General features: G+C 52.8%; 28 protein-coding genes and 1 long non-coding RNA gene across 44 annotated transcripts; 14 read left to right on the top strand and 15 right to left on the bottom strand.

The window, feature by feature from the left end:
* Positions 1-6,454: 6,454 nt before the first annotated feature.
* On the bottom strand, positions 6,455-8,470 carry NKX2-3 (NK2 homeobox 3). The gene is made up of 2 exons (XM_064716752.1): positions 7,792-8,470; positions 6,455-7,130 (listed from the first exon to the last, which is right to left on the bottom strand). The coding sequence occupies exons 1-2, from the start codon at positions 8,132-8,134 to the stop codon at positions 6,490-6,492; spliced, it is 984 nt and encodes a 327-aa protein (XP_064572822.1). The 5' UTR covers positions 8,135-8,470; the 3' UTR covers positions 6,455-6,489.
* A 23,475-nt stretch (positions 8,471-31,945) lies between these two features.
* On the top strand, positions 31,946-36,154 carry GOT1 (glutamic-oxaloacetic transaminase 1). The gene is made up of 9 exons (XM_064716408.1): positions 31,946-32,171; positions 32,448-32,629; positions 33,188-33,311; positions 33,500-33,612; positions 33,818-33,922; positions 34,474-34,624; positions 34,760-34,925; positions 35,054-35,196; positions 35,457-36,154. Exons 1-9 carry the CDS (start codon positions 32,057-32,059, stop codon positions 35,594-35,596), a joined length of 1,239 nt encoding a protein of 412 aa, XP_064572478.1. The 5' UTR covers positions 31,946-32,056; the 3' UTR covers positions 35,597-36,154.
* Positions 36,155-37,833: 1,679 nt separating this feature from the next.
* On the bottom strand, positions 37,834-57,476 carry CNNM1 (cyclin and CBS domain divalent metal cation transport mediator 1). 2 transcript variants are annotated; one of them, XM_064716405.1, is made up of 13 exons: positions 55,939-57,476; positions 45,955-46,098; positions 45,270-45,410; positions 44,829-44,998; positions 44,555-44,654; positions 44,334-44,381; positions 41,455-41,517; positions 40,352-40,509; positions 39,976-40,153; positions 39,526-39,639; positions 39,319-39,435; positions 38,943-39,070; positions 37,834-38,595 (listed from the first exon to the last, which is right to left on the bottom strand). In XM_064716405.1, exons 1-12 carry the CDS (start codon positions 57,452-57,454, stop codon positions 38,991-38,993), a joined length of 2,829 nt encoding a protein of 942 aa, XP_064572475.1. In that variant the 5' UTR covers positions 57,455-57,476; the 3' UTR covers positions 37,834-38,595; positions 38,943-38,990. The 2 variants fall into 2 exon arrangements, with proteins under 2 accessions (XP_064572475.1, XP_064572474.1); XM_064716404.1 differs by having other exon boundaries at positions 39,319-39,639.
* A 5,798-nt stretch (positions 57,477-63,274) lies between these two features.
* LOC135449416 (uncharacterized) lies at positions 63,275-68,008 on the bottom strand. Its single transcript, XR_010440738.1, has 2 exons — positions 67,796-68,008; positions 63,275-64,695 (listed from the first exon to the last, which is right to left on the bottom strand). It is a non-coding gene; the product is annotated as an uncharacterized LOC135449416 (long non-coding RNA).
* On the top strand, positions 67,378-172,892 carry HPSE2 (heparanase 2 (inactive)). 2 transcript variants are annotated; one of them, XM_064716406.1, is made up of 14 exons: positions 67,378-67,715; positions 68,353-68,392; positions 68,479-68,522; positions 69,521-69,678; positions 81,155-81,316; positions 138,965-139,138; positions 139,696-139,867; positions 150,502-150,549; positions 158,527-158,620; positions 160,976-161,082; positions 161,865-161,979; positions 170,681-170,826; positions 171,769-171,915; positions 171,998-172,892. In XM_064716406.1, the coding sequence occupies exons 1-14, from the start codon at positions 67,396-67,398 to the stop codon at positions 172,161-172,163; spliced, it is 1,893 nt and encodes a 630-aa protein (XP_064572476.1). In that variant the 5' UTR covers positions 67,378-67,395; the 3' UTR covers positions 172,164-172,892. The 2 variants fall into 2 exon arrangements, with proteins under 2 accessions (XP_064572476.1, XP_064572477.1); XM_064716407.1 differs by lacking the exon at positions 67,378-67,715 and having other exon boundaries at positions 68,136-68,522.
* Positions 172,893-173,235: 343 nt separating this feature from the next.
* On the top strand, positions 173,236-179,856 carry HPS1 (HPS1 biogenesis of lysosomal organelles complex 3 subunit 1). Of its 3 annotated transcripts, XM_064716708.1 has the most exons (19): positions 173,236-173,423; positions 173,512-173,649; positions 173,731-173,873; positions 174,132-174,240; positions 174,441-174,601; positions 174,682-174,784; positions 174,888-174,992; positions 175,083-175,152; positions 175,258-175,325; positions 175,874-176,041; positions 176,116-176,292; positions 176,362-176,429; positions 176,564-176,686; positions 176,788-176,853; positions 177,048-177,192; positions 177,288-177,401; positions 177,529-177,611; positions 177,875-178,074; positions 179,845-179,856. In XM_064716708.1, the coding sequence occupies exons 1-18, from the start codon at positions 173,325-173,327 to the stop codon at positions 178,035-178,037; spliced, it is 2,103 nt and encodes a 700-aa protein (XP_064572778.1). In that variant the 5' UTR covers positions 173,236-173,324; the 3' UTR covers positions 178,038-178,074; positions 179,845-179,856. The 3 variants fall into 3 exon arrangements, with proteins under 3 accessions (XP_064572778.1, XP_064572779.1, XP_064572777.1); XM_064716709.1 differs by lacking the exon at positions 179,845-179,856 and having other exon boundaries at positions 174,915-174,992; positions 177,875-178,093; XM_064716707.1 differs by lacking the exon at positions 179,845-179,856 and having other exon boundaries at positions 177,875-178,093.
* Positions 178,218-183,827, top strand: PYROXD2 (pyridine nucleotide-disulphide oxidoreductase domain 2). Of its 4 annotated transcripts, XM_064716711.1 has the most exons (16): positions 178,218-179,427; positions 179,845-179,864; positions 180,083-180,176; positions 180,250-180,323; positions 180,443-180,589; positions 180,733-180,886; positions 181,102-181,163; positions 181,274-181,371; positions 181,784-181,925; positions 182,018-182,152; positions 182,259-182,331; positions 182,438-182,594; positions 182,728-182,882; positions 183,006-183,112; positions 183,218-183,338; positions 183,441-183,827. In XM_064716711.1, exons 1-16 carry the CDS (start codon positions 179,265-179,267, stop codon positions 183,509-183,511), a joined length of 1,773 nt encoding a protein of 590 aa, XP_064572781.1. In that variant the 5' UTR covers positions 178,218-179,264; the 3' UTR covers positions 183,512-183,827. The 4 variants fall into 4 exon arrangements, 3 of the variants coding, with proteins under 3 accessions (XP_064572781.1, XP_064572782.1, XP_064572780.1); XM_064716712.1 differs by having other exon boundaries at positions 179,296-180,323; positions 183,006-183,123; XM_064716710.1 differs by having other exon boundaries at positions 179,298-180,323.
* A 2,829-nt stretch (positions 183,828-186,656) lies between these two features.
* Positions 186,657-191,944, top strand: LOXL4 (lysyl oxidase like 4). Its single transcript, XM_064716589.1, has 14 exons — positions 186,657-186,970; positions 187,114-187,292; positions 187,441-187,652; positions 188,174-188,212; positions 188,334-188,550; positions 188,677-188,860; positions 189,126-189,280; positions 189,594-189,761; positions 189,963-190,125; positions 190,251-190,494; positions 190,751-190,866; positions 190,957-191,093; positions 191,286-191,397; positions 191,521-191,944. Exons 1-14 carry the CDS (start codon positions 186,688-186,690, stop codon positions 191,589-191,591), a joined length of 2,280 nt encoding a protein of 759 aa, XP_064572659.1. The 5' UTR covers positions 186,657-186,687; the 3' UTR covers positions 191,592-191,944.
* Positions 191,945-193,539: 1,595 nt separating this feature from the next.
* R3HCC1L (R3H domain and coiled-coil containing 1 like) lies at positions 193,540-214,129 on the bottom strand. The gene is made up of 11 exons (XM_064716952.1): positions 213,937-214,129; positions 209,260-209,368; positions 207,877-208,021; positions 205,363-205,628; positions 204,960-205,289; positions 198,535-199,963; positions 194,783-194,958; positions 194,601-194,671; positions 194,392-194,487; positions 194,102-194,242; positions 193,540-193,943 (listed from the first exon to the last, which is right to left on the bottom strand). The coding sequence occupies exons 1-11, from the start codon at positions 214,127-214,129 to the stop codon at positions 193,888-193,890; spliced, it is 3,012 nt and encodes a 1,003-aa protein (XP_064573022.1). The 3' UTR covers positions 193,540-193,887.
* Positions 214,130-214,315: 186 nt separating this feature from the next.
* On the top strand, positions 214,316-227,550 carry CRTAC1 (cartilage acidic protein 1). Of its 3 annotated transcripts, XM_064716497.1 has the most exons (16): positions 214,316-214,428; positions 218,124-218,320; positions 219,373-219,569; positions 220,483-220,613; positions 221,223-221,379; positions 221,982-222,116; positions 222,399-222,544; positions 222,721-222,857; positions 223,491-223,573; positions 224,069-224,169; positions 224,254-224,422; positions 224,899-225,044; positions 225,177-225,219; positions 225,661-225,804; positions 226,891-227,016; positions 227,326-227,550. In XM_064716497.1, the coding sequence occupies exons 1-16, from the start codon at positions 214,384-214,386 to the stop codon at positions 227,451-227,453; spliced, it is 2,085 nt and encodes a 694-aa protein (XP_064572567.1). In that variant the 5' UTR covers positions 214,316-214,383; the 3' UTR covers positions 227,454-227,550. The 3 variants fall into 3 exon arrangements, with proteins under 3 accessions (XP_064572567.1, XP_064572566.1, XP_064572569.1); XM_064716496.1 differs by having other exon boundaries at positions 226,891-227,550; XM_064716499.1 differs by lacking the exons at positions 226,891-227,016; positions 227,326-227,550 and adding an exon at positions 226,042-226,665.
* A 208-nt stretch (positions 227,551-227,758) lies between these two features.
* On the bottom strand, positions 227,759-231,437 carry GOLGA7B (golgin A7 family member B). The gene is made up of 5 exons (XM_064716500.1): positions 231,290-231,437; positions 230,130-230,255; positions 229,590-229,742; positions 229,341-229,442; positions 227,759-229,227 (listed from the first exon to the last, which is right to left on the bottom strand). Exons 1-5 carry the CDS (start codon positions 231,299-231,301, stop codon positions 229,129-229,131), a joined length of 492 nt encoding a protein of 163 aa, XP_064572570.1. The 5' UTR covers positions 231,302-231,437; the 3' UTR covers positions 227,759-229,128.
* A 6,185-nt stretch (positions 231,438-237,622) lies between these two features.
* On the top strand, positions 237,623-241,709 carry SFRP5 (secreted frizzled related protein 5). Its single transcript, XM_064716495.1, has 3 exons — positions 237,623-238,183; positions 238,852-238,929; positions 239,313-241,709. The coding sequence occupies exons 1-3, from the start codon at positions 237,652-237,654 to the stop codon at positions 239,651-239,653; spliced, it is 951 nt and encodes a 316-aa protein (XP_064572565.1). The 5' UTR covers positions 237,623-237,651; the 3' UTR covers positions 239,654-241,709.
* Positions 241,710-242,741: 1,032 nt separating this feature from the next.
* On the bottom strand, positions 242,742-247,699 carry ZFYVE27 (zinc finger FYVE-type containing 27). Of its 2 annotated transcripts, XM_064717492.1 has the most exons (12): positions 247,386-247,699; positions 247,238-247,308; positions 246,981-247,167; positions 246,732-246,827; positions 246,430-246,542; positions 245,623-245,753; positions 245,196-245,267; positions 245,023-245,043; positions 244,689-244,833; positions 244,346-244,392; positions 243,785-243,866; positions 242,742-243,559 (listed from the first exon to the last, which is right to left on the bottom strand). In XM_064717492.1, exons 1-12 carry the CDS (start codon positions 247,580-247,582, stop codon positions 243,495-243,497), a joined length of 1,227 nt encoding a protein of 408 aa, XP_064573562.1. In that variant the 5' UTR covers positions 247,583-247,699; the 3' UTR covers positions 242,742-243,494. The 2 variants fall into 2 exon arrangements, with proteins under 2 accessions (XP_064573562.1, XP_064573563.1); XM_064717493.1 differs by lacking the exon at positions 245,023-245,043 and having other exon boundaries at positions 247,386-247,697.
* Positions 247,700-249,039: 1,340 nt separating this feature from the next.
* Positions 249,040-251,868, bottom strand: MARVELD1 (MARVEL domain containing 1). The gene is made up of 2 exons (XM_064717494.1): positions 250,556-251,868; positions 249,040-250,021 (listed from the first exon to the last, which is right to left on the bottom strand). The coding sequence occupies exon 1, from the start codon at positions 251,439-251,441 to the stop codon at positions 250,914-250,916; it is 528 nt and encodes a 175-aa protein (XP_064573564.1). The 5' UTR covers positions 251,442-251,868; the 3' UTR covers positions 249,040-250,021; positions 250,556-250,913.
* A 145-nt stretch (positions 251,869-252,013) lies between these two features.
* On the top strand, positions 252,014-252,951 carry AVPI1 (arginine vasopressin induced 1). Its single transcript, XM_064717495.1, has 3 exons — positions 252,014-252,114; positions 252,409-252,703; positions 252,784-252,951. Exons 1-3 carry the CDS (start codon positions 252,024-252,026, stop codon positions 252,851-252,853), a joined length of 456 nt encoding a protein of 151 aa, XP_064573565.1. The 5' UTR covers positions 252,014-252,023; the 3' UTR covers positions 252,854-252,951.
* An 870-nt stretch (positions 252,952-253,821) lies between these two features.
* PI4K2A (phosphatidylinositol 4-kinase type 2 alpha) lies at positions 253,822-261,231 on the bottom strand. The gene is made up of 9 exons (XM_064717490.1): positions 260,760-261,231; positions 257,995-258,195; positions 257,623-257,754; positions 257,385-257,538; positions 256,734-256,795; positions 256,208-256,307; positions 255,817-255,950; positions 255,467-255,526; positions 253,822-255,362 (listed from the first exon to the last, which is right to left on the bottom strand). The coding sequence occupies exons 1-9, from the start codon at positions 261,150-261,152 to the stop codon at positions 255,201-255,203; spliced, it is 1,398 nt and encodes a 465-aa protein (XP_064573560.1). The 5' UTR covers positions 261,153-261,231; the 3' UTR covers positions 253,822-255,200.
* A 451-nt stretch (positions 261,232-261,682) lies between these two features.
* Positions 261,683-265,292, top strand: MORN4 (MORN repeat containing 4). The gene is made up of 5 exons (XM_064716418.1): positions 261,683-261,773; positions 263,409-263,506; positions 263,633-263,747; positions 263,833-263,942; positions 264,062-265,292. Exons 2-5 carry the CDS (start codon positions 263,440-263,442, stop codon positions 264,208-264,210), a joined length of 441 nt encoding a protein of 146 aa, XP_064572488.1. The 5' UTR covers positions 261,683-261,773; positions 263,409-263,439; the 3' UTR covers positions 264,211-265,292.
* A 75-nt stretch (positions 265,293-265,367) lies between these two features.
* Positions 265,368-268,541, bottom strand: HOGA1 (4-hydroxy-2-oxoglutarate aldolase 1). The gene is made up of 7 exons (XM_064716416.1): positions 268,028-268,541; positions 267,320-267,448; positions 267,105-267,232; positions 266,874-267,008; positions 266,606-266,702; positions 266,351-266,484; positions 265,368-265,765 (listed from the first exon to the last, which is right to left on the bottom strand). Exons 1-7 carry the CDS (start codon positions 268,530-268,532, stop codon positions 265,616-265,618), a joined length of 1,278 nt encoding a protein of 425 aa, XP_064572486.1. The 5' UTR covers positions 268,533-268,541; the 3' UTR covers positions 265,368-265,615.
* A 727-nt stretch (positions 268,542-269,268) lies between these two features.
* Positions 269,269-273,160, bottom strand: ANKRD2 (ankyrin repeat domain 2). Its single transcript, XM_064716420.1, has 9 exons — positions 271,948-273,160; positions 271,454-271,567; positions 271,215-271,376; positions 270,922-271,029; positions 270,645-270,743; positions 270,317-270,415; positions 270,084-270,182; positions 269,734-269,832; positions 269,269-269,648 (listed from the first exon to the last, which is right to left on the bottom strand). Exons 1-9 carry the CDS (start codon positions 272,014-272,016, stop codon positions 269,544-269,546), a joined length of 954 nt encoding a protein of 317 aa, XP_064572490.1. The 5' UTR covers positions 272,017-273,160; the 3' UTR covers positions 269,269-269,543.
* Positions 273,161-273,349: 189 nt separating this feature from the next.
* Positions 273,350-278,467, bottom strand: UBTD1 (ubiquitin domain containing 1). The gene is made up of 3 exons (XM_064716417.1): positions 278,327-278,467; positions 274,350-274,577; positions 273,350-274,133 (listed from the first exon to the last, which is right to left on the bottom strand). Exons 1-3 carry the CDS (start codon positions 278,394-278,396, stop codon positions 273,748-273,750), a joined length of 684 nt encoding a protein of 227 aa, XP_064572487.1. The 5' UTR covers positions 278,397-278,467; the 3' UTR covers positions 273,350-273,747.
* A 78-nt stretch (positions 278,468-278,545) lies between these two features.
* MMS19 (MMS19 homolog, cytosolic iron-sulfur assembly component) lies at positions 278,546-293,588 on the top strand. Its single transcript, XM_064716244.1, has 32 exons — positions 278,546-278,659; positions 282,227-282,275; positions 282,963-283,063; positions 284,554-284,639; positions 285,045-285,119; positions 285,662-285,731; positions 285,928-286,056; positions 286,268-286,329; positions 286,613-286,699; positions 287,012-287,086; positions 287,362-287,439; positions 287,741-287,879; positions 288,216-288,370; positions 288,539-288,617; positions 288,873-288,998; positions 289,308-289,389; positions 289,692-289,789; positions 290,157-290,294; positions 290,525-290,680; positions 290,929-291,028; positions 291,182-291,284; positions 291,380-291,454; positions 291,576-291,702; positions 291,785-291,885; positions 291,961-292,017; positions 292,127-292,313; positions 292,425-292,507; positions 292,606-292,770; positions 292,850-292,909; positions 293,029-293,129; positions 293,208-293,231; positions 293,337-293,588. Exons 1-32 carry the CDS (start codon positions 278,569-278,571, stop codon positions 293,359-293,361), a joined length of 3,084 nt encoding a protein of 1,027 aa, XP_064572314.1. The 5' UTR covers positions 278,546-278,568; the 3' UTR covers positions 293,362-293,588.
* Positions 293,589-293,741: 153 nt separating this feature from the next.
* ZDHHC16 (zinc finger DHHC-type palmitoyltransferase 16) lies at positions 293,742-299,800 on the bottom strand. Of its 4 annotated transcripts, XM_064716248.1 has the most exons (11): positions 299,691-299,800; positions 297,293-297,817; positions 296,899-297,093; positions 296,623-296,711; positions 296,385-296,413; positions 296,047-296,180; positions 295,779-295,826; positions 295,124-295,209; positions 294,728-294,851; positions 294,585-294,655; positions 293,743-294,247 (listed from the first exon to the last, which is right to left on the bottom strand). In XM_064716248.1, the coding sequence occupies exons 2-11, from the start codon at positions 297,527-297,529 to the stop codon at positions 294,133-294,135; spliced, it is 1,128 nt and encodes a 375-aa protein (XP_064572318.1). In that variant the 5' UTR covers positions 297,530-297,817; positions 299,691-299,800; the 3' UTR covers positions 293,743-294,132. The 4 variants fall into 4 exon arrangements, with proteins under 4 accessions (XP_064572315.1, XP_064572317.1, XP_064572318.1 ...); XM_064716245.1 differs by having other exon boundaries at positions 293,742-294,247; positions 294,585-294,851; XM_064716249.1 differs by lacking the exon at positions 295,779-295,826.
* Positions 299,801-299,884: 84 nt separating this feature from the next.
* On the top strand, positions 299,885-302,658 carry EXOSC1 (exosome component 1). The gene is made up of 8 exons (XM_064717479.1): positions 299,885-299,944; positions 300,158-300,273; positions 300,425-300,499; positions 301,074-301,162; positions 301,375-301,408; positions 301,525-301,575; positions 301,654-301,738; positions 301,876-302,658. Exons 1-8 carry the CDS (start codon positions 299,914-299,916, stop codon positions 301,980-301,982), a joined length of 588 nt encoding a protein of 195 aa, XP_064573549.1. The 5' UTR covers positions 299,885-299,913; the 3' UTR covers positions 301,983-302,658.
* Positions 302,659-302,660: 2 nt separating this feature from the next.
* PGAM1 (phosphoglycerate mutase 1) lies at positions 302,661-305,356 on the bottom strand. Its single transcript, XM_064717477.1, has 4 exons — positions 305,047-305,356; positions 304,409-304,683; positions 303,729-303,909; positions 302,661-303,635 (listed from the first exon to the last, which is right to left on the bottom strand). The coding sequence occupies exons 1-4, from the start codon at positions 305,339-305,341 to the stop codon at positions 303,466-303,468; spliced, it is 921 nt and encodes a 306-aa protein (XP_064573547.1). The 5' UTR covers positions 305,342-305,356; the 3' UTR covers positions 302,661-303,465.
* Positions 305,357-305,444: 88 nt separating this feature from the next.
* RRP12 (ribosomal RNA processing 12 homolog) lies at positions 305,445-317,310 on the top strand. Its single transcript, XM_064717476.1, has 34 exons — positions 305,445-305,822; positions 306,639-306,871; positions 306,963-307,046; positions 307,275-307,351; positions 307,537-307,642; positions 307,804-307,920; positions 308,034-308,172; positions 308,472-308,599; positions 308,856-308,954; positions 309,040-309,131; positions 309,209-309,320; positions 309,481-309,578; positions 309,721-309,835; positions 310,102-310,244; positions 310,434-310,555; positions 310,683-310,747; positions 310,856-311,018; positions 311,107-311,261; positions 311,624-311,691; positions 311,881-311,974; positions 312,178-312,336; positions 312,465-312,545; positions 312,625-312,730; positions 312,874-312,981; positions 313,076-313,233; positions 313,593-313,684; positions 313,777-313,935; positions 314,113-314,285; positions 314,422-314,538; positions 314,843-314,892; positions 315,171-315,249; positions 316,120-316,187; positions 316,584-316,666; positions 316,977-317,310. Exons 1-34 carry the CDS (start codon positions 305,618-305,620, stop codon positions 317,077-317,079), a joined length of 3,951 nt encoding a protein of 1,316 aa, XP_064573546.1. The 5' UTR covers positions 305,445-305,617; the 3' UTR covers positions 317,080-317,310.
* A 2,812-nt stretch (positions 317,311-320,122) lies between these two features.
* Positions 320,123-345,548, top strand: ARHGAP19 (Rho GTPase activating protein 19). Of its 2 annotated transcripts, none has more exons than XM_064716401.1 (12): positions 320,123-320,184; positions 332,328-332,593; positions 336,524-336,604; positions 336,946-337,155; positions 337,709-337,935; positions 338,424-338,510; positions 339,439-339,504; positions 340,230-340,418; positions 341,086-341,184; positions 341,772-341,864; positions 342,329-342,397; positions 342,860-345,548. In XM_064716401.1, the coding sequence occupies exons 1-12, from the start codon at positions 320,123-320,125 to the stop codon at positions 342,914-342,916; spliced, it is 1,506 nt and encodes a 501-aa protein (XP_064572471.1). In that variant the 3' UTR covers positions 342,917-345,548. The 2 variants fall into 2 exon arrangements, with proteins under 2 accessions (XP_064572471.1, XP_064572472.1); XM_064716402.1 differs by lacking the exon at positions 320,123-320,184 and adding an exon at positions 329,455-329,520.
* An 8,467-nt stretch (positions 345,549-354,015) lies between these two features.
* SLIT1 (slit guidance ligand 1) lies at positions 354,016-414,172 on the top strand. Of its 2 annotated transcripts, XR_010440732.1 has the most exons (38): positions 354,016-354,341; positions 365,776-365,847; positions 366,130-366,201; positions 366,851-366,922; positions 396,865-396,936; positions 397,076-397,147; positions 397,552-397,623; positions 397,949-398,112; positions 398,513-398,660; positions 399,156-399,227; positions 399,480-399,551; positions 399,656-399,727; positions 399,850-399,993; positions 400,164-400,327; positions 400,441-400,464; positions 400,908-401,052; positions 401,190-401,264; positions 401,487-401,630; positions 401,890-402,033; positions 402,140-402,306; positions 403,366-403,498; positions 404,390-404,458; positions 404,822-404,893; positions 405,115-405,186; positions 405,462-405,533; positions 407,352-407,515; positions 407,838-407,962; positions 408,154-408,251; positions 408,883-409,022; positions 409,404-409,497; positions 409,671-409,808; positions 410,203-410,440; positions 410,528-410,658; positions 410,750-410,904; positions 410,975-411,263; positions 411,577-411,788; positions 411,873-412,498; positions 413,992-414,172. XR_010440732.1 is itself a non-coding variant. In XM_064716260.1 (37 exons), exons 1-37 carry the CDS (start codon positions 354,139-354,141, stop codon positions 412,115-412,117), a joined length of 4,617 nt encoding a protein of 1,538 aa, XP_064572330.1. In that variant the 5' UTR covers positions 354,016-354,138; the 3' UTR covers positions 412,118-413,985. The 2 variants fall into 2 exon arrangements, 1 of the variants encoding a protein (XP_064572330.1); XM_064716260.1 differs by lacking the exon at positions 413,992-414,172 and having other exon boundaries at positions 411,873-413,985.
* Positions 414,173-414,738: 566 nt separating this feature from the next.
* On the bottom strand, positions 414,739-427,604 carry LOC135449902 (uncharacterized). Its single transcript, XM_064717306.1, has 2 exons — positions 427,533-427,604; positions 414,739-425,732 (listed from the first exon to the last, which is right to left on the bottom strand). Exon 2 carries the CDS (start codon positions 425,663-425,665, stop codon positions 421,196-421,198), a length of 4,470 nt encoding a protein of 1,489 aa, XP_064573376.1. The 5' UTR covers positions 425,666-425,732; positions 427,533-427,604; the 3' UTR covers positions 414,739-421,195.
* Positions 427,605-447,176: 19,572 nt separating this feature from the next.
* On the bottom strand, positions 447,177-504,143 carry LOC135449903 (ligand-dependent corepressor). Its single transcript, XM_064717308.1, has 7 exons — positions 504,037-504,143; positions 473,882-473,947; positions 473,386-473,465; positions 459,907-460,039; positions 455,134-455,421; positions 452,204-452,297; positions 447,177-449,429 (listed from the first exon to the last, which is right to left on the bottom strand). Exons 1-7 carry the CDS (start codon positions 504,131-504,133, stop codon positions 448,460-448,462), a joined length of 1,728 nt encoding a protein of 575 aa, XP_064573378.1. The 5' UTR covers positions 504,134-504,143; the 3' UTR covers positions 447,177-448,459.
* Positions 504,144-515,949: the final 11,806 nt, after the last annotated feature.

Below are 515,949 nucleotides of genomic sequence, written 5' to 3'. Positions count from 1 at the left end.
CAGCCCCTGACCAGGCAGACCAAGCGCCACTGGCCTGGCCCTGCTCCAGGTGACAGGTCTGGGGCTGTGCAATGGCACGAGCCCAAACTATTTCAGGCAGCCTGAAGCTGCTGTGCCAGGAGAGCTCAGGAGCCCCCAGCTGCCTTCCTGGGGTAACTGGAGATGGCTGCAGCCCTGCAGGGTGAGGGCAGAGCTGGGGTGAGGGAAGCTGGCGGCTGAGGGTTCATCTTACTCAGAGAAAGAAGGGGGGTTCTCTCCCGGGTCTGTCCTGTACCTTCAGCTGGGGCCAGTGGGCTCCTGAGCTGCGCCTGCCTTGGTGACCCCACACAGGCATCAGGGTCCCGGTGCTCAGAGGGTTTTGTCAGCCCAGCTCAGGGGCCAGAGCACTGCCCTGGAAACCACATCCCTGTGCTCTGCCAGCACCCTGTGCTTTCCTGCCCCACAGCCCCTGTGCAGTGGGTGTCTGACAGCCCTGCTCAGTGGGAGGAGGTGGCTGGAGCCCACGGCGAGCACAGAGATGGGCTCCAGCCTCCCTGCAGCCCCAGCCCACCCCGGCTCTGGGATTCCTCAGGGCTGTGTCAGACCCCAATAAAGCTGTACAAGTTCTCATGACCTCCCGGCCTCGCAGCAGTGCTGAGCACAAGCACTGGGGCTCCTGGACACAGAGCAGACATTGCCTCTGGTGGGCTGGGAAAGCCCCTCCTGACCCACATCTCTGCCTGGCAGAGGCATCTCTGGGCTGGGCTGGTGCCAGCCTGCCTGGCTCTATCCAAGCATGGACAGCAATAGCCTGAAAGGCTATCTCCCTTTCTAGGCAGGGAACATACCCTGAAAGGCAGAGCTGAGGCTGACAACCTTCTTTCCTGTCTACAGAGAACCACGAGGCTGGGCTGGGACAGCTCTGGGCATGTTTGCTCTGATGAGGTGAACACCCATGCTTTGTGCAGGCTTCTGTGTCCAATTCCCCCAGCAAGGGATGGCAAAGCGGCACCCTGGCTGGAACTGGGCTGTGGGCAGATGGCCTCTTGCACTGGGGAGGTGACAGAAGTGGGGAAGGAACTGCTCCTGGGCTGGATGGGAGTGGCACAGAGGTGGCAGCAGGAGTCACTCTTGGAAGCATGCTCACATGGGTGAGGTCAGCTCAGCCACGCTGTGACGCTGGGGCTTGGTCTGGGATCATCCTCAAAAGCAGCTGAAGCAATGGCTGTTCCAGGGGATTGCTGGAGGCTCCAGCATGTCAGCAGATAGTGCACTGGCAGCCAGAGTCAGCCCCAGAGAAGGCCTGCAATGCCCCCCGGGGCAATACAGCTTCGGGACTGACACAGGAGACTCCTGGCACGGCTAGGTGGGTGCCAGGAGGAATGGAAATCCAAGCACCTTTGGATGTGCGTTAGACCTGAGCAGTGTCACCTGGAGCATTGCCAAGGGCTATAAAAAACGTGGGGAACTGGGCCAAAACTGGGCTGTGCCTCAGTGTGGGACACAGCTCCCTCTGGTGAGGATGCAGCTGCGGCAGGCACCGGGCGCTGGGCACCTACAGCCATCCTGTGTCCTTGGGCAGGAACTTGCAGGGAGGGGTCGCCAAGCAGTGTCAGGGCATCAGGAGTTTCAGGGGGGCTCCTGGAATTAGGTGAATTGCATCATTTTGGGGGAAAAAAAAAAATCAGAGCTGAAAATCTGCTGGGTCTCACAGAGACTGGGTGCTCGTGCTCACCTAAAGAACTCAGCAAAGCACTGCTCACCAGCAAGGGAGCCGCACGGTGGCTAGAGAAGGGAAGGGACACTGGCCTTGGCCCCAGCTCTCCCCTCGCGGCGGGGCACGGGTGGTGCCTTTGCAGCGTGCACAGCCCCGGTGGTGCTGCCCGGTGCAGCGGGGCTCCCGCGGGGCCCGGGATGCCGCACGTGCCGCAGGGCTGTGCCGTGGGCACGAACCCGGCCCGATGTCCGCTCTGTCCCGCTGCCCCTCCCAGCGGGGACAGCGCACCCCGCCCCGAGGCTCTCCGAGCCTTGCAGGGGAACTTGGGCACCCCAAAGCGAGCCCAGCCCCCTGCGGCAGCTCCGGGCGCGGGATGGCGGGGACAGCACGGTGTCCGTCTGTCACCGCCTGTCCCCGGGCGCTGGCCGATAGATGGCGGTGCCGTATCTCGCTTGGGGACAGGCCCCGAGAGCAAGTGTCCCTGTCCCTGCTGGCAGCCCGGGGGACCGGAGCATCCCGGGCAGCACCCGGGACCCCGCTGGCCCCGCACCGCCCGCCTGTAGCAGCCCCGGCGCGAAGAAGGCTCGTCCCGGGAAACGTCTGTGGGTTTTATTTATTGCCTAGGCGGGAGACAGTGGCGTCATGTCACCGGGAAGGGCTCTGGCAGGACACAGGGGCAGCTCTGACCTCCAGCAGCACTCCGTTTTGGAGGGGACAAAGATTCAGCCCCCTCTGTGGACAGGTCACCTGGATCCTTGGTTGAATCAGAGTGAATCCTGCGCGGGTCACCTGGATCCCTACTGGCAGCACTGTCCTTGATCTCACCACTGCAGGAACCTGAGGAATCAGCTGGAACATGCAGGTGCCGTCACCCTGCTCAGACAGGTGCAGTCATCTTGTGATGCAGTGACTCAGGCACGCAGGGAAGGCGGCTCCTGCCCCTCGTGCTGCAGCCGTGTGGTTGGAGAAAGCCTCGCTGGAGGCTCCACAGCACAACTAACAATGTTTTAATTACCTGATCCATGGCTGGCAACAGTTTTCTTGGCACTGGAGAGTTCTTATGTGACAAGCCCATATTGCCGTTGCCAGGAGGAGCTTCCAGCATCTCCAGCACCGGAGGGCTCCGCAGAGCCCCAGTGGCCAAGCAGCCTCGGCAGCTCCCAGCTCAGGGGCTGGGGTGGCTGCAGTGGGAAGCTCTGCAGAGCAGGAGCTGACACTCAAATAAAGGAGCAAGAGCTGGGCACCGCACTAGCAAACAGCTGGGTCTCAGGCTCCCAACACAGGCAGCAGGAGGCGTCTCTGACCAGGCTGGAGTAGATTGGAGCAGGACTCAGTGATGCCTGCCCAGATCCACAAGCAGCCTGAGCAGCCTCACTGGGAGCAGGCATCTCCCTCTGCACCCGGGTGAGCTCCTTGCTGATGGCTGCAGGTGTGTGGTGGGGACAGAAGGATGAAGGATGAGAGGGGGAGGGATGACCTCAGGAGTAGGGAGGGAGAGAGGAAGGGAAAAAAGGTGTCAGGAAGGAGAGGAAACCAGAGCACATCTGTGGTGCTGCAGAAGGAACAGCACTAGTTCCGTGTGATCCTGAGCATGATGGAAAGACCACAGAAAACCTGCAATAACTGGGCTTTGGATGGACCCTCCCTAGGAGCCACTGCATGAGACAAGTTCTGCTGATGAGCTCCTCCTTGAACACGAAACTTGAGTAAAAAGCACAGCTGGAGCCTGCACACAGAGTGGGTCTGAGGCCTGGGGGTTAAAATCTAGCTGCCCCAAAAGTCCCTCCTTTCCTTTAAATCAGTGCACTTAGAGAATCTCATTCCTGTTTGAAAACAATCAGCACCTTCACAGCTTGATTCCCAAATAGCAGTAAATCCCTCAGTCAACCAGGAGGAAACACACGCCCTCTGCCCCTTGTCCATGGCCATCATCGTCCCTCCCTCCCTGATGTCCCTCAGGCCATGGCACCAGCATGGTGCAGCAGGACCATGCCGAAGGAATTCCCTCCAGAGATCTCCCTGTGGCCCTCACCCCGCTGCAGGCACCCTGCTCCGGCCTGGGCTGTGGGGGACAGGGCGCATCAGGGGCGGGTGCTGCCTCCAGCACAGCCACGCAGCAACTTCCCTCCATTGTGTCTCCCCTCCCCGGGCAGCCGCTCCCATCTGCAATCTCCCACCATCTCCCTCCCACTGGCCTCTGCCGGCTGTTCCTCCTCTTTGGAGCGTTCCACTTCCGCCACCCTGCTCTGGGCCCTCCATTACCGCCGTCTCTTTGTGCTGCTCTGTCCTCCCCAGCAGCTCAGGAGCTTTGGGCGAGGCTCTGCAGAGGGGTCCCTCCCACTAACCCCTTGCCCTTCCTCCAGTCCGAGCTGGTGGGACAGCTGGGATCTGTCCCAGGAATGGGGCTTGCTATGGTGGACATCTAGAACCTTCCAGCGCCATGAGACATCAGCCTGCGGTCAGGCCTCTCAGAATCCCTGACTGGGAGCTGTTCCAGCTCCGTGGAGGCACAGAGGGGTCAGGGTTGTGACCAGGCACCAGCTGAGAGTGCTCTGCCGCAGCTGGGTACTGTTGGTGCTGGATCATGCTGGTACTGCCTCACCTCTTGCCACACATCCGTGAGGTCCCTTGGTGTCCTTTTGCTTTACAGAACAGTCTGTGCTCTAGACACTGTGACTACAGACCTGGGCAGCGTGTCCCATGCTGGGCTCTGATCTCAGCCAGAGCCTCTGGGTGCTGCTGAGATGCAGTGGATTTCTCATCAGCTGCCATGTACTTTGAAGGGATGTGTTAAGCTGGGAACTCCTCTCACACACCCAGATTTTGGAGGAGCTTCTATTGTGGTTACGGTTCCTCTGGCTTGCATGCTGAAGTATGAACTCACACGAGTCCCCTATTTTTGCAGACAACAGTCTGGCAGAACATGGAGGAAAATGCAACTCCTTCCTATGGCAGAGACAAATCTCTCCAGCCTGACTGCTGCTGTGAAGAAAGCGCATTACCTTTGTTCTTGGCTATCCTGTTTCTACCCACGAGACCACAGGGCCTTAACCACTCATCTCTGAAAGCCAAGAGCAGGGCCTGGGCTTCCTCTCCTGCGACACCTTACTGCCATCCAGCAAACAATCAGCTGGGCGTGCCGCATCCTCTCCCAGCGCCGGCCCCGCGAAGCCTGCTGGCCTCGGGCGGCTCGCGGGACAGCGGGGTGCCGTGCCGTGCCGAGCCAGGCTGGCAGCCGAGGCTTGCGGGTTCCCACTCTGTCCCCACAGTGGAAAGAATTTCTCCGGTTCCTTTCAAACAGCAAACCCCGAAGGTGCACGTTTAGTTTGAATGGTGGGAATGTGCAGCTTAAACCCGGGGTCAGTAACGTCAGCGGTGTTACCTGCTGCTTCTGCGAGGGCAGAGCCGGTCCTCTGCTCGGGACACAGGGACTGTCACGCAACACACATGGGGAGCTCATGGGGAGGACACGGTGGGCAGCGCTGGGTCAGGGGGGTGGCATAGCCAGCCCCTGGTCTGCGTCCGTCGCGCCGGCTCCAAGAAGGCTCCGCTGGAAAGAACTTGGGAGAGCCAGGGTGGCCGCCGGGCAGATGTGCGGGACGGCACGGGAGAGCTCCCGGCGCCTTCGGTCCCCCAGCCGCCCGCGGTGCCCCGCACGGCCGCTGCTGCCGCGCTGCTCTGCGGGTGTCCGGCCCATCCCGGCGGGGCTCGGCAGGAGCCGCACGGCAGCGGCAGCGCGGCCGCCACCGCCCCGAGAGCGCCTCGGTGGCGAGAGCGGGACCGGGCGGCCCGGGACGGGGCAGGCGGCAGGCGACCCCGCGGCCGGTCCCGTGGGGCTCAGGGGCCTCGGCCGCCCCCTCCCCCTGCGATCGAGCGAAATGGCTGAACATGTAGCAATAATGACCCGGCATTCAGGCTGCCCGGCCCGGCCGGCCCTAATCAGCGGCCCGCGGACCCCCCTCCTCTTCCCCTGCGCTCCCAGAATGGGGAACAAAACCCAGCACGTTTCTGCAGCCCCCGCGCATAAAGCGCCGGGCCTGGGCCTCAGTGGGGGGCAAAGCGGCCCGTCAATCTCGGCGCCGGGGCCCCTTTGTCCCTCGCCTCCCTGCCACACCTTTTGTTCCCGAATCCAATAAGCGCCTATTCCCGCTACCTTCCTCGGCGGCTCCTTTCAGCGCCGGCCCGTCGGCCACAATGGGCCCGGCTCTGAGCTACGCGGCCCCATTCAGCGCCCTTGGCACGCTCACAAGCCGGCCGGGCCGCCCTGCCCCGCGGGCACGACGCGGCGACCGCCCCGCCGCCGGGCACGGGCCCCGGCCCCTCCGCCGGGCACCGGCCGCTGGACGAAGGAGGATCGGGCGGCGAGTATTGCACCTGGTTTATTGACTGACTGGGCGAGCTGGCGCTGGCAGTGACCGATACAGAGTAGATAGAGGAGCCGCGGCACTAGCGGGCCCCGCCGTCGGCTTTTTACAAGCAAAGCTGCTCCGCTGGCGCGGCGCGATCGGCTCCGGCCCGCCCGGCCCGCCCGGCCGTCGCGGCGGCTCCGCGGGGCGGCGGCGCTTCGCTGCGGGTTCGCGCGGCCCCGTCCCGCCGTCGCTCCGCTCCGTCCGTCGCCGGCCCCGCACCGATGCTCGCGGGAGCGCCGGGGTCCCGCCGCGCCGTCCCGCCGCCGCCGCCGCCTCCGGTCCAGGGCGCGTGGCGCGCAGCCGGGCTGCGGTGCGGGTGCTAACGGGGCCGCGGAGCCGCCGGGCCGTCCTGTCGGTCCGCTCCCGACCCTCAGTGCGTGCGGGCTACCAGGCCCGAATGCCCTGCAGTGCGCCCTGGCCGCAGGAAGGCCCCGCCGCCGGCTGGTGCAGCGGCTGGCCGCCGCCGCTGAAACCGCCGAGGCCGCCCACGTTCACGAAGGGGCTGGCGGCCGCCGCCGGGCTGCAGGCGGCTTGCATGGACGCGCCGCCGGTGCCCGCCGGGTAGGTGCAGCCGTAGCCGGGGTTGTAGGAGGCTGCGTTGCCGTAGCCGTAGGCGGGGAAGCCATTGTAGGAGTAGGGCCCGTTGTACGCCGAGCTGTAGCCCTGCGACCCGCCGAGGCACGGCTTGCCGTCACGGACCAGCACGGGCACGGCCACCCTGCGCGGCGGCGGCGGGGCCGCGGGGCCGCCCAGCTCCAGCGACTTGTCCTGCCGCTGCCGCTTGCACTTGTAGCGCCGGTTCTGGAACCAGATCTTCACCTGCGTGGAGGTGAGCTTGAGGCTGCTGGCCAGGTGCTCCCGCTCGGGCGCCGACAGGTAACGCTGCTGCTTGAACCGGCGCTCCAGCTCGAAGACTTGCGCCTGGGAGAAGAGTACGCGCGGCTTCCTCCGGCTCCGCTGCTTCGGCCTCTCCGTCTCCTCCGCCTTCTCCGCTGCGTCCAGCGGCTTCTTCAGGACGCAGCTCTCTGTACGGGGCAACACAGGTCACGGGTGCGCCTGGCCGACGCCGGGCGCTCGCTGCTCCCGGCGGGCCCCACCGGCGGACGAGGGCTCCGCGCCCGGCCGGCCCCGCGCCGCTACGCGCCCGTCGGGGCACCGCGGTGCGGGCGGGGAGGCAGCGCTAGGACCGGCCGTCTCGGGCACCGCCTGTGTTTGCGAGGGCTCGATTCGGGCTGCGGGGCCGGGCACGTTCCCGCACCTCCGGGGCAGCTGCGGCGTTACCGCTGCGGCACTGCGAGGAGAGCTCCAGGCCGCGCCGCGCACAGCGCCGGGCACCTGCTCCGCCGCCGGGCTCCGCCGCAGCGGGTGCGGATTGGGCCTAACCCGACCCGTTCCTTCCCCTCCGCTACCGAAATTGCAGAGCCCGGGCCTGATCCGACACCTACGGACTGGGGCCATGCGGAGGCACTACCCAGGGAGGAGGCGAGCGAGGCGCGGAGGAGGGCGGTGGCAGCCCCCGACGTGCCTGTCACAGCCCGACATGGCCAAGGGACGTGGGGCAGGCTACAGGGACCTGGGCTTCGCGGGGCGATGCCCGAGGGCTGGGAACGCACCGCGGGAAGGCAGCGCGGGGCCCGTCCCGGCGGGGCGGTGCAGTGCGGGGAGCGCGGCGGAGCCGATACTCACTTGGGTCTCGGACCGCCGGGTCCAGCTCTTCTCCCGGCCCGGGAGCCTCGCAGGAGCTGCGCAGCACGGCGTGAACGTAGTTGTCGGCGGAGATCCGCGCGTCCGCCTGGCTGCCGGGCGCTGCCATGGGGCTCAGGTAGGAGAGCTTTTCCTCCTCCTCTTCCTCCTCGCCGTCGGAGAAGCGGGCGCCGTCGGCGGCCGCCAGCAGGCAGGCAGCGGGGTGGAAGTGGTGCTCCAGGTGGTGCGGGAGCTGGGCCCCATAGTGCGGGTCCTGCTGCTGCTCCAGGTTGAGGATGTCTTTGACAGAGAAGGGTGTGGAGGTGACGGGGCTCGGTAACATCATCGGGGCAGCGCAAGCGGCCAGGCAGTCCCGCGGGCCCGGCGGCGCTCGGGCGGCTGCTCGGCGGGGAGCGCCGCGCCCGGTGCGGGGGGAGCAGGCAGCGCCGAGAGACGAGGGGCCGCGCCTGCTTCTGTCTAAGTTGCCTCCATTAGCTCGGCGCTGGGGGTCTGCGTTTTGTTACAGCTTCTGCAGGGACAGCCAAAGGCTCGGGAGCCTCCTCTGCCCCGGGCCGGCACGTCACGGCAAGGAGGGGCCGGGGGCGGCCTCACCATTGGAGAGAGGGGGAGGCAGAGCCGGCCCCCTGCCCGGCTCCGGCCGCCCGGCCAGAAATAGCAATGTATTAAGGCTGCACTCGGGGAGGCTGCTTTCCCGCAGAGCGCCCCGCCGGCCCGGCACCCGCCCGGCGGGCGCGGGGACGGTGCGCCGGGGTCGGGGTGCCCGCAGAGAGCCGCGGCAGCCGCCGCCGCGCCCCCCAGTGCTAAGCACGTGTAGGTAGGTAGGGACCCCCGCCCGGGCGCGCCCCGCTGGCCCCTGCCCGCACACGGCTCGGTCCGGCCCCGGCAGGGACCGACATGTGCGGCCCCGCCAGCCCGGCCTCCCGCCCCACCAGCACGGCCCCGCAAGTGCCTCCCGCGGCCCAGGGCGCGTAGCGGAGGGGAGGTTCAGGCGCCTCCGCCACACCGCACCCCTCCCGCAGCCGACGGCGACCCCGTAGCCATGCGACGTACACGTAGCCGACCCATCCTCATCCCCCTGCACCTCTGGTCCCTTCGCCGGTGTCCCCGCAAATACCCCCGCGATCGGCCAGTCTGCAGGCCGGCCCAGCTCGCCGCAGCCGGTGCGGCACTCGTTCGCACAGGGGAAAGCACGCTTCGCCCGCCGGATGGGGCCCCGCAGCCCGCGACCGCCGGGCCCAGTCGGGGCGGACCGGGCCGGGCCGGGTGGGCAGCCCGGGACCGCGGTAACGCGGGGCTAGGTGGGGAGCGCGGTACCGCGATCATCTGTGTTTCCTTTCGTTGTTTTTCGTTTTCTTTCGTTTCGTTTCGTTTTCTTTCGTTTCTCCCACGGGTAACGGGCGGCCAGCGGCTCCGCGGAGCCACCTCGCCGCCGTGGCGGCGGGTGACGCACCGAATGAGCCTGCCGAGCTCTTCCGCACTGAGAAGTTCCCGGGCACAGGACTTCGCCGGGCACCCGCCGAGCCCCGCGGTGATGTGGGGGTGCCGCGGCCCCCCGGCGCTACCCGGGGCTCCCGGACTTTTGCACGGGCTCGGGGCTGCCGCGGCGCGGGGAGCGGGCGCAACGAGGGAGGGGCAGGGGGTCTTTGGTGAGATTTTTCGTTGTGATTAAAATCCTGCTGCCCCGCAGGGCTTGGATCGGCGACGAGGGGAGGCCACCGGAGCCGGGCGCGTACGCCGGGCAGGTGAGTGTCCCGGCGCCGGGGCTTCGCGGGGCCTTCCCGGGAGTTTCTCTCGTGTTGTTAACGTCCGGCGGCTCCACTGTTTAGCGGCTCTGTCGGTGCCCTCGTATCTACGTCTTTCTGCACGCCCCAGAGACGTATTTACTAGGGCGCAGCCCGGGACAGGAGCCCGAGTGCCGCGCACTTCGCCGCAGCTCATGTTCTGCCGGTCCCGCGGCGCGGCCGGTTCCCGTTCCCCCGGCGCACCGGACCGCTGCCACCACGCAGCTTCAAACCCCTCGCCATATAAATATGACGATTCGGTCTCTTCTCGCCGCTCCGCGTGGGAGACGCCTTCCTGCGGTCCGGACGGTGGACGGGGAAGGGCGGCCGCAGTAAGCAGGCCTGACTGGGGCCCGACTCTGACCCGTGCCGCCGGTGCGCAGAGAAGCTCGGCTTTGCGTCGCTGCCGGGACTCCGAAAATAATTAGTAACAATTAGCTCCTTATCTGTGTTACACATCCGCCACCGTCCCGGGCCACTCCCGCCCGCCTCGGGGCCCCGGGCCCGGGAAGGTGCAGGCGCGGGGCCCGCTGGCAGCGCGGCGAGCGGCCGGGCTCTGCACAGCGCGGCGCTGCCCGGGAGCTCCCCTGCGGTCGAGCTTCCCGGCGGGGAGAGCAGCGTCAAGGGCCGCTGCCCTCGGTGGTGGCGGCCATAAGAACTGCCGGGCCACCGCCGGTGTCCGCCTGCCCGTCCGTGTGCGGGAGCAGCAGCCGCCGTGCCGAGGGCCGCACCCCGGCAGTGTCTGACTCGTGTGGCGCCATCGCGCTCAGGGATCCCGGACGGGCCGATCGCCGGGTGCGGCCTGCGGGCTCTGGGAGCCTGGGTCGGACAGAAAAGGGCGCATCGGGATTTCTCCCCGGTGGTACGAGTGGTTCCCCCGCTGGGACCCACTCATTTTATGCTGCTGCCGGCCACACGGACTGCTCGGGGAGCCCGCGCCCGACGGAGGGAGCAAGCCGCGGCCGGGCCTTCTCTGGGCCTCACCCTCCGCCAGTCTCCCGATGCGGTAACTGCGCCCGCGCTTTCCCCCCATGCCAGCATGCCCCCGTTAGTGGAGGCGGATCGGTGGTGAGTTCCCGGCTGGAAAAGCCGGGCAAGCGGAGCCCGACCGTGCCCGTGCCGAGGCGTCTGGCGCCGAGGAGCACGGCCGGACCGGGGCGAGCGGTGCGGAGGTACAGAATCCAGGGGGAGGAAGGAGCAGGGCAGCCCGGTACCTGCCGGCGGGTCTCAGCCCGGGTTGCGGCTGCAGGGCTTTCCCAAGCCGGCTGGGCTGGGGTCACCGGGCTATTAATGGTTATTTTATTTATATCATTAGCGGCGTCCCCTGAGCTCTGTTTACAGCAGGGCCTTGTTGTCCCGGCCGCTCCTGCGCTCTGTTTAGACAGGGGATTATTGTAATGGATGGAACTCGCCGTGCGGATGCTGCAGCGGAGCCAAGAGAGCCAAGAGCCTCCCCCCGGGCCCGGGGAGCGAGCAGCAGCCCCGCTACAGCCGCGCACACCGCGGCGGGCGGGCGAGGGAGCGAGCAGCCCGCTGTCGCCCGAGGGCCCGGCCGCAGGCAGCCCGGTAGCAGCGGCCGCGCCCGGGGGTCTCGCTCGGGGCGATGCTATCAGCACCGGGGCTGCTAATTGCTCCATTAGTCTTGCGGGTGCGGAGTGCTGGAGCTGGCCCCGCGCTAATGGCCGTAAACAAACAAACACGTTAATCCGGCCCTGTCTCCAGTCCCCGTGCTCGGGGAGCCAGCGGGGCACGGCGGCGGGAGGCGCTGGGCGGGCGGCACCCACCTGCCCGCCGCCCCGGGAGCCCGGCGGCCCGCGGGCTGGGGCCGCAGCCGGAGCGGACCCGCGCCGCCGGGAGCTGCCCCCCGCGCCCGGCTCTATTTACACAGAGCCTGCCCTTGTGTAAACGCTGCGCGCCGTGGTTTATCTCAGGGCCCGTCTGGTTCTCGTTCTCTGTCAGCAGCGCCCCGTGAAGGATGGCCCTTTCCCAGGAGTTCGGTCCTGATTTATGTGAGAACCGCAGCGCGCCGGGGACGCCCCCGCACGGCGGGGCCGGCGACGCGGCGCGGAGAGGCGGCGGGTCCCGGGACAGCGACCCGCCGCCGGGGCTGCCGCCGGAGCCGTCCCGTGCAGTCCGCACCGGCTCCGAACGGCTCGGTCACCTGCCGGCAGCGGACCCCGCGGTCCGGTCCTGTCCGGCCGGGCCCGGCACGGTACGGCGCGGCGCTCCGCCGTCTCCGGGGTCCGGGTCTCCCCGCACACAGCCTCGGCGCCCCTCTCGGTGCCCAGCGGGCGCGCCCTGAGGGGCTCCGTGAGGAGCGCACACGGGGCGGCTCCGCCGCAGCTCCCAACCCTCACTCACTCCCTGAGTGCGCCCACCTGGTCACCGCGCCCGGGGGAAAGGATGGCGTTTATCCCTGCCCTACCACCTGCACAGGAATGGCTCTTTTTCACAACTTTGAAAATAAACATTATCTGTATTCCTTAGGAGAGGAGAGGGCTTCTGCAGGCAGTGGAGCCAGGTCCAGACAGAGGATGCAGCATGCTCACCCAACAACAGGCTGGCTCCGTGTCCTCACTGCTGTGTCCCATCTGTGCCCAGGCAGTGCCTGCACCATCCTGTTCACTCAGGTCTGCCACTTCACACCTGCCTGCATCTCTCCAAATCCTCAGAACAGCTGGCTTGGTTTGGCCAAGAACCACCCAACTAATGCCCATTTTATTGAGAAATACATCATTGCAAATATCTGCTTTTCTTCAGTATTTTTTTTCTCCATTGACATTGGCTAATTTACTTTTGCTTCACAGTTCTTGCGGGGATGCATGGCTTGGAAATACATCCCGAAACAAAGCCTCAGTGGAAAATAAATGTGTTTTCTAAAGGTCAGAATCAGACTCTAACATCCTACACATATATTTTTAAGGTGGGAGGTTGGTTTGAGAGATACCACTAGCTGTGTGAAACATTCAGTGTTCAGTACTTTGAGGGATAGGAGCAGCAAATGCAAAGGTGCAGCCCATTGCGTCAAGGGGAGCTCGGTAGGCTTGGACACCAAAGGGGAGGTTGCCCTTGATTTCAGTGCCAGATGGGCCTCTGAAACTGAGGCTGACATGCTGAGCTTGGTGAGAGCCACCTTGCAGGAGCAGGTAAAGGTCATCCTTCATCTAAGGAAATGCAGGATAGGAAATGCCAGTGCCAAGGACCCCCTCCTGCCTGCTTTTATTTGGCATCTCTTGTGCACAAAGGATATCCAGGCTTCACAAAGCTACTCTGCTGCATAACAGCCCAGTGACTAGGGACATGCAAAGAGTAGCAGAACACCTCTTCCTCTGGCTTAGAAGCTGTCATAAATCACAGTTACTGACCATGTGATGAGAGGGTCCCTGTGCAGCTGAAGGAGGACACTGCTGCAGGCACACGTACACCACCCTGTTGATGGAGCACACCCCACAGCCTTTCTGGGAGTACCTTTGCTCTGTGTCTCAGAAGCCATTGCTGTGTGTTTGTGTCGGTGAGGTTGAGAAGCTGAGCTGAAATTTCATCCTTCAGCAGAGGCCCAGCACGAGGCTTGCTCACCGCTCGCATCCCCAGGCCTGCGTACCACTTGCATCCCATAGCGCTTAAGTGGAGCCTAAGTGGACCCTGGGCCTTGTGCTGGCGACCTGCCCAGTGCTGGATTTCAGCTCCGAGCCCAGGCCTGCCGCTCTGATTCATGCACGAAATCCCGCTGAGGTCAGCGGGTTTCATCCTGCTCCCACCACAGCCCGCGGGACAGTTCACACGAGAGTGGCAGGGTCGGGCTCTGTGTTTGCGTGTGCCACAGAAAATGGAACAATTAAGATTAAACCAATTAAATTTTAACAGGTCTGGAAAGCGTTTTATTACCTAATAAACTGGAGGGATTAACTGTGTCAGGCTTTGCTCTGTGTGTGCTGGTGCAGAGGTTCCTTGCTGTCCGCAGCACTTGGTGTTCCTCCGGGCTGGAGACCTCCCTGCACTGCTGCTGCTGGCAAACATGGGCTGGGAATGCAGCTGCATGCTGCATCCTGCTCCTGTCCAGCTCTCTCCCCCAAAGCATTCTGGGTGCAATGCTTTTCTGAGCCCAAGCAAAACATTTTCTAGAAAAATTTGCAAATTATATGGTGGCTATTTCTGTGGCTTCCTTCAAGGAGAGGGAAGCCCTCATGCTTCTGTACAGACGTGCTGGTGAGGAGCGAGTGGCTGGGCTGGCTCTGTGCAAGGTGGTGACAGATGTCTCATCTTGGAAACGGAGCTGATAAGTTACTCTTGTTTAGGGCATCTGCCTGGCAGCCAGTCCCCACTTCTCTCCCTGCTTAATCAAGATTCCTCCGGCTGTTCCCATGCAGATGAAGCCATCCTGGCCATGGCTACCCCGGAGCTGGCAAAATTGTAAAAAAAAGGGTACACAGCTCTGGGTTTGCAGAGTGGTTTCAGGGAAATTGAGCTGAAAAAGGATGCAGGAATCAGCTTTAGCAGAAATTATGCTGCAACCTTGGCTGAGCGCATACATAGGGAGGTGCACAGACCTCTGTGTGGTGGCATTCCTCAACTTTGCTGGCATTTGTCTGTAGGGCTGTCATTTGCTCTGAGGGGCACCCACAGCCAGTGGCTGTTGCACTGTTTCATCTTCCCAAATGTGATTTGAGGCTGACCAGCTCAGGAGGATTGGACACAAATATCCTCTGTCATGCAACAACCTGCACTTGGGGGCTGGGGAAGCTCGTAATTTCTATCTCTTCTGGGTAAATATGAGTCAAAAGCCTGACAGGCTCAGCCCAAAGACATTTTGCACTATCCTTCCAGAGGCCACAGCAGGCCAGCTTCCAATGCTCTGGTGGGTTTTCTCTGGAAGTAGAAAGGTTGCTGTGGCTGGAGACTGCGGCATGTTCAGTGGCAGTGAAGGCAAACTGCTCCCTGACTGATTACCATGCCTGGAAAGGTTAAAGGCAGAGCATGTGCTTGGCCTGCACATGTCTAATAAATACCCATTCTTTTGTTTTCCTTTGAAATACTTTTTGTATTTAGCCATGGCTGCTCATGTGGTTCCCTCCTGAGCCCAGATCCTCACCAACAGCCACTGTACAAATAGGGCAGCCCATGTCCTGCACACGGGAAGGCAGGTAGGAGAGTTGGAAGCTTCTGTTAATAGTTTATCTCTGAGTCCGCCTAATGAATTATCCTGGCAATTACTGTGCAGAAATTGTTAGTGTATCCTGATGATTCAGAACTTTCTAACAACAACTCTGGACTAAACTATAAACTGTTTTTCTGTCTTGGAGTGGAGACTTGAGAGAGGACTCCTAATTGTTCTCATCCCCTCCGGGGCCATAGCTGGATTATCCCACACAGGCTTCTCTGCAAACTTGTTTTTAGTCTATCAGTGGGCCCTTTGCCAGACCAAAGAGATGGGGAACTGTTTTCCAGATTTAAATCCCTCCCCTCTACCCTTCCACTCCACTTACACCTCTGAGGAAGAGCATGGATTAGAAAGGATTTGCCCTCATGGGGCTTTAGTTTGGGTTTGTGAAGATCTGTCCTTAAAAGCATTGCCTTTTTTGTTTTATCCCTGTGTAAATCTGACTCCCAGCTTTACGCAGGGAACAGGCAGAAGTGAAGTGCTGTGTTGTTCAGAGAGTAGACATCTCCCATTTCTTTTGAAATACCTGCCTTTAAATGGCATTTCCTCTTGGAGACAGTGGCTTAACATGAAGGACAAGCAGGTGGGGATGGACATGGGTGGTGTTCCAGGAGCAGGACATGGTTGGACCCCTCCTGCTGCAGTTGCTGTGCTTCTGCCATGCATACAAGAGGCTGGATGGCTCAAAGGCTCAGCCAGGATATGTCCCTGTGCCAGCACTGACAGGACAACTTGGATCTCTTGATATGGTTCGTGTCTTGTCCCTGTGCTGTTGATATCCCAGCACACTGGAGACCATGGGTATCCAAGCATGTCTGGGATCCTCTCCCCAGGGCCCATCCTGGTGCTCTCCCCCAGGATCCATCCTGCACTATGAATGACCTCTGCAGGGATGCTGTGTCAGGCCAGCAGTTTGCAGGCACTGGGGCCATAGCAAAGGTGGTGGGGAGTTCACATGGGGCCAAAGTAATTCTTCCCTTCCCTCTCTGGGGTGGCAAAAGGCCACACCACTGGCCATGCCCTGTCCCGCTGGAAGCACTGACGCCTGTCTGGCTGCCAGGACACCCTGCCAGCCCCATCCCAGGCACATTTCCTGCGCCCAGCAGTGGCCAGCGGGCTCTGTGCCGCATCCCAGGGACGCCTGGGCCCAGGCTCCCTTCTCCAAACATCCCTCCCACCGTGCACCCGTGGTACCCCCGCGCTCACCCACGTCCGCCCCGCGCACCCGCCCTTGCTGACGGTGGGGAAAGTAGGAGCCGTGTCCTTGTGCTGACCTTCATCTGACCTTCCAGTAACGCTCGAGAAACCCTCTGAAAGGCTTTCTCATTGTGCAGCCCCAGAGTTTCCAGGGAATTAGTCAGCAGGCTGGAATTGTGCTCTGTGTATGTGACCCCCCCTTATCCCCCCCTCCTGCCTCTCCCATCCCTGGAGCCGGACCGGTCCAAGAGATATGTTGCCAGGGTGACAGCGAGGTGTGATGGATGGACAGAGAGTGGCTGTGGAGTGGCAGGGCCGCTGGTCAGTAACCCAGGGCTGTGTTTATAAGAAGGAAGAGGCTGTTTCCTGGAGCTAACATAATGCAGCTCTAAAAAAGGCAGGGGAAATACATCATGCGAGGGGAGCGCGGCCCGGGGAGGGGAGGGCCACGGGGAGCTCAGCACCACAGCAAACCTCCAGGTCAAGGTGCCTTTGACAGGGGCCTTTTTTATAGGCCATTTGCGTGAGAGTTCGCTGCTGTTTCTCTGCAGCCCTGACAGCGGCTCAAGGCCCAGCCGGGGCTTGGGGAGGGTCTAATCTAAACTCGCCGATTTCCAGCCCTTCTCCTGCAGGACCCGCTGATTTATTTGGAAAATAAATAATCGACACTGACTATTGTTTTGTGTCTGTGGAGTGACAGTCCCCCGCCCTCGCTGTGGGGCTGTGCCCTACCCCACAGCGGACACTGGAGGAGCAGGGAGCTGTGGAAGGACCCTGTTGCTCAGAGAGAGAGGGGCTGAGGTCACTGCTTCCATCAGCCCCCACCTCACCATGCCCAGGAAGGGGCGATTCCTGGAGCCATGGTCCCTGCATGGGCGGGCACCTGGGGCATCACTCACTGCGCTCATTGTGCTGGACCCAGAGCTGGGGCAGCGGTGACCAACTGGAAAGGCAAGGGAATTTCCCACCCTCCTTTCCAAATGCTATCTGTGGCGCTTTTGCTCCCTTTAGCTGCACACTGCAGGTGTGTGAGGCTCTCGTGCCCAGCACTGGCATCTCCCCCAGCGTGGAGCCAGGGTGTCTGCAGCCCCACACACCTGCTACTGCCACAGCAGTGGGGTCATCCCCATGGCTTGTGTCACCTCTGAGCCCTGCAGCCACGCTCCCTCTAATGTCACCCCTTCTACTGGATGATCTGGTTGCAGGAGAAGCTGCTGCTCCTGGTGCAGACAAGAGATTCCACTCCCCAGCCAGCAGTGTGAGAGCTGAATCCCCAAGGTGGTTGGGACCCCAGGGCCTTAATCATCAAGACTAATCAGAAAGCAGCAGCCCAAAAAACAGACCCTGATTTTTCCCTACCACAAAAAAAAAAAAAACCAAAAAGCCGAAAACCAAACCAAACCAACAAACAAACAAAGCAAAATCCAAAACACAAAAACAAAACCAAAAAACCCAAGTAAAGCATTTCAGAAAAAAATCTTCACATAAAAAAAAAAGAAGATAATTTTGCTATAGGTCCCACCATTTTCTGAGTAGGCATAATTGTTTCTACTACAGCTGAAAAACTATTTAAATGTTGATAATTTTTTTTTCTTTCTTCTTTTACTTTTATTGTTACAACTTTTTGATGGCTGAGGAAGCAATAATTGCATTTAGGGTTTTTCCTTTTTTCTTTTACAAGAATGCTAAAATTTCTTAAAGCTTGGAGTAGGGAATAAAGGATCAAAAAAGAGGAGGAAATCCAGCATGAATGTCAGCCATCATAAAGCAGCTTCAGGGCAGCAGAAAAAAGAGGACAAGGAAAACCTGGAAACACAATGTTTTCAAATTTTGAACAGATTTCTGCTTTAGAAAACTGAAAGGAAAAAATCAGTTCAAAATATCCCATTGAAAAGTTAAATTAAATTGGTTTCCATAGAATAGTTGTCAATCTACTTATTTTTGAGCTAGAAAATTTTAATCAATTTTTTTACAGTATAAGTTTAAGTTTTATAATTTCTTTTCTACATAATTAATAATAATTCTGCCCCAATATGATAATAAAAATCATAAATTTACATTTTTCTGGTGAATACATGGGTTTGGTCATGTCTTCACTAGTGTGAGAGTAATTTTTAAGTGGAGTTTTATTTTTGGCTGAGGTTTTTGCTTGTCTCTTTTTTCACTGGAGAAGTGTTCTGTCTTTGATGCTTTCATACTTCCTCCACTCTAATTCATGCAAATACTGCTACATGCCCAAATTCCTCAATGAGTTCAATATTATCAGCAAATAATTATTTTTCAACCCAGTCTGTTCACTGTCTAAAGCCACTTTCTAAATAAGTATTTGATGAGTATTTGTATATTTAGTGTTTGCATTGTTCTAAGTGACTTTCAACATCAGATTCTCTCACCCACTTTCCCTTCAAATTAGCACATTCACAGGCACTTTTATATGAATTTGTGTTTGCCTCAGATTTTATAAGGCTGTGTTTGGATGATTTGTAAAAAACCACCCAATCCATATTTTGGAGTTATTTGGTTTTGTCTGACATATCCGTCACAGTGCAGGGAAAGGCAATCCATACTTCTGGAATCCCTTTTGCTGGCTCTCTGGTGCAGCGCTGCCTGTCCAGGGGCAGTTGGATCCCACTGGTCCCCAAGCAGCCCCATCCCCACTGCACGAACGTCTAAGATCCGCTGTGAGCACGGGCTGTTTTGTTTTTAAAACCACTCTTTACTATCCTTTTCATGCCCAGTTCTTGTTGGATGTGTGTCGGCCCTCTGTGGCACCCCGGGACACGCTCTGTCCAGGGAGGAAGCAGTGCTGGGGAGGGGCAGAGGGGGCTTTTCTTTCCAGCACTGCAGATTAAGGCCGCCTGGCTCCTCTGCAAGCCTCCCCAGGTGGCCATGATATTTCTAAAGGACTTGTCCCTGTGCCGCAGTAAGCTCATTAGCTAATTCCCTGATTACGCAGCATCAACTGAAGCCTGCGTGTTTAGGCTGCCAGGGAGCCCCTCTCACCTTTCTCCTCTCCCTTCCTCGTTACCCCCTTCCCTTTGTTTCAGCTAACAACGTGGGCTTTTAAAAGTGCCCTTGGGCCATTTGCAGTGCAGACTCCTTCCTGCCTGGCTGGTCCCAGTGTCGGGGCACCCGCAGGGAGGGACAGGGGTGGCCGCGGGCAGGACCCCACTCCCCATGGCAGCCAAGTGCTCTTGCCTCTGCCCAAGCAGCTCTTTGGGCCCGTTCACCTTCCCTTGCCAACCCCAGGCAAAGGCACTGAGAGCCTGATGGAGGCAAAGCGAGGCATGGGGAGGTTCCTAGGAAGAAGGCTGTGGCATGAAACAGCCATGGTGGCACGCTGCTCTTTGCATAGTCACCCTGGGATTTGAGAGGGTCTGTGGGCTCTTGCCCCTTGCACCTGACCCCAGACCTGTCGAATTCTCACCTGGGGGTGGGGAGCCAGAACTTGTTGGGCCAAGCCTTTTGGCCTCAAGCACGGAGAGCCTGGGGACCCTCTTCCCTCATCCCTGCTCCTGGAGAAGCCCGGTCACAACCCCAGCCTGGGGAAGAGGGATGGATGGGCAGCCCACCCTCTTCCTTCTGGGGGCCACGCTCCGCAAAATCCACCTCGCGCCGGCGCTTTCCGGCCCTCTGTGAGAATGTACAGTTTGTGGCTCCTTCATTGACTTTGAAGAATGTCCCTTTATTCACAATGTTATTTCCTTTAATCACTGTGAGGTTGCAGGAAATCTTCTTGGAAAATTGTCTCAGATTGGCTGGAATTACTGTACTGTTGCAGGGATGGAAAAGTCACTTGAACTTGTTTTCATTTTACCCTAAAAAGTCACTGTCCCCAGAAGGTTCAGATGAATTTGGATAAACATGTGAGTTCTGAGGATGTAGTTGTTGAGTATTTCTTTTCCCTCCCTTTTTTTTTTCCCAAATGAATCTTTGTGGCTTTCCAAGTTCCTGAGTTTTACTCAAGACTAGGGGTGCAGAAGTAAAGGGAAAAGGGACCTTTGACATAAACAGATCATAAACAGACTGAAGACAGGCAAATACATCATTAAGTGACACAACACAAGAGCAGGGATAATGAAACAGTAAGTGACAGCTTTGGCCATCAGCTAAGAGCTGAATCAACCAAATTTTCTACCTGAGGATTTCCGTGCTGCCTGACATAGGAAAGACAAGATGTGCTAAATCTTAACTTTCACAGGAGTTTAGTCCCATTTCCACATGACATTCTTGAATTCTTGTGAGTAGTGGAGAAATGTGGTCTAGGTGAGTGTGTGGCTACATGAGGACACAGCTGACTGGGAAAAGGTATTGAAAGGGCAGTTTCCCATGCTCAGCCCTCAGACAGGGCCTGGTCTTGGTTTAGGGGTAGTCGGTGCTTTCATCAGTGATTTTCACCTGCAGCACCAGTCTGCAAGAATGATTTTCTTGAGAAGGTGAAGAACCTGAAATAAACCTGCTGATAAGAACAAATATAAGGCTCTTCTGTGATTTGGGAAAAATCAACATTGCAGACACTAGCTGGGGAATGAGTGAGGTTGCTCTGTGGGAAAGTAGCTGGAGATGACAGTGGGTCCTGCAGAGAGCGTGAGACAGCAGCAGCCCAAGTGAGAAGAGCAAAATCAGACCAGGACATATGAACAAGGTGTTTGTAAGACACCTGATGTGATCCTGCTGCATTTAAAGAGTGTCAGACTCAGCACTGAATCCCACTTGGGGCTCAGCGTTTCAAGTTGCCGCTCTTGGAGAAGGCCCAGGGAAGAACAAGATCAGAAATTCAGAAAACATGACATACTGGAGAAGGCTGAAGGGTAGCTTAGTATCACAACACAAAGACTACAGGGAAAAAAGATAAAAGTCTTTAAATGCATAAAGCCCTGCTACAAAGTATGAGATAATGGGCTATTGCTTGTTTTCAGGTGGGTAGAAGAAGCCATAGACTCACCCTGCAATGATTGCGGTAAAAGGGATTAAAACTTGTTTTTCCTGGGACCCGTCGTCACCACTAGAGGCTTCTTTTAGGAAGAGTTGAGACAAAAGCTTCACCAGGAAGGGTTTGATTTGTTTGGGGGCAGGCAGACAGGCTAGGTGACCTTTCAAGGGCCTTCCAGGCTTATATTTTATAATTCTGTGAACACAGATACTAAAAAAAGGGAAGGTAATTTTGCCTGTGGCCAGTCTATTCAGGACTGGTCCTTGCCAGGTGTGTTTTGCTTCAGCTGTGAAGGTTTCCATTAGGTTGTTGTTGGTTTGTGGTTTTGGTTTTGTTTTTTTTTGGGGGGGGGGCAGTTATTGTGGGGTTTTTTTGTGGCTTTTGTTGTTGTTGTTGTTGGTTTTTTTTCTTTGGTTTGGGGTTTTTTTTGGTTGATTGGTTGGGGGTTTTTTTTGAGTTTTGGGTTTTTTTGATATTTTAGTTTATTTTTTGTTATTTTATTTGGTATTATTAGTTTGGATTTTTTTGGTATTTACTCCTAACTTTTTTTTTTTCCCCTATCCAAATTTTCCCCTGTTTCTGTACATCTCTCTGACCCTACTTTTCCTGGAATGGTCATATGCCTTGTGTGATTCCCCGAAGCTCTGCACAGAAAGGCCATTTCTTCCCAATCCAATGTGCCACATGTGTAATACACAGCATCCAGGAGCATCCTGGGGCAGTCTCTCATGAATTCACTGCTGACAGACTCGTGGTGTTCCAAGCTCGTGCCTCACTCTTGGTCTCAGCCCTGTCTCAAGGCCCCTGCAGGTCGTCTGTGGGCTGGGTGTTTTTGTGTTTCTAAAACAAGAGCAACAACTGTTGTCCCCCTCCATCTGTGGGTTTGCAGATGTCAACTGTCCAGTGTTTACACGGAGCTTGTGCAATGGGAGTTTTTCTGTGTGCATTAGTAACACGAGGTATTTTTGCTCACGATGTTTAAGATCAGAGTTAGTCATTAGATCACCTATGCTGATCTACCCGACTGCCTTGTCTTGTTACCCTTTCTGGATCCAAATAACCTGGGGTTTCACTAATGCACAAAAGCATCAGGTCTGGAGGAGCAAGGGAGTTCATGGTTTGGTCTTATTTAATCCCTGACGGTTAATCCACCAGCTAATCAGCATTGCTCAGCAAATGTATGTCGTATTTCTTATGCAGGGTTGTCTGGCTTTTAATTTCCAACCATTGATTCTTGTTCTGCCTTTTTTGGCTAGAATAAAAAGATGTTAGCACATGGTATTTTCTTACTATGAGAGTACTTGTGCATAGCAGTCAAATTTCTTGAGCTTTTTTAAGAAGAAAACAGGTTGAGCTTGATTCTGTCACTGTGGGGTGCATTCTTCTGCAACTGTGGCTTTTCTGTGCCTGTTTTCTGCACTCTCTCTCATTTCACATAATAATTTTGGCCTCAGGGACTCTGGCAGTACAGCCTGCTGGTTGGGCCTTGATCCGCTCAATTTTGGAAATGTCTGAAGACGCAGATTCCATCACTTCATTCAGTTTTCAAGCCACCTTGTGTCTTTCCCCTTCCAGCCCATGCCTCCCCACTCTGTCTGCAGGATGCTGTGGGAAATATGGGGGGGTGGGAATCACATTTACATGTCTCACTTCATCTGTATCTTTTTAAAGTGGGGCACCAGGCTATTCACAGTATCTCAGTGTTAGCATCCCATGCTCTGCTGCACAGAGCAGTGCCTCACAACTCCCATTTGCTGCACTCCCAGCTCTCATGCCCAGGACTGCATTTTATCATGTGGTCCCAGCACTGAGCTCACATCCAGTTGCTCACCCTCAGGACCCCAAACCAACCCCTGTCAGAGCCAGAGTCTTCTGTTAGCCCCTGACACCCAGAGGGGTAGCCAACACACCCAGCATTCCACAAGCAGGTACTCCATCTTTTCCATTACTTGTAGGGCTGCAGCCAGTGTTGGCAGCAGCAAACTGGTGCCAACTCTGAGATGGCCTGTGCCTGCCATGGGTACCTGGAGACCAGTGCTGACACCATTGCAGCAACTTCTTCCTGCTGAGAACAACTTCTAGAGGCCAGTCAGGGTGTAGGAAATGGGTGGGCAATCAGTATTAATTAAGACTTAACCAGAATGTTGTGAAGCACCTCACAGATACCCAAGGCTCTGACACCTCACTGCTCCCTGTTACTTTGAAGCCATTCCTTTTGGTCCTGAGGGCAGTTCACATCCCTGCTTGAGACACAGTCAAACCTCTTTGTTCCCCATTTTCAAGCAGGATTTCCTCAGAAGATCCTAGGAAGAAGCCATGGGCTAACAGTACCTTCACCATATATGGTGCATTTCATCTTGGCTTTGGGAGCGAGCGTTGCCCTGCATGCCGCGGGCGCGCGTTATCCAGCCCAGCACCACTGGCTGCTGCAGAGACCCAGGGCTGCAGCACAAATCAGGTACCTTTTGGCCAGGCTTCTGCTTTTCCTTCCTGCAATGTCTGCACTGGACGAGTTTGTCCTGTGCAGTGCTGATTGAGTGGTGGTGCTTACGTGTGCTTTTACAGTAGCATTTCAAAGGGCTGGTTGCAAGGAGGTGCATGCACATTTCCTGTATGTCTGGCCAAAAAGATGATTCTTGAGAGCACCAGGGAACCCTGCAGCCCTGCAGAACATGCCATTATGATGTTCACAAAAGACAGCTTTTTGTCCAAACCTGGGAAACATCGTGGAAGGTGCCAGCATTATTTTCCTGCTTCTGGATTTTTGGTTTTCTTTCTCATTCAGCCACTCCACGACTGTCCAGCTGGCTTATTCCTGCACTGCACGGGTCCCAGCCCTGTGAGATGTGGTGGCGAGATGTGTCTCATTTGGGATGGAGCCTCAGGTTTAGCCTTGCTCTCTCCTGGCAGCTCTGAGGTGGCCAAAGTGTGAGCAGCTGCTGCAGTGCTGGTGTGACAGGCTGGGGGAGTGCAGGTGTCCAGCTGCAGAAGCCAGGTATGTTCCCAGGTGCCAGCCATGCCATGAGGGGCACCTTTTGTACAGGTCAGCCTCCTTAAACCTGCCCAAACATGCCAGAGACTCTAATGGCCAGGCAGGAGGACAAACCCGGTGCTTCCAGGTCTCCTCTCATGACATCCGCCAAGTCCCCTTCCCGCACTAATCTTGTCCTTCTATCCAAAACAATTATGGAGGGCTTGTTGTTTTTGGCACAGCCCTTTATTTACAAATCCCATCCTGCTTATAGCTCATGGTTTCATTATCCTCTAGATGTTTACAGAGCTCCTTTTCTTAATATTTGTGCCATTATTTTACTAGGGATCCGGGTGAGACTTTCCAGACAGTAATTGTCCGGCTCATCCTCTCCCCCACCAGCTCTTTCTGCAGAAGTGCACATCTCCCCACTGTCCCTGCCAGCCCAGGGCACCCAGAGGGACAGGAATGGGCAGGATTGTGGGCAGTGGAAGAGGGTTGCCCTTTTCTGAGGTTGTGGGGAGGGATGTGCAGAGGGAACAGCTGCCCTGCTGCACCCCACTGCCCACAGGACCTCTGATGTCCTCTTGAAACTTTGTGCTACTAATGAGCCCCTCCCAGCCCCTGCTCCCCCTGCACCCCTGCTCTCCCCTTTCTCAGGGCACCGGTGCACATCCCGGGCTGGGGCACTGCCCCTCTGCAGGTGTGCAGCTGCGTCCTGGGACGGCAGACAGTGCAAACCTGTCGCTGGGATTTGGGGTCATTAGCATGGTGCAGACGTGGGTCGGCGTGCATGGCTCTGATGCTGGTCCCTGCCCCTGGGCTGTCTGTCACAGGGGCTTGTTTAACCTTCTTTGCAACAATATCACAGTCTTTAATCTGTTTATCCTCATAACCCTGCTATGAGGTGAAGGATAGTTATCCTCATTTCAGAGGTAGGGAACTGAAGGGATTCTTTTCAAATGTAGATCAGTGTGTAATGATGCAGAGATAAAGATTTTAAAAACATGCCTGAGACAACAGCCGTATGGTGTGTAACTGAGCTGTGTTCTGCAAATCCCATTAAGTGCCTCTGCCTTTTTCAGCTGATGCTCTCTTGGGGCAGACCTGACATGGGGAAATGCCACGCAGGCTCCAGCCTCCTGGTCCATGGGTGGGTCCCAGGCAGGGCAGGGGGAGACGGAGCTGAGCTCCTGCCTGCCATTCAGTACCCTGGGTGTGCTCTGGGTGTGTGGGGCTCCAGGCACTCACACCTGAATTGCATCAGTGAGTGCATAGCACAGCTCTGGCTGTGTTTGGGAATGAAACTTAAAGCCTGTTTGTACTGCAATTGTGCAGATAGAAGTGAGGTGGGAAATACAAAGGAGTGCTTGAACAGCACCTCTCGGGCTGTTCAATTGCAGCAGGGCCAAGATGCTGAATGAGGAGCCAGCAATGGCAGCAAGCTCTTTGCTCTCACTACTCAGAAAAATGATATGGACAGCAGATTTGGTTAAAAACCCCCAGCTGTGTTTTCTGTGCCGTGATCCTGACAAGAGGCATTCCTGGCTGCCACGGGGGCCTTTCCTGGTGGCTGGCCAGTGGGGCTGGGTGCAGGTCTCAGGGCTGCTCCTGGGCAATTGTTGCTGTGCTTGTGGGAATGCGGCAGCTGGTGCAGTGGGGAGGTCAGTGCCTTTGTCTTGCTGCGGGGAGTTTATCTCTGCAGATCTTGCCTGCTTTCCTGGGTCAGGCTTTACCTCCGCTGTTATCAGCAAATGCAGGAACAGCCCGCTCCAGAGCTGGGCTGCATAGGAACCTCTCGACCCCCTTGTAGGGAGAGGCAGCATTTTTACATCTCTCCCACGCTAATGGACACCCAGCTGGCCGGCGATGGGATCAGATGTGCCATGCCCTGTGGTTGCTGTTCCTCCTTCACCACTTTGGCAGTGCCATTGCTGTGCATCCCTGTCCTGTGGGATGCAGGCAGCAGTGAAGGAGGAGGCAGCAGAGCTGGCGGGGCTCTCCCTGGCCTCACCTTCCACTGGGCTCTTCACCACAAACACATGGGACAAATCCCCAGTGGCAGCACTGATTCCCCTTCTCTGCTGGCCTGCCCTGTCCCAGTGCACCCTCCCCTTCTCAGCAGCTCTGTCCGGACCCCTCCAGCTGTCTCCACAAACCCAAACCATTAGCATTTCCTGTTCAAACATTTCCAATAAATAAATGGAGACATCATGCCACAAGCCTGCAAGTGACCCAGAGGCGTGTCCAAGGCCGGGATGGACACGACCACCCAGCGCCCGACCCCCTGGCTGGGCGCCAGCCCTGCCTTTGTTTGAATTCCCGGGTGAGTAAGCGCTTGGCTGACGCCAGCTGAAACGCTGCAAGAAATTATTTTTGATATTAAATAAATTGTTTTCAGTAAATCTGCTCCTACACCAAGGTCCAGAAGCTACCCGCAGCACTGGGCTCCCTGCAAGAGAGCTGAGCTCCCTTTCCTTGGCCTTGTCCTGGATGTGCTGGGGGACACACCCTGTCCAGAGGGGTCCAGCTGGGACCAGCTGTGCTGCAGTTGCCTCAGCCCCATGGGCACAGCTCCCACAGCTGCCTGGCAGCCTGGGTACACCATGGCAGAGCAGCTCCCTGCAACTCATCCAGTGTCTCTATCCCAACCTTTGAGCCAGGCTCACTGGGGAGAGGGCAGAGGCTTGGCCAGGAGGCTTGCTGCCTTTGGGAATGGCAGCTATCTCCTCAGGTCAGATATCCCAAAACCCATTTCCTTGGCTGTGCAGAAGTCCATGCCTTGACATAGAAGTGCCTGTCCTTTCCCCCTCTGGTCTTCTACACCCTTAGGAAATCACCTTCAATGCACCAGAGTACCAGGTGTCAGTGCCTGAGCAGGTCACAGTGCCCTGATATCTGCCAGCAGGTGCTGATGCAAAAGCAAAAATTAGGGGAAACTCCTGAGTGCCTGTGGGAATGAGTAGACACAGAGTGGGCAAGCATGGCCATGAGTGGTCCATAAGCCAAGCTAGGATTCCTGAGACCTCAGAACTAATGTGCAAAATGGTTTTAGAGAAATAGCAAACCTCTGGCTGTGCACAAGAAGTTGCAGTGGCACGAGAGGTTTGAGCCTGATTAGGTGGGTGGATATGCTCCTTTTTGGGGTGCACAGACTTTGTCCTTGCTGCCCTAGGTTGTTCTCTGGCTTTCAGCTGGAAGCAGAGACGGACTTGGACCTAACCAAGTTCTGTCATGGTGGCAATTAGAAAAACTAACAAAATACCAGGAAGATTGCTTTCACTATTTTTTTTTTAAATATATGTTTCGCTGAAGCCAAAACTTCCTGTAGGAACATGATGTTTAAAGGAAAAATTTTCCTGTTGAAATTTCCTGCAGTATTTGAAGGGTTTGAAATATTCTTTGAAAGACAAGACACATATATTCTGCTCCAGAAGCATTCATTCAGTGGGATGTTATGCTCTGGCATTATAAAACTTCAGAAACTGAAATGCAGTGAAGCCACATTTTAAATAAGCTGTTTTATGGACAAACAATAACATATTTTCTGATTTTGATTTCTTTCATTATAGACCTCCAGCTTTAGTCAAGGGAATCTCCTGTTTCTCCCACCCAGGTGAGAGGGGAGACGGGATAATGTGTCAGGGGGCTGCCAGGGGCACGGTGCCCAAGCAGACAGCCTCTGAGCGCCCAGGTGTGGATCTGCTGCTCAGCAGAGTGGGAACCGATTATTTCTGTGCCAGCGTGTGCAGGCCCTGGCACTCCCTGTCTGTGTGTGCCCTGGGGCTGGCGGGGCAGGAGGTGGGTGCTGCAAGGCAGCATGGCCAGGAGCCCAGGCGGGGGGGCACCTGCAGGGCACTGCCAGGGCCCGTCCCGGCCGCTGTCCGGCCCCGGAGCCGCGGGAAGGAGAGCAGGGCCCGTCCCGGCTGCTGTCCGGCCCCGGAGCCGCGGGCAGGGCCCGTCCCGCCCCTGACGGTGCCCCTCGGCAGGACTTGCAGCCCCCGCTGCCACCAGGGCCCGATGCCATCAGCACTCGCAGGCGCTGACAGATGGACCCACGGACCCGGCAAGGGGCTGGCGGGGGCCGGAAACTCCTGATCCCTCTTTATCTGTCCCTCAGCCTGCTCTCTCCTCTCCCTGTCAGGCTCTGTGTCTCTCCTGGTATCTCACGCTCCTGTTCCTGTGCTCTGCCGGCTGCTGCTGGGGCTGCCCAGGCTCACAGCGCCCTGCGGCCAGGCACGGCCCCAGGCTCCCGCAGGCCAGGCACAGGGTGAGGCTCTGGACCGTCCTCCCCTAGGACTGGCTGGGCTTGGTGCCTGCAAGCACCACCAGCTCTGAGCGAGGGAAGGCACCACAGCATCAGCCACAGCAGCAGGCAGGTGCCCGGGACAGGGCTCCATGGCTGCTGTGCACTGCAGGTTGGAGTGAGAGGGAAGGATCAGGCTCAGCTCAGTACACTGTGAGGTCAAGGAGTCTTGCTGCTGTCTTCCTCAAATATACTGCCTAGGCCTGGGTCCAGTTGGGTACCAGCTCAAAACTAATCCTGAGCATTTCACTTGGCTCTCATGACATTCCCAATCCCCACTGCTCCATTGCAAAGCCACCATCCCAGCTGGGCAGGGTGGCAGTGGAGGGGTCAGGATCCACAGTTAATGTAGCTGCCCCTAAATGCACCGCCAGAGATCAGCTAATCTGATAATTACAGCAACAAAAGCCATTTAGACAAACCATGACCTGACCTCCAGAGCTTGGAATGAAAACATTTTACCCTCCTCTGTCTGGATCCTGCACTGAGAAAACATCTGTATTTGGAGGATGCTGGGAAAACAGCCCCCGCACGGCACCCGCTGGGGACAGCCTCAGCTCTGCTCCATGCCACACACTGCATGCACCAGCCTTGGACTGGGATGGGCAGGCTGCTAAACCCTCACTGTGATGCCAAGATCAACAGTGTCCCAGCACTGGGCAGAGCACTCTAGGGAGGATGAGGCAGAGGCCAAAGGGGTGTGAGGGTGAATCTTGTGTGAGGGAGTAAATGGGATGGGGTCAGTGCAGCTCACCCTCATAAAAAGGGCTGTTTTCCAAGACCACGTGAGGCTTGCTGGTGTGGGGAGGCCATCACCTGGTCCCCAGTGGTGGCTGTATCCCTGCAGCAGGCTCTGCAGGAGCCAGGCTGGCTGTGAGCCCCCCTGCCTCTGGCTCCCAGAGGAGCTGAGTGCGGGGGGCCCTGTCTGCATGCGGCACGGCCGTGTGTGCCCGGGGGCTTCTTCGCTCTCTGGAAGGTGTGCAAGCTTTCCCACTGAGTGGCAGGTCATTGCTGGCTGTCAGTCCAAGGCAGGAGATGAAGGAAGAGATGCCTCAGGGCTGGCTCCCATGTTCCTCCTGCTTTTACATACGTGTTGGTGGCACCCTTTGTGTAGGCTGAGGAGATGAAAGCTTAGGGCCAGAGGGATCTTGCTAACGCAAAGCCACCCAGCTCGGGGGCCCGACAGCCTGCTGCTTTGTCTCTTATTGTCTCACTCTTGCATCTCTTCCCAGCGGAGTCCCATCCGTGCCGTCAAGGGCAGGGGACACCGGCTGAGCCGGAGGCACCAAGCGCTCTGGCAGGTAACTCCTGCTGGGTCAGCGACCCCGGCCTTGCAGGCACAGGCAGCGGCACAGACGGTTCGCACCAGACTAGCAGCACTGAGCTCACACTGCCCAGCAGGAGCTCCTGAGGAAGGGGAACAGAACGGTGCTGCATTTTTTCCTGCAACGAGCACTGCTCAGCCTGCTCTGGCAGTCCCAGGCAGTGGCTTGGTGCAGCCAGCTTGGCAGGCAGCACCCCTGTGCCTTTGTGACTTCCCTGTTCTGCACTGGGAAAGCACTTGGCCATGTCCCCAAATATCCCAGTGCTCTTTGGAAAGTGGTAGGATTAGAAACCAGTAAGTGCAGTGAGAGCCTGATAGTCTGGGGACTCCCTAGCACTTCTGTCTGCTCCAGAAATAGGATCTGTCTGTTTTTCCCATTGCAGCATTCCACTTGTGCAGTGCTTTGCTCTTTGTGAGCAGAAAACATGACTCACCCTGCAGTGGGCTACCCTCAGATCCCTCTGATGCCCTTGTTTTCATCGGTTGCTTCCTTGCCCAGCATCTCTCATTTAGCAGAATCCACTGACCTTGAGAAACCCAGAAATTCTTCATCCAGTTTAGATTAGAGTTAAGACTAGGGCTAGAGTTAAGGGTAGGGTTAGATTTAAGGGTAGGGTTAGGGTCTGGATGCCCCCGACAGCAGCTTGGCCAGGTCACGTGTTTACAGAGGTCCACAGCTATTGCAGAGAGCAGACCTCAAGCTCTTTTGGGGTTTCCATGTAGCTTTTTCTCCAGGTGTGAATGAAATTTTGTCCAAGTTGGACTAAAAACATCACCAGGGCCAAAGCTTTGGTCTATCACTGCTGTTTTGCTCCTCTGCCTTTCTCATTATTCTGTTTTCTCTGAAGGCAGAAGTGCTGGCACGCTACTGTGCCGACAGACAGCTCTGCCTGTTCCCCACGCTCATGCTAAGCAGAAAGTGCACTGGGCAGTTCTTCCAGGTGCTGCCCGGAGCCGGGGGAGGCGGGGCCTGTGCCCCTGGGCTCCCTCCTGAGCAGCCGGGCTGTGGAGCCACCTTGGGCATGGCAGGGGACAAGGATCCAAACTGGTTTTCAGAGGGATTTTGACTGACTTAACAAAGGGAGCGTACAACACCGGTTGTCTGCAAAAACATTTAGGGACAGCATGGCCTTTCCCGTCCTGTACCCCCGTGTTTTATGTCACGAAGGCAGGTATGTGAAGTATGTGTCACGCTGTCAGAGCTGTTATTTGAGATGTCCTTCCCGTCTCCCTCAAAGCCTTTCCCAGATGTAGCAGGTTTGAGGGCAGATTCTCACAAACTTCAAAAGCTGCTCGAGATAGGTGGCAGGTCCCTAACAGAGACAGCCACGCACCGGGAGGCACCGACCCCTCTCCCCAGGAAGGCGTGAGGCCAGCCTCGGGTGGGGCGTTCCAGCAGCCCTAGGCCGGGCCGGAGCCCGTGGGCGCCGCTCCCCGCGGGGGTTGCGGGATGGGCGGCAGGATCAGCAGCGAGAATCAGCGGCGAGATGGGCGGCGGGATCAGCATCGGGATGCGCGGGCCGGCTCTGCCCTCTGCTGGCACCGCCCGGCACCGCCGCGCCCCCGACGGCGGCCGTGCCCAGGAGCCCCGGGGATCCCGCGAGGCTCGAGGACGGCCCGCAAGGGCCACGGAGGGCCGGGGGCAGCGTAGGAAGCGCTGTGCCTGCGCAGTGGGCGGGGAATTTGGCAGAGGGGCGCTGCGAGGAAGACCCCACGGATCAGTGCCATGTCCCGAGCTAACCAGGGGTAGCGGAGACCCGCACAGGTGACCCTGGGATTTCCTCGGGGCTGGGAGGCTCTCGGGGGTAACCCCACAGCGTCTGACCTGCTGTGAATTAGGGAAGTGCCTCTGGAAACACCCACCGTCCTCACAGCGGTCCCCGTCCCGCCCCCCCGTCACTGCAGCCCTGGGATCCCCCCGCCCTCCCGGACCCGTCACACCTGGGCACGGCGCCCCGACACCTTCCCGCGGTTCCCGAGCCTTGCACTCCGGCACCATCCTGCACCCCGGGCACAGCACCGCGGGGCTGCCTTCACCCCGCCTTTGCGCTCCAGGGTTGATCTGCAGCTCCGGGTGCCAATGGGGCTGTGCCGTGACCCCGAGCGCTGCACCCCCGAGTGCTGCCGCAGCGCAGCGCCGCCTGGGGCGGCACGGCATCCCCCGCCGCACCCCGTACCGCACGGGGCATTGCACTCCGGGACACCCTCCCCATCTCTGCAGGTGTGGGAGTCCCCCAGCACCGGGCGCCACATGCCGGTGGCAGCTCTGCACGCCCGCCCGCAGCCGGCCCTGGCCCCCGGCAGAGCGGAGCGGCGGCCTGGGGGCGCGACCGGCCATGGGCGGTGCCTGCGTCCCCGCGTCACCGGGCGCGCTCGCCGCCGCCATTGGCCGCCCGGCGGCGCCGGGGGCACGGCGGGCACCCGTTGGCGGGCGGCGGGGGCGGGGTCGGGCGCGGCGCGCGGATTGGTCGCGGCCGGCGGCGGCCCCGCCCCGCCGGTGAAGGTGAGCGTCTCCTCCAGCGCCGCGCGCCGCCCGTACCGAACCGGAGCGGACCGGTACGCAGTGGCTGCGCCGCCATGGCCGCCTCCATCTTCGCCGCCGTCCCCCACTCCCCGCCTGTCGCCGTCTTCAAGCTCACGGCGGATTTCCGGGAGGACAGCGACTCGCGGAAGGTCAACCTCGGCGTGGGCGGTGAGTCCGTGGCCCCGTCCCTCTCGGCGGGGCCATTCCCCGTGGCTGGGGCCGGTCGGTGCCCTTGCGGCGGCTTCCGCCCCTGCTGCAGCGGGCGGGCGGCGGCGGGCCCCGGGCCCCAAAGGTCACCGGGCCGCGGCCGGGCGCGGGGCGGTTGGCGGGCAGCGAGGTCCAGAGGGCGTCAAGGTCGCGGAGCCGGCCGGGCCGCCGTCCTCGGTGTCCCGGGCAGGGCAGCGTCCCCCCGGTGCGGTAAGGACGGCTCTCCCTTTCCTGCAGCCTACCGCACGGACGAGGGGCAGCCATGGGTCCTGCCGGTGGTGAAGAAGGTGGAGCAGATGATCGCCAACGACAACAGCTTGAACCACGAGTATCTGCCCATCCTGGGCCTGCCCGAGTTCCGGGCCAACGCATCCCGCATCGCCCTGGGGGATGACAGCCCTGCCATCAAGGAGAAGCGGGTATGTGGCGGACACGGAGCACTGGGGTCCCTGGGGTGTCTCTACAGCAGACTAAGTAGAAGGGCACAAATGTGTAGAGGTCCTATATTTTGACAGGATTTGGGGGTTTGTCAGACATGGTCTTTCTTGATTGTAGCTTAGTTGATGAACTCATGCAATTGAAACTGTTTGTGCAGGTAGTTGTGGTTTTGGGGAAAGGCTGAATGTGGCCTGTGATTGGAATCTGTGTTTTCCTTCATCTTTTAATAGCTTCCCCACACGAAACCCAAGTCAGATAATACACCACCTTTCCTGAAATAAACTACTAGCTGAGAATCTGCTCTGTGCCAGAATGTAACAGGAATGGCCGGAGTCTATTTATAATGATAGAAGTTGTCAGGATGGGCCTGAGCACTGAAAGAGGCTGAAGACCACTGTAAGGGGATGGCATTCTGACTGAGCTGACCCCAGGGGGCACATTTGGGATCCTGTCTTACTCTTGCAATGCTGTGCTCTCTTTCCATGCCCTGCTGGCGGTGCTAGGCTGGGTGGCAGTGCTGGCAAGTGTCTGTGTTGCAGGTGGGCAGCGTTCAGTGCCTGGGTGGGACAGGCGCCCTGCGGATCGGTGCCGACTTCCTGAGGCGCTGGTACAACGGCAACAACAACACAGCCACCCCTGTCTACGTCTCCACTCCAACCTGGGGTGAGTGCTGCTCCCAGGGAGCCCTGAGGGTCAGCGAGCGAGGGAGGCACAGCCCTGCTCCTTGCAGGGGCCGCGGCAGTGAGGGAGCAGCCTTGTCGTGTGTGTGTGTAAAGGGAGGTGCTGGGGCCGGAGAAGGAAGCTTGCTGGAGATAGGATGTGCTTTTCTGAGAAGTTATTTCTTTCCTCAGAGAACCACAATTCTGTGTTTATGGAAGCCGGCTTCAAAGATATTAGAACCTACCACTACTGGGATGCTGCCAAGAGGGGTCTGGATCTCCAGGGGCTGCTGAATGACATGGAGGTCAGTAAAACTAGCATGGGATGGGCTGAGCTTGCTGCCGTACTGTCAGCCTCTGCAGCTGGCTAGGCTGTGGTGTGCTGGGCTAGGAAGTGGATCACTGCAAAAGAGGCTGTTGTTGCCCAGAGCAGCTCCAGGCCTCTCCCTGTGCTGTGGGTGGCCAGTGCTGTCCATGTGAGTGTATGACCAAGATGTGTTCTCTCCTCAGCAAGCCCCAGAGTTCTCCATTTTCATCCTTCATGCCTGTGCGCACAACCCAACAGGCACAGACCCTACTCCCGAGCAGTGGAAGCAGATTGCTGCTGTCATGAAGGTATGGGCTGCTGCTGGGGCTAAAGCAATGCTGAGGGGGCAAATAGCTCTCAAGCCAGCCAGAGCATTTGCATCTGAAATGGGCTTTGAGGGAATGGCATGAGATGTAGCAGAATCTGAAAGAGTCCCCCAAGGCAGGTGTTGAAGGGAGAGGTGGACAACGGAATGCTGGTTATCTGTGCTCAGAGGAGAGATGCACTGCAGTTCTTGTGCCTCCAAGTTCTTGTTTTCACTCTCTGGAATGGGCTATAGTGAGATGTCTCCTGCTGGAAGGATTATTTGCTGGCAGATGCTGGATAGTAGCATATAAAGTGGTGCACTTCTTATGTCCTCAAATGCAGTTTTCTCCTGCATTGACTTTTATTGACCACTTTAGTCTTTCCGTTCTTTCCCCCCAGTAGAAAGAAAGTATTTCAGTCTGGTGTTGCTGGACCATGTTTCCTTTGAATTCCCACAGGAACTCAGTGGTCATTTTTCCCTCCTATGAGTACTGTGGGGGGTAAAAGAGCTTGTGGGGAGGGAATTTCCCTCTAACACTGTTCCTCCTTGCAGCGCCGGAGCCTGTTTCCATTCTTCGACTCAGCGTACCAAGGGTTTGCCTCTGGCAGCCTGGACAAGGATGCCTGGGCTGTGCGATACTTTGTCTCCGAGGGCTTTGAGCTCTTCTGTGCACAGTCGTTTTCCAAGAACTTTGGGCTCTACAGTGAGTGTCTGGCAGTAAGCTGGCCCAGTAGCATCATACCCAGGCAGATGGGGCTGGCATGCTGAGGGGTGGGGAATTCTCTGCTTTGCCATGACGTGTGGAACCAATGGCTCACATCTCTTGGCTTCTCCACAGATGAGCGGGTGGGGAACCTGACGGTGGTGGGGAAGGATGCAGACAACGTGCAGCGTGTGCTGTCCCAGATGGAGAAGATTGTGCGCACCACTTGGTCCAACCCTCCCTCGCAGGGAGCGCGCATCGTGGCCACTACACTCGCTTCCCCGCAGCTCTTTGATGAGTGGTACGTGTTGCCAGGGCCGGTGGGAGAGGGCAAGGGAGGGAAGCTGTCTCCCTGAGTGTCAGGCTTGGCCAGATGGTTTCAAACCAGACGGGTGCCCACCCTCACGCTGTGCTTCGTGCCTGCTGCAGGAAGGGCAACGTGAAGACAATGGCAGATCGGGTCCTGCTGATGCGCTCAGAGCTCCGCTCTCGGCTGGAGGCCCTCGGGACCCCAGGCACCTGGAACCACATCACAGAGCAGATTGGCATGTTCAGCTTCACTGGCCTGAACCGTGAGTATCCAGTGGGCTGGTGAAGGGAGGGTTGGGTGAACTGGGCTGAAGCAGTCCAAGCAGGAATCTCTCACTCTCACTGGAGTTTTGGTATCACTGTGTCTGTGGCTGGGGAGGGATGAAGCACCAGACAGTATTTTAGTGGCCAGTGCTTGAACATTTCTGCTTGTTGTGAAAGATTCAAGCATCCCTGACTAGTTCTTTGGGCTTTTCTGAGCTGTGGGTCACTGCTCTGACCTGATGTCCAATTGTTTCCCCAGCTAAGCAGGTGGAGTACATGGTCAAGGAAAAACACATCTACCTGATGGCTAGTGGGCGCATCAACATGTGTGGTCTGACTACCAAGAACCTGGACTATGTGGCCAAGTCCATCCATGAAGCTGTCACAAAAATCCAATGAAGCACATGAACAACCAAACTTACATGAAGTCACCAAAGCTATAGTGTGTAGTCCATGTCTTTCTCTGCTCATGGCTTGCCTTTTCCCACACCTCTTGGGGTTTAATAAAGATGGGAGCAGTAGCTCAATCAGGGATAATTGTCTTCTGACATTTTTTAAGTGGTCCTTGCAATATGGTAAGCCAGCGCCCCCAGGAGGTGGGGGCAGCATGAGCCACTTTGGATCTTGTTTCACAACAGCAGCCTGGTCTCCAGGCCCTCAGAGCTGCATCTTTATCACGTCCAAATCAACTCCACATAACTGATCATTTTGATCATGGCAAAGTCCGGTGCCAGTGCAATGCACTGTGTGATAACAGCACAGAGGTTGGGATCTCACAGGCTTATGAACTAATATCACTCAGTAGTATTTTGGGGAGGGGTAAAGCTGTTGCTAGCTTCTCTCCAGCCGTCCCACCCCTTCCTAATTTCTGAGCCTTATACGAGCAAATATTTGTAATTGTGATAATTGCTTCTTTGTGTTGCTGACATGAAATTAAACCTTTGTCTCTGAATGCTACCCCTGCCGTGTGTGATGTCATGCCTTCAAACCACATGAACTTCTCCGAGGCTGAGGTTAAAGCCTCAACATCCTGGTTTGTCCACTTACTCAGTTTGTTTCAAGCTGTCTCTCTCTCTCAGCGTATGTTACACCTCTGATGATCACAGCCACTACTAAAAGGGGAGTCTTACTGGGAGAGTGTTGTTGAGAGCTCCCTGTGACTACATGAAGCCAACCAGTTTCTCCTGTGTTCATCTTGTGTTTTTTCTGCCCCACTGCCCTGTGCTGCCCAGCTCATCCTGCCTGTCTTATCTGTCTGTCTGTGGTTGCTTTCTGGATGGCCAAGTGTTTCCATTTGTCCATCCCTCCCTGAACCAGGGCTCCTGGGCTGCCCCTCAGGTGTCAAAAGCAGATCTCTTGTGTTCATCCTTTTCAGCAGGCTCCTAGTGAACCCCCATCTACTACTTGCTTCAGCGGGGCCTGCCAGCAACAGCCTGTGTTTCTGGCACTGAAAAAGAGCTGGGACCATCTGTTTCTGCTCTCTGCAGTCACTGCAGATCTATTTGTGAGCTGACAGAGCGGCCTCCTGACAGGATCTTGTGAAGAAAGGGGACAGCTCCTTTCCTTGTGTCAGGTAGCAGTAGTTGCTGTTACCCTGATGGATTTGCTTGTGCTGCACCTTAGACAGAGAAGGCAAAAATGGTGCCTCATTGCTTTGTTGTGTTTGCACAGAGTGCATGGGGTCTCTTGTTTGTTCTTTATCAGTTAGTATTCATATCATATAAGAGAGTGAGACAGAGGCAGCCTTCCCTCCTCTCTGCAGGTGAGCATCTTCTTTTCCTCTTGGTGTCCATTCACAGCAGGGATGGTGAGGAGGTGGTTAAAAGATGACTTCTAGGGGTCATCTCAGGAGGTGATAATTTATTTATTTATCATATTTGCTTACACTTCTGCCCTTACAGACCCTCCTGGTGTGGAGGCTGGCCCACCCCATGTGATCTATATTGGTGTTTTGCTAGTCTTACCAACCTTGTTTTTTCCTAGCAAGTGACCTAAATTTCTCCTTTTCTGTGGTGTAAGCTCATTACCAATTATCCCATTTACCATGGCAACAGAGAACAGATTATTCCTTTCCTCTGTACAACAGCTTTTTTTGTATTTGAAAACTTCCTCTCTCCCCTTCACATCCTTCACCAGTAAAGATTAAGTGACTCTATTTCCTTCAGCCTTTGGGGTAGGTTGTTTTGCAGCCCTTGCTTTCCTCTGTCCACTTTTCAATTGCTGTGTGTTTCCTCAGAAGGGCAGTGCCCAGACAGGGCTGCAGTTATTCCAGCTGAAGTTTTATCAGCATGGGTGGACTATGAGATTTCTGTTGTTATCTGTCAGGCTGTACTCCAGCACGTGTATCCCACTATTGTGTTTGCAATGGCGTCATATTAACTCCTGGTTTTCCCCAGTCCTTGTCTGCCCTGCTGGGCTTATCTCCCTGCCTGCCAAGTGTTCTCCTGGATGCAGGAGTGACAGCCCACCTTCAGACCAAGAAATCAGGCAGCATGTGCTGACCCGTTCTCTTGGTCCCTTCAGTGAGGCTGAGTGCTGTTACTCCTGGCACCTGTGGCCCTGGGTATGAGGGCAGCCTGGCCTGCTGGGAGGGGTGAGCATCTTTCCCTCACCCATGGACACAGAGAGGGCATCACTCAGGGAAAAATCACTTTTAATGTTGATATTCCCGTTGCGTTGAGCCTCTACAAAAACTACTGACTGGTCTGTCCCACCCCCAGGTCTTGGTGCGAGCCTCCCTCACAGCGGCAGGCGTGTGTGGAGAGGAGGATGGTCCAATGCAGCATGGAGAGCCCCCTCCCCAGCGAGGGGGCTGCACTGGGGGTGAGCGGGGCTCCTTGCCCTGGGCCTGGCAGGGCTTCGGGAGGGCTGGGCCATGTCCATGGCCAGCGTGAGCGAGGCGCTGCAAGCGGGCGTGTCACCAGGCACGGCACCAATGTGTGGTGAGGCCCTTAGCTGCTGTGGCACCCCCAAAGAGCACATTCTCCTCTTGCTGGAGACGACATCTTGCAGCACCGGCACTGCAGGACTCCGGGCCTCGCTGGGATGGGGATGGTAAGTGATGTTAAAGGGCAGTTCTGGCTTGGGCTGCCCCTCCCTGCACTGCTTGCAGGGATGCCGTCACAGACACTTTTTCACCTTTCCTTTTTCCACCTCTTCCTTGACACCAGATGCTACCAGGGAGCGGCTCGCAAGGGCAAGGGCCCTTGGACTCCAGCTAGCTGGTGCAGGCTGCCTGCGTGGTTCAGCCCTGTGGGGTCCATCCTTTCTCGCCTGGGGATGGGGCTCTGCACAGATCCTGCAGGGAGGGGCGGCACGAGCGGGCGGACAGGCAGCGAGCGAGTGCAGACCTCCTGCTGTTGGACGTGAGCCTCGGCAGGAGACCCCATGCTGCAGACCTGCAAGACACAAGCACAGCCTGGTGCAGGTGGCCAGAGCCTGCCCTCTCTGACTGCTGCTGCTCAGGCCTGTAGCCCCTTTCCTAGCCAAGCTCAGGTATATGCTGGTGCCGACAGTGAAAATATGAGCCAAGCTCTCACTCGTCTCTGACATCCAGTCTGCTGTTGAGAGCAGATCCTGCTCCATATCCCTTGATCCTGCTCCAGCCGCCATCAACACACGCACCTCCATGGGCTCCAGACCACCCCATTTGGCTTTGCTGCGTGAAACTTATTTTACACCATTTAAACTGAGTGACCTCTCATTTGCTGGGGAAGGAATGTTGCACCAAGAGGCAGGATCTTACCTCCAGTCTGCACGGGCCTCCAGCACTGTGCTCTGGCCACGCTGCTGCTCAGGTGATCAATGGGGCGAGATTGGAGCTTTCCTCTGGAGACTTCTCACCTTCTGACGATGTCCGCTTCTTGCGCCCACCTGCAGCAGCAACGGTGCTCAGGGCAGGGGTGCATAGGGCTGGGCCAGGACCTAGTGGCTGGCTCTGCCTGAGCTAGTCCTAGGTGCCGTTTTGCCTTCTGCTGAGGTACTGACAGGGAGCTAGGTTGTCCCCTGTTCCACAACATCCCCCTGCAGGGCGTCCCCAAGACGGGAACAGCTGACACAGGCAGTGGGGTGTTGAGGCAGAGCCATCCCCTAGGTGTGCCGTGCCTGGGTCAGTCACTCACTGAGGGATCTCAGCAGCCTCTTGCCCAGTGCCTCCTCAGAGCTGCTCGGCGATGAGCTGGTCCCGGCCTCTCGCCCTGGGGACTCTGCTTCCAGGACGGTCCCGCAACACTCACTGTCTGCAAAAGCCCAGCACGGCTGCAGCACCTCAGGGCACTGTGGCCTCGCCAGCCCCGGGCTCAGGTGTGTGTGCTCCTCGCCAGACTCACTCTGCCGCTTGCTGTTCTCCTCGTTGTCAGCCAGCTCCTCCTGGATGAAGGGGATGCCCTCCATGCGCAGGAACACCGACTCGCTGGGACTGCGCAGCCCCTCCGAGCGGCTGCCTGCAGGGACACAGGCACGGAGCTGCTGTGCCCTGGGGCAGGACGCGGCAGCATGCCAGCCATGGCAGCAGGTCCAACTGCTTGGAGCCCCCGGACACGAGCACAAGGCAATAGGGAATTACATGCTGCACACTGGCAGCTGTGTCGACGTGCAGGCATCCACAGGTGTGTGTGAGTGTGTGTGCAAATGCCTGCACTGTATGCGAGCCCCACTCCTTGTGCAGCTGCATCCCAGGGGTGGTGTGTGCATTGTGCCAGAGGGTCCCAGCACAGTCCCCCCCAGGGGACATGCAGCGCTGGCCTGTGGCAGGGAAGGAATGCTGTTGGGTGACTCACACATGATGCTGTTCCTCTCATTCAGGAGGGTGGCAGGGTCCTCCTTAGGTGTCTGTGGGGTTCCCCGTGCAGTCGAGGCCTTGGTTGAGTCCCTGTCGAAGGCCTCCATGTCCGGGGACTGCGGCGAGCTGTCCATGCGGCTGGCCACCAGCGCGTTGTGGTACTGCTGCCGGGTCACCTGGCACACACACGTGCACCCAGCTCAGTGGGCACCGGGCCCACCGGCACCTCTCAGAGACTTGGTGGCTCCAAACCTCCAGCAGGAGGAAGTGCAAGACTCCTCAGCACCCACCAGGCTCCTGGGGCACAGTGGGGCACGAGGGCACCTGGACAGGGGTGGGCAGGGTGGGACAGTCCCTGCCAGCCCTGGCCGTACCTTGACAAACTGCACGTCGCAGAGGATGTGCACAGAGTAGTCGGGCGTGTAGATGTTGTTGCTGCTGCTGTGGAGCTGCGTGCTGCTGCCTCCATAGTCCTCCCGGTTGGGGGACTCTGAGCGGTTGAGGCCACTGCAGCGCGACGGTGACCTGTTCACTGCAGGAGAGGACAGCAGGGACAGGCACACACTCACACGTGCTGCTGCTTGGCTTCCCAGTGCTGGTGCAGTCACCTCCAGGGGCTGTTCCCCAGGACACAGGGCTGGCAGGGGCCCTGCAGCCTGCCCTGCTCACTGCAGGCTGGTGTGCGCAGTGCCATGCCAGCCCCACACAAACCAGAGGCACTGGGCAGGACTCTGAGCCGGGGCCAGCAGCAGCAGAGGTTAGGGCTGCTGCCTGCCTGTTGCTGACAGCCCTCCTGTTATTGCTGGTCTTCTGCACCACATTTGGCACAACTTCTCCTGGTTGCAGCTGGCAGGCTGTGAGTATTTGCTTAACCTGTCTCAAGGGCATGCTCCTGTTCACCCCAACTATGACAGATCAGGAGGAGAGGCTGCCATGGCAAGCTGGTCTGTCACTCACATTGACTGATGGCCTCTGACACACAGCATGGCCTCTGACACATGGCATGATGTATTTTGTCTATTCAGTGATTTATTAGGGAACAAAGGCAGCTTGTTCCTTGCATAGGTGACGTCGTGCTGACTTTGCTCTGCTGCTAGAATGCTTTTTATTACCCAGATCAGCAGAAAGCCAGGGGGGCAGGGCAGCAGGCATGCAGGGCTGCAGGTCACTGTCACCAAAAGCAGCAAGCCAAAACCCCAAGAGCTAAGTGCAGGAAATTACAGGAAGTGCACACCAAAGAGAGCCCAAGCCCATGGCTTCCCCTTGTCCCCATCCCATTCTTCCAGGGATTTGTATCATATTGGGGAGGCTGTGGCAGGACTGCTGGCCCCAGTGTGTCACCAACCAGTGAGGGTTGCCCAGGGGTGCTATGGGTACTGCCCAGCATGCAGGGAGGAGGGGGCTGGGGCACTGTGGACAGGTGCTGGAAGGAGCCTGTCACATGCAAAGGCCCCTGGCCAAAGCCATGCCCAGTTACCTGGAGAGCCAGCCAGGGAGTCCCCTCTGCTGAAGGCGAAAGTACGGGACACTGAGACAGGCACTGCAGAGACACAGAGGGAGAGGGAAGGAGGGGACCCAGAGGAAAGGTGGGGGATGGAGGTGAGGGTGGGATACAGACCAAGAGGAAGAAGAAGAATAAGAATCATGTGCCAGTAGTCCTGGGCTGAGCACCCATTGCTGTCTCCAGCATCCCTTCCCACCCCTTTTACAGCCTGCTGCTTCTGCTCTGGAGAGAGGAACAGGGCCACGGGCAGGAACACAGTCTTGGAAGTTGTTTATCAGCAGGTTGCTCTGTGATCAGGTAAGGGGAGGTGAGGCTGGCAGAGGAGATCTGCTCCTGCCAGGCCTGTCTGCAGAGCCACACAGCTTCATGGAACCTTGGCATGGGTAGAAAGCATCTTTCCCCCATGAGCTAAGTGCTGGCACTTGGCTCTAGCCCTTTACCAGCCATTGCCAGGACAGGAGACTTTGTGGTCTGGTTATGCCACCTGGGAGATGGGTGGAAGCTAAATCACTGCGCTTGTGTGTGCAGGCACATGACAGAGAAGGAATATCTCTGCACAAGTCACTGCCCCAGCCCCACAGCTGCAGGCAGGGGCTGACAGAAGCTCTTCAAAGTGATGCAGAGCAAAGGGATTCATGTCAGGCTGCCTGCAGTTCCTTGAAAAGTCCTGGGTCTCAACAGCCTTTAGGTGATGCCAGGAAGAGCCACCCACTGGGGCTGATCCTTGCAGGAGCTGCAAGAAGCCAGGACTCTGCACCTGGGGATGCCTGACCCATTGCCACAGAGAAGGTAAATCATAGACACTCACTTTCCATGTTTTATTGCCATGGGTTACAGCAGCAATGACAATTTCTAGGGCAGGCCATTTCCCCTGCTGGTGACTGCTGCCCGGGACAGCATTCCTGGGCCATGCCACAGGGGATGGGGAAGCACAGAGACACCAACACACAGGGTAAGTGACGCACTCCTCAACACTTGCCAGTCTCTGCTTTCACCACTGCCATTGCCCACCTCGAAAACAGAGGGAGATGTGAGCCTGCTGGCTGCCAGCCCCTACTCCAGCCATTGCCATGATGCCCCAGCTGCCAGCCCTCCTGCCCTGCCTCCAAAGCACGGCTGCAGCACTCTAGGAACTATCTGATGCCTGTGTGGTTAATGTTTAAAAATTGCTTCAAATGTAAAACCCCCAGGAAATTTGCCCTGCAGTCCCCTTTTCTAATCTCCCTGCTGCTCTCCCAGGAATTCCTGTTCCATGTCCTCCCCTGAATCAAAACGTTCTGCAAATAAAAAAGACATCAGCAAGAAGCACTGCTGGAATGACCTTGTCCTGATGGGAGCAAAGGATGATTTGATAACCACTAGCATTGACTCCGTACTCCCACTGCCTGACCCTCCCACACAGCACTAATGCCAAAGATCATCTGCAGATAAAACAATTGCATAATAACAGTTAATTGATAACAACTCGTTAAATCCTTCAGGTTGCTGTCTGAATTCTCAGCTGTGATACTCTACTCACAGTCCCTTCCTTCAAGGAGAAAAGAGGATGCCAGCCTCCCCCAAAAAGGAGATGCCCTGTTACCTCCCAGCCTGCCTCCTTGCTGGCCAGGGGTGTGCCGCAGCTCTGTCCCTCGCAGGCAGGAATGGCTGCACGGCAGAAAACACCTCCCGGCAGTGTCATGGGGAGCACGGGGCGCCAAGGAGCCCCGAGCAGCACCGTCCCAGCAGGCGGCACTGCAGACGTGCTCGGCTGCTCTGACACAGCACCCACTGCTGCCCTGCTGGCACAAGGCAGCGCTCACTGCCTGAGCCCCACTGCGCCCGGGAGGACTCTCACCGAGAACACAGGACACTGGGACATCCAGCAGCACTCTGGCAGAAAGTGGCCATTTCACTGTTTCCTCTGTCCAAACCTGGACACAGGGCGAAGCAGGAATGTGCACTGGGGGGTTAATCCATCAGTCCAGAGCCAGCCTTTTGCAGGAGCAGAGCAAGCAGCAGGAAATAGGTGAACTCTAGAGCTGCAGAAAGACTGGGACCCACCAGAGTGAGCCACCTGCCCCAAGAGACTCCCCCTGTTCTCTTGATGGCATTCCTCTTTACATCTCCCTAAAGACTGCATTTAGTAGGTGCCTGTTTTGATTAGGCAGGTAGAGCATCTCAGCTCACCGTCAGCACTGCAGATCTGATTGCAATATCTGGGGTTTGATGAGGGATGTGATGGACAGGGAGTGAGCAGCACCTCAACCTGCTCCTGAGCCTCACGGGACCAAACCTTTGTAGGGTTATAGTAAAGAAGGGGGTACCTCTCAATCTCCCCTAGTCAGAGCTCCCTCTCAACTCCTGCAAGCAGGGGATCTGCTTCTTAACCCAGCTCTGCAGGCAGGGAATTTATTGGCATTCGGCTAATTTCCCACCATCATCACATGCAAATAGCTCACAGGTAAATCAGCCCATCTCTGCAATTCCCAAGCAGTCCAATGTGGGCCCCGTGTTCAGGTTGTGCCCTGAGAGCCTCAGGAAGGCAAATGGGTCTAAAGGTGTTATGCTGAGACCTAGAATGAATATAACACCCACCTGTGGGCACTGCCCCTTGCAGCACCAGCCATGCTGGGACCCACCAGCAGAGAGCCAGCATATGGTAGAAACTTCAAAAGGACATCAAAGGGATCTCAAAGGGACCTCCAAGTCACTCTGTGGGGTCTTTGCTGCATCAGCCCCTCAGCATGTTGTTTCTCTGTCTACCTCAGCACAGTCTGAGCTGTTTTGCATGGGGAGAAAAGCCATAGCCCCTCCAGCCAGCCAGTGCTGCAGAGAGGTTTTAGGGCCTCAGCCTGTCCCAAAATACTTACGTAGGAAGGAGGATCCTGCCAGGCTTCCCATTTTTCGCACATCATTTTCTGAAACAACAGTTGGAGGTGTGGGAACAGCAGAGGAAGGGCTCCTGCCCCACACCCCAAAGCAGGGCCACCCCACCCCATGGCCAGCCCCTTCTCCTGGCACCAGCTGGTTCAGCCTCCATGGATGCTGCTGAAGCAAAGGCAGGGCCAGAGGGAGCCCACAGAGGCCTCACCTGAGGAGACAACAGCCATGATGGCAGGGACACCATAGTAGGTGAAGGCCCCGTTCTCAAAGCGCAGTCCTTCCTTGCCGACCTCCACCTGCACCTTCCCCTGGAAGGAGGAGGAAAACCCTCTCAGACAAGTTCCCCGTGCTCCTGACCCACCCAGGGCTGCTGTCCCACACAAGAGGACGGGCATCTTTGCTATTAGAAGCAGCCCAGAACACGGTGGCAAGGAGAAAGCAGGGCCAGGCCTGCCCCGCTCTGCTCGCTGCTGCCCCAGCACCTGCAGGATGAGCACGAAGTAGTCGACAGGGCGGTTGCGCTGGTAGAGGTAATGCTCTGCTGCCTTCTTGTTCTTCCGGTCGAACTTGAGCTCCTGGATGACATTGGGGTGTTTCAGGAGCCGCAGCAGGATCTTCTCAGAGAGGTAGGGGGACTTGAAAGGCTCCACTTCTAGAGGGGAGGCAACACACACATGCTGTGCTCAGCAGGCCCAGGACTGCCAGAACCCCTCATCTCTGAGCTGCACAGCCCTGCTCCTGCAGCCTAAGCACCCACTGCCAAGAGGGAAGACAAATGCAGACCCCACTGGTGGGGCAGTGGAATGTCCAGGCTGTAGGTCCAGTGGGTGGAAATTGCTCAGTGGGGGGGAGTCTGACCCAGGGATGGCTTAGGGATGCCCTGTGGGGCTGGTGCTGCAGGGCCTGCACAAGGGCCAGTGTACCTGTTGCCATGAACCGATGGGTGGCCAGGAGGAGCTGTGGGGAGATCTTCACCTTCATCTCACTCTCTGAGAGCCTGAAGATGGAGAAATCCTGGGGCTTGCGTCCCCGGTGGGGAACCCGCTCCTTCTTCCGGTTGTCAGCTGCAGGCAGAGCAGAGCAGAGCAGGCACTGACAAAGCTGCTGCAGCTGCAGGGCCCCATGGCACATGCACACACACAGGGACAGGCATGTCTGGCTGCACCCTATGGCAGGGCTGCTGAGGAGCAGCAGATGGAGCAGTGGGGTGCATAAAACCTGCTGTGCATGCAGCCTTGGGAGCAGCTCCCAGGGCAGGGAGCAGGACTGTAAATCACACGACTGTAAACCTGGGCTCTCCAGGCGGGATGCATCACCCAGAGTTGCAAATGAGCTTGGGAACCACCCATTTCATGCCCAGCACAGATGTTCCTAGGTCAGGCCCTGCCCAGCCACCCACTGCTGATGCTGGTACTTCTCTATTTTGAGCATCCAAGATAGAGACCCTTGACCAGCATCTCTCCATCATTCTTGTCTTTCCCGTCACTAGCAAATTACTCTGGGGAAGAACCACAATTTGCTCTGGCGTGTTTCCTACCCACGTCTGTGTGTCTGTGCAGGCTCCCACCCTGGCTCCTGCAACCGCAGTAGCTGCTCTGGGACACTAACTGTAGAGATCTGTCTCATCCAGGATCTCGGACTTGATGATCTCCTCGATGACATCCTCCAGGGTGACAATGCCCATCACCTCGTAGAACGGGTCTCCTTCCCCTTCGTTGTTCACCCGCTGCACGATGGCCAGGTGGGACTTCCCTGCAGGGGAAAAGCAGAGTGGCACTGAGACACCTGGCCTGGTGATCCTGAGAGGGATGCCCAGGGATGCAGGCAGGTGGGCAGGGTTTGGTGGGAGGCACAGATCACAGCAGACACTGTCACCCAAACCCACCCACGTGTGCTAGCCCAAGGAGAAGGGCTGGACATGCAGCCCAGCCTAACAGGACAGCCCTGTCCAGACTGGTTTGTACATGTAAGCTCCTCTTGGGGGCCACTTTCCCTCTTTACCCAGGATGCGAGTCACTCTGTTCAGCTCTTTGAAAGCCTCCTGTGCAGGAATGAAGTGTACATTACACCATCTCTTCCTTACCCTCAGCTGCATTGACATGAAACTCTTTGCAGAGCAATGAGACAATGTTCTCCAACACAGAAATGTGAATGTGTCCTTGGCTCTACTGATTTCCCATATCCTCCTGGTGTTTCTTATTCTATTGCTAATTATCTTTCTTATTAAATTGCCAGGAACAGCTCCCCCTCATCTTTCTATCCATCACTGTGTAGACCAATACTGAGGTTTTTCATAAAATATGGGCAAAGCCTCAATCTCCTTGAAACAGCAGCTGGTTTTTATGCAGAAACATGAATGTTTGTTTGCAGCTTTCAGCCCAGCTCCTGCAGAACTCTTGGGTGAACCATCTGGATGCAGACACTGAACACTTTTCAACCCATCAGCTTGCACCTGAAATTCTTCTCCAAGTCCTGCCCTTAACAGCATCTTCTCTATGTTACGTTAAATAAACAGAGTGAGTCCAGGACCTTCAGCTGCAATGATGTTGACTCCTGCTCAGAAGTCCCAGTGTTCCTGGATCACAGTTTCAGCTTCCTCACTTGTCCCTTGTAAGCTGGCAGCTCTGCTGACACATTCTCAAGTTTCTTGGTTTTGGCATACTTGAAACATTTCTATTTGTTTTTGCATGTCCAGATCTCTGTAAGCTGTTTTGACTTTTTCAACCTCTCCCTTCTTTTACTGGCTGCTTTGATTTATGATCCTGCTTAGCATCTCGACCAGAACCCAACTTCCAAGCCACAAACAACTTCTGGGTTTCCAGATCCAACATGTTCTTGGAACTGCCAATGAACAGTCCTGGGTTTCTTGCTGCCTGTGTGGCTCCCACACTGCCCACCAGCACACACAGATCCTGAACCTCTAGTTTTACTTAAAAGCACCCTCATTGGCACCACAGCCAAAAACTTCTGCTCCCTCTGTTTGCTCTGCATCCCTGAGGTCTCCTGTTGCAATGCCTGCACAAGCCCAGGAGTCCTGCAGCGACCTCTGGGAAGGTGCTAACACCTGAATTCCAAGCTGCAGCAACCTCTGGGAAGCTGCTAACACCTGAATTCCAAGCTGTAGTGAGCTCTGGGAAGCTGCTAACACCTGAATTCCAAGCTGCAGCGACCTCTGGGGAGCTGCTGACACCTTATTTCCCCCTGGACTCACAGCTGAGCTCCTTGAGCAGCAATGGTCACCCAAAACGGGGAAAAGTCTTCTCTGCCATGCAGCTGCCTCTGCACCCACTTCTCCCATAAACCCATCCCAGCCAGCTCTCCTGCTGCTCCTGACAGGGGATGTGAACAGCACCCATGCATAAAGATGTGACAGGGTGGGCTCCTGCCGGGTGCACAGCTCCTTCCTTGCCCTGCCAGCTCTCATCTGTGCAGAGGTGCAGGGACAAGCACACCCAGAGCAGCCTGGCAGCCCCACAAACATGGCTTGCTGAGGATCATGTAACCTTCAAATAACCCTGCCCTGGATTTGGGACGAGCAGACGACATTTCTCAGCTGAAGATCAGCACTATACATTTCTCACAGCAAATCTTGGGCATTTTCCACAGTATAAATTCCCTCCTCCTCATACCAAGGTTTTATTGCAAGATTTCAGAGAGCAGCTCGCTGCCTCCCACGCCTACAGATTTAGAAATGAGAACATAACATTGCAGCAAGTAGCACTGAGATTTACTTTAAAAAACCCCAAATCAATAGCCCCGGGGCACTGAAAATTCAGCATGTTCTTTAGACTGGGCTATTTCACTCCTTTCATACATAGGTTTGTGCATCTTTTCTGTCCACAAAGCAACACAGCACTTAAGAAGAAAAAAGCAGAGGAGTTGGCTGCAAGACAGCAGCGACAGCTACATTTCATCTTAGCAAAGTCCAGCTTTTGAAAAGGTCTCCTTTGCCAAACTCTGCTCCCAAACACTGGGGCCATCTGGTCTCCTACAAGTCCTTGGGTGAGTGAGGAGGGGGAAAAAGTTATTTCTTTTGGCTGAGAGCTTGTTGTTAATGACATTTACATGCAACCCAAAACCACCAAGCCCTTACAAAAAGCTTAGGTGCTACTTAAAGGCAGTCAGAGAGTGATGGAGGCAATTCTTTTTTTGGCCAAACACCTACATTGACACTGCAATTTACACTAGAAATGTGACTCAAGCTCCATGTTCACGTAGCTGCAAATGAGATTATTTAGAAATAACCCAGCACCATTAGCCTGGAAGGGGACCCATGGCTTCACTGCACTGGGGGCAGAGCCAATAGGGCTGTTAGAGCACTCCAGAGTTCTTTATTTTCACAGAAAATAAACACTTGTGTTCACACTCCTAACTCCCAGGTTCATGTTTCCAGGCTAATATCCACACTAGAAATGGAGCAGGTACCCAACAATGGAAAATTGTTGCAGTTCAGTGTGGTTGCTGCTGCCCATACCAGGAGAGCTGATCCCAGCCCATGCCTGGCCAGTGGTGTCCATGTCACAAAAAGCCCTGAATGCCAGCCAGTCCCAGTCCTTTAAGTGAGTGCTGCTCACAGCTGCTCCCCTCTGGGGGAGGGCTGACATGCTCCCATTTCCCACCTGAAAGACATGAGATCATTGCCAAAGTTGTGTCCCACCCCTCTGGCCTGACTGGGTCCTGTATCTCCTCCCATCAGCTTTTCAATAGACCCCTTAAATTTCGGTGTGGGGTTTGCAGGTGCCTTGGCTGTATGGCCATGGCTTGTTCCCTCCTGGGCAGTGCTGCCAAGCTCAGCTAGATCCCTCTGCCCAGCCCTGGGAGCTGCTGCACTTGCAGGGGAGGAAAAGCAGTGGCCTTTGGAGCGTGTACAAGGGCAGAATCTGGGCAATGAGGTGGAAGCAATGTCTAAGGGAGGGTGGCATAGGGACAGACCTGGGGACATCAGAGGGGTCACATTTGCCTCTGCTGCCATTATCCAGCAGGTCAGCCTCAGTGGGAGCACAACAGAGGGGGTAAATAACTTAAACAAACCCCCAGACTTGACCTAAAACACCTTTAAGATCTGTAAAACTGATTCCAAAACCCGTGCTATTGTAACCACTGCTCGATAGCTCAAATGAGATGAATTATAAGGGTGAGCTGCTTCCCCACTAGCAAGCTGTCACACGTAAACTTTACAGGGCTATTGCTGATGCAGGAAAGCACAGTGGAACACTTGAGCATCAAAGCCTTGGTTTGGCAAATGCTAGAACAAATGGGCAATTAACTTTCCTTGTGCAAGCAGCTCCGCCGGCCTCCGCAGGACTGCTCTGGCACAGGAAGTCTATAGGTGATTAAGTGTCTGCTCAGCATGGGATACAACTGCACTAAATTCTTTATGAGCTACATGAAATCTGCTCTTTTCAAACAACAGCTTCAGTGGAAAGTTAATGCCTCAAAATGCTAAATTACAGAGCTAATATAAACAGCTGAGAGCTTCCAGATGGAACAAGCATCTGAACAGCTATCCAAAGCTTTTATGCCCATTTTTAGGAGCCTGATTTTCATAGGCACCTAAATGACCTTGGGCTCATAGATTCACCTCCAAGCATCTTCCCCAATGAGGGAACGGGATCTGAACACATGGAAATGCCTTGATTTCTGGGAAAGAAAGTGCTGTTGAGTTCAATTATAGCCCAGACTACTTCTTTATCATTTTTTTTATATAGGTACCCTGCCAGAGGAATGTTAAAGATGTTTTAGCCTTGTCTCTTGTTCCACAGGATGAATATCCTGAGCATGAAATTAATTTTCATAAATTTTACAGTAAGATATGAAGCTGTTATTAGGAGATCAAAGGTGCAGGCACAGACCTGTGCCTGAACCATTTACAGCTACAAAATGGAAGAAAAAAAAAAAGAAGAGTAATTTTTAAATAAGGTTGATTTGTGAAACAACCATGATGTAACTGAAATCTATTTTCTGCGTGCTTTCCTTCAGAGCTCTTCACAGGGGCTGCCAGCATCTCCATGCTCTCTTGCTGACCTGCATCTGAAGAAAGTGGGGACCCTGATTTGAGCACCTTGAACTGACAATGTGTGTGAGTGGGATCCTGTGTTACCACCACTCTGCACTTTGGGCAAAAGCACACCTTGTGTCTAGAGGAAATGCACATCTAAGCAGGGGGGAAACAACCAAGAGGGATGCAGGGTCCCACAGCTCTACAAGAATAAGAGCTATGTGAAGGAAAAACTGTAAATCCTAACCTAACCCAGACCTTTCTCAGAGACAAAAACTTCACCTGCTTACATCTGTTTGTAGCCTCACTCATAGTCTCTTTTGGTGCTTTTCCTAATCCTAAGGAAAGCTGTAAAAAAGATGGAATATTTGGAATAGCTGATCTATTACCATTGCAGATCAGAAAGGTAAGGAGAAGATTAGAGGGGACACAGAATCTCATCTTCCATTTGTAGTGCAGCAGGATCCTGACCTCCTGGGTACCCAAGAGCTCAGCATGAAGGTGCCTTTGACAACTATAAAGAGGGAATTGGGTGGCAGGGTTCCCTCTCCCCCAAGGACTTGGCTCTCTTCTTGCTTTGCTGAATGCTTGCCCAGAGCAGGCCTGATCCTGGGATTATTGGGGTGTGGTAGAGCAGTCCAGGGCTTACACAGCAAGATTTAGCACAGTTTAGTGGGAAATGCACAGTAATGTTTCAGGCAGAATTGCAGCATGAGACACTGAGACCATTTTTTGTCTATCAGCAGCTCCCTCGCTCTCAGCCTGGCAATCACAGTCCAGGAGAGGTGTAGGTGATAGTTCCTGGGAAAAACTGGCTCCTTAACCCATACAACTGCCTTGGGAGGGCATTGCTTCAGCTCATCAAGGTGCCCAGCAGAGTGACTAAAGCACCTGCAGAAATTTCTTGAAGGCTGAGTTAAATTTGAAGCAACACTGTGTGCTTACAGTGCCTGAGGGATCAGAGGAATGGTACAAAAAGCATCTGAAATGGTACTGACCCCAATTCCTGGCAGATGTAAGCACCTTCTCCAGCTACATCCAATTTGCAGAAGTCTAATAGAGGCTGTGGAGCATTTTGAAATGTAAAGACAGACCCTAGGGCAGAGCTGTCCTCCACAGGACAGGCTGTTTTCCCTGCTAAGCCTGAAATTTGGGGTTTGGAGAATTTATTTTTAGTAACTCTTAAAAGATGCCAAGCCACAGAAAGCTAATTTGAGTTTCAGCTCAGCCTCTGCCCTGCTGCAGGAAAATGAACATTAAGAGTAATTTTCTGCTGTTCCTCTGACAGAGGAAAGTTACTTGCTGAAAGGTGCCAGTGCTGTACATGGACCCCTCCAGGAAATCAGTCAACAAAACCCATAAACAACTTGAGGAAGGGACAAGACTGTGACTTCCCAGAGGCACTGCAAAACAAGGAGGTGGACCTCACAGAAGAGGTTTCCAGGAGCAGTTACATCACTGGACTGGAGCTGCAACATGCATTGCTTGGTTATCTTCAAGAAAAGAGGAGAAACAGATTGTATCACCCACAACATTTCACACTGAATAAATGCAGAAAGCCCTCCTCATAGCTCCACATTCCCTAGGTAAAGTTTGTCCTACAGAAAGTTTATCTGCCTCCCAACTTAGCTGTAGCTTGCTAAATATGGTGCAATTTTTTTTTTGGTGTATTTGGTATTTTTTCCTGGGAGCCCAGAATAAAGCCAGGTACTCCAAGGTGTACCAATACAAATTGACAAGAGATTGTCTCCCAATTTTTTCAATCCTTCAGTATTTTCATCTTCTTTCACCAGGCTGCAGGTGGTAAAATTACTGTACTGGTATGTATTTTCTTATTTCCAGTGAAGAGGGGACACATTGTGTCTAGGTTCCTTCACTTAACACTTCTCAGTTAATGCTGCAAAACAATATATGCCTTCTATAAAAGACTGTCTAGTTTCCTTGAAAAGATGGAAAATTAGGTGTCCAGCTCTCAGTATTTCTGAGTTCTTTTTGCTGAGAAGATGAAGTCAAAATCATATTGCAGCACAAGTATTTCCTTCCTTCAGCTGAACCTGTCTCATGCTGCTGTAATGTTGTTTTTCTGCATGGTTTTTGCAGCTGCCCTCCTTATTTGGGCTGTGGATTGAAGTCTACACTATTCTCTTGCAGACCAGACTGCCCCTCTGGTGCTGTTTGGAGTCTTCTCTGGGGTTTTCCCAGTTCTCATTGGGACCCCCAATTTAACCACCTCTCTGCAGGAATCAGTACTGAAAGAGAAATCTAACAATGGCTGCAGCAGCAGGGTTGTGAAAAGGCAGAGGTGAAGAGTTTGACCAGTTCTGCTGTGATGGAGCAGGGGCCAGGCTTTGCTAACCAGGAGCTCACAGCTCTTGGGCACCATAACCACACTGGGCCAGGGCTCCCTAGGTGCCACTGAGTGTGTGCTACCATTTAATACAATTTAAATGTTAAATTAAATGGAAAGCTGATGCTACAGATCTGTGGAAGGTAATCCCTTCCACACAAGGTCCTGCTGGGGGGCAGGCAGTTTGTGACACATCTAATTGTGGATTAAAATCAAGGTAAACACCAATGCAGCAATGAACTGCACTCAAACGAGGTTAGTGTGAGCACACCTAGAAACAAATGAAGGAAAGCTTCCCCTTCAACCCTGCTACAGAAGACCAAAGAGGAAAAAAGGCTGATTATCTTCATAGCTGGGACAGAACAGGAAGAGAAAAGAAATGCCTCAGGTAAACAAAGATAATAGTGAGATATTGGTGAGTAGGAGACAGAAAATGAAAGTGCTGTCAGAGGTGTGAGGAAGAATCCAAAAGCACTGTGTTTAATAATCCCTTGACATTTTCAGTAAGAAAGAACAAATGTTTGTGTACTGTGGCAAGGAGCTCTGGCAGTGAAATTGTGTTACTTATACATTATGCAAAAAAATGACAGTATGGGTATAGTGGATGTGGCAGAACATTAATCATTAGTGAAACAGATCAGAAGTACACGTTGCTATCCAAGGAAGAAGGATATAAAATGTTTTAGGAATTTTGTGTAAACATTACAATAACAAAAAGAAACAAAAGATACAAAAATTGAGTTAATAATGAGAAAAGGAAAGAAAAACTGGCTTTTCTAAAGGCTTGTGAGGGACATAAGGACCTGGAGGTGGTTGTTAATGCCCATCCTTACCAGAGACTTTAATTTCCTAGAAAGAGGCTGGGCTGTATCAGTGGGAGGCTTTGCTGTCCTGCAGGCACCTTGGATGTGTGAAGTGATGAATGCCTTCATTAAACACTCGCTGAGCCAACAAGCAATCAGCCTACTTTCTAATTAGTAAAGGTGTCTCAGAAGACCAGGCCATGAAAAGCAACCTTGATTGGATCAAACTTGAAGATACTTCACCATAATTCAAATGGACACACAAAAGGAGACAGTGATAAAGATTCTTAATTACAAACGGGAAATCTTTATTTTAGAAATTAAATAGTCAAGTGAACAGGGCTGATGCAGCAGTGGATGGGGCTGAAGGCAGCTGGGAGCTAACATCTGTCACAATGTGGGAGCCAGCACGAGAACCTGCATTTGGAACTGGAAAAATACAGTTTAGGAGGGCTCAGGGCTGGGCTGGGGGGTAACTGTTTGCAAATTCAGGGTGCTGGGGGTGACCAAATGCCTACAAATAGAAGAAAGATGAATCAGAAGAAAACATCAATTCTTGGGAAGAAGAACATTTGGGGGAAGAGCTGGAATTGCTAAACCCCATGCAGAGTTAGATATGAAGACCAAAAGCAAGGCTTTTCAGCCATGTAGTTTAGAAAAGACAAGGAGAAGTGAGGTGGCAACAGATAAAGGGTTTAGGGACAGCTCTAAACAGGGGCTATAGCAAAATACCCCAGAAGGCCACAGTGGCAGACAGATACAAAGGAGGAAGAACCTGAAGTGATATGCCAAGAGTTTAAAGGAGCAATGTTAAAGAAGGATGCATAATCTTCATCGGAGATGAAGACCAGCATATGAGAGTGCAGGGCAGGTAGCAACGTTTGTTACCATACCCACGAGCTCACAGAGCAGCACACACCAAACAGCTCTGTTTAAGGAGGGCACAGAGGACAGCAAGCAAAGGACGGGGAACCAAGCAACCACAAGCCCATTTTTATAGGTCTATTGACCCATAGGGTGCCATGCTGGAGAAGAAATTTGGAAGGGGAAGTGTATCAAAGTAAATCAGATAAGTTGCAGGGGAGTCTCATCAAGGGAGAGGGTGCCAAAATCATGTGACATCTCTAGACAAGAAAGAGGTAGAAGAGACCTCAGGTGAACTTCAGTGCTATTGCAGGAAGACACAGCCAGGAAGGAACTGTGAAGCACATAAGGCATTAGGAAGACAAGAGACAGCTGGCATGGGGGGAAGGGGGCGGGCATGGACTACTGCAGCTCACCAAGGTTGAACCCAGAGAACAATGCCAATGCTTTTGCTAACAGTCTTGTTCAAAAACCAGGAAATTTCTGATTTTCTCTCTTGGGAGTCTCCAGTCCTGCTGAGGGGCAGAGAGGGCAGGTGGTGGCACACAGAACTCCTCTGCCTGTGATCCTGGGTGGTGTGGGAACACAGCGGAACATCTCTGTGGAGAAGATGCTGACCTGCATGTATCTGATGAGCACATTCCTGGCACACTGAGAAACGTCCTGCCCTCTCCTCCTCCCATCTCCACAAAGGGGCAGGAGATGATTCACAGAGAGGCTTTCTCTGTCTCTGGAGTGGGCCAGGTTGGCCTTTCTCATCTGACCAGCTGAGCCTGCGGCAGAGCGGCGCCAGCAGCCCGGAGCCCAGCGCTGCCCTCCCACATTACATAATGCAGCTGCCACTGCTGCAGCCATTCCTGGGCTCACTCACCACAGCATGACGTAGTGAGTAGCACGCGGCAAAACACAGCTCCCAGGGGGAGAGAAAAACACATGCTGTGCGTATTCTCAAGGTATGCTTAATGAAATACAGCTCTCAGCATCTCTCGGGCTGCTGGCAGCTGCTGCATTATGAATGCTGTCACAGCTGCAAAAAAAGCACAGCTCTTTCTAAGGGCTTAATTTTTTCTTCTTTCTTTAAACCACTTGCATAGAAACACTTTATAGACCTCCTTCTCACTGCCAAGCTGAAAATGTGAAAGCTAAGTCATGAGAAGCAATTTCCTGTGATAAACTCCCTTGTACAGAACAGAGCAGCGAATGCTGTCTGGGCAATGGTGCAAGGCAGGTGCCATGCCCGTGCTGCCAGTCCACTGCTGCCAGCCCTTGGGGGACAGGCTCACCTGCTGAGCCATCTACCTGTGAGGCCAAAAGCTCTCAGAGTCTTCATAGCATCACAGGGACATCAAGGGCTGCTGGCCCTCAATGCACCTGGGGCTGTTCCACCAGGCGACACCAGGGTCATCGACACACCAGCACATGCAGGGACCGACTCCCCCCAGCATCCCTGGTACCTGCCACATCCTGCCAGGAGGCCATGCAGGGCTGCCCGTGGAGGCTGCTGACCTGGAAACCATTGGGGGTGCAGAGGGGTGCAGGGGAAGCCCGGGGGGGTGCGGAGGGTGGCCCGGCGACCTCACCCTTCTTGAACTCCTCGAGCAGCGTGTCGAGGCGTGTGTCGTTGAAGACGCAGTGGAGCGGGCGGCGGTAGAAGCGGGTGACAGTCTGCAGGGGAGTGCAGTCATCAGGGTCGACAAAGGCCAGGTCTTTGACAAAGAGCAGGTCGACAATGTTGTCGCGCCGGTCACCCTCATAGACTGGAATGCGTGTGTAGCCAGATCGGAGGATCTCAGAGACGGTGGCGAAGTCCAGCACAGCATCGGCCCGGAGCATGAAGCAGTCGGCCAGCGGTGTCAGCACATCCTCCACCACCTTGGTGCGTAGCTCCAGCGCGCCCTGCACCATGGCCAGCTCCTCCCGCACCAGGTCGCCGTGGGGGCCCGCGGCGCGCAGCGTCTCCAGCAGCCGCTCCCGCGTAGAGAAGACGCTGAGCTCCTGCCGCAGCGCCCAGTCCAGCAACCGGCTGAGCGGGTAGCACAGGGGGAAGGCGGCCAGCATCAGCAGCCGGGTGAGGCAGAGCGTGCGGGAGGCGATGGCCAGCCCGTGCCGCGAGCACACCGAATAGGGCAGCACCTCGCCGCCCAGGAACACGGCGGCGGTGCACAGCAGCACCGGCAGCCAGGGCGCTCCCCGCGGCCCGCCGGCCGCCGCCGCCGGCCCGCCGCCGGGCAGGGAGGCGCAGAGCCAGCCGGCCAGGGCCGCGTTGGCCCCCGCCTGCCCCAGCAGCAGCGTGCACAGCAGGTAGGTGCCGCCGCCGCCGCGCACTGCCTGCACCCGCCGCGCCTGCTCCCGCTCGGCGGCCGAGCCGCTGTTGCGCAGGACGCGGAGCTCCAGCGGGTCCAGCGAGAGCAGCGAGAGGCGCAGCCCGCTGAACAGCGCCGACAGCCCCAGCAGCAGCAGGGCGCCCAGCGCCCGCAGCCAGCCCGCCTCGGGCAGCGGCAGTAGCCAAGTGCCCAGCGGCGGGGCGGCCGGCCGCACCCGCAGCAAGAAGCCGCCGGCCGCGCCGTGGTGCGCCCAGGCCCGCCCGTCCCAGGCGCACAGCGAGAAGAGCCGCCCGCCCGGCGCCGCCGCCGCCTCGCCCTTGCGCGGCTCCCGCACCCGCACCTCGGCCAGCGCCGAGCCCGCTGCGCCGCCCGAGCGCAGCGGCCCCACCACCTCCACGTCCGAGGCCCAGGCGCTGCGCTCCCGGCACCGCTCCGCCGGGCCCCGCGCCGCCGTGCTCCCCGCCGCCGCCTCCTCGATGAAGACCAGCCTCGGCTCCCGCTCCCCCGCCGGCCCGCGGCTGCCGTTGCCCTCGGGCTGCGGCTGGAAGTAGAGGCGCAGGAGGAAGCGGCTGCCCTCCGCCGCCTGCACCGCGCCGCCCTCCAGAGACACCCGGCCCGGCGTCGTGTCCTCGGGCCGCAGCCCCAGCAGCCAGGCGGCCCCGGCCGGCGGCCGCGGCGACAGCGAGAAGAAGAGCAGCAGCACGGCGCCCCGGCTCCGGCCCCAGCTGCCGCCGCCGCTGCCGCCGCGGCCCGGGCCCGCCGCCGCCGCCATGCCGCTGTGCCGGCACCGCAGCGCCCGCCCGCCGCCCCGGGACTGCAGCGGGGAGCCGGCACGGCACGGCACGGCACTGCACGGCGCGGCGGCACACGTGGGCCGGGGGGCGGGCGGCCGCCGCGCCACGTGCGACCGGGAGCCGGCCTGCGGCGCCCCGGCGGGAGGGGCCGGCGGAGCGGGGCCGCCAACCGGGCCCGCCAACCGGGACGCTATGCAGGGACCCAGGAGTTCGCCCGCCCGCGCCGAGCCGGAGCATCCCCGCGGCGGGAGGCACCGCGCGCTCTCCCCGCACCGGGTGAGAAGCTGGCCGATCCACGGCGGAGCACACCGGCAGTGATACGGGGCAGGGCCCAGCCCTGGCAGCCAGAGTGGGCTGCGAGCTCTGCCCCAGCCCCGCGGCCGCGCTGGCTCCCGCTGCCATCACAGGTACCCTGCTTGGGGCTGCGGAGCGGGGGCTGCGCCTCCCCTGCGCTGCGCGGTCGGGATTTGCTGAGGGGCTTCTGCCAGCACTCTCTGGAGCTGGAATTTGCATTCAGCCTCCCTCTGTTATCTGTCAAGGCCCTACTCTTCAGCTTTTCAGTTCAGATTAATTTCCCTTCTTCCCGTGGGAGTGGTTTGATTTTTTTGTTTGTTTGGGATTTTTTAATGGAGGGTGAGTAGTCGTTAGATTTGCAGTCTTTCTAGGAAACAAATGTGCCACACTGTAGCTATGTTTATTCTCGTGTCTAGACCTGATAGGGAATGTTGCTAGGGTTTATCAGCTTCAGAAGTATGTGCTCAAGAATGGACTTAGGGGACTCCTTAAACTTTTGTGTCTTCCCTGGACCAACATTCACGACAAACTTGAAAGGAGGCTGGAGAACTAGAAAGCAGTTGCTTACAACTGCAACAGGCTCAGTAGTGGCAAAGCAATAAGCTAGAAAATGTCATGGAGGCAAAGGAAGTGCCCGAAAAATTCTGATTATTCACTCATTATTGCTTCCATGAAAATAGGTCACTTTCTGTGTCAGTATGTCAGCAGGCAGACAGGCATGAAAAGCGACCAGGGGGATCTGTGCTCCTTTCTGTGTTACGAGAGACTCTTCTCTCTGTCTCTCTGGGGGAGGCAGCTATTTTTTTTTTTTTTTTCAAATGTGATGAATTCACTGGGTGTTCACAGGGGCCGTGCTGCTTCACAGGCTCTTGCTGATCGTCCACTTTCTAACTCCCCTTTAGTACCACTCGGGAAATATTACCTGGTGCTCTACCTGGGCATGATTGATGAAGGAGCTGCCTGGTAACAGACTTGTGCAGACCTTTCCCCAAGTTATGCTGCCTGAGGGACAGATCTCACAAGCTGCCCTAAGCAGTACCAGAGTGACTCTGGACCAGCACAGCCTGGTCCTGTTCTGCCATCCTGTCTGCAAGGTGGGGCATGAGCACATGGCTGCTCCTTCTTTATGAGGACCTTGTGGGAACTACTGTCTGAGATCATCCCATGTTTTAGCAATGGTAGGCTGTCATCAGCCCTGAATTTCTCACAGACTTCTTGGTGCTAGAATATTGTAAAGGGTTTTCTGCATCACTGCCATTGTGTTTTGTATTGCTGTTTGGGAGCTATGTACCCATGCCACTAATTACTCATGTTTATTAACTTGCAAGTTAGATTCCTGAAAGGTTTTCTAGTGATAAGTTTCTAGGTATAGGGACTGAAGACTGTGAATTACAGATGTGTTTTTCTAGTTAATTAAGTATTTAGAGGGTATTCTTGTCCAGAGTACCCTTGTCACTAGAAATCCCTGCACAGCAGTTTGGAAACCACTGATCCAGCCTGGAACATGTGGGAAGAAAAACATGGCACTGCAGGAGAAGGAACCACAAGGTGGCAATCTCTCGCCGCACTTTAACGGGCAAAATAAAGATCTGGCCCGAAAAAAAAAAAAAAAAAAAAAAAAAAAGAAAAAAATCGCGGACAGTAACTGTGTAAAGCTGAAGAGGCGTTAGGTTAGTCGCATCTTGTATCTTCCAGAGCCACAGCAACGTTGATTTTGATGCTGGATTTTCTCTTCCAAACACTTTTCCCTTTAGTATGAAAATCCCAGTCTCGAGGAGCTGGATCTGTAGGCTACTCTTTGCTGGCTTTTCATTCTTTGCCCCCAAATAGGCAGCAGATGTTGCTTGTTAGATTGCTAACTACCGGTGCTGCTTGCGTGCCTGCAGGCAGAGCTACTGTGTGCTTGAAGAGAGTTTCCTCCTGCACTGGAGGCACTGTCTGGTTCAGGGCATTGCTAGCCTCGTGTTATACTAATGTACAATATAATGGTTGCTCTGACATGCCTCAATGGCAGCCAAATCACCTGGGTGTTAGGGCTAGGCAGTGACCTGCAGGCTGAGAGTGTGTTTGGTCTTGAGGGGACTGCAAAGCCATAGTGGCTGTGGCTATACCCAGAAAAAGATGTGGCCAGAGAGGAGAAAAACTCAGAAAGAAAATAATGCTCAGTTTAAGGTAGAGCCCCTCTGGTCCTGCAGTATCAAACACCATCTGTTGCTATGAGCTCCATCTCGATCAGGACATAGTTGTGTTCTTGCCAGATGTTAGCTTACATGTGCTACATGTAAAAGTAAACTGGTGTGAAAGCTGTGGTCAGATGTGCTTTCAGTAGGATTTGCCCTGCATAAGTGACGACGTGCTAGCCAGCCTCTTGCTGAGAGGATGCACTCCAGAAGTTGCAGGTGTGTGGTTGGAGTGTGTTCAATGAGTCAAGATAGGAAATATCTTCCAAAGCTCCAAATAAGACAAAACAAACTCAGCTTTAGCACATGCTCAATTGATTGAGTCTTTGGCAAAGTATGACATGAATTTGCAGTGTTCTCACTGAGGCCTGTCCTGGCAGTGTCCTACCTGCTGAGTCCTTCAGCAAGCACAGCATAGCTGTCCTTCTTATGCTGAATCCTGCTTCTTTTCCTGTTCTTCCCAAACTCTTCAGTTAGGAATGACAACCTGATTCCCACTCATGAGCGCTGTTCAGGTTCTGCTGTACACTGTAACTGCCACCACTGAGATCCCTCTTGTGTCACAGCCTGCAATATCCACAAACCTGCCTGTGGTGACTTCTCTCATCACGGCTGTCCTCTTCCAGCTCTGGCTGTTCAGGTCCGGACAGGACCTGGAGGAAGGGGGAAGCTGGACATGGGGAGTTTCCTAAAGTCGTTTTGCATCACCTTAAGGTCTGAAATCGGAGTCTGGCAGGCTGTGGGTTGCAATTCACTTCCTTCCTGGTTGATGGGAGCCCAGGGGCTCTGCTGTCCGCTGGTCCTTTAGAAAAGGGCCAGGAGCCACCAGGGACTCCTAGTGGGGATAGAAATGTTAGCAATCCAAATCGTGATGGGAAACAGAAGGAGTAAAAAAAAAAAAAAAAGAAAACCAGATTTTTTTTTTCTCCCCAGAAAGCAGGAGGAAATCTAGCAAGGACAAGGCTGGCTTCTCCTGGAACATGTGTGCAATCTGATTGTCACTAATGCTCTGTAGCCAGCTTAGAGAAGATGCTTTGCCTAAGTAAGTGAAATAAGCACTGTGATGTGGGATATATGATAACTTCAGAAGCAGAAGGAATAAGACCCCTGGCAAGAGAGCGTCAAACAATATCTTTTTTTTTTCCTCTCCTTTTTCCGTCTCTAAGTCTATAGTGTTCAATTAACCCTCTTTCTCTATCCTGGCTATGATGGCTCCAGCTTTGCAAGGCTTCACCCAGCCTCCTGGATGATGATGTGTTAAGCACTTGGTTTGTGATAACCAGTTTTCTCCTGAAATGATACCAAAAGTCTGCTGTTTTGATTTAAACTGTTTTCCAAGCATTTTGGTTAGTAACAAAAGACAGTCCATTCCAAGAGAATCTAGCTTGAGGAAGCCATGAAATTTAATTCATCTTTGCAACTTAAATATATAATCAGTGACATATGGTAATAGTAAATACAGGAGGAAATGTCATTGTTTCAGTCAAATTTCTGCATTCAGCAAAACCTAATAGTTGTAACATCAAACTGTATTTTCCATTGAACAGGAAATAAAGCATCATTTTTTCAAAGAAAATAGACATGCAATTGCATGCCTATTATATTGCTTATATAGCTTTATTTTTAGCTTTCTCAACTGTTGCTGTTCTAAAGGACCAACAGAAGGGGAACTGTGGAGGGAGAGGATACAAGGCAATACCCAATTGTCTGTGGTAGAAAGGACAAAGATGTCTGTGCTGTGAATAAATGCACCTTCCCTACAGGGCAATAAGGTTCTGTGCCTGGGTTAGGGACTGTGCACCTCACCCCTCACTTCTGCTGACATGCCAGCCCTTAAACAATGCTGAGGTGAGGATGAGTTCTTGGAAAGGCTCTGGAATTTATGCAGAAAGAACATTGCTTTATCTGGGCAATGGAAGCAGAGTTTTATAAAGTCTATCTGGCACCAGCCTGAGACTCCTCCCTCCATGAATACAGGTCACTGATGTACTGCTGGCCTTTCCCCCTCATTCAGTGGTGCTCTCTCCTGAGATTCTGAATTTTGTGGTTCCTTATGGGCATTTAACTTTATTTCTACTTCATCCATTTGTCTGTTTTTCAGGCACGACCCATAGTTTTCTCCTCTTACTCTCTACCCTTGAGTTTCATGTGCTGGTTCTGATTTCTCTAATGCACACCAACAGTTTACAGCTTTGACATGGCTGATTTGTCTGTCTTTGTCTGTAGCAGGGCCATGCTCAGGTGTCTGGATACAGCTGGTGACAGAGAGCTTATTTGCCCTATGCAAATAAATACATAGCAGACAGGGTTTTACAATTTTATCATTACCTGAAATATTCCAATTCTTTTCTGTCTCTCTCACCCCAGCAGCTTCTCTGATTTGAGAGCATTTTGGCTGCTGTTCCTTCCCCTGAGCTCCATCTCCTCGTTGATTTCTGCACACAGTTCCTTCCTCTTTTTCATAATTGACTCGTTTGCTCCTCCAGCCTTGCACTTCATCCATCTTCTTACTTCCCCTCTCTGATCTAATTCTCATGTCCGCTTCCTCCATTTTTTCTGCTGGAATGTAAAGCATCCCTCCAGAAAAATAGAAGGTCTCTGTCAACTTTTACCATCCCCCTCATATTCCCTCTCCCTTCACCTCTATCATCTCCCCCAGATGGTGGGACAAATACTCGCTTGCATTCATTCTCAGGCTTGTAAAATTGGCATATTCACTTCTCTTTCTTTTTCACGTGATGATGTGAAACAGGAATAATTCTACACATTTCTCTGCTGCTCAGGGCTGGGCTCAATCTGAAGGAAAAGTTTTCCAAGGCTATTGTGGTCTTCAGGGCACTGCAGAGCTCCAGTCTCTTTGTGGTGTTCTCACTCTATCTCTTTGACTGTGACAAATTGCTGCTGTATTTGGTGCTTCTCAAGATATGAAAGACAAAAGTGAAATCAGACCTGGCCATTGATGAGTACAGAGAAGTTAATGGAGCCAAAGAGCATTCTCTGTCCAAGGGCATTGTTGTACACTGAAATGTTCTCAGTCATTATGTGACATAATCCATTATGTGGATTTTTTTCTGCTTGCAGAAGAGACACTTGGGCAAAGGGGATTTCTGTGTGCTGAGATGGCAGCTGGTTTGAACCCCAGAGCAATTCCTACAGCAGGAAATTGTGCATCTCAGTCTTTCAAGGACTGTTGGGACTTCAACACTTTGGGATTTCACAAGATCTCTCTACGGACAAATCTGCAGGACCAGACTATCCTGAGCTGGTAAGAGAATTTTTGAGACCATGCATCAGAAGTCAAATAAACTAAAACAATAAGGCAGATAAGGGAAACAATAAATGATGTTTATTCCAACAGAGTACATGGTATCTAACTTTTCGCAGAACTGGAAATTAAATTATAAAACTGAAAAAAACCCTAAAAACAATTATTTTTGATTGGTAGCTACCTAAAACTCTGTTTCATCCTCCCATTTTCATTCTGTGGTGTTCCACCCAGGGAGAGCCCACACTCACAGCCTCACAACCTTTATGGAACCAGTGCTTTTTGCCCCTGTCCCCCCCACCTTTTTTTTGTCACAGGTTTCTTCATTACACATGTAGTGAGTACAGAATGACTCTCAAAGAAATGTGCTCTATTTTCCTATGGCTAGATTTGGAAATACCAGTTTGTGCTCCTTTCACACTGGCAAAAATGCAAAGACAACATAGCCAACTGTGCTTTTCCTGACCAGGCTGATGGCTTTGATGGATGCCTTGCCTTTGGCATGTAAGGAGGGAGGAAGCTCTCTCAGTGGGCTTGCTTTCCTCCTGCTGTGCCTGAGCTCCCTAACCAGCCAGTCCTTCTCGCCCAGACACAGGGATTTGCTTTTTACACAACTTCCCAGATCACCTACATTAAAGAGCAATATGTGGATGCTGTACTAAATCAAGCAACTGTCCTCTGTCTGTTTGATCAGGTTAGACATGATACATAAACAGGCTAGAAAATGGTTTCAGCAGTGGAGCCCAGGCTGTGACACCCACCTTGAGGCACTGGCAGTTTTAGGAGGTTACATTCCAGACGTTAAGGCTCTTGTGGTGAAAATGATGGACACTGCTTTGCAGAAAGAGCAAAAAGCACGGTAAAAAGAATCTGCCATGAAATTGTATGCTCTGATGATCACAGCTTTACCACATTCACTGGTCTTGCTCTTCTAAGAAATTGTCATACCATTCTACAGGGCAGAAGCTTAAGAACTTGAAAAGAAAGTGTATTTTTGTGAAGTATGGATAACTCTTAATTTTCACTTGCTGAATTTTCTCCTTGCTGGCTTCTTTTAGAGCATCCATAACTCAGATTTACTTGACAGCACTAAAGAAACAGACATGGTTGATATCTTGGGAATCAAAGACATGATGATTTTTTTTTTTAAAGGCTGTCTAGCCTGTTTTATCCTTCCCAGCCTAATGGAGGTTTGTTTGGTACAGGACATCCTCTGATGATAATAACTTTCATCATTTATGAGCAAAGTTTATTCTTTAGTGAACTAAAAATGTTCCTCCTAAGGAGATTTCCCCCATTTTCTTTTGGGCCAATTTGTATAGCCTGAGATCTGAGTTTAGATTTCCGTTGTGCTTTTTCTTCTCTTTTTTTTTTTCTTTCTTTCTTTTTTTTTTTTTTCCATCTGAAGAGGTTTCCTCTGTTGAAAACCTTCAACAACTGCTCAGACCATTTACAAGAAGCACTTTCACAGGCAGTAGCTCTACAAAAGAGAGGAAAAATCGAAGTGACTACCTATAATAATGAAGTTAAATGCAGTTTTAAGTGTTTGTGAACTGCAACTGACTGAAAGGGTGCCAAATATTTTGCAAATATATACAAAAAGACAGGCCCCTGCTCTAATCAGCTTGTAAATTAAAAGAAAAGTACATTGGCAAGAACAGAAGAGATGATATGACATGCTTTAAATAGTTTATAGGGAGCTGGAGAATTGTTGTTTATTTGGTGATGTTGGGAAAATATTTAATGTGCTTTGGTTAAGCTCTTTATAGAAATGCTTCTCCACCCCCAGTTTTCTTTTCCAATGACTGTTTTGGAGATTGAAACCAGCAAGTTTAGAGTAGATGGAAAACGGAGAAACCTATTTCGAAATTGACAAAACCGCGAGTAAATCTTTATAGATACTTTTTATGTGAGTCAGGCTTTCGAAAGTAATTATGGTAGTGTAAGAAAAGATCATCGCTTCGCCGCCGCTGCGGACGGCCAGCCAGGGTCGCAGCTGGTGTAAATTGAGATAGCTCCTATCTGGTGTGCCTGCCTGGGGAGGGGGCGGCCCTGGCCCCTCTTTTTGGGTTCCGGGGCCGTCCCGGAGCGGCGGCGGCTCCCGGCACTGGCGGCGCTGGGGGCTCCCCGCGCTTCGCCGCTGCCCCGGCGCTCCCAGAGAACCGAGGGATTTTTAGCGTTTAAATGTTTTCTATAGCAAGCCTACAATTTATTGAAAAACAGGCCAACAAACAAAAAAGCCCGAACCACTGTATTTTTAGATTTAACTTGCAGCTGCTGGGGTAAGATGCAAAGTGGGGTGCAATTGCATTTCCGAGGACACAGGATTGGGGCAAGCTCCCGGTGTTGGTTTGGAAAGCTCAGATATGTAAATTAGTATTTCCTTTAGCGTCGTCTTCCCAGAATCTGGAAGGTGACTCCTGCATTTGGGGGTTTTTTGCCTCTTTCCCTGCTTTTAATGTTGTTGGTGATATCTCCACAGATAAGTGACTTCAGTGCATCCGGAGTTTGCGTTCAAAGCAGAGACTAATTGTGGGGAACTTTTCAGAATAAACACATTTCTCTGTCGAAGTAATGTGTTTGTAAGGAAAAAAAAAAAGATGTAAAAAGGAGGTTAAAGTGGATAATTTGTTTAGTTTTTGTTTGTAGCTTTTTTTCCCCTTTTACTACAGAGCACTCTGGAATTTCGTTTGAAAATAGAACCATCCTTGGAGGGAGGCACGGTACAAAATTTTGGCCTGCAATCACAACAAATACCCCTGAAGCCTTGTCCTCACCCTCTGTAAGCATAGAAAAAATTATTAAAAAATAAAGAGATAATTTTGAAACCCGTGTTCCTCATTTGGAGATGACCCAAAAAACTGCGCAGCTTCTGAAGCGGAGGCTTTAGGTCCTGGGTCAGTTTTAAGTGCTATTGCAAACCTCGGCAGAAATGTTTGCAGCCGAACACAAATTTCCAGGCTTAAATTGCCTTCTTCCTGTGCCGGGATGCCAGGGCTTTGCACAGCTGAAATTGCACAGCTCTTTTCCCCGGATCCTCTTACTTATTCCAGCTCTCAGAGCCCGCTGCCCCGGGCACCCTTTTGCTGCTCTGGGTCAGCCTGCGCTCTGCAGCCTCTGCCCAGGGCAGCTGGAGCCCTGCTCCCGTCTCCGCTTTGGCGGGATGGTTTCACGGCAGATCCCAGTCCGTGTGTTCCCTGCTCGCCCCCAGCAGAGCCAGAGGTATGTTTCATCCTTCCCCACGCGTTACCACCGCGGCTCCGTGCCGCCGCAGCCGCTGCCCGAGTGAGCCAGGGCTGGCAGGGGTGGCTGCCCCTCTTCTCTTGGGGCGTTTCAAGGGCAGAGAGACGGGGTAGTGGAGATTTCCGCCGGGGACAGCGCTGTCCGCGGGCTTCACCGGGGCCAGGCTGGGGAGGTCGGGGGCGCAGGTAGCGCCGCACGGACACCGGGAGAAGCTGGAGAGGGTTCCCAGGGGCGGGCAGCCCTGCCGGGACAGCGGGCTGCCCGTGCGCTCAGGGTGCCCCAGATCCGGCTGCCCGGGCCGCCCCGCCCGCTTCCCCGAGGGCGGCTGGCGGGTCCCCGGAGCTCGGCCACGCTTGCCGTGAGATTCATGGCTCGATGCCGAAGCCGCGCTGCTGCCCGCAGCCCCGGCAGCTCCCGGAGAGTGTCCGCAGGTGGGTGCCGGCTCCCCCGCCGCGCCGGGGCCCTCACCAGCAGATGGTGCTGCGGCCGCCCCATCCCCGGGGCTGCGGGACCCCGACGGACCGCACCTGGCCCGCCTCAGCCCTCCCGCCGTCCGCCCTCCGTCCCGCATGGCCTGCGCGACGCGGGAACCGGGGCGGGCCAGGACGGCCGAGAGCCCAGGGACGGGCGCGTTTCGTGTCCCAGAGGCAGCAGACTGCTTGTGGGAGTTCGGGGCTTGGCCGCGGAGCGGCTGCTGACGGACAGAATGTCCGATTCGGATGGGCATTCCTTGAGGCTCCCGTCGGCAGCCGCCACCGATCCCCGGCCCGGTGCCACGACACGACCCTGTGCCCAGAGCTGGCAACCGCAGCCGCCTGCACTTCTGCAGTGCGCCGAGCCTGGTTCGTCCTGCCCCGGTCCGTCCTGGAGGCAGCGACGGCCCCAGCACGGGGGTCCTGCTCGGAACCATCAAACCGTGCTGTGCTTTCCGCCCCCGATGCGGACGTTTCCACAGCAGGCACTGCTGCTGCCGCCCCTCTCCTTTCCCTGCCGCTGGTCGGACACCGATGGGCTCGGAGGCAGGCGGGAAAAGGCGGCTCGATTCCCCGTGCCCCGGTTCCCCGCAGTGCCCGATGGCCCTCGTGCGAGGACCGGCCCGGTGTTTCGGGCAGGGCGCACCGAGGGGCCGCTCTCGGGCTCCGGGGTGCTGGCGGCCCCTAGCCCCGCTGTGCCCGTCGGAGCCCCCAGCGCTCAGCCCCGAGGGCCTCGCCCAGCGTCGCGGGTCCCGGCGCAGTGTGGAGCTAACTCTTTCCTCAGGTAGTGCTTGGGGTTTTTTCCGGGGTGATTACCGGCCCTCCACCCCCCCTCCCCATCCAGGGCCGTCCTCGCTGCCTTACCGGCTCTGTCGTTCCTATAGCCGGCCACCATCTCGGACCGTGCTGGCCGCCCCCTCGCGCCGGTTCCATCCCGAGCTCTCCGGTGTCTCGGTGTCCCGACTCCGTCCCGGTTTTGCGTGGTGCGGGAGCGAAAACGTCCGCCGGAGCCGGCGCCAAGGGAAAGCTCGGGGCTGGCAGGGCTGCGGCAGGGCGGAGGGCCCCGAGCCGAGGGGGTTAAACCAGGAGCCTCCCCTTACCTTCAAAAAGTTAAAAATGTCTGGAGCCTGCATCTCTTAAAGGGGCGGTGCTGGCTGCAAGGAGTCTTGGCACCGGCTGCGAGAAAGGCTGGTCAGGGGCGTGAGTTCCCCTCCACCAACACCAAAACATTGCAAAAAAAGGCAGAGCGCCCCACACTTTAGATAAGGACAATTAGCCACCAGCGAGCCCCTGCAGACAGGCAGTTAATTAGGGGTTTCCTGCTCTCCGGCATGCCCTGTCCCAGCTCCTGCCCCCCAGGGCTCTTAGCCCTGATGGCACCTGGGCTGGCCCTCATGGCCACCTTCTCGCTGCCTTCCCAGGCTGGGGACAGGAGAGCACTGCCGGTGGAGAAACCTCCAGGTGTGAAGGGAAGAACTCTCATTCTCCTTGATGTCAACACCAAGAGCCCTGTCAGGATAATCAGTGAGAATTTCCTCTCCCTGCAGCTGGACCCCTCCATCATTCATGATGGCTGGCTCGATTTCTTAAGGTAAGGCAGGAGCCCCCCGGCGCCCTCCCCACGCCGCCCGCGGGGCGCCCCGGCGGCCCCGCCGCCCAGCCCTGCCGGGCTCCGCGCTGCTGGCGGCGCTTGTTGTGACGGAGGGAGCGAGGCCATGGTTTCCATTAAGATGCACATGTTTGCAATGGAGAAAGCATTTCGGAGACTTATCAGTTATGACTGCAAAAATGTCGTGCTCCCCTCGCTCCAGCAACCGCTCCTCTGCAAAAAAGCACAACAGGGGCCGAGGCAGCACAGGGGGAGAAAAAAAATCAAAATGGAACAAAAAATAGCAGCAGGAACGGGGCCGCCTGCCGAGCCGAGGCTTCCCCGGGTCCCGACGGGCAGAGAGCGGGTGTCGGCCAGGTCTTCCGAGCCCTCCGCTCTCCGCACTTCCAGCCCTGCGCGGGGGGCAGAGCCGGGCTGCAGCTGCGCTGGGTTCCACCGGCGGTGCGGAGCGGCCGCGGCCTGGAGGCGCTGGGACGGCCAGAGAGCCTTCTCCCTGCTGGGTAAGTCGGGGAGGGAGAGCAGCTCTCCTCCGCACGCCCGCTCCGAGGGTCCTTTCGGCAGCCGGGGAAGGAGCAGGGCGAGGATGCGGGAAGGCGCGAGAGAAGCGGAGCCGGGACGGTTCCCGCTCTTCTTCCCTCCCCGCTCCTCTCCCCTCCCAGCGGCTCGGCCCGCGGCACGGTCCCGCGTGGCGCTGAGCGCCTCTCCCTCCTGGACGCCGCTGCACTTGTCCGGAGGGTGCCGGCAGGACGGGGGGGAGCCGGGCCTGCCGGCCTCAGGGCCGCCACCGGCGGGCGGGGCGGCTCCCGCGCCAGGGCCGCGCCGCTCGGCCCGCGCAGAGCCCTCAGCCGCTGGTACCACTCGCACTGCCCCGGGCGGGGCAGCGGCGGGTCCTCGAGCCCCGTGGTCCCCGGTCGCTGGCGGTATTGGGGAAGCGAGGGCCCGGCCCGCGGCTTCCTCAGCCCTCTCTCTCCTCTCCCCAGCTCCCGGCGGCTGGTGACCCTGGCGCGGGGCCTGGCCCCCGCCTTCCTGCGCTTCGCGGGCAAGAGGACGGACTTTTTGCAGTTCCACAACGTGAAGAACCCGGCCAAGAGCCGCGGCGGGCCCGGCCCCGACTACTACCTCAAGAACTACGAGGACGGTGAGCCCCGGGGCGGGGGCGGGCGCTGCAGCGGGGGGCTGCGGGAGCCGGGCGGTCCCGTTCCGCCTGCCCCGCTCTCCCCGCGCCCGGCGGGGCCGTGTCGCTCCCGGGCACGGTGCCGCCGGGCACCGGGCAGGGGAGGATTCCCGTTCTCTTTCTTTCCCGAGGGAGGGGAGCCGAGGAGCTCGGCGGAGCTCGCTGGCCCCATTGCCGGGGGATTCGGCGGGTGTCGGTCCCCGGGAACAAAAGACCAGCACTGGGGAGCGGGACTTTTCGTATTCCCCCGCCCCTCCGCGTCCTCTGCCTCCCTTTGCCCCCGAGCCCCGGCCGGCAGCGCCGGCCGCAGGGGAGGCTTTGCCGCGGCTCCGGGCGGGGCCGGGCAGCGGAGCCGGGATGCCCCGTGCCGCGCTTGTCTTTGCCGCGGCTCTCGGAGCCCTGCCTTTCCTCACGGAGCTCGCCGCTGTGCGCCTTTCTGTGCCCGCCGCAGCCCCCGGGGCTCCCCGCGGTCCCTCCGGGCTCGGTGACCGTCGGTCCCCGCCTGCTGATGCCCGGTCGGGGCTGCTCCCCCTCCGAACCTCTCGGCCATCCGAACTCTCTCCAAAGTCACCGCCTGGCCCCCGCCTTCTCGCTGTTCCCATCTTCGCCGTCTGCCCTTCTCCCCATCGGACCTCTGTACACAAAAGGCTTTCACCTTTCGCGGCCCATAATTCACAGAAAGAAACTGAGTAGAAAATTTAGGGCCATATCTCCGTCCTAAGGCATTTCTATTAAGAAGCTGAATACGATGTTCACATGCAAGAATTTATTGATTTTTCTCTCTTGCTTAGTTTGTTTCTTTTTTTAAAGAAACAAGCTTTTTTTTTTTTTTTTTTTTTTTTTTTTCCTTACACAACGACTTACAAAAATTAGCTTTAGATTTTTCCATAAGTAATTTTGAAGGCCAATTAATGCCAGACAGATCCCACTGGGCAGGTCTGGAACAGAGGAAATTTTGCAGAGATCTAGTCAGCAGCAGTCCTGAATGGAAAAAGCAGATGCATTTGCCAGTCTTCTGATGGCTCTCACTCCTGCTGTTTCCCTACATAACATCTCTGAGATGAATGTCCTTCTATTCCCACACGCAGGCAGGTGGGTAAGTTTTTCTGCTCCATCTTTCACTTGCTCTCCTAGCTGGGGCAATCCCGATGTTATTCATTGTTTTTCTTCTTGTAACAAATCTCAGTGGAAGGGTTTGTTGTAAGCTTTGCCTGCTGAGATGCACTTCAGGAAAAAATGCTGACCAAACTTGCCACAGACACCTTGTACAGTAGGAATTAAGTGTCATGCATAAAATTGTGGATGGGACTCATACAAAACATTTGTAAGAATAAATTTTCCCACTTTCCATATTTCAACAGCTTGCAGGAGAGAACTTATACTTACTTATTAAATGTCTTCACAACAGCTTTCACGTTAAGGAAGGAGTGAAATATTTTGGCTTTTTTCTCAGTTTTCCTCATGGCAATAAAATTGAAATGTAGCAGCCTTCAAAATGAAGCTTTTCATAGAAGTTGTAACCACAGGTCTTAACTTTTCATCACTTAAATATGGAACAGGACCATTGTGAATGTGGGTGAAGGAAGGGGAAGACACATGTGGTGTGGATCAAGCATTGGTGTAAATCAGAAAGGTGTGGTAAAAGGGATTTCCTGCCTGGAAGCAAAGCTCTCGTATTTGTTCTTAAGATCTGTGTGCAAACTCCAGGGTCAGGGAGTTTCACCCTATTTGGATAAGGGCTAGAGTTGCTAGTAGCTCACATCCTTTTGTGCTGAGGCTGCACTAAGTACTTCACTAGAGGGATCCAGTTCTCCAGAATGAAATCCTGATGCCACCACAGCTCTTTGCCCTGCTGTCCTGGGTATGAGCAGCCACCTTCTCCATTTGGAGCCCTGGCTCCGTTTTTGTTCCCTCATCTGTGGCTCACCCAGGACCTGCTTGGAATCAGGACATGCAGTTTGCTCTTGCTGCTGAGGAATTACAGCTTCAACAGACAGCACAGAGAACTGATGGCAATCAGCACCTGAGCAAGGGGGAAGCCAACAAGCATCCTGCTAGGTACTCTTCCTTCTCCCCAGTCTGTCTGGGGTGGTTGGAGTTGTTTTCCATGTCCACGGGCTTTTATATGTCCAGTACCTATTCTCTGAAATTTCTGATAATGGCATGGGGGTGGGGAAGATGCTGGGGGGCTTGATTAGTTAAAAAAGTCAGAAAACATTTAACAGAGAAATCGGTGAATTTTAAAGCCTTATGCAGCACCCTAGTGATTTTTAGGGATGTGATAAGTGACTGTTTGGTTGTTTTCTGCTTTGAGTGTTTGTCTTTCTGCCACTTGTGCCTGTGGGTGCACACAGACTCCAGGCCCGTGCCCAGAGTCTGGGCTCTCTTTGCAGCCCCCACGGCTGCTCCCATGCCGTGTGTTCAGAGGGGGAGGGAAGGGCACTTGTTATGTTCCTCTGGGCTGCAGCAGCTCACAGAGAGCAGGACTGAGAGGTGCAGGGCACGTGTGCAAGATCACTCAGAGAACTGCAGTTACAAGTGAGTGACTGTGAGTGGTGTTCACATCCCAGGCAGCTGCACCCCACTGTGTGCTCACAGCCCACACCCGTGTGGCCCTCTCAGGCGTTCAGATGGGAGGCAGCACCAGGACTGCTTTGTGTCATCCTTCATGGACCCTGGGACCATGCTTGCTAGAGTTGGAATGAATCTCTGGACAGGGATCTTCATTCTGTAAACCCCCTCTGCCCCCCTGGTGCTCTTCAGACCAGAGTATTCCTCGCTGCTCCCTTCCATGTTTTTTCTGTATCTGTTGTGCTCTGCCTTCCTGACTATCAGACCTCCTCAGGGATTCACCTTACTCTTCCCCTGCACTTAAAATTGTATTTGATTCCCTTTCAAATTATCCCAACTGTGCACACCTCCACCTTCTGGAAATTGCTTTTACCTTGGACAGCCTTTGGGTTCACCAACCCATTTTTTCCCACTTCTTTCTTTCACAGAGAGTGTGGGTACTCTCTGAGGGTAGTAGTAGTTGCTTTCATCTCGTATCTAAAATGTACTTTGTTTTCTTGAAATAAGGTGTCTGCTTTAGGTTCCAGGGTAACTCATTTCTTATTCAGATTATTCCTGGAAACACAGACCTGGAAGTATTGTGTGTTACCAGGGGTGTATGATAGCTTTCCTTTGTATGTGTGAACAGCCTCACCCCAGTCTAAACTGGTCATGTTTGGGCAGCAAGGGTAACAAAGTGATGCATGCTCTGTTACTGCCTGGGATGCCCATGAAGAGGGTGCACCTGGCAATTTACTGCAGCATAGTGTACAAAACTGGCACAGCAATTTCATCACTGGCTGGCAGATTTGTCAGTACCTGACAGGGCAACTCCTAAAAGTGGATGCCTCTGGTAGATGCTCTTGGTGAGCCACTGGGTGTGCAGTCTCTGTTATGGTAGCATGGGTCTAGGTACCTCCTGGACTTTGCTAAACATTAGGTAATCTAATGTGCTACATTAACACCCCACCTATGTTGCACACCTGGTGGCTTCCATCTCATGCAGCCCCAACTTTGGATGGTGAGTCCTGGAGCCCACCCTGTTTGGATAAGGCATGGGCCAGCCTGAGGTTTGCTAGAAACAGAAACCTAGTTTGATGTATGTCAGGCTCTGTGGCACCAGGAGGTGGGGCTGTGCCAGAGACTTTTTGACATTTTATGATCAAGAGGTGTAACATTTTTAGCCTGAGAGACTTTTCCCTCCCTTAAATGGTGTTTCTCTGCATGTGCCCTGCTGAGTTCGTTTTTCTTCCCCAGCGGTGCTCGGCGTTGTGTTTTGTTTTCTAGAGATGTGTTTCTCTGCACATGTCTGAGTCCAGGGCAGGTACCAAGATGAAAGGTTTCATGCTCAGTTTATCTAGTAGGCCTGCTTCTCCTTTTGCTGTTGGGTTTCCTAACAAGCAATCTGTTCAGCCTGTCCTTTCAACTGCCTCACATGTGCCAGGGACCAGTTGGATCTGAGGAATGGGACAACAGGAAACACTGGTCTCCAGGAAAACAGGCTTGAGCAGCTCCTCTTCGGAGAAAAGACATGGATTTTTGTTGGTACAAAACCTTTCCTGAAGCTGAATTTGTTAAAACCTGGCTTGCTTGCTGTCCTGGAGCCTGGTGTTGGTGTGTTACATGTGTGTGGAGTCCTGGTCTTGTTTCAGCAAGAGGTGCTGCAGGTGCTGTCTCAGTGCCTGATCCCTCAATGCTTCCCATTTTGGAAGCTCCTTGCTGGTGCTCCAGTATGAGTTTATTGGGCTAATGTGCAGCCTCCTCATCTGCAGGGTGATCCCCAACTGCCTCTCACCCCAAAGCCACAGAGCCAGCTTTGGACAGCCTGGGTGGCACAGATATTGCTATAGCTTCCCCCTGGGCAAATCTGCTGTCAGGGATGAGAAAGCAGAAAAAGAGGAGTTACTCACAGCTGGAATTCTCAAAGATGTGCTGGCCCAAGTGCACAGCTTCTCACTCCTGCACCCCAGCCTTGTGGAGACTTTTGTAGCCTTCTCGTGGCTGAGAAGAGACCAAAGGATACTTCGTGTGTCCCTGTGTGGCCATGGGAGGGAGAGGGGAAGGGCACTACATTTGCATGCTATAGGTAGTGCATCAAAGAAGTTTCTGAGCTGAAGTGTGTATGGACAACACATTTCAAAAATACTCTTTTAATTGCTGCTAAGTTGTTTCCTTCTGTTTTATCACCTTTTTATTATTATTTTTTTTAAGGCGATACCATTTGGAAAAAAGTCCAATTAAACAAAATTACAAAGACATGTTTCTTAAGCCTTCCATACTAGTCAGGGGATTTGGCAATATAGTGTGGGAAATTTCACATCATGCTGTGTAAGGCTGGCATTCTATGTATTCTTTCAGTGTTGCATCCATTCCTTCAGGCATCCTCAGGTACCCAGCACTGCATCTAAGCCTCAAAATTCATCTGGCTATGGGAACATTTTCACCCTTGCTCAGTCCATACTGCACAAGTGTCTTTTAGGATGCTATACTGTTAGAACATGCCTGAGTGGAAAGGAAGATAATTATGACCTGAGGGTATGTTAAATGACCTGAGGATTGTTTATGTGGTTACACGGGGGCTGGAGCTGACCCCAGCTAGGGCTGCTGTTCCCACCCTCCTGCCCCTTCTGGCATATTCCTCTCCTCTTCCCTGCCTGGAGCCTGAGTTTGTGTGGTGTGGTGAATTAGTTCAGGGATCTCAGCTGACCAAAACTTGATGGTGGAGATGTGATTGCACTTCAGCTTGCCAAATTGACCAATGCTGTGTGAGCAGGCAGAGGCGTAGAGGACAGCGCTGGCAAAGGAAAGCCTGCATTGAAGGCAGATGGAACTGCAGCAGTCTCAGTCTTGGTCAGATTAAATCCTTCAAATCTATGTCCTGAAGGCAGGAAATCTCACCTCGTGTTTGTTTGCCATCAGAAGGGCTGGTCCCCATGCTTTCTTTATGATCTGTGCACTGTTCTACTGCTTCCCTTGTGCTGGCTCTGGCACATTTCTGATCCTCTGCTGAGCCAGCAGAAAATAATTTCGAGTTAAAAAAAAAAAAGGCAACATCTTTACTGTGAATTTATTGATTTAGGATTATGAGGATGATCATGGGGTATTAGGATACCTGAGCCAGAGAAAGGGAATGTTGTTGCCATGTGTCTGGGAGTGTTCCTTTGGCTCTGCCAGCTCATAAAACTGCACTATGTTTCTGAATGGAGAACCATCCTGTTGTCCTGGTAAAAACAAACAAACGAATTTTCCTGTATTCAAGGAATCATCTTCTGTTTCTGGTTACCCAGGGCCCCTTTTCTGTCTGCTTTGTGTCCCTCAACAGTTTAGACATCTGTCCTTTCAGAGCTTGAAGAGGAAATAGTTGGGTTTTTTTACCCTCTGAGTGTTTCAAACACAGCCTCTTAGAGAGGGCTGTAGCATTTCAGGCATAGTAAGAGCTCAGTCCCCAAGATGGGAAGATCCTCTGATGTCCTTTGGACTTCTGGGATTTGCCAGACCTGGGGCTGCTCTGTGCCTCAGCCTCCTGCTCCCAAGTTCCCAGGCACCACAACTGCAGGGAAGGAGCTACAACCTGCTCTGCCTCTATAAGGAGTCACAGGGCTGAGCTGTTTCCTTAGAAATTAAAAATTAAAAAACCCAGGTTGTAGAAATCACATTACACAAAGTAAGGGAGCCTGAGCATGAGATACTTCCAACTTGCCTGTTTGTCTCCACTTTTTCTTTTTAAAATAAAAACTGTTCTGCTACTGTCCTGCATGAAAAAAAGAGCTTTAATAACTGCAGGAAATGGTGCAATCAAAGAATTAACTTCTGATTGTTAGCTATTTGCTTGTGTATTGGTGAGATAAAGATTTCTGTGGTTATGTATTTAATTGTTTATAAAACATATCCTAAATTCTATTTTTAAATTGGATATTTTGGTTAGTTTCACAGTTCTTTCCATGCTGCATCTACTTTGTGTGAATTAAAAGTGATTAATGAAAAATTACATGCACAGGGAAAGATGTGACTTTTTGTACAACTATCCATTCTAAATTAGCTGTTGGCATTCAGGGAAAATGTTCTGAATTTATTATGGATTGGTCTCTGAATACATTTAGGTAAGTAAAAAATGGATCTAATGATAGGGATATTAGAAAATAATTGGAAACAATCACTGGGAGCATTCTTATGCTATAAGTAAACTAGGTGCTGACACACTAATCAGTGTAAAGGATATATATGTGAGGGGTAGGATGATGGAAGTGATCAAAGTCATATCTTTCAGTCATAGAGATTTTTCATCTTGGAAAAAATGACAGAGATTGTGACAAATGCCATGAGCTTGGTGTCACACGGAGAAGACAATTTGGGAATGATTATTTCCTTGTTTTCATGACACAAGAAATAGGGAGCATCCAGTGGAATTATTACATGTAAAATGAACAAATATGACTTTTTTTAATATAGTGGGAAATAACTTCTGGAACTCATTGTCAGGGAATTTTTCCCAGCTAAAATAAAGGAATGATACTAATGTGTCAAAAATTTGCCCATTAAAGACAGACATGATGAGGATGCGGTTTGTGGCTTGAGAAATCTTCTGTCTTTCTAAAAAAAAGTTGTGTTCCCAATTTCGCAATCACTGGACATTTTATAATAATTCCAGCAGACAAACCTGTTTTTAAAAGCTTTTAAAATGTGTTAATTTAAAAAGTAGGTATTTTACAAGTTTAGTAATGTGAAAATCGTAAGACTTGTGCCTGGTCACTCATTAAACATCTATTTAATTTTGGTACTAATAAAATTTTCTAATATTCCACTTTCTAGAAAAAGTGTTCAGTTTTTGTTAGAATGAAATTGAGGGGGTTTTTCCCTTTTTGAATTCACTTTTCAAGACTGGAAATCAGAAGCAAACAGTCTCCTGAGGAGGATGGCTAAACTCAGCTTGTTCTGGTGCCATGGCTGTGGTGACTCTTGCTTTTGCTGGCGCAGTGGTTGCTGTGGGCAGTGCTCACTTTCACACACAGACACAGAGAGATGAGTTACTTCTCCTCTTTACCCTTCTGTCACACCTCCCTCTGGCAATAACCACATCCTCTGCCTTGTCCTTCCTCCTCCTGTCTTCCAGGTGCTCAGCTGCTGCAGTCTGTGTCTGCTCCATGACTCCAGCAGCTCCTGGAATGGAATTGCGTGTGGGCAGACGGTGGCATGAGCCATGGGAATGTCACCTGCACACAGGCCACAGTGGCAGTGCGTAAATTCTCTGCTAGATAAGCTCACTCACTCTGTGCAAGGGAAGCCCGGCTCTGGCTGGGAGCTGTCTCTGCGCGCTGTGCGCCTTCCTCGGGGACTCTCAGCTTGGAACTTCTCTGCCCTGTGGGAAATGGTTACTGAACCCCCTGGTGCAGGTGACTCACAGAAAGGGACTGGCAGAACTGAACTACTCCTGGGATGCCCGGGAAAGAGCATCGCTGCGATTGTGCCACTCCTGAAGGGTGTTTTCTAACTTGTTCTTAAACATTTCCTTGGTAGTTTCGGTGACCTCCGCGGGCGGTGCGGACGAAATCGCTGGAGAAGTCCCGAGACGGGCCGGGGATGTGTGCGGGCACTCGGGGCAGAGCAGCCTCCGCAGAGCAGCGTCCCGCGGCCGGGCCCCGCAGCTGCCGAGGGGGGAGCCCCCGCTCCGGCGGGCTGTGAGCGGCGCGGGGCCCGGGGCCGGCCCGAGGCGGGCGCTCCGGGGCCGGGATGGCGGTCGGTGCGGGCCGGCAGCCGCAGCTCACCTGGCCGCCACACGGGTGTGCTCCCGCCATTCCTTCCGCTCGGCGCGGCCGGGCCCGGCTCCGCGCTGCTGCCGCCGCCGCCGCGGGGCCTGCGCCCGCCGGCCCCAGCGCCGCGCCCGCCGGGGCCCGGCCGTGCGGCCGCGGGGCAGCCTGAGCTGGCCAGGGTACTGACCCGGCCCGCCCGGGGCACGGCTCCGGCCGGCCGGCCGGCTTTGGAAAACATTCGGCATCCTCTGGGGCTCTCACATCTGGAGTTCTTCTTTCGCACTCCTGGCAGGAGCTGCTCGGTCCCGTGCTCTGCTGAGCAGTTTATCGCTTTCCTTTTTTTTTTTTCCTTTTTTTTTTTTTTTTGTTTTTTTCCCTCGAGTCTCAGGAAGGCAGTGAGTGCCCTTCTCCTGCCCACTCGGAGCTGCCCTGCCCGAAGCCTCGGGGGTACCGTCCTCCTTCTTGGCTTCCATGCATCTGTCTTTTTTTCTGTCTCTTTCTTTTAAGATTTGAAAGCTGTGAACTCCTTACTGTCCATGTCCCTCGGGTTGTTCTTGCTGAGAATTCCCCTGGGCCTTCAGAAGCTATGGTCTGCCACCCCTGTTCCCTCAGTGCTGCTGGTTCATCAGAGTGCTGCAGAGGGGCCTTTGCCTCCTCCCCTGCACTGAGCACAGCCCGGTGGAGTAGGAAGGACAAGGCACTGAGGGAATGTCCCGGACATCTGCCCACAGTTTAAGCTGGACTTAATGACTGTGGGGTCCACCTCCATCTTTAGGTCTTGGGCAAGTTTCTTGGGTCCCTCACCAGTCTGAGAAGACAGGACCTTGCATGTTTTGCCTCTGCTTCCTAAGTGTCTGTGGTGGCAGCTCTCAGAACTCCACAAAGATAACTATCAGAGTGCTCTGGCTTCTGTGCCCTGCATGCCTTCCCCACACTCTTCCAGAGATCTGTTTGCATGTGACTTGACATCCTGGTGATAATTCCTGTCACAGCAGCTTTATCAAAACACAGCTCCAGCTCTTCATTCCTGGGCCTGCCCTCTGTCCCCAGGCCCTGCTGACAGTGCATGCAGAGCCATCCCTGTGGTCCCCAAAGATGGATGTCACATAGGACCCACTGCCATGCTCTCCTGCACCCTCCAAGGTGCTGGCCCCTGAACCTGATCCCGGGCCAGTGGATCTTCCACATTTGCCCTGGTTTGGGTTTTAGAAGTCATCCATTCCTTTTAGGAAACAAACTTGTTTTGACCCAGCCTGGACACTCTTACAGCAGTTTAAAGAGAATTGCAGACAGCATGTTGACCATCTAATACCTGTCTGCCTCTCAGTCTTCTCCTCCTTCAGGGCCTCGTTGATGTGTTTGTCTTCATTTTTCCCTTGGGCTGGGAGTTGTACAACTCTTGCCTTCAGTTCTATAGGAAGGGAAATCCATCACCCAGGGAGGTCATGGGCTCTAGGTTACTCCAGCAATGATAGCAATAGTCTTTCTCATGTGGGACAGATGTTGGGTTGGGTTTCTCAGTCTTCAGTTTCCAAACATTTCACACAACAGGAGTTCAGGATTTTATTACTCATTAACTGGGCAAAGGTTGGATAGGCCCAAGTCTCACTCAGTGCCTACCCAAGAGAATGTGCACTAAAGCACACAGGTGAGGGTCCGTGCTCATTAGCTGCAGAGGAGCATTAGTCCTTCCTCTTGCTCCATCTCACTGATGCCCTTGCGCTGTGTGTGGAAATATTGAACCATATTTTCATGGTATCTGGATGCTGCCCAGTATCCACTCCTGAGTATGCTAGCTGTGGGTGGAGGAGAGAACTCACATGGCTAACTACAGACCATGGGTACTTTAATGACATTGACATTCTGAGCAGTCTGTTTCAGACAGCCTTTAGAGAAGCTCTACTCATCCCAAACTACACAGAAAAGGGGTAGAACACAGCCTGGACAAAAATGTGTTGTGTCTCCAGGATGAGGCTCAGAGACAGGAAGATAATGTGGCTTCCAATCCTCCACCACATGTTTGGAGGCAGTTCCCTGCCAGCCCAAGATACAGCAGAGCTTTGAACCTAAGTTTGCTGAACCTGAGAAACAGGAGCATGACTTTTGGAATCATCTTTGGTGTTTCTCAATGTGTGTAACAAAAAAGGAGCTGGACTGTGTGTGTGGAGTAAGGTGTGACTCTCTTCTGACAACAAGCTACTTCAGCAGCTTCTAGCTAGATGGGAATTGAACCAAGCAAAGATCAGCCTTGTGAGGCAAAGTGTCCTTATGCAATGTGGTGGAAGAATTCCAGCTTCAATCATTGCTTATCAGAGCTGGCCGCCTGAGGTTTTGTAAGAAATAGACAGCATCTGGTGCCTGTGGATCTGAACATGTTATAGAGTTTATTAAACTCATAAGGGACCTAGCAAGGACTAGTCTGCACCACTCACCTTCTGCTTAGACTGCCAGATCTTACTTGATTTTTGTTCTGCCTTGCTACTCCATCATTCCCTTTCCCCAGCAGGTGAGTGGTTCTAGGGTAGGGACGATAATATTCTTGTCTCACAATATGACTTAGAAAATGCTTGTATGAAAAGAAAACAATTGTTGAATAATCCTTCTGCCTCCTGAATGTCAGGCATTAGAAGGATACAGACACTTGTTCAGAGTCATAAGCCATGCTGACCTGTGATAGCTGCAGTGAGGATAAACAAGGTGAGAACAAGCCTTCTTCATAACCTCTTTGACAGGCAAGGTTAAGTGGAAGCCAGGGGTTACTGGAATGGGATTTAGTATTTTCTCATTATTTAGTGTCAAATACACATGTAACAGAGTTGTAATATAAATGTTGGGAGACTTTTGCACTCTCCTACAAGGGAAGGGTCAGCATTGTAACAGACCAACAGCACGGCAGGTGAAGGATGGAAGGGTCTGTAGGTTCTGTGAGCATATAACTTGAACTTTGTGTGGGAGAAAAGGAGACTTGGGCTGGGGAGGGTCATTTGATAGGTGGATCCAGGGGGTTTGGATCCCTTTGTTGGGTTGCTCTTGCTGAGTGATGATTGTGTGACTGTCATATGGGCTGGAGCTGATCCAGGCATCTGGCGAAAATGAAAGCTGAGGTTTGGCCATCTCCCTCTTTTCTTTCCCTTTTGCTGTAGACATTGTTCGCAGCGACATTGCCCTGGATAAGCAGAAAGGCTGTAAGATCGCCCAGCATCCTGACATAATGTTGGAGCTACAGAGGGAAAAGGCAGCTCAGATGCACTTGGTTTTGTTAAAGGAGCAGTTTTCAAACACATACAGCAACCTCACACTAACAGGTAAGGCTGCAAGACCAGCTCTGGAGCTAGGAGCTGGGTCTGGTTCTTGCTAACTCACAGGTGTATTAAAACCCTCGGGTTCCTCGCCTCTGTATGAATCAGCATCTCTCTGGCTGCCTCTGTTTCCTACCTGGGTTACTGGGTATTGGGAGGGAAAGGACCAGCAGGAACTGGAGGTGGACTCATAAGGCCTCTGCAGCTGGCACCTATGCAAACACTCCAGATTTGGTGCCCCTGAACAGAACATTTTCTACAGTCTGACCTAAGCAGAATACCACGGCATGTGAAGTGCTGGAGAAATCTCCCTGCTAACTGTTCACGTCGATGGGGCTGCAGCAATTACTAAATTTGGAGTCCTTTAAGCTGCAGCTGATTTTTTTTCTTTCCAGAGCATGCACTTTGTGTGAACCCAGTAAATATTAAAGAGCAAATATAAAGGGATAATGGCCTAGACAGAGATGAGAGGATACTCTTTTTCTGGCAACTGTTTGTATTATCCAGGGAATAGAATCTCGATGGAGGAGACTGCCACATTTTGGATACACATTTAATGGTGCTTGTAAAGGACTGATGTCTTCAGGCAGCGAGTGGGCAGAAGGATGGTATCCCAGCAGCCAAGAGGGTCCTCTCATATCTCTTCTCGTTATCACTACAGCTGGATGAGCCACAGACGATGGGAAGGAGGAAGAGACTAATAAATCAAATGAGACCCCCCTTTTCCTCTTGACAGGTCCCTTTCTTGTGAAAGGCAGGCAGGCATCTTATTTTTACAGGAGAGAGGGCCCTGTGCTCTGTCTGGGGAGGAGATGGCAAAACCCGTGGTGGCCCTCCCCTGCTGCTGGGCTGGGAGAGGCAGATCAGTCCTGCACAACCTCCCCCACTCTGCTGCCACCCCTGTTTCAGTGCCCAGCCCCTGCCCTGAAGCTCAGCAGTGAGCTCTGCCTCTCCTGGGGACATCAGCTATGCTGGAGCTCTTGGGGACCCCACGGAGGTGGGATGGTGACACCAGCACTGTTGAAAGGCTCAGCCCAGGGGGTCACTGGATATCGGGGCCCTGAGTTGCATCATTCCTGAAGGCCCAGCATTTAAAGGGGATCCTCAGAGCCGTTTCTCGTTCTCTGTAACGTAATCCACTTGGCTGTTTATTCCCAGTACAACTGCTGGAATCAACATTGTCAGCTTTTCCCCTGACAACTTGCTTACTTTCCACTAAACAAACTTCCCTCGAGAAGTGAAGCTGCTCTCCCCTATCCTCCTTCCCTTGCTGCTTCAAAAGCTCTCTGGCATTGCTCACATTTTTTACAGAACCTGCAGAGCAGAGGTGCTACCTGGTTATCAGCTTAGCTCTTAGCCTTTCCAAGTGTGTTTACAGGATAGTTCAGAAGGTTTTAGTTCTAACTCTCCAGGGTGGAGAGAGCAATTTCACCAGAATATTACCCAAAGAACTATTTTAATGTTCTTTAACTCCCTTTGAATGTGAGCAGAACAACTTCATAATTGTTATGAAGTTTAATCTTTTATTTCATAGACATAGTCTGAGAACATGGTCTCTAGACAGCTAAGCATAATATTTAACTGGAACTCTACTAACTTGTGTAAATATTTCCCTTCTCTGTGATGGATCTGGTGTTTGGGGTGGGTAAAGGGGGTTGTACATCTGTTGCAGAAGGACATTTCTTACCTTCAAAATTCAATCAGACAGAGTTTGCTTGAGGACTTCTTTTTGTTCTGCACAGTGGGTTTGTACAGTGCTATAGGGAGTGTCCAGGTCATGAGGCAAGGTGCAGGAGCAAGAATGCAGATGTGGTTTAGGGAGTCCCTAGTGAAGGACTTGAGTTTGCAGGGATGGAGTATCCATGAGAACAGGGTTTCCCCCATGGAGTATCCATGGGATCCTTGAGAACAGGATTTCCCCCAGGGAAGTATTGAGGAGTCACTTGGCCTCATGCAGTGCACATGCTGCAGATGACCTCCAGTGTCCAGCCCAGACTGGAGCAATATTGAACCCCACACCTCTGGGTGAGGGGGCTCCTGCTACTGCTAGTTCTTCAATTGTACCCAGAAAATGTAAATGGACTATCTTGCCCAAGTCATATGAGAATCAAGGTGCTTTATGATGGGATAGCTCCTCTAGGAGACCTTGAGAGTAGAAATACTACTGTGTGGCATTTTTATTCCCATATCACTACCACTACCACTGTAGTGATCTGGATAAAAAGTCCCATTTCCTTCTTCCTCCTCCTCCTCCTCCTCACAGGTAATATAGTTACATGAACAATTTGAAAGACTTTCAGGCCTCCCACTCTACCTGCAAGGGTGGGCAATGGATTCTGCCAACAAACTTTCAAGCAGTACCCTCATCGGTTCAGGAATGAAAGCTCTTAGAGTGCAGGGCATGCAGTCTCTGTGGCATCAATGTAAGTTGAGGGCTTTTCCAAATCTATTCACCAGTTGCACATAATTCCCAGTGTGCTCCTTATTTCAGGCATCAGGCAGGGCTGTGTTATACTGGGATTTAAGCTGCTCACAGCAGCAGGTACTTCCAAGGTAAGAGGGTGTCTTAAAATGAAATGTGTGTTTTTGTGCTAAGACACAACTGAGACTGAGTGAAACCAGGCAGTCTTTCTGGCTCTCACTCCTCCAGGAACACATGTGAGACTCTGGCTTAGACCACTTTGGTTTCTCTTGTCGAGCCTTCCTCGGCTGCTGTCTGCAGGCTTTCTCTTGCATCTTGCCTCTGCTTTCTGTATGTGATCTTTCCAGGCTTACTGAGCCTGCCTCCCTGACATGAGCAATTGCCTTTGATCTGTGACCATGCTATTTAAATGCTGTAAAATATTTTGAGGTTTATTAATCTTTGCTGTTTCCCCGCCGTGCTCAGGGATGGGTATCTTGTTTCACAGATCAGCATCTCTCGTGCTCCCGGCTCAGTCTGTGGTACAGTGGGGGGAGTGCACAGCACTGCCTGCTGTGCTCTGGGAACCCCCAGCTCATCCTGCCCTGGGACAAGGCAGGAGAAGGGATCTTTCCCTAGAAACACTTCTTCGCTCCTTTACTGTTCACAGAGCAAGCAGCGATTCTTGTTATGTTTTGTATCAGCTGGGCTAGAAGCTGCAATTGTCACAGCAGGCTCCCATCCTTTGCAGCCCTCAGAAGAAATGTTCAGGTGACAGGAGGGTCATTTTGGAGCCCTGGAACCAGGTGGAGGTGGGGGAAGGCTGGAAAGCACAACCTTGGGCTGGCAGCAGGTGAGGTGTGAGGAGCTGCCCCGGGCAGTGAGACACAGTGTGCATGCAGCTTCAGAGTGAGCTTGTGGGGAGTGGGGCAGCATCAGGCTCCAATGGAATAAATCCAAGTTCTTCCACCTGTGGTGCCAGTTTGGGCTGGGGCAGTGTGCTGTCTTTGTAGTTTAATTGACTGGACATCCACAGGTTTCTGCACTGTTCCCAAGTGAAGCCTGTTAAGCCCGTGGAAGAGGGAACTGTTCAGGTCCATAGACGCAAGCGAAAAACTGGCCCCTTTGTAACTGTGGCTTCCCAAGAAACAAGCACAGACTATAAATTTCCCTTTAGGATTCCCCATCCAGAGGAAACAAAATAGTGCCCCACTGCTCATTCTGAAACATGGAGAAACAACTTTCTACTGTGCCTCCTGCCTGAAACTGTGACACAGATTGCTTCACTGCATCAAGAGACTGATGATGAGAGCTTTCTGGCCTGTCCTGCCACACCACAGCTGCACTGAGAAGCCAGTGAAGATATTGGAAGGTGTGTGCTGGGAGCTCTCCATCTTGTAATACCATAGAGCATAGCCTCTAAAAGGGGTGATTAAGGGGGCAGACCCTCCTCACACAGTTTGTAAGGTTCCCAGGTGACCCTCTGCGGTCACATCCTTCTGAGGGTGTTATCAGTGTCCCTCCCCACAGTATTGAGAGAGACTTGAAGGGACTAAACTTAGATGGAACTGGAAGGAAGGGACTAAACTCAGATGGAGCAGAGAGCTGCTGGAGAGTGCATTTCACTGTCTATGTCCTACACTGCAATCAGTTTTACGCTGGCATCCCACTGCCCCATCACTAATTAGATAGCTTAAACACTGCCATAACCCCAGTTGTGATCTCTCTGGGAGGTTTTTCCTTGAGAAAGTCTACTTTTGGAAAGGTTATCAGCCTTGCAGAGACCCTCTTTGCCCAAGGTAAGTGGTTTGGGGTGTATGGTGGTGGTGACAGAGTGCACACCCAGGATGTGTACTGTGCTTTTCTTGCACAAGCAGGATGTGTACTGTGGGATGAGTGGAACAAAGCAGGGTAGGGCAGCAGAGTTTATGTGAGGCTACTGCAGAACACATGTGTGGGAGGCACAGAGCAGAGCCAAGGGCAGTGTGTCTGTGTGAAGACCTTGCTACTGAGATACTGTCCTGCAGAAATAGGTTTTTTGTTTCTCCCCAAAGGCAGTGAGAACCCCAGATGGACTTGTCCTTTGGCAGGGAATTACTGGGCTCAGGTTGAGCAGCTGTGGCATGGGGTTTCCTGCACTTGTGAACCTCCCCTGGTGGTTTTGTGATTCCTGCTGAATGCTGTGGCTCTGGGAGACAGTGGTCCTTGAGCAGGACGTGTTTGTAGGGCCTAAGGCTCACCCCATGGAGTGCTGGGTCTGAGAGAACCGTGGCTCAGAGGCTGCCCCTTGCAAGAGGGTGTGTGTAGGAAGCAGGTCATGGGGTGGGGTGTGCTTTTGGTGCCTGTGGTTATTTTTGCTGGAATTTTCCTCAGATGGGTTTTATCCCCCAGCTACACCTACCTGCATGGGACTGGGGGGTGGGTCGCCTTGTGAGATGGTACCTGACAGGGTTGTGGCAAAGGTAAGTACAGCTTCTTTGCCTTTTTGGCATCTTGTTTGAGATCAGAAACCTCAGTGTCCCGTGTTCTGCACAGCAGTGATCTGCATCATAGCTGTTTCACTGGCTGCTGCACAGGGATGTCTGCACTGCGATGGCTCTCCAGCTTTCCTTCAAGGACAGTGTGCCCTGGGGCTGTCTAGCAGGCCTGGGAGTGTCTTTGGGATCAAGCTTTCTGCCCTGCTGTCCATCACAGACCCTTACATCACACACATTATCCACAGCATTGTACAAAATAGATCTAGAAAGGACCTCAAGAGGGCATCTTCTAGCCTTTTCCATGGCAAAGCTGTACCTGGTCTCTGCTTGGGGAAAGGTGTCTGGGAAGAGGCAATATCTTTTGTGTGACCAGCTGGTACGCTTGGAAAGTCAGTCAAACTCTGGGGGGCTTGAACCCTTCAAAGAAAAAAAAGTGGCATTTTTTTGAAAGCTAAAACCTCAGTGGAAATAGTTACCCAGAACTTGTTACCTTGAATAGCACAACTGGGGTATGGGTGGGGAAGTCCTGTCAGCAAAGGGAACACAATAATGTCATCAGCTCCTGAGGGAAAGAGGGGGAGAGAGCTGCTGTGAAACACTGGAGGCTTTCCAGGGAGGAGGGGGCCAGGAAAACTGTCATGTCATTAAATCACTGTCTGCACCGAGCCCACAGTTAATGACAGCAGAGGTGCCAACCTTTTGAGGAGAGTTTGCAGGTGTTTTCTGAGATCTTGGGTACAGATCCAATGGAATAGTGCTGGGAAAAATAAATCTTGGAAAACAATCTCGGGTAACTGAGTGTTTTTGTGCCATTATCAGTTGTTTATATGAGCTCATTCTGAAACAAAGTGGCTGTTTGTTTTTACTACACAGCCTTCTGAGGGAGTTTGCTGTAGCTGAAATATATTGTGTTCCTGGGCATGTCCATGTAAAGCCTGCAGCCTCTTGGGGCTCAGCTGCCAGGCTCCAGCATTGCTCAGGCTGTGGGGACATCACTGTTGACTGATTCAAATGAGGTGGCTTTGTCCTTGTTTTCAAACCTTCTGTGATGGCAGTGATGTTCTGGGGTGTAATTAGCTGTGTCATCATGGAGTTGGTATTTTTAAATTCTCTTGCTTCAGTTTAAGCCCATGATGGCATGTCCTCTCCCCATGGACATGGAGAACAGCTTACAGCACTCCTTTTCTCTTTGCAGAAATCTTTTACATATTTGAGGCTTGTTATCATGTTTCCCTGAAGACTTTTGCTCTCTGCACTGAACAACTGCCTTTCATTTGCTCTTTTCTCATGTCCATTTTATTTTCAAGTTGATTGACACATGCATAGCTGATTCTGCATCTTGAGATCCCTTTCAACCCTCTACAATTTTTTTGTGGCTCTGGGTTTTGTTGGGGTCCCTTGGGCTCTCTCCACTGGGTCTGGGACGTTTTTTAAGTACATTGCCTTGAAAAGAGACCAATATTGTAGCTGAGGCCTTTCTTGACTGAGAAAAGCAGCAGGGTTATTTCATGTACCTGGTGCGTGACACTTCTGTCTGTATAATCATGGACTTTTTTTTCTACAATATTGCTTGTTCATGCCTGCAATTTTGTCTACCATTTCCCAACCAGCTGTGCATTTCCCACATGGAATTTAATCTTGACTCTATTTTCCTAATTTTCTAATTAAAATGTTGCACAGAACTGAAGGTAAAGCCTTGAGAAAGTAAAGGTACAGAACATCTGTTGCCTCTATCTCACTCACGAGACCTTGTTGCTCCATCAAAGAGAAGCCAGGTTGCCTTCACATGGCAGGGCTATTACTTCCAGCCCTTCCTTGCAGATGGATTGTTTGATGATTTCTTTCAAAATTTTTCCAGGAATTGAAGTTATGTTGGCTGGCCTGCAATTTCCTTGGTTTTTCAGCCTGTTGAACATAGCCACTATGTTTGCCCTTTTCTGATCTTTTAGAACCTCATTCATCTTCCAGGAATTCCTGCAGATAGTTGCTGACGGACCTCCACCTATTTTAAAAGATCAGACTTCTGTAGTTTTCATTCTGCTGAGGTGCTGCTATACATTACCCTTCTACTCTGGTTCTTTTAATTGCATTAACTTTGTGGTCCTCATGTTATCCTTCTTTTTGTGAAGTCTGAACCAAAAAAAGCATTAAGCATTCCTGCTTTAACTCTGTGAATTGTTGGCTATTGTGAAATTCTGTCCAATTTATACCTCTTTGCTTCCTGAGACAGCTGTGAGCCAAACCCCTGGGATCCCCTGCCTTCTCTTACCCTAATTAGTAGTTTCACAACTCGTTTTGTGCTGACAGCATGTGTGTGTGTGAGAGAGGTCATGAAGGTGAATCTCTTTTTCAGGTGACACCCTCTAGTCTGTTAAGCCACACTTTGGCTTTCTCATTATCTGATTTGGTTATTGTTTTTGTAACTGTGGGAAATATGGCATCTTGTGACGTGTTCAGGATTTATTAAATTCAATTTGCTGTCCAATTTAACTAGCTGCACAAGAGAAGATATTTTATAAATTGCGAATCTTAAAATTAGCAGTTATACATGCATTATAATATGTAATGTCATTACCAGAACCAGCCAGTTCTGGGTGCTGTGTAGAGAATAAAGAAAACACATAAACCTAACAGAAAACAGATTTTGGTGGAAGAGGGGGAGGGCTGACACGCACTAATAGCTTTGGAAGGGCTTGTGGCTTGTTCAGTGTCATAAAGCAATCTATTAACCTTTTCTCCCTCCTCAGGAGGTGCTGAACTCTTTGGTCTGTCTCTTCCCACCGATGTAGTTATCAAATGTCTCCTGGTAACCACTGGCAGTCACTGCTGGGAGCAGTTTCTGTGGAGCACTCGGCTCCTTCGCTCTGTCCCTCTCTCCTGGTGCTGCTCCTTTGTGCTCATCCACATCAGCCTGATGGAGTTGCCTTTTCTCCTTTGCAAGCTTCAAGCCACGGAGGAGTCTGTGAATTACCCTAATTGTACCCCTGCGTTAAGATAATTTACATCTGTTCCCTTATCTTGCTGTGTGTTTACAAAACACTGTCTTTCCCAAACTCTCTTTTCATTTGGAGCAAAATCTCACTTGCCAGCCCTCTCCGATTACTGAAGCCTCTGTCCTTACAAAGCACTATTTTTATTCTGCCACTATTTCCCGTTGTTTTTCAAACAAGTACAAACACTCGTTTTGGGTTTCTCTGCCTGTGGTGTTTTCCACCTTCATGGCTTTCCCCAGTTTTTCTCTGCTGATGAGAATCAAACCTCAAGGACACTCCTGGCTAGTTTTGTTCCTGTCGCTTCTTTCTCAATTTTTTTTCATTGGTGCATTCCAGGAACTTGAAGCAAGGCAGTGTCTGATGTCTTCCTTTCCCAGAAAATGTGTGGGCAGTTAAAGGTCCCTAATTACCAGCAGGTTCTGTGTTTCAGATGCTCCCAATAAGCCCATGCATCCAATCTCCCTGATTCTGTAGCCTGAAGCAGATCCCTGGTGTGCCAGTGTCTGGGCTCCTTCCAGTCTTACATTACATGGCGGTCTCTATACCTGCCTTTTGTTCTACTGACTTTCACCCCCTGCTTTTATGCTGGGCCTCAAGATCGTCCAGAGCTTCTTGTGTGATGTTTCTCATCCTCAGCTGGGCTAATGTTACTTTTTCTCTTTGTCAGCACCACGCTTAACTCTGACTTTCAACCCCTGGAGCTTGCTTTGCCTCTGACCACCAGGTTAGAAACTCCTTTACCTCCCACACTAATGTAATGCTTACATGCAGAGTCAAACCTTGTGGATTTTTCTTTCAAAAGCTGAATAGATTTGACTCCTCAAACTTCATTTTGCCAAAGTCCTGTCATACCTCCTTCTTGATCCTGTGGCCATGCAGGACAGAGTTTTCCATCCTGGAGATACAAGCCCTATATTGTTTTTCCGTACGTGTATTATCTTGTGCTTGGATGAATTAAAGCACTCTTGGTTGGATAGTGGCCATTTAGCCATACAAATTGGATCACAGGATAAATGAAGGCTGTTTTGTTCGTTATTTACTAACCTTCATTTGTGCTATCTGCAAGCTGCCTCTAAGGATCTTGTATTTATCTGAATGATTGGTAAAAACACTGTGTCCTGTGGGAGGGGAAGCAAACAATGGATAGGTTTTTGTCTCGTTAGCCACTTCTGTCCATCTACTTATGGCAAATTACTTCTATTAATGCAAGTTCTTAAATCAAGTTGTAACATCAGTTAGACAGGACTCGATTCTGTACAACATATGCTGGCTGGTAATTAGCTGGGACATGAATATAATGAATTATTGGTAGATTTGCATATTATCTTTTAATTACTCTGTCAAGTTCTGCTGTCAGCCTGACTGGCTGTTGGTCGTTAGGTCAGCAAGTCCTGCCAAAGCACCAGCATGGGGTTAGGGCTCACCTACCCTTCTAGAATTACTTGGCATTCCAAGATTTATTAAAAATTAGCATCAACGGGTCAGAGATCTCCTTAGTGCACTTGGAGGTGCAAATTATCCAGGGTAGGTGATTTCATAGTGTTTATCTAAAGCAGATGTTATCTAATTCATGTCTTGGTCATCAGTAAATGGTGATTATATAATTCTCTTATGATTAATTCATCATCATAGTTTTTCATAAATACAGAGTGCCTATATGTATATTTTCACAGTTACACTGATAATTTTACCATGTGCACAAAATAGCACCACTATGTCTCTTCATTTCCCTTCTTTTCTCTATATTTAAATTTCCACTCATAACTCAGCAAGGCATGAATTTTTTCATCATGATTTTTAAATACTGCATTAATTTTCTATGCTTTGTAATTTGCAGTTGGTTGCTATTTCTTTGGCATTACAATCATGGGCTATATTATCTTCTGTTATTGCTATCTATACCACTGCCTAAGGATGGGTTTCCTGCCAAAATCCCCTTCCAGCATGGTGGTGGAATATGCTGACTTTAGCCATCACCTAAAAGCAAAACAAAAAAACCCCAACCAAAATCCCCTTCAAATTTTCCTTTGGTTTCTTTTGTCCAGTATTTCCTTCCCAATAACTTAATTAGATTTTCTTTCAGCCTGGAGATGTTGAAGCATCTTGTGTGTGTATTTTTGACTGGGATTACGATCCCACTAGCTTGGCTCAAATACAGACTTGGGGAAGGTAGATGCCTGTGTGGACAGAGCAGGAACTGTGCTTGGTGGGTTCTCAGCATTTTTAAAAACTTCTCTGGCAAATTGTGACATTTTGCTGCAGGAGTATCGTTTGTAGGAGTATCACTGGTTTCATCCCTCCAGCCACCATTCCTGTGTGTTTGCAGGGGTGGTATTTGCAAGCTGCTGAGGAGCTTGCAGCCCGGGATCCGGGATGTGGGACTGTAGCGTGCAGGATCCATCCAACAGACCGAAGCTTTGTGGCTGGGCTAACTGCTGGAGAAAACTGGAGGAGAGAACAGGCGGAGAGGGGAAAGGCGTGGCTGGTGAGCCGGGCTTGGCGGGGAGCAGCGGGATAATCTCTGTGGCTGGGCCCGGGCTGCTGCCCCAGGCTGCTCCGAGGGGGCACTGCCTGCTGCTGGGAACGCAGTTTGCTTCCCAGCGCTGCTTCTCCGGTTGCTCTCTCTAACCCTTTTTCCATCTGTCCCTTCATTTATTATTTACCCCTTGCTCTTTTCTTCCTTAGCTGGTTCCCAGTGCTCCTGGCTCTGGAAAGGGCTCTCTTATGGGGAACACAAGAACAGCAGCAAATATTGTTGCACTGCTTCTCTGCCAGCCCTCCTTGTTCCATGGATGGGACTGTGCGGCACGCACTGTTAATTAAACTCTTTAACACTTTTTCCAAGTTAAGAAAAGAGTTGAAATCCTGTAAGTAAGAGCCCCTTGAGTCCTGGAGTCCCCCTTGCAGTCCATACTCTGCTTTTTCAGAGGCTCATACTGGGGATGGATACACAGGGGTTGGAGAGTAACGTGAGAAGCTCTGGATATGCATGCTTTGTGCAGCTAAAAGTGGTGGGGGAAAAGTGAGGTTACAAGGTGTTCAAAAGAAATTTTGGATCTCTCTTTACTTCATTAAGTTTTATATTGGATTGCTGTGCCAAGAGACACAATCAGACTTTTTCAAAGAAATTAAAACCTCTATGAGTTTAAATTTTCTTTTTTTCCTCTGATGAAAAGGTGGCAAAAACAAAGGTTTTGTAGGAGAAACTGAAACCATTCAAATATAATTCTATTAACTAATTAGGGAAACTCTGGAAGTGGGACTGAGACTCACAGGCCTTTTTTTCCTCTCTTTTCTGGGGCACTCCAAGAATTGGATCACCTGGGGAAAGCATGTTTAAGAAATACCAGATGGTCTCTGCGATGCTCCAGCTGTGGACAATCACTCCCAGCCAGGCAATCTGCCTTGCTGTCGAAGCCCTCTAAAACTGTGCTGCCCATTTGTCATGCTTCTCCAATTGCAGCGCTCTGGATAGCTTCTTTTTTCCTTGTCTGGCTCTTCCTTTCCAGTTTTTATCACCCACCCCCTCCATGAGCTAATGTTGTAACATCCCTTCATTGGCTATAAATCCATTGAAGAGCCATATATAAAATATTACTTTGTTAGGGAAGATTGGGAAACATCTGTTTTTTACCCATAAGAGTCAGTCTCTACTTGTCTCATATGACGATGTGACTATTTATATATTTTTAAAGAAAAAGAAGGAGAGAAAATGGGAATCTTAGGAAAAAACTTAGTGGAGCCTCTAAAGAGAGGAAACTGATTCAGCTCTGGGATTTGTTTGGAGGCATTTTGGGGAGGTAGGGGGGCACAGGCCAAGAAATTGCTTAGATGTCTGACAAAGTAGCAGTCATACCAAGTGCAGAGGGTCCTTCTGGAAATATTTTGACGTTGTATAACAGTTTCTAGGTGCTTCCCAACACGTACTTGCACAGGAAAACTGTGGCTCTAAACCATTATGTATTATCTACTACACAGAACAGAAACCTGGGAACGGTGACAGTCCTTGGATTAGTAGCAGACTGTAACCATAGGGGTGTACACACAGAGCAGAAAAAGTGTGTAGCTCTGGAGCCCTTGCATTTAGGTGGCTATGCCCCTAAATTTATGCACCTAATTTAGGTGATTTTACCACAGGGCTTGCTGTCTGAGCCTGCTGGCATGAACAGCATCTCTTCCAACCTGCTTAGCTCTAGTGCCTTGCTGAGCTGCCTGCTTTTCCTCACACATACAGCACTTAACCTATGTCTCTGTCTCCTTGCTGGGCAAGGCATTGCTACCTGTGAGTGCATGTGTGGGGGAACTGGCTCTGTCACCCCAAGGTGACAAGGGTGCAAGAGCAGGATGCTGGGGCTCCATTGTTCCTGCCATGGGGCATGACAGGAGAGTTTGGGTGGATATGGGGCCTCAGACTGGTGTGGAAAGCTGTACAAGCAGCCACGCAGGCTTGGGATGCTTAGTTCATGCTGCTGGGGTGGGCTGTGGAGAAAGATGCTCTTCCAGCTTGCTGAGGTGACAGGAACAGGAGCAAGTCTGTAGGGAAGGCGTTTGGGAGCACAGAAAGGAGGATGCTGCCTTGGGTGAGCTGGCTGGGAGGGAGTTGCACCTCCAGAAGGCTGCCTGTGGTGCTGTGTACCTTGCCTGCCAGGCAGGCACACTGCCAGCCTCCGAGCCCCTCAGCATGTGAATGTGGAAGAAGGAGGAGGAGACTGTTGTTTGCAGGTGGTGTCAGGATTTGCCACAGCTGCTGCCTGTGCCTTGCAAGGCTGGCATACAGGAACAAATTTCTAGAGCTGCTGATTGATGGTGTTCCACATACAGTTGTAGGATGGTTTGGGTTGGAAGGGGCCTTAAAGATGACTTAGTTCCACCCCCCTTACCATGTGCAGGGACATCTTCCTCTAGACCAGGTTACTCAAAGCCCTGTCACCCAGGTCTCCCTCTTTCCTGGATTCGGTGCCTTCCCCTGCCCCTTTGCTGCCTAAACGTGAGACTCTCCTTTCCAGTCTCCTTTCCTCAGGGTCTTGGATTGCTGTGTTGGTCTGGACCCAGCTCACCCACCTGAGGTGAGAAATGCCCCAGAAGGGACCTCTTTCCTCCCTCTGCCAGCCAGCCTTGCACATCCTGCATAAGCTCCACGGTGGATGGCTGCCTGCTTTTCTCAGGCTGGCCAAAACCAAACTCCATGTGTGTCTCCCCTGCTGATCCCTCTCATGCCTTTCTGCAGGGCTGTGGCTGACAGCTGTGTCTTCCCTGTGGCCTCATAACACGCTCATGCTGCTCCTTCTCTCCCTCTCCCACACACTGGCTGCTGTGCTGCTGTCCCCTCCTGCCATGCTGGAGCTCAGCCTGTTCTGATGGTTATCCACCCTCATCTCAGCCTTGTGCCCTTCTGCTTGGCTTCTTCCTCTTCCAAAATCCTTCTCATTCTCCCTCCCATGGTGCTAATAGGGCCTTGAGCTCCCTTTTCTTCCCTCTGCTCAGTTCACTGGCCAGCTGTTACTGAGCTGTGCTCCAGCCACCACAGGCACTGGTGAAAGCTCCCCAAACCCCACACAACACCCATCTCCACCTGGTGCAGATCCCTTGTAACACTAGTGACAAGTAAAAGGTTATTTTTCAATGGTAAAATGTTAAACAGACAAAGCTGCTCTCTCTAGCAGCTGCTGCATCTTTGTTGTGTGCCTTTGGTGCCAAAGCCTTTGGGTTATCCCACATGGTGTGTCAGGGCACTGGTCTAAAATCTGCTGCTTGCCTTTGGCAAGCTCCTGAGACAGAGAGCTCTGTACAGCTCTGAGCTTGGGACTGGCATCTGATTGTTTTACAGGTGAACTAAAGTTCATGTGCTTTGATACTCAGTATAGATTTGGGCTTCACAGGACTAAAAAGAAAATGTTAAATTTGAGGTGGAAGCAGATAAATAAAAAGGAGTTTGGGATGTTGCAAATAGCTTGGTGAGCATAAGCCACATGGGCAGAGCAGCATCTGGGAGGACAGGTGCACCCAGAGCCCTCTGAGGGCCAGAGGGATGCTCTGACATTGGAAATGGTATTGGGAAGCAGTGCTGGGCATCATGTCCAACTCTCATGCCCATTTTAGCCAAAATGCCATATGGTTGGGATTCATAAAAGAGCAGTAAACATGACCAAATCCTGGAAATTAGTGAATAAGATTTCACTAATACTCATCTACTTAAGAAAAATGAAAAAGAAACTTAATCATAACGTACAAGTATCAACAAGAGGAAGAAAATGTCAAGGGAAATATCTTGAAACATTAGAGAAAAAAGGCAAAAAAGGAAACTGATTTAGAACCTAGTGCAGGACAACCTTGGAGAAATAATGTGCAGATTTGTAATGCTGAGAATGGTCCTTTCTATCCTTATAACCTGTATAAATGTGCAACACGAGAGTTGTGCCCCCTAGAGAATAGGTGATGGCAGGAATGAAATAGTCCTGAAACCAAACTGAATTTGTTAGCCTTTGCTGATAAATGTCACTCAGCTGGAAGCAAAGCTGAGCTTGGACTATGGGCTCTGGTTCTCTTCCCATTAAAATAGGGGGTGAATTTAGCCCCTGCCTGTGCCAGAACCTGCCTGGCCTTGATGTGATGTGCTTTGGTATGAGGAGAAAGACCAAGTTTAGGTCAGGGTTTTTCAAACAGAGGTACCTGAATTTAGGAAACCTCAGCTACATCTCCTTGCTACAACCACCCCCAGGGAGGAGCTGATGTGCTGACCAGGACAGCAGGGAGTCTTTGCTCCCTGCCACCAAATCCTTCCCTGAAACAAGATCCAGAGACCAATTATCTGAAATGTGAGTTCTTCCCCAGGAGGAACCCCTGTTTGATACAGTAGTCTTTGTTTTCCTTCTTTATTTTAAAGCTTGTTCATTCTACCTCCCAAAAAAGATTTAGCTGGTATTTCATTAAATAACTTGACCTTGGGTGTCCAAAAGTTCATTTATGATCTTGCTGTATATAAATTTCCAGATATAGGGTTTTGACACAGAAATAGTCTTCCTTTGATAGAATGTAACAATTTCAAGTTTCAGAAATTATCCTCTTGAGCCATCTCTGTGGTGTTTGGCATCATGACAAGTAATTAGTCAATCCTGAAATAGTCATCAAGCAGAGAAACAGCTTATTTTATATACTGTTTCTTAGAGAGTTAAATATTTCCACATATTCAGGCTCTGATTGGAGTCTTGGATCCTTTCCAAATGTTCAACCTGTAAAGATATTTGAGAACACCAGGACTTAGGCTCTTTCCAAAAAATGATAGATTTCACTTGAATTTTCACAAATGGAAAACCACAACTCCCCATAGCTGCAAAGAAGCAGCTGTCATACCAGGTATGGAGTATGAGAAAACACTTTCTAAAAGCTTCAGGGACTTCTCATTATCTGGAAGTTTTTAGTGCTCTTAAAATTTGTGAAGAAAACAGCGTTTCTTTTCCTGCCCAGCGTTGCCTGAGATAATCGGCTGCACCTGTTTGGAAGCAGCGCTTCACGTTGTTCCCTTACACACACCCTTGCACGTGTTCCTGCTAATTTTTCCTAGAAACCCAAGTGTCAACAAATTGGAGGCCAGCATTGTAACTCTGTTCAAAATCCCAGACTGGTGTTTCTGAGCATTTTGCCATGCAAAGCTGGTGTGATCTAAGTGGCTGAATCGACTTTGAAGATTTGAAGTTGAAATCCGGGGGTGTTGGGATGCAGGCAAAAATCTATTGAAGAAATCAAAAGCACCAATTCAACAGTTCCAAACCTAAAGTTCTGCTTCTTGTTTTTGTTTCTGCTCAATTCTTTAAAAAAAAAGGGCAATTTTCTAGATTGATAATGGACTAATTTTGGGAAGGGTGAATTTTTGGTGTGATTCAGCACAGACATGCATAATGAGAATTTGGGAAATAAAGAGTTAAGCCATGATGATGTAAACCATTGTTTCTCATTTAAATAATAGCACTTGGATAATTCTGAAGTTGTGGCTTCTGCGTTTATTGGCTGAGAGGTTGCCAAAACATGTGTGTGTTGCTCTGAATTGGTAAATGATTTCTATTTATAGGACAGGTGTCTTCTGATGTCCCGAGTCCAGTGTGTTCTGTAATCCTAGATCCTGTTTTTGATCTGTGTTTAATAATGTGTGACAGAAGGAGATAGGAACCTTGCAGACCAAATCAGGCTTGGAATGTTTTGAGTTTAGCTCTGCCCAGCTCTGTCCACTTGTAACGCAGGGTATCTTTCCATCAGTGTCTTGCCCTTCTAAAATTAAATTTTTGGACTTCTCTTTTCTTTCTGAAATACACAGCCTTTGGACTCATTTACATACAGCCTCTTGAGTGTGCCCCCCTCCTTCTTTTGTGTTGAGTCACGAAAAAATTGCTTTCTCACATATTCTTAGCACAGCTTTTCTAATGCAGAAACCGCAGTGAGGCAGTGCTGCAGGGAGGGATGTGGTGGCAGGAACAGAGTCAAGGTGTATGGCATTCATGAAAATAAACCCTTATGTTTGCACCAGCATCTAATTTAAACTGTGCTTCACGGCTGGTTTGGGCTATGCAGTATCACTGAAAAAGGACTGGATTAGTTGCAATAAGTTATGTGACTGTCAAAACCACTCTTTTTCATTATCTTGCAGGCTGCTGGTTGAAATGAATCAAGAATCATGGAATCATGGAATGCTTTGGGCTGGAGGAGACCTTTTAAAGGTCATCTTGTCCAATCCACCTGTTATGGGCAGGGATACCTTCCACTAAACCAGGTTGCTCAGAGCCCCACCCAACCTAATAATGATTACTTTTAGGGATGGGGCATCCACAATTTCTCTGGGCAAACTGTGCCAGTGTCTCAGCACTCTCATTGTAAATGCAGACAAATCTAGTTATTATGTTGTTGATGTATCTGCTCTGGTCATTATATTGCATTTTAAAAAGAAATTTAAAAAATACTTAAAAAATGACCAAGCTCCTTTTCTACAGAGGAGTACAGATCTTCCAGCTGGAGGCTCAAAAGAGACACAGGTTGTTGATAGAAGGGAGAGAAATGCAGGTTCACGGGCAGGGAATCTCTTGAGATGCCTAATTCAAGGGAAGAGGTGCAGCAGCAATGACAGGGACCAGCATGGAGGGACAGATGGGGCCTCCTGCCATGTCCCCTACCCCAGCAGCCTCTGGTGTGGCCACCACAGAGGCAGGGCTGGTTGTTCTGTGAGCGGGATGGGAGAAGTGGAGGAGCCCCACCAAGGAATAGCGGCAGGGCGGGGCAGCAGAGCGGCGAGCGAGGAGCAGCTTGCTGTCAGCTGAGCACTGAGGACACCAGCATGCCAGAAAAGGAACTGGGTCTGGAGGGAGGTGGAGGGGGCCATGAGAACTGGATGGGAGGCTTGGCTCTCTTTCAAGCAGTTCCTGAAGCCAGATTAGTCCTCTTCGCCAGCTGGTGCGAGACGTTAGGTTTGTGTTATTTCTGGCAGCCCCACGGGGACTGGGAGTAGCTCCATGCCTCGTGTTTCTCTTTCTGAGGACAGGACAGTCCAGAAGCAGCACAAGTTTTGCATTCCTGTCCCCAAGAGATAAAAGTGCCAGCTTGCCCTCAGGTAGATGATGTGAGGAAAAGAACCCAATCTGCTGTGCCTGTCTTTCACCTCTGATGCCACCAGCTTCCTCTGCTGGCTGCTCTGGGCTAGTCTGCTCTTCACATGACCAACTGTCCAGATTTCCCCACATGTGTTCTCTTGTCTGTCACTGTCTAGCCAGACCTGGGGGAATTCATGTGTCTCCTGGCCTTGCATGCTGCTGTGCGTGCACAGAAACTCTACTGCCCCATGTCTGGGAAGCCCAGATGTGTCCACAGATGCAGGAATCTTGAGGAGCTGCCAAATGTCTGGAAATGTAGGATATGCCCCCATGCATAGGAGCCTTGAGTTGTTCCTTGCCTGGAAATCACTGATACTTAATGTGCAAGGGATTGGACACTTGGGGAATTTTGGATGGACAACTGTACATGTCTGCTGCAATTGCTTTTAGTGCACTTGAAGGAAATGCAGGATCTCAAGGAGGAGTTGGAGTGTGTGTCCTGGTCTGTCCACACAGGTTTAGGATTAGGTTTGTTGCACATGCACAGGCTGCTCTGTACAAGCATGCATACTTTGGAAATCCCTGTCAGACTGCGCTAGTCCTTTACATTCCCTTCCTACATGGGACTATTTTCCGTCAGGATCAGTAGGAAGGCCCTTTGTGTTGTGATCTTGCTCACAGGCAATTCCTTTTTCTGCTTGATCTTTGTGCTTCCTTGCTGGGCTCCTCCATCCCCTTTCAGCACAGGTCTCCATGGGGATTTGTATCCTCCCATCCCTTTTTGCAGCAGAGAAGAGCAGACGGTGGGACAGGGTTGCTCTGACATTTGTCTGTTTGATGCTCACTTGCACTTGGGACGTGGAAAGACTGAAAGACTGGTCTGGAAGTTGCTGGGTTGGCACAGTGGCTTTTCTGGATCAGGATCCCAGATTTTTGTGACACACTGGAGAAGGAAAGGGAGGAAGGTTCAATAGTTTTCCCAGGTAAAACACAAATTCACCAGATTTTACTCTGTGGCATTTTTACTGCTTCTCACTTAGAGGGCCGTGGTGTTTGGTCCTGACTCTGGAAGTCAGCGAGCTCTCCCAGGGCTGCTGCTGGGTGCAAAGCAGGGTGGGTGCCTCCCACCTTTCCTTCCCAGCTGCTGGGGGACATGTCCTGGGTGTGGCTGGTGCAGAAGCCGCCCCGTTCCCTGAGCCCCTGTTCTGGGGTGACTGAACTCCCAACACATTCCCTTTTTCTTCTGGAAAACAGATTTATTCTGGCATTCACCCTTGACCACACACTCCCCCTAGTGAATTCCAGGGTTAAAAAATCACGTAGGCTTTTCGTAAGAGCTGCCTCACTTGTCGTTTAATGATTCCACCTCTGAACTGGGACCCTGCTGCTTCACTGGCGGCCTTGACAATATCTCATTTGTCTTTTCCTCTTTTATTTAGTTTTTCCTACATTTTTCGCACATTCTGTGGATTCTCCTGCATTCCAACTGTCTTATATTTTCATGCCTCCTTTTATCTCTCTATTCATCTATCCCAGTATAGACAACAGAAATGCTAAGTCCACATAATCTGTAGAAAGCATGAACTGGGTTGTTAGACATTTTCCAAACATTACACTTCATGGAAATATTTTTCTCTAAGAAGTAGAAATGAAACAGCTGTCTCCTGCTCTCTCCTGAGCTGTTCCTGTGCAGACTCTCCTGCCCTCTGAATTTACAGCACCATTGCTTGGATGAGTGTCCAACAGCCAGCTTCAAGCAGTTGTATTTATGATGTGCCAAGCAGTGGTGAAGATGATGGTGTTTATGTGCTACTCAGATCTATGTGGTGGATTAACGTGCCATGAGACCTGTGCTAGGGCTTCCAGAGCCAGGAGTATTTCACCAGCAGAATTGTCACTAGGAAATCTGGCACAAGCCATGACTGATGACTCACTGCAGACTGTGGAACAGGCAGGGATGTTCCTCACTCACACATCCTCCTGCTTGCTCCTGTCCTTCGGGCTTTGTGCTTAGCCAAATGGTAAAATTCCTCCAAGCTCCTGCCAGGAGCTGAGTACTGGCATCATGAAAGAAAGGCACAGGTGCCTCCTGTAACCCTGCTTGCTGGATGACAGTGGGCACCTGGCTTTTTTTCTTCACTCCCTGGCTTGTTGGGGAGCATCACCTCCATTTGACCTTCCATGGCTGGCCCAAGCATAGAATGGAAGCCCAAAACCCATCCCAAAACCCTGCTGGGTACCTTCTGGGTGTGGGCATGGTTCTGCTCCTCCTCCCTAATGTGTTTATTCTGCTGGCCTGGAGCCTGACCTCAGCACACAGTTGAAGATGTATGGGTTGCTAGAGGGTAACTGTGTCTTGAGTCCTATGGAAATTGATGGAAAGCTCAATACATTAGTAGAGGTGTCTGATCTGGAAAGGTAAATCAGGAAAAACAGAAACACGCAGCAAAAACTTTTGGGCAGAAACAAGCAATCTTTCCTCTTCCACATGGAGATGTGAACACCAGGCTTTCTGGAAAGAAGTGTGAGCATCCGTGTTGCTGTGAGCAAGCAGAGAGTAGGCTCCTGAGCAGATGACAGAGGAGGAGAGAAATAGTGGAATTTGTGTGTTACCATCTTCAAACTGAGCAACTGGAAAAAGAGTAGGAGGGACCAGAAATTATTTGAAGATTCACTTCCCTTCAGTGTTTTGCTGAAACTGAGCAAGCAGATATTCACAGGCTGTATTCCAAACTGAGGTTATTCTTCAGAGCATGTTCTGGCAAAGGATTTTTGGCCGCAACCCGTTTTCAACCTGAATGACTGGGTGATACCATGGGGAAGAAATCAGCTAACAGCAAATCATGAATCTCAGATTCAGGCAGTTGTTAACTCTGCATCCCTTATGCTACTTCCATGTAACTCTCCATACTTCAATGCAGTGCTTTTAGCTTTGACCCTGATGGGATAAAGCAGAGCTCCTCTTGCCCTCAAATGCTGCCCCATGAGAAATGTGGTGCCTTTGTGCACCAGCAGGAAGGGTGCTCTACTCCCTGGGAGGACAGAATCACTCCATAGGTGCCCGAGAAATCCCTCAGCATGTGTCACCCAAGTGTGCCATGGGGATCTCACAGCTTGGAAGCTACTCTGGCATGTGGGCTGATGAGTCACAAGTGCAGCTGGGGAATACTAGAGAATTAACAGGAGCACATCTGGATATGCACAGAGCACATCTGGTGCATCAGAGTTGCTCTATGTTTGCAACATCACTGTATTGTGTGTGCAATGAGCCACTTTCTACCCCTCCTGTACTCTCTGGGGAAACTTTTATCATATTTACATAAAATAACATTTGAGAAGCACCTTCCCTTCTTTGCCTCCATGGCAAGGCTTCCCAGGTCCCTCAGTGTGAGCAGCAGGGGTGCTGCATGGAATGATGAGCTGTGTCAGGACTCATTGTGACCACTCCAAGCCTCAATAACTGGTTGTTACTCCATGTGATGTCCTGTGCTCAGGTATCCAGTGGTGTCTCTGGGAAACATTTGTCAGTGTGTTCTGCTGGGTAGCCTAGAGGGCCTTTCATGTCTTTGCCAAGAGCTGGTCTGTTGTATCATTTTTCCAGGCATGATACAGCACTCGGCACAGCAGCCCTTCAGGCTTTGCCCTTGTAAAGTCTCCAGAGTTGCTCCCTGGGGTGTGGCTGTCCCTGGAAGGGAGGTTTGAAGTTTCACTACTCCATCAATATGTATCTACATAGAGCAAGACAAAAAATTAGGTTATGTTCCAGCACCAAATTCTTAAAAATGTGCTATCCATATGCACTTTGAGCATCTTCTATGCCTGTCTTCTAATTCAGAGCCTCTTGGCCTCTTGGGAAGAAATGAGGGATGTGGGGTACTCCCTTTTCAACTGTGTCTGGCTATATAGGATGATGCGGTGGGATGATGTGGTTTCTTGTGCACCTGGTGAGCTGTCTGGAGCAGTTTGGGGGATTTATGCCATCCTGTGTGTACACACAGACAGACAGACAGTACTCCTCAAAGTGCACTGGGTGCATCAGCATTCCCAGTTTTGATGGGAGGGTGACTCTTGTTCGTCCAGCACTTGCCACTGGCAGTTGTGTTGCTGCCCAGCCTGTGTTGCCCGGGTGCAGTTTTGGGAGAAGCAGGGGGAGGCTGGACTGGGGGCCTTGTGTCTGTCCTCAGGCATCTGGATAACCCCATCCTTGAGTCCCAAGTGCCTGAAACAAGATGGGTGGCACTTCCACTTGCACAATTTCTGAGCAAAGTGATCATGGATGTAAATATGCACAGTTTGGTTTCAAATAAATAGAGGAGAAAAATAATTTTCCAAGCTTACAGGTAGAGATAAGAAAGAAGAGTCAGGAGGGCTCTGAAAAATCTCTGGAAGCAAATGTCCTATACCTTCAGCACAGCTGAATACCAGGGCTGGTTTGACTGGTGGTCCAATAAGTCCTTGCAAGGAGGTAACACAGATTTTTATATTGGGATTCAAATACATTACTGAGTTTGAACAAACCCACTCTCAAATGCTATTTAAGAAGATTTTCAAAACTTCCCTGGTCTTGTATTAACAATGTAAATGAAGTAAAAAAGTAAGTGCAAGTATACTGCTAATTTAAAATAAGTATTCCTCCTTTACTGTTTCAGAGCATTTAGGAACAGTACTTTCAGTTGTTTTCTTCCTAGATAACAACAAAAAAAGCCTTTCTTTCTATATTTGTTTCATGATGGGAAAGTTTATCCATCAGAGGTAAGTCACCTAATCTCTGTAGGTATCAGAAACATCACACATGGCATTGCCTTAATGTCTTCTTTTCTTGCAATTTCCTGAATTTCCTGCTATGTCTTTGTGGAAGCAGAGCATATTCAACCACTGGAGAGACTTGTAAAAGAGCCAAATTAATCTTTTCTCCTGAGCTTTGCAAAATAGGTTAAACTAACACACAGTACTCATGGATGTTAAGTTCAGATATGCACATAAAATGTGAGGCTACTGAATTAAGAAATAACTGCTGTTCACTGTTTCTGCATCTTGCTGCAATTATATTTTTATTTTGTCTGCTATTTTTTGCCAGGCAGAGATTATCAGAAAATTGAAAGTGAGTTTAATACTGAAATATTTGTGTTACTGTTTGTGCAAAGCTCAAAGTTCCTTCAACACCCAAATAATGCAAAATTCTCAAGCTGAACTTGAGAATACATAATGCAAAGCACATTATCTTACTGGAAACTTGGGCATGGGAGCTGTTCTTTGATGTGCCCAGCCAACCCGTTTCCACAGCTCCCAGTGAACATTTCACAGAATCACAGAATATTCTGAGTTGGATGCTTCATCTGATATGACTAATGAATTTAGTCTTCTGAAAATGCTGGTTTCACTTCTATGCAAGAAAATGCTTGTGCTTTTAGAATTCAATACCAATACTTTACCCCAGGTTTTTTCACATCCTTGCCATGCTCATGTGGGACTCCCTCATGTTGCCCTGTGTCACTGTCACAACTGTACTGATGTACTACCCTGTGTCTAGCTCCTCTTTCCCTGTCCTTCCATTTATGACAAGAGCTGCTACCATGCAAGTTACTTTGCATGTTGTGATATTTAGCCCATGTATCATAGAATCATAGAATGGTTTGGGTGGGAAGGGACCTTAGAGATCATCTATCTCCAGCTGCCCTGCCATGAAATCTTTAGGGCATGTCCTGTGGAGAGTCCACCAGACCTCTTCAGGTGACCCCCTCATCTCGTGAATCTCAGCACCGTGGTCTGAGAAGTGGCCTGTGATGTACAGTCTGAATGAGAAGCAAAAGCCACCTTCTGTAAGAGGTGGATCAAACAGAGGGGCTTTGCATTTTGGCTTCAGCTCTCCCACTGCAGAGGAGTAGAGTTAACTGCTCATGAGGATGAGAACTGTGGGGAAGGAGCCCAGGTGCAGATATCTGCACAAATATCTCTCAGCCATCCTCCTAACCAGCTCCTTGCCCTTGGTCAAACCAGGTGTCAGGTCACTGGTGTCTCTGGCTGAGCTGCTCTGATCTCAGGAAGAGGCCTCCAGGACTGGTGCAAGAAAAATTAGTCCCTCCTTTTCCTCCTCTCCCCTCAGAACTGCATGTATCCACGAGATTTATGTGACTCTGGACTTTAGCTCATGTTTACCCTGCAAAGAGCCTTATGGCTTCTCTGTTTGCCTTGCTGCTTGCCTTAGCACATTGCTCTTGCTGCTGACAGTTGTGCTGGTGGAGGTTTTATCTGGAAAGAAGGGGGGATGGCAGTGAGGAAGACAGCCCTGAGGAAGAGCTGCGGTGCTGTGTGGAGCCGGTGCTGCCGGCCGGGCTTCCTGAGCTCGCAGGGAATTCCCACCGGCGCTGTGCTCCTCGATGGGAAATGCAGAGACAGAGAAATGTGTCCACGGGTCAGGAACCAAACAGATTGAAAATGTTTGGAGCATTTCTGCAGGGGCTGGAGAGAGGTAAAAATCTGCCTCCCCTATCCCTGACTGCTACCACTTGTGAAAAGAAACTGATAACTCAAGTGGAAGAAAATGAAAGCGGTGGGAGGTGAAAGCAGCTCCTTGGGTGATGTGGGATACAGTCACTGCTCTGCAAAAGCTTAGTTGCTGTAGGTAACATGCACAGTTCTGCAAACGGGAAAGAAGTACAGGGATTTGCCAGAGTCCTGTTCCCATCAGTATGTTGGTTGCATTTTGTAGCACTTTAAGGAAAAATGGAGCAGGAAAAAGACAGATCTTCTGCAAGCCTGTGGAGATCAGCAACTTCCACCCAAGCTGGGAGGAATTCTCCAACTCCCAGTGGGCAGAAGAGATTTCTGTGTTAGAGGGGCTCATGCAGGCTCTGCTGCTGAAAACACATCTTGAAGTAATATGTGACTCTTGATGACACCTCCTCAACACTTAGTAAATTTGACCTTTTCTTTCATGTGCCATTATACTGCCTCACATGGCTGCACAGGCAGCTAGCACATTGAATCCAAATTTTACATTTCCAGGCAAGGAACATGTGCTCTTTCAAATTGAACAATGATGCTACCAATGGCTGGCTTGACTTCCCTTCGCCTGGGAGGTGGGAGGTCAGTTGACAGGAAATCTCATTCTCTGTCATCCAGAATTGCCATCTTTCACACAAAGGCAGATTTGGTTTGGTTTAAAGCCCTTGTGTGTGCTGAGCAGTGCAGGTGTTCAGCCCCTCCTAGAAGCATTTTAGCTGTAAGTGCAGTGTACTCATCCTTGGTGTTGTTAAATAGCTTTTATAAACACTGTCTGCAAGTGTTCTGATTATAGACGACCTTCTCCTTCTGCTTAGTGTCATCTCATTAATCTATCCATTAGGTGAATAATTCTGGTTTGGGGAACAGAGCAAATATAGAAATTGCACAATGAAACACATTTAATATATTCAAACAACTTTTTCTTAATATAAAGCCAATCATTTGCTATTCATTTTTCATGTTGTGTTGAGTATTTGCAGGCCAACACTGGAAACAGGCTGGTAATTTGGTCCTCCTAAATTTTGGCACCTGTAGCTATTTTAGAACTAGAGGCTGTTTTCTGTGGCTTCACTGCACTGTAATTCAATACCCTTTTAGGACCTTAATGCTGCCATTACTAGTAAATTGGCCTCTATTCTGAATAAAACTCTTTATTACATTTGTTTGTTTAATTTTTATTAGAGAAGAGTTACCCAACAACCACAGGGAAGGAATTTCCTAGAAGGTACAGGGGCAGTGCCTGGAATCCCTTTCCCATTATTGCTGGTGTGAGTAGGAAAGCCCAAGTCACTCTGAGGATCTGCAGGGTGCAGATGGCTCTCTCTGGGTTTGTGTAGCCAGGCTGATGGTGGTGGTAGCCCCCATTCCCATGAGTCCCCCCTTTGGGTAGTGGGCTTGCTTAAATACTCTGTGCTCAGCTGAGGGCTCAAAGCCCTGTTTATACTTCTCTACTGAAATGGTTTTAATTTTTCCTTTGAATTTTTTTTTCTTTAAAAGATAATTATTCACACTTTAATTCCTTCATCCATTTTTTGACCCTTTTCTTTGCTGATGTATCTTGTCTGTTTTCCTTTGTGTTCACCTTAGCAGGAGGAGGATGAGGGCTGGCGCTGGGACTCCAAAGGGAGAATGGGATGATGTCTGTGCCCCTTCCTTTGTCTGGCAACTCGGGAAGATGGGATGAGATGGGAGCAAGCAAATCCAGAAAAGTGTTTCCCCCTCTCTCTGTGCAACATTTGCTCATACTTTTGCTGGTCTCTCACACACAAAGAATTAGTTCTTGTTCAAGCAGCATGTGAGAATGAGTGTGCAGTGCCTGCCAGTGCCAGAGCACTGCCCAATGCTTCCAGCACAACAAAGAGCTCAGACTTGCTAATTTCCAGCATCCCTGGCTACTGAAAGGGGAAAAAGCACCTAAAGCCCATATGTAGTGAAGTGCCTGTTATGTAATTAATGCTCCAGCCGCCGGCTCCCAGAATTTGCTCTGTTTGCTAAAGAGATGGGGCCATTGTTGCTCCTCTAAGATTCTGAGTTACAGTTCTGCTGCAGACTTTTGCAAGTAGTCCTGTATGTTTGCATAATTTCATTTCTGTTTCTCTTGTTACTGTAATGAAAGGTAATCACAGACAACATATCCAAAACCTTCCCTGTAAAGCTGCAGAAATTAGTCATACAAAAGTTAGAAAATACCCAGGCCCATGCATCCTTAATTCAGCTCCCTTGTATATATACATTACAAGAGTATGTGATCATGTAATTAAAAACTATTGGCTTGGCAGGACCTTGGCTTACTCCTTGTGCAGAATAAGATAGAGAACTGCAAAAGAGAGGGAATGTTTACTTGTAGTTAAGGCACTGGTGAGGGATGTGGGAGAACTGGATCCTAACCCTGGCGCTGTCACAGATTCCTGTGTGATGCTGGGCAGAGCCAATCCCCCTGCAGCCACAGAGGGTGTTGAACTCCAGTATCAGCAGCTCGTCTACCCTGGATTTCTGAATGTTCAACTTTCCAGCCCAAAAAAATCTGTTAGCACTGGTTATTTGTATAAGATATGAATCTGAATAAACATACGTGCAAACAATTGTAGGGAAAGGATGAAAACCTCTTATCAGAGGTTTTATCCCAGATTATTTCCTTCTGTAGCCACTCCAGGGCCCATGACTGAGGCTGGCTGTTTTCATGTTAGAGCTCTCAAGCTTTAAGGGCTCTCTGTGTCCAATTAAACAGTAGCATATCTCTTGAATATTAACACATTAAAAGCAATATACTTCCAGCAAAGAAATCTGATCCTAATTGGCCCTGGAATATTTTATTTTCCAAACTGAACTGTGAGCTGTTAAGCTTCCTTTTTTAAGACTAAGCAAACATTACATTCTTAGGGGAAAGTCAGCCCAAGGAATGGAGGAAAATAGACTTTCAGACCATACCTGTCAATCTTCTATTTTCCAGTGTTTTGCCCAGAAACAGGCACAGAAACTAATTGACTTCTATCCCTTCTGTCTTTTTTTCCCCTTAACATAGTGACTCAAATTAAAACAAAGATAAAATTCCAGGGGAAGCTGGCATTAATCAGGATTTGGATTAAATTAAATTAAGTGCTTTTTATTGAACTCAGCAGTATTAGTTATTAAAACCAGAAGGACTTTCCCAACTAGTATAAAAAAGCAAACAATGACTCATACTGTGGCATAGATTTTATTGGGAAATTAAAATGCTCATTTTCTCTTGTTCTTTCCTTTTTCCTTCTTTTACTTTTTTTTTCCTAACTTCAGACAAACACATGTAAACAACTGCTGATGAGCCTACACTTGCAGACCCTTAGCCTGAAGCCACACTGTCATTGCTGGCACCGATCTGGCTCTGCTCATGGTGGCACCCGATGGTGACAGTGAAATTGCTTATCCAGAAACTGCTTCCACAGGTCTCCTGTGCCCTTGATATCAAAGGGTCAGTTTGAAGAGTATGTAGACAATTAAGCCACCTTTAGCAGTCCACAGAGGACAGGTTGTGCCCTGGCAAAAAGAGCACAACAAGCATAATCCTTCTTCTCTAAGATGGAAGACATGGGTGACTATAAACCAGTCATTTTCACTTTGATAATGAGGAACATGCTAGAACAAATTATGAACCAATTTAAAAGCACTTCCAGGATGATAAGATGACAAGAAACATTGGTTTAACCTAGACCAGGCAAGGACAAATTTGTTTTCCTTTTTTGACAGCCATTGATTTGGGAAGGTAATAGTAGCTCTGATATATTTTGACTGTGAGGTAGTACTTGTCTCTAAAGAAAACCAAGGACATTGGTTTGGATAAAATAATTACAAAATAGGTGAAAAAATTATATTGAATGAAATAAGTACATCTAGTTCTCTGTCAAACTGGGAAGAGAAATCATGCAGAAAGCCTCAAGGGCCAAGTCCAGTGTTGTTCAATAGTTTCATTAACTTATTTCATTCCTTTCATTCTGATTTAATTTAGAGGGTTTGCAAACAAGCACATATCCATTGTTGATTCCCTGTGGCATGTAAGTGTTTGTTAATGAAGACAGCTGAGAAGAAGAAAAATCAGTGGGTGAGGCTGTGCTGCCCTCCCCACCATTAGGGTGAGGGTGATGTGAAAAAATGAAGTTACTGATCTGGACTAGTCCAGGTTTTTCTTCTCCTTCCTTGCTCAACACAGAAACAAACTACTGAAAGGGCTTGGAAATGAAGAAAACAGCATAAGCTGATAGCTCTTCACCAGCCAGCTCTATTGCTTTACATATTCAAAGATGAAAAGCTTTGAATATAACACAGCTGGACTGAAACACTGGAAAATTTAGCTGTAGATTGATTGGTTGAAAAAAATATGTATTTCCTTTGGATGCTGGGCAGTTTTACATTACCAAAGCAGTGGCCATGCATAGATGTAAGGTGTTAGAGCACAGCTGGGGTAGAGGCACCCTTGGGGGCATGAGAGCCCACTACGAGTTTGGCCTCAGTGAGAAATGCCTGATCTTCCAGTGTCCTTTTGGGCTGGTCATGGCCAGTTCAAACAGCAGCTCCTTTCAGCTGAGCAAGAGCTAGGCAGAGCCTTGCATGTTTTGCTGCAGAGGAGCACACCTGGTCAAAAGCCCCCTCTGTATCTGCCTGCTCCGGGGTGGTGTGTGCTCAGGTGTCCTGAGCGTGTACATGGAGAAGGAAAATATTTAAGAATCCACAAAGCCGAGGAACATGTGGCACCTCATGTCTGGATTTTGTTTAAAGGAATTAAGAGCTGATCCTAGCTGGAATATGAATCAGATCTGATTGTGTCTGTGTTGTCTAAAAGGGGTTGAGTGGTGTGCGCAGGCTGGAGCTCAATATAATGTGGAAAAGTTTGATCTGGAGCTCTGTTTAATTTAATATTTGACTATTCTACCTATTTTAGTTCTGACTCAAAGTTCAGTGTTCCTTCTTGTCAGCGGTTGTTTGTGTTAGTGAAGGACATGTGTGAACTAGAGAAGAAGGACCTTCATGCCTCCAGACCTCAGCAAGTCCAGCAGAAATTCATTTTTGTGCTCTAATATGTTGTCTCTGTTGCTAGAGGGACTGGAGGAGCTTTCCCTTCACCCTGCTGCTGGGATGGAGAGGGGGTGGAAATTAATATCCTGCAACATCCCATTAAATCCCCAAATGCATTCATAGCACTGGGTTAGTAATCCATAGTTTTACAAGGTTTTAAACTTCTAATATACTTCAGATATTTTACGTGCTTCAGTAAGTCTATTGTGCTATATTAAATATATGTTAACGGAAAGTTCCATGATTAGTTTTAGTACCTTTTGATATCTAAATAAACACTGACTGAATAAGAATATCTATATCAAAGCAAAAATTTTCAGAGTGGTTCAAAGAAATACAATTTAAGGCCCTTAATATAATTTATTTTAATGGCAAACCTCTCTCATTACAATCAATCTTGACTGTTAAGGTCAGTATGCACTAATACAATAATCTTGTCTGTTTTGCATAGTAACATTGGACAAAAAAAAAATCTTATTTAGAAATTTCTACTTTAAACTCACAGCTTCTGGTTGAACCAGAGCAGATTTTAATAAAATTTTCTATTCTTGCCTTAAAAAGATAACATGTGATGGAGAATCATCCACAATGCAGATAAATTGTTCCAATGATTAACTGCCTTCACTATATGTATGTATAAAAGGGAGGCTTATTTCTAGTGCATACATTTGTCTTGCTTCATTCTGTCTCTAAAAACTGCTCTGGCTTTGATAAATTAAAATGCAATGTATAATTAAAAAAAAAAAGTCTTTTTAACATATTCCGGTGCTTAAGAATTGATTGGCATGCTATCTGTCACTAGAATAAATTGAATAAATTGAAGTTCTTTGGTATCTTTCTGCAGAGTCATTATGCCAGCATTTCTAGGAGCAAAGCCATCTTCCATTCATCTGCAAATTTCCCCTTGCTATAGCCAGATTGAAAGCCTGCATTTCCTGTCCCAAGGAAATCAAAGTGATCAAGAAAGTGGGAATTATTTTTTTCAAACTAAATATGTGAACATATAACCTGTAAGCTCTTTATTTTGGTGACATTTTCCAGTGCACTGTGTGTGGCAATTAGGCTCAAATATAGAAGATATCAACCTCCAGGTGTTTGGCTTCCTGGGTTTTTGCCTACAGAGTTTCCTTCGGTGCCAGGTGTCTTGCAGGTGTCAGGGGACCATGGTGGCTGTGCAGAACCCTCTTATCCAGGAGGCTCCACATGCCCTGGTAGGCTAAATCCATTTTTGTAAGTTTGAGAAATGGATCAGGACTTGCCTCTGACCCATCAGGAAGGTTCAGAGGTGAAAAAACTGAGGCTGGAAAATGCAGCAGGGCAAGCAGGTGCTGAGAGGCAGGGGCTTGTGCAGTGCTCAGAGCAGTCTAGATATTAAAAAAAAATAAATCCAGTTATAAAATTACACCTTTCCTTAGCCTATAAATTTCCTCCTCTGACCCCCAATTTTCCCAATTGACCCCAACACAATACTCCTGTATTTGTGTTCTTTTTCTCTCCATGAAAGCAATATTAACCTCAATAATACAGCCCTGTCACAGACAGCATTGCAGCAGGCTCTCCTGGGAGGCCAAGCAAGTGTTGCTCAGGATAAGCACCCTGGTCCTAATTTCATCATCTGGGGTACTGTGGTTTGCCTTCACAGCCATGTGAGTGATGATGACAGAGTATGCTTGATACCAAATCACATGAAATTTGTGCTGGAAGCAGCCAGGAGCTGGAATCAATGCCTTGTCCAGCTCCTGCTGGTTCAGGTTTGATTATGACCAAGCATTTCCAGTGTGGTTGTAGGCACAGACCCTGACCTCTCTAGCAGCCACAAGCAAAATTTTTATGAACCCCCAAAAGACTGGCCTATTTTGCAGCACCACTGTCTCCCTCCACTGCCATCCTTTATTTATAAGTTGCACTCTAAATCCTAATTACTGGAATATTTTTCCAAAAAACAGCCTTAAAGCAATAATGAGGGCAATGGCAAGTCTCATTTGGGTGTCCAGTTTCAGCCTTCTCTCCCTCTAGAGACTGCTTCTCTGCCCCTCAGACAGATGTCCTACATCTCTTGCCTTAACTAGAGATCCTGGGCAGAATTGTGGAATTGCCAGAGTATCACCTAAAGCTGACGGTGCTTTTCTTCCTCCTCATTAATCTCAGAGTCCAGGGAATCCATCCAGCCTGGTACCATCCTCAGAGCCCTTCTGGAAATGGGCTCCTCTGCCTCATTACAGATGGTGGGAGGGAAGCTGCCCTGGCTGCATGAGTTGATATTTCCACCTTGTGATTTCCTGGCCCTGGTGTTCCTTTTGCTGAGAGGAGCAGTGACCAAAGCTCCCCTGTCCTGCTCAGCTCCAAAGGCCCTGTCTCTGCTCCTCTGTGGCTGGTGCTGCTGCTGGAGACATTCCTCTGGCTCATCCCACATAAAACAAGGCTCTGCTATGAGAACCTTCTCAAGCTGTTTCCTATACATGCCAAGAATTAATTTAACTTTTCTGCTGTCGTCTTATCTTTTTGCCTCGGCCATCTTCTGGCTCTGCAGACTCTCTGGCAGCCTTCCTCCTTTTGATGTGTTTGAAAAAGCTTTTATTAGTTTTAAAGGCTTTAGTAAGTTGTTTCTTAAAATCTTTTTGATTTGCTTTATTATGCTCTTACATTTAAATTGCCAGAGTTTATGCTTTTTCTGGGGGTTACTTTTTGGGTCTTTTTCCCTGGCAATCTGTGTAGAGTTCAGAGGGAAAGAAGACTGTTCCTTACACTGCATTGAAGTGGCTCTTGGGGATTTGTTTCCTGCATAAATGTCCCAACCTGCCCTTTCTTCCCTGTGATCAAAGTCTGTATCCGGAAATCTTTTCTGACAAGTGCTGTAGCATCTCTTCCACTCCCAGCCCAGGATCCCAAGGGGCCAGTGCAGTGCAGAAAAATGTGCAATTACAGGAGGACCCCGGTGTCACCACATGGGGTGCAGAAATGCCTCCTGGCTGCAGTAACACACCCTGCCACAGCCACATCCTCAGCCTGCTTTCTCCACACTGAGAGCCGACCAGGAGGGTGATTTAGTGCAGCACCAGGATGTGGAGGTTACTCCACAAACAAGCCCTCAGTCATTATTTCTGTTGGGCTGGGCAGATCAGTGGTGTGCTCCTCTGGTGGTGCTGGAGGCTCACAAACCTCGCAGGAAAACTCTTCAGTAAAACCCACGTGATGGGCATCGTGCACACCAATCCCACGCAGCCAGAGGGTGTTTGGTGGCTGTGTCATCCTGTGACCCTACAGCAGGCCAGGGGCAGGCAGGCTCCTGGCTGAGAGCAAGCAGTGCTGCTGTCACCCCCCACACCCACCACAGTCACGGGGTGGCTGTGGCAGAAGATCAGCAGGAGCTTCCAGTGAGCACAGCACAGCACAGCCAGCCTTCAGCAGTATCAGCTGCGTCTCCTCCCCACTCCTGGCCTCCAGTCTCCTCCTTGATGTGATTTTCTCTCCTCAGCCCAGGACGGGGTAGCTGCAGAATTAATCCTGTGCTGTATCAACACAGGAGTGCCTCCATCACCAAGGTGGTGATGCCTAATGTAGGTCATATCCATCCCCTCTTGCATTTCTGGCCTCTGATCTGGACACAGTGTATTTTAGCCCCAGCAGAAGCCCACCTCTGAGCTAGCTGTGCCCATCTCCCCAGGCACCAGCCCTTGTTTAATTTGCTGATGTAAGGTATCTTGATGTGTAAGTGCATATTGCTGATTGCTAATATTTAAGTTCATCTCCTCTTTTCTTCCAAAGATAATTATTTTGCCATTTCCTCACCTCTCTTTGAGTGAACCACTGGTGGTTTCTTGATTCATGCATGACATTTGATTACCTTTTCATAGGCGTATCTTACTTAACTCTAAGTGTTATTAGTGTCCATAAAACTACCCACCCTGAAACACAGTGAAAATACAATGAAAGCTGTAGCTTCAGTGAATTCTAGAGTGTGTGAATCCCAGCAAAGAGCTGTGTGTCACGCAGCCATGTGTTCCCTTGGGGCAATCACGTCCCAAACCCCAGAAATGGTCACAGCCACTGCTTTAAAAAGCTCATGTGTGAGTTACCTCATGCACTTGGGCTGCTCACATTGCCTTTGTAGCAGGAAAGTACACGTGCTTTTCTCCTTGTTGAATTTGTTAGTGCTCTGAGCAGTTTATAGAAACAACCTAGATAGGTTTTGCTGTTAGTGGTGCTCCTGCAGTCCCTCTGTCCTTGTTCAAGAGCACAGCAAGGCTGAGCTTCTGCTAAGTGAATTAGCCAGCTTCAAAGCCAGCTGTTTTGCAGCAGCAGAGCTGGTGGATGGTCTTTTTATTAGTGTTCGCATCACATTTAAGCTGCTTTAAAATGGCAGATTTAAGTTCCAGAAACATGAGGTTTAAGGAGTTTATGCTTTGCAGAAATGCTTACTGAGACCTTGGAGAGCAGATCCATGCTGGTGGCTTTTGCAGGCTTGGAGCAGTGCCATGTGCTTTGGCACACAGGGGCATTAGTGCTGCCTCCTGCCTGTCTGCATGGCTGTGGGGCTTGGAGGTGCCTGGGGATGGGGATCCCTCCATGGCACGTGTTCCCTGAAGTGACTTCTGAGGGAAGAGAGCCTCCAACACCATAATTCAGTGCCAGCCACTCCAGTACCATTTGTTTTCATGCTGTTTGGATTATGGACTCTTGACATGGGAGCACAGTTCTCTGGTAGCCCCTCCTCGGGCACTGAGGGAGTTCTACTCCCACTGACACAATCTATGAACAGAATGTTAAACTCAGCCTATACTAGGGCTGGCACCTGAGCTCCCATGGGTTTCTGTCCTTGGCAGGGGTTTCACTGGATGAACAGGGTGGTGGAAGAGATGAGGAGGAGAGTAGCACTAGGTGCTATGGCATGTCCTCACTTCAGCTTGCTGCAAGAAAAGACAAATGGACTGTGTGCACCCCGGGGATTTAGCTGCCACAGTGCATCTCTCATCCCAGCAGATGTGCAGGCTTCAGCTTGCTCAGCACCCAAGTGTCTCAGTGTGCAGCTAACTAGAGACAGACAGGAAACTTCATGGGCTCAGAAATAAGCTGGGCATTGTATGCAAAAGAGTGTTCCTGCCAGGGCAGTTCAGGTATTTGGGATAATAATGATAGGAAGAGGAGTCTTGGGGCTGGTGGTTGCAGTGATGGCTGGAGGCTGCTTGGGCACATGGGAGATGCTCCAGCTCCCCTGGATTATGATACACACATGGTGTGGGACTCGGGGGGATATCATATTCTGAGGAGAAAAGGCAAGGTTTTACTTCAAGTAACTTAATGAGTGACAGACAGGTACAAGTCTTTGGCAGCATTGTAGAGGGCAAAAAGATGATGGCTAGTGGAGCTATTCATACACCAGAAAGCCTGGGAGAAAATGAAGGGATATGGGAGGCTAGATGCAAATAGAAACCTCATGCTTAGGAAAAAGCTGTGCTTGCTCAGCTGGAGAAAACTAACTCCTAGGTACTGTTTGTGCACTGCGAGCATCGCCCACAGAAGTTCATCCCTATCAGGATGCTGGTGCCTCCTGGTGTCTGAAGGAAGTTTCTGTTCAAGCAGTGAACAGAACACCTTCCGTGCTTTGGCTGTATGTTATTGTAATATTAGTGTTCCTTTAATTAAAAGTCATGATTGAAATTGAAATTGCTATTCTTTCCCTGCTGACACTGATGATTTTGAAATCGCTTTTTTGTGTCCCAAGTGCCTCCCTGTGCTGCTGAGAAAGAGCTGTGCCAGGGACCCCAGGGTCTGCTCCATCTATGATCCTCACATCCCCTCTGCATAAGAAATGCACATAAAACCAGCCCTGAGTCTCTTTTTATTTCATGGTAACATTAGTGCCTCTGTTTTGAAATGAGGAAGACACACAGCTCTGCTATTTTGTGACTTACTGATTTCATACCTGTTTCTTAAGTGGCTTCTTTAGAAGGTCCAAAAGAACCTGTAAAACCTTTTGTGATGGTAACGAGTGCCTGATGATCCCTGAATCTCAAACATTCTCTCTGCTATCATGTTATTTATTAAGCAACTCAGGCTAATCTTTTCCAGGAAAGATGTTTCTCATAATCTGCCAATTCATGTTACTTTCTTAATGACTAAGTCCTTGCAATTAAGTGGGGGGTTGGCCAGAGTTAAGTTGGAAATCACTGTCAGATAAAAGAGGCACAGAAATGATAATGACACAGTAATCATTAACTGGGGTCCCTTGGCAGGGACAGCCCCCCAGTTTCTGAGCAGGATGGACAGAGCAGTGTGCTTGCAGCTCATCTGACATGATTCTCTGGGATGTAGGGTGGGTGAGGTTAGTGGCGAAGAGCCTTGAGCTCAGGTTTAGCACTAAGCAGGGCTTAAGTGACAAGTTATTTCATTAACCTGTCTAACCCTATATGTTTACAATGGTAGGGCGATGGTATGAAATAACAAAATGCATCAACAGTTGAAAGTCAGGTTTGTCCTGAAGTTTGCAGTATCTTGGGGATCTGAGCTTGATTTGTCAGTCCCTGACACTCTCCCAGGACTGAGCAGCATCTTGGCTTCTCCTGTTCTTCAAACTGCTACCCACAGCAGAAATACATGACCTGGGCCTCTTCTACCTTCTGTGCCCCATTTACCCAGCCCATGTTCCCCTGGGTGGGCACTGGAATATCATGAGTGCCATATCATATCATATCATGGCTGTCCATGTGGAAATCTGTCCATTTTTGTCTCCCCTTAGCTCTGGTTCCCTCATTAGTGTTTCTGCTCCACACCATCATGAGACAGGAATAATTGGGTGAGTCATAAATCACTGTCTGCTCTGGGAATTGTGAAGTGTGTGTTTAAATGCCCAAGAATCTCATCTCATACTTGATATCTTTGTTCACATGTTGACAGCTCATGATAGTCCAGTTATTCCAGCTGCCCCATGTCTGAGGTTCCCAAAACCTTACATCATTGCTTTCACCCTATCCCAGGAAACATTTAATGCTTCACTGAGTGGGCAGCAATATAAAAGTGGATAATTTGTTTTCCATTTAAGAAAAAACATTTAAAATCTAATGTTTTTTGTTATTGAGTAAATGCAAATTATTGAGTTCAGTGAAGGTGGCTCTAGGAGGTACATTTGTCTATGTGGGAAAACAGCCTTGATGATGTGATGACCTTTTCTGAGCTTTATATGGATTGAGGTTTTTTCCAAGGACCATTTTCTCTGCACTGCTGTGTGACTCTCATGTGAGCAGGAATGGCTCTTTGGGTGTTGCTCTAACTGGAAGTTTAGACCCTCCACAGGAGAGAGTTTGGTGCAATCTCCAAGCTCCTCTGTTTTCCTTCATCACTGAGAGTTGTCTTTACTCTTTACTTCTCCTTCCCTAGCCTCTCCATGCATCTTCGAGACTGATATTGAACTGATTCAACTTGCTGTTTCACCTGGATAAGTGAAGGTGGTGGAGTGGAGGGAGCTCCACTGGCTACCAAGAGGTGTTGGGTCCTTTTTGTGAAGGAGCTTTCACAAACTTGGGCAGTTCAGTGTGTCAAAAAATAACTAAAATGAATCCACAAATGTGGATTCATTTGTGTGGCCTCTTGAAAAAAACCCCACATAATCTACTGCAAAGTTTCTTGATCTAATGACTAGAGGTAGAACAAGAGTCAGAGTCTGGAAGCCAAACCCAAAGAATTCCAATTAGAGCTGGGACACAAATATTTAGCCAGCTACATAAACTACCTAAGGAAAAAAAAAAAAGGTGTTTTCTCTTCGTCTTGTAATGCTTTATATTAAGTCTGGCTGCCTTTATAGAAACTATGGTTCAGCCAAATTTTAGTTATTTGGCTCAGCACATGTATTAATGGGTGAAATACTATAGTGTGTGAGGCACAGGAGGTCAGACAAGGTGATCTGATGGTTCCTCCTCCTTCAGAGCCTCTACAAAGTTTTAGTGTGGGCAAAAGGATGGTACCAGTTAAGGTGTGGGGCTGTGACTCCATCCATATTGTCCTGGGATTAGGAGGCAGCTGTGTGAGACCCTGCCTCCTGTTCCTCTGATCTTGGGGAGGATGCTCTGAAGAGAAGCTGAAGGTTTGCAAGCCATCTATAAAACTGAATTACCATGTTTTTGGGTTTTTTCAGCCAGCACTTAAGCCATGCATGTTCCAGCTCACATATGAGTTTGAAATGTTCCATCATGTTTTCATTATTTGTTTAAAAATGGCAATTGTCAAGATCTCTTTTGCTCTAATTACCTGATATTATAGGGCTTCAGAGCAGCTCTTTGCACTCTCCAGAATGTGCCCTTGGGATGTGACAAGCCTGTGTTGTGCAGCAGATGCTTTCAGAAGAAAGTTGTTGGCATGAGTGGCTGAAAATAGAAGCTTGTTTACAAGGCTGGTTTTGCATTATCAGCTGTAGTGCTCCAATAATTAAGGCTGTGAACCTAATTAGCTCAACACTCCATAATTCTCTTTTGTCTCTCCAGGGGCTTGTCTGTCTACAGCTCTGTACTGCTTCAGCTTATGCAAGGAACATCTTTATCCCAGGGCAGCTGCATTCACACAAGTGCCACCTCAACTGCCATGGATCCCACACTCCTTTTTCAAGTGCACAAACCCTCCACAGGGCTTTCTAGAGAGCCCATACTGGGTTGTTTGTCTGCTTTTATTAAAACCATACAGGCAGAAGTACTGATCTCTCCTGAAGCATCAGCAGAACTGAATGATGCCATTGTTACTACTGATTGAGAGGGTGCTTTTACACTGGCTTCAAACTTGTGTCTGTTCTTAAGTGGAAAATGTTTTTTAATGCTGAATAATGTAGTAACATTTCTGGCCAGCACAGCCTTTTTGACAATGAAGCATTGCCACGCACTTGAGAGCAGCTCACGGCCGCTGCTTTCTCCTCTCCCATGTGGGTTAGGGGTCCTCTGAGCAGGTCTGAGCCTGTGCATGGGATGGTTCTCTCCATGCCTGACCCACAGCGGCCTGCTCCTCAGTGACACCCTGCAGCGTGCCCGAGCACGTCCCTGGGCATTGTCTTCTGTGCATGTCCTGATCCTCAGAGCCAACCCACGCACAACTGGGAGATGTTTTCCTTCTCAAGTGCGTGAGTTCGAGCTGTTCTGACTATCCTGTGTGTGCCCTTCCTGTTTGGACAGACACTTGATACATACACCTCAGATGGAAAGGGCTGGACATGATTAAAACACAGCATCCAGCCACAAGCATCTTTTTTTCACTCTGTCTTCCCCACGAAGCAAACCTGAGGGGTTGTAATGATATTTAGAGTTTATTGTGCAAAGAACTGAGTAATTCTTTAACTGTTTTAGATGCAGAGAGACAGATGTAAGGTGCACAGCACACATGGTGTGCCTGCCTGGTTTGTAGCTGAGGCTTTCTATGCTTACACTGAGTTACTTTATATTTCTGCAGAAATACCTTGGCATAAAATCATCAAACCTTCTTGATTTATTTGGAGTTAAAGTTGGTATGTTAACTGATGAGCTTTATCTAAATACTTATATTTTAAATTCGCTGAAATCCCAGGATAACTGATGTTCCAAGGATAACTGATGTTCCAAGGATAACTGATGTTCCAAGTTGTTAACATGCTACATTGACGTCTCCCTTTAATTACAGGTCTGTGATGAAAGCCTGTCTCCCAGTGGGTGTGTAACTCTAGAACCTGCAGTGGTTCCTGGGCTGTGATTAGCAGCTCTGAACCAAGGCAGGATTGCTCCCTTGGACGCACTGGCTCTGCCTGGGGCGATGCCATTCCCACAGTGTATCCCACCGCACTGGTGCTCGAATGCAAGTGCAAATCCATATTTGCTTCACTCTTAAAAACAGTGCCTGCATGGCACAGATGCCTTGAAAGCCAAGGTAAAAGCAGATGCTGATGGGCTGGGTTTCACGAGCCCCGTTGTTAAATGGTTACCCGTGACATGACTGGCAGAACATCAGCAGCCAAAGCAAATGTGCTGTACTCCTTTCTTCCTTAGCCTTGTCCATATTCTGGGCTTCCTGCTGCACACTGCCAGTTGGCACAAGGCTGGGCAGAGTGGTACTGTTGTGGCATTGTCCCCACCAGGACAGTGGGAAATGGGACTAAGCTTTTCTCTTCCATTCTGGTTCGCAAATGCTCCAGTGAGTTAATTGCTAGCAGAGGGAGTGGGTAGGGAAGAGCCATGTGCAAAAGAGGAGAGGGATATTTTCATCTGGGACTGAGACAAGGACAGGAGCTGTGAAGAGTGGTAGTACAGAGACTCTGGCCCTGCAGAGGGGAGTGCTTGTGAGGGATCTGTGGAGCTGCCGAGCTGGCTTGCCAAGCAGAGCCACAAGGGCAGGTCCAGAGCTGTTATGCAGAGAGCATAAAGGCAAAATCTGCCACACTTGTAATGGATAATTTATGATGTAATTCACACAGAAACAGAGCCCCTCCATTTTGTGAAACAGAATGTCCTCTAGAAAATATTTGCACTTAGCTATTACACGCAGATACAAGGAAATTCTTTCAGGAGGGTTGAGTCTAATAAAATGGGAATGTGTGACCTGGCCTGTATCATTATTTGCCCAGTTTTATCCTTTTGTTATTATTTCCAAATGTGGAATTCTCATTCCTGACAAGGCTGCAGGTGAAGCTAGGCCAACAAACAACAACAGTCTCCCATAATTACAGGGAACACCTTTGAGGGCTGTAAGGAGTGTAGCAGTGCAGGCCAGCACCCAGAATGGCCCACGTTCCCAGGAGCTGTGCAAATGTCCCTGTCAGCACCCAGGAGCCCCGTGCCCATATGGGTGCAGAGGTGCTTACTGGCGTGGTCGGACCCCACGGGGCTGGGCAGTGTTTGCTCTCAGCCCTCCCCTATGAGCAGATGGGGTGCCTGGGCCAGAAAAGTGCAGAGCCTGGCTCTGATGTTCTGGGATGCAACAGCTTACAGATGGCACTATCCCCTCCTCCTCCAGGACACAAATCCTCTGGGAAGGAGGCCGGGCTATCTCTACGTGCTTGTGTTGGAGTGTTGGTCCTTGCATGACGCAGAAGACAGAGATATTGTAAGCACACCACTGGCAAGCTCCAGGGGTTTTTTCTGCTCTAATGTTTATAATTTTACCTAGCAAAAATCTCCTTTTATAAAATGTGAATGTTCCCACTTCTACGCCTGCCAGATATTACAACTGGGAGAGCTGGATCCTTCAAGTGTGTCCTTGTTTCTAGTTATAAAACCAAATTTGGACACCAGCATAACAATATTTGCAAAGGGGTTTCCGTTGGTTTTGTGGCGCAGACGATGCCTGGTGTTAGCTGGTGGTCAGTGGGGTTGTGGGCTGCAGCAGAGCCACGGCTAGCGGAGTGTGGGGACGCTGGGGCTGCACGATGAGGAGCAATCAGGATGAATGCAATGACTATTTCCCAGAATGTAAACAGCCTTGGAGTTTAATGGCTCTATTTACGTTGATGGAGATCAGGAAACACACTTTGTTATTTTAGTCTGAATAAGCTCATGCAGATGGTAAGCAGGAGCAAAGTGTTTGGAGTTTCTGGCGTACTCTGACAAGCCAGGTCGCACATGAGTGTGTTAACCTTGCCTTTGAAAAGCTCTTGATTTTTATCTGCTTGTTTACCAAACTGTCACAACAAGGCATAAAACCACAGAAGACTCACATGTTGATATGAGAAATGTGCAAGTTCTTGGTCGTGGAAGAGGAATAGGAGCTTTCTGCTCTCTCTTAAATGCAGCAACAATCCATTTTTCTTCTACAAACCTTGGAGTGAGCTGTCGAGTGGACAGACAGGGCTACAGGAAGGCGTTCCGTGCGACGAATTGCTCCCTGCTCCCACCACCTCCAGCCCCCACAGATGTGAGGAGTGGGACCTGTCAGGTTGCTCAAAAAACTCCATTTTTATTCTATCATTTATGGGCACCAGTGAGTTCTCTCTTCCTCCTCGGCAGAGGCTTCTTGGGCCAGCTCCCCACGAGCTGGTGCTGCAACTGCGAGAGCTGAACGAGTTAAGCTGTGCTCGCCGTTCCAAGTGGGAGCGAAGAGCCATTGCAAAATGTTTTTTCCCCTGTTGGCTCTGTGTGTTGTTTTAAAATTAAATTGGTTCTGGTTAGCAAACAAGAACAGGACAGCAAAATTAAATTTTCTGAGGAATGTTGTGAATCCTGTGTGAAAAATAAACCCCAAAATATTTTTTCCCTCCCGCACTCTTTGGCTTGCCTTTGTCCCCTCTTTGCCTGCCATGCCTCCCTCCCTGCTCCCTCCATGGATTTGTTGGTGGGTGGCAAGGCTGGTGTCCTCATGCTGAGGTGCTGAGGAGACAGGAGTGGGTGTTAATGGGAGCTGGGATATCGTGGCTTGGCCATGGAAAATTATTTCTTTTCCCCTTCTGCTTATTGCCTCATATCTTCCTTCCTTGCTCCTTTGTTCTCGCTGGACTCCCAAACCCCTCTCTGCCTGAGGGACATTGATGTTCCCTCTCTGGCACATCAATGCTGTGCAGGTCTGGAGAGCACCTTGGATGTGCAGAGGACGCAGCATTCATTTCAGAGGCAGAACTGGACCTATGAAGTGTAACTCAGCCCCATGCAGATGACTACTGCTGGCCATCTGCAACACTTCAGTCTCGCTGGAGTTCAGCTCAGACTGCACTGGAGGAGCTACACCCACACAGGGCTCTGAGATGGACAACAAAGATTTCTCCCTGTCTGCTTCCATCTTTCTTATTTATTTATTTGTGTGCAGATGGAAAATCTTTGACACAAATTGGCACTCCTCAGATTCTGTTCCTTTGGAAAGCTTCTGCAGCTCTTAAAAGCTTCTCCTCCATTTGGTCAGCCCTGCAGGCTTTCACTGTGCACTTCATAAGTCATTTCTCTAGTCATTGCCTCAATGTTGTGTCAAGTCTTCTTGGATCTTTATTTATAATTTGGCGTGAGTCTGTTCAGAGGGTTCAACAGACTCTCACTGTTTTATGTGAGCTGGGACATCTTGCTTTCAAATCTTTGGGTGGCACAGCAGGTTACTCTGAGTTGAGCTTCATCACATTCATGGTGCATGTGATGTCCCAGGGCTGTCATTGTATCCTGGCTCCTACTATTGCTTTTATTTGGAAAGTAAGGCTCCTGGTGCCTTCTATCCCTGCTGCCCTGTGCCACTAATTCTTGGAGGCCAACCATGCTGTAGTTGTCCTTCCTGTGCTCTTCTCCAGGTACCTCCTCTTGGCCATTGCTGGAGGAGGGATGCTCAAACAGTCCTCCAGCATGATGTGGAGCAATCATCCAGGTTCACCTGGCTGGCAAAGGCATAGAATGTCAGACAACAGGTCTAAGAGAATATTAAATGTCTCTTGGGAGGCAGCATGAGTCCGTGAAACTTTGCTTCTAGGTAGCACATGGGGATGGGTGCCTTGTCCCTGTGAGCAGTGTTTTCTGGAGAAGGGCTGTGTGTTGGAACTCTTGCCTGGAACAGGGCTGGCCTGGGCAGCCAGGGAGCACTCCTCCCTCACCATCAGACCATTAGAATAAATAAAACAGCTCCACTTATGCTGGATGAAATCAAGTCTTCTGGATCGCGGCCTAAACACGGTCAACAGCTCCTCTGGGCCCTTGAGCTGCCAACAGCTTGCACCTCCTAGTGAGTCTGTCCTTGGGAAGGAGCCATTAGAGGCTAAGGAAACTCTGCAGATCTCCATCCTTTGAGAAGTGGGAAATCACCACTGATGGGACTTGCAGCACCTTCTGTGTCAGGGAATGGAATACACAGGAAACACAATGGTTAAAACCCAGCACCCGTGCAATGTCCCGGGCACTGCCTTCCTGGAGCATGGCCATCAACACCATTTCCAAAACTCCTCCAGGGCATTGTGGAGGCTGGGTTGCCCTTCTGCTCTTTGTGGTGCTTAGATTGTATTTGAATGAAGAGCCATCAGAAAGCTAATTAGGTTTTCCAGAGTCTCTGATAGTTGTGAGCTCTTGTTGTCTTTGCATTCTCAGGACTTGTCAGCACTGGAGGACCAACAAAATTCACCTGAAAGAAATTACTGTCAACTAGGACCTGACAGACCAGCTCAATAAATTTCTCCCTGATGCTGCCACCTCTTCTAACACGAGCACTGCCTTTGTGCCTTTCTTGATAAGAGGGCCAGAAGGGCTCTAGAAAGATAGAGCCTGTTTCTACACACATGTGCATAAAATATTTCACATTCTTCCCTTAATCACTAGAGATATCTCCTTCTTCATTGCCATCAGTCTTTGTGATCAAAGCTGTTGTGTTGCACAGCAGCACATCACCAGCAGATCAGGTCAGTGCTGCTGGGAAGAGACTGAGGCTGCCCGAGTTTGCTGCTTTCATCCTGGGCACCCTCTGTCTCTCTGTTTTCTCTCCAGGAGGTGATCCTGGTGGCTGACTTGTCCTCCTGGTGTCCAGATGCTTGCCCTGTTTGTCCCCCTGGTGCTGACACAGCACAAGATCATGTGGAACCCTTGGTCTGTGGTTTGAATTTTTATAATTTTATCCTATCACCTCTCTTTAAATAGGAATTCCTTATGCTAAATTTTCAGACTGAGGGTTTGAAGAGATGACCTGAAATCTCAGTGAGAATCTGTTGAGTCATTTCTGAGTGCTGTGAGCATATTTCTCAGTTCAGAACGTGGAGCATTTGTCAGCTGTACAGTAATGCACAACAAGCCACATTTTGCAGGATGAGGCTTCCAACATGCACAGTCTCAGCAGTAAATGGAGCAAGGTCATTGCTAATCTGGAAAGTAAATGCTTTTGAAGCATTTCCTCTCAGGACAAGACTTAGTCTTTTCTTCCAGCTGCTAACACCTTCCTTCCTGCTCAGAGCAAGCACAACCTTCCTCAGACACAGAAAATTTCCTGTTCTCCACTGTTAGAAGCTTTCATCCCTCCTTTGGTGTCTCCCTTTAATCTCCCCCAGAATGCCATGGTGTGTCCATCTGCCTTTCACTGGGCTCACCTTTTCTTGCACTTCCCTCTCCTAATGCTGCCCACATGGTTCCCATTTACCAAAGGTGGGAGCCACTGGGCATATCGCATAAGTAATCTGAGTCGTGGGATTTTCAGGTAGAATTATTTAATTAGAGACTGCCAAGAAGTATGGGGGGATTTATTTTAATAAGTTGATTTAATATTTTCCATGAATTTATTTTTCAGCAGAGATTATGCCATATCCAGAAATAAAACCATTTACTTAACCAGTGAGATAGTCAGTTAAACCCTGAGAAATTATGCTTTTTTAGATCAACATTTATCCCCAAGAATTGTCTCAGAAGGCTGTCTCCTCTGGCTGGGGCAGAATCCCTTTCAGAGGTTTAACCGTGGTTATTTGTTTAGCTGAGTGAGTTGAAAAGTCTGACAAGCATATTGCAAAAACCTCAGATCCCTGTCCCAGAAGGCAAGCCAATGACACCATTAGCTTAAACCAGCACCTCATATACTCGATTTTAATATGACTCATTAGCTCCAGAGTTTGATATATTTTCAGTTGAAGGATTTGTGTTTCAGCAGTGAGAGGGGAGCAGGAGGGAGGGCAGCGCTGTAGGTCACTCAGCAGTTGGGTACACATGTATTAAAAGCCATGCATGAAAAGCCATGCTCATGAAAAGAGCCAACATCTGACATGTAAATCCTTTCCAAGAGTGGAGTAACTCACAGCACAGCCTTTTGCTGTATGTTTAGCTGAGTCCCATGTGCCACATCGTGCTCTCCTCTGCCTCTTCTGCCTGCGTGGCTCCCTCTGGTTTTGACAGCCACCTCTAGGCATTACAGCACTAATGGGTGATATTTGGAGCTACTGTCCTGGCAGGCCGTGTAGGCACCCTCCCCATCACTGCAGAGACCAAGCAAGTGCCAGCCAGTGCAGAGGAGCTGTGTGGCAGCAGTGCCTGCAGGGTGGCTGCTATGAAATTCAACATCCATCCCATCCAAGTCCATATACCTGCAGTGCTGATCCACGGGACTGGGCTGCCTTTGGGTTATTTTCCAGGAGTATAAAGAGGTATGGAGGTCAAAGGGAGTTCACCCAGGGCTCTTTGGATGCTTACATCACTGTGGGTCATGCCTGTTCTTCCCTGCTCACCTTCAAAGAATGAACCTGCTCAGGTGATGCCTCCATTGCACAAGCTGAGAGAATTGGGAACCAGGCTGTTGAAGCAATAAATATACTTCCAGTGTACCAGGAGTAAAACCACTTCACTAAAATACAGAATTATTGTAAGAGGGTGTGCTGATAGTGGCAAAATTCTGGGTGAAAAATGCAGAAAAGGTATTTATTGAATACCTATGAATCTTCTGTATTCGGCAAAACAATTTGACACAGACTTCATAGCAATTTTTAAGCACTTCTGTGGTTTAGGTTTCCTAAGTGGTCTTTCATTTGTTCTGTCCTTCAGGTCTGCTGCTCTTTCACAGTTCAGATTAATGTAACTAACAGTTATGTCACAGTTAATTGTCTCAATGAAAACTAAAGAAAAGAGCTGTTTCCATGTCAATATGCTGGTTATGCTTTTGCATACTGAGTTACTAATTTATATTTTCCTCTTTCTTCCTCTAATTTGTACATATTTGCAGGGTATTTTCCTGCTGTTCTTTCTGCTGCTCTCTCCCCTGACCCACAGCACAGCTGTTGCCTCTCCATGTCTCACTGGTTGGGAAATGCTGTCTTAAACTCCCTTCCCTAGAGATCCTCTTGACCTGTGCCCTGAATTTGTTCAAATTTGCTTTTTTTGAAATACATTATCTTTAATCCGTTTTTCTTATTCCTTCCACTGCCTTAAATTGCTGGGCTTTTTGGTTTTGTAACCACTTGCACTCAAATTTACTTCCATTTTTGGACTATTAGTCAACTTTCTATATCAATAATGTTCAAGTAATAAACATCCCCTCCCCTGTTACTTTCCCTTCTCCAGAGCAACTTTTCCTCACACAGTCCAACAACTTGTGTCTGGGACCTGCTCTGCTCTGTCTTTAGCAGATAACATCGTAATTAAAATTACTGGTTCCTACCAACTCCAGTTATTTTAGCTGCTTTAGTCAGACACTCAAATAGATGTCCTCTGTGTTCTGTTTGTTATTAATGAAGTTCTGTGGGACATTTTCTGTGCTCCTTTTAATTTTCTTGGTGCCTGGAGACACGCACAGAGTCTGTTTCTCACCTCTTTTTGAACCCCAAAATATTCTTCATACAAAAAAACCCCAATCAACCCTCCTATTTCCTTCTTCTGTTTCCTAAGCAGGTGACATCCTTCCACATCAGCATTCCCCTCCAACAATCTTTCCATGAAGCATGTGTGAGGCTAATTGCTGTAGTTGTTTAAATGTGTCTTGTTTGTTCTCACGGCATTAAAGTGAAGACCAGGCTGCTTTGGCTCTGCAGCTGGTGAGGAGGAGAAGGAGTCTGGGCAGACTTGTGCTCTCAGAGAAAATCAATTGGTTCATGAGATCCTAAATGCCCCACACAGCAGTGCTTTGTTGACAGAGCTCAGCAAAGAGCCAAAGAATTGATTGGAAGCTTGGAACATCTTGCATTATTGTGAAGATGCTGAAGACCTGCAACAAATACAGCTTAATGTTAGAGGAGGCTTGACCTTAATCTTGAGCTATCCACAAGAAACAAAAATCTAGCAAGATCCAGTCACTAGGAAGCCAAAACAGGTAAGTTTGGACTCAAAGCCAGGTGCCTATTTTGACCACGGATGCTAAATAACTGCAAAATCTCCCATGGGGTAGGCTGATTTCCATAATTGCAGCAGGTTTTAAGCTCTCAGTGGATACCTTTATAAAATAGCTGATCTGTCCTGCTAAGGGACTGGGTTTGACTTGTGCACTCCACATATGTGTCCCAGACTGCCTGGTGCAGGACATCATGCTAACGATGCTGGTCTTTTCCAGCCATTCATCTCTCTCTCTTCGTGCCTCCAAAATCAGGTTCAGACTCCGCCCTGTGTGCTTTGGTACAAGATTCCCCCAAAGATTAGCCGGGGAGAGCTCCTGCCAAGCCGGGTCCCTCCAGCTGAGCCGTATCTGAGGGCCCAGAGGAGCAGAGAGAGCCAGGGACAGTTCCTTCAAATATTTTACAGATTAGGGCCCGGCTCTGGGGTCTGTGCGAGTCGGTTGGAGCCCTGACCCCGGTGGGTTGCGGTCCCGGTGCCGCACTCGCCGTCTGCCCCGGTGATTGCCGCGCTCCTCACCCGCCAGGCTCGCTCGGTCACTGCTGCGCTCAAATGCAGCCACACTCAGAGCACTGCAGACGAGCCCTCTGACATTATCCGAGTGCAGCTGGAGGCATCTATTCTGGCCTTGAAAATGCCTCTTTCTTGGCAGAGCTCTGTGTTTATTATAATGCTGTCTGTAATGTGCAAAAGTACATTTCTGTTTTAACTTCCTTCTTTATGTACTAAAGAGTGTGGTTTTAATTAAGGATTTCAGATTGAAACATTTCCGGTTTTATGTGTTGTTTTTTTGGTTGGGGTTTTGGGTGTTCTTTTTTTTTTTTTTTTCTGTTTTTTTTTAAGACAGTTTTCAGTTAAAATGTTTCAGAGTTTTGAAAAATACCAGATGCCCAGCTCACAAAGTGTGCGAAGAGCCGTAGTCACTCCCTCTTGCTCCAAGGGAAGTCAGCTGCTCCCTGGCTGAGTGGGAGCAGCCAGGGATGGGCGATGGCGAGAGCGGGGTCAGCGGGCAGGGGAGGATGCTCCGGCACCGGGGCAGGGGATTCTAGCATCACACCATGCCTGCAGCCCCTTGCACCATAGGAAACACTGGCTCAGACCCACAAAATACAGCACCTGATTCTTGTGGGTTCTGGGCTTGCTTCCCAATAGCAAGAGGAGCTGGCCAGATCCCTGTATAGCAGCAGAGCATTCCTGCTGCAGCACTCGGCACTGAGGGACATGCCCCTGCCATCGCCGGCCACCAGCTGCAGTCCCCGCCCATAGAAAAGGCAGTCAAACTTGTAAAGTAAACTGATTATTTTCCTGCACATCAACTGCCTAAAAGGAATAATATAAACAAGCCAGATTTTAACTCTCCTGGTAGTAGAAGAGCTCAAAACCGTCTTATAAAGGCATCCCAAATTTTTGAAAACAGCAGGCATGTTATGTTAAAACCAGGTTTCTTGAGCCAGTCCCATGATTTTTGTGAGTTTGACTCATGATTTTTGAATGTTGGGGTTTGGCAACACTGAAGTCCTCAGTTTGAATTTGTTCCCAATGTGGTAGTTCAGGCTCCTCGCATGACTGATCAATGTCACTCTGCTCTGGAGCAGCCAGATCTGGGGGGTGGGAGGCAGAGGGCTTGGTACAGGGCTCTGCTCCTTCTGTGGCTCCAGGGATGCTGTGGGGTGGGTCTGCTTGCGTGAGGCTCTTCTGAATCAAGCTGTGTGTCTGCCATGTGACAGCAGCTTAGGCAGCAAAAAATGGAGTATGGGAGCTGCTGAAGGGGATTGGTGAGCTAGATGCACAGCCTACCTGGGCTAAGCATTTTACTGAGATTAAAGGAACATGTTAAAAGCATGCTTTGTACCTGTGCATCTTTCATCCCTGTTTAGCCATGCAGCATCTGCACAGGGTGTTGCTCAGCCTGTGCTGCCCAGCTTGGTTTTTGCAGGGAAGTGCTGAGAGCATCTACCCTCTTGCTGCAGTTAGTGCTTCAGGTGCTGCTAGAAAAAGTATTTATAAAGAAAACCTCTGCTTTGCAACTGTGGCAGATTGAAAGAAAAGCGTGGATGCATTTTGCCTGAGCAGCAAATGATGCATGGGGTTGTGTGGGTTCCCCTCATGGCTGTTGTCATCTGCCGTACAGCTGGCAGGAGGTGAGTGTGGGGACAGGGATGGTGCAGTATTGCCTTCTCACTCTGCCTTGTGTTACAACTTCCAGCTCAACCAGAGAGCCATAGCCAGAGAGTTATGGCATTATCTTCTATGCACCTCTGTGGTGTGGGCTGCACAGGGTTTCCCGTGTCTGAGAGGTCAGACTCTGTCACAGGGGGTCACAGGAGGTCCCCCTCCATGTGGCTAGGGAGCAGCCCTGTGCAAGGACCAAGTCACCTCTCCTGGCAGCACAGAAAGAGCTCATGTTTGCACCCGAAGCCAGCTTTAAACTCAATAAATCACCATTCTCCCATCCGTGGGTAATGCTCCAGCTGCCCAGGTACCTCTGCCTCAGCACTCCCCATCCCAACGGGATTCACAGCCCTGTCCTCCCTGTGAGTGGCCAGGGAGGGCGTTTGGTCCTTCCATCAGCTGTCCTTGTCCATTTCTAGCTGCCTGCCATTTGGGAGCTTGCTGGGAGCTTGAGGAGCTGACCACTTCTTACCTATTTGGGAATGCTTTTAAATTGTTCCAGAAACTGCAGTTTGTTGATAAATCACGGTGATTGCAGAGAAGTGTTTTAACTAAACCATGTAAAAGAAGGAATGAGCTGCAGTGCAGCACTGCCAGCTGTCATTGGCTTTAGAAACACACATCATAGATTTTGTTGCTTTTCAGACAGCTGCGCTTATAGCTGTTCTTATAGCCATATAAAACAGTCATTCTGTCAGCAAAGGTCTGGCAGTGGGGCTGGGTTATGTCTGCAGCCGTGTTCCTGAGCCTGGCAGGGTTGCTGCTCCACGTGCACAGGTAGAGCCTGGAGAGAGGCATCTCTGTGGCAATGGGGCAACCCGTCCCCAGAGTCACAGCCTTGCACAGGCTAAAGAGCAGAACGCTGGGCTGTGCCCACCACCTGTGCAGGGGATGGTGCTGACAGGGCTTGTCTCCAGCACCCCTGGTCATTAGGAATGGGTAGTTCTCACACTGAAATGGGTTTTGGAGGGTTTTACCCCAAGCCTGCTGTTGCTGCTCAGGAGTCTGACTAACTGCAGGTCAGGTTCACAATCCAAAGTTGTTCTAGCAGCATTCACAGATCAGAGCCTGTCTCCTGTGCTCCATACTATTTGGACTTTGGAGCTAAAGCTGAGAGTCACAGAGACTGGAATTAGATTCTTAAAATTTCCTCAAGAGCAGGAAGATAGTGCTATCAAATTTGAAGCTTTGCACAGAATCAATGTATAGCTTTTGATGAAAACTCATCCTCTGCTCCTTTTCCTATGTAAAAGACCAGCTTTAAATGCCTGGAAAAAATAATATTTGAATACTTTCTGCTCATTTTATTTGCATTCCTTTATCCAAAATGGAATGACTCAAGCAAGCTGCTGACCTGACTCACTGCTGCACACCCTGTTTCCCAGCAGCCCTTTGTGCTAGCAGTGTCAGGAAGATGGAATTGCCACGCAGGCTGTCACTGTCTCTTGACAGGACAAGCTGCCCCCCACAGGGGCCCCAAAGACACCTAATGCGGGCACTGCTGAGCACTGAGAATGAGAAGGAGCTGTACCCACGTTTTTCCTGGAGCAATTTCCATGGCTCAAATCCAGTGATCTGGGGTGGCCAAGAAGATGTGGAAGAGCAGGTGATGCTCACAGTCTTATTTTCCCTTGCTCTGTTCTTCTGCTCCACTCAAACATGTAGCACTCTCCCTGCTCACCTCCATTTCCCTCTGAAACTTTAGAAGATGCTGGATTCATCCCGATCCAAAAGGGAAAATACCTTAAGTTATGCAGCAGGAGAAAACAGCTTTCTTTGCTGTAACATGATCCTGGTTTTTTCCCAGACACCAGATTGGAACAGAGGGTTTGGAAATTGCCCCTCTGGCCATTATCTGAGCTTTACAGCACTTGGAGATTGAACCCAGATCCCACATCTCTTCTGAAGCTCCATGTCAATTTACACTTGTTCCTAGAAACCATTACTGTCCTGTGAGCTCTTTACCACGCGAGGATTGAAAACAGAGCTATTCTGCTCATTTGAGCTCTCTTTTTTTGCACGAAGGCAGAGCTCAGGGCTCATTCCTTTTTCTCACCATCTGAGGATTAAGCCCAATCCTGACTGTTATCCAACCTCGGTACCATTTACACACTGAACCCAATGCCTATGGCTTTTATCTGAGCCCTTAGAGCATTTGGAAACAGGCCATGCCCCTTGTCTGGTATCAAAAGAATTATATTAATTTGGGATTCATTCCACAAAATGAGGCTGTCAGCCAGACTCCTTAGCAATTGGATATTGAACCCAGACCTCGTGGTTGTCTTCCAAGTTATATGCCAGCTGGGAACTCAGCCCACAATCCATGGCTGCTGGCCAAGCTCCTTATTGGCGAGAGATTGACACCAAGCCCCCAGACTGCTATTTCTGTGCAGCAGAGTTAAGGACTAAACCTTGCTCACGTGGTCAGCATAATCACCTCTGCGCTGGCAGTGAAATGAAAAATCTAGTTAAAGACTTGAATGAATATTGAGGGTCAATGTTCAGCTGCTTAAAGACCAGGGATGATGACAATTCCCTTGGAAAAAGGCCCCCTTGATACTCCAGAGGGAATAGCCCCAGATCCCCCATCTGTCCTCCAGCTGGATATAAAATCCAGGTTCTCATTAACACAGTGCGCAGCGTTTCTTTGCTGGCTGGCAGTATTAAAGCCAGTTCCTCCAAATTTCAGGTATTCTTCAGATGGGATTAAACTAGATCCCTTTTCTATAGCACCATTAGCCTCTGCCAAAGCACTTCTTGTCACTCAGAACAGACCTCCAACGTTGCACCTTGCCTTGGAGCAACAGGAGAGCCTGGCGGGTCAAGGAGAGCAAGGGACAGTTCTGAAAACCTCAGTCCTCTTTGGAGGGCATTAGGAGCCTAACCTGGTTGAGAGATCATTTCAGGTGAAATGTGTATCTGAGGCAAGCAAAATTTTCCCTCCAGCCAGCAATTTTGCCCAGGAATTCTTCAGCATCTTTATACAGTGTGGTTTTACTGCATGGCAAAATGCTTCAGAAAACCGAATTAAAACCAAACAACCTCCCAGCTGGGATGGTCATCATTAGAATGCAGTTTCCAGCAACTGTGTGGGTTTCTGGGTAGCCTTGAAATCTCTAAAATTCTCATTAAGCAACAACTTTGAAGGAATGCCTTAGCATGCAGCTACAGCAGGAAAATCTTCCCATGATCCAGTGCAATGTTACAGTGCACATGGACAGTGTGGGGTGTTGCTTTGCCTCTGAACTTGCAGCAATGGTGAAGGCTGATCTTTGGAGCTCTAACTGTGCAGATTGTGGATTGGGGGGTTCTGGTCACCTTGTCTGACACCCTGTTGTGAATGGGGATGCAATCCTTTGGAAGATTTCAAGCCAGTGTTGCAGACCTGTCCCATGGGTCTGGAGTTACTCTAATTGTCTGTTGCCTATCTTCTGATTCATATTTATTTGCTAAGAAAACATCAAGTCCTTGCCACACACAAGTGATTTTATGAGGATTTTTGTTGCAAGAGAGACAGAGCAAATGGGATTCAGATGACCATGGTGCAAATTTGTTAGTAAATAAATTTTCCATGTACCCACTTGTTTTTCTGTAAGTGGGAATATCTTTATTTTTCCATTCATTGCTCTGACCAGCTGTCTTACTCATCTCTAGTCCGAACAGCCTGTACTGCCCTTTCTGCCCCCTCCCTGTAAAGTTCTCTTTGTGCTTCTCTTTGCCAGGTCCTTCCCAGTGCCATCACTCTGCTGTCTCCTCCGGGGTGCTCAGGGACAGGGAATGCTGCTGGCTTCAGTGCTGGCACAGGAGCTGTGTGCAGGGATGCTCCAGGCTTGCCCAGAGTTTATGGAGAAGGAAGAGTTGAGCAATATCTGTGACTAGTTGAAATCATTATTTCTAGAGCTACTTTTCTTTGCTCTATCCCCAGAAGGGTTCATCTGTTGTGCACTGGATTGGTCTCTCAGCTAAGCTGTGGGTTTGGGAATTGTGCTGTGAGCTGCCCACCCCATGCTCAGCTCTCGTCTCACCCTCCTTGGTGCTTGTATACTCTGTACATGCAAGAGATCAATGTGGTGAATTGTGGGGATAGAGGGGGAACAGGCTCTTCTTTCCCATCCTTCTGGTTGCCTTCCCAGAGTCACAAAAGCCCCTGGCACACTGTGGATGCCATGTCCTGCCACCCCTCAGCCCACTGACTGATCCCAGCTTCCGTCTCAGCACATGAATTTCCACTCTTCATGCTAAACTCTGCCAAAGCAAAATTCCTGAAGCAGAATAAAAAATGTGGAAGGCTTTCAAACCCAGAGATTCTTGAACTGTCCCCCTTTCCAAACAGTGGTCAATACTGTGCTCCTCATAAAGGCTCTAGTATAATGTTTAATTCAGTAACTACAACTAGAAAGTCTTTCCAATTATTTTAAACTGCCAGAGATATTTTAATGTGCCTCAGATTTTGTGTTGGCATGCTACAGAGTTAAGTGCCATCCATCTTTCAGAGAACATTAAAATTTAGCCTTGTATAAAAAGAAGAATAATGGGAAAGAATCCCAAAGGATGTACTTGTCCCTTGAACCCCACCATCATTTGTGGTTTCACAGACACCTTCTGCATTTTGAAATTGTTTGTCTCTCTCTGTGCAGGGTTTGAGATCAATACAAGCAGTTAAAACCTTCAATTTCTGTGCAGAGCTTCATCTGAGGGCAGGACTGGGAGGAGATCTTCACTGGTGGCCACCCAGCCACGCATTGTCAGGCTGTATTCACTCTCTAGATGAGTTGAAGCCTCTGCAACCAATGGTGTAAAAGTTTGAGAAATCACAAATATCTTGTGATTTAATTTTTGTGCCAGGCCTAAGTGGCCTCTGTCTCTGACTATTGGCTGCTGTTTGTCCCAAACCCACCAAGGCACCCACCCCAGTGAGACCCCCCCCCAGCACTGCTTGCTGCTGGGTGTGAGGGGATGGAACGTGGGGCTTTGCTGCCTCAAGCAGCCTCACTCCAGCTACATGAGCGTTATAAAGGGAAGAAGATGACTCTCAGCATCCTTGCACGTTTCTTTTTCTTTTTTTTTTTTGTTATTCCTTCTTGCTGAGCTGAAGTAGCACATGAGTGCTGAGCATGTGCATCTCTGCACTGGGCAGAGGGGGAGAAGGAGAAAGGAGAACATCTTATAAATCTAGTTCTGCTCTATTAAGATTCATTCTGCTACGACAATGGCTTTTTCTATTGAAGTGCTTTGTGAAAGCCTTGCCTAATGATCTGTTAGCTGGGGAAAGGTTAAATTCCTGTATGATTTTCTTTGTTTGATGAAGAAAAAACAGTGCAATTATCCAGAATTCAAAGTGAGTTTTAGCCAGCTGTTAATAATACTGTGATTCCTCATGTTCTCATTACTCAAAAGTAATGTTGCCGTCCCTAGTCATGGCAGTAAAATATTTATAGCATTTTCTTATGGCCTTATTTGTACATATGGAGGACTGGACATCACTCAAAGTCTTCTAAATAGGCTTCTTTTTGTGCTTTAGCCATCCATAGAATAATTTGGTTTGAAAAAGACCTCTAAGATCATTCAGTCCAGCCATTCTCCTAATGCTGCCAACTCCATCACTAAGCTATGTCCCTAAGTGCCATACCTACACATCTTTTAATATCTCCAGGGGTAGTGATTCAACCACTTCCCTGGACAGGCTGTTCCCATGCTTGATAATGCTTTCAGTGAAGAAATTTTTTCTTGTGTCCAATCCAAATATCCCCTGGCACAACTTGAGGCTCTTTCCTCTTGTCCTGTCCCTTGTTGCTTGGGAGAAGAAGCCAACCCCCGCCTGCTACAAGCTCCTCTCAGGTAGTTCATGTAGTGATAAGGTCTCCCCTGTGCCTCCTTTCCTCCAGGCTGGATACCCCCACCTCCTTCATATGCTCCTTACAAGAGTTGTGCTCCAGACCTTTCACCATCTTCTTTGTCTTTTGTCTTGCTCTGGACGTGCTCTAGCATCTCAACATCTTTCTTACGATGAGGGGCCCAAAAGTGATCACAGCACTCACCAGTGCGGAGTGCAGGGGGACAGTCACTGCCCTGGTCCTGCTGGCCACACTTACTGCTGATACAAGCCAGGATGCCCCTGGCCTCCTTGGCCACTTAAGCACACTGCTGTCATTCACTGCATGACAGTATTGTCATCTAACTGCAGCTGTCTGCAATGAAAGTGTCCAGTTTTTAAGGCAATCATCTCAGAGGTGAGAGACATCCCCTTAACCACTAATGGTTAGCAAGCTTGTGCAAACTGATCATCAAAACTCTTCCAGGGTCACTGCACTGGTGCTTCCAAGTTTGCACTATCCCAAGACAGTTGCCAAGAATGAAGGAGGGAAGTGGATTCAGTACCTGCTAGTCTTGATATCAAGAGTGGCCATTTTAACAATCTGGTGTGATGCAGAGATGGGTTTTTTAGTACTTTTCTGCTCTTTGTAGCTTCAGTGCAGGTTATAGGTCTATCTGTCCTGGGAGAGCACTGGAAACGTGCAGGACCGAACCCCAGACATCTGTGTGTTTCTCCTAGGTCACTCCCCTGATTGCTGAGGTTTCCAGCTTGGAAAGTCGTGGCAGAACACGAAATACACGTGGCATCTCTGCGTCCAGGCGCACGGAAACAAAATAAGTGTCATGGGGAAAATATAATTTCACAGTGGCAGGCCCTGTGTTGGGATAAACAGACGTCTTGTTTCCTCTCATGGATGCGTGGAAAATCAATTCCCAGTCTTCTGCAGTGTCTCCTAAACGTGAATCAAATTTGCTTTTGTAGTACAGTTGTTTTGTGCCAGTGAAAAGGTTTCATTTCCAGCAGGGGAACTGCAGGTAACACCTTTTTTGCTATCCTGTTATGTCTATCTTCTCCTCCTTATAGGAATCTCATTTCAAATGCAGCTTTTTGCCTGGGGGTCTGAAGTAAATCAGTAATAAGTAACTGTATCTGTCTCTAATTCACTAAACATCCAGAAAAACATCTCATGTGCCTGAACCACTGGGATGAATACATTAGATTAATCTAATTCAGCTACTTTTCGCTCAGACAACCAGTAGCATTTTGAAAAAGGTTGTGGAAGGGAGTGAGAATTTCTCTTCCACATTTTTTCATTCTTCTTCTTCTTTCCATAACTTTCCTGTGTTGCATTAAATGTTAGCTATTCAGTTAGCTTATTTCCTGGACCCTCCTTAAAACTTAACTTTAAAAGATAAGTTTATTCTTCTCAGAGCTGGGTCTGCATTCACTGAGAATTTCAGTGACCAGGAAAGGCAACAGAATAAACACAGACCTACAGACAACAGCTTATTCTACCTGGAGCAAGCAGCTCCCTCTTATTACTCTTCCACTTGCACATCAGGTGGGCAGCATGGCTACAGGAAATCTTGGGGCATCACTGCTGGGCTTAGAGCAATTCCCTAAGTGTGTGCTGGCCTTCCCTGTATCCCCTTCATCTCCCTTGGCAAAGGTGGTGGATGCTATCACCATGGTGCATGGCGAGACTGATGTATCCTCTGCTCCTTTATGCCCCACTTTTTTGGAAATGTGCAAATCGACCCAGAGCAGGCTGCCTACACCCTGCACTGCAACAACAAATTACTGGAAGCTGACCTAGGTGTGAGTATTTCTCACTGCAGTCCAGCTTGGATAAGGGCTCCCTCAGTTTCTGGAGAGAATTCCATGTGCAATCCTTTGTGAACAAAGCCTCAGACCCATCAAGGTGTAAGGCCTAAATGGCTGCTTTGCTGCCCGCCAGTCCTGCTCTCCTATCAGTAGATTGCTTCAGTGTGATTTGTTCTTGGCACACTCCTGTGGTTGTTGATCATCTCCTTATATTTTTTAAGTGCTGACAAGCAACTTGGTTATTTGTCCAAGTGTTTTTCTGGGACCTGAAGCCAGCCTGCCTACTCTGTAATTCCCAAGCGCGTCCTTCCCCTCTTCTGAAAGGGGAGCTATGGTCTGCCCTCCCTGGCCCCCTGGAACCTCCCTATCCCTGGTGGCTCTTCACAGTTAAGTGGTTGCATCTCCAAGGCTGCTTCAGGAAGCTTGCTGAGTGTCCTGGGATGCAGTTCAACAGGCAGGGATGATTGAAAACACCACAGTTATCTAATCGCTCTCTAACCAAATCTCGCTGTCACGTGAGTTTGTGTCCGGCTAACACTGGCATTAGCTTCATCAGCAATTTGATTGCTGTTGAGTTTTTAGGGAAGTTTTCATAAAGAAAAAGGGCATTAAGTGTTTTTTCTCTCTGCCCTGTGATAATGTTGCACCTCCCTAAATAGTGGGTCAGTTCTCTCTGGCAGCAAGGTTTGGCCCGGCTGTCACTAGGCAGGGAGCCTAGGCAGCAAAGACCAGGCTGCTGAGGGGTGCGGGAGAGATGGCAGCTTTAGGGTGGTGACTTCCTCGTCCTCTCCCCAGACATTGCAGGGATCTGCTCTGAAAGAGATGCAAGGCAGAGTAAGCACAGGAAAGGACAAACTTTCCTTGCCAAGAGCAGATGAAAAGCGATGCTATAAAGCCACTTGTCTCTGGTAACATGGCCCCAGCTCTGACACAGAGGTGGAGGGCATCCAAGTTTCCTGCTGGAAGGAGATGAACCCACAACTGGAATCCTATCTGGGTTTCAAAGGTCAGGTGCCTTTCTGTGGTTACAGATGTCGTGGGGATGGCATTTGACCCTGGCTCATCCTACATAGAAGGCAAGGTATGATGGACAGCAGGATCATTTGAACCGCCCTGGAACTAGCTTTCCTTTGAATTACAAACTGTTTTTTGTTTCTTCCCAGCCAGGTCTCTAGACAAACTCTATAACTTTGCTGACTGCTCTGGCCTTCACTTGATCTTTGCACTGAATGCTTTGCGCCGAAATCCCAACAACTCCTGGAACAGCTCCAATGCCCTCAGCCTGCTGAAGTACAGTGCCAGCAAGAAGTACAACATCTCCTGGGAGCTGGGCAATGGTGAGTGTGGGAACAGGAGAGCCAGGGGAAGTGAGCTTTCTTTAGCAGAAAGATGCTCAGTTTTGGAAGAGGATACTTGTAGCTCCCAGGATGCTTTACCAGCGTATTTTCAGAGGGAGTTAAAGGCTCCTGCTGTAAGGCAGCACCACCTCTAAGACTTTGTGTGAGTGATCTCTTAACTGGACTTTCTCTCAGCTGGTACTAAGTGCATGAAATGTTTCTGTCCTGGCTGCAGGGCCCAGCTGGTCCTGGGGGGCCAGGTCATCTACTGTAGGGACTTGTAGGGTGTCTACAGTGCCAGGGGAGGTGGGCAACCCTATGGGGACAGGAGCATGACACCAAGGTACAGCTCCTCCACCCAGCACATAGCAAAAGGAGCACAGGAGAGCAGGCAGTGGCTGTTGTCCACTCCTCAAAGGCTCCTTCTATTGCTCTGCAGAGCTGCCTGCATCCTCTGGAGCTCAAGCTGTGTGACAGGGTGAGCTGTGTGTCTCTCTGGAAGCGCAGAGGAGGAGGCAGAGCTGACAAGTTTTGCTTGTCAATTTGTGTTTTCTCAGAGCCCAATAACTATCGGACCCTGATGGGCCGCTCAGTGAATGGCAGCCAGCTGGGCAGGGACTACACCCAGCTGAGAAGCCTGCTGCAGCTCATCCGCACCTATTCCAGAGCACACCTCTATGGGCCCAACATTGGAAGGCCCAGGAAGAACGTCGTTGCTTTCCTGGAAGGGTAAGTGCTGTTGGGTTGATCAAAGGGGCTCAGAAACCCCTCCTGAGACCAGTGTCCTTGGCAGCAGGAAGGGTTGCCCCTTGGCTTCCCAATGTCCAACAGCCTCCAGGACAGTGAGGCTCTATGTGGCTGAGCCACCACAGTACCGGAGGCTTTGGAACGCAGTCAGTACCAGAGGCCTTGGAGCACAGTCATGTGTACAGCTAAAGTTCTGCAGAGATGCCTGGTGGGATCTTGGGATGGACTGATTTACACTCTCCCAAGCATTTCCAGCATTTCCCAATCATAGGCAGACTGAGGTGCCCATCTTGTTGGGATGCTAAGATAGTGCAGTGGTGTGGATGCTGGCTGCTGCAAGCCCAAGAGCTGCAGGTTGAGGATGTGGGTCCTGGCAGCACTTACCAATGTGCACATTATTATTTCTGAGTCCTCCTGGACAAATTGCTTTGCTCTTCCCATTTGGTGATTTCTTCTCCTTGCACTTTCTCCATCTGTGCAGAGGAAGAACCTGTTGCAACTTTCTTCACTGGCCAAGCTCTCTACTCCCTCCTGGGGGATTGGCATGTCTCTAGTTTGGGAAAGTCAGAAGTGGAGAAGGAATGGTGGCAGAGAGGGACTCAGACACTTGGAGGTGACATTGGACAGCTACAGGAATCAGGGAGGTGTGGGAGCCTGCTGGCAGCAGGAGTTGGGTCTGTGCGGCTCGAAGACCATGCAGCAGAAGGGAAATTCCCTGCAGGACTGTAAACAGAAACTCCAGTGCAGAAAGCTGGGCAGGGGGAGGTGTGGAAGGGACTCTGCTGGGAGCAAAGCTGGGTCTAGCATTCATTAACATCTGCAGGAATGATCTGGCAGAAACAATAAACAGCACACTGATGCAGTCCCCAGCGAGGCGGGGAGGGAGCCAGGGCCAGATTCTCAGCTCTGCTGCAGCAGCACAAAGAGACCATAAAGCTGGTCGAACCAGCTGCCACGCCACATCCCTCCCGCTGACGAGAGAGGGGGAACAGCCCTGTGCCCACACCTTGGCTGTGCCAGGCCAGAGCAGCGCTCACAGAGCCCCATGCCCGGTACCGCGCCCAAGCGGCGCACGGAGAGCTACAAAATGCTGTAGTAGCCTTGATCAGCAGGAAATCTATTAGCGCCAGGAGGAGCAGGCTGAGTAAGGAAAACAATGGGGATGAGAGCCAAGAAGCTATTAGAGAAAGGGAAGTCCTACTGCTGTGTTTGCCCTTCGTGCGCCGCAGCCGGGTCCCAGGGAAGAGGGGTCGGAAGAGCCAAGTCGCACGGCCAGGGTGGTCCAGCAGCTGAATGTGGCTGGGCTGTGCTTTGACTGACGGCAGCCCTGGGAGCAGGGCTGTAGTGGAGATATACTATCTCCACAGTCTGGTGGAGATAATGGCAGACACCCCATCTCAAATGAAAGGGAAGATATGTGAGAGCTGCAGCCCTGATGGTGGGATAGTGGGGCTCTTCACAAACCCCCCAGCTGGTGTGGAAATTCTCTGATGAGCATGCCTGCTCTCCAGCTATATGTTCTTTTCTCTGTTACTTTCCCTGCCTTCCAGGATGACTCTATTCCATGAGTGCTCAAAGATTTTTGTCTCTCCCATGGAGAAACCTTGTGTCCTGCACACCAAATCCTGGTGTCTGCAGCTCACAGCAAGCGGCACACTCCTGGTGTTACAGCCTGAAGGGTCCTCTGGAAAAAGAGCTGTTGGTCTTTCCACATAAAGACCCCATTGTTTTTTTACACCAGGCAAGGTGTAAAGAGGAGGGACGAGTCTGATTGCACAAAGGGCTAAACACTCATTTGCAGTATTGGGACGTGGAGTTGCAAAAGGATAAACATACAAACCCCAGTGCCTAAGATCTTTGACAGCATGAGCTTTATTCCCAGTAGCTCCCCAAGGTCTCTTCAATATGTGGGTTAGTGCTACTGAGAGCTCTGTCTTCTGCAGCAGCATCCAGAACTGGTCTGCAGGATGTGGCTCAGCATGTGCCTGGTGCTGTCACAGCCAGGACGTGCCTCTCTGGGTCCTGAGTGAGCCACTCACAGTCAGCAAGCAGGAGAGAGGAGAGGGAATTTAGGAAGGTTCTCTCAAAGGCAAATCTGCCACCTGCATTGCTATACCACCATGAGTGATCTGTGTGGTGCTCACAGTAGGTTGAAGGCTCCTGAGTGAAGTGTGTGCAGCTCATAGTCCTGATGATGTGAAACTTGTAGTTTTTCTCTTCTTTTAAAAAAATTGTGATGAATAGCAGAAGTCAACCATGTAGGAGGAGATATGTCAAGTGGAAGATGATGCATCAAGAGTTGACTAAGGCTGGAGGGGTGAGATGACACCCCTGATGTGAAGATAGGATGGGTGGATTTGTCTGCCAGGCAAGCATTGCTGTGTTACACAAAGTGAGGAAGTGAGTTTTGCTAGGGGAAGTAATGGAACTGAGCTGAAATGGGACAGGAAACCTTAGACAAGCCCAGGGAGTGTTCTCCAGCAGTAGAAGCTGGCGTTAGATATTCTACAGGGAAAGCCTCTGGAGATACCTGAGGTCCCAAAACACCCAGAGAAAAGTGTCACTGTGAAGTGTTAACTAGAATAACATTTTCCTTTTCCATGCTCTGTGTTCCAAAGGTTTTAGTCTTTTTTTTAGCTGTTATCTCAAGCAATCAAACTAAACTTATTTTTGTGCTTAAATTTGGTCCTGAAATAATGTCAGTGTCAACATTATGAGTTGGGCATTTGCATTTGCATTTGCTGAACACCTCCAGGGCTCTTCTGACTAAATCCTTACACCTGTCCTCCAGAACAGGCTGGGACTGAGCCCCTCCTGAGGTGCCACCTTTCTCTGGGGTCTGCTACAATAATTGACAGTTTGGGCACCCAAAAATTTGCAGCATACAGGAGGGTGTGCATGCTGCCCACTGCAGAGGCTGTCCTTAGGCAGGTGACACCGAGCTGTGCTGGGTGACAGCTATGCACTTCCCAGTGGTGGAGGTGGGGGGAGAAGAGCTTGAAACACAGAAGCTTGGGCTTTGCACACCCTTCAGTGCTGAGGTTTTGTCCCTGAGCAGGGAGCAATGGCTCAGAGCAGCCACAGCCATCCGTGTCACCCTGGGCCGGCAGGTCCTGGAGCCTGGAGCTGATGCTGTAAGGACAGGCTCTGCAGTGGCTGGGCCTACTATGCAGGAGGCTAGAAATGGTGTCTGGTGGATGCACAGGTGCAGGAGGGAATTTCTCCAGACACAACCAACAGTTGAGTTTGATGAGGTGTTAATTAGACCATTCATGCAGCCTGAGCTGTTGCAGAGCACAGCATGTTAGCTACCTACTGTGTCTGCGGGTACAGGAATCCCAGAACTGCTCAGAATTGGCTTGGGGAAAAAATTATGGGATTCTAAGGAATTAACATAGATTTTAACAGCAGATCAGGAATCAGACACAAAGGTTAATGCATGTCTGGATAGCCCATTTGGCGCTGGAAGAGAAGAAACACGAGGAAAAGCGATCAGGAAGAATCAGGAGAAATTTTAAAACATGTTAAAGCTCAGAACATGGTACAAAACTTAGGCTGGCATGTCTGGGTGGATTTGACTCTGAGCTCTTATGACCCATTGCTCCTCAGCGGGTGTAGTCCATTTTTTGCCACTGGTAACTGACAAGTTTCAGTGTGTTACCTCCACCACGGCAGGATCTGCAGCAATGCCAGCAGGGTAAGAGCTGGCAGGCACTTTTGCCCATGCTAGACTGGCTGTTGGTGCTCTGTGGCCAGTTTAGGTCCTGAGACTGCTGAGTCACCAGAGAAGTGAAAATCTTTCTTGTCTGGAGCTACACTCTTTCCCTCTTCCTCATCTCACAGATCTCAAAGTCACCAGATCTTGTGGCTCCTTGGCTTTTCTCTGCCCTCTTTCCAGCCTCCTTAGCTCCTTTTCCTGCTGCAGTCACCATTGTGCATCCACCCTCTGGTCACAGGGACACAGCCCCTCCAGCCAGGTGACAGAAGTAGGTGACAAGACTCCCAGTTTTCAGTCTTCCCTTGTAAGGCACAAAAATTCCTCATCCTTCATCCTTTTACTGCCTCCTGCTCCTGGTTTGTAATGCCTGTGGAGACTTAACCACCCATCTGGTTCCCTGTGTCTCCTTTTGGTAATGTCATTCCACAGTGGTCTGACAGGAGCCCACAAAGCTGAGGAAGCACTTTTGTCAGTGGTGGTTAAGCTGTGGATATGCCAGGACTGGGATGAGGCATGTCTCAGTTATTTGTGGGCAGCCAAGTAGGGGTCAGGTTAATACCTGATCCGTTTTCAGCCCTGCTCCTTTCACCCACAAATCAACCCCAAGCCAAGATTTCTAATGCTTATCTGGTAAAGAGAATTGTTAGCTTAAAGTTCATGAAATGGCACAATGGGGTTCCACCAAAGCAAAATCAAGGTGCAAAAAATGGGAGAGACTTGGTAGTGTTTTGATGATAACTGCCCTTGCCTTATGTCTCTGCCATCATGAGGACGGAGAGGGCTGTGCCTGTGTGTGCAGGACAGCACTCCTCAGTCAGTTCAGGCATTGGTATTTATCCCAACAGCAGCCAAAGACAGTGTATGGACAGAGCTTGTTTGTTTAAATTCAAGTAAGAACGAGAAATAAGGAACTGGAGTAGGTGGTATCTGGCAAAGGGAAGGACTCTGGATGAATTTTAGGAATGAATGTAGGCATTTTTCCCTTCCTCCTGCTGAGAAGGACTTCTGCCATATTTGACACAAGGGACTTGTAAACACTGGATTTTTAGAAGTTGCTTTGGCTGTTTGACTTTCTTTTTAAAAAAAGTATATCCTTGCTGTACTGTGTTACAAAAGCTACCACAAGGCTGGTGGCACAGACTGTACCAGGACACTCAATGGATCCAGAGCAAGATTTTTGTGCAAAAATTAAAGCCACAAGACAAGGAACTTTAAATTAATGGTACAAAGGGAGGGGGAGGTCACTGCAGTGTGAACTCAAGCTCTGGTAGCACTGAACTTATGAGTGACTCAATTCATAAATACGTTGAAATGAGGTGTGAAGGATGTGATGACTCATTTTGCAGTTGATTATATAGCAGGGTCAAGAAGCTGAGATATAAGCAAAAGATTTAGCTACTGCTCTTGTAGGAGGAAAGAGTTAATATAGTTGTTGCTTCTGAAACTTAATTTGATTTCTGGAATGCCAGAATCACTGTCACCTGTATAGGAAGAACAAAATGGATAAGAAGACACAGATGAGATTACAGCACTGTGCAAGTACACATTGTACCTTCAGTCTGATTACTATCTACAATCTTTGTCATTTCATCTCAGAAAAGATGTAATAGAACCAGGAGGTTACAGAGAGAAGCTGAGGATGTGCACAGTGTGTTATTTCTTCACATGAGAAGAGATTAAATCAGCCATGCCTCCAGCTCAGAAGGTAGACAGCTCAGAGGGAGTGTTACTGAGGCCCAGGAGCCTGTGAATGGGGTGGTTTGTTCAAGGTGCAGAAATTAGCTTGGAAGTAAGCTTTGTAAAGAAGGAGGAAGGTTATTCACATGGTTCACAGTGGCATTGTGTAAGTAATTGTCACAGGGTGTTGTGGAGGCTTAGGGAGGTGAGTCCCTGTCTCCCAATTCCTTGAGCTCCCCCCAAGGACAAAGAGCCCTCTTTGCTCGGAGGCTTGTGCAGCCCTACTGCAGATCAGGCTGGCTGAAGGAAGGTGATGCTGAGCAGACATCAGAGAATACAACATATCAGCAGATTTATACCTAGTTCACACCAGCCTCTGCTCCCCAGAATGAAATTCATGAATATGCACTGCAGGATAAAGACTTTGCAGGACGTAGCATTAGTGGGGTCTAGTACCTCTTCCTCCTGCTGCAGGTATTCAGCTGTTCTGCTGGAACCTCAAGAGGTCAGTAAGTGAAGCCTGGGCCTTAGTGACCCTCACAGCCAGCTGAGACATAAGATGAAGGTGTTTTTATCCATCACTGCTGGTTCAAAGGGCAGAGATCTGCCACCCTGCTCTAGGGACCCACCAGGGCACCACCACAACCAAAGGCAGGCCAGTCTTGCTCCTACATTTGGGGCTTGTGCAGGGTAGGGGACTCTGTTTTGTAGTTCTTCAGGGAGTAGCAGATGAAATACCCCATGTTTGTAAAGTCCAACACTCAGGGGTCATTCAGATGCTAAACCACTTTAGCAATATCAACTTTTCTCCTTGTGCAGCTGCATTCTTTGTTACAGCATTGTTTTTTTTTTCTTCTTCTTCTTTTAATAATTTAAAGGATGAAAATCTGCAATTACCTGCATGGGAAAGAGTTGTCCAAATGTGGATGTCTCTTTAATGTATCAGGAATAAGCCTAGGAAGCTCCAGAGGCTGGCAGCTGAACCCAGACACATTCACATGAGAAATAACGTACTTGGAGGCTAATTAACCATGGGAGCAATTTACTTGAGGTTGCAGTAGGTGCTCCATGACTGACAAGTATTGAATCAAAACAGGAGATGTGTTGCAGTAATCTGCCAACACTACAGTGAAAGTTGTGGTCCTGGGAGATGTGGTTATGGGAGATGCTCTGGAAGAGGTCAGGTTTGACCCATGGTGTGCCAGTACAGAATTTGGGTATCAGTACCATCTTGAGGTGTTGCAGCCCTCCTGCTCCTTGCCTCCACAGTTCACACGTGGCCTGTGAGGTGAGCCCCACCTTGTGCTAGTACTGCCATTTGTGGGACAGAGCTGTGAACTATTTGAGCCACTGAGCAATGCTGAATTATATTTTTCTCAGTTCTAGCTCAACACAGGGCCCCACAGGTAGCAATGGTGGTATGGGATGGTGGCACAGAGCCAGCTGCAAGGGTAAGAAAATGGATATATCACAGAGTAATGGGGTGGGTTGCACTGAAAAGGAACTTGGAGATCATCTAGTTCCTACTCCCTTGCCATGGACAGGGACACCTTTCAGCAGACCAGGTTACCCAGGACTCCATCCAACCTGGCCTTGAACACTTCCAGGGATGGGACATCCACAGCTTCTTCTCTCTGGTCAGCCTGCTCCTGTGCCTTATCACCCTCACAGTGAAGAATTTCCTGCTAATACCTGATCTAAACCTACCCCCTGTCACACACATATCCTTATCAAGCTCAGTGACATTGTTTCATCCTCACAATCAGGAACTCCCTACCCAAGATTCCAATTCCTCTACATGTCTCTGATGTGCTCTGCTTTCCCACATAGAAATGCTGTCCCAGAAGATTTCAAAGACTTTTCTTGATGATTTTAACATGGCCCCAGGTTTCTGACATGTGGAAATCCAGCCAGGGGTATTACATGGGCAGGCACTGGGGCTGCCACCCTTCTGAACTACGGGGCAGTGCTGCAGCATTTGCCCCTATTGCCATGGGTTGAGCTTGTCCCACTGCTCCTCTTAGGGAGGAATTTAGTGCACGTGTGCTGCAGGGTCAGTTGGTGCTCTCAGAGCGAGCCTGGTGTGCAGGAGAATGGCAGATTTACTGTGCCAGCCCAGCCCATGTGTGCAGCACATGTGCAGGGTCTGAGCTCTGCGGAAGTGTCTGGCTCACCGTGCCTGTGCCGTGGAAATCACACAGCCAGGAGATCCCAACAGGAATTGTGTCACCACTGGGCATTGTCATTGTATGGATCTTCCCTGGTCTCAAAACCTGTGGATGGAGCAGCACAGGTGCTATAGGAATAGCACCTCAGGGTTTAGTTAAATCCCTATTCCTAAAATGAGGAGATTTGGATACCTGTGCATTACTGCATCTCCACCTCCCCTAGGCTTTCATCTCCTGTTCCTGCAGTACCCCTTGCTGGCTGCTGGGCTGTTCTAGGTTCCCCTGGAGAGTAGAGACCACTGCCCATGACATCTGAGATGTTCCAAGAACAACTCCAGCTCTAAAGGCAGGAGACTTGAACAATTACCAGGAATTTCATCTTGCAAAAAATCTCAACAAAAGGAAAAAGGAAGAAAACAGAAAGAAAGGAAAACAAACATGCAAAAGAAAATTTGAGCTAGATATATATGTTTTATCATAAGATTTTGATATAAATAGAAGTAACTTATTTATCTTGGTATTATAGAGGCAGAAGAGGAGCCCTAAGCAAGCCAGGGCCTTTCTGTCCTGTTTTTGGTCTGCACTGTGCTGCCTGAGTGATGCCTGTGCCCTGTAACAGTTTCTTGGGAACGTTTTTATCAGGAGGCCAAGTAGCTTCCTAGAGAGGTGAGATATGGGGCATATGGATGTCCTGTTTCTGCTGCTCCAGGAGGTTATAATGAGGATTTGCTTTGCTTTTCAGTCCCTGCTCAAAGACCACTGTAAAAGGTGTGTCTTCAACAGGGCTATAGGTCCTATAAAAATGGCAAAAAAAACCAGAGTGTTTCTTCCTTTAAGTTTGGTCTGCTCATGGTTTTGCTCTGTGAGGGGAGAGTGACAAGCTGAGCCTGAAGAGGTGATTCAATAACGTCCATGCTGGTTTACTTTCAGCCAGAATGTAAAGCATTTGATGTTAGAAAACAAGTTGGACTAATCTTCAAATCCAATTGCAACATATTGATCTTCAAATCCAATACAGATTGTGTTCATAATTTCAGTTTAGAGTTCATTAGTTTACTCTTATAGACTTTGTGCATTACATTTTATGCAGCAGCCCCTGTACAGAGAATTTAAAACCTGGCAGCTGGGGATTTTGACTCTTTTGGCACATTTCTGCACATTTAATTTTGTACAACAGCAATGCCTCCTCAGCAATATTTGCACTATTTTCTTTTTTCCAGATGACCAGTGTGAGTTGTGGGGAGCTCACACCTCTCCCTATGGCTGCACTAGGGCTGACCCAGCTGATATTCTCCCCCTGCTCAGCTGGGGAGAAACTGTCCCCAACCATTCCATTGTCACTGATCTTCCAGGCCTGACCCTCAAGAAAGATGTTAAAGCCTTTCAGAAAGGCTTTTCCTTCTTTTACAGAGCTTGGGAGCTGAGCTCTCAGCACTGCTGGGCAGCAGAATTGGGGATGCATCAGTGCTACAGGAGTTTACAGCATGTTATTGTTTTTCCATTTCTAATTGTATCTCTTCCCTCTCTGTCTGCAGGGATTTATTATTGCTGCCTTTGCCAGCTTCCTCTTATGCTCCACAGGGTCCAGCTGCCCTTTTGTCCCAGTCTATAATTGACCATGGTCATTAATTTAAAGTCAGAATGATCATTTCCGAGCTATATTTAGCCTGAAGCTTGCTGCTCTCATTTCAGACCTGATTAGAGGTTCGTGTGCCAGAAAGCTGCTGCTCGTCGCTGCCATGACAAACAGTCTGATGGTCTCTCCTCTCAAACCGTCCCTTTCCCTGCCCTTGGTCATGAGGCTCTCTTTGGGTCACTGGACCCAGCACCACTCGCCCCTGTGCGGAGCTGGGACAGCTGGGACATTGCTGCTGTGTTCCTGGAATCCTTGTGCATCCAAAGCAGCCCAAGAAAATACAGCATCGTTTCCTTTCTCAGCATATTCATGAGCTCAACACATGTCTCCTGTCATGGGTGTGCATTATCACTTCCCAAATATATCAGCCACACAGTGCACGTTGCACAGACAACGTGCCTGCGCACTTGGAGTGTGCCTTTATGTGCTTCCATATCCATGCCCCTAAACATAACAATATAAGAACTTCCTCGTGGGAGCTGCAGTTTTCCAAGGTGCTGTTTGGATTGCTGGGCTGGGGAAGCAGGGAGAGACCCCTGCAGTTGCCAGCTCCTCCTGTGGTGGTTGCATATGGTGCCCAGGATTAGGAATTGCTTGGTTTGGGGGCTGGCAATGTGAGCAGGTGAACCTGTGTAGCCTCAAGTCTGACTCAAACAGGAGCTGTCTGGAACAGGTATATTCTTAGCCAGGGCAGAAGCCATCAGGAGAATAATGCCCATATATCACTGACTTTAACCTGTCCATGGAAGTGCTGTGGTTGGGTGTGGGAATGGAATAAACCAGAAGTGCACCCAGGTCAGAATCCCACCGTTTGCTAATAGCCAATGCCAAAGAAAAAGACAAAAAAAGGAAAGCACTTAGCAGTGTTAGTCCAGCTTTTCCTCCCTTCCTCAGGAGCTTCCTGAGCAGGAGGTAGCATTTTTGCACCCAATAGCTTTGCTGGGTTTTATTTCCTTTTTCTTCCATTTCCCAGTCCTTGCTTGAATCCAGGCGAAGAGTTCCTCAGATTAAATACATATTGGGACTAAGAAGGATCTCCTTTTGAGATGGACATTTAAAACATGTTCTTTAATTGCTATTGAGAGTTGTTAAAGTTACGGAACTTAATATATAACTCAAGATCTTGTTCTTGAAACGCTGTTGTGTTTTGAAAGCTCTCCCTACCTGCTCTGAAATGATGCCCAGAACTCTGCTGCCAGTTAGGCTTCACTTCGTGTTCTGAGCTGTGCTTGCTACAAGCATTTAGATTAAGCAGAATTTATTTCTTCTATTTAAGGACACAGAGGCTTCATTAGAAAGTATTTGTGGGTACAGTGGCCACCTTTATTATCTTGTGATGTAGGATGAGCATTGGTTGTTTAGGATTTCCCCTGTGACCACACTGGCCTTATCTGCTTTCTTCCTCTGTTTCCCACAGGTTCATGAAGGTGGCTGGTGGCACAGTGGATGCTGTTACCTGGCAACAGTAGGTATTCACCATTCCTGCTACTTTCCAACACTCAGTGCAGTGATCACAGATGCTGGGAACAGAGCTGGTGCGCTCTCTGGGTGTCAAGGGGTAGATGTGCTACAGCCACCTTCTCTGCCCTGCTGAATTTAAACCAGTGAAGGAGATTCTGCCCTTCTTTCTCAAACCTCTCAAACAATTACAGGAGTGGATGTAATAATCTTTACCTCTGCAGCTGAGACACAGGACAAAAATACCACTGCCTGTGTGCCTGGCCTGACAGATTGCTGGAAACAGAGCCCTGAACTGGACTACTGAGTCTCCAGAGGCAGCTGGGAGGACAGGCAGCTCCAGGGGTGGCCTGGGTAGGGACAACAAGGAGGCAAAAGCCAGGTGTGACAGATGTATGGGAGTGTCTGAAAGCCTTTTCCTTTTACCCCACTGTCTCCTCATGCCCACTGGCCTGAATCTAAACTGGTTCATCCAGACAAGAGAGAGGCATCTTAGTCCAATGGTAAACACAGAATGCCCCAGCCCCCAACTCTGCTTTGTAAGGGTGTCCACAGACACACCGCTCTGTCTACATGCAGGTGGAGCCCCAGGACAGATATCACTTAAAGGGGGGTGAACATCCAAGAGCCTGACCCAGCTGAGGTTGAGGGAGATGCTGTTACCTGGTTTTCCCCCGGTCCTACAAATGCTGCATTTCAGAAGAGCCCACGAAGCTCTGAGCTGTAGCACTGAGTGTTACAAATGCCCTATGGAGGGAAAGGTTTTCTTATTTGAGGGAAAATCCAAAAACATCTTTTCCTTCCTCTTATTTCCACCTGCCCCAGTTTGCATGCTGTGGCCAGAGGCAGGCTCCCCAGCAGGATGTGGCTCTGCAGTGAGAGTGCAAACACCAGTGCCAAGGTGAGGCACCCTACAAGCACAGCAGTGACCACCAACATGGATAGCAAGAGGGTTTGTGGGGCAGGCAGGACTCTCTCCTGCCACAGAAAGGACACATTTCAGAGACAAGTATTCACTGGAGGGAAAAATAAACTATGGTGAGGCCATTCTGTTCTCAGAAAAAGTGGATTTGCTGTCATGCTGGGTTATCCTTCCCACGCAGGACACTGGCCTGAGCATGGAGCCAGGGTCTCAGCTCCAAGGTGTGCTTGAGTGTGGTGCCCACAGGTCTTGTTCCCAAGCTGATTCTTCACCATGACCCTTGATGTGGTGCTGGGGCTGCTTTGCTGCAGTGCAGTTGTGGGGTGTGTAAATCCATCACCTGTAAAGGCCCTTTGGCTCCCTGCTCAGAGGCAGAGCTCACTGGGGTTTCACACACCATGTTTTCCTGTAAGCACACCCATGGTCTCTGTGTCAGTACTAACCTTGGAGGCTTCTGCAGAAGCAACTGTTGGCATCCTAGAGAGGTTTATAGCACCAGACATGAGCAGCAACCTGTAGGTCCCATTCCTGGGGCTTGGCTGGGCTCAGTGTGCTTGCCTGGGTGTTCAGCTCCTTGGGTTTCCCTGCCAGGCAGCAGCAGCTTGCTGCAAGGGGGACAGTGGGGTAGCAGAGCAATTGGAGCAGGATTTGTGTTACTTACAGGCTCATGCTGTGCAATGATGATCTATGTCTCATCTGGGAATTTGCTTTTCATGATTACACGATGTGCTGATCGCATTTACTTAGTCCAGGAATTTGCTTTCTGCAACAGGGCTTGATGGCTGGGCCAAGCCCTTGGATGAGTTGAAGGAACAATCTTCCAGGCTTCAGATGTGGAGTTTCATCTGGTGTGCAGGGAATCTGCCTGCATGGCTGCTTTGAAACCGTTTCTCATAGGGTCAGTCTGAAGTGCTTTGTCAGCTCTAGTGCTGAAGCAGCAGCTCGTGGCTGGGAGGGCTGGTGCAGCTCCCCACAAGGGTCAGCAGAGCTGAGCTGCTGCCTGCTGATCCATTTTCACTGCAGTGTTCCTGCTTCTCCCCCAGCCAGGGGTTGCAGCTCTGGAGATAGCACTTGTATGTGATTGTGAGGACTGGCAATGGCCGCAGCTCTGAGCTGGGCTTCTGTACTGTTTATGAATAAATGTCAAAACAGTGTCTCATCCTTCTGCTCCAAACAGCAAAACAAAACAAAAAAGTTCCTTTGTATCCAAGAAGAAAATTATTAGCAGGAAACTAAACTGCTGTCTAATTTCAAGTATGAGTATTTTGGTTCCAAACCCTAAAGTTCTCCTGGGATATTGGTTATAAATTTGTCAAATCTGTTATTCCTTTGAAAAGTCTGTGCTCAATCCAGAAGGGGAATTGAGAAGGGAATATAGTGCAAGGAGCCCTATTCTTTGTGTGAAAACAGAATATATCTGAAATATAATTGATAGAAAAGTGACACTGGGTAGAAATGAGCAGCTCACCAGTGAGCCTCACTCACTCAACTGAGTATGGCTTCAGTTACATACATAACATCACTCAGCACAAATCACTGTGCCTCCCTCTTCAGAAGTAAATTGTTGCTGGAGAGGGATGTGTGAATGGCTTCAAAGTGCTCAGGGAATTTCCTCTAAAGCAGGGTGTGACAGTGGCTCCAAGAGATTTGGCATTTCCGTGGTGATTTAGATTGGTTATGAGTGAACACAGACCCCATCAGCCTTTGGATGTGGGTTCCCGCTGCTCAGAATCCTTCCCACAGCCATCTCTTTGCTCTGTGCTGGTGTCCTCACAAACAGGGAAGATTCATTGTCTGCTTAAGCCTGCAGCTATGCCCAGTCCATCCCCCAGCCCAGTCTGCACAACTGCCTTTCCATTCGAAGTCTTTCACACAGCTCCAAGTTTGTCATGTTTAATGTGCAAATCCTCATTCAATGCTGCCTCTGAAACACAAATCCCTATTACTTATGGGGAAAGTAAACATTTACATCTTCAAAAACAGTCCCTGTGGCTTCTTGGAGAATGCCAGCTTCTCTTCCAAGATACAAAAACACTTGTCCTATGTGGCAAATCAGGGTGCCAGACAGAGCTGCCAGACATACAGGCATGTATGAGATGTTGCTTAAAATGCTTTTGCGTGGCTTGGTTTGGGTGACATCTCTTCTGGCCTAGTCATGGTGAGTGTGCAGGGGGAAATGCTCACAGGCAGTAGCACAGGGCAGATTTGCTAAAGGTGCCAGGAGAGAGTTGCCCAGGATGGGCACACCCACCAGTGTATGTACCCAGGGTGTGTGTTTGGGCTCGCATCAGCCTCAGGATGCCCAGAGTGCTGTGTCTTCACAGGCTGTGCCTGGAGGAAGGGGCTGCAGAAAGGAGTCTGACCCACTTGCACCTGTGTGATGGCTTTAAATCAAACCCACTACAACCTGTAAATAAACCTGGTCAGGGCACAGCTTTGCCCACGGGCTTGCAATCCTCTTCACTGTCTGATGGAGGGAACAGTTCCTGGCAGCACCATGGCCTGGCCACCTGCACATTTCCAGGCAGTGCCAGGGCAAGGCTGGGGAGATGGCACAGGCCAGGGATGGCTCCCGGTGGTGAGATTGGCAAATCCATCTTGTGTGGGGTAGAGAAAGGTGTGGGTGTGAGCTGTGCCTTTGGGGCCACAGAACAGCCCCCAGGCACTCTTCATCCAAGCCTTTATTAGCTGACTGGAGGTGGGCAGCGCCTCTCATGTGTGCCTGCAGGGCTTGGAAGGAGCAGTCGCATCCTGCCTCTCCTCCATGAGAAGCAGGGCAGGGTGGCTGCCCCACATCCTGCACTGCAGACACCCTCACCTTGGGAAGGTGCTCAGGGCTCAGGGGCACCTCTCAGCAGAGGTGTGCCAGTCTCACAGCTGCAGTGGCAGCAGGGTGTCCTGCTGGCTGTGAGGATCTGCCCTGCTTGGTGTCCCTGGCAGGAGGGTCCCTAATTCCAAGCAGACTCTCCCTGCAGCACAGGCAACAAAGGAGATCCGGAAATTCCTGAGCTTTGGGAAGTGGGCTTTAATGTAATTAACTGCAACAGAAGAAGAGGTCAGATAATAGGGGCAAAGGTTTCTCTTTAAAATGAAGGAGGATGTAAATGAAACCAGCTGCCCAGGAGTCAGTGCACTGCCTTCATTAAACATGGTACAGTGCTTAGGGTCCTGTGCAGCAAATCATGGATCTTGCCAGAAAACAGTTTTAAATGCAACACCAGAGCTGGAGGTGAGAAGACAGAGACATGTAGCCAGCCCCTGAATTGCCCAAGGGCTCTGGTGCCTGGCACTGTCCCTGTCCGGGAGGCAGTGGGGAGCTGTGTGCAGCCTGGCCTGGCAGCCTGCTCAAGAATAAGGGCATTTCTGACTGGCAACTGTGTCCAGCCCTGCCTCACTACTGTTCTCAGCTCATCTTTGTTCCATGCTACAGATCCATCAAAAGGATGGAGGCCAGGAATTGGGGTGGTTAATTTCCTAGCGCTGGCATAAATTCTTGCCCAGCCCTTGGCTGAGTCCTTCCCCTGCACCACTCTCTGGTTTGGCCATCCCAGGATGTCCCAGTCACACCTCCCTTTGCAAAGTGTGTGATCTCATCCTGGCTTTCTATGGCACAGTCAAATGATGGTTTTAGAAATGGGGCAATGTAGCAGAGGGGGGAGAATTTGTCTCAGTTTTGTATAATAGGCATCCAGAGTATAATAGGACACCCAAAAGGACAGGTCCATGGCCTTTCCCTCAAGATGTATGTCTCATCTGGGATTTAGTAGCTAGATCCATCTTTTTCTTGGCTGACTCTTCTCATCTTCTTGCAGACTGCCTGTTCATAGAGATAGTGGCATCAAACAGGGGGACACAATGGCCCAGCTCTGTATGTAATTGGCCATATCTCTTCTCTCCTGAATTATGAGGAGCAGCATGGTCAGTGCTCATGGTGTGCATGCTGATGTCTCCCAGGCTTCAGGGCCACTGCTGTTGCTGTGCCGTACCCAGAGCCCACTGAAGGAACTGTCAGCCTGTGCTGGACACAAACAGCTTGTCCAGGAGCTGGGTGTGCTCTGCCTCTGCAGAGTCGTGGCTGACAGAGACCCCTGTCCATGCTGGGGAGGGTCTGTCCATTCATCTCCTTGCTGGACTTAGGAGAGCAGGATGAGAGTGCCATGCACCCCAGGGCTGGCCTGGGGAGGTATTTGTCAGTGCTGGATTTCTCTGCAGCTGCTGCTGGCTTTTTTAGAGGTTGAAGACTTGTGACTGTTTTAGGTTGTTGGTTTTGTTTGTTTTATTTTTTTTTTTTAAGTCAAGTGCACTGAGTCATTGTAAATATCAGCAAAGCTGCAGCCTTTACTCCAAGGAATAATCCACGCCTAATGAGCTCTTCTCTTGCTTTAAAGGCCTGACAGTTGTTTGCATTTTGTGGATTTCTATACTGACAGTTAAAGTTACCAAAAGGAAGTGCCTTAACTCAATGAGATGAAGCCTACAGCTGGCAACCCATTCCTGAGTAGCCAGGTATCAGCACAGACCTCAGTTCCTCTCTCTTCTTCACAAGCCTTGTACAACTGGTGCCATTTTCCCTTTTTCCTAGTCTGAGGAGGATGAAACTACCTGTTGGCAACTGAGGACCTCCTAGGTAGATTTGCAAGAGATCCTTGTCTGTTTTCCTGAAGCCTATAATTGTCTTCATGCTCTGCTTACACACCCAAAGCTGAAGTGTTCCCCTCTTAATGCCACCAGGAAATATGCCTCCAAGATTTCCTGATACTGAGGCAGGAATACTGATACTTTATTTCTGCCCTTTGTGCTCTACCAGTCTCTATCTCTTTGGGTTGGTAATGAAGGTGTCAAAAAGTAAGTGTCACCATGGCATGTATTCCAGAGTATTTCTCTTCCCTGTAGGGTCTGGGCTGTGCTGGGTGCAGCAGCACCTCCCCAGGTGATTTCTGGGGTTCAGAAATCTCTCCCCTTGGCAGTGGAGCTGCATGTCAGAGCACACCTCGTGCTTGGGTGAGGTGAGGAGGAGGTGCAAGCTTGTCTTTGCTCTCTGAGGGGTTTATCCTGGGCTCTGGGACCATACTGGCCAAGGAGCTAAACCCTGCAGAAAGCCTGGTGCACTGGAGGGTCATACACAGACTGAGGTCTATCTAACTCCATCTTCTTCCTGTGAATAGAGCCCTTTTTTATGTCTTTCAGCCAGTTTTCAGCCCAGGTGATGGGGTTTTTAGTGCACAGCAGTCTGAAAAAGTAATTTCTGCTCAGTTTTTAAGTGCGGTGCTAAACTCCAAACATCTGCCATCCCCAGAGAACGCTGCTTTGTAATTTTGTCTTAAAAAGTAATCTGAGTAAACCCCACCACTGCCTGCTGTTCACAGATCTGCTCTCCTCCCAGCAGCCAGTGGTTGGATAGTGGGTAAGTGATCTGAGTGATTTTGAACATTTCCTAAACTCTCCCTGGAGATTATCTCTGCCCCTAGCACCTTCCAGTCACCGTGGGTGTGCAGAAATGCCTCATGCCTCCTTACCCAGTCACACAACGCTGGGGTGCCTGGCATGTTCCTGTGCTTGGCTGGGGACACAGCTGGGACTGCAGGCCTGGGGGAGGGCTGACACAGGAGGTTCTTCTCGTTGAATGCATTTGCAAGTTGAGCCTGTAACAGAATTCTGCTTTGGGACAGTTAGGGACTTGGAGCAGTGAGACACAAAATCCTCTCCAAGCACTCATGCATGCTGCACATGTGCCAGGTGCTCTGTCAGAGGCTGAGTTAGCCCACGGCATCCTTTGGGGATGCTCCTGCATTCCAGTACCCAGGTGAATCAGCCACTACAACTGCTGCAGGTGCTCACTGCTGCAGATGAGATGCATGTCAGGGAGAAAGCAGCCCTGGAAAGGTGAATCCACCTTTCCTCAGAGCTCAGGTCTTTAGCTTGTCATGCATCCCAGCACCCACAGCTGCATCGAGGTCTGCAGGGAGGGAGAGGGCTCTGTGCAACTGTGGTGAAATCCGAGTGCATGAAGTTCCAATGAGGGATCAGAGGCAATGAGTCAGCCCCACTAGCCCCAGCCAGAGCTGCTGCTGTTCCTGGGAACCTCCATCCCCCCAAAGTGGCTCTGACATTCTCTGGGGCTTGCTGGCCTGAGTGGCTGATACACAATGCAGATTTCGGAGGAGAAGGTTCATAAAGTTTCTCTTGCAAAGCCTGTTTATCAGAAAAAGGGCTGGCCCAGGGGTATGCCAGTGCATGCTGCAGCAGGCATCCTGCTCCCTGCAAGACTGGCAGGAGCCTCTGGGAGATGTACAAGGGCTGCCATTTCCCTTTGCATGGAGGAGAGGTGACAGCCCAAGACTCTCCCTCAGGAGGAGCAGGTTGGGATTCCCTCCTGACACAGGATGTGTGCAGCCAGGACAGAATATTTCACCTTATGTCCCAGAGCCAGGAGACAGCAGTGAGACATTTCAGAGCCTTCCTCTCACACTTAGAGACAGATGATTCACATTGTTATGGGCAGCACTGTAGCTGTACTTCATAAAATCAAGCACATGGAGAGCAGGAATCAGCCCCCTGGATGGGAAACACTCCCTGGCATTCCTAGGCCAGAAGGTATTTCTGTGAGAGCAGGACTTCCTCTGCTGCTAACAGCCACAACTCTCTTGACAGAGGGATTCAGCTGGGGATTTTTCTGGAAGAGCAAGCAAGGAAGGTGTAGGTTGTGCAAGAGGGCTGCAAAGCCTTTGCAGGTGGCATTTTGCTCCCAGCCTTTAGAATACTACCCCCAGAGTTTCACCAGCAAAAGTTAAGAAATCACAAAACTTCCCATGGCTCCTGAAGTGCAGGATGCTCAGTGTTTAGGGTGTGTCCACCTTACATCCTGTTTTGGAGACTGAAATCTGCCAGACTGAGCATCTGCCAGACAGGCATGGCCAGAGGGCCAGGACAGGACAGGGTACAAGCAGGAACTCCTAGAGCAAAGGAAGCATCCTGGTATGGGGCAGCAGCAGAACAGGAGGACATGGTTTAGGGACAGAGACACTTCCAGCTTCTGACCTTGTCTTCTTATTTCCCTTCCAGTTACTACATAGATGGTCGAGTGGCCAAGGTGACAGACTTCCTGAAAACACGGCTGTTAGACACTCTGTCAGACCAGATCAGGAAAATCCAGAAGGTGAGCAAGGCAAAGGGTCTGCAGGGCTGAGGGGACAGCGTGGCTGCAGGGCCTGGCTGGGGCACAGCTCGTGGCCAGGGCTCAGCATCCACAGCTCCCAGGGCAGCTGGGCTGGGGCAGGGAGGGAGAGTGGCTGCTCTGCTCCCAGGGAAAGTGCAGCCAGCCCTGTTCAGGGCAGGGGTGAAACACCAGGCAGCACCAAGCCTAGCCCCAGGGTGGAGTGTGTGCTGGGCTGTGAGGGAAGTGCCCACAGGCTGCAACACAGCATGGGCTGTGGAGATGTGCTGGGACACAGGGCAGCAGAAAACACCATGCAGTGCAAGGCCCTGCCAAGGCAGCTACTGGCTTGAGGCTCCCATCTGTCTGTAATGAGGGTGAAACTGAGCCTGCTCCCCAGAACAAGGAGAGGAGGGAGCAGCCAGGTAGTACCAAACCTCCCTGAGCACAGCCAGTGCCATGTGTGCTCAGGAGGGGCTCCTACCACCACATCTTACTCACAGTGTGGCTGGGAATGTTGTTTGCAAAGCAGTGACAGTTGCATTCCCAGAGTGATTCTCACTGGTGGAGAACTGTGACCATTATGAACTAGTGTCCTTTTTCCCTGATAATCATGCTTTGACTGTGTCAGAAAACCCAGCTGTTGCTGGCCTGTGGTGTCAGAGTCCATGGCTGGCTTGTGAGTGCTCTTTCCTCCCTGTCCAGGGGATCCAGCTCACATTTCTAACAATGGGATACATGGCAGGGGCTCTACAGGGTCCCCCTGCTTTGGCTGATAGAGGGGCCAGGGCTGAGACTGACACACTCAGCTGTCAGTCCTGGAAGAAATAAGGAACACCTAGTGAGTGAAAAAGGCCTTAGGGACTAGAGGAGATGTCCATCCATCTGTCTTTTCTAGGTTTTCAAATCTTACCACTCACCACAATGTCTCACTTGTAATTCCTGCAGGGAGAAACCATAGAATGAGTAAACAACTCAAAGAGGCCCTGGGAAAGGGGATGAGAGGGTCAGTGCCGCAAAGCTGGAGGAGAGAAGCTCCTTGCTGAGCCCTCTGGCACAAGCTGGGAGTCATCCATGTGTGTGGATGATACTCCTGCTGTGGGGGAGGCATGGCACAGTGGAATCACAGTGGGACAAGCAAGAGGCACCAGCTGACCCAGCCCCCACAGGTACAATGCCCTGCCAAAAGTAGTGACATGTATCCCACCCCTGCTGCAGGTTGGAACCTGCTGGGAACGGAGTGGGAATCCATCCACTCCCAGAGCAGAAGCAGCCAGGAGCTGCCCTTGGTGCAGTTTAGGGGAACCCTCACACCCAAGGGCCAGAATTTGGTGTGCACAGGGTAGGGCTGGGGAAGGCTCTCCTGGGAATGCCAGTGAGGCTGAGCAAAAGCACAGCACTGGGTGCTAATGGCCTCCAGCTTGGCTCTGAGTCCCTGCATCCTGCTGGGGCTGATTAGAGCAGCTGGACTTGTCCACTTGCCTGTTTTATTGCTTCCTCTCCGGCCGGGAAGGTGGCGGGCTTAGATAATTACAGGCAGGATGCCAACACCTCTGGGGCTTCAGGCAGGGCTGCCGGCTCTCACAGGCTGTGAGTGGGCGGCCGCCCAGAGCTGGCCTATTTAACATCTTTGAGGGATCCCAGTCCATCCAGCACATTCCAGCGCTCCTCGCTAACAGGGCAGGATCCATCAGGCTGCTCAGAGCATTCCTGGGTTTGCAGACATCTGGTCTTGGGAGCTTGTCACCCAGCCTGGAGAAGTGCGACGGCAGGAGAGGGGACAGGGTGTGGTGCCGAAGGGTCTCGGGCTGGGAGAAGGCAGCTCTGGCCAGCTGAGCATCCCACAGGTGTCTGCGCTGCTGAGGGGTGGGCCAGCATGCTCAGACCTGCATGTCCCACCTGTGCCATGGACCCCTCAGGTGCCAAAGCAGCCCCTGCTCAGCTGTGGCACTGACTGTCCCATTGGGGCTCAGGAACTACCCACGGCTGGCAGCCACCTTGACAGGGGTACGGCGAGCTAAGGTGACATGAGAGGGCAGTGTGTGGGACAGAGTGCATGGGGACACCACAGGGGAAGAGCAGGATCTGGGACTGGGAACATGAGAGTACGTTTGGGAGCAGCTCCAGAAGATGCGAGTGGACGTGTTGGCAGTGGAAGGAAAGGTGAGGAATGGTGTCCCCCCACCCAGCCAAGGTAAGGACACAGAGGGACATGCCATGGCCAGGCAGGCACTGACTGTCCAGCAGCAGCACCACCAAAGGTCTGCACAGGTCTTCCCATGAGACAGGAGATGTCTGGCTTGGCTTTAAGTCACAGGTGCAGCAGAGTAATTTTGGTTGCTTTTGTCTCTCACGCAGGTAGTGAACACGTACACACCAGGGAAGAAGATCTGGCTGGAAGGTGTTGGCATGACCTCAGCTGGAGGCATGAACAACCTCTCTGACTCATACGCAGCTGGGTTCCTGTGAGTGACACTGGCTTGGCACCCCAGGGCACTGCCACCCCGTGGGCTCTGCAGGCTGAGGTGCTGCAAAGGCACTGCAGCTGGAAGAGGGCAAGCTCCAGGCCCAGAGACCCCTTCAGTACTCCCTGGCAGCCTGAATATTGTTAAATTCTCCATTTCATACCTATTAGCACTCCTCAGCTCTGCTTTCCATTTTCTGTCCTTTGAAGAGACCATTCCTGGCTCCTGGGGCTTGTCCACTGGCACAGCCCCATGGCCTGGACATCCTGCTGCAAAGTGCCAGTCCAGATCTTCAGAGCTGGCTGTGATCATGAAAGATGGAGGAAGATTATCTAAGCTTTGCAGGGAAGCACAGGGACGTGCCTGGGCTATCAGGGCTGTGGCGGGCTGTAAGAATTGAAGATCTTGCCCAGGGAGTGTGAGAAGACAGGCCAGTGCAAAGGTCTGCTCTGCTCTGCTCAGACAGAGGGGGCAGAGTGCTGGCAGGCTGGGGGAGCATCTCTGGGCAGAGGGCTGAGATATTGGGGTGCACACAGGGGCTAAGGCACAGGTTTGGGACGCACACAGGGGAAGACACATGCAGACTTTCTGGGACAGGGATAGTGGGAGCCAGTTCATAACATCACCAGGAGGCTTCAGCTCAGGTGCTGGAGCAGGGATCAGGTTGTATGCATGAGAGCAGCTGTGCCACCGGGACCAGGCAGTCGTCCCCATGTGTTCATATGTGACATGGTGCCCCCTGTCCCCCCATGGTGCCCTGGCTCTGTTCCCTCTGTCCCCAGGTGGCTGAACACGCTGGGGCTGCTGGCCAGCCAGGGCATCGACGTGGTGGTGCGCCACTCCTTCCTCGACCACGGCCACAACCACCTGGTGGACCAGAACTTCAACCCCTTGCCGGTAGGTCTGCCCAGGGCTGTCGTGCTGCTGCTGGCTTCTCCCTGCACGTTTGGGGGGATTCTCTCCTTGTGGCCTCTCTGAACTCTGCTGGGAAATGAATTTTCCAGGTCTGTTCCTGACAGTGCTAATTGGAGATGTTGCTTCATGTCAAGTGCAACATGCTGGAGGCAGATGGGAGAGCGATACCTCTGTAGCTGAAATTTTGTCTGATGCCCCAGGGCTGCAGCACAGGAAGGAGGCTGGTACCACTGAGGGGCACCAGGGCAGGCTGGAGATTTGGAGGGGTGGATGGGGTGCTGGCCGAGGGAAGCCAGGCTGGAGCTTCAGCACATGATTTCAGACTTCTAGAAACCAAGGTGAAAGCTCCACAGTGAGCAGTGATCCCATCAGTGCCCCACGACATCCCTCACTCCTCAGCAACACCTGGGCAGAGGGGAACTCCCAGAACACATGGTGCTCATAAGGAAACCATATGAAAAATCCTGTTAAAAGCAGCAGGTTTCCTTTTCCTCTGGGGGTTAGTAAATATACTGCCTTGCAAGCAGAGAGCCTGGCAGAGCAGCTGGGTGCTCTGCATCTCTCCTAGAAGGGATTTATTGGTCCATGACCCAGCAGACACTGCCAGCAGGCTGGGGATCCCTGTTGGAGATGTGCACAACCCTGACACTGTGAGCCTGCCCTTGGTGCTGTGCTGGGATCTCAGGGGTGGATGCAGGGGAGCAAAGTCTGAGGGAGCTGCATGTCAGCCAGCTCTGCCTGCTCAGGCAATGAAAACAGCACCCTGAGCATCAGACTGGCTCCAGAGAGCAAACCAGTGAGCAGGAGAGTGTGGTCATGCCTCTGCTGCTTTGGGTATCTCCTGGGGCACCTTGGTGTGTTCCCACATGCAGCCTTCCAGCAAACACACCTGCCAGCTCTGGGGCCCAGCCCAGGGGGCTTTGAGCTTTGTCTGAAATGAACCTGAGCTCAAAGCTCGATGGATTTCTCCTGAAGAGCCTGGATTTCCCTGACCAAGCCACATCACCCCCTTTCCCAGGGCTTCAGGGCCCCTGGACTGATCCTGGCTCGATGGGTGCAGGCCAGCTCCTGCCTGCTGGGTGCACAAGGGTGTGGCCAGCTCTGCTGGCACAGAGGGGCACAGGGTGTCTATGGCCAGCTCTACTGGCACAGCAGGGCACAGGGTGCCCATTGCCAGCTTTCCTGGCACAGCAGGGCAGAGGGTGCCCATGGCTAGCTCTCCTGGCACAGCAGGGCAGCAGCCCCAGATATCAGCTGGAAAAGGAATGCAGTTCAGAAGGGGATTAGAGCCAGGGAAGGAGTTAGAGGAATAAACCCCAGGCTGTTAAACAAAATGGAAGACTTTAACTTGGATTTTGCTGTTGTTTTAAAGATAAGTCTCCCAATAAGTGAGGTGCCAGTTGCTGTCGTGATTGTTTACTCACTCTCCCATGTTCGTCAGCGCCGATCCCACATCCCACCACTGTGCTCCTGCACAAACTCAGGCAGGTGCTTCCACAACCCCTTTCCCTCCACTCCTGCGCTATAAAAGAGCCACGGACAGGTGAAAACCCACAAAGGGTTTAAAAAAGCTGCAAGCACCGTAAAGCCCGGCAAGACCGGGCAGTGACCCGCTCGGCGGGACGGCGGCTGCTCTTTTCCCGTGGGAGCTGTCAGGAGATAAAAGCCGCTGGCTGTACCTGTGCGGGGCCTGCGCTGTGAAATACAATCTGCTCATTAGCTGCCATGACAAAGAGGTTTCCGCACGCCGGCTGGGCGTGAGGCAGCTCTCAGCTGCCTGCTGAGAGAAGGGCTGCAACGCCAGGGCATCAATCACAGCTCCTCGGGGAGCTGGGAGCCAGGCCTGGGCTCCCCAGAGCCGCCCTTGCACCTCCTTCTCCTCCCTGCCCCTGCTGATGCCTGCTTGTCCAATAAGAGGATGGTCTCAGGTGGCAGCAGGCACCGAAGCTTTGCAGTGAAATTAGGAAGATGCTCACATCTCTGCTGGGCTTCCCATACTCAGCTGACTCACAAGCTAAGCGGCATCTTGTGCCTTTTTGGGACGTCTTGCAAGAGATGTGGTCCTTGTGTGCTCCTCCGGGTCCTTCACCCATGGAAGGGCAGCTTGAGTGCCCATTCTGGTTGCCAGAATTGCCTGTCCACTGTCTCTCTGAGCTCAAGTGTTTTACTGCCTTGTTATTTTTGAGATAACATTTTCATGTATGGTTGGAGTGCTTTTTCTTGCTGAGTGATTGGAGCAGTCAGCTGTATAATAGTCAGAGAAGCCCTTCAAATAAAGCCTTATGCAGGTACATCAGTCTGCCTGCCTGTACTTAAACCTGTACATGTGTGGGAGTAAGGAGTGCAGGGAAGGAGGGCAGGAGCAGCACTAATATTTGCTCGTCACAGGGCAGTGCCTTTGAAATGCTGATCCAGCATACAGTACCTCTAGGATCATTTCAGGCATGCAACGTGCATACTCTATCTCTCTTTCCTTAATATCTCTCTGAAACAGTCCAGAGGGAAGCAATACATTTATTTCACCCCAGGCAGACATGAGATTTCTCTTCAGATTCTTACAGAATGTTAAAGACGTTTTTCAGTGCTCTTCCACGTGGTACTCACCTCTTTTTTATCCATCCTTAGTATTGATTTCTGCTCCTTTAATGTAAAATGCTGTAAGGTTATATATCTATGCAGAGAAAAAACTTGGGCATATTTCTAGGCAGGGCTTGAGGAACACAAACCCCATGGAAAAGCCAAAGCTGGAAACCAGACTTCCATTTCCTGTGGCTCCTCATGGACCTTTGTCTAATGACTCTGGGCAGGGAGATACTGAGTTCAGTAGACACTTAAAGTTCTTTTCTGCATACAAGATTCATATGCAGGATGAGAAAGTCCAGGAGGGATCAAGGGTGGATGGACAGCAGGGGCTGCCTGCTCAGCTGTGGTGGTAGAAGACAATATGATATTGCCTGTGAATTGATGGTGTCCTTGGGAAAGCATCACAGCAGTGCGAAGGTCTGTGCCCAATGGTGCTGTGATCAGATGCTTGGATGCTGCGGGTGATTTTTCACCTCCCTGGCTTTGCCCAAAGGCACTGAGGAGAACTCAATGGGAAAGAACATCACGGTCTGTCCTGCAGAAGGGAGGACCCTGGGCTCATATCAGGTCTGTCTGACCTGTCCCGAGCACACGGACACGGTTGGGCTCCCTCAGTTTCGGGGCCCAAGGAGGCAAGGGGCCCTCGGTGAAGTGCCAGGAGCGGGAGCGGGTCCCCGTGCGTTCTCCGCCTGCTGCACGTACTCGCTCCCCGGTGCGCTCATTAGCGGAGCTGCCTTGGCAGGAGGCGCCGCTAATTGCAGCGAAGGGTCCCGGCCGTCCCCCGGTCTGTCCCTCTCCCGCCCCTGCGCTCCCCTGGCCAGGCCTGCGGGGGCAGGGTCCTCGCCCAGCTGTGCCCGTCCCCACCCCGGGGACCAGCGGGGTTCAGCCCTGCTGCTGCACCCGCCCCTCTGCACATCCCTCAGTGCCACCGCGCTGAGCCGAGCACCTGGGCAGGAGCGTGGCTGCTGCTCCCCACAGGGACCCTCGGCTCCGGGTCACTGTCTGGGACCGTGTGCCATGCAGGCAGAGGCACGGGCCCAAGTCTGGGAGTGACAAAGGGTGGGGAGAGGGAGCAGGTTCAATGGAGCTTGCACACACACGGAAGCTGTTCCTGAGGACTGTAAATCTGTGCGCGGGCGTCTGGCACCCCCATCTGCCCTACACGCTAGAGCACTGACTCTGGTGGGAGCGATGCCTGCAGACAGGGAAGGGATGGGAGAGGCAGGGATTGGCAGGAACTGTTGTTAGAGGATGTTTGCTCTGGCCACAGATGGGAGGGATGAAGTCCCGGGCAGTTCTGGTGTGCACTGGGGAAAAGCTCTCCCATGCATTGTCAAGCTAAAGCATGGTCTGCTGAAGGGCAGAGTAGAAATAGTGCCCTGTGGAAGTCTTCCAATGAGCCTTGGCACAACTGCCTGGAGCAGGTTTGAGCAGAGCATCCACTCCACCACCCTGTCCTTTCTGTCATGTCTCAGGGACTGAGGCACTGTCTGCTTTCTGCACCCCTTCTCTTTCTAGGAGGTCCAGGTTAGCTCTGAGGATTGTTGTATCCATTAATGAGACAGATTTAGAGCAGCTAAACTCTGCTTGCTGTCACAGTGGGTTAAGGGGCCTTTCCCTCTTGGTGCACTCTGAAGTGCATATTCATGGACTCTCAAATGGATCAAAGCCATGCCTAGCAGCTCTGGCACCCACCCACTGGAGCTACAAGACATGTGCAGAGCTGGAGCTGGCCTGTTCCTCCTGCACGGGAGTCTGGGGCAGAAACAAAATCCATCTGGGACTGGCAGCAGCAGCTTGGTCTTGCAAGGATGGACACAGCCACGCCTCACATCTCCAGAGGCACCATGGTGGTGCTAAACCTGCCCAGCTTGGTCACAGAGCCAGCCCAGGGCTGTGGACGAGGTGGGACAGAAAGACCATTCCCAGAGTGGATTGGTGCTCTGGAAGAACAGGAAACAGAAGAATTGCATTTGGTTTCCAAGCCCTCTGATCTGGCAATTCCGCTCCCTTCCTGTAGCCTGCATGGCCTGGACCCTGTTAGGGAGAGGTGATGACAAAAGAGAGATTTGGCTGTTCCTCCATCTGCTCAGATCCCAAGAAGGTGGGGAAGCCACAGGCTGGAGGCAGGCTGTGCTGGGCAGTAGGCAGGGGTCACATCCTACCCAGCACTCTCCTGTTTGCTGGGCAGGCTGTCCCCTCGGTACCACCGATGCCTGGCAGCAATTCCTGTGGCTGCCACTCCCACTGTAGGAATTCTGCTGCATACCACTTGCTTGAGGAAGCTGCAGGAAGATGTAAAGGCATAAGGCAACGCAGGAAAGAGTTGTGTGAGATGAAGTGTTTGCAGCCGTTAGAGCAGGAAGGAAGAGGATCAGCACAGGGAAAGCAGCAGATACCCAGGCAGAGACGTCAGCAGCTTCAGAGGACTGGTGGTGGGGCACTGCTGGGATGTGGCCTCAGCAAAAAAGGGATTGGTCAGCATCAGCTGACCTTTCATGGGCAGTGGTGTCTGGATCAAAGCAAAGGTCTGTCCTGCCCAGCAGGGGCAGAGCAGAGGGAAGAGGCAAGGGGCCCCTTGGGCAGCATGTCTGTGTGCTGCCTCCTCCTCCCCTGCTGGTGCCTCTGGCAGGTCAGTCCACTTGAAGCCCCCTTGTTTGGGGCTAGAAGAAGCCTTGTCCCCATTCACAGACCATCTCTGGAGTGTCCCCTGTGGTGCTCACCCACAGACTCCCCAGTACAGCAGCAAATGTTATAGGGACTGCTCAGTTCTCCACAACCTCCACACACAAAACAGCAAACAGATCATGTCCCTGAGGGTGGGGGCATGAGAGCTCATGAAGGCAGCACTAGTGTCTGAAGCTGATAATTTTGACTTCAGAAAATGTTGTTCCCTTTGGGATGAGGCCCTGCCCCACTCTGCTTGTCACAGGACCTTGCAAAGGGTTTGGCTGAGAAAACCTTGAACTCTCACTTAAGAAGCACATAAAACTCAGGGATAATGTTAAAAGCAGTATTATCCAGCCTTGCTGGAGGAACAAGCAGCTATGGCTTGAACAGGATGTAAGGACCTCCGTGGGGAGAAAGCTTTGGATGCTGAGAATCTCTTTAATCTAGTGGAAAAAGCAAGAACAAGAACCACTGGTTGGAAGCTGAAGCCAGACAAATTCAAGACAAAAATAAGGAGTGGGGCTGTTAACAGTGTGGATATGTAAGTGCTGGAACAGGCTCCCTGGGAAGTGGCAGCTTCTCCATCCCTCCAGATCTTCACAACCACAATCACTACTTTTCTGTAGGATGCTTTTGTCAAAAACAAGCCATCAGGCTCAACAAAGGGATAAAAGAGCAAAGCCGTCTGTCCTGTGGTGTTCAGACCAGCCAGCTCTTATCTCCACACAGGTTGCTTGGACTGTGGAAAAATGCAGATGGAGGTGCAGGACTGCAGCTCTCTGTAAACAGGCTGCTGAAACTCGAGTGTGCATAAGGCACAGGGGAAGAACTTGGGCAGCTTCAGAAGCAGGAAGAAGCAATAAAAAGTGGAATAGGGTGAGCAGCAGCCAGCTGATGCTGCTGGTGACTTGGGAACATAAAGCCATGCCCTGGCAGCTCAGCCAGAGGAGGTTGTGCACCACAGGCTCACAGCCTACTCGTTTGAAATTCAGCTGCCTTTGTTGGTTACAGTTCCCAGGAGACTGAAGGGCTCTTTTACTCTGGTTTTCTGGTTATGGAAACATCTCACACGTGGAGAGCACAGAGCTGAACAAATTCAGGTGGGCAGCAGAGCTGCTTTGCTGTCTCTAGGAGAGAGTGCAAGTATAACTCCTGCCCTTCTCATGATGGCTCTGCAGACAGGAGGGTCTGGCTAACAGCTCTGCCTCAGAGCCTGCCTAATCAACCTTGTTTCCAAAAGCTAAAGTCTTTAAAACTTCTGCAAAGAAGTAAACTGTGCCAAGAGATCACGTAGGACCCTCTGGTCTTTCCCTCTCTAGTGGAAAACTTGTATGTCTTCACTGTCCCCATGGGGCTCAGAAGGTGAGGCTCCGTTCTGCACATCAGCTCACTCAACACAAGCTCCCCTCCTGCCCACAAATCAGGGATCCCAGACAGGAGAGCTCCTGAGGCACAGGAAGGCTCTGCCTTCAGGTGCTCCTCACCTGCAGTACTGCTTGATGGCTCTGCAAAGCATTTAAACCAAGAAAGATCCCTCGATTCTCATGGGACTAATAACAAACCAGATTCCTCCCTGCTATCCCTCCTCTACTGCTACAGCTGTATTGCTCAGCCCTCACAACAAGAGTCTTCTGTGACTCCAAAAGACAAATCCTTTCTGCAGTTTCACTGGTTGGACAAACCTGTCTCCCTGGGCCTGGTTGAGGCTGCCCCTGACAGGATGTCCAGCACCACACTGCACATCTTTGCAAGGGGTATGTGGGCACTGCCAGCCGGGGGAACTTGCTTGCCCAGGGTGTGCCACATGGCAGCGGGTGCCAACTGCTGTCAGGGCTGAGGAAGAGGTCCCTGCTCAGTGGAAAAGACACCCTGGTTGCAGCTGGGTTTCAAGAACAACTATTTCCCAAGCTGGTACCATTGAACAGGAGCTGGTAGCTCTGGGAAGCCCAGCAGCCCTGGCATGGTTTTGGCTGGGCTTCACTCATGCCAGAGGAAAGAGCAGCCCTGGAGCACCAGCCCAGCTAGGGAAAGTGTCTGCCCTCAGTAGGTTTGTTTCAGTCATGCTAGGTGTGTGTGTGTAATTTGTCATCCAAGTGCTTGGTGTCACCAGGCCCTGGTAATTTATTGCAAATAACATGATTTGGGCCCCTCACACAAGCGAATTTGCGATGATGCGAAAAGCTGCAGCTGTCCTCAGTGCTTCCCTGCAGTGAGCTGAAGAGCTCAAGTGCCTTGAGGCCAGTGCTGATGTCTCCTGTTCAAACCCTGGGTCATTTTTCTGGCCCTCCTTTGAACTCTCTCTGGTATTTTCACATCCTTCTTGAAACTGAGACTTTGGAGCTAGCTTTGCCAGCAAGGCGAGGTAAAAGCACTGCTCCCCCCTCATCTCCTGCAGATGTTGGAGGGACACAGTGGTTCCTGCACTGCCCTGGAGGCACTGACTGTGCTGAAATACTGCACATTCACCCTAAATCACTGCTGACTATCTTACCCATCCCATGGCACCTGCATGGTTTTCCTCAGAAAAGCTGTGTACCCTTAGCTGGGCCAGAGGCTCCATCTTCCCAGCACCACCTGCCGTGCCTGGAGCAGCAGCGGGGCCAGAGCCCCATCCTGCAGAACAGCAGGCGAGGGCCTGAGCCTGCCCTTTCCCTTCCCACAACCCTGCTTCATTTACCACACACCTCCCAGCTCCTGCAGCGGATGAGAGGGGGCCCACACAGCCTCAGCTCCCTCCCCGGGGCCTGGGGCCCATCCTGTGTGCAGTGCGAGGCCGTGCCCTGCGGGAAAAAGCAGTGTGTGGTGACGTAATTAAGGCTGCATCACTTATGCATGTGTATAGGACCTGAGCATTTCCTCTTTCTTGAGCTTGGCTTCCCCATGCTCTACAGGAGGCTTTAAAATGGGGAAAATACCTCTGGGAAGCTGAGCACCCTCAGCAGTCCCAAAAGGCAGTGTGCCACAAATAGAGACAAAGAGCAGGGGAGAGTTCTGATGTGCTCCAGCTCTGTGTAGAGAGTGGGGGAAGAGCCTGCTCCAGAGACATCACCAGCCTGTGAGCATCAGCTGGAGCTGGTGCGCAGGTCCACAGCACGGCTGTGTGTTGGTCCATGGGTATGTGCAAGGGCGCTCATGCTGCTCCCCATGGTCTGCAACCCAACCAAGATCTGAGCTCCTTTAGAGGGTACCCGTGTCTCTCAGTATGGGCAATGAATTCCTCCCTTAATTTCTTTCCTGGAAACATCCATGCCATTATGGCTTGGAGTGCACAAAAAGAGCTCACCCAATGCAGACAATCTGGCACATAACATTTTCACCCCAACAGCCAAAATTTCACCAGGCTGCAAGCAGGGGAGCCAGCCTTTCCTGCCCACGCCCTCAGTGAGTAGGGGGGGCTGTTGTGCTGCTGACTGTCCCCTCTGCCCCCCAGGACTACTGGCTGTCCCTGCTTTACAAGCGCCTCATTGGTCCCAAGGTGCTGGCGATCCACGTGGCCGGCCTGCAGAGGAAGCCCCGGCCCGGCAGAGTCTTCCGCGACAAGCTCCGCATCTACGCGCACTGCACCAGCTACCACAAGTGAGCGGAGCGAGGAGGGCTCAGGGTCACAGGGTGGGATCAGTGGCACCCACAGGAGGTGGGGGCAACAAGGACACGCTGGTGCAGGTCGGCTTCCCAGGATGCTCGCTCAGGTCCTGCTCCTCACTCTGGCCGCTGTCACAGTGCAGTGCGGGAATGGCGATGCCTCCGATGAAAGTGGTGGCGAGCCCGCGCCTGGGAACGGGGCCGGTGGTGCCGGTGCCGCCGGGCAGCGGAGATCAAGGGAGTGGATTTCACACGAGGGGCCCCGCTCGCTCGCTCGGGTTACCCGGGCCGGGCTGCTGGGGAGCCTGGCCTGGTTATTGTTTCTCTGATAAGGTCTTTGAAAGCACCTCAGCGAGCCGGGGGGGCGGCCACCTCCTCCGCGGACACAAGTTGCTATTGTGGAGGAGGAGAGACTGTTTCTTTACACAGTCCAGATGCTTTCAACATGCCTCCAGCTCGGTAGGAAACCTTGTCTAGTAACTGACAGGTGCAAAGTGCTTTATAGCCTTTGTTTGGGGCTGCCCGATTAGGCAGGGACAAAGGATCAGTGTCTGGACCTGTCTGTCAGGTGCCTGGGGTGGCGGGGGCAGACGCACAGAGCTCCCCTCCATTCTCAGCCTCCTCCTTGCAAGGTTTGGGGGGCTGGGGCCGTCCTGGGACTGACACTCTGTCCTTGGCCACCTCCTCTCTGGAGTGGCAGTGTCCTCTTGTGCCGTGTCACTGCTGGCTGAAGAGGGGGGTCGAAAGGTGTCGCCTCAGAACCAGGCTTCATGATGGGAAGGTGGCATCTCCCCGTGAAGGGACAGCAGGACATGATGTGAATCTGGATGCCTGTGCGAGGCCAGTTCTTACAGAGACCCCCAAGCCCCTTCCTGGAGGCGATGCTCCCTGAGGACATGGCAGTGCAGCCCTCACTTCCCACTCTCCCTTTTGCAGTCACAACTATGTCCGGGGATCCATCACCCTTTACATCATCAACCTACACCGCTCCCGGAAGAAAATAAAGCTGGCAGGGACGCTGCGGGACAAGATTGTCCACCAGTACCTGCTGCAGCCCTATGGCAAGGACGGGCTGCACTCCAAGTAAGTTTGATGCTGGTGGCTGGGACTACCACCACTGTCGCACCCTCAGTGCCACTGCGCTGACCCTCTCCTGGTCCCACAGGTCGGTCCAGCTCAACGGGCAGCCGCTGGCCATGGTGGATGACGGGACTCTCCCCGAGCTGAAGCCTCGCCCTCTGCGGGCCGGCCGCACCCTGGTCATCCCCCCGCTGACTATGAGCTTCTACGTGGTGAAGAATGTGAACGCGCTGGCCTGTCGGTACCGATAGCCTGCGGCGCACCAGGGACTCGCCAGCCCCGCTCCTGCCCCTGAGCACTGCCCAGGTCACGCTGCCTCCTCGGCAGCCCACGCAGCCTCGCCGTGGGGCCGTGCTGGGCAGCTCCACGCCGTGCCCTCATCCTCACCCCCAGGATGTCCTCCCCCGTGGGACCATCCTGCCCTGTGACCGCAGAGCTCCACGTGCCCTGGCCACCATCCCGCCAGAGCAGTGCGACAGCCAATTTGCAGGGCCTGCCATCCTCCGTCCTGTGAGCTGCGAGAAGCACCCGGGCCATGATGCCCACTGGCTGCAGGGAAGGTCGGGGTGCTGAGCCCCGGTATATCCCGGGACAAACATCCTCCCCGACCCCCTGGTCCCGCTACCCCTCGGGACGACCCCTGCAGCAACCGGACCCCCTCCCCGGCGGCGGGCAGTGCTCCGGAGCAGCAAGCGCATGGAAGCAGCTCCCTCTGCTGCCGCCGGGATGCCGCCAGCCGGCCTGGCCCGCCGGGGGATGCACCGGGCGGGGCGGGGCGGGGCAGGGGAGGGAGCGCCGGGGGCCGCCCCGGGCGGGCGAGCTCGGGCTCCGCGGCGGGAAATGTTGATAATTAAATTATACGTCCCGGAGCGGCGGGCCGAGATCGTGTCCTGCCCGGGAGAGTGGCGGTGTCGCGGGCAGGAGCTGCTGCGACGCGCCCAGGCGCTACCGGAGGTGTAATAAAGTTGGGCTCTCAACCGCGCCGGCGTCTTCTGTCCGCCGCGGACCGGGCCGGGCTGGGCGGGCGGGACCGGTGCTGCTGTCACACGGTGCAGCGCCGCGGTCGCACGGTGCCGCTGTCACAAGTGCGGTGCCGGGGTCGCACGGTGCGGTGCTGGGGTCACACGGTGCTAGGGTCACACGGTGCCGCTATCACACGGTGCTAGGGTCGCACGGTGCCAGGGTCACAGGGTGCCGCTGTCACACGGTGCGGTGCCAGGGTCGCACGGTGCCGGGGTCACACGGTGCGGTGCCGCTCCGGGCCGCCGGGGGCGCTGCGCGCGTGGGCGCGGCGGTCACGCGCGGCGGAGCAGGAAGCGGCGAGGGGCGGGTGGAGCCGCCCGGTGCCAGTGTCCCGGTGGAGCCGCCCTGTCCCGGTGTCCCGGTCCCGGTGTTCCCCCCGGCCACGGGCCATGCGCTGCGTCCTGATCGCCAGCACCGCGGCTGAGCTGCTCTTCTACTGGGCCGATGCCGCCTTCCTCCGCCGGCTGCGGTCGTCCCACGCCGGGCAGGTGGGGCGGGACGGGGCGGCGCGGGTGCGGGAAGGGGGCGCGGGGTGCGCGGTCGCGCGTGGGCGCTGACCGGGAGAGTGTGGAGCAGGGCCCGGCGCTGGAGGACAGCCTCAACACCCTCTTCGCCCCCCTGATCATTTCCTGCGCCGCGCTGCTGGAGAAGCTCTCCGACACCTATACCTGCTTCGCCACCGAGGGCGGGCGGCACCTCCACGTCCTGCACATGGTAGGACCGGCACCGGGACCCCTGAGCGACACCGGGGACCAGGGACCGCTTGACCCCGCTTGACCCCGCTGCCGTTTGCAGTTCGGGGACTGCCTGTACATCGCAGTGAACGGCGACGGGACGCAGAGCGAGGACGACCTGCGCCGGACGCTCTTCGTGCTGCGGCGCTTGGTAGAGGCTCACTGTGGCCTCGTCACGCTCGACTCGCACCTCATCCGCAAGGAGTGAGCAGGCACAGCGCCCGGCACAGGCTGGCATGTCGGGCTGCTGGGGGGGGCTGCCCTGGGCTGCCCTCATGCAGCACCGGCGGCTGGGAGTGGAGTCTCCAGCTGGGACATCCCCTTTGCAGCAGGACCCCCTGCCTGCTGGGCTGCAGCTGGGTTTTGGTGTGTCAGTCCCACGCCGGGAGCTGGGTTCTGGTGTGTCAGTCCCACACAGGGAGGTGACAGCGAGCTGTCTGTTTACCCTCTGTCACGCTGCAGGTTGCGGCCGGCTGATTCAGAGCAGCGGGAGCGCGTGTGGAGCCTGCTGCGGGGCCTGCTGGAGACCTACAGCCACCTGCGGGAGGAGGACCAGAGCTTTGCAGTGGAGGTACCAGTGATCTGCGCTGTCCCTCACTTTTGGGATGTTCCAGAGGTGGGAGGCTGCATGGAGCCCCAGGATGTGGGAAAAGGCAGTAGGCTGGGGACTTTAGGGCAGCTCCCTGGAGCAATGGAAGCTCAGACCTGCCCCTAGGACTGCAAGGCTGGGCCTGAGGAAGCTCAGCAGCCTCCCCTCCTCCTGCACCCCAGGCCGTGGAGCGGCTGATCCATCCTCAGCTGTGTGAGCAGTGCATCGAGTTCCTGGAGCGACAAGTGGTGCAGCACATCAACACCAGCCCCGAGCGTGGTGGGGATGAAGTGGGCCATGCCTTCCTCCTGGTACACACCAAGCTGCTGGCCTTCTACTCCAGGTGTGCCCGGTCCCACCACGCTCCCTCCCCAGGGCAGCCATGTGTCCTCCCAGCTGACCCTACCCTTCTCTGTCCTGCAGCCGCAACGCCAGCTCCATCCGCCCTGCCGACCTGCTCGTCCTCATCCTCCTGGTTCAGGACCTGTACCCCAGCCAGAGTGCTGAGGAGGAGCTTGGCCCACAGGTGCTTCAGAGCAGGGCTGGGGGTGCAGCAAGTCAAGGTGCTCCCATCATGGGGTGATGCCTTGACAGCTGGGGCTTAGGGGGGTTTTCTCTCTTTTTGAAAGCCCACAGCAGGGAACGTTCTCCCTCAGGGACCCAAGAGAAGTGAGAGCATCCCTGTGAGTGGCCCTGGCTCCCATGGAGCTGCAGAGAAGGACTCAGATGACCAAGTGAGTCCTTCAGATCAGGAGTTGCAGGGTGGGATTGCTGGGAGGGCTGCCTGTATCGCTGTATGCTGACCCAGTTGTTATTGCTGGCAGGACACAGATGATCTCTCTGTGCCTGAGGTGTACTACACACCTGAGCCCTCGCCAGGCGGGCACAGTACAGGTGAGTGCCCAGCTGGGCAGCAGCCGTGCCCCACACCCCCAGCCCTGCAGAGGCCCAGGGCTCTGGTGTGGGGGCTGGAAGGGTGCCCTGCCATTTTCTCTGCAGGCAGCGAGAGCTGGTCAGAGGGGGCTGAGATGCTGAGCATTGGGGAGGTGGATGCTGCAGACGTCCAGGTGAGCACAGAGTCCTGCAACACCTCCCAGCTCCACACCTCACCAGCCTGTCCCAGTGCCTTTTGCAGATTCTGGTCCTCATCACTCTCTCTTGCTGTGCTGCTGCTGTGGGTACCCCATGTCGCCCATGTTGTGCATATTTGTGACAGCTCTGATCTCCTTCTCTGGGCATTGTTACAATGAGCTGTCACAGCAGAGAGGGAGCGGGGCTGCCTCAGAGCAGTCCAGTGTCTCCCTCTGCTGCCGCTGGGCTTTCTGGGCTGCTTCCCTGATGGATGCTGCAACACCTCACACACTGCAAACAACACTGGCCCTGGTTTAAGGCATTTGCAACCTTTGTCTTTGCAACAGTCTTCTTCTCTGCCCCTCCTTTGGGGTCCCTGGGCACTTTCCTCACTGCTGATCTTTTGCTACATGGCCCCTCCAACTCTTTTGATTCTGTCTTGCCTGGTTGCAGCTTTCAAGGCAATGCTGCATCCCTACAGAGCATTCTCTGTGCGAGCTGCCTCATCCCCACAGGGGACTCAGTATCTCCCCTGTCTTCCCAGATGGCAGAGGACTTGCTGCAGACCTTGGGGCCTCTGGTCCCTGAAGCTTCAAACCCCAGAAGGATCTTTCTGGATGCCAGCCTGCGGGAAGGTTACTGCCCCTTGCTGCCACACACCATGCACTGCCTCCCGCTCTGGCCAGGCATCTCCCTTGTGCTGCTGACGAAGGTGAGCTGCCTCTGAGGTGGGGGAAGCTGTGTGGGACTGGGTCCTGCCTGACCCACCTCTCCTTTCCCTGGCAGGGTCCCATGACCCAGGTGGCCATCACCTTGTACCAACTGCTGGATGGTTTCTTGGTGCTGGAGAAGAAGCTGGAAGAGGGACCAGAGGTGGGAGTCGCACGCTCCTACCCATTCCTCGCTGAGCTGCGGCAGCGCATGGACAAATTTGTGAAGAAGCTGAGTGGACAGGACATCCAGGTGGGCGTGGGGACATGAGGACCCTGTCCTTTTTTCTCCACAGCCTGACACCATCCTGTCTCTTTCTAGTTGCAGAGCACCTGGTTGGACTTTAAGAACAAGATATTTTCACGGAATGAGTCTGGGAGCTCCCTAGAGTGAGTAGCAGGAAGCCAGGGAAAGTCTCTGGAACAGGCAGGGACCTGTCCCATCCTGGGGACGAGCACAGCTGTCCCTGCAGTGCTGGGGACCCAGTGTCCAAGCTCAGCTCTGTCTGTGTCCCCTGGCTCAGGCTGCTGCAGTCAGTGGCCAATGTGAAGCGGCAGCTCTGCTCCGTGTACCGCCAGCTCTTCCTGACCTCTGCTGGCCACAGCCTGTCCCAAGGGCTGCGGGACCGTGCTCAGAAACTGATGAGGTGAGTGCAGGGGGACGGTCAGCATCGCCAGGGGGCTGCCCCACACCCAGCTCTGCTGGGGCTTGTGGGTCCTGGCCTCTCACCGTGCCTCTTCTCGGCAGGGAGAAGCTGCTGGACTGGCGGGACTTCCTGCTGGTGAAGAGCAGGCGCAATATCACCATGGTGTCATACCCATCCCTGCTGCTGGGGAGCCAGCCTGCCAACGGGGTGTCCCTGAGGGGGTAGCAGATGTGGGAGTGGGACCCTGTCTCACAGCACCAGAATTAAGGGGAGGAATGTAGTGGGCAAAGGTGGTTTCCCAAGGCTCAGGGGCTGTCCTAGAAGGGCACCAAAGTTGTTGGAGACCCTTAACCTATCCCACGTACCTGGAGGACTTCCCTGGCCTGGTGCACTTCATCTATGTGGACCGCACAGCTGGACAAATGATGGCGCCTTCACTCAGTGTGACAGAGAAGTCCAGCTCAGAGCTGGGCAAGGGTCCCCTGGCCACCTTCATCAAGAAAAAGGTACTGCTCATGGGGTAGGTGTGGGATGGGAACCGCAGAAGAGGGTGGAAATTGGAGGGGTTTCTGCTCAGGCTTCAGGTGTCCCTTGTCCCCAGGTGTGGTCCCTGATCACGCTGGCCCGGCGATACCTGCAGAAGGGCTATACAACACTGATGCTGCAGGATGGTGACTACTGCTGCTCCTACTTCCTCTGGTTTGAGAATGAGATGGTATGTGGGGCCAGGAAGGGGCTGAGCTCTCTTTCTCTGGGACAGGGAGCAGGGCTGCAGGCCTAGCCAGCTCTGACTGCTCGATGTGCCATCCCAGCTCCTGCCCTCTGCTGTCATTTCTCCCCAGGGCTACAAGCTGGAGGTGATGGAGGTACCAGTCCTGTCTGATGATTCTGCTCCCATTGGGATGCTTGCAGGGGACTACTACAGGTGAGCAGTTGCCAGCCCTGTGGTTTGGCACCAGGGCTCAAAGCCATGATGGCACACGGGTCCCTGGGGGTGATGCCAGGATGCCAGTGGTGTCACTGGAGTTGCACCAGCCCATCTCCCAGCCTGGTGCCATGGTTTTGGTGGGCTTTGGTGGCAGAGTCCATGGGGCTTTGTCCTTGCAAAGTGCTTCACAGAGGGAAGGTCATTGGAGAGGGGTTGCCTGTGTGCACTGTACCTGCCAAGCCCTGTCTTCTCCTCTGCAGGAAGTTGCTGCGTTATTACAGCAAGAACCACCAAGCAGAGGTAGTGAAGTGCTATGAGCTGCTGACCTTGCACCTGGGCATCATCCCCTCCGAGCTGGTGGTGCAGCAGGCCTACGACTTGGCCCGGCGTCTCTGGGAGCCGTCCCGCATCCCTCTGCTCTGAGCTGCCTCCAGCTGCTTTGGGGCCGGGATTAAAGTGGGTGTGTGGGTGCTCCCAGAGCCTGGGTTGCTTTCTCAGCGTCTGTGTGCCATGCTGTGGATTGTGCCTGTAGGCAGGGACAGGCAAGCTTCCCATCCTTCAGCCTGGCCAGAGCTGGCACTGTCCCTTTTCCTGCTCCCCATGCTTTTCACTGCCACCCAGCAGCCTCTGGGGACAGAGAGTGGGGCCGAGAGGTTGCTGGCAAATCACTGTCTTGCTGAAAAGTGCATTTCCAGAGCAGGATTTATAATGTTAGCTTGGCATTACTGCCAGGCTTTGGCCAGAGATCAAGATAGTGTAGCCAAACTTGAGTGAAGCAATGGTCTAGGGTGCATCCCCCTTCCCCCTCATCCCCAAATGTGTGTGGGGTGCAGGGCCCTCAGAGGTTTGGCAGGCTCTGGGGAGGTGCAGCCCATCCTGCACCACTTTCCCCACACCCAGGCACCAGTTAGCCGCAGCTCTGAGCTTAGCTGGGAACAGCGAGTAAATCCCGAGGCAGCTTATGTGTTTCCCAGGCACGTCTGGGCTCAGTGCACTCCAAACCTCAAGTACAGCTGGGAATGGGGCCAGCCCCAAGGGACTCACGTAGCCACTGTCCCTTGTTGCTCCCATGCCACTCGCTGGAGCTGGGGACAGCAATTCAGGCAGCACTGGACCATGACAGGGCCTTTGCCCCATCCTGCTGAGCTGGAATTTGTCCTGCTGAGCAACAGTTCAGCATTCAAAGCCATGCTCATTCCCAAAATGCCCTTTCTGCTGCTTTCAGGGCTGTGGGGGGGCCAAACTCCGTCTGTCCTGCCGTGCTTGGCCCATCATCCCAGCCATGTGCCTCTGGCTCATCCCTGGAGCACCACAGGAGCTGGGGCAGGGGGCTCTCAGGCCCCCGCCTGCCTGCTCAGCACCGTCCTGGAGCCCAGCCTGGGGAGCCCCTGGCACCTGCGGAGCCCCAGGCAGGATGTGGCCCCTTCTCAGCCCTGGGCTCCTGTCCGGCCCCGCTGCAAGCCCGCAGCTGAACTGTGCCGGGTCCGCGCCTCGCTGGGGCAGCAGCAGCGGCGGGAGCCCCTGTCCTGAGCAGCCTCCCCGCCTCCTCAAGGCGTTCCCCGCCCTGGCCCCCCGTCCCTCCCCGTGCCCGGAAGCCCTGGGAAAAGTTCCGCCGTGGAAGCAAAGTCCAGGCGGCCGGACAGAGCGGCCATGGCCGGGCGCTACGGGCTCCGGGGAGCGCTCGGTCGGCGCTGCCCGTCCCGCTGGCCGCAGGGCTCGCGTCTGTCCCTGCGGCCGCCAGCAGCGCGTCTGGCCCATGCCGGGGCTGCGGCCCAGCTGCAGCCGGAGTACGACGCAGTGGTGATCGGGGCAGGTAACAGAGCCAGGGAGCGAGAGCCGGGCTGCGGGCGGGGATCCACATCTGCCCTCCCCTCAGGGCAGGTAGCAGAGGAGCAGCTCGGTGGGGACCGCATTCGTGCTGGATGCATTACAAACCCCCAGACTGCTCCTCATGCCTGGGACCACACAGAGGTCTGGCACAAATTGCAGCCCCCTAGCTTCAGAGCACTGCAGGAACATCTACCTTGAGTGCTTCTGTCCCACTCTGCTGCACCATTAGGGCCAGGGCTGTAGTGCTGGGGGAGGATTCTCCTTGTCACCTGTATCCCTGTGTCTAGAGCCTGTTATTGGGGTGGCTGTGACAGCCCCATGCCCCAGGCACGGCAGGGTGCCCTGTGCTGCGGGCCCATCACCAGCACTGGGCTCTGCTCATCTCCCTCTCTTCTTGCAGGACACAACGGGCTGGTGGCAGTGAGTACCTAGAGTGGCGTGCTGCCTCTCCTCCATCCCCAGGGGACAGCAGGGACTGGGAAGGGTCCGCGCTGAGAGCAAGGGAGGGCTTTGGTGTCCATGGGGCTGGGGCGCCCACAGGCCCTCCCTAGTGAGGGGGCGCCATGTGCAGGAGGGGGCTCCCGTTGGCAGTGCAATGCCGGCTGGAGGGATGGCAGTGTGCCCCGTGCTCCCCACAGGCTGCCTACCTGCAGCGGGCAGGGCTGCGCACGGCTGTGCTGGAGAGGCGCCACGTGCTGGGCGGCGCCGCCATCACCGAGGAGATCGTGCCAGGTACCCCTGCGTGCCCCTTGTCCCCCTGGCCAGCCCTGCTGGTGGACATTCCCCACCACCCCACATGTTCCAGGGTTCAAGTTCTCCCGGGCATCGTATCTGCTCAGCCTGCTGCGACCACAAATCTATGCTGATCTGGAGCTGCAGGTACTGGCCCCCCCCCTTTGCTGGGCTGCTGGCAACTGCCAGCGTGCCAGCAAGGGGACCCTGCCGCCAGGCTGTCCCTGCAGGGTGGCTCCTGCAGTGGGGACATCCCTGTCTTGCAGCGGCACGGTCTGAGGGTGCTCCCACGGGACCCCTACTCCTTCACGCCACTGCTGGAGGACAGGAGCCCTCCTCGCTCCCTTCTGCTGGGACATGACATGGCCCAGACTCAGCAGCAGATTGCTCAGTTCTCCCAGAAGGATGCCCAGGTACCAGCAGGGGCATGCACCTGGCACAGCAAAACCCACGAGGGGCTGCCCTGTCCCTGGAGTGGCAGGGATGCTCCTGGGTGGGGTGTCCATTGCACCCACCATGGTGCAGCCCTTGCTGTCCACCCTCTGTCCCCTTCCAGGCCTATCCTGAGTATGAGGCGTTCATGGGGCGCATGGTGTTGGCCCTTGACCCACTGCTGGATGCCCCTCCAGTGGATACAGCTGCCCTGGGAAAGGGTTCCCTGCTCCAGCAGCTCAGGAACCTGCAAACCCTGAAGCCTTTGCTGCAGGCAGGTACATCTGGGATGCCAGGGAACCACGGCAGCAAGGGGTGTTTGCCAGCGCCTGGGATGGGCAGTGCAGAGCCTCCTCAGGAGCCCAGTCTGGGCTGGCAGGCTCTGGTGGGCTTGCTCACCTTGGTCCCGCTGAGTGACCTCCAAAGCCAACTGGGCACCAGTATCCAGCCCTGGCACAGCCGTGCAGGTCTCACACCACCTCTCCACCCCCAGGGCTGGCACTGGGGCGGCAGCTGCCCCACTATTACGAGGTGCTCACAGCTCCCATCTCCAAGGTGCGTGCTGGCAGTGCTGGTGTGGAAACACCCTCTGCATCTCCTACCTGCCAGGATGCTGCAGCAGCTCCCCACCCCAAGCCTGGCATGCTCTCTTTCTCCTGGGCCAGATCCTGGATCACTGGTTTGAGTCAGAACCCCTGAAGGCAACTCTGGCTACTGATGCTGTGATTGGAGCCATGGCCAGCCCACACACCCCTGGCAGTGGGTGAGGGATCCTTCCCCCCGGGGCTCGTGCCTGCACTGTCCCCCCTTGCTGTGCTCTGTGCTTGGCTCTGCTGCACCAGTACCCCGTGCCCTGTCCCCTGCCTCTCCCTCTCACTGCCTGCTCCACTTTGCCATGGTGCCTCAGGGCTTGGTGCTGGGCAAGGGGCTGCCCCCAGCCCTGCCAGTGGCTCTCCTGAGTGGCCCCCACCTATCCCTTCACTGTTTGGGCCCCTCTGTCCCCAGGCTGGGCTGAGTCCTGGCTGGTGCATGCTCCCCGTAACTGAGTTTACATCCCATGAGGTGGCATGGCCCCATGGGGGGACTGTGGGGGCTGTGGTACCATCCTCACTACCCATGCAGGGGACAGATCCATCCCCTCAGCCAACAGCTAATCCAAGGTCCTATTACCTCAGGTATGTGCTGTTGCACCATGTCATGGGTGAGCTGGAGGGACGGCGTGGGGCCTGGGGCTACGTGGCAGGCGGGATGGGAGCCCTGTCCCACGCCATCGCCCAGGCAGCCACTGCCCGGGGAGCCCACATCTTTGCTGACAAGGTACGGGGTGTCTGGGAGAGGGGAGCTGCTTGGCCATCCCCTCAGGCAGCAGGGATGCTCTTGGTAAAGTCCTGTCCCCTACCCATGCCCAGGCAGTGTGCCACGTGCTGCTGGGCAGGGCCGGGGAGGCGCGGGGTGTCGTGCTGCAGGATGGGACAGAGGTGAGGAGCAAACTGGTGCTGTCCAATGCCTCCCCCCAAATCACCTTTCTGGAACTCATTCCTCAGGTATGGAGTGCATGGGGCTGGCAGGGGCTTGGCCTGTTGGAATAGCCCATTCTCACTGCCTCTCACAGCCTCTCATGCAGCCTCTGCATGGTGTATCCCACCCTAGGAGCAGCTGCCCAAGGACTTTGTCCAGCGGATCCGGCAGCTTGACACACGCTCCCCTGTCACCAAGATCAATGGTAGGTACCAGCAGGGACACTTCAGCTGCCATCCCTGCTGGAGGAACACTGGTGCCGGGCTCAGCAAGAGGCTGCACCCCACTTCATCTCCCCATCCCATGCCCAGTGGCGGTGGATCAGCTGCCCAGCTTCCTGGCTGCCCCCAATGCCCACGATGGCCAGCCCCTGCCCCACCACCAGTGCTCCATACACCTCAACTGCGAGGGCACCCAGCTCCTGCACCAGGCATTCACTGAGGCTGCCCAGGGGCACCCCTCCAGCAGGTAGGAGCCTGTACTGGCACCCCTTGGTGCGCTGGGGAAGGGCCAGGACAGCCATGGCTGTGGATGCTGGGGGAGGAGGTGTGGAGTGGCTGGGTGCCCTTCTGCCTGCCCAGCTGGTGTACTGCTCCCCCAGGCCTATGATTGAGCTCTGCATTCCCTCAGTGCTGGACCCGGGGCTGGCCCCTCCAGGCTGCCACGTCGTGTCCCTGTTCACACAGTACACCCCGTCTGTGCTGGCAGGCGGGCGGTGCTGGGACGAGCAGGCCAGAAACGCGTACGCAGACACAGGTACGTGATGCACACACAGAGCCAGTAACACCCATGGGCAGAGCTGCCCTGGGCTGCACAGGAGTTTGCTACCACACCTCATCCCCCAGGCTGCCCAGCACGAGTCCCTTCATCTTTCTCTAGTGTTTGACTGCATCGAAGACTATGCTCCGGGGTTCAAGGCATCTGTCATTGGCAGGGACATCCTGACGCCACCAGACCTGGAGAGGATCTTTGGGCTGCCTGGTGGAGTGGGTACCATGTGTGTCAGCTCTGAGCATCGCTCTGGTGCCAGTGCTAGTGGGCACACGGGCCTGGGCCAGGCACAGCTAGCTCACACAGAGCTCTGTTGGCAGAACATCTTCCATGGAGGGATGTCTCTGGACCAGCTGTACTTCGCCCGGCCAGTACCATCCTACTCTGGCTACCGGTCCCCAATTCCTGGCCTGTACCTGTGTGGAAGTGGAGCCCACCCTGGTGAGCAGAGCTGGGAGCAGGACCCTCATGGAGGCCTGCAGAAGGAAGAAAGTGCCATGTGGAAGAGGTGCAGCAGCATTCCCCATTTCTCCTTTCTTGCAGGAGGAGGAGTGATGGGAGCAGCAGGACACAATGCTGCCCAGGTGGCTATCAAGGATTTCAGGCACCTCTGATGAGATTGGTGAAACTGACTTCACCAACACAGGGTTGTGACATCAGCATGCCCTGCTGGTGCCATGCAGAGCCCTGCCTATCCCCGACTTGCTTCCCCAGCACCTCAGGGCAGCAGCATCTCCTGAGAGCCAGGTGTAGGCTGGCAGGGTCCCCTGTGCTCCCAGCTGCTACTGTCACCTTGAGCAGATGGCTGCTTCAGCCTGCCACAACCCAGCCTTGCCCCAGTGGGTCCTGGGCCCTGCATGAACATGGCAAGCCTCACTCAGCCCCTGCCTGTGCCCATGGAAATAAACCCTGGCCCGGGCTCTGTCATGAGCACTCTCACTGTGTTTTTTGAGCAACTCATGCAGCTCCTACTGCACTATCCACACTTGCTGGTAATGCAGCCTTGGTGAGCTGCCAGAGAGCACAGGCACATTTCAGAGTAGTGAACAGGGACAAACAGCCCCTCACCCTCTCCTCTGCTCATTGATGCAGACTCAGGTGCTTGCAGGACTGTTTGTATTGAGTTCCCCAGCTCCGGGCAGGTCCAGACCATCCTAAGTCTTTAGAACAAGCAAGGAGCTGCCTGGATGCTGCTTTGGTGCCTGGAGTCCCCAGCTGTCCCCAGTCCGCGGCTGCTGGTGGCTGTGTGTACAGCAGACACGTGCCCAGCGGCTCAGAAACCGCAGGAGCCGGGGCTGCAGCTGCCCCTCGTGCCTCACACATGCTCCTATTCCCGACGGAAGCCGCTGCACGTGTCCTGGCCCCGTCCCCGCGTCCCCAGGGCAGATGTTCCGTGCTGGCCGCTCCTCAGCCCCAGCAGGCCCGGGTGTGCCCCTCGCCCGGGCTACAGCCGGGAGCCGCTGGCTGCAGATTACAGAGCTCACATCCTCTCCCTGCCCTCTTCCTCCGCCAGACAATGCTCCCGATTCAGCCGCCCGCCTCGCCTCCTGCCGGGCCCTAAATACGGTGCTGCCAGGGTGAGCTACTGCACCTGAGCTGGCTGAATCAATATTGACCGGCCAGGAATAGTCCCGCAGCCCGCTGAGAATAGCCCCGCACGCCCGCCCGCCGCCCACAGCTTCCCGCGCAGGGGCTGTCCTGCTGCCGGCCGTGTATTTTTAGCTGCTGCCGCTGCTGGCTGCCCGGGATTGCAGGTGCTGACACCCTGTGAGCCCCCAGGGAGACGAGGGGCATTGGCTGACACCTCAGGGCCAAGGGGACAACTGCGGCCCGGCGCGGTCACACGAGCGGCAGGACACAGTGCAGGTAGCGCTGCGGGAAGAGCTGGCAGGACCCGGAGGGGCAGAGCCCGCCAGCCCCCGCAGCTCTCTGTTCTTGCTGTCCCCGGAGCAGAGGCAGAGCTGGGAGCGGGACCCAGCGCCCGCCTGCCCGCACCCCTGCCAGCATCTGCCGGGGGAGGAGCTCGGGGGAGGCTCCTGGCTTCACACTTAAGCAATTGATCTCCAAAACGTCGAGACGAATGAGTCACGGGCTCCACTGCTGGCCCCAACCCTGCCCTTCCCCAGGGCTTTCCGTGGCCTCCATTCTGGGGCTGGCCAGCGATTCACATCGCAGCAGAGGCTTCAGGACATTGCCCCGATCCCGGCCGAGGCACAGGGCTGGGATGAGAGTGCTCTGCGAGGGGGACCCAGAGTCGTGCATCCCTGCACACCCAGAGGTGCTGGGGCTCCTTGCGAGACGTGGCGATGACCTCACGGGCTATTCCCGGCCGTGTTGATCCTGGCTCCTCCCGGCAGGATCCGGCTGCTTTGACTCCAAACAAACAGTCCGGTGGCCACCGGCACATTCCTGGCCGGTCCCTGGGCACGGCCGGGGCACTGGGTTTCCTGTTTATCCCCATCCCACGGCGGGCGTGTGGGCAGCGGGGTGCCCCGGGGACTGGCGGCACCCCAAGCCGGAGGTTGCTCCCGGGGCAAGTCGGGCGGCGGGGGGGGAGCATCACCGGTCCCCACGGACCACGGAGCGGGGCTGAGCCTCAGGACCCTCACAGCCAGCCTGCTTTATGGATGGCACAGGTGATGCCCCAGGGCCTGGGAGAGCTGTGCTCCGGCTCTCGGTACCATCCCGTACCCTGCCGTGGTCCCTGTGTCCCCAAGTCCCGGCCCCACTGCAGCACCTCCTGTGCCCGTGCACCCACTCGAACCAGTGCTTTGGTGGGAAGCTGCAGGGAATGTCCCCGGCACAGCCGCTCGTCATCCCAGGAAAGTCCGTGCTGTGCCTGGCTGCGGTTCAGCACCGCGAGGGGAGCATCCCTGACCGAGGGAATGCGGACTCGGGGGAGGTGCAGCCTCACGGCGGGCAGGGACTGCCCGGGACAGCTCAGATCCTCCCGGCTGGGGACAGGACGGGCTTTGGGACAGGAACGGGTTTGCCCCCGTGCGCGGTGAGGCAGAGTAGGGCCGGGGGTGGGCAGGGAGCAGGGCTGGGCTCCAGAGCAGGGCGGGGGGGCGGGGGGCCCCCTCGGGTCGGCCCACCCCGCCGCACCATAAAAGCGGCTGCAGGCGGTGCCCAGCGGGAGGCAGGAGCTGCGGGATTCACTGCTGCCAGCGCCACCGCCGTGTCCCTCGCCACCACCGTGTCCCTCGCCACCGCCTGCCCCGCACCGCTGCCGCTCCGGCACCACCATCCCTTGCCAGAGTGAGTGCCAGAGGTGGCCCCGGGAGGGGAGGTCTGGGTACCTGGAGGGGGGTCAGCAATCCCACCAGTGCTCTGAATGAGGATGCAGGGGAAGAGGTGAGGCAACGGGGACCGGGCTGTGTGCAAGACAGGGAGGAATCCTGATGTTCAGTAGAGAATCCAGGTGGAGGATGAAAGGGAGCACTGTGGGGCCCTTACCCATGTCCCAAAACATGGGGCAGACAGGAAGCAAGAGCACAGGGCAGTGTTTGTGGGGCTGCGCGTGGCTGTCAGTGCCCGAGAGGGCTGTGTCAGAGCTGGCTGACCTGGTGAAGGGGGTAGGGCTGGGGTATGCTGTGAGTGTGGCAGGGACCAGCCCATGCATCCCCCAGAGCACAGGGACAGTGATGTCACCACCGTGCAAGAAGGCATGATATCCCTTTCACATTGCCCAGCTCCTGGGGTACAGGGGGGCTGCAGCTGCATCCCCTCTCTGCCATGGTCCCCAAGGACTCACTGCTGGTCTGTCCCCAGGCATCCCACTCACAGAGCAATGATGGTGATGCCAAGTGGCTCAAGTCACGTCCTGCTGGTGCTGGTGCTGGTGCTATGCTGGGTGGCCCCCAGCAGGCAGGAGCCGGCCCCGGTGCAGCTGCGGCTGGGGGGACCCCGGGGCCCAGCTGGAGAGGGCCGGCTGGAGGTGCTGTACCAGGGCCGCTGGGGCACCGTGTGCGACGATGGCTTCGACTTCCATGCGGCCACGGTGGCCTGCCGGCAGCTGGGTTACACCGCAGCCATCACCTGGACCCACAGTGCCACCTACGGCCAAGGGGAAGGTACGGGGCAGGTGGGGAATGGGGGCAGGGGGTCCCGACGAGGGCAGTGTGCTTCCTGCTGGCTGTGGGAACCTCCCCACAGGGCCGTGGGTGCAGAGAGCTGGCGGGACACACTGCATGGGGCTGTGATGCTGTGTCCCCAGGCCCCATCTGGCTGGACAACGTGCGATGTGGGGGCAGTGAAGGCTCCCTGGCAGAGTGTGCCCACAATGGCTGGGGCATCAGTGACTGCCACCATGGCGAGGATGCTGGCGTGGTGTGCTCAGGACAGCGCCTGCCTGGCAACTCCCCACAGGCTACTGCTGCTGGTCACCTGGGAGAGGTGAGTGGGGGCCCGTGGCGTGTGCCTTTGGCCAGCAGGGTACACCAGGGCAACTGGAGCAGGTCCCACCAACCCTTGCCCTGCCCTTTCCTGAACGCTCTGCCCTCGATGCTGGAGCCCCGGGCCCATGCCATGCCCACTGTGGCAGGTGCTGGGAGTAACCCTGGAGGAGGTGCGGCTCAAGCCCATCCTGGCACGGGCCAAGCTGAGCATGCCAGTGATGGAGGGTGCTGTGGAGGTGAAGCACAACGGGCGCTGGAGGCAGGTGTGTGATGCCAACTGGACCAGGAACAACAGCCGTGTTGTGTGCGGGATGCTGGGCTTCCCCCGCGAGAAGCACGTCAACACCAGCTTCTACCGGTAGGGATGAGGGAGACACACGCTGCTCCTGGGCACGGGGGGGGGGCAGGCTGGGCACACTGGGGACAAGAGATAGAGGAGTGGTCAGAGAAGGGCTGCACTCATGGGTGGGTGTGCGAGGTGCTGTTATGGCAGCCTGGATCCCCTTCTTGGGCCTTTCACAAGGGTCAGAGCTGGGCTCAGCAGCATCCAGAAGTCTTTGGGAATGGTCACCATCATGGTTAGAAAAGTGTGGGACAAAGGAGAGGAAAGACAAGTGTCCCTTGGTCCCTCCCACCCCGTCTCAGCCTGGAACTATAAATACAGCCTATAATGAGCCCCTACGGGTGCCAGGAGTCGCACAGTCCTGCTGGGACTCATGGTACAGACGGGCTTGGCACAGTAATTGCCAGTGGGGAGAGAATATGACGTACCCTGGGGTCTCCATCTCCTGCCAGGGAGGGCAGAAATGTTGGGGCAGGGGGTTCAGAGTTGGGCAGTGTCAGCATGCTCCCTCATCTCCTGGCTCTGTACACCCACAGAAAGCTCTGGAACAAGAAGCTGAAGGACCCCAACTCCAGGTAGGGCTCAGCACTGTGCATGGTGGGCAGGGCACCTTGAATGGGCGCCCAGCATGACACTGGGCGGGAGAGTGTCTCTGGCACCTGAGCTGACCCTGGCCCTGCTCCTCTCCCTTGGCAGCCTGAAGACCCTCAGCCAGAAGAACAGCTTCTGGGTGCACAGGGTGCGGTGTCAGGGCTCAGAGCCCCACCTGGCCCGCTGCCCTGTGCAGATGGCCCCACCAGCCCCCCGCCAGCACGCCTGCCCCCACGGCATGCACGCCATCGTCAGCTGCCTCCCTGGCCCTGCCTTCCAGAAGGGCACGGGCAAGGGCAAGAACAAGACCGCCCCAGGAAAGGTGAGCCCTTGCAGAGTTCCACACCCTCAGAGTCCCAGGGCTGAGCAGCATTCAGCCACCCCGTTTGCACTTGAGGGGAGGCTGGCTGTGCCCTGGGGTTGCTGACTGGCTGCTCTCCGTGCCCAGGTGCTCCCGGTGCGGCTGCGAGCGGGCACCCACGCTGGCGAGGGCCGGGTGGAGGTGCTGCGCCACGGGCAGTGGGGCACTGTGTGTGACAAGCAGTGGGACCTGGCTGCAGCCAGCGTGGTGTGCCGGCAGCTGGGCTATGGGACGGCAAAGCAGGCCCTGGTGGGAGCCCGGATGGGACAAGGTGAGGCAGGTGTTACAGCATGGGCTTGGGAAACCTCTGGGCTTTGAGGGGTATGATGGGGAAATCAACTGGTTTGAGGTGTCCTGCTGGAGAATCCTGGGATGCTCACGCAGCTCCAGCCTGTCCTAGGATGAGGCTACCCTGTCTGCTCCTGCCATGGGCAGCCCCATTCCTGTAAAGAATGCCCAGACCAGGGGAAGGAGGATGAGGGTGCTGCTCCAGGATGCTCATGGAGCAGGGAGCACTGACCCTTCCTGTGCTTTAGGTCTGGGGCCCATCCATATGAGCAATGTGCAGTGCACTGGCCAAGAGCGCTCCCTGGGCGAGTGTCGCTTCCAGGACGCTGAGCAGAATGGGTGCCGGCACGAGGCCGACGCTGCCGTCCGCTGCCACATGCCCTTCATGGACTTCAAGAGCCAGGTGAGTCCCTGCCTCCTTCCCAGGGCCTGTTTCACCCCAGCCCGATTGCACAGTCCCTGCTCCCCAAGCTCTATGCCCAGTGTGGCTGCTCAGAGCAGCCCTGGGGTGATCCAGGGGGTGGGGGGACACAGAGCAGTGTCCTGATGGGGCTCTTCAGGGTGATCTGGTGGCAAATTGGTCTTTAGGGATGAAAGGAGGAAGAAGATGGGGGAGATGTTCAGCTGGATGTGCAGGGCTGCTGGTCCCATTGCAGTGTGGAGTGGGAGAGCTGGGATCTGTGCCACATTCCAGTTCTGCCCCTCTCTGCCAACAGGTGCGGCTGGCCGGGGGCCGCAACCCCGAGGAAGGCGTGGTGGAGGTGCTGGTGCCAGTGCAGGGGCAGCTGCAGTGGGGTGCAGTGTGTGGGGCACAGTGGGGCCTGAACGAGGCCATGGTGGTCTGCAGGCAGCTGGGGCTGGGCTTTGCCAGCCATGCCCTCCAGGTGAGTGGGGTACCAGCCTGGGGCCAGAACTGCAGGGGTCCTGCAGGATGGATAGCGGGGCATGGTGTGGCCAGGGGCTCTGGGATGGGACAGTGGGAACGGTGGTGGCAGTGTTAGGGCAGGAGGGGAGGCAGGGGTGGCAGGTGGGAGTTGGCAAGGGCTGCAAGGACTGGTCAAGCACTGTGCTCCTCCTCTGTGCAGGAGACGTGGTACTGGGCAGGCAGCCCCGGTGCCAGCCAGGTTGTGATGAGCGGCGTGCGCTGTGCGGGCACCGAGCTGGCCCTCCAGCAGTGCCAGCGCCACGGTCCTGTCCACTGCCCCCGTGGCGGGGGACGCTTCTCAGCCGGGGTCACCTGCACTGCCCGTGAGTAGCAGCAGCCCAGGGGGTACTGCTGGGAGGGGGCACCCCCCTTCTCCTGTAGCAGAGTAGGGGGTGCTGTGCAGGGTGGGGACCACCTTCTCCATCCCTGCTGATCCCCTCCGTGCCAGACGCCCCAGACCTGGTGATGAACGCCCAGCTGGTGCAGGAGACAGCCTACCTGGAGGACAGACCCCTGGGGCTGCTGTACTGTGCCCATGAGGAGCGCTGCCTCTCCCGCTCTGCTGACAACATGCAGTGGCCCTACGGCCACCGCCGCCTTCTGCGCTTCTCCTCCCAGATCCACAACCTGGGAAGAGCCGATTTCCGACCGAGGATGGGGCGTCATGCCTGGACTTGGCACCAGTGCCACCGGTGAGTGTCCCATAGGCAGGGGCTGGCAGGGAGCTGCCCTGTCCTTGGGCCAGGCAGGGCATGGTGGCACCCGTCCCACCCAGGGTAATTGACAGCGTCTGAGCCAGCATTGTCATTACAGCTTTATTTGGCTTCAGGGCTGTAATTTGCTGACTCCCTGGGTGCTGCCCTGCCGGAAGTTCTGCCAGGGTTGCCTGGGACAGCCCTGTGCTCCCTGGCTGGGCGCTGGTCCTGTGCTGAGCCCCTGTCCCCACAGACACTTCCACAGCATCGAGGTCTTCACCCACTATGACCTGCTGACGCTCAATGGCTCCAAGGTGGCCGAGGGACACAAGGCCAGCTTTTGCCTGGAAGACACCAACTGCCCCGAAGGTAGGTGCCAGCTGCAGAGCTGACAGAGGCCCAGTTCTGCTCCCCAAAGGGGCTCTGTCTGTGCCTCCCTCACCTCCCTCCTCGCTGCAGGTCTTCAGCGACGCTTCGCCTGTGCCAACTTTGGTGAGCAGGGGGTGAGTGTGGGGTGCTGGGACACCTACCGCCATGACATCGACTGCCAGTGGATCGACATCACCGATGTGCCACCAGGCAGCTACACCTTCCAGGTATGGGATGGAGGGGTGGGGGACACCAAGCTACCAGATCTCAGGGCTGGGGAGTCCCCTCCATGACCATAACAGCATCCCTCACCCTGCACATCAGGGTGCTGCTGCTCTGTACCCTGCTGTGCATGCCACAGCCCTGCCTGGCCAGGGCACAGCAGAGGTGCTCCCAGCCCTGCCCCTTGCCCTCCCCAGGTGGTTGTGAACCCCAAGCACGAGGTGGCTGAGTCAGACTTCTCCAACAACGTGATGAGGTGCCAGTGCAAGTACGATGGGCAGCGTGTCTGGATGCATGGCTGCCACACAAGTAAGGAGGGACGGGAGCATGGGGGCTATGGCAGGCAGGGTGAGGGAAGTGATGAGGCTGGGGGTGCCACAGGTTCCTTGTGCCCCCACACGCACACCTACCCCACAACATGACTCTCCCCAGGTGATGCCTACGGTGCCGACGTGGTGAGCGACATGGAGAGACGGGAGCGCCTGGCCAACAACCTCGTGTGAACCCCTGCCACTGGCGTGGTCCCACGGGAGAGTCCGACTCCTGCACCCCGGCCCCTGTGCCCTGGCAGCACCCGACTGAGCTCAGGGACTTGCAGACTTGTGTATTTATTGATGCTGCTGCAGAGGAGGGAGATGAGCGCCAGGGCTGGCAGGGAGTGCCTGGGGGTGCCCATGCTGCCAGCAGGATTGGAAAGAGTGGCCCCAGTACTGCAGCAGGCCTCAGCTCCACAGCCCCAGCGCCCCCAGGACAACTACCTCAGCCTGCCCAGCCCCCCATGCTCCAGGAGACTCAGGACAGTCCCCAGCCACCTATGCACCAGTCCTGTCTTCAATAAAGGTTCTGTGAGTTGGGAGCAGGGTGCTGTGCTGTGGAAGAGGGGCTACTGCTTTATCAATCCCACCATCACCTCCTCCTTCCCCTGCACTCTTTCCTATTAGGATCATGAAGCCAGTCCCCAGCTGGGAATAACTTGGTCTAGGCAATGTGTCCCCAGCTAGGCAGTGTTCCCTCTGTGCCACCCAGAGCCACCAACTCCCTGGCTGTCTGCACGTGGCTGGCATCAAGCAGCTCTGGCTTGCCATCAGTGGTCCCCATGGCCCTGAACTGGCTAACCCTGTGCATGCAAAGACCCAGCCAGCTCTGTGGCAGCATGGGCTGGCAGCCTGCCCAGCAGCCACAGTGTATGCAGCTGACATGCTGGGCTTTCCCAGGCTGTCCTGGCAGCTTCCCACACATGGGAGCTGTGGTAGGGCCACTCTGTCCCTCAAAGACACAGTGTGGGGACACAGGGAACACTGTGCCCTTGCTCTCTGTTTCTTACCTCCCGTGGTTTCTGTCTTTTTTCTTACAACAGGAAATAAAAGGGAATGTCACCAACACACTCTGTACTGTCTGTTCTCCAGCTCACCAGCCACGGGGCAGTGCCGCCCCTCTCCTTGCACACCTGTGTCCATTCCTGCCTCGCTGGCAGGCACAAGCCCAGGGTGGGGGGCTGCCAGAACCCACCTCGGCCCAGGACAAGTCAGGCTGCATCCCCACGTGATGGTCCCTGCACGTGGAGCTGCTGCTGGGAGCACGGGGATGCACTGGAGGGGCCCGAGGCCAGAGACCGTGGCAAGGCACGTGCTGGTGGAGGCTCACCCGGCCAGGCTGGGGCTTTGAGGGATGCCGCATGGCCGGGAAGATGTTTTCCACATGAGAGCAGCTCTGCTCCCTGGAATTTCCACCGGCCAAGCCACGAGCATCCGGGAACGGCAGCCGAGATGGCTCCCAGCTGGCAGCGCTGCCGGATGGCGCAGGAGCAGGCAGCCACCACCACGGGGTCATGACCAGCCCCGCTGCTGCCAAGCTGGGGGACAGCCAGGGGACACGGGGCAGCCACATGAGCACTTCAGCGACCGAAAGCATGCAAACTGCTGGTAGTGGTGGTAGAGAAGCATCATCCCCATCCTCATGTCCCGTGAAAGGCCCCAAAACCTCAGAGTCTGCAGAGCTACAGGGTGGGAGTGCTGGGGCACACAGAGCAGTTTTTCAGGTGCTGAGACATGATGCAGAGCAGAGCCAAAGGCAGGTCCCAGGTGCCAGCCTCCACCCGGGGGCAGGGCAGGAAGCCCCCAGCCTGCCATGGCTGGCAGCACGGCCACATCAGAGCCCCATGTGGGGCCGGGAACACGGCCCTGCCCATGCTCTGACAAGGGCCCCGCTGTTCAGGGCTGCAGCTGCTCCGCGGAAGTAAACAGGGCTGCTGCCAGCACATTCCTGCCTGCCGTCCTGCCCGACCCCTCCTGCCTGCACATCCCCCACAGCCGCAGGGGACACCCAGCAGCACCTGGGAGGGGTGGACATCCCCACAGCCCGCGGACCATGCGCAGCTGCCCCCGGCACGCACACCCTGCCCCGGTATGAAGGGAACGGGGAGCCACCACCCAGGCAAGCAAATATAATAAATGGCATTTATTAGCAAAATAAAGGACAGAAACTCTCACTCACAAGGCCCTTCCAGGTGGCCAGGGCCACCCCACACAGCCCCCCATGCTCTCTGCTGAGCTCCCTGCATCCTGCTGCTGCTCCTGCTGTGGCTGGCAGCCTCGGGGGTTCTGCCCTGGGCAGGGTGGGCAGTGCTGCCTGACAGCAACAGCATCCCCACAGCACCAACCAGCCCTCACGCTGCTCAGCCCTCTCGGTGAAGCAGCCCGGTGCTTTTGGACACGATGCAGAACGTGTCCCAGCTCTGAGACGCAGAGTGCTCTGCCCGCCTGCAGAGAGGGACATGGGCTCAAAGTGCAGCCTCCTGGCTCAGTCCCGGCCCTCCCAGGCATCCTCCCGCTGCTTGTTCTCCAGGCGCTTCCTCTCTGCAGAGACAAGGGGGTCAATGCCACACCCCCACCACCCCACCTCCCTGTGGACGTGGCTGGAGCCCACCCTGCTGCAGCCCCCTCTCACCCAGCACCCTGTGAGACAGAGCATGCAAGAGGAAGGCTCCCCTATACTGCAGCCCCTCCAAACTCACCTTGAGCCTCTTGCAGCTTCCTCCGCTCTGCATCTCGCTGGGCTGGTGTCTGCTTGCTCCGTACCCCCAGGGCACCAATCACCAGCCGCCGGGCCAGGACAGCTGATGTTTCAGGGCGCTCCTTGGCTGGCTGCAGGTACTCTGTGAAGATGGGGGACATTAGTGGGGCCTTCTGCGAGGGACAGGGCAGCTGTGGAGCCGTGCTGGCTGCCCCAACCCTTCCCAGTTATCAGGATTATGTTGCAGCACAAGCAGGATGGCACAAGCTGGCACAGGGCAGCACCACTCACCAGCAAATGCCCTGGCTTTGGCTTTAGAGGCGCGGGTGCCCTGGGACAGTGGGCGCGTCTTCACCATCAGGTGCTTGGTGCTGAGGGCATCGCGTGCTGCAGGAAGAGAGCAGCATGTCCACGTGCAGGGGCAGCCCCACGTCCAGCATCTGGCTGTGGGAGAGGGATGCCTCCTCTCTGCCCATCCCCAGCTGAACCAGGAGCAGTACCTGTTATGGGGCTGGAGAAGATGCCCAGGGCGTGCGTATCATCCACCCATTTAATATCAAAGCCCTTTTTCCTGCCAAAGAGAGGGAAGGTCAGCGAGGCACAGGCACCTGATGGGCAGCCATGTGGAGCAGAGCCCAGGCAGGGAAGCCCAGCACCAGGGACATGGAGCTGGCAGACTCACTGATAGCTGCAGAAGACACGCATGAGATCCTCGGTGCGGAAATCCGCGGGGAAATCGTAGATCTCGATGACGTGGGGCAGCTCATCGTCGCTGATGTCTGGAGCAGCAGGTTCCGCCCGATAGTAGTTGAAGCGGGGTGACTGCTGGCTCTCCTGGTGCTTCTCACCCCCTGAGAGCTGCAGCAGCAGGAGAGGCACAGCACTGAGCAACCCATGCCCACCTGCTTCACAGCAGTTCCTAACACGTGGCAAGTTCTCCCCAGAAAGTTGTCCAGACTCCTGCACCCCAGCCCAGCACTGCAGATGGATTCATGGCTTTGAGAATTAGCAGTTATCAACCAGGGCTCTCACACCAGGCACCTGCTTTTCCCATTACCAGCATTCCTTCACTTGCCACGCTCAGCGGCCAGGTCAGGGACATGGTAGGAATGGCAGGGATGAAACAGCACATGCATCTCCAAACACACCCCCCTTCCACAAGGATGTGATGACCTGAAATACCTTAGGGGAAAAACAAGGAGCAGGATAGTAATGCCAGGAGGAAAGATTGATGTCTCTCTGCTACATGGAAGCACCAGGCTCAGCACGCCCTGGCTGCAGCACATGCACTGGAGCAGCCTATCAGCAGCCCAGATGCCAAGATGAAAAAGACAGTGCTCCACTGAGGAGCAAGTTCTGCTGGTTAATCACCTGTGCACCTAGAAATTGATGTTTTATTTCTCATTTGAATTTGTCTGACTTCACTTTCCAGCTGGCAGTTCTTGTTCTGCCTCTCCGCCGGATTAAAGAACCCTCAGTCTCTGGTCTCCTCCCCATCACAGCACTTACTAATGTTAATCAAGTCCCTTCTCAATCTTCTTATTGATAAAATGGGTTGTGCACCTTTAGTACCTCACAGCGGGGCACTTTCTCCAGCCCTAAAAGATGATGTCTGTAGAGCTTTTCTACCATGCACATTTTACAGCCTTTATTTAAAAACACAGGCAGCAGCCTCCTGCTGCCACAGCACAACGGTGCATCCAGCCCCTGTTTCCCTGTGTCCCGCAGCACTGCCAGTGCCAGCTGGTCACCCAGCACCCTGTTCTGCCCAGTGGGCCACCCCGCATCCCTTGCTGAACCCTTGCTTTCGAAACCACGCCGCGCCAGTGGCCAAGGGGATTCACTGCCCTGCCTCAGCTGAGACCCCAGGCCAGGTGCAGCCCAAAGGCAGTGACAGCTCCTGTTCCCCTGGAGCGTGGGGCTGGCATGATGCCAAGGAATGGGCACATAACTCAGATGGGTTCCCACCCCGATCCCCTAAGCGATCATAGCAGAGCACACCACGACTGCAGGGTTAGAGTCCATAAATCCCAGCCAGCTCAGTCGATAAAAAGTGCTCATTCCGACAATTTTATGGGGAAGATGGATTCATGGCAGGTAAGGGGGTGCTGCCATAGCAGCTGGATGCCGGCGGAGGGTAGAGCTGAGTTATGGAGCTCACGGGAGGAGCCAGCACTGCCAGCAGAGCCTCCTGCCCTGCCATCACCCCCATGCAGGGCAGCACACCCATCAGGCACCCTGCGCCTGCTCAGGGAAGCAAGGGAGCCATTCCAGGCAGGATAACGCCCTGCAGTGCTGCTTGAGGGAGCAGAGCACTCAGGGAGTGCCAGGCAGCGGGGAGATGATTAGAGAGCAGGAGCACAGAGTGCCGGAGCAGCCCTTGACCTTCACAAATCACCAAGTGTGGCGGGGCAGGAAGGACAGGAGCCGTCTGGCAGCAGGGCTCAGCCACGCGGCAGGCACAGCTCAACAGGTCCCCAGCACAGCCCAGCCCAGCACAGCACAGCACAGCACAGCCCAGCACAGCCCAGCCCAGCCAGCCCAGCCCAGCACACAGCATGCCAGCAGCTCCCAGCCATGGGGCACAGCAGCCAGTGGGAGCCACAGTGCGGTCCCCAGCCCTGGCAGGCATCCTAGGGAGGGTACAGATGGATGAGTGCTGATGGATGGACAGACAGACGACAGGGAAAATGATGCCTGTCCATCACATCTCGCTGCCCTCTGAAGACACAGTCCTGCCAGAGCAGGTCGGGGGTCTGTGGCTGCTGGCTGACACCACAGCCCTGGGCACGCACGCATCGCGGCCCCTGCCATGCCGCACCGCCTGATGGAGAGTCCACAGAGCCCGCAAGGAAACGGGCACAGTGCTTAATTACTCTGTGTTCAAACTGATTTCTGCTCTGAATTTGTCTGGTTTCAGCTGCCAGCCAATGCTGCTCACTACAGTGGTTTTTTCCTGCTAGATTAAAGAGCCATTCGCTATCAGAAATCTCTCCTCCGCACAGAACGTCATAAATCTTGCTCTCTGCCAGCTCTCTGCATTGCATAAGGATTCGGTTTCGAGGAAGACGTTACTAATTTTCTTGTTCTTTATTTTAATTAACAACAGCTCCATCCTCCCAAGAGCCCATGCCCTCCCCAAGCAGCTACATCCACCTGCTGGGAGCTCGGAGGGCTCAGGAAGCATGAGGCACCATTGAATCTGCAGGGGACAAAGATGGCAACTTTTGATAAAACCCTATTTCAGGTTCTTTTTCACCCATTTTGGGAAGCTCCCTGGAAAGCTCAAACTTGTCTCAGGCTTGTGCACAAGGGAGCCAATACAGATAGTCCTTGGAGTGAGAGCCTGCACTGCACAGCACAGCCTTGCCTACGGCATCCTATGGCTGCACCTTCCCTGACCTTCCTCCCCTGAGGACAAAGCCATGTCCATGGCACCAGCTGACAGAAAGCCAGTGCCACCTGCACCAGCTGTCTCAGAACATCAGTGCTGTCCTCCTCACACTAGCACTCACCACAATCTCCAGTCTGGAGGGTGAGGGACAGTGGCTCGGGGGAGCACAGCTACGCAAGGATGGGAATACTCCATGTCCTTCCACATCCCCCAAATGCAAGCCCTCTGTGTCCCACTGTCTCAGCACTGTCCCAGGCTCCAAGAGGACACATCAGCCAGGCCTTGCAGACAAGGTGGGATCTGTGCCCCTCCGTAAGGTGCTCTAGAGTTAACCTGATCCCTTCATACACACTGTTATCAAGGCACCACCCATCACCTCACACCCTGCTTCCAGCCAAGGATAGGCAGACACTGGATGTAACAATATTAATGTTGTTTGTTTCTTCAGGAAAATTACCAGTTTGACGCTACTGATTTAAAATGCAATAAGGGATATCCAGCCTTGCTGCAGGAACTGAGCTTTCCTTGTGAATGGTGTGGGTCCTGGCACCAAGCAGCCAAGTGTAGTAAATTCAGCAGCATGTGTGCAGGAGGGAATGGCAATGAGCCACAGCTGATTAAGAAGCCATAGTTTCGAGGAAACATCCTGTTGCTGTTTCAATGGGAACCCATACATCTCAGCCCATTTCTTTATCATCAGCCCTGGTCTCATGAGGGTGCAGTTGCAGTTTACATTTCAGCAGGTTTTACTGGGCACACCTTAAGTACTACAGAGGAGAAATCACCCCAACCTTCCCCAGCAATGCCGGATGGGATAGGACAGATGGGAACATGGAGATCCAGGTGTTTTGGGAGCACAGGGGAAGGCTGGCTCTAAGAGCAGGCAGCACAGCCAGCCAGGCTGGCCATGCCCTGGGTACAGCCCACCCACCCAATGCACTCACCCCAGAGAACACAGGAACACATCCCCCTCATCCCAGTGGGCACCAGCCACCCACCGACCCTGCCAATCCCCACAAACCCTGGCTAGCAGGGAGTACCTCCTCCAGCAGGCGTGGGTCCAGGCAGTCCCCATCATCGTTGAACAGCACATCCCAGCTCTCCTCAGCACCTGGGCTGGTCTGGCTCAGGGTTTCAGCACTGGCACTGCTCTGTCCTTCCATAGGGGAGCTGCTGTGGAGACCTCTCTCTTCTTTCTCAGCCTCCTGGTGCTTCTGCAGTGAGCCCACATCCTCATCTGGCTTTGCCAGCTCCTTGGCCCAGGATGCAGGTGAGATCCCCTCCATGCCATGGCACAGCTGCTCTAGGGGCACTGGGGGCTCACAGCTTTCCAGAGGTGCTCCCTCCCACGGGCTGCTCTCAGATCCAGCACTGCTATCTGTGCAGGCACAAGTGCTGCCTGCTTCCACTACAGCAGGCACCCGGTCACCCTCCCCTCTGGGACCCCCAGCACCAGCAGTGCTCTCCTCCATGGCAGGCTGGGATGGGCTGCCCATGCCCTGCTGTGGGGTGCTCCCCCCTGGGAGCACTGGAGCATCGCCCATGCTGTCCCCCAGAAACACAGGCTCACAGCTGGCTCCTGGTGCACACAGGGTGCTCTCCCCAGGAACCTCAGCTCTGCCTCCCCACGTCTCCTCTGCCTCTGGCACCCCAGTGGCACAACCCTCGCTCTGCTCTGCCAGGAGAGACCTCTGCTCATCCCTCTCCTCCTGCCTCTCCTCCTCCCAGGTTTTCTGACCCACTGTCTCCTCCACTAACTGGGGCACCCTGCTATGGCTGCCCACCCCTGCTGACTGCAGGACAGCCTCTCCCAGGCTTTGGGAGAGGTCCTCAGCTGGATCTGGGGTGCTGTCCCCCAAGTGCTCCGACATGCCACTCAGGCCTGTCTGACAAACCAGTGTTGGGCTAGCAGCGGGTGTTGGGCTAGCGGGGTCATCCCCGGGCTCAGGGGGAGCCTTCACAGCCTCAGCCTGGGCATTCAGTGTGGATGGAGGGTCAGGCTCAGTCCTTATCACCCTGTGGTTGTGGCTGAGCTGTGCAGGTTCTTCGTGAGATGCTTTGTCCTGCCTGTCCCTGTGCTGAGCAACAGCTGGATCTGGGCATGGCTCACACATGCTGGGCGATGCCTCCAGCCTTTCCAGCGCAACAGGGCAGCTGCCTCTTGTCCTATGGCTGTGCCTGGCAGAGGCTGCCCGCAGCTCCTTTGGGCCGGCATCCACCTTGCTCTCCTTCCTCGCCGCCCTGCCTGCCTGTGTCCTGGCTCGGGGGCTCGGCCTCTGCCCCTCGCCCCCAGCCGGGTCCTGCAGCAGCCGGTGGTTCTGGGGCTCGTGGCGGTGCCCGGCCCCCCGCACGTCCCCTGCCGCTCGCGCCTCTCGCTCCCGCCGTGCTTTGGGCACGTAGAGAGCCATGTCGGGCTTCCTGCGGCGCGCCCGGCCGCCCTCGGCCTCCTGCTGCATGGTGCCACCGTGCCTGCAAGAGAGAACAGCGTCACTGTCCTGCCCGCGGCCCAGCAGCCCCAGGCTGAGAGCACGGGGGGAGCCCTGCCCAGCTCACTGGGTCGGGGTCCCAGCACCCACCCTGCTCCCCCAGCAACTGGCACACAGTGATCGATTGTGCAGTCCCAACACAACCCCACAGCAGCGTATCTGCAGACAGGGTTTGGGGCCTGGAGCACCCCACAGCCCTACAGCCTTTGGTGGGGTGCACCCAGCTTAGGGGAAGCAGGGAAATCCTGACAGAACCACTGGCCCAGCTCCAGCAGCTGCTACCTGGGACCCTCAAGCCCAAGGGACCAGCGTCTGCAGCTGAAGCAGAACACTGAGACCACGCACTACTCAGCCATCAAAAACCACAGAGGAGCCTGAGGCGGCCACAGAACAACAGAAAGCAAACCCCAGCACAGGGATACCCTGGCACAGGACCATGGCATGATGCAGCCCTGCTCACCTGCTGCCCCATCCCAACAGAGATTTATTTTTCATCATCTTTGGCAGAAGCAGGCACACCACAAGCGGCCAGGCCCCCTGCCCCATAAATATGCATCAGACAGGGTTTATGGAGACGGATGGTGCGGGGGGCTGCACTGTGGTTGAGGGGAAGGCAGAGTGGGGCTGGGCTGGGGCCCCATGATTAATCACTGCCCACTCTGTTTAGGGGGATTCATCACAGGCCGCTGTCAGGTAAATCACTGGAAAAACACCTCTTCAGTAATTAATGTGAAGTGACGGATGGACAGCCCCTGGGCCCATTAATCTGGACCATCAGCGCCGACCGAGATTATGAATGTCAGGATGCATAAACTGCCGGCAGATCAATAGGGCCAGGAACCCATCCAAGGCTCTCATTTCCGAGGCACCTCCGGTGCATTAGGCTCCCCTGCACACAGCCCCTGACCGAGGCGCGAACGCTCCCCGTGGCCCCGCACCAACAGCAGCAGTGGTGCCAGCAAGGCGAGGGGAGGCCAACCACGGCTGCAAAGTGGCTGGGGCTGCCCACGCCACACAGCACCATCCCCTCTGTGATGGATGGACAGACCTTTGCCTTGGCATGATGGATGAGTCTCCCATGGCTCTCTGGAAACCACTGGAAAAGCCCAGCAGGGCACTACCCCCAGTATGACCGCAGTGCCTGTGCCTGCACCTCATGCTGCAAGTGGGCAGGAACAGGAGGTGCAGGAACAGGAGGTGCAGGCACGGATGCTGTGATGATGCTGAGCACCATCCCAGGGCTGCCCCAACCATTTTTCTGTCTCCGTAGCTCCTGTCATTTTTCCCCCCCTCTTTGATACACTAATTTTGCTGGCAGAACGATCCCCTTTATCTTTATCGACCGCAAGAAAGGAATGTATCCTACAAACCTTCCAAGGACTGGATTAGTCATTTTTCAACACTGAGGCATTATACATTTTCTCACCAAGTGGCAGCCCGAGTGCCAAAGGGGAGGGGGCACTGGAAGCCCCTCTGGCACCACCATTTCCAACCACAGATAGCTTCCAACTGCACTGAAGCATGATCTGCTGAAGGACTCTTCCCAGCCAAGCCCAAGAGTCCCAGGCCATGGCTCATTGCTGAAGGAGTTGTGGGGGTCAGTGATCTCCCCAGGCTCTCCTTCCCGACAATTCCCAGCACGGGGAGCAACCAGAAGCAGCACTGCTCCATGCAGATCCCATGTCACCTCCAAGAGCCTTTGCACATAGGATTTATGGGCTCCTCAAAAACCTGCTATTCACCTTGCCTCACCCTCCAAAGCAGATGGTGCAGCATTAGCCAGACGGCTGGTGCTGGGAGCATCCTCTCCCTGCACAGCTTTGCCTCTGCCTGCCACACACTGCTGGGGAGGAGCTGCTTCCTGCAGCCTGGGAAGAGGCACGGCAGGGTGGTAGATGACCCACACTGGCAGGGACGCTGCAGAGCTTTGTTTTTGTCCCACAGGGCAGCACAGCCCCTGCCCCCAGCCTATCAAACACTTCATCAATGCCACAGCCACGGGTCAGCACCAACTAATTTCATGCTCTGGGAGGCAGAGCAATGGCCCTGGCTTTGGGTCTCATTCACACTACACTAGGCAGGGCAACCCTACCACTTCCAGAGTCTGGGACCAAGCCTGCCCCACAAAGACAGGCAGCAATGAGCAGTGCATCCCCAAAAAGGCCTGTGCTGCCCAAGATGCTGTCTTGTTTCATGGACCTGTCTAGCAAAACAACTCAGCACTCCGGCACCAAGCAGGGAAAGGCCATGACACCATGGCAAAAGTGGTGATGGGAGTGCTGCCCAGCTGTCTCCCACGTAAAGCCAACCAGCCCAGCACAACACAGCCTAGCATGGCCAGGAGGGTGCTGGATCATCAGTCAGGAGGCAGCCAGAGCTCCCTGAAGGCACAGGCTCCTCTCACACTGCTCCCAGGAACACAACAATCTGCTCACAGGGAGCCTGTGCTCATGGTATGCATTGGTGAGGTCTCAGCGAGCTGCCTGCTCGGGTGCCAGCCTGTGCTTCTCCTCTATCGAACATCTGCAGCACACATGGGCAGCATCTTCTCCCTGACCTCTCCCCCTGTCCTGTCGCGGGAAGGACCCCACAAACAAGAGCAAGCCAGCCAAGAGCGTGGGAACAGGCAGGGATGCTGCTGGGCTGTGGTGCTCATGTGGAACATGGCAGCTCCTGGAGAAGTCCCAGTGGCACACAGCACCCTCTCAGCAGGCTGCTGCATTTCCTGGCAGGGAGCTGTATTTTTAGCCTTCGAGGTTTCTAATTCCACCCAATCCATATTCCCATCGATAGAGCAGATAACCTTAAAGCCTTGGCAGTGAACAGGGATGGCAACAGTGGGGGACCAGGAGCCTTGGGGGACCTCACGCAGCCTTGGCATGCAGCTCGCACACCACAATGTCACTCTTTACAGCCTGCAGCAGATTGGGCCCTTTGAAGGGGAAAAAAATAACTACAATAACAAGATTAATAAAAAGGCAGGTACAAGGAGATTCTAAACAGCTCCACTGGGGAACCTCACACTTGCAGGACTCATCCCATGCCAGGCACGTGCCATGGCACACTTACCAACTGCACAACCAGCCCCTGGCAGCCCAGGCAAGGACTGTCAGAGGTTTTGGCTGCCCTGCACCTCTCCTGCTCCCAGCAGAGCTCCAGCCCAGGCCACCTGGCTCAACAGCAGCAACAGGGCCAGGAAAGGACCTGGATACGTGGTGGAGACAGAGCAAAGGCATGAACACAGCCACTGGCACAGGGCAAAGCAAAGCATTCAAAGAGCAAAAGGCTGCATCCACAGCTTTTTAAGGCATCCTGTCCCCTGCTGCCAGGAGAAAGAGCTCTCCAGCAGCCACACAACACTGGCTGTGTGAGGAGGTGTCAATAGCATCAGAGGCACTGAGATTTCAATCGTGCCTTTCACTTGCAATACTCTTAGGAGACACCTGGAATAGATGCTCTTAGGAGATACCTGGAAGAAGAGAAGGTGAACATTCCAGACAGGAAGATGATTTGAAAGTCAATAGTGTCCCCTCACAGCTGCAGGGGGGCACGGGAGAGGGAAGGGACAACAAACCAGCAGAAGGAGTTAACAGCCAGAATGCTAAGGGGAATACAAAGGACTTTACAAATATAACCAGGCAGAATCAGCACAAAAGTGAAAAGGTCTATTAATAAACAAGGAGGGAGAGAAAATTAATGATGTCTCAAAAATAAAGATGACTCAAAAGGGAAAAATCACTGTTTTTAAACAGAAAAATGCAAATGAGGCAGAGGTCTTGCAAAAACAGCTGCAGCAAAAGCAAAAACAGTATGTCCACACAGACACAGTCACCTGGCCAGCCTGGCCAGTGCAGAGATGAACCTATTAACCTGCTGACACACAGTGCCAAGGAGAAACCAGGGCCCGAGCAATGGGTACAGCCAACAAGGCACTGGTTTTCTCTGCAAGAAAGAACAACACAACCAGAGCTGAGAACAGGACAAACCCTGTTCCTATCCTCAGTGCAGAACAAAACTGGCAGTTAAAGGAGCCAGCATACCTGCACAATGAATGAGGGACATTGGCTTGCCCAGAGCTATTTCAGAAGAATCACTGGGCAAAGCTTTTTGGTGAGGCAAGCAAGAGCCAACTTAGCTGAACTTCAGGGTCTCGTTTTACAGCATCTCTCAAACCTCTACTTGAATAATGAATTGTCATTAGATGATACTGAGCAGTGAGCTGTTGTAAACACCATCCAGAGAAGACGCCGTTGAAAGGATCCAAGAAATGTAAGCAGGAAACAAAGCAAGACCTAGCCTGGGAAAATGAAGTTAAAATAACCCAAAGTAGCTACCCAGGGAGCAAGAGCAGCCTGAAAAGCAAGGCCCAGAGCCCTCCAGTGCACTTACACCAGGAAGCAAGTGACTGGGATGACCACCCTAAAATGTGCAAGAGGCGTATCTGGTCACCAGCATCGTGCCATGGGCCACAGCAGGCAGCACACAGAACCACAGGTGGTGTGAAGGATACACGAGGACGCCAGGGGCCTGCAGGCAGCCATGAAAGGCAGTGCCCAGCACGTGTGAGCAGCAGACACCTGTTTTACACGGCACGGCTGAGTGGCGCACCGAGCACCCAGGAACGCGTGCAGCTCTCCTGCACCCAAGGGGTGACACACGGCCCTGTGACTGTGCTGGGAGAGCTATGGGGTCTGCAGCGGGCCCTTATCCGGCATCCCGGGGGCTGCCTGCCGGCGGACTGGGGAGGACGGGCTTCAGCCGGGGATCAGCGCTTGGACAGGGCGAGGGGAGCAGGGCTGGGGACAGGGAAGGGACAGGGGATAAGGATAAGGGCTGGGACACCAGGGTAAGGGAGAGCGGGGCAGCGCCGGGAGTGGCCAGGGTGCGCACCCCGGGCCGCTGTGCCCCGGTACCGAGCGCCCCGCCGCGCCGGGCCGTGCTGGGCCGCGCCGGGCCGCCCGCCAGGCCGCCGCCGTTACCCGTGGCCGCGCCGGGTCCCCCGTCGCTCCGCGCCGCGCCGCCGCTTCCGCCGCGCCGAGCCCGCCCCGCCGAGGGGAGCGCCGGGACCTGTAGTGCGGCACCGGCAGCGCGGCCCCGCGCCCGCCCCGCCCCGCCGCCACTCCTCCCCGCGGCCCCGGGCACTCGGGCCGGTGCCGCCGGCGCTCCTCTCCGCGGCCCTGGGCACACGGGCCCGTACCGCCGCCGCCGGGGCGCACCGTGCTCTGCTCGGCACCACGGGCGGCCACGGTGCCGCGGCGGGCCGTCCTGCCCCGGCAGCAGCCTGCAGCCGCAGGAAGGAGGCTCCGTGGCTGGGATGGTGGGTCACACAGCGGGCGGGAGCCGTGGTGCTCGCTGTGACCGGGCGGGCACACGTGGGGACACCGCTCTAGGAAGGCTTCGGGCCAGCCGGTGCGGCGGCCCGAAGTTTGGCCGATGGGCAGCGGGCCCGCTCCCCGCTCCAGGACCTCCTTGCTACCGAGCCGAAGCTCTCCGATGCAGTTTCCGTCCGGCTGTATCCCAGCCAGCTTCATGGGGGGTATCGGAGGTGATCCGGGCAGAGCAATGTCCCACGGCGTGCACGCTGCTGCCCGTGCGGGGCCGGGCAGCCGGGGGCCGGAGCGGCTTCTGCAGCTCCCTCTAGACTGAAGCTGCCGAGGGACAGGGGAACAGTCACGGGCCACCCTGGCAAGGTGCCACTGAGGCATCACACACAGCGTCCCTGAATGGAGCTATGCCGAGCACCTTATCCCTCCTTAGGTGCACTTACAAGGCTGGGACTGCTGATGCCTGAAGTCTGGGATACCCTGAAGTACTCGGACCTTCCTGAGTGCCCAGGGTGGGTCCCAGCACAGCCCCAGGGGCTCAGACTAGGGTATGTCCAGTCATCCCACCTCAGACAGATGCCCCTGCTCAGGTCAAGGAAAGCTCACGTCAGGCAGGGCCACGCAGCATCCCCTGGAATCGGCCCCTCTCCCAGCCTCATGTGGCACACAGGGGACCATGTTCCCTCTCACAGGTAATCGATGGCAGCAGATCCTGATCGCTTTCATTATTATTATTTTCTTATGCATGTGCGCACAGGAGATTTATCGCCAGCTATGGAGGCAAAATCAATTATTCATGTTATAAATTAGAAAATGATTTATGTTTGTGGGAGGCCAAGCAGCGTGGAGCCCCTGGCCACGTGGGAGCTGGGTTTGTCTGGGAATGGCACCAGACAGCCCCTGCCAGCACTTACCTGCTTTCTCCATCCCTTCTGTTCCTTGGGTGCCCTACCCAGGGATGCCCCCATCCTGTCACAGGGTGACCCAAGGATGGTGACTGGCAGGCAGCATCCAGCCTCTCCCACTCTGTAAATCCAGGTGTGAGAGCACGAAGAAGGTTGGGGACTGCCATGGCCCGGTCACCCTGGCCAATGCAACAGAATGATGCTCCACAGCAGTTTCCATGGCAGCAGTAAAACAGTCCAAGCACTGCAAGGTGTGGGCTGCAGAAGGACCCCCTTCTTTTTGTCCACTAGAAACAGAATCTCATGTCCTCTCCAGCCTCAGCCACTGTGTCTGTGCTTCTGCTTCCCTCAAAGGACGCGTTGGTACCCTCCAGATTGCCACCCATGGGGACAGAAACCCACTGCATCACTAACACCCCTATGCTCCCCAGGAAAGGGCAAATGGGTCAGGGCATCCCACCTGAGCTGGTCCCTGAGCTACCCCAGAATACTAGTGTAGGGTTTGGCTTGACTATGGCTCAGCTTCTCCTGGGCTAGAGTGGTCTGAGGGGTCCTGGGAGTCTTGCCAGGCATGGAAATCCCACTCCCTAAAGGCTGACTCTGGTTCCGCGTAGAGCAGGGTGGCACTGGGCTCCCACTGCTCCCAGTTTTGGGACAGGGGTCACCTGTTGCTGCCTGCTCTGCCCCCAGCCTGGCCATGCTGGTGGGAGCTCCAGTATCCCATCAGTGGTCCCAGTGCCTCGGTCCAAAACCCGCTGCCCATGCTGTGTACCCAGCGGAGTGAATGCCGGGAACCAGCAGCCGCTCTCTACTGATAACTGGGATTGTTCTTGCTTCTGAAGAGCCTTGATCTAAAGCTGCCATGTCTGTGCCTCCCAGGGGACAGCACAGCAAGCCGGGAGCTGCTGCCTGGCTCTCCTTGTCTGTTTATCTGCAGCTGCATCAGCTGGGGCCATGGGGAGGCACATGCTGAAAGGAGCAGTGCAGGAGAGAACGGAGCTGTTGGCAGCCCCAGATCTGGGGCTGATCTCAAGTGAGCTCTGCATACAGCTCCTGCTTGCACAGCATCGACTGGCTTGAGCCCTGGCCCTTGGAATGGAAAGGACAGCATGGGGCAACCTCAGCTCTCCCTGACCTCCTTTCTCTGTGAGCCCTGGAGCCTCTTCCCAGCCCCCAGAGAGCCTGCCAGTTCCTGTGACTCCCGGGGCTCTCAGGGAGCTGAGAACTTGCGGGCTCAACATGCTCTGGGGGTGTCAGGGGGGCAGGGCAGGGCTGCTCCTCCCTGGCTCCTTGCCAGGGTTTGAGCAGGAGGAACATGGACAACCAGGCGTGGTCCGGGGACAGGGAACCACCTTGTCCACAGCCAAGGCTGTTGCATCCATGTCAGACCCCAGCCAGTCCTGGGGACCCTCTGGGACCACACATGGGTGCAGAGAGGTCCCTGGTTGCTCTGCTCTAGTCCTAAAGGACCCAGACAACCCAAGCAGTTCAGAGAACTGCCACCTGGAGCCCCACCAAGCTGTGGGCAGACAGGGAATGAATGAACCACCTTCTGGGGCTGAGCATTGCCTCAAGCATCTTGCAGCACCCTGGTCCCAGGGAGCACAGGGCTGGCCCGTGCTCGTGTGAGCATCCCTCTGATTTATTGCTGCAGAGCAAATGCTTACAGAGTGCTTCTGGCAGAGAAAAGCTCTGGGGAACCGCAAGGGGTGTGCAGGAACAACAGGGGAATCGGCTGTCAGCTCCAGGGGCAGGCAGAGCACCCGCAGCCCTGGGTCCCTCTCCCGTGCCTGGCCAGGGAACACGCTCAGCCTGTGGGGAGGGGACTGCAGAGAGCTCGAGGCTGGGGTGGGTTGGATCTGCTTTGCATTATCGCACGCAGCCCCTGCGGCTCGGCGGCTGTGACGGCGCTGGGCAGGGCAGGGCAGGGCGCTGCGGGCAGGGAAGCGGCGCGGCCCGAGCGCTGTGGGCTGCTGTGCAGGGGGAGCCGCGCTCTCCTGCTCCTGTTCTCCCGCACATCGACAATGAATAGGCACAGGAGGCAGCGCTTGTGCTGCAGGAATCAATACTGCTCCAGGAGCGGCCTGGGTGCTCCTCCCTGCGCTCCCGTGGGAGCCATCCCCAGCGTCTCTCCCACAGCTACCGCTGCAGCCTCCTTCGCTGCTGCCTGGCTCTCCAGCACTGAGCAGGACCTGCAGCACAGGGGTGACAGCACCGGGGCTGGGGAGCTTGCTAACCTGGATAGCCTGGATAGCCTGGCTCCTTTTGGAGAGGGGGAGAATACAAAGGAGAGGCCTCTTGTGACAGATCCAGGTTTTATGTTGACTCCAGTTGGCTCCCATCAGCACTGTCACAGCCCACTCTGCCAGTCCCTAGAAGGCACCAGGGCGCCCTGGCTGGCTCTAGCAGGCACAGATGCTGCCAGCAGGTGATTTCTGCCCAGCAGTGTTCAGGGATGTTACAACCTGAAGCAGCTCCCAATCTCACCCAGCGCTGGCTGTGGCAGAGCTGCTGCATCCAGTGCCAGCCCTGCCCCATGGGAAGGAACTCCACTGCTTTTGATAAGCTTTAATTGATTCATCAATGGGATCCACTTGGAGCTGATAAATCTTTCAGGAGTCCTGGCAGAGGAGGCTGAGCCGTGCAGGCTGGGCATTCCCCTGCCTCCTTGCAGCTGCACGGCTTCTCTGAAGCAGCTGGCTGCCCCAAGTGTTTCCTGCCAGCCCCAGCTGGCTGCAAGCAGCACCCCAGGTTCCCTCTCAGCCTGTTTGCTCTTTCCCAGCCAGGGATGCTGTCTGGGAGGGCTGAGCACAGTCTGATGCCTCCACCTTGCTGATATCCCTTGGCCAGGGAGCCCCATCCCAGTGCTTCTGGGGAGGGACAAAATTGTCCTTGGCTGAGAAGAGCTAATGGTTCCTCGCTCCATCACAGCACCAGCCAGGTCCTTCCTCTGTCTTCCTGTCCCCTCTCCTGGCATGGGACAGGGCAGTCCCCAGGCTGGGCACTGCTACAGGTGCATGTCCACACCAGACATAGCTCTGGGATCCCACGGGGACAAGTCCAGCTCGTCCCATAGGGCCCCGTCCTGCAGGGGGTAGTGGAAGGCTCTGACTCCCCCACGCTGTGTCCCAGCAGGTAGGAGGGAAGCAGGGACAGCGACTGCGAGCAGAAGGCAAGCACAGGCGGATCCGGTTACAGGCAGCACGGGGCAGAGAGATAGGCAGAGAACAGCAATGCAGCAAAAAGGGCTTTTAGTGATAATAAATAATTAACATTTCTAATGATGTCCCGGCGACAGGAAGAGTCCAAGCGGGGACCCGGGGGCACTGTGCACGGTGACAGGAGAGGCTGGGGACCGTGCGGGGTCCAGGGAGGCTGTGCAGAGACAGGGGCTGGGCTGTGAGAGAGAGCTGCAGGGCTGGGGGTCCCAGGGCAGGGGCTGGGCACCCCTGGAGACCCCTGGAGACCCCTGGGTGAGCAGTGCCTGGGATCCAGCATTCACACCCTGCTGCTGCCAAGGACACAGGAAACCTGTGAGGAAGAGGATTGGATTAATCTGGAAGGAGACTAGATTAAACAAACTTGGGGGTTAACCTGACTTTGGTGATGGTAATGCCTTCCCAGGGTTTGCTGGGTGCCCAGGGAGCACCTGAGAGGGATTCCTGCTGGCAGCAGGAGGGGACTGGGGAAGGGGGCTGGGGGAAGAAGCTCACAGGGAGCCGCTGAGATGGGTGACAGTCACCAGGTCACTGCCAGCCATGGCACAGAGACCCCACTCTGAAAGGTGTCCAGGGCACACGGGAGCAGTGTGATGGTCTGGGGTGCAGGACCAGAGACAGAGGAGGTCTGTGGGCAAGACAGGAGATCAGACACTGCTGGACAATGGCAGGGAGGGGACAGCAGGGACAAGAGGGATCAAGCAAGCGGCCATCTGAGCATGGGAGTCCATCACTGTGAGCCACCACACAACGGGCACTCAGACATGGGAGAGGCAAAGCAATCCTAGGAGGAGCCAGGAAGGCATTTCTGGCAGGACTGGGCACTTGCTTTCATGCCTGCCTGGGCCCCAAGGGACCTGCCTGTGCTGGAATCAGCCTGAAAGAGGAGCAGAGGTACCATGGGGCTGCCAGGGAGGCAGAGCCCAGGAGACCCGTGAAGGGAGGACAGCGACTCGTGCCCAGCACAGTGCAAGCTGTGGGGAAATGGAGCGCTCACTATAAATACATCAGCAGGGTAAACGCCAGGGAGGAGGAGAGCTATTTCAGCTAAAAGACAACATTAGCACAGGAACAACTGGGGATAAATTATCCATGAATACATTTACAGTGGAAATTAGACCCTCGGAGCAGGGATGTCCCAGCACAGCCCCTCCAGAGAAAAAAGCAGTGCCAGGCAAGAGCCAGGATCGGCTTGGCAGCCGAGGGACGCGCAGCGTGCAGTGGTGGCAGTGTGAGCCCTCTCCTTGTGTCAAAAAGCAGCAGGGGTATATGATGGGATGTTTGCATATCACTGCATGCACGTGTGAGTGCAGGTGTGTGTGTGTGCATGGTCTGCACACACATTTGGGTGGCACACTAAGTGCTCACACAGGCAGAGGGGGTGGCTGCTCACAGACTGTTGTGTGTGTGCATGTAGGTGCTCGTGAGTGTGCTGGCAGTATGTGTGTGTGTGTGTGCTGTGCACCCAGCACGCTGTGTGCAGGTGTCTGGCCCTCATAATGCTCTAGAAAGGGGAATGATGGCTCCAGTGAAGTATCCTGGATGTTAGTGCCTTCAGTCAGCATTCCTGTGCTCACCTGCACCCTGTTTGTATTGCACCATCTGAAATTTGCTGGAGGACATTTGCTGGATGAGTGCTCTATGAATCCAGCTGATCCTGGGTGGATTCCTGTCCCTGATCCTAGGTGGATTCCCTCCTGCTCCCAGAGCAGTACTGTCCCTGGCACTGCCACCACAGAGGCTTACTCTGCTTGGCAGTACCCTGTGCCACCCTTCTGCCCACTGCAATGCAAGTACGGGGCAGACTGGTCCCCACCTTCCTGCTGCCTTCTCCCCACGGAGAGCCTGGGGTGGCAGATGAGCCACCAGGCAGAGGGTCACCAAGAATCAGGACTGCTGGCTTTAGGAGAGTTCCCATTCCCTGGGAGCTGGGTCAGCATGGATGGGGCCCCAGGAGCAAGGGCCAGGGGAAACTGGGACATATTAGTCCTGGGGATGGGAAAGGGAGGTCCCAGATGTGCAGAGGTGGCTGGTACTCATACTGGCCCCGGCTCAGCAGATGAGCCTTCCCCCTCCTTCACACAGCCCTCAGTGGAGCGCAGCATCTCCCTTCCCCCCGCAGCGTGTCTGGCTGCTGCTCGCTCTAATTTCCTGTGCATTGTCCCCATCACCGTGCCACCATTCCCTGCACGTCCCACCCCCTCCGTGCACCACACTGCCAGGCTCCCTGTGCCCCAACGCCTGCGCCCTACCTCACTGCTCTGCAAACATCCCTGCCACTGTTCTCATGCATCCCAGCTCGTTCCACTGACGCTCCGTGCTTCCCTCTGCAGCCCCTTGCAGAGAGCTCTGTCACACCCCAAGGTGCCTGCCCCATTATGGCCCCAGTGTGGATGCATCCAGAGGGGTGGGATGGAGACACCTAGGGCAGCACAGGGCCCAGGAATGGGTGCAAGGATGTTTCTTATGGCTGTGGCTGTTGTTGTACCAAGGCATCTGCTGGCTGCAAAGAAATATCCTGGCAAGGTGGCAGCATCCATGGCAAGGGCACTGAGGAGCTCCAAAAGCAGCTATTGGGGAACACCCTGCAGCCCCAGGAGTGGAAAACCACCCTGCTGGGTGCCAGCAGCAGTGCCTGGGGGCTGCAGTGGGCAAGGTGCTCTCGGCCCATGTGTCCTGCTGGCACTCAGCACGTGTGTGCTCACAGGGAGCTGGGGGGTAAGCACACCCCAGGGACACGGCGTGTGCACCTGCGGGGCTGCACGTATGTGTGTATAGCACCATGTGCCCAGCCGTGCCCTGTGCCATGCACGCACCGATGCACATGCACAGCTGTACGGCTGCGAGGCTGCACAGCTGCAAGGCTGCATGGCTGCACAGCTGCACGGCTGCACGGCTGCACGTGTGCTGCACTGGCACACTGGCAGCCCCGCCTGCGTGTGTGTGTGCTCGTGGCCAGTGCCAAGCCCCGCTGTGCTGGCATGCTGGGTTTAGAGCCCCAGGGAGCCGGTGTGCCCGGTGCCATCCACAGTCCTGGCATGCTCGAGCTGGCTGCCTGCTGGCATGTGTGTTTGCTGTACCTGCCAGTCAGGGGGAGGGCAGTGGGAGCCAGCCTGCAGTTTGTACAAATAATTATCCGGGTGTTACCAAAGCTGGGATGAGGGAGCAGCTCGGCAGGAGGGGTGCTCACCCTGAGTGCACACACACTCATGCAGGGGTGCAGCCGGGCATGGGCTGTGGACACTGGCAGGCACAGCACACCCACAGCACTCACAGGAGCACACAAGCACGGCATTGCACATGTGTGGTGGTCACACTTGGGTTTGCTGGGCATCGTGGCTCAGCATGGCAAAGGCAGAGAGCTGGTGTGGTTCCTTCCTCATGGCAGTGCCCTGTAGCAGGCTCCCTGTGCCTGGATGCCAACATTCTGGCTGTGAGGACCCTGCAGCAGGCAGCCACGCAGCAAGCCTGGTGCTCAGCCAGGCACCCTGCAAGAGGGAGTCGTCAGCAATGAAATAAAGGGGTATTTGATGGCTGTATGGAAGCACCTTTGTGGGAAACAATCACTGGGACTGGAGAGCTCTTGAATCTAGCAGTGAAAGAAGAACGAGGAGCAACAGGCAGAAGCTGTAGCCAGACATGTTCAATGAGAAATAAGGGCTTTAGCAGAGGAGGTGATTAGCCACTTGAAGCAGCCAGAGTGGCATGAGTTCCTGCTGTCTTCCAACATGTCTCTGCTGCTGTCTCTCACAGTGCTCACAGACCCAGACTCTGTGCTGTGAGCACTGCGAATGTGCCACACTAGGGTGACCTGGTAGCCTTGTGCCCTGCCAGTGCAGTCCCAGTCCCCACCACAGCCACTTTGTGCTTCCAGAGACACACAGAGAGCTCTGTGCCCAGCCCCTCAGGAAAACAGGCTGGGAAAGGCAGGCTTGCACAAATGCCATCGTGCCTGGGGCATCCACTGGCTACAAGTTTTTGGGCAAGTCAGTGCCTTGCATGACCTAAGATGGGGCCTTTCTTGGAGTTCAGGCTGGCTGCCATGGCACAGCCACCCCTGGGGCCCCTGCAGAGAGAGATGGTGATGTGCAGGGTGATGACACAGGCAGGTGCTGACCCCTCGGGGTGTGGCTGAGTGTTGGATTCATAGAACAATAGAATGGTTTGGGATGGAAGGGACCTTAAAGACCATCTAGTTCCAATCCTCCTGCCATGGACAGGGATGCTGCCTACTAATCCTGCTGCCATGGACAGGGATGCTGCCTACTAGATCAGGTACCCAGGACTCCATCCAACTTGGCCTTGAACATTTCAAGGGATGGGTCACCTAAAACTTCTCTGAGCAACCCATTCCTGTGTCTCACCATTGTCATTGTGAATAATTTCCACCTAACATCTTATCTAGATCTCCCCTCTTTTAGTTTAAAACTGTTCTCTCTTGCCCTTCCAAGATAGTGTTGCACCAGGGGCGTGCCCAGCTCCGCTCTCTTTCCTCCTCCTGTGCCCGACCTCCGCCGCCCCCAGTGCGGGTCAGGCCCCTGGTTCTGCTCGGTTCATCACGCCAGCGGCCCTTGCAGGAGCTGGGGAGCCGTGCCCAGCCATGGCCCGAGCGCTCCCCATGCAGCACCCCGGAGGGCCCGCAGCGAGCCGGGACACGCTGCCCGCCGTGAACGTGCAGCTCTCTCGGCCTTGGCTCCGACATCCCGGGACGCCCCCTCCTCCCAGTACCGGTGCCCGGGGCGATGCTCGCCGTGCCCCCCCGCAGCACCGCGGGGCCGGACCTGGCTGCGGGCGGCCCCACCCCGCGCTCCCCATTGGCAGCGGCGCCCCCGCCCCGCTCGCCGCCGCCGCCGCCGCCCGTTCTTAAGGCGCCGCGCGGGCGGGCCGGGCCCGTCGGGAGCCGGGAGCGGAGCACCGGAGGCGGAGGCGCGGCGGGCGGCGAGGCGGCGGTGCGGGATGCGCTCCCGCCGCCGTGGGGGCGCCGGGCGGCCCCCCTGGCCCGTGAGTAGCCGTGTGGTTTTGCTGCTCCGCGAAGTTTCCCGGGGACTCCGGGGCGGGGAGGGGCGTCTGTCAACTCCGGCACGGTCACCGGCCCGGGGAGAAGTTGGTGGAGGGCGGAGCGGGACCGCGGGCGCGTAGCCTGTCCCCGTGGCGTGGCGGGGATGCGGGGTAGTGAGACGGGAGGGAGCGGGAAGAAGGATGGGATGGGGATGGAAGGATGCTGGGCTGGGGAGAACCGTGCACAAGAGGCTGTACAGGGATGGGCGGTGTGTGCTGGGACTGGAGAGCGCTGGCAGGAGCAGCAGCACTGCGAGCAGCGAGGGACGGCCCCTCTTTATAGCGGCACTTGTGCTTGGTCGTGGCCGAGCCCGTGGAGGAGCTGGGGGCAGTGGGCAGAGAGGTCCAGCCGTGTACCTGCCTGCGTGGGAAGGGGCTGGCTGTGTGCTGCTGGGCCTGAGCCCCCCAAGGACCTGGTGTCCCTCTGGGGCGAGCTTAGAGGCTAAGGTGACTGCTCATCTCCACACTGCATTGGCTGCTGCTGGCTGAGCCCCAGGCTGCCAGGTCCAGCGCTGAGGAGTCCTGCATAGGAGGGACAGGCTCGCAGCAGCGAGCAGACGTCGCAGCAGGACCCAGGCTCATGGGCTTTGCCTGGAGCAGAGGCACTGCAGGGTCTGGGCTGCTGGGCATTGAGGAGCTGTGGAGGGGCACTGCTGGTACTCTGGGCAGCCCAGCTGCTGTGGAAGAGGGGTCTGATGGGTCTGTGGGACGTCTCCTGCCTATCCCCTGCCCTGGCAGGTACAGCTGTGGCAGCCTGGCAATGCTAGCAATGAGAATATGATGCTAGTGGGGCACATGCAGCATGGTGGCATGAGGTGCTGGGATGTCACCATGTTGTCACTGCTTTGGGGTGCATTTGGGGTGCAGTGATGCCCTTGCTGCATGATGTCCAGAAATGTCATGGAGATGACTGCGGCCCACAGCGGGACATTGCTGCAGTGGTGGCGCGTGACATCACTGGGGTGTGTGGTGAGCAGGGCAGCAATGTCACGGTGACATGCGGGGTGGGGTGGCCGCACAGGGACCTCACACCCACCTTCCCCATAATGTAGGCTCAGGCATGTCCATGTGTGCACAGTGAGGACATCTGGGGACAGCATCTCCCCACTTGTGGTGAGCGGTCTGGGGCCCAATCGCCTGCCTGTCCCATGGCCCTTTCCAGTCCCATCCCACCTGGGCACTGTCAGCCATAGCAATGCATGGGCTCAGATGAACCCTACATGCTGCATCTCTGCTTGGGGCCAGCACCCTCTCCCTGGGCTGCCTGGCTTCACCCTGCATGGGTGCCTTGGCACCCTCCCAGTGGCTCTGCCCTGCTTGGCACCTTGGCTTCGTGTCACTAGCCATACTGCAGAAACCCCCTGGGGTGACCTTGCCACCAGATGCCACAACACAAGCCAGGACGTGACTCTGCTGGAACAAGAGAGACTGAGGTCTGCCCTGCATACAGGCAGGGCCCCATGGCCTCAAACCCCAGGTGAAGCTTCATGCTGGGACTGTGGTTCTATCAAAAGCATGCTGGGAATGATGAGGCCCTTCTGCATCTGACATGCAGAGCTTAAGTCTGCCTCCCTTCCCCTTCCCAAAATGGCCTGGCTCTGGGCTGGACATCCCTTCCCCATGGCACCAAGCACCGGATCCACTGGGAAAAGCCTTTTGTCTCCAATCAGGAGCATTGTTTCCTACTGGAAAAGCTCCATCCAGCTTGGAGGGATTTCAGCTGCAGCTGGATGAGGCAGGGGGGGCACCTGGTAGCAGTCCAGGCTCTGAGGAGTGGGAGCTGGAGTGAGCAAAGACAGGGGGCCCTGCCAATGAGCTGGGGACAGAACCCATCGTCTGGCTGTGCCTGGGAGTGACGCAGCACTGCTCTGCAGGGCCAGGAGCTTATGTGGCACCCCTGCACCCATCTGTCCACAATGTCAGTGGCTTTCCCCTGTGCTCGTTTTGGTAAGCCTGGAGTGGGGCTGTGGCAAAGGCTTCCCCTCCTTCACTGTCTGCAGGGTGACACTCAGGGACTTTCCCATCCCTCAGCAACCCAATGAACCCTGTCCCCATCACGTATCTTGAATGGGACCCCTGCACCAGGGAAGGATCCAGGCTCCTGCCCCTCAAGAGCAGCTCCATTCAGCATGGCAGGGTAATGGGCCATCACAGGAAGAGAATTGGAGCATTCCTCTCCCGAGGATAGAGCTGGGGACACACATCTACCTTGGACGCTGTGCGCAGGCTACAGATGGAGTTGGAGAGGAAAGGAGAGCAGGCTGCTGGAGCAATGGAATACAGAACTATGGGTGTTGTGGGCAGTAGGGTTAAGGTTTCCTCTGCAGCTGGAGAACAGCTCCTTCCTGCCCAGCCATATGGGCCTGGAAGCTAGTTATGGCATGGGAATCCTGGCCCCCAAGAGAGCCTGGGGACCATTCCCATCACCAGAGGAGGCAGCAGCAGCAGGCTGTTCTCCACAATCTGCTGGGTTTGCTGGGGTCTAAATCTTGGGCACCTTCCCCTCTCCAAGCTGAGCACATGGGGTACCACCCAGCTGCCACCACTCCTGGGCTTGCTGTCTGACTCCAACAGCACAGGGGGCAGCTGGCAGGGGATCATTCACTCCTGGATACAGGGACTGTTCCTGCCTGGGGAGGTCCTGCCCAGGCACAGTCACATGCAGCATTGTCCCCTTGCAGGCCAGGTGCCCCAATCACCCTTCTGGTTTGCAAGAGCAGAGCAGGCTGCTTTTTCTCCCAGCTGGAGTGCAGGCATGTGGGATCATGCTCACAGCCTGGGGACACACAGCTCATCTCTGGGCTCTTCCCCTCTGGAGGTGACTGCCAGGCCTGGGATGAGGGGTTTCCCTCTTAAGTACCACCTTGCTCATCACCTGTGCTACAGCCAGGTCAGAGCCAGCTCCAAAGTCTCTGCAGCCTTGCCAGCAGTGCTGGCAGAAGCTGTCCTCCGCAGTCCAGGTTAAATGAGCCTCTCTTCCCAGTCTCCTGTTCCTCCCAGCATCTTCTCATGGCTGCATCCCTGTGCAGAAGCTTTCCCTGGCCAGACTGGAAGGAGCTCACCCTGCAGAGACCCTGGGAAGAACATTTCCCGCAGGATGGGGAAACTGAGGCACGTGGGAATAAGCTGATAAAGTATCCCTGTGTTCTCCCTGCGAACTTCCCCAGCTCTGGAACACCAATGGGACAGAAGACAAACTCCTTGGGCCAGTGAATGTCTTCTTCCTCTGACCCTGCCAAGGGAGCAGTGATTGTCATTTTGACTTACCAGGACCTTGGAAGCCGGTGGCACCTTAGGGCAGAGTGATCTGGGCCTGAGCCCAGCTTTGTCAGCACCCCAGAGCCCTCCTGCTGCCTCTCCAGTCCCTCCGGTAGGATGGGTTGCCAAGGCTGGGCTGCTCCTCAGCCCCAGCTCACTAGAGTGTGATCTTGTCCCAAGGGTGAACAGTGCCAGGACAGTCTGTGCATGGGGACACCAGAGTGACAGTGCCCAAGGGTCAAGGGACAGGTGGTGTGGTGCAGGCTGGGGTGCTATGGCAAGGGGTGAAAAGAGAGCATCTCCCGTGCAAGGGCAGTGGGCTGCTTGGGCATGGTGGAGCAGAGTCCCTCCTGAGCTGATGGGCTGTAGGTCTCTCCCAGGTGTCCAGGATGCTGGCGCTGTGCCTGCTGTCCCTGGCCTGGCTCAGCGAGGGCTCCCAGCGCAGCGAGCCCATGTTTGCAGCCGTCACCCACCGCCTCCTGCCACCCGACTACGACAGCAACCCCACCCAGCTCAACTACGGCGTGGCTGTCACTGACCTGGATGCCGACGGTGACTTCGAGATCGTGGTGGCAGGGTGAGTGGGGCACCCCTAAGGCCTCAGTGACAGCAGAGACAGGAATTCCGCTCTCCTCTGTGGTCTTGTGGCTGGCTGGGGGGTTTATGCACACAGGTGGGTGGGTTGAGGTCTGCATGCACCCACCAGTGAACTTGTGTGTGTGTGTGTGTGTGCACCCACAGAGGGTGTTGATGCCAGCGAGTGCCTGTGTAGGACCACGTGAGTGCCCCCATCGTCCCTTCCCTGTGGGGCGGTGGCAGCTGCCCAGCAGCCAGGGTCCACCCTGCAGTGCACAGCCAGCGTGTCCCCAGGCCGTCTCTGCTCTGCTGACAGGACTCAGCTCTCTCTGGAGATTCAGTTAATTGGCTGGAGGTTTTTTATAGTCCTTTATTGGAGTGATGGCTGGGAAGGGCCGGCAGGAGCCGGGCAAACAGGGAGCCATGTGCTGTGCTGCCAGTGCCCAAGCGGGGCTGGACACAGAGCAGCTGCTGCTAGCAGGTCCAACCCTGGTCAGGAAGAGCAGGGGCCGTGGTGTAGGCTCTGTGTGTGTGCTGGCACTGCTGTGAGCTGCTACTGCAGGGTATCTGTGTACACATCACCATCCTCACTCCCTAAAGAGGCTTGCATGCACAAGTGTGCCCACCTTTAACCTCACAGATCCCATCCAGCTAGATGGAGGCACTATGGTGGCAGGCAGTCAGAGTCTGGCCCTTATGCTGCTCTGAACATCACTGAGGCAGGAAAACTTGGGCAGGACTGGAACCCTGGAGGGGTCTGGGCCACCACTGCCAGCTGTGCTGAGTCAAGAGGGCAGCTGGAGTTTTGTAAGCAGTCGTGGTGTCCGTTGTATAACTTGTTTACTGGTGTGTTGGGCGGGAGCGGGCGAGGAGCCAGTGGGATGCTCCGTGCTGAGAGGATTTGCCTTGTGTGGCAGTTTCCTTGCCCTGGTCTCTGCAGTTCCCATCATGGGGAAAATGCAGTATCACACCCAGTGTCCCCCCAGGGGTGAGACAGGGGCTTTAATCCCATCCTCAGTCCTTGGGAAGCCACTACCCTGCCTACACTCACAGGTACAACGGCCCCAACCTGGTGCTCAAGTACGACAAGGCGCAGGGGCGGCTGGTGAACGTGGCGGAGGACGAGCGGGGCTCCCCGTACTACGCCCTGCGGGACCGGCAGGGCAACGCCATCGGCGTGACAGCCTGTGACATCGACGGCGACGGCCGCGAGGAGATCTACTTCCTCAACACCAACAATGCCTTTTCTGGTGAGCCCTGCCGGCAGCCGGGCCCCAGGCACGGGGGGAGCCCCGGTGTGGCCGCGACCTTCGGCGTGTGAGGGATGTGTGCGGGCTGGAGTTAATTTCTCACTTGAGTGGCTCCATTGATTGATGGCGGCACGGGTGGGACACTGAGCCCAGCCAGCCACCGAGTCAGCACTTCCAGCTGCCCATCGCCCTTTTTGTGGCACCCCAAGTGGGACAGAAGATTCCCTTCTGCCCCCTTGACTGTCCTGCCACAGGGACCCCACACTGTAAATCCCAGCTGTGCCCTGCAGCAGTTGTCCTCTTTGATCTCATGGCTCTCCTGTGCCTGCTGCACCAAGTCCAGTGCTGTCCCTGCTCCTGGCATGCCTGTCATGGGAACAAGACTTACATGCTCCAAACTGGCACTGGGAATCCCCAGGGCTCCCTGGCTTGGTGTTCCAGCCCAGCTCTGCCCTGTGTCCCTGACCTCCAGGCAGCAGATCTGTCTTCCCAGTGCTCCTAATTACCCGGGCTGGCAGTGGCTGCTGGCACACCTGTCCCTAAATCAGGATCTGCCATTGCTGCTGTCACAAATGGTGTAGCTCGCTGACTGTGCCTGCCACTGAATCGATTTCTTTTTCAATTTTTTTTTTTTTTTTGCCTTCCTGGGGATGATCTACAGAGCTGTGCCTCATTGGGACATATTTTAGCCTAATGAGTTGATTCTTCTGTGTGTCTCCCCGTGGCCCTTAAGGGTCATGGGGCTCTTGCAGCAGCAGCCCAGCCCCATTGCACTGTAGGGGGCTGCAGGGACAGCAGATATTTGGGGTGCTCTGGAAAAAGAGCACCTTTTCCACAACCTCCCTAGCTACAAAGCACCCTCCTCAGGAGGAGGTGGTGTGCTGGAGCCCACTGACCTGTACCCCTTCCCCAGGCATGGCCACCTACACAGACAAGCTGTTCAAGCTCCGCAACGGGCGCTGGGAGGACATCCTGAGTGACGAGGTGAACCAGGATGTAGCCAGCCGCTTTGCCGGCCGCTCCGTTGCCTGCGTGGACCGCACGGTGAGCAAGCAGGGTTCTGTGGGCAGGCATCTCTGCCCCCTTCCCACTCCCAGTGCCCCTTCAGTGGAGTCCTGGGCCCTGCTCCCCTTGCCCATCCCATCCCCTGCTGGCCAAGGGTGCCCCCCAGCTGCCCCTGGGCTGTCAGGGCTCACAACGGCCCCAGCTCTAGAGACTGTGGATGCCTGTCCACACCATTGCCACCAGCTGATAAACGTGCCTGTCGTGGTGATTTATGTTCCTGTCACCTGCTCTTTCTTGGTCCTCCTCCTCCAGCGGTTTGTTTCCAAATGATTATCGCTAAATCAGGGTGCAGCTACTGCACGGGACAAAGGGGGCTGTGGAAACCGGGAGGACCTGGCACTCCGGGGATGCTGGGAGGGAGGATAATGTGCCCCATGCCAGCACTGTGACCAGGCAGCTCCTGGAGGCAATGGGGCACATGCCTGCTCCTGGGATGCTTTTTGCCGTGGGCTTTGCAGAGCTCTCGCTCAGCACACAGCAGCAGTGCCTGCCCCCACGGAGCAATAAGAGCATTCACAGCAGGCACCCTGTGGTCACCTGGCGATGAGCCGTGGGTGGTGGGTGCTGAGGCCGTGCTGCCGGCTGCAGGGCTCCGGCAGGTACTCCATCTACATCGCCAACTATGCCAGCGGCAACGTGGGCCCCCATGCCCTGATTGAGATGGATGTGGCTGCCAGTGACCCTGCCCGCGGTGTCGTGGTGCTGGTGGATGTGGCTGCCCAGGCTGGCGTCAGCAAGTACACAGGTACACCCGGCTGCTGTGGCCCTGCGGAGGGCACGGGGCGCTGCAGGGCACGGCGAACGGGAGAGCTGGCTGAGGCAGGGAAGTGCAGCCCCAGGTCCGTGCCACGCGTTGGGCTGCCTGACTGCCCCATCTAGTGGCAGCCCCACGGCCCGTGAAAGGCACCAGGACCATGGATACACGCCTGGCAGGACCCCTGTGCCCAGCATCACCGGGGCTAGTCCCTCCCGAGCTCACAGCATCCACAGGGCAGCCAGCGGGGTTTGGAAACGTAGGCGTCGGGAGGAACGAGCCCGCCTGCGCCCCATGCTGCCCCACCACCGTGGGGACTGCTGCGTGCCCCAGCGGTAAATTGTCACTAATTAGGAGTGTTGTCACCATGGCGATGGCAGTGATTAGGGTTGGGAGTGACACGAGCGGCTGCCAGGCCCAATTAGCTCCTGATGAGAAGGATTGGAGGTGGGCAAGAATGGGACACGGTGGGGGGAGTGGAGGGGACGCGTCGTGGGGGGGTTGGGTCCAACGTGTGGGCAACACTGAGGTAACATGGGGAGCGCAAACTCCCGTGGGGCAGCTGTCCCCTCACCCCGGGCTGCTGTCCCCAGGCGGCCGTGGGGTGGCCGTGGGCCCCATCCTGAGTGACAGTGCCTCTGACATATTCTGCGGTAACGAGAACAGCCCAAATTTCCTCTTCCACAACCGGGGGGACGGGACGTACAGGGACGTGGCAGCTGCTGTGGGTGAGTAGGGGAAGCTGGGGGGAACACGGAGACCCTGGGGACTTCAGGGTAGGGGTAGCTCTGCCTGCACTGGATGAGGGCAGGGGTGGGACAGCCCTGGGGACCCAGAGCCCCGCTGACTGCAGTGGCTGAGATGATCGGGGCATCCATCAGTGCAGCAGGGATGTAACCCTGTGCGTGGAGCACCTGTCTGGGGACAATAGAGCACATCCTGGGAGGTGTGCTGGGACAAGGAGGCAGGGAGGGGTTCCCGTCTCCCCCTGTCCCCTTGCGGTTCCCTAGGGCTGGATGACCCCTACCAGCATGGACGCGGTGTGGCGCTGGCTGACTTCAACCGGGACGGCCGAGTGGACATCGTCTATGGCAACTGGAACGGGCCGCACCGCCTCTACCTGCAGAGCGGGGCTCCCGGCCGCGTCCGATTCCGGGTGAGGGCCGGAGCCCCGCACCGACGGCTCTGCCACGGAGCCACTCGGCCAGCGGGGCTGCCTTCGCTCCGAGTTCCCTCTGAACCCCACCTGACAGAGAGGAGGGCACCCGGAGCATCAAAGCAGGACCCGGGTGTCGTGCTTCCTGTGCCTATTGTCAGGCTGTGTCCATGCAGGACATCGCCACCCCCAAGTTCTCCATGCCGTCCCCGGTCCGCACCGTCATCGCAGCCGACTTCGACAACGATCAGGAGCTGGAGGTTTTCTTCAACAACATCGCTTACCGCGGCTCCTCCGCCAACCGCCTGTTCCGGTAGGAGCCGGCGGGGCCGGGCACCCCGCACCCTGCGCTGGGGGCAGAGCAGCACAGCCAGGCTCTCAGGGCTCCTCTCCAGCAGTGCCACGGCTCGGGCTCGGCTCATAAAAGGCGTCGTGACTGAGCCCTTCCTGGCATCATTACCAGCCACTGTGATCGTGCCTGCAGCAGCCCCTGGGGTCCCCAGCACGGCTGATTAGCAGCTGTGTGGAAGCTTGTTCATGGCTCCTGTTAATTGCGGGGGTCAAGTCTTATTACTTCTGTGTAGCACCTCCTTGCCTCGTGTGTAGGGTGATGGGAACTGGTTGTCTACCCAATGTTTGCACCCATGGGTGGGTAGAGGGCAAGGGTTTTGCAAGGAGTCCTTTGGAGACATCTCCAGGTTCCAGAGGGATGCAACAGATGCTGTTGCTACTCTGCAGTTCAGATCCAGAAGCTCTCATGAAACTCCTGTTGCCTCTGCCTCGAGGGGGGACATGCCAACAGGCAGGGGACAGTCACATCATCCACACCCTATAACCATCAGGGCTGTCACCCCTACCATGATTCTTCAGGAGGGGACAGACATGTCCAGGAAGGTTCTGAGGACTGCAGGAGCTGGCATTCATACCCTGTGTGTGTCCTTGGCAGGCTCATCCGAAGAGAACACTCAGACCCCATTGTGGAAGAGCTGAATCCAGGGGATGCACTGGAGCCAGAGGGACGGGGCACTGGTGGGTACACCCCGCTCTGGCACAGCACTGCTTGGCACCTTCTTTGCCTCAGGATGCCACATGCCTGGCTGAGTTATGTGCCTGCTCCCCACCAGCAGGCTGGAGCTCCTGTCACCCAGGAATGGCCCCATGCTTTCTCCCTCCACCACACCCAGCCAACAGTGCCACCTCCAGTACCCCAGAGGCACTCTTGATGTGCCCCTTCCTGGGTGTCCACTGCTCAAAGCCAGCCTCTGCATTTGAGAAGAGGTCAGGCAGCTCCCTTTGACACACAGCCACCCAGGCACTGCCTGTGCCCTCCACTGCCCAGGGTGCCAATGCACCTCGTTAGAGGTTGCCAGCCACACTCCTGCACTGATGTCACCCCATCTTCCTTTCTGTCCCTGCGTGGCTGGGAGTACTCCCATTGCCAGTGGAAGGCCGCAGCAGCAGCAAGGTCTAGTGCTGGGGAACATGAGGCCAGGCCTCAGACACAGCATGATTCCATCCTTGCAGGAGGTGCAGTAACAGATTTTGATGGCGATGGGATGCTGGACCTCATCCTATCCCATGGCGAGTCCATGGCACAGCCAATCTCCATCTTCAAGGGCACCCAGGTGAGTCAAGCAGGGACTCCTCGTGTTGTACCCATCCCTTCCATCCCTCCCAACTCAATCTCTCTGCTCTGTCACCCTTTGCAGGGTACCAATAACAACTGGCTGCGGGTCATTCCCCGCACGCGCTTCGGGGCGTTTGCGCGGGGGGCCAAGGTGGTGCTGTTCACGCGGCGCAGCGGGGCCCACCTGCGCATCATCGACGGTGGCTCTGGCTACCTCTGCGAGATGGAGCCTGTGGCACACTTCGGACTGGGTGAGCTAGGGGCTGCCTCCCCCCCAGCCTCCCCTGGCACTCCCCAGGGCAGGGGCCGTGTCTGCTGCCCTGGTGTCCTGCTGCGCAGTAATCGTCCCTGCCTGTCACCCTAGGTATGCTGGGCTCTGTGTAAGGCTGGGGGCAGGCTGCCCAGCCACTGCAGCTGTGCTGCAAGGGGCAGCTGCCCCCTTCCCCATGCCCTGCCTGCTGCTTTGCCCAGGCAGCAGGGCTTTCCCTTCCTTTTAGCTCTCCCCTGGTGCAGCCAAGCCTGCAGGGGTGTCTCTGCCTACTGCAAGGTCATCCCATGTACACCCCTCAGAGAACATCCATGTGCAGGGGCTGTCAGCATGAGCACCTGGAGCTGGGCTCAGGGAGCAAGGGAGAACTTTGTCCCTCCATCCCTACCACCCCGCTGGCCTCCTTTCAGCCCCTGCCCACCCTGGAGACCCTCCCTTTGATGGGCTGCCCGCCTGCAGGGCGTGACGAAGCCAGCAGCCTGGAGGTGACTTGGCCAGATGGCCGCGTGGTGTCACGAGCTGTGGCAAGCAGTGAGACAAACTCTGTCCTGGAGATCCCCTACCCTCTGGATGTGGAGGAGCCACTCATGCCTGCCCCACTGGAGGTGAGGGCCAGGTGTGGGTGTAGGGTGTGACACTTTGGGGAAAGAAAAAAGAGGCTGGGCTCTGCTGGCTCAGTGGCTGCCCAGGGGTGATTCCTCCCCATCCCAGTGGTCTCTGCTTCTTCCCAAATGCAGTGCGGGCAGGGATTCTCCCAGCACGAGAATGGACGCTGTGTAGGTGAGTGGCTGCTGGAGCACAGGTGTGCCTTTACCCAGGATGCTGTAGCATAGCCCCATGGGGGACACTGAGACTGGGAGGTGGCTGCCTGCCACATGGCTCTGTGCCAGGTACAGCTGCCTGCCTGGCACATGGGCTGGGAATGGGACACCTGTACAGCTCTAGAGGGGCACAATGGTGTCCTAGGGAACAGCGAGAGCAATGTGCTAGGGCAGGAGGCATGGCTGGCATGTGGCAGGCTGTATGCTGCAGCCATGAGCAATGGGAGGGGCAGCAGAGGTGCAGCAGGGTGGCTGTGGCCATGCTGGGAGCCTCCTGGGCAGAGATATGGCTTATGCATGGCTGCCACTGGGGTGACCAGCCACAGTACTGGGGGAACTGGAGGGGCTGGCAGCCCCAAGCTCTCTGCCCAGACATCTCACGCTGAGGGCCCTCTTGCAGACACAAATGAGTGCAAGGAGTTCCCCTTCATCTGTCCCCGGGAGAAGCCTCTCTGCATCAACACCTATGGCGGGTACCGCTGTCGCAGCAACAAGCGCTGCAGCCGGGGCTTTGAGCCAAACGAGGACGGCACAGCTTGCGTGGGTGAGTGATAGCTGGGACACCCCGACCCCATGCCAGCTGGCATCAGTCCCAAAGTACCACCTTGGGATGCTGTTGCACCCCTGACAAAGGCCAGGTCACAGCCTGTAACCTGTCGGACGGCAGCCCAGCCACCTCCACACTGGTTCTGTGTCTGTTTGTCCGTGCCTCCCACTGAGCTGCCACTGACTCCCCTTCTCTTTCTCTTTTTCTCTCTTGTTCCTTCTCTTCTCTGTGCAGCTCAAGTGGCCTTTTTTGGGGGCTATCCCTCTGCTGGGAGCTGGCCTGGGCTCCCCCGCAGTGCCCTCCTCCCTCAAGTCCTCGGACTCTGCCTTTGTCTCTATGCACTTTAAGCCCTGCCCATAACACGCCAGAGCAGCCTTGGTGGAAGGATGGGCTGGCCTCTGCCTGTCTCTCTTTTTCTGTCCTTGTCGAGCCCTGGAAGTGCCGGCTGGGACATAGTGGGTGACCTGCAGTGGGACGGGCACAGACCTGGCTGTCCTGTGCCATCTCTAGGAAAGCAGCCCTGGGGCAGCCTGGCAGTGCCCCTTTCCCTGCCCACCCCCTGCCCCAGTGCTGTTCCTGCCATGCTGGTACCTTGCTCTGTCGCCCCGATACCGTACCATGTGCCTGCTGGTTTGGCCTGCGACGTGTGTGCTTCGCCTGCCCGCTCCTCGGTGACGGGAACGCCTCCCAGCCCTGGCAGAGGAGGCTCTTCCCAGCCCTGCAGGGGCAGGACCCTCCTGGTCTGTTTTTTAACGTATTGACCCTACTGTTTGGAGTCTGACCCTGCTTAGTCCCAACAGTCTTCCAGCCCGTCTCCCAGAGATCCCCCAATAAACTATATCCCATCTATTAACCTGGTCTGCTGAGCTCTGCAGGACTGGGCTGTGCTTGTGCTGCTGCCCACCCTGGGACCTGGCTGGAGAGTGGTGGTGCCCCTGGCCCAGTTCTGCACTGGGACTACAGCAAAATGTGCAGCTCTGAGGGGGCTGGGGTACAGCAAGCAGCCCTGCCTGCACCTCAACAACAGGGCTGCTTTTCCCCCCTACGTGCTATAACCCTACACTGCTCTCTTTACCCCACCAGACATCGACGAGTGTGCTCAGGGCTTGCACAACTGCAGCCAGCTGTGCATCAACAGCCCTGGGGCACACAGCTGCCTCTGCCACCCAGGCTTCCGTCCCCTCGATCCGGCTGCCAGCCAGTGCCTGGGTGAGTACCTGCAGTGCCCACCTGGTGCTGCCCTGGCAGCAGAGATGATGGGGTGTCCAGGTGTGCTCACAGCCCTACTGCTGGGGGGCAGAATGGACAGACTGTGGCTGTGCAGGAGCTGGTGGAGGAAGGACATCTGCCACCCAGCAGCCTTGGCACCAAGCAGTGACAGGATCACCTGCCCTTGTGTCCCACATTCACCCAGCCCTGGAGCTGCTCCCCTCATGCCTCCTCCATTCCTTGCCCTGCCCATGCCACACAGTCCCTGAACCCTTGGCACAGCTCTGACCTTTTCTCCTTCTTTCCCAGACATAGATGAGTGCCAGGCACAGCCTGGTCCCTGCGACCATATCTGCCACAACAGCTATGGCTCCTTCCACTGCCACTGTCACCATGGCTTCTCCCTGGGTGCTGGTGGACGCTGCTGGCGCAATTAGCCTGCTCTGGCACAGCCAGGTGCTCCCTGCTACCCCCCAGCACTGTGCTGGTTGCACCCAGTGCCAATAGAATAAACCCTTTCCTGTTTTTCATGTATTCCTTGTGTGTCCCAGGCCCACATGCCTCCTACCTGTCCCCCTGCTCCCCTCGACTGCCCCCTCCTCTCCATCTCCTCCCTTCCCCCATGCTCAGCCTTGTGGGGCTCTGTCCAACCCAGTGTGAAAAGAGATACCCAGCCTGATTCTGTGCCCCCACAGCATTGTCCTGCTCACCTCCCCACCACAAGAAGATGCAGGGTAGGCAGTGGGGGAAGAAGCGTGGGGTTTATTGAGGAAGGTCTCCATGCAGGGGTGGGGGGACTCCAGCAGGAACATTGAGGTCAGGGCCACCCCACACACACATCATGACTGAGCCAAAAGAAGTCCCACAGGGCAGGGTCCTCCCTCCATGCTCCCAGGAGAGAAATGCAAGCTCAGTTCAGCTCTGCTCCCAGATAGGAATTCTTCTCCTTGGGGTGCTGGATGTCACATGGACCCTCCTATTTCCTGCTATCTGACCCTGGACCACGAACCTCCACACCTTGCCGCCAGGCTCAGGTGCTCCTCGAGGTCCCCTCTTACAGGCCAGGCTGAGAACTGGGGCACTGGTGGCAGATGCATGCAGGACACGTGGGCAGGGGAGGACTCAGCAGTGTGAGAGGAAGGGTCCTTATGGAGCTGCCCCACTGGGCACCCTCCCTGCATTAGGGCAGGTCATGGGGCAGAGTAGGCAGGGGGCTGCTGGCAGCTGGGCACAGGCAAACTCTGCCAGGACTGGGCAGGGAGCCTGCCTCACCTATGCCACAGCTCAGCCTTGGCTGTGCCAGGCCATGAATGAGCCCAGGGCACATGGCACAGGGGCAGCACCATGCCCAGCACTGCAGCTCCCTGGCCTGGACACTGGGCTGGAGAGATGCATGGGTCCAACTGGGGATGGCAGCAGGTCGTGCAGGGAGCAGAAGCAAATGCCCAGTGTCCTGGCAGTGAAGGATGCTGCTGGAGAGAATGTAGTGACAGATGGGGGAAGGGCCAGGAGAGCAGCATTGGGGCAGTGGGTGGCACAGAGCTGGGGTGAATGCATGGCCCATCATGCAGAAGCGGCACCAGTGCTCTGCCAGGCCCCCTGAAGGGTGCACGAGCAGCAGCCGAGCCACACCACAGCACCAAGGGCAGGCTGCCCCCAGGAGGGGACGCAGCAAGAGCTGTCAGTGCCTGTGAGTGCGGGATTGTGCGTCCCCTGCTTACCGCTGCCTGAGGCTTTGCCGCTCCCAGCGCCTGGCAACAGGGGCACTGCCAGCTGGGACTGCCCCTAGCAGGGCAAGCTCCCTTCGCTTGCGGCAGGGGCGGCAGCACCAAGCACGTGGAGGGCTGTAGGAGCCCCTTGGCAACAGTTTGGCTCAGTAGGAAGCACCGGGCATGCCCCAGCAGCAGGCCCTGCCCACAGTGGGTCCGAGCAGGGGCAGACCCACTGCGGGGGACAAGGAGCAGATGGGGGTGGGCAGCCGCACCCGGTAGCTCCGGCCTCCCCCTGCTGCTCTCGCTGGGCTCAGAAGCGGGTGCTCTGGTAGTGCAGCCTGCGCAGCTCGGAGAGGCCGCTGTCCCGGCAGTACGAGTCCCTGCAGGGACTCCCGGCCAGTCACCGGCCCCCCGCCCCGCCTCCACCGCTGCTGCTGCTGGAGCTGCCGCTGCTGGAGCTGCCGCTGCTGCACCGATCCTCGTAGATGGAGATCTCGATCTGGACCCTGCTAAGGAACACCGGTGAGATGTGCCAGCCCAATTGCCCAGAACCCACGCCCAGTCTCCCCTCACCCTTGCCATCCCCCAAGCATCCCGCTGCCCAAAGGATACGACCCTCATGCCACGCTCCAGGGGGTCAGTGAGCAGCAGCCCCCGTGGCGCATAGATCTTCTCATTCTGGTCCTGGATGTACTTGGAGATCTTCTTCAGGACCTGTCAGCACAGGGAGGGACACTCAGGGCCTGCCAGCATTGCTGTCTACTCTGGCCTCAGTCCCATGTTCCCTGTGACACCCCTGAGCCATCCCTGTGCCCACTACCAGCTGTGCCCATCCCTGAACCCTCCCCTGCACCTCAGCACCTTCTCATAATGCGTCTCCATGCAGAGAAAGATGAAATAGGCAGTGGCACAGGCCAGGCACCCCTCGAGGTATGAGCTGCCCCCAATCTTCTCTGCCTCAGCGTAGAAGCCATTTAGGGTTTTCACAGTTTCCTCAAAAAGTTGCCGCTCAATCTAGGACAGAAACCAGGGTGAAGAGGAGTCTGGCCAGGGACTGACTCTCTGCACCACCTTATCCCCTTTCCTGGGGGTCTTGGAGAGCGCTTAACTCTCTCCTCCCTGCCCAGCTGATGCCTCAGTTCGCAGGCCCCTGCCCATCTCCCACCCATACCAAGACCTGCTGCACCTGCAGCCTTCAGCAGAGCCTCCCAGTCCCCATGAGCACAAAAGCCCTTGCACACCAGCCCCGCCAGCTGTGACTGCATGCACCCAGCAGCACTGTCTGGCCCAGGGCCATACAACACCCCATAAGTCTGCACACCTTTAGACCCTTCTTCCCACTGAGTCCCCATAGGGCAACACCCCCCCCCCCCCACCCTGACAACCTCTCAGACTCCCTACCCGGCTCTCCAGCTCAGGGGGAAATTTTGTCTGGAACTGGCACGTGGTCCCATCACTGTAATCCCGCTGCACAAAGACCTTGGTGGCCAGGGACGCGCTGCGCCGCAGCTCCTGCAGGCTGTGCACCTGAGGGCAGAGGGTGAGACGGGGCCTGCAGCCAGGGGAGCTGGGCATCCCTGCTGGAGGCCTGGGAGCAGAGCCATTACCCGGTGTCAGGGGCTGCAGGGAGCCCCTGGCACAGGCTGTGTCACACCATGAGCACAGCCTGGCGCTGGAGGTGCAAGGCAGGGAGCGAGGGGAGGATGGAGGCAAGGGGAGGATGCTGTGGCAGCCCCTGCTCCACAGGAAGGAGGGTGAGTGCTTGTGCTGTTGCCCCAGGCTGGTGTCTGGCCTCAACCCCAGTGGTTCCTGCACGCACAAGCAAGCAGGAAGGGGACAGCCCCGTGTCCTCAGCAGTGCTCCAGGACACAGCCAACCCAACAGCTCCCAGGCTCCCGAGCAGGGGCAGGGACTGGGCAGCGGGGCTGCAGCAGCGGCCCAGTGGGTGGGCAAGCTGTAGTGGGGCATCTACGTGAAAAGGACTGGCAGCCCCGGCAGCCCCGGCAGCAGGTGCTAAGCCCTGACTCCCCACAGGGTGTGAGAGCCCGTGCCAGTCCCTGAGCTCCAGCCTGCGGGGCAGCCTTTGCGGCTGAAGAAGGGGATGGAGGCGCCAGGTTGCACCAAGGCCCATCCCCGTGCTTCCTCTGGATGACATGAAGCTACTGCCTGCTCTGTGCCCCACAGACCGTCTGAGGCTGTCCTGCGTCTGACCCACGGCATGTGGGAGGAGAGCCCCCCGTCCCACAGCCCAACCCAGACCCGCTCCAGCCTTCACCAAAGGCGCCCTGCAGCCGCCCTGCACCCCACAGCCCTTCAGGCCCCTCACCGGCCTTTCCGCGCCCACAGAGCCCTCGCAGCCCCACACCGCTGTCCCCACGGACTCCCGCCCCACGCTGTCCCCCCGCAGCAGCGCACCCCATGCGGACCGAGCCCTGTCTGTGCCGCTCCCCGGCAGCGCAGGGCGGCGGGGAGCGGGGAGCAGCGCGGCCCGGGGAGCTCCGCCGCAGCCCGGCCCGGGGGTGCCGCCGCCGGGGCGCCCCCGCCGCTCCGCCCGCACCCACCTCCGTGGCCATGGCGCGGCGGGCGCCGGGCCGGGCTGTGCCGTGCCGCGCCGGGGGGACAGCAGCGCAGCGGCGCCGTCTCCGGGGCCGTGCGGAGCCGCGCGGGGCCGGGCGCTGTCCGCGGTGCTGCCGAGCCGAGGGGCGGAGGCGGGCCCGGCCGCCCCGTGTGCGCAGCCGCCCGGTCCGCCGCGGCCCGCCCCGAGGCACCGGGGATGGGCGCCTGCCGCCGCCGGCACGGAGCCCCTGCGGACGGCGGCACCGGGTGCCCCGGGGCTGGCTCCGCAGAGGGGCTGCGGGGGAGGGCGGCTGCTGTGCGTCCCGGGGGTCCGGCAGGGCGAGTGCGGCAGCCCGGTATCTGCGGGATGCGGCTGGGGGTCCCTGCGGGGAAGCCTGGCTGCCGAGGGGGCTGCCGGTGGTAACAGCGGGTGTGAGGGGCCGTGAGAATGGCCCGGCAGGGATTTGGGGAGCCCACCGTGGGACTGGCAGAGCGCCGTGCCAAGGGACCTCATCTGAAGCTGTTTGTTTGCAAAGGAGTTGCAGCTGGTGCTGCGATCAGAGCGCGGGCAGACATCAAAGAGCAGAGCTAACGAATTCCCCGCTATCTCTGCCCATTGACAGCTCAATTAGAGCCGGAGAAATGCCAAACGGGGGGAACAGAGGCTTTCCCGGGAGGCGAAGCAGGGGGGCTCCCAGCTGGGCTGCAGTGGGGCGAGGGATGCAGTAGCTGGGCACAGGGCCCTCAGCGGGAAGGAGAGCTGCCAGCCTTCCCTGGCACCTGGGCTGTGCTGGGGGCAGAGCCGGGCCCTGCCCGAACATCTGCTCTGGCACAGAACATGGGTAACACGGATAACACAGCTAACACACAGCTAACTCACAGCTAACACAGCTGACACAGAGCTTACACTGCCAAAACACAGCTAACTCACAGCTAACTCACAGCTAACACACAGCTAACATAGCTAACACACACAGCTAACACACAGCTAACACAGCTGACACAGAGCTTACACACAGCTAACACAGCTAACTCACAGCTAACACACACAGCTAACACACAGTACACACAGCTAACACAGATAACACAAAATTTACATACAGCTAACACAGCAAACATGCCATAGCCAGCTGTCTGCAGCACAGAGGTAGCTCTGTCTGACTCCTGCTCCCTGCTCCGAGCACCAGCCCAGGCTTTGGGCAGGGCAAATGGAGGCCTGGGGGTGGTTGGAGCATGGCAGGGTTTGTGACCAAGGCACCAAAGGATCCATGCAATCACGGACCCCAGCTGGAGGGCTCATCTTCCCCACAGGCACAAAGCCATGGATTCCACAGCTTTTGGGGAAACCTGCTGCTCCCAAGGGTCAGAGGAACCCTGCCAGCCCACTCTCCAGAGCAGTGAGGCACACCCTGCCTCGATGGTGCCACAAAACCAAGGGCACCCTTGAGAGGGTGCTGTGTGAAGTCTCCCATGCACCAAACACATGCATGCACATTGGCACAGGCACTCGTGCATGCACTCAGGTGCCCACCCAGGTGCACATGCAGTGTGCTCACACACCTAAGCCTGTCCCCAGATGTCCCCATGCCATGCCTGCCGTGTCCTTCCTGTGCTGCGTGCCACTGCCACGTCAATGCTGGCCTGCCCGCCTGGCAGTCCTGCGGGTTGCCATGGCAATGCTGTGCCTGCCAGGAGATGGAGTTTGCTCTCCTGTGCTGCAGTGAGGGGCCAGGAGCAGCGGGAGGATGCTCTCCCTGCCATCCAGGCTCTGCCCATCACCCCACATCCGGTAGTGTTGCCCCAGGGTTGTCTCCTCTGGCTACACCAACCCAGCCCAAGCAAAGAACTTTTGGTTCATGTGCCTCACAGGCCACGGACCTGCTGTCTGCATGTGCATGTCCCATCCTTTGGTGGGACATCCCCCAGCACAGGGAGCTGCCTTCTGCCAGCCACACTGCCCAGGAGGGAGCAGCAGGGACAGCAGGGTAGCCTCAATGGCCAGCATGGCCCTGCTGCCCTCCCCAGACCACTGCACTGTGAGGGGTCCTGGCAGGGCTCTCACACTTCTGCTTGGCCCAAAGGGGGGATTTTTCAGGCTGCCCAGCAGCAGGGATAGGCATGGCTGATGCCAGAGCTGCCTTTACTCCCCTGCCTGGCTCCTTCCTTGCACCTGGGGTCGGGCAGCTCTGACTTGTCTTGCACAGACCCCACAGATCTCTCCTTGCCCCTGGCCCTGGCTCACCTCCCAGAGGCCCTGGCCCCATGGGACAGACACAGGGCACACTTGGTACTCTATGGCCAGCCCTCAGCAGGCAATGTGCCCACCACACCACAGCAGGCATGGCCCAGCAGTGCCCCTGCTCCAAGCCCTGCGCTTGACTCCCAGCCCATGACCAGGGGTGTCCTGGGTGTCTCTGGGTGCATGGTGCTGCACCTCATCCCAGCATCTCCACCCTCCCTGCAGTGCCAGGATGACCAAGGCCTGTGGAGGACAGCTGGAGCCCTGCAACCAGTCTGGGATCAACCCCTGTGGCTCCATCCTGCACCCCCTGCCTGCTGAACCCCTCTCCAGCCTGTCAGAGCTGTCAACAGCTCCAGCTCTGCTTCAAAGGGGCCACAGAAGGGCATGGCAGCTGCTTCTCCTAGCACTGGAAGTGCTTTCAGTAATGGTGAGGAGCATGAGCTCACAGTCCCAGCGAGGACAACGGTGACATTTGGGAGGCACAAACACAGCGTGATTAGCTGATAACCTTTCCTGAGAGATCCCAGGTGTGTGCACCTGGGAGGGAAAAGGGAGGGGGACAAGGCCCCCACACTGTGAGCCTCTGGAAAACAGCTCCAAATGCCCCAGCCTGCCCCTTCACACAGGACATGGAGAGTGCCCCAAACTGGGACCAGCTGACCCTACAGACTGGGCACCCTGAGCGTGGACACCCCTCTGTGGCACCTGCAGCCCAGCTCTGTCCAAGTGAGGGGTGGTTCCAGGACCCTCATTGCACTGGGAGCCCCCACAGAGGGTTTGGGCAGCCCCCCAGCACATCCCACCGGGTCCACAGGCTGGGAGACACGGCATCCTCCTGCACACGGGCAAGCAGAGGAGGATGTGGTTTCAGAGCAAGGTGCCAAGGTCTGCCATTAGCAAAGGAGGCAGCTGGGAGCAGGGACTGTGCGAGGATTGCTCCCACACCAGGCATGGGGCTGTGGTGGGGTGGGGAGGGACAAACAGCACTGAAGAGCAGGTCCCCATGCATGGTGCCACGCTGTGAGGCAAAGGGACCCCTCCTCAGAGGGTCTGCACATGCGACATGCTCCCTCCCTGCCCTGCTGAGTGGGACCGAACGCCGGGGGCCGGGATCGGGGTGTCCGGCCGCGAACAGGGAGGGTCTGTGTGCAGCCTGGCAGGAACTGGGCAGGGCCGGGAGGGGCTGGCTGGGGCTGGGAGGGCGCCGGGGCAGTCTGGGCTCCGCAGCTGGGCCGGGAGCGCTGCCAGCACATTCCTGGGGCTGCCGGGCAGCGGGAGCGTGTGTGGGCGCGGGGCAAGGGCACGGCGATGGAGCGCTGACCCGCCCGGCGGTGCCGCATCCCCCGGGCAGCCTCGGCCCCGCCGTGCCCCCGGTCATGCCCCAGCCTCCCGCGGCCGCTGCCAGGCGGGACCACCCCCGGAGCCGTGCTGCCAGCCCGGCATTGCCCCCGGCCGGGCTGCTCTCCCGGGAGCTGCTGCGCAGGGACAGCGCCAGCGTGCCGCCCCCTCCTGGAACTCGGCATGGCCTCTCCCAAAGGCCCCTGCTCCACTCTGGGTGCAGCCCAGGAACCAGTGCGGGACTGGGACAGGAAGGGTGAGGGGATGGGGAAAGAGGAGGACGGGAGGGGCCCACTCAGCCCACCACCCAGCCCCCGGGGATGCATCTCTGCTGACAGAAACAAGGTCGGTAGCACCCAAAGCTGCGGCAGAAAGGTGGGTGGGACACAAGGATGGAAGGAGGCGGCTGGGACCCTGCTCAGCTGCTCCTTTCCGGGGAGCCTCCTGCTTGCCTGCTACAGGACCTGCCTGTGCTACAGCCAGGCACGGGTCCCCCCAGGGAGGGTCCGGAGTATCGAGAGAGCCCCCAGGTGATGTGCTCTTACTGTGTCACCCTGGCTGGCCGTCCCCGAGGTCCCCAGCGCAGAGGGGGCAGCCCCCATGGCCCCGCTTCCGGACTCGCTGCTGTGACGGTGGCACAGGCAGTGACACAAGCGGTGGGACAGCCAGCTTTCTGGAGTGACAGGAGCAAGTGTCTATCTCCCGGACAGCTGCATGGCTGCAGAACGGAGATGTGGGCACTGGAGCAGCCTGTGCAGATGAGACACACAGGGAAGGGTGCCAGCTACAGCTGTCTTGGGTCCATCGCCTTCTCCGGGGTACAGCCCCGATCAGCCTGGGACATCCTGGGTGGGAAAGGGTTAATGAAGCAATGCAGGGAGCTCCCCAGAGCAGAGGCACAGACTCAGCTCCATGTAAGGCTGCCAGGACACCCCACGGGGGGCAGACACCGCTCTTGTGGGGCAGCCCTGACCAGGAGGTCACTCAGGGCTCTAATGAAGGCGTCATGACAGATGGAGGGCCTGAGGCAGCTGGCAGGGAGACCCTTGCTCAGCCCCAGCCTCGCCAGCCCCCTCACCTTCATCTGGTGTGATGCCAGCTGGCACGGAGGGCTCAGCACCCCCAACACCTTGCTGGGAGGAACTGGGGGTGTAGAGGCCAGTCTGGGCCGTGGGATGGGGCAGGCTGACAGCCAGGAGCTGGTCCATGGTCAAGAGCAGGACAGTGCTGGCAGTGCCACGGGAACAGCCCAGGGACATGGCACATCCACCACTGTGCTCATTATTGGCACTCTGGCAGCTCCACCCTGCACACCCTGCATGCCCTGCACACCCAGCCTCCCTCTGCCTGTGCTCCCAGGCCTCACCAGCCCTTCCCAGCCCAGCTCCCATGGCAATTACACCCTGCCCAAGCCCATCCATCACGGATTAGCTATTTTCTATCAGCATTTATCTGCAGACAATCTTACTCCTGCCGTGACAGCCTGATGCCTCGATCACCCTCCCTCCTGCTACCAGGCAGCTCTGATAAGAGGCTGCTGTATCTTATCGGGCTCCCCGGCAGTTACACATTAATGGTGCCATCTCCGGGCTGGGTGGGATGAACCCAGCCCACCGTCGGGCTGGAAGCAAGCAGCACTGGGTGATGCAGTGATGGCTGCTGAGCACACAGGGCATGGACAGGGTGGGCAGGCTGCAGGGAAGGGCAGGCTGTGCAGCTGAGGTTCCCAGCATTGCCTCAAAGCAGATGTACGCAGGGGGGACGGTCCCTGCCCCCAGCCCAGGGCAAAGAGCAGCTGCTATCACTGCCTGCACTGGACTGTTTGCTCTCTCAGCCCATTAACAGAGCTGCCTTATCCGGTGGGCAGGGGCCAGCGGCAGCCCAAAGCCCGCTGGCCAGGCAGGGGCATCGATCATGGGAAAGGGAGGGGTGCCCCAGATAACCCCTGCAGACAAATGGGTTTCTAATGGGGTCTTAAGCCTTGCACCCCCCATCTCCAAGGGAATGGGGGAATGTCATCCAGGCAGGACCCTCATGTCACTGGGGCCCCAGCTTTGCCCACACCCTGAGCACTGGCAGAGCCTGGGTGCAAGCCCTTTGCTGGAAGATGTAATCCCAGCTATCCTGTGCCAGCGGACCATGCATGCCCAGGGTGCATGCTGGCAGAACCACCCATGAGGAATGAGAACCCCATGCCCATGGCATTGCCTCGTTGATGGCACACCTGGCACCTGGGTACAGGAGCCCTGCCAGGGCTGCAGCGTGAGGCTTTCAGGGTGTCCCTTTCCTTAAACCCCAGCACCCTAAGCATGTTGTTTAGGGAGAAAAGAATGGGGAGTGGGGTGGCACAGGGTAGGAAGCAGGGTCCCCTGCCCCATGGCAGAACATGCCACTGGAGTGCCAGGTGGGAGGGGGGCAGCGGGACTGGTGAATAACGGGGACAGCCTGTGGCCACAACACCTCGCCATGCACTGGCGAGCCAGCCCTTCTAGAAAGCATCACCCAGGGGGCACACAGAGCCAGGGTGGGCTGCGGGAGTGCATGCAGGGGGGCTCCCTGTGGGGCGAGGGGCATTGGAGCACCATGTGCCAGGGAGGGAGGGAGGGAGGTGGCAGCGGTGCGGGCAGACGAGGGGGAGCCGGGGGCCAGCCCCGGGGGGCCCGGCAGGCAGAGCAGATTGGCTGCCGACGAGGTCTCCAAGCTCCTTAGAAAGGGCAGCGAGCGTGGGAGGCGCTAAGGGAGCAGGCAGGGTGCCGAGCCACGCTCCCGTCCCGCTCGGCAGCGGCGATGCCGCAGGCGGGCACCCCCCCGGGCTCCCGGGGCACGGCGCTGCTGGCTCTGTCGCTGCTGCTGGCAGGGTCCCTGGGCGGCGGGCAGCACTACGACTACTACGGCTGGCAGCCCGAGAGCCTGCCCCACGGGCGCTTCTACGGGCGGGAGCCGCAGTGCCTCGACATCCCGGCCGACATGCAGCTCTGCCGCGACGTGGGCTACAAGCGCATGCGGCTGCCCAACCTGCTGGAGCACGAAACCATGGCCGAGGCCAAGCAGCAGGCCGGCAGCTGGGTGCCCCTGCTCGCCAAGCAGTGCCACACCGACACCCAGCTCTTCCTCTGCTCCCTCTTCGCCCCCGTGTGCCTCGACCGGCCCGTGTACCCGTGTCGCTCCCTCTGCGAGGTGGTGCGGGACTCCTGTGCCCCCGTCATGGAGTCCTACGGCTTCCCCTGGCCTGAGATGCTGCACTGTGGCAAGTTCCCCTCTGACCACGAGCTCTGCATCGCCGTCCAGTTTGGGAACAGCAAAGCCACGCCGCCCCCAGGTAAGCGGGAAGGGTACTGTGATGGGATGGGAATGCTTGTGGAGCCCCTGCACAGGAGTCCCTTCACCCCTCAGAGCACAGCCCAGAACACCGGTGCTGGCCAAGGACCCTGTGTGTAACAGGGCAGGAGGGGGCACAGGATCAACTTTGTCTGGGCACTATTGCCCAGGGGCACTGTGCTCCCAGCTGTCCCGGGATGAGGAAGAACACGGGATGAGGTGGGAGCCGCTGGCCGATCCACCGCAGTGCTGTGTCCCTCTGCTGCCGCTGGGTCCCATGCCAGCAGGAGAGAGCGTGCTGCACCTGTGGTGTCAGCCCCACACTGGCACTGCAAGGTGGCTGTCCCCTCAGCCAGGAGAGGGGACATCCCCCAAAGGCAGCCTAGGCTCAGGGTCAGGGCTGGGACAGCCTTTAGGCTGGGACCACCCTCACTGCTGCTGTGCTCCAAAGTGCCAGCATCTGATGGGAGGCTGTCCCCATCTCTCCTCCCCTCCTGGGGGTTGACCCTGGTCTGCAAGGTGCTCTGTGCCTCTCTGCATCACCCCAGCACAGCTACCTAGGGAGCAGAGGAGCTGCTGGGGCTCTCCCAAGCGTGTCCCCGAGGAGCTGGCCCTGGTGACAAGTACCAGCAGCATGAAGCTGTGACACTAACTGGTCTCTCACCACAGTGTCCAAGATCTGCACCCAGTGTGAGATGGAGCACAAGGCTGATGGCATGATGGAGCAGATGTGCTCCAGTGACTTTGGTGAGTGCTGGGGTCTCCTTCTCAGCCTCCCCTAGGTCTGGCAGCTGGGGTGGTAGTTGGCCAGAGATGGGGTTGTATGGGGATAGCCCCTGGGAGATTCCTGAGCCGTTCCCTTGGACCCTTCATGCCTGGGATGGGTGCACCACAGGAGAAGACATTGGTGGGGGATAGGGGAGAAGACATTTGGGAGGGTCACTGGGGGCCTCTGCTGGACCCTCCCCAACAACCCCTTTCCCCTCCCCATCCAGTGACTTCCCCAGGGACCCGACCCAGGGGTGGGCTGCACCCTGTCCTGCCCAGGTGCCCGGCCCAGGCCCTCCCCTCCCCAGCACCCAGCAGTGCTCCCTCCCTCCCTCCCCAACCGCGCCCGCTGCCCCACACAGTGGTGAAAATGCGCATCAAGGAGGTGACGGAGGAGAACGGGGAGCGCCGGCTGGTGGCTGCCCAGAAGAAGAAGGTGCTGAAACTGGGCCCGCTGAAGCGCAAGGACACCAAGAAGATGGTGCTGCACATGAGGAACGCGGGTGCCTGCCCCTGCCCCCAGCTCGACAGCCTCAGCGGCAGCTTCCTAGTCATGGGCCGCAAGGTGGGCGGCCGCCTGCTCCTGCTGGCCATCTACCCCTGGCAGAAGCACAACAAGGAGATGAAGTTTGCAGTCAAGTTCATGTTCTCTTACCCCTGCCCACTCTACCACCCCCTGCTCTATGGGGCTGGGCAGCATTAGGGTTTTTGCCCACCCTGCCCTTTCCCAGAACTCCTGCACGGCCCAACATCCCACCCCTGGCTTCTCTGGCTGCACCCTAGGAGCTCAGCTCTGCTCACCTCAGCCCCTTGACTGTGCCCCAGAACCCAGCTGTGCACCTGCAGGATTCCCTGCTGCATTTGTGGTAGCCCTGATCCACAGCCAGGACACCTGCCTCCCCCCAAGAGCCCTACTCTGCACCCCTGGGATCCCTGTTCTGCTCCTGGGACCCTCACCCCTGTCCAGGAGCTTAGTCTGGACCTGGGACCCTTGTTCTGCATGCTTGTGAGCCCTGGTCTGTACTGGACACCCTTGTCTACTCCCAGGTTCCCCACCTAGAAGCCCAGAGACCCTTGCTTTCATTTAGGATCCCTGCTTGGCCTTCTTGGCTACACCTGGGACCCCTCCCCTGCAGCCATGTCCTTTGCCCAGCTCCCTTATGATATGCCACAGACCCTCAGCCCCCCAGTCCCTGTTCCGGCCCACCAACACATCCCATGCCCTCACCTGGAGCTCACATCCACCCCTGGATTATATCACCTTCCAGAGGTCCAGCCCAGCCCAGGCAGGTCCCTCTATTCCCACAGATTGACTCCCTGCAGACCGAGTGCCCAGAGCTGCACAAATCCCTCCTGGGGTCCCCCACTCCCCATAGCACACAGTTCACACCTCCAATGCCCCAGGGCAGCGCTGCTGCACCCCTTGCACACACCCTGCTGTGACCCAGCCACACACCCCTTGCCCACCAACACCACAGTAAATTATTCCAGCTCGGAGCAGTCTGTGTGCCACTCACTGCAGCTCATTGGTAAGAACCCTTGGGGCTCCCTCAGGGACCCCAGAGGATTGGGAGGGGGTCCCAGTCCTGCCCACTGAGTGAGGCAGCCTGAGGGAGCGAGGTCACCTCAGGATCTGGCTCTGGCCCCACTTAGGTGCTGTGCCCAGAGCCTGAGCCTGGGCAGTCCAGCCAAGCCAGGGGATGTGGTTCCTGGTGGTCACAGGCATCCCTGGAGCCTCAGGCACCCCTGCCACTCCAGGGAGCCTGGGAGGGCATCGAGATGAGCAGCATGGGGGAACAGGGCCATCACTGCTGCTGGAGCCTCACAGGTGGGTTTGGCAGTGGTTTGACAGGGAAGTTTCTTCTTTTTCTTACTTTGTCACCCCGAGGGATAAATCCATGGTCTGGGAGCTCACAGTACTTGTGAGAAGCCTGGCACTGCGCATCAAAGGGGGCAGATACTGGACCAGGCAGTCTCCAGCCCTGCCCTCCCCATACCATACCATCTGAAAGTCCTCTCTGCAGCTCCCTGCCAGCCCTGCTTGGCTGCCAGACCTCCCATGCCACAGCCTCCATCCTCCTCCAAAATGATTCCTAGGGCCACCCACCTGCGCTGGCCAGGACCCTCCCAAAAGCCCCATGAGCAGAGCAGCCCTCAGCCCAGCCCTGATGGCAGCAGGGCTGTCCCTTAGCTCAGCTCGACTGCCAAGCTGCCCCCCAGTCCCAGCTGGCAAGGGACAGCTTGAGGAACCCTGTCATTCCTGCTGTGCCAGCTGGTATCCACCTTTCCCAAAGGGTGAGGAGCCCAAGGTGCTGCCAGGACATTCCCCCAGTGCCTGCCTGCCTGACACTGCCTTCTCTTCAGAGCTGACCAGCCTCAGGGAGCTCCTGGGACAGGGAAATTGAGGCTGTAGGATCCCTGCACCCACCCTCTTCTGGCTGATAAGAGCACTGTGCACCTGCCCTGCTCTGGGCTGACCTCTTCTCCCTCTGCCCTCTTGGGCATGGCCTTGGCCCCACTGGTCAGCCTCCAGAGCCCCAGATCTCCCACTCTGGCCCCACAGCCAGCCAGAAATATGGGCCAGCCAGCCCCTGCCCCAGCCTTGCACCAGAAATGGGCATTTCTCCCTGGCCACTGGGAAAAAAATGGGGAAAAAATTCAAATATTATTAGGTTTGTTCAGAGCGTGACTGCAGAGCACACTTCCATAGGAATAAACACTGTCAATTACATTTTATTGCAAAACTTTAAAAGCATAAATAAAACCCCATCTCCCACAGCCTAAGTTTATCTGTAGCCCTCTGTATTCTGTGTCATTAGCATCTTCCCAGAGAGTGTTCAGACATACATGGACATAGTGCTCACTGTTCCAAGTGTTTTCTCTAGAAATATGAGCGGCTCCTCCACCTCCCACTGTCAGCTGTCTGAGCAAGCTGACCCCTCACAGTCCCTCCCAGGCCTGTAATATCCCATTGCAGACACCCTCACAAACACACCCACAGCTCCTGTGGTGCCACACAGCCCCCTCCCCAATGCTACAGCTGCTCCACTCACTGCCCCCACTGCTCAGCCCTCTGCACAGCACTCCCCTGCACACCCAGCACAAGCCAGACACCCTGATCATCAAATGCCAAGTCCAGCTTTTCTCCAAATGTCCATGTGAAGTTTATGAGCCCCCAGCCAAGCTAAGTGTTGAGGCTCTGCCACACAGGAGCTCCCACACTGGTGGGATGTGGAGCTTGCAGCAGGGTCTGGGTTCCAGCAACTTCTCAGATGAGTGGGTGTCACAGCCTGGTGGGCACTGGCCCCCCAGATTCCCTGGCTCGGGAGAAGCTGCAGCTGGCTGGCAGGGACCCAGGCCATGGCTGCTCCCAGCTGCACAGCAGCCAGGGTCACATTCCTGGGATAGCTGGGAGCTTTGCTGTTCACACAAGGAAAGGTCATCCTTGTGCACACAGGCAGCTGGTGGGAGCACCACCCGGGGAGGGCAGGGGAAGGAGCAGCCACGGGAGGCAGAGGAAGCTCAGTAGCTCCTGTCAGAGCTGAGGTGCTCCCTGGCTCCAGCCCAGCAGGATCCAGCCCTGGCACAGCTGACAGGCAGCTGCACACAGCTCTGAGCAGGGGGCAAACAAGGCTACAGCAGGGCACAAGACGGGAATTCCAGTAAAGTGTGGAGAGCCGGTGGCACAGAACACCACTGCTCCAGGAGCACCTGCAGGACAGCAGGGCCAAAGCCACAGAGGTGTCAGAGTGACCTGGGACAGCTTTTACTGGTATGACACAAGAGGCAGCTGAGGACAAGAGATTTATTGATCATTCTCTATATGCATTTATATATTAATCTGTAGTAGAAAGCAGCAGTCACTAAGTGCACAGAGCAGCACCAACTCCTGCCTTTTGTCACACTGGAGACCCAGCCACACAGCCCAGTCCAAACTCACTCTCTTTCCTCCTCCGCGTTACAGCCAAATTCGGGGGTAAAAGACTAAACCTGCAGGCAGTGAGGCTGAGGAGCACAGGAGTGACTAGCAGAGTCTCAGCTGAGCCAGGATGAAAGACCTAGCTAGTCCAGACCCCAAGGGATGCAGGAGGAGCTCTGAATTGATCCCAAAAATACAGTCACTTATAGCACAGTGCTGGGAAAGGAAGGGACAGAGCCCTGAGGTTGTTCTGCCCCACCCGGGAGGCGAAGGCAGGACCACGAGTAGGAAGGATGGCTCTTCCATCACTGACCCAGGCCAAAGGGCCTGGGCAAGCACGTGGCAGGGCACAGCAAGTGCCAGAGAGCACCCAGGGCTTGGAGCAGCTGCAGGGATGGGGCACAGCCGTGGGCAGTGCTCCTCCACAGCGACCCAGCTGGTGCATGGCAAGGAAGGCTGGTCCGTCCAGCCCAACGCTGGCAGGAGGAGCACAAGGGCAAGCGTCCTCTGGCAGGGAATGCCATGCTGGGATCCCAACACTCCAGGCTCCCAGTGGCAGGGGTGCCTGCCCGCTGTCCCAGGTGTCAGGCAGTGCAGGACACAGGAGCTGGCTGGGCCTGGTTCATCACTTGATGAGCACCTGGTTGCAGAGCGCGCACACAAACACTGTCTCCTTCTGAGCCTCCGGGGCTGGAAAGGAAAGCAAATGTTACAGATGATCCCCCTTTCCCACCACAGGCTAGGGACCCCAGCCACAGAACTGCTTCGAGAGCTGCAGTTTTTTCATCACTGCTCTGTCCTGAGCCAGGCTGTGCTGGGCATGTCCTGTCCACCCTCCCCACCAGGGCTGGGGCAAATGACTGGGCACACAGAACAGGGGGAAGCAGCAGCTCTTCCCTCCACCTTTCAACTCACCCGTGGCTCCCATCACAGCCTTGGGGACTTTGAAGGAACAACACCTGGAGCAGAAGCTGTTCCCACAGTTACTGCAGCTCCGCTGTGGAGAAAGATGGAGGTGAGACCCAGATGTGGTACCAGACTAACCCAGGAATAAGTGAAAGGGGTCAAAAGTCTATACCTCCTTCTGAGAACTGCCCACAGACTGTGTGCCAAGCATTGCACACAGGGCTCAGATAAGGCAACAGGTCATTCTCACTAGCAGACCCATGCTCTACTTCACCACAAAGGCCACAGGAAATGGACTAAAACCAGGGTACAGAGCAGGTATCTTCTACAATAACACATGAGTTTGGCCTGAGGCAGGTTCCAAAGGAGTAAATGGACAAATGCTGTACAACACAAGGGATCCCTGGTGCCATTAGGCTTGTGACAACACCCAGCATTTAGCTGAGGTCATTTGGGCTGTGACCGAGGCCAGACAGCTGAACTGCTGGGGAAAGCTGGGGCAAGCCAGACACGAGCAACACCTCTGCCCCAGGTGCAGCCAGCAAGCTGGGGCAGAAGCTGAAGACTCACCCTCTTCTTGAGCACAGAGAAGGTGGCAGCACAGCCCGTGCAGTTCCCTGAAAGAAAGAGAGCAGAGGTCAGGCAGGGCTCTGCTGCCTGGGGCTGCAAGTGGCACAAGAGCATCTGTAGCTGTTGTAAAGGCTCAGCTCAGAGGTGACATTGCTGCACCTTCCGTGTTTGCCCTTCCCAGGAGTGCTGGGACCATTCTCCCCAAGGAGTGGAAAAGGTCACTGGAGGTATCAGCACACCCTAGCACACACCACACACCCTCTCCCAGTCCTCGGGTCACCACTGGAAGCAGCACAGAGCCCAGGCTGCTGAGCTCCCCAGCAGCACCTGCTCCCACACTCACCGAAGTTGTTGCTGGGGTAGCGCTTGCGCAGGCGCTCGGTCAGGCGGGACACCTTGCTGCGGATCACCTCATTCTTGCTCATAAAACCATTGTCTGGGAGGCTGAGGTCAAACTCTGCTGAGCACTGAGAGCTCTCATCATCCTCCTGCAGAGAGCAGAGCCAGCTGAGCACAGCAGGGTGGCTGGGGGCACTCTGAGGGCTGCAGGGCAGCCCATGCCAGAGGCAGGCACCCAACAAACTGGGTGTTGCACCTGGCATTTCTACAAGCCACCAGCAGACCAGGCAAAGCTCCAGCTGGGAGGAGATCCCACACCCTGGCATGGCAGTACTCACCATGACCAGCAGCTGGTTCTCCTTTCCCCGCAGCATGGGACAGAGAGGAGAGTGAGCACACACAGAGTCAGAGGCACCCAGCCCCACAGTCACTCTCTCTGAGCACCCAATTTGCTCAGCAAGGTCTTTGTCCCTTTCCCACCTCAGCTGCCCCACCCCAACCAGCCTCAAACCTCAATTGCATCTTTGAACTCTTCATCAGGTTCTGCTTCCTCTGCTTCCTCCACACTGCCAGGGGTAAGGTCCTACAAGAGATTCATAAAGTTAGTCCTGCTGTTCCCCTGCCCCTGTTCAAAGGTGGCTCCACATTTCTGGGCAGGTTCCAGGACAATGGATCTGGCCCCAGGCAGCCTCACAGATGACACAAGTGTCAGAAGGTGAGGTTAGCCCCTGCCTCCTCAGACCACATCCTTACATGTGGCAAAAGGACTGAGACAAGCCCTCAGGGCAGAGAGCAGCATCCCAGTAACTCAGGAGTGGCTCACAGGCTTCCAGCAAAGCTGGGAGAAGTTTGTGTGTGGAGGAGCACAGGCATGGTCAGACCCAAGGGCTGACTCTGCAGCTCCCACCCCACAACTGCCAGCCCTGCCCCTCTCTCACCTCAGCACTGGTGGGGGTGGGGGTCCGATCTGGGGCAGCAGCTGGTGGCAGGGGTTCAGCAGGTTCTGGAGTGCTCTCGAGGGGTTTGGAGCCCACACACTGCTCAATGGAGGCCTTGAGCTCCCTTATCACTGGTAAAAAGGGGAGTACAGCTGGAGTAGGGTAGCATTTCCCTGCCCCCAGCCACATCACACAAAAGCCTGATCTCCAAGTTCAAGGTGGGGCATTGACACACTCCTCTGTTCACATATCAAAGCTAGGACAGAAAGGAAGCTCCCCCCCACCACCACCTGCCCCAGCTCAGGACAGGGAATGGCAGGAACTAACATCACAGCTCAGACACATCCAACACTCCTCCAGCACGAGCCACAGAAGAGGGCTCCTCTCCCTTCCAATGGCATGTTTTCAAGCCTGTGTCATACACTGCCACAGGCACTGAATGTGTATGAAGTCCTGAAGAGCAGGGTCAGGGATCAAGAGAGATGGAGAGGCTCACACACAACCTGCATTGACAGACCCTGGTTTGCCACACCACAGAGAAGAAAATGAAACGGCACCTGGGCTGGAACACACATCAGGAGAGACTCTCACCTCCAACAGCTGAGCCCCAGGAGCATACCACCCACCCTGGGCTGCTGAGCACCACCCCTAGGGCATCATTGCCTTCACAGGGGTTCAGGGTCTACAGGAGAGCCTGACACGGGACAGTGGGCTCATGTGAGGGAGAGGTCCAGGGAAGGATCCCTGGCTTCAGAGGGCCCCTCCCCAACCCATCTCACACAGGGCACTTCCAGCCAGGTCTCATACCTTGATAGAACTGGGTGTTGCCCAGAAATAGGGTGCTATTGAGGATGGCCAGGACCCAGCAGAGGGGAAGCAGGTAGAGGACACAGATAGTGCCCAGCAGCACCCCATAAAACCTGTGGAAAACAGCAGGATACTGTGGTCAAGTCAGAGCAACTCACACAACAGCATAAAACTCGTTCCTTCATCTGGTGTTCCATCTGTTCTCTCCAAGTACCAAACAAATCAAATACAGCACCACAGGCCTGGCTGAGCCCCTGTCCCCACCAAGCCCACCCCAGGGTGCCTGAGCCAGTACTACTCACTGGGAAGAGACAGTGGGGTTCTCCCAGTACAGCACACGGTACACTGCCTCACAGCTGCAGCACATCCCGTTCAGAAACCCCTCCAGCTGGATCAGGCTGCAAATGAGACAGTCACAAAAAACCCCACAAACGCACACCCTCGTTCCCCACATTCACGTGGGTTACAGCAGGAGCCCCTACAGCCTTCAAGAAGCCTTTGTGGCTACAGAGGCCCCCACAGCCCCAGCGCTGGGAGGCCCCGGCACTCACAAGCTCTTGACCTGGGCGATGGCCTCCTGCCGCGAGAGCTGCACCTTGCGCAGATCCTCCCTGCGGACACTGTGGTACCTCCTGCGCACCAGCTCCGGCTCCGAGGGCCGGGCCCGGCACGTCTCCTGCAGGTAGCCCAGCAGGGCCGGCACCGCCACCAGCAGGGCGAGCACCGAGTACCAGGCAGCTGCAAGAGGCGGGACAGCGTCAGCCGCGAGGGTCCGGGAACGGGAGCAGCCCCGAGCCCCGGGACGCACCTTGGCCGAGGGTGAGCAGCAGGAAGTTGAGGCCGAGGCAGACCAGGAGAGAGCACACAGGCCGCTGCCACCTGCCGACAGGGGGAAGGCCAGGGACGTGAGACCCGGGCACGGTCCCGGTCCCGATCCCGCTGCAGCCCGCACCTACCGGAGGAGGGAGCGGACACCGTCGGCGGCGTCCCGCAGCGGCTCCAGGTAGAGCTCCAGCCGCCGGTAGCTCCGCACCAGCTCCAGCAGGTCGAAAGCAGCGGCGGCCTTGGGCGGCGACGGCTCCGGCGGGGCCTCAGCAGCTCCCGCCGCCCCTTCGGGGCCGCCTGCCGCCCCGTCCCGCTCCACCGCCTGCATGACGGGACCAGGACTGGGACCGGGAGCCGAGCGGCCCCGCCGCGCTCGGCCCGACACCGCCGCGCGCTCCCGTGACGCGACGGGCGCGCCGTGAGCTCCGCGCGGCCAATGGGAGCGGCGCTCCGGGAGCCCCGCCCGTGGGGAACGGGAACGGGAACGGGCCGCGCCCAGCGCTCCGGGCCCGCCCGGATCCGGCCGCGCTGCGTGCCCGCCGCCCGGCTGGGGCCTGTGGGCCGGCACGCCCTGGGCGCGAGGCGCGGGGCGGAGTCTCGGTGGGCTCGGTCTAGACACGGGGGTCGGTCCCGGCCCGGTCCCGATTCGGGTCTGCTGTGGTGTAGGGCTCACTCACAGCTTGGATCCGGTCCCAGTCCAGGGCTGGGCACTGATCCGGGTCTAATCCAGGTTCAGGGCTCAGTCCCAGTCTGGGTCTTGGCGTGGCCTGCATCCAGCTGTGTCGGTCACTGTGGGTTTGTCCCGGTGAGGTTGCTGGGCCACCTCTCCCCGAGGAGAGACCAGGGAGCAGCCTCACAGCGAATCCCTGAAGGGGAGCAGCACGTTCCCCATAGGCCCTGAGCATGGCTGGCAGCTCATTCCCTGCCCCTCCATACCTGCAAAGCAGCCCAGCCCTGCGTGCACTGGCACTGTCCTGCCCAGGGCCTGCAGCCCTGCTCGCACTGCTCAGGGCACCATGGGCCATCCTACAAGGTGCTTGCAGTAGAGCAGAGATGCTGGCTCCCAGGGATGCTCTGGGGATCCTGGATTCTGTCTGATGCCAAAAGTGGTAACCTTGTTATAATTCTGTGCTGGCTCTTGGACAATGAGGGTACAGTGCTGCTGCCCACTGCCTGCAGCCTCTGATGAACAGGGAATGTGTCCCATGGGCACAAGGTTGGGACCCAGTGACACCTCAGCTGCAGGTCCAGGTCCCAGACTGGACTCTGTCCCAAGAGTGTGTCCCAGAGCTGCAGCCAGGCCGGGGAGATGCAGGCAGCCCTCCACTGGCCCCTGACCCACCAAGGGGCATTCTGTGTGTACATGGCTGCCCATGGTGCCTTGGGCAGACAGAGGGCCCTTTCAGCACCGAGTGACGAAGCCCATGGGAATGCAGCTACATCCTGTCCTCAGTACATCCCATACCAAAGCCCTGGGACTTGGCCTCCCTCTGCTCTGTCCAGAGCCCCATGAGAGCATCAGGCTGTGCCCAGTCTCTGACATGCAGCAGGGCCAGGGATAGCCTCTGTACCCAAGGGCAGAGGCTTAAGCCTCTCTAGTAGGAGCAGTGGCTCAGCATGAGGGAGTCTCCCTGTGACCCCAGAGCACCCCAGGACTTCATGATTACGGCCAGAGACTCCACGCAGAGAGGCCCCAGGGTGCAGGGCTACAGAGCTGGATGTGACCTCAGCTCAGACCTCATACCCAGCAGATCCCAGCTCCAGCACAAAGCCCCACACACCCAGTGAGCGCCAATATTGCTTTATTTGGAAGGTGAATCCACTGGCACCTGAAAGGAGGCTGTAGAGGGATAGAGCTGTGTGACAGACAGGGCTGCAGAAAGCCAGGAGAAGGCACTTGTGGTGGCAGAAGCACCGAGGGCATTTTGGACAGCCTGGGCCAGGGGCTGCACCAGAGTAAGGCAGGGGCAGGCGGTGTCAGGGACCAGCCTTGACACAGGGTACAGACAGCATGTCCTGCCCAAGGAAGGGGTACATGGCCTGGGGCATGACGGGGTATGCACTGGGACAGCACATCATGATGGAAGTGGCGACCCAGTACCAATCCCAGACCCCTTCAAGGCCCCAGGTGAACCATGGCTGCTGCTCTACACCTCAAAAAAGGTGTCAGGGAACCCCAGGCAGTAGGCAGCTGTGGCCAGCTGCTGGGGACACCTGTCTCACTGATCTAAGTCTACAGAGAGATGGGAGCAGACCCTCCCTTGAACCGGGAGCAATAGAGACCTGCCTCCAGGCAGGGTGAGGAGGGCTTGTGGCAGGGCAGCCCTAGTGTGGCACTGCTCCAAAAATTCTGTCTCTAGGTGCCCATTTCTCTAGTCAGCCCTACATGGCGTCGTCAGGGCTTGGCACCTGGTGGGTTCTGGAGGCTGATCCAGGACTGGGCTGGCTCCAGTGCCAGTGTCCTCTTCTGTTCTCCAAGACAGGTTGTGCTCCCACAATGCCTAGCCCCAGCTCCCCCATGGCCAGAGTGCCAGCACAGACTGCTGCAGTGCTCACCCTTCCCCTCCACCCCACCACAGTCTCTAGGCCCAGTCCCACAGAGTCCAGAGATGAAGATTTTCCAGGATGATAAACCAAGTGTGGCAGAGACAGGCAGGGCTGCAGGCTGGTCTCCAGAACCATCAGCAAGGCTGTTTCTGTCCCTTTTGGAGTAGTCTGGCCCCAGGGCTGGTTCAGTGGCTCTGGTGGCTTGGAGCCACAAACCTCTCTGCAGGGACAGCAGGAGGAGAGAACAACCCCATGACTGGCTCCCCTCAGCCTCTGGGGCACCTGGCCCCATCCCAGGACTACACAAACTTCAGGGCTGGAGGAATTTCCCCCTTGCCCAGGGTCACAGAACAGGTTACGGCTCCCCTTGTCCTTCCCCTCCCTGCACAGCAATGGAGGCCTTGCTGCCCTGCTCAGTTTCCAAACTGGACTGGGGTGATGCTGGATCTGGCTGTGCAGTACTGTGTGTCTCTACACCCCTCGAGTGCAGGGCAGGGAGGCACTGAGCCCTTAGGGCTCCAGTAAGATAAAGGATGTTTTCAGGCCAGACAGAAGGAGGGGCCCAGGCTGGGGAAGCCAAGTTCAGAGCCTCCCTTAGGGAATTGTGGAGGCGCCTTGCAGCTGGAATGGCAAGATGAGGCTGCCAGCAGGTCAGGGGGGGTTATGCCTATCCAACTCCCCTAGGCACTGCTGCCCCCAGCTCAGGTCCCCCAGGCCAGTCCCCCCTCTACCCCAGGGAAAAGTCAGCACCCACCTGAGCATGCAGCACTGGCAAGACCAGGGGATTTTGGCTTGAGTCCTAGGGGGGCTCCCAAAGATTGGTATCCCTCTTACGGGCTCTCCATTTGGGTCCTTCCACTTGCAGTATCCTAAGTCTATCCAGGGCTGGGAGAAGGGCCTGTGCAGTGGCTCGGTGTCCATGCTGTCTCGGTGCTCTGCAGGGGAAGCCGTGCTCGGCGAAGGCCTCTGTCTGTCCATCCATCTGTGCAGGAGTCTCTGGAGGAATTGCAGTGCAGTCAGCCAGGAGGGGATGGGGCGGCAGGGTCGTTTCATCCCAAAGACAGGCTGTGTTCTGTCTGCAGCTGAGAAGGGGAGCCAAGTGGCACGGGACGTCAGATGATGTCTCGCTGGTCCTGGCAACGCCGCAACAGGCAGTAGAGCCCGGAGAAGAGGTACAGGCAGGCAGTGACGCCCCCGCAGATGGAGGCGCTCAGGTAGGCACTGTACAGGCAGTGCTGGCTGTAGCCCGGCAGGTTGCAAAAGCTTCTCTGCTTGGCCTTGTGACCCATGATGCCAGTGGCAGCTGCGTAGAGCCCCACACCCAGTGCCAGGTCGTGCACCAGGTTGGTGAGGAGCCAGCGGGAGCCCAACCAGGGCACCAGCTCCCAGCGCCCCAGCAGGCTCAGCCCGAAGAGGGCCAGGGTGAGGAGCCAGACGAGGACAGCGGCAAACAGAGCGAAGTGGGCCGCCCCTTCGTACTTATGAGCCGCTACCGTCACCCAGAAGGCAGCGCCCAGAGCCAGCTGCCCCAGGCGTAGCAGGCCCAGCGGGCTCCGCAGGAAGGCGCGATGGAGGCTGAGAGAGCCGCGGGCCGGCGGCCCCGGGGGCGGCGGCACCGTCGGAGGAGCCGTGCGGGCCATGGCGCGGCCCTGCCTACTCCGGCGCGGCTCGGGCGGGACTCAGGGCCCCGGCAGCGACTTCCTCCCTGGCTGCTGCCAAACATCTGGCACTTAGCGGTCCTCCCCGCGCGGGGCCTCTCTCCTCTCCTCCCTGCCCCGCCTCCGCGCCCCGCCGCACCTCCCGCCAGCCCATCGGACACCCGAGGGCAGCCGCGGATGCGCCGTCGGGCAGGGACCGCCGCGCCTCTCCCGTCCCGCTGCCGCCGGGGCGGGCCACAACGCGGGGCGCGAGCGGTGGCGGGAGGACGTGGGAGAGGGCGACCGATGCCGGCGGCGGGGCGCAGGGACAGCGCACCGGGACCCCGTGCGGTGGCCGGCGGGGGGCGCGCGCCAGGGTTCCCTCTACGTCATCCGGGATTCCCTCCGGAGTGCCGAGCGGCGGGGCCCCGCCCAGGGGCGAGGCCTCGCACCCCGCCCGTGACGTCATCTGCCACGTGGCCTCCAGCGAAGCGGGGCAGCCGCGCCCCTCGGCGCCGATTGGCCGTGGCAGCGGGAGGCGGGCGGGGATCGCGGGGGGCGGGGCCGGCACGCAGCGGTGAATGAATGGGGCGCGCGGCTGTGGCGGGACCCCGGCGCGTTGGCGCGAAGCGGGTCCGGGAATGCAGTGGGCACCCGGCGGAGCCGCCACCGCCAGGTCTGTGCGAGGGGCCGGTGGGTGCGGGGCAGCGTTGGAGCGAAAGTGGGTCACGGCGGGGCCCAGCGCCCCGGGCAGGGCGGGACCGGACTTGCGTGCCCCGGCCCGAGCCGGGGCGTCTCCCGCGTTCCCGGGCGGCCACGCCTGTGCGGCTGGCCCCCTGCCCGGCATCCCGGACCGCCCTTAACCCGAGGGCCCCCCTTCCTCACTGGGCATCCGCGCCGGATCCCGGGGGAGGCGGACCGGACCGGGCGGCGAGACCGGAGCCTGACGCCGACTGTTCGGTGCCCGCAGCGGCCAGGGCCATGGGCACTCCGGCCTCGATGGTGAGCGACTCTCCGGGACGGCCGGCGCCCGCAGCCCGCGCCCGCAAGCGGGCCTCGGCCAACATCTTCCAGGGCGTGGGGCTGCGAGAGCTGCGGAGCCTGTTCCGGAGCGGCGGGGCCGAGCGGCCCGAGGAGCGCGCCCGCCTCGTCTGGCGGTACGCGGGCCAGCGGCGCATGGCGCGGGCCCTGCGGCGGCTGCGGCGGCGACGGACAGCCCAGCCCGGCGGTGGGATGGCCGCGCTGCGGCGCTTCGAACACCTTCGGTAGGTACGGGTCGCGGAGGCGGGGCAACCGCGGGAAGTGCGGCCGGGCCACGCCGCTAACACACAGCTCTTGCCCGTAGGATCGCGGAGAAGAAGCAGGAGGGTGACTGCGGGGCCAAGAGGGGCTCGGGCTCCATGCAGCAGCGCTGAGCGGCTGGGCCGCGGCGAGCAGCCTTCCAAGGACCCTAAGTGTACTGGGCAGGGTGCAATGAATGGTTAATAAAGGGTGGACAATGGTGCCTGATTGAGGCTCTGGTTGTGTCCTGCCCATCCCCGAGTGGCAGAACCATGGTCCAGGCTGTTGTACAGCACTTAGTGTAAAGGGAACAGCCCCACACCACAGGTGAGGTGGGAACACACCTGTGGGTTATCTGTTCCAGCCTCCCTGTTTAAGCAGGTTCATCCTAGAGCAGCTGTCACAGCATCACATTCAGATGGTTCCTGAATATCTTTTGTGAGGGAGACTCCACAGCCTCTCTGGGCAATCTGTTCCAGTGCACAGTCACACAGTAACTGCCCTGGCATAGTCACAGGGACAACTGAAGAACAAGCTACATGCTGCCCTTCATGAAAAGGAACACGAGGAAGAGAGAACAGAGATTCTCCAGGGAGAGATTTCTCTGCTGGAAGACCAGCTGGCCAAGCTGGAAGAGTGTGGTGCTCAGGAGAACGGAGAAGTCATGGGGGATATTCTGAAGCTTGAGGAGCTGAAGCAGGAGGTATTCAGCCTCACTGCCAAAAGAACAAAACTCCAGGCCATGGTCCTGTGGCTGGAGGAGAAGCAGCTACAGGAAGCAGCCTGGCAGTCTGAATGTGGCCACTTCGAGGAGGAGAAGCAGCAGCTGGGCAGCCTCATCTCCAGCCTCCAGAGCTCCCTCTCCAAGAGCCACTGGGCCCAGGAGAGACTGGAGCAGCATCTGCAGACACAGGATGCCAAGAGACAGCCTGGGCAGCTGCTTGCCTTCAATGTCCAGCATGAGCAGACAGGAAAGGAACTCTGTCCTGCAGCAGCTCCAGCAGCTGCAGGCAGCCAGTGCACCCCTGTGCAGGTACACATGGATACCAGCCATGGGCCGAGGAGCCCCAACCTGCTCTAGGGTGCTGCAGAGGCACAGATGTAGCCAGCTGAATGGCAGCTCTGTTATTCAGACCGTTGCATGGTTTAAATACATTACATACATTTCTACAGTGCATTAGAACAATACATTTTGGGTCAGTCAAATGCAGCTGGGCCCGGCCGGGGAGTTGGGATCTCCACTGCTGCCCCCTCTGTGCTTACACAGCCAGTGCTGAGTCCCCTCCCCATTGCAGGAGACAAGGCAGCTGCTCTGCCTTCCAGGTTCACCTGCCTTCATCCTTCTCACTCCCCAAAGGTGGGCTAACAGAACAGCAAGACCCAACACTGACCTTCCCCAGCAGCCTGAGAAGTCACAGCTGAAGGCAAGCAGGTGCAGGCAGCAGCCCTGGTGCTGTTTTATACAACACAAGCTCAGCAGCTGCTGGTAAGAGGGGCTCCCTGCCTCTCCACCCACAGCAGGCCTGCGAGATTGTCAGCCCCAGGGCAGCCAGGAGTCCATGCTGGTTCCCCAGTGCTCCCACCCATGTGGCAGAAGAGCCCCTCCAGCCCTTCCCTGGCAACCCCTGCTCCTCAGAGGGTCCCTAGGCACAGACAAGGCTGGCACCATGCTGGCTGCACAGCAGCCAGGGAGCTTGCTAGGAGAGGAAAGAAAGTCAAGCGAGAGCAGCTATGGAGCCCAGGCAGGAGAAATGGACTGGGGCAAAAGGGGAGAGCTCCCATGGGAGAGCTCTGCGAAGCCACCTGCTCTTCACATGGACAAGCCAGCACCTTTTTTACCTTAGTGTCTAACTGCATCCAAGCCAGTCCCCTGTGTTGTCCCTCTTATGTCCCCTCCTCGAGCCTCTAGCCAGAGAACAGCCACTCATTGTGGTCCCCGCTACCCCAGTGGGCAGCAGGAACTCCCCCTGAGGAAAGCAGCGTGCACGGGGTTGGGGCACTGGAGGGACAGTGGAGGAGTACAGCACACCCTAAGGGAAATGGAGGGGGTATCACCTGCTAAAGGCCTTCCCAGCCTGGCAGCTGGCATGGTGGGGAAAAGAAGGGCCAGTGGCTGGTGTAAAGGGCTGGACGGATGCTGGCTCAGGTAGCCCGTTCATCCCAGCCCCAAGCAGGGGTGCTCAGAACCGCATGCAGGCCAAGGAACAGAGGCAGGAACAGGGTCCCAGCCATGCCATAGTTCCTGGTAGATTCCCACACCTCCTCCTGGCCCCTGCCCCAGGCAGGGCACCAAGCTCCAATGGAGCTGGGGAGGGACCATGCCCAATCTGCCTGGCTCCTCCAGTTCAGCTGCAGGTTCCTCCAGTCGCATCTGCTCGCTCTACCCTGAAGGTCGAGTCCCAGCCACAGGAGGCAGCAGTGGCCCAGCTCCTCTTGCAGTGCTAGTCCGAGGCGGCCAAGCCCTGCCCACGGCTCCTGCAGCTACCACCATGAGAAGAAAGGCTTCCGGCTCTGGAAGCTCTGCGTGTAGGACTCACTGGCGGAGCGCTGGTGGGAGCGCGCTGTTTCCACAATCACGGGCGGCATCTGAACCAGGTGCAGTGGGCTCTTCCCATCCTTCAACGCCTGAGTCAGGTTCAGGATCTGTATGGCACAACAGAGCACTGCCTGAGCAACAGAGAGCACCCACTCCAGGCAAAGGCAGGACAAGGCTTCCCACCTCATCCGTCTGTCTTCCCTATGCTTACCTGACCTCTCATGACAGCAATCTGCTTGTGAAACTGTCCCCTGTCAAAGCCAGGGTCTTTCTGCAAGAGAGACAGCAAAGAACACAATGAGATCCACGCACTGCTTCATGCAGTCAACAAGATGCCTATTCCCCAAGTAAGCCACACCCCCTGTCCTGTCCCATGGGTTTTCTGCTTCTCCCACATTCAATCTTCAGCTTCTGGCAGAAGGATAACCCTGCTGTGTCTCAGCCCAGAAACACTGTCAGGAGCTTGACCACCTCTGTCCCTGCAACCTTGACAGGGAGTTCCCCAATACGACTCCTGCTTTTCCTCCTCCCATATCATCTTCACCCACTCCTCCAGCTCACCTTGAAGAGCTCATACAGATCTTCCTCCAGGTCCTTGACAAAGTTGGGGTCTGAAATCTTGGGAAGAATCAGGTCCTTGATCTCCTGTGAAAAGGGGATTTTGGCCTGGGGCAGCCATGCCCAGTAGAACGGATCTGTGGAAGAAAGCAGGAGACATTAGAACTGGGGAATGCAATGCATGGTGCCACGTGCCCCTGGGTGCCAGCTTCCCTGCATCTGGGACACAGGGTCCAGCATCTGCCTTCTACAGTCTCTGCTGAGGAGCTGCCCATGAACCCACAAGTTGCAGAGGCACAGCCCTAGCCCTCTCCTCTACAATCCTTGGAAAGGATGCCCAAGCGTGGAGTTGTGCAGCTTGCCATGGTGCCTTGGCATAGCCTGGGGGACTCACATGCTCTCCAGGAGTCCGGGTGCTTCAAGGGAAAGGCTAAACCATTGTCTATAGCAGCCAGCTTGATGATGGGCTCCTTCACCACCACCCAGTCGCTGTCCTGGAAGGAAGTGAAGCATGTCACAAGGAGGTCCTCCCAGCAGGAACAGTCCTTCTCCTACTCCCTGCAGCCCCTCCCTGGCTACCACAGAGGCACAGCAGCCTCTTGCCTGTAGCATGGCACCTTAACCACAGGAAGACAAAGGCTGCTTTGGGTGGGTAGGGGGACAAGGCTGTTTCCCCCCCAGGCCTCACTCCAAGGTCCAGCAACACCAGTTTCCCCCACAGAGTTCAGCTGCATCCTCACAAAGTCCCACTAGGCCACAAGTCACAAACACAAATGGTAACAAAAGGCCCAGGAGACAAGATAAGGCCTCAACACACTTGGAAGCCCAAAGCAGATGGAAAATTCCCATCCTGCCTGCCAAGCTGGCAGCTTCCAGAAGCAGAGTCCCTGTGTTGCCCCTGCCCGGGAGCAGCCACTCACCCGCACGCCAGCACTGTCCAGGGGACAGTCATACTTGATGAGCCAGTTGTCATTGCCCCGATCTGCAGGGAGATAAAACCAGCTGTGTCACCACCAGGGCCTCCCTGCACCAGGCTGGGAAGAAGACTATTCCTCCTCTGACCCAAAAGTGAGACAGACACATTTTAGGCCCAAACTCCCAGAGCCCTTAAACTTGCTGCAGGCAAGTTTGGGAAGCCACATCAAGCCCCTCACAGACAGCCCTAGAAGTGCCAGCTCCCAAGAGAAAGGTCAGCCTGCAAGCCCCAGAGTGCAACCTCAATCCCTTCCAGCCTAGCAGAAACTCAGAAACATGGTGTGAAATGGGATATACAGGGGCACAGTTAGGTGCTGGATTTCTGGATGTCCCTGGATCCTCACAGTTGGCAAACTTTCACCTGAGCACCATGGTAGATACAGATCTGCCAGCAAACTGGCCAGCAGCAAGAGCCTCAGGTGGTGAGCAGCCCAGCAGCTGCACTCTGCCTAGAGGCAGATGTCACCTGGCAGCAGCTGAGGGGAGAGGAGTTTCAGGAGCAGAGAAAAGCCATGGAGACCCTATCTCCCTCCCCCTTCTCCAGCATGGTAGGACATGAAGGAGCAGCAGCATCCATGGCAGGCAGCTGGCCCTACCTGTGTTCCTGATGATGTAGTCCAGCACCACCAGCCGCTCGAACTGCAGCAGCAGCTGCCGATTTGTGTTCTCCGGGAGCGGCTCGGCTTCAAAGCGCCGCAGCCAGTAGTCTGCATCCTTGTAGCCTTCCACAAAGAGTTGGAAGGAGCCCACCTGAGGCAAGGACAGGCTGCATTACACAAGGCCACAGAGGCCAGGGAGGTGCTAACAGGCAGGCATGGAGGCTGGCAGCCCTACCTTGGGTGGCAGACCAATGCGGTTGAAGCGCTGGCCAACCTTCGGCACCTTCTCCAGAGCCAGCCTCTTTCCTCGGGACTTCACCCTGTCAATGGCACTGTAGTTAAAGGTCTCACTGGCCAGATACACCACCTGCAGGGACATGAGCACAGTCAGAGGGGCCTCTCGCAAATCACAGGACTGCCCAAAAAGACACAGCATTTCCCAGAGCTCTGCCCAGCACAAGGATCCCCATGGTTTGAGCAGGGACAGTCCTACTCTAGAGCACTCAATCTCCTAGACCAGCAGTGACACAAGATAAGGTGCAAGGAGAGCTGTGTGGACACACACAAAAGCCTCCCCAGAAGAAGCTCCCAGCAGCTGTCCCCTCACCTTTGTGCGGGGAACAATGTTGAGTTCCAGTTTCTGGTCTACCAGGCTGGCACCTGCCTCTGACAGGTAGCCCTGGTTCAGGACAAGGCAGTCTCTCCCAAAGCAGCATGGGCAGCACAACTTCTGCAGCCACTTGGTCCACTTGGGGTTCAGCTGCCCATAGGGCTCCTCATTCTTGGGCTTGAAGACGCCGATGATTTTCTGTGAGTGGGAGAGAAGAGGCTGAGTCCAGGAACTGGCAGAGCTGAGACACTTTTCTCAGCCCACAGCAGGGATACTAAGGAACAAGTCCAGAACTGCCCCTCATTAGGATAATAACCAGCCTCCTGGGATCAGGCAAAACTCCACAGCTCCCAGGAGGGAGGTACCCAGAGCTGGGGAGAAGCCCTCTCCAGCCAGTATCCCATCCCACAAGAGCAGAGTGCTGCCCAGAGACCTTTATACCCAACAGGAGTCCCAAAAAACACCAATGATGATGCAGTCTCCTGGTAAACACATCAGTCTCATCCCAGTGACCTTTGGATGGCGGGGGAGAGCTCATCGTTGGTCATTATGTTCACACAGGAAAGGGGCAGGATAGCAATCCCTGCCCTGGCTCAAAAATCCATTGAACAGAACTGATCCCAAACTGACCAGAGGAAAAGGACCATAACAGCCGAGCACCTGCAGGACCCCTGAGGAGCCAGGGCTCTGTACTGGGGAGTCCAGCAGAAGGGCTGACTCTCTGGATACAATGTGGACAAGAGGGCACAGGCAGCCCCAAACCGGCCACCAGCTGGTACCAGCAGCACTCCCAGCCCCTCAACCCAGCTTCACACACATGCCAACCCAGCAGTGGGGACAGCAGTGTAGGTATCCCCCTGTGCAGAGGGCACAGAAGCCTTGTGCAGGGCACTGCATCCCCACTGAGCCAGCACTGCCATGGCACACAGACGAGAGAAGGGCTGGGACAGGAGCAAGGCCACCTGTCCCCACAAGTCAGGCATCCCTGGGGGATGGCAGTCCCTGCTCTGGAGTGACTCAGCATCACATGCAACCAGGCCTTCTCCCCATGGCCACTGCTAGCCCTGGCCTGAGTGGGCATCACTTCCCCAAGCTGAGCTCCTGCCAGAATGTGGAAGTAGAACATGAATCCCAGTGCTCCAGCAGGGAACCTTAATGCAATCTCAGGGGCCAAAAGCCAGGCCAGAGCAAGCAGAGCCAAGGCTCTGTCCACCAGGAAGACAGAAAGGGAGGGTTTGAGGGAAGAGGATCACTTGAGCCATGTCCAGATCACATGGTGGAGCCCCACTTGCCCTAGGCAGGCAGGAAGGCAATCCCCACACCAGCCCCACACGGCTGTCACACGACTGTCAATATATCCATGCTTGAATGTAAGCCCACAAAGAGGCCTGTCAGGAGCTCTGGCAGCATGAAGCCCTGTGCTCCATGGAACCAGTCCAGCAGAACAAGGCCCAGGCAGGCAGGGACAGCATGGAAGCAGACAGCAGAGGCCTGGCAGCACAGCATCCCTTTCCAGACAGAGCCGTGCCGAGAGCAGCACTGACAGGGAAAACAGGTCTGCCTGGTGCCAGCAGCAAGGCAGAGAGAGCCCAGCCAGCTCAGTGGAGCAGCTGGCAGTGGGGTGATCATAACCACTGGGGCTGGGCAGCGCAGCCCAGGAACGGCTCAGGCCTCAGTAGCCTCAAGGGAAATAATCAAAGAAGAAAGTTTCCCCCCAACCCCCAATATCTTCCTCCTGCTGCTCACAATATCTACATGCTGCACTCTCTCCCGTGCCAGCAGTGGGATGTTTTTTGTAACCCTGGGCAGCAATCACAGCAACCAGTCACACACCACATTTGCTGGCAGCAGGATAATCTGGGGGACCTGCCAGCTGACAGCACCAGCAGTACACAGACTCTGACTTCTCACACTCATGCTCCAGCAGCCATCCTTGAGTTTGGGTCTCCTACAGCCAGGCAGCCTCCAGCCTGCAATCCCCAAGTAGTTCATCTGGCTGCCCATTCCAGGTCTCATATTGGGCAATAGGAGGGAGCTGGCCTGTGGCACAAATGAGTATTTCCACACACACCATCAGCTGAGCTGGGAATTGCCTGCAACAGCTTCTAGAAGCCGGCTTTCACCCAGAGAGGGAAAACTAGGACACATCAGAAACCACAGAGCTCACTCCTGATTCCCTGGAAGCAGCCCAGCACACACGTGGCAAGGGAGCCATAGGAAACAGCAAGAGCTCAAGTAATTGGGCAGGGAGCAGCAGGTCACAAGACAAGCCAGCCTGTGCTGCACACTCATCCGGTCAGTGGCCCAAAGACGGCTGCCACACAGCCCACCAGGTCTATAGGGGACCAGCCACATGCCAAGGACTTTGTCTCCACTATACCAACCACGCAGCCACAGAGAAGACATCTCACTCAGTTCAAACAACAGGCCAAAACCAGCTCAGCCCACAGAGTCACAGCCCTGGGACTGGAGTCACTGTGTTCAGATGCCGATGCAAGGGCCTGTGGGAGGGGGTGACCCTTCCTCTTTGGGCACAAAGCTGCAGAAGAGATTGAATCAGCACTTGGACACTGCTGCCCCGCACTCTCGCTGCTGCTCCCGCTGTACCTCTCCCCGGGGAGGCTCACACCCACTCCGGTCGCTCCTAGCAGCCCTCCCAGCGTCCCGCTCCCGGCCGGTGCCGCTCAGCCCACGGGCCTCCGGAGCTACGGGGGCGGCATCACCACCCCGGGGTCGGCCGCGCGGGGCCGGGCCCAGCTCACCCCCTGCGGGTCCTTCACGAAGTAGCTGCCGCTGGAGCCCTGCGAGATGCGCTCGGGGAAGATGCCCCGCTCGCTGGCCAGCTCAGCCCGCCGCACCACGTCGGCAAACTCGGGATCCTCGGGGAAGTCGTTGCGCTCCCGCTGCGCGGCCGCCGCTGCCGCCGCCGCTGCCGCCGCCGCCGCCTGGGCCTGCGCCTGGGCCTGCGCCGCCGCCGGGCCCCGCGCCCCGCGCTCCAGCAGCGGCTGCCGCTCGCGGTCGCGGCCACCGGGGGAGCCGGGAGGGGAGGGCGGCGGGGGCGCAGCGGGCGGGAGGGCGCGCACGGCACCCCCCGGCAGCCCGTAGTCAAGGCCCTGCGCCCTCTCCGGCGACACCAGCGGGCTCGTCTCGTCCATCGCGCCGCCCGCCCGGCCCCGCCGTACCGCTGCCACCGCTTCCGGTTCCGACCGCGTCACGGCACCCCAGGGGCTGCCCCGCCCCCCGCCGCACCCCATTGGCTGCTCCGCCCCACGTCGCGTCACGCCCAGCCCGGCCTCTGCGGCCGGAGCCGCGGGCGCCGCTGCACACATGATACCGCTGGGGCTAGGTCGGAACCTCTCGCGCCTCGAACCGTTCGCTCGGGGAGGTCATGGTATCTTCGCCCCCTGTACACCCCTGCCTAGTGGGTGGTGGCGCTAGTGCCCTACACAAAGATGGACGCTCTGGAGTGGCCGTGCCCATTGCTGCCCTTCACAAAGATGGCGGCAGGGCGGGGGCGCTGCCCCTCTGCAGCCACGCCCGCGGCGGCGAGCTTCTTTCCCCACACAAAGATGGCGGCCGGCGAGGGCGTGCTGCACAGCTGGCCAATGAACAGCCGCGTTGCTAGCGGTTGCCATGGAAACAGCCAACGGCGAGTGGGGATGGACGCTGGCGGCGCGACACCGCCCAGCGGGGCGGGTGCTGGCAGGGGCGGTGGCGGCCGCCGCCCCTCGGCGGGACCTGCTGGGGAGCGGTGTAGGCGGACGGCGCGGAGCCAGGTGAGCGCGGGTCGCGGGTCCCTGCGCCGCCCGCCCCGCTCGTCCCGCTCCTGGGCATGCACCGGGCCCGTGAGCACCGCCACGCGCGTCCCGCTGATGGGGCGTGCGTGTATCAGCCGTGGGTGCATGAACACACCGGGGTGCGGGTGCATCAGCCGTGGTGCACGGACACGGCGGGGTGTGGGTGCACGGACACACCGGGGTGTGGGTGATCGCTCACAGGAACAGAGACACGACGGGGTATCGGTACACCGGGATGTGGGTGCATCGCCCGTGGGCGCGGTCACGCCCCCGGACACGCTGCCCAGGCGGGGTGTGCGCGCATCCCCCGTGGGTGCGTGGCGCGGGCGGGATGTCCGTGCCTCGGCCCGGGGATGTGTGGTGTGGTGCAACGGGGTCGTGCCCCCTCGGCCACTGTGCGATCCGGGCTCTGCGGGGCGCGCCGCCCCTCCCTGCGGCGGGCGCGGTACGGGGGGCAGGCTCCGGGTACCGGGAGCCCAGTGCGGGCTCCTGGGCAGGCTGGAGTGCTTCTGGGGCGCTGTCCTCCGGCTGAAGTGTCACAGGCCGTGCTGGCCGTGTCACAGCCCACGGCAGCACCCTCTCCTGCGCCCGGCGCGGCTGGGCAGGCTGCAGGGCGGGAGCCGGCGGTGCGCTCCCCGTGCCTCCCATCAGCAGAGAGCACTGTTCAGTCGCTGCGCGCCTGGCTGGGGCCATTTCTCTGACACAAAGCCTGGCAAGTTCCTGTTTTGCTGCTGTTTTGCCACGTCCTGCTGGTTCATGTGGTTCATTACCCACCTTTTGGGCGATGTGCAGCCGGCTGTGAGCGGATAGACCCCGCCTGGATGCTGGGAGCCCCCTCCCATCTCTGCCTCTGCCTGAGCTGCACCGGCAGCTGCTGGAGAGGCAGCGCCCAGCCCACCTGCGGGGCTGTCTCTGCTCTGGTGCCTTCCCTGTGTGCTGGGGAGAGCTGTGTGCGTGGCAGGGCTCTGTGAGGTGTGCAGGGCTTCAGGGAATGCTTGCTGTTAGCAGGCAGGTTTGCAAAGCCTGGGTAGTTGAGTGAAGCCCTGAAGCCCCAGGATCCTATCTGTGCTGTCCCCCTTGGAAGGAGTGTCCTCTCATCCCTGGGGATAAACCGGGTCTGCCCATTCGTGATGCTGAATCTGGAAACTCCACAAGCTTTCTGTTCCCTCTCCTGAGATACTCCCCTGAACACAATCCAGCAAATCCATCTCCTCTCCAAAATGCTTGTTTCTGTCTGGAACTGCCTCAGCAAAGCTCATAATGGCTCCTAGCCTGAGCCTGCACAGTGCAGGACCTCTGGGGTTCTGCTGGAGTGCCATGACAGAGGCAGCCAGTTCATGACACACTCCTCTTCCTGCCACTCACTCACATTTCACAGGGCTGTGACCCCCGTGGGCTCACATCTCCCTGAGCCCTGCAGGGGGGCGGGCAGCAACCCGAACCTGGCGGCTGGGGTTTCAGAGCCTGGGCAGGGCAGCTGTGCTCACCTCCTCATCTGTGCTGTGCCCTAGCAGAGAGAGCTGTCCCCAGGGCAGGCAGGCAAGGGATGCAAGGGCTCTGGGCAAGGTGAGCTGCTCTCCCTGCCCAGCAGCTCTCTGTGCCTCTCCCTGCCAGCTCTTGTCCTGCTGTGCCGGAGGCTGTTGCCATGACCCTCACCAAAGGCTCCTTCACCTACTCCAACGGGGAGGAGTACCGCGGCGAGTGGAAAGAAGGTGAGATGTGGCAGGAGGGAACAGTGCCACCTGTGCTGGGGGACAACAAAGCCCACATCTCTGCCCAGCTCCACACTGGGGCAGGTCTCACTCTGGCCAGTGCTGCCCATTTCTGCTCTCACCCAGGTCGCAGGCACGGCATCGGGCAGCTGACGTTTGCTGATGGCACTGCCTACGTGGGGCACTTTGAGAACGGGCTCTTCCATGGCTGTGGCGTGCTCACCTTCTCCGACGGCTCCAGGTGGGCACGGCGCTCCCGCGTGCACCTCCCCGGGCATTCCCCCTTGCCGTGGGGAGCTGCTGCCTCAGGAGACCCTCCCACACAGGTACGAGGGGGAGTTTGTGCAGGGCAAGTTCAATGGTGTCGGGGTCTTCACCCGCTGTGACAACATGACCTTTGAGGGCGAGTTCAAAGGCGGGCGCGTGTACGGCTTCGGTGAGTGCTGCCCGGCCCCTGCTCAGCTCTGCCCCTTCCAGCACCTCCCTGGCCCCATCCCAGTGGGTGCAGCTCCCTGCCTCTTCACTCCCAGCCCTTCCCTCCCCTCCCCTCCCCAGGTCTCCTGACCTTCCCTGATGGCTCGCACGGCGTGCCCCGCAATGAGGGGTTCTTTGAGAACAACAAGCTGCTGCGGCGGGAGAAGTGCACGGCCATCATCCAGAGGGCCCAGGGCGCCTCCAAGTCTGCCCACAGCCTGACAGCATGAGGGTGCCTGCATCCCCTCCCACCAGAGCAGGGACGCCCTGCTTGGGCACTGGCTGGCCCTGGAGAAGGGATGTGGCACTGCTGGGTGCCTCCCTGCCCTTCGTCCCCTCCAAGCATCCTCCTGCCAAACCCCTGCCGCTGGAGGGGATGGGACCCTCCACTCTCCACCCAAGTGCCCTGGGGCAGCCGTGGTGCCTTCTCTTTCTGGCTGTAGCCCTGGCACCTGCTGGAGCAGCAGAAGGACAGGGTGGCAGGGGCTTGGCCCCTCTTCCCCCCAGGAAGACTGTGGACCACTACAGCTGCTAGCCAGCTGCAGAGGATGGAGCAGGGGGTAGAGGCTGGTCCCTGACCCCGCTGCCAGGGTGCCTTGGCTGGAAGCTGCTGACTGAACCATGTGCCCCCAGAGGGGCAGCTCCTGGCTCACTTTGTTGCCCTGGTCCTGGAGGCAGGGTGGGCACCCCGGGCATGCTGTGGCCTGCACCCTCAACTCAGGGTGACTGGCCATCCCCCTGCATGCCCAGGGTACAGTGACACTGTGTCCCCAAAGAACCCAGCCTGCTCTCAGGCCAGCCAATGGGCTGTGTTCCCCTCATCCCTGTGCCAATCCATCCATCCACCCACTGCCTTGGGGACACCAGCAGCGCATCCCCACCAAGAGCGACTGGGGAATGCCCAGCCTGGTGCATCTGCTGCACGCTGGTGAGGATGGCAGCAATGGTGAGCAAGGAGAAGGGTCAGCCGGAGCCTGGAGTGAGGACTGAGCAGGGCTGCATGGAGTGCCGGGGCTGGAGCAGGAGGCCTGGGCAGAGCGGGGATTGAGGTATGGTGACAGGGCAGGCAGGGGGCACACAGCTCCCCATTTTGCCACCCACAAGCATCCTTCACCTCCCCACTGCATGCTCACCTTCACCCCCGGTGCAGTCTGGCTGGCTGTGGCACAGGGCTCCCGGCAGCCCTCACTGCCCAGTGCAGGGGCTGTGCCTCCCTGCCAGCCTCTGCCCACACCGGGCCCTGTGCCTTGCTGTGACCCTGCCTTGTGCTGCTGCCTGCACAGGCCTCAGCTGAGTAAACCATGTTGCCAAACACCTGTGCCATGTCTTTTTTGCTGGGAGCAGGGATGGGATGGGCGCCTTGCACAGAAGGGACTGCAGACACAAAGAGGAGACTGCAGGTTTATTCATGGCACAAAGATCCACCCCTTCCCAGGCAAAGACAACAGGTCCCTGGGGGCTGGCTTGGGGTTGCCCTCCTCCACCCAGTCTGCCCAGTCCAGCCCTGTCCAACAGGGAAGAGTAATATGGCAGCCCTCTCCTGGCCATCCCCCAGTGTCCCCAGAATGTCCCCAGTTCCCAGGGTCCCTGACTCCTGTAGCTGCCCAGTGTGGGAAGGAGCAGATGGAGAACAGCTCACAGCCAGCCATTGGCACTGAAGGTGCCCCTCAGCTCTTCAACCTGGGCAGGGCTCAGAGGGGCCAGGGGTGCACGGCAGGGGCCTCCATAGTAGCCAAACCACTCCATGGCCTTCTTCAGCCCTGGGATGCCAAACCGGCGGGTGACCTGTGGGACGGAGGGAGGGCATGGAGGCTTCCTGGCCCCCATGGGGCAGCATGCTCTCTGGGCTCTGCTGTGCAGCCCCTGCTCCCATGGCTTTGCTTGCCATCACTCCTGTCCTCCCCATGTGGGGCTGCAAGGCTGGCAGGGTGTGAGGTGGCTGCAGCACCCCATGAAGTGCCCACTGTGGGGTGGGGGGCAGAGCACACGCACACAGGACTCCACACAGGAGCTCTGTGGCACGTTGGGCTCTGCAGCAGGGACAAGCCACTCCATAGTGGGATGAGGGGCCCCGGAAAGAACAGCTTTTCCCCCACACACACCGCTGCCTATAAATAGCCAGCAAGGCTCTCACAGAGGGTCACGCACCACTGCCTGGTGCCAGTGGACAAGCTGTTCCTCAACATGACAGGGCTGGCACTTTCCACCTTCTCACCTCCAGCCTGTCTTGGCTCGCTGGCCAAGGTGCTGTGCCGTTCTGTCCCCCTGAACCACCCCTCCACCCCCTGCAGCCCAAGGGACTTCCATTCTTTGCCTGTGTCCTGGCCTGGCACCCCTCCCCTCAGCAGCCATGGGGTTCTGCCTGCTCACCGCTGTGTTGGGCTCAATGAGGCGGTGCTGCAGGTCCCGGGCCTCCTGCCACTGCCCCGTGCGGCACAGGTGGTCCAGCTGACACAGTGGGTCACCCAGAACATTGGCGAGGGCACACACACCCCCAGAGGCACCTAGAGACACCAGGACATCGTGGCAGCCAGCTCAGAGTGCTGTGCCTAGCCAGCACCTCCCGGTCTCTCGCCTGCCTCCCCCTGCCAGTGTCCCCAGCCGAGTCTGGGCAGCTGCACTTACCCACAGCGTAGCTCGCCAGCAGGAAGCCAGCTGATCCTGCCAGCACCTGGAAATCCTCCTGCCTTGTCTTGTGGACCATCAGCCCCATGCGGGTGATCTAGGGAGAGACATGCCATGCCCTGGGCTGGCATCACCCAGTGCCCCTTGCTGCAGGGTGCCTGCGGGCAGCCCTGGGGTCCAGGGAAGGGCTGCAGGTCCCAGTTCCCCATTCCCAGCTTAGGTCCACGTTTGGTGGTAAGCAGCCCTGGGAAAGTCCTGCCCCACTCACGTCCCCACCGCTGTCCTTGATCCCAATGATGTTGGGGTGCTGAGCCAGGGTGGTGACAGCCTCCATGGGCAGGTCCAGGCCAGTGTTGGCAGGGACACTGTACAGCACCACAGGGATGGGGGATGCGTCGCCAACCTGCAGGCAGCCAGGCACATTTCAGTAGCTAGGGTGGGCTAGGGACACATTGGACGTGTGAAACCTGCTGGGCTGGCAGGCACTGGACAGGCTCACCTCTGTGTAGTGATGGATGAGGGCAGCAGTGGTCATGGCCCCCCGATAATAGCAGGGTGTCACAACCAGCGCCACATCAGCCCCTGCCTCTGCCATGCTGACTGTCAGCTCGATGGTGGCCTGGGTGGCTGGGGAGGAGGCAAAGTGGTGAGGGGTGCTCCAGGGGTGACACATGGCCCTGCACTGCCCCCCACGCTGCCCACACAGGCACTCACATTCACAGCCTGAGCCAGCCAGCAGCAAGCGGTCCCTGGGCAGAGCCCGGCGCACGCAGCTCACCACCTCCACCTTCTCACGGGACGCCAGGTAGGGATACTCCCCGTTGGAGCCCAGCACCACCAGCCCTGGAACACAAATGTGGGGAGGACAGGAGAAGACTGCCAGGACTGTCAGGGATCCACATTACTCTCACTCCGTTCTTTGCTGCTGGCACCCAGGCAGAGCTCCACAGCCCACAGTGTGCCCTCTCCTGCCTATGTCCTTGCAGTCCCAGCCTCCTGGTCAGAAGAAAGGACACTGGGGATTATCCTTGTGAGGCTGCAGCTCCTCTCCTATCATCTATCCATCCCTGGCAATCAACAGATACTTATCCCATGAATTTTTCAGAGTGTGCATGGGAGTGCACTGCACAGGTTCAAGCCTGCAGCTATGAGTGGAGCATGTGTGCAGGCCTGCACGTGTGTGGAGCGTGTGTGCAAGCCCGTGCTGGCGTGTGCTGGGGGTGTGCAAAGACACACTCGTGTGCCTGGGCACGTGCCGCGTAGAGGGCCCCAGGTGGGTGACCCGAGGCGGTGCCAGCCACGGAGCAAAGTCCAGCCGGAGGCTGAGCACCCTTGGGAAGCTGGCAGGCTGCCCGCACAGCCTCTGTGGCAGACGGGGATCGGGCGGGAGCCGACACGGAGGAGGACGGGCGCAGCGCTTACCTCGGAAGGGGATGCGGGCGTAGCGTCGCAGGTTCCCCTCCAGCTGGGCATAGTCCACCTCCTGTGTGGGCGAGAAAGGGGTGGCGAGCGGCGGGAAGATGCCGCCGAGATTGAATGAGGGCTCTGATGCCTGCGGGGTGCTGAGCCCCCGGCAGTGCCTGGGGGCTGCCCGGCGCAGAGCGGCCAGGGCGGGCCGGAGGCAGGCGGTGAGGCGGGTGCTGAGGGCCATGGTGGCTGCCGCTGCCTCTGCCGCTGCCGCGCCTGTTAATGTTTGACGGGGCACGTGAGGGAGCCGCGACCCCGCTGGGCAGACGACATGGGGGGTAGCACCAGATGAGCTCAGGGTGTTCTTGCCCCTCCAGGAGATGGCTGCAAGGAGCTCAGCGCCCCTCCAGGTGAGCTTTGGCCACCGCGGCCGCGGCTTTCCCTTCTGCTTGCCCGCCCTGGCAGCCACCCCTCTGCCTCGTACAGGGCTGGGCTGCAAGGCCAGGGAGGGACCAGGCATTGCAAGCAGTCCCAGGGCTTTGGTCAGGGATCACCTGATCCAGCTGCCAGTGCAGGCTCTCCTGTAAACGGGTGAGTGTGAGCAGTTCCATGTAGGGAACAGTGAGCACTGCACTCAGCATGTGTGCAAAGGGACCACGTGTCCCCTGGGGATGGCTGCAGCAGGAAAGGCAGAAGGGCAAGGAGCCATCCAACCCCACAGAGTGGCTGCCCAGCACGGGTACAGCTGCTGCTCTCTGGCACAGCCCCAGCCTCCAGCACAACATGGACTCAGGCTGAGCTGTCCTCCATGTATTTTTCCTCCCTGAGCTTGCCCAGGTGGGACTTCATAGGACTGTGAGCAATCAGGACTCCTGCATCAAGGAGTCCTGCCCTTAAACCACTTGGTGTCACCAATACTTGAGTCCTAGTGGTAGGAAGCAGGGCTCATCATGCTGCCAGATAACCCTGCTCCCAGATAACCCAGCTTCCCCAGGCCCATCAACGCTGGGATGCCCAACTGTGGAGAGCTTGGTTCAAACATGGCTTAAAGAAAGAGGCCATGAGAATATACAGCTGAAAGCAGCAATTCTCACAGCCTGTTTCTGTAAACAACTAGGTTCTCAGGGTTCTCAGACAGTTTTCTCATAACAGGTGAACATTCTATCTTTGTCTGTTTTGGGAAAGTAAATGTGAGTTTTGTGAACCACTCATATCACGGTGAGAACAAAAACCACAAGTATTGAAAACAAAAGGAGGGGTTAGAGTTTGCTCTGTAGCCTATGATGAGCTCAGATTTTGCAATGTGTATGAGCTTGATTAACACTGTTATAAAAAGTGAATGTTTGAATCAATAAATCGAAGTCGATGCTGATCAACAAGGATGGGTTGTCTCCCTTCGCTTTCAACATCCAACCTCAAAGTCCCCTGAAGCCAGACACTGCTCTTTGCTGACTTTTATTGACACAGACAAGTCTTGTCTGGATCCTGCTCCTTGGAGCTGGGCCCAGCCCCTGGTCCCTGCCTGGCGCCATCATGCAGGGACCTCCATCTCCCCTTGTGGCTGCTCCTTGGTCTCCAGCGCCTGGCGTGTGTCCACCTGCCACTGCTGCACCAGGTCTGTCGGGGTCTTGCCAGCCTGCAAGAGTGGGCAGAGAGGCTGGGCATAGGGTGGTGCAACATGGGGGCAGGAAATGGCCTCAGTGCTGGCCTCACACACTCACCTCATTCTTGGCCATCATGTCAGCCCCATGCAGGATCAGCGTTTTGATGATCTTGTAGCGACTGAGCCGTGTGGCATCATGCAGCGCTGTGTCACCCTCCTGTGAGAGACACAGCTTCACTGGACAGTGTGGTCCAGGGACAAGGACCCTCTGCTTGTCCCCAGCACACCAATCTCCACACAAGGGGGACGCTCCTGTCCCAGACCTGGCTGCAGCTGCAACCACCCTGGGGCAGCAGTGTGTATGTCCAGATGCGCCCCACTGTGGGTGCTGGAAGCCCTTGGAGGGGTCAGCAAAGGGAGAGGGATCAGTGTTGCCTGCAGTGATGCCTGGATGGCTGCAGCACTCACCCTGTCTGGGGCATTGATATCCACCCCGCAGTGGATGAGATGCTCCACAATGTCAAGGTGTCCGGTTCGGGTGGCCACGTGAAGGGGTGTGCTGAGCAGCTTGAGGGGGGTGAGATGGACATCAGGGGGGGATCAGCACCCACAGCTGCTAACCCAACAGAGGGTCAGCTCTGGTACTCCAGGGTATGCCCCTGCCCCTGGCACAACCCTGTGACCTGCTCTGCCCTGCTCACCTTGTCCTTCACATTGAGGTCTGCCCCGCGGTCCTGCAGCAGTTTGACAGCATCCAGGTGCCCACCCCGGCAGGCCCAGTGCACGGCCGTGCAGTCCAGCTGGACATACAGTGCTGTGTCATGGTGAGGGACACCCCTACCCTGTGCCTGTCCCCTGCCTCAGCAGGTCCCCGTGCTGGAGCTGAACTGGCAGAGCCCTGCCTGCAGCCACCTCCGTGATGGGGACAGCACTGCCCCACTGCAGGGTCCCCAGTCCTGCTGTAGTTCTGGCTGCAACACACCCAGATGCTCAGACCAGCACACAGCTGGAAGCAGAATCCAGCCTCACCCGGTCCCTGAAGTCAACAGTGGCCCCACTGTCCAGCAGCTTCTGCAGGATTTCCATGTGTCCCTCCAGTGAGGAGCGGTGCAGGGCTGTGCGGTGGAACTGCGGGACAGGGTGGCACGTTGGCAGAGGGATGCATCCTCCCCTGTCCAGTCTGGTTGTACCTCCAGCCCTGTCCCAAGGGTCCCAGCGCTCACCCACAGGCGTGGTGGGGCATGGCTGCAGGCCTTGGTGGCATGCAACAGGCCAGGGGGCAACCAGTGGCTGCCAAGGATGCTACCTCATCACAAGTGTCAGGGGAGCCACCATCTGCCAGAAACTTCTCGATGAAGTGCATCTTGCCCTGGACAGCAGCTCGCAGGAAGGTCTCTGGCTCCACAGGACCATCCTGACAATGGCACAGGCTCAGGGCTGGGGCAGCACAGGGGTGCAGGAGAGGGGACAACATGGGGGCCCCCTGCCCTGCTTCCCCATTAAGGTCTCTGAGTGGCAGGGTGACCCGGGGGCTGGCCTGTGGGTGGTGCATCCCCTATCACAGCAGCCCCCTCCCACAGCTTGGGACCCCTGACATACAATCTCCAGGGGCTCAGGTGGTGGAGCGGGCTCGGGGGTGGCTGCCCGCTCTGCCCGGCGCTGCCGGCGCTGCTTGCGGAGCTCGATGAGCCGTTGGATGCTCCCCACGTCGATGATCTCCCGTCTCAGATCCACGGAGCTCCTCCGCACCTTCTCCTGGCCCTGCCGAGCACACAGTGCCCCGTTTGACTTGTCTGTGACCAGCCACCCCTGGCCAGCCTGCAGCCCAGCCCACTCACCTTGATGGCCTCAAGGCCCCAGTTCCTGGGCCCGCGGCGTTTCTCCTCCTCCAGCTCAGGTGTGTTCATCCGCTCCACGGCCGGCGGCTCCTGTGCTCCATCCCCTCTGAGTTTCTGCACAGGCACAGCGGGTGCTGCATGGTCTTGTCTGGGCACAGAGCAGCCCCACTGCCTCCAACCTCAGCCTGCTGGGGAAGGTGGCTCTGGGCATGGCTTCACTCGCCGCTGAGGTCTGCAGGGTGCTTGACAGCCCTTGGGCTTGCCCGCCCACCCTGCTTGGTAAGCTGGGCACCTGCTGGCTGCTCAGTCCTGCCCCATGGGCTAGAGCTGCTGGGTTGGGAACTTGATCCCCCTGAGAGCCCTTGGACACCTTCATATATCCCCCAGGATGGCAAGGTCGGTGCCAGCCTCCTCACATCTGAGTGCCTAAGGATGGACAGAGTACAATGGGGGTTCCTACAGCCCAGGAAGGCTCCCCCGCCCTGTGGACCCACCTCCTCCTTCTCCTCTTCTGCCAGCTTCTGCTCGATGAGCTCCTTGGCCCGTTCCACATCCAGCTCCATGTCTGCCTGCAGTGCACAGTCCTGTGCTCTGGATGTATCCTCTTCTTCTTGCTACCAGGGGCAGGGAGTTCCCAATCCTGTGTCCCGGTGCTGCCGGCGGCTTTGCTGGCTGTGGGGCTTTATGCTGCTGGTCCCTCTGTCCCACAGTCCAAGGGCACTGACATCTGTGGCTGCTCCACATGACTGGGGCAGCTTTGCCATGAGCTCACCCTCCTGCTTTCTGGCCCTGACTCACCTCTCCAGCCACACACTCTCCTAAAGAGGCCCCCCCACACACACCCTGGGTTGTCCAGGACATCTGTGCTTGTTACGAGGAGCTGCGGTGTGCAGAACCTGTGACAGCCAGTCAAGAGAGGCTCAGCACTACAGGGACATGATCCAGGGTCATCCCATAGGCATGGCATCTATGCCTGTGGCACCCACCTTGGGCAAGCAAGATGCTCCCATGGCTCCCATCTCTGTCCAGTCAGATGCTGCAGCAGCCACCAACATTGCCTGAGGTTCCCTGGCCCCTTGGGCAGTATGGGGGCCTGCCCACCCCAAAGGGAGGCAATGGGTCCTCTCAAGTCTCTCAGCAGCAGCAGGCAGCAGGGGATGCCAGGAGTCATGGCCCCTGTGTGCTGCTTTAGAGGATGACCTCAGGTGTGGAACATTCTGAGCAGCCCTGCCAGGGTCCCCGAGGCTGCCTGGCTCCCCCACAGTACATGGCAGGCTGGCAGCAGGAGTGGCCTCACGTGGGGCCAACAGGCAGAGCTGGCAGCTATTCCCGGCAGCAGGAACATTGTTCAACCCTCCTGAGAACTCCCCCCTTGTAAGGTGAGGCAAACACTGCCTTGTGCAGGGACAGTTAATGCGCTGGGCACCATCCACCAGCACAGGACCTGGGGGAGGGACGGACAGCTACACGTCATTGTCACCCTCCTGGGCAGCTCCCAGGGCCATCCTGGGGTGCCCTGTCCCATGGGTGTGACAGGCCATGGTGGCTGTAAAGGTAGTCTTGCACTGTTCCCCTCCACGGACTGTCCCACCTAGCGCAAGGGCAGACACAAGCTTAAACCTCCAGAGGGGAAGCACCAGGAAAGGGAGGTGGTGACCCCACACTAAGAAGCAGCTGGGATGACAATGGGACAATGCAGGGGAAGGGTCCTGGCAAGCAAACAGCCAGGGCTGGCAGGACAGGCTCAGGGTGGCACTAGGGAGCAGAGCCAGGGTGTCCAGGCTACCCTTGACCACCTTGTGCCCATTCTGACATGGGAGCAGATACAGGACAGGCACAGGGAGCACCCATGGCTATGGGTCACAGCCCCCTCCAGCCTGTCCCCAAGGCCAGAGGAAGGATGAAAAGGCTTTATTGATAAATACAGACTATGTACAGAAGGGAGACATCTCCACCCAGCCCAGCACCCCACGGGTCTCCAGGCCAGGGGGAAGCCAGAGCCCAGTGGGTCACAGCCTCTCCCTGCCGGCACAGCCTGGCAGAGGAGCCCCAGCCCCAGAGACGTTTGGTCTTGAACCTCCTTCAGCAAACACGGCGCCTGCCCGTGTCCCCGGCCAAGGGGAGCCACTGTGGTGGCACAGCCCCATGCACACCTTCCTGGGGGGTCACCTGTGTGGCAGCCTCAGGGGGGAGCAGGAGCAGCTCCAGATGGGCCAGAACACAGCACAGGGAACCCCCAGAGGTACCACATCCCCCAGCCCCCTGCCCTCTCCCCTCAACCAGCAGGGGGTGGCTCAGTTCCTGGGTGCAAGGGGCTGGTTGACAATCACTTGCACAACAAAATCCTTCTGGATCTTGGTCTCCTGCAGTCGCGTGCGGTCGGTGAGCAGCTTGCCTGAGAAGAACCAGCGCTGCCAGGCCAGGTCAATGCCCTCCTGCGCCTGCAGCTGCTTCTTCAGCTGCCCGATGGTGTCGCTCATGCTGGCACTGAGGCGCAGGTCCTTGCCGGTGGAGAGGCGCACCTTGAGCGTGAACTCCCGCCGGGCGTGGGGCGGCGGCTCGGCCGGCTCCACCGCCTCCTCCTCGCTCCGCTCCAGGATCAGGTTGACCGGGGGTGCCAGGCAGTAGACGGGCAGCTGGTACCGGTTGCCCAGCTCATCATAGCACTCCGTCAGGGACCCTGGGGACAGCAGGATAAGATGCTAAGGGTGGGCATCCCCATGGACCACTCAGATGGGGACAGGGCCACCTCAAGCAGCATGGCACAGCCTGCGTTTCTCCCCTTGGCTCTGGATGACAGGTGGGAGCCCCTTTCTACTCCAGCCTGGGACCCCAAGTGCCCAGATATGGAACATTCAGCACACACCCCACCCAAACCCCCAGTGCTGACCCTCACCATGGGGCAGGGTGATGCTGGCTCCATCGAGGATGGCCTGGGCCAGGCTGTGGTCATTGGCTTCTACAGCATAGGCAGCTGCCTTCAGGGCATCCCAGATCTCCTTGCGGCCTTCAAAGGCTGGTGCTGTGTCCCAAAACTCGTCCCGCTTGCTGCGCAGCTGCCCGTCTGTCATGGGGTAGTCACTCTTCCACTTGGGACACTCCTTCTTCAGGGGCTCATTGCGGCCTGCAGACAGGGGGATACTCAGCCAAAGGACAGGGTTTCCCCTCAGGTCCTGAGCCCCCCACCTCCCCACAACCACAGGTTCTTCCTGGAGACCTCCCGCACCCCAGCAAGGGTCTGAGGAATCACCCTGTCCAGTGAACAACAGCCCCCTATGTAGCCAGGGGTAACTGGCCTAAGCAAACCTGGCCCAAGATCCCACTGGCCCTATGGCAGTTGCTCCCCCAAGTGACACCCTTTGCCCCCAGGAGGGACAAGGGCTCTTGCTTCCTTGCTTGGGGGACCAGCCGCTGTCCCTTAGGGTAGCCACAGGGCCTCGGGGCCCTCTGAGGCAGCGCAGTATTTATAGCTTGGGGAATTAGCCAGGAAATAAGCTGGTGAGTCGGAACGAGAAGGGGATTACAAAGGCTGAGCTGCAGCAAAGGGGGGTCAGGACTTCACTGTCCCCTCTGCCCACCCTGGGATGACAGGGACCAGCTGCAGGCAGGACAGCAGGCACACAGCGTCCTGGGCACCAGGGGCACAGAGGGCATCGCTGCCAGACTGCAGGTGCCCCAGCAACGGGCTGAACTGAGCTGGCTTTCCCCAAACAGCCCCTAGCCACATCCCCACAGACCTTCAGCAGCCAGCACTGCCAAGGGATCTGAGCCACCCCAATGCCAGTCCCAGATCACCAAGCCCTCCCTACACTGGGCTGTGGCCCTGTGGGAACAGCCCTGTCCTGCTGATCCCACAGCCAGGCCGGACATGTGGGGCAGGAAGGAGTTGTTGTCACTCCCAGCTGAGCTGGGGACAATGAATGATAACAGCTCCTTCCTGCCACCCCCCTCCCTGAGCTGGCCAGGCAGCGCCCCTCCTATAGGGACAGGATGAGGGGAAAGTGAGGCTCCAGCTGGGCAGGAAGATGCCTGTGCCCACACAGCGACCTGCCAGGCAAGGTGATGCCACACACCCCAGCCACTGGAGACAGCCACCACCACCAGCTGTGGCTGAGCCAAGTTCCCCAGGCAGCTGCTCCTGAGCAAGTGTGTGCTGACACACAGCACTACAGGACCTTTTCAACTGTACCAGCCCTGCCTCACCTTGCCCAAGACCACTGGAGCCAGCATGGCATCTGCCTCGCGGCAGCACCCACCTCAGGGGACCCAGGGGCTCAGCTACCCCGGGGCTGGGCACTGAGCATTCCTGGCAGGCAGCATCCTGCTCACATCCCCGGAGCAGCAAGGGCAGCCGGCTGCAGCCAGCACTGCCAATTCAGCAGTCACCGTGCTGGGCCACAGGGATTTGCAGCACAGGACACGGCAAGGTCAGAGGCAACACCTGCCCCAGGAGGGCAGCGGAGAAGTGTCCACAGCCAGCCTGAAGGACATGTCTGGGATCATGTCCCCACACTGCTGTGCCCGCCAGGCTGGGGCTCATATTCTCACAGCCAGGACTCCTGGCCAGCACTCCCAGACAGCACCATTCCCCCAGCTCTGCTTGCAACAAAGGGAAGAGGCTGGCCCAGGAGAGCAGCAGGACTGGAGCTGGGGGGGGGGGGAGGTTGGCTGTGGCAGGGAGCAGGGACAGGCTGTGGCTGCCTCGTGTGTACAGACATGCCCAGCAGCCTTGCCCAGGTAGGCAGGGGCTTAAGCCTAGTCTATTTATTGCTACCACCCAGCTGGGCCTGCACCTTCTAATCACCTCCTGCTGCTCTATTCCTAGCCCCTTGTGCAACTCTCCACGGCAGCACCACCAGACAGGTCCATCCGCTCGCTGTGCCCGGCCTCAAGCCAACAGGATCTGGCTGGCAGCCTGCTCCTCCTGCCCTGTGCCTGCAGCACCCTGCCCGTGGCTCAGCCCCCACGGTGCCCTGCTGAGGGACCCCCAGGCAGGAGGATGTGACCCAAAGGCTTCCCTGCCTGCAGGAGCCTTAGGCAGCCCCAGCTGACAGGTCCTGGGGGCCCCAGAGAAGATGTCAGCCAGAAGGCACACACCACTGCTGCCAGCAGTGCTGGCTGGTCCACTCCCGAGCCAGGCAGGGCTGGGATGCTGCATGCCACAGGCATCCCCAGCTCCTGCTGTGGTAAGCTGCTCACCCCAGGGACAATGCTGTCACCTGCTGCTGGGAGTCCTCAAAGGACTCTTCCACAGGGGGTCACAACAAGCCCCAGCCAGGGCAGGAGCTGGCCAGGCAGGTGGGCAGCTTAGCAGGGCCCCTGTGGCAGCAGGGGTGAGCAGGCAGAGCCCCCCTCCCCACTGATGGTAGGTCCTCGTGTACTGGGACCTGCTGGCACAGGGCATGTCCCCTTACTGCTGGTGAGAGCAGCTGTAGCCTTGCTTCATCCCCCACCAGCTGCTGAGCAGCTCCCATGGGCTGGTGGAACCAAAAGGCAGGAACCAGGCAGGGCACCTGGCACAAGGGACAGCCCTGCTCCCCCAGGAAGGCACACACTGGAAGAAAGCAGCAGCAGCGACTCCAGCAGTATACCAGGAAGGGACCATGAGCCATCCCAGCAGAGCAAGTGGGGATGGAGACACAGGCTCTGCAGCCAGCTGTTACCTGGCACGGGAGGGGATCACACAAATCCAGATGTTGGGATCTGACATCACCCCCATCACAGCAGCCTGAGCCACAAAGCAATGACAATGGTCCTGCATCCCACCAAGCTGAGGGAACAGTCAGCCAGGAACCTCAGGCCTCACCGATACCCTCAAGAGGGCACTCCTGGGGGGCAAGGTGAGTCGGGGTGGGGCAGCCATCACCCCAGTCCATACCAGTAGGGCATCCCCGGGGCAGGCTGGCACACCGGGAGCCGCGCACGGCGGGGGCGGCTGCCCACGGCACCGGCACAGCCCGGCCCGGCAGCCACGGCCCCCCGCACGTTCTGCCGGAGCGGCGAGCCCCGTCCCACGGAAAGCGCCCTTCCCTCGCTCCCTGATCCCAGCTGCGGGCGGGGGCCGGGGCGTCCCGTCCCGAGCACACGCTTCCTGCCCCTCCTCTCCGCCGCCCACTACCGCTCTGCCATAAACACGGTAATTACCGGCTGCGATGGCACCGGCCGGGGAGGCGGCAAGGGAAAGGCGTGATTCATCCTACCAGCCCACGGCTTCTCCGCCAAAACTCCGCCGTACCCATCCCCGCGGCCTCCGGCACCCTCCGGCATGGCATCACGGGGAAGCGCCTCACGGCACCCGGGGGTTCGGCTACCGGTAACTCCGGTGGGTCGCACCAGCCCCGCCGCCGCTCTCAGGACCGGCGCAGCCGCTCCCTGCCCCGGCCGCACCTCCCGGAGCCCCGGGGCAGCGCGGAGGCGGCGGCGCCCGCCGGTGTACGGGACAGCCCGGACCGCGAGCGGCAGGACCCGGCCGTTCGCAGGACGCGCCGCGCCGCGCGGGGCACGCTGCCGAGCCCGGAGCGGGGCATCCGCCACCCTGCAGTCCTGCCAGGACAGCACTTCCCGGGAGGAGCCGGGAACCGGCAGGGCTCGGCTAGACGAGCAGCCTCACCCCGCACAGCCTCCGGGGCACTGGGACAGGAGCCGCGGTTCCTGTGCGCTCCCGAGGCCGCGCACCGAACCGGGAACCCCGGCGTCCGGGAACCCCGAGGGCACAGAGCGGTTCCGGGATTGTGCAAGGGGGGAGCTGTCCCATAGCGAACTGCGCCCCTCCGGTGCCCACGTTCCTCCCGCGCCGCCCCCAGGGGGACGCGGGACCCCCCGCCCCAGTGCCCGCGACCGCGGGGGTGCCCAGCCCGGACGACCCCCGCTCACCTGCTCGCTTGCGAGTGTTGCCGCCGGCGGCGGGCCGCTCCCGGCGCTGCCGCCCCACGCAGCCGCCCATGGCGGGGCCGACCGGCGGCGCTCGGCATCGGGGCTGCGCCCGCCCGTGCGCGCGGGGCCCGGTGTGCGCGCGGGGCCGCCCCGCCCCCCAGGCACACGTGATCGCCGGCACCGCCCCCGCGCAGGCGCAGGCAGGGTGCGGGGGCCGGGCCGCGGCCCTGCGCGCGGGTGTCATGGCGGCCGCCGGGGCGGAGGCTCTCGCCGCCTCCGTGCGGGACTTTGTGTCCGGGCAGCAGGACGGCCGTGCTGCGGAGGTGGCGGCAGGTACCGCGCGGGGGCGGGGCGGGGCGGGACTGGGCGTGGGCACGGCGGCGGGGCCTGGAGCGGGCGTGGGCACGGGCGGGTCGTGGCTGCGTGGGGAGGGGTTTGGGAGGAAGCGTGGGGCTGCGGGCAGGGTAGGGTAGGGTAGGGTAAGGTGTGGACAGAGCGTGTCTTTGGGTTATGGGGCTGCCGTGCGGGCAGGGCACGTGGGAAAGGGGAGGGTAGGGCCTGCAGCTCGGAGCTGCAGGAGGTGCGCGGTAGGAGCGGGACAGCCGCGAGGGTCAGGGGCTCCAGGAGCGAGGCACGTGTGCGTGGCAGAGAAATCGGCCGTGGGACGCGAGCTCATGGCCTTGCTGAGGGACTGTGGCAGGTGACAGTTGCAGACTACCCTCTCTGTGGTTTCTGGCTACACTTTGGTATTTGATTTTGTCAGATAATTTATCCTTCTCCTTCGAACAGCAATTGGGTGACTTTGTTGCATTAGGGAAGCTACAGCTTCAGGAATGTGGCTTTCTGAGGATAAGGTGATATTTTTGTGTGTGTAGGCAGTGGCTTCAGCATGTTTTGGGAAGGAGCTCGGAGAGCCGAGAGGGGCTGTCTGTGTATGTTACATTACACAGACAGGTACCTTCTAGAATCTTTCCCGAGGCCTGATGGCTTGTGAACTGCTATGTAGTGTCTTGGTAATGAGATGAGCTGGCAAAACAGAAAGGAAACCCAGTGGCCTATGTAACACAGAGTGAAGAAAATGCCAGGGAAATTGGGAAGAATTCTCTAAGCTATGTGACATTCAAGATGGTGCAGAGGGGTTACACAGTCTCTGACATATTTGGGATGTACGTGGGGAAGGATAACCTGACAACTGCTGTTGTCACCTGATGTCATGTTAGAGAAGTGCCTGGAGAAAGCTTTGTCTGTTGTAAGACGTACGAAGAAAATTGCTCCTCCCAGCCCTTTTCAGCCATGTGGCTCTTGTGACAAGCCCCCCTTCACAAACAGTGGTGCTGGCAAGCGTCCTTGAGCCCCTCTGACCTCGTACAGAACCACCACACATCAGAAAGGATTAAATTGCATTGTGTATCCTTGAGCAAAAAGATAGGGAGGTCTTTTCTAAGCTCACGGCCATTGTGCAATTGCTGTTACAGCCACACTGAGCTTCACCAGTTTGTTGCTAAGGACTAAAATGAGCGTAACTTGGCAAGTGGCCTGAAGGCCTTGGTGCTGACACAGGCAGGTTGGGCTGCATGGGTCAGTGGGTGGCAGGAGGAGTTCATCTTGAATTCATCCTAAAACATGAATTCATCTTAAAACATGGGGAGAGAAGGCTACTGCTGTTACAGAATCCATTACACATTCCCTGTGAATGTTGTGCTCACATTTTGAAGGTGTGGGGGAAACAAGAATGAAGTCCTTCAGAAGGGACTAATACCTAGAAGGACACTGAAAGAGGGAAAGACCTGTCAGGAAAGAGAGCAGCTTGGTTCAGAGTAGCAATCCAGCACAGGGTGAATGGCTTCCTTCTGCTAAGTCTCTGGGAGCTACAGGAATGCCAGAATAGCAAGGCAGCCCCTCCTGGTAGAGGGATTCAAGGTGCCTGATTAACCTTGGGGCGTATGTGCTGCTGCCAGATGTGGAGGCAGCAGTTTCAGGGCTCACCACTGTGCCTGCTGTGCTGATGAGGCAGCTCCAATGAGCTGTGCTGGCCACGGGCACCCCACACTCACAGGCTGTGCCAGGGAGGGGTGGCCACACTGTGTGAGGCAAAGCAAAGCTGGTCACACCGGGGTCCCTGAGAGCACAGGGAGCTCCCTTGCTGAGCTGAGCAAAGGAGCTGCTGACCTCAGGGTGTATCAGTACCTGACTGTGCTTTGGCCATCGCACTGCAGCTCTTTCCTGTTGAGTAGGGAGCCAGAAGCTTTGTGTAGAGCTGCTTTCAGTCTCTGCAGACAGAGAGGCAGAGCACCTGGCCACAGAGATGGCATTTGTCTCAGACTTTTTCTATGATGGTGCAGAAGCACAAGGGCTCTTCGTGAGCTTGCAGAGTGAGACACTGGGATGCTGGATGTGGAGAGGCCCTCCAAGCTCCCTCTGCAGCCCACTCTGTTTTGCCTGATGCAAAGCATCTGCTTGCTGTTTCACTGTTGTTTTTCTGCAGGAAATTTTGCCAGCACGTCATGGCTGTCCCTGAGGGTGCCCCCTTTTCAGTCTGTGCCCGTCAATTCCAAGACTTGCTGGGCTCTTTTTCCACACAGCTCCCCTTATCTGTTCTGTTTCTCAGCTCAGACTCCCTCTCCCTGCTGCGCCAGGCAGGACTGAAAGCTCTGTCTCTGGAGTCAGGACTGCCTGCTGTCAGAACACACTGTCAGAAAACACTGTCATCCCATCCCTAGAGACAGCTCTGTGATGAACTGTGTGTCTTAATACTGGAATTAACTGCTTAGGAAGGGACAGTAAAGGCTTGCAGCAGCAGGAGACACTAGCTGGAACAAGGCCTGGGAAAGCCCATAATGAAACCTTTGGGCTTCTCAGAGGGTGAGTGCCCTGTCAGTCATGTAGGTTCAGCAGGGCAGAGAGGTGAGCAGGTCCCTCCAGAGTGCCCAGAAGTGCCCCTGGGCAAAGACACTCAGTCCCAGTGACTGCCAGATGATTTGGGGTTTTTTTTATGGGAATGCTGTTTTGTCCAGGCAGAAAGTGAGGGGTGCTGCTTGTTTTCCAGCAATGTCACTGGACACCTGTCTGCAGGTTAGGGGTCTGAAGGAAGGCAGTCCCATGCCTGCCAGCATATGTCTGAGCAGAGAGTGTACACAGAGCTTTCCTTCTGGGGAGGTGCCACATTGGCAATGGGTGGCAGGAATGGAGAACCTGCCCTTCTGCCAAGGTTCTTGTAAGGTGCAGCAAGCAGGTCCTTACCAAAGCGTCCTGAGGAGTGACTCTTCCCCCAGTTGAATTGCAAGAGTACAGAGGCCATAGGTGAATGAGGCAACCTGGCAGGGAATCTTGAGTCAGAGTTGGAAATAGACTCCAGGAATCCCAGCATTTTATCTTCCTCTGTCCACAAAACTGCCTTTCTCTGTGCCCTCCATCTTGGAAGGGGTGCAGTTCTTGCACAGCATGGAGGTGATGGAGCCAAGGTGGGAAGCTGAGTGGTCACTAGTGTCTGCACTGCTTGTTCAGCCAGTTCTCTCTCAGGAAGCACCTGGAGAGCTGCCCTCTGTCTCCTCACAGCATGCTCACATTGGAAAAGGGGGTTTTAGTATCTCAGAGAAGTGGAACACAGCAAGACTTCTCTTAGGAGCCACACATACAGCCATGCTGCAGGGAGAGGGTGAGGCAAAGTGCAGGCAAGCTCTCCCCTGGCTGTCTCCTCTCAGCTCTCAGTCTCAGAGGTGTTTGCAGGCAGGGCTGGAGGCAGCCCCACCAGCTGAGTGCACATGGCTCCTTTGGTGCTTGGTGAGGAGGCAGCACTGACTGGCTGTTCCCAGGGCAGTGCTGGGATGTGTCCCAGCACCCATCTCCAGCAACATGCCTGCATGATCTCTCTGGTTCACTCTCTTTACCTCCTTTCTCCAGGGGTGAAGGATGGAAGGTGGACGGTGCTGCAGCTTGTGGAAGCCCTGGGGTAAGAAAAGCCTTATGCAAGTTATACGTTGGGTAAGGACCTTGCAGGGGACATTCCCAGAAGGAGGCAGGATGACACATGGCAGTGGACAGGATGTTGTCTGCTCACAGCGTGGGGCTTGAGCAGTGCTTTGCCCTCCCTGGATGTGGGAGCTCTTTGGGACAGAGCAAGGCCAGAGCAGCTCCTGATGCTCTCCCAGGACAGAGGAGAGGTGTTGTGACAGGCAGCATGCTGCAGGGCACTTTTCAGCTGGGGCTGTCCCCAGCAGGAGCTGCCTGAGCACACAGCTGCACAACACCATGTCACAAGTTGGCTGGCTCTCAGCTTCTGCTTTTGTGTCCAAACTGTCATGGCCTAGGCTCATTTCTCCCAAGCTGGGGGCTGGGTGTGCCTCATTGTAAGAGGCTTTATCCTTTTTGACCCTTGTGATTTTGGGAGCATGGTGCAATAGCATTTTCTGTGCTCTGACTTGAGAACTTGGATTTCTTTCTGCATGGTCCTGGAGCTGAGTGCACACATGCAGCACAGACAGGGGGAGAGGAGTCTGTTTCCACTCTGCCAGCAAGTCAGGCGTGGTCAGGCCCACAGAGGGACACCTCTTTGGTTTTGTGCCTGCTCAGGATGTGCTTCCTGCTTGATGTACCTGCTCACAAGAGGCTTCTTGGGCTTTCTCCCCTCCTGGCCTAGGTTTTCCCTGGAGAACACAGATCCTCGGATGCGAGGGCGAGGCATCCAGTTGTTGTCGCAAGTCCTGCTCCAGTGTTACTCCCTGCTCCAGGAGAAGGAAGGTAAGGGCTTTCCTGGCCCTTGAGTGTCTGGCTGGGGACAAAGCCTGTGCTATTAAAATGTCTATCTTGCAGTTGGCAAAGGGATTGATTTAACACTGTGACAACCTTGTACATGTCTCTAAGAGTCAAAGTCCAAAGTCCACAAAGCTTTGTGCTGCAGCCTTTTTGCCAAACTCACCACACAGTTCAGGTCACTACACCAAATTGCTGGACAGCTGGGGCCCCTGACAGTGTGTGGGTGTTGCACACCAAGGTGTGCTCAGCGCCACGTGGGACACATTGGGGATATATCTGTATGTCAGAATCCTTAGGTGGTGACTCAGAGCAGGAACACTGTCCTTCACACACCAAATCACACTGCAGCCCTGCAGCCTGACCAGCTTAACTCAGGAGGAACCCTGGGGCCTGGGGAGGAGGGGAGATCAGTGTAAGGATGGGAATGGACTGGGGCACTGGGGTGGGGAGGGGAAGATGCCCTGCTCATGGAGGCAAGGAGAAGGTCTGCCCCTGTTAAATGCCCCATTAGCAGCTGGCTGGCAGCAGGGAAAACCAGTAAGTGCTAACAAGCTTTGGCTTGGGCTTGAAGGCCTTGCAAATGAGAAGCTGAACTTATGCCAGCAAGCTGGCTAGACAGAGGGCCTAGCTAGTAAGTAAGGTGGAGGAAGGGGAGGATGAAAGTGAAAGATGCTTAGTCCTTGGAATTTGGCTCTCTGGCTGCAGCCAGGCAGGGCTGAGAGCAGCTGTGCATAGAACCTTATCTGCTGCAGTAGCTGGAGACAGGTGTGATGACTGATGGGAGCTGGGGTGCTCTGGAGGGGCAGCCAGAGGTGGGGAGGTTCAGTGGGGATACTTGAAGGAGAAAAGAGACTCAGGGCAATTGAGCAAGGGGAGTGAGCTGTGTTAGAGCCTCGTGTCCCTGCTCACGCAGGTAATTTCTCAAGCGCTGCGTCAGGCTGCCTCCTGGGGGGCTGAGTTTCTGCAGCAGCTGTGGGCACAGGATGCTGCTAGCCGGCTCTTCCAGTCTGCTTCCTGCTGCCACTCCCCAGGGCTGGGGTGTGCAGGCGCCCGTGGCCGTGACTCAGGGGCCAGGAACGTGTTGTGGAGCCGAGCTGGAGGAAGCCAGAACTCCTGCCCCAGCTCTGTACCCCACCCCATGACATCCTCCAGCCTCTGCTGAGCAGACTGCCACTCTGCTGCTGGTGTCTGCATCCACATGTCAGGACAGGCCAGGGCAAACGCCTCTTGGGTAGCTCCTGCACCTTTGCAGCAGCCAGAGGTGCTGCTGCCCTGCTGCCGTTAGACGTGGGCTGCTTACAAGAGGAGGGCAAAGGTGTTGGAGCCAGGAGGGTGCACCCAACAGCAGCAGTTTGTCCTGTTCACCAGTGCAAGATGTGCTCACTCTTAATCCATCAGTTTGTGGTTGAGCTGGGGCCAGCAGCCAGCAGCTGTGTTTCCTAGCGCTAAAACACATTGGGGTCTGTTTCTGACAGTGCTGCACCTGGTCCTGTTCTATGAGAGCCGGCTGCAAGACAATCACCTGGTGATTCCCTCGGTGCTGCAGGGACTCCGGGCACTGGTGAGCTCACACCCCCAGCCCACAGTGCTGGGCTGCATCCCCCAGCAGTGCCAGGGAGGTGCAACACCTGGGTATGGGCTGGAGCACTTAGTCAAGCAGGGTCTGGCTGGGCTGTCAGCCCATCTGGCAACATTGCCCTGTCTCCTCTCTTCTGCTGTGCTTCTTGTGGAGGAGCCAGGGACAGGAGACTGCCTTGATTTCTTGCCCTGTGGTAAGGATTCCCTGGCCACCCTGGGGAGCAGCACAGATGTTGGGCATCTTATCCTGTTCTGTCTGGGGAAGGAGTGTTGAGCTCTCCCTCTTGTGGAAGAGGATTCTGCAGGCAGCTGCTGCATGGAGGCAAGAGCTCTGTTATGTGGCTGCCATCATGGTATTCTATCCTTGCTTTCCTCTTCCTGTCCCCAGAGCATGTGTGAGGTGCTGTCCCCAGGGCTAGCAGTGTCTGTGCTCAAAGCCATCTTCCAGGAGGTACATGTGCAGGTGAGCAATGTGATTTTCTATCCTCCTGTCATTGATCTCTGCTCTGTGTGTGTCTGGGAGTGGCCTCCTGCCCTGAGGACTGGCCATTTAGCACAGTGTAGTGCTTCTGCAGAGCTCAGAGACAGCTTGGATCACTGCAAGAGAGACTGTGAGAGACAGCCAGCAGCCAAGAATCCTGTTTGGCCCTTGTCCTCTCTTTTCTCAGCTCTAGGGGAATTATTTCCTTTTGCCCCATTCTCTGTGTTTAAGTGCCCCCAGTCCAGTTCTCCTCACATATAAGATGGTTTCTGCTGGCAGTGCCTTGGGCAGCATGTGTGGCCCTGGTGTGACTGATAGTGCATTCATGCAATGATGGGACAGAGTCATGTTCATGTGCCATTGCATAGGCATGTGCACTTGCATGTGATAAATGGCATCTCTGTGCTAGGGAGCAGCAGCTGAGCTGCTGGGGGTCCTGCTCTCTCTCAAGGGCAGGTGGGGTAGTGGGTAGCTGTGCTGCCATGTGTAGAGGATGGTTTTGATTGGTCTGTTCCTCCCTTCAGTCCTTGCTACAGCTGGACCGCCACACAGTCTACAGCATCATCACCAACTTCATGAGCACCAGGGAGGAAGGTGAGGGGCCAGATGCCAGAACCGCTCTGGGATTGTTGAGGCTGGGAAAATTACTCACTTTCACCTTCTCCAAGGGCTCTGTGGCTCTGCTTGGGAGACCTGGAAAAGGACTGTGAGGCTGGGGCAGTTTGGCTGATTTAATGCCATGTTTTAAGGTCTGATGTCCTGCACCTCCTCACGCTCCTTCTTTCTGCAGAGCTGAAAGGCCTGGGTGCCAACTTCACCTTCGGCTTCATCCAGGTCATGGATGGGGAGAAGGATCCCCGCAATCTGCTGGTGGCCTTCCAGATTGTGCATGATCTCATTGCCAAGGACTATGACCTGGGTGAGCCTAAACCTGCCATGCAGAGCTGACTGGGAAACATATCCCTTTTCTTTGAGCTGTTGGAGGGATGGCTCTTGGGTCTGACTAGGCATGGGGTGGTCCTTAACATGCTTTAAAAGCTGCAGAGCTGGCTTATTGTGGGTGCTGAACACAGCTGCTGTGCCTTTTTTGCCCAGTATCTTTGCTCACCCCGTCTCTCCTCTGTCTGCAGGTCCCTTTGTGGAGGAGCTGTTTGAAGTTACATCCTGCTACTTCCCTGTTGATTTTACTCCTGTGAGTGAGTCTGCCATGTGCCACAGCCTGTACTTTCTTTCTGGTGTTTTCTTAGGGGGTTGTGTCCCCTCCAGGGAATGGGATGAGAGGGTGGCCAAGGGTCTTGGCTGGGCAGTGTTCAGCTGTGAGCTGTGGTATCCAGGCTGACAGGCAGGTGCCAAAGTAGCTGCCACAACTGGTGCTGCTGCTGCCTTGCTGGAGATGAAGTGATGCAGCTTTGGCTGATGGCTGGGTTGAGATGTTTCCTCAATGGTGGGTGACCTGCTCTCTGCTTCCTTTCCAGCCCCCCAATGATCCTCACGGCATCCAGAGGGAAGACCTGATCCTGAGCCTCCGGGCTGTACTGGCCTCTACAACCCAGTTTGCTGAGGTACAAAGCTCCCTGGGGTTTCTTGTGCACCTCACTGTTCCCTTAGCACAGGCTGCCTTTCATAGTGCTGCAGCTCCTGCTGTGGCTCTGTGTGATGGGGAAAACTGGGAGCAGGAGCTTGCACTTGGGCAGCCCTGTCTCCTGCTGGGGCTGGTCATGGGGAGGGTGCTGACTGACACCCTGGGAAGGGGCTGCCTATTGCAGGTACCCCTTCACCTCTGCTCTCCTGGCAGAGGCTGAACTTGCAGCCTTGCAGGGCCATGAACAAGGTGGTACAAGGGATGGGCTGGATGAAGGTGTTTCTCTCTGCAGTTCCTTCTCCCTCTGCTTATTGAGAAGTTGGACTCAGAGCTGCAAAGTGCCAAGCTTGACTCACTGCAGACTCTGGTAAGGAGAGATCCCCTACTCCCTTCAGCCTACAGCTGATTGGTGGCAGTAGCAGCTGCCAGCCACTTCTGAGCCCGTCTCCCTGCCAGCCAGAGACTCTCTCTTGCAGAGCCACAATTACCAGAGTCCTGGTTTGGCCCTGCATCACTCTTTCCTGTTTTTCTTGAGTGATTTCTGCAGCTCAGCATGAACCTGCCACGATGGGCAGTGTCCTGGCACTGTGTCCTCCTGGTACTGGCTTCTCTGTGATGCTTTCTCCTGTCTTCCTCTTGCAGACTGCCTGCTGTGCCATCTATGGGCAGAAGGAGCTGCAGGAATTCCTTCCCAGCCTCTGGTCATCCCTGCGCAGAGAGGTGAGTCCTGCAGGGCTCCACCTGGGCTGGGCTTCTGCTGAGCAGGAGTTCTCTGCCAGACCAGGTGGGCCCCGTGTCTCCCAGCAGTCACACCTGTGACCTTGGACTGCCCCAGGTGAAAAGTGGAGGGGACAGGCCAGCCCTATCAGCATGTCCATGTGGCTTGAATGTGCCATGCTGGATGTGCAAATCACATGGGAAGTGAGGCAGGAGCCTGAGCCCTTCAGCCTGCATTGGGAGCCTGAAGCCCGTGGTTGTTGTCAGCAATGGAGCTCAGCTCATCCTTTGGCCTTTCCTGCAGGTGTTCCAGACAGCGAGTGAGAAGATTGAGACGGAATGCCTGACTGCACTGTGTGCTCTCTCTGCCTGCCTCTCCCGCTCCGTGCTCAGCTCTGATTCTGAGGATCTGCTGGACTCCTTCCTCAGCAGCATCCTGCAAGGTAGCTAACAGAGACCTGCCCCATGCAGCCAGGCCTGAAAGCATCCTAGGTAGACATGTGCCTTCCTCTTCTCTTTCAAGCCTCTTTTCTTTCTAGTCCTCACAGCAATATTTGGCTTCTCCAAGGTAATTGGCTGCAGAAAGGGAGGATAAGGGGATTGAGCTGCTTCCATCTCTGCAGGAACTGCACTCTGCGTGCTTGGAGCTGTGGGAAGCTGCTCAGCTGGAGAGGCTGTGCTGCAGCTCAGAGCTGCGCCCTGGCAGCACGTCCCAGCCCGCTATCAGCTGTGTCCCTGCACGCGAGGCAGAGGAGCAGCTGACGCCCAGCCTATCTCAGATTGCAGGCACCATCTGTGCGAGCCCGACATGAAGCTGGTGTGGCCCAGTGCCAAACTCCTGCAGGCAGCAGCGGGCGCCTCCCTCCGCACCTACCACCGCATCAGCCACAGCGTCCTGCCCCTGCTGCTGGAGCAGTACACCGAGCACACGCAGGTGAGGGGCATCCATGGGGCCTGGGACAGCAGGGTGTCTGAGAGGATGTCCTTCCCTGGCTGTGGGCAGAGACCCCATGGGCACCCTGTGGCCTTGCAGTGCTGGGCTGAGGTGCAGCTCTGTCCCAGCAGTGACGGTGATCTGGGTTACACCTTTGTGTCCCTGCAGAGCAGCCAGAGGAGGACAATCCTGGAAATGCTGCTAGGCTTCCTGGAGTTGCAGCAGAAATGGGGACATGTGGAAGAAGGTGAGGGTGGCTGGTCCCTCTGGAGGCATCTGCATCCCAGGAGCTCCTGGCTCTGACCTCACTTTCCTGTATGCTGACACACAAGGAGAACTCACTGGCCAGTGTGGCTGCATGTGTGAGCCCCTGCCATGTCCCTGGGACCCTGCATGATTGGATATCAAAAGCAGCACCCCAGAAAGCGTCTGTCAAGTGCTGTGATGGTGGCTGTGTGGTGACAGCCAGACACTGGCAGTGATTCCTTGCCCCTCTCTCCAGATGAGAGCCCTCTGCTGTCGCACCAAGCCCCAGTTTGTTCTGTGGTGTTCTCGGCGCTGCTGGATCCCAGTGTGCAGCTGCAGCTGGTTGGGATCAAGGCACTGACTGTCCTGGGCTCCCTGCAAGGTTGGTGCCTTTTTTCCCTTGAGACAGGGGGAGGTGTCACCATGTTCTGAGAGACATGGTGGCTGCTGGGACATCCTTGCCTGCTGCCTGTAAGTGCACAGGAGTAGCAGCAGTGTGTTCTACCCAAGCCATGAGCTCCAGGGACATTTGGTCTCTCTCTTGCCTGTTTGTGCTGGGCACCTTTCATCTCTGGCATTTTGTGTGCTGTTGCATTGCTGCTGGCCTGGATGAGGGGGAAGGATTGTGTCCAGCACACCAGCATCTTTGCCTTTGGCCAAGGGTAGGATTCCTCTATGGCTCTTGTTACAGGCTTCCTGTCTTCCTCTAATCTGGAGCTGGTTGTGGATCACCTCATCCGTCTTGCTTTGCATGAGGAGGATTCCCAGAGCAGGTGAGGGGAGGGCTGGCATCGTGCCCACACTCTGGGTGGCTTTGCTGTAGTCTGAGGGAAGGCACAGGAACTCTCTGAACAAGAAGACTGCATGGAATAAACCAGACAATTCATGGGCTGGAAATAACAAAGTTGAGCCTGTCAAAGCAGGGGTTCTGCTCTGCCTACCTGAGGGGTGAAAAAGGCAGCTGAGAAGTGGGGTTCTGGAGACACCTTCTGGCCAGGTCTGTGCAGCTGGTGTACAAGCAGCCCTGGATTTGCAGTCCTTGCATCACCTTTCCCATTCTCTTTCCCCCTGGCAGTGAAGCAGCGATGGAGGCAGCTGGGTCCCTGGCCCCCACCTACCCAAAGGTTTTCTCTGGACACATGGTACCCAGGCTTGAAGAGGAGCTGCAGTCAGGTAGGGCTGGGAAAGGAGTGGTGACTGGTTTTGGGGTAAAGCCTTTTCCACCCCCATTGGGCTCCTGCCAGGCAGTGGGGCTGTGTTGTGTGGTGTAGGTTGGTGGCTGTCCTTGGGGTTTCCCAGCACAGGCACTGTGTGCTGGCACAGGGGAGGCTGTGGCTGGTCTGGCAGCCAGCCTGTGTGGGGCCAGGGCCACCCTTGTGGGAAGGAGCTGCCCAGCTGCAGAGCAGGCAGAGTGCCTTGGGCCTGGCATGGGCTGGGTCTGCTGTGCTGCTTCACCCCATCCACCCTGGCAGGCTGTGGGCCTTGCTGTGCCTGGCTGGGGTGTCCCCAGGTCCCCCTCTGAGCTGTGTTTCCTCTGCAGAGCGGGAGGAAAGCCACCACAAGTGTCACTCCTTGCAGCAGCGCTGCCTGCAGGCCCTGGCAGCTGTGTCCACCCACACCAGCATCGTGAAGGACACTGTCCCCATCCTGCTACAGCATCTCCAGAAGGTGCAGAAAGGTAATGGAGCTCCTGCAGGCAGCTCCAGAGAGCATCTGGGTAGGAGCTTCCTGTTACTGGTGATGGCTGGGAGAGAGCTGGAATGGCAGTGTCACAAGGAATCCACACCTGGCCTGTGAATCCCACGGGTGGAGTGGGAGTCAGAAGAGTTGCATTGTCCCAGGATCCTGGTGCAGGTCAGGGGGCTGGCTGTTGAGGCTGATTGACTTGGTGGTGACTGTGCCCTGCAGGGACTGAGGCCAAGAACACCCAAGACGTGATCTCTGTGTGCCAGAGCCTGCACCGTGTGGCCCTGCAGTGCCAGCAGGATGCTGAGGGCTGCTGGTACTTCCACCAGACAGTGGTGCCGTGCCTGCTGGCCATGGCTGTGCAGGCAGCCATGCCAGGTAAGTGCAGGGCTGGAATTGGGAGAGGGGAGAACAGGCAACTCCTGGGCTCTCAGGGGTCCCTGATCCTGCAGTCAGTGCCACTGCTGATGCCTTTTGGCACCCATGGCTGTCAGGAGTGGGCTTCACTGCTCCCCACCCTTGTCCCAGAGCCCTACCCCACTCTGGTGTGCATTCAGGGGGCTGTGCCTGCCTCCTCCTTCTGAACAGCAGGCTCCAGCAAGTTCCATTCCTCCCACTACCTGCAGAGAGCACCCATACACTGCCAGGCAAGGCACTGCTGGAGGAAGAGGTGCTGGCTGCCATGATTCCAGTCATCAGTGCTGCCACCACTCACCTGAGCCCCGAGTGAGTGAAGCTGGGGCAGGCAGCTGGGTGCTCCATCGTGGGGAGGGACCAGGCTGCATGCCCCCTGCTGCTGTCTGTACAGGGTGGCCCTGTGCCTCCTGGGAGGTCTCTGGTGACCCTTCCAGAGCAGCACACCACAATGTCTTTTCCTAGGCTGGCTGCCCAGAGTGTGTCTCATGTGGTGCCCCTCTTTCTGGATGGAGATGTCTCCTTCTTACCCCAAAACAGTTTTCCCTGCTCCTTCCAGCCTTTTGGGGTATGTTTGGTTGGGGCTGGGGCACCAGAATGAGGATGTTTGCACAGGCTGGCAGCAAGGACTGTGATGAGATGGACACTGTTGTTCCCTTGCAGGATGGGGAGCACTTGGAGGCACAGAGACGCCTGGTCGCCCTCCTCATGGCCTTCGTCTGCTCCTTGCCCCGCGATGTGCGTTCAGTGGAGAGCAGCCCTGCCCAAGCACCCTCCAGCCTCTGTCCACACCAAGCTCCATGGACAGACTGAGGGAGCAGCTGCAGCCCTGGGCCATAACACGTCATGTCTCTTCCAGGTGGCAATACCTCAGCAGGAATGGCTGCTCCGGGAGCTGCTGGCATTGAGCTGTTCCTCCAACTGTCCCTTCACGGCCACCACAGCTGCCAAGTGCTTTGCAGGGCTGGTGAACAAGCACCCAGCAGGTAAGGGGGCTGGGGCAGATGCCAGGTGTCCCTGCCCACTGCTGACAGGAGGAATGGCTCAGCTTGTCCCTTCCATCCCCAGGGCAGCAGCTGGATGAAATCCTGCAGCTTGCAGTGAATAGGATGGAGCCCAGCCTTGCGGAGGGGCCCCGCCGAACACAGGCACTCACCCTGCTGCTCTGGGTAAGGCCTGTCCTGGATGAGTGGGGCAGGGGGGCTGGGGGACCCAGCCTGGCACTGACTGTTCTACCTGCACAGGTGACCAAAGCCCTGGTGCTGCGCTACCACCCCCTGAGCTCTTGCCTGACAGACAAGGTAGGTGCTAATGGGGCTGGGTGGTCTAAGAAACCTGCCTTGCTCCTCCATGTTTGGCTGGGGACCCCCAGGAGCAGGGCACTGTGTCTCAGGGCTCTCTCCCTCGCAGCTGCTGGGCCTGCTGGGTGACACGGAGCTGGGCCCTGCCACAGCCGATGGCTTCTCCTTGCTCATGGCCGAGTCCCCGGACGTGCTGCACAAGGGCTGCCATGCTGACGTGCGCATCATGTTCCGCCAGCGCTTCTTCACTGACAACGTCCCCAAGCTGGTGCAAGGCTTCCATGGGGCTGGCCCCGGTGAGTGCCACCCCCAGCCCAGCCTCACCACTCCTGACCCTTTAACCAGGGGACCTGAGCCACCATCTCCTCCTTCTGCAGGCTGCTTGTAACCATCTCTGCTCTCCACAGATGTGAAGGCCAATTACCTGAAGGGCCTGTCCCATGTGCTCAATCACCTCCCCAAACCTGTGCTGGTGACAGAGCTGCCCACGGTAAGAGCCAGCCTGGGTGGCAAGCAGGGTGAGCTGTGATATTGTGGAGTGCATGGTTTGGGGTTACTCATGTAACTGTGTTCTCCCTCTCTCTGCAGCTGCTTTCCCTCCTGCTTGAGGCCCTGTCCTGCTCAGATCGTGTAGTACAGCTCTCCACACTGAGCTGCCTCCACCCACTGCTGCTCGAAGCTCCCCAGATCATGAGCCTGCATGTCGACACACTGGTCACCAAGTTCCTCAACCTCACCTCCAGTCCCACCATGGTGTGTGCACCCCCTCCTTCCTCCCTGCTGTGCCCCTCTCTCCTGTCCCCTGTGCTGCCCTCATCCCTGTCTGTTCCAGGCTGTCCGCATCGCCGCCCTGCGCTGTGCCCATGCCCTTACCAGTCTGCCCACAACAGTGGTAAGTGCTTCTGCAGCACCCTGCTGCCTGCTCCTGCATGTAGAGGGGCCAGGGCTCCCAGACCTCCTGGGGGCAGCCAGCATCCATTTCTCTCACAAAGAGCCCCTTCTGTCCTACAGCTGCTCCCATACAAGGGCCGAGTTATCCGGGCATTGGCCAAGCCTTTGGATGACAAGAAGAGGCTGGTGCGGAAGGAAGCAGTGGCAGCACGCGGAGAATGGTGAGTGTGTGGAAGTAGCTGCTGGGGGGTGCCAGCGTGTAGGGGATGTGGCTGATGGCACCGTCTCTGTCCCTGCAGGTTCCTGCTCGGGAGCCCAGGCAGGTGAGCACCCTGTGTCCCCTCCCTGTGCTGACCAACAGTTTGACCGGCACCTTGCTAAGCCACCAAGTCATCTGACCAAATGCCACGGACCCTCTGGATCCTCAGAGCCCAGGAGTGCCCTGAGTGCTAGGGCTGGAGCGTGCAGGCCAGCAGACAGCACCCCTCACTGCAGTCCCTTCCCAGCACCCACAGCGGGGAAGGAGCTATGCTGCTTGTGGCTTGCCCACCCTCTGCTGCAGCCAGGGACAGTGATGGACAGCCCCTGCCACATGTGAGTGGAGAGGACAGATCTGTGCACACGTGTGGTGTGTGACAACCCATGTACCAGAAGAATAAATATATCTGTTTTGATAATGCTCTGAGGGTCTCCATGCAGCTCAGGCTGGGTCCTCAGTGCTCTTCCGTGTGTTCAGCTGCTTAAGATCCTGCTGGTTATAGACCCTTCCTCTTCTTTTAACATTGTTGTCCCTCTTCTCCCATCCCCAGAAGTCCACATCCCCCACAAGATAACAAAAACAGACTCCCTTAAAAAAAACCAGTATTTAATAGATGGTCCTAAAAAGACTCCCCAGGGAGCACTTGGGGGTGCCATCCTCTGTGCCCAGCCCTTCAGAGAGCTGAGCTGGGCCAATGCTGGCCCGTACCTGTGCTCATGAGGGCAGCACCGTCCAGCTGGAGCAGGAAACAGCAGCTCTGCCACCTTGCCCCTGGGCTGCCTGCAGCCACCAAGAGCCAAGAGGGCAGGTGTCCAGGCACCAACGCTGTCCATAAGAGTTCCCCATGGCCCTGGCTCCAGTCAGTGATATGTGCCAGCCTTCTGCCAGGCACTTTGGCCAAAGGAAGCTGCAGTGGTGGAGTGGGTTCCCCTGCCTGCAGGAAGGGATTTCCAGAGCACAGGGCCTCAGATTGCCAGGAGTGGCGCACGTTGCTCCATCACGCACGGAGGCAGGTCCCAGCTCAGGCCTGTCCCGTGGGGCAGGTGAGGAGAGGGCAGCAGGACACGGGTGAGCCAGTGCCTGTGGGGAAAGTGAGACCACAGCCAAAAGGTGAAGTCTTGGTGCTCCTCAGCTCTGAGGAGCCATATCCTGAGCTGCCACAATTGCCGAGCTCCTCAGCTCAGATTCTCTTGGCAAAGGTGTGCTGGGCAGGCCACCTTGTCACCAGACAGAGCTCCTGAGGCACAAGGCCAATGACGTCCACATCTTCCACACCTTACAAAGCCCAGTGCAGTGTGGATCAATGTTCACTGTTGTCCTCTCCCCCAGCAGCCCGAGGAGAGCCCCTGTTGTCCCTACAACCCCAAGGGCTGCTGAGCCACCACCTTCTCAGGCAGGGGCTTCCCCAGGATTTTACCTTGGCACATCCACACCGAGGAACACCTTCCAGTTATCCCAGCTGCCATAACTGTAGGGGTTCCTGAAGACCTGCAGGACAGGGAGAGGCACATCACGTCTGGCTCTGCCCCAGCCAGTCCCCGTGCTGTGGGCTCTGCTCACCTTGCCCTTCTTCTGCAGTCTCTGCCTCTCCTTTCTGTTGATGTGCCGCTCGATGCTCGTTTCCCCACGAGTAATGAGGGCAGCGTGCCACAGCGTCAGGGCCCCCAGGGCCAGTGCCACCGAGCTAGGTATGACAAGGGACAGCAGGTGGAACACAGGCCTTCCTTCCCTGGCACTGCAGCTGGCGGGGGCTGAGGCTGCCTCCCCACAGCTGCACAAGTGGGTCAGCTTTTCTAATCTCCTGTGACTGAGACAAAACCTCTCCTTCTCTGTGGCCCAAAGGGTGGCAGGGCAGCAACCTCTGTGCTAGAGTGAGCAAGCCCAGCTACAGGCAGGCAGATGGCAAGCAGTGTCACAGGCTTCATTCTGTTTTCCCCAGCCCCTGGGCCCCCTCACCTGCACAGGACCCAGAGGTAGACCACGCTCTTGTGGAAAGCTCTCTGGCGGAAGGTGAAGGTGGGTGGTGGGGTCTGGTAGTATGTCTGAAAAAGGACCAGATGGGGAGGATTACCCAAACTGCTTTAGAGCTTGAAGCCAGACAGGGATCTCTGCATCCTTCCCCTTCTTGGACAGCAAGAAAGGACTGCAGCTGGAACTAATGCAACAGCCAAGGTGAGGGGGAGGCAGCTGGGATAGCCACGAGACAGACAGACAAACACCCAGAGCTGGCACAGGTGTGAGGAACAGTGGGCTGGAGGTAAGGGGGCAGGGAGCAGCCAAGGGCCTGGTCAGGACACTGCAGCTGGTGGTCATGGAGAGATGTGTATGTAGTGCTGCAGCTTCACCAGGAGACCATGGCCTGAGCATGCCAAGAAGCTGTCACCAACCCAAGCTCCTGGAAGCTGGGTGCAGAGGCAGACCCCAAGCTGCTGGAGGCATTGTCCACAGCAGAGCTGCCTGACCAGCCCCAGCTCTCTGACATGTGAGATGAACATGGGGGCTGGTTCTGATGTGGGGTGCTCCTTGAGAACGGAGTCCCAAGCAGGACCCAGCCTGCACAGCAGCTCTGCTCCACACTGCCTGGAGCAGCTGGGGGGCAGGGATGTCCCACCTGGTTGGCAGCCACCTGCAGTCTCTCCTTCTCAAGCAGTTTCATTCTCTAGGGGGACGGAAAACAGGGCACCAGTTATGTGTCTCAGAGGAGCGGGACAGGGACCCTTCCCCTCACACCCCACAGGACCAGAGCAGCTGGGGGCCTTGCAGGAGGAGGAAGAGGGGAAGCACAGTCAGTATATGGCTGGGGCTGGCCCAGCCTTGCTCTGCAAGCTCAGCCTGGAGCAGCCAGGCAGTCTTGGTGCATGGCAGAAGAAGCTGCTCACCTCAATGGCTGCGTAGGCATCCCGGAACATGTCCCAGCCGCTGATGCTGCAGTAAATGCAGCCCATGGTCATGAACAGGCAAAAAGAGAAGAAGTAGCGGTGATTGTAGTGGCCCACACAGTTGTTTAGCCAGGCTGCCTCTGGGGTTAAAGGTACATAACTCTAACAGACCATGGGTCCAAACCCAGCCCATGGACCAGGGCAGTTCTTCTGGGCCCTGCTCCCATCACCCATTCCTATGCTGGCTGTCTCCTCGAGAGAAGGGACTGGGAGAGAAGGGGGAAACAGCGTTGGGTCCCCCCAGGAGTGTGCCACTGGTTAGTACTGTAGAAGGATACGGCAGTGGTGGTCCATCTTCAGCACACACCTGGGAGAGAGGAGACCAGTGCCAGTGTCAGAGCCAGTACAAGGGGTGTGCTTGGGAGGGGACAGGCACCCCCCAGCCCTGCAGGCTACAAGCGACAGGGCAAGGAGGGGGCAGAGCAGAGGAGAAGGGCCCCTGTCTCACACTGGGGCAGGCAGGGGGTGAGGAACAGGGTTCCAAAGGCTGCCCCAAGCAGAGGGAGGGTGTCCTACCTGTTGCAGATGCTGCAGTGATGGGTGCGAGCTGGCTTAGGGGCAATGCATTTCCTGCAGATGGACACACCAGTGAGGTCGTTCTTGGCCTGTGCACAGATCAGAAGAGATTTGTGCATCTTAAATGCTGCATCTCACACTCCTGCTCTCCTCTGTGCTGCCCCACTGCCTCCCCACTCTGCACTGCCCAGGCGAGCTTCCCCAGTTTAGAGGCGTCCTGTAACAACATCACCAGGCTGTTCCCAGTGACCATCTGCAGCTCCCTTGGTGCCCCACCTGTGGTGGGTGCCCAGGTGAAGTGGTGATAGCCATGTAGTAGTGGAAGACAATCATGATGAGGTTCCAGTGTCCATAGGCGAGGTGCCAGCATATCCAGGCAGGTGTGTAGGTCTGCAGGATGAGGGGCAGCAGGCAGATGTACACGATGGCCACAATAGAGCTCGTCAGCCCGATCACCAGTGCCACAAACACCTACAGGAAAGGGACCTGGTCACTGGAGTGGGCAGCATCTGCCCCTTGCTGCCTGGGAAGAGGCACAGGCAGGACAGAGCCAGAGGAAACCAATCTGAACCATACACTGAGGTCCCAGCTCACTTCCGGCCTGAAGCACAGGCAGCCCTGAGCCCACTGCCCCAGCACCACGTGCACCCTGCCCCAGAGGGGGACTCACCACACCAAACCATCGGGTGACATGGTCCACCAGCCAGTACACCGGCTCGAAGAGAGAGTCAAGCACCACATCGCCGTTGGTGAAGGAGTTGTAGAGCAGGGAGCGGAGGCAGAGGTGCCCGTAGTGCCACAGCTGCTCCAGCTGCCGCAGCAGCCTGAAGCGCCGCCGCCGCCCCAGCCGCAGGCACTTGAGCAGCAGGCGCATCACGGCGGCAAACATCCGCTGCCGGCTCCTCATCCCTGCCACACCACGCCTGGGGGGACAGGAGCTGGGCGTGGGCAGGCCACCCTGGTGCCTGGCCGTCCCTGACGCGCTGGTGCCGGCAGTGCAGCCCCCTGAGCTGCCGAGGATGAGGATGCCGAACTGGAGAAGCTGATCTCCCGCAGGCTGCGGGGCCGCTGTCGCCGGGATGTCTCTCTGCACGGAGCAGGGGGCACAGGCCCCTCAGCATCTGGGCTCAGGTGCTCTCTGGTCCCATCTCGTCTTTCCCAGCGGGGAGGGGGCCGGGGGAGTGACACGGAGAGTCTGACTCAAAGGAAACCAGAGAAGGCATGAACATCCAGCATGCTGGGCCATTTCCAGGATGATTTCAGCCCTTCCCAACATGTTCATGAACAGGGGAATCCACACAAGGAAAATGTGGAGGAGCCAGTAAAGGATTACCCCTCCTCCCCTAGTCCCTCCTTAAAGTGAAGGATGCTACTTCCCTTCACCTCAACTTCTGGACCAAGTTGCAGAGGCTGCCCTCCCAACCTCACTCCAAGAGTCCCAACACTTCCTCTTTCTCCTCGCCTGGATCCTTGAACAGTGCCAGACACCAGCAAATGAGAGGCCCAGGAACAGCCCCTGGCCAGTGGTCCCCTGCCTGCTGAGCCCCTTGTCCTGCCTGAGAGCTTTGCTGGGAGTGACGAGGAACCCGATCTGGCCCAGCACATGGGAAAACGATCTGCAGGGCTGGGGCCCCCAGGCACCCGTGCAGGCAATACCCATCAATATTAAGCAGCAAGGCTGCCCCAGGGTCCTGCCAAGGCACGTTTTGAGCCTGGGCCAAGCACTCGCCCTGGCCTGGTGCCAGGCTCTGGTGCCAGAGCTCAGACGATCTCTCTGTGCTGCTCTGCCCACCAACACAGCCCCTGGGGAGCACAGGGAGGGTGAGGGCAGAAGCTGCAGCATCCAGAGCCTAAAGGAGACAGGGCTCTCCCCCAACCTGCCTGAGGAATGTGGGGTTGACCCCAAGGTTGGGATGTGCTGGATATGAGGACCCCAGACCCAGCAGCCCATTCCAGGTCACAGGCATGGCTCCTGCCCTGGTATGGGAGAGGTGGGATATGCAAATGACTGCATCACCCTTTTCTCCACATTTCCCCTTTGGTTTGCCAAGAGCTTTTCTTTGACACTCAGCAGGTGCAAAGTGGAGCAACAACTTCCTGACATGCAGCTTTTTGGTGGCACACATCCCTCTGCTGTCAGTGTGGTAAAAAACAAAATACTGCCGGAAGCAGGTGTTGAGGTCAGCCCTTTTCTCCAAAGACACAGCACCTTCCTGCTCCCCGAGAAGCTTCCTCACCTACAACAGCAGCAGCTGCTGGGCAGGGAACCCACAGGGGAGGCAGCCAGCCTGCTCCAGAGCAAGACCCACTGTCCCAGGCAGCTGCCTGAAGACAGCAGCACAACCACAGACATGAGGCTCCAGTAGAGTCACGAAACTTTCCCCTGCCCAGCTGGGCACTGGGATCCAGCCCTCGCCCTGTCCATGGCCGTCCCCACATCCCCGCGGGGCACCGAGCCCAGGGGAATGGGACAGCAGCCCCCAGCACAGACCAGAGCACTGCCAACCTCACAGCCGGGGGTGGGGATTCTTGCATTTGGCCCCAGCCCAGGCAAAGAGGAGGCCTTCCCCTGCCAGGCCCGGACACCCAGGCGCAGCGCTGTGGCACCCTCCGGTGGCTCCACAGCGCCCGGCTCCCCGGCTCAGCAGCACCCAGCCCCACAGCGCCAGGACACTCTCCGCCATTCAGCCCCATGCTCAGAGGCTGTCCACGCCTGCAGCCCCACCGCGTCCAGCCCCGAAACCCCGGCTCCTCTGCCCCGCAGCATCCAGGCCCCTCCAGACCAGCAGCATTCCCCCGCTGCCTCCCATCCTAAGCGCACCCTATGGCCACAGACCCCACAGACTCCATGGCCACAGACCCCACAGACTCCACGGTCACCCAGCTCCGCACAGGCCCCTCCTGCCCCACAGCACACGGAGCATCCCCCATCGCCTGCTAGCCCCCGCGCTCCCCGCCCCACAGCGCCTCTGTATCACCGCCCAGCCCGCCCAGCCCCACGGCAGCCACAGCCCCCACAAGCCCACAGCCTCTGGCAAGGCCCTGACACCCCCGCCCGGCGCGCCGACCTGGGCCCGCCGCCCGCCGCCTCCATGCCCGGGCCCCGCCGGCCCACGGGCAGCGCCCGCGCGCGGCATGCCGGGAGCACCGGCTGCCGTCACCGGACTACAGTTCCCAGCAAGCCTCACTCCGGGTAGGCGAGAACCAATAGCCGCGAAGCTTACAGGGCAGCCTTGAAGTCTGGAACCAATAGGGTGAGGGCTTTCTGGTGATGCCCTGTCGGCAGCAGGCATGGCGCCTCCCGCACGCTACTGCGTCCCTGGTGAGTGCGGCCCGGGGCGGTGCGGGGCTCCTGGGGCTGGGGCTGCTACTGCCCGGGAAGGGGACGCGGTAGCCTAGGACAGGAGCAGGGGACGAGGCAGTGCGGGGGAGTTTGTCCCGGGGATGCCCCGCACTAGGCCGGCTGGGAGCGAGCGCTGTGCCCGGAGCGGTCCGGGCCCGGATCCCCGGCAGCCCCTGAGCCCCTGTGTCGCAGGTGAGCGGCTGTGCAGTACGGAGGAGGCCACGGCTGGCAGCGGCACCTACACTCGTCATGGCTTCATCTTCTCCTCGCTGGCGGGCTGTCTGGAGAGAAAGAATGAGGAAAACGAGGTGAGCGCGGCCTCGGCACGGCTGCTCCTCCCCAGGGCTGAGTGCTGTGTCCCCAGGCTGCACAGCTTCCCTGGTGGGCTGCGATGGACTGTCGGACTCCGATGGGGTTCGGCTGGTGATCCTGTGCTGACCCTCGTGTCTTGCCCTGCAGCTGCCCGTGGTGTCGGTGGTGAGAGACAGCGAGTCCCAGCTCCTGCCCAACGTGGGGGCTGTGGTGACATGCAAGGTGGGGCACTGGAGCGCTGCATTGACAAACTGCATGGGCCTCGACTCTGGCTCCTACTGAACTTCGTTCCTGCACACAGATAGGGTGGGGTGAGGAATCCCTGGGCTTCTTAGTCCCCTCTGTACAACTCCCACCAGGGCAGGGGCAGCCCAGGGGCTCCCTTGAGTCCCTCACAAAGAAAGTGAGTATTGGCATGAGGGATACCTGCCCTGAGGCTGAAGTGGGCTTGAGGGGACGATTTTCTTTGCTCTCCTTCCATGACTTTTTCTGGGGCAGGGAACATGCTGGTCAGTGCCTCAAGCAGCTTGTAGAAAGGATGACACAGACCAGGGATTAGTTTTCTTATGTTCCTGGTGGCAGGAGAGGGACTGGGATCACTGCAGGTCTCAGCCTTATTCTGGTGCCTCAAATTGCACAAGTATAATCTTCCTCGCCTGGCTTGCTGCCAGGTGTCCCACCATTGCTTGGTGACAGGGTGGAGGAGGCCAAGTGAGACCTGAGCTCCCCGTGCAGCCCTGCCTGCTCCTTGCCCTTTCCCTGCCTGGACCACTGAGTCCCCTTTTCCTACATGCAGGTCTGCAGTATTAACTCTCGCTTTGCCAAGGTCCACATCCTGTATGTTGGCTCCACGCCGCTGAAATCCACCTTCCGAGGCACCATACGGTAGGGAAAAGGTTAGATCCCCTCCCTTTAGAGGGAGGAAGGCTGTGGTGGGCAGTGCAGCTGGCTGCCCTGAGCTGGAGTTCTGCCCTGAGCACTGGGCTGGTGTCCAGCAGGTCCCGCTGAGTGCCCAGGGAGGCTGGGACAGCTTCTGCCACAGGCTGTTGAGTCGTCTGTGCTCATTGGCACTCAGATCCCCCCATCTCCTTTTTCAGGAAAGAAGATATCCGAGCCACAGAGAAGGATAAGGTCAGTGAGGCACTGCCAGGAACTGTTCCATACCCGTTGCCCCCAGGTTCTGCCTGTGGGGCCCCCACTCACAGCAGCCTGGCGCTGTGTGGCATTGCCTGCTCTCTCCTGTGCAGGTAGAAGTGTACAAGAGCTTCCGCCCCAGTGACATCGTCCTGGCCAAAGTTGTATCCTTCCCCCTCAGGGACAGTGGGTTGGCTCAAGCTCCCCTGTGGAAGTCTTTCCCTTAACCCCTGTCCAACCAGATCTCCCTGGGGGATGCACAGTCTAACTACCTGCTGAGCACAGCAGAGAACGAGCTGGGCGTGGTGGTGGCACGCAGTGAGGCAGGTAGGGACAGAGACAGGGTTTGGGATGAACTAGTGCTGCCTCATCCCTGCCTTAGGGCAGCTGATGCAGTTGCCTCCCTCTCCCCATGGAGGAGTGCAAGTTTGGGAAGGAGCAGCCCTGACATGTTGTGTCCCCAGGGGTGCAGATGGTGCCCATCAGCTGGTGCGAGATGCAGTGCCCACGGACACACACCAAGGAGTTCCGGAAGGTGGCCCGGGTACAGCCCCAGTTCCTGCAGACATAACACCAGAGGGGGCAGGGGGCTGCAGCACTCGGGCCTGTGGAGCCAGAGCAGCCCCTGGGCTCCCACCTTCTTCCTAGCTTCAGCCAGGCCTCCACTGGCAAGGACAGGTTTGCCACTTGTGGATAATAAATTTTTTTTGAGAGCTTCCTGCTTTGTTCCTTATAGTCAGTGTGGAAGCCAGGGCTATCTACAGCACTCTGGTCTGCAGCAGCACAGCAGCTGAGGGAACAGCTTCCACAGCACCAGGGGCAGAAGGAAGCACATTTTCGGTGCTGGTGAAGGGGAATGATAGACATGAACAGCACAGAGCACTAGGTCGGCTGTGCAGGGCACTCACCTCACCAGTGGTTTCCCCACACTGGAATCAAGCTTGGAACAAAGCCTGTCTCAGCACACCACTACCCAGTGTGGGCTGTGGCTGAAAACAGCCTGGGGACATTATCTCCTCAGGCCACAAATGCATGCCCTGCCATTTGGAACGAGGGTGTGGCACACACAGAGCCCAAAAACCAGAGCATGGCAGGGTATCACCCTGTCGGGCAGAGATTGCAGAGCTGAGCTTTGCTCCTTGAGCCTGGCACAGCTTCTGCACACTCGTGTGTGGCCAGCAGTGACTGCTGCATGTGCACGTGCTGGCAGCATGGAGCCCACATGGCCCAGAGACACGTGGACACTTCCTTATTGCGCATTACTCCTTTATTGAACTGGAACAAGACAGCTGCTATGGTTGGACAGTTACACTGATCCTGTGCAAGCCCAGGCTCATGACACCGGCAGGGGGGAGGCCACAGTGACAGGCCACGTACACACATGAGGGGTGGGACACAACAGCACCTGCTTCACCAGCAGGATGAGCATAGTGCAGACACAGACCTCTAGGCAACAGGCTACCTCCCTCACCCTTGTCTGAAGGCAGTATAGTTAAAGCAGAGGCTGGCAGTGCTGGGCCCAGAGTCGTGAGCACCACCCTGGGGTGCTGTACCACATGCACCAAAATACAACAACCTTCCAGTGGCATCCCAGTCACTGTGCCTGCACCCACGAGGGGATGGGGTACCCACCTTGGTCACTGCCAGCACTGCACTCACCTCACTGCTCCCAGGAGAACTAAAGTGACAAAACTACAGTAAACAGGTGATGAGAGCTGCCAGGGATGCAAAGCAAAGAAGGAGCCTGGCATGGCAAGGGATTGCTTGGCCTCTCCCTCTGCAGACAGGGTCTGAGGATTGGGATCACAGCATGGACAGGTGTGGGGTCACTGCCTGGCACAGACAGGGCTCCCTTTCACACCAGACCTCCATGTCCAGCCCTCGCCCCAGGGCCCCCAGGCTATCTGCAGAGGAGAGCCTGCTCTGAGGGAATGGGCCTAACCGTGGGGAGCACCTCCAGCTCCACAGCTCCGAGTTCCTACAACTGTGGGGGTGTGAACAGAGGGGTGGGGGATGGCAGGGGGCTCTACTACGTGGTGCTCTGCTGCCTGCCCTCACTTCTTGGCCTTTCCCTGAGCAGCAACGGCCTCCATGGCCTTGCGCACGGTCTCCTCATCCCCCAGGAACTGCATGGGCTTGACAGGTTTCAGGTTCTTGTCCAGCTCGTAGACAATGGGGATGCCAGTGGGCAGGTTCAGCTCCATGATGGCCTCTTCTGACATGCCTGCAAACACAGCAGTGCCGTCACTCTTGCACCTTCCCACAGCGGCAGCTGGGGAAGGAGGGGTCCCTGGGATGCCCCTCAGGGGTGACCTACCTTCCAGGTGCTTGACAATCCCACGCAGGCTATTGCCGTGAGCAGCAATGAGGACTCGTTTGCCCTCTTTGATCTGTGGGACAATCTCCTCATTCCAGAAAGGCAGAGCCCGGGCAATGGTGTCCTTCAAGCTCTCACACGTTGGCAGCTGGTCCTCTGTCAGGTCGGCATAGCGGCGATCCTGGGAGAACAGCCACGCTCACACAGCAGCCCAGTACCCCCCAGCCAGTGTGGGAAGAAGGTGGCAAGATTCTGTCTCTCCCCCAGATTCTCTATCTGAGGACTCACTATGTGTAAGCAAAGTCAGGCATGGAAGCAAGAAAGTGCCGTTGAGGTTTGTGGCTACAACAAGCCACAGGGCCATGAGCCCTCCTGGGAAAAGTCCTACATTGCCTATCTGGGCAAAGAAATCAGATCAAACATTCATGAATGGGTCATGGCACTAATGATTAACAGAGATATTATGCCCTCTTCTTTGGATCTGTCTGTACAATGCCCAGGGGTTCAACTCCACAGGAAGGAAGCAGGATAAATTCAGCCTGAAGTCTACCATCTCCATGCAAAATAACCCCAGATAACACAACAGAGACACAGGAGACCTTATACAGGAAGCCAGGCCATGCTGTAGGTAACTTTGAAGAGACTCTTAGCAAGGCAGTTAAAAGAGCAATAGATCTCACCTTTGCAATAGTGCTGTAGAAGGGGTGGTCAGACTGCATGGGAGGCGGAGGGATGTCATAGGAGCGCCTCCAGATCTTGACCTGCGCCTCACCGTGCTTTGCTGCGGTCTCAGCCTTGTTCAAACCCGTGAGAGCCCCATAGTGCCTCTCATTTAGGCGCCAGGTCCGGATAACGGGCAACCACATCTGATCAATGGCATCCAGTACGGTCCAGAGAGTACGGATCGCCCGTTTTTGTACCGACGTGAAGCAGATGTCGAACTCATAGCCGGCATCTAGAAAATACGGGGAAAGGGGGAGGCGGGGGAAGACCAGGAAGGTGAGTGGCCAGCCTTATGCAATCGGTGAAAAGGGCAAGGGCGGCGGCCTCACCGCACCGGTACCGATCGCGTCCTCGTCTTTACAGAAAGCGGCGGCGGCCAGGACGCGAGCGGTACCGGAGAACCAACACACTGCGGTACCTACGACTCTCCCAGCAGCACTGAACCCCCGACCTGGCACTGGAGGCCCTCGCCCAGCATCAGCGAGCCCCAAACCAACACCGTTAGACTCGATGTTGCCGCATTAGGCCGCATCCCATTCCCTCGTCCCCCGCGACCCCCCTTCTTGGCCGGCACCCCCTCCTTGGTCACCGGTACCTCGGAGGGCCTCGCCACCGCGCCGCGCCTCCTGCTGCCCGGCGGGGCTGAGGTCGGCGTCGTACCACCCGCTGAAGCGGTTCTCGAGGTTCCAGGCGCTCTCGCCGTGGCGGACGAGGACGAGGCGGTATGCGGCAGCCATGGCGGGCAGAGGGACCGGGGCGCGCTGCTCCTCACGCCGCTGCCGCGCGCGATTAACGCCCCCGCTCGGCCCCGCCCCGCCCCGCGCGCCGCCCGTGGGAAGGGGGAGGCGCATGCGCTGACCACGCGCCAGGCGGAGGCGCACGTACCACATGGCGCGGCCGCGAAGGGCGGTGCGACCTTCAGGGCGTGGCGTCACCGTGACGTCACGACACTCAGTAATACGTAACGTGACTCCTCGGCCGGGGCTACGGGTTGGGTCTGAGCGGTTTCACAGGGCCGCGGCTCGGGCACGGGGATGTCTGGTGGGCTCTTATCGGTGGCGGCCCCTGGGGTCTCCCAACTCAGCTCCGACTGAGCACTCCCCCGACACCGCTTGTTCCCCACTGGGCCGGCACGCGGCCTTCCCTGACGGCTGCCCTCACTCAAGATGGCGGCTGGCGCCGGAAGCGGAAACGAGGCTGTGGGCACGGCCGCACGTGGCGCCGGGTCCAGCATGGCGCGGAGCGGGAGGCTCCGCTCGGGAGCCGCGGCCAAGCTGAAGCGCTGGCGGAAGGGACACAGCAGCGACTCCAACCCCGAGACCCGCCAGCATCGTCTGGCTGCCCGCAGCCGCTTCTGCAGCCGGCCGGCGGGTAAGGGCAGGGGCAGGCGGCTCCTGACGTGTGCCCGGCTCTTCCCGGAGGGGTGCAGGGGCGCGGAGGGGCTGCGGAGCCAACCTTGGGGTCCTCCGAGAGCTGGGGCTGGGGCAGGAGTGAGAGCGGAGCCGCTGACAGTTCCAGGGTAGGCGGAGGCAGCAAACCGGGGAGGACAACCGAGGCGTAAGGAGTTTACCTCGTAGTGACACCGGGCCTCGGAAGCGGAATGGGGCACCGCATGCTGCAGTGCCTCTCGTCCTGCGAGGCTCCCCAGAGCCATGGCCATATCTTTAAGTGTTGCTGTGGTGTCTGGTATGATGATGAACGTGACAAACTAACATTCAGCCGGCCACATGATGGGGAAGGTAAACCCAAGTGTGAGAGCACTGGCTGCTCCTGGCCAAGGAAATCTTTCTCCTGTAGATGCTGGCTGCAGGCTGATGGCTGGGACTCACAGGGACATACAGCATCTGTCCTGGCTGTCTGGTTGCTAGGGCTTCAGGTAGAAGAGGATAAATAGGGCAGAGTACAAGAAGCACCTTGATGTTAAAGTCTTGGCATGCATGGACATGATGCTCTCTTTCATCAGAAATGACTGGACTGTGCTCTGGTTTCTTTGCACAGGAACGAGGAGCTTTTTACAGTTATTCATGTGCTTTTGCCCCCTGGGGCAAAGCAGCACCTGTATTCCACATGCTGGATATGAGCTCCAGCCAAGCCAGTCTGGCTGGGAGGGGAGGGGAGCGTGGAGGATTTCAGGGTGAATGGTGGAGCGCTGTGACTCCTCAGTTCTGACACATCTCTCACCTGCAGAGAAAAGTAACCTGACGGTGGATGCAGTGAAGCTGCACAATGAGCTGCAGTCGGGGTCCCTGCGTCTGCAGCGGGCGGGTGACAGCGCCCAGCAGATGGAGGAGGGCAGTGCTGAGGAGGCGGCCACAGAGAGATCCTCCGGCACCTTCCTGAGTGGCCTGAGCGACTGCAGCAATGTCACCTTCAGCAAGGTGCAGCGCTTCTGGGAATCCAACTCTGCTGCTCACAAAGAGGTACGGGCAGAGCAGGGCTGGGGAAGGGGGGTGTCTGGGCCCCTGGCTGTGAGGCTGAGAGGTGCTGACCTGCTGTGCTGGCTGCTCACAGATCTGTGCCGTGCTGGCGGCTGTGACAGAGGTGATCCGCTCCCGGGGCGGCAAGGAGAGCGAGACAGAATACTTTGCTGCACTGGTGAGTGCTGGTTGTGTGGAAGGGGCACGAGGGGAGCTGCTGCTGGCAGCATGGGTGGGCTCTGAGGAGGGATAGAGAAAGGTCTGTGCTTGTAGCCTGAGTGGCTTTGTTCAGCAGAGATGCTGTTGGGCTGCTCCTGGTTTCTTTTCCCCCTCCCCAGGGGTTGGGGAAGAGCTGGCCTGGTGTGACCCCTGCACCCCATCCCTTAGCCATCCCTTCTGTTCCCAGATGACCACGCTGGAGGCAGTGGAGTCCCCCGAGTCGCTGTCTGCTGTCGCCTACCTGCTTAACCTTGTCCTAAAGCGGTGAGTGGCTGGCAGAGAAGCAGAGAGAGCTAACAGACTCCATCATGGAAAAGGGATTGGCGCTGTCCTCCCTCCCCAGGCTGGGGAAGGAATCCACCTGGAATGAGCTGGTGATGCTGTCCCCTTTGTGACTGCTAGCAGCTGTCTGCTCCTCACCCTACTGATATGTCCCCTTTTCCTGGCAGGGTCCCAAGCCCTGTTCTCATTAAGAAGTTCTCAGATGCCTCAAAAGCCTTCATGAGTGTCGTGTCCTCACAGGCCTGCAGCAGCTCCACCTCTGCCCTGCGATGGGTGAGTAGCCAAGAGGCAGCCAGCCATGTCAGCTCTGCTGAGTGCTGGGGTCAAGGCTGCTGCTGTAGGGTGGTGCTGGGTGCTCAGCCTGAGGCCCTTGCAGTGAAAGGGGGATGTCTCTGTGGGGTGATGCTAATGCCCCTGCTGCTCCCTTGTCATAGGTGCTCTCTTGCCTGGCCACACTGCTACGGAAGCAAGACTTGGCAGCCTGGAGCTACCCTGTCACCCTGCAGGTCTATCACGGCTTGTTGAGCTTTTGTGTTCATACCAAGCCCAAGGTGAGAGCCCAGTGCTTCTGGCAGGAGATGATGCTGCTCTGGGGGTTTGTTTCTGGGGACTGCTGTACCCCTGGGTCTGTAGTTTCTGATCACCTGGGCTCTTCTTCCTGCAGGTGCGGAAGGCAGCGCAGCACGGCGTGTGCTCTGTCCTGAGGGGCAGTGAGTTCATGTTTGGCGATGCAGCCCCTGAGCATCACCCTGCAGCACCCTCCACCGCCAAGTTCTGTGTGCAGGAGATTGAAAAAGCTGGAGGTGTGGGGCACTGGAGCATGGGGTCTGTAGCTGCATGTGGGGGACTCTGCCACTGTGGGATTTGGAGGGAAGAGGGGAGATTGGAGCATGCTGGATTCCTGGGGAGGGTATGAGATATCTTTAGGGCACCTATGGTGTTTTGAAGCCTCCTCAGCCATTCTGGTGGTTTCCTGCTCCCATGAGTTAGGGGAGTGTTCACTCTGGTTCTGTGGGTCAGCCCCACTGCTTGTTAGGGGGCTTTGCCTTGGGCAGGGCTTTGCTGTGGTGTCCCACAGGCTCAGGTTGCTCTGCTCCTGTAGGTGCCAAGGAGGCCACCACCACCCTGCATGTCCTTGCCCTGCTGCGGGACTTGCTGCCCTGCTTCCCTGCAGCTGTGGTGAAGACCTGCTGTGAGACCTTGCTCAGAGTCATGACCCTCAGCCATGTGGTGAGTGTTCCTGCTCCAGGGGTGACAAGGGCATGGGCTACACTCTGAAAGGGATCAGATTCTCTCATCTGACAACTGGGAGCCTGGAAATGCAGGATGCAAATGGAAAAGGGCCTAGGACTGCTGTGGAAGAGGGAGGCTATGCAGACCCAGCATAGTTGCAGTAGTGCTGGGTTTTCCAGGGCAGAGCCTGCTTTGGAATAGGGGGACTGGGTTCAAAGCAGAGCCTGCTCTCCTGACACCGTGTCCTTTGCAGCTGGTGACAGCGTGTGCCATGCAAGCTTTCCACAGCCTCTTCAGCGCCCAGGCCAGTGTGGCCTGCCTGCCAGCTGAGCTCAATGCCCAGATCATCACCGTGAGTGTGGGCTACCAGTGTGGGGAGGGACAGAGCTGGCAGTTGCACAGCACCCACCCACCCACCCAACCTTCTGCTTCTGCAGGCTCTCTACGACTATGTGCCCAGCACGAGTGACCTGCAGCCACTGCTGACCTGGCTGTCCACCATGGAGCGGGCTCACATCAACCTGGGCAGGTGCAGACAGGGGCTGTGGCTGGGTGAGGGGAGAGGTGCCTGCTTGGTCTCTAATCTGGCTTTTCTTTCCTCTCCAGGCTGCAAAAGGACCTGTGCTGGGCTCACTTGCCCCGGCTCTTCTCTGCTGCCATGAACTGCTTCCTCTCCCCACACTCCCAGGTGGTGTCAGCAGCAGCACAGACCCTGGAGGTACCACACTCAGACACCTCTCCTTGCTTGGATACCCTGGGCCTTGTGGGGGGCTCTGCTATGGGGCATGGGGCCAGCAAGGGATATGCCCCTCTGTGCCTGTGAGGCTGGGGGTTCTGTGGTCCAGCAGCTGTCCCATTTTCCCTATTTGCCCTTGCAGACTATCCTGAGTGAGTGTATTGCTCCCCACATGGAGGATGTGGGAACTGTGTCTGCATCTGCCCCAGCCCCTGCTGCCTACCTGTGCAAGATGTTCAGGTGAGGAGCAGCAATGTGGGAGTGGCTGCCCATGGGTCTGGCTGAGCTCTGACCAGCCTCTGCCCAGGCCTCAATGGGGTCTAGCAGGCCTGGTGGGCACCCTGAACACTGCCAGTGTGACCATCTTCCTTCTTCTCTCCAGATCAGTGGAGGAAGGGCTGACATACCGTTTCCATGCAGCGTGGGATGAAGTTCTGCGAGTGTTGGAGGTCTTCTTTGAGACATGTGGGAAGCAGTGCCATCCCATCATGAGGAAGGTGAGCCAGGCTAAAAGGGCACAGATTCATCCATAGAGGCTTGTGGGGTGAGTGCAGTGCTGTCTGGGCTGTGTTGCCCCCTCCAGCTGGAGCAGGGCCATGCTGTTTGCCCTGCTCTGTTGTCTGTGTGTGGCCAGAGCGTGCACAGCTTTGGGACACTCGGCACAGGGACGTGCAGGGCAGCTGGCATCCCTGGGCAGGCAGACTGATATGTGCCAGCCCTGTGCACGTGGCTCTTCTGTGACTGTCCTGCCCTGTTCCTGCAGTGTCTCCAGTCCCTGTGTGACCTGCGTCTCTCCCCACACTTTCCCTACACTGCTGAAGTGGACCAGGCAGTGGGGGCTGCTGTGAGCACCATGGGTCCCGAGGTGCTCCTGGAGGCTGTGCCCCTGGAGATCAATGGCAAGGAGTGAGTACAGTCACGGGGTAGCAGCTTTGCTGTAGCTGTTACGTTCCCGTTCAGTCCCCGTGTAGTACTGCAGGTACGGCTGCTAAGCCTACCTGTGCCCAGCTTTGGGGCTGGGTGAAGGTGCCCTGTGCCCTGGGGCTGATGCTGGCAGTGCCCCACACCCTCCTGAGCCATGCCTTTCCTCCCCAGGGAGACGCTGGATTTCCCCCGCAGCTGGCTCCTGCCGGTGCTGCGGGACAACGTGCAGGGTGCACGCCTTGGCTTCTTCACCAGCTACTTCTTGCCTTTGGCGGCCACCCTGAAAAGCAGAGGTGAGGAGAGCAGCATGTTAGGGGCCTCAGCAGTCCAGGGTATTCTGTGGGACCTCCCTTTTCTGCCCTGAGGTGGAGCAAGGCTTTGTAATGTCTTCTGCTCCACTCATCTCTTTCTCTTCTGCAGCCCTGGAGTTTACCCAAGCTGGGAAGAGTGTGGAGGCCAAGATCTACGACACGCTGCAGTGGCAGGTAACAACCAGCGCCTGGCAGCCTTGCCATAGTGTACCCCTGTACCAGGCTGGGGAGCAGTGACTTGGGCAAAGACTGTGGCCTCCCACCTTTTTCTCTGCCTTCCAGGTCTGGACTCTGCTTCCTGGCTTCTGCACGCATCCCACAGATGTGCTGGGGGCCTTCAAGGGGCTGGCCCGCACCCTGGGCATGGCCATCAGCGAGCGCTCCGATCTCCGCCCCACCGTGTGCCAGGCCTTGCGCACCCTCATCCACAAAGGCTGCGAGACAGGTTGGGGCAAAACAGACCCTTGTGGGGGGCTCCTGCCACTTCTGGGAGGGCAAATGCTGATCTGTAGCCCCTGTCATCCTTTCTCTAGATGCGGAGCGGACAGAAGTGGGTCGCTTTGCCAAAAATTTCCTGCCCATCCTGTTCAATGTGTACAGCCAACCCGAGGAGGATGGGGGCACAAGTGCTCAGCGCCGCTCTGTGCTGGACACTGTCCGTGCTTACCTGACCATCACAGATCCTCAGGTGAGGGGCACTGGGGCAAGCTGTCCTGGCTTGGGCCGGTATCTCCCAGCTGGACTCAGTCTGATGGGGCTTTGGTGCAGGCCTGACTGATGAGGACAGGAAGAAAGGCTTTGACCAGAGAGCAGCCCTTCCTGCCCTCATGGGCAGGGAGACCTCTCTAGCCCACACTCTGGGATTTCCCAATCACATCTCACCCATCATGGACAAGCTCTTTGTGAATTTGTCCAGGTCTTTTTGGACTCACTGGTGCTTCTGGTCTCCACAAAGTCCTTTAGCAAGTTGTTTGCCGGGTGGATTGTAAACTCTTGTAAAAGCACTCGCTTCAATCAGTTCTGATCCTGCTCTCTGTGCCTGTCCTGCAGATGGTGTGTGGATTCCTGGAGAAAGCCAGTGCAAAGCTGACCAGTCCTGAGAGCTCTGAGTTTGCCAGGTAACACCTGGGAGCTGATGCTAATGGGTAGGACTCCTGGCATGCTCCTGGTGAGCAGCACTAGGGCATTGTCCTGTGTGGGCTCTGCCACCACTGTGCACTTGATGTGACCTGCAGCTGGTGTCCCAGCTTGGTCAGGATGTGATGCCACAGTTAACAGCTGCAGATGTGTGTCCTTCTCTGCTGCAGACTCTCCATCCTGGACCTGGTAGTGGCAATGGCACCCTATGCTGATGAGCAGTCCCTGGACTCCTTGTACCGTACCATCCAGCCTTCCCTCCAGGTGAGTTGGTCCTCAGCCCTGACAGATGCTGGGGCTGCAGTGGGGCACCTTCTGCTTGCTGCCAGCTTGGACCCACACTCCAGGGACTGCGCAGCTGCCATAAGGGATAGGTCTCTGCTGGGTGGTGTGGGGTGCTGGTGTCCCTTCAGACACTGTGGTGAGGGGCTGGCTTGACAGTGGGAGCATGCTGGCTGTCCCTGCAGAGCAAAGAGCGCAGCATGCAGAAGAAGGCGTACCGTGTGCTGGAGGAGGTGTGTGCTGCTCCCCACGCTCCCTGCCAGGCCTTTGTCCACTCCCACCTCCAGGAGCTGCAGGCAGCGCTGCTGGACTCGCTCAAGAGCGCAGCATCCCCGGCCAAGAGGGTGAGAGCAAGGGCTGTGCTGGTGGTGATCAGTCACTGCTGGACGGGAAGGGAAGGCATGGGGTGGGTGGTAGGGTAACCAGGTGTGTGTCCCTGGGTGTACCACTGCTGGTCTGTTTCTCTCCCCAGCCACGGCTGAAATGCCTGTTCCACATTGTGAAGCAGCTGTCTGCAGAGCACGAGCCTTTTGTCACTGCCCTGGTCCCAGAGGTGAGCATGGTCCCTGTGAGGAGCTGGCTGGTCCTGGCTGTGGTGGTGGCAGCAGTGGTGACATGCTGTGTTTCTCCAGGTCATCCTGTGCACCAAGGAGGTGTCTGTGGGGGCCCGCAAGAACGCCTTCATGCTGCTCGTGGAGATGGGCCATGCTTTCATCCGCTTTGGGCCCACCCCTGAAGGTGAGCTTCTGTTCTACTTCCTCAGCCCCATGGCCACTCTGGCCCCGGGGAGGTCAGACCCAGGCCGAGCATTCTGCTGCAATGGTCCAGGGATGCTGCTGGACGCAGAGTGAGTCGGGCCCTGAGTCATCCCCCTCTTGCAGAGGCCATGCAGCGCTTCCTGCTCCTCATCTACGTGGGGCTCACTGGCTCAGTCACCATGATTAGCTGCACCGTGCTGGCGCTGACCCGCCTGTTCTTCGAGTTCAAAGGTGAGCAGGAGGGCTGGGGGGACGAGGCAGAGCCCTTTGGGGAAGGTGGGTGCTGGGAGGAAGCCATCTGTGGCTGAGTCCACCGTGGTTGCAGATCACCTGGAGTTCAGTGTGGTGGAGCAGCTCCTGCAGAACATCTGCCTGTTGCTGGCCTCCCGCACACGGGATGTGGTCAAGGCAGCCCTGGGATTCCTGAAGGTCACACTGCTCCTGGTGGACACCAAGCTCCTGGCCAAGCATGTCCAGACAATGGTGAGATCATACACGGGGTGGCTCGAGGAGGGTGGTGGGAAAAGCTGTGTGTGCCTTGGGCAGGCAGGAGCATCTCAGGAGCATCTCCAGCTGCACTCTGCCTGGGAGCCAGGGAAACAACCTTGATCTCAGTGGCTGAGATGGCAGTGAGGAGGCTCCTCTCCTGCATCCTGGCATAGATGTGCCAGAAAATCCCCATGAACTAGCACTGCCAAGCATGGGCACCTCCCCATGGCCTTACCTGGGGCAGGCATGGAGAGATGGCACCAGGGTGAACAAGGCAGCCATGCAGATAAAGGTTGGGAGGCTGGGTCCCCAAGGCAGGCGTGCTTTGGTCTTGAGGGTCTCTGTCCTGACAGCTGGAGGCTGTGGGGAACCTTTCAGATGACATGAGGCGCCACTTCCGTATGAAGCTGCGAAACCTTTTCATCAAGTTCATCCGCAAGTTTGGGTAAGCCAGGGTGTCCTGGGGTGGTGAGGGAGCTCTCTGGGGAGCAGTGCAGGAGGAGGTGGGTGCTGACTGCTCTCTGTATGTTTCCTCAGCTTTGAGCTGGTCAAGGGGCTGCTGCCAGCCGAGTACCATAAGGTGCTGGTGAACATCCGCAAGGCAGAGTCCCGGAGCCGCAAGCAGCGTGCCCTGAAGAAGGCAGCTGCAGATGCGGATGAGGAGGAGGCACCAGCACCACAGCCCAGAGGAGACAGGTGAAGATGGGCTCAGGGTCAAGAAAGAGCAGCCCCCACAGGGGATTTGGCACTGCATCTGCTCAGCTGGTGCTCCTAGAGATGCTGGAGACATCTGCAGGGCTGCTCTTCATTGTGGGGCAGCGTGCACCCCTGGGCTTAATCCATTTTCCATCATCCTTTCCACCTTTTGAACAGTATGGAGGAGATCCTGGCTGACTCAGAGGATGAGGAGGAGGAAGAGGAGGAACGGCATCGGGGCAAGGAGTGGAGGAAGCAAGCACGGCAGAAGGGCCAGGCATGGCTCAAGGAAGGGGAAGATGATGAGCCCCTCAACTTCCTGGACCCTAATGTGTCCCAGCGGGTGCTGGGTAAGGAGTGGAGCTTCAGATGGGGCTAGGGAGGGATGGATGGGGCAGGGGCTGCTGCAATGCACAGGGGCCCTGGGGGTTGCTGCCCCCAGAATTGGATCCTTCTGCAGGCCCTGACCCATTTCTCTGTGAGCAGCCACCAAGCCAGGCCCCAAGCGGTCCAGAGGAGTGAGCCATGATTTCCAGATGTCTGAGGATGGACGCCTAATCATCCATGAAGAGGAAGAGGAGCTGGATGATGATGAAGGCAAAGGTACTACCTGGGCTGACGGGCCACTCTAGACTTGCTCTGGGTCTCTGAATTGTTTTCATCCTGCCACCTGCACGTGGGATCTTGGGGGCCTGTGGGTGGAAGTGGCAGGAGCTGGTATGGCCTTGTGTCACACGGAGCGGCGCTCTTCTGGGCTGGTGCCCAGGGGAAGCAGTCACCTACATCATCAGGAGGGGGCTGGTTCAGCAGAGGCACCCTGCTACTGCCACCCCCTCCAGGGGCTAGCACAGTACCAGGGCTCTGCCATGCCCTCATCACACACTGACCTTCTCATCCTGTCCCATAGGAGCAGATGAGGAGATGGCAGATGTGCTGCAAGATGTGGGGCTCCGCAGTGTGAGTATGGGGCTCGTGGTCCTGAGGAGATGCTGCGGGAACTCACCCTTGCCAAGCCACTGCCTGTGCCATGGCAGCTGCTGCTCTGCCCAAGAGGCCAGTGGGGACACCAGGCAATTGCCAGCTGCTTGGGGGGGTGCAGGAAGTTGTCTGGGATGGGGATGTGCTGTCTGGGAAGCCTCTTGGTGCCCATGGGAGGAAGCAGGAGGTTGGGGGTTGATGGGAGGGCAGAACTGTAAAGACAAGCCAGCTGCAGGGTTCCTGCTCTTTCTCTGCAGAAGAAAAGTCAGAAGCGTCGGTTCAGAGAGGAGCCAGACGACGAGGAAGCTGAGGGTGGAACCTCTTCTCAGTATAGAGGTAAGTCCTCTGCTTGTGCCCAGTCTGGGGCTCCCCAGAGGGCCAGAACCGTGTGTCATCCCAGAGCACATGGCACATGATTGCATGCAGATGGTTCCTGAATATCTTCATTGTGGGAGACTCCAGAATGCCTGTCTAGGCAGTCTGTTCCAGTGCACAGTCACCCACACAGCAAAGAACTTCCTGGCATCAGTTTCTGCCATTGCCTCTTGTCCTATTGCTCAACAGCAGTGAGCAGAGCCTGGTGCTATCCTCTTGACATCCTCCCTTCAGATACTTACAGACATTGATGAGGTCCCGTTTTAGGTGCCTCTTTTCTGGTCTGAACAGGCCCAGCTCTCAGCCTTTCCTCATAAGAGAGATGCTCCAGTCCCTTAATCCTTCACTGGACCAGCTCCATGAACTCAATGTGTCTCTTGTACTGTTGAGCCCAGAACTGGACACAACATTCCAAGTGCATCCCCACTAGGGCTGAGTTAAAGGGGCGGGATCCCTTTCCTTGACCTGCTGGAAATGCTCTTCTTAATGCACCCTAGGACACTGTTGGCCCTCTTGGCCACCAGGGCACTGCTGGCTCATGAACAACTTTTCTACCAGGATCCCCAGGCTTTCTCTGCAGAGCTGATTTCCAGCAGGTTGGCCCCCAGTCTGAACTGGTGCTTGGGGTTATTTCTCCCCAGGTGCATTTGCCTTCATTAATTTCAGACAGTTTTCTGCACATTTCTCCTGAGATTTTACTTGTGGGAAATTGCCACCCCTCTGCTGTCCTGACCCCAAGAGCTGGAGGCAAAAACGGGAACAGCTTCCACAGCCTAGATCTGGGCAGGGGGAGGCCCAGGACCCCCTTCCAACACTCATTCTCTTTTCCAGCTGGAGGCTCTGGGATCCATCGGCCGCTGAACAAGGTGCCAGCCTTCGGTGCAGAGTATAGATCCAAGGTGAGGGACCCATGGGGTGGCAGGGTTTGTCTGTGGGGATGCTTGGAATTTGCTGGGGCAGGGAAGCACCATTTTTGTTGGTAGTGTGGTCCTGTAGCACCAAGGTTGGAGGGGATCTCTGCTCCAAGAGGAGTTGCCAAACGCTCAGTATGTTTGAACGCTGCCAGCCCATTTCAAAGTTCCTGTCCTATCCTTGCCATGGACAGTTCCTGCTCACTGCTCAAAGCAGGTGTCTAACATCATGTTGGTGGGAAATCAGCCCCCAGGGCAGTGTGCTGAGCTGGCACCCCACTGCAACACAGTCTTTGGGATAGCCAGGTGGCAGGGTTGCACTGGAATGGTATGCATGTGTCTTCCCTGGTGCTGCATCTTCTCTCATGTCACTGTCTCCCACAGAAAGGTAAAGGTGACGTGAAGAAGAAGGGCCAACTCGACCCCTATGCCTACATCCCCCTGAACAGAGCTAAACTCAACAGAAGGTGAGGCTAACCAGGGAGGGCACAGCGGTGGGAACGGCGATCCTGAATTTGTTAGGGGGTTTTTTGGTGGGTTTGGGAGCTCCCTGTCATCTACTGTGCCATTCATTGTGGAGTCTGGAGCAGCATCCCCATGGGTTAGGTGTGCCCAGTGCCTGCACCACACCAGCCCTGTGGGTGAGATGTGCCCAGTGCCTGCACCAAACCAGTCCCTTGGGTTAGGTGTGCCCAGTGCCTGCACCACACCAGTCCCTTGGGTTAGGTGTGCCCAGTGCCTGCACCAAACCAGCTCCCTGCTCTTTGCTCCCTGCAGGAAGCGGGCGAAAATGCAGGGCCAGTTCAAGGGCCTGATGAAGGGCGCGCAGCGCGGGGCCAAGGCCGGCCGCAGGAACCGTCTGAAGGCCCAACGCTCCTGAGCACACTCCAGTGCTCCCCCTGCCCAAGGACACAGCATCCTGTTAGTGGAACAGCTGAGGGTCCTCTTGAAGGTGACCTGCGTTTGTCTGAGACTCCCTGGGAAGCTGCTTGGATGTATTATGGACTAATGGCCCTTCTGTGCCTGGTACAGGCATGGATGTGTGTGTGTGTGAGAGCAAGTGATGTGTAAAGAATTCTCTATATTGATAAATATCCTCTGTTCTTATCCAGCCCAGATTCCTCCTCTCTCTCTGTCCCTTCAGATCTTGCATAACTGTGCTGTGCCTTTGTCCACGTGCAGCGGGTCCTTCTGCCACTGCAGGGCTGCATCCTGCAGGGCTCACAGCAGCATCAGCCTGGGCCTGGGGCTCTCTCTCCCACACTGGGCTTGCCTGGAGGCTGCCAGGAGCAGCACTGGGGCACAGAGCAGTGGGGCACATGTGCAGCAGGGCTGAGATGTGGAGCTGGCCATAGAACAAAGCCAGAGAGGCTGAAGTCCCTACAGCCAGCTTTCTTTACCAAATTCCTGGCAGGCTCTTCTGCCCAAAACTGTGGCCAGAGGATCTGTGCCATGTGAAAGTGACTGCCATTTGACCACTGGACACTTTTCCCATATCAGCCATGCTTGATGGCAGGGCAGGAACAGTTTGCTGCAAATTTCTTCAAACTGGCTGGAAAACTGCTACAGCAAAGCTCTGTGCCTTGCCATTTCTCTTACCTTTGAGAGCTGAGAGAATCCCTTTGCTCTGGCCACTTCCTGCCAGACCTGAGCAGCATGAGTAATCCTGAAGCTTTTTAGCTGCTCAGCCCTGTCACATTGGCCTGAGCATCAGGTTTTGCCCAGCTACTTCTATGCTGAGTGCAAAAGAAGGTGTTTGGCCCAAGTGTGCTGCAGAGAGCAGCGCTGAGGGTAGTGGGTTCAGGTCCCATTGCTCACACTGCTAAGAACATGTGTTGGTGAATGTAGCTGGCTTTCCCTTCCTCTTTCATATTAAAAAGCCTTCAGCCCTTTGTAATTTCCTTTTGTGGCAGCTTACATGCTGGAATTGCAACGCTTCTCAGTCTGTAATAAGCTAAAGGGATTGTGCTTGTTCAGCCTCTTACTGCAGGCTTTTTTCTGGAGGCTGCAAATCCAGTTTTGTGGCTTTCTTATGCTTGTTTTTTTTTTTCCAAGATCCTTTTAAAAGCCTGGGATGGAGGAGGAGCTCTTGTACTGATACTGGTCCTGCCTCGTCAGGAATGCTGTTCCCTGTGTGCTTTCCCACCCAGGGCTCTCAGTGGGACCCTTGAGCCCCAGTCCAAGTTGAGGTGCTGCTGCTTGTCCTGCAGAAGGCAGCTCACAGCCTGGTTTACAGGACACGCTTGTCCAGCAGCACCTTGTGACCAGGAGCTGCACCATCTTCTGCTGCCTGCAGCGTGGGCCTGATGCCTCCCCTCCCCTGAGAGCAGGACAGGGGGAGGCAGGCAGCAGTCACCTTCTGAGACACCAGCACCTGTAACCTGAGGCTCTAGACCCAGCAGAGCTATCTGTCTTCCTGCTTTCCCTTCTCTCCTTGGAGACAGGGCCTGGAGAAGGCTGTAGCTAATTTATTTGGGAGCTCCAGCTTACTCACTATTGTTCTTCATTTGCATGTTGTTGCTTAAATTAGTCTATGCCTGCATGGAACAGAAGAGATTTATTAGCACAGAGAATGGTGTTCACCTGAGCTGGAGTCCAGAGAACGGATTCTACTGCAACAACATCTTGTTAATCAGCTAATTAATCATGTAATGCAATGGAAACCCTGGGTGAGGAGGTCATCTTCCCTGGGAAGGCTGGCTGTAAGTCAAGCCTGCTCCCCACCAGCAGCTGCCCCTGGGACCCTCAGGAGCCTGAGCACGTCTCTGACACGGGGCAGGTGAGGGGGGTCGTGCCTCCTGCCCCTGCCTGCCACAACTGCTTTGCAGGTACCTGTGGGGAGGCACCAGTTGGGGACCTGGAGAAGTGCTTGGCGTTTGCTGCTCAAGCTGGGAGGTGGCTTGAAGGCTGTTTCTTCATCCAGCAAGCTCTTAAACCATGAAGTACCAGTATGGAGCCACACTTGCACCTGACATTGTCACAAAGGGTTCCTAACCCTTGCAGATAGCAGCTTGAGGAGAGGCTGGCAGGACTAACATGTCCCCCAGTGCTGGCTAAATGCCCACCCTGATTCTTAAAGCAGATGTGCCCTATGGCTTGTGCCCACCCACCATCCAGGTGACCACCCCATCCTGGAAGCACACTGCAGGGCCTTTTGGGGTTCCCCATTCAGAGTTGGGATTCCTCACACACATGCTGCAGGGACAGGAAAAACCACCTGGGGACAGCATATAAGAGGAGCTTTGGTGTTTAAGCTGAAATGATTGGCAGCAAGATAATTAAGTGTGGAGTTTTAAAATGCCAAGGGACCACTCCAGCTGAAATCTAGTCAATTAAAAAAATATTACATTAATTCCTAGTCCCTCAGCACTCCAATCTACAGTTTCAATTGTTTCTAAGTTCTTTCTGTAGTTGCTACCTGAGCACTGCAGGTGCAGCAAGCGTAGAGGGCCACAGGGACCCTGGCTATGAGCACTCAGATGCTTTCACCCACAGAGGAAAAACAGGGAATAAAACTGCTCTTCCATTATCTGTGTTCTCTATTCGTCCTTGATGCAGAGCAGTGATAAAAACACTCAAGCCGAGATGGGAATTGCACTTTATGGTGTAACTCGTGCTTCTTGGAGCAGGCTCGGGGTCCGTCAGGCCGGTGTGGGTTTCCCTGCAGTGGAGGGGTTGCGGCACCGCTGTGCTGCCGCAGCTCCCGGTGCCGGGGCGGCCGTGCCGAAGGCCTGTGCCGCCGCCTACAACTCCCAGCAGGCAGCGCGCCGCACGGGCGGCCGTTCCCCCGCACCGCCCCCTCGTGCGCGCGGATCGGCCGTTGTCCGTTCAAACTGGCCAATAGCGGCGGGGCGGTGCCGGCCACAGCCAATGGCGTGGCGAAGCGCGGCGGGGCGGGGCCGAGGGGGTGGTGCGGCGGGCCAATGGGCAGGCGGAGCGGCAGGTATGAGATGGCGGCGGGAGCACCGGCGTCCGGCGGCCGCAGGTAGGAGCGGGACCCAGGCACCCCTCGCCCCGTCTCGGCGGCGCCCTCTCCTTGGCCTCCCACCGCCGTTGTACGGGTCGGGCATCCCGCACCAGCCGGCGGGCGGGCGCCGGTCTGTGCGCACCAGCCCGCCCATTGCAGCGCTGCCCGTGCGAGCCGCGCCGTCCCAGCTGCCGCGCCGCCCGCCGGTGCCCCGGCACCTTAACGGAGCTGTCGGGCTCAGTGTTCCGGCGGCTCCGGAGCTCGGCCGAGCCGCCGCGGGGGTGGCGGTAGGACCCCGTGTCCCCGCGATGCCCGTGTGCCCGGGGCTGTGCGGCGGGGAGCGCTCCCCGCAGCGTCCCGGTGCTGCATTGCGGGAAGCGCCGCCCGCTCCTCTGCGGGGACAGATCCCGCCCCGGCACGGCGTGTTCCCGGGGGGGACAAGGCACCGTGCCCGCCGTGCGGCTCTGCGGGGCCCGCCGCGTCGGCTCGCCGCTCCCGCAGCCGCAGAGCCCGCGCCGAGCGCTCGGCAGTTGCGGGCTTTGGTAGGGTGATGGCACTATACAGACTGGCTTCGCCTTCAGCCCTCCTTTCCTTCGCTTTGTCCCCTCTGCCCGCGTTATTCTGGCGCGCCAAAGGCGATGTCAGCTGCACGTAATCCACCTTTAGCTCCCAATTCTGTACGCATCACCATTCTGTTACTGCTGCAATAAAGCAGCAAGGACTGCATGAGCACCTCGCTACAGCAGTGCCGTGTTGGATGACTATTAAAAAGCTGCAGTATCTTTCTTTTCCCCTTCTGTTTTTTTTCTCCCCCTGTATGTGTGGTGTGTAGCTGCAAACTGAGTATCCTTTGAATGGTAATTCTTGTCGATAAATAAATGCAGTTTATTTATTTATTTATTTATAAGAGGGCTGATGCCTCTTACCCAGCCTGATTCACAGTGGTGCCATCCTGCTTGCTGCTGAGTGGGACCCATCCCCATGGCACTTGCTCTGCTGATCTGGGGACACTGCTGTGGTGCCTGGGCTGGGGCACAGCATTGCCCTGGAAGGAGGGATGAAGAGATGGTGCTCATTGCAGCCTCTTTGGGCAGGGGGTGCCTAAAATGCTGGACGTGGTAAAGGGATGTGTATGCTTAGTACAGCTGATACTTAAAATGCCTTTTTGGATAAAGAATTTGTAACATGGCCTGGATCAGCCTAAATGACTAGATTTATTTTTTTTCTATGTTGGCAGTTGTCCTTAGGATGTATTCTCCTCTTTATCCCCCACCCTCCAAAAGCAATTCTGTTAATGCAAAGCCTGAAGTTTTCCTCCAGCACTGCCTGTCACCCACAGGTAGCGCTAGAAAATCGAGCTCTTGCTTTGCTGGTCTATCACCACACAGGCCACAAAGCTTGCTTTTTTTTTTTTTTTGTGCTTTTGCTCCCATTTCCTCATCTGGAGAGAAGTGCAAGTTAGCTAGTAAAGCCTGTGTGCTGTGTGTGGTATTACAGCACGCTGACTTTAGGACTGGAATTAAAAAGCTGGTTGTCCTAAACTCCTTACCAAATGTTACTGAACATGACAAAAGATGATTTGTGTGGGTCTCTCTCTTTGTGGTCTCTCTAACCTCTGCCTGGGTCTTCATAACTGAGAATGAAGATTGCACCCTGCCAGAGTGCTCAATTTCAAAAGAGAAACATCTGTCTGTTTAATGAATGCATTTAATGTCCGACCCAAGCAGTGCCCAAATGCTTTGCCAGGCACTCGTGTCGGCCATTTGATATGGCAGGGATGGAGTGAGTGGAAGGGAAAAAACAGTGGGGCTGGAAAAAGCCATAAAGCATCTTGCTAAAACAGCTTGATAGAGTGGCACTGCACAACTGGACATCAAGAGCTTACATCGTAAACAGGTTATGAAAGGAGACACAGTTGCCATCTGTGTTTTACTGGAAATAGCAAAATGTTCGCTGTAAACATGACTTAATGGCAAAAAATCAAAGTGACTTGCTGAGGGTCAGGCAGAAAAAATGGTTGATTTCAGAGTAAAAGCCAAGTCTGAACACATGGCTGCTTTTCTCTGAAGAAAGCCCGGGAGGTGGGGGCAATCTCATTCACACATTCCCTTTTCCATAGCTCTCATGAGAATCTTTGAGACCTAAACTCGTGTTTGACCCCATACTCAGTCCAAGTCCTGTGAGGTTTGCATCTGAACGGAACTCAAGGCCATGTTGTATTTGCAGTATTTTTATATGTTTGCATGTAACACCCTGTCCTGTTCCCATCCAGGGTGGGATGGGCTTTGACAACAGGATCCTTGTTCTGCTACCCTTCAGTTTATTGTGTGTGTGTGTGAAGGGGGAGCATTGCTTCCCACATAGCCCAGAGCAGCGTCTGGGTCTCCCTGCCAGCCTGGCCATTGCCTTGTTGCTGTGTGCACATTTACATGCCTGTGAAAATGTCACAGAGCTTCGTTATCACTCCTTTAAAGGTGCCTGGGCATTTAGCTCAGTCTGAAACTGAAGCACTGAGTGCTAGACGCTGCTGGGAATCAAATGCCTTGTCCTAAAGGTCAAAAGTCCTCAGTGTGTGTTGATTTAATAAGTGACATGAACAGATGGGAAGGAGATGGGGACAGCGTGGAAATGTTGGCTAATGTCAAATGGTTACACTGAAGTCAAGTCCATCTTGGAAATACTGTCCCTCTGAATGTTAGGTCAGGCTCCTTGTCACAGCTGAGCCCTTATATGTGCCAGTTGTTTTGGGCCTGTCTGGTTCTGTCGGATCTCATTTCCACTTGCCCCCCAGCTGGAGGCAGGAGCGGGGAGCCGAGGCCCTTTCCTTGCCCTGTGCTCGGCTGGGTTGAGGCACAGCCCCGCTGTTGCCAAAGCTGCACTGTGATCCCAGGGACTGCCACCACGGGTTCCTGTGTCCCCAGGTCACGGGGGCTTGGAGTCAGCATGGGCAGAGAAGGGAGGGGAAATGTGGCTGCTTGCTGGGATAAATAGGATGAAGTTTTTCCAAGCTTCACAGGTCTGGTGTGTCCCTGACCTCTCATCCTGGTGATGCATTACACTTACCGTGGTGTCCGGGCCCTTTTCTCCAAAGTGCAAAACCCTCATTCCTCGACTCCTGGCCTTTCTCACCTCTACACTAGGTAATTGCAATTAAGCCATCTAGAGTTTCCTCATAAATTTTATTTTCAGAAACTATAGATAGCGGGGAATGTGATAAGCTGCTTAATAATTGCCTGCCAGCTGGCTTACAGGAACTTTTAATGTGTTTGCTTTTGGCCTATAAAGCTCTAATAATTTGGACTCCAGCCAAAACATCCTTTCTTCTTGAGCAGTAATGTGGCAGCTCTGATTTTCAGAGGCAGGAATTTCTCAGGGGAAATGGCATTAGTTTTCCTTTTTGTTTTTCTGGAGCTCAAATTCAAGGTTGAAACATAGCTTTATGGTTTGGGACTTCCATATGGGCATTCCTACAGCCCTTCTTGCAGGCTGTGTTATAGCAGGAGACAAGCATGCTGTGCCTTGGAGAGCAGGAAGCCTTTTAGGGAACATCCTCACAAGCTCTTGGGGGTTCCTGGAGCTCTCCTCACGCACATGCCACTCTGCATTCTCCTGAGTGGCCCCTGGAGCTTGTATAAATATATCACAGTTCCCTGGGCTCTGCAGTGGGGCAGAGTTGAGCCAGACAGAGATGAACTGTCAGGCAGGATGTGAAGAGAAGCTGTATCTCACCAGAGTTGCATAAAGTGACACTGTAGGTTATTGTCATCTGAATTCTGGTATCTGTGTACAGTATTCCAGTTTTTGACATCCTAGCCTGCCCAGATCCCCTTGAAAAGCCCTAGGCCCTCATCCTGCTCAGTTTGGTGAGTTAATTGGGCTGCTTTGTGTATCTGTGTCTCCCTGGTGCTGCATGCTGTGCTGCTCTGTGGCGGGCCCAGCCTGTTTATCTGAGTGCTCGGCAGCCCTGACCAGATGTCACCAGCTTATTTAAATGCTGGCACGTATCCAGGTGTTCCTCATCACAACTCCAGCTCGTAGGAGTTTACACATCTGGAGCAAGGGATGTGGCCTCTGACATACTCAGTGGTGTCTGCAGAGGGTTGCTGATGAGGAGGGATTTGATGTGCTATCATCCTTTGCAAACCCCACTGTGATACAAAACACAGATGCGAGGATGCAGCTTGTTCACTGCACCTCTGGAGCGCTGTGGAATTACAGAAGTGTAGTGAACAAAAGCAAGAGCTGTAATTCCTGGATACCTTCATCCTCTGTATTTGCCGGGCTGTGACTACCAAACCTCACCAACAGTACTGTGAGGAGCTGGCTGTGAGTCCTGGCTCAGTGTCCTCTCAGTGCACAAAAAGCAACTGCAGTCAGGCAAACCTGTGAGTGCTGCAGCACACTGTACTCAAATTGTGGTGCTGTGCTCAAGCACCAGTCTACCAATTGATGGTGGCACGGGATTCCCAAATGTGTTCTGAGCACCAGCTGGTGCTGCCAATTTTGGGTATCATCCTGTGGGAGGCTTTAGGAAAACATCTGTCCTGCCTTGCTGGGTTGCTCTGAGTTCCCAGACTGGTTGCTACAATAGCTTGTTAACTTTGCTGTGTTGTTTTTGTGAAATTGCTTGATTTTTGTGTCAGAAGTAGACCTGATTGTTATGAGTTGCTGTTTATAGATGGTAGTTGTGCTCTGACCTGGACACTAGCTTGGAGCTACTGGACTGAGAAGCTTCTAGAAGGTGTGTCTTTGCTGGTCTCTGAACTCCATTTCATCCTGCCTCTGGAGGATGCCCTAAGACTGTCACCTTCAAGAACAAGGGTGACAATCAGAGGTGCATGTGGCAAATTTGGATTGCCAGAGGCCAAGGAGGTATAGGCAGGACTGAGCCATGCCTGGCTTCCATCCAGTATACTCAACATGGGGAAATAAAGAGGATAAAGACAGTTTAAAATGAGAAGAGCAAGGGAATGCTATCATTATTGGCAACTGGAAAGTACCCACCAGCACACTGGGGATACAGCAGACATGTTTGGTGGGAAATGGCTGTGGGGCTTCCTCAGGCTGTGTCCCACCCCGCAGTGAGGGTCTGGATGTGCCACACGGTGCCCTGTGGCACTGCCAAGCTTCTCCATCTCCCTGGCACTGCTGGCCTGTGTCTGCCTCACCGGCAGCTCCCAGCCAGGGCGTGGGGCTCAGCTCTCGCCTCCTCAGCCCCATGTCCCAGCCATCCCTGCCTGACGGCTTTCAAACCAGCTCCTTTATGCTCAGTCCCATGTCACCCCATGTGCAAAAGCTGGATTTCTTCTAAATGTCTGCAGTGTGACCTGATTATTTTTCCTGTCCTTCCTCGCCCTCCTTTTTAATAGTGTCTACAGAAAAGCTGGCAGAGTTCAGTTATATCAGTCATGCTGACTGATAGTGCTGCCTCTTCTCTTGGGATTCCTTCTCTTTTCTGTCCCTGCAGCATTCATTTCAGATTTAGCTATCAGCCCTCTGAAGACAGGGTATTGCCTTTGTTCTGTTTGTTCAGCACGGAGCACAGCGGAGTCCCCAGCTGTGACCGAGGTTCCCAGTGCCACAGTGATAAAAGTGAGCACATCAGTAACGAGAGGAGGCAGCTGCTGCCATCTAAAAAGATTCAGTTTTGGTGCTGGTTTCAGTGAAATCAGGATTGGATCTAAGGCTCTTCTTCTATCGCTGCTCCCAGTAGGAGTTTATATTAAAATAGAGACACAAAAGCATTGACAGTCATGAGAATCAGAGCAGCATTCCTATTTAACACTGTTCGACTCTGTTAATCTGATCTTAAGGCAGACATGTGAGCTTGCAGATTTTTAGTGTAGAATTACTGCATTTCTGGTGGTAGCTGCCTTTCTGCAATTTTTACAGGGTCTTGGGTAGCCAGTTGAGCCATCACAGAGTGTGGGAGCACCCAGACCTGGGGTGGTGGCGCTGGGAAGGAGACTTGATGAGGAGCAGCAGTGAACATGCAGTTCTCTCCAAGGCACCCCTTGGTTCTTTCCCTCCCAGCACTAGAAGGCATCTGGATGCTCTGATGTTGTGATGGCTGATTGAAGTACTGCTTGATTGACTTTAAAATATTCCAGTGGCTATTATTAAAAATATCACAAAGAATCACTCAGGTCAAACTTGAGAAATTTCATGCTGAAATGCAAATTTCTTGATGTTTCACATGTATCAAGCTGTCTTGCTACTGCTGTTTTCTTTGACGCTGGTAATATATTGCATTTTCATTTTCTTCCAAAGCACAGATCCCCACCCCTCCCAACCCTTTTATCTTTTCAGATAGGTCCATCTCCTCCAGGTTCATGTCACAGATGTGTAGCCAGTGTTGGCAAGATCTACTCTGAGTTGTTTATTGACACAGAATTTGAATTCATTGATGATAGCAGTGACAGGGATAACCAATATACCTGGTTTCTAAAAAGTCGCCAGGAGTTGCATTAGTTCCAGGTTGTTGAGCAGAGGCCACCATAAATAACAGCAGCTTTCTTAGCCAGCACCTTGCCATTTAAATTGTATATTATTATCTGGTTCTCATAGTCAGAACGCTGAATCACTCTGTGTAAGCTATTTAAATGTGAAGAAAGCGAAGCAAAAATTGAAAAGACAGTGATATCTCATAAGGCTTACTTGTGTCAAGGCTAGAGACAGTAGGCAGGAACTGGCACCCACTGTGCTGTGCACTGTGTACTCATCACAAAAGAACTCTGCCCCTGAAGACCTTATGAGTATAACCCTGGGCAAAAAATACTCTGTGTTTTTCTTGACATTTTTCAGAGGCTTATCAGTCATGCTAGGAAAAGTCAGGGTGCCAAGTGTGAGGCCTGAATGTGATCTTTGTTACACCATCTTACAAGAATGTCAGTCTGAAGTACAGCCCTCAAAGCAACTTTAACTGTGAAGTCTCTTCTAATGTCTCTGCAGTCCATTCCCATTAGACTACATTTATTTTTTAATTCTTTTTTAATCTAGAAAATAATTTGTCTTCTAGTCCTTTTGTTCTTAAAATGATTCCATATAATTCCACTATGGTTCTTTCATCTCTTTGCAAAATCTGGGATGGCTCCTATCTGGCTCTGGAAATACTGTCTTCAGACATCCTCATTAATTGATTCCTTACTCTGGCACAGCACAGGAGGCAATGCTACTTCTTCCTCCCTAGGGAAATCCAAGCCTGTGAGCATCTGTCCCATGTCCCTTTGTGCTTAGCCAGGCAGAGAATTGTTCGTGTTTTGTGTTCTTCAGCACTGCCTGCTTATCACCATGTTCTTAGTATTTGGTACCAGCCTGGCTCTTTCCTATAATCTAAAGATTTTGTTATTATAGAGGGTGATTTTCTCCTATTTTCTGCCTTATTTTCAAAAGCTCTTTAATCCTTTCACTCCTATACAGTAAAAATTGTCTGCTGTGGTGTGTCTGAAGCATAGGGCCTTGGTGATGACATACAAAGTGTGCAAAATGGCACTGGAGATGGATTTTGTCCGCTGAATTAGAGACACGTAAGGCTCCTCTGAAATCTTTAGCCTTCAGTGTATCCCCTTTCCCAGCCAGACAAACACAGCTGATGCCTTGCCCCAAAGGTACCTCCTCCTTCTCTTTCTTTCTTGCCTTCTGTTCTCCTTATGCTCTATTTCCTGCTTCTTGGACCTTTCTTCTGTCACATGTGTGGATTTAGACCAATATCAGAGCTGTGAGAGCCACTAGAGCAGCTCCATCTCACCTATCTGAATGCAAGCTTGCTGCCATGTGAAGTTATCTGCCTGCTTGCAGAGCTCTTGCACCGCAGGTTTGATCACCAGGTTTCAGCAGTTAAAGTCTCATTTTTGTCCTAGTTTCCAAGGCATTTCCCTGGCCTGGATCTAGTTACCTTAGGGATTAATTGATCCATCATGATTTTGACCTCTTGCACCATCCACTCCCCATGAAATGATGGGGCTGTCATGCCTGAAGCAAAAACGTTGTGTGTGACAGACAGCTTTCTTTGTGACTTGGCTGGGATCACAGGCTTTGCCTCTGAAGGATACTAGAATGGCAAGAATCTCAGCACAATATAGGACCCATTTTTTTTTAATCTGCTGTCTTAATCACAACCCTATTAGAACAAGGTTTTATTATTCATTGGGATTTGATTATATTCATGAGACTGGAGAGGAAGCTATTTATTCCTTTACTTTATTGTCTTTTGACATGTCGTAAAGCAATCTGAGATCACAGCATATAGAAAATATAACTCTGTAATTGGAAGCAAGGCAAAAAAAAAAGCAATAAACTCCATGAATACATGTTTGTCTCCCCTTTACTGCTGTTATATAAACTGTGAGTGTAGGTAGAGTACATCCATCTCTCTTTTTTAACATGAAAACAGCAGATGGGGCACATGGCTCTTTCTGAAGGTTATGGTGTGTGCAGCAGTGAGGATTGGCAGGGTTATTGTGTGTAAAGCCAGTGGGGGCTTTATCTTTGCTCAGAAATAGGGGCTTGCTTCACATTTCCATTTTGATTAGCAATAATGATACAAAAGCAAATTTTCTGTGTAAGGAAGAGCTGCTAATAAAGTGACCTTTCAAAATGAAGTAGCTCATTGAAGTGCCATATCACAATAAGCGTACACAAGGCTGGTCCCAGCTGCAGCAGTCAGGGAAACTGCACGGGAATCCAGAGAAACGTGGAACAGGAATCCTGAAGTGGATGAACAGCACATGGTGGCACAGTAATGGTAGCAAGGAGCAATGGCCAGGTGCTGTTTCCAGCTCTGAGGGGCTGATCTACTTGCTTTGTCTTTGAAAGGATCTGAAAGTGTGAAAGGCAAGTGCTTCCAGCAAGGTTTCTGGGCACAGGGTGGTGCAGTTAAGGGACTTGGCCATTGTCCTGCCAGTGCTGTAACATCAGTTGTGCTTGGATGCTGTTGGGAATGTGTTTGCCTGGCTTTACTCATGGTAAACACAGGGTAGACTTGGAACTATTTCGTGGATTCCTCTTGGATACAGGTGGAAAGCACTTAATACCACGCTGGTCCTGATTCAAAACCCTGGTTTCTATGTAGGAATTATTTGCAGTTAAACTCCAGCGACGCAGCCTTTGGCAAGAGACATGAATCAATTTGTCCAGCTTTTCTTTTCTGTTTTGTCCCTGTGTGAAGGCTGATGCCCAGTGTGTGCCAAGGGGGCCTTTCAGACCCAATAATGCGCCCTTGTGTCTCGTAGCATGCGTGGAATTTGCATAGGCTGTGCTGGGACAGGCAGGTTTCTTTTGTTGCTGGAAACAAGGAGCAAGTTCTTTTCCCTGTCTCTGCTTCCTAATGCCTCTTCAAAAGCTCTCAGCACTCATGTAAGAAATTTACTTTTTTCTATTTATTTTTGCATTATATGTTGTTGGACTTTGTGCGACTTCTAACACAGGCTGTGCAGAGAAGCCGTATCAGTCAGTGCTAGTTGACAAAATTGTTTAATTTTCTTTCTGTGAATCCAGATATCTAATTGTCAGAGGGAAGAGATAATCTGTGATGCTTGATGTAACTGCTTCAAAGTATTTGCATATCTTCTCTGTGGGGAAACAAAACTGCTAGTGAGTGAATAACAGTGCACGGATCATTGCAGGCAGGGTCACTGGGCCTATACACTTGCTATTAACCCTTCTCAGGATCTGTATTGCCACAGAATGAGTTGTCATGGGTTTCAAGCAAAGGGCTTGCTCCACATTATGGGCAGAACTGGCACTTGTTTGTGCATTGTAGCCCTATGCAATGAAATGTGAATATGATCAGATCAATTGGCAGTTGCTTTTTGGCAGCTGATACCAAATTGTTGCATTTTGGTCTTGATTTATTGCAGATAACAAACTGCTGAAAAACTGGCTGGGAGGTGCTGAGCAAAATATGGCCCCCATTTGGAGTCAGCAGTGTGCTTGCTGGGCCACTGAGCCAGGCAGCTGGGAGCCCTTAAGAGCTTTCTAAAATTTTAGATGACCTGGCAGATTGCCTTGCAGTCTGCCTTGCAGACCTTCTTCCTCTCCATCCTCTTGAAGGGCGTCTTTGGCACCCATGGAGAGCAGTGTAAAGGGGAGGGGGTTTGCTGTGGATTCTCACGATGCAAGAGTTGCTGAGAGCTTCATTTCCTCTTGTTTCAGCAAGTATCTTTCTTCTTGTGGAGCCTGAGTCCCAGCTTCTGTTCGGTTATGCTGATCAGGCATCCTGGAAATCCTGGAGATAGTCTTTCAGTCAAAAACATAGAGTAGCTCAGATAACTGTTGGGTTCACAGACAACGTGTGGAGGTGGGCTGGAGTTCAGGTGACTTGCCAGTATGTGCTTTGATGTGCTCCTGTCATGAGCTACTGTCAGCTTACATCAGAACAGGAAGCTGCTGAGGTCTCTGAACTAGCAGTGAAGTGTTCTCTTTCTTGAGCCAGGGGATGTGAGGTTCAGGGGGCTGCAGATGTTTTTGGTGGCAGCTTGTTGAGCAGTGAGTAGGGATGCCCAGCATGGACTGAACACAATGGCACGGCCTCCACCCTTCAGCAGGGAGGAGAGGAAGATGAAGGTGCTCCAGTCTTCTCTAGAAAAGCCTGTTTTGAAGAGAAAGCCTTTATGGGCTTAGGGGTGTTCAGCAGAGCACTCACTGTCCTGCATCTGCATCTAAGGGGCTGATGTGATCCCTGGTACATAAGCACAGCATCCCTATTAAGTGTGCACTTGGCAGCTGCCCTTGGAAAATGATGTCCAGTGAGAGCTCACAGCTGAGGATGGATGTAAAAAGAATGGAAAGTATTATATAAGAGCTAAAGAATGATTAAAAGATTGGGGAATGTCACAGGCTGAACACACACAATATGTGCAAGCTGAGTGGGTAGGCATCCTCCTCCCAGAGCCCTGGAAGAACTGCACATCCATTCCCAGAGCCAGGCTGTCACTTTATAGCTGAGTAAGAAATCAGGACAGTAGCTCATGACTGGAGAATAATGACACTAATCCTCACCTTTAAGTAAAAGAGTGGAGGGAGAAGCAAGCTGGGCAACTCTAGCCTGTGGGCTTGACTTAAGAAACATGAAAATGTTTGGAACAGTGGTGGGAAGACAGTAATGGAAGACCTAGAGGTAGATGGAAATTGGGATAAAAGTTAAGTGTGAGCATTAAGAGTGCTGATTAACATGAGATATCTCTTTGATAACTCTTTGATTTGATTTTCTACATGGTAAATGTACCAACCCTCTGGTAGGGTTATGTACCTGTTCGAGATAACTCTTGGAGCAGTGTCTCAGGTGCATCCCTTTTCCCATGCCACATGAGAAGCTATGAAATGAAGAAAGAAGGTGTCAGTAGAGAATAGGGAGGGCAGATTAAGGGCATTAAGGGATGACAAAGAGATAAGAACTGGATGAGCTGAAAAGGGGTGATCTAGGTGTAAAGTTAGTAGGGGTTCCTCAAGGACAGATCTTGCATAGTTCATGATTGAGAATCATGAACTATGCAAGATCAGACTGAGAGTGAGGAGCTGGCAGAGAACAGTAACCAAAGGGTTGGCAGCACTGGGAGCATTTGACCACACCCACAGCAAAACTGACGGTTCAGTGTTATTGCACGTTTATGACCTTAAAAACAAAGTCCTAGGACATGGGAACTATCTATTTGTTGATAGAAAGGTAGGTATGATAGAATGGCAATAGGAACTGATGAGTGTAAGCTGGCCATGAAAAATTTAGATTGTTTTTCAGACTTTTAGGCCACTGGGAGTGAATTTCTGGGAGGAAGAGAGGTAAAGCCTAACTTATTTTTGACTTAAAGTAATACGTTAATGTAAAATATTAGGTGTCATCTCTGCCAGAACTAGTATGATGTAGATACAGTGAAACAAGTAGTAAAGATGTCGATGTAGTTTTCACTGGGTGTTGCCTATGTCATCATCACGCTGTGGAGTGCTAGTCTTAGGCTGTGTTGTACCAAGAGTCCAGAAATTATTTTGCTCCATAGGGAAATGTAACTGTGCTGTGCTGAACACTCACCCAAGTCAGACAGTGCTGTTGGTGTAGACTGGTAGCTCCTGTGTCAGCAGATGTCTCCTTCAGGGCAGACCAGCTGGCTGTAAAAACCAAAGTGATGAGGAGTTACTGTATTTTTTTTTTCCTCTTTCCCTTTTTTCAGAGATGCCATCTGCAATTTTGTCATCTGCAATGACTCCTCCCTCCGCAGCCAGCCGATCATCTTCAATCCCGACTTCTTTGTGGAGAAGCTGCGCCATGAGAAGCCAGAGGTGTTCACAGAGCTGGTTGTCAGCAACATCACCAGGCTCATTGATTTGCCTGGGGCAGAGCTGGCCCAGCTCATGGGAGAGGAGGACCCAAAGCTGCCCGGGGCAAACAGCACAGCCTCTGGATTTTTTCGTTCTCTGATGTCTCTGAAGCGCAAGGGTGAGTGTGGATGGCACAAAGGCTGGTGCCCACCTTTGAGTGACGCTGTCACCATTTGTTACACTGAGTTTGCAAAACTTTCAGCCCGTAGTTTTGAACTTGTGGAAGGCTTAATACTATGGTTTCATAATCTCTAGGGATGCCATTTCTAGAAAGGAGCAAAACAGGCCAGGAAATTGATCCTGGCAATGCCCTGCCCTTTGAGAATAGTTCCCCTTGTTCTGGGATTATTGCTGTGGTGTCTGTCAGGCTTGCCTCAGTGGGTCAGCTGCCCACTGTGCAGCTCAGAAATCTGTAAGTATCTTCCATCCAAATGCTAGTGCTGCTCTGGTCCACATCCCAATCCAGTGAGGCAGTGACAAAGCTCTGCAGACTGACTGATGAAGCCAAATTTCAACTCAGGGAGATGACATATCTCCCTTTCTCTCTTAGACAAGCATTCCACTGGAGTTTGCTTCTGCTAAACTGACTATTCTTATCTTCTCTCAAGTTCAGCTGTCTTGCTTGTGAAACATTAGCCCCAGGCCCTTCACAGAACTCTTCTTTTGAGCGTGGTTGTGTTCAGATCCTTTTCTCTTCAATGGCTGGCATTTACCACTCTGGTTTGTTGAAAATAAAAAGGTGTTCTGGGTGTGTGTGTGTCTTCTCCCACTTTTGCCCACACTCAAGGGAAGCCTGGTTCTCCTGATAAGTTCAGTTAAACCTTCTCACTCATCTAGGCAGAAGCAGGCTCCATCTGGGCCCCTCACATTCCTCCTCAGCTCTGGTTTCCCAGCTTAGACTGGCTGGCTGCTGGCAGAGAAGCTGTGAGCTGCCTTCAAATGTTGGCAGCCTGAGGTTGAACACTTCTGATTAGTCTTCCCCTTCCTTTGAGCAGTTCTGCTATTGTGAGTGTCTCAGAGAAGGGAGCTATTGCTATGGCATAGCTACAGCTTTTTTCTGTCTTCAACCATTATATAATTTCACTTAGTGATTCTGATTATACCAAGCCTATTCCTCCACTGTGTTTCATAAAGACAAGCTTTGCAGCCCCACTGGTCAGGCAGAATTTTCTGGTGGCAGTTTCAGCCCTCCACTTCTGTCTGACTCATCAAGAATCCTGGTACATTTACTCACCTTAGGAAAAGAAAAGTCTTCAAGTCCTTTGGCATCCTTAGATGAGAATTACCATATATTGCCATGACTTACTTTGCTGCTCCACAATAACAGGTCTCTGTGCTGCCCCTAAACTGCAGTTAGACTGTGCTCATACCTGTTATTGCTTCTCCCTCTTCCCAGAGAGTAGCAGACACCTTAAATTCAAGCACTTGCCACTTGCTCACAAATAAAAGTGAGTGAGTAACCAAATTGAAAATGTCTTCTTAGTGTGTATGGAACCCCCCATGTTCTTGTCAAAACCTTCCAGCAGGGGCTGGTGAGCCTTCTCCAGCTCAATTTTTTTATTAAATTATCTGTACTCTGTTGGGAGCACTGCTCTTATCAGAGCTGACATCTCCTGCTAACTCTGTTCCCCAAGAGCTCTGCTTTCCCCCATTCACATGTCTCCGTGGCCGTGTGTCACTACAGCTAGCAGATGTTTCCAAGTCTGCTGGCTGCACTCCCAGGCTGCAACAGCAGTGTCTCCCAGCATTGACAGGCACTGTCTGTGAACTCCTTGGCCAAAGTCTGAGAAAAGAGGTTTGTGCCTACAGAGAAAATCAGTTTCGTGTACTGTGTGTTTCATCTTGGAGCCATCATTTGTTTTTCTTCATGTTATAGACCAGCTACAACAAACAAGTTTTATTTCTTCAAAGCCAGAGGCCAAGGACCATGGAGCTCAGAGCTGATCAAACTGCAAATGCTTACAGCTTCTTTGAGCATCAGGAAACTCAGTCTCATGCTGCTGCTTAGTTTCAGAAGCAATTGTACAATAACATCTAAGCCTTTGTAATGCAGCATCCATTCTCCAGACATGTCTTTCAAGTTTCTTTGAGAATCAAATTCTCATTCAGATACCAGCTTCTGACTTCAAAACTAAATCGAATTTGTCAGGCCCTGCATGTCTCAAGAAGATGTATTTTCCTCATCTATTCCTGGCCACTGTTGATTCTATCTGTTGAATGTCTAATGAGTTTAGTTTTCTTCAAGGACAAGAATCTTTTGCCGATCATTCTCTCCCTTTGCACTCAAACCTTTCAGATCTTTGGTGTGGATCAAGAGCTTGCATTGCCCTCCTTTCTCTTGCAGGACTGAAGCATGTGCTTTATCAGAGTGAGGTCAGAAAGTTCTTGATTTAACAGAAGGCTGGAGTTCCTGGTGGCTTATCATGTATTTCAGAAGTCCTGGAAGAAAGCAGAACATTCTTCAGGCGGAATAAATTTAGTTACACAGGATGGCTGCTAGAGAAGTGCATAGGGTTAACAGGTCTCCCTCACATGCTGTGAGCATCAACACCACAGAGCAGGAAGATCTGTAGTACAAGAAACCAAAAGCAAGTAAAATCAAAATGACATATGAGAGGGGAAAAAAGGCAAGAGAAAGTTTGTGGGGAAGATAACTTTTATCAGACCAGCCCATGCATTGCTTGGATTACTGGGCTATCAGTTGTAGCAGTAAGGAGGGAAACCTTCAGTGCAAATGGTGCAGATGTCCAGCCTGCCCTCAGAAGTGACCCATGTTCCTGGCACTCTGGCCATGGAGAAAGGAGGAATATTCTTTTCTTGTATCTCTTTGAAGCCTAAGTACCAGGGTAGGACAAAGCAGCTCTGTACCTGGTTCCAGTTCTCAGTCCCAGTCAGCATGTTGTGGTACAGTCTGTCCAGTATCTTGTCTCCAGTCCAAACCTATACTCATCTGAGGGAAGAAGTGTGGTGCCCAGAGTTCTGATTGCTGCCACTGAAGTGTCTGGGAGTTGTCTCCACCTTCTGAAGGACAGATCATACTGGCTGCGTGTGTTGGACAGAAAAATCCATTCAGTAGCAAGGTTGCATTTATTAGAAAACACTGTCCTTTGGATAATCACTGTCTCACCTGGGAAGTTCCTTTGTGAACAAGAAGAGTATTCTACATTGGTTCAACAAATGTCCTTCAGTTGAATGGATTTCTCATCTAATGTTTCCTTCCCTGCAGGGATCCCCTTCCTTTCAGCTCAGTTGTTTCCATCTTCTGGGACTATAACCTGTGTTATTTACTGGAGTTCTGGAGCTGCAGCTCATGCCCAATCTCATTCCCATGAGATGGGAACAGACTTCAAGAGAGGAGCCCAGCTTATTGCTTTGCTACTCTCCTTCTGCCTTGTTCAGCTTTACTCAGACCAGGGCAGCTGACATGGAAGAGAGATTCACTGGGATGGGGAAATTCCATGCTTTACCCATGCCTGAAAAGGAAGCTAGTGTGAGCCAGTCAGAGTATGTCTGCTCTCCCCAGTAAGTGCTTATTTTCCTCTCCCTCAAACTCATAGCTGCAACTCTTCTTTCTGCTCCACTTCTTGTCAAGCCACAGTGAGGATTAATCTGGACATTTCTTTCATGGTGTGGAGTGGCCAGTGTGGCAGGCACCAGGCTGTCCAGGCTCTTACATCTGCCTTTCCCACTTTGCTCTTTTTGTGAGGTCTGGGCTTGCAGATTCTGTGCCATTTTAAACTGAAGCATCTCTTCTGGTGTTGTTTTTTCTTCAAGGGCTAGAGAATATTTGCTTTAGCTGATAAAAGCTGTAATTAAAGTGAGGTAAGAAGCACGGATGATGAAGCCCATGTGAGTACAGCATGGTGAGATGAAGTCACTTATTTTGGAGTGTTTGTGATATCTCACATCTGTGAGGGTCCTTGTGACCTTCACCCTTAACATTTTGGGGCGCTGCTGTTTGCATGTTGAAACCCTGTTCTTTGGGGAGCATTAATTTCTGTGGCTGTGGGTTCTGAGCTGCCTGAACAGGTTGTTTTCTGTTCTGCAGAGAAGGGGGTGGTGTTTGGCTCACCGCTGACAGAAGAAGGCATTGCACAAGTTTCCCAGCTAATCGAGTATCTGCACAAGAGTAAGTGCCTCTGTTTGCTGTCTTCCTATCCCCGTGGGCATCTGTCTGGCCCACCTCAGGTCCCTGGTGCATACAGAGTGACAAGGTCTGAGCTCTCCAGCAGCAGGAGTTTGGGACTGTGCTGGGCAGCTGTTCCCCAGAATTGCCTAGCAGATATGTTGGTCTATTTCCCTCTGTACAAGGACTTTCTGTACTGGTGGGAGACAGCTCGAAGTCATGCCTCTGAATGCAGTTCACTGTGGTTTGCTGTCCAGCTCTGGAAAGAGGAGCTGCTTTAATAAGAAGGTGGGAAATCAGCCTCTGATTATTCAGTGCCCTTTTTTTTCCCCTCTGCTGAGCAGATCTAAGAGCAGAAGGCTTGTTTCGAGTGCCAGGCAACAGCATCAGGCAACAGATCCTAAAGGATGCTCTGAACAGTGGTACTGATATTGACCTGGACTCTGGGGAGTTTCATTCCAATGATGTGGCCACCCTACTTAAGATGTTCCTGGGTGAATTACCAGAGCCGCTGCTGACACACAAGCACTTCCATGCCCACCTCAAAATTGCAGGTGAGTGGGCAGCAAGAGGCAGCGGTGGGCAGAAGGACTGGAATTGGCCTAGAAAGCATGCTAGGCTGTGAAGTGTATTCCTCAAAGGCAGCCTTAGAAGGAATCTTCCTGCCACCTCAGCCTGGTGGTGGAAAGACAGGAGCTGATTAAAGAATCAGACCAAGTCTGTCTAGACCATTCTTCTCAGATGCCACAGTGGTAAAGCCCACAGTGATAACCTGGGTCTCCATCTGTTGTATGTCCAGGGTTCTGAGCAAGTTGTGGTTTCTATGCATTTAATAACTGTTATTGAACTACCTTATATGAACTTGCTGCATCTTGCCTTCAAGCCATCACAGCTCTTAGCAGCTCTGTTGTTCTGTGGGAGTTGTAGCATAGATTAACACATCAAGTGGGGAGCCTTGGAGCTCAGGGGAAGAGAGATGGAGGGCCAAGAGCTGTGCAGGGGTTTATAGGAGATCTGCATATGAAGAGGAAGGGATAAGCAGTTGCAAGAGACTGCTCTGAAGGAAGGTAATGAGTGTCCTTCATGTTCTGCCTTGTGATTTGGCAGACTTGACGCTGTTTGATGAGAAGGGGAACAAGACCAGCACTCCAGACAAAGAGCGCCAGATCGAGGCCCTCCAGCTGCTGTTTCTGATCCTCCCCGCTCCCAACCGCAGCCTGCTCAAACTGCTGCTGGACTTGCTCTACCAGACTGCCAAGAAGCAGGACAAGAACAAGATGTCTGCCCACAACCTTGCCCTCATGTTTGCACCCCACATCCTATGGCCCAGAAATGTGAGCAATGCCTCAGTGTCTGTGGGTGGGATATTGCAAGGTAAAAAGCAAAGGCTTGGCAGGGGAAAAACAAAAGTTTGAGAAGGTTGAGTATTGACACAATGATGTGAGGGTTGGAGGCTGTGATGGAGAGGTGGGAGCTTCCTGGCAGGACTCAGTCCCAGCGTTCAGCCTAGACCTGCCATGAGTCTCATTTGCAACTTATGCATCTTCTTTTTCAGTCAAATTGAAAGCACAGCACAGTCATGCTTCTTCTTAGAATGTCAGCTCCAGAAAAACTTTACATATCTCTTCAAGTTTTCTTATGCTGCTGGTGAACTGTTTTGCCTCAGAGTTATCTGATTTTTCTCTGAGAGCAGCTGTAAGCTCTGCCTGCCTGTCATCTCAGAGCAGATCTCCTGCTGGGGCACTGTGTGTGTCTGTGTCCCAGAAGAGACCCTTCCTCCTCCTCCCCCCCCCTCTAATGGGTGGCCGTGTCCCCTTGCCAGGTGACAGCAAATGACCTTCAGGAAAATATCACAAAGCTAAACAATGGAGTGACCTTCATGATCAAACATTCTCAGAAACTCTTCAAGGTGAGTGTGCTTTGGCATCCTGCTCTCCTGCCTCCATCACCAGCAGACTGAATGCCCCTTGTCCAGACAGATCCCACATGCTGAGTGTGTATTCTGTGGGCTCACTTCTGCAGTAGGAGAAGGAGACTTTGTACCAGAAACCATTCCAATAGTGACTGGGGAGGAGGCCTTTGCTGGGCAGCAGTGCTGGAGGTGGCTTTGCCGGGGCAGGTCAGCAGCACGGTGCAGTGTAACACTCCCCTCTGCTGGACAGCAGCACCTGCTGCCCGGCAGCAAATCTGGCCCCGAGGGCAGGTACACACCGGGCTGCACCCAGGCTCTGGCAGGGTGAGGGAGTGGAAGGGATTTGTCCTGCCTCAGTGCTGCCAGGAGCAGAATACCTGATGCATGCACTGGGTTGTTTTGTTGGGAATTTCTCTGCTAGTGGTCATCAGCCCACTGCTGTTACAGGCACTGTCCAGCTCTGAGGAGGGTGCTGGGTGGGACAGTCAGGAGTGTGGGACTTTCAGCTGTTCCTCCAAGGAAACGTTTCTACAACAGACAGTCTCGACTTCTCAGGGCCTTCCTGGTCACTGGAGACATCGGCTCACTGCAGAGTCCTCCCGTGGAGAGTTCCCCTTCTGCCTTGTCTGGCCCCAGTTTGGCCAGCTCAGAGCTGGGGCAATTACTTAGAGCAGGGTTCCACAGGAACTTTTCCCTACTCTGAGTTCCACTTGTGCTGAATGTCTGCCTGTAAAGGATACTGTGAAGGGGAGGATACTGTGACGGGGATACAGGGAGAGGACATGAAATTCCATGGCTTTGTTTGCTCAGGTGGCTGAGTCTTGATACAAGTGGCTTGTGTTGTGTGGTTGAAAAGCAGCTCTTGCTGGAGTTGCCCCAAGAGCAGAGATGTTAAACACACATTTGGCCTGTTCTCTGCTCACAGGCTCCAGTGTACATCCGGGAGTGTGCCAGGCTGCACTATCTGGGATCCAGAGCCCACACATCAAAGGTAAGGCCAGCCAGTGCAGCCTGCCCTGCGTGAAAGGGCAGAGGCTGTGATGCTATGAATGGATCTTTGTGAGTGATAGAAGCTGAAAACAAACCAAGTCATGAAAGAGGATCTGTCAGAGGGCAGGAGCAAGAGAAGCATATGGTGTGGTAGTGCAGGCGGCTGCATTAGGGAAATTGGACAGAGTTGAAGCATCTGTTAATCAAAAGCACAGGGAAAGAAAGCTACGAGCCCCTGTTTAGCAGCAAACCTGCTCCCTGTGCCCAGTACATGCAGCACCTGCTCCTTCACAGGGCTGGTGCCTTCCAAACAGACGGACACGCCTGCTGCCATGGCCAGGATGCTTGGCAGAAGTGCTGAGATAAAGGCTACTTGCTGCCACTGGGACAATTGTGTCTTGCCAGCAAATGCTTCCCTGCCTCATGTAGCTGCAGAAGAGGGAAGATGCATGGCAGGGAGCTGCACTGACCCTTCTCAAGCCTGGAAGGGCTTCTGCAGCTCGCATCTGGGAGGGGAGGGAAGAAGCAATGGGGTCACCTTTGTATTGCTGTCACCTCTTCTGGCACGGGGCCTGCTGATGCAGTGCTGCTGCAGAGGGGTAGGGAAAGCAGAGTCCTGTGCTTTCACTGGGGGTGAGGCAGCTCACGAGACTCTCTGGGCTGGCTCAGATGGGTGGCTCGTTGGGATTAAAGCATGGCAAGCGGCTCCTGTCTCCGCTCTCCCAGGACGACCTGGATTTGCTGACGTCTTCTGGCTCCAAGGAGCTGCAGCCCCTCAAGTCTCAGAAGCGAAGCCGGCTGGACTCCTGCCATCAGGAGGAGACCCAGCAGCGCACTGAGGAGGCACTGAAGGAGCTCTTCCTGCACGTCCACAACATGCCTGACTCTGCAAAGAAGAAGAAGCTTATCCGGCAGGTAGTGTGGGGAGGAGAGGTATCTTGGGGTGTGCTTGTCAGCACAGTCCTGGGCACAGGGCTAAAGACAGGGCCCTCTTGAGAGCTGCTCCTAATTCTGGGCAGGCTGGGGAAAGTGGGTTCTGGGCTGTGTAAGGGGCAGAGCTGTAAGAAGACAGGAGGAGGAGGTGTCCTGTATGTTGCTGTCCCAAGTAGCACTTTTAAGTTTGGTTTTTCAAGCTAAGGACTTTCTAGCCAGCAGTTTCCCAATCCTGATCATGGCCTTGTTGAGCTTCTTCCCTCAGGAAGGGAAAAGTTTCTTTCCCTGTGGCCTGCAGAGAGTGGACAAACTGGTCTTGTGGTCTCAGACAACTTGCTGCACCAGACAGACTGGTCAATAGCACCAGTCGTGGTTGCCAGCCTCCAGCTGCTGCCCAGCTTCTTTCTGCTCCCAACATCTGCCACTTTTGGTTAATCTGGTAGCCAGCACCTTTGCACCCAAACTCCCTGTAATCCTGGGTGGAAGGTGTGGCCTTGCTCTGCTTTCTTCCTCCTGCAGTTCTGAGCTGCTCCTCCATTTTAGGGGGTGAAGGAGAGAAACGGAGTTCTGGGACAGCAGGGAGAGCAGCATTTAGCAGCAAGGGACAGGTATAACTGTGCTAACATACTGCCCTCATGTTTCCTCCCAGTTTAATAAGCACCCAGCTGCTCTGACTCCTGGATCTGATGTGCCCACATCCCCAGCACCACGACGCGCCCGCTCGCGCTCCTTCAGCGGCCTCATTAAGGTGAAAGCAGCCTCTGACCCTTGCTCTCCGCTGTGAATCTCTGATGTTGCTTTTTGCTTCTGCCTTGCCCTGCCTCGAATGAGACCCTCAAAGGGTAGGGACTCCTCAAAGTATTGCCTGCCAAACAACACAGATCCACTGGGGCAGAAAAGGCAGCAGAGTGACAAAAAGCCTTGTTAGTGTAAAGTGTAATTATCTTGAAACACATGGCTGTAGGATCTATGCATCCTTCTGGAGAATTGATTGCTTCCTGAGATGAGATGAGGATTGACAGGGAGCTGGTCATGAAGTCTAGCATGTTAGCACGGGTTTTAGCACATTATAGGCTGCCCTACAGCAGCATGTCCCTGACAGGCTGGGCTCCTGGCCAGGCCCCAGGTCAGCTCCCAAACTCTTTACAATCAGGTGGGCTCAGCCTAGTGGTGTGGTATTTCAGGTGGTTCTGCTTTGCAATCTTTGTCCCAGCTTGGCTTCCTTTTTTTCTTTCCCAGCATTCAACTGCTTCCCAGCAAGGCATCCTGCTCCTTCCCTTTCTTTTTTACTTTGCACTTTAAGCACTAGCCAACAGCCCTTTCTTCTTACAACAGCGGAAAGTTTTGGGAACTCCAGTTATCCTGGAGAGGAAGAGCAGGGATTCCACTCCAGAGCCTGTGCGCGTCAGCAAAGAGAACGTCCAGCTGGTAAGAGCTGCTTCCAGCACCACTGAAGCTGCTGGTGGGGAAGTGTGTGTGAGGGGAGTTAGAGTGCAACTTCAGCAATCCCTGGGGAGCTGTTCTCTGCTAAGAGAAGGGTTCCAAGTTTCTTCTGTATGATAAAATAAGGTCCTGAGAAGCTGCTCTGAGGAGAACAGAGCAGATGGCAAGGGCAGTGTCCGAGCAGGGATGACAGCACTGGACCTCTACTCCAGTTTTGTTTCTCTGGCTGTGTCCTGCCCTGGGGCATTGTCTTGTGCCCCCTTCCCTCTCTCATCCTCCTCCACAGGCTGTACAAAGCCTGCTGCCTGTATGCAGTAGGGTTGTCCCAGACAAACCAAGAGTGGATTTGGGTGATAGATGCTCTTTGGTGGTACAGGCTGCTCCCAGGGAAGGCTGTGGATGCCAGTTCATTCACCAGCTTTCTCCTCCTATTGCCTTCTCTTGTCCAGTTACAGAAATGTGGCTCTCCAGCTCATATGTCCCAGGCCAAGCTGAAGTCTTTGGAAGGCCAGAAAGAGGTGAGACACTTCCCCTTACCCCCATTCCTCTTCCTGCAGGGAGCCTGGTGTGTTGAAGCCTGCTGAGGTGACAGCACACACTCAGGGCTCAGGGACAGCTGTGGTGCCCCAGCTCATAGCAGTGTGCTCAGCTGCAGGCAGGTGACATGCTGGAAGCCAGACCCTGAGGGGGCTTACAGCCCTCCTGCCTGTGACTTGGCAGGCTGGATGTTGCAGGAAGCAGAGGGGAGCTGGCAGCACAGCATGGTGCTAACAGCCTGTCAGGGTGGCAGTGGGACAAGAGGTGCAGCCCAAGACCGACTGCTGTGCTGGCTGCTCTCTGCTCTCTGCCTCATCTCGAGCTTTAGCAAAGGTGTGAGAGGCCGACACCAGGGAAGGGTCCTTGCAGGGGGAGAATGTCAGCCTTTTCTTGCATGGTATTCTGTGTCCCAAGCATTCAACTGGTGCCATTCTGTGCTCCAGGGATCCTGCAGACGCATGCGAGCCCGCCTGCTTTCCAAGGATTCCTCCTCCCTCTGAACCGCCTGGCACCAGCGCATGGATGGGGATGGCCCCGTCTCACAAGCTGTGAATGTGCTGCACTGAGAGGGGAGTGCTGCAGGCTCACAGCATCCCTCACCACACAGCAGCGCTCCTGAGACTGGACCTTTGCAAGGATTGCAGGGATTTGTTTCTGTATATAAATTACATTTCATTCTACTAAGGGGCAAACCACTATCTAACCAAAACCTGTGCAGCATGTCTGACCTGCTGGCTCTGGGAAGAGCTGGAGTGCTTGCTTACAAGGAGAGCCCTGTTCATTGCAGGGCCCTGTGTGCATTCCCAGCTTTCTTGTAATGTTGCTAGGCTGTATTTTTTTGCTTTTCTGCTCCGAGTTTTTAACATGTTGGCTTGTTTTTGCTTCCTTCCCCCTGTTAGCAGTGAGAATGATGGGCTGTAACCCTTACCCACATCCTGACATCCAAGCTTGCCTCCAGTCCTCCTCTGGAAGCATTCCCTTCTCTGCTGCTTCTTCTTGGTTCCATTTTGCTCTGCTGTTTCCCAGGGGCTGAAGTGCACGAATGGTACAGAGCATGGGATGGGCCTGGAAGGAGAGGCTCCAGATGCCATCTTTTCAAGTAAGGCCAGGGGAAAGCAGCTTCCCCAATAAACTCATGCCTCTATTTTAGCTTGAGCTGGAGGCAGCCCTTGCTCACTGCCCTCATGTTTCAGTGGCACAGTTCTGAACCAGGAGTCTTAGCTTTGTGCTCACTCAGAGAGGCTTAAGCTGAGGAGAGCAGGAGGCTGGCAAAGGCTGTCTGGGGCAGAACAGCCTAATCTTTGGAAGTTAAGGTGCCTGGGGCAGGCAGAGTCTTGTGGCTGTGTGTGAAAAACAGTGTGAGAGGTGAGAGAGGGCTCCATCCTTTTTTGATCTGCTGCAAATGGTGCCAAAGGCTTTGACTGAAGAGATGTGGATGGCTGGTAGGGCAAGTGGCTGATTAGTCATTAAACTGGGGGAAAGGGCTGAAGCTGGGTTCAGCTCTTTGGTCTGAGCTGCAGAAATGAGATGAAACCTGCTAGATACAGGATAAGCCCCAGTCACAGCTGGCCAGTGTCAGCGGTCTCGTTAAGCCAAAGTGCTCCAGTAAGCCAGTCTTGCCAAGAACCTGTCTGCAAGCACTCTGAGGTAGGAGACACACAGGGTAGCTACTGTGAAATGAAGATTTAATCAGCTGGGGGACCATCTAAACACTTCTCAGCCCTTCTCAGCAAAGTAAATAATCTCTGGAATCCAATTATATTTGTCTTCTAATCCTTAAGAACCAGCAGCCAGCAGGAGTTAGAGCTCTGCTCTTGACAGCTTTCTGAAACAACTGGTGGCAGGAGGTGTGAATATTGGGATATGAGCAGGGAGTTCAGTCTGATTGGCTGGAGCTGTCAGAACAGGGCATTGGAGCCCTGTGCAACATAGCTGGAATTTGTCACTTTTTTAATGGTGAATTTTTTTAAAGATACAAATCCTCGTGCTGCTCAGTACAAAGGGTGGTTTTTGGTACTTTATCAGGGATGCTTGTCCCCAGTCTGACCCCAAGTTGGAGCCTTGAAAATATAGGGGGTTGGGGGACTGTAGATGTGTGAGTTGGGAGTTGCTGGTGTTAGGAGCCTCTGTCACAGCAAAGAAAGAGCTGTGGTTCTTCAGGGACCAGACTGATGGTGATGCTGTGAGGAAGGGCAGAGGCTTTTTGCTGTGGTAGTAGTATGTGCTTTTTGGATGTGTCAGCAATCATTCCCTCCAGAGGCTGAAGCTGTCTGTGTGCTTTTCTCCAAAGGGCACCATGTTTTTCTGACTTCACTTCTGCCCTGTCCCTGCAGCCTGCTGTTAGCAAGACCTGAGAATCTCAGCTTTGCCTCTGAGCAGAGATGAGGCACAGACAAAGGTCAAATGGCAGCACAGGGAGAGCTGGGTCTGCTCCTGCTATCTCTGCTCTTTCTTGCATGGGGGCAATTGCTGGGTGAAGCACTTGTTCACTGCTCCTCTCCCCATTGTCCCTACTTGGCATATCTCATATCCCTCTGTAAGGGTGACTGCTTGGCAAGGCAGTCTTGTACCTGAAATTAGATACACTGCTCCCATACAGATGGGACAAATGTTGCTCTCCACTGTCCCCCCTTACTGATGGCTCTAGCTCAGGGGCTCTCTCTGGCTTCTGGCACAGCTGAGATTTGTTCAGCTCTAAGAAAAGTTACCTAAGGGGCACTGGCCAGGCCCTCTGCATGTGTCACATGCCTTACCTGCCAAGGGGGTGGGTGCTGTCTCCAGTCCTGGGAGGGGTTCAGTGCCCTGGGCTTTAGTCTATGCTGCTGGGCTTGCCATGTGTGGCAGATTCCACCCCAGGACCTTGGCTGTTGCTGTCCCGATGCATTCCCGCTGTCTCCCAGGCACGGGAGAGTTTAGTTATGCTTGGATGTGTCTCGTTTGTCTGCCCTGTGCAATGACTCATGAGGATGCTTCTTCCCAGAGCAGCCGCTAACTGTTCCCAGAGTCTATCATTTCCAGAGTATTTTTAATCTTTGTCCTTATTTATATATGCTATGTCAGTACTGTTGCAGACTGTTGCCTTTCTGTGTGTTATGTGAAAACACCACATTAAATGCTTTTATTTTTAGTGGGTTTGCTTGGTGGCTTAAGCAATTTCATTGGGACAACAAGGACTCCCATCCACCTTCAAGAAGAAGGAAATGTCTGCTTCAAAGGCCAGAGCTACTACTCTTAAGTGTGGGGGTGCTTGGTCAGGTGCTGGCACTAGGGCTCGAAAGCCTCTGGGATACTTGCATGATACAGGGTGCCCAGACAGGCTGTCTTTCCCTTGGAAGTATGAAGTTGGACCTCTTCTTTTCCTGTCTTCCCCCTGCTGTCATCCAGGGTGATGGGAAATCAGGTTTACAAAGAACACTTTATATAAATAATGGATCAAATGAATAAATTTTTCTCTGTAGGGCCATTCTTCTCTTGCCACTCTTGGCTGCTGAGAGAGGATGCTTTCTGCTTGCATTTTCTTTTCCTCCTTCTTAATAATGGCGTCTCAGATTTTATGCAGATTATTTCTCTGTGAAGTTCTTCCACGTTTGAAATGCCCTGGGCTCGCCTGCCATAGCTCAGACACTCATTAACATCCTCGCCATGCAATTGAAAAACAAGCAGGAGAAGGAGCGCGTTTGAAAGCGGCGCTGCCTTCCTGCGGGCTGAGCCCCAAGGCAGCCCCCTGCTCCTCCATGCTGCACTTGGGTGTCATGGGGATGGTGAGCCCCATCTCCCTGGAGCTCAGGCAGCGGGGCCGATGGGCCTCTGTGCACTTCAAAGTGGGCACGAGAGTCCGGAGAGACGTTTCTCTTCTTGAGCGTGTTGAACAAAGGAATGCAAAAACTCACAACAGCTATCTTCAATACTGAAAATCCAAATATCGCCCCTCTCATAAGCTGTGATTCAAAGTGACAGCTTTATCTGGCTTACATAATTCAAAAAAATGAGTAGGTTTTGGCTTCTGAAGCCACAATCCAAGCACTTATGCTTGACTGCAAATGGAAGGGCAGTAGCCATTGGGACCAAACACTGGGTGAAGGTGTATATTTAAAGGGGGATCACTCATCTCTCAGTGTGTTTGCTTTGGCCTGTTGGTATGTGTGCACAGCAGTGATGTTACAAAGCAAACAAGCAGTGCTCACCTTCATGTCATTAAACAGTTTTTATCTCAAATTGCACAGCACAGACTTGCAAATAAGTTCTTCAGGGTGTCACTGCTATCTAAATCAATTTTTGCAAGTTGTCTTGATTTTTTTTTAAACTGCTCTGCCCTGGTTTGGAGTTGAAATAAGATATTTTCTCTTTCTTAAATTATCATGTGTAGCTGGGAGCTGTCATGTTGCTGCTGCATCTCACTGCCTAGGGCAACAGTGTAGACAAAAAACATGACTGTTGCTAGCGACAGATATTGGCATCAGCCAGACCAGTTATCAGGCTTTACAATCTCATTGGCTTGGATTAACTAATATTTTTTCATGGAGTGAATAAATTACCATGTTTAGTTGTGTTTGCTCATCTCCCAGTGAGGGTTTGTGTTGAAGCTCATAAACTGTTCAGGCACGTAGGTGCCAAGATCTCCGTGCTGGGTCCCACACTGACCTTACACTTGTGGCTCAGAGTGGGATCTCAGCTGGCACTGCCTCTCTGGCCCCATCCTGTCCCAGCCCAGCTTTGTTCCTGGGGAGTGCCCACACATGAGGAATGTGATGGGGATGTTTTGGGGCTCCTGTGCAAGGAGCTGCTGCCCCCACCCATGCATCACAGGGTGATGTTCAGATACTTCCCAGCTCCAGCCTTCAATTTTAGTCTGGGTCAGAGGGAGACAAGCTTTCCTTTCTCTGCTGAGTCACAGCTGAAGTGGTCATTTCTGTGGCCCCCTCCCCAGTTCCTCCTCTCCCAAGCTCCCAGCTCCCCTCCTTGCTGCTGGGGAAGATTTACAAATCCACCACCCAGCCCTCCCATGCAGTGCCTTACATGACATTAAGATCATCTCCTTTTCCACTGGAGAGAACTGTGTCCCTCTTGATGCTCTGCTTTTGGCTGAAGCTCCTGTGCCACTGGGAATTGTGATGAACAGAGGTGCCAGCCTGCCTTGGCCATCACAGCTGCATGTGACTTGATGTGTGCACAGGTCTGTGATGTGGGGGTATCTGACCTGTGGCTCTTTTAGGGTTTGTTTCTTCCAACCTTTCTGCTTACAAAGCTTGAGCCTTGCTTGCCTGTGGAGCAGGATCTCGGCAGCCTCTCGCACAGCAGGCTCTGGCTGCATGGTGCCTGTGCCAGGCCGTTCTGCAGCGGCAGCACAAGAGGGGGCTGGCAGCACACACTGCGGGACGGGACCCCCAGATGTGCTGGGGCAGGCCTGGAGACGCCTGCTCCTTCCTCATGGCTACAGCTGGCACGTGGAGGAGGAGGGAGGCCGGGACTATGAATAAAGTGAACAAAAACATAAAGAGCACTGAGAAGGCTGGGGAAGGATGTCCTCAAAAATCAGCTTTGCAGCTAGCCCCTAGCATGGTGCTCCAGCTCTGGGGAGGGTCCCTGCCTGCATCCAGGGCCAAGCAGAGTTGTCACATGGCAAGCCGAACTCTTTCCCTCTCTTTTTCAAGTTATTTTTGGCTGCTGGCATCCTCTTGCCATTTTTCAGAGCCAGACTCTGGTAGCCAGTCCTTCAGGCTCATGCCTCTGGGGCTGGTGCTCCTTCCTGCAGAACCTGCAGCCTGAAAGTTTGTCTTCTACCATGTGGAAATTTGGGTGATGGGAGATGGAAGGAATTCCCTTGTCCCAGGTTGAGCAGAATCTGATTTTCTTTCATGCTCTAGCAACTTGTGAGTCTGTGAGGGCTGGGGAAGGAGGAGCAAGGATGCAAAGACACATGCTCACAACTTTGGGACTGACAAGGCACAGAAAGGCCATCTGCAACTGTGGAAGCACAATGAGCCCAAGCGGGCATGGAGCTCATTGATCACAGCCCAGCATGGCACCAGCTGCCAGCTAGCCATAAATATGGAGCAAGAGGCATGCTCATCTGCTCCCAGAGCATCTTCATCAACAAACCAGGGCAGAGCCTCTGCCTCCCTCATCCATCAGGCTGAGGCACCGAGGCACTCCTTATTTCTCAGGTTAGATGTTTCCCCAGCCCAGGGATGTCAGTGCAATGGGGGTGAAAGGGCTTGGTGGGAACAAGCCCTGTTCCTCTAACAACAGAACACTGTCTCTGCTTACCCCGTGGCCAAGGTCATCAGCTGAGTCCTGAAAACCCACCTGCTCTTTCTGGGAGGCAGGGTTTTATGGCAGCGGAGCTGCAGTTTATGGCACCGTGGAGAAATATGTTGGATGTGCTTGGCAACAGCAAATGGAAAGTTAGTCTATTAAACAGTAAATTATCCCTCCAATGCATCTTCATTGAGGAGGGTTAATGAGTGGCTGCAGGCAGAGTGAGTGGGAAAGAGTGTGTGTGTGTATGCACAGCACGGATGTGGAACAATTGCTACATCTGGGGACCCTGGAGCCCCTGATCCAACAATAGCATTTCCATGTGCAAGGCGCTTCACAGACACCTCCTGGCGTGTGGTTTATTCAAACCAGCTTGCACTGCTCCGCGGAGCTCCCCGGCGCTCCGTGTGTCCGGCCGTGCTGGGAGCAGCATCTCCTCATTGCATCTGGGCTGCTGGCTGCAAATGTTCTCCTGTGGGCTTGGGCTGGTTTGGGGAAGCCAGGCTGCAGGGCTCAGCCACACCACAAAGCAGGGATGCAGTGCCTTGCAGACTGTCCCTCTCCTGCTTTTCCACAATGGTTCAAGGCAGTGATACACAGATTGGGTTCCCCCTACCTGGATGGTCCCTGTTGTGTTAGGCTGGGGCCAAATCCACCTGCTTGGGAGTTTTGGCACCTCCTGCATCATCTCAGAGCAGTCGGTGGATGCTGTTCCTTTCACTTGGTCCCAGGGTGAAGGTCCCCAGGCAGTAGAGCTGCCTGGCTCCTGCAGTCAGTGGGGCCACCTTCACAGAGCAGTGCTGGCCACCTTTTGGGGGTGATGTGGTGTTCACAGGGCAACTCTGGCAATGCTGGCTATGCTCTCAGGGCAGTGTGGCAGTTTGCAAGGCAATGCTGGCCACAGTCAGGGTGATGCTGTTTGTGAGGGAGGGCCTGTCCCTGGAAAGACACAGGAAAGAGCACATCCCAGCCCTGCCTGCTGCTGCTGCTGCTAACCAGGAGAGATTTACTGTGATCCCAGTGCCCCCAGCTGCCTGCGCCACTCTATAATAGACCCATCAAGGGCATTGTCGTGCTACAGGAGCCCAAGAGGCACCCTAATGGGGCTGACACACAGGCCTGCTCCCACACAATGCCTTGCTCTCCCAAGCCCAGTGTGTCAGCCAGGACAAAGGCAGCCTGGCCTCCCAGCATGAGCCAAGCTGGCCAGGCATGACAGATGTGGCCTAGGACAGCCCGGCAGCCCATCCAGCACAAAATCTCTGGGGAACACTTAGAAGCTGAATGTTGTGGCCACTCTGCTCCCAACACATCTCCGGCTGGGTCTTATGGCCCCTGCTCCCCAGAGAGGTCCTGCTGGTGGAGGGAAGGGCTCAAAGCACAGCCCCAGTGCAAGGGATGACAGATCCTGCAGCTGGCAATGCTCCTCAGCAGGGAGGTTGGTGCAGGCACCATGCACCTGTGCTTGTGCTGTGTTTGTGTGGCAAGGCTTTGGTAGCAGGGAGACTTCTGTGAGAAGCTGCCAGAAGCTTCCTCCATGTCCTATGGAGCCAGTCAGCTTCAAGATGGATTGACCACTGGCCAAGGCTGAGCCCATCAGAGGTGGTGGTAGCAGCTCTGGGAGAATGTATGTAAAAACGGGAAAAGTTTCTGCAGAACACCAGGAGCAGCTGTAGAGAAGAAAGAATATGTGAGAGGAACAACTCTGCAGACACAAAGGTCAGTGAAAGAAGAGGGGGAGGGGGTGTTCCAGGCACCAGAGCAGAGATTCCCCTGCTGCCCTGGTGAAGCCCAGGGTGAGGCAGGATGTAGCCCTGCAGCCCACGGAGGTCCAGAGTGAAGCAGAGATTCACCTGTAGCCTGTGAAGGACCCCACAGCAGAGCCGGCGGATGCCCAAGGGAGGAATGTGAGAAGTCCCTGTCCTGAGGAAGAAGAAACAGCAGAGATGAAGTGTAATGAACTGACCACAGCTCTCATTCTCCATCCTCTTATGTCACTGGTAGGGAGGAGATAGAGAAAACTGGGAGTGCAGCTGAGCCCCGGAAGATGAGAGGGATGGGGAAAAATATTTTTAAGATTAGATTTTATTTCTTATTATCCTGCTCTGATCTGATGAGTAAATCTGATCTGATAAATCTAACCAATTTCCCCAAGTCAAGCCTGTTTTGCCCCTGTTGGTAACGGGTTATCTCTCCCTGGCCTTACCTATATTCTGATTATATTTTCTCTCCCCTGGCCAACTGAGGAGGGGAGGGACAGAGTGGCTTTGGGGGGCACCGGGTGTCCAGCCACAGCCAACCCACCAGAACCCTACTGCCTGTGTTTTAAACACTTCTGCTCTGCAGCAGCCTGATCCCACCCTGAGAAAGGCTGGGCACTGCTGTGGACAGGTGACAGCCACAGCACTGCCTCAAAGCATGGTACAAATGAACCAGGGTGTGCTGCCTCCCCTCTGCATGCCCAAATCCAGGGTGCAGCACACTGCCTTGAAGCCCAGGCATGCTGGAAGGTGCTATCATGGGACCCAGTGCCAGCCCAGCCCAGGGAGAGCCAACAGGGGCGAGCTGTGACCTGTCCTGGGTGGGAGGAAATGCCGGGGTGCTCCCCTGGGGGGCTTGGCTTCCCATTGGCAGCAATGTTTTGTTTGAAGCTTTGTAGCTGCTTCGCTTCTCTTTGCACGACAGGTCTGGCGCATACCCTGGAACCCTTCCCCAGATCTTCCCATGGAAACTCCTACAAAAAAAAGCTTCTGCTTCATTTTAACCAAACCCAGAGCCCATCAGACGATCCAGATGGTCTCTCTCTCTATCAAGCAGTTTGGCCCAAATCCCGGTGGCAGACGGCAGGACCAGGCCTCCCCTGATAAAGAAGTTTGGGGTTTATTTTTCTCCCTGCTCCTCATCCATATTCAGAGGAGCCCTGGGATTTTCCCAGGCAGCTGTTGCTTTCTGAGGCCCACCCCATCAGGGTGCCTGGGTGACTTGGGATCACCCAAATGCACCAGGGGCTGAGGTGTGGGTACACAGCCTGTCCCCCCACTGCTGTCCTGGCTCAGCCCTGCTGTGTTGGCAGCCCTGGAAGGGTGTTGCTCCTGCAGCTGGATCAGCCACTGAGGGGTCAGCCAGGGCTGGCAGCCCAGCTCAGTGGGATGCACCGTGGTGCTGGGCCATGGGGCACTGGCTGCTTGCCAGGCAGAGGCCAAACCTCACAGAGAACAGCAGGAGCTGAGCTACTACAGGAGAAAATGTGGATGTCATCCTGAAATGGAGTTTTCAGCTTCCCAGTCCTGTACTCCCACTGGAACCAGGACAGGTGTGGTGGGCTCCAGGCATGCCCTGCCAGCTCCTCTCTTTGCCAAGACCACAGCCCCGGGTCAGTGACTGGGTGTTGCTGCAGCTGGAAGCAGAGATGGACAGAACTTGCTTTTTCTGCAGATCACAGGGGTTTGCTTGGGGTGAGTGCTGAAAAAAAAATGGAGGAAACAAGATCCCTCACTCCCTCCCACCTTCCTGCCAGCATCAGAGGTAAAGGGCAGGTTAGGGAGACCTGGTTCTGCTCTGTCAGCCAAGGGGTGAAGGGGAGCTTGTGAGGGAGGGCTGTCACAAGCATCACACTGATAGCAGCCTTTTGGGAGGTACCAAGCCATTCTGAAACAACCTTCACCCCACAAAATTCAGCCAAGGTTTGCAGTTCAGACCCCTTCAGGTGCCATTGCCTCCAGACCCTCCCTGTGAGCCCCAGGACAGGCTGCAGGGACACCTCTGCAGAAGCTCTGCCAGCAAGGGGTCGGCTCCCAGAGTCCTGGGAAGCAGCTCATCTTCCTTGCTGTCAGGGCTGCTGGGTAGCAACGAGGAACAAACCCCTTTCATCCATCTCAGGCACAGCTTCCTCCCGGGACTGGGGCCAGAGGAAGGAGATGTCACGAAAATGCAGACAGATGATGGGAGCCGGCATTTGGGATGGAAAAGAGCTGCTGATCTGGGCCAAGCTGGTGCAGCCCTGTGTGTGTGTGTGTGTGTGTGTGTGTGTGTGAGGTGGCCCTCGCTGGAGCAGGACCCCAGGCAGACACCTCCCTCTTGCCCTGATTAAGAAGCCTGTGGAGTTCCATGTGCAGAGGGCATGGATTTAAGAGACACTCTGGCTCCTGGGACCTGCCACCATCCCTGCAAATATCCAGCATGCCCTGCTGCACTGGGGTGTCCATGCTCACACACCACCCTCCCACAGTGCTCCTGCAGTGCAACAGGCTCCCATCTCCCCTCTTTTTATGGATTACCTCTCTGAGGAGGACATTTGTAGCAGTTGCTGCCAGAAGCCAGGGCTGTGTTGGGCACATCAAAATACCTGTTCTTTTTTTAAGGTCTCAGCACTTGGAGCCACGGGGTTACAAGTGCTTCAGGTGTCATTAATAAAACAGGTGATCAGCCCTCCTGGTTACAGCCTCCTGCCTTGCATTTGCAGATCTCAGGGGGAAAAAAAAAATGGAAGGCAATAAAATGAAAGCAATGTTTGTGTTTTTGAGATGTCAACTGTTTAGAATCAAACTTGTAAGATTTCTTGGCTTCACTTCCTTTTGCACTGAAATAGGTGTACTTTGTCTTGTTCTTCCCTGTAGGTTAGCCAAAAAGACATTTTGGTTATTTTATTCTTAAAGGTGTTCCCCTGGAATGTTAAACAACATAGCTAATGCCACAACCAGGACTTCAAGATTTGCCGTTTGTGTGTGGGGCACATATCAAAGTAGAGCTGCCACTCCAGCTGCAGGCTGGAGCGCTGAGCCGCGGTACTCAGGGGCCAGGCGCCATCCCGGGTGACAAGCGCCAGCCTGTCCCGTGCGCCCCGTGGGCTGCCAGGTCCCCGTGCCTCACCCGGACTCTGGATGATGGGTTGGGGTTTCGGGCTGCCGGGTGGGAGACAGGCCAAGGCTCCTCAAGTACATCAGGGCATGCGAAAGCTCTCGGCACCCCCAGGAGAGGTGGGAATGCTCTCTCTGCGGCCGCCTGGCTCCCAGGCTCTTTCTCCCCGGGGTGCCGCTGCCCGCCGCTCTTCCGGAGAACCCGGGTGCTCCGCGAACGCAGCCCCTGTCCCAGGTGGGGGCAGCGATCCGAAGCCACCTTCCCGCACGGCCGGAGCGGTGCAGAGCCCCGACGGCTCCGGCGGCCGGGGTGCCCGTGCCCTGCCGGGCCGGGACCGCCGCTTACTCGGCCGCCCCGGGTACCGGGGGCGCGGGGAGGGGCGCGGCGGCGGCGGGGGGGCCCGTCGGGGCGGGCAGGGCGGGAGGGAGGAGCCTGCGCGGGGGCTGAGCCTGGGCTGCGGGATGGGGCGGCAGTGAGGGTGGGCGGGTGTGCGCCGACGGGGCTCTCGCCCCGCAGCCGAGCCGCGCCGCGTCGAGCCGAGCCGCGCTCCGCTCCTCTCGCCGGTGATGCGCGGCGGCCGCACCGCCTGACCCTGCTGCCCGCTGCCATGGCGGCCCCGACCCCCGGGCGGCCGGCGGGGGTCCCGGCGGGGCTGCGGGCCGCCGCCTGGCTGCTGGCGTGCGCCGCGCTGTGCCGGGGCCGCGCCGCCGCCTGCCCGCCGCTGTGCGCCTGCAGCGGCACCACGGTGGACTGCCACGGCTCGGCCCTGCGCGCCGTGCCCCGCAGCATCCCCCGCGGCACCGAGCGCCTGTGAGTACCGCCGGGCTTTGTCCGCCGCCGCCGGGCTGCGCCGACGGGGTGCGGGAGCCCGGCGGGGCGCGGGGGCCGGGGGCTTGTCCGAGGGCGGGGGTGGCCAAAAGCCCGAGGGGAGCGAGTGCCCCGCGGGGTGCGGAACGGCTCCGGAGCCCGAGCTCGGGAATGCGTGCGGGAGCCCGTCCGGGGTGCGTGTGCAGGCGGCTGTCCGTGGCGGGGGTGGGCAGCTGCCTGTCTGCGGTGTGTGCAAGTGCCCGCCGTGCCCGCTACGGGCACAACGCGTGCAGATGCCCGTGGGGCCACGGTCGGCCGCCCTAAAGGTGCGAGTGCAAGAGCCTGGTGGGGTGGGTGATGTGCGGTGTCCCGCTGCGCCCGGGGGTTGTGTGTCTGTAAATTCCGTCCAGAGGATACGTGTGCAAAGGCCTGTTGGGTGAGTTTATGTGCACCATCCCCTTCCTGAGGGAGGTGCAGTAGCCCGTCGAGGTGGAGAGCAGGGTGTGTGTGAGAGCCTGCTGGGGCAGGGTGTGTGTGTAGCCCTCTCTCTGCGTGAGGGTCGTGCAAGGGCTCCGGCATATGCGAGAGCCCGCGTGTGCCAGTCTTTGTGCAACTATGTGCAGCGGGGTTGGGGTTGGAGCAGTGCCCGAGGGAGTGGGCTGCTCCGGAGGGGGCATTTGCGCTGGGGCAACCCAGAACGGGCTGTGTGTGTGGGTCCCACACACAGGTGTGTGGCCACCCCTCCAGTGACTTGTCATAGGGTAGCTACACAGTCACAGGGGTTCTCTGAGGGCTCCTGTCACCCCAAGCCCCTACCTGTGCTGGGCACCCTTTTGTCCCCAAGAAGCTCTCCTGGGAGTGCTGCACATCGTGTCAGGATCAGGTCCCATTGCCCCAGCCCCTCTTGAGATTCCCCTTGCTGTGACCAGCCTTCAGCCGTGCAGATCACCCATCGTGAACGAGAGCTCACCCATCCTCTCCAGTCCCCTGTGGCTGCACCTCACTGCTCATCAAATCCCTTGCCACGTCCTCAGGGGTGCTGGGAGGTGTCCCTGGCTCTCTTAGCCGGGCTCCCATGAGGAAGGTTTTTCTCTCACAGGCAAGGTCCAGCCGGCTGTGTGTGTCCCGTGTTACCTGCTGAGCTCCTCCGAGCAGGAGGGGGCCTCTGCTGCTGTGCCTGGCTGGGCAGATCTGCCTGCCTGGGGTTCTGTGGCCAAGCAGGGAGAGCAGCATGAGCTGGACGTGACCAACCTGCTGCTGGCACGCAGGAACAGCAGGAGAGCCGGGCTGTCCCCAGCCGGTCCCCTCTGCTCAGCAGCAGCAGGTGCCCCATCCCAGTAGCTGCAATGGACCATGGTGGCACAGGAGCTGTCTGGCCCTGGGGCAGGCTGCCCCCACATCCCCCTTGCAGTGCAGGGAAGTGTTGAGCTGCTGTTTCCTTGGGCAGCAGAACTGCAGGACATGTTCCAGGACAGCCACACAGTGCTCCTGTCCCTGTGCCCTGCTGTTTGCAGCTCCTGGGGTTTGACTGTGCCCTTTGCCTGCAGATGGAAGGACTGCATGCATGGACTGCAGAGAGCCTGGCAGCTGCCAGGGCTGCACCCAGCATGCTGCATCAAGAGCTCTGCAGGATACCACTTTAGAGGAGTTTTCTTTTCTCCCACCATAATTATCCTCATACAAGTGATTATTACCCAGCGCAGCAACCAGGCTGCTGTGAGTTGCCATCCCATAGACCAAGTTTATGAGGTCTGGGACAGGATTCCCCTTTCTGCTGTGCCCAGGACAGAGGGAAGGTTTATGCACAGCCTGCACCAGCCCTTTCTGTCTCTTGGACAGTTGGCATTGAGTCCTCAGCTCTGCCCACATCCAGCCCCTTGCTCAGCACTGCTCAAGTGAAGCAATGCTGCAGTGAGCTAATGGAGGATGCCCTGTTGGGTGTCTCACTCCTGCTCTGGCAGGACATCTCTCCTGCTCTGGAGGTGGGTCCTGCTTGCTGAGTCCCATTCTGCCTCCCCTGACCTGGTCCTCCATGCCTGCTGCCATTCAGCAGCATTGGATTTTCTGGATTTTAATGCAGCTGGTGCTGCCGGATCTTCTGTCTGGAGTGAGCTAGACATGCTTGCTCTCTCGTGGGTGTTGTCTGCTGGATAACTACTTCCTGCTGTTTTGCACACCCATGCAGGTGCTGGAGGGTGTCTGTGCAGAGCAGGTCTATCTCCTAGCAGTGAAATCCTGCTGTAACAGCTCGTAAGTGAGTTTCAATTCCCTGTAAGCAGGCTGCAGCCTTGCAGTCTCCAGCTCCTCCGTGTTCGATGGAGCAAGGTCAGCAGGCAGCCACAGGGGAGCCTGCAGCAGGGGCTGTGCCAGGACTTGCTCTCTCCAGGGTCAGCTCTCTGTGGGCAGTCATCAGCCTCTCACCAGTGCCCCTCACTGCCATTCCTCTTTTCCCAAGCCCTGAGATGCACAGCACGAGCAATGCCAGCCTCACCACGCATGCCACAGTGGCAGTGAGCAGGGATGTCCCTGCTGTTGAATTTCTTGCCTGTTGTTTACCAGTGCAGTGTCTAGAGCCTCCAGGCTTTCTCCAGCCTCCCACCTGGCTGAGCCCCATGGGTCAAGCCCCTGGGCAGGGCAGCCAGGCCTGCTGGTAGTGCCATTGTGGGGACTCAGGCAGCAGCGTGCTGTGATGAGGTTTGTGCTCTGTTGCTTTTGCAATACAGCCTTTCCTTTGAAGAACAGGGAATTACTTGCCTTGCAGAGTCACTGCAACTTTGGAGAATCATGGGCTGGGGAAAAATTGTCTTCTGTTTCAGCTTGCCCTGTGATATCATCCTGGTGGGTGCTGTGCTGCTGGGAGAGAGTAAGGACTGCAGATGTGTCTAGGATGGACCATGAGTGATGGTTGCAAGGGGGGACACAGGACCCCTCTTGCCTTGTACCAGGGCACAGCACACTGATCCCTAAGTGCCTTTTAGTCTGCAGCCCAACATAAATGGGGGTTGTGCACCTGCCCTCTGGCTGGATCGGGGATGAGCAAGGTGGGAAGCACCAAAGTCTCTGGGCACTTTTCACAGATGCCTGTGCTCCTGCCTACACTTCTGGCAAGCACAACAGAGGCCCGAAGGCTTTGTAGGCAGGACGGGGTGATAATCCTCCAGCACTACAGTGTTATCTGCTTCCAGGAGTCCCTCAGGCCTCAGCCACCAGAGAAGAGTTGTGGGAGAAGGTCACAATTTCCTTCCCCATTTGCTTGCTTTTCTTTCTTTTTTCCTTTGAAAGTGTCTCTGAAGAGCAGACTGCCTTGTTGAGGAGGTGGATAGTTCTCCCCACGCCAGCAGGATCAGTGCAAATTGGCCACTGTCAAATGGCAGCTTCCAGCCCAGCTCTTTGCTTGTAGGGGATGAATTGGCTGTGATGGCATGTCACTTTTTCCTGCTATTTAATTTTTTGGTTGACAATTGAGAATTGCCCCACTTGCCCCTTTTGCCTCCTCTCTGATGAGCTGAACATCATCCTCCATCTCAGTGCGGGCTCTGCTGTGTCCCTCCCCCCATGTGGAAGGCAGCAGAGTTGGGTTTGGGGGTCCCCATCACTGCACCCCTCTTGGCTCTGGCTGTTCCTTTCCAGAGTCCCTGGCCTCATCATTTAATGGGGCTTCTGTTTGCCTGGTTCCCAAACTTTGGGGGTTTGCCTGTGCTGAAATGGGCCCCATGCAGTCTGTAGCCAGGCTGCCATCCCTGTGTCTGCATTGGTGGAGGGAAGGGGTGCTGAGCCACAGCCTTTGGGTGTGGGAGCCCCATGCCAGGGTGGCTGCACCTGGAGCACTCCTGCATACTGCCCAACCATCCCCTGCCAAAATTCCAGCAGCAAGCTCTAGTCCAGAGCATGTTTAATGCATTCACCTGCATCTACCTCTCGCCAGTTAATCAAAATGTCTTGCAGCAGCCAGGCTGGTGTATCACAGCAGTGCTCCTGCATTCCACTCCAGTTATTGGGCTGCCTCTCCTTTCAGGGGCTTCAGGCAATGCTCCTTCTTAGGAAGCACCTTGAGGAAGTCAACCTGTCCCTTCCCTGAAGTGGCCAGGCAAGTTCCCAGTGAGCAGTCTGGTTGCAGAGGGTCTGTGCAGGCTCTGCAGAGCTCTGGAGCAGCATGCAGGACCTTGGTCCAGCCAGGGCAGTGCGTGGCTGGCCCTGCAGCCCTCAGCTCTCAGGAGAGGTAGTGCTGGGCACTGGGAGGATGCAGGCTGGCTTGGGAAGGTAGCCTGCCCAGCCCACCGCAGTGGCTTCCTTGGGAGCCTTCCTGGACAGAGGAAATTTGCAATTCTATTCCAATTTCTCCCTTCAGCTACGTCCAAGGCAGATGCTGTCTATATATTGCCATGGTAACGCTGCGTTCTCACTCTCTATGGAATTGCATGCTGGAAAAATATTAGTTTAAAAAACTATGTCGTGTTTGTATTGACTGAAGTGGAGGCTGATAGTGGAGGATCTATTGTCCCCAGGTTGGGAAAAGTCACCAGTAACAGGCAATAAAGCCAGGCAGATTGGCCTCTGGTGACCACTTCTCACCCCACACAGCAATTGCTTCCCTATAAACCCTTCCCTGGCTCTGTTTTATTGCATCCTTTAAAACAGATATTTTTGCCTTAAATGTGCTGCCACTTTGGTCCTCCAGAGTGATGCATTGTGCTAACAGCAGTTCCTTGCTGCTGAGGTGGGAGCAAGGAAGGGGAGCTGTTTCCAGCTTTAATTGTGGGTCTCCCACGGGCACCTTCCAATGCTGTTGCTGCTGTGCCCAGGTCCCAGGGTGGACTGGGCATGGTGGCCACGGTGCCAGTGCACGGCAGCACACACAGAACCAGCCCAGTTACAGAAAGGGACTCCAACAGGATGTGCATTTGCTTTGAGCTTCATTCTCCCCTACTTCATTGCTTCCTATCAAAACTCTGGCTGGCAGAAGAGTGAGCAGCTATAGAAGGCTGAGGATGCAGGCTTCCAGTGCGAGGAGTTCCAAGGCCAGCTCCAGCAGCTGGCCCCTGTCCCTGCTCGAGGAACAGCCAGGGATGGCAGTGGTAGGAGTGGGGAGAGGAGCAGAGGATTTCCTGCTGTACAGCACCAGGATGCCAGTTAGCAATGGGAGCAGTAAGGATAGCCAGGTCCTTGGGGCCCTGGCACTGCTGGGAGTGAGAAGGAAATGGGGTGGGATGAGGGGACCTCTCCATGGTGTTTCTGTGGGGTTGGCCCAAGGTTGTCCCCACAAGAATCATCTCAGACCTCCCTGCTACATTCAGGCTCTGAGGCTGTGCTGACTGCCTGCTTCCCCAGCATGCATTTTGGATGCACTTGCTGCTCAAAATAGCAGAGGCAAGTGTCCTATGGGGGAGAGAGGCTGCTAGAGGAGGAAGATCAGAAAAAGGGAAGATTAATTTTTAAAGCGATGCAGCCAAGGAGCAGCCCTGGGCACCAACAGTGAGAGAGATGCAAGCTCCTAGCCCTGGATATTTCTTGGTTGGAGGAAGCCCTGCATCCCAAATGGGATGCTCCAGGATACCCATCTGGGACTGAGTAGGCATCTATAACTGAGCAGTTCAGGTGCACTTGTCCTCTCATCCCTGGTATGAGCAGCTCCAGGAGGGATAAGCCAAAGAGGTTTTGCTGTAGGAGATGCAAAGTGGAACTCAATCCAGTGAGTGGCAGGATGCAGCCTGAGGGCTGGGCAGCCTCCCCTGCCCTGGGAAGCAGAGGAGCTAGAGAGCAGCCCCTCACCAGGCTACGCAGCACAGCATAAAAAGCCAAATTTCTTGGCTATCCCAGAAAATCTGTTCTCTTGGCTGAGTCTCAGTTTCCACATTTGTGATACACAAATGCCCTGCTGCCTTTTCGCTCTCCCGCTGGGATTCAGGGAGGTTATTTATTAATTTTTAACTTGAAGGTGGTACACCACAATGCTGTGTGAGTGTAAAGCATTCCCTGACTGCGAGCAGCTAATGGCTGTGGCATGAAAACCCCAGAGAGAAGTTAGGAGAACAGAAAGCCCTTGCATCCTCACTGTTACTTGCATGATCGATGCTGTTTGTAATGCTTAAAGATCTGTCGTGATGCTAACCTGCTGTAGAGCCTCCCGTGCTGTGGGGCCATGGCTGTGCTTGGGGCTTGGGTCCCCTTTGGCTAAGGGCAGTGATTCCCAGATGAACCCCAACAGCACACAGCTGCTCTTGGCTCTGCTGGTTGGGCACCTGCAGGCAGCTGGTGGGGCTGGTGCTGGGTGAGTGACACCCTGAAGGGACTGCCATGTACCCCTTGGGCACCTTTGCTCTTCTTGAGGGATGTGGTCAGAACAGGGATGGGATGGAAAAGGAGAAGAGGGTGCTGAGCCCCTTGTGCAGCTGTGTCAGCCCAGGATGTGTGTGTGACCAGTGTCCCCTCCCTAAGCAGTGGCAGCAGCACCCTGTAATTCCCTGGTATTGGAGGGGATGGAGTTAGCAACCAGCCATGGCCATATGGGCTCCAGAGAGCTGGTGAATGTGGTGCTGTGCTGGAGGGGACCAGCTCTTGCAGGACTGGGAAGGGCCTCTGCCCCACATTTCTTTGTTTGAGCAGCTCAGTGGGCTAAGTTACATTCAAGCAGCCGGCTGAAATCTTGAGAAGACTTGAAAAATGCAATAAAAGTGTAGGATGAAAGGTTGCAGCTGCTCTGTCCCCAGTGCTGAGCACAGGGGTCAGTCTGGAGTCTAAGCCTCATCCCTGTTTCCATTAGCAGTCTGTGTGATGGGACACAAGCTGCTTCTGACAGTGGCAGATGCCACCAGGCTGGGGGGGATGCAGGAGGGCTGGAGAACGGGCTGAGGTTTCAGAGTGGCCTTGGTGAATGGGAGGAATGAGTTGACAGAAAGGAGGTTGATGCCTGGGGACTCGAGGAAAGTGTTGGTGGGAGGCAATCACCAGAAGCACAGATGTGGAAAGGAGCACAAACAGAGCCCTGCCGGTCAGAGAGGCCCTGAGGCCTCTTGTGCCCTTGGGCTGGGGGATTGCTGTGGGAAAGAGGCCTGCAGGGGCAAGGGAGCAGCCAGATCTCTGCACCATGGTGGCCTGGGCAGGCAGAGATGGGGTTCACGTGCTGCGGGAGGGGTTCAGGTCAGAGTTTTGATAATGGTGCTGGAATAAGGCACAGGGTAGTGTCAGTGCCTGTCCTTGAAGGAGCAGTGTGTGCATCTGCCTGGATTGATGGAGGGTGGCAGAGGCACTGCTGTGGGGTGTGTGACCTTCCAGCCTTCATTTCTCTGCTTCCCTGATTATTATCTGGCACTGCTGGCTCCAGCTGGGGTCAGGGCTCTGGGATGAGGGCTGTGGAGCTACTGGGAGGGGAGCCATGCCCTTGGGGGCCGGAGCTCTGAGGCAAGGGCAGGGAAGGCAGAGCAGTGAAGATCGTCAAGGAGGGACAGATCTCACGGACAATACACAGACCAGCCCCACTGGGGGAGGGACAGCCCTTGCAGCAGGCACCACAGGAGCACAGATCCTTCTCCAGCAGCCCCTGCAGTCACTGCCCAGAGCTGTGGGCACCTGCTCTGTGCTGGCCCTGATGGGCCAGGGCACATTTTGGTGCTGGTGGGTGCCAATGCAGGAATCCATCTCACAGGCTTTCCCTCTGCATTCTTTAAAGCGGGATTCCAGGGAGCAGAGCCGGATTTCTGCCTCAGCAGGAGAGCAGAGCTGAGCTGAGCCACAAGGACAGGAGTCACATGTGTGCTGAATAGCTGATGCTTTGCAAGAGTAGGGATCCTGGGATTGCGCTGTCTGCTCCTTCTTGCTCCTGATAAATCAGTGCCCAGGGAAATATCATTCATGTTGGCTGTATTTAATAAATTAACTCTCAGCATTTGTGCTCTCTGAGGTTGTTACTGAGTTAGTGTAGCTCCAAACCCTGCAAAGGGAAAAGACACATCAGACCCCCTGGGAATGGATAAGCCATCCAAAGCTAGAAACCAAATATAAACCCAGACTATGCAAATCCAGTCTAACGAACCCTGCTGCAGCGCAGACATCCCATCTGGGAGTGGGATGATCCACAAGCAATGTAGCAAAGGGACTGATTGTTTTAATGACTTTCCTCTTCCTAGGGAGAATGGGAGGGGGGTTTCTGAAACTTGAGGGTTGCAAATGAAAATCTGCTGCCTCTCCATCAGCAGTGTGAGATGTGGGATGCTGGGGGGGCAGAGGAAAGCAGCCTGAATGAACTTGAGGATGCTTTCTGGTGTTAAATCCTTTGAATTAGCGAGGAAAGAGCACGCCTTGTGTTTCTGCTTTCAAGTCATAGTCCAGAAATACAACCAATCTGCTGGGCAGCTCCCCAGACACATCACTCCTTATTGAAGCTCTGCTGTGTGGAGCAGGGCAGAGTGTTTTGCTTCACTAGGAAAGGGCATGGAGGCAGTGGGTGAGCAGCTGAGCAGCAGGGATCCGGCTTTCTGGGCACTGCAGACTGTAATTTATCTCCATGAGGAACTGAAGGGGGTTCAGAGGGGAAAAATGTCATGGAGTTAAATGGCAGCGTTGCCTCGGCATCCTTACAAATAAGCTTTACCTGCTGTTCATTCCCATCTGGGTTGCAAAGGCCATCATTTACCTGAACAAAGGCATGGAAGGATGCTGGGAGCAGTTGTCAGGGAGCACAAGGAGCCAGTTCCTGAGGGAGGAGGACTGTCAGGGGGCCCTAGACACAGCCCCACTTGGGGATTGCCACCAGCCCCACTGTTGAAGTTCCCCGAGGATGCTCTGCAAGCATGGAAGAAGCAGAGCCCAGGGTAGCTGGTCCTGGCAGTGCCTTCTGGTACTCCAGTCTTTGGGCTGCACTGACCCAGCAGATGCCTTGGAGAGAGGGCAGAGCCTGGTTTTGGCATGTGCAGGGACTGGCCGTGTTTAGTCTGTGGCTTCTGTGGCTCTTTGGTGTTTCTTCATGTTCCCATGCTCTGCCTGTGCTCTGCCTCTGGCTAAGGCTCTGGGATGCCAGTGCTCTGAGGACAGCACCACCCTGGGCTTTGCAGGCTGGGGTCTAAGTCCTGCCTTTCAGGTTGGGCAGCTCTAAATCAAGCCCCTCTGCTCTGTCCCTCTGCAATGCTGGAGATGTCTCAACTTCCAGTTACGCATTGTACTGGAACTGTAGGTAGGTAAGGTTAACGGTAGGTATGTTTAAAGGAAGGTGACATGGGAACCCTCCCTCACAGGAGCTCGAATGGGTGCCATTGCCTCCAGCTTGGTCCCCAGCCTGGCCCTGGGGATCTTCCAGGCAATCTTCTTTGCCAAGGAACCTTTAGGACATTTGGAGAAAACCACTCCTGAAGCTGTGATTTCTCCCTGCCCTTAGCTGACTCTGGGGCTGTGGTCCATCAGGAGGTGGGCACACAGCTGTACATACCAAACGACCCCGTTTGTGGTGACAAATGTCCCTGAAACGTGTCACACACCCCAGAGCTTGGTGCCTGGGATTTACAGCCTGACTGACCACGGTTTTTGCTCCCACTCAGGGGGTCAGCTCCTTCTGATTTGGAGACCCGTCCCCGGCAGCCCGCTGTGCTCTCTGCGAGCCGGTCGGACTGGGAGCCGTGGGGCTGCAGAGCCCAATTGTGGGTTTCAGTTTAATCACTGGGGCTGAGGAACCTCTATTCATTCCGGCTCGCATTCATCTGTGTCCTAGTAACGCTGCTCTCCCAACCTCCTTCCCAGCGCGGCGCACACGGCTGGATAATGGCAGGAGCCCGGCAATCGCGGGGCTGAATAGCGCTGTAATTACGGGGCTGTAATGGCGAGCTGGAACTCATTAGCCATTATCAGCCGTTCCAGCGGGACAATGGCAGCACCCCGGGGTGCGCGGCTGCGCTGCTGCCCCCGCTGGCCCTACACGCTGCTCGGCGGCCCCGGGGCCGGCCCGCCGCTGACCTTGGCCCCCGCACGGCTGCAGAACCGGGCGGAGGGGAGCTTTGGCTCTGGATGGGAATGATGGGCTGTGTATTCAGCCAGCCATGTGACGTGAGGCATTCCTGCTCCCTGCTCCCGCTGTCAGGGCTCAGGAAGTTACAGACCCCCCCGTGGGGCTGCCCGAGCACCCCAAGCTGCTCCATAGTGGCACTTTCCTGTCGCTTTCCTTCCCTGGCTCCAGCCGCTCATCCTTCACTTGACTGACTTCTCCTCCCGTAGTTTATTCGTTTTCCCTTTGTTTTTTGTGTCCGTGCTCAGTGCAGGCAGTGGGTCTCCGGCATGGGAGCCCTCCCTGGGCTCTGCCTTGGCGTAGGCACTCTCCATGCCCAGCACATGCCTTGGGCAGGCTGGCTGATGGCAAGGAGCAAAGGCTGCTGCGCTTTGTGATGTCTCCTGCAATAGGGGGCTGCACAGAGATCCCCAGCTCTGCAGACTGTGGGTCCCAGGGCTGATGGTCCTGCTTTTCCCACAGTGATCATACCCTGTAATGCAGAAAGGCGCTGCAAAGCTGACTGCGAGGTGCAAATCTCTGCAGCTTCTGGGTTGATGTATTTTAAAGCAGGATAATCCTAGCAGGAGCGTGCTGGAGAGCATGGCTGAGGAGAGCTGGGGAAGGTGCAACCAGCAGGCTGGGAGCAGAGGTCCTGTGTGTCCAGGAGTGGGACACGTTGTCCTGGTGCTCAGCAGAGCCTGGGCAGGACCCAGGCCATGGGTGGGTGTAGGTACCCCTTATTTCCACCAGCAGAATGAGCAAGGAGGGGCGGCATCTTCTTCCTGGCTGCATTGCCTGTCCCTGTGCTCACCCAGGGCTTTTGAAGGAGAGAGTGAGCCACAAAGCAGCTTGTCCTGTGCAAGCTTCTCTTGGCAGGTGAAACCTGAGTGTGGCTTATTCTCCAGGTAGAAGGTGTGAAATGGCTGTGCACTGAACCCGTTGTGATGCAAGGATAATGGCAGGAGCCATTATCATGTAAGTGTCACTTATACTTGTAAGTGTCTTGCAGCTGGGTATTTGCAGGGATCCTGCTGTTCTGGGGACTTTTGTTTGTTTCTTGTTACCCTCGCCTTCTCTAAACAACTCTAGATGCGTTTGGGATGACCCTAGCAGGTGTTAGCTACATTTGCAGAAAGGGGTGACATGTATCCCAGGGGGACATCTGGAACGGGAACAGGGAGGAGCCAGAGAGCCCCTTCCTCTTGTTGCCTTACGGTCCATGAAAGATGCCAGCTTACCCAGGCACAGCCAGGTTCTGTGTGCCCAGCACTGCTGGTCATTGAGGATGAGGGTCCTCTCTGGAGTCAGGCCGTTCCTGGGGCCTGGTGAGGGGCCACAGAATTGCACCAGCCCCTACTGTCCTTTGGGCCCTGCCTGCCGTTTTTGGGGAGGTACTGGGGAGGCCCAGTGCTTGGCTACCTCTTGAGCGCTCCCTCCCTCGCTAATTTCTTCCCCTTCTCTCCGCAGGGAGCTCAATGGCAACAACATAACACGAATCAACAAGAATGACTTTGCCGGGCTGAAGCAGCTCCGTGTCCTGTGAGTTCTGATGAGGGGCCAGATGCCCCCACCTTGGTGGATACTGTGCTTGGTTTGTGGCCCTTCCTAGGGCTGCTAGAGTTAGTCTCTTTCTGTGGGTCTCAGCCGGCAGGGCTGGAGGGTGTTGTGCTGGGCTGAGCCTGGTGGATTTCCAGCTGGGAGACAGTGGGAAGGGTCTGGGTTGTGCTGAGGGGATAATGGGAGTGAGGTGCCCTGGGTCAAAAGAAGCAATGGGGGCACTGGGGACCACTTTTGCAGAAAGCTGACCCCTTCTCTCTGCAGGCAGCTGATGGAAAACCAGATCAGCGTGGTGGAGCGTGGGGCGTTTGATGACATGAAGGAGCTTGAGCGGCTGTGAGTGTCTGGTCATGGAGGGAGGTTGGTGAGGGGCTGCTGGATTTATGGCAGAGAGCATCCTTTCCTTTTTTCCTTAAACCCTAATGTATCAGTGCTGCCTGACTTCAAACAGCTTCTCTTCTGCGTGGCAGTGGTATTTTACAGTTTGGGAAGCACACCTATTTCTGTTTCTATAGATCTTAGAGTCCTTTCTGATGCTTTTGAAGTGAGGAGCAGGTTAAACACAAATGACTTTTGCTGTATCAGCTGTGTCCTGTGTGTTAGCAAGGGAGCTGTAAGTTCTGGTCCAGCACTCAGTAAAATAGCTCAGCAGTTTAAAAATCCCAAGCTGCTCGAGCAAATATGAGGAGCTGAGCAGAGCAGCAGGTTAAGAGTGCAGTTAAGCAGCAGTCAGCAGTTAACAGCTTGGAGTCCTCTCTGCTTGTAATTACAACATTGTGAGTGGGCCTATTAGTGCCCCGTGGTTGTCCCTGCCTGGGATTGTGGTGAGCAGGATGGGGCTGTCCTTGCCAGGTGGGATGCTCTGCTCTATTGGCCTCTCTGAGCGAGCCAAAGTGCCCAGCTCTGCGTGGTGCATCCAGCTGGGCTGCAGATGGGGTCATTGCTTTGTACTCCCAACCCTGACCCTTTTCTTCTGTCCCTGCAGACGGCTGAACCGCAACCAGCTGCACACCCTGCCCGAGCTTCTCTTCCAGAACAACCAGGCGCTGTCGCGGCTGTAAGTGCCCTCTGTGCCCGCAGGGCTCCCCTGGGGACTGCTGTGGGCTCACCTGGCGACTGCCATGGGGTTTGGAGGGACCCTGATGCCTCGGGAGGGTGCTGCTCCTGGGGGGTGTGCTGGTGGTTAGGGTGTGTTGTGCCAGTGAGGGCTCTGGCAGGGGAATGCTCTCTGTTTCTGTGTGAGCCAAGCATGCAGTGAGGTGGGAAATGGGCTGTGACTTGCAGGGGACTGAGACTGGCAGTGTTAAGGATATCCCCACATGGGGATATGGGATGAGGTGCTGGCAGTCTGGGCCAGGTCTGGCATCGCAGAGTTGAACTGTGCCTGTGCAGTGTCAGGTGAAGAGGTGCTGAGAGCTCCTCAGCCTCCTCCCTGGGTGTGGATCACGGGCTTTGGAGCAGGGCTCCCTTACACACCTGCCCACCTTCTCCTGAAAGGAGGGTGAAAGAGGTAACTTTCCAGAGACCTCCATGGGGCACAGAGAGCCCCACAACCCTGCTCAAGAGCTGCTTCTCTGTAGGTGTCTGGAGAAGGAGGAGGGAGCCCTGCCCAGGGCAGATCCAGCCCTTCATGCCTGCTGCCCTCTCCTCGCATTGCTCTACGTGTCCCCATCCCTGCCTGTCCCTCTGCACCTGCAGAAACAACTCCAGGGCCTGTTTCTTGCTGTGCAAGCCCCAGCTCCACAGATCTCTCTGCTCCTCCTCCCTCTGTGCAGCAGCAGGCTGCTTGGGGATGGCTGCTGGGGTTTTGATAAATATTCTCTGTTCCATATTGGGTTTCCCTTGCCTGGGGCTGTTTTGCTCAGGCAATGGTGCTTTCAGCAGTGCCAGCATTGTTCAAACAAAGTGTTTACAGGCTCTCAGCTATGTCAGGCACTACATACATTGGGAAGGGTGCTGTGAGGAGCAGAGGGTGCGTGCCAGACTGGGGCTGGGTGCTCTCCATCACTCAGAGAAGCAGCTTATACCCTGTGGATTGGGGTGATGGTTGCCAGGACACAAGCTTTCTGCTTGCAGCATCTTGTATCTCCATAGATCAGCTGTGACATGAGGATGCCAGGTCCCTGCTGGGGCAAGGCAGGAATGGATGAAATAACTGTCTGTGCTGAGACATTCCCAGGACAGGCATGGCCATGTTGGGGCCAGGCAGCCCTGCCTGTGCTGTCAGGCTATGGCTGAACCACTTTCTTCCAACAGTGCCAGGGAGTCAGTCCCAGAGTCCAGCCTGGGGTGGGTAATGAAGGGTTAAAACGCTGTGTGGGTTGCCAGTATGGGATGTGTGAAGTGGTGGACAGGTGCCAAAGATGGGCCTAGGTAATGGCAGCTGATAGCACAGGCGTTCCATTAATTATCAAATGGCATTTGTTGAGCTCAGCTGTGCCATGTCATGGCGCCAGCAAGGGCCCAAACTCCTCCAGCCACCCATTGCATAACAGAAACACAGGCCAGAGAGTAATTTTACAAATATTGCTGTTTCCTTTTTAATCTTCTCTAGATTTTAATACCAGACTCTTTCAACAAGCAAACCCTAACAATTCATTGTGGAGTTGCAGAAGAGCAGCATGTGTGTCTCCTATACATACAGAGTGCCAGGCTTGTGTGGAGCCAGGACTGTGCCATGGTGTGCAGGGGGCTGTACACAACCTGAGAGTTTAAGAGGGCTGTGCAAGGTGTTCCTTGCAGCCACCTCATGTTCAGGTGCATTTCAGCCTCCTCCTGTTGTTTTACTGCTTACTGCAATATGGGGGTTATTTCAAACCTTTTCCCTCCCACCCTGTTTTGAAGTTGTTTTCTGGTCATTTCTGTCATGGCAAACTGCCTGGATATTGGGTACAGGATGGAACTTTTCTTGTTCAATCTAGGGCTGTGTGCACAGGCTCAGATTTTGCAGCTCCTCGACTATAGCTGGTGCCATATTTTGGGGAGCTTTGATGTGTGCTTGGAGCAGAGGGTCCCTGTGATGACAGTGGGACTGGGGACAGGGGACACTCTGAGCCACCCTCCAGCCTCCTCTGCAGTAGGTTCCCCCACACACATTAATGAGAGTAGGGGTGCAGCATTGGGGTCTGCCCAGAGGGAGACCAAGAGCCAGTGTCCTGGCAGATCCTCGAGTTCTGCATTTGTTCAACAGAGCCCATGTGCCAGGGGACCTGCTGCTCCCTCTCCTTGGGACTGCTGGTTGCTGAGGTGCTCAGGGGGATGGCAGGGCAGGGGGTGCCCTGGGTGGCTTGTCTAGACACACATGCTGGCTTAGCAGGAGGTGGGATCTGGACCAGTGCTAGGCCAGCCAGTGCGGGAGGTCATAAGGACACTCTTAAATTGCTGCAAGCCCGGGTCAGGCTACAGGGATATGAGTCAGTGGGGAACAGGTTTAAGCTAAATTGAAATCAGCTCTCCTTGAGCGAAATTGGAGCCTCCCCATTGGGCTTTGCACTTGTTTAACTGCTGAAATGGATCTGGGGTGGCCCCACTGCTCAAGACCCTTTCCCTGCCCAGAAACAGGCCAGGACCTGTGCTGGTCTGGGAAAACAAGGCTCTAACCAGCACCATTTTCTTGCAAATCCTGATCTCCAGATCACTTCCAACAAACAGGCTTCCCCTTGACCTGCTGACTGCAGCCACCCATGGCATGCTTCTCGAGTTCAGGAGTCCTTGCTAGCTCCTCTTGTCCTCACACCATTGTACTGGCAGGTCTTGAATTAGCAAAAACTGACTGAATGAGTCAGGCTGAGATCTGTTTGGTTGGGAAATGAGGCTGTCTGGTGGCAGCTGAAGCAGAAAGCCAGGAGTGGATTGTAGGAGCTGCTGGGTGTTACTTAGATGGGCCCTTGGGTGCTGGCCTGGATGCTCCAGCCTTTTTCTAGGCATAGTCTTGATGGATCTTTCTCAGCACATCAGTTACACAGAAGATGAAGACAAGTCTGTTGAATTAGGGTATGTGATACCCACAGAGCAGTTTCCCACTGTACCTTTCCTGCTGAACCTGATGAAAATTTTTCAGGAGCACAAGAAGAGTCCCTGAGGTTCAGGTTGGGATGGAGACCTCTTTGTGCACCTCCTGAGTGTCAGAGCCTCATCCACGTTGTGGTACTTTGTGGTCTCCCGGCCCGGCTCGAGCTACAATTACTTACATGGAAGTTGGCTGTAAAGAGCATTTGTGCATCGGGATAATGGAAAGGGTTGGAGTTAAACCTGATCCGTCGGGGCTTAAATAAACTGGGGAATAAACTTTGGCAGCAAAGGGCCAACGGGAAGCAAACCTCAAATGAGGGCATGGGGGAGGTGAGACGCCTGGAGAGGAATGTTTTCCCCTTGGAATTTGGAAATATTGAGCTGACGCCTGCCCAGAGCCCATTTCAGTCTGAGATAGTGGGGGTGGTCCTTGGCAGTGGGGCCAGGAGGCAGGGGGACTCCCTGCATGGCTCCTTTATTTATGTGTGGATAACTCATTAAGCAGTGCTGGTGGCTGGAAGTGGTGCTGAGCTGAGGTTTCGCTGGAGAGCGCCTGACCTCAGTGACCCATTCTCAAACTGGGTTTAATTAAACTGTCAGCACTGGACGGAAGAACAAAGCTCTGTGGGCTCAGGGGGGAGAGCCAGGGTCCCCCAGCAGCTCACTGGGGAAAAGCACATCTCCTGCGAAGAGGAGGGGTGATAAAAAGATGGATCTTTCCTTCCAGTGAGGATTACCCAGGCAAGAAGGTGACCTCTTCTATTGCAGTGCCCGCTGTTGGTCCCCAGTGTGCCACAGCCGTACACATCAGCAGTGGTGCTCCAGTACAGCCCTGATGCACACTAGGAGCCAAGGGGATGCTGGTAGATCTTCTTTTACCATCTCTCCCAAGCTGGCAGGAGTTGGGGTTTTTTTCCCAACAGCCCCCAACAGAAAAAGCAAGCAGAGTTTCTCTCTGCTTCCTTGTGGGGGTGAAGGACGAGATAGGAGTTTTGTAACACTCTCTCTCTTCTCTGCTCAGCTCCCCTTAAAACTTCCTCTTGAAGCTGTTTCTCAGTCCCTTGGGGGTTCTGGATTGGGGATGCAAGGAGGAGAGAGGAGTCTGGAATGGCTGTAGCAGCAGGGTGAGGACAGAAATGCTGCGGGCGTATCATCAGGGAGGCAAAGACATGGGCTGTTGAAATGTGCTAAAGGCAGCCAGGATGGCTATAAATAAATAGTTTTCTCCAAGGGAAGCCGAGCTGATGCGAGGGAGGAGAGGAGCAGTGGGTGCTTGGCTGTGAGGAGCTCTGGGGAGTAGCTCCTGCAGGGGAGTCACAATCCCAGATGGATGCATCCCCATGGGAGCAGCTGCCCAGTGGTTTCCCTCAACAAAAGCTGCAGTAGCTGCTCCTTGCTCAGGCAGAATGGGAGCTGAGAGACAGTGAGCAGAGAGTAGGGGGGAAAAAGTCTTGTCTCCAGAAGGAGGGAGATTTAGGACAGGGGCCACAGACTGTCAGTTTGTGTCGGACCCATGCCAGCTAAAATGGTGAAGGAGATGGTGCCACATCTTAGCTGGCAGCCAAGCCCGGGGGGAAGGGTTGCTGTGCTGCTCTCAGTCTGTAAGGGCAGGGGCTCCCTAGAAACAGCATTAACATCTCAATCAGGGCTGGTGACTTTCTGAGCCGGGGACATGTGAAATGTTGTAGGAGCTGGGGAAATTGTCACGCTCCCGTGAGACTCTTCTGTGGCCAGAGCCTGCAGAGGAATAGTGAAGCTCTATGGCTGCCTCTGTCTGGGAGCTGACAGAAGGACCAGGGGCTGGTCCAGACCCACCGTGGACCCAGGGCTATTTAAAGGGAGTTTTGAGCTGAGTGGCAGAGAGCACCACAGCTGGGTGTGCTGCCTGGTAAGGAGAGATGATATTATGGCAAGCCCTGGGGCAGGTTCCTCTCACCACCCCTACATTTGGCTAAACCCAGCCCTAATTGCCTTTAGAAAAGCAGGCAGAGAAAAATGGAGGGCTGCTAAATAACTTGAGAAAATGCAAATGACATCCTTCAAGAAGGAGAGGATCACAACCACGCCAGAGGAAGCTGTGAGCTGAGTAGTAGCAAAACAGGGTGACAAGTGAAAAAGGAGCTGTCAGAGAAAGGAATAACAAAACAGGCCCCGCTCAGATGGGGCTGGCTGCGCGTGGGAGGTGTTGCTTGCGAGACTGTACCAGTGACCGTTCCTCTTGGGGCTGCACCAGGAAAGCCCCCAGAGGGGGAAGGCAGGGACTGGGGGAAAAATGTGTTCTTGGTGATGGCTGGATAAAGGAGCGGTGCCGTGCCCCCACAGTGGGTAGTCATGGTGGTGCCAGGTGGGAGGTGTGGTGCCAGGTGGGGACGCTCTCTGGAGAGTGCATGTGCCACAGCTTTGCTCCCTCCCAGTGGGGGAGACTTGCCTGAGCCCCGTTTTCAATTTAGTGGGGGATATTTGGTGCCTGCCTGCTGGTTGGCTCCCTGGAAATGCTGTCACTGTGGTGGGCTGGCTCTGGCTGTGCCCTGGCTCTGCTGTGCCAGACACCCACCCCCATGTCCCACAATCACTCCTGTTGTGGCTTTGGTTGAGGTTCACTCCCTCCAGCAAGGTTTGTGCTGGTTCTGGAGCTCAGCAAGTGCCCAGGAGCCTGCAGCTGCTGTGTGGGAAGGGGCCTGTGGGCACAGCCTTGTGTTTTCATCTTTCCCTGCTGGAGCAGGGTTGCTTTGGCTCCCCAGGCACGTGCCCCTTTGCTCTTTGCACAGATGTGCATGTGCTGATGTTCTGTGCAGAGGTCTGCGGTCCAAGAGCGAAGTGCCAAGCTCAGAGCAGAAAGCAGCTTTCCTGGAGCAAACCTCCCTGCTTCCCCTTCCCCAGAATCCCTCATTTTGTCCCAGCTCCCCCTCTAGCAGCATCCCCCTCCCCTTGCCGGTGAGGGCCAAGTGTCCCCGCTGTCACCATGCCCACGTTTTGGACTCCGGGTGCCGCACCCCATCGTGCTCCCCAACAAAGCTCCTTCTGTTGGGGACAGAGCAGGGCTGGGGGGGCCAGGCTGGGATGTGTCCCCCCGAATACCAATGAGGAGGGGCAGCGTGTTTACCCCTGGAGCTGGGGGGAGGGGGGAGCTGTGGGGTCTGTGTGCTGCAAGACACCCCCCCACACCAGCTGGGGGGAAGGGGAAGGGAGGCCTCTCTGCAGCCCCCGGGAACAAAGAGTCAGTGTGGCTCGTGACAGCTCTAAGGAAACGCAGGGAAACAAATGTGCCACTAATAGGTGGGGAGGTTACCTAGGGAAGGATGCTGCCAGGCGGGCGGGCGGCCAGCCCCCTCCCCGGCGGGCTGCCAGGCGCTGAGGGGCTGCTCCTGGCACCCCAGCCTTGGCAGGGCTCAGGGGGCTGCAGGAGGGCCAAGCTGAGGCAGGCTGATAAGTGCTTGTGCTTCTGCTCCATGGGGGACAGCATCCTTACTGATACCTCTGGGACTTTGTGCTGGGTAACCCTGCTGGAAAGGAGCACCCTTGTGTGGGGAGCTGCTCATTGCCTGCTGCTCTTCTTCTTCCTCCATCATTAATGTGCCATAGATCTCAGCTTTTTTGGGGGGGAGGGCAGTAAGACTGCCTGGGGGATCCTGAGTGCAGACAACCTCAAAGCCTCACAAATTAAACACATTCTTAAGATCTCTTCATATTTGAGCATTTCCATAAGCATTTTGGGACTTGATCCGCAGTCTCCAGAGGCACAGGAGTGCTGAGGTGAGGGTAGCAGCCATGGCACAGCCTGCAGACCAGCAGCCTCCCTCCTTGCCTCCCACCAGCCTGGGCCCCGTCCTGCCAAGGTGGTGGTGCAAGCCCTGCTCAGGGACGCCCTGGCTCTGTTCTGTGCCATTATCTGCCAGCGAGCCAGGGCTGCCAGGAGCGGGCATTGCCAGACGGCTGCCTGGAGATAATCTGCCCCGTTCCCTCCATGCACCCCGTTGTGCTCCTGACTCACGGCCGGCTCCACTTTTCTGGCTCTTGAGACGCTTCCAGGGTTTCCCTGGCAATGCACAGGGTCAAGCCCCACTCCTGGGGCTCTCTCCTTGAGCCACTGGTTCTGCTGGGCTCACCCTCCGTCTTGCTTTGGGTGCAGGCTTGGATTTGGGGTTTGTAATGTTATTAAAGTGAAAGTCTGTGGTGAGGTGCAGCTTTCAGCCCCCTGCCCCTTTCAGCAAAGTCCTCTCCTCCACATGGCATCATACAGAGCATCCCTGTCCAGCTTCCCAGTGGTGCACTGGCAAATGGGAATTTGCAACCCATGGGAAAAAGCAATGAAAAATCAAGTCTTCCTAAAGCTGAGCAGCAGTGCTAATTACACAGCTATTAAAACACAGGAATTATTTATTCCCTGCCTGCCTCACAGCTCATTGCCTGCATTGTCCCACATTCAGCCTTTAGCCACCTTTGGTCCCCTGAAAGAGTTAAAAGAGCACTTGGAGGAGCTGATGCCTTTGTCCATCCATTTTGAGCACAGCATAAAGGCATTTCCTTCCTCCTGTTTTCACAGCTCAAATAGTAGAAGAGTTCAAAGTGATATTAAAGAATCGTGAGCAGAATTAGCCTCTGGTAATTTGAGTTCCAGAATGTGGAAGAAAAAAGTCTTATGCAGTGATTTGAGGCTAAGTTATAACTTGGTACCACTGCATGTGCATCCCACAGACGTGTGAATGTGCAGAGCTAGGTAATTAACCTGCCTTTGCTGGCTGATCTTCCCGTGGCTGGGTGCTGCAACCCCTCCTCTCTCATGCTGGGGCTGCAATGAAAACAAGCTGTCAGCAGTTTCCAGCACTGCTTCCAACAGGGTGCCTGTGCTGTGCTCTTTCTCTTCTGCTCCCAAGGGACCTGTGGTGCTTTTGGCATTGGTGCTGGACCACACAGCCTGCAACTCCAACACCAGCAGCTGGGCTTGGTGGGCTCCAAATTCAAGTGGGCTGCCTAGAGCACTGGGATGCTTTATCCAGTGCTGCAGGTGGGTAAAGTTCCCCATGCTGGAGTGCTGTAAGGGCCAGATGAGAGTAAGTGGGAAAGATGCCCCTTTGCACACCTGGGAGCTTTCCTGGTGAAGCAGGACTCCTAGGCATTGCCAAGGGGAAGCTGTGCCCTGCCTGCAGGGATGAGCTGAGGGTATCCTGGTTTGGTGAGCCCATTTCCCTGTGTGTGCCAAGTGACGTCCATGTGCAAGGGAACCCTGCTGGCAGTGTGATGGGGATGGGTTTGGGGAGGTGGGAATTCACTTTCCAGATTCTCATCTGTGTTAAATCAATTATCATCTCAGGCTTATCCTCACTTGACCAGCAAGACACAGACTTCTGTGGCTGGGACTCCCACTGCCCTGCCAGAGCTAAGCAGAGTATGGATTAGGGGGTCTTACCAGCTGTCTTCCATGGCCCTTCCATGGTTGTTGCACCCCCCTTTGCCCACAGAGGCTTTTGTCCTCATTTGTATCTGTATTTCCCTTCAGGATAGGAAAAGCTGGATTAATTTTTACTGCTCCCAAGGGAGCTGTTGGTAACTGAAGACATCCTGCTGTCTTTTTTTCTCTAAACTGGGAGGCAGGAAATGGCAGGGATGGTTTGGAATGGTTTTCTCACCGTGACCTCCTTCTCCCTGTCTGGTCCTCGCTGTCTAGCGAGGGATGGCATTTGAGGCAGAGCTGCTTGAAGACAAAAAAGTGGTACAGACTTTCTGCTGGCCCTGAGGCTGGAGGATAGGTGGTTCCCTGGGAGGTGCAGCCAGAAAGAGCCTGACCATCCACTTTAGTGTTTGAGAAATGGTAATTTCGGGATTCTAAGGAGAAAGGAGGGAGAAGTGTTAGCTAGATTGCATGGACAGAGTACTAAATGTGGAAAGCACAGGAATAGCTCTCAAAAAGTGTCTCCCGTCCCGGAGCTGGGAAGTTCTCCACCCCCAGACCCTTCCCATGGCAGAACTGGGAAAGGGACCTAGAAATTCTGACCCTGTGTCTCCCCATACCTTGCCATCCCTGGTATGACACGCAAAGGGACTTCTGTCCACCTAGAAGGCCCATACATGGGTGGGTGCTTCATCTCCTCCATTTCACCCCATCTAGGATGCTTTTTCCCATATGACAGAGACTTGCAGTGGCAACAGGGGCCTGGAAATAAGGGTTGCCATTGACCTCACCATGGCACCTTTTGGGATATTTGCCTGTGGTCTGGTGATTCTTGCCAGCATATACCCAGCAAAAAATGCAGCAGTGTGCTGGTCCGAGGCAAGAAGAGTGGAAATGCAAAATGGGTGTGGGATCGGGGTAGGTATTCCACCCCAGGTATACTCCAATAATTACCAATCATAAGGATAAGGTTGGGGCCATGTAACAGGAGTGGGGATCTGTGCTTGTGGGGTAAACAGGAGCAAGGAAGTGAGGAGCAAGCAAGGGGGCTGGCCGCATTCCCAGGACTCGGTGGTGTTTCCAGCTCTCGCTGTCTGACCGGAGGCATTTCCACCTCCTGGTGTTGTCGTCCTGCTCCAGCTCGCTTGTTCTCCTCCCCACGGGCTCAGCATGTTGCTCATTCCTGCATCCTACGATTTCACAGCATCCCCGCAGCCGGGTGCTAATGAGATTAGACCCAAGCTTTAAGATGTCTCTCTCTATCCTTTGCCATCCAATTACACAGCCCGCATGGTATCTGATTGCCTGTGAGAGGGGAGGACTGGGGCTGGCTGGATGGGAGGATGCAGCTGGTCTCTATGGGTATCAGCCCCGCCGTGCTGAGTGGTTTTCTTTTGGTTTTCTTTCTTTCTCTTTTTTTTTTTTTTTCCCCATTCTCTCCTTGGCTTTGAGCAGCTTCGTTTGGCTTTTTCATCGCTTCTCGATGTGGCGGCTGGGCAGAATTTGTTTAAATTAACTGCTTGAATGGCAGCGTTTGTGTGTGTTGGTGGGGGGGAGCTCAGACAGCACCAGAATGGATGAGGGGGATTAAAGGTGCCTAATGGGTTCCAGATGGGCATCCTGGACTGGGAAACACCCGCTCAACCCCAACCCCAGCCAGGGGCCGCTGGTAAGGAGCACGGGGTGGGAGCTGAGATGCTACAGCAGAGCAGCTGCCTGGTTCTCCTGCAGCAGGGAGGCTGCTCCGAGCATGGGCCAGTGGCACTGGGGTGCCCTCAGGCTGCCCAGCCCTGCTGGGGTGAGCAGGCAGATGCACCACAGGAAGCTCCTTCCCTGGCTAGCCTGGAGCATGTGGTGCAGCAGCTCTATTCCCTGCAAGGCTCTGGTGGTGTGGGGCTGGGGACAACCACTCTATGTGTGATTCCAGCTTTTCAGAGGTGCCTCAGCTCAATCATTAGCTGACACTGCAAATACAGCCCACTGGGGCAGCACCACTGGTGCATCAGTTTCTGCTCAGCAGTCTTGGTTGCAATGAGAAATGATAATATTTAGTCTTTGTTGCCCTCCCCCTGGGCTCTAGAGGAGCTTGGGGCGAGCGCTCACTCAGTTCGACATCCCTGCCACTGCAGATGTCAGCATGTTTTTTCGTATTTACAGATGGAAAACTGAGTCACAGAGACAGGAACTAAATTGCCTGTGTGGCCCTGCCAGCTGCATTTCCCAGATCTGTAGGGGTTAGAGACATGGTGACAGCCCTGCCTGTCTTTCAAGGGCTCTGCCTCCCACCAATGGCCAGATTTCTCCTCCAGAGCTGCTACGTGGTGCCAGGGCTGTGTGTTTGCAGCCTGTCTGGTGGCAGAGCCTTGATTGGAAGCATGTCAGTCCCAAATGAGATGAAGAGTGTGGAAGTGAAGGGCTGCTGGGGTTTGGTGTCACTGGCAGGGACCTCAAGGTCATTGCTTTTGAGTTTTATTAATGGCTGAGTGCAGGAGGAGGATATAAGCTGTGAGACAGTCATCTGCTGGGAATATCACCTGTGCTGTAGGTCAGCACATCATTTGGTGGGAGATTTTAACTTTTTAGTGGGGGAGCAGGGCTACAGAAGTGGGCAGGTTTAATGAAGTGAGCATCACACAGAACCTTCTGCTATTGAAAGCTGGCAAAGCCCTGGTCCTGGTGGGAATGAGCCCACTCACCCTAAAATAGATTTTTGTGAAGGCAGTGGTTTGCTCTGGTGTGTCCAGCTGCATCCAAGCAGATGGCTAAACCAGGGAATGAGGCAAGGCTCAGGAGGGAGACCCACACCCCACTCCCCATCCAGGAGGGAGGTGGCAGAGGAGGGCCCTGGCTGGTTGTCACAGGAACACACAGAGTAGCTGGGAAGTGCTGGCTGACCTCCATCACCTGCTGACCCTCGACCAGCGCTCTGCTGCCCAGCCTCCCAGCTCATCCTTGGCCCCACATTCCCCCAGCCAGCTCTTGTTTCCTTCCACAAATATTGAGAAAATAAACAGCACAGCTAAAAGGGGACATCCCTGCATCCCTCCACACACAGCTGCCTCCCCAGGGAGCCACACAGGTGGTGACCCTGCATTCCTCAGTCTGAGGGTTAACTGAGAGAAAGCAAATATTGGCTTCTCCTGGGGCTGCTCTAGCCCATGCCTGCTCCAGCCTGTGCCTGTGGCTAGGGCTGCCTCTTGCCTGAGGAAAGGGACTCATGGTGCAGGCAGGTCCCCATCCCTGCAGGGCTGGTTGCACAAACATGGCTCTTCACCCAGGTAGCTCAAATTCCCCATTGTGGGCTTGAGCCTGCTCCTTAGGACAGGATCTTCCTATCCTGCATCCTCCTTGACTCTCTTCATCCTGGTCTCGTCTCTTAGCAACTCCCCTGCCCAGGACCTGGGCTCTGTGGGGAGGGATGTGACACTTTCTATGCATCAGTCACTTTGTCACCTCCAGAGTGAGTGTGAGGTCGTTAACCCCGGAGCACAGTGAGTGAGGATGGAGCATCCCTGCCATGCCTCCCCCCGGTGGCAGCCGCTGCTCTGCCTCCAGCTTGACACCGATCCCCGCTACAGTAACGGTACGGGTGGCAATCAGGGAGGAATTAAAGGATAATTAATGCCAATCCACATGGAAAATTGCTCTCGTCAAACAAACCTGATATCATTTTTTTTGATGAGCTGACAAATTGGGTTGATAAGTAGCGACTGTGCTGACATGATATACCGAGACTTCTGCAAGTCATTTTGCTCTTGCCTGGAGGATATTGCCATGAAAACATTAATATTCTGCAAAAGTCTGTGGAGCATTTCTGACAACGTTCTTCACTGGTAGAAATCGCTGGGGGAATTGCAGTGGTCACCTCTCTGGCAGGGTGCAGTAGGGGTCTGATGGTGGTGAACTAATGTGGCAAACTAATTCTCACTATCTCTGCAAAACTGCGGTGGTCTTGGAATCTTTGGTGGTGCTACTGACTTTTGCCAACCAGCCCCCAATATCTCTTGTTGCCTCCTGTTCCTGCCTTGCACCAGCTGAGGGTGAGCTGAGTGGCATGGGTGATGCAGCTTGGGAAGAAACCACCTGCACAGTGAGAGGACTCAGTCTGGAGGACACGTGGGGCAGCAGTGGAAGGAGCAGGGCTGGTGCTCTGGGCAGGATGCCGGTGTAGTGGGGATGATCTGCCTCAAACACCTGCACTGGGAAACAGCCTCATGCAAGGTCATGCAGCTGGGGAAAAAAAAATGTAGGTCACAGCTACGAGACGGAGAGCAGTGTCTGGGGATGTGGTTACACTGAAAAGGACTTAGCAGCCATCGTGTAAGCCTGCTCTGGGATGTGGGCTCCAGCTTGGGCAGTGATGGATGCACGGAGTAGCTCTGGGCACGGGGGAGTTGCTAGTTTGGGGGGCAGGAGGGAGGCCTCTGCTGAGCACAGTTTATGCTTCAGGGCCCACAGTTTAGAGAGATGTTGGGAAATTAGAAAGTGCTCAGAGAGGAAGTGCAGGATAATTGGAGGTCTGGAAAATCTGCCTTCCAGTGAAAAGAATTAAAAAGCTCAGACTTTAGTGTATGCAAGAGGAGGCTAGGAGAGAAATTTATCTCCATCTCTGCATACCTGCATGGAGAAAAGCCTGATTATAGGGATGCCATTAATTAAAAAAAAAAAAAAAAAAGAAAGAAAAAGGAAAAAGCATAAAATCATTCAATAGCTGCAGGCTGACACTAGACAAATTCAGACTAGAATTAAATTTGTCCTTTTCACGACAGAGAGCAATTAACCATTGAACACTCAGCTGGGAAGAGGTGAATCAAATGTCCTTTGAAGTTGCAAAGGAGACTGTACTTCTTTTCCCAATGGTGAAAACTGGAAGTGTCAGTTGGAGCAGAAATCCCTGGGAGGACTCTGGGTCTGGGCTGAGTGCTCAGAGGTGTCCCAGTGATAAAGTGTCTCCTTCTGGGTGATGGATGACACCCCATCCACTCTCCCTCTCTGGGTACTGGGGACATAAGTCCAGTGCCTCCAACACAGGCCAGGTCCTTAATTGCTCTCAAAGCCCCCAAGCATCCCCGCTCTGTGAGGCTGGCAGAGCAAAGCTGGCTGCAGAGGCTCTTCTCTATCTGGGATGATGTGAGTGGATGTCTGAACAGGCATGTCTGTGGGCAGGGATGGGGCTGCCACAGCTGGGGGCTGCTGGAGGGGGTTCCAGGCTGGCCCTGCTGCTCTCAGCCAGGCTGGGGAGATCCACCGGCACCGCTCTTCCCACACTCTCCCCAGGGGATGCTCAGCCATGGCCTTTCTGACCTCCATGCTGCAGTCCTGTCTGAGCATCTCAGGCAGAAATATATTTTATTTGCACTGTAAAAGGGAAAGACAGCCTTTCTTTAGTTTTATGAGCTCTAGAATACCTTGGCTGGTGAGGGGCTGGCTGAACTTTCCGGGGGCTTTGGCTTGGAGTTCACAGGGCAAATAGTGGTGGTGGCTGAAGTTGTTCTCTCTTTCCTACACTCCCCCCTTGTCCACAACTGTTCCTCCTGTGCCCCCACCTCCACAGAGCCAGACAGGACCTGTTCCTCTCCCATTCCCATCCATCTGCAGATAGATGCTAGCAGTGACTGTGACAGCAAGGCCAGAACAGAGTGCTCCTGGATTATCCCAGTGTGGGGCTTTCCTGTCTGTCAGTGCCCAAAATTGTGCCTGGAACAATAAGAATGTGAAACTGATCTGTAGATGAGGACGTGGCTCTGGGGAAGTTACACTGTATATTTGGGGACACTTACAGAGTGGGAGAATGCTGTGGGGAGCTGTTGGTGCCCCCATGAGCAGGGCACTTGCAGGCTGCCAAACCCTGATTCCCTGGTTGTAGGACTGTCTTTACATCCTCTGGGAATCTTTGTGCTCCTGTCCTTGCCGCCTGCCACAGCAGGGCCTGGGTTTTGTACTTTTGCTTCTTTTTCTTCCCTTTATTTTCCAGCCTCTTTCACAAAGACACCTATTCTCCCCTCACCGTGCCCTGGGGATTTACACAGAAAGCTCACCCTCAACATGGCTAAAGAAAGGCCCGGGCGGCCCGGGAGAGGAAGCTCACACAAAATGTGGTGTGTGGCTCTTTGTATCCCCTTTGTAATTCCTCTGCACAATGAACTGCCCTGGCCACCCACCAGCCCCGGGCTACCCCAGGTGCCTCATCCCTCATGCCTCCCTATCGGGCAGAGGTGGGGATGCTCCTCGACGAGCGGCCGAGAGCACAGCCTTTGTGCTCAGAAAAGGGGAGATTTGGGCAGGATGGAGACGGCCACGTTCCTGCGGCAGCAAAAAGCACCTTGCATCCCCGCTAGCCCCCAGGCCGAGCGCTGGGGGTCCCTCCGGCAGAGCCCTTCCATCAGCCCCGCTCTGACGGCTTTTAACATGCTAATGACCCTCTCAAGGGCAGGAGCAGCTCTGTGTAAAACCCATGTTCAGCCCTCGGTCATGGACATTTGCTCGGAGACACAGTGTTAAATATTTATCCTCCCCGCCTCCCCCCAGCTCCGCAGGCATTAACAATAGCGATTGCAACCGGCCCCTTCCCCCTCGCCGGGAACATGTGGCTCCCGGACCATGACAGCGAACGTTATCGTTTGTACCTGTGAATTATTGATAAGGTGTAAGATAGTTCTTGCGGTGAAAAAATAATGAGAGGGAGAGGCTGCAGCCTGGCAGGGCAGGCGCTGCTTCAAACCCTCTCCTCGAGGGGCAGAGCGGGAGGTGGGACCCTGTTCCTGCTGGGCCCATCCGCCAGCTGACCGGGCCGGCCCTCAGCAGCGTGTGGCCCGCGCCCGGCTGCCGTCCTGCCTGGTGACTGCCCTCGGCGTGGTCTGGCTGGCGCCTCTCCCCTCCCGGCCGCCCGCCACCTTCCCCGGGGGAGGTGGGCAGCTGCCCGCCCTGCCCGGCCCTGGCTGCCTGCGCCCCCCGTGAGGCAGGGCCGGCCGCTCCGGCAGCTGCCCGCGGCTCCTGGGGCTGAGCGGGCCGGCCCCGCTGCTCGCCCCGCCGCGGGAAGGGGCAGGCGCTGCCCGGCCCTGCAGACGCTGTGGCTCCAAGCAGCAGCTGGGAGAGCCTTTCAGCTGGCCAGGCTGAGGGGCTCCGGACGTCTCCAGGGGCTGAAGGACAGAGAGTGGTCCCTGGCCTGTGGCTCTATGGCCACCGATACGCTGTCCCTGTGCCCTAATCTGTCCCTGGAAAATCAGGGATGATGCTGCTGAGTCCCTGGAAAGCAGGTGGCAGTCCTGAAAAGGGGTCAGATTTAGGGCTGTCGTTTGTTGGAAGGTGAATGCAGAGCGTCCATCCCCTTAGCTGTGTCCCAGAGAGCCCCTGTGTCTGCCAGCTGGGGCAACTCTGCGCTCCAGCTCTGCCTTGCAAGCCGCTGGGATGCCATGTGGGAAGGTGCAGATGCCTCAGGGGGATCTTGTCATGGCAGCGTGGGCAGTCTGATTAAAATAGTTCAAAGCCCAGCTTTGATATACTTAGACCCTCAATGCTGCTGCTGTGTTTTGCAGGGAGAGCACAAGCAGGAGAGTCCAGGCATTAGTGTGCAGATCTGGGCCAATGTGGGGCTGCACATCTGTCCCTGGTCCTGGTAGTGGTGAATCAGGGTCTTCCTCTCTGCCTCACCTCCCCAGAGTCCTCTTTAGGTTGTGTGCATAAGGAAGCATTGCTGGGAGAGGAGCACTGGAGACTGGAATGGTCTTTCCACCAGCCTCAGAAGATGGGCTGGACTCCTGGAGAGACCGTGTCCCCACGGTGCTGCTTTTCCAGGTGTGCTGACACAGGGGCGGGCAGAAAACAGCAAAGGCTCTAAAGTGAGAATCAAGGAGTCATTAAGAGAGCAAGTGTGTGTGCAGTGTGTCTGCATGCTGGAGGGAGTGTGGACGTGGTGCAGTGGGCCATGGACTGCAGTGCATGCTGCAGGGTATGGACACAGCAGGCAGTGCAGCAGAGCGTGTGGAGAACCCCCAGCCCGAGGGTGCCCTAGCGTCAGGCAGCGTTACCCTGGTACAAGCTGCAGCATGGGAGCTGTAGAGAGGAAGGGGATGAGTACAGCTCTCATCTCACTGCAGCAGAGTATCCCTGAGCAGGTGATTGATCCCAGCATTAAAGGGTCTGGGAATGTGAGCCCTTGTCTCCCTGCTCACCCTTCCCCTCCCTGACTTGTCTCCAGCTGTGCAGCAAATACAAGCCAGTGCACTCGGATAGCAACTTTGAAGTGTGAATTTCAAACACACTCTCTGTCCTCATCCCCTCTCCCATGTCTGATGGGATGCACAGGGAGCAGCAGGAACACCAGGCACATGAAACAGCCGTGTTCAAAACCTGGCACTGCCGCTTCCACTTGCAAGTTAAGTTTGCAGGCAATTACCATTCCCTGCCTTAGCTCTCAGCCTTTTCCCCTGCAAACCGCCTGCTCTCTGCTCTGCTGTTAGGGGAAGAGCCTGGCACAGAGCACACACAAACACCAGAGCACACAGACGCTGTGCTGGGCTGGGCTCTTGCCTGCAGGTTAAGGTGGGGATGCTGCAGCCCTCCTGTGCCCCCTCCTATGGTCCTCATGGCCCCAGCTCAGCACTGAATTGGGCTCACACCAAGCCAGAGCTGAAGACAGGAACAGAAGTTTTCCGTGCAGGGGGCAAAGCAAGACAGCAGCACTTTGGCCCTTGCTTGTGCAGAGAAGACCAAACCCAGCCCTTTTTTCTCCAGCTGCATTTTGGCTAGAAGGGCGCAGTGAGGATGGCTCATCCATGCTGGATCCCAGGGTGCTGTGGGATGCTCACGTGCTCAGCCAGAGCTGTGGCTGTGTGTGCAGGGGGAGGATCCAGCCCATCCTTGTGCAAGGCAGAGGCGAGACAGCGCATGTAAACCCGACTTCACAAGACATCAAATGTGCTGTGGTCGGATGAAAATTGGCTCCTGGAGCTCCTTTCTTATGACACAGAGCAGCTCCTGGCTCCCGCTCCCCCCTCAGAGAGTGGATGGGCTGATAATATGAGGAAGTGCCTGCTCCCCTTCAAGCCACTGTGCCTGGGATCTCATCTCCAGGCTCACTGACAATTTGCATTAATGTTTGCCTAACTAATCAGGAGCCCTCTTACATCCTAATCGCCTTTGCTGGGGGGCTCCCGTGGCTCATGGGGCAGCAAGACTGGCAGAGGTGATTCTAGGCTCCTTTGTCCTTCAGCAATCTCCACCCCTCAGAAAAAAAAAAAAAAATCCTTTGCCAGAAGAGTGGGCCCTTTTCTCAATTCACTTGGAATGATGTCCCGGATTTCTGTCCAACCAGGTCCCTGCATTGTTCCTGAGCAGGATTTCAGTGTGGGAGCCGGCTAATTTGCAGTATTTTACATATGTAATATGTTGTCAGAAATTCTTTTAAATGCCTATAATATTTAATTAGGAGGCAGATTTCAGCATATTAGGCAGGAATGGGGCTGTGTAATTAGTTATTGATGATTTAATATCCATTAAGTCAATTAAATAAAGCTGGAGGCAAGCTCCCATGTATGAGTGCACCCCATTTTGGGGCTGTTCTGGGATGCAGCAGGGTTGTGCTGGTTGTCTGGCCTTGGAGGATCTTGTACCCATCCAGAGCTGCTGCAGGGCTTTCCCCATTCCATGAGAGCTGTTTTACGTGTCAGGAACACCCAGCCCACAGTCCCTGCTGCAGAAGGACATCTCCCACCTGGGTCACATCTCCAGCCTCCTCTTGCAGGGCCTGTGACATGCTTGTCTCTCAAACCTGGTATTTCTGGTCTCAAAACTGATCTGGAATCTGACAAAATATGAATCATCCAAGAGATGTAAGAGCAGGCAGAGTCCTGGGCAGACTAGAGTGTATTTTTAGACAGCACGTGTTGGAATTTGACTGTTGCATAGGGAAAAAAGGAGCTTTTCAGATCTGAGTGCTCTGGCCATGCTGGGAGCCCCACTACTGGCTCTGCATTGCATTGCTGGCCTTCCCACAGCAGCATAGGAAGGAGGATAAGGTCAGGTTGTGCTGCACAGCTTCTGCTTGACTGTCCCATCACAGAGGACCACTGGGGGTCCAAGCCCTGTGTGTCTTCATGAGTCCCTTTATCCACTGCTGGGAGCTCATGGCACGGGCATGCAAACAGGATTGGCACCTCAGCCTTCTGCAGGCCCAGCCAGCAGCCATGGCTCCTGCTGCACCTGGAGCCAGCCACTGGGGCACTTCCAGGAGCGTGCCTGTCTCTAGGGACACCAGCACCCAAAGGTGCATCTGCAGCACAGCCATGCTGCCATGCCACACTCATGCCAGTGATGATGACTCATATTGCTGCCCTGAGATGGCTCCTGCTGCATTTGGTGGCGGGATCCCAGTCTGCAATGCCCCCACTGAGAGACAGGCACCCACCTCCCTCCAAGGGGGCTGGTATCTGCCCAGCTGCACTAGTCTGGGTCTTTCCCCCTCTGTGGGTTTGCAGTCAGGACACCACTGTTCCGGAGATTTCATTCTCCTTTTTATCCTGGCGGTTGGGAGCCGGGGAGCCGATAATGATGAAGGAGTGTAAATGTCAGCAGGAAACCAGCTTCAATCAGAAGTGTTAAAAATAAACCTGCCAGGCCTGCTCTGGCAGGGGTAATCAGCCTCAGCAGCTCCTCTCCCCAGGTCCTAGAGCATGAGCTGCAGCTGTGCCAGCAGTGCCAGGCCACCTGAGCAGCCATGCTGGAGGCTGGTTGTAACCCTGGCAGCTCCAGCCCTGGCCAGCACCTCTGCTGGAGCTGTGAGGAGCAGCCCCCCAAGCCAGCCAGGGTGAAGGGTCCCATCCCCTCTTCCCCAGCAACGTCCTCACTCTCCCCTCTGTGGAGTTCCCCTCTGCAATCCTGGCTGCTCTTGAGCTCAGTCAGGCTGTGGCAGGAGGTGTGGACATGCAGGTAACACAGTCCCCAGCTATTAAGGCACATCCACAGGGCAGAGTCAGCCATGGGCTCTTGTGGTTACAGAGCTGTTTCCCCACTGTGAGTCAGATGCACTTGGAACAAAGGAGGTGCATTGTTAACCCCAAAGATAATTAACCTCAGGGCAGTTTTGGAAAGGACTGTGGGGCTGCTCCATCACTTGAACTTCAATACAGAAATTGAAGATCTGTGTGAGTCCCCTAAGTGCCCACAGACTCAGGACCAGCACTTTTCAGTTTGTGCCTTTTGGTTGGGCGCTGCTGTTGGGCCTGATGCTTCTCCAAGCTCCACACATGCATGGGTCGGGGAAAGGGAGGAGCACCCCCAGTGGCTCCAGCAACTAATTTCTGCCTCTCCAAAACAAGGAGGGGCTGTTGATCCACAGCACAGGCAGGTCCATGGTGGGAGCTGCAGCTGCACTCACTACTTGCAGGCAGAGGCTTCCCCAGACCTGTGGTGTGGTTTTGTGCCAGGGGCTCTTCAAAGAGCAGCTCTGGGGAGGGAAGCCTTGTGGGCTGGGATGCAGCTCTCACTCCCCTGTGGCATGGCCATGACTGGGTGCTGTTCTCCCAAACCCCTCCCAAGAGCAGTTGTTACTGGGGCAAGGGCAGTCCCAGCTTGGGCCTGGCAGGGCTTTGCTGCCTGCCTTCAGCAGTTCTTATCTTGGCTTTGATGTGTGTCACACGAGGTGGAGTCTCTTTATCTTCCTGTTGGGTTTTCCCTGTGTGTCCCTGTGCTTGATTCCCATGCTCGGGTGCTCTTGCAGCCCCACATTCCCTCTGCTGTTTTCCATCTGCCTTTCCTTCTCCTATCCTGGCTGTTTCCTCCTAGCCCTGTGTAAAATCACATCTCTTTTACCAGCTGTTGGGCACGGTTTGAGATGTCCCACTGGCTCCTTCCTGGCTGCCTTTCATCCTGCAATGCATCTCCCACTTCTCCTCCCACTGCCAGCCTCCCCCAAGAGCTTTCAGGAAGCCCCAGGCTATGAGACATAAGAGTTTTACCTGTCTGAGTGCTAGGGCCAAACATGAGGAGTGTGAAGGACACTTAGTCATGTCAGGGCATCTCGCCAAGTTCTCCAGCTGTCTTGCAAGGTTCAGCCTCAGTTTCAGAACATCCTCTAGGCCATAGGGAGTTTGCTTTAGCTCTTCTTAAAGCTGGGGCCAGTTGATGTCCCAGGACCTGTAAAGCTGAGGAGCAGCATCACAGATCCACAGCATCACTTCTTGGCTCACCAAGATCTGGGACAGATCTGGGACAGCCGGGATGCAATTCTCAGCTTGGCTCAGCCTCATTCACACCTCGGAGGAATCCAGGAGGGCTGGCAGGGCTGGCTTCACACTTATTAGCAATTAAAAGCCTCAGAGCCTGGGAGTCAATTAGCTCTGGGCTTTGCAGTGCTGCAAACGCAGGGGATGAGCCTGCTAACCAGAGCTGCAGCCAACTCCCCACAGGGCTCAGGGCTAGCTCGCCAGAAGAGCTATTTGCTTTTTCATTTACACCTTGGATGAGTGTTGCAGCATGGAGTTTGGGGTATCTTCTCGGGTGTGAGCTGCCAGGCAGGGAGCACACGCTGCATGCTGCAGGATGTAAGGTGCATGGCAGGCAGGGCTGGAGCCTGGCACTTTTCAGGGCATGGCACAGCCATGCATGGGGTCGTGATGGGGTGAGGGGGGACTGACCTTGTCCTAACTGTCACAGAGCTACACGGGAAGGTCTTGCTGTGGCACACTGCTGTCTGCTGGAGGTAGAACCACACATGGTCTAGCAAACCCCTGCACCACCCCCAGCTCACTCTGTCCCAGGCTCTGGAGCTGCTGAGCTACTCTGATTTGCTGGTCATCCTGGAACATGTGGGTCTGTGAGTGCTGAGATCCTGTGCTCTGGGCAGCAGTTTCCCTCTGCAGTGTTGGGGGCCTGGTGTGCAGCCCTGGGGAAAGGGGCATCTCTGTGCCTTTTATTTGTAGTGTGTGGGGAACGTGCTTGAAATGAGCTGAGGTATGCAGATGTGAAGCAGGCAGGTGCACAGACTGGAGGGTAGTGTGGTAGCTGGAAAAACATGCTTTGGTGGAAGGTTCATGCAGGGATTTCCCACTACTAGAGGGTAAGACAGAAGCAAAAACATGAAAAGAGGGAGGAGAAAAGATTTGCTGAACATCAGGGCTAAGAGGACTTGGAAGTGATGAGAAGCAGGGATGCAGAGAAGCAGGAGGCTGTGCAGCAATGGAGCCAGAGGCTGGGTGCCTTGGGTCCCAGTGGCAGTGGGACACAGGGGCTGTGAGCATGAGAGGTGCAGTTTTAACACTCAGTGTCCAGCCAGATACTTGTGGAGAGAATGAGCCCTCACCCAGCAGACAGTGAGAACAGGGGTCATGTGTCAGCCACAGAGCAGGTCCTTTTGCAGGAAATGACAGGCTGGCTGCTCCCACAGGTGGGTTGCAGGAGACTCCTCTGCTTACCCAGGGCTCTGCCAGACCACAGGGCGCTGGACACAGAAGGAGCTGTGCCTCTCTCAAGGCACTTTGGGATGCGGGGGAGCTGATGGCGATGCCTTAGCCTCGTGTTAGCTCCCCTTCCTGCCGATAACGAGGTTGCAGGAACAAAGGGACACTGTGGGGAGGGGGCGGTGACAGGCACGCAGGGTTTGCAGCTTGTTATTTCACTTGTGTTTCCATTAAAGCTGCTGCTTTTAACTTGTTTCAATCTCTGAAGAGGCTCCAGGGTGCGCAGCAGATGCTTTATTCCCCCTCCCTCCCACCCTCCCTCTTTTCCTTGGCCAGCTCCCCTTGTTCCCATAGCATCCCCCTTCCCACAGAGGCCGAGGCCGCAGCTCTGGCACTGCAGCTCAGCCCACGCAGGAGCCGATCCTTGCTGGGGCTGGACCGGAGCCACTGCCCAGGCGCTGCCCTGGCAGAGCTGCTCAGCAAAACCTGGCTCCTACAAGTGCCCTCCCACTCGCTGGGGACATTGCACTGTCCCCAAATTCCCCAATGCTGGTGTTACCCATAGTGCATGGACCCACACGCCTCAGCATCCCCGGGGTGTCCCCTCAGCACACACTGACACCATGGTGGCACCCTTGGGTGATATTAGCCAGAGTCAATTGCTGGTATCAGTGGGTCGTGGCATGGTCAGCAGTGTCCCTTTGAAGCCACTGAGATTTATGCACACCCTGAAATGTTTTGTTAAATCAATACCACCACACTGGGGCTGGGACTCCTCTCACTAACTGTTGCCATGAGCATATGTTGGCTTTTACACATGCTCTGCTCGTCTGTCTAAGCAACAAACCTCTCCAGCTTTAATGTTTTTGGAAGCATCTGCATCTCCTGGGAGGGAGAAAAACAGGGCCAGCGCCTGGGGTCAGCACGGCACTTTGGGAAGCCTGGGGAAGGCAGGGTAGTATGCATGAAGCATTGCTCCCTGCTCTGTTCACTTTTACACTCTACTGTGGGGACACAGCGGACAGGCAGAATTTGTTGATAGGGCTTGTGTCACTGAGGTCTGAGACACTCAGCACATAGTGGTGTCAAGTTGTGTTTTGCCTTGCTGCAGCAAAGGATTTTGTCCTTATATATAAGGCTTGGCAAGGAGGAGCTCTGATGCATTACTTTCACTGGTGCTGAGAAAATGAGAAGAAAAGAAATATTACAAGAAGCCTCAGGTGGGATTGGGTCAGCTCTCCTAAGAGAAGTGATTATTTATTTTCACTTGAACCACAGTGGATATGACCTGGTGCCAGGAGATGCTGAGGATGCTGGTCCCTTTGGGAGGACTGTCCCATGGCCTGGAATCATATCTGCCAACACAGGTGGAGTGTGAGCAGGTGATGATGTGGGTACACAGCCCTTGCACAGGGAAAGGGACACTCAGGGCCGGGCAGCCTGTGTGATTCAGAGCATAGGCATCCTGTGTCTTGCAGGTGGGGACATGAGCCCTGCTTTCCAGCAGGAATGGGGTAGAGATATGCACATAAGGGCATGCAGAGGCCAAACTGCCCATCTCACTGAGGAGCAATGAGAACACAGGGCAGGAGAGGTCAGTGGCAGCTTTAAGGCTGGTGTGGTAATTAGAAGAATTGCTGGTTGTCTTAATCTCTAGAACGAACCCCTGTAGGGACACCACCTTGCCTCTGCACAGTGCTTTGCTGTGCCACAGAGATATCTCCTGTGCTGGATTTGGTTGCTGCCAGCATCCTTGTCCCTGCTGTCCCTCCTCCATGCACCCTTTCCCAGTGCCCATCAAAGCTGTGTGTGTCAAGAGGCAGTTTCTGTGGCTGCAGGTTGCAGTCTCCCCCAGCTCGCTGCGGGCTGTGGCAACCAGAGCTTGGAGGATAATGAGATCTTAATAGTCCAATTATATCCCATCGATTTACTCAGCACGTAATTGTTGGCGGCTGGGGCTGCCTGATGAGCCGCTCCACTCCGGCTGCCAGCGGGGAGGGCTGTGCCACCCCGCCCAGCCTGGGATGCTGCTCAAGCAAACAGCTGTTCCCCCTTGAACCCCTGTAGGAGCAGCGCCTCCCTCCCCCACTTCAGCTCACTGTCTCCCTCTCCCGGGAGGGGCAGTGACAGGAGTGACAGGCAGAGATTGGAGCCGGGATCCTGGTACCGTGCCCTGGCTGGGCATTCCAGCATTGCCCTGACCCCAGGCTGATATCCCCATACTGCCCTGGAGAGCAGAGGGGCTGGGCATCTCTGCCTGCTGCTAAAACAGGGTGATAGAAGTGACTCCTGGTGGGTGACAGTCCCCACCAGCAGAGCAGTGGCGGGGCCATTGTCCATGCAGCCTGCATTGGGCAGGGTATGCTACCAGAGATGTGCTCAGCTGGTCTCCTGGTAGCAGGAGTCAGCTCCTGAGCATCCACCTGCAGGTGTTCTTGCCACAGCAAGGCTTGGCAGGTGCATCTCTGCACTTGGCTTCTATTAATTTCCCTTTTGAGCTGGCTGTGGCTGAGAGATGCACGGACTTCTAATTTGGAGGATTCACTCTTAGCTGTGATTTTAATCTGGCCTTTGTGATTGTGTTGATCGTCCCTTGTTCTAGCATTGTGAAAAGCAGTAAATAATGTTCCTTTCCCCCACACCATGCTGCTTTGTGCCCTGTCCCGTTCCTCCCATTTCGCCTTCTGCCCCCTGCCAAAGAGCCTTTTCCAGAAACCCCACCATGTTTCTCCGGAGTGGCACCGGCTCACGCTGAGCCCACCACACTACACCTTGGCTTCTTTGTAGCCATGCATCAGCATCTGCCATCCCACCTTGTCCTGTGCAAATGCCCTCAGCCCCAGGGCTGGCGTTGCAGTGGGTGGCAGGCAGCAACGGCAGTGGCAGGTAGCACACAGGCTGTGACCTTGGGGACACTGGGGTCACAGTGGGCTGCGGGCACTGGGAGGTCTGTCCATCTCCCTTGGCCAGGATGGAGTGGTGCCAGCAGCTGGGCCAGTGGAGCCCATTAAAAATCAAAGTGTGACATAATGCTGGGGGCAGGTGACACAGCGGACAAAATTCTGCCTTGTTGCCCTGGCACTCTGCTAATGCAGAGGAGGGGTGGCAGCTCCCATCTCCAGCAAGCAACTCCCTGAGGAACACCCCTCCTTGGGCACTGGGTCTTTAAAGTGCTGGGGACTTGTATGCATCACCTCAAGTGAACTGTGTAGCCACATGTGGGATTGTGGACATGTGGGTGACACTTTCCCCAGCACAGGGCTGCAGGTGCTGATGCTGACACAAGCAGTGGGTGCAGCAGCTCCTGCCCTGGAGTGGCAACAGGAGTTCAGAACCCCTGGGAGACTCTGGGCCATTCCTACTAATGCAAGTGCTGATTAGTCTATTGATTTTTTGTAACACAGGAGTCTTACTGTCCCTTCAGCTCACCCCTTGTCACCTGTCAGGCAGAGAAGGTGGTGGTGTGAACAGCTGTCTGCCCTGTCTCTGCTCATCCCTCTGCCCTGGACAGGCTGTGCTGGTACAGACAGCATGTGCAGAGTGAGCTGAGACAACACGGGGTTACTTAATAGCTGCTGGTGCCACAGTCCTTGCTGGGGAAATGCTGTTTGTGCTCTGGAACAGCTGCCTCTGGCACGGCACCACTGAGGTGAGGCAGGGATCCCGGGAGCACTTGTCCCAGCATAAAACACGATGCTCTGCAGGGCTGGTGGCTTTGGTTGCCTTGTCTGCTCGAGGCTTGGTGGATGGTTGCTGTGGCTGAGCTGGTGCCCGCAGTGATTGGTGTCAGCACTGGTGGAGCGGAGCTGCTGCAGCAGTGTCTGGCGTGTGAGCCAGGGGCACGCAGTGTCGTGCATTTACATTGTGGGAGCTGTGGGCTGGCAGAGGCTGAAGCCCTCATAATGAGTTTCCAGCATGGATGCTGGGGAGGAAACAAGGTAAAGAGAGGAGCAGCCCCCTGGAGTCGGCATGCGGGCACTGCCAGGGTGGAATGTCACTCACCTGGCACAGCGTGGCCCGCAGCTCTCGCCTTTGTGCCTGGGACATGACACGGGCTGCAGCCTTGGCCCGGACAAGGCTGACACCGGGCAGGCTGGACCTGAGCGCCAGCGGCGGAGCCAGCCCCGCGGCGCTGCCAAGCCGGGCCGCCTGGCGAGGGCCGCGCCTCGCCGGAGGCTGCCAGGCCGCCCCGGCGCTCTTGGCAGCGGGGGGCCCGGCGGACGCGGGGCCAGCGCCGCTGGGAAGCAATTACCGCCCCGCTGCGTCCGGCCCTAATCCCCTCACACGGCGCGCAAGAAGCCGGCTCGCCAAACAAGGCTCAATCAGGTTAAAGTGTGAAGTCAGGATTAGCCAAAAGAATGAGAGCGTGGTAATAGCTCCGGCCTCCTTGCCCGGCCGGCGCAGCCCCGCTGCGGCCCCCTCCCTCTCGCCCGCCCTGCGGCCCGCCGGGCTCTTGCCGGGGAGATTAAGGCTGCCGGGGTTTGTTTGCCTGAGTGGGCTCCCCACTGGGAAGCCATGTCGAACAGTTTTGCTCGGGCGCCCCGCTAAGCGCCGGGCAGGGCGTCGCGCTGGGGGGTTGGCTCCCGCCGCCGAGGCCCTGCCAGCCCCGCGGGGCCGCGTCCGCGCCTGGCTGCTCGCCGAAGCTCCCCGGGAACCGCGGCGGTGCCATGCGGCTCTGGCTGCCAGGGGAGGCAGCGCCGGGACACCTCCTGCCTCGCTAGGGAGACCGCGAGTATCCGACAGCCGTCACACACACAATGGGACAGAGCAGCCGGGTGTAAGATCTGAGCAGGGAAGCTCCTGAAATCGCGATCCCTGACCACCGCCCTCCCTCTCACTGCCTGGCCAGGGAGCACTTGTGCGGATATGGTCTGACCATGAGGCCAGGGGGACTTGGAAGAAAAGTGGGTGCCTGCCTTCTTGCCATCACACAGCTGTGGGTTGGAGCTGGCTGCTGCTGTTGTACAGGCATCTGCTGGGTCAGAAATCCATTTGGGAGGTGAGTGTAGTGACAGAGGTGTCCTCCATCACCTCCTCACTCCCTGTTATACTTTCCCTTTGCACCCCTGGGACTACCAGAGCTCTCTGTACCTTGTGCTGTGCAAGGACAAGCACTGTGAATGGGCTGGCTGTTTGGTAAATGCCTGGATTCAACAGCCAGGAACTTTTAAACTTGGAGCTTGAGGACAATACCTGGAAGTGAAACCAGAAGAGGCAGTGAGGGTGACTGTCACAACTCCTCATCCTCTGCCTGTGCCCGTCCATCAGCTGGTTCCCAGTGGGGCTGTCAGACCTGCCAGTGCCCGTGGTCAGTGCTGCAAGCTGGCACTCCACGTGCCATGGCAGTGACACTCTTGTAATCGGCAGGGCATGAGGTGGCACTGATGCAGCCGCCGCGGGTGCTGCGAGCGGCACGGCAGGGCGAGGAGAAGCCGTGCCATCTGCTGTTTCTTCTGCGCCAAAGTGTAAAGCAAACATAGCTGGGAGCTATGAAACACCAGGAGGGAAGGGGCCATGCCTTGTTCCAACGCCGGGGCCCGAGGATTCCACAGGCAAAGCATGTGTTTGTCCTGGTGTCGTCAGCTGTGTCATTGTGCAATGTAATCTACGCCCATGCCAGGGCCTTGCTGAAACCCTCCCATCCAGCGTCTGTCCCTCTTGGCTTCCGTACCCCCCACGGCAGCACTTCATCGGGGACTGTCACAAAAAGCTGTGAAGGGGAGAAGCCTCGCAAAGTCAGTTGCAACCTTCTAGCAGCATTTCCCTCACAAGCTGCAAGTGAGCAGCTTGGAGACAGACGCTTGGGTTTGCTCCCTGGGTGCACTGGGACTCCCATGTGCTCCAAGCAGAGAAATGAGAGTGAGCTTTCCATGGGGGAACCAAACAAATCGCACACAGGACCTGCCTGGGTGGGCAGTGCCAGAGGTGGGAGAGGGGTGCAGAGCACTGAGGTGTGGTGCTCACCTCTGTGAGGGTTGAATGCCGGAGGACAGGCAGCTGCCAAGAAGGAATGCGGTGCACTGAGTGCTTTGCTAGAAAGAGTGATGAACCGTGCCTGGAGGGTTCATAGAATCATAGTATGGTTTGGGTTGGAAGAGAACTTCAGATCATCTAGTTCAAACCCTTGGCCATGGGCAGGGATGGCACTCGCTGGATAAGGTTGCTCAGTGCCCCATCCAGCCTAGCCTTGAACACTTCCAGGGATGGGGTATCCACAAGTTCTTTGGACAACCTGTTCCAGTGGCTCACTATCCTCACAGTAAAAAATTTCTTCCTTACATCTAATTTAAAACTCTGCTCTTTTAGTTTAAAACTGTTCCCCCTATCACTGTCTGGCCATGTAAAAAAGTTGTTACCTTTTCCTAAGAGTTTTCTAAGGGATTCCTTGTGGGAGCTAAAAGAGAAAAGAGGAATTGGTGCAACGCTGTCTTTTTCTGAAAGATCAGTGCAATTCCTGGGGGTCCCCAGGCTCATCACATCTCCAACATAGTATGAGGAGAAGATATTTGTATTTGAAAGAGTGCTGGGCAATTGGAGGCTGCTGCAGGTGTCTGGTCCTTTCCCTTTGGAGAGGGTGAGGGACCTTGATCCCCCGTGGGCGGAGTTGTGGAATAGCCGGCGCAGTCAGGGCAGGCGGCGCGAACAGCAGGGCAGCCTGGCAGTGCCGCCTCGCGGGGTGCTGCGAAACTGCGCCTGCTGCTCGCACAGGAGCTGGGCTCGTCCTCCAGAAGCCTGGGCAGTTCCTGGCGGACATCTCCCTTCCACTGCCCCGGCAATGATGCTTTGCCAGCCGGGTTTGGTTTCCCAGGATTTACCCAGAATGATGCACAAACTGCGCAGAGGACGGGGGCTGGTGCATCACACTGGACTGTACAGCATCTCCTTGGTGGTCAGGCATCCCACTGGAGGGCTAGGCAAGCCCACTGTCCTTTTGTTTTCCTTTTCCTGATGCAGCTGTGCAAGTAATGCTGGTGCTTCCCTCTGGGGACATTTTCTCATTGTGTTAGTGAAGCTTTCAGCTGGGGTGAAGTCCCAGTTTGGCGACCTCCTGGTGTTTTGCAAGCAGCTTGTGCCCATTTGTGGAGCCCACTTTTTGGAGGAAATGAGGGCATGTGGAGGAACGTGGATGCTGTGCCTCCATCCTGACCCAGTCCAGGTGTGGGGTATCAAGAGCAAACCGGCTTTGTTATGTTGAAGCAGAGCTGGTGAGCACTATGTGTGAAGTGCTGACATCTATGGACACCCTAAACCACCTCTTGGGGCTGGGGTGGGGGTGTCTGTGTGGCCTGTGTAATTCTGGGCACATTTAATCTGTGTGGGATACCCTGGTCCTCCTCCTCATTCATCCATGGACTTGCATAGGGAAAATGTTGTGTTGTGCCTCAGTTTACTTCTGCCAGGAAGGAGATGAGAATTTGACCTCCTGCCCCAGGGGTGGCTGGAGCAGGACTGTGCTGGCACCCCAGGATGGGAGCAGGCAATGCAGTTGCCAGCCAATTTCGGAGGAGCTGCTGACTATTAGTGTGGGAGAGGGAATAGTGTCTGTTTGGGAGCCATGGAGAATAAATAAAACAATCAGGTCTTCCCACAGCTGAGTCAGTCCACCCAGAATCTGCTTGCAGTGAGATTTGTGGTCTTCATAGTCTTTAAAAGCCAGCCCAGGCATGATAGGGGATCTGACCTGCTGCCAGCCCTGCAACACAGAGCTCTTGCTGGCTTGGCATGCACTGGCATTACAGAGCAGGTGATTACACAGACAGTACCCTGCAGTGATGAAGTAAATAATGACCCGATTATTTGTGCCCTCTGAAGTGCAGGTCAGGCTCCATGGGAATGCCTCCTGGAGCCACTAAGTGTAATTACCAGTTAATCAGCAGGGACCTGTAATTATAGCAGTCAGAGAGCATTTAAGTATGGAGGGTTTTCCCCGGAGCTGTGCCAGTCAGCTCTGCTTGTCAGAGCCAGAGACTGCAGTGCCCAGGGAGCCCCAGTCACTTTGAGCCACCATAGATGGAGTGAGACTTGCCTCAGGACAGCCAGCAGAACAGTGGTCAGCCAAGGACCTGAAGCCAAATTAGTTTGTCAGAGTCCCCAAGGGATCACTTGAGTGCTGGGGCATGTCCCTGCCTGTGCATGCACTGCTCCCACAGGACATCACACTTTGCAGGCACTGCCCATTCGCCTTTCTGCCTCTTTCTTCTGCAGGGACCTGAGTGAGAACTTCATCCAGGCCATCCCCAGAAAAGCATTCCGTGGGGCCACCGACCTCAAGAACCTGTGAGTCCTGGCAGTGTTGGGCAAGAGGGAGTCTGGGGTCAGATCCAGTGGCAGCAGGCAGCAGGAGTGATCAGGAGCACTGATTGCACTCTGCCTGGGCTGTCCCAACAATTCTCCCTTTTTACCCTTTCTCCTGCAGGCAACTGGACAAGAACCAGATCAGCTGCATCGAAGATGGGGCTTTCCGTGCCCTGCGGGGGCTGGAGGTCCTGTAAGTGACTGGGGACAAGGCTGGAGCCTCCAGACTGCAGCCCCATGCAGGATGAGGGTGTTCTTGAGTGTCCCCCCTCACTGAGGTGCTGCAGGGACATCCCCAGCATGCCATCTCTCCCTGGGCATGAGCAGGGGCTGACCAGGGTTGTGGTACAGCTGCTGCACAGCTGTGCTCCAGGGCTTGATCCTGCCCCTGAGGGGCACCTGGGTGCCACTGGCTGTGGAGAGGAGAAGCCTGGAAAGGACAGCAAGTCCTGCTGGGGGTTTGGGCTGTCCCCATCCATTCACCCTGTGCTAGGTTGCTCCAAGGGATTAGCGCCACCTAGACCATCTCACGTGCCTATTTACAGCTTGTCTGCTCTGACCTTCTTTGCCTGTTTGCCCTTCTTTGTCTTCCTGCAGGACCCTGAATAACAACAATATCACTTCAATTCCTGTGTCCAGCTTCAACCACATGCCCAAGCTGCGGACGTTGTGAGTGCCAGGGCCGTGGTGGTGGTGGGAGTGGCCTCCTAGGCTAGAGTGGGATGTCCCCAGCTCTGCTGCTGGTGCTGGTGGCCCACGTGCTGGCGGTTCCCACCATGGTGAGGGAACCGAGGGGACGCCCCTGCAGAGCATCCCCAAGTACTGCCCAGCAAGGTGGCCTCGGCAGCTGTCACAGATGCTCTTCAGCCCCTCTGTATCTCCCTCTGAGATATCACCCAGCCTTTGGGATGAGCCAGGCTGGGGCACTCAGAGGGCAGAGGGGTGGGCAGGAGCTGTCCTGTGTCTGCTGACAGCTCCATCCATCCTCCTGCAGCCGCCTGCACTCCAACCATCTCTTCTGTGACTGCCACCTGGCCTGGCTCTCCCAGTGGCTGCGCCAGCGCCCCACCATCGGGCTCTTCACCCAGTGTGCTGCTCCCGCCCAGCTTCGCGGCCTCAACGTGGCTGAGATCCAAAAGAATGAGTTCAGCTGCTCTGGTGAGGGGGCAGAGGAGCTGGTGGGTGCCAGGGCAGGGACATGGGCCAGGGGGACAAAGCTTGTGCCACCAATGCAGCCTATCTTCACTCCCTGCCATGTGCATGTGCCCAGCTCAGAGCCTCAGAACGCATGCTGCGGGTTCATCTCAGGTCAGCACAGTCCTTGGTGTGGGGACAGTATGGGGACAGTGCCACCCTATCCGTGTGACAGTACATCAATCTGTGCCTTTGGAGCTTTTGCAAGGGATTGGGGTGCACCAAGATCTTATCTACCCACTCAAGGGTGCCATGAACTGTCCCTGCATGCTGAGCTGTCACCAGGGTCCCTTCTTCAGGCTGCTGCCACATACTGCCCTGGCTCAGCCCTTTGCAATTCCAATGCTGGCTGCTTCCTTGGCAGGACAAACGGACTCAGCACATGCCCAGCTCTGCAGCTTGTCCTCTGGCTCCTGCCCAGCCATGTGCACTTGCAGCAATGGCATTGTGGACTGCCGGGGCAAGGGGCTGACGGCCATCCCCGCCAACCTGCCCGAGACCATGACAGAGATGTGAGTATGGCCACACCATCACCACCAGGCTATGGGTGGCTCAAGGCACTGGGAACACAGGAGCTGCTCAGTCACTCTGTAGGCAGCAGGCCTTCCTTGCCCTTCTCTCACTAGGCCCAGATTTAGCCCTGGATTTATCTGCATTAAAAATGTAAATAGAGAAATAATCTCCTTAGAGGAATCCAATTATGGTGCAGAGCCCCTGCTGGGACAGTGCACAAAGCATGTGGGAGGCAGCAGGCACCCCCAAACCAGAGGTGCTTGGGAAGAGCGGTGCTTCCTCCACCCCAGCCACCATGGTTCCCCCACCCATGGCACCTTTCCCTGATGGAGAAAGCCCCAGCCACAGGATGCAAGTTGTCTCTGGGCAGAATATTTCTGCTCCTGTGGGGTAACTTACTGCAGCCTTAGGGGTCCTGCAGGCCCACCTCTGTTGGTGGGGTTCCGGAGTTTGGCAAGCCCTAGAGCCCTCACCTCCCCCTATTCTCTTTGCAGACGCCTGGAACTCAACGGCATCAAGTCCATCCCCCCAGGAGCCTTCTCACCCTACAAGAAGCTGCGGAGGATGTAAGTGTGCAGCCTCTGCCAGCTCACCCTGAACCCCAGCACCCTTCACCCTGCTGGCCACTTCTGAGAGCTGACAGACATGGGGCAGCTGCTGTGACATGGGTGCCTCATATGGCAGCACTGGGAGGGGGTCTTGGATAACCCCAGCTCTGTATATTGGGTCTTGGGGGTGGTCCCCTGGAACTAGCAGAAGGATGAGGACATGGGACAAGAGAAGAGGGGACCAGGCCACCTTCTCCCTTTGGGTTTCAGAGACCTGAGCAACAACCAGATCTCGGAGATCGCCCCTGACGCCTTCCAGGGGCTGCGCTCACTGAACTCCCTGTAAGTGCCTACACTGGTGTGGGTGGGATGGGGTGGATGCTGTACCCCTTAACCATGGCCCACACCACTCCCTCATCTCTCTCACACCAGCCTTTCTTTCCCAGGGTGCTGTATGGCAACAAGATCACGGACCTCCCTAAGGGTGTCTTTGGAGGACTTTTTGCCCTGCAGCTTCTGTAAGGCACCAATGGCTGTGGGGGATGCTTTTCAGGGACAGAGGGAAGCAGGACTGAGGTCCCTAGCACCCATGGTGCAGTGAAGGGGTATCCCCAGACTCACATCCCTCCCTCCCTGCCAGGCTTCTAAATGCCAACAAGATCAACTGTGTACGGGCAGATGCCTTCCAGGATCTGCAGAACCTCTCACTGCTCTCACTGTATGACAACAAGATCCAGAGCCTGGCCAAAGGCACGTTCACCTCCTTGCGGGCCATCCAGACTCTGTGAGTGTCCACTCCAGCTCCCATGCCTGGGCAGGAGAGCCTCTGGGGGAAAAGCATCTCCAGGGCTGGAGCTGCTGATCACCCGCTGCCCTGGCGGTGTGTCACCCACTGTCCCTGGCGGTGTGTCACCCGCTGCCCTGGCGGTGTGTCACCCGCTGTCCCTGGCACAGGCACCTGGCCCAGAACCCTTTCATCTGTGACTGCAACCTGAAGTGGCTGGCAGATTTCCTGCGTGCCAACCCTGTGGAGACCAGTGGAGCCCGCTGTGCCAGCCCCCGGCGCTTGGCCAACAAGCGCATTGGCCAGATCAAGAGCAAGAAGTTCCGCTGCTCGGGTGAGAGCTGTCCCCAGCCCTGTCACAGGGGTCCTGTGGCACAGCTGTCCCCAGCCCTGTCCCAGCCTGGTGCCTGTGTGCTCAGAGAGCTGATGTGCTTTTTTTTCCCGCAGCCAAGGAGCAGTATTTCATCCCAGGTGAGGAGAGGAGCCGCACACATGTGCATTGTGTGTGCATGGTGCCCTGTCAGCCACATTGCCTGCGGGGATGTTGTGCCAGAGCCCCGTGGTCTGGCCCAGCAGAACCACTCTTCACTTCCCACATGCTGGGTACTGGGATGTGTTGTGGCATCTCCCATCCTGCCATTACCTGGATGGGCACAGAGGTGTCCCCAGGGTCCAGTTTTGTTTGGAGGAGGGTGGTGGGCAGAGCAGTGCCCTGTATACCCAGGAAAAATATCCTTGTAGGTAAGCTGCTTTGGTCATGGAGAAAACTAGTATGTGCACAAGGGCTGGAATGAGGGGAGCTAGGGAGGAAAATGAGACCAGTGGGGATGTGGGAGGATCAGAGGGAGAGGAGAGAAGTGCAGTCCCCTGTGCCTCTGCCTGTGGGAGCCCACACTGCCTTCACCATCACACAGGGACAGAGGATTACCACCTGAACAGTGAATGCAACAGTGATGTGATCTGCCCCCCAAAATGCCGCTGTGAATCTGGTGTGGTCGAGTGCTCCAACCTGAAACTCACCAAGATCCCAGATCGCATCCCACAGTCCACAGCTGAGCTGTAAGAGTCTCCTCTCTCACTCTGCTTTCCTTCCTGCAGTAGGCACCTTGCTGGCACTGGGATTTGGCTCAGGGTTTGGGCTGTACCAAGTACTTTGCAGGCTTCTCCTGAGCTCTTGTCCCTGCTGCCCACTCCAGGCGCCTGAACAACAATGAGATCTCCATCCTGGAGGCCACTGGCATTTTCAAGAAACTCCCACATCTGAAGAAAATGTGAGTATTGGGCAGGTACAGCCATGTCAGGAGTGCCGAGGGCTGGGAAGGCACATGGGGGTCCTGATGCCAGGGCAGACTGGGGTGTGAGATGGAGGGCATGTCCCAGCCTGAGGGTCCTCTGAAGGAATCATGGGGTGCTTAGTGGGATCTGGGGGAGGCAGAGTTCAGGATGAGGTCAAGACAGAGCCCTCATTCCAGCCTGCTTTTCCCTCTTCACAGAAACCTCAGCAACAACAAGGTGTCAGAGATCGAGGATGGGGCATTTGAGGGGGCATCCTCTGTCAATGAGCTGCACCTCACTGTCAACCAGCTGGAGTCTGTGCGCAGCGGCATGTTCAGGGGCCTGGACGGGCTGAGGACACTGTGAGTTCCTTCTCCTCCATGACCACCCAAATGGGGACGTCCTTACTCCTTGCTTCCTTGCAGGGCCAACCCAGGATGCCTTGCCCACCAGCTGGTTGCATCCAGTGCTGGGTGGGGCAGGTTTTTGCTGCTCAGGGACTTGCTCAGGCTCATTCTGCTGCCCAGCACTGAGGTGGGCACAGCCTGAGCACTGCTAAGGTGGGTTTCCCCCGTGGTGCCTGCCCGTGTTGTAGGTGCCCTTGTTCTCTTCCCTTTGCAGGATGCTGAGGAACAACCGCATCAGCTGCATCCACAATGACAGCTTCACAGGGCTGCGCAACGTCCGCCTGCTCTCCCTGTACGACAACCAGATCAGCACAATTGCGCCGGGCGCCTTTGACACGCTGCAGTCCCTCTCCACACTGTATGTCCTGGGCCCCGGGGGATGCCCCCAGCCTGTGCACCTTGCTGCAGGTGCCCTTGCCTGGTGCTTGTTCAGGTGCTGCCCTTGTGCTCTCTCCCGTGTGCAGGAACCTGCTCGCCAACCCCTTCAACTGCAACTGCCAGCTGGCCTGGCTGGGGGACTGGCTGCGCAAGAGGAAGATCGTGACAGGGAACCCTCGGTGCCAAAACCCTGACTTCCTCCGGCAGATCCCGCTCCAGGATGTGGCTTTCCCTGACTTCAGGTGTGAGGAAGGTAACTCATGGGCCCTGCAGTGGCAAGGATAAGGGGAGATGAGGTTGCTCCTCCCAGGATGACACTGTGCTCCTTGTTCCAGCACCATCCTTGCTGCCTGGATGTGCCTGTGGCAAGGCAGTCACTCAGGGGGCCCCATGAATGCCCTCCCCTAATGATACAAAAGTTTCCCTTCCTGGTACTCAGCCCTTGGGCACTCAAATATCCACTCTGAAGCCAAAAAAGGAGTTTGCACCCACTACACCCTGGGGCTTTTATATATAGGTGGGTCATATATGTGCTGGCAAACGCTGTGCCCTGGGTGCTGACAGGAGCAGAGGTGTAGGCAAAGCCCAGTGGGATTCATCCTGCTCCTTCCCTTCTCAGCCTTGCACATGCACCGGAGCTGGCAGTGGGCAGATGGAGCAGACAGGGAGTGTGCGTGGGGAGAAAAACCTCTTTTTAGATATTTTTTTTAAATTTAGAGCAGCTTTTGAGCCCTCTGGAAAATATTTACAAACAAACCATCCTTTCTTCTGCTTTCCCTCCTCCACCCCGTCAAAGACTGAAGGGTTGCATCCTGCGCCTTTCCTAGCAGTGCAAGATAGCATACGGTTGTCCCAGCACTGCCTTTCCCGAAGGATTCCAGCATCATGGCAGGGAAGGGGAGCAATGCCAGCTGCTCTGGCTGCTCAGCATAGGCTCCATCTAACCTGTGTCTGGAGATGGGTGAAGGAGCTTGTTTCAGGAGGATTTGAAGGGCTAGGCCCCTTCTTCTGTGCCGTTATCTGTGTTGTTCCTGTGACTGCATTTTGCATGAAAATGGTGAAAATCAGAGCAGCCTTGCGCTGGCCGGTTGTATCCACACCAGTAGGGCAGGTGATTTCTGGGTGCAGAAGCAATTCCTGCACTGCTAATTCCTGACTGATATTGCCTGCAACACCCTGCTTTGGGGGCAGGGGAGGATGGTTGGCATGGGAGAGGAGCCATCCTAGGCTGGCACAAGGCTTTGAATCTAGCCTCACACAATACCCAAGGGCTGGACCCTGGTGACTTGGTGGCTTTCCATGCTTGGTGTAGGTAAGGAGGAGACCACCTGCATCCCCCGGCCACAGTGCCCACAGGAATGCACCTGCCTCGACACGGTTGTCCGCTGCAGCAACAAGCATCTCAAGGCCCTGCCCAAGGGGATCCCCAAGAATGTCACAGAGCTGTGAGTAGTGGGCAAATACCCAAGCTCTCCCTCTAGCCCTCCATCAACGTTACAGCTCTGGGTGGGGGGCTTCTGCTGTGGGGTTGCAGGGCAGAGACTCCTGGGCTCCTCCTCACACCCTCATCCTGGCCTGGTAGTGGGGGTAGGACCCCACCGATCCAAGGTATCCTGTCCAGCCCCAACACCAGCAAGTGGCTCAGCAAGAGTTTCTCTGATGATTTGGAGCAATCAAGGGTATTGTGCAAGAGGTGTTGTCACCCAGCAGCTGAGACCCTTGTCTTTGGCCCTTGGGAGGGGACAGTGAGGGACAACCCCCCGCTGCAGCTGTGGTCCCCATGCAAAGCCCAGATGTGCATGCCAGAGCTGGATGTGCAGGCTCCGTGATGCCCACTGCTGTGAAAGGGGCTCTGTCCCCATGTGAGATGAGGGATGGCAGCAAGTCCTGTGTGCAGGGCGTGCAGGCACTGTTTGGGCACACATGTATATGCACAGCACCCCCGCAGCCCCCTCCACTGTCTCGCACACTCCTCCTCTCTCTGCATCCCGCTCCATCTCTCACGTTCTCACGCATGCCTTGGGAGCGTTACAGCCTCCCACGCTCCCATTGCATGTGTAAACGCAGCACTGGCTGTGCTGGCACACGTGGGCTGCTGGAGAGTGTCCCCAGGGACATGCCTGCAAACCCAGGTGTGCTCCTGCACTCACACACAGCTCCCCTGCCAGCCCAGGAGTCCCTTGAGAGCCCCTTGGGCCCTGGGTGCAGGAGGGAGGTGATGCTGGAGATGCTTCTTGCAGCCTGAAGTCCATGGTGGTGCACAGGAGAAAGAGGGGGAAGAGGGAGGGATCTCCTGCTTCTCAGTCACCCCGTGGTGCTTTTGTTCTCCCTTACAGCTACCTGGATGGAAACCAGTTCACTCAGGTCCCGGGGCAGCTCTCCACCTTCAAGTACCTGCAGCTTGTGTAAGTAGCCAGGAGCAGGAGCCCAGGCAGCTAGAGGCACTGCTGGAACTTGTGGGTGAGGGCAGGGCTGCCTCCATGGTGTGTGATCCTGAGGAGGGGTCTGGCAGTGTGTGGGGACCCCTGACATCTCTCTGTGTGCCCCCTCTGCTCTGGAACACAACTGACTGGCAGCAATGCTCAGCCTCTGGCTGTTCACCCCCTGGTGCCAGGCATGGACCAGAGAGGGGACAAGTGGCATTTCTGCCATCACCCTGTGTGACAACCCTGCTGCTGTTTGCACCCCATTGCAGCTGAGCAGGCTGGGGAGCAGTAAGAGGGGGCAGAGCCCTGCTGGCTCCAAGCCCTGGGGTTTCTGTTTTGCAGTGATCTGAGCAACAACAAGATCAGCTCCCTGAGCAACTCCTCCTTCACCAACATGAGCCAGCTCACCACCCTGTAAGTGAGGTCCCTGCAGTGCCACATGGGGCTGCTGCCCAGCTGAGCTGTGTGGGCTATTCTAGGGGACCCTGAAGACTGGGGGTGCAGGGGACACCCGGGTCTCCTTCACCCTCTGCCTGGGTGATGCTGTGCTTTGAGATGGAGCTCAGCAGGGACAGTGTGTAGCCCAGGGAGGGTTTCTTACACCACACACTGCTGTGCTCCCTGTTTCCCCCCAGGATCCTCAGCTACAACTCCCTGCAGTGCATCCCTCCGCTGGCCTTCGAGGGCCTCCGCTCCCTGCGGCTGCTGTAAGTACCTGCCCTAAGTACAGCCCTGCAGGGCCCTTCCCTGCTGCTGCCCATGTCCCTGTGTCCCCTGTGCCCACCTGGAGCTGGGTGCATGCAGGTGGGCAGGGGGAGCACAGGAAGGTTCGTCTGCTCTCAGAGCAGATGGTGCATTTGCACCAGTGACAGTGTGGTGGGGTTCAGTTCTGCCACCCACAGCTGGACCTGTGGGATGGGGCCGCAGTCCTTGCTGCCCACCTTGGAGCCCTGGGCATTGCAGGACCTTCTGTTCTCTGCAGGTCTCTCCATGGCAACGACATTTCCAGCCTCCCCGAGGGCATCTTTGCAGATGTCACCTCCCTGTCCCACCTGTGAGTATCTCCTCCCACTCCTCAGGGCTCGGGGCTGGATGCAGGCTCCACAAACCTTTAAAAAGTACAGGGCTGAGCTTGGCTTCCCTGAGGGATGAGCTGCCTTCTCCCCTCTTCTCTGGGCTGGTACCTGCAACATGATTTATTGGATAGCGCTGTCACCTGCTGCCCATGCTCAGATCCAGGTGTGCAGCTGAGTCTCCCAGTGCTGCTGGGATGTCCCTGTGGTCTTAGGTGGATGTGTTGTGGGGTCCTTCCCCAACCCACTAGATCTCTGGGGTCCCCCAGGATGTAGGTAAACTATGCAAAGTGGTGTCACAGCTGTGGGTTGGCAGGGGCTGCTCTGACACACAGCAGTGAGGTGTTAGCCTTCTGGCAGTGCACTTCTCCACAACAGCCCCCAGTCTGTCACCGAGTATCCTCCTGCCAGTGGTGGTGTTTCAGCCTCTCTTTGAGTGGGCCTGCACTGCCCTGTACCCACCACCCAGGGCCAGGGTTTAATTTTGCTCACAGTGTCTTTTTAGTTCCCTGCCTGTCTCCTAACTAAGCTCTTCCCAGCTGCCTGCTCCTGGCATCCTGGGCATCTCAGGCTATTCCTTCAGTCTGCAAAGAGCATTTTGATACCCAGTCGTAGCCTCCTTGTTTTTTGGGGACCAAAACTGCTTGCTCTGCTCCAATTTCCCTTGGCTGTGCTGCCTTCACTGCAGACAGCTGGCACTGCCAGTTCCCACTGGCTGAGCTGTGTCACAGCCAGTGCTGTGGGTGCTGTAGGAGCAGGTTCATCAGCCCCAGCAGATCTGCTGTCCCTAATGCCTCACCTCTGGTGCCATCTCCTTCTTTTTCACATGGGTTTATCACACTGGCTCTCCATCACTGCTGGCCTTTGCAGTCAAGGAGGGTTCAAAGAGGCATCCAGGCCCTCCACCTGCCACATCATCCACTGCTTCTGTACCCTTTTCTGCTGTGGAGCAGAGCAACCCTCCATCCTTATTTTCCTCTCCCAGAGCAATTCCTTGCTTCCCCCCAGTGCTGTCTGCACAAGCTGTGGCTCATTCCCACCAGCCCACTCCTGTGTCTCTGTCCTGCAGGCTTGTGCAGCAGAGCCCAGGCTGGCCCTGCAGCTCCCATGCAGGCTCTGTTGTTTCTGCATGGCCTCAGGGTCCTTTGCAGTTTGCTGGCCCCAGGCAGCTTTGCCTGTGTACTGGAGAGGGGCTGCCAAGAATGTCTGCCAAGAATGCCAAGCGTGTGAGTAGTGTGCAAGAGTGAGAGTTAGTGTGAGGAGTGTGCGTGAGTGTGCAAGAGTGTGAGTGGGGGTGTGAGAGTGTGCAAGAGTGTGCATAGTGTGCAAGAGTGTGTGTGAGTAGTGTGCAAGAGTGCGTGGGAGTGAGTGTGAGTAGTGTGCAAGAGTGTGAGTGGGTGTGAGTGAGTGTGCAAGAGTGTGAATAAGTGTGCAAGAGTGTGAGTGAGTGTGCGTGAGTGTGAGTAGTGTGCAGGAGTGTGAGTGTGAAGAGTGTGAATAAGTGTGCAAGCGTGGCCAATGGAGGAGAGCCCGCGGGCCGAGCATGGAGCACTGCATGGGCAGTGGGTCTGGCAGCAGGGTGCTCTAACTGGACAGCATTGTGGGCTGTGTGTGTGTCCCAGTCCAGCATTGTGGGGCTGTGTGTGTCCCAGTCCAGCATTGTGGGCAGCACTGCTGGTGGGTCCAGAAATGGAGGAGTGCTGGTTTGCCAGTCATGTGGCATCCTGGCCAAGTGACAGAGTTGTGCCCAGTTCCCTCTGTGTGGCAGCAGGTGCAATTTTGCCCCTCTCCTCGTGCAGAGCCATCGGGGCCAACCCCCTGTACTGCAGCTGCCACCTGCGCTGGCTCTCCAGCTGGGTCAAGACGGGCTACAAGGAGCCAGGCATCGCCCGCTGCGCTGGGCCCCCCGACATGGAAGGGAAGCTGCTGCTCACCACCCCTGCCAAGAAATTTGAGTGCCAAGGTGAGAGGTGCCCACGCTGTCTCTCCATACCCTCCCACGGGCAGAGCAATGCTTTGTGAGTCTGGGTGGCTCCAGGATTTCATCTGTTGAGTTGCCTTGTGGAGGAGGGGGACCAGGTTGTTTCCATCCTCTTACCTGACTGGTGGCACTTCCCTGGTGACTGAGCAAACCTGTGGCTGTCCCATTGCCGGGTGCAAAGACCCTTGGACAGGCTCTGCTCCCAGCAACACCAGAGGCTCTGCCCCGCCACTGGTGCCCACAAAAGGACACATTCTGATCACTCCTCACACTGATGGTCATCTCTGTGCCTCCCCTCCTGCAGGCCCACCTGCCCTGAGCGTCCAGGCCAAGTGCAACCCCTGCCTCTCCAGCCCCTGTCAGAACCAGGGCACCTGCCACAACGACCCCCTTGGCTCCTACCGCTGCACCTGTCCCACTGGCTACAAGGTACCCTGCTCCCAGGGGTCCCCAGTGCAGGGGGACGTGTCCCTGCAGAGAGCAGGGGAGCAGGGCCTCTGCCATGCCCCTGTAGGCCCACCTACCCTCCCTGTGTGCCACAGCACCCTGCTGAGCAGGATGGGCAGAGCTGGGCAGCTGCTGTGGCACCTCCTCGCTCCCACCTTTCCCTCCTTCCCCAGGGCCGTGACTGTGAGGTGCCACTTGGTGGCTGCTCCTCCAACCCCTGCGCCAACGGGGGGACCTGCCAGCCTCAGGAGGGGGAAGGAGCTGGGTTCAGGTGAGTGCTGGACAGGAACCCATGTAAGCTGGGTGTTTGGGCAGTAGCATGGGACCCTGGCCTCCCATGCAGAGAAGTTCTGATAATTCCTTTGCCTCCTGCGTGCTCCCTTGGGCATGTAGCTGGGATATTGCATTTGCATGGGAGCTCCAGCTCTTTCCCATGCCTCCCAGCCCAGAAGGCTGCAAGGTGGAGGTCAGTGGGGGAGAGGAGGGTACCATCACCACAGAAGGCAGGGGGAGGTAGAGGGGTTTGGGACTGGTTGCTGTGGTCCTGGAGTCACTGCTGCTGCCTGTGGGGCTGCCTTACCCTCACACAACCCTCACTGCTCTGAATGCTTTAGGCCATTCTGGGAATCAGGCTGCAATTAGGAGCTGAAAATAGTTGGCAGGCTGGGGGTGAGGAGCTGGGCTGTGCAGCCCCTCCCTGTGCTGAGAGGCCTCTCAGCCTGTTGTCGTGGCAACACAGCATCCTCGGGCAGGCTGTGCTGCCACCCACCCCTGTGCCCAGTGTTTGACAGGAGGACACCAAACCCAGCTCTTTGCCAGGTCCTGTGCTGGTCGTTTTGGGGCAGCCACCCAAAATGTTCTGTTTAATTTTCCTCCTTGACACTGCCCTGTCCCCGTGGCAGGTGCCTGTGCCCAGTGGGCTTCGAGGGCCCGAGCTGCCACACCACCAGTGACCCCTGCAAGGAGCACAGCTGCGAGAATGGGGGCTCTTGTGTGCCCAGTGCCACCAACTACACCTGCCTTTGTCCTGCCCACTACACAGGTACCTGGAATGGGGGCTAGCCATCCCCACATGGCACAGACCTGGCATGGGAATGTGCCCAGTGATTCTACCCACCCATGAGGGCTGAATAGCTCCTCTGCCTGCTGCCTCAATGCCCATCACCATGGGCTCTGGCTGGGCTCAGCTGTCCTGAGTTTGGGTACACCCAGCTGAACCCCCACACCCTGGGATGCCCTCAGTGCCTGGCTCAGGCAGGAGCTGCCTCCAGGGGAGGAGGACCCTGTGCCCATGGGTGAAAGCTGTGGGCTTGGCAGCTCCCTGTCTTGAGCTGAGTCCCCCAGGGGTCCCCTTTGCCCTGTGGGCACTGGGGCTGCTCCTCTGGTCCTGGAGCTGCTGGGCAGCCCCTCTTCTGCCTTGCAGGGGAATTCTGTGAGCAGCCACCCAATTTCTGCTCAGACGAGCTCAACCCCTGCCAGCATGACTCCACCTGCATCTCCACCAGCCAGGGGCCCAGGTGAGCCCCCTCCTCTCCAAACCACTTTTTCTGGCTGGCTGGGGGTGGGCAGCTTTGCTTTTTGGGGACTGCAGTGAGAAGGCATGGAGAAGAGGGGTTACAAGGGGAGGAGCAGGCACCCATTGGTGCAAGGGGGAAGGAAGGGGCAGCCTCGAGCCCCCTGCCTGCCCCAGGTGTGAGTGTGCACCCGGCTATGTGGGGAGCAACTGCAGCGAGGACTTCGACGACTGCCAGGACCACCGGTGCCAGAACAACGCCCGCTGCCTGGATGAGGTGAATGGCTACTCCTGCCTCTGCACCGAGGGCTACAGGTACCACCAGGAACACCTGGGACACCTGGGGTACTGGGGATGGTTATTGCCACTGTGCAGAAGGGACAAGTCCTGGATACCAAGTCCATCCATCCATCCATCCATCCATCCATCCATCCATCCATCCATCCATCCATCCATCCATCCTCAGTGTGAGAGGAAGGAGTGAGGCTGGGAGTGTGTGTCTCTGTGGGTGGAGGTTGGGGGGAACCAGCATCATTGAGGAGGGACCCCAGGCACACTTCAGCATCCAGGCATCCCTCTGATGCCAGTGTCTGGGAGAGTCTCCCCAGGGACCCCAGATCAGGGGCATGCTGTCAGAGCCCTGTGGGGCATTGGGCAGGGTGTAGGGCTGTTTCCCAGCCCCCAGCCAAGCAGCACCTCGGCCCCACAGTGGCCAGCTCTGCGAGATGCCGCCCCACACCGCTGGCCAGCCTGGCCTCTGTGAGCGAGCTGAATGCCAGAACGGGGCCCCGTGTGTGGAGCGGGGTGCCCGTGCCCTGTGCCAGTGCCTGCCTGGCTTTGGTGGCCCCAAATGTGAGAAGCTGCTGAGCGTCAACTTTGTGGACCGTGACACGTACCTGCAGTTCACCGACCTGCAAGACTGGCCACGGGCCAATATCACCCTTCAGGTGAGGGCTAGGGGGGCATGGGGGCATTGAGGGGTGGCAGTGGGGGTCTGCCCCAGGGATGTGGGCTCCCACCTCTCTCTCTGGCAGGTCTCCACGGCTGAAGGCAATGGCATCCTGCTGTACAATGGTGACAGCGACCACATGGCTGTGGAACTGTACCAGGGCCATGTGAGGGTCAGCTATGACCCTGGCACCCACCCCAGCTCAGCCATCTACAGGTACCTGGCACCCCTTCTCCACTCACTGGGAATGTTCACCCCCATTGCTTTGGCCTGGGGGCATCCTCGGTGACCCAGCCATCCCTGCCAGTGCTGAGACCATCAACGACGGGCAGTTCCACACCGTGGAGCTGGTGACCTTTGACCAGATGGTGAACCTGTCCATCGATGGTGGCAGCCCCATGACCATGGACAACTCGGGCAAGCACTACACGCTGAACAGTGAGGCTCCTCTCTACGTAGGAGGTAGGACAGGGACTGGGTGATGGAGGGCATGGGGGGCATCGGGGTGCGCTGATGGTCCTGCTCTCCCCAGGAATGCCTGTGGATGTCAACTCGGCTGCCTTCCGCCTCTGGCAGCTCCTCAATGGCACCAGCTTCCACGGATGCATCCGCAACCTCTACATCAACAACGAGCTGCAGGACTTCACCAAGACGCGGATGACGCCGGGGGTGGTGCCGGGCTGCGAGCCCTGCCGCAAGCTCTACTGCCTGCACGGCATCTGCCAGCCCTCGGGCGCCCAGGGCCCCGTGTGCCACTGCGAGCCGGGCTGGGACGGGCCCCACTGCGACCAGCCCCGCGGCGGGCCCTGCCAGGGGCACAAGTGAGTGCCCTTACCCCACTGCCTGCCCACCCTGCCCTGTGGCTGCTTCCTGGTGCCAGTCTTGTGCCATCATAGTGGTGCCCTGTCGTGACTCTGCCCTGCCGTGCCACTAGCACTGAGTTGTGCCAGGCTGTTCTGTGCTGGTGCCATGCCAGAGCCACAGCTGTACTGTGCCGTGGTGGCTGTCCTGTACCAGGTGGTGCCGTACCAGTCGCAGTACAGCGCTGGTGCAGAGCCAGGCCGTGCTCAGTGCTGGTGGGCTGTGCATGCTGGTGGCACACCAGCAGGTCCTGACAGCAGTGTATGCCCACAGGTGTGTGCACGGAGCGTGCCTGCCCCTTGATGCCCTCTCCTACAGCTGCCAGTGCCATGAGGGCTACCAGGGCGCGCTCTGCAACCAGCCTGCCGAGCCACCCGACCCCTGCCGCCACCAGCCCTGTGTCCATGGCCACTGCCACCTCACGCCAGCCGGCCAGCCCACCTGCGAGTGCCACGACGGCTACACCGGAACCCTCTGTGACCAAGGTAGGTGCTGAGGAGGGGGTGTCCCGGGAAGGCAGCCCAACGCCACTGCACCAGGCTGACCATTGCTGTCCCACCGTCCCACAGAGCCGGAGTGCCGCGGGGAGCCGGTGCGGGACTACCACCAGGTGCAGCGCGGCTACGCCATCTGCCAGACGACGCGGCCGGTGGCCTGGGTGGAATGCCGGGGCACCTGCGGCGGCCCTGACGCCGGCTGCTGCACCGGGCTGCGGCTGCGGCGCAGGAAATACGCCTTTGAGTGCAGCAACGGTGCCACCTTTGTGGAGGAGGTGGAGAAGCCCAGCAAGTGTGGCTGCAGCCAGTGCCTGTGAGCAGCCACCGGCCCTGCAGAGCCGGGGGGCTGGCGGGGAGACCCCCCAAGCCAAGGACCTCACTTTACACTGCGGGCATGGTGCTGCTCTCTGAGTGTTCCGAACTGCAGCTGCATCTGAGGAGCCCAGCAGAGGGTAGAGCTGGTGCATCTAGAAGATTGGGAAGGAAACAGAAAAAAAATAGAAAGAAAAACAAAAGAAAAAAAAAACCCCACAAACAAAGCAAATGTGTAGATAGAGAATTTTTTTAAGAACTGCAGCTACACAGATATGTGGATATGGAGTGGGCACCCTGCCTAGCTGCCCTGACCTCTCCCTGTGGCACTCTGCCTCCCTGCCAGTGAAGCCCCACAGCCATGGAGGGCAGTGCCTGCATCCTGGGTGAGTCTCCTCCCTGGCAGCCCTGTCCCTTGCATCAGCCCAGCGATCTGAGGGCTTTTCCAACATGTGTGACAGGAGGAGGGAGGCCTGCCGTGGCAGAGCCTTGTGATCTATGGCAAGCCATGGCTTACAGTGGGCTGCGTGGTGTAGCCACCGTCCTGCAGTCCTGGTGAGCCCAGACCTGGTTTCCTGTCCTCTCCTCCAGCAGCCCTGGCCTCTCTCCCTGCAGAGTGCTGTAGCCCTAAGTACCCCAGATAATGTCCCCAGCTCTGTGGCCCCAGCCTGACCCTCTGGTGACACCCCCAGTCTGTGCATACTGGATGGGCTCTGCAATGCATGGGCACACTTGGTCATTGTGGTCACATCACTGTGGTCACATCAGGGCCACACTGGTGGAACAGGACCAGGGCAGTGCCAGGCACAATGAATGGAGGACAGGCAGCAGTGCACAGATGTCCCTGAGGGTTCCCGTGCCAACCTGCCCTGTGCCATGTGGCCAGCACTGTGCCATTCCTGTGGAGAGGGCCCCACATACTCCTGGCTCAGCCAGGTGGCTCTGCCCAGAGGTGGGAGCTGTGTGAGGGCAGCACAGGAATCCCCTTTCTCCGGGCTCTGTCCCAGGGGAGCAGGCCTGCAGCTGGGCGAAGGTGCCCCCGTGTGCCACTGCCCCAGCCAGCAGGAGCAAGAGGCTGCTGGGACAGCTGGGATGCAGGTTTGGCTTGCCCATCACCGGGGCCTCAGTCTTGTGTGTGCCAAGGTGAAGAGGCTGGAGATGTCCAAACCTGCAAGCCTGGAGCCAACACCACTGCCAGGGCATGACTGATCAGCTCTTGGACTCAAGTGCTCATACCCAGCATCTCTCCAAAGCCCACAGTGCCAGGGCATGTGCTGGACTGGTGTGGGAGCAGGGGCACACTGGGACCTCCTGCCGGGGTACTGCAGGCACCCAACATCCACAGCAGCATCACCTCTACAACTGTGGGGGCCAAGGATAGCAGGGGCCCGACCTGGGACACTGCACATGGCTGGACAGTGAAACACCACATCCCCCTGTGGACAGACTCACCCCAGAGCTGCAGTCCTGGGTCTCTCTATCTCACCACTCCAGCACTTTGGTTTCAGGTCTGCACTGCCAGCTGTGCCCGGGCTCCAGGCACCTCCACTGGATACACCCAGCTCTGCAGGTGCTGTCCCCGTCCCTGCTCACCACTGGCATCCAGGGCATCTCCACCACCACGGGGATGTGTTTCTGCCACAAATGCCCTCTCCATGGGAGCTCCTCTGCCACACAGAGGAGCTGGGATGCGTCTCATTTTGCCTGTGGCCCACCCAGGGCTTGGTTGTGTTGTGTTTCTGTTCTTGCTGTATGCTAACCGCTAAAGTATCTCTTTATACAGAATACTTACAGATTCTAATATATATTTGTATTTCATTTTGTTATAGTATTTTTATATGTTTGGGGTCAACAAATGATGTTTTCTTTTTGTTTACAGATGCTACTGGGCAGGAAAATGACAGTGGCTTTGTTTGGCCCGTGGGGTTTGTGTGTGTCACTATTGAAGACGCTGGTTTGTACTAGGCTGGCGAGGGAGGCGCTGGGCATCCTTCCGCTGGCAGAGGCTGTATTGTTTTAGGAGGTGTTTGGTATTGTCTATGTTGTCTTCCATGTGAACATGACATTTATTCATTCAGAGGCTTGGCCTCTTCTTTCCTGCTGGGGAGAAGGGAGAAGCTGGTTCTTGGGAGCTGCTGAGAGTGTGAGGAGGTAGCCCAGGATGGAAAGGGTTGGTTGTGCCTTGGGGGATGATTTCCTACTCCTGGAGCAGCTCTGGCCAATGCATTGCCCCCATGGTGCAGGGACGAGCAGCCAGGGTTATCCATGCAATGCCTTGCAACAGCTGCCCTCACTGCCAGGGTCTTGCACGTGGGAAGCTGAAGGGTCAGTGCCCGCCGTGGGGATGGAATGGCTCCAGGGGAAAACAGGCACTTGTAGCTCTCTGGGGAAGGGTAGAGGGGCCTGGGCAGCAGTCCTCAGGAGCACCTGAGGTTGCACTGTTGGTGCCACAAACACAAGTCTGCCACAGCTCAGGCACTGGTATGGGAGCACTGAAACCCCACAGAGGCATTTATATGTCCCCTCCATAGGGAGGGGGTGGGAGTTGGAGGGTGCCAGCCCGCTGTGCCCTACCTCGTGCACTCACTCACCTTCAGTCTTCCCCACTTATCACACCAAACAAACATTGATATCAAAGAAACGTTTAATAAGCGGCAATAAAATACGGACCTTTAGAAAGCTCATAGGGTGAATACTGACAGTGAGGAAGAAAAGAAAACAAGGTGGTGGGAATCCTTGAGGAGTTCAGATCTGGGTCAGGGACCTTTTACCTGGAACAAGAACACAACTTTTTCCATAGGCTAGGATGAAATAAAAGACAGGAGCACAGAGTTCACAAAATGTCAACATTTAGAGAATCGATACATATTCAAAGTTCAAATGACCCAGCTCTTATAGCTATACATATTGATTTAAAGCAACTTAATATAATTTTATTTTCTTTCTTTTTTTATATATACACTTTCAAAGGTTTGTCAGGTGAGGTATGTAAACATTATCTAATGGAAACTCCTCTCCACATTTCCAACCGAGAATTCACAGCAGACAGTTCATTTTCCCAACTTGTGGCGCAGTACTTCCCACTCCTACACCAACTGGGAATGCCGTCCCAAGCCACGGCTCTCCCAGGTGCAGTCACCAGCTCCCCCTTCCCACTGCTGGTCTGTACAGTTCACATTGCTTGGGCTCAAACATACAGTACCGGACAGGAGGAATTTCAGCTCAGTGTCTAAAATTCATATAGAAACAAACAGAGAAACAAAACTCTCCCAGGGAAGCAGACACAGATGAAGGAAAAACATTTGCCATCAGGGTGGAGATAATATTCAAATGTTTTACATCCTAAGAAAAAAATTACTGTGTTGTTTCCTTTTTTCTTTTTTTCTTTTTTTACACACCTGTTCCAAGGGTGAAGGAAGTGTGGGACTGGTGAAGGGTCCTGCAGGGCTGGAACCCAGCAGCACCCCTCACTTCATCCTCCAAAGTCAGAGACCCATCATCATTAAAGCAGATGCTGCTGACACTGCCCCACACAGGCAGCTAGACTGGAAGGTCAGAGCCAGCCACACTTCCAGGCAAAAAGGGGTTAACAAAGAAAAAAAAACCTAAACCCACTTAAGCAAAAATTACCAAATGACCTCGAATCTCCTAGAAGGAGAATTAAAATTACAGAATGATCAGCAAATGAGCAAATGACCTTCTGGAGCCGGCCCTAGGACTAGCAGCGACAGCAGTGAGCTCCCTTGGGTGACCCGTACCCACAAAGGCAGTGATTCTCTAGTGGGAATTTGCTACCAGCAACCACCTACCCTACCCCGCTGGTTTTGGGGGGTTCCTCGGGGGTGACAGCATCCCCCACTTTCTGCATCCCTGGGGACACTTCCTGGAGTACCTCCAGGTCCAGAGATCCCCCCAAGCCATGCTGGACTGAGCCCCTGCCGGGAGCAGGGTTATTCCCACCTGGCCCTGAGCCCCGAGAGCCCCTGCCATCACAGCAGACATTATTACTACAAATCTTATTGCTTGCAGTGCCCCCTGTCCTGGGGAACAGCCGTCCTGGCCGGCCATGGGAGCTCACAGCCTCCCTGGGGACCGTGGCCATCGACCAGGTCTGACATCATCAAAACGAGATGAAGAGAATTAATGCTTCAGCTCTGACAAAAACCCAAACTGAACAGCACCACCACCACCCCACCCCGCCCCATCCCAGCCCCCACGCCATCGCCAGCCCTTTGGTTGGGCACGCTGGGCAATGCAGCCCCACCCGCCACACACCAGTCAGAACGAGAACCTGTGGAAAGCCCATGAAATAAATATTTAAAAAACCTATTTACAATATTAGATCTGTGAGCATGAAGTGAGAGAAAAATGCTTTTTCCTGCCTCCAAAAAGCTTAAAAAGTAGGTTAGCATCCTGCTGCCTAGCACAACACTATCTTACATGGCACCTACACATAATATATATTCACATTTCATTTTAAAATTAGGTACTCTTACAAACAGACTTAGAAAACATTGGCTAGCAATACAGCCCGTGGGACCGCCTGGCCTCCAGACCCATGTCACAAATGCTGGCCGGCTGCATCCCAGCTCCTTCGGCTGCCCCAAAGCTGCCAACGTGCCCTGAATCAAAACCGCCAGCTGCCCTCTGCTGCCCTTCGGGGAGAAGGTGGAAGTGCTCGTGAGAGAGAGGGCCTGTCTGCGGGGAGGGGAGCAGGGAGGATGGGGACTGTCATTTCTGCTAAGCCTAGGGGTGAGCTTAATACAAACAAGAACTCCTGAGAACATCTTAGAACAGATGGATTCATTTCACAACCACCAAGCTGAAGGATGGGCCAAATGGATGCTACGACACACGGGGGGGAACACACGTGACATGGGGACATCATAGCCTCGTGGTTTGCTCAAAAAACCTACTGCTACAAGAAAACCTCCAGTGGCATTCCCTGTCAAGGAGGAGCCTATCCCCATCTTGCTCCTGGGCTGTCCAGGCAAACAGCCCAAGGATGCAGACCCAAGTACACCTTGGCTGGGGCTCAGCCCTCTTCCCCCGGCATGACTGCTGATGGTGGAAAGGTGAGAGCCCAACCTGCATGGCCACCCACACCTCCATGATGCCCAAAGCACTACCTGTACCCATGGAAGGCTGGGAATCACAGCTTTCTCAGTCACCTTCAACTGGGAATGCAGTTGTCAGGCTGAAAGTTTATGAGCTGGAGAGAAAAAGTGTCCAAGGCAAATCTTAAAAATAGGGCACCAGTATATCTGATTGCATGTCCATTTCCTGGGAGATGGCAGAGCTTTTGGAAACATCAGCATTTCCAGAGGTGCCACAAGACCAGCTGGGACACGGGCTGGGCTGCAGCTTTGCTCATCTGCACACCAGCAGAAAGTGGTGTGGGCAGGCAGCCAGCCCGCTCAGTCCAGCCCTGCGTGGCACCCCCAGCACTGACGGGACAGGGTGCAGAGAGCAGCAGGAACAGTTTCATCCTGCTCTCACAGCTCATGGACCTTGATCAGCAATGCAGCAGAAAGTCTGTCAGAAGCATCAGCGCCGACTGGTCAGCTCTTCAGAGTTTTGCTGCAGATCTGTCTCCCTGACTTGCTGGCAGGTGACTACAGAAACCCCACTGCACAGAGAGAACACCAGCAAACAGGACCTTGCCAGGGATGAGTAAGTGATGAATATAAATATGTGCACACCTTGGGTACATATCACACACCCTGTCAGCAGGGAAACCCATTCCAGGGCTGGCCTTGCTTAACAAGATCCTAACAGCTACAGGTAGGAGGAGCCATCCCGGGCTCAAACTGCTCTTGCTACAGCACCAACATAAGTTTCTACTCTGAACTTGGCAAACACAGCTCCTCTCAGTGGTTTTTTATTAAAATGGACGGATTCTGAACATGTGAAGTGTGAAGACCCAGAGCTGCTGATGACAAGAGAGAGAATAAGGTAATCATGCAACTGAGAGGGAGGGGGGTGGCAGCAGAGGGACAGTGAGGACATCTGTGGAGGTGCAGAGCTAAGAGGATGCTGCTCCTCGTTCATGGACCAGGGTGCATGATGGAGACTAATTTCAATAGGATGAGAAAGTAGTCAGCAAGAAAAGCCAAAGTAACAGAAAGAGATCTGCTTTGTGGGTTGTATCTCTTGAAATCCAGAGCTGAAGAAGCAGAGCAGGGAGCTGTGGGGTAGCCCAGGGGAAGAGGAGCGCAATGAGGCTGTGGATCTGAGGATGGCACTGTGGTAGTGCCAGTGGGCAGCTCTGCGCCTGTAGCACATGGAAACACACTCCATGTCCATGTGGAATAAGGAACTCAATCATGTAGCTTATTTTCTTCCATTCATTAAGCTCATCTGCAGCTCCCTGTGCATCCCTTGCTTGATGTAAGAGCCACATTTATTGGTAACAGACTGCTCTGAAGCAGGGGCTGTGCCTCAGAGCACACGTCACCCCTGCCTGTCAGGGACACTGCCAGGAAGCTCAGTGCTCTGATCCCACCCTGCCTGAGCCAAGCCGTGCACACTGAGCTGGGACAGATGCCCAGAAGCTGCTCCACTCCAGCACCAATGACACCTGCTGTCCCCCAGCCTTGCCATGCTTCAGCCAGTCGGTGCTGGTGAAGCCCCAGGGTGCAGGAAGACATCCAGGACACTGGAGCAGCAGCATCCCATCTAGAAAGAGTCTTTCCACTTGCTATGTATAGGGTTCTATCCTAACGTGACTCCTGCTCCCAGAAGCACAGAAGACAGGGAGCAGGACAGCCTGTATTTACCATTTACCAGCAGCTAAAAAATGAGAGAAGAGAGAGGGAAAGCCTCAAGGAGGTGCATGGTGACCTGTGCAGGCGCTTCAGGAGTGATGGTGAAGGACGGGAAGAGGGGATTTGCTACAGGGGAATGGCGTGAGCAGCAAAGGTAAGAGGTGTGCTCACATGTACGCCTGGCCCAGGGCAAGGAGAGGAAATCTGGGCCCATGTGGCTGGGCCCCAGCCAGAGGCTGGAGAAGGACCATAAGGAAGGATGGAGAAGCAAGAGGGAAAGATACCCTGCAAAAGAGGTACAGATCAGTCACTTAACTGCCATCAGTGCCCTCCTGCCTTACACCTCTCTTGAAACGCTTTTAAATATTTTCTGATGGAATGTTTGACATATTTAATGCATGCAGTAAAAATTAAAGTAATAGATAGCTTCATATTAATCTGTACAGGGACTGACAGGCTAGATTTAATCACTTCCTACCTGTTCAGAGAGTTAACTTACTCTAGCACAATTCAAAGGAAAGGCAGAGGATTTTTTTTTTTTAAATCAGCCATTTCACAGTAAAGAGAAAAATGTGCCACAGCATTGTGAGTGTCAATGCTTGGGAAAGGGAGTACCTCCAAGAGAGCCAGAGGTGCTCTGTGAAGTGAGTGCAAATCAAACACCTGGTTTCATCCTCTGTACTAAAGGGGTACAATGAAAGATTTTAATACAGTTATCTACCTTTCACCTCCCGCCCCCAGGCTTTGAGATCTGGGGTTCAATGCCAACCACGAAAAGCAATTCCCTTTGCAGGCAATCCCTTTTCAGCCTCTGCTCCAGGGGCCAGCATCTCTTGAATTCATGGGCTGCACCAGAGCCTTGCTCTCATCAGGGACAAGCAGCTGAGCAAGGACCAGCAAGGCAGCTGTTAAAGGTCTGGCAGCCTCAGGGTCCACACAGTGCCCTGACAGGCACTGCTGCTTTGTGTCTGGAAGGAGACTGGCATTGGGATTCCTGCAAATGGACTCTGCAGCAATGTGAAAGTGAAGCCTTGGGGATGCAATGGTTGAGCAGGGACCTTTCCCTAGCACAGACCACAGCCCTCCCTAGCTGCTGATCATCTCTGCCCAGCAGAACCAGCACAGCCACACACTCTATGCACTTCTAACAGGTTTTTCTAAGAAAAGACAGGCACTATGACCCTGTTCTGTGACACAAGCAAGGACAAACCTCCTGCACCTTGCTGGTAAAAGGGTGAAATGCAGATTATGGTAAAAAATTAACACGAGCCAGTCCCTTATCCCAGCCTTATTTCAACTGCAAATCCTGGCTTCAGAGAGCACTAGGCAAGGCATGCACAAAAGCACAAGGTGAGGGCCAGAGTTCCCTTCCTGCAGAGCACCAACATCAGGAACTCAAGCCCTTAAAAAGGGAGAGATTCAACCTTCAGTGAAGCACTACAGAAAAGCTTTGCCAACACAGACCACAGAAATCACCACAAGGACAGGGAATTAGGAGAAGGAAGTCTGTCCAAAAGCAGAGCATGGCAAGACTGGTTCATCCCTGAAGCCAGCAAGAAAATAGACAGATACAGCCCAGCCTGCCCAGCCGGCAGCAGCAGGTGTGGCAGCCTGGTACCTGCACCCCCAGGGCATCTCCCCAGCCTGAGTGGGCCCTCCCCACCCACGGGTGCGCAGCGAGGAGCAGGCAGCCATCAGCAGTACAACTCCAGCAGCTACTTCACATTCTCATGCAGGTGACAGTCTGGGACACCAGCAACTGCTACCAGCGAACCGACAATGGACAGACTCGCCTTTCTCTCCCTTAGTGATGCGAAATGGTTTTGGTTTTGCTTTAAATGCCACTAAGAAGACAGACAGAAGGAGGACTCTGAAAGAAAGGGAAATGTTTGTGTGCACCCAAAGGCTGACAAAAGCTACTTCATGTGCACGAAGGTGGTTTTCTTTCTGCTACAGTACAAGTGCTTGTGCCTCAAGTATAAAACGCAAGCCTCCAAATCACACAGACGAGCTTCTTATTTTTATTTTTAAAGTGATAAATAAGGCACTGTACTTTTAACAAAAACTGCCTGGTTCTAAGTTTAAAAGAACCCAAGGAACGTTCAAACTACAGAAACTTCCTTCTGAACAGCAGAGCCAGACAGACCAACCTCTTCTCTGTCCAAGACACATCTGCTGATGCCTAAAATCATGGGTATTTATCCTTTAACTGCGGATTTTTAAAGGCTTGCTACAGCTTATAAAAGCAGCTTTAGTTAATGCATGGTAAAGGGTTACTACTATACATCAGTTTTGTACATGGCTACCGTTTCTTTGCTATTTCGGGTCGAGTCGCGAGCGTTTGCTGTGCGAACAGTCCACTTTTGCCCTTAGCTTCCTCTTGCCCTGAGACACACTGCTCTCCTGCATCTTCTTCATGGACCTTGTCAAGGTCTTCCCACTGCTGTGCTTCTTGTTGGCCATCTTCTGTGACCGTGTGGAGGACTCCCCCAGGGGCTTCTGTTTTGGGGCCTTGGACAGCTCCTCGTGACTGGGAGGGAGCACGGCCCGTCTGCTCGTGTTCTCCTTGCCCTTCCGCATGGGGAGCCGCTTCTCCAGCTGCTTTTTCGGGACTCTCTTCTCTTTCAAAGAAATTTTTCTGGCCAGCTTATTGCTTCTCTCCATGGCAGTCTGCTTTCGGGTGGCGGGAGATTTCACACTGCCCTCTGAATGCTTTATTTTACTGGCCTTCTTGGCAGGCAGCTTGTCCTTGGTGGAAGAGCTGGATCGCTCCTGGGTGCTCCCGCTCTCCTTCAGCATCTTCTTCTTCTTGCTGAGCTGGAGGTCGACTTTGGGCAAGGGATCCTCTTGGGACCTGCTCTTCCCCTTTCGCCCCTTCCCCGTTCCATCCACTGAGGGAGATTTAGCAGGAAAGGCAGCTGCTTTGATCTGCAAGGCCAGCTTTGGAGACATCAGGGGGTTGATGCACACACTTTTCCGGCTCTGCTTGCTCTCCAGGGACAGCTGGTCCCCTGGGCACTCGCTCCGCTTCTCTGCCTTCACCACGCGCTGCTGGGCTCGCAGCTTGCCCCGAAGATTGGAGTACTTGCGCAGGATCCTGGTGCTGGCCTGCGTGGGCAAGCTGAGGGCCGGCGGGATGGTTTTGTCCTCACTCAGCTCCTTGGTGCTGGCATCAGTGGGAGACGTCTGGCTGGGAGCGGTGGCTTCTTCAACCTCTGCTTTATCCGCATTCTCACGAATTTTGGCCCAAAGCTTTTGGTTCTTCAGGTTATTCCGAGCCGGGGTAGTGGCGGCGAATTTCTTGAGATGTTTTTTCAAACGTTCAGCTTGTAGTGAGCTGGGGTAGAGACTAGAGGAAGAATATTTCTGCATGGGGACTTTCATGGGGGGAATCTCCCCCGGGAGACGGGTGTTGAGTTTTTTCACAATCACTAGAGACCTGGTCTCAGTTGTCTCCAGAAACCACTGGCATATGTCAGACAGCTTAAAGGCCTTCATAAACAGCATCTGCACAGGAGAAAGCTTCTGCACTTCCAGTGAGCCTCTGCTTTTCCGTGTTCTTTTCTTGCTTTTCCAAATCTCTTTCAGTTTGTCGGCTTTGTTCTTTACCTTGGGGGTTGGCTGGACCTCCTTCTCCAGCTGAATCCAGCCCTTCTGGATTTTCATGTACTGAGTGTTGAAGTCAGCAATGAGCTCCTGGTTTTCCTCTTCAGCACACCACTCCATGAACTTTGGTTTGCTGTCAGCCATGTCTATGTCCTCCAGTGCTGGGCAGTCATCATTCCCTGAACTGTGTTCATCCCTCAGTTTGGGGATTGCTTGCATAGACTCCTTCCCTGGTGTGTTCTTTTTTGCACTGTCTACAGGTGCGGGTGCATGTCGTAAGTTATAAAACTGCAGAGCAACATTTTTGTGCTTTGCAGTTTTTGCTGGAAGATGCTTGCTTCCACCTCTGCTGCTGGGACACAGAGGCAAATTGGTCACCAGTTCATAGTTCACTGGCTTGCCCAGATCCCTGACACTCTCAGAGCTCTCCTTGTCCTTTGCACTGGCATTGACTGGTTTCACATCCACTTGCTCAGCATCATTTGCAGGAACAGTATTCTCTGGAGGGAGGGTAATGTTTTTCTTCTCAGAATCAGCCTGGATGCTGATTTCCAGCATCTCACCCTGTTGACTTTGGCTGCTGTTAGCAGAGGAGTCATCTTTAGAGGAATTTTCTCCCTCTGCAGCAGTCTCTTTTGCTAAGATGCTTTTATAGGTTTGTCTGGTAGTGACACCATTCTCCTTGCCTGGCTGCTGCTCAGTGATGCTCTCTGGAGCCTGGCCAGTGCCTGGCTCTTCGCTGGTTTTGAGCAGCACATTGGGGAAGCAGTCATTGGGGAAGTGCCTGGATGCTGCCTCATCCAGCTGCACTTCTCTCTTGAAGCGCTTAGCACCAGGGCTCTTGGAGAGTTTGATCTGAAGGCAAGTAAGCTGCCCAGAGCTGGAAGAACCAGAGTCCTCAGCACTGCCCTCAGCAGGTGATGGGGATCGTTGGCTTCGGAGACACCGGTCCGATGCCACTAGCGCCCTCCTGCCTTTCTTCCGCTTCTTGTCTAGACTGTCTTTGGAAGAGACAGAGTCTGAGCTGTTTGGGTCGGGTGGCATTTCCCCTTCAGTGGGCTCTTTTTCACCTGCTGTGCTGTTATTCTGCATTGTTTCTACTTCCAAGATTTTGGGGAGGGATGTGCTGATGAGCACAGCATCCTCTTGCTCAAGAGGGCTGTCACCCACCATGACCGATGATTCAGCTTCTGGTTTAGCATCGATGCTTTTGTTCACATCCCCACACTCTAAAGTGGCAGGGGGCTCCAGGGGGTTCTTCTCATCCATGGTGGCAGGGGGCTCCAGGGGGCTCTTCTCATCCATGGTGGCAGGGGGCTCATCAGGAGCCTGTGAGCCTGGAGAGCATGTGGAGGGCTCTGCCAGACACTGCCCACAGAGCTCAGCATCCCCTGAGCCTGGAAGCTGGGCAGGATCCCTGGCACCATCACAGGGCAGAGGCGTTGTGTCTGTAGCAGCAGAGGGCTGTGAGGAGGACTTTGGCTCTGGACTGGCAGAGGGGTCTGGAATAGTTTGTATGTCAGAGCCTGGACAACTTTCCTCCTCACCGTGTGCTTTTGAGACTGAAAAGGCAGCAACATCAGCAGCCTGGCTGCTGCTGCTGCCATCCCCAGAGCAGCCCAGGCTACTGCCAGCCTCCCAGGTGACAGTGCCTCCCACTGTGGCACTGAGGGGAGGTGACTCCCCTCCTTCAGCAGGAGGGGAGCCAGGTGGCGGCGAGCTGGCCAAGCTGTCCTCTTTCTGGGGGCTGGGTGGAGCAGAGAGGGAGAAGAATGGCATGGCCACAGCAGCCTCCCTTGATCGTAGTGCTCGGGTTTCCCGGAGCTGCATGGAGCCCAGCTCAGCTCTCTCCTTCGTTTCTCCGCCGGCTGGTGCCACTTTAGCCAGGAGCCTCAGGGAAACCCTTTTCTCACCCTCCCTTCCTGCCCCTGCAGACCCCTCCACCGAGAACACCAGGGGCGGTTTCGCACTTACGAGGGTCTCTGTCCGCAGTGCCGGGCTGCTCGCCCTCTCCTCGGCGCGGGAGCTCTTCACCAGCGTGCGCACGGTGGGGAGCTCGCAGCACTCCCCGTTGAAGAAATAGCCCCGCGTGCTCTTCCTGGCCGTCCTGCGGGACGACACCAGGCGCTGCGCCTCGAAATGGCACTCGGTGATGGGCTGGCTGATGTACACCACGTCGCACTGGTTGTCATAGTCATTGATCCTCAGCCCTGACGCCTTCTTGCTCTTCCGAGAGGGCCTGAGGGAGGCTGCCTTGGCACGGGGGTGCCCACCAGGGGGGCGGTGGGCGGCTGGCATGGCGCCAGTGGGCAGCCAGCCCTCTTTGGACTTGTCGAGCATGCCCTTGTCGGCTGGGTGCAGCTGGCAGCCTGCCTTGCCCTTGGCCATGGCATGCAGGTGGTTTTCTTGCTTTGGTCTCACATCTTGTTCTTTTGCATCTAAGTCCTGGTGCAAAGATGCTTTCGAGCCGCATTGCAAAGTGTTCTCTTTGTCGGCTCTGCGAGGGGGCGTCACTGCAAAGCCAGGATCCCAGGACTCCTCTGGGAGAGCCCTACAAGAGCTCTTTTGGGACCCCAGACAGCTGTCTAAGCTGTCGTCACTGCCATTCACATTTGCCACTTTGACTGAGATATAACCTTCCATGAGAGTCTTACCTGCTAGCTGCTCTTTATTATCCTCACACTTCCTGACAGCGGCTTCTTGTTCGTGTCCAGCAGCTTGCTGCCCTTCCAGGCTCTTTGCGGCGTGATGGAAATTCAAAGAGGAAGAGTTCAACGTGCTGAGGTATCCTTGGGTGGGGCTATCCTTTGGACTAGCAGAGCGAAGCCTGGTGATGGGGAGCTCGCAGAAGTCCCTCCTCAAAGCAGGACTGGAGTTCTCTGCTCTGTCCAGAGACTTCAGTTCCACTGGCTGCTTCGGGGCTTGTCCCGTAACATGCAGGGGGCTGTCGGCCCCTGACTGTCCTGGGTCCAATGGAGAAGGGAGCTTTGATTCAGTACAAGTAGCACCCTTATCCTGATTTTCAGTGCTTCGCTGGCTACAACCAGAGCCACAAGTAGAGGCCTCCATGCTCTCAGATTCAGATAACTGCTGGCCGTCAGAGTCTGGCTGTACTTCAGTGTATATGTCGTTTAGCACACGAATGAACTGCTTCTGGTGATGTGTACACAGTCTGACCATAAATTTTTCCAGTGGAGACTTCGGCTGATTGTTAGAGTCTATTGCTATTGTCTCTGCTGGATCCTCACTAGAGAGATAAAGAGAGAAGCAGTCAGTAATATGTCCTAGGGAATATTAGTTTATGCTGCAAAACCAGAATAACCCTTCTCCTCCCAGTCAGGCACATCCCTTGCCTGACCTCCAGGTGAGATCAAGCATCCTGTTTTCCTGGGGCTGGCAGGTGTTCCTTCAGTCCCAGCATGCACACTTACATGTGTACACTGCTGGCAGGACACAGACTGCATTTTTGTTTGTCTGCCACTGCCAGAGCACTCATAATTACACTTCTGCCTAGGACATCCCAGTGTGTAGGCACCATGTCACATGCTCAAAGCAAACCTAAAAAGAATCAGGCTTAGTATCTGCATGGCACCTGGTGTGGAAGGCCCAGCATTTCTAGGATGGCTGCATACCTCCGCTTCCTCACTCTGCACTGCCAAGCTGGGTGGGAGCAGAGCAGCATCCCAGCTGGGCATCCAGATGCCAGGAATCTTCAGCTACTTTAAGTCTTAAAATCCTGCTTACACCTCAGTAGCAGAAGCTGGGTCTGGGGCCAAACTGAGCAGATCTGAGCCTCTTCTGTAGTCAGCACAGAAATTCTGGTGAGCTCCCAGCCTGCAGGACATGCAGACAGCAATGCACCCTGTGTGGTGTTGTGCCACTGGCACTGACCTTTGATTAGCTGCCATTTAATCAAGTGTTGCTGCAGCTGATGGGCTGTCAGCACACACTGGTTGTGCAGAAAGGTGGGCTTCTACAGCACAGGGTCACTGCCGCTAGCTAGTGCTCAAACCCAGGCCATTATCAGTTACCTGCTTGGCAGAGGCAATTAATTAGGACTTACTGGTGGAGAGGTTAGGGGATAATTACCCAGTGTTTTCATGAACCCATGATGAGTGCCATGCCAGGTGCTGTTATTGAGACCATATCTGTTCCCAACGGCAGCACAGGCAACTCCCACCCAGTCCTGACCACGCTGAAAGGGGGCCACGTCTTGGCACCCACACTTGGCACCCACACTGTCTGACACGGGATCTTTACCAGTAATGTAGGGTTGCTTTGCAGCAACACTTGCACTTTGCACCTCCTGGCCTTGTACTGGAGGAGTGAAAGTCCTTTCTCCCCCTGCAGCCTTTCTCTGCCTGCCCCCTCCACCAGCATCAGACACTGACCTCACTCACTCAGCTGGGTCAAGGGGGGCAACGCTTATCAAAGAGTTCAGGGCCAGGGTGGAGAAAAGCAGCCTCATCTAGAGTGGGTTTTCCCTCTCCATGCTGCCAGGCACAGGGCTCAACAGGTGGATGAGGAGGAAGAGCTCCAGTTTGAAGGAGCCATCAGCAGAGAAATGGACAAGCAAAAGCCAGTGGCTGGGGCCAGCCGCTCTCAGTGGCATCAGCACACCGGAGCCTGCCCTGGGCAGCCCTCACCTACTCCTTACCTGCTGCTGGCTGGCTGCTTTCTTTGAACTGACACGCACCAGGGAGGCACCTCCAGTGCCCTGATTCCCTGGGCTGATGGGCAGGGGGAGACACCTGGGGCCACTTCAGGCTCAGGGCTGACCAGGTCTCCTCTCTGCCCAGAAATGCCAGGCTGCAGCCAAGCCTGCCCTGAGCAGCTCTGCCCAGCCCTTTGCTCTCCAGTCTGCCCAGGCACAACGTGTTTTACACGGAATGAGGCTTTGCCTCCCAAGCCCAGCCTTTCAATTTCCTTAAAGGCTTCTTAGGCAGGGTTTTCCTGAAACCACCCGGAAAGGCTGAGCCAGCTCAGCTTGCCAAATGTGTCCCAACACCTCCAGAACACACTCGCGGGGTTAGCAATAAACACGTACCTGGCGACTGCTTTACTACACCCAGGTGAGAAAAACGCCCTCCAGCAACCGTTTGACCTGGTCCTACCTGGCGCTGCGATGGCTTCAATTTGGAACGCCTGGGATTAGTTTAAATAAAAATACCCAGGTACAACCTGGCCCCTCTCCAGAGCCCTGCATGGGAAGGGTTATGTCAGCCAGGATCTCTTACACGGCCCAGCTCCTCCCCTCGCTCTGCTGAATAACAAAAGGGGATAAAAAAACCTTTCAACCCCCCTGGGCTTGGAGCAGGGGGCTTTTTGAAGAGGCAGAGCTCAGCGTAATCTTTTTTCCACCTTTGCAAAGAGGGCGGTGACTCCTCTTACCTACTCACAAGCCCAGCTCTCAAGAGAAGCAGCCATCTTCCCCAGGGCAGACTGAATTTCTAACAACAGCAGCAGAGGTGGGGCCCTGCCCTGGCCCCCCCAGTGCCATGCTGCCTGGGCAGCTGCAGGAAGGGATTATGGTGGCAAAACAGCCATCTCACTCCTTGCTGGGGCACCCTCGGGTGCTGCTCTCCATGGCTGTGAAGGAAGAATCCATGGCACAGGCAAAGTGACTGCCCAGGTGGGTGGCAAGAAAGGAAAGGAAAGGCTGGGTGCACCCTGGTGAGGAGGAGGCTGCAAACCTGTGTGCAGAGCCCCTGGTGTGGGAGAAGGGACCAAAATGGCTGGGCACTGTCCTTTCCTGCCTTGCAGCTGTGATGCTGAGCACAGCCAGCTGCAGGTCATTCCTGCTTTGCACAGCTTGTATGGCAGAGGGGACCTTGGCTTCCTGATCCTGAAGGTTCCAGCAGCATTTCTGCCTTGCCTTTCACCCAGTTTCTTCCTCTGAAGTGTGACTGAGCCCTTCGTGCTCACTGTCACCTTATTTGCCCTACTGTACTCCAGGGAGACAATCAGAGATACACAGAGCTTGTCAAGCTATAAATTTTAAAAAAACAGAGATAAACATTTTTCCTGCTTGATAAAGGAAATAAATCCATTCAGTTTTGATGCCCTTTCTACTTAGAAGACCCATCTTGAACTCAGTGACACTGTTCACCTGGCACATTGTGTTCAGGGTCCTCTGGTGTCACGCCACTTCAGCTCAAAGAAAGGCTGCAACTCCTCACCTTGAGCTCATCTGCTCCTTCTCCAGTCCATCCCTGCTTGGGTACTGCAGGCAGCATCACCTTATTCTGGGTGTCTAAGGATAACCCTGGGGCAGAGCTTTCACTGCCACCTGCGGTGAAAAGGCTCTGAGGGTGCCTAGGTCCCAGCTCTGTCCTTCCTCTCTCCCTGTGCCCCCAAAGGTGCTGAGCTGCAGCCTGTGCCTCACCATCCCCAGATCTCCCAGACACACAGAGTTCTGTGCTCCCTGGGGCCTGCTAATCTGAGTGCCTTGGTACCTATCCAGCTGGTGTTCTTGGTACCTGTCCTGGCTGGTGTTCTGGCTACCACTAATAAGTAAAACATGCCCATGGGCATTCTCTTTTGAGGCAGCTGATGGATGTAGATTGCCCACATGCTCCCTACTTAAACCAGTTTTGGAGAAGAGCTTGTTTCTGGCTCACATGTAAGAGCAGAGTTACACCAAGTGCCCCACATTTTCAAGCAGAGTTTCTTATGGACAGTACAAACTGTTGCAGAGAAACTATTTTTTTAATGTGGCTTATCAGAATAGAGGAGAGGTGAGCTGACTGCAGAACTGAAGTGTCTTTCCAGGGAAAGGTGCCGGGTGCATACATGTTCCTCAGCCCGGCAAAAGCATAACAGGAGCTGAAGACTCACTGGTAAGCACAGAGGATGGGAATTGGGAACATGGTTTTGAACAGGAGGAAAAATTACTCTCAGGAGGCAACCAGTCCTGCCTCTGAAGAGACAGGCAGGCATAGTCCTGCCTTCCAGGAGATACAGGCCAGCCCCACAGAAGCTGCTGGACTGGAAAGACCAGCGAAGGTGCCCAGGGCTGCCCATCCCACCCACAGCCTTCTCCTTGGTGTCTGTCCTCACCCTTTCCCACAGGGCTCTCCTAGGATTGGGTGTGCATGAGCAATGAGCCATGTCTCTCAAGGGCTGGAAAAGCCACAAGTCAAAAGGAGATTCACAACCAGTGAGAGACAATCTGGGGACCCTCTATGCCTCTAGCCAAGCGGTAGGTGCAGTCAGAAACCTGTGTGGGGTCTCCAGAAGGATTGACTGCGGTGGGAGAGACAGCCCACCAGTCAGTGGGGCTGCCTGCAGAGCCTGGGACATGGCAGATCTGCCCTTTCTGCCCACCAGCCTCGAATGCTGCCTTCTCAAGGCTGCAGCTGCAGGATGTCCTCTGTTCCTGTGCTCCACACCCTCCTTCCAGCCCCACCACACACACTACCCTGGGACAGCAGCACACAGCCCCAGTGCCCCAAGTGAATTTTATCACCAGAGCCCCTCACTGCCTCCCAGCCCTTCTTGATTTCCCAGGGCAGCCCTGCTCTCTTCGCCTTGCCTGCCTGCCACAGAAGGTGTCAGAGGCATCAAGGGGCAGGAGCTGTCAGAGGCACAAGCGGAGCTGTTGCTACGCAACCCCGGCGGTGCAGCAATTAATGCTGGGGAAACGTGCTGCGCTCTGGAGCTATTTGCATAGCTGCGTGCTGCAATACATTTGTTTGCATTGTGCCTCCACTGTTTAGTGGAGTTTAAAGTCAACCCTCCCCCAGCTCTTGCTGGAGGGGACCTGGGGCTTCCAACAAAGGCCACGCGGTTGGGGATGAAGGGGCTGGGGGAAGGCAGAGGTTTGTCAGTCCCTAACACCTATAGGCCGCACAGATAGAGCATTTACAGCATGGAGAGGAAAGGCCAAGTTATCTGTTTCTCCCTACACAGCCTGAGGAGCTTTTCCCAGCTCCTGCAGTGCCCCCAGCCCACTGGTGGAGTTGTCATATTTCTTCCTGTTGTACGAGGGTGATGCTGTGTTTGCTCTGCTTGTGAATGCCATAAAAAAAGTTTTAGGGGCAGCCCAGCCTGCCTCTGGTTCAACAGTGTATTTGGGCAGGGAGCAAGAGGGGAGGAAAGAAAGGGAGAAAGAAATCAGCTGGTTCATACCAACCTACCTGGGAAGCCAGTCTCCGAAAACCTGTCAATTGCCAACTGCAATCTTCTGGCTTGTCTAACCCAAGTTTTTCACTATTAAACTTGAAGCCTGTACCCTTTTTATGTTTCCTTTTTTGGCCCTTGAACAACAGTTTGATTGATTATAAGTTTACAGGTATGTTTTGTACCTCAGAGGCACAAGAAGCAGCAGCAGAACAAAAGTTCAAGGCTAAGTGTTTCTGTTCCTTTCAGACCACTCTAAGCACCAGGATTATAGTTCTGTAAAAGAAACAAAACATAGCTATAAACTTATAAAATCCAATTCAGTATTTTTACAGGGATGACCTTTCCCCTCCCTCTCTTGCTGCCAGGCAGCTGACTCATGACAGTTGGCAGAGAGGTGCCTTGCACCCCCCAAAACCAGAGGTACCCCTTGAGTACCCCACCAGGCTGAAAGGTATCTTGGAAATGTGACTAAAAGCAGAGATTTGAGAAATGTGGATGACTAAGAAGAAAGCCTGACTGGTGAGCAGTGCCCTCCATCAGCTGAACTCAAAGCACTGGCCATGCCCACTGTGAGCCCAAGCTCTGAGGCAGCGTCTCACTGCCCTTGGGTGGCACCTCCAGCCCTGCTGTTTTCAGCCACCTAATTTATTTTTCAGGGTGAGTGGAAATGCCTTTTTGAAGGGTTGCAAAGGAAGAACAGCCTCTTAAAGGGGACCTGCTCACTGCTGGCAGTCAGGTGAGCTGAGCCCAGCCCCAGGGGCGCGTGCCAAGCGTGCACTTGGAAGGTGCTGTGCTGTGGCTTCCCAAGGACAGGCTTGCTTTGCCTGTGCTGGAGGGCTGCATGCAGAGATCTTACCCAGCAGAAGGGGGAAATGGGCTCTCTGCCAGTCCCAGTTCAGCTTGTTGGAATGGCCATGCAAAAGCAAACATGCTGGGAAAGGCATGGGACCATCTGACTGTGCTCAAACCCATCTCCACTCATAGCTGCAGCACAGACCTCGTGCCTTGAGAGGTGCAGGATGTGCTTCCTTCTGCTGGCAGAATGGATGTCCCCTTGAAGGGGATGGGCAAACCAACCATGGGCACGAACAGTGTAAGCCACTGAAGCAAGATTTTCTGGAGCTCATCTTTCAAAGCCCCAATTAAAAGGCTGACACTGGATGCACCAGTTTAAATGCCTGTATTTCAATCCTCAGAAATATGCCTGGCACCTCACACTCCCCACACAGATGAATGAGTCCCTTCACACCTCTGTGGGTGCTACAGTAATTCTCCCTCACTGCACTGAAAAAAAATAGAAAAGCAGCATGCAAAGAGCCGTGGCTCCACATAACAGCTAGGAAGGAGAAAAAGCACTCTCCTTATCTAAATTAAAAGCTGAAAGCAAAGCACAGCCAAAATAACTATGGAAATATTGCTGCCAGGTTCTCAAGGCCCCAGAATTTACTCCGTCCTTGGTGACACACTTGGGGATGGACTGAGCTTGTATTTCAACTGAAAAGCAGGAAGAAACAAGTTATAGGTGGGTTTTGTTTGGCTGGATTTTTTTGTCAGCGGCATGTATTCATCGACATATCCAGGTCGTACAATCAGCCAAGTGACTGGACAAGTAACAGTCATCCATTATAGATTCACACTTTTAACCCTTCAGAGTAGTGTCTTTTATTTGTTTATTTATTTTTAAACTAGTTTAACATTATAAATCACTTCTCCCCACCTGTAACCAAATAGAAGTCAAACAAACCAAAGCTGGTTTTACATTAAAAAAAACCAATAGCAGCATGAAATAAGTTTTGCATTTTTATATTCCTGACATAACTTCCTTGACTCCCACCTTCCCCAAAACCCAACTGGATTCTATAGTACTTTATCATCATTGTAATATTTCTAATATAATATTTAATGACTAATTAAAAATTTTACCACTGAGCTATTGCTTTAAAACCAAGGGAAATTTATCATGCTGGAAATACTATTCTACATACTAACTTTCAAACCCTTTCCAGAATTGTCCTTGCTAATTTTTCTAATTATCAAGATCATTTGGGATCTTCCCTTTAAGGAAAAAAAAATTACCATGACTGTTTCCTTCTGAGGCAGTACCCAGAATCTTTGCTGAGCTAGGTGCTCCAAAAGGATAGATAGCACCAGAAGACCAGAATAGATAGAAAGACAGCACCAGAAGAAAGATAACAAAAGCATGCAGGGCAAAAAAAAAAAGTTCTTAACAATGATTTTCACAGCTTTGCACATTTTATAAAAAGCAGCACGCAGTTAAGAGAAGGGGGGATGAACCACAGGGACTGTGGAGTAGAGAGGGATGCCCTGAGTATCTTTAACCATCCCACGAAGATATACTGGCTCTGCACCTGAGGTGACACAGGTGTATGGCCTCTCCCCTGCTCTGTGTCCATCACAGTCAGTCCTGTCTGTCCTGGGGACAAAGCTCTCTCTCCCCAAACTTCAGACATGCACACACAGGTCTGCTGGAGTCACTGCAACTGCAGGAGTTCAACAACTGGCAAACTCCCACTGAAAGTGCACTTATCTGCAGTAATGAGGGCTTGTGACAAGGATAGGCTGTGCTGAGAGAAATTCCACCTTCCCCTCCTAAGCTGAACGTACACTGAAAGGTGGAAGAAAACTCAAATGCATTGGACACCCTCCCCTAAGACTTTCCTGGTCCCAGTTCCAACAGACACATTGCCATGCACAGCTACTGCCTACTTCTAGAAGTCTTCAAGGACTTCAAATTCTGTAATTATCCAGGTTGGGTTTTTTTTTTCAACATGGACATGAGAAACCAAATGCAGGAGCTTGGTAGAGCTAGGTAGCTCACTAGAGCTAACCACACTCAGCACAGCCCAGTCGCCAAACCTTGGGAGGGGCCAGAGGAGACATCTGAAGAGGAGAGGGTATCCTGGGTGTAATTAACAGATGTTGGGGGATATGACCCCATTTCAGATAACCTGGAGATTCAGATAATTGGGCCTCAGATAATCAAGGCCACATTGTTAATAGAAACAGTATCACGACTCCTGAGGGCGGCACTCCCCACGTGCCAACGCCAGCCCTGCTTGCAGGGGAATGCCTGGTGAAATATGAATTTGATACATGTCCCTGCTCTCTGTCAGCTGCTGGGCTGAGCAGCAAAGCCTGTTTCTGATGCACCACTTTGGCTGGCTGCTTGGGAAATAGGTTAAGGCAGAGATGTGGATTGCAGCCCTGGATGCCTGGGGACAAGGCTGTCTCAGAGCTGACGGGCTAGGTAAGCTCTATTTTGAAAGTGGGTTAATTTAGCTGCCATTCAACTACCATTAAATGATGTAGGTTAATTTTATAGTCAGATAACTATTAAGAAACCAAAACATAAGGCAGGAAATGTCTCTGTGCATACCAGTGAGGAGAGATTTCCTCTGCGCTAATGCATACCCCTCCCCTTCAGCTCAAACCTCTCATCCTTCCATTTCTGCACATCCCTCACATCGTCTTTTTTTTTTTAACCCTTGTCATTACACACTCTTGTCCTTCCTCCCTCTTTTAAGAGAGTCTATTCTTCTTCTCAAAAAATCACCTTGATATCCTGGCCCACAATTATTTTTCTCCCTTGTTTATATTGTCACATATTGCAGTGCTAGAGGAAGACTGACAAATCCAAACCACATCTGACCCTGGCAGATGTCCACTAAGAAAGGTTCCATCTTCCCCCACACAGGTGATATTTGTGCAGCGACATGGTAAATTGAGGTAGGGAACTGCACCTTGCTTAGTATGCAACATTCCATCACTACTAATACACCCAGTTTACTTTAGGGGTATTTTCCATATTTAAAGCCTCCTCAGCTGGCATGTTACCCTTTGCAAATGGATGCTGCAGTTGAAATGTACTTTATCTCTGTGTGATTTTCCTTAACACAGCATAATGATTGGTATTGTTTGTTTCTTTATACTGGTGACAAAACCCATCAATTGGTGGTTTGTCATAAAAAGAGAAATAAAATAAAATAAAATCATCAACAACAGCTTATGCCAGCAAAGGAACAGATCCTGTGGAAAAAGCAGAGGTGACTCATCACTCCTCGTGTGCAGCAAGGAAGAAGCATCAGAGCCCTGCAGATCCCCCCGAGATGCCTCCACAGATTGCCTCCCTCTGACTTCTGTGCTTTCCTGGTCCCTCCAGCAGGAAAATGAGTCCCTAACTTTTGCAGAGAAAGCCAAAGCGATGATGACCCATTAGCACATCCTGCACATCAACCAATCACAGCTCTCCTCTACTGCAGACATTTTTTATCATATTAACAGTAAGTGCACTAAGGAAACCCTGAGAGCTCACAGAAATGAACTCACTCTCAACCACGCAGCTGTAATGAGACAACAATGCTCACGGGACACTGCCATTTGCACTGTGCTTTTTATGACCAGAGAAATACAGAACGGGACCATACCCAGAAATCGCAGCTAAACCACCTCTGAAAAATCCTGCTCACAGCAACTCAGATGGTCAGATAGTGACACCAGAGCCCAAACAATGCACGTTGTGAGAATTCTGACCCACAAAAGGCTGACTGCCAAATTCCCTGTTGTCCTGTTGAGACCTTGCCACTCTGATAAATCTTGCAATGGAAGTCCTTTTTTTGCTCATGAGACACAAAAGAAGAGATGAAAAAACCAAATCAATCTGCTCTTTGCCAGCACTAAGGCACTACCTCTGTCACTTTGATTTTAAGCTTTATAATTGTTATTCTATTACAATATTACATTATATAACTATTATTGCAAATTCAATAGTATAATTGAATGCAGAGCATATTTCTTTTAAATCCTGAGTTATGTTATTTTTCCTTTTATCAATTAGAAATCCAGGCTACACTCAAACAAAAGTAAATACACCAACATAAGCACAGGTATGTGCAAGGTGGCTAGAACTAAAGAGCAGATGAGTGGTCAGCTTTACCATACACACTTGTGTCTGTCAGGGAAAAACCAATAGAGGGCCTGAAACAGGAGCAAAACTCTACTTGCTTTTGAGCATGAGCAGCAAAGCTCACTGAATTCCAGCTTGATAGACCTTTAGTGAGCAGTAAGGTCAGGCAGCTGCCACCACGGCCCAACCAGAATTTAGTTATTAACAACCACAATTCAGGTACCAAGTAAGCTTGTTTAGCTTTTGCACCTTGAGCTCATGTTTGATGGATAGAAACAAGAAAAAAAATTGTACTTCTGTACAAACAGAGTGTATTTGCTATGGTAGCTTCTTATGCAAAACCAGAATCCTACTGGCTCTTTTTTTATGGTCTCCTTTCAAAATCAAGTAGTTTGTTTTAAAGCCTTGGTAACACCTCACATGCAGCTAGTTGCTTTAAAGACCTGAAAGGAATCTGAGGAAGATACCATGTGTGACCACAGTGCACCTGAAAGTATTAAAAAACTATAGTATCACCTTCACCTGAAAGGGGAACGTAGTGGAACTAGTGGGTCCTCCAAGCAACCACCTCAGGCTTAAATTACAGCAAGGGACCCAGCACAAATATTGGCTGTGTGTATGAAAAACCACTTTACATGTGCAGGGAAGCTGTTGGGCTTCTCCTAGTGTCAGGTGTTCCCTGCAGTCCCAGAGTAACTCAACAATTAGTGTCAGGGCCTTCCTCCAAAGCTCAGGGAGAAGAAAGGCTCAGCTTTAAGGAAGGAAACCATAAAAGCCCTTTTCAAAGTTAGGAATGTCATTCCAAATGAGTTAAGAAAGCCCCACACTTTAATAGCTGGGCAGGAGGCATCTGGGACATGAGACAATGGGATCTTGCATATCAGCAAAAAAAAAAATTCCAAACCTGAGCAGGTGTAACCTATTTAGCACTGTAATTTTTACAGGCAGTTTGCTGATAATCCTGTACAGACAAACCACTCCTCCTGTCAGCACACGGCTGGCTGATCTGCACCTGGAGAGGGAGCCCAGCAAAGGCAGGCAAGCAAGCTGTGACCAAGCCAGCCCTGGAAAGCACAGCCAGGGAGACACAGCAGGAGCCACACAGCAACAGATCCACTGCAGGCTTGGGCACAGGCAAGAGCTGAAGCCTCTGCCCCATCCCCATGGTGTTAATGTGAGGGCTGGGTGGGTTGTGGTCCAGGACTCCGGTCAGCTCCTTCAGGAGATGCAGCTGTATTTTCATACAGGCAACTTTTGTATGTTCAGGCAGCAGTGCTTGTACTTCTGTGCTCTGAAGGATACCTTAAGCACTTCTAATTTTAGTTGAGCTTTTAAACAATTCCTGGAAATCTGAGCTGTAGCCATCTCATACAAAAATCTGCCTTTTAGTTAAGTGTGTTGGGAACAGACTCCTGCAGAGCTGTTAGACACCTGCAGAGGAGGAGGCAGCAAGAGAAGATTTTTAGAAGTTCTATTTCAAATGTGATCTGTAATTCTAAGACATTCAAAGTGACCTGTAAAAACAAGATGCAATTGTTTTGTGTTCCCTCTTCATGATACCAAAAGGGAGCTTTTAAAGATTGTGTTGTCTGTGGTTTTTAAGTAGGTGGGTGAGAAGGAACTTAATTAATTCATAATTCATAGGTGTGAAGTCATTCACATTTCTTTTGATTTTCCTACTAGACAGCTGAGAACACCTTGGATTTCAAGTTACAGAGTCTGCATCAAATGTACCAGATCAGAGGAAACAACACTCTCACAAACTGGGATACTTCCAGCATTGTAACATCTACAAAAGTGTCTCAAGAATAATTACATTAAAAAGATCAGCTTTCTCTTTAATCTCTTTTCCAACTTCATTGTATCAAAATCCATAATCCTAGATTTACCCTAACACTTCAAGCTCAGTTTTTTGAAATTGCTTTTCATCTGTAGCTCTGTTCCTCTGTGTATGAATCATATTCCTAAACAGGTCCAAGAACCTGCTATTCACTTCCAGTTAAAACCTCCATTCAGCCAGTACCCTTGTTTGGGCATCTGCCAGAGCAGAGTTGGCAGATTAAGAAAACAGTGATTTGCTGAAGTATCTTCCTGAATCAGGATTTAAATCCTCCCCCTCCCCCAGACCCACTTTTGTCATGCCTGTAGGAAATTAGAGAGCTCAGCATGCTCAGGCAGGAAAGCTGCTGGTGATCTGTCTCACTGCAGACACCAGAGCAAGCTCTGCACTGGTGCTGGTTGAGAAGCCACATCACAAGGGCTCGGCTTTGGTTACACAGGAAGGTGAAACTCTCATGCTCAGGAATTCCCTTAATTAAACCAGCTTCACTCACAAAAATTAAGGTTATTTCCAGCTTTCAGATCCTTCATGCTGAGCTCAGGGAGTTGCTCTTCCCCTCCCAGCAGCTTTTACTTCCACAGAGGAGCAATGAGAAGAGCCTCTCATTCCACATCTGAGGGAGTATCTGCATTGTAGCAAGTGACCCAGCTGTATGTGGGGGTACAGTCCACAGCTATTCCACAAAGGATCTGCTCCTTCAGAAGGTGACCAGATATGCTCCTGCAGGTACAAAAGAGGCAGCTGCCTCTTCCAGTAACAGACCGAGCAGCTCAAAACCCACCCCGAGTCCAAACAAGCTGAAGGAAATTAGCAGGTGACTTTTAAAGCTGCCTAACAGGGCTAATTGTGTTTCTTTTCTACTTTTATAAGAGACAACAGAATGGAAGCTTCTTTCTGGGTCTGGGTGCAACATCTTGTGAAATCTTGTCATGATACAGGAAACAGCTTTTAAAAGAAGAAATCAAGACTGTGTTCATTTAAGTTTGAACAATTTCATCTTAGCAGTGCGAGACCATCAGCAAGTCCTTCAGGAAAAGCAGAAAAACATGGTATTTCTGATAATCGCAGGACTAAAAGTGTCAATTAAGAATGTTCAGGGACAAGCCTGCACAGTGTAATGCATCCTAAAGAATGGCAGATGGGAATATGGTTCATCACTTTCAAAGGCTATTTTCATAGATTTGACAGATGTATTCAGACAAAGAGAAAAAAAATATTATAAATGATAGTTTACTGCACAAGGCTTTCAAGCTATTTACACATAAAAACTCACTATTCCTGAGTAAGTGTAGGATGTAGTCTCTAGTTAAACCAAGTTTTTTACTTAAGAGAAATTTGCCTGGTAAAGCTAAACCAGTGACAGCACCCAATTACCATTTTGCTTTTTGTTTTTAATAACGGCATTAGTATACAAGAAATACAATAATTAGTTTGTAATGTAACAGTTATTTAAGGATTTTAAGAAACAAAAAAGGCACTGAAAAATGCAAACCCTAAACTACCTACTTTTCAATAGCACATGCTAAGAAAGGCAATTTCTCAGGAGAAAAGAAACCTGGGCTAGATACCATGCAGCATTATGAATTTTCCTAAAGCTAGGAAATCCCTATGCATCACTCTCAAAATCATCGTAGAACTGAACACAGAGGTTAGCAGAAATGCCTAAACTCACGTGGGTTCCATTATACACCACTTAGTGTAACCTACTTTTTAGTATTCAGCATTTCAGTATCAATAATGCATAACGTCAAAAGTCGTTCAAGCCCAAGTACAGGCACGAGAAAGTAAACATGGATCTTGGAGAAGGGCTTGCAGCGTGGTGTCACTGCTGGATTTGCCTTGTGCCCCCATGCAGAAGGACAGCAAGATGGAGTTGCTGGAGCCTTCCCTGCGCTAACGGGGAGCTGGGGACCTGCCCCCTCTGCGCAAGAAGAGCAGAGAAAATAAAGCTGCAGAGAAAATAAAAGCAACACCAGTGCCTTGGTGGGCAGCTAAGCAAGGTGCCTGTGCCTGGTGACGTGTGCTCCAGTACAAAGCTCCACTGCCCCGGCCGGAGCTCTGCCTGCTGCCACCCCACAGCCCACAGCCGACCCACACGGGGCTCTGGCCATGCCCTCACTACCTCCGTGCCTGGCCTGGCTCATTACTGAGTGCTCAGTGAACATCACTACACCACCTTTTATTTTCCCTCCTGAGAGGCTGTTTGTTCTTCACTGGATAAATTATTTACCATTAAGGAAATTAAGGTGGCCAGTAGGGAAGCACAAATTAAGAGTAGGGGAGTTCATGAGACCGGGCTGCTATGAGACAGCGTTTCAGCTTTCTCATGTATTCCCTACCCAGCTGCTAAAGCGGCTTTACCGTCAATCCTATTTAGGGCAGGAACCCAACGGAGTATGGAGATTCCAAAGCTCAGTCCTTCAGCCAGAAATTGCTTTACCTTCTATTTTCACTTCCTCCCCTGCTTCTCCCCCCTTGTGATAGTTTCCATCTCATATCCTTGGGCTACTAGTAACAAGCATTTAGAAAGCACATTAGGAACAAGAGAATTGGAACCCCTTGAAGTTTTTCACAACAAAATTTATTAGAAGAATAGTGGTTTTGAAAAGTCTAGCATCCAGTGAAAACTACCATACACAACGTTACAGCTGGGAATGTGTTTCCAAAATGACATGGTCAAATAATACAATGGAGCCATTAAATCTTACACATGCACAACAAGAGAATTAGCGCTTTGACATACAATGCAAAAAATAAATGGACCACATGAAATAAAAATTTAAAAGTACTTATCACATACATTAAGACACAGCTTATTTAGTCCAGTCAAAAAATCAGAACTGCATTAAAAAAATTAATGTAGTGCAATCAAACCAAAAACCTTAATTTGTGATCATAAGTGCTCTACTACATAAAACATTGATCATAGCAAGGAACAAAAAATTCAAATCACACAGTACAAAAAAAATCTGTAAATAAATATAAACTACAGTACAAGAGAAATATTAAATTATACAATTCCGTCAAACTGTAAACAGTATATTGAAATGAGGTCCATAAGAGTAAAGGGGGGGGTTCCTGTTTTTTTTTTCCCATGACACTTGAACTTCTAGAGGTCAGAGAGAAATGCCATTTTCCATACTCTTCAAAGACTATGGGTTACATAAATAGAAAGAGAAGACTTTTTAGATGTAAAGTGTCAAATAATAAAGCAGAGGTGTTGCTGACTTGCGACTGCCAACAGATCACCATGAAGGCAGAACAGCAGATTTTAGTTTCAGGCTTGGCCTCCAGGTGAGCACACCACAGAGGGCTGGCACTGCAGGTGTCCAGTGAGCAGTGCTCAGCCTTAGAAAGGAGGCGCCTCGTGAGCTCTGCTCCTGCCCAGGAGGTGGAATCAATTACGGACAATCTGGACCTCTGCTGATTATCTGACAGGTTTACACGCTTGTCATACAAACACCAACTTTGGCAGAACAATTACTAATAAACTCAAAGCACTCCCGGCCCATTGGTTTCCATCACAGTGGCCAGTGCACAGAATTCTCTAAGGACATTGCATAACTAGAGTGTAGAGGTCAGACAGCCAAGGACCCGTGCTTGAGGTTAGAAGTAGTTATGGTGAGAGAGAAGCAAGAGCCACGTTAAGAAGCTGCCTCTGCTGTTCACAGAAGCAGCTGGGAATGTATTTCATTTTTAGCTGCGCTGGCTAGTAGTGGCATTTTAAAATATATAAGTTTAAGATAACATATATACTATATATGTATATAATATAATACATATTATATAATATACATAGGAATTTCTTACAATACATACCAGGAACCCCCACGCGATCTGCTCAGTAGTAATAACTGAATATACAGAATGCCACTATAAGTGTCTGAGGCACTGTGTGCTGGAGAGTAAATATGCAGCTTTAAAATCCGTTTGGCTGAGTTATACCTGGATACCTGAACTGAGTTTTAAGTTGACATTCATCAAGGATGTGCTATCAGCACGTCAAAAGAAAAGCAAAACAAAATACAAGTCACTGCTAGGTTTAAGAAGAGAGTACAAGTACCTGAATTGAGTGAGGATAGTGTGTAAACTGTCCCTGAGGGTTTTTAAACAGTGTGTGTACAAGTTGGATTCCTAAGAACATTAGTTTAAACTTACACTGCGGACTGATAAAATACCAATGTCTGACAATTTAACAAGTGGAGGTTAAAAAGAGTTATGAGCAAACACTCAAAACATTTTATACATTTTAAAGCAGCAGTAAGCTGCTGTAAGCATACATCCCATCAGTACAAGCAACACGTGGGACTCAGATAAAGGTTTCTATTTGCAAAAAGCCCATCATATATCGATAAGTAAAGAATATTCACCTGCTAAATTAGAATGCACCTAGTTACAGACTAGCAATTCAAGATTAATTTTTTAATCAAATACTTTGCTATACTTTGCTATTACATACTAAAATTCCTTAAGCTCACTAATGCTGGTATTCTAATCTATTTTTTTTAAATGTTCCCCCTTCATTTAAGAAATATACCATTCCACAACTTAAACATTAAGATCCATTTTCAGTCCTCAGATGTAAAAAGCATGTCAATGAGTTTATATTAAAAATTTACACGGTAAAAAGGCTTGAATTTCAGCCAGAGATTCTAAATACTACTCATTCCCTGAAGGCATAAGGGAGAAAGAATCCCTACCCATTTTCTTGTGATATAGTTTTCAAACTGAACATTAAACAATGGTCCAAAATGGTTTTTTTCAGTTTGGGAAACTTCCCTTCCCTACCCATCATCCCAGATTCCCAATGTTAAGCCCTGAAATGGTCTACTGAAATGATCAGTAAAAAATACCAGGCATGTATATATACATCCCCTGCCTGAACTCCAGAATATTTTGTTGTACTAGTCTTTAAAAGACAGATTAATATCCCAAGAAACCTTGTGATCTGACCTGACAAGCTGTTCATGATCCTAGATTGTATATTTGAAGTATTTCATAACCTGAAGACCAGATTTAATTAAGACTCTGGCATTGTAACAGAGAAAGTGCTGCAGTTATTTATCCCTTTTCTGGTACTTCAGAATAGGTCAGACAAGTGCTTTTTATTGTTTACATGTTTTCACGCAGGCATAAAAAGTACTATCTGCAAAACTATTTGAGAAATGTAGCACCAAGTAATTGATAAATTGTTTAAGTAGCTCTAGTAGTATCCTCATTACTTCTGAGTAGGAAAAGGTATTAAGATAAACTGTGCTAGGTGATGATGAGAGAAATTGTTTTGGATCTTAACTTTTCCTGCTCCAGTCAAAATGAGGCCTGTGTCCTAATCCCTGCTCTGTAAGGTAGTTATCATCTTGAGTCCTCCTGAATGATACTTACCAATTCAGTAGAGACAAGCACAGGGGCACTGGTGGGGATGTTTGTTTTTAAGCAGGTAGATTAAATGCCCTGGAGAAGCTAAAAAAAAATCCTCCTTTCTAGTACATCACCCAGGAAAACTGATTTTGCAACTGGGCTGAGAGATTTTTTTAAGGATTAAATAAAGCTCTCTTAATATGAAGGTTTTTATGACAATACCTGAATATAGGCATAATTCGGTAGGACATGAGGTCCAAAATTGCAGCTGTAATACTGGTTTAGAGAATTGGCCCCAATCAAAGAAAGAACAGGAAAGAGAGAGAGATGGACACTGGAATGCTCTAAGTACTTAACAGCTTTTCCTGGTACACATGAAGTGGATCTACAGATCATTTTGGGTTTGAAATATCTCTCTGTCTAGTGGTCATCACAGTGCATTGTGTTTATACACTGGATAATCCGAAATGAGTTACTATAGTGGCTACTTTATCTGCTACATTCATCAGAACTGCATACAACTAGCAGTGCAGATTTTCAGGTTTCTGAAGGTTCCAATTACTGAATTTTCAATATAATTCAAGATCAAGTAGAAACCTTTATAGTACCAAAACAAGTCTCAAAATTATTTTCTTACAGCTTTCTAAAACAATATTAGCCAACATTATGTACTGATGCCAAGAAAAAGCAACATTGACCTAGACTGAAATTACATTTAATTTCTGAAACATTTGTGGGGAATACCTAGAGGTTTCTGATCCTCACGAAAATGAGGGAAACAACCCTTCCCATCCTACTTCTAACATTTGGCAGAGAATTTAAGCTATTTAGAACATTGTGACAAATCTTTCAGTAAGGTTAATAATTTTGCCTTCCTAAGATTTTGGACTGCAATAAGAGTATGCATTCTTATACTGAAGAGTTCAAATTTTGTCTTCACTGAAGAAAGAGGTCTTTACATTACAGATGCAGCCACACTGTTTTTGAGAAAAAAAGGGAACAGCAGAGTGCTCCCTTCACTCCTTGGACACTGTGTTCTTCTCCTAAGACTCAAGGACATCTTAAGAGCATTACTTGAAAGTAAACTGGAAAGAAACACATGGCAATTCCAGTTTTGCCTGTACAACAATCGTTGCAGATGAAACATAAAGCGATTCAATCAGAACTAAAAAGTTGTTTCACAAAGCTTACTCAACCCTAAAGCCCCTAAATCACTTTGCCAGCTCCCATGAATTTCCAGGGAAAGGCAATGTACTCTTGAGTACTCACAAAAGAAATATTTAGATGCAAATGTTGGCCTGCCACAAGACAAAGCACAGACTATTCCTTGTCTGCTCTTACCCAGTCTAAACACAAATGCAGTTACCTCCAGTGTTTAGGAATATCCTCCAGCAGTGGAAAGTTCTGCAAAAATTGTCATGCAGGAGTTGCGAGAGAACGCAGAGCTGAAAGTGTTCCCTTACTAGAGGCATTATCCTATCTGTATCCCTGCATTGTTAAAAATATTTTTTTCTCCAACTGCCAAAAAAGTTGAGAGCTTGAATTCAGGTCTAGCAGTAGGGTTGGTAATGCAAGCATCAAGTTATGAGTTCTGCAACAAAAAAGAAAGTAAAGGCATACCTGTATTGCTTATGCAGCAACTTCTCCTGTGCAACAGGGAAAAAATGAGAAATTCTAAAGGAAACTGTCTGGAACCTTTAGAAAAAAATCAGGGAATGACTGGAAAATAAATAATCTTTAGACAGAAATAAAAATGAGTCCAGAAACGTGTCCCTACAATATCTAACTGGAAACGTTCAACTCTATAGCTGTACTCAAGCATTACAGCCACAATAATGCCTACAACACTGTGGAATGAGGATCCAGCTGGCTGAAAGTGAGGTAATAGTTTGTAATAGGTCAGAGTTCTAAAAAAGCACTTTTACATCTTACAAATTCAAATGAAAAAAAAAAAAAAGGACACATTTCATACATGTTGGGCTTTCCCACCAGAACTGTACGATAATTAACTCCACACCAGGACCCCTACCACACTAAGCCTTACTCATCTTCAATTATATGCTGCAGCAAAGATTTACCAAGCGACACCTAAACTTCAGTACAATATGAAACTTCGATTCTTAAAACTTTATACACACAAAATATAAAATTACTTTTCTAGGATGGGGTAGGGGAGGGGGATTCTCCTTCATGGTACTTGGACTGAAAAACTAGTTTTCAGAGACTGCCACAAATATAATTCACAGTTTCTTGCTGTCAGGCTTTTTCAGCTACATCAACGTAGTACACAACAATACTGTTAAGTCCAATAACTACATTGGATGGACATTCTCGGGAATAAGAGAAAACTAGTGACAAAAAATACCCGAAAGGTCTCCTCCTAACAACGTCTCGATTTTTACAGGGTTGCAGTTTGTCTATGTTACACGTTAATGCCATCTCACAAGAGCAGCAGGAGAAGGCTTTAAAATCTTTCTCCTGTCCAAGTGATCCAAGTAACATAAGCATCCACTTACCAGAAATAAGATGAGAAACAAGGCTTTTGTTACAAAGACCGCAGTGAACCACACCTTCCCACACCAAAATATGGTCAACCAGGGATTTTGGCCATGCAAACTGCTGGTCAGCAGAAAATTAAGCATGCTAATGGACAAACATTAATTCCAATCATATATTTAAAATGATCCCAAATACTACTAGTTAGCTACACTGAAAGCGCCTGCAAAATATACGTAGTGAAAAATGAAACAAAATATTAGTGATCACTGCAGCACTTAGAGTGATACTAGTCTTAAGTGATGAATCACCTCAGAGAAAATATGTTAGATGGGACTTTGAAACAAAAAAGTAACATTAAAAGGTGCACCTGAATATTACAGACTAAATTTACAAAACCTACAATAAGGTAAAATATATATCTTTTGAATATTCAGCAGCTTTTTTTTAAATTTGTTTTTATTTTTTGAGAGGCTCATGAAATTTTAAAAAGGGACCACTAACTAATCTCAACCATGCTTCACAAAACAATAATGGCTATTTCATATTGCAGTTACCAATGTAATGCAATTAGTGCTTAAAAAATAATCTACACTTTTTCTTTTTTTTCCTTTTTAAACAGAGACCTTTGGAGGAAATATGGTTGTTCAAAAGCTTCTCGAAAAAGAAAGATTACCTGAATATTAAGTTATCACAGATCAAGTGTTGTGTTTAAAAGCTTTGCAGTTATGAGTATTACAATCTTCAGGTCTCAGGACATTTAAACTGAGAAAGTTACGTGTTTGGTTTGTTGTTGTTTTTTCTTTTTTAAATCCACTTCCTAACCAAAGCAAATAAAGAGTACTCAACTTCTCACTATCTATTTACAATTCTTAGCCTACAGTCTGAAATGACAAGACAAATTCTCTTTTAAAACTGCAGCATTAAAGGGTAGGCACACCATTCTTCTGCTGCACGATTGTCACCCACTTAAACATACACATACAAAATATTTAGGTTAGTAAAATGAGCACTCCACGTACACTACAGTGACAAGTTTTATAAAACTCAACTCATGTTTCTTAAATAAGGACAACTGCAAAAGGTTAAACCTCTCAAGAGTAAAACTGTGTTACTTTTTTTTTAACTTGCAACAAACTTTCTACCATAACCTCCAACAGCAGATGAAACCACGCCTTAAACTGCGCCTTTATTGCAATCACCAGCTAAACTGGAACGTATTGCAGAGTTTATATACTGCTACTGAGCTTAAACTGCTTTAAATGCCAAGATGACAACTAGAAAGCTACAAGGAACCAGGATTTTGAGGACTAAAATATATTAAGTAAACAAAAATAAAGTATACTTGGGGCCAAATGCCCAGTCCGTTTCAAGAATGAGCAGTGCATATTTAAAACAACAGCAATGGTGTGCCTAACCTTTGAAAATATGAAGTTGCTGGGGAGGGGGAGAGGCTAATAGAATCAATTGTTCCAGAAGTCATTCAGCATCCCTAGGGCTACCTAGGTCACCCTCCCATGAACTTTGAGAGACCACTTTCACTGACATCACTTAATGCTCTCACACAAAAACTCCAATGCTTCTTTTGGTTGTGCAAATGGGGAAAAAATGCTAAGTCTATCTACCTTTTGCACAGATTAAGACCAAATTGCTTCTACCTGAAGAACCAGCAATTACGATTTGGTCATGTTGTGGTTAAGTCCAGTAAATTCCACTTAGTTACTGACCACTCCCGCAGAAAGTATCAAAGATAAAAGTTCAGTACAAAACTTATCCTGGATCTCCATAAAAGCATAAAGATACCACCATACTGAAAAAAACCCAGATTTGTGGTTTACGGAGTGCTTTTTTTTTATGGTGTTTAAATGCTTATTCTAGCATGTGCTAAACCACTATCAAAATAGATTAAATAAAAACAACAACAAAAAAGCAGGACTTAATTCCTGCTACTGGCAACTGTAATATTTAAAAAGGAAACACCCATTCATTGAGTGTTCGACCCTGACAGTATTACAGATAGATATGATGCAGAGCCTGAATTAGATCAGGCTACCAGTGTTTTACTTCTTCCCTGAACATTAACAAGCTCCTTCACTAATGTGGATATTTGGGCAGACTACTGAGGTTGTAACGTTTGAGATCACCATTTTGTGGGCTATTTTTTTTCCTTTTTTTTTTTTTTTTTCCCAGTATCACAGTAGTTTGTTACACAAATCCCCCATCCCTGGATTAGAGTCATATAAACTAGCTGTTGGGACCACATAGTTTAGTAAACTCAGAACCAAGTCTGTAAAAAGTGTAAAGGTCACAAAGAACCATAGTTCTGGTATAATGAGGCATACCCTAATACATCATTTAGTGTACCCTGACTGCTCCTGACTGTGAGAAGCTTGTCTTCCGTGAGATAAGGCTACATCCTCAAGCAGGTGAGTGTAAATATCACCCTTCAAAAATACCAAATAAAATTACAGCGAAGGTAGTGTTATAAATAATAAACTGACATTTTCTGAAGGTAGTGTATGTAAGTTTTCCCTCCCCTCCCCTCCGGGTGAGCACTAAGCAGACAGCAAATGGTAAGTACGGTTAATTTAGAAAGAAAACAGTGGAGAGCCTAATTAGACCCAATTGATTATCTATCTAGTTGACAAATCTGAGTTCAAGAGAAGTACCATTCCTAAATAATTTGATTTAGCTCAAACCTTTCAATCAACTGGATCAACAAAAAATAAGAAGGGGGAAAAAAAGATTTCTGAAACATTTCTGAAGAATGACAGTCTGATTTTCATTTGAAAATTGCCTGGTTTCAGGAGAGTGTCAGTTTAACAAAGTGGACTTATTTCTATAAAGGCAGATATGAAAAATCCAACATCAGAAGTTCAGGCAGGCTCTACAGGCAAGATGTCCACTTCTACAGATCTGCATTCTTTGTGAGGTAACTCAATTCTCTATTACAGAGAAACATGCAAAAGGCAAAAGAAAAAAAAAAGGAACAAAGAAAGAAAGAAAGAGGGCAGTGGGCAGGTGAAGGAGGGAAATTGTGCCATACTAGGCCAGAAAAATTTACAAATGTGACATTCAGAGCACATCTTTCACCTGTGTTCACATAAGTCTATGCTAAACTGCAAAGGAAAGCGCATTGCAGTAAACAGGAGACTCAGGTGCGCTCAGTGATGGTTGAACTATGCAGTAGTGCTCACCCAGTTTGCAAAGTAATTGGCACTCTACAACATCCCTATTCATCCTTCAATTCATTCGCACTTTGTGCTGCTTCTCCCTGGGGATCTAATTCAATCTTTACTGAAACATCCTGCCCCTCCGACCTCATTAATTTCATTTTTTTCTTTGGAGGGTTTTTCAAAGTGCCCAGCCTCTCTTTAACTTTGTACTCCAGTGTACTGTGGGGGATCCCATAAATACTCTGAGCTTTGGAAACACTCATTTTCCCGCTCATAACCACAGAGATTGCTTCCTCCAGTATCTCGCTGTTGTACTGTCTGTATCTCCCTCTTTTCTTCCTAGGTTGCTTGGAGCCAGGATCTCCCTCTTGATCTGAGGTGGGATATGGCTGTCCAGAGGTAGACTGCTCAGCATCTGAGCCCCAGGAATCTGGTCCAGCATCCAGCAAACTTCTCCTATTTTGTTTTGGAAGGATAGCCCTTAACTTTTTGCTAAGCGCGCTCTCCGTTTGTGAACCCATTACCAAAGAGCTATAGCTGAACTGGTCACCAGTGCGGGACTCCCATGAAAGGTCCATGCCTCGAACTTGTGGTATCTTTAAATCCACAGGAGATGAATGGCTCACGTCCTTTTTCCCATCCTGCTTAGTTTGAAGTGCCATTTTTTGAAAGGCAGAGTTTTCTGTAAGAAAAGGAAGGTCACTGATGTTGCTGAGTGCACCATTTCCCCTGAATTTCATGCGGCTGAAATTGAATTCGTAGTGTGGTTTTGCCCAAGAAGCCTCCCTGGATAATATTAAGTGCTGTCCATGATTCTGTAGTCCAGATGGCCCATGGCTGGCAGCTGTAGAGAACTGGTTTCTGCTCAGCAGTTCTTCACTAATCTGGAGTGATCGAGCCAGCGGTACTTTAAGAGATGTGGAGTGGCCATAACCTTCCCTGGTTCCATCCTGCAAGCTTCTTGGAGGTACCCCATCACCACTCTGTAGTCCCTCCGGATGGTGCTGGCTGGGTCTCCCAGGTCGCCTAATTGGATGGAAGGAAACTGATGTGAGCAGGACTTGCACAGGTAGGGAGGGATGGGTGAGGGGGCCACTCCTTTATTAGAAGGCCTTGCTTGGGTAACATCACTTTTTGTGTTATTTATTTTTCTCTAAATTTTTTTTTATTACTTTAATTTTTTTTTTTTAAGTCTCAGCATCAGTCAGTTTTAAAACTTGTTCGCAAAAAAAGAGAAGCTTTTTGGGCAAAGAAAAATGAAACCTGTTGGCTGGTCTCTGGTTGGGTTCACAAATTCTCGGAGTAGAAAAGACTTCGCGCAAGCGTCTGAAAATAGCACCTTAATTACAAAGTAGTAATCAATCGCCATAGATCTACACACAACTGTGTTACTGGTGTGACGTTACCACTAAACAAGCACAGTAATAAAAGAGTAAGCCAAAGTGCAACATATTCAACATGTAAATATGACTGCCACCTGCAGTATCTACACACAGGTGGAAACCCTGGATAATGTTTGCTTACATCATATTGAAGAACTGCTGCTCAGGATAAAAGAAAAAGCTTAGCAGGCCTCAGAGGCATTTGCCTGACTTTCATTAAGCACCAAATATGAAAGCTGGGATACTGCGGATCACAAAGAAAAACACTTACACTAGACTTACCAAACTGCTCTCTTAACAACTAATTGCATATAGACAGAGCCCTGAATCTCATTTGATAAAAAGCATGCCTAGGAAAAGGAAGATCTAAGCACCAACTGTCATTCAGATCAAGGGTTAACAAAAAAAAAAAAGGCAGTATGTATTTTTACCATTTCCTTTTCATCACAAGTGTTCTTTCTATGAAATTAAGTACTGCTGCTGCAGAGAGTCACATCTATTTTAATGCTTTGATTGCTTAGCCCCCTATAGTTATTAAGTCACATTGGTTTCAAAATCCACCTCCAAATTTCTCCATGTTCAGCATACAAATTAACAAAGAGAATCTATTTTAATGCTCTGGGACGCTATACTGGCGTCAAGCCCTCTGGCTAAGTCAGCATTACTTAAGGATAGGATACATAGTGCTGAAAAGCTACATTATTATTTTTAACATCACACTGGGATTAAAAAGAGTCTTTAGAGAAAAGACGTCCATTGCAAGAACCTGGCATGTAACATACACAATGCTTGATACACATGCTGTTCACTTCTCTCCAGGATGCAACAAGTCATAGGATGTGCACAACAAAAGTCAACCAGGATTCAGAACAAAATCCAGAGAAATGGATCAAAGTTTGCAGTTCCAGAGAACCCTCTCAGACAATGTGCATTCTCCACCCCTTCCACAGCATGTATCAGCATCACAGGGTGCACCAGTGATTCTACACCTAAACAAAGGTCATACAGGCAGTTAATGGAGGGTTACACCCGACTTAGTGATGCTGAACAAACTGCAGCCAGCCTCGTATGCCACACACCTGGACAAGTAACCACAGGTGCCAATATGCCACATCCTCTCTGGACCCACAGCACTGAGCAGGACAGTGCCAGATGCTGGCCCTGCCATCCCTGTGTGTTGGACTTTGGCCCTCACTTGATTCACAAACAAGGGAACAAACAGTACAGAGCCTCAGTGGCTTCTGCTGCCTTCCTAGGAAAATAAAGATGGAAATAACCTGTTCAGAATTAGAGAAGTACTGCTGGGGAAGGTTTATGCTAAAGAATTGTAAAAAGTATTAAGATTAAGTTTTAAAGAGGGATTGAAGTATTTTATTAATAGAAATATTAAATGGAAAAGTAATCTTGAAAGGAGAAATCTGAGACGTATCTTTTTCCAAAGAGAAGTGCAAAAATTCAATCAGCTGTTAGCAGTACATGGGAATGGTGGTGGAAGAGGGTTGCTAGTTGAGATTTTCAAGTTTTCAAAGGCTATCATAAAGCTAAATCCAGCAATTAAATAGCACTTTAAACCATATACTATTTCTGTACTTCAGTAAAAAATATTTGTTCACAGCAGCTTCAAGATAATCAAGACCCAAACCCCCTCTTTGTCCCAGTCAGCCTCTCCAGTACCACCCTGACCAAGAGTAAAGGGTTTCTAAATGTATGCAAATGGTGACCATTAGAAATATGAAACCTAAAGATCGTTTTTCTATTTAACAGTATTTCACACCTTAAACTGATTAGGCAAGAGTAGTATACCACATACTTTGTGATTATTTTTTAAAAAAACTTGTTCAGCACTACAGAACAATCGCAAATCCAAAGTTACATTTTAAGTTTTCTGAACTACCAGACTTCCTGCCCCATGTCCTCAGAATTCTAAGTTGTGGTTTATGCGAGGAAATATTAACAAAAATTACGCAGTGATTTCAATCTAATTCAGCATGGTTTATCACCCAAACCATTGTTACCTCTAAAATAAACTTTCCTGTTAGCTAAATTTGCCCTAAGTGAAATGAAGTCTAAACATACTGCAAAGCTTTTAAGACTCTTCACACACTTATTTGAACTTGCATGTTCACAGCAATAACCTATCACTAACCCCAAGAAACAGGTAATGGAAGGATCTCTGGATAAGCACCAATTTGGCGAAAAAAGACAGATATTAGAGTCTTTAACTGCAATTTAAACCTGTATCAGTTGGCAACAACTCTTATTTGGCAGGTGGGGTGAAGGTATTTGCCAAAGGTACAAGTTGAAAACACATTACCCCAAAGGGTTAACACCCAAAGAAACTTAAAATTGCCAGGAGCTAAGCACACATTTTTAGTAAAAAACTGTTTTAAAAGGTCATAGTAAGTTGCTTTCTCTTACCCATTTCCCGAGGTACTAGAGCACCCTGGAGAGTGACTCAGAGAGGTGCTGCCAGCACAAGGACTCTTCTTAGTGGATAAATCAAGCACACCGTCTGTAGAGACAAAAGAATGACTTCAGTGTTTGAAGAAGCAGGATCAGCCATGCTGATCTTGTCTTCAGCTGAAAAGACAAAGCAAGTCTTCTGAGCTGAAGCCATTTTTAGCACACATTTTTTGGTTTATTGTATTTTTAAACAAAATAAGGCTTGGGATTTTTTTGCAATATGGTTTACATGTGACTTCAATATAGTCTTCAGAAATCACAATAAAAATTAACAAAATTAAAAGTGCATCTGTTACAGGAGACATAGCATAACAAATTACCTACAAGTGACAGTTCTGGATACAACAGAGCCTATCACATAACTACCTTTCAGTGGTCCAGAACTGAGACAATCTTCAAGATTTTTCAATCTGAGATATTCCCCTCCTTAAAGGGAGGCTGCAAGCCAGTACTAGGATTTTTTTTCTTTTTTAATCCAAATCTCTTGTAGGAAAATTCACTGAGAATTTCATATTGGAAATTAAATAATTACACACATAGATGTGAGATTTCTTCTCACATGGCAGCCAGCTTCATCTTCTTTTTTCATATCTCCAATGGGTCCCTACTGGAAAAGATGCTGCCTTCCTCCTCCTATTGTGTTGTTTTATTCCCTCTCTTCCATATGCCAAATTGGTTTTCCTGTTAGACTGCTTCCTCCACTCTCACTAATGGCACATCCTCAAGCTCCCCCATGCTCCCCTGCAAACCCTCATGTAAACTCTGCATTTACAGGCACCAGAAAAGGGAGCATGTTTCACCAGGAAAGTCTTGCTCTTGCTGCACTGAAGCAGCTTGAAATTCTGGTCATTTTAATAAGGGCAGCATTGTCGTTGAAGCAGCCCAGACATCTGAAGTTCCTGGAAACTTTGAAACGAGGAATTTATGAGGCAGAGATAAATGAAACCTGTTGGCAAGGTGAACTTGAGACATATGAGAGCTCCTCACTCGTTCCATCTAATCAAGTGAATACCACCCAACACAAGAACAATGTAAGGCAGCTTTCAGATTGCTTAAAGTTCTCATTTGACATATGGAGAAAAAAAACACGATAAACAGTGAACTAGAATTAACTTACAAAAAGCTGTTCCACCCACTGCATTTGGGAACACCATAACCCAAACTTAAGCAAGCAGAAAATTAAATTTTCTTTTCGAACAACACTTATTCAGGCACAAGAGACACAGACTGGATCAAGCCTTTCATTCTTTTCAAGAGGCTGGACAGCACAGGCAGCTGCTGGAGACACTTGCATCCTCCCTCAGAAGAGTCGGTATGACCTAGAGGCCCCTGAGGAGAAGCAGGGCCAACCTCACACCCCAGGGAGAAGAGTACAACTAGCTGGGTTCCCTTCAACCCCCTAGAACAAACTATACCACAAAGCAGCACTAGCAATCTTTCGTGACAGCCTCTGAAATCTCTCATTAACAAGTTTGGCAAAATCTCTTTCCAATTACATTAAATGTAAATTGGGGAAAAAATTTACATCAGCAAACAGATTACTGTATAATTCAATATGCACATGTTCTACTCGCATAATGAGCGTTATGAACACCATACATTATCTTACAGCTTTTTCCATCACATGGTAACTAAAGAACAGTTCATGTTCATGCTTTTTTCTTCATCACACCATCCTCTAATTAAAAAGGAACAAACCAAAAGCAAAACTGATTTTTTCCCTCTTTCTTTCAGAAGAAAGTTTAACAACGAGAACAGTTTAACATTTATAAACATATATGCAAAACACACTCACAAAATACATTTATAATAAAGACAGCTAGAAACAAATGCCTATCAGATAACTGTAGAGATCCACATTTCAAGAGAGACACTATTCAACCTCTCATTGCAGTGCAACAACAGCTTTCAGTAAGTGCTATAAGTGCGGAATGTGTCCAGATGTCCAAGCTGCGTATTACTGGACACATAAAATTAACTTGTTGACAAAAAGCTTCATAAATCAAATTTAGAAGAATAAAGGGATACCTACTTTTCTGTCATAGCTAGAAAAAGGCTTTTTTTCAGGCAACTTTTCCATTTGCAGATGGACAGCCTACTGTGACAGAATGACTTTAAGCACTAACATTTTTCTGAAGAAGGATAAAGGGTCTAATTTTAATCAGTACGATACACTTAAGATTCAACAGTTTCAGAAAAGAAAAGTTCATATACTATATCACTCACAGAATTTGCTTCTTTAAAAAAAAAAAGGATTTTTGATGGAAAGGAAGGTTTTTGAATTAAAATAAGCTCTGAAACACTGTTAGGATTTATTCAATCTGTGCTCTGTAGAACAAGTCTATTTTTAAGGTAGAAAAGAGACATTTCTTCCAAACACACAAACCTGGAAGTTTAGTACAGTTCATGGGTATAATTTTCATAGCCCTCACAAAGCAATTTCTCACAGACTTTTTAAAGACACTCTTCTCACACGCAACCAGAAAGAAAATAAATCAGCCTTTCAGTCAAATTGTGCACTAAATCTTCAGAGAAGAGACAACATTATGATTTCCATGACCATGTGAACTTCTCTTATCAGCAAGTGTACAGTCTATTTTGGCAGACTGTTTCTTGCAGCTCCCAGCAGGAACAGCACATTCATCCTTGGAGACTAGACTATGTCCATCCCCCTTGCCCTTCTTCAGAAGAATCTCTCATGGGTCTACATTCTTTCAAAAAGTCTTTTCTCTCCCAGCCACACTGAACTAGTCATTATTTAATTGTAAAAACATCTACTGCTTTTCCACTTTACATTTTACGCAAAAGTGCAACCTTCTAATTGGTTCTGCAAGAATGCCATTAATGGACTGCCCCAGGATGCAAGACACTGGTAAGAGTCCTACCTTGTTCACTAGGTTCTGACTGAGACTTTCTGACAGTAAGGTCCAGAGGTGAGTCTTGGTCAGCCATGAGCAGTTTGCTGAGCACAGGGTTCTGAGCAGTTGCAGCCGTGGGAGAGGAGGCGACCAGAGATGCTTTCAGCAGGCTTTGGTTCTTTGTGCTATTGGGCTGGCTGGAGTCCTGAGTAGAGCTATTTTTTGAGGTATATTCAGCAGCAAACTGTCGGATCATTCGCTGCATGATCTCACGGGCCACTAGGGGAATATTTGGGTCAGAGACCCTAGGACTGTCTGCAAATATTAGAGATTTCTTTTAAGGAAGCACTTTAAGTAAAACAGCTTTTATATTAAATCATTGTTTATTTACCAAAACAAATCCAAGGGGGAAAAAAACCCCAAAGATAAAATAGTTTCTGTAGAAAATGTATTTTAGCTTTAGAATACCTGAATAAGAACAATTGCTAATTGTGGTACAGCCTTCCCAAAATAACACTTTGCTAAAAGAAATATACAATCTCATATTTTGTTTTAAAATATAGATATATTCTACCAGACCTTTAAGAGGTGTGGAAATGGAAAGGAGAGCTGAAGTGCCAAGTAATGGAGCTCATCCAAAAATATTGAACAGGTTACACAGTGGAAGAGTTGCATAACTTACCTGCAGCTACAGAAAGGTAAAATGGAAAATAAATTTGCAGCAGTCCCCTATAAGTTTACTGATAAATAAAGCCCTGTAGTTCTGATAAATTAAAATAATTCGCATGAAGATCAAATGTACAAGTGTCTTCCATCTCATACTATGTATTCCTTTTGATATTTCTAACATCACAATCAATGCAGGATCACCCAAAGAACTTGCATATACACAAAACCCCAAGATGTGTCACATGACAAGTAATTCTATTTCTAGAGGAGCTGCTAAATCTATTAGTAACGGATGTGAAAAAGAACAAGTAGGCATTGCAATTTATTTCTATGAAATAGTGTATAAATAAAAAGGTATCTGAGCATGTGGACAGCACAAAAATTTATTGACAAAAATCACTATTTTAAACCAGTAGTAATGTGTGATGTAAAAGTAAATCTCTAACTCCTAAATCACAAAAGCTAAGTCCTGCCACTTCACTTGAAACACTGTGTTCTCTGGCCAAATCAGTTTTGTGGTTTTTAAACAAACAAACAATCCCAAAAAACCAAAACAACAACAACAAAAACTAACCACCCACAATACTCCCAAAAAACCCCAAAGCACTGAAAATCACATCACTATTCCAGAAATGGCTCAAAAGGTTTGATTTTCTATTACCTGAGAAACATTCAGAAAACAACTGTGCAGTAGAAGACCAAATAAATCTTTAAAAGCAGCTCTCAAGAGGGAACAATAGAGAAGTGTTTACTACCTCTTTTAAAAAAATTGCCCAGGTTGAAAGGTAATCTATTGAGATTGAGCTATTAGAAGCATTAGGAAAATCTTCTGTGGGACCTTTCAGTGTTAGATTTGCCTTTTGCCACCATTTTTGTCAAAAGTATATCAATCCAACAAACCAGCTTTATGGTATGTGTAAAGGATGACTGACATGAAGGTTTGAGCAGAGCTGCCTACAAATCAAAGAGCAGCAGCAGCAGCCTGTTTCTTGATGAAACACCATATTGACCTTTAAATACTTATCAGGCCTGAATTCCATTCTGTTAAGCACAGCTTTCTACACCTAAGATCTTATACAGTCACCATGTACATTCTTACAGTAAATTTCTGTAAATCCCATAAATTTCCAGGATGTTTATGTAAATATGTAACCATTATCTTTAAAACATCCTGTAGATTTTACTTGTTCTTAAGTATCAAATACTACAGTTTTAAGAAGACACCAAAAAATGAACCAAACCTAAATTTTGGTACATTTATAATCTCACTTGTCTCCCAAACGGTCCACAAGGACACCAGCCTGGAAAAGCAAGAAGGTTTTGTTCTGCTATGGTGGCATTTCTTCTGCTTTTCTAATTCCTTCTTCACTATAACCTCCTGAAGGACATAGAAAGGCTCTAAGGAGGCCCAGAGGGACACAATTTGATGGCATGACCAGACAGATACCAACTGCTTGAGATGTGCTTGCAGCACATACAAGTGGGGCTGGCAGGAATGCAGAGCTTGATGGCACTTGTGTTTTCTGAAGGCCTTTACTGTGCACCATGTTCATATGTTCACTTCAGAAATGCTTGCATCTGAACATATTTACACATTCAGAAATAAAATATTACATATGCCTACAGCCATGCATCCTTGTAATTTGCAACTTCATAGAATCAGACCAGAATGACAACTTTCTAGTGCTGTTCAAGTTAAATGCACTAATTTGGGTCATAAAACTCTGTTTCCAAGCAGAAGGGTAGGTACCTAGCACATTAAAGGCTTCTTGCTTAATATAAAGCCCGCATGCTGAGGATTAAAGCTGTTCAAGAGTGGAAAATATGTGCTGGTGCCCATCCAGCATCACTTGAAATCAACCACATATCTATCTTGACTCCACCTGTCCAGGTTTTTTTAGGAAAATAAAACTAAAATTAACTAAAACATAGAAATTCTCTGAGAAGAGAAAATACAGCAAAAAATTATCAGCTATACCTAGTCTGAAGCAGTACCTCTGAGCTTTAAAGCCTTAATAACTTTTGTGTATTTTTATATCAAAATCTTAAAAGGGCAGTATCATACAAATAAATGCATTATTTCATTAAACCAGAAGAAGGTCCTGTCCTGCCACAAAGTAAAGGTAACAGACAACTAAGTACTACCACTCTGCTTTGACTGGAAAAATACGAGTATTTGAAGGAAGCATTACTTGGGTCAGAGTGCCAGGGACACAAACTTCAGAGAAAGGACTAGATTAATGGACAATAAACCTGTTGAAAAAGTTTGCTGATCTTGTTAATTCCCTATTCATGCTCAGTACATTAATGTGTGGTCAGTGTTCAGAGAGCAGCTGCATTTTCTCTGATCTACCCAGGCTACAAAATACCCATCTCAAATGTTACTGGCAGTGAGGATGGAAAAAAGAAAAAAACGAATTGCTGGCAGGAAGCCAGGAGAGCTCAGCATCTCTGAGCAATGTAGGAACCTTAGAGTTCTGCCATTCTTTGTGTCCTCTTTGGTATGACAGTGCCTTGGGATCTTCTGGCAGTAGCATGAGTTAGATTTCAAGCAATCTAAATACAAGCAAGCTTGAAAATCATGCATTAAGGATTCAGAACTGATTTCCTGCCAGGCTTCTATCCCTCGCCTGTTACTCTTGCACCAAGCACAGCTTTGTCCAAGGAAGAAAAACAAGGGTATATTTTAAAAAAATCTCAAAGATTCTTAAAAATCTGACATGTTTCATTATCTTTATTCTAGTATAAAGCCACGGACAGAGTATTATACCCTTCATTAACACACTGCACTATCTGCTGCTGGCTCCTCAGTGAATTTAAAAAAGCATACTTTCCTAAAAGACATGTCATAAATGTTTTAAGTTTAGTGGTAAATGAATGAGGTCTTTATTAAACAATTTGGAAATGATGGAAAGGCTTTTTTTTTCGTCACCAGAAAAAGCAACATGAAAAAAACCTGTTTTCTCTAGACTTTACTTTTCTTAAATTCCTTCTGGATTTGAAGATAAATGGGATAAACTCAAAAGCAAAAGGAAACATTAAGCTTACAAGAAAAAAAGAAAACTTAAAAAGGAAGCCTTGGAATAAAGGCATTATCTGAACTATCAGTAGTAATGCAATGACTATCCTTCCTACCATCCTGCATGTATTGCAAAAAATATAGAAGCATCATAATGTATGGCTTGTATTTATTCATTTGAGTCATAAAAGAAAGGCTAAGATACTGTTATCTACTTAAAACACCTTTAAATATTTTGGTCACTGGAAGGAGGGGCTGAGGACTGGCTACAGCAATTTCTAATTTGTTAAACTGAAGCCTTGCATTGTCCCCCAGCAGATAGGTTGGAATTACTGATTTGGCAGATTTTCTCACACATGGGTTAGACTGATAAGTACGATGTGCTTTCATTCAGGATGCATTTGGAAGCAACCTCTGGATTAATGTTTCTCAGATTTGTAGAAAACAGTGAAATGAGCTCTGTGCCTTCCTTAAGAGCAGTTTAAGCAACAACTCTCCAGAAAATATTTAGGTGGTTTTCTAGCACTGAGCATGTTCTCGGCATATTCTACAGCAATTCTTTTGCTGACCACATTTTGAATTCTTCATATATTCCCCTTAGCACTATTCCAATAATATTTTATACTCTAGATTGTTGGGGATAGGGGGGGCAATCATTACCAATAGTGAAAAAACTGCATTATTACATATCCCATCAAAATAAAATATATTTTTTTAAAATAAGAAAACACATTACCCACCTACAAGCACCACTGCCACTTGACCTTTCTTCCAAACAGCCCACCCACCTAAACACTGGCTATGGGGAACAGTTCTGCGGGGTAAGAACTGAGTCATCTCTCCAAAAGTGAAAACACCAGTGATCTCATGGAGAGATTTGGTTCAGGGTTAAACAGTTTTATGCTCCCTAGGCATCAATACTCCCTTCCACTGTCCCAAGCCCACACTGTTATGTTGCCACATTACTTCAGAATCAATTTTTATCCTTGATAAATATATATAAAGAAGATAACTGAAAAATACTGAACATCAGATCTTTGATACCTACATTGCATGCAAAAAGATCACAAGAGAGACCATTTCCCACATCCTCCTCCCCCATTAAAACCAACCTTTTCTGTAAAAGACTGCATTGAGGAACTCTTCCGCTTGCCTTTCAAAACGAATGATTTTTGCTTGCTCTTGTCTAAGCAGAGCTTCTTGTCCAGCTTCCGAGGCTGGCTCATCCAGACTGACTAAGTGTTCCTGCAAAGATATTTAATATTTGTAAGATCTTCCAGACTCCAAAATTAATGAAGTTCCCTAGGCACTCAATATTTTACTAAATTCAAAACATTTTCAGGTACTCAGCACAGTTGAATTTATTTAAATCAAAACTTGTTTTTTCGGCTGCATCAGAACATTGTACTTTGTCCTGTTTTCTTGTTGTAAATTGGACTGGTTTGAAGGTCAACCAGAGGGAAGAATTAACCCCACACAAATACCTTGCAAGTGATTTCCACAGGGAGCTACAATTTAATAGGAAAGTTACAATAAAGGCAATAGTACAGAAACACTGGCTTAAACTGACAAAGAGTTTTGGCACCCTCTTGGTCAGGGTGGTGGTGGCAGCTGATTAAATGGTGGCTGCAGTCCCATTGAAATGATGGATGTGGACTTGTCAAAGCAGTGGTCCTGTGGAAAGGTCTGCTCCTTCCCCCGGGGTCCAGTGGTGGTTCCCCCAAGCCCCCAGACCTTGAGATCATACACCACCCTCAAATCCAGGCAGGAACCTTCAGTACCTCCCCCAGGACAGGGAATTTTACAATGGAATGATGTAATCCTATAAGACACAGGATGTTCTGGGGAGTCCTTGACGGCACATTAGCAGAGATGACCACCCTCAGGCTGGGTGTAACAAAGAAAACACCACAAGCAATTCACAGGTGGGGTATGCAGCTGTTACAAAGGACCCATCACTAACAATTCATCAGAAGGTGATGGAAGTGGTGGTAGAATACATACTTTGGTGGCACCTTGCATTGTAACCTAAGATATTATTCAACCCTTATTCTACACCATTTATATCAAAATTAATACCCTTCTTTATATACACGTACACAATGAAGCATTACACACAGTTCTTGTTTAAAATTAGGTGTGTTGAGGTACACAACAGGTTTCCCCATCTTTCTGCATTACTCACCAAGTACAAACAGGCAATAACAATCCCACTGCCTGAGGTAGGATTAATCCAAACTATCTGTCCTAACATACCTCTTATGTGTACCACAGGGACTTTATTTCCTTCTCCAATGTGCAAGGGTTCTGACTGGGCAGGACCGGCTTGATTGACAGAGCTTCGGCTGTTGGTGACCAGGTGGCCTTTGCTAAATGCAACTCCCAGTTTTTGAAGGTCCCCCTGCCCAATGCCTTCAGGGTGGTTTTTAATAGTCCATTGCACCATTCAGCTTTCCCAGCAGCTGGTTCATTATAAGGAATATGGTACACCCCCTCAACGCCATGTTCCCTAGCCCAGGGTTTTATAAGTTTGTTCTTGAAACAAGTCCCAGTGCCAGACTCAGTTCCTTCTGGGGTGCCATGTCTCCACAGGACTTGCTTTTCCAGCCCCAAGATGGTGTTCTGGGCAGTGGTGTGAGACACAGGGTACGTCTCCAGCCATCCAGTGGTTGCTCCAACCATGGTCGGCACATAGCACTTGCCTTGGCAGGTTTGGGGAAGGGTGATGTAGTCAATTTGCCATGCTTCCCCGTACCTATATTGTCACTACTGTCCACCATACCATGAGGCTTCATCCACTTGGCTTGCTTGATAGCAGCACACATCTCACAGTCATCCATGAGAGATATTGTCCATGTTTAAGTCCACAGGACTGGTCACAGGCCCATCAGTACGTCCCATCTCCTGCCTGATGACTGGAGGCATTGAGGGCCTAACAAGCTAGAAGTAATTCTCCTTTGTGCTACCAGTCCAGATCTACCTGAGATACTTGAATCTTGGCAGCAAAGTTCACCTGCACGTCGTTACTTCATTAGCCTGACTTTTGTGTACACATACATTGATGTGACAGACCTTCACAGTCAGCTTCTCTATCCAGGCAGCAATGTCTTGCCAGATCTCAGCAGCCCAGATGGGTTTCCCTCTGTAGTGTCATTTGGCCTTTCTCCACTGATCCAGCCATTCCCACAGAGCATTAGCTACCATCCACAAGTCAGTGTAGAGTCTTGGCCACTTCTCTCATTCAGCAATATTCAAAGCCAGCTGCATGGCTTTAACCCCTGCAAGTTGACTTGATCTGCCTTGTCCCGTGGTAGCTGCTGCAGCTTTCTGTGTGAGTGTCCTCAGAGCAGCTTTCCATTTCTGGTTTGTTTCTACAACTGGGCAGGAACCCTTGGTGAAGAGGGCGTTATCGCTTTTCATTCTCTGGTAGTTGTTTATTTGGTGGGGTCTCCTCAGCACATGTCACCTGCTCCTCTTCTTCTTCAGAAGATAGTCCAAAACTCTCACCCTCGGGCCATCTTGTTATGATTTCCAGAATCTCAGTGAGATTAGGATTTCCCATCTAGGTTCCCTGTGTGATCAGCACGATCCAGTTGCTCCACATGGCATCAGTGGCATGATGTGTAGAAGGAACCTTCCCTTTGAAGACCCAGCCCAGCACTGGTAGTGGGGTTGACAGAAGCAGCTGTGCTTCAGTGCCAATCACTTCTGAGGTGACTTGAACCCCTTTGTGGGCTGCAAGAATCTCTTCCTCAGCTGGGGTACAGCTGGCCTCAGACCCTTTGTATCCCCAGCTCCAGAATTCCAACAGTCATCCTCGGGTCTCCTCAGGTCAGAGGCTCCAGGAAGGATCATTTCCCTCCGCCACAGTGTAGAGCACATTTTTTACATCCTTCCCTGTCCTGACTGACCAAAGGGCTACTGCATGGGAATCTCCTGTTTAATTCAAAAGCTTGTTCAGGGCCCCACCAGAAATAATTTTTCTTTTGTGTCATGAGACTGAGGAGGCTTGCAATTGTACTGTATACTCTGGGATATGCATCCTCCAAAAGCCCACAGCACCTAGGAAGGCCTACATTTCTTTCTTGTTGGTTGGTGGAGACATATATGTTCTCTTGTTAATCACTTCCACTGAAATCTGGCAATGTCTATCTTGCCACTTTACTCCTGGAAACTGAATTTCTTGAGCAGGTCCCTTAACCTTACTTCATTTAACGGCAAGCTTTCAGGACAAACTGGATAATCTTCCTTCCTTTTTCTAAGACTTCCCAGCTGCGTTTCCCCCTATGATGGTGTGTCATTGATGCACTGCAGATGTTCCAGAGCCTTACCCTTTTCCAGTGCAGTGTGGATCAGTCCATGGCAGACAGTGGAACTCTACTTCCACCCCCAGGACAGTCAATTCCAAGTATATTGCACACCTGAAAGCAAACTGCCAAAGAAACAGAGAAAAATCATTGGCAATGTCAATGGTCGCATGCCACTTTACTGCCTTGGACTCCAGCTCGTACTGAAGCTGCAGCATGGCTGGCACAGCAGCACTCAGTGGTGGCAGGATTTAATTCAGGCCAAGTTAATCCACTGTCAGGCTCCATTCTCTACTGGATTTAAGCCATAGAGGGCTGTTACAGGGTGAATGAGCCTTGCTGACCACCCCTTGGCTCTCCAGTTCAGGAATCATCTTATGGATGGGAGAGTCTCAGCGCTGCGATATTGCCGATGGTGCACTGTTGCTGTGGCGATTGGTACCTGTTGTTTCAGCAGAGGGGTTGTCTGAGAGACGAGGCAAGGTATTCAGTTGTCTGATTTGCTCTGTCTCTAGAGCAGCTATCTTAAAAGCCCAGCAATGTCATTTTGAGTCTTGAGATAGTCTATGCCGAGGCATGGGGCCTCTGAACCAGTCACAATGGGGTGTTTCTGCCACTCCTTCCCAGTCAAGCTCACTTCAGCATCCAATACAGCCAGCTGCTGGGATCCCCCTGTCACCTCAAAAATGGAAATGGATTCCACTCCCACATACCTGGATGACATCAGGGTACATTGAGCACTGGTATCAATCAAAGCCATAAACCTTTGTGGGTCAGACATGCCAAGCCACTGGATCCACACAGTCCAATAGACTCGACTGTCCCCGTCCCCTACCTGGCTAAAGGCAGGGCCCCTCTAAATCCCGGTCATTGTACACATTGCTCTCCTCCTGTAAATATGACCTTGAGGTCCCCTCAAAAGGGTCGGTAATATCATCATTCTTTTACCACCTGGAGCCTTGTCTAAGAGAGACCGAAGCAGCGTTGACTCTAGATGACCTTCTTGCGGTTGTTGCTCCTCCTTTCACTTCATGTACCTGGGTGGCTAAGGAAAAGGTACACCCCACTTCTTCATGTCTTCTCCACTCTCCTGAAGGAAAAACCAGAGGTTACCTCATGGATTGTATCCTCTCTCCTTGGCTGGAGGACATCTGGTCCAAATGACAGAGACTCTTCTTGGTTCTGGCAAGATGTGGTAAATTCCTTCCTTAAGCTCCTTCCTCAGTTTCTGGTGGCCTTCTTCAATTTTGTCTTCCAAGCTCCGACATGCCCACATCCTTTCAGAACGGTGTCATTGGCTGCAGCGTCCCAGATGTGCAGCAGCCAGCTCAGAATGGACTCGTTTAGGTGCCGTGTGAACTCACTCTGCAGCTCACACAACTCACCCAGGGACAGAGACCGAGTGATGATCTCCAGCTCTGTCTCTTCCACCTGGGTACGAAGGTCCTGCTACCTCCTCATGAGTCCCTTTGCTGACCGATTTGCTCTTCAATTTCCTTTTTTTGAACAGAGGCAACTGCTACTGACTTAGGCTGTCCTGGCTCAGTGACAGTTTGTTTAGACACAGGGCCTGCTGACTGGCTTCTTTTTTCCTCCTCCTCCTCCTGAATATGCTTGGACCACACCAAGCTTGGTCCCGACTCCAAGCATGGCGTACACAGCACAGGCCATACAGAGAAGACAGAGTAAAATTAACAAGATTATGCCATCCTTGACATCCAGACAAAACTCAGTATTTTCAAAAACTGCTGTGTTGGGCCTGAAAAGCTGGAAGACACCATTCTCTACTCTTCCCACCATTGGCTGGGTGAGATTATTAACAAGGCCCCATAACCAGCAGTCCAGACCAGGACAGGAGAACAAAACTGAATATATCATCTAAATGAGGTTCACTGCCTCTGATATTATCATGCAGTAGACATAAAGAACTAACAAAGCAATTTTCATAGCATTCCTTGGTGTCAAAAGGAGTATCACAACTGGCAAATACTTCCCCATGTGCAGAAAAACATGGAGAGCAAGGTACAACATCCATGCAAACATGTCAAGCATCATGGTGAATAGGCAGTTTCTGTAATACAGTGCAAAACTGCAATTCTGACGTCTCTCAGGGTGCTGCACGTTGGTTGCCAAAATATGTGCTGGTTTGAAAGTCAACCAGAGGGAAGAATTAACCCCACACAAATACCTTGCAAGTGATTTCCACAGGGAGCTACAATTTAATAGGAAAGTTACAATAAAGGCAATAGTACAGAAACACTGGCTTAAACTGACAAAGAGTTTTGGCACCCTCTTGGTCAGGGTGGTGGTGGCAGTCTGATTAAATGGTGGCTGCAGTCCCATTGAAATGATGGATGTGGACTTGTCAAAGCAGTGGTCCTGTGGAAAGGTCTGCTCCTTCCCCCGGGGTCCAGTGGTGGTTCCCCCAAGCCCCCAGACCTTGAGATCATACACCACCCTCAAATCCAGGCAGGAACCCTCAGTACCTCCCCCAGGACAGGGAATTTTACAATGGAATGATGTAATCCTATGAAACACAGGATGTTTTGGGGAGTCCTTGACGGCACATTAGCAGAGATGGGCTGGGTGTAACAAAGAGAACACTACACCCAGTGTAATGTAGAACAATACACCTCACAGGTGGGGTATGCAGCTGATACAAAGGACCCATCACTAACAGTTCATCAGAAGGTGATGGAGGTGGTGGTAGAACACATACTTTGGTGACACCTTACACTACAACTCAAGACATAAATGGTGATGATCTTACACAAATATAAGATTTGATAACAATACAGAAAATAAGAGTCCATTATAAAGAAGAAAAGCATCTGGCTGCAAATCTCATATCTAGCACTTGCTCTTTGGCTATTATTTTTAGATCCAAGAAATAACTGTTGAAGGCAAAATATCCACAGTTCTCCTTACTCCATATATCCATGCAAACTAAGCAAAAAATGACCAAGTATTATCAACAAACAGGACCTTTTGTGAAGAAGCTCAATAGTAGCTACTTTTAAGTGAAATAAATTTAAGTTAGCTGTTACAACACCTACTTCGAAATAAAATCCATTCTCACAACTGGAAGCAGCTGAGTAATCTCAAGAATAAATTCAAACTAGGATAATTAAGCACGTGAGATGTCAGGATACATCATTCATTTTAAGTACAGTCAAGAAACTAGAAGGCAAGGTTACAAAAATACAAAATCGAACTGCTTAGGTTCCACCCCCAGATGCACACACCTTTTTTCATTTCTATCAGTTTAATGCCTTGCTCCTGCTCAGGAGAAAAATCTCTTTACTGGCCCTCTCCTTCCACTTTCATTTTAAGCTATATTAAAGATACCTGTATTTACCTACTGCAGGAATGTATACACAGCTACTCTTTGGCTTCAGGGAGTGTTTTGTTTTGTTAACCTTTATAAAGTATCAGTTACCATAATATTTAGGCTGCATCTGTTTTTTTGGTCTCTAGTGTATAAGTTGATTTCAGACACATATCCACCTGGAACTAGAAGGGAAGAACTGGAAATTCATTTATAAATCACAATAAATGAAAAATAAGCAATTCTTAAGTTTGCACTGTCTCAACTTCAAAAGGTTTAAGAAGTAAGATTATATGAGAAGCCCACAGTAAATTAATGAACACAGCAGTCACACAAACTGTGTGCTAAGGGTAATAACACCAAATGCTGTGGACTCTGGCCTGAACCACATGGATGGGCTTTCACATCACATTTGTGATTCAACAACTTCCAAAAGCTCTCTATCAAAACCAAAGGGAGATACTATCTCAGGGTACAGACACAAAGCAGTATTTTATGACAAACAGAACATGCAACGACAGAGGTAACAAGTGAGTAAAAACATCTTTGATTCTGTGAAGGTAAGAGCCTGCAGAAGTGCAAGCGTCACAAAATGACTGAGGCTTTCTTCCATACCAGACATTCAAACCTGATTGCTCCCATAGGAGAAGCTTCTTCTTTAACAGACTATAGCTCTGGAAGAAGACTAAAAGAAAAATAACCCTTGGCCAACACAGAAAAATAAAAATAAAAATAACCCTTGGCCAATGCATTTCAAATCTTCCTAGCACTTTTTGCATCTATAGCAAGACACTGTAAGTACTAGCCTGGTAACTCAGTGGAAAAATAGTCCAGTAGCACCTTGCCTCACCACAAACAAATGTACTTTATAGAACTCATACAAAGGCAACATAAGAAGAGTACCATTTAACCTACTGAAACTAACTAAAGCTGTACACTTGCTACATAGAGCAGGAATGAAGAAAAAGGGATCAGCCAGAAGAAAAAAATTTTAAGTGGCTTATGCTGGTGAACAGCTCAGTGAAGGATCTCTTGATCTGCATTTAGGAGAGAAGAGGAATAATAGGAAGAAAATGGCAGTGCTTAGTTTTTACCCCCCAAATTAAGGAGCATCTCCTTCCATATATGTTTTTTATCAGTGTCCATGCTAAGACATCAAAACAAAGAAATACAGTTATGTAAAAAGTCAGATTTAAACTCGCACTTCGGATAAAAAAGTCTTTGGGCATGTTCAGTACAGCACTGACTACATGAGACAAAATATACTGGGAGTAATTCTGCTTATTGCAGTTTTTAATTTTTTTCTTATCTACTGTACCATAATTATTCCAGGAATCAGCAGGATTTTTCGCCCCAGAAGGAAAATTCAAACTTTCACACTAAGTATTTGATTGTGATTGCTATTCTACTTCCAAAAGTGATATGTTTTTGTTTGGTTTGGGAGTGTCTGGTTGGTTGATTTCTGTTGTTTGGTTTTTTTAGTTTGTTTGGTTAGGGTGGGGGGTTGTTGATTTTTTAGGTGTCATTTTTTCACATTTTCTAGTATTTCTTCCCAATAACCATTATTTAGAACCACTACTTTCAGGTTTACCCACTCACTCTACAGTCCTAAATCACATCTAAGTTTTCAGTAGCAAGATGCAGGTAGTAGGAAGAAGAAAAACCCAGTAATATCTAGATAGTATTTTCATTGGGCATTTTTTCAGGGTATTTATAGCCATTCAGTTACTTTTAGGTATTTTTTATAACACAGGATTCTTTCTATTCTCTTTGTGCTGCTTTTCAGGTGGGAAGAGAATGCCCCAGAGCATTCCTGGAATCCACCCCTGAACACCAGCATCACTCTATTAAACAATAAACCTTCAGAGAAAGATACTTGATTTGCACATGCACTTTGTGGGCTAAAGCTCTTTTTGTACATTAAGATAAACAGCATAACAATGTAATTAAGTCAAAGAGCCTTAGAAATACAGAGCTGAGGTTTTCAAAAGGCAAGGTCAGTGTGTGACCTTGTGAGACCACCTATCCTGGGCAGCCCAGCCTTGTCAGCACTACTGCTGGATGCTCACCGAGAGCCTCCTGGCAGGAAATGTTGATACAGCAATTCCAATGCTGAACTGCTGACATGAAGAGAACTCTATGATGCAGGCTGTTGTGGTGTAGATGTGCAAACAGCAGTTTCATGTTTAAGCCACAGCACACACACAGATGGAATGGGAAGAGCCCACACGCTAGAACAGGATGAGAATTCCTATCCATCTTCAGGAAAAAAAAGGAGGAGGCTGCCCAGAGACCACCCATGGCTGACTGGTCAACCCCATGGACCCCCTCCAGCCTCCCACCCTACCTCAACGTAAAAGCAGGAACACTGAGTAAAAAAGGAATGCTAAAACACCCCTAGTTTGTCTTCTCCAATGTGGTTTTTTCCTTAAGACTGTACAGTCTTTTTAATCCACAGCCAACACAAAGGAGAGCAATTTTCTGTAGACAAGCTTTAAGGGTAGCAGACCTCTTCGTCCCTTCTACCTGCAAGAAAATATCATTCTTGTTGCTTTCATTTCAATGATACTCAGTTTGTTTACATCTCTCAAATGCTACAGTCATTTGAGGCTTCACCAGCATTCAGGTTTTCCTCCCCAGGTATTAACACAAATTCTTCTCTTGAAACAGTCCATGAAGTTATTTACCAATTTTACATTCCTATCACTTTTAAGACCTCTGAAACTTGTGACTTGACAAAACAGGTCTGTCTTGTCCTGTTTTTCAAATTTATCATGATAATTTTCAATTCTGAGCATGTCCTTTAAAGCAACTACGACTGCTCCCAGCTTAGTATTTAAAAAAATTCAGATGGTTTATCAGTTTTAAGACCTCCCTCACTTACTGAATATATATATTTTTTACAGTAAGATGACTGACATCATATTTATCAAACTCAAAACATGCAACTTGACTGATCCATAGCTATTGAGTATCATTTATTATCTATAGTAGGGGAAAAAGAAATATATCAGTGAAATCTAAATGTAAGCATGCTGCGGTGTGGAACCACAACATGCTTACATTAACACTGATGCACAAGTAAAGCTGCAACCCTGCATTACTGCTAAACACATCTGGAGATTATCACAAACAATCTTTTCAAGTTTTAGCCTCCATATCAAATAATTTTAAAATGACACAATACAAAAGTGACAGTCTAAATGCTTGAGTTTAAGTGATGAAATCCATTTCAAATGTTTTAGAGCATGTTCCAGCACACTTGGGGAACTCTGTACATAGCTTAAACACATTCTAAAGCCATCAAAAATTGTAGGAGTTCTACAACTTCAACTCATTTTTAGATATTTCCTTTGCCACCTTCAATTATTCTACAAGTTAATGCTTTAGATGAGTGATAACTTCTCTTCAGAATTATTCAGACATTTACCACAGTTCATATCTTATTGGTTATGCTCCTCCATAGTCAAAGGTCATCAGATTTGTGTAAAATAATTACAAGCTTTTAAAAATACCCAAATCATAACAGAGTAATTTTGAATTTTAAAATGACTTCTTCAAATGCTGTACCTTAACACACTTCTTCACAAATGAAAGAATTTTGAGAGGTCCTTTCACTGAAGCCCAGGTATTTTAGAGAACTTTGCAGACCAGAATCAATATTCTGGCATCAAGCAGCCTATGAATCCAGAATATGCTCCTAGAAGTAATTTTCTCTCTTGCTATTTTTGTAGCTTAAATATATCTATAAAATAGTTAATGTGCTTAGGAGTATTATCCTTCTTGTTCTGCTCTCACCAACCAATGAGATTAGTTGTGTATCTATGTATGTGTGTTCCTTTTTTCTCTTAATCAACATTAATTGCTTTATGTCACTGTAGACAACAGTGTTTTCTTTTCTACATGAATATATTCAACTGAATATTCTTAAAGGATTCATTTTCCAGTTTCTCCTTTCTTCTGGCCTTTCTTAAACTAGGCTTGAGCTCTAACTATGAGCAAATGACACTAGGGACCACCTCATTTGATACAAACATTCTACATGAAGCCAAAGATTTCTTCTGTAATGATAGCTCAGTCAGATTATTTAACAAACCACACAGAAAAATTAGGAATCATCATTAAAAAGAGATAAGGCAAGTACACTTCAATCCATCTCAATTGATGGGTCTTGGCTGTACCACAACCTTTTAGAAGGAAAAGTGATAAAGACCACAAGCAATAGAGAATTACCACAACAGCACATTATCCAAATGTGAATTTGTCAGATTTGGTGTCAGATTTGGTCCCATCCCAATCTTCCTCTCATCTCATGGAGGCAGCCAGAGCTGCTAAATGGTTTTTTTTGTCTTTCAAGGTACCTGTCCATTTCTGCACACAGGCAGCCACATTAATAACCTGGTAGCAGCAGCTTAGGTAACCACTTATTCTCCTATCACACCATGCAGAAACAATTGTGTATTCTGCATTCTGTGATGAAAAGAAAAAATCCAGTTTCTAAAAGTTCTACATTACTGCACATAACCCTTTGGATTTGGGAAAAAATATCTGGGAAGATGCTGGCTCCCTATTTTGTCTGTATTTTGTTATCTCATTCAAATGAAAACACTTAAGTCCATTTCTCTATCAAAACTTGTCTTGTATTTTGACTGCCAAAAATGCAGGTATTTGCTCAGTAGCTGCAATTAGAACTGCTGGTACAAATACAATAATCTTTTCAGAATACTTCAAAACATGGTTTTCCATCCTTTGAAGAAGTCATGCAATGAACCTGACTGCCTGCAGAAGCAGTAACAACTCTCACTGAGTGGGACAGCTAATGTAGATTCTCACCCTGTAAGCAGCTCTGCCAATAAACTAATACTGGCCTCCAATTCTCATCCTGCAAGTCCAGAACTCATTTTTACTTATGCACAGCCACTGGTCTCCTAATTTACAGGTAATTCTCATGGGCAAATGAAATCCAGAAAAAAACCCTGAAGATATTTATTGGTTTTGAACTTGTTACACTAGCTATCTACATGTCACTTACAGGTGAAAATCAAGTAGAGAGATTGATTATTCACCTAATCCAAAAGGAGGTATTGGTATTTATGTACTCAAAAAAACCTCAAAAAACAGGCAGGCCACAGCCACACACTATCTTAATACATGGCTTGTGGCTATCCAGCTCCCAGCTACACAATCCATTACACACCTTTTCACTCTGTAACTCAGCACTCATGAAAGCACCAACCCAAACCATGCCACCCTGCCCAGTTCTTCTCCAGACAAGGTGACAGGATGCACATGAACAGCCTGCAACTCCCTAAAGAATCAGAGATCAGTCCAGATGTTCAATGGAAGAGATTTTAAAAAAACTAGCACCATTCCAAATTTAGTTGAACTGAATTAACTGAAGACTGTCCATTATTTAGCTAAATACCAATTAAGTTACAATCTTTTTCCCAACAATTTAGTCTCACATATTAGAATTCTAATTAAGATGTTGTCAAATTCACACTATTTGAAGGCTCTTGTGAAAGAATCATATTTAACTCTGTATTGCAAGCTAATGACATCAGTGCCAGCAGGGCAGCAATCTGCTGCACCCACAGGGGAAAGGAAGCACTCCCATCCTACCATCTCTCAGATGACACACAAAAACCCTAGACCTAAAAGGACACATATTATTCCTTCAAAAACAAAACAAAGACAAGCCAAAAAGCCAAAATACCCAAACCCAACAGAATTGACAGAGAGGCTGGAGGGCAGTAAGATTGCCTTTTTGAATACCTACCATACACTGTCCAACTGGCCCACACTATAACCAGTCTCTCATTCACCACAAAATTAATTTCTGAATCAATTCAATGGCTTAACTAGAGCTGTGTTTAACACTGGATTTTGTCCTTTTATGAAATGAGGTAAGAAAAAGGACAGTGCTCCTTTCACAAGGATACATACACGTTACCTGCTGTCAGTCTCAAGGAAATAACTACGACTTACATCTGTTCTAAATGCAAGCATTCCTAAACCTCCTCTTGTGCCTTAATAAAAGCTGTAATACAGAAACATGCATGAACTGGCAGCATGGCAAATATCAGTGTCAACAAGGTACTTCCTTTATGGACAAGCCACGCAGCTACATGCTAGCTGCTGCAGAGGAAAGAGTGCTTTTGTTTAATTCCTAAGCTGATAGAGATCCATTCTGGTGTTGTTTTACATTGTGCAGGAAGAAGCAGTAGTTACAAATTCCAGTAAAGGAAGTTTTGCCAAGACAGATGATCCTTCCTTCCTATGTTATAGAACAATCACAATTTCAATACGTGGGCTGAACAACAATCAGTATAGCACCATAGCTTTTGTTTTATACACAACTATAATCTCCATAAGAAAATAAACTGCAAGTTTATTGTGTTGGCAAACCTGACTTGTCCATGTTTAGGTTGTGACTTCATTGTGAACAAGCACAGTACAAAAATCTACCATGCACAAGAGCACTTTAATAAAAGGATATGGCCCACAGGGAAGAAGATTCCAAGATACAGAACAAGATTCCAGACTGTTAAAATGGACCACATTTCCATATTGAAGATAAGCCTATCATCTGACTGTAGTAAACATGCACAAGCCACAGCCTGGCTCCCTTGGGAAAGGTTTCATGATTCCCAACAAGATCCCTTACAAAGAACCCAGGAAAACCCAAAACAAATAAAAACACCAACCAGAAAGAGCTAATGCACAGGGAAGAAAAAGAGAAACCCACCACCTGCATTACATACTACAAAGAAAAAGTTGCAGAGAAAGAGGCAAGTCTGTTCATTAACCTGCATCATTTAATTCAGAAAACCTTTTTCCAAAGGAGAAAGGGGTAGGAGGTTGCAGATTTTCCATATTCAGTTAACTAGGAGCAGCAAACTCCCTCCCTTTGTCCCTCCCCTACAACTACTAGCTTCACACATCTGCATTGTTACCTTCACTTTTTCTCTTCTCAGGCAGCAGAAAAGACAATTTTCATCAAAAGACCAATCAGAAACACCTTCAGGCTCACAGTCTGTAAATCAGAAGAATAGCAAATTACTTCATATTCATAAACCACGACACAACTGGAGCCAAAAGAGAAATGCTGAATTAAATACCTGTTTCACAACATTCTTGCCTGCTTTCTGAGGATTCAGGCTTCATTTCGGCCATTTTTCTAAATCCCCAGATTACCAAACTATATACATTTTATCTATGCACAACAAATCTGTTTTTCTGAGCACTGCAAAATACACTCCCAGCTACATAAAGATGAACGCACACTCATTAGTAATTTTAGCCAATATGAAACTAACTGTGAGCACTGCCTGGGGGAGGGGGAAAAAAAAGCACAAATCACCACGGTAACACACATTTTCTAGAGGCAGAGCTGAGGCTGCTTCTGTCATTAGAAATGCAGAACAAGATACAAACATAGAGATTGAATACCTTTAAACAAACTGAGATCTTTTAATAATCCAGGTCCAAACAGGCCTTCTAGAATACTTTCAAACCCTAAAAGCAAATAAAAGAATTGTTAGCTTTCTAGATTAGTACGTCACCACAATATTCACAATAGCAGTTCTATATTTATCTGTTCCAAGAACAGAGCTCAACACGTTTTCTCCAAGTATTACAAGATACACGGGTCAATTGTGATGACTGAACTACTGATAAATCAGAGCACAACCTAGAGTCCACTGACTCCTGCAGTTTTCTAAGTAGCTAGGTTTAAAACAAAGAACATTACAACATGGAAATAAACCATTTGCAAAAGAACATAGGAAGCTGCAGGTTCTACAACACAATCGAGTAATTTCTACGCAAATAAAAACACTCTCATTTAAGCCTCAAAACTGAAAGAAGGTAAATTTTCCCAATTTCAAAAATACATTCTTACATCTCAGTGGCATTCAATCACTTTTCTGAATTTCAGTAAACATTAGAATCAGTGTTTCCTCAAGAACTGCAGTTTTGAGGAGAGAAAATTAAAAGGAGAAGGATTCAGCACTGCCATATTAGTACGGAATGAAATTTCAATCACAGATTTGCACCCAAGACACACACAGTCCAATCTACTTCAATGCCACAATTTATACCTCACCTAAAATAAATCTAATCAATTTAAGTTTATTCCAGAAGAGGGAAAACGTGCACCAAAATTATTGCCATTATTTGGAAAAGTTAAATCAATATTATACTAACCCCCCTGGTGGCAGTAAAAAATCTACAGAGCTATTCACCACCCAGTACTGTGAGAAGACGGGTTAGCAGAGTGTGAAAAGTACAAAGATTACTTTAGGGTGATAGAAAAATTCCACCTTATAAAAATGTACAAAAATGGAATAACCAGAAAAATTCAGGACTATAGCTTTACTATTGCCTGCCCTTCCCTACCCCTTCCAATACTTTTTGCTTTGTAGCTTTAGGAATGGTTTGCAAGTAGCTAGGGGCTTCTAGCTTCTCCTACTTCTTTGAGTCTTTGAGTGGCAGAAGAAGAAATAAAAAACAAATTAAGAAACAAAAGTATGGTCTTAAATTTAGAGAAACTTGCATGGGTGAATCAGGGACAGATAAACTACCCAAAATAGCAATGTTTAAGATATCAGTCAAAATCTAAATGATCGTGTACTATGAAGGAAACAGTTTATTACACTTCAAAAGAGCAGTAATTCCAAAATAATTCTGACTTCATCCAGATCTAATATCTAAGTTATGTTTTGGAGAGCAGTCTTCAAAAGGAAATGACAAACAGTGTTTCATTCCTCTGGGTGTCAGCAAGAGTGTCAGTGCACCAACATCTTCAGCAATCCGATGCAGGATGCTACAGAATTTGCAGGGCGCAACATGACTTACATGGCAAAAGCATTGCTGAGGTACAACACTAAAAATATAATCTCAGAAAGAACCAAGAATCAAAAAAAAAAAAAAAAAGGTGAAATAACAGTCAAGAGTGAAGAGAAATAGGGAGAAATCAGAAAACAAGGTGGAAGAGGAGAAACTGGAAACACATCCCATTGAACAGCACCTTGTCAGGCAGAGAAGTAGCACTGCCTCCAAAAAAAGCCAATTCAGGCTTCAGGAAGTGGCAGGAACAGTGGGAAAGGGCCGACCAACCTGACCTAGAAGAAAAATAGGAGAATCAGGGTATTGACCCATAGGTTTATAACGTTGAATAGTTTATAACGTTTTTAACATATGGGTAGAGACCCTCAGAATTTGATTCTGAAATGAAACCTCAAGGAAAATAGCTAACCAACCTTGTTCTTGATCTTTTTGTTTCGAACTTCTATTTTATATATATATATATGTATATATGTATAAAAATCAAAAGTCCTCAGAAATTTTACTCAAACTCATCAATCTTTTAATAGTAACTGGCAGTGACTCATGCCCCACAGTTTGCCATGCATGCAATTGCACACTGAAGTCCCTGCCAAGTTTTACAGCTTGGATATTGTACGATCGTAGTTTGCTAGCCCACTGTTCTGAGTGATGCTAATGCCACTCGGGTTTTATTAATATTAAATATTGGATTTAGCAGTTGCATAGCAACAGCAGAACATCTTATGTGCAATGTTTGACATTAAAAAAGGCAAATAAGGGAAGTATGAATGTATTCAAAAATTATACTAGAGACTGGAAAAACTGCCATAAAGCTGAGCCCTGTTCCCCCCAAATGCAAAGTGCAATGCAGCAAAGGCAGTTTAAGCCCTGTGATGTTGTGTTCAGTCATTCAGGGCTCCAAAAGAGCAACTGTGTACAGTTAATCATGCAGAATACATTGAAAACAAAATCTTGAAAAAGGAGCTGCCTACTTTTTATAGTATTTTTTCTCTCCATTGTCACTGCTCTTAGAAGCTTGAAAAGAACATTTCTTTTCCCACCGATTGTCCTTTTCCATTTGGCAGATGATATTTTCCTGCATTTCAAATGGAACAGAAATTAACATGGCTCTCTCTGCTAAATTCCATTTTCTATATTTTCATCATCTGTGTTTCAGTGTCTGATAGTTTATAGCAGCTGAAGAGCAGAGCCAGTGGAAAAGTTGCAGGAATAACAGAATTAGAAGAAAGAAAAAGAAAGAAAATTCCAGTATTTTAGAAATCAGTATTAGATTTTCAATATCAGTTGTATTTAGATCTCTGATATGCTCTTCACAATCAAAGCAGCCACATATTTAACTCTCACAAATGTTACTGGTGACCTTTCCAATGAAAAACACTTTCTGGATGTTAGTGTAAGAATTTAGAAAAAAATATTTTGATTTTAAAAAATCCCCCTGAATTTATAAACTTTAAAACATCTGTCTTTTCCAGAAGGCTCTCTAGGAAGTGAAGAATTAGAAAAAAAAATCCCAGAACAAAGAAAGAAAACCCTTAGTACTGAAGCAACGGTGGAATAACTTTTTAAATGCACAGGTTGTTACACACTTATTCCCATTTCACAACAGTTAAACTGTAAACAAGTAAAGCCTCCCCTAAAACATCCTCTGGTAAAAATCAGAATATTTACGTGCCATTTTTTCTGCTAAGAGTAGCAAGGAAAGAAATTAAAACTAAAGAGAAGGCGGGGGGGAAGGTTGACTATGCAGTCTTCAGCATGATCAATTTTCACTAGTTTTCTCTCTGCACCTAAACAGTTTTATTTTCATCTTTTCTTGGCATTTTTACCCGTCTATGAGCAAATATTTTGTCAGAAATTTAAACTGTAATTGTAGTTTGATGGCTAATGGTGTAAGACAACAATTTAAAACAAAGGAAAAAAAACCCAATCAAGCCCTCATGTCCTCTTCTCCCTTAAAACTGAGAGCCCTTGTGAACATTAAGCAGCTTCCAGGCTCCTTGGGATAACAGCATCCAGTAATGCAAATCAGCCAGAGACACATTCTCTACTGTAAAAACAGGAATGCAAGATCCTCAGAAAAAGATAGGGAGGCACTTCTGGAGTGCCATTGACACAGAGCCTAGCATGTCAAACAATGCTTTTTTCCCCCTCAAGACAGCAGAGCTCAAATGTACCTCTGAATGGTTACTGCATAATTCAGCCCTAGATATGCATCTAGTCAAAGCAGTAAAGCCTGACTTTAACTTCCAGGTACAAATCATTTTGGGGGAAGTAAAAAACCACAGACTACTATTGCTCTGAATGTATTATTACATAAATTGTTAATAACTCAAAAAAAAAATCAGCATAGCAAGGGCAGAAAATTAAAAGCAACATACAGAGCTGTCAACTCCTCAGCCCTTATCTGAGCATATAAATTTAATCAGTGAATATCAATTTATAAACTAAACCTCAATAGACTTAATGAGTACTACCCAGGCCAGCAGTTAAGTACAGTAGGTCACAGAACCAGAGACTCAGAATATCCAGAGCTGGAAGTGATCCACAAGGATCAAATCAAACTGCAATGGACCAGTTGCAATAGAAATTAAGACAAGTAATTCATCAGCATTTATTTATAATAAACAGCCAAATATATAGCAATTTGCACATTAAAAGGACAACTTCAAAAAGCTGGAAATTTAGTCAAGTCACTTAAGACATTAGTTGGCTGCATATTTTGTTTAAATTTATTAACTATCTAAGAACATATCAGAAACCATCAAACCCATGGGGGAGAAAACCTGACCTGTTAAATGGGGGAAAAAAATTTAAAAAACAACAAAACCCAAACCCAAGTGACTTAGAAGTAAAAGCACAAAGAGGAGACAAACAGTTGGATGATGGACAGGAAGAGTCAGAGCAGAGATGTTAAATCAAAACTCAGAAATATTGCAAAAGTCAGAGAGGAGATGCAAACAGCTTTAATGTAAGCAAAGATAAAATCAAAATCAAGGCACATATATACTGGAATTTTTAGATAAAATATGTAGGAGTATGGGAGTATATTACAAAATGTTCAATAGAATGGCAATAATTCAACAAAATCTATCAAGGTGGTGTTACTAACATTTGTAAGTTAATTGTTTTAATATTCAATGGATGTGTGCTGGGTTTTTTTTGTGAGTTACTCAGAGTATTTGCAGCAGTGTTTAATTCCAAAAAGTCCTGAAATATTGTGGAAGTCCCAATGGGCTCAAAAAAAAGAAAAAAATCACTTTGAAATGTCACAACATTAAACAAGTTAGTACCAGGGTCTCAAACTGCTAAAGGTTTTCAAAACAATGAATAGTTCTCAGGAATTGATAGCAAAAATGGTGTCAAATCAACATGGGCTTACAGAAATTCTTATTAGAGTCTTACAAAATTAAAATTTTAATTAACAATGGGTTTGATATAATATTTTTAGACTTTTGGGCTTGCATGACACATCTCGACTAAAACCACATATTTTTAAAAAACCCCAAAATTAAAAAAAAAAAAACAAAACAACAAAACCCTAAGGCAAACCAAAGGGAAAAGAAAAATCAGTCAGATAAATACAAAACACTAAAAATTAATTAAGTGACAGGTCTTAAAATATTGGTGGCATTGAGAAACTACTGGCAGTGAGGTCCATCAGGTACTGGCTCTTGGCCCTGTGCCATTTGCCATTTCAGGCCTAGCCAGTGACTTGGAAGAAAGCAGCCACTGAATTTGCTGGAGCTACAAAGGCAGGAAGAGCAGCAATTAACAAAAGGCCCAGGTCACAGAAGCTGCTTACGAAAGCAAATGCAATTAAACACTACTTGGAAAGGGGGGTAGGGGGAATGGAGAAAGCCACAAATCACACATCTAGGAACAGGAAAAACAGCTTCTCAAAGACATACCCAGATCCAGCAGCTGGAACTGGAAGCTGATCAAACTCAGCCAGACATTAGACACTTTAATTTTACAAGGGTCCAGCTGAAGACACAAGACACGCACCCTAAGGCTGGATCACCGTTTTCCCTACTCCAGGACTCTGAAGGTGTTATTTAGGAAAGCATAGGCTGCTTGCTGAGATCTATTTCCCTTTCATTCTGTCCCAGCACTTGGATTCATCATGCTAGGAGTCTCATTAACTAGTTTGAACCAAGAGCCACCATCACATCAGGTTTTTACTGGATTTCTAGTGCCTACATTTTCTGGTCAAGATTGGTTATATTTATCCACAGCTATGGGATTTGAAGCAGGAATTAATTCAGAAAAATCCTACACTCTATGTGTAACACGGGAATTCTGTCTCTTTCAGGACAAAAATCTATTAAACTTGAATGTTTCAGTCACAGGCATCTTAATAGAAAAGCAAGACCAAGCAACAAGGGAGGTGGAAAAAAGTCACAGGACAGTTATTAATACACACTAAGTCTCATGACATGCATATAATTATAAGTTGTGAATATTCTTTTATTCATGCAACAAAATATAAGAAACTCCCATCTACCTATGATGAGAGATCTCGTTATCTGCATGGAGACCAGTTAAGGACTCCAACTACAAGGTAAATCAACTTTGCTTTAGCTTCTTGGGGAACAAAGTAAAAGCTGAACATCTCAACCAATTTTTCAAATTTCATGCTTCCCCATTCTTGTTAATGAAACTGCACTGTTCAGGGACTTACTGCACACATTCCTGCTCCAGAGGATTATGAGGACCTTAAATATCAACCTGGTTCTTTAAGAGCAATATAGCCACATGCATACAAAAGAAAAGAACTAAGGATGTTAAGACAGGTACTGTTTAAAAGGACAGATATATCCAAGCTCTGTATGGCAATACACAGCTCTTCTGTAGCTTTCTGCACCAAAACACCTCCTGTTCTCAGGACAGAATACACAATAACGTGCTGAGGTCCCTAAATAGGAACTTGGAGCTCAAGAGAAAAAGAATTTTGGCTTTAGAGTAATGCTTTATTCACTGTAGAAGAGCATCTCCAGTAGAGAAGCTTCATTTGAAGCAATCAGGAAGCGAACAAGGCGCATGTTCTGCCAAACAGCCACTACGTCCCTGTTACAGTAACTTACTGCAGCAGCAAGCTGAGACTCAAAAAAGCAGCAAAAAACTACAAGAACTGTTGATAGAAGTGCTTCTGACTGACCATCAATCCTGCAGGATTTAATTAAAATTCCACTACTAGTTTGTAATTTTTATAAAAAAGCTGCAGCAGACCATCCTCACTCTGCTCTCCAAACATCCCTCTCAACCAAGCTATTCCTTTTCCTCTGAGAACCAAGTCTAAGAACATTTTCTCTGATGCAATCCCAAACTCACAGCAAGGCATTTAAAATTTAATGAGCTAAATATGACAGCATAACAGCTACATATCAGAACTACAGAGCTGCAATCCACTTGCCTTCACAGCAGAAAAGTGCCTTGCCAAACAAACACCCTAGAACAAGGGAGATCTCTCTGCTCTACAAGGAAGAGCAGAGAAGCAAAGCAAGTTACCAGCTTGTGTCACAGTACAAGAAATGGAAACAGGAGACTTTCCATCCAATGTTAGCACTCTAACTGGCAGGTTATCTCACTGATTACAACTGAAAATTCAACCCCAAAAAACCAGAAGTGACAAGTTATAAAGCTTGTTGCCTGAGTGCAGAGTATAGCAAAATATGGATCATCTCCTGCTTCCCTCCCACGAGGAGTATTTTTGTGTGAGCAATCTGATATCAAGAAGAGAATTACACAAAGGCATGCAAACTTCTTATTTCCAATCAAAAGTCTCAGAAGCAGAATTCAAGAAAACCTAAGGACATTGCAGTGGTTGTCTCAAGATCCCCTCAAGATACATCAATTGTTCTGGCAGGCTGAGTTGCAATTTTCATATGGATTTACAGGGGTGAAAGGATCCTCAAATTTATAGATACTGCACCACTAATCTGGCTAGTTGTTCAAGTCAGGGGTTGTGGGTTTCTGGTTTACATTTAACTCAAAATCAGGAGATTTATTGTATGACTATCTGGTTTCCTTCACAGTCAGGCACCACTAATGCAGGACCTAACTGGAATCTTCTCACGTAAATACTTGCATTTTATTACCTTAGAAAATAAACCAGAAAATACACACAGCACAAAATGACAAAGAATTACAACAGAGGAGTTTCAGCAACTACCAACTTTCTGTTCATCCTTAAAAAAATAAAGGTTTTCCTTAATGGTAGAAGAGGATCTAAATTTTTTAAAAAAATAACTTAACTAAAGTAAAATCCAAGCACATGAATTTTTAAAATAAAAATTGAAGTGGGATTTGCTTTTCAGTATCTCAGTTCAAAGACAGTGCTCTTATTTGCTCAACCTCCAGGTATGGAGTTCCAACAGGCAACCAGGTACAACTTTTACTGATGAGAAACTGTAAGAACTAGCTAGGAAGTTTACAGATTGGAAAAGTCAAATAGCTCAAGAATGACAATGCACACACAGCACAGCAGGGACCTGCAGCCCAGCCTCAAGAGATACTGGCACAGTGCAGAAGCATCAGAGGATGAGTTAACTGGCTGAGATATGAGCTATATATATTTCATACTCCACAACTGTCCTGTTTGAACAGGGCTGCCTCCCTCAGCAATCCAGTCTTGCCTGACATTGTTCCCTGTCTGCAACACAGTCACCTACTGAAACCACATTCATTGAAATAATTCAAAGCTAAAAACCAGCCCAGAAATGGTAGGTACAAGCATCTACCAAACCACAGCTGTGATCTAGAAAACTCCTGCAGTGTGACTCAGTTTCAACTTCTTCACCACAAGAGGTCATTTATACCATGATTCATTACTGAATTAACTCAATACATTATTCTTTTTCTTCAGCTCTCAAGTTGTAGACATCCCTTTCACCATCTCTACAGAGATTTTTCAGATCTATTCAAGTAATCAGTAAATGGGAATGAAAACATGATTATCTTTAGGAAACTAAACATAATCACATCACCAATCATTGAACATCTGATGACCTTCAATGAACAGACCTATGAAAACAATTGAACATTTCTGAGTTGAGAGGTGAATATACTGAGTTTACCTGTAAGGTAAAAATTGCCAAGAGCATTTTTACTCTGTTTTTTGTGATTGTAAGTCTGTCTGGTGTAAAATAAACCTCTTCAATAAGCCATTACATAATTGCCTCAATGAACAGTACACCTTGACTCCAGCTAGCTCACAGCATCCTGAAAAATCTTGTGGTATACAAAGATACAGCACTATTAAGTCAAGTGATTATTTCACCACATCAGTGAGTATCTAAATTCTGATTAAGAAGCTTAACAAAAGCAAAGAAAGCTCTAGATCATGGTAAGAAAGCTGAATCATGACTACAGTGAATATGAAGCACATGTGATGTTTTGAGAAGGCTTTCCAGAAATGCTAGAAAAGCATCCTGAGCCTTTTCAGATGGACAGCTGATTTCTGCCTCAATAGGAAGAATGATCTAGGTGAAATCAGAAGGTGATAAAGGCAGCTACACAAAAATGAAAGGGTAAACAAAAGCAAGGCAGGGAGTCACAAGTTATATACCTTAAACAAAAACCCTGAAAACAAATCAACACACACAGAGGAGTATCTTAACACTGAAAGACACAGAATTCACACCAGCTACAGGGCAGGTTATAGTGACTAATTGTCATCACTGAAGTCACACTTGCAAGTATACATCAAGTGAGGCATTATTCCATGAGTCTACAACACAAGGTGCAAACCCAAAGGAAGCAAAACTAAGCCTAACAATCCTCTCCAGCTTTATGGCTGTTTGCACAGCAGTAGTATTAAGAACACAAAGGTACAAAGTAAGCACATGACTACCCTTGCATACAGCAAGGAAGACACAGCTGTATTACTGTTGTTATTCTTGTGTCAACAGAACCAAATACTAACAGAAATATTCTTAAGCTATCCTTCAGTCACACCTCGGGTTATGCCAATGCACTGAAGAAGCTGCAAGCCCTGATGTTCCTCTGGAAACAGAAAAGCACCAGCACAGCTGCTGACAACTTTGCAACAAAATATTACAGCAGAAAAACAATTTGGTGCTGAAATTAACTGCGGGAACTGAAATTGCCAGATGTGATGGAACATTACTCAGTGTAGATGAGGACAAGTAAACCTTTTCTAAAAAAATAACTACAATCAGATGCCAGAAACCCACATAAATAGCTGTAAAAAAGCCTGACCTTTGGAGTTTAGTGAAATTTTCCCAAAGAGCAAGTGACTGATAAATCTCTCTCTCACTTTTGATGTCACATAATGTCTACCATCATTTCATGTCACAACTCTTGGAGTCTTACTAACCCTTTAGCCTCAGACACACATCACCAGTTCTGTAAGTGAGCTCAGACTGCTTGACCATCAGCATTTCTAATCACACTTTTGACTGGCAATATAAATTACTACATAAGAATATACAGAAGATTTTAAAAAATAATCATTTTTGCTTGCCTTTTTTCTAGATGGTAACAATTTCCTGGCTTAGTCCAGTTACATCAGCAGGAACAACTGAGACCAGGAGGAACACTTAGACAAGAGGCAGAATAATCAAGATCTGCCAATAGTGTTTGCTCTCAGACTGCTTTCCCTTATTCAATTAAGACGATATGATATAATACTGCATCAAATAAGATCAGCGAAAGATCCCTTGGAATTTGGGTGATGCAAAAGTAACATGATAGAGAACACAGATTTCATGATGACCATCCAGGATTTCAAAATTATTCCCAAGTACCTTTTCTGGATAGCTACAGTGAATTTGGTGTTTAATGGTATATTTAACAGCTTATAGTGCACTTAACTGAGTTATATACATAGTAATTTCAGTTCCTATCATCATCTTTAAGTGTTCCTCAAACCAAGCAGTTATGTGCAGCTTTCTGACACTGCTGTCTTCTCCATCTTATTTATTCCAGACCTTCTGGAAGTCCTGAAATATAGCATATATTATTGGCCTTCTTTAGCCAAATGTTTAATCCACTGTACTTTGGTTGAGGCCACCCTATACCCTCATACATTTGCTTTCATTCTAGTAGAAGTTCTTGCTTCAAAGCATCATTAGTGATCTGAACTTGAGAGAAGACAGCAGTCCCATACTTTCTGCACACTCAGTTTCTCAATGTCACTGTGCTGCAGCACAATCTCAGGATATGCTTACAATTAAACAAATTACAGGTTTCTAGTCAAGAACATCAAACTGTTACAAAGACAAAACATCTGAAGATAAGACTTCTACAACAGCCAGTCTTGCTCTAATTTTACAGTTAGTATCTCAATAAAAAGGTCTTAGTAAACCTGCTAAATCTCCCTCAGTTCTTTTCAAAGAATGAAGTCACTATCATCACTAGGAAGATCAGAAGATCTGAAACCAATTCTTTCATGCTAAGTGAAGAAACACTGGGAGAGCACTCAGCCTTCCAAATCATAAGTTAGTTCTTTGTTCCAAATCAGAATTCAATTTTCCAGGTAACCTATACACAAATCTTCTCAAGCTTGCCCACTGTGCTGCACTGCTAAATTCACCAGAAACTGAAGTATCTGGTACAACCTATACAAGAAGAAACAACAGAAACCCTTTCCAATTTTGAGTGCTGCTTTGCTAGAAGATTCAGCTTTTAAGATCAGTATCACTGTGCCCTTATAATCAAAGCAGCTCTTCTTGTAACTTCTTGATTGTTCTTTCAGAGCAAAATCTCAGAAATGGATTTCCTAATCCACAGCTAGGAACTGCCAGCAGTACAGTCATATAAACAGCAAAGAAATTTGATGCAAACTGAGTTTCTGCAGGCTACACCCTAATAATCTGATCCTAAGGGATTAAAAGTCTACAGGAGCACTAACAACTATTCAGTTGGTTGATGTCTAAGACACTTTGTAAATATCTTCCCCTAAGGTAATTTTTTTCCCCTACAGAATTCCTCATAAGTTTCTCCCTTTTCTAAAAGAAAAAGACTATCATGCACATGTAATGAAAAAAATATGGCATAAAGAGGGAACAGTAAATTACTGATGACTGTGTGTGCAAGAAGCATTAATAACTACCTCACGTGAGTGCCCTGCTCCCCACTACCATCAATTTTATATCTTAAGTGCTTTGGAAATTATTTCAAATATAGCCAATTTAAAAAAAAAAGTTATCTTTGACACCAGAAATATTTCCAAGTTCAAGGAATATTAGACTTCTAGAACACATTGTGGTGACCATAACACACTTTTCTATAAAACCACAGCAATAGTACCAGAGGTATGAGTGAAGGAAATCAGACACTAAAACAAATGCAGTGGGATACTAGAACAAGTGTTGCAGAACAACTTGCACCAGTTCTTCTTTTGCCAAAGTAGCCAAGCTAAAGAAGAACTGCAATTTTACTGGATTTATTACCCATGTACAAAGCTGAACAATATCAATTAAAATCCAAGCAGAGAAACTATACCTAATCACTGTAAAATCACAGGCAAGAAGGTCAGCAGCAGTTTTAACAAAAGAAATTCAAATCTCATGAAGAGAAGGTTCCTTTCATTTACAGGGGGAAAAGAACAGAAGCACACTGGAAAACTAAGGCTGGAAAGGAACCTGCAAAATCCACAGCTCCACAATGAACCCTGTATTCAGTATCCTAGTGACTTCAGTATTTCAAATACTTGCTTGCCTAGTGTTCAATAAGTAATTCAATTAAATACAGTAGTAGTTGAACACATGGAACAGAGTAGCCAAGTCAAAAAACCAACATTTTTCAAAACAGCACATATTTTAATGCTGACTTTATCTTTGAATTGCTAATTACTTCCATACAATTATTTGCATTACAGAAAACATGCAATACCTCATTTTGCAGTAGTGATATAATCACAAAACACATTTTTAAGGAAACTGCATTATCACATCTGCAAAAACAGTTTAGCATAGGGTTTACTCTTTCAGACAACTGGCTCCTTATGAGACCCAGAATAACAATATGACCTGCAATGCAGGGAATCAAAGAAGACTTCAGTGTGCAATTTTGGGTTTTGCTAATGCTTATTTGATGCAAGTATTTCTATAGATATCTGACTATTTCAGGTATTTAAAAATCTCTCTTCATGCATTCATAAGTCTGAAATGGTCTTTCATAACTATCTTGAACATAGTCTAAAGATTTTATATGTTCATGGATTAACCTGTAGTTAATCTTATTACACAAAGAGCCAACACTTTCAAGAATGAGTGTTAAAGCTGTAACACTAAATAAGCTCATTAAAAAAGCAACCCTGAAATTCTTTTTACTCCTGCCCCCTTTTTAAAGTCACCAATAAGCACTAGTCAGACTGCAGAATGTTTTTACCAGCAAGCTTCTGAATATGCATAATGCCAATAAAGTTAATTACATTTAAGAAATAATAGTCTATGTGCAATTAAGATACTGGCAACATTTTAATGCAAAAAAAATGTTTAAATATACTAACATCCTAGTCTTGGGATATCCAGTCAAGCTACGCAAAGAGTTGTGTTTGTCCCTTGCATACTCCCAAATGTGGAAGTAGGATCAGAAACTGGATCTGGAAGAAAGGGTAAACAGCACGTTAGTTAAATTCACAGAGGATACTATGTTCGGAGATGTTGCAAACATTAGTGAAGACAAATACATAAATGACCCAGAGAAAAAATAAAATTACTTTGGAAACAAAAACACCTCATGAAAAATAACTCCAAACACTCAATGTAGAAGAACCACAAGGATAGTGGAATAAAACATAAAATGAAAGGAACCTAGAAGCAGCAACAGTGGACAGTCAGCTAAATACGTGCATTGAAAGACAGTCTGGAGTTGCAGAGGCACCAAACAGAGCAGGGAAATTAAAGTTCTTTCTACAGTCTTTGAGGCAATAACAATAGCCATCTCTCTGCACAATTGCCAGGGACTGAAAAATTCCCCTTCATGCCCAGCAAGTGGAAAGCTCTTCTCAATGGCAAATCAAGTTCTGCAGGAGGTAGGGTTTAATTTTTTTTAAGCAAAGTTAACATACGGTTAGCATAAGCCTACGCAGCAGGCTCTTCCAGTACTTCTGCTGCTTGTGGCTTTGTGCAGAACAGGAGGAAGCTAAGAAAACGAATCCACTTTTACAGGTGCAACTCAACCTTGCATTGTTCAGATTTATTCCTGTGGTCCTCGAGAAAATAAACCAAAACTGCTAGTTCAACTACTAAAAAGAAAGAAGAATTTAAAAAAATCCTTCATCATTTATTTTTTGCCTTAAATTTACTTTTCCCAAGAATGACATCCACTCATCCATCAAGGCAGGTGTCAGCACTATCCAGCTTTAATAGCAAAGATAACAGGAGGAAAGCACAGACTCTGCCTTCAGAAGGACAAGAGGCTCCTCACCCAGGGCAGACAAACGCAAATGCAAAAGTTACAGTTACCAGCGTACATCTGCAAGGATTGTCAAGTCTTTGTTTCTAAGAAATATTTCTAGACACAAACTAAGAACCATTTTTTCTGATTCATTCCCAAATTAACAAAATAGGCTAATTTTACAGAATTTGTTTTCCTCGGTACCAAGGGTTCCATGAGGCAATCATGTAGATGGTTTGTACTCATGGCAGTCCACAGACAAAAAAAGAAAAAACCAAAACAAAATAAAAAATCAAAATACCAAACCAACAGGTTCAACATTTTACCAGAAGCCATCTTTCTGCCTATCATGTTGCTGAACATTAGGAGAAGCTCCAGCATGGAGACTCATGCTCCAGTTTATGCATCCCATCATCACAAGCAAATAGGAGACTGAAGGTTTTCCTTCCCCTTGACGACTGCAAAGCTATGTGATTTCTGAAATAAGTCATCCTGTGCACATCTTCAGCTGCTGCTCGTGGTGTGATGGCAAGAACAAAACAGCTCCTACCAGTCTGCTTCATCTTTGACAGAAACTGGTTAGCCCTGCACATTTCAATGGAGATTTAAACAACATGCTGCCAGGTATCCCTCAAGCCAAAGGCACATGAAACACAGCATGGGCATTAAATTAGTTCAAACTATAAAGACAGTACAGAACCAAGAATCACATAATCTCATTGAAGAACTCGGTGTATTTCAGGAAGATGCATGGCTTCAGACGTAACAAAAATTAATCTCTGATTTTGCACCAGAGGACACTAGCAAAGTATCTCTGCAATCTTTTGCCCCTTTTGAAAGATCGGTGCTGGCATGAGGCAAGATTCATAGAGGCAAAGTGCAGTCACCTCACAGATTCAAAGTAGTCTCTGGAGCAGTAGCAACAGCAGGTTTTGCAGCCCTTTCCTTCTCTACTCCATCACTCATTCCTACTCCTACACTGCATCAGTTACACTGCTAGAAGTTCATGAGACTGCAGAAAGGATAAGTGATTTTGCACACACCCCCCTCACTTCTCTCTTTTTTAAGCAGTAACTTCTCTAAGTTCACCTTGTATGAGAACGGGTGTTCAGGGTTAAGACAAAGGTTTACCTAGCCCAGAATCCCAATTCCAATAAGGGCAAAAGTGTAAGTGGCAATACAAGGAGATGACTTAACCAGTGCCATCATGAAAAGCATAGCCAGCACATCACAGAAAACCTCTTTTCAGAAGAAGAGCATAGCGGCTGCTTAGAAGTCTGTTAAAGAACAGCATGCAATTACTCCAGTTTGTCAGGTGTGTAACTGCACTGGACTCCTTGCAAATGAAATCCATGAGAGATGCATCTTACAGTAAAGATGCTGGAAAATCAAGGCCTATTAAAACAGAAAGGAGATAGAGTCAACAACATTCCATGGTGCATAGGTTTTGGCACAGCGTGCTGCAGAGACCAGGTGAGACACAGAGGAGCTGACAGAGCCCCGCTCCTGCAGGAAAGGCCAGCCCAGAGCTCACAGAGCCCTTGTGGAAGGCAGTGGGACCCTGCAGAAGGAGCAGAGGGGTTAGCAGGGAGTGGTGCTCACTCCAGCTCTCTCCCATGAACGCAGAGCTGGTCTGACACAGCCCTGGCACGCTCCTTGGTCAGCCAGCAGGAGATGCTGGCTGATGAATCTCAGATGAACTCAGCACAAGTGCTAACTGCCCTTAGCTCTACCTGCTTTTTCTCCCTAATGACTCTGCTTTGGAAGCAAGCCCCATGGCAGCTGTAAACTTTGTCTTAACACAAAATCCCTAAAAACCAGCAGTTGTGCTGAATATGCATTCTGACTGGCTGACCACATAAAAAGTCCAGTCCAAACCTATGTATCCCTCTGTAGTAGGGACTGCTTTCACTGGAAATGGAAGATACTGCACTAGACCAAGAACGCTCTGAAGTCTGGTGTAATGAGGGGTTGAGGTCCAGGAGGTTCTAGAGGCTAGAAACCCACTGCCCCTGCTCTTTGGGAGAACACTGACCCCAAACAAGCTGTTTCAGCACTGGCCCATCTCCCCAGTTGGCAACACAAACCTAAGGTGTAAGGGACCCCAGCAGAGATTGCTGTCATTTTGCTAAAGCCCAAAAACACAGATTACCCAACCAGGTAAAGAGAATCCCTTCCTTTAGGCCAACATTCAAAAATGTGTTGACTCGAGTTCAAAAGGAGAATTTAGACTACCATTATGTCAAAGGAACCAGAGGAAGGATATACCTATGAGAATGACTATAAAGATAGATTCAGCTGGTTTCATCCCTGAAAATCATTTTTTGCTAACTAGTGATGACCCTGATGTCCCCACTGCAGCATCAGTTTCTCTGTAACCCTCTGTTAATTTTATGAAAAACAAATATATTGGATAAAGATCTTTATCTACACAAGACTTACTGCAACTTAAGGCACATTGACTAATAAGGCAGCATCAGGAGTAAAATGAGGCTTGCCTGACTCAAGTGCATTAAAGGAGGGTGATAAAAATTAAACAGCACTAAAATGCATGTGTATGCAAAATGTATGACTGCAAAATATACTGTGCAAAAATTGTTAGCTATGAGAAGCAGAGTAAGAAAACACAAAATTCCACAATTCACTTATCCCAAGTCACTAGAAGACACATTACTGCAAACTGAAGGTTACTGTACCAGGGAAGTTCATTCTGCAGCATGTTTCAATGTTTTGAAGCTATGATTACTGATCACCTGGCACTTTAATCCGTGATAAATCCACCTCTCCACTGAAAGAGCTGATCCCACTCATCCTCCCCACCCCCCAGATGCTCACTCATCTCGCATTTGCACAGTAACACGACAAGATGGTTCAGGGATCAGTTTCCTGATCCAACCCAGCATGCATTTACACAAAGTGAGGGCAGCGGCACAAAGGGGGTGGTGTGATCACCCTTCTCCTGCAGCATTTTAAATCTACATGAGAGTAAAAACTGCTGTGCAACCATGAACTCTGGTTTTATACAGAAATTCACTTCTACTGCTGTGCACTCCTTGGACACGTATTCTGTTTACCTGTGGTGGAACCAAAATCTTTCCTGAATAATCTTATAAACTGGTGAGCCTTAAACAATTGTATCTCCCATACTGCTCATTTAGGTTAAGAGACATACAATTGTGATTTCTCAAAAATTATGGTAGGAGTTCCTGCCCAAACCTGTCCCTACTCTAAATGTAACACTTAAGTTGCAGTTTGGCAAGATCCGAAATTCAGACTTGCAGTTTCTTCAAAAACAAGATGAAATGCTTTATTACAGTTGCTCTAGCATAACCTCTCCTTTATTTTAAAAAGGAATAAAGTCTACTTAATGTTTCCTAGAGCACCTTCTACAAACACTGAACATCACTTTTAGGGTATATAAATTATAATCAATACATTTCAATATTTTTCACCAAAACAGTAATATTGCAAAGAAAGTAATTTCGTGCCTTTTCAGAAATCTGACCATCTAGAAACTTGCCTAATGTCATGCAAGACAGTTTAAAAAACAGCATAATGTTTAACTTAATTGTGGACAAAGAATAACTCATGGCTCAAAAGCCAACAGTAATTTTATTAGATATTCTTGAGGACCATTTTCTGTTAATTTCCTTCAGAGAACCTATGTAAGCACATCCCTATGCCATCCCTCCTAACCTTTGACTGAAAGTCGTATGTTTTTAGAATAGCTTTTTCATGGTGACTTCCACTTGACTTTTTAAGCTTAAAACAACAAAACCAAAACCAAACCCAAACAAAATAAAAAAAAAACAACCAAACAAACAAAAAACCAAAACAAACCCACCAGAACCTGGCTGCCTTCTCCCACCAGTGCCTCCCCAAACGCTGCCCCCTCAAGTTTCACATTAGAACTTTAATAAGCAAAGGCTTCAGATGAATACACTTTTCTCTTTGATGGGAAGATCAGGTAGTTAGTTACCTGAAACTCTTTTTTTCCTCTGAAGTGGGAAATATTTTGACCATTCCCCAAAAATGCTTCAAGATGTATTTGGAAGAATTTAGTCTTTCCACAGCTATTAAAGCTCATTATCTCCTTTTCTAAAAGCATTCTTTGTGAAGCATCCTCATTTTTGCTAAATCTGGATTTTCAAGAGACCTAGTTTTGAAGAAATATTCATTTTCCTTCACTGGTTCTAAGAAGAAAAACTCTTGGGATATTCCAAGGCTATGATGTCCTGGTAGTTAATTTCCATCTCTACCTCTCCTCAAAAGGAACTAGCAAGGAGAAGCCACCCGAGTTAAACAACGCCTCACCAAGGAGTTTGAAAGCCCACAGACAAGGATTTTACAGGTCATCTTGAAAACAAGAGTAAGCTTATGACCTTCTGTGAGGTCATGTGAGGCAAGAGATCAATTTCCCAAGAGCAGCAGACCCGAGCTGCTTTAGACGGCAGCCCCACACGCGTGCGGACTGACAGCAGGGGTGAGGCAGCTCCTGCACTCCAGCCACAGCACATTTCCACACGGGCTGCCACGCTGACAGAAAGCAGGAATTAGTGCTCAGGAGAGCTCACTTGTCACACACAAGCACAAGGTGCTCCTGCAGGCACTGGTGTCCTTTCACTGCCTCTGAGAACAGACGGTTCCCAGCTCAGAGGCAAGGACATCCCCGACAGGGATTCCTCCACACACCCACATCCATGGCTCTCCTTCTGGCCCACTCACAGCCAAGGTCCCACAGCCTCTGCTCACACCAACCTGCGACTTCTCATTACAGTCAAGGCTGATTAAACCTTGACTTCACAACCCAGCTTAAACACAGACTGTAGTAAACCTCTCAGGTTTAGCCAGGGCCCCTTGGAGAATAGAATGCTGACACAGCGGCAAAGTTTCCTGTCTCCAGGGACATCTGCCTTGTACCTTATCCCTATAGACATGTAAGGCAATATTGTGTTAACCCTACTATTGGTCACTTATGGTCACTCTAACACCTTTGCCATTGGTCAGGATTGGATCCGGGCAAAGGCTATAAAAGTAGCATACTGTACCCCTACTAACTCGGAAGAAGAAGAGCTGAGGCCCTTCATGGACCCTCCAATAAAGCCACACTCGTGGAACAGCCAGCGTCTTCTGCTTCTCCTCTCTCTACCGTCTGCTGGAGCCTTAGGCCAAGGAAAAGCTACCTAGCAAGCAAAGCTGAAATCACAAGAGCTGCCTAATCACTAAGAGCTGAATATTCCCTGCTTGCTAGGGCTGACCCGCGGCCTTGGTCTGAGAGCGAGCTGGCTTCTGGCACCCAGTCCCCTTGGGGACTGAGCTCTGGAGCTGTAACAGCTTGCATAGGATAAGACCAAGCAAGGCTCATTTAACAGGCCAAATAGAGCTATACCAGCAAAACTACGGGCCAGCAAACCAGTGTTCAGAGCATGATTTATTTATTTATTAAAAAAAATTTTGACACCTCCGACAGAATCTCAAAACTGCAAAATAAATTCAGCACCCTTAACCCTTCAAGTCTCCTAGTACAAACCAACTCAGAAATTAGCTCTGTTTGCTGCTTACCAGCACAATCATCAAGACCCCCCTAGGCAGCACCATGGCAATATAAGATCACAGGATTGCTTATCTCTTTTCTCTAGCTGAATAGGAAATAACTATTCTTCTTCAATACAACAAAGGAAAGCCCTCCAACTTTCAGACACTAGAAAGACAAGAAGGAACATCAAGAGGGATATAGGGTTGGGATGCTGAAATGCCCACAAACACAATAAGCAGAAGGTGTCGATTTCTTGAGGAAAAAGTGCTTTTGCATAGACTTTTTTTTTTAAGTAGGTTTAGTAGTTTTAGTCCTGAGGGGAAAAAAGTTTCCAAAAATAACTGCTTACTTTCTGAAGTTTGTGAGGTGTCATCACAAGCGCATTTAGGTGCTAAAGTTCATCACCATGCCAGTAAGTATAGACCAAAGCAGCTGTGATCGACTTCTTGCCTTCCTCTCAAGCACCTCCCCTCATACACCAAGCTGTGTAAGGCATTTCCTACCCTAGGGCCAGGAGCAGTCCTTGGGCTACAAGGAGCTGAAAAAATATAAAGCCCTCTCTGCTGTTCTTATTCGGAGCACAGAATTCACTTCAAAGCAGCAGAAAGATACAAATTCAAGATTAGTCACAGGCAAACAGATGATTTAAGAACAAGAACCAATCTGTCATAGGAAAGGAGCACAGCCTCCATGGCAAAGTCAACTACAGTTCTGCAGCATCTTTAACTTACCAAGTCAAATTTTAATCTATTTTAAAACTGAGTAACTTGTTGAGCAGAGTAACCTCTGAACTCTATTCAATCTTGTACTTCTAGCATGCTCAAACTGTGACCTCAGCTATGGTTCTAGCAAAAAAAGTCAGGTGGACAGTGGCCAGGATGGAAACTATTTGGGTTCTGAAACCCAGAACAGCAGTGCACCAAGGGATTAGCAAAGAGCTTAGCGTCCATCCCATACTTCAAATGCCTTCTAGTCATTAAAATAAATAAATCCATGTCCTCCTGAGACCTGAAAGGTGGTTTACCTGCTGGTTCAGGGCATCTGCCAATGCACTGCATGGAGACTACCTCAGTTTGCTCTCAAGTCTGCACATTTAAAGTTCTTTCACGATCATGGAAGGGAGGAATGCAATGAAATCTTCAGATCTAACACCAACTAGCAGGAGTTTGGCCTTCATAGCAAGATTCTTGGAAGGGAAAATACAGAAGCTCTACATTCACAGAGTGCACTTCTGTAAACAGACCTACTTAACACCACTCTAACCTTTTTTCAGAAGTCAGCTTTCAAACTGAAGTTTTCCAGACTTAGTATCCACCATGATATCCATTTTTGGATAAAATATACTTTTAAATAGCAAAGTATGAGAAGGGGAAGGAAAGATAAAAATCAGTCCTAATCTAATGGATCACTAAGTATCAGCTCATACTCCTTAACACCTACAGCCACTTTGGAAAGGAAAAATAGCCCTCATTTACAAATCATTTAGAGCAGTAATTTTCAAGTTGTGGAACCCTGAAAAGCATAAAATGCCACACAATTTAAACTATTGGCAGTAGCCTTGTTTTTCCACAGTTGCTTCTTGCCAACTTCAGATTGAAAAACACTGTTTTAAGAGAGCTCTGGCAAAACACAGTTCTCTCAATGGTTTAGGCTTGTTCAAGAAATAAATGCAGCATCCCTGCTGAATTCAAAAGATCATATGCAAAATGGATCTCTGCATGGCCTATGCCATGAGCATTAAAGCCATTCATTCCCAAATGACTGTACATCACTCAAGGAAAACTGCAGAGGCAAGACCAAGGCACTAGATTTTGTGAGGAGTTTACAAAAATACTCCTGTAAGATACAAAAACTAGGTTCTCACAGCATTTTACCATACAGTTACAGATGATTACGTTTTTCTTATTTTGTATGAATGCACGGGACTGACAAGGATGACAGAAAAGTATAAAAAACCCAAGAGAAATGTGTGGGCAGTAGTTAGGCATTTAACCAGAAATACCAAATTTAGTGTTATACTTGATACAATTTTGCCATGAAGTATAAGTTAGAATAAACTAAACATTCATGGGAAATATTTCAGGGAAAAAACTACTTTTTCCCCCTCCAAGAGACTTTGACACTTCGTTTTGACAAAGACTCAGTGCACTTGTCTTACACAACACATTCTGCAATATGTTCCCTCACATGTCTTCATCCTTTTCCTAATCTTGTAATATTTTGAAAGATAGTAAGGTACAGCATGCAGATAAAGAATAACCACTAAGGTAACTGAAACTTTCAATTTCTAGTTGAATAAGAGCACAACTTTTCCAAAGGACATTTAAAACCAGCAAGGAACACTCCTCTTCCTTACCAAAGAGGACAATTAGATCAAGAAATGATTACTGACAAGAAAGAGCAGTAGTTTTTTTTTAAGAAAAGTTTTTTCACTGCTCATTTGGAAGTGAGCACTGTCAGATGGTTTTTTTCCTCATAAGATAAAAGTAAGACCCTTGAGAGAAACCCCAGAAGAGAGATTCTGGTATCATATAAACTTAAGTTTCACTAATGACTTTAAAATAGAAGAGAAAGCTAGGGATAAATAGCAGTGCTCCTCCTATTCTGAAGGATGTAAATGGAATCACTGCTTTTAGAAGATCGCTTTTAAGTTGGTTTAGATCAGAAAAAGAAATTACCTCCATGCTTTCCTATTCTCTTGCTTTTGCAGAATGAAATGGAAGTTAAGCATCCACTTGTGCAAAAATTTTCTTTATGCATGTTCTCAGAAACACATCTTAAAGTTATGATAAAGCATCACCTACACAGCAGCTCTCATCATTTTTGTCACAATGACACACCTTAACCCAGGAGATGACCAAACTTCAGTAACACTAGCTTATCTTCAACTTGTTCACACTGAGGACCAAATAACTCCCAAAGAAGACAAGAAGCAAGCCAGGCTGCTGTTTAAACCAAAGTCAATCCATTTTATCAATTCAAATATATAAAAATATTTCTCCAGAAACCTAAGACTACAGGACACAAGGCACAGGCTGAGAGGACTCATCTGACCACAAGACTCTCCATGTGAAGTGCACAAGCACAGAACTCCATCACTCTGACTAACCTGCGAGTCAGCCAGCACACGGAGCACAGGCACACCACCAAAGGGCTTTGTGTACATGAATCTCCGTGGAGAATGAACCTCTGTGGGAAGTTTAACAGCTGCAGGACTATCCTGTCCTTGCAAGGCTGCAGGCTGAACTCAGGAGTTTATTACACAGGTAACACAGCAAGCTGCCTCCTGTCACACAAACACAGCAGCAAAGGGAGCCAAAGAGCGCATTGCTACAGACTCACTGCACACACTACAACAAGCACGGGAGCCTCAGTGCTGAGAACCAGCCTCCAAGTATTATCAGAGCAGGGAACTACAGGCTGTGGGCTGAAGCTTTCACATCCTTTTGTTAGGGCAACCAACAAAAAAAGAAATAAAGAAATGAAGAACTGTGAGTCTTGAGTACCTGTTCCTCTTCCTACTCTGGCAGTTAATACATTTTCAAAACGACCACCACCCCTGCAGCAGCAGAGGGCAAAGGACATCAGATGGACTCACCTCTCCAGTTACACACTGAAACATCTCTACTATAGGTGTATGCAAAAAGCAATCAAAGACAACCAGGAAAGTTTTCATTAGTAAACTCAGCTCAAGAGTTAAGATTGTCTGGTGGCCTCTGATGTCTTTCCACGCTGCTGGATTCAGCTTCTGAAAGCTTCCTTTGTTAATGAATACTAGGCTCTTGTCCAGTCCTCTTTTCTCCCCCTCTCCTCCCTCCCATAAAATATCATGGTCCTCAGGGCATAAGGAACATCCTTTGTCTTCTTGCAAGTCTTCCCTGTGCAGCCACTTTGCCACCCCTCCTAGAAAATGCAAGAGGAGTACCATCCTTTCTCTTCTCTGTAAGAACAGTGGAAAAAACCAGATGGAGACATCATCTAGCAGCAATTTTACCACAGAGGAACTGGCGTCCTGCAGAAACGTCACAAAACCGTAACCTCTACTTCATCTTTCATGTGTCAGCAGCACTGATGTGTAACTCAAATGTCCTCCGTAGCTTTGAGAGTTCAATTTTTTGTCAACTCACCATAAAGAGCATGTGATACTACACACAACATACAAGGTGAACTAAATCTGAGGAAAAAGGTAAATGAGTTAAAGATATCCAGAGAAATAACAGTAAGACATTCTTCAAGAGAAAAAGAAAGAAGCTGAAGCTCTCATTTCCCAAAATGGCCATGCAGATTTATCAGAGAGAAACGAGAAACCCCAGAGGCCTGCAGAGATACAAGGAGAGGAGGTATAAAGCTGCAACTTTATTAAAGAGAAACTGGTTAGGAAAGCAAAGCCCACAGTTCATTATCAGGGAGAGAGCATGAAGAGGGAGATTGCTTCCATCTTCCCACTTCTGCAATGAACATGAAGCACACAAAAACTAACACCTACTCAGTTAAAGATGTATTTCTGCATGTGTGACAATACCAGTTGAATAGTCTCAACTCCTCACCAACTCCTCACTCTCTGCACCTCTTCTTCCTCTGCAGATGTTGTAGCCAAAAAAAAAACCTATGTGTAGCACCCAGCTGCTACACATAGCTGTGCTTGAACAGAGGGGGCTATTTAAGCCAGTTTAGACAGCACTACTGTCAAACATAACCACAGTCTGTAGCATGGTTATAAGAAACAAGACACAAACTAGAAGACTCTGTGTCTTTGGAACAGACTATTCTGCCCACTTCCCTTCCCCTTACAGATGGGACCCCATCAGCGTTTCAGATGAGCTCTCCTGATCATCTCATTCCCACCTAAGATGACTCAGGGTACTGCACATCACCAGAAGAGGAGCTGCTTTTGCAGACTTCTGTCAGTTTAGTAAAAATAAGCACTAATGCCCCTCTTAGCCAGAGGAAGACCCTAAATTGGCTCAGCCCATCCCATCCCATCCAATCCTGCTCTCAGAAAATCCCAAAAGCTTTGTATTTCTCGGAGATTTATAAATATCCATCCCAGCAAACTTTGAGAACCAAAGCCTCATCCTCCTAGGAGTGAAAACACGTATACATAGAAGGGTGAGGAAGAGGATTGGAAAGTCTCCTGTAAAATACTGCAGTAGTGTTTGCTCTGCCCCAACCTGTAAGACAGGGCTAATTCTCTTTAACCCTATTAAATGCTTGTTTTTCCTCAAACTTTGCCTAAACTGATTTCTAGGAAGTATTCTCGTTGTGATTTTACAATAGCAGTGAAAGAACATAAGTTCTCAGACAAAAACAAAGCAAACCCCCAAAACCCTGTAAGGACACATGCCAGTACTTGCCTGGATGTACAATAGCCTAAGATGGCAGACTGTTGAGTCACTAAAGTACCACGCAATGAGGATTTAGACAACTGAGCACAGAAATTGGGATTCTTTTATCACCCATTATTCATTAAAGTGCAGTTACTGGACTTCTATACATAACAGCATCTGGACTATCATCAACATATGGCACAAACTGTCAAGAAATGGCTTAAAATTTTGGAACAGTCCTTCAGGTACTCTTTTAAAATGGTACTGTACCACAAAGCTGTAAATCTGTAATATAGACATCCCAACATAAATGCTAAATAGATTTTATCTAGGTGGATTTTTACTATTTTCTACATGCATGGAATGGATTACTGTAATTAATTCTGTAAGCTCTATTAGAGTGGATGAATTCTGAATGTCATTATTTCTTAGTTAAAAAGTCCAAATGCCTATACTTGCTGCAGGACAAACATATCCCAAGAAGGAAATATCCCACCTTGCAATCATTGCTATTACCTCACACAAATTAAAATATGTTTTTGTTGAAATGTGAAAGAAACCCAAATTATTAGTCCTAGTGTGAAATTTCATGTCGCAGGCATCAGAAGAACATCTCAAGACGGTATCACTCAAAGTGATTATCAATAATTTTTTGAGTATGCTTTTGATTGGTTGACATCATCCCTGAAAGAACAGGAGTTATTCTTCATGTGCAAGCAGGGAAACAAGGGCAAATCCAGGGTGACTTGTAGCGAATTCAAAGAATTTGAATTTGAAACTGATCAAGATTCATCCCCCGCAGTTCAACTTCTCCTGCTCTTCAGATACATACCGTCCTTCCATGCACATTTAAAGTAAAACTAAAAACCACACTGTAAATTTTACTCTTTCCAACAAAAGATTTTCATTTTTAAATGATAGTTGCCTCAATCTTTTCCTGGCATACCTTTGTAATAAAAGGGTAATTCTCCTTCCCTCTACTCATACTGCCAACAAGCAGAAATGTTGGGAGCACAGAACAGATCTTGAACAAGCCTTCAGCTACTAAATTGTAAATTGCTGTACAATGGATTTATATTAATAAAAGAAGCCACAATCTGCAGCTACGTTGCAAGCAGGTTGAGATAAGGCAAACAGTACCACTCATATTTGCTGGGGACAAGGCTGGGGGTGTATCTAAAACAAACATCAGGATAGAACAGCCCTACATTTAAACTTTAACTTGCTTTTTATTATTATTTTTCATCAACACCACAGTTATAATAAGCTTTCTCATTTTGGAACAAAGAAATACAATCTGACCTTTGAACTAGAACCACGTTAAACACTCGAAGACTCCAGCCTACTTCCAAAACAAGGTAACACAGCTAACTGTGGAAGCAGCAGCTAATTCCTATCACACACAGGCTGGAGCTATACAGCAGCCATAATCAAGATAAGGAAAGTAATAAAGATTTCAGAATTATTCAACTGCTATACACCTTCTCTTGATTATTATTGTATTCTAACACTTCCTGATGTATCATATTTCTTCCTCAGAATCCACACTTTAATCCTAAGCATCCAAGGTCACAGAAGACCACCAGCATACAATGAACTAAACAGAAAGAGATCAGGTACTTAAGTTGCAGTATTTAATCAGCAGCAATAACTTTAACAGCTAAGCAGCATCTCAATGAAACACTGGCAGAGCTCAAGATGATTGGAAATCTGATGAGAATGTTACAGGTCTTCCACTGAAATCCTCATTTTGCTCCCAAAACTAGGATCACTTCTGAAGGGTACTGAACCATTCTCTCCCTGCCCCCACACCCCCAGCACAGAGCATAATTCAGTCAGACTCTCCAAGAGTACAGGTAATATTTAACAAAGGGCCAAGCATCACCAGCTAGAAGAAATGCATGCGATCCCCTCCCACTACTCCAGTGATCGCAGCACTGCCATGCTGTTAGCTGCCTGTAGCAAAGGTGGCAGGAGGGTTCCACAGATCTCTGGGTTATTCCATTCCTCAAACTCCCCATTCCTTAGCAGATCCAATCTCATCAACCGTTTCAAATTCAGTAAGTGCCTGAACACAAGATGATTAGAGGCTGGGAGAAGGAAAAATAAACTAAAATCACCACATGCCTTTATGTCTAGGTGTCTGCTTTTGACCACTGAAAAAGATGCCAGCACTCAAGACTGGTACAGAGAACATAAATGGCAGCATCACATAGCTGTGCTCTGGCAGACTGTGTCCCCACAAAGTGCCATCAGGGCACCCTGATCCACGCAGCAGTCCCAGCTACCCCTGCCCTGTGTCACAGTCCCATTGCACCTCACTGCTAAGAGAGCTTAGACACCCCTTCTCCACACTCCCTTCACCTCCAGGCCATGGCAGGCTGCTCCCTCAATTTCAGCACTGATCAAGGGAACTGCCCACAGACCTGTGTGAGCTGCACCAGCCTCACCATCCTCCTCCTCACAGGAAGGGGATGAAATGCATGACAGTGAAGGAAGGTTTCAGCCAGATCAGTTCCTGAGCTACCTCCCACAAAAGGCCACACTGGGAGGTTGCAAAGATGCAACTCTATGGCAGTTCAAGTTTATCTGCATCTCTGCTGCCTTGTTGTCACTCTTATTTTCCACCAGCTCTGCATTCTCACACTCATCCTCGTGCTAGTGCTGGTATTTGCTTGACCTTCCAGACCAGAATAAAATTATTCTACTCCCTCCAAAAGATGTTTTCTGCCAGGACAGCTCCCCTGAATTGGCTCCTTGTGGGCAGGTGGTCTGTCAGTCCCTCTGTGGTTTTGCTCCCTTAAGAGCACAAGCTTAGTTTGACAAATTGTCATGAACCCACAGTCCAAAGGAGCAGAAAACTGCAGAAGCAAGAAACCAGAGGGGAAAGTGAATTACTTAAGCCATATTTATTGCCAAATGCACTAGTTCAAACCACAGGTATATTTTTCTGAATGCCACATGGTGTGGTATTAGAATGACTTTTCAGGGAATAATGTTAACACAGAAAATCCCACACACCTCATTTATTTTCAGAACTAAATATGAATGAGTATGTCTGATTACTACAAGACAGATTTTCACATCCTGGTGCATAAATACTGGAAAGTAGAGTGTTTATTACAGGAAAAAATTCTCAAAGACTTCTACAAACAACCAAGGTGAAACAGAAGACTACATCATTTAACAGTCTACTTCCAAATCTCACGGAATATTGTCAAAATTCACTTAAAAAGATGACAGAGGTATATATTTAGAGCAAGGGGTTATGATCACAACATTATTTCATCTGGAGATTGTGGGCAAGTGCAATAAATCCTTTATAATTTTATAAAAATATGAAAACAAAAAAGGTAACAACACATTTACATGACCCAACAATTTATGCAAGATTCATAGTAGGAACGAGGCAGGTCCTGAAACCTCATAAAAGTGATCAATTTGAAGCTGAAACTATTTACGACACACTGCCATCAAGATAAAAGTCACAGAGCACTGTTACACTTTGGACTTTATTTTTTTAAAATGGTTTTGTACTTTACCTCCAAAAAACCCCATTCAATTCTGTGCTTAAAAGCTTTCTCAGTACCCTTTGTTAAACACACAGAGGGACTTTCAGAGAGAGAAATCTTTTGGAAGAAGAAAACGTATCAAATTTAGGTATGAGGAAGAGATATGCAAGAGACGAGGGGAGGAAGCAACTTCACCAGAAGCTGGCAATTTAAATGGCTTTAGGGAAATGGAACAGGGTGTGTATTAATGGGGGTGGAGGTGGGGTGTTTGTTTTAAGTTTTAGCACTTAGGGTTGCTAAGAACTTCAATCATGCAGTGTTTTCCTTGAGTCTGTAGACAGAAACTTCTCTTTCTACCCAGGATTTTCCCAAAGAGCAGCACAATGAATAGAGACAATTCCTGCATTTCATCCCAACACAGTATCTTCAACAGCAGCTTTGAAACTTCCTTTTTGGTTCTTTCCTTCCCTCCAAATTTACTCCTCACAGCTATGTTAAACTCTGAGCAGTAGGACAGCTCCACTGGAGCCAGTGCTAGAGAAGCAGGGACTGAGAGGAAGATGAGATGCCATGCTGCAAATAGAGAGTTTAGAAAGGACCAGAACAGCTGAACCCCAGCAGCCTGAGGTAAGAGGAATTGAGAAAAAGAGACAGAAGTAAAATAAATCTGGTTCAAGCAGACATGGAATAAAATGGAGAAAAGATAGAATCAAAATAAAATCCCGCAAACTGAGTTTAGAAATATCAATTATTCGCTGGAAAGAAAACTCAACACTTTTATGTAGTAGGAGTTTCTCAGTAACATATTGCCCTTCAGTTGCTTCATATATAAAACAAATTAATTGCTTGAATTAATCTGAAATTAACAAGCATCTAGAGCACACTTTTGAATTACAGAAATTTAAACATCTAGATGAAGCCAAAAATATACACAGCAGTTACACATCCTGGTGTAACCAAAAATGGTGTTTCAAATCCCTGATAATGAACTGGGATGCTGAGCTAACTGACAATAAGAGGTTTAACTGTGCACACAAGGAACTAAAGTGAATCTGTGACTGTTATTACAGATTACCTATGCTGAGCAGTCACTGGCAGATTATGGCCATATTTGCATATTTAAAAATAAAACGAGGATTTGCGCTCAATTAGAAACAGAAGGCCAAACAAGATGAAACATACCAATGCTCTAGATAGGGATTTTTACGATTACTCTGCAAGTTCACAGTCTACTGTTCTCAAACCTTTTTTCTTCGGAGACACTGAATTACTGGCCTAGAGCTGACATTTATGTGAATGTTGGGTCCCACTGAAAAGGTTTCAATTTCTAAGCAGGGAAAGATAAGAGGACAAAATCTGTATTTTGAATGGAAAAAGTTACTCGAGATGAAAGGGACTTCCTTTTCAAAACCCCAGACATTCGATTGCAGGGAGCCTACTCAACAAGAAACGCGCAAAGAGGAGGAGGGGGGGAAAAAAAAGGAGGTGGAGGGAGAACAGAAAAGCAATCACACATCCTTTTAACCCCGCGGCCCCGCTCCGGATTCACGGCGTCAATCCAGCACCGCCATCCACAACTTTCCGCCTCCCCCGCCGCTCCTCCCGCCGGTTCCGCGGCCTCGCTCCCTCCCGCCTCGCCGGGCCGGGGGCAGGCGGGCCGGCCCCCGCTCGCCCCCGGGCAGTGACAGGCGGGCCGCTCGCCGCCGCCGGGCGCGGCCCCGCCGTAAACAAGTTTGAAGGGGCCGCGGCCGGGCCGGGCCGTGCCGAGCGGGGAGGAGCGGGCGCGGCGCTGACAGGGGCCGCACAAAAGGGCAGGGCAGGACCCCCTCCCGGCTCCCCCCCTTCGGCGCAGGGCGGGGCCCGGCCCGGCGCGGCGCCTCACGGCGGCAGACGGGGAGGGGGAGCGGGGCGGGCCCGCAGGCCGCGGCGCCGCTCGCCTCACGGCCCCCGCTCCGGCGGAGCCTCCCGCCGCCGCGGGGCCCGGCCCGGCCTCCCCGCCGCGCCGCCGTCCCTCACCTACACAGTGAATGAGCTTGTGACGCCACGAATCGAGCTGGTGGCGGACGCCGCGCCTCTGGATGGAGCACTGCTGCCGCCCGCACGGGCTCGCCATCTTCTGGGCGGGGGCGGGGCGGGGGCGGTGGCGGCCGGCGGGGCGGGGGGGAGGGAGGGAGGGCCGCGCGCGCCGCGCTCTGGCACGCCCACTCGCGCTCGGCGCTCTTCCCGCCCCGCGCATGCGCCGCCCGTCCCCCAGCGGCTCGCACGTGCGGCCGCGCGGCACCCGTGCGCGAGGGGGCGCTGTGCAACCCCGGAGCCTCTCGTGAGGGCGCGGGAACGCCCTGAGGGGTCAGCGTGCTCTGAGAGGTCACCGTGTCCTGAGGGGACGTGCCACCCGTGAGGGGACACTATGTCCTGAGGGGACACTGTGTCCTGAGAGGACGTGCCACCCGTGAGAGGAGACTGTGTCCTGAGGGGACGTGCCACCCGTGAGGGGTCACCGTGTCCTGAGGGGACGCTGTTTCCTGAGGGGACGTGCCACCCATGAGAGGACACTGTGTCCTGAGGGGACAGCCCACTCCTGAGGGTTCACTGTGCCCAGAGCTGCAATCCTTCCTTGAGGGGCCATTTCAGATCACATGGTTTTCCATCAGGAAGAGATGAAATCTCATCTGCTCCACCGTGTAGTTATAAAACCACCAGTTCTGTTGGTGGCCATGATGCAGAGGGAAGGCACATGTGCCTGCAGTGCCAGGAGGTCCTGCAGAGACAGCTCCACGACTTGGCCACTTCCTGTGCTGCAGCCTTGCACCACAAGCACAAGGGCCTCCCTCCAGGTGAGTTCAGATGTTGTACGGGCACTGGTGGTGTAGTAACAATGATGACAGCAAGCAGGGAATACACTGACAGTCTAGGGAAAGCATGGCACTGCCTTGTGCCTGTGCAGGAGGACAAGAACACCAGTACCAACTTCTTTCAAGCTCAGGGGATAAGACTGAAAAGTGAAATCTCTTACAACAAACCTTGCCATAAGGCTAGAGATGAAGGTGTATGAGCCTTTATTTCCCTATCCTAACCACTAGAGCCATTACCCTCATCTTGCCTAGCCACACATGATTAGGGAGTTAAAAAGGCATGGAGTTCAAAGTTGGCTGGTCAAATGCAGCTGCAGTATTAGGAAGTCCTAGATAAAGTATTGCCTGGACAGAAAGTACTGTTTGAGCTACTGTTCAGGTGCTGTTGTAGCTGCAGTAAGCCTTCTGTCCTGTTCAAAGGAAACACCAAGAGGCACTTGGTGTGGGCAGGTGGGAGAGCAATGAACCTGTCCTACAAAACGAGATCAGGACAGCTCTGTTTGGCTAATCCAGCAAAGGGAATGCAAACCCAAGGTGTACTTACCCTGCCAATCTACCAGGGAAGCTGCAGTGGGAAAAGATGGACAGAGCTATCTGAAGGCCAATGGCAGTATAAGCAAGGATTATTGGTTGGCTCTCAGTACTCTCCTGGAGGAAGTCAGAGGATGATTTCTAAGTGCAGGAGGCGGAACTTGCCAGAGCAGACAGCAACCAGAGTAGCAAGAGGCAAAAGCCCATTTCAAGATGCAGCTTCCATGTGAGGAGGGCAAGGTGAAGCTTGTTTTCATGAGCAGACCAGACAGGTTTAGGAAATCACAGTCCTGGTTTGGAAACCATTAACAGTGAAAACAAGGAAAGCATGACCTGTGGAGAATTTCTATACCACAAAGAGCAGGAAAGCTCTTTGGGCACCCCTGCTCAGGAATGATCCCCTTAGCTGCATCTCATTCCCATTGTTGATGGTATCCTGGTCTTTGTTCCACCCCACCCTCTCTTCAGTGTGATCAGCCATTGTGGTCTGCATGTCTTCACATCCAGAAGTGGGGAATCTCTATTCAACTCAAAGTCCGGGCATGTCTTTCACTAGAGCCTGACTTCCTAAGTCTGTTAGGCACTGTACTAATCACAGAAGTGTGCATTTCCTGAGAGGTAGATAACTTAAACAAAGGGATTACAACATGAATGGTCTAAACTCCAGCAGGTAACTTCTATCTGAAGTCTGCATGGCAGCTAGAACAGTGGGTGAACTCCCAGCACTAATTATTAGAGAGTTCTAGTTTTGGGTTTTTTTGCAATCCTCTGTTCTTAGACTGATGTTTAGACAGCAAACTCTGTGAGACAGCCCCACGGTTCTACCCTGTGCTGGTATTGAACCTACCATAAAGCTTCTAATACCTGACTGGGACCCATATAAAAATTAATTAATTTTCTATAATGTGTTGCCCTCCCCAGGGCTAACCACAGACTGATAGCATGATAACTACCAATAATTTGGATTTCTTACCCACCACCAAAGCAGGGAGGAAGAGGATGAGGAAAGCATGAACCAGAAGATCCAGTACATAAAGCAGGAGAAGGTGTTTGAGGGCTAGAGAAAGGCAACAGTCCTGTAATCTAAAAAATAGTTTCATACTCCAGGCCTCCTGTGAGGAGGGGCAAACAAAGGGCCAAGGTCCACTTTATAAAAGAGCAGCATCATCTAGAATCACAAGCTAAAACTTTTGTGTTCAGGGAGATGGAGAAAAAGGGTATCAAGAGCAGTGGGACTGGCCTCAAGAGTCTCATCAAGAGTGACAGCTAGGTAATCATGAAACTACCAAGGCAACAGGCAGATCTGACTTGATCCTAGAGTTAGGCTGGAGCAAGTTTGATAAACCAGAGCTTGCACCGTGCTGCCACCAACACGGTCAGGCAGGTTTGTTAAAGCAAAGCAGATCCACCATTTTCCTGGCCAGGACCATCAGCAGGTCCCAGCAGCCACTCCTGTCCTTGCTCCTGTAAACGTCTCAGCAGAAGCTCTCTAGCTGGGACACAGCTTTGGCCTCCCCCCATTTCCCATGAGCCGTGGGATTTGCTACATTTGAAATGTTGTTTTCCCCCTGTTTCACGGTGGCTCCCCTTTGATGTTAATTGTTTGCAGGCAAAGCTTAGTGGAGAGCGTAGCTGTGCTCTGGTCTGTCCGCTGGTTACTACCGAGCTGCCCAGCCCAGTGGAGAAAATGCTTTGATGTTAATGAGCTGCAGACAATTTCCCTTAACACCGAGCAGGGCCTGGCATCTCAGAGGTAAGGCTTTCAGGGCAGATCCTACAGCAGGTCTCTCCAACATCCGTTTTGCCATAAGAACAGAAAACACTCAGGAAGACATTTAAGCAGAAACCTCTCTTCTCACAGTCTTGCTCCACACCCAATATCATTACAGCCCCAGAGATGCCAGAGGTGGGGAAACAGTGAGAGTTAAAAGTGGTCCTATAGAATCACATGACCTTTATGGGACTCAGTACAAACATGATTTACCCTCTTGTCCCATTAATTGCCCCCTTCTGTGGTCCTGCAGAAGGAATACACCAGAATGGGAGAAGGGGATAGACTCTAAATTGCTGTTTTGCCTGATTCTTGTGTAGCCAGTGTTCAAGGCAAGGCCATTCAGAACATGGCACCTTCTCCATCAGCACAGCAGATATCTGCATGAAAGGGACCAGCTGCAGGAAATTGAGACTTGCACAAGCAGCCTTGGACTATCCTCATTCTTAAGTGAGTATTTCAGCAAAACCTTTTCTGTCCATCTGCTCCAGGCAGCAGCACGTGGCCAAGTGCATGCAAACCTACAGGTCAGTGATTGACCCCTTAGAGACAGGGTACAAAAGAGTCTGTGGACGTGTGGTAGCTTCCTTGGCTTCAGTCAGCCCTTGTGGTGGGTCCCAGAGCAGGAGGCTGGGATTTCTCCCTAGGGTAATACCTCACATACTGGAGAGGGCCCAGATTAGGCAGAGCTCCTGCTGTGGAGAGATAGTGTGGGAAGCAAAGAACTGTGAGAAAGATATCTGTCTTGTGCAAGTGTGAAGTACCACAGTCTCAGGAAGGAAGTACTGAACCATAAGTATGAACAAAGACAAGTGAGACAAAGGCACAAATTCAATTTTGTAACCCTCTCCCCATTATCAGCAAAGTATATTTATCATATCACACAAACTCTGCTTCTATCCAGACTCTGCAAGCTTTTGGATGGGAGTGACCTAGTCCTCTGAGAAGCCCCAGACAAGCAGAAGCAAACACAAACTACATCCCTTCAAGTGGAGCAACAAATGAGACCTCACTGAAAGTTAGGGGGAAACATGCCTTCTTCTGAGGAATGTGGCATGCTTCCAATATATCACCTTTGTTAAATGATTTATAGCAATGAGAGAGAGATACTAACTTTTCATTTTCTTGCCAGAACAGGATTATTCCCTGCAGCAAACTGGATTACACAGTTAAAATAATGCAAGCCAAGTCCAAGTGCTTGTGCCATGCCCACTGCAAGGAGGAGCTCATACAAAAGTGTGTGAGCCTACACTGAAATAAATCTTAGCGTGGTAGAAAGTGACATCATGGAGGAGGTCATAACTGATCACAGGCTAAGGAGACTGAGTGTCCAGCAAAAGGAACACTGCACTTTGGAAAGTCTACCCAAGTCAGTGAGAAGAGATACAAAATTAACTTTTGACAACATATTTAGCATTTTTTCAGAGCCCAAAGTCACTCCATCCAAGCAAAGTTCGTGTGCCAGGTTTTGACACAATGAGTACAATCATACATCCTGCAAGAGATGAGTCTGGAAGACAAGAAGGCATTAACAGCACGGAGCAACATATACAATGATCCACAAATAACACTGGGAAACACTGACTTACACTGCTGGGCAGGAACCTGAGAAACACTATGGAATGTGTGCAGGATGGATGAAGAGGGAAGCAATTTGATCCCTTTTTCAAAGGAATTTATTGTCACATGCAATAGCAGCTTCACTGGAGATGGACAGACTACCAGTGTGAAAGCAGAGAGATTATCATTAAGTTTAGGATGGATTTTGGGGCACAAGAAAATGTGTTGTCAGAAATTATAATATTAATATAAATAGAAAGCAATAGATCTGTAAGGTCGATGGGAATAATCTGGGGTTTACAGCAGGGAGTTTATCCCCATTAAAGGAACAGGAAAGCTGGACAGTTGAATAAATGGACTATAAAAGATCATCTTTGTAATAAAAGAAGGGTGATGCACCCTGAATCAAGGTGAGCACTAGGTCAGCTTGTAACTGTTTCTAGGGGATGAGGAAACATTCACCTGAAACCAGGGTAGAGCTGGAACTGGAGCAGTCAAGTTGTCCACAACATGTTTGACTTGAGACTGCAGCAAAAGTTCTGCACAAAAGTTCTCGTGCTCTGAGTGCCTGGAGAAAAGGAGACTCAGGATGACCTTATCACTCTCTACAACTTCCTGAGAGGTGGTTGTAGTCAGGTGGGGGTTGGTCTCTTTCACCAGGCAGCAGCTGACAGAACCAGAGGACACAGTCTCAAGCTGCACCATGGGAAATATAGATTGGATATCAGGAAAAAGTTTTTCAAAAAGAAAAGGAAGGAAAAGGAAAAGGAAAAGGAAAAGGATGGGGAAAACAGGGAGAAAAAAGCACACCTGGGATGTTGTTTAAACTACTAGAGAACAATTTTGCATTGACATGTGCCTAAGCAATCCTGAGCATAAACTATTGACCACCTGATTAGAATAGTGGAATAAAAAGCATCTGAAGGACTTGAGAGGTTGTCAGGGGAGAAAACATAATGATAATGGGAGACATTAATTTCCCCCATGCAGAGTGGGTAGACACCATGTCAAAGAATGATGCAAAGACTGCATTTTTAGCCCTCATAAGTGGATATTTCTCAGAATGACCACTCAGAGGAACCAAGCAGAGGATGAACTCTTGATTTAGTCACGAGTAGAACATGGGAGGGAGTTTGAAATGTAATAATGAAGAGTCACCTTGTCTTTATGAACACACTGTGCTCAAATCCAGTATTATAGCCAGGGAGGAAAAAGCAACAGAAAAGTACACTGCAGTGCAATGTAATTTAAAAAGGAGGTGAGTATATTCTCCTTCCAAAGGGAATAAGTGTAGAAGTCAGCAGAGTAATTAAGAAGAATTTTTAGGTAGCTAATGAATGGACAAATGCTTGCAATGATATTGAGACCTTTCATTTAAAGCTTTAAATATAGCATCACTCAAACTAGAACAGTAGAACAAAGATGACATTTAGAAGAAAAAAATACAACAACAACAAAAAAAAAACAAAAACAAAAACAAAAAAACCCACAAAAAAGAATAAGTATGACCAAAGAAGAAATACAGAAAACCCCAAAGTCTGCCAAGTTAAATAAATAAATAATGAGACCCCACAACCCAACACATTTAAGCCAGCCAAATTAATTTTCAAAGAGCAGCTTTTTAAAAACATGAAGATTACTAATAAAGACATGTTTACACAGTAGAGGGAAGCCTATAGGGATTCAGGGGCCCAACAGAGAGCTTTAAGGGAAGAACAGTGCAGAAAAATTACCTTGACTACAGGCTACAAGTACAATTGTGGACATCCAAACGTTTTTTAGCTGTGGTTTAAAAGCCATGGGTATATGTAAAATTTCTATCAAGTTTGGGTCCAGCCTTGTAATTACCTCACTCCAACATGTGGCTTCCAGCATGCTGAGGGAGATATTGTTGAAGTAATAAGGTGGTGGCTGAGGGTCCCAGATCAGGTTTTAGTCCCTGTTAACTTACATTTCATTAATAGATAGCTCTGAAGTGAATCATCAAATGGGAAGCACCGAGGTCTGAGGAATTAGCTACTAGTCAAAGCACCAGGAGAGAGAGAATACAAAGACAAAACTGAGCCCAGCTTGTGGATCTGGGAGGGGTCATGGATTCACCAGCCTTGCTGTCGCATGGAAATGTTTAGAGATGTTGATAGAGATGAGGATTAAGAGAACACCTGTCCATAGCAGTAAGTGGTGTTGGCTGCTGTCCCCTCTTTCCCTGGTTGCTATTGGCACTCCAGAGATCCTGTCCTGCTCTGACCTATTCCTTTTATCTGGGCCATTAATAGCATTGCCTTCTCTGAAGTCTGCCTCCACCAGCATCCGGAGGAGTCTGATTTATTCATTTTCCTCCAATTCATGAGCAGATACATCCTGCAGGTCTTTTTACTCACATGAAATTGTAAGTAGAACTCATTCTCGTCCACTGGTGAAAATGGAGCACAGTGAGGTCTAACTGACCCTTAGCCAGACTTCAAAGCCTATAAAACCATAAATTTAGCCTGAAGTAGTTTCTCATTCATTGTACCAGGTGTTTCCCCAAACATTATGATCATCTCTTATTCACTTAATTTTTATAACAAATTGCTTTGCCTACAGGCTAAGTGAAATCCAAGGTCTTGGAAGTTCTGATACACAGATATTGCCTAGTCTCCACATCTTCTTTGCACCACACGGTCCTTCACAAGTCCTTTGATAGGTGATAGACATCGTGCTCCAGGCCACCTGAATTACACCCTCAGTCTGCTCTGGGTCACATGGCTAGAGCTTGTAAAGTCCTGCTTCCTGAGCTCATGCAGCATTGCTCTAGTGAATGAGTGGGATGCAGGAATTACTTTACCCCCAGGTACTTGAAGGAGAGCTGCTTTACTTAGGGACAACCTCCAACTGTCTCTTGGTAACTGAAGAAGTGTATTTTCTGCTACTTCTCTACATACTTCCTGCCTCTAAAAATATGCTATTTGAAGGTGCAGTTTCTAATACCAGTTCACCTGGGAACAGTGCTTGTGTGCTATATTGATATCGTACACAATTTCACAACCTTGTAACTCACCCATCGACTAAGCCTTCCAGTCACACTCAATTTACCTTGTTTAGCATTTTCACACGGACTTGTGGGTCTCCCTTCGATTAAGCTGAGAGGTGTTAAGCCATTTGTCCAACCAGCCTTATCACCTAAGGCTCTGTCATCCCATAACCAGAATCTTTTGAGGTTAAACTGGAAACACCATGTCCTTTATCTCAGTCATCCATTCCTCATGCAAGTTTTTTCTCTTCAGATTTTGTCACAGCCTGTGCTACTGATTTTGTAGGCTTCTGCCCAAGTTTTGTCATTTGCTGTGGCCACATCAGGCAAGCCAGAGTGCTGGCATACTGGAAAGGTGTTGAGCCAGAGGATGGTGCATCCCAGCATGCGTTGGAATGCTTGGCACAGGCAGAGTGTGCCACCTGGAACAAAGCCGCCGAGATAAGCGGGAGGAGAAGCTGGCTGGCAGCACCTGGTTGGTAGGAGGAGAGCAGGAAGTCGTGAAGCACTGCTAGTAAATCAGGTCATTGTAAGGACATAAAAGGGAATTATGGATAAGATAAGTCCTGAGGAGGTGTGTGAAAGGGTGGCACAGGGTCCTTATTCTCAGGGGCTGGCTACTTATACACCAGACACAGCCTTGAGAATAAACTGTGCTGTCCTCAAGGCTACAAGATGGATAAAGAGTAGAAACTGTGCAGTTATAGGAGTCTTTAATTTCACAGTGAATGCCAGGCAGTAAACTGTGCCAGAATAGCAGTACTCAGATATCCTCTGACAAGACAGAAAGCAAATTTCCATATCGATTCAGTATAACATAAACCACAACATCATTTCAGACACAGCTTCACTGAGCGATAAGCCTGCTCCATCAGTCAGGGAACAGACCTGTAGGGAGGAGCAGACACCAAATGTACCCCTGCAGGGAGATAGGTGAGGGGAGAGGAGACATGAACCAACTGCAATCAAACCCCAAAAGTGGGTTTAACTCTGTTTCAGTAAAAGTGATGAAGGGAGCATGGGGAGTGAGGAGATACCTAGTGAAACAGGAACAGCGCAATGGAAATAATCCCTTAGATGGAGCTGCCAGTTTCTTAGACTGAGGCACTCAATTCAAAGTAAAGGATGGTGCACTGCAAATCAGAAGAAACTGCTGCTAAGGTTTCTTAGGTGAAAATCTGTCCCAAGGTTGGAGAGGAGATGCAGGAGAAACTGGCTAGGCTGCATCAGACACAAGCATGACCAGGCTGCAGGACAGAACCACAGATTCTGAGAATAAATTCAGGCTAGTAAATCCATTGGTAATTTCAGAAGAGCCATGTGCAAGCTCCCAAAATGCAGGGAGCAGACGGTTGGGAGGTATTGCAAGTGCTGAGAGTAATAGTTCCTCATAGGGGAAGAAGGGGACCTTGACCTTGTCAAGGGATGAGGGAAGCAGGGTGAAATTTAATGGCAGAAAGGGCAGATTAAACACTTGGGGACCGGCAGCAAGGGCATTTGCTACAAACTGCTGAAATGAAAGCTCCGAAGGAATAAAAAGACCTTACTGCACTGAAGGATGAATATGAAGCAGCAGCATGATGCTTCTGTGGAAAAGGAATGGCACTATGCTAGGATGCATCAGACAAGTTATTTTTAGCAGAGACAGAAACATTATTGCCATTGCGCAAGGCATTGTGAGACTTCCTCCAGAATATCCTTGCAGCTCTACATCCAGGAAGGATAAATTTCCACTGCACAGAGAAAAACAATTTGGATGCTGAGACAAACAAACATCAGCTGATTAAGAATCTACTAAAAGAGTTTGGTTTCTTCTGACCAGACAGGCTGAGAGGGAACAAATGTATTTCTGAAGAACCACCAAAAGAAAATTATAAATAAAATTGTATGAAAATATGCAAGATGTACAATAATGGCAAAAAATATTTAATAAGTTTAGATGGTGAATTAGAGAGCTTATACCCCTGCCAGGATTAATGTTCTGGACCAGCCTTCTGAGAAGGGTAATGAGGCAGAAAAACCTGCATAATTTTAACACACACTTTGTTAGAATTCCCTTCATTAATTTGTAAGTGAAGGAACCCTGGAAATGGGCGGCTCAGCCTGGGATACAGATCCAGGTTGGCCAAGGAGTCAGCAGTACAAAGGGTGTTTGGAGGAGATGTTGCTTTACCTCAGGCTTCAGGGTTTCTGCTGGGCATTGTGATGATGAAGAATATAATTTCCCTCTTAATTTGCTACTAAAGGTACTGAGGTTTTCCTTCCTTTGGGAAACTAAAGGCAAGCTGTAGGTCTCATGCATTGGTGCTCCTAGCATTACTGTCCCAGAGGTCTGCTCACACATCAGGCTTAATGCTATTGCCAGATTAGGGTCAGGAGGGAATTTTCCTAGATTGACAGAAAAACTGCGGTTGCATTTTTTGTGTGTGTGTGGTTTTGATTGGGGCCTTTTTGTTTTGTTTTGGTTTGGATTTTTACTTCCCCAAGTTCACATCTATTTTCTAGACCTTATGTAATTTTTTTTCATTAATTCTCTGCTATTGCCAAGCTGCAGACCAATGGTCCCTTAATCTTCCTGCCTGCTTCCTGTAACATGTTACAGCTGCAGGTCTTTTTCTGAGAGGAGTCAGAAAGCACTTGTAGCACCTGGTTGGTGAGGTGAGAGGAGCAGGTGTCCAGACTAGAGGCACCAACAGGATGTTCACTGCATGTTTACTCCCAGCTGCAGACACTGGACTACAGGGTGACTCTGGAGGACTTTCCAATGCAAACACAAGCACACACAGTAACTGCAGCAGTGGCTGTGAGAGGGAACAGGGGCATTAACCCAGGCTCTCAGCTCTACAAGCACAGATTTAAAGGACACACAACCACTGGCTGACCTCCAGGGCTTATTTACAAGCAGGCAGGCAGGGATTTAGGATGAGGAATGTGTAAGAGAGCAGAGAAAGTGTGGTGAGTGTGGGAGCCCCAAAGCTGAGGGTGCTACAGGCCAAAGTGGGGTGAGCACCTCTCCCAGCTCTCTGGGGCTCCTCTGAGCCCACCTGCATCGATCCCAGCACCAGACTGCCATGGCCACTCTCAGCAGGCACCCTGGAGCTGGGTACCCCTGTGAGGCTCCTGGTGAAGGGAACCCAGGCTGGGGAGGCACAGATGTGCCACAGCAGCAACCTCTGCTTTGGGTCAGGAGCTCTGAGCCCTTGGGTGCATCGAGTAAGTCTGAATCTCAAGGACTGGTGGTCTCAGGGTCCAGGAATGGGTGTCAACAGCAAGAACCATAGCCAGGTTCCTGCCTGGCACCTCTGCCCACAGGGGTCCCTGTCAACTTTCAGGATGAGTATGCTGAACTTCTAAGTGTGAATATCCTCAGTGTGAGAAAGCACACCCACCTCACAGAAATGTGGGTACTCCACACCTAGCAGCTGAGGATATGGGACTGTGCTGTTGCTGAGAAAATGTTGAGCTCTGCAAAGAAATGAAGACAAGGGCTGTGCAGTCTTCAGCCCTGGGCAGAGATGTGCAAGGAGTGCTGCTGTCAGACTCTTCTGCTGCCCCACTGCCTTCTGCACGTGGGCTCCAAAACAGCTTATGCACAGAACACAAGTCCCTCATCTTGTGGGTTTTACCCACTATGAAAGACCAATTTGGATGCCCTTCTAGCTGCTTTCTAGCTTGGAAATCATGTTCAGAACATACTAATGCAAGAGAGAATTAAAATGGAAAGGGAGAAGGAAGATATGATATCAGCATCAATCCCTTAGAGATTTGGTCCAGAAGAAGACTGTAGATAACAGGGCCTGGTGCAGAAAAGGACAGCTGCTGGAGATTAGAGTCTGTAGCAGGAACAGAAAGGGAAAAGCTGAGAGTGCTTTGAAGAGAAACAGAGTGAAAACCCCAGCTCTGCTTAGTGACCTCTCATAAAGCACCCTCTGCGTGGCTCCCAGCCATGGGCTGCAGCACCTCGGGGCAGAGCCACTCGCACAGGCGGCAAAGGGTGCTGCTGCTTGCAGGAGGAAGGTTGGCTATCCTATGGTGAAGCAGATTTGTTTCCAACAGAGCTGGGGTTCCTACAAAACCTCATCTTTGCTCCTCACCTCTGGCTTGCCTGCCAGGGTGAAGCATATGCTCCAAGTGCTGCTCCTTGCCCAGTTTTCTGGCTGTCCCAGAAACTGTCCCCAGTTTTCTCCAGACAGCTTCCACCA

Source organism: Zonotrichia leucophrys, chromosome 6, assembly GCF_028769735.1.
Source record: "Zonotrichia leucophrys gambelii isolate GWCS_2022_RI chromosome 6, RI_Zleu_2.0, whole genome shotgun sequence".
NCBI classification, from domain to species: Eukaryota; Metazoa; Chordata; class Aves; order Passeriformes; family Passerellidae; genus Zonotrichia; species Zonotrichia leucophrys.
This window is presented reverse-complemented; position numbering and strand designations above follow the sequence as displayed.

Coding starts and splice junctions, on each gene's coding strand:
- HPS1 (XM_064716708.1), top strand. CDS start 173,325: ATGCGCTGCGTCCTGATCGCCAGCACCGCGGCTGAGCTGCTCTTCTAC. Junction 174,241..174,440: donor ACCAGAGCTTTGCAGTGGAG/GTACCAGTGATC, acceptor CCTGCACCCCAG/GCCGTGGAGCGGCTGATCCA. Junction 176,687..176,787: donor CGTGCTCAGAAACTGATGAG/GTGAGTGCAGGG, acceptor TCTTCTCGGCAG/GGAGAAGCTGCTGGACTGGC.
- ARHGAP19 (XM_064716401.1), top strand. CDS start 320,123: ATGGGCAGGCGGAGCGGCAGGTATGAGATGGCGGCGGGAGCACCGGCG. Junction 320,185..332,327: donor CCGGCGTCCGGCGGCCGCAG/GTAGGAGCGGGA, acceptor CCCTTTTTTCAG/AGATGCCATCTGCAATTTTG. Junction 341,865..342,328: donor GCAAAGAGAACGTCCAGCTG/GTAAGAGCTGCT, acceptor TCTCTTGTCCAG/TTACAGAAATGTGGCTCTCC.
- PI4K2A (XM_064717490.1), bottom strand. CDS start 261,152: ATGGACGAGACGAGCCCGCTGGTGTCGCCGGAGAGGGCGCAGGGCCTT. Junction 256,308..256,733: donor TGGACAGTGCTGGCGTGCGG/GTGAGTGGCTGC, acceptor ACTTCCTTCCAG/GACAGCGACTGGGTGGTGGT. Junction 255,363..255,466: donor TTGCTGTCATGAGAGGTCAG/GTAAGCATAGGG, acceptor TGTGCCATACAG/ATCCTGAACCTGACTCAGGC.
- AVPI1 (XM_064717495.1), top strand. CDS start 252,024: ATGGGGCGCGCGGCTGTGGCGGGACCCCGGCGCGTTGGCGCGAAGCGG. Junction 252,115..252,408: donor GGCGGAGCCGCCACCGCCAG/GTCTGTGCGAGG, acceptor CGGTGCCCGCAG/CGGCCAGGGCCATGGGCACT. Junction 252,704..252,783: donor CGGCGCTTCGAACACCTTCG/GTAGGTACGGGT, acceptor TCTTGCCCGTAG/GATCGCGGAGAAGAAGCAGG.
- MORN4 (XM_064716418.1), top strand. CDS start 263,440: ATGACCCTCACCAAAGGCTCCTTCACCTACTCCAACGGGGAGGAGTAC. Junction 263,748..263,832: donor ACCTTCTCCGACGGCTCCAG/GTGGGCACGGCG, acceptor CCTCCCACACAG/GTACGAGGGGGAGTTTGTGC. Junction 263,943..264,061: donor CGGGCGCGTGTACGGCTTCG/GTGAGTGCTGCC, acceptor TCCCCTCCCCAG/GTCTCCTGACCTTCCCTGAT.
- MMS19 (XM_064716244.1), top strand. CDS start 278,569: ATGGCGGCCGCCGGGGCGGAGGCTCTCGCCGCCTCCGTGCGGGACTTT. Junction 288,371..288,538: donor AGTACACCGAGCACACGCAG/GTGAGGGGCATC, acceptor GTGTCCCTGCAG/AGCAGCCAGAGGAGGACAAT. Junction 288,999..289,307: donor TGTCCTGGGCTCCCTGCAAG/GTTGGTGCCTTT, acceptor CTCTTGTTACAG/GCTTCCTGTCTTCCTCTAAT.
- ZDHHC16 (XM_064716245.1), bottom strand. CDS start 297,529: ATGAGGAGCCGGCAGCGGATGTTTGCCGCCGTGATGCGCCTGCTGCTC. Junction 297,094..297,292: donor TCACCCGATGGTTTGGTGTG/GTGAGTCCCCCT, acceptor CCTTTCCTGTAG/GTGTTTGTGGCACTGGTGAT. Junction 294,248..294,584: donor CTCGGTGTGGATGTGCCAAG/GTAAAATCCTGG, acceptor CTTTCCCCACAG/GCACTGGCTCACCCGTGTCC.
- RRP12 (XM_064717476.1), top strand. CDS start 305,618: ATGGCGGCTGGCGCCGGAAGCGGAAACGAGGCTGTGGGCACGGCCGCA. Junction 313,234..313,592: donor CCAAGCATGTCCAGACAATG/GTGAGATCATAC, acceptor CTGTCCTGACAG/CTGGAGGCTGTGGGGAACCT. Junction 314,893..315,170: donor AAGATGTGGGGCTCCGCAGT/GTGAGTATGGGG, acceptor CTTTCTCTGCAG/AAGAAAAGTCAGAAGCGTCG.
- GOLGA7B (XM_064716500.1), bottom strand. Junction 229,743..230,129: donor CCCCTGAGCTGGAGAGCCGG/GTAGGGAGTCTG, acceptor TTTCTGTCCTAG/ATTGAGCGGCAACTTTTTGA. Junction 229,228..229,340: donor TGGAGCGTGGCATGAGGGTC/GTATCCTTTGGG, acceptor AGCAGGGTCCAG/ATCGAGATCTCCATCTACGA.
- LOC135449902 (XM_064717306.1), bottom strand. CDS start 425,665: ATGGTCAGACTGTGTACACATCACCAGAAGCAGTTCATTCGTGTGCTA.
- UBTD1 (XM_064716417.1), bottom strand. CDS start 278,396: ATGGGCGGCTGCGTGGGGCGGCAGCGCCGGGAGCGGCCCGCCGCCGGC. Junction 274,578..278,326: donor CAACACTCGCAAGCGAGCAG/GTGAGCGGGGGT, acceptor CCCTGTCTGCAG/GCCGCAATGAGCCCCTGAAG. Junction 274,134..274,349: donor CAGCATCACCCTGCCCCATG/GTGAGGGTCAGC, acceptor TGCTGTCCCCAG/GGTCCCTGACGGAGTGCTAT.
- PYROXD2 (XM_064716710.1), top strand. CDS start 179,964: ATGGGGCTGGGGCGCCCACAGGCCCTCCCTAGTGAGGGGGCGCCATGT. Junction 182,883..183,005: donor AAACGCGTACGCAGACACAG/GTACGTGATGCA, acceptor ATCTTTCTCTAG/TGTTTGACTGCATCGAAGAC. Junction 183,113..183,217: donor TCTTTGGGCTGCCTGGTGGA/GTGGGTACCATG, acceptor CTCTGTTGGCAG/AACATCTTCCATGGAGGGAT.
- GOT1 (XM_064716408.1), top strand. CDS start 32,057: ATGGCCGCCTCCATCTTCGCCGCCGTCCCCCACTCCCCGCCTGTCGCC. Junction 33,613..33,817: donor GGCTGCTGAATGACATGGAG/GTCAGTAAAACT, acceptor TTCTCTCCTCAG/CAAGCCCCAGAGTTCTCCAT. Junction 34,926..35,053: donor CCGCAGCTCTTTGATGAGTG/GTACGTGTTGCC, acceptor TGCCTGCTGCAG/GAAGGGCAACGTGAAGACAA.
- CRTAC1 (XM_064716496.1), top strand. CDS start 214,384: ATGCGCTCCCGCCGCCGTGGGGGCGCCGGGCGGCCCCCCTGGCCC. Junction 218,321..219,372: donor TTCGAGATCGTGGTGGCAGG/GTGAGTGGGGCA, acceptor CTACACTCACAG/GTACAACGGCCCCAACCTGG. Junction 222,858..223,490: donor TCCGCCAACCGCCTGTTCCG/GTAGGAGCCGGC, acceptor TGTCCTTGGCAG/GCTCATCCGAAGAGAACACT.
- LOXL4 (XM_064716589.1), top strand. CDS start 186,688: ATGATGGTGATGCCAAGTGGCTCAAGTCACGTCCTGCTGGTGCTGGTG. Junction 188,551..188,676: donor ACAAGACCGCCCCAGGAAAG/GTGAGCCCTTGC, acceptor CTCCGTGCCCAG/GTGCTCCCGGTGCGGCTGCG. Junction 191,398..191,520: donor GATGCATGGCTGCCACACAA/GTAAGGAGGGAC, acceptor GACTCTCCCCAG/GTGATGCCTACGGTGCCGAC.
- PGAM1 (XM_064717477.1), bottom strand. CDS start 305,341: ATGTGGTACGTGCGCCTCCGCCTGGCGCGTGGTCAGCGCATGCGCCTC. Junction 304,684..305,046: donor CGGTGGCGAGGCCCTCCGAG/GTACCGGTGACC, acceptor CGTATTTTCTAG/ATGCCGGCTATGAGTTCGAC. Junction 303,636..303,728: donor GATTGTCAAGCACCTGGAAG/GTAGGTCACCCC, acceptor CTGTGTTTGCAG/GCATGTCAGAAGAGGCCATC.
- EXOSC1 (XM_064717479.1), top strand. CDS start 299,914: ATGGCGCCTCCCGCACGCTACTGCGTCCCTG. Junction 300,500..301,073: donor GGGCTGTGGTGACATGCAAG/GTGGGGCACTGG, acceptor TCCTACATGCAG/GTCTGCAGTATTAACTCTCG. Junction 301,576..301,653: donor ACATCGTCCTGGCCAAAGTT/GTATCCTTCCCC, acceptor CTGTCCAACCAG/ATCTCCCTGGGGGATGCACA.
- CNNM1 (XM_064716404.1), bottom strand. CDS start 57,454: ATGGCGGCGGCGGCGGGCCCGGGCCGCGGCGGCAGCGGCGGCGGCAGC. Junction 44,655..44,828: donor ACTTCGTGCTCATCCTGCAG/GTGCTGGGGCAG, acceptor TCCTCCTTCCAG/GGGAAGGTGCAGGTGGAGGT. Junction 41,518..44,333: donor GGCAGGATCCTCCTTCCTAC/GTAAGTATTTTG, acceptor GTGTCTCTGCAG/TGCCTGTCTCAGTGTCCCGT.
- SFRP5 (XM_064716495.1), top strand. CDS start 237,652: ATGCCGCAGGCGGGCACCCCCCCGGGCTCCCGGGGCACGGCGCTGCTG. Junction 238,184..238,851: donor CAAAGCCACGCCGCCCCCAG/GTAAGCGGGAAG, acceptor CTCTCACCACAG/TGTCCAAGATCTGCACCCAG. Junction 238,930..239,312: donor GATGTGCTCCAGTGACTTTG/GTGAGTGCTGGG, acceptor TGCCCCACACAG/TGGTGAAAATGCGCATCAAG.
- HPSE2 (XM_064716406.1), top strand. CDS start 67,396: ATGCGGACGTTTCCACAGCAGGCACTGCTGCTGCCGCCCCTCTCCTTT. Junction 67,716..68,352: donor GGAGCTAACTCTTTCCTCAG/GTAGTGCTTGGG, acceptor CTGCCTTCCCAG/GCTGGGGACAGGAGAGCACT. Junction 139,868..150,501: donor GTCGTTGCTTTCCTGGAAGG/GTAAGTGCTGTT, acceptor TGTTTCCCACAG/GTTCATGAAGGTGGCTGGTG.
- ANKRD2 (XM_064716420.1), bottom strand. CDS start 272,016: ATGGAGCTGGATGTGGAACGGGCCAAGGAGCTCATCGAGCAGAAGCTG. Junction 270,416..270,644: donor CTGTTGACTTCAGGGACCGG/GTGAGGCTGGAT, acceptor CTGTATGTCCAG/CTGGACTGCACGGCCGTGCA. Junction 269,833..270,083: donor ATATCAATGCCCCAGACAGG/GTGAGTGCTGCA, acceptor TGTCTCTCACAG/GAGGGTGACACAGCGCTGCA.
- R3HCC1L (XM_064716952.1), bottom strand. CDS start 214,129: ATGTCGGAGCCAAGGCCGAGAGAGCTGCACGTTCACGGCGGGCAGCGT. Junction 205,290..205,362: donor CCCGAAGCCTTCCTAGAGCG/GTGTCCCCACGT, acceptor CCACCATCCCAG/CCACGGAGCCTCCTTCCTGC. Junction 199,964..204,959: donor GGGACCCGGCGCGGCCACGG/GTAACGGCGGCG, acceptor TCTCTCTTGCAG/GCACGGTGGCACCATGCAGC.
- SLIT1 (XM_064716260.1), top strand. CDS start 354,139: ATGGCGGCCCCGACCCCCGGGCGGCCGGCGGGGGTCCCGGCGGGGCTG. Junction 397,148..397,551: donor CTGCGGGGGCTGGAGGTCCT/GTAAGTGACTGG, acceptor GTCTTCCTGCAG/GACCCTGAATAACAACAATA. Junction 410,441..410,527: donor GGGCCAATATCACCCTTCAG/GTGAGGGCTAGG, acceptor TCTCTCTGGCAG/GTCTCCACGGCTGAAGGCAA.
- HOGA1 (XM_064716416.1), bottom strand. CDS start 268,532: ATGCCTGGTCCCTCCCTGGCCTTGCAGCCCAGCCCTGTACGAGGCAGA. Junction 267,233..267,319: donor GGCTGGCTCAGGCTGTGAAT/GTGAGTGCCTGT, acceptor CCTCCTCCCCAG/CCACCCAGGCCACCATCGAG. Junction 265,766..266,350: donor TCATTGAGCCCAACACAGCG/GTGAGCAGGCAG, acceptor TCCGTCCCACAG/GTCACCCGCCGGTTTGGCAT.
- LOC135449903 (XM_064717308.1), bottom strand. CDS start 504,133: ATGGCGAGCCCGTGCGGGCGGCAGCAGTGCTCCATCCAGAGGCGCGGC. Junction 473,948..504,036: donor CAAGCTCATTCACTGTGTAG/GTGAGGGACGGC, acceptor ATTTGCTTTTAG/GGTTTGAAAGTATTCTAGAA. Junction 452,298..455,133: donor GTCAGAACCTAGTGAACAAG/GTAGGACTCTTA, acceptor TTGTCTCTACAG/ACGGTGTGCTTGATTTATCC.
- MARVELD1 (XM_064717494.1), bottom strand. CDS start 251,441: ATGGCCCGCACGGCTCCTCCGACGGTGCCGCCGCCCCCGGGGCCGCCG.
- NKX2-3 (XM_064716752.1), bottom strand. CDS start 8,134: ATGATGTTACCGAGCCCCGTCACCTCCACACCCTTCTCTGTCAAAGAC. Junction 7,131..7,791: donor CCCGGCGGTCCGAGACCCAA/GTGAGTATCGGC, acceptor TGCCCCGTACAG/AGAGCTGCGTCCTGAAGAAG.
- ZFYVE27 (XM_064717492.1), bottom strand. CDS start 247,582: ATGCAGGCGGTGGAGCGGGACGGGGCGGCAGGCGGCCCCGAAGGGGCG. Junction 247,309..247,385: donor GGTGTCCGCTCCCTCCTCCG/GTAGGTGCGGGC, acceptor CCCTGTCGGCAG/GTGGCAGCGGCCTGTGTGCT. Junction 244,834..245,022: donor AGAACCAGCTGCTGGTCATG/GTGAGTACTGCC, acceptor TGCTCTCTGCAG/GAGGATGATGAGAGCTCTCA.